Raw genomic sequence first — 433213 nt, forward strand, 5'->3', positions numbered from 1 at the left:
TTGGCACCTCTCCGTTTACCCCAGTTCAAAGTGCGTCACGCGGGATGACCTCAGTAGAATGTCGATTAACGGGAAAAGCAAAGTACTGCAGCGGGGGGAAATCCCGGTCCGCTGTGTGACGTCGCCATCAGCTGGTTCACATGAGTGAATGGAAGCGGAAGTAGGTGTTGTATTGAGTCCAGAGTCCTATTATTGTGGATCGACATACACCTAACGCTGCCTCTGGAGAAGCCCTTCCTACTGAAGTACAGATCTGAAGAGTCCTATAATAACTGACGTGTGGATTAGGAAACCAACTGAGCATTTCTCAAAACAAGTTCATCTACGCCGGAAGATACAAGAAGTGAAACCTTGGTGAGTATTTGCATGTTCTATAATAAATATAGTGAGTCAGTGTGAAGTGTTTGTGATTGTCTTTTAACGTGTTGCTTACTGGAGGGCGCGAGACATTTCTTAAGTCATTTAACGCTTTCGTTTTCTGGTGTTATCACTATTAAAATATGTCTTTGGTGAGAATTTAGCCGTGTGCATTTAGAGAGGTGTCCAGCCCTATGAGAAACGAAAGTAAAACATTGTCTATTTTGACAGTTTAGGATAGGCAATAGTCACTGTAATGTATCGAGTTTAAAACACTTATATTTAATGCAGAGTGTGGAACTATTCTAATGTAGTGTGTAAAGTACTCGTATTGTAAACATGAGCAAAGAGTAGCTACTTCTATAACGTATACGACTATAAAGGGCCCCTATTTCATATTCATTGTAGATTACATACATTGCATGTATGACTAGGGTTGGGGAGTAATGGAATACATGTAATGGGATTATGTATTTAAAATTCAAAATACAAGTAACTGTATTCCACTACAGTTACAATTTAAATAATTGGTCATTAGAATACAGTTACATTAAAAAAGTATTTTGATTACTGAAGAGATTACTTTGCATTTTATTGTCATTTGTTTCATTTAATATTTAGTCCTTTCAGATGGAAAACATTTATACATATAAATGATGTGATCTAAAGTGCATTTGAACAGCGGTGAAGCACTTTCTTATGATGTGTTACATTCATACGAGCAGACAGAGAAGTACGTTTGGAGCAGAAGAAATAGAAATAAACCTTGTGTAAATTGTCAGCTTTATGCTAAGCTAAAATGCTAATTCTAGCCATTTTACATGCAGCGTTACCAGACACGATCAAGAAAATTAACGTTAGATCATCATTTCTTTTTTTCTAGTAAGACCTTTGATATTAGGGCAAAAATCATATTTTTGATAATAATTTTTGTATTGTTTTCCTGTAAAATATCTGAAAATCCTTAAAACAAGATCACTTTGATTTATCTAGTTTTAGAAACAGCACTGCATAAGATATTTGGGTTTTTCAGAGAATGTATTTTTAACATGTGTATTTTGTCTTACTGTACTGGCAGAGATTACGATTGAAAAAAATCTACCAGTGCTGAAGAAGTAATCCAAAGTATTTAGAATACATTACTGATCTTGAGTAATCTAATGGGATACGTTACAAATGACATTTTACAGCATGTATTCTGTAATCTGTAGTGGAATACATTTCAAAAGTAACCCTACCAACCCTGTGATTGAATAATCAAATAGGGAACATGGAAGACTCTTGGAGGATGATTCTATTAGTTCTCAAAAATAGTATAAGGTAATCCTATTGCTACTAAGACTAAGGAAAATACAGTCTTCAGTTGCAAGCATGTGATTGCTGATTATGTTATTTAAGTTAAAGGTCTCTTTGCAACTTTCTTCTCCAGATTAGCTGCATATTGACCTCTGAACATGCCGCTTGTTTGCACTATAGTATGTTTTAGAAATCTTAGACGCAGCCCTAGTACTTAAAACAGTGGCATTTATGTTCTCCAAAGGTACTACCAACAAAATGTATGTCCACTACAGTGAGTAAAAATGAATCTCTGAGGTTATTTTGCTTCTTGAACCTATAGGTTTCACTTTTCATTCTTCAAGTGCAACACTGGAGATGTTTCTGGGCCATGACCATTCTTTGCTTTTGTAAACACGGTTCATGTAAGAGCTATCATATCTTGGTATTTCAGAGCTCCACAGATTTTGGGAATATGACATCAGGTTCATCGATGATGAACGGGGATATCATTCATCCACGTGGAGCCCACGGGTCCAGTGCTGGGAATGTGGGAAATATAGAGGAGATCCTCCAGCAAATGAACACCCTGATCAAGGAGAACAGAGAATTGAAGGGTGAGATTTAATGAGAATGAAAATTCTGCCATCATTTGCTCACCTGCATGTTGTCCCAACACCATTTGACTTTTTATTTCTTCTGTGGAACACAAAACAAGATGTTAGGCAGAGTGACAGCCTCAGTCACCATTCACTTTCATTGTGGGAAAAAAGATGCATTGAAAGTGAATGATGACCAAGACTAACATACTGCCTAACATCTTGTCTTGTGTTCCACAGTAGAAATAAAAAGTCAAATGGGTTCGGAACATTAAGCAAGTGAGTGAATTTTCCTTTATAAGGGAAATATTCAGTAAAAAAAAAAAATACAAAAACAATCTCTCTGAACTCTTTTGCTCTCAACCTTCACATCCTTTTCAAACACTCTTGTATACCTTAAAAGAGGCCCTGAAACAGACTAACTTGTCCATGAGAGAGAGATTTGAAGGCTTGTCTGCATGGAAGGAGAAACAAAAGGAAGAGAGAGGTTTCCTGGAGAAACGACTAGAGGAGGCCAAAGCCAGACTGAACACCGTGGACCTCGAGAATGAGACACTGAAGAAGCGAGTGCAGGAGCTGGAGAAGAGTGGAGCCGAGGTATGACAACCTTGACTCCAATGAGCGTGTTAATGATGACAGAATTACAATTTTGGGGTAAACCATCCATTTATATATCTCCCGTAGTGTTTACACACTGAGCTGGGGGCATTAAGGGGTCAGATTGCCAGACTTCAGGCTGAGAAGAATGATCTGGTAGCTTTGAACTCTGAACTCCATCTGAAAATGGGTCAAGGGTCACTCGAGGACTCCTTTATCGAGATCAGAATAGCTGTAAGCGTGCACACACACGGCTCTTAAAATACATGCTTGGTGTATAAATGTACAGTTTTAATTATTTTGTTGCAAGCAAACTGATGTGTTTATACTTCTCTGTTATCCTCCACAGGACAATGTGTTGAATGTGACCAGAGATTTGCCTGGAACACAAAAGGACCTGTCCATGTCTTGCATGTAAACACTGCATAATGCGTTGAATAGAATAGAATAGTATATAGAATTTTTTTTTTTAGCCACAGCAAATAGGTGCATTTTTTAATTTTTTAATATTGTTGTAAAAACTATAATAGTAATAATTATTATGATTAATGTTTATTATTATAAAATAATAATAACCTTAATATTAGTTAGCTGGTTGAAATGGGTGAAATATTGTTTAAATAAAAGTTAAATAAACTATAATTATAATAAATAATCATAATATTAAATTATAACATTTATTATAGTAAGCCTGTGGAAATTTCTGTAATTAAATTAATAATAATAACATTAATAACATTAATTGTAGTAAGCTGGTGGAAAATGTTCTAACAAATGTTATAGAATTAATAATATTTATTTCTTAATTAAAAAATAAAAATTAAATGAACATTTAAGGCCACACTCAGTAAGTTTTACTTTTTGTGATTTTTCATTAAGAACTAAATGAAAATAGTCGACAACAAAAAGTTATTATCAAAAATTGTGATTGTGGAAAACAACAAAAAACACATTTAAACTGTATTAAATAAAAAAAAGAAAACTTGTTTGAACAATTGCAGAAGCCACAGAGAAAACTCGAATGGAAGAAAGTGATGCAGACATTTCAATTGTGCTAAATTTTGAGTGCATTTTTTCAGAGTTTTGAGGAAAATGAATCCAAATATTTGAGTGTATTCTTGATACGATTGTTGGTTTATGACTGACTGTGTGTGTTTGCATATACAGGCCAAAGGCTGAATCAGAGGAACAGACTGTGAGGCAGCTGCTTCAGTCCCTCAGGAAAGAGACTGATGAGAAGAAGATGCTGCAACTCAAGCTGCAGGAGGCATGGACGAGGTAGGCCACAATTCCACACACCCTCTCACTGATAGACCTCAAGAAGCTTCTTAACTCTTATGTGAATACATGTGGGTGCGTTTACAGGATAGCAGAGTTGGAGCACAAAGTGGATCATGCCGAGAGCAGCGCACAGACATCTCTCCCCTGTACAACTGATAACGTAATCATACTTTTGTAGAATTTTGTAAACCAGTTATTAGATTATTAGTGTTATTAGATCAAAACATCCACATGGCTGTGTTCTTTAAGGCCAATCTTATCTAAAATGAAAACATCATTGTTGGGAGTGTGGCAACAACTTTCAGTTTACATTTTTCTTTGAGGCAGTCACAAATTGCATGCATGTTTGTTTTTGTCAGTCAAGCGCTGAGGTGAAAGCTCTGAAAGAACAATTGAAGAAGCTCTGCAATGAAATGAAACAGGCTCAGATCAAACTGGATGAGGCAGAGAACATGAAGAAAAACCTACAGGACAGGTCAGCAACACGGAACCCCACTGTACATCTTTTGTGATTAAACAAAGTTCAACATGTAAGGTCACCTGAAGTTGAATGCAACAACACAATGACCCAAAGTACAGAAGTACACTGATCAGCCACAACTTTTGGCAGCACGAGGGGGACCTACACAATGTTTGGCAGGAGGTTTTAATGTTGTGGCTAAACCGTGTATAATAGGAGAACAATTTCTCAAGACGATATATTTGGCTATTAAGTCAACATGAAATGACTCTCTGCAGGTGTAAAGAGCTGGAGCAGGATCTGCACACTCTGAAGACTCAGCTGGGAGATAAACAGAAGGTCCAGGCCGAGAATGAGACCCTGAAAACTAAGATGGAGAGTCTACAAGCTGCTATCAAACTGGAACAGAAGAAAACTCAGGATGAGAAGTGAGGGCAACAAGTTACATGCATCTGATGTCTACTAAAATGGACATTGGCTGCATTACTTTGTATTCCCAAAAGATTTAAAGAGATAGTTCACCCAAAAAGGAAAATTCTCTCATCATTTACTCACCCTCATGCAATTTCAGATGTAAATGACTTTTAAAAGAATATCTCAGCTCTGTAGGTTCATACCATGCAAGTCGACGGGGTCCAAAACTTTGAAGCTCAAAAATCACTTAAAGGCACCATAGAAGTAATCCATACCACTACAGTGGTTTAATCCATGTCTTCAGAAGTGATATGATAGGTGTGGGTGAAAAACAAATCAGAATTACAGTATGTCCTTTTTTACTATTAATCTCCACTTTAACTTTCACTTCCACATTCTTCTTCTTTTGTTTTTGGCAATTCTTTGTGCATATTGCCACCTATTGGGCAATGAGGAGAATTTATAGGTAAAAGGACTTACTATTGATCAGTTTTTAACCCACACAAATTGCTTCAGAATACATGGAGTGTTATACTTCTATGCTGCCTTTTTGTGCTTTTTGGAGCTTCAAAATATTGGACCCTGTTGGCTTGCATTGTACTTAAAGAGCTGAAATATTCTCCTAAAAATCTTTGTGTTCTACAGAAGAAAGAAAGTCATTAACATCTGCATGAGGGTGAGTAAATGATGAGAGCATTTTCATTTTTGGCTGAACTATTCCGTTATGTCAGTTTGCAGATGTTATCTATATTAGATAATGTTTTCATAACAATCATTCCTCTTATCTTTTTTTTTTGCCAGGAATGACATGAACCAGCTAAAAGATGCCTACACCAAACTGTTTGAGGACTACAATGAACTCCAAGAGGAAAAGAAGAGAGAGGTGTATATTCCACTAAATATACTTGATTCTAATTGGTGAAATGTGGCATTCTCCAATCAAATATTATAATTTATTTTGTATAATGGTCAATTTTCCCAGGCAAGCAATTTCCTACATAGCATAAGCTAGCATAGCATCTCTATGTGTGTTCTAATCAAACCCATGTAGTTTGATCAAACTTGCACCTTAAGTGGATTAGATGTTGATTTTACCAGTATCCCTCTCTTCCGTACGCGATCAGGGGAGTGTACGAGAAGAGCACAATGACCTCCAAACCAGGTTTGCTGCAGCTGAGAAAGCACTGGCAGTCAAACAGCAGAAGATTGATGAGATGAAGATGGAGATCTTTCAGAAGGAGAAGGAAATGGAGACCATCACTGTTTTCAAAGCTCAGGTACTGTGAGATTGATCATAAACAAATGTACTGTATTATATCATGTCTGTGAATTTTGACTTCTTGATTGTCAAATCAATAAGTAGCCATGTAATAAGCCAAAATAATGTACAATCAGTCGCTATCCACTTCGCAGGGTCCTGATCGAGGTTTATTTAACAAAAGTGACCGTCTGACTGTACATTGCCCTTATTATATTAGATTTGAACAGTTTATTATATATTTAAGTTTTATGTGTTTGTGTGTTTGCATGCAGGCAGAAATATACTCTTCAGATTTCTATGCAGAGCGGGCAGCTCGTGAGAAGATTCATGAGGAGAAAGAGCGTTTGGCCACCCAGCTGGAATATGTGAAGAAACAAAACAGCCAACTGCAGGACGAGATGGAGTCACTCGGCAGGTACTGCGTTCATTTAATCACACATTTTCTCACTTACGTATGACCTACCATGTGTGTCAGTACTGAAAAGGGACCAATGTTTTCCTGTCTCAGGCAGTCCTTGATTGAGGTGCAAAGGAGACATGTGCCCCATGGGGCCAATCCACAAGGGCCCACATCACCCCAGGCCGGCAGAGGTAGAACCTTCTCTTAAAGGAGCCATATTCTAAAATTTTGTAGCATCTTATTTTTACCACGAAGACAACTTATTATATTAGTTAATATTTCTTACACCGAAAACAGTTGTCATTTAATTTTACATGACCATTGTCACCATTACACTTTTTTTTTAAAACCTCAATGTAAATGATCAAATTAAATTGATCTCCATTTTCTCACCCTGTTCGTTTCTCAGGTGATTGGCATCAGCAGAATATTCCCGATCATGCTTGTCCAAAGTGTGGAGAAGTCCTGCCTGACCTAGACAGCCTTCAGATTCACATTATGGATTGCATCATCTGAACCTGTTGCCTAGCAACCACACAGGATTCTACCCATATGTGAATCAGTTGTTTGATAGCTTTATTTTGAAGCACTATGCCTATGGCCCCCCTATAAACATTATGCATACATTTCACTTAATTTAAAAGAGGTTCCTAAGCCCTGCATCCTAACAATATTGTACATTTTATAATAATTATCAGTAACATTCATTATCAGTAATATTCAGAATAATCTTGTTACATGATATTGGTTAAAGAAGAGAATTAGGGTGTAACATGTAGTTTTGTTGCTGGCAGGTTGGACTTTCTCTAAATAGACCCCAAATAACAGCAACATTCTTTTAAGATGCTTTTATGCTGCAGTTTAAAGATTTCTGTTTGTTTGGATAAATTTTCATGTTTCTGATTGAATCATTAATTTGTAACGTTTAGTCTCATTTAAGGTTGGATTATACAGAGAAGTATGTCTTTTGCTCTCTATGCCATACATGAAGGATATATATATATATACATAAACAATTTTTTTAAATTTTGTTTAATCTGTTGAACTTAAAGCACTTTATCATTAGCATTGTTTAAAAGTTAGATATGGGGCAACTTTCAATATCATTGTGTCTAATCATGAACAGCAGTGTATATGGAATATGTTATAACATGCCTAAATGTAATAAATACTTGTCTTATATTCAACTAAAAATGTATTTTCTTTGAAACATGATCTAAAGGACGTTAGTGCCCTCTTGTGGTGAACTGTGAGTAATGTGGGTAAAGTTGAAAGGCTGTGCTTGTAGAGAAATATTCCACCTGCAGAAGATGACTTTAAAACTTTACAGCTACAGCAGAATTTTCTTTAAAGCTGCTTTGAAACAATGTGTGCACAAATAAAAATGACTTGACCTGCAGAAATGCTGTCCCATGACAGGTTGTGAAAACTAGAAATCAAACTCCAGTAATCTCATGGCTTGATCCCCTGAGTTTGTGCTCGATTGAGACAGAACCTATGCATAACATGCAATGCAGCTTTTTATTCTGTATTTTTATAGAACTTGACTCAAACAAACAGATTTAGATAAACTTGTATCTGAAAAACAGAGTTCCTCCTTCACTCACGGCACAACTGAAGTCATAATATCCTCTTTTTACAGCTGTAATACAAGTGCCCAAGTGGTCATCATAAATCAAGTCCTTGTCCCACACCTCCAGCTTTAGGATGTCGTTGATTCTGGCATTTGGAAAGTAGAACTCAGCGCTCCAGGAAGGATTGCCAGTATCCTTGTGGTATTCGGTCATCCCCCCAAAACTGGAGCTGCACCAGACCTTATAATAAAAATTAAATAATAATAATGATTATTTGTTCTATAGTGCCTTTTACAAACACAAGGTCAACAAAGTGGTATTACACCAAAGAGAGGTATAATGGCACCTTGATGTATGGATCTGGTTTATTTCCTGCAGGGTCACCAACGAGGTTATTGGCACGTAAACCCCACAGCCGAAGACCAGCACTGGCAAACTCCAAATGAGCCATCAATAGCATGAGCAGACACACTAGACGAAGATGGTAAAAGACTGCCATGGCTGTCAGAGAGAATATAAAAAGGGGTCTGCACAAGCAAATGTTAAATAGGGGACGATGGGGGAAGATGCCACCCATAAGAACAATGTGCATTTACAGTTTAATTGTAACATACTGAGAGATGAGTTTAGCATGATCATCAAGATCATGATGCATCATCCAACAAATTAAAAATCATGAAAAGGGGCCGTCTTGCCTATATCTGGGGCAAGATGCACGGGCCAAACGTATCCCAACTGTCATCTGAAGTTTGCAGAATATATTAAATATTCTATGTAAATTGTTGCATTTTGATAATTTAGCTGAATAATCGTATACAAATATTTAAACATGGACTCACTTTCAAGTACAAGTAGCATCCATTTAATAACAGTCGCAAGATGATGTCTGTTTTCTTATGATAAATGATGGCTTACCTCAGTTCTACTATGTCCCGGAACAATGATCTCCTTCTGAAGGGTAAATGTTGTCTGATTCTAATTCACAATGTAAAGCCTATTTAATACAAACAAATCTTCTATGTGGTAATCAACAGATGGTTAAACCTCATGCATATCTGTGTTAGAATGAACAGTTCTAACCACATATGAAATGAGAATGCATGAAATTTGAATTTAATTTGCCACGCCCTACAGGTTTCTTGAATTGGAGTTGAAGGTTTGCAGTTGAATTGTGATCTTGTACGAGTGATCTTAATAAATAAATGTATGAGCAGAAAGAATCAAAAAGGCTAATACGACAAACATCTCAGAATGAAAGTCAATATGAATTGAGAATCAGAGACAACCTTGATTTATTTACATGTCTTTTATTAAGTTTACAAATAAGGTAACAAATGCTGTTTTATTGGAGCGCAAAGCGCAGTTTTATATGAAGCTTGAACATCCTATACTTAGTGCAAAACATACAGCTAAACTTTGCCAATGATTCCCTACATGTTTTTGTTTGGTTTTCATTTTACGTAACTTTTTTTAACATTTTTTTTTTTTTAACATTTTGTAAACTGTTAACTATCATACGGAAAAACACTGAATGAAGTAGCAGTACAAAACAAAATAACTTAATGACAGGTCAGTAGCATTAAGTAAACATTGTTCTGTTGCATTTCTTTCCACAGGAGAGCGACTACAAAGTAAAACGAATGAGGGTTTCATTCAGCAAGACACTTTTGAGAGGATTTCAGAGCATTTTCTGTAGCTTGTGGTTGTGTAACATGTAACCAAACTATCATGCAAAGAAAATAAAAGTGTTCAGTTCTATTGTATAATTTAAATCAGAGTTCAGGAACATGTCATATTCATAAACGGGAAACTTGTCACATTAATGAATCTTTATTAACATTGTGCGTCCTGCACTGCAGTTACCTTAGCGCCCCCTACAGTAAAGGAGAGCAAATTTAACACTTGCGTTGTATTTGGAACGGGCCATGGCATTCAGAATGTAGCATTAACCAGATTTCATTGGTAGGTGGGACCTCTTTGTTAAAGGCAATGTTTAAACAAACCCAACAATGCAATGGTGAACTGATTGGGTAAAAAACAGAGCAGTCTACAGGTAAAGCGTTAAAGAAATAATGTTAAAGCAATCGCTACTTAAATACAGAGGTACAACACAGCCACTTGCGGCTGGTGGAAACAGTTGTGAATCTATACTGTACAGCTGACCTAAAGTGAAGTTTTCCGGTACCACACATTTCACTCAGACAGTACACTAAGCATTATGTAACAAGTTGTAATTCAGTTGTTTTCAGTAGTTATGGTGGTGTATCTCCACTACGTTCACTGCATTACGTTTGTGTATACGGCAAATAAAATATCTTAAGGATCTGTACAGTTTTTACTAGTGAATTATAGGACCGTTCTCTATTAATTTGCAAGATTACATCTTCTTATGTTGCAGGTCTGTGCACAGTTACTACTACTCTGATTAAACTATAGCATTTACAAGACTGATCTGAACAGCTCTTGACTAAATGTTGAGAGACTGCTACAATAGAGAATGATTCCCCCATGGGAAGCTACTGATCTGCCATAAAACCAAAAGGCTATTGCCAGCACATTAACATAAGAACTTGTCTGGGCAGTGTGAGTTCAAAGCAAAGGAATGGATGAACGCTGCCAGCATTAGACTTGAGCAACTCTTTAAATGCTGTAGACTTCCTGTTTTGGTGAGGGTTGCTAACTTCCTTTTTTTCACTTTTCTGAATTTATTACTGTGCTTCCTAACTTCCCGTTACAGACTAAATTGAGTTTACTGGTCAAACATGCTTTGATACCAAACGTGCCACTCTAAACACACTAGAGAAGGTTTGACACTGGATGGTGTCAACCACTTTAGCATATAATGCAAAAACATCAAACTATAGAATATTCTGAAATACTTGCAACGTACTGTCTCATGTCAAATTTCCTTGTCCCGCATCCCTATCAAAGCAGGTCCCTCACTATACAAGAACTGGTTGTGGCATTAAAAGGGATAGTTCACCCAACAACGTGAGGGTGAGTAAATTACATAATTGTAATTTTTGGGTGAACTATCCCTTTTAAAATCCACCCAGTCAACAAAGAGTGTTCAAATGATTAATCTTTGCTATGGAAGAGTGTGCTGGCATTAGGCACATTTGTGCTTGCTTGCATACTAAGTTTGTTTGAACAAAGTATCTAAAACCCAAACCTCAAACACTTTCACAGACACCAAGCCTGACGTTCTTGTGATCTCCTGTCTGGATGCGATTTGGTGCACCTAACATAAAACAGCCCAAGCTTCAAAACTATTCACAACTTGTTCTCGCACACTGCACAAAGATTAGGACTGTGTCATCAAACAGTTTCAGTCCTTACGGAGTCAAAATGGCACCCAAAACATTACCTCATTCCCATAAAATACCAAAATTCACCCTCCGTGAAGTACAAAGACGAGCACTGCAACCAAGCGCAACGCTTGACACTCTCTGCTGCCTTATGTATCAAACCCCAAAGCAAAAAACAAAATGAATGCAAGGCACTAGAATCTTCAGAAAGCTCACTGGGTGTGGGGACAGAGGGAAGTTTCTTCAAGTACATTAATTGAAACCATTTTACATTCACATTTATGAATATAATATAAAGTACAAAGGGGGAAATTAAAAGGTTAAAGTGTCTCCAACAAGTTGTTAATAATGAAATAGCTAGCATTACATCTCAAGAACGCTAATATAACCCTCTGATTTTCACGCTTTTATTTCTACATTTCATTTAAACTAATGTTGTCCAACAACATTTATAATAATCACAGTGTTTCAACATCAAAAACTGATGAGTAAATACAGGTCCATACAGAACACAACTTCTCTTATTTGAATGTCTCAATCAAACTATCGTAAGAGGCCCCTAATGCTGCCATGATTTGAAAACGCTGTTACATTAGATTTAAAGCTTCACGGGCCTCCAGGGCGTGAGAGGGGGACCAATCCTATCCAATCCAATATCAAAGAAAGTCAGCCTGAAAGGTGACCACTATGGTGACATCCCCCTCCAACGAAATAGATCTGATTTTTAAAACTATATTACACGTCACCTTGACAGTGTGGCCCAATGTGAGAAGCGAGAGAGGATGGCATGCATGCGAGTTTTCTGCAAAGTCATGCTGGGAGCTCTAGCAGAGCTTTGTAGTACAACCCTTGGGGGCAGCTGAAAGGCCTCTGAACATGAAACACAAAGAAAATCTCCCTAACATTCTGCTACACAAGGCCAGCTTGAAGGGCATAGGGACTAAACGAACCAACAAAACAATCAAACGTATGGAATCAAAACCCTCATAACCCAATTTAAAAACAAAGGACAATCTGTCCACAGATTTTTGTTTTTATCGAATGAAGGCCACTTTTTGGGTTTTAAAATGGGCTTTTTTCTAATGTTGTATTTATTGCATTATTCCATGGCATTGCAGCAGAGGCTTTTGGGGCAAGAGGGAAACAAGAACACTAGGTTGATCTCTCTGCCAGTCACCGACACCTGCCCGGCTCCAAATCGGCCTCTGTTTGCTGATCTGGTCCATTTAGAGGCCAGTCAGTGAGTATACATTTATCAGGAGGATATAAAGGCCGGGGAGTGTGGCGGTGACAAAAATTCCATCTTAGGTCAGCAAACCTCTGTATACTGGTGAACACGAAACCCCTTCAACTTTAATCCAGAGTAACACGTTTGGGGCTAAGTGGTGAAGGATACCTTTTAAACAATACAAATTGTCACAACCTTCTTTGGCCACTTAACATTGCACTCTTGCATGCGTTGTTTTAGATGCGTCTTCTCTATTCCCTTGCGTCGTTGTGCATTCACCCCATGGCATATTCTGCAGGTTTGATGTGCATTCTTGCATCTTCTTCCTTTGTGTATTTGTTCTTGGCTCTATCTTATTCAATCCCTCCATCATCCAAAAGAATACTTTTGACCGAATATCTTGTGCCAACTTCGGAAAAGACTGAAATGCAATCACACTTGCCCAAGCCTACGCCAAAGCCAATTCCTGTTAGTCTAGAGCCCATGCCTCTCTGTGTGACTGTCCCCACCCCCAATCAAGAGTTATTTTGGCCTGGCGTGGCTAGGCCCTGCCCTACGTGGTCTTCAGGTTGGGTCCACCAGGGTGGCTGACTGACTTTTGCAAAGTGCTGATGTGGAAGGTCTGTATGGGGGCGGGCACCTGTGGAAACTGTCCCAGGGTTTGCGAGGTGGCCAGCAGGCCGGCCTGGGTGTGTGCAGCTGAGCCAGTCCACTGGGCACTGTAAGGTGCAGAGGGGTAGCCATACTGTAGCGTGGGGCACAAGGAACCCTTCCGGGCCCCCAAAGAGGTAGAGGGAGTGTTGGGCATAGGCGGATGGCCACTCAGGGTAGAAGCAATGCTCGGGCACAGCTGGCCTGGAGCAGAGTATTTACGACCCATTTTGGCAGGAGGGACCATCTGAAGAGAGAATAGAGCGACAAAATGACACAGGAATCAATTCAGAACACGCTAATTAAGTATAATAGTTTATAGGAAAGTTGAGACTTTAGCATAGTTGTGCAAGTATGGATTCATTCTGGAATTTCCACTATTAAACAAGTTTAAAAATAAATGAGTTGAAATAACATGGACTGATGGCTTCAACAGAAGCATATGCTGGATGTTGACCAATAGTGGATTTTGCTTATTGGATAAGGTGGCGAATAAGTCTGATAAAGTTTTTAAAATCGATTTATAGAATGTTAAAACATTTTCTAAGTATTTCCTTGCTATGACATAGATGCTACAAGAGTTCAAAATTAATAAAATACCAGATGCAGTTTATTGTTCAACCAAAAAAAAATGAAGATTTGGTGCATAACACAGGACTTTAAACTACACACAAGCGATTTTCGCTGAAGGCTGACATTTAAATGGATATAGCTTATAATACTCTCTAAATGCTAAAACTATTTATTTCGTTATTTTGCCTGCAAAAACTCAACTGTTGTGCGCAAATCACGTAAATGACATATTTAGGCTTCAAAGCGGTGATTTTTGTACCTACAACAATTATATTTATTTATTGTGCATAATGGTGCATTCAAAATACACTTGGCTTAAGTGGGAGTCAGTGTTCATCAAATATTTTTATTTTTTCTATTTATTCATTTTCAACGGGCAAAGTTGTGTCGTTTTGTGTATCTATATACAAACAAAATGTTCACAATTGTTTGAATAGAAGCTACAAATACTGAGAAAATAAAAAAGAATAATTGTTGTAACTTAACAACAAAAACAATAAAAACAACAATAGTTTTATTAATAATAATAATAATAATAATAATAATAATAATAATAATAATAGCAGCACACTGTGTCATAAAATCGAGGGCGGTGGCCCTCGGCTTTGTATTGTTGACAGAATTTGGCCCTTGGTGAAAACGAATTGGGGAACCCTGTTCTAGATTTTTTTTTTTTTGCCATATTTGACCTAAAATTGACCTTAAGACTTTCCAATCTATTGCATACTGTGGCAACTCAAAAACAAACACAAAGATGATGTTAAGCTTTATTTAACAAACCAAATAGCTTTCAACTGTGTTTGATATAATGGCAAGTGATGTTCTAGTGCCAAAATATAAACTTAGCATGATTACTCAAGGATAAGGTGTTGGAGTGATGGCTGCTGTCTAGATTCTTTTTTTCAAATAGTGATGGTGCCGTTTTTGACATCAGTAATGTCCCGACTATATTTTGTGATCAGTTGAATGCCACTTTGGTGAATTAAAGTACCAATTTCCTTCTAAAACACCAAAATCTGTACATTATTCCAAACTTTTGGCCACCAGTGTTTATGTATGTATGTATGTATGTATGTATGTATGTATATGTATATATGTATATATATATATATATATATATATATATATATATATATATATATATATATATATATATATATATATATATATATATAAAAGTATAATTCTTATTTTTTCAAAATAAGAGCTGTTTCAGGGTTTTGTATAGTTTAAAGTCCTGCATTATGCACCAAATATATATTTTTTGTATTAGTCAGTAAAATCAATGTATCGGTCTACCTCTAGCATATACCACTGGATTTACAACTTTGGAGCTCATGGTGGGTCTGTCTTTAAATGTTTATCATGTATCGTTAAAAATCAACTTGCCTATGGATAATGGGATTTTTACTTCTGGAACCAGACTTTTGCACTATATTAATCTTGATATGCATTCAGAATGTTTTAGCAACTTCTTTAAGAATTATGTTATATTCTAAAGTTTTCCAGGGGCTAAAATGTAGGGTGTCTCACATCATAGCTGTGGCTCTGAACAGGAACTTGTTGTTGCTGTTTGGAGCCTCTCTTGCCCTGGGACAGGTTCATGGCATCCCTGGCCCAGTTGTCCACCAGCTTGTGCAGTTCGTCTGTGAACATGCCCTTGCAGCTCTGGGACTGAGAGACAGGGGTCTGAATTTGATTCAGACTGCTTCCCGCCACTGTGTTGGTACTGCTCGTCCCTGAGCAGACAGGAAGACAGAATACAGGAAGGATACATGTTTAGAGAAAGTTATTCAAATGAATGTCCCACTAAACCCTGATACAGCTGATACAATCTGAGGGCCACAGACTACATCAATGTGTACATGTATATTTTCATATATATAACATGTATAAGAAACAAAAGTCATGGCAGTGAGGCCCTATCGAGCACCTGGGCGTCCACTCTGAGGCTAAAGTGGCACTATTATCACTCTGACTCCAGCCTGCAAAACATGGTACGATGAAAGCATTAAAACACCATCTCTGTGTGCTGCATCTGAGCACAAACGTGGTGCACAATATCTTTAAACTGCCTGGGTTTCATGATTATGCTGGACATGGTTGTCATTATGACATCAATGCAGCACAAGAGGGAGCAATAGGGTGATGAAATGGAATGGATTCACCAATAAGCTCCAGTATTAGCGTAAAATGAATTGCAATATCTCAAATTCAAGAAGGTGAAACATTCACCAACTATTTACAGATGTAATGTAGATAGTTAATTAGTAAAACTAGCTTAAATTGCACAAAAGCGTGTTTCATCTTGTTATCGTATTAGTACTGGGGTGGGGGGTGGGGGGGTTAAATAAGCCTCTTCCGACAAAGCATTGCAGTGAGGATCATGTCGGTAGGTAAATAAATACATGACAGAAATAGCACTTAGTGTTTACAAAGCCTGAACAAATACCCACAAAATGAGTGGAAATACCTTTGCTTCTTCATAAGACACATCACTGTCATGACTAACAGATGACCATCTTTAAACAGACTTTAAAGGAAACATGCACTGGTTTCATGTTTGTCAAGAAACAAAGAGCTTATGCATTTGAGGAATACAAGGAATACAACAAAACTAATAATAACAATAAAAAAAAAAACATCCTAGAGCATCGTTAGTTAAAAACAGCACAGAAATTATGCCTACTATTGAGGCAGCCATACGGCAACACATTTAAGACCCGTTAGGATAGCAAACAGGACCCTTTCAAAATGCAGCAACAGAAAGACAACACAGTGTGCCAAGACCGAGGCACTGAAAATAATTCTGGGTGATGTAGTCCAGAGCAAGCCATGCTTAGAAAGATAGGTACCCCTTTTCCACCTATATGTTGCTGGTGCCAAAGTTGGTGCCCACTAACGTCAAGCCAGGGGTCTGGATAATGTTTTTCGAAACAATTCAGTCTGGCTAGAATGTAAAGTTATGACATGGCAAATCATGATATGGAACGGCACCATTCCACGACAAGAACAGTTCGGCCTGTTGGTGGAAATTGTTCAGCTATTGTTCTGTTTTCGTACAGCTCTTCAAGTCAGTGATCCCTCAGCAGAGCACCAGCTCTGGTATCAGCACAATTTCAGAGGAATAGGGGTAAGGGAAGGTGGAGGCTGCACATACAGCTTGACTTTAGCATTTACTGGATGACTTCCATTCACTTTTTATTACTAATCTTGGTATTTGTGGATTATAAAAACCTACCTTTCCATGCACAATTGTTTTACATGAAAATATGAGCTGTATTCCCTCAATCTGGAGGTTTATCTGCACTGTACAGTGATAAAGCCTTGTACACATTGATGAGGAAAAATCAGCAATGCCTGATACCTTTTTAATGGGTGAGAAACCTTGTCTCAACAGGATGAGGTGGATGCACAGAGAGGGATGAGTCTTAAGGGGGTCAGGAAGAGTGCAGAGAAGGGAGTCTGGGGTGTCAAAATGGCTTGCGTTTAATGTGATAAGAGCTTAGACGGGTCCATTTAGAGTACATTAGCTAGTCTGCTGCCGAGTGTGGCGTTGTCTCACAGCAACGCGTTAAGAGAGAGTGGCAGTGATTTTCTAAGAGCTATAAAGAGAGCGGAAACATACACATGCATGTTCTGTAAACACTGTCGTATTTTCTTTTGGGGATGATTATCGACTCCCTTGCTGTGTAAAAGCGTAGCTTGTTTTTATAAGGAGATCCTACCAAGGACCTCACAATATAATATACAGTTGAAGTCAGAAGTTTACATAAACCTAAGCCAAACTCAGTTTGTTACATTTAATCTGACATTTAATCGTAGAAATCATTCCCTGTCTTAGATCAGTTAGGATCACTACTTTATTTTAAGAATGTGAAATGTCAGAATAATAGTAGAGAGAATGATTTATTTCAGCTTTTATTTCTTTCATCACATTCCCAGTGGGTCAGAAGTTTACATACACTTGGTTAGTATTTGGTAGCAGTGTTAATAAATTATCTTTAAATTGTTTAACTGGGGTCAAACATTTTGGGTAGCCTTCCAGAAGCTTCTCACAATAAGTTGCTGGAATTTTGGCCCATTCTTCCAGACAGAACTGGTGTAATTGAGCAAGGCTTTTAGGCCTTAATCAGATTGAGGTCAGGGCTTTGTGATGGTCACTCCAATACCTTGACTTTGTTGTCCTTGAGCCATTTTGCCACAACTTTGGAGGTATGACTGGGGTTATTGTCCATTTGATAGACCCATTAAGCTTTCACTTCCTGGCTGATGTCTTCAGATGTTGCTTCAATAATACACATCATTTTCCTTCCTCATGATGCCATCTATTTTGTGAAGTGCACCAGTCTCTCCTGCAGCAAAACACCCCCACAACATGATGCTACCACCCCCATGCTTAACGGTTGGAATGGTGTTCTTTGGCTTGCAAGCCTCACCCTTTTTCCTTCAAACATAACAACGGTCATTAGTTAAATTTTTGTTTCACTAGACCAGAGGACAAAAAAGTAAGATCTTTGTCCCAATGTGCACTTGCAAACTGTACTCTGTCTTTTTTATGGCAGTTTTGAAGCAGCGGTTTCTTCCTTGCTGATCAGCCTTTCAGGTTATGTCGATATAGGACGCGTTTTACTGTGGATATAGATACTTGTCTACCTATTTCTTCCAGCATCTTCAAAAGGTCCATTGCTGTTGTTCTGGGATTGATTTGCACTTTTTGCACCAAACTACTTAATCTCTAGGAGACATCCTGAGCAGTATAATGGCTGCGTGGTCCGTTGGTGTTTATACTTGTGTACTATTGCTTGTACAGATGAACGTGGTACCTTCAGGTGTTTGGAAATCACTCGCAAGGATGACCCAGATTTGTGGAGATCCACAATTTATTTTCTGAGGTCTTGGCTGATTTGTATTAATTTTCCAATGATGTCAAGCAAAGAGGCACTGAGTTTGAAAGTAGGCCTTAAAATACATCAACAGGTACACCTCCAATTGACTCCAATTAGCCTATCAGAAGCTAACTGGCTAAGTGCCAAAAGGCTTGAAATAATTTTCTAGAATTTTCCAAGCTGCTTAAAGGCACAGTTAACAGTCTATGCAAACTTTTGACCCACTGAAATTATGATATATTCAATTAAAAGTGAAACAATCTGTCAAAAAACAATTGTTGGAAAAATTACTTGTGTCATGCAACAAAGAAGATGTCCTAAATGATTTGCTAAAACTATAGTTTTCTAATATGAAATCTATTGCGGTTGGTAAAAAATGAGTTTTAATGACTTCAACCTAAGTGTATGTCAACTTCTGACTTCAACTGTTTATTGCTACATATCTTATGATTCAAAGCATTTTGATGCATAACAATATCAGAATTGGATCGAAATTGAAACCACAACAAATGCATGTCCGAAATAGTAGTTCTGCAGGATCAGTTTTAGAAGAAGCCTTTACTTTGGTCACACAATATACATACATTTTTGCATATATATACAGTGATTTTTTTTTTTTTTCCACATATCCAGCTAAGCTGGGGTCAGAGTGCAGGTCCCTGGAGCAGATAGGGTCAAAGGCCTTCCTTAAGGTCCCAACAGTGGTATATTGGAGGTGCTGGGGCTTGAACCCCCAACCTTCTGGTCAGTAACCCAGAGCCTCAACCGCTGAGCCACCACTGCCCCCCTTTTAATCTCTCTGGCACGGTTTTATTTTTTCCCCCAGTATGGTGGCTCTGAACATTCTTAAAAAAGAGTTTCCGCTTATTTTTACAAACTGCCTATTAATTAATTAAACTATAGGACATTATGTAAATGTACTCACCAAAAAGGAATGATTATGATGATTATGATCATGATATATTGATCTACGATTGTATCAGTATAGCCCTATTGGTTAGAGTTTCAAATTTCAAATTTAGAGAATTCTGTTTGATTCCGTGTTTAGTTTGCCAAGACTCACACGTGAACACACACGTGACATGTCACCTTTAAAACATGAATGGATCATCACAGGAAAGAAATGCTCAAGTCAGCCTTTGAGCTTAGTGGGAAAACTTGGCTTTAAGAGGCCGCAGGACAGAACTAGTCAACAAAGGAGTGTGAGAGTGAATGACAAGAGGAAAGAGAGGGGAGGATGTAAAAAAGAGAGATAATTACTACAGAGTTGGTTGCAGGGGCACACTTTTTTCACCATCTTCCCTGAAGCATGGAGAGAATGGTGGAATTGGGAGAGAATCAGTGTTACAGTAACTTCACATCCAACATAATGCATTATGGGAGTGCATCAGAACATGCTAGTCTAAAATCTGATCAATGTCGTGGCAGCTGCTACAGGGATAATGTATTTCCAAAAGCAGTAGAGGTGGGGCAGGTGGAGGGAGGTACTCGTGGTTGTGATTGCCACTGGACAAAGCCAGTGAGGGGTATATTTACAGTACACTGTGAGAACAAGTTATAAAATAGGCTTTTCTTTCTTTTGACAGCTTCTGAGGGAAGACATGATTGCAGGAAGACTGTGTAGAGGTGAGATGTGTGGAGAGGGTTGTGTTGAGGGATGTGTATTTTTTTTTATTTATCTGGATGTCACAAAAACAGAAACAAATTTTACCTCGTTTTGAAATTTTCAGTGATTTATCATGAACTTTGAGATTTTGTTGCCAAAGTAAAAAAAAAAAAAACATTGTAATTTAAATAAAATACACAATGCTAACTTTCTAAAGCTTGTATAAATAAAATTCCCAAACACAACAAATTTTAGGCAAACTATTTGCTGTTCTCCGAAACCGCTTTGTTTGCATGGTTATAAGGTGCTACTATTTACCAATTATAAAGAAAATATGGAAAATGCATACAGCAATCTCGACGTGAGGTCTTAAAAATGTTGTGCTCATGCACAAGACGCTGAAAAATACATAGTTCAGCAAAGACGTATATAGTTACATAGTAAAACAGCAAAGATAGATACAAAAACATGTTCAGTGTGAACAGCCCATTAGACATAGGCTGAGTTCAGTTTACTCCTTTCGTGAGATTAAGTCAAAGATGAAAGAAACAGTAAATTATGTCAAAAATCAACAGCTTATGAGCAAATGAGAATTTACTGAGTGGTAATACAAGCAAATGCAGTAAAAGACAAGCCGTATTTCAGTGCAGAAATCCAGGTGGGATGCACATATGTTGTGATTATATAATCATATTTTAATCCAATATGGATATTGTTCCTAAGAATTATTGACTTCAGCTAAGAACTAGATTTTCAATCTAGAAAATATGCTTTCTCCAATTTCTGCTGTTAAAATAGTAGCTGTATACTATAGTTATGGCTGCATGTTTAGAAAGTGTATAGGATACTGGGGTTCTGGATTTGAAGAAATACTTTTTAAAGAGGGAATTGAGGGAAATTAAGCAGAATAGGAAAATAGGAATATTTCAAATTCAAATGTTTGAGCTGTTTACTATGCACTATTCAAATACAATCCTATTTTAATACATTAATTAAATAATTAGCAGGCCTAGACAGAAACTGCAGGCCCCCCCACCCCCACCCAATCAAGAACCAATCATATGACAGTGTACTGTAGGAAAGAGACAAAAGAAAAAGCGTTACACACAAAGAGCCAAGCAGGGCGTACTCAGAAAACGCGTCCTTCTGCCACCTGGTTTGAAGGTCACTCTCTCCGACCCACAGCTGAACTTTACACAGCCTGTGGTACAAAAAGAGGGAAAAGAGAAGAGAAAGAGATGGAGAAAAGGAAGAGACAGAGAAAAAGAGAGAGATGGAGCAGAGAGAGGGAGAGAAAGGAAACGTACACATATGCACAGTGAGAATGGTAACAGAGGTCAATAAGCCATGAATACCTGACAGATAGAGAGAGTGGAGGAGGTGAAGGGAGGGAGGAGTGGCTCTGGGTGGGTGAGCGTTGAGCTGACAGAAGAGGAGGGGAGGAAATGTACCCCCTAAAAGAACATGCATCAGCCCTGTAGCTTCATCCAAATCAAAGCATGGGCAAAGCAAAGATTCCTATACTCAAATGCAGAGCATTGAATAGGACTAATATATGAACTGCCACAAAGTTCATAATGGGGAACACTTTAACATTTTTAATGACTGCTTGACCAAAGTTCAAAGATGTAATTTCTCTCAAAATAACAATGTCATAAACTAGAGCATTAAAAATTGACAAAGTTAATTTCACTTAGGGGTGGACAATTGGATTGAGTGAATTACTTCAGAAATTATTAAAATATACTGGGAGTAAACACACATTTTATGTAGTTTTCATTGCTACTATATATCCAAAAAGTGATTCAAAAATTGTGCACAGAAATGCACAATTGGTCCAATACTGCGCTCATGTACTTGTACTCGTAATAAAGCTCTGATACAAAAAAACAATACCATCTGACATAAGAACATCTTTGCAAAAACACACTGTCCTCCAATCTTCAGTCTCACAGTATTGTATTTGAAAACTGTAACATAAAAACAATAAAAAAAAGATTTCGATTTCGAAAAGTACCTTTTTTTATACCAATTTTTTGTACCAATTTTAATACCATAAAAATGGTATCAGGACATCCCTTACCCATCCCTAATATCACTTTGTAAAAAAAGAAAGAAAAAGAAACACACTGTAGATTACTACATTTTATTCAGCAAACATTCAGGGTCAAGCGGAAGTCTGTGGTGTTTTAGGGTTGTTTCCGTTTATTTTTACCTTGCGAGGTGACACACAAACTGGGCGCAGAGAGCGTGGCGTCACTGGTGTAAGCGGAGCAGATGTTCTCATTAGAGGGTTTGAAGGACTGAAGCAGAGGGCTACTCCCTCCATCTATCATCCCCCCAGGGGCCAGGAACCCCTGCTGGGATAGGTACACGGAGGGAGCGCTCTGCGCTGATAAAGTGCTGGCTGCTGTAACACCACCCACAAAAACACACAAACACACACAGAGAAGCGCTTATCAGAGCCAAGACAGTGGATGCACAGACAGATCTAAAGTTTTTTTTCAAAGCACTGTTTACTTTCTATTTCCCATGATGCCAAGCACAAGACAAGGTAGAGCAAGTGAATACCTGGCTGTATGGGACTCTTGCTGCTCTGGGAACTGCCACGGCTGGATTTGCTGCTTTTACTCTTGGTGGGACGTCGTCTGCGACCAGCTGAGTTCACTACAGGCGGGTTGACCATAGCGGGAGGAACTTTGCCTAAGCGGGTGAAAAGGGCATCGATCTCTGCCTTTTGTCGGCTGTACAAGGCCTGACTCTCCATCATGTGCCTGGCAGAGCAATTCCATAATGATTTCATAGTACACAAAAACAACATGAACAAGCTACTAGCAATGTGAATGAGCACAATATTATATGTACCTGTAGATCTATATTCAGGAAAACAACTCATTATAGACTATGAGGTCTATAACGACTGTTGAATTGAATTCCTATATACTGTAACTTAAGGTGTAGTGACAAAAAATATTTTTATATTAAAACGGATAGATGCCTTGTTCCTAAATATACATATTGTATTTTTACTTTAATAAGCAACCACACATCAATACACTAAGAATATCTTAACATTATCTGGGATTATGTAACTACAAGTGTACTAATCTGTCAGTGAAAAGCAGAGGTACAAAGTGAAAGAGAAACATACTTTTCTCTCAGCTTTCCAACTTCTCTTTTGAAGTCTTCGTCTTCAAATTCAGAGTCATTGTCGCTGCTTAAGTAGGAGCTGACAGAGTTCTTGAGGCTAACAGGACTCTGGGCTGGACCATTTCCCATGGCTGGATGGGCCTGAGGTACTGGCTGGGGTTCTGAGGGTTGCTGGCTAGCAGGAGGAGCCTCGTCCTGGGCGCTACTCACTGAGAAACGCCCCACCTTGGTGTCCGTCTTGGTGGTGACCTGGAAACGGCCGATGGTGGTGGGCTGGGGGGAGACGGCCGTCTGTCTGGGGAAAGCGGTAAGGCCGTCAACCACATCTGCTGTTGTGTGTCTGAGTGGAGAGGAGGTTCTGTGCAATGTGTTTTCAGGGCTGGAAAGAGTGGTTGAGGATGATGAGGAGGTGGTGCAGGAAGATGATGTGGAAGATGAGTTGTGGGAGCTGGGGGGATCCTGCTGGGCACACTCATCAGAAGCTACTGACACCTGAAAAGGAGAAAGACCAAAAGTCAGAGCACCACCATACACACCAAATACAATAAAGTTCCAGTCGCAAATGAGTGAGCAATCCTATTTCAAATCAATCAAGGTACCTGGAATCGTCCAAGTTTGTAACCTCCAACTGCAGGTGCAGGCTCTCCATCTAGAGAAAACGGAACTGAAACAGCAAAGAATGAGACTCAATTGAATTCCATAAATGTATGCCCGCTGTTTGTTTTTTTTTGTTTCAGATTTGTAGTTCTGTATTTGGGTAGTCAACTTTTGGTGCTGTAAATGTCACCATTTCTTTTAAAATTACCATAATTTGTAATCCCCATTCTGCAGTTCATTTAAATAGTCCTGCAGTGTGACTGATGAGTCAAAAGTCAAATAATCCATGAAGTCTCTCATATAATGCATCATGCATAATCAGCATAAGCATAACATTTTTTTTTTTAATTAAATACCATGCCACATTGCTGGACACTAAAATCACTGCTTGCAATTTTAAGTCAGCTACATCAAACAATTTACAACAACAATGTGACATTTCTAAGGTTTCATTTTTAAAGCTATAAAGCATTAAAATATTAGTACACACCTGGCTGTCCTCCAGGTGGCATACCGGTGAAAGAGGACTACAGGGGAGAAGACAGGGAGAATTACAAAACAGAAATATGTAGATGCAGCACAAAGCACAGTATAATTACCCTTTATGTCTCTGTATTTCATTTATTGTCAAAAGGCATTATCCTTCTTATGCAATGACATTATCTGATAGTTGAGTATCTGGAATCTTGAATATTAATGTTACGGAGAACAAAGCAAGCCAACATTTTAAACAATACTGGGCTGTTATAGACTTTCTCTGTTTCAACTGGTGGGATTTTAGAAGGTCTATAAGACACCCCATGCAGTGTCATAAATAACTAATCCTCTGGTTCATTTTTGGATGGGATTTGAGAGACAAATTTCTTTCATTTGTCGAGTGTGTATGGAAAATTCCAGTGGCAAAGTTTGCAATTTGTAACTGCACTAAATCAAAGCAGACAGATCCGGCACTTAATCGGCAAGAGCAAGTGTTTCTCAGCCAGTCCTGTTGGTGTGCGTGTACCTGGTGTGTGACACTGTTGATTAGGACGGTCTCTGGACTCAGTGCCCTTCTCAGTTGGGCATCCAAATCTTCCAGTGGCTGCTGAGACTGAATAATCCATTTTTAACCAATTAGTCAAGTACACTTAGGTCCAATAAAACACACACACACACACACACACACACACACACACACACACACACACACACACACACACACACACACACACACACACACACACACACACACACAACAGGGGAACAGTCTATCTAATTAACTTCTGCATGAGATGGTCTCTTACAGGAACTAAAGAGTCAAATGACCACTGCCTGGAAGGACCAAATGCTTTTAATCCAAGCTAAGTCTTTCTTTCTTTTTCCACTCTATATTTGTGAGATGGAGGGTAAATCTTTTAACTGGTCCTTGCTTAAATATTTTGTATGGCTTGGCTCGGGGCTGAGCACTATCACGGTAGTTTTTCTTTTAAAAAGTGTTAGATGAATAATATCACATAAAATCTACAGGATTATGGAAATCTCTTATATTTAGCACAGACAGACCTTAAGCAGATATGAAGGATTTTCTCTGAATGTGATAATATCTGAATGTGATAATATGTGAATGTGCTAATATGTGAAGATAAGACTCAGCTTAGACTAAGGAAAATTATGTAATGTCTAAATAAACTGACTGAGATTAGTATGGAAATGCATCAGCATCCAGAACATACAGAAATATAACAATCATAAATCACTAATGAATAATCTTCCCTTTGAAAAGGTCATAAAAATACTAAGAATGTAAGTGATTTCAGTCATTTTGTTTACTTCTGCTAGTCTAAGCCATTGAATTAAGCCAGATTCATCATTAAGCCATGATTTTACTGCCTGAGCCATTTTTGTTATCCAAGCGCAAAACTGTCAGTCTTTGATCACTTAGTGTGCCGTGTTCACCGACGGTAGAGTTTTATGGCCTTAGGGGTGAATCTTAGCCTACGACAAGATTTGGGAAGTGCCTGAAATTTTGTGTTGCAGTCGTGCAGTGTGCCGTTGGCCAGATGAGATATAACACCCAGTCAATGCTGTCAATCGGGGCGATAGGGACCATTTCTGCTACAATGCTTATCAAATCATCTTTTACGCAAGACATCAATTCGATCACATAGTAACAGTCTGAAAATCTACAACCATAAAGGACCACAAAAAAGTTTTAGACCACCTAATTTCCTTTTAACCACATACCTTCCAAAACCGGATGGCAAACTAGTGAGCATTCTCAATTTGGTTAAAGAGAGACTCTTTTGCAGTGGTATTAAATTTTTTTGAGATTACAGCACCTTTAACAAAGCACTAGTCTGAGGTTTTATTAGAGCCCAAATAAAATGGAAACACAAAACAAAATTTTAAAGGTGCACTCAGCAATTTTTGACACATTAAAAATAGTTTTCTCCTAAAGAAACGAATTGTAATTTTGAAACGTATGAATAAAATCATGACCACTCATGTGAGATGAAGACTTTAGTCATATCTGTTTTATTCTGGGGCAGGGGTGCACTCATGGGAGGTGCCAATTTAGAATCACATGACCAGCTGACTACTACTCGCTTAATCTCAGTAACCGTCTTTTTATTAGACACTTTCACTATTGGATTAAATTAATCATGGCAATTTCTACAATGGCATCTGTAACTGAAAAATACTGATTTGGAATGATGCTGTATCCACACCACTAGGTGTCACTGTAAGTCCAAGATGACACAAGCAAAACGTGACTGATTGAAAATACTTAATGTGTGATCGTTGTTCTATAAAAATATAATTTTCCCTGTCCTCCACTTCTCTATGGCAGAGAAAATAAGAGTGCATAGCAAGTCAGAGTTAATGAGTGTCACAGTTCATGCTCTTAACTGACCTCAAAGGAAAGCAACGCCACGCAGCCATTTGATTCTGATCAGATTAAAAACTGTTACTCATGCTCTGCGTGTTTTACAGGAATGGAACAATATAAAAAAACCAAGCAGAAGAAAAGGGCACCTGAGTTAAACAAGGTCCTGGGAAGGGTGGTAGGTGCTCTGTGGGCGGCGTGCCAGCCTGATCTGGGCCGACAGGCAACACCTAATGAATGAAGACGGAAGAGAAACTAAAGCATTATAAAAAGTGCTGGCAGAGGAGCCACTGAAACACCCCAAGCTACATGCAGCAGTTAAGTTACTTTAAGATATTAGAGTTATTGAACTCAATAGCCATGCATAAAATGTGCTTTAAATAGAACAGACTGTACTATTATGTGGTTTTGTTAGTAGTTTGAGAGAGTGAGGTATTGTGTGAGATTAAAGACAAGAAACATTTTTACCCTGGTAACTCTTGATTTCAAATAAGATTACTACAGCTACATATACCTTTCTGATCAATAGTTGATGTAAGAGCAGGGTCTAAAATGTATTTGTTCACACCCCAGCAAATAGTGGGCGAATTGAGAAAATGCACCAGCCAGGAATATTTATTAGTGGCCATTACTACTATATATAAAATAAATTTGAGAGCTGCATAATGCAAAAAATTTTGGTCTGTTCCTCAAACAATGCTGTCATATGGCTTCAAAAGACTTAGATCTAGTGTATGAGCCATATGGACTACATTAAAGGTGCAATATGTAAAAAAAATGTTTTGCCAATGTGTGAACGGCTTGTAATGCAACTTGTAAAATTAGCCCTTCCCGGACTTCCTATGTTGCCTATTAAAGCCTGTAGACTGATTTTCATGCAAAGGGAACGGGTCGCTTTTGCGGGAAAATCCACAGGATGTGACGTTCATACGTGCTCCCGAGAGCCTTCCCTCAGTGCTTCTCTTCCGCTATTCAACAGAGACAACAGACAGTCTGCAACACTAGGTAACGCCATCTTAGAGATGGAATCCAGCAAACAGCTGGCTCCCAGCACAACACCGACTCCTACACAAACTCCAATAAAGCCAAAAAATCTAAATGTATCTACTGAATCCCGTCTGGCTAAGCGGGAACTTGATCGTGGTCGAGCTAAAACTAGAGTCAATATCGGAAGGGCACTTGATTCCTGGAGGGACCTTCGTTTCGTAATTTAAACAATCTTCTCTTTTTGCTAAAAGTCAGGTTAATGTCAATGTTAATCTGTCATTATTCAGCAAGGTAAACTACAATAACACACGAAATGAATGCTAGACAATGTTTAAGATAATGCAAAAATGTCCATTCGTTAGTGTAACGTAACTCGGTTATACAGAAAATATATACATTCTATTATTATATAACAATAGTGCATCGATATATCAAAATGACAGTTGTGATGGAATCACATCAATACTGAATTTTGTCAACATATTTATAATGTAAAGTCTATTTAATAAACAGCTACTGTCATCATCTACCAAATTTAGCTATCAGCTATTGATAAAGCTGGCTTCCTAGCTAACGCCGACATAGGCTATCATATAAATGGAGTCAATGTATCATGCAAAGAAAAGCGACTACTTCAAACTGCAGTCTCGTATAGTCAGACCTATATCCACACTTTGTTTTGGCCAGTTCCAGCACTGGAGAGTCAAATATAATATACGGTCTCAAAGTTTGTAGTAAAACAATCATAATTGTAATTTTAATTATCCTGCCTCATCTGTCAGCATGATGCCGGTGAATCACGTTCAGTCAGTTTTGGTTGATGCTCGCTCGTGTCTCCATGGAGTGTGTGAGTGCGATCGATAGCAAAAGGCAGTGGGCTGCAGTTCACTTAACGGCCACAGGTGTCATTAATAACATGGGTTTCTGAATCTTACATACTGCACCTTTAATTAATGATTTAATGTTGCCTTGAATGGAAAAATGAAGTGTCCTTTTGTGATCCATGGAGAAAATAACAGCATATAAGTTCAGAAGGACATGAACGTGAGTAAATGATAGAATTTAAATTTTTTGTGAAGTATTCATTTAATGTTGGACCCTGTGTAAGAGTATCAAGTTATCTTGGCTCTTCCGTCACTCACCGGTAATCTTGATAAAGGAGCTTTGGATGGGGTTGTCTGACCGTAGCCCACAGGGGTGGACGGATTACCCATGGTAGTCATCGGGGAGCCTGTGGGCTGGCCAGAGGAGTTCAAGGGTAAACTAGATGGAGGGAGAGGGGTGCCACAAGGGGTGGCACAGTTAGTTGGCGAGGAGGTCCCAGGGACACCTGGGGTAGTCATGGTGTCTGTGGCATCTGTTTGGGAGGAGGGACCAGAGCCTAGGTCCATAAAGAGAGAGCGCAGCTTCTTATCCAGAGCTAGGATGTCATCTACGCATTTTCCCTGCGGGTCGTTTTCGCATTCCACACAATGCGCGTTGCTCTGGTTGGGCACAGTGGCAGTCTGAGGTTGGCTGTGCACGGGCGTGGGCTGCACAACTGGTATGTTGGTGGTGACCGGTTGGAGGGTGGGCACTTGAGGCAGGGCAACTGTCACGGGAATAACCGTAGTGGCCATGGTGGATGGTGCAAGTTGTGGCGTCTGAATTACTGTGGTAGGGATCGCTGCCGCCGTGAGCTGAGCTGTGGTGGAGGAAGCGGGCGGCTGTTCACCACTGCCTCCGGAAACAGAGCCCACAATATTCAAAGGAGCCACAGGGTGGGCAGTGGGTACAGCTGTGCTAATGGGCTCAGGCATAGGGACTGATGTCTGGAGGAATGGTATAGAGGAGGGGATGGTGTTAGAAACAACTGGCACAGGCAGAGAGGAGGGGGAGGAAATAACACTGATGACAGAAGATACAACCTGACTTGGAGGTAAAGGAATCTGAGTGCCTGGCTGTGAATGGGTCGCAGGGGACGCCACAGCAGAGGTAGGCAACTGCTGAAGGGTAAGAGAAGATGACACTTGTGGGTTGACTGAAACGGAAGGTAAAGATGGTGAAGAAATTACTTCAGAAGACACTGATGCTAGTGGGGGTGAGGCCACTGGGGCTGCACTGGTGGGCAAGGGTGTTGCAGCAGGTACTAGTGGAGGCATAGTGTTATGAAGCATTGGTGGCGCAGTGCTGGGACCAGGTTCAAATCGGCCTTGACGCATCTCGGAGAATGCCTGCTGTAGACTGACTGCAGACGCAGACACAGAGAGCCCCAAAGCAGGTGGTGCGACTGAAGCAGCTGAGAAAGAGAAAAGAAATTCAGCCAGACAAAAATGAGTATGATGTTCTTTTGAATGGATATAAAGACTCCTAAAATTACCCTATATGACACCAGAATATAGTGAGCCAGTGTTTTTTTTCCCACTATAAACTTTTAGGTGCTGTAGCAGGTATTTTTTTTTTAAATACCATCCATGACATGTCCCTACTACCTAACAGATAGCACTAAAATAGGTTTCTTCACCTTACCAGCCTCTGTGACCTATCTTTGATCTGTAAATTGCCAAAAAGAGTCAAGGGGCTGTCCTGTTCTTTTTTTAACCCATCAGAAAACTATCCAGTAAGAAATGCTATCTGCAAGGAAATAATTTAGCATGTTTACGAATTATGTTCTTCAAGGGTGGGTTTTTGGAAAGAGGGTGTGTGGTTGAAATTATCAAAATGGCTTATTTTCTCATGATTACTGACAAGATTACTAAACTTTATTTTTTACTCACAGGAAGAAGGCTCTTCTCGAAGGGGAACTGCTGGTTGGGGCGAACTGAAGAACTGATCCTTCAGTCTGGACTCGGGAACTGGACTCACGATAAATCTGCGGCCTGCTGAGTGGACCACCTGGGCAGCTGAACTAGGTGGGATACCTGGGTAAAACAAGTGTAGAAGAGAAGAACTAAGTCCTGCTACATTATTAGCACAGGGTGTTCATTTATTTTTTACAAGCTAAGATCATAACCGCTACCTTGCTCAAGAGGTGCAGATATGGTAGGTATATATTGCTCTTGATTGGTGACCATCTGCAAGTAAGCAATCACTGGTTAGGACACTATTAACAAACTGATGCTAATCTCAAAGGGCTCAGTTACATAAATACAACAATTCTCTGCAATATCAATGTTTAAAGACAAAAACCTTTGGCTAACAAGGTTGCAAAAAACACAAACCTCATAAAGTGAATGTAAAATAGCAAACGCATTACAGCACATTCACTATTAACTTAGTTTTACATATTAAAGCTTTTGAAGGTTAAGCACCCAAATTGGAAAGTGCCATAGTCTACGGTGCAAATATATATTTTTGTGCCATCTACAAATGGCAAATTTGTAACTGCTAGTCATGGAAATGTTTTGAGTAAAACTAGACGTTAAGATGCTGTTGAAAATGGCGTACCTGGCTGCGCTCTCTTTCCACACCTTTCTCATCTGCTGTTTCTATAACCTCTCGGATCTGTTCAATGAAGGACTCGCGCTCACTCTCTAGAATGAATTCACTCTGAACCTAAGACACCAGATAAAGAAAATTATGTCTTGAAATGTATTGTGAAAACAGAAATGCTATTTCATTTAATCTTAGCATTTTTTGTCTTTATGGACAAACAACAGATCAAGATAAAAACAAGTTAATTGAGCATAACAGTATTAAAAACCTGTGGGTTGTGTTTCAAGTTACCATTATCTGTGCAATTTCCTCTGGGTTATCACCATCAAGATCAAATTTGAAAGTCACCATTTTCCTGTTGTGCGTTTCTAACTGACATTCCGCAACTCTATCGCCCATGCTGGAGATCTAAAACAATGAGAGATGACAAACAACACGAGATGGTTTGTTTTGTATTCATTTCCTTATATCATCAAAAATCACAAAGAATAAACAAAAGAAAGTGTGCTGGACATACATTTAGAACGTTGAGCTTGGCTTTAGAGGTCTTTTCATGGCGTGAATGGCTGCGCACTGATCTTCGCTGATGCCGTTTGGCAGAACGGCCCTCATGCCTGCCACCCGTTACGCCCTCATTGCCATCACTGAGCCCAGACGCCACATCAGAGAGACAGCTGAGGAAGAAATACACACACGAAGATCACACAAGTCAAGTCAAGTGCACAAACACTTAAGTGTAAGGGTTCAATACAGCACTTCACCTTTTTGAATCCATTGCACTGTGACTGACAATTTCTATCAGATTTGGTATAATTCTCATTTACTGATAAACTGTAACGTGAATCTGAATGGTGACTCATACCTCTCCAGTGCCGGAGTTTGAAGTTGTGACAGCTCTGTTGTCAAAGTATGAGAGATGGTGTGAGATGTCTGAAACAGCAAGCAATAAAAAGACAGCAATTATAGTAGAAAGGGATAGAAACAATTAAGACAAAACGTAACAGATCAAATCTTTGCATAGAAGTCCAAAGAAGATAGTTCCAAAATACAAAGACTCATCTAAACACTTGACAGGAGGAGAACATAGTGAAACTGCTGCAGGAAAAGACTGCGTGAGTCTGCGTTTTTAATAGAAATAAGTCTTAACATTTCAAAGCAAAGAAAAGAAAGGACTCCATGTAAAGACAGGTAAGCAGCTACGCTTCTCAGACAGATCAACAGACAGGGAATAAAAAGAGCATGAAATTATTACAAGAGAGAACAAAAGCCCAATAAAGCAACAAAAAGTGTCTAGACTAATACGTTTGGGACTGATTCGGCCGTTTTAGGTCCATTACAAGTACCTTGACTGGCACGTCTGCAGGCAAACATGGCTGTTTGGTAGGGGTGGGCATTGTGGCCACAAGGATGGTTGGCACAGGTGTCACTAGAGGCTGAACCAACTGAGGTTGCAGTGACGTGGCAGGTGGCGGCAACGATGGGGACGTGGGTGGCATAGATACACGCGCCGAGCACATCAGCACTTCAGGAGGCTGCACCAGTGTTACCGGGAGTGAAAGCGTCACTGTCACAGGTGGCACACCAGGAGTCGTATTGCAAAGCTAAGGGAGGTAGGAGAGGGGCATTTGGGTCAGATTGATGGTTGGGCAAGATGAAGGACGAGTTGGGAAATATGTTTGTGGGTATGTACAAGCACCAATCGATGGGGGCAATAAAGACTGCAAGGCCTGATTATGTGTGAGCCGAGCAATGTTTCGATAAACTGCATCAAAACAATCACAAGATCAGACCACATGAGCATGCCTCGGGGTAAACTGAGGATCACATCAACCATCAGCAAAACACATAAAAGACCTTTTCAAGAGCCAAACGATTATTAGATTAAGGAGGAGCATTTCTCAAAGTGCCAAGAAATAACTGTCACTTTCAAAAACAAATAAAAACTAAATCCAAATCCAACACCACATCAAACTGAGATAAACTATTCTTTCAAAAATGGGTCTGTGACTGAAGGCCAAGAATCAGCCCATGTGCACAGCTGAAAATCACAAGCAAACATGGACAGAGCATTTTTGTGTGGACAGTCACTTCATTGTAATGCACTACCTGCTATTGGAAAAACAGGTAATCTGCACTAAACATCAGGTACTAAACAAGGGGGACTCATTTCAATACCAGACAACTAATGTCCATGCAACATACATGTAGCATGCCACAAAACAGAGCACACAAGCAGAGGCACGTCAGAGAGAGATGACCATGGAATCTCAGATACAGAGTGTGTGAAAAAGCAAGAAAGAGAAAAAAGCCAAATAAAATATACTTCCACAGAAGTCATATTTCTTAGTCAACATGGAATGGCATTCACAAACCATTTTTGTTCCATGATGAGATGTATTTTTGAAAGAAAATGTCGGGTGGGACTTGATTTTATCCATTGGAAATTGATTTAATATGTAATTAGCAAGGTGTGGTCTTAATATATGGTTGAAAATTAGAAAAAGAGCTTGGTGATGTCAGCCAAATAGTTTAAGATATATTTAAAAATTTTTATATAAAATTTAAACTAATGTTTACCATTTAGATTAAGGTGTACTTGTGAATCGCTCAAAATAAGACCAGGAACATGTATAAAGGAAGTAAATAGGGTCACTTTTGATTCGATGTTGTCTCATCATGACTTTTGCTTACAGCACATTGTAAATATTGTGGAATTCTGTTTATGTATATTTGAGTCGTTGTTACCTGTGTGGGCTGCGGCCCTGGCTGGACATGCATCTGGGAGGTGGTCTGAACGATGGTGCTGGTAGGCTGTTGGGGAGTTTGCTGTTGGGCTATTGAGACACCAGGCTGGAATGTGGGCGCCTGCTGTGGAACAGCAGCCTGAAAGGAGAATAGCAGACCCACATGATCCACAAATATTTCACCTCTTCATATAATTCATGCTTAGGAGGAACTCTAGGAAAACCGTTAAGCCTAAAGCTAAAACTTAACTTGTATTGAACCCAGAACATTCCTTTTAAACACTGTAGACAGTAAATGAATTCAATTTCATTTACAAGCTTCCTTTTTAATGTCATTAAAACCTAATGTTTTATGTCACAAATGTTATATGCAATAATGAATTAAATGACAACGCAAGTGGGCAAGGCAAAGAGTACCAAAAAATAAAAGTGCATGTAAATATGAAGCAGTGAGGGAGAAAGAAGGGAAAGTGGCAGAGCTAGAGTGAGGGGAATGGTTTTTTTCTCTACCTGCGAAGGGAGTGCTTGGACGTAGTAACCTCCATACTATAAGAAACAAATACAACACAGTGTAAGAGAAAGCCATCGCTGCTGTTCACAGCTTTCACACGCAGGAGAGAACCAGAGAGATCCAAACAAAATAAAAAATAACTCAAACAGCCAAGAAGTGTGGTTTAAGGAGAGTGAGTGATGATTGGTTTTGGCCTTCATTGGCACTTCATTTATGCCAATGGAAAAGGGGACTGAGGACTCTGATTGGTCTGAGAGAGAAAGTCTTACCTGCTGAGGAGCAGGGACAGCCGGTGGCGTGCTGCAGGAAACCAGGGACCCAGGGACACTTGTGGACTGGGGAATAGGGACCTGAACCTGCTTCGATGAAGAGAATTGTGGAGGAAATATAGAGAAATGCACAGAGAGAAAGAGAGAGAGAGAGAGAGAGAGAGAGAGAGAGAGAGAGAGAGAGAGAGAGAGATGGCAGTGGTGGAAAGAGAAAAAAAGAAAGTCAAAACATGTTGGAGGCTAAAAAAAAAAAAAAAAAAACATACGACTTTCAAATATAGACCATTCATACACAAAACGTGAACACTGAGTAATAGTTACAAAACTCAGGTCATCATTTACTTTTGTGTATGCCTTGCACAATTAAATAACAAACAAACATCAGCTGTTAGCAGTGGAGTGAGTAGGCTTCATGCATGTGACTCTAGATGATTTTGCAGATTGGGTGAATGTTATAAAAGAGCCCAAGGAAGCAGGTTGTGTGTGGTGTTGTTTGTATATCCAAGTGTCTCCTAAAATAGATCTGAACTCTAACATGGCTTGATTTGACAATTTTTAACCTCACACAGAGGCTGGTCTCAATAGAAGTAACCCTTAGAAAGCAGCAAGTATACTTGTCCTTTAACTTGACAAGTATAATTGCTACACACGTAGATAATCTTACCTTGGCCTTATACTGAAGAATCTATTCATTATAAGCAAGAGGCTTAGAGAGCAGTAGGAAATAAGAGTACTTGGCAGATAAGAGGAATGAAAACAACAATGGTATAAAAGATAAAAAGAGAAAAGGTGTATAAAAGTGGGGTGGAGAATGGGACTGCAGGATGACACTGATAATGTCAGCCTTCTAAGGGTTAAAAGATGACCTCTCAGCCTGGTTATGTAGCTAAACCTTCTAAAAGTTGTCAATCATTTTTTTTAATTACATTTTTTGCTGGTACACTCCTTTTTTGAGGTTGAATAGTGACTGGTGTCCTTCACAGAGACTAAATTTAAGAACAAAAACCACTGAGAACCGTTTTAACCATTTCCAGCCAACTATAAAGTAGCAGCAGAACTAAAAAGGAGATGTTTAGATAAAATACAACAAAAAAAAATATTTGTTTTCTAGGAAACATTAAATGCAAGGTTAGAGGAACCTCAAAGTAACAAGCAAACCTGTCTAAACCCCCTGTTTGTGTTGTATATATATCTGTGTGCTTTGTCATACAAATCATCCATTTAATCTAGACTCTTTTACATATAAAGCTTATCTTCAAATCTATTAAAAATAGATCAGTAATCTTTCTGTAAAAATTTGGTTAATATCAATAAAAGAATACGTATGAGGCAAACAAAGAAAAAAAACCTTCAGATTTGTATGACATGTAGAGATATATAGTTTTACACAATATCTGTGCAAACACACATTTATCATATGCACCATTATATGAACATACACACAAAATAATACTTACAAAGACCATCTGAAATCGAAATCAAAATCAATAGAAATAAAATGGCAGCATACAGAAATGTCTCAATACAAGGGGATTTAAAAAGCAGGTTTATGCATGTTTAGCGCAGTGCACCTCTTGAACGCATACATTTTTCCTAAAGTATGGCTGGAGAGGGTTAAAACCACAAACACTGAACAAAAATCAGGTAACTGAGAGAGAGACAGGGAGTTCTGGGGAAAGGTGGACAAGAACGAATATTTCTAGGTACCAAGGCAGTGCCCTGATGGGACAGGGCAGGCTCGTGGTATGCGAGGTCTGGTTGAAGGGTTGTTTGCCAGGCCCAGTTACTGTGCAGAGCGTTGATGTGAGAGGACGGAACGCAGGTCGTTTCAGAAGGTGGAACAAACATAAACATTGGCTGACTGGGTGGATGTCCGTCACTGACGTTGCTCCCTCCGACTGCTTTGTAATAAGAAGTTTGTGGAATGGACTGAGCAGCTGAACAGTCCAGAGGTTGGTACAACTGATGAGGGGGAGGTGAATGGACCTCGCCAGCCTCAGAGGAGGTCATTGAGTCACTTGAAGGTTCAGGACTGTGGTCTTTATGTCCATGGATAAGCAAACTACCTGGGGGAAGGGGCAGCTCTGGGCTTACGTAGCTGTAGAGTTCTTCTGTGACAGGCTGCAATCGACTGCATATGCCTGGGTTACTGGCTGCTTCCTCCAAGTTAAGGTCCATGGAGCCACGGCGGGTTCTGTAAAGTCTGGACGCCAGCATGGCTGGGTCTGCTTGGAGTGTGTGCATATGGAATTCAAAGGCAGAACAAGGCTCGGCAGTTTGGGCTAAGACAGGTGGTGCAGAATGGGGAAACAAGTGGGACTGGTAGCCCGATTCAGCAGCAGCCACTGTTGGCTGTGCCACAGGGGTGGAACTAGGCACACTCATGGGAGGCAGTTGAGGGATGGGACTATGGGTCAAGTGCATGTGGCTCTGGACATGAGGGTGCAGGTAAGTTGACCCAGGTTGTGGTGGTGCCTCATAAGCCAAGCTGGCAGCAGCGGCAGCCTGCATCTGCTGATGGAAACTGATGTGGCTTAACTGATGTGGTGTCATAGGGTAGCCAGCATAGGCCATCGCTTCAAGATGGTCCATTAATGCAGCCTGGTTCAGGCTCAGCCTGCGGACTGCCTCCTCTTGCTCTGCCCTCATATCTTTGTATCCGTATGGAGAATCCGTCGGAGGCTGCAGATGCAGTGGCTCGGCCAATCTTTGAGTGGCTATTCCTTGCATCATGAACAAGGAGGGGTCAACGCCGGGTCCCATGGCTTCCATGCCGGAGAACGGGTGCAGACTACTGCCGTAGCTGCGGTGGTAGGTGGGCTGAAAGTGATGCGTGTGGGCCTCAAGGATGGAGGTACTCTTGCGCCGCTGCACGTTGAAAACTTTAGGCGGGCAAGACGGAGGGGGTGAGAAAGAGACAGGCCGCTCCAGGTTGGTAGGGAAAAACAGTGGGGGCTCGACCAGACCTGAGCCTCCTCCACTATACGGCTGACTCACTGACTGCGGCTGAAGTGACAACAACATACAGCATCTTTGTGAGGAATCAGAAAAACAGCTTTACAAATTCACAAAGCAAGAGAAAAAACAGAAAGAGAAAAGGTATATAAAAAGATGTCAAGATAGAAAACAGCATATTATATTCACCCATGAGGCAAAGATGGCCCCAGTGACAAAAGAATAAGTCAAGAGCCACAAAAATGCTTAACAAAAAGATTGTATAAACATAGACAGCAACAGATATTCAATTAAATACAGATGCTTCACAGGCTGCAGGGTCAAATAACCATTTCCTTTTGATTGCAGTTTTTTATGTGCTTGCACATAATGAATTTAATGTGAACACAGGGTTCCAGCTGAGTGTGCCAAGGTAAGAGGTACACAGGTCTCCAAAAGAGATTTTAACAAGCATCTACTTGCAACTAAGCTGTGTTGACACTATGATTTTGGACACAATTTTTCTGTCTAAGACAAATTATGGAGTACATAAAATATTTCTAGTAGTGCAAAATCAGTCTTTCATCGCTAAGTGTGACATGTTCACAGATGGCTGATTAATTGCTTTTGTGATTAATTATAGCCTCTAGGGAAGGTCTGGCAGTGTCAGAAATTCTTGCGTCGCAGTCATATGGTGTCTGCACCAACAAAGGCAAGATGAAATACAACACCAAGTTAACTTTGTCAGTTGGGACGACTGGGACCAATGTCTTAGCTACTATGTGCATTGAAATGTCACATAATGTGCCACAGCATACCCAAAATCTCACTGGAATCATTGTCTGACAAGCTAAAAAAACATATTACATAACAGCACATTAATTTTGTTGCACAACAGCAAATTTTTTAAAAATTGCATTACTCCTAACACACTGCCTTTTGCTAGCCTAAATCTAACACTCCTATAGAGCGGAGATCAACTAAACTGGGACGAGGAAGATTGAGAAACAGCTGCAGTGTGGGGGGCAGACAACAAAAATAGCTCTAACGTTAACATAGGGTGATATAATTTGGACCTATGACTACTATGACAGTAGGCCTCAATTCAATGTACTCTGAATTACATATTTTGATTTAAAGGAATGTTCCAGGTTCAATACAAGATAAGCTCGATCGACAGCATTTTTGGCATAATATTAAATACCACAAAAAAATTTTTGACTCGTCCCTCCAATTCTTTAAAAAAAGCTAAGATCTGGGTTACGGTGAGGCACTTACAATAGAGGTGAATGGGGCCAATCTGCAAACGATAAAAAACTCAATGTTTCAAAAGTATAGCTACAAGACAAACAATGTGTGTTAACATGACTTTAGTGTGATAAAATCATTGACTAACCTTTTCTGTGTAAAGATAAATACAATTTTATAACTTCATTGCCATGATGACGTAATGCCATAAACCCTAATACGACTGTAAAAATGACACTTTAAACCATTTTCAGCTCAAATACAACATGAGTTTTGATAGAAGAATTAATGTAGAGTAAGTGCTTTATTGACTTCACATTACTGCTTTTAAACCCTCCAAAAATTGGCCCCCTCCATTGTAAGTGCCTCACTGGAACCTCGATTTTAGCTTTTTTAAAGAAAAGGAGAAACAAGTCTAGATAGATTTTGTGCTAATCAACATTATGCCACAAATGCTGATTGAGCTTAACATGTATTGAACCCGGAAAATTCCTTCAATACAGCTGAACATGGACAATCAAGATGTGAAGATGCAATTTCACCTATTATATTGCAGTTTTTCTTTTGTTATCAAGAGTGTAAATATTCACTCTTACAACAACTTGATTATGATCCTTAACTAAAATCTGAAATTGTCACAATTTGGTTTATTTTCATTCAATTTGATTATTGGTCCAAAACTCTGGAAGATTGCTTGCCCTTTAAAATAATATATTCTTCAAAGATACCCAGCTATACCCAAGCCTAGCTCAACAGGAAGCCCCTGGTTCACTGGGAGACACTAACATACAGGACTGGCAAAGATTGTTGGGAGGCTAGCACAGTGGCGGGGTGGGGAAGAGTGCAGGGGCAGGACACTCTCCAGCACTTTGGACAGACATCTTGCAAACTTCTCCCCATCTGGCCTCCCCAGTCGGGTGAGAGCGGAGCTGATGGGACCGGAAGAGGGGTGAAGGGTGGCTTTGGAGGGCATGACAGAGGAAAGGTGGTAGAAAAGACCACAAATACAGACATGCTACGACTACAACGGCGGTGGAGAGGTGGAGGAGGCTGGAGGCGAAATAGGAACCGACTATTAACCACAATGGAACACAAATACCACAAAAAACAAATAACCAAAAGAAAACTATAATAACAAATATAATGTAAAAGAGCATATGAAAACACGGAAATCTACTATAAGCAATCTACAATGGATGTTGAGTGCAAAAATTTACATAACTCCTGATCTACAAAGATTGTGACTCTGATTATGAGTCTGTTGTCGAGTCATGAGAATATAATGAGCCTGTTTGAATTGATGACTCAACAATGAGATTTCAAAAGTGAAAAATAGTTTACAGTGACTAACAGTTTCTCAGTAACAAAACATTTATGATATAATATAATCACATGTGATAAAAGGCCAAACCCTGATTTATAAATCATGAATTGAGAACAGCTTTTATTTACAGATTGTGAGATTAAAGCACTGCTCATCTAACCTGATTCAAAACCTTTTAATTTCTGGAAAATGTATGTGGGCAAGGATGAATCTGATGCAATGACACTACTGAAGATGAAATCTGTCATTACCCAAACGATGTTCAGAAAGCTACAGCATTAACAGTTTACCCAGTAGATGTAACTGATACAAATCAAGGTTAGCAAAGTTCATGAAAACATTACAGGACATCAGTCCTTTGAAATGTTTTATGATGATGAAGAACAGCATATGTACAAAATATGTCCATAAAGATAAAAAAATAGCATATTAGGTATAAACACAGAACAAAAATAAACATAAAATAACAGTTATCAGTGCTGTGCAGGCTCCAGGTTTGACTTGAGTGTCACCATTTCATACATCAATTCATTTCAAGTCAAACAATTCAAGTGAGACAACGGTATTTGTAAACCTTTTATTTGTTTACTTTGGGAACAAAAAACATAGAAAGAAGTCCCAACAGGATAAAACTTGAAAAATGTATTTATAACCTTTGACACCAAAGTTAGGTGTGTGTGTTTGTAGAAAAACAAGTGTATCTGGCTTTATGGAAAATGGATGCAAACTAATTAAAAAGAAATGAGTGAGAAGAAAAGAAAAACGTATGGTGCTGTAGTGCTCTTTAAAAAAAGATTCACAGCTCTGTGGTTTGAGTGCCCAGGCTGTATGGACAGGACATAACAGCCTTGGCATTAGAGAGAAACAGGAAGTGATGGAGGCCTGCCAGTCTGCACAGCATGATACACTGCTACATGGCACTGCCTTGAAAAACTGAGGAAAATATTTTTGGGAGGAAAAAACAAAACAAAACACAAAACTAACAAAAAGTAGCACAAAATATGTGTAAAAAAATGCATAAAGGATGAAGAGGGAGTGCCAGCTCAAGTGCACATGGGAAGTGAGGATATACTTGGCCATCAAGAAAGAGAAATAGTGAACAAACTGAAGATCGCAGGCTGTTTTATAGGGTAGAGGCTTATGGTTTTGCTTTCCTTTGTCATGCATCATTCATTTAGTGTCATCAAACCGTCATCAAACTTCAGTTCCAAAGATAACACATGCAACCACAAAGATTTACATTTTAAAGTCAAACATCAGTACGTCAACCATTCATGATTCATTTGATTCACAAACAAGGCTACACAGAGTCTTGTGTCTTGTCTGGTGTCTACTTTAAGCAGGTTTGTGATGTGTTCCTACAATATGGAATCCATGAAAGGGGTGAAGGGCTTCTTGTAGTGTGCGCAAGGCTTAAAGGGATATTTTACCCAAAAATGAAAATTCTCTCATCGTTCACCAGACGTGTATAACGTGTTTTGCCTATATCTTCTGCAGAACACAAATTATGATTTTTAGAAGAATATTTCAGCACTGTAGGTCCATACAATGCAAGTGAATGGGTGCCAAAAACTTTTACGCTCCAAAAAGCAAAAAGGCATCATAAATGTAAACCACATGACTTCAGTGTTTTAATCCATATCTTCAGAAGTAATATGATAGGTGTGGGCGAGAAACAGATCAATATTTAAGACTTTATTTTACTTTTTGTGCTAGAAATTATTTTCCCTGCCCAGTAGGGGGCGATATGCATGAAGAATGTGAATCATTAAAAAAACAACAAGAATGTGAAAGTTAAAGTTGAGACTGAATAAGCAGGGAGCAGACATTTGAATAAAAATTACTTAAATATCGACCTGTTTTCCACCCACACCTATAATATCGCTTCTGAAGACGTTGATTTAACCACTGGTCTTATGAATTACTTTTATGCTGCCTTTATGTCCTTTTTCGACCTTCTGAGTTCTGGTTACTATTCACTTGAATTATATGGACCAAAAGAGATGAGAAAATCTTCTGCAGATGAAAGAAAGTCATGCACATCTGGATTGCCATAAGGGTGAGTAAATGATGAGATCATTTTCATTTTTGGGTGAACTATTCCTTTAAGTTATAAGTGCAAGGACCATCTCCATCAGTGGAAATCTACTTAGAGCTGCGTAGGCCTCATTTGCATCTAAAGGGAATATAAATCCCAGCTGCTTTCTGAACTTCAATAGCACTAAGCTTCAATTAATGTTCTTACAACATGTGTGATGCACTGGTCACTGTTTTGGCTGGAAAATTGCTACTGGACAGTTGTAATTTATTCATAGTGAAATTGGTCAGTAGGCGGACAGCTGCAAAACACAGCCTTGCGGGAGCAAACTAAGAATGCAATCACTGCAACCTACTAGATTAAACCTACAGCGATTATCTCAGTGAGGTGGTGAAAGACTCTTGCCATTGCAATGATTTATTATTTTGTGACTTACCATGGGCTGCTGGGGATATGCGGTGTGCTGTTGGGGAGCCTGAGAGGTGGGAGGGTAGGCACCCTGTCCAGGAACCTGCTGCAGTTGTGACGTTGCGGGTGAGCTATAAGACATGTTGAGCTGGCTGAGGTGAGGTTCTGAGAACACAGAAGAACCCTGACCACTGTCAAAAGTCCCATCAGCTGCTGGGGAGAGAAACAACTCTCGAAATTAAGCAGGAAAGGACAAATGAAAAGTTGTTCCAAAAGGCTTTCAAATAAAGCATGTCATTCCACCTTGAGGGTACTGAAGCTGCTGGTCTGCCTCGTGCTCCTCACATTCAGGCTGGACAAGGCCAGGTGTGAGGGGCTGGGATCCGCAATGACTCTGCACAGAACCTTGGGTTCCTGTAGAACTGGACACGTTTTTCAAAGACTCGCTGGACAGCTGCTTCTGTTCTTCCTCTTGTTTACGCTTCTCTTGCTCGGCTCGCACTTGCTGTCGTTGTTCGCGCTTGCGGCAGATCAGGGACACGCGGTCCCTGATGGCCTTGGCCATGGTTTTGTGGTCGCCCTCGCAAACATAGCCTGACTCAACCTGTATTATAACACAACATAGGTTATCATCTCAAAAGACATGTCCAGCATGAACAAACAGTGATTCATAGAAAAAAACCCACCATTTCCTGAGCCACATCTTCTGGAACATCCCTGCTAAGGTCAAAGGAGAACTCAATGGCTTCGTTGTCTTTGTATTTGCCTTTTAGTTTCTTGACGTCTTCAATGCGCAACCACAACTTGATGGCGATCATTTCGCCATCGTCTTCTTCGGCCAACTCCACTCGCACCCCAGTCTCCTCCTGGAAGAATGCATGGTTCAGAAGGTCCTTGATGGCGTATCTGTCAAGGAAAAAAAGCTAAATTTGTATTACAAGCAAACAAGGCTAGATATGTTAAATAAGTTTAATGAACTCATTTAAAGGCACAAGGTTAACAAACATTGGGGTTGGCCAAGATCGAAATAACCAGAGCAATCCAAAAGTCAATGAATGGGGTGTATTCAGCATGGATTAAGAAGCTAAGCAACAATTCAAATTATTGTGACCTGGAGGCCTTTTATTTAATTGTCTCATGATCAATTTGATGGGTTTCTGAGCCCAGATCTCTCCAGTCTGTCCTCATAAGGCGCTGCTGATACAGTTCTACTCAGCAGTCATTGAGTCTGTCCTGTGCACTTCAATAACTGTCTGGTTTGGTTCAGCTATGAAATTGGACATCAAAAGACTACAAAGGACAGTTCGGACTGCTGAGCTGGTTATTGGTTGCCCCCTGCCCTTCCTACAAGAACTGTAAACTTCCAGATTGGGGAAAAGGGCTGGAAAAATCACTCTGGACCCCACTCACCCAGCCCAATACCTTTTAGAACTGTTGCCTTCTGGCCGGCGCTACAGAGCACTGAGCGCCAGTACCATCAGGCACAGGAACAGTTTTTTTCCCTCAGGCTATCCATCTCATGAACAGTTAAAACTGACACATTGAGCAATAATTATGTGCAATACAGAGCTTAATCTATTTATATTTATCCAACATACCCTACCTCTTATGCGATACATTCCCTTGCATCTGTATATAACGGATTTGTATTTGTACAAATTCCTTGTATGTTTAAGCATACTTTGCAATAAAGCGCATTCTGATTCTGATTCGCAGTTGTATGACTATGTTGCGTCAAAGTCATAGAGACAAATTCCACGATTCCACTTCAAGGTTCCAAAGAGTTTTTCCTGGTCACAGTTGCCTTTAGATTGCTCATTGGGGAGATTTGTAATTCACTAATTTCTGTATCGTGAAAAACGATATCCAAATAAAACTGACAATCACTGTACATTTAAAAAGCACTGATGCATGACACCTGCAAGTACAGAAAAATAAATCTTAAGTGAAATCTTGTATGGTTACATCCAGGTCCTGTATTGCAGTATTTAAGCATTGTTAAACAGCTAGATATAGCAGACATCCACTTTTGTAATGTTTTATTAGTGAAACATGAGAGGTTTTCTCATCTTACGCTTACTGCACTTTTGGGATATTCTATTTAATATTTTTCATGTATTCAAGCAAAACTCAGAATTAAAGTAAAACTATTACTTTAATTAAGGACTTTCACAAAGTCTGTCTGTTAAAGCTCATGTTTTAGCTGAGGTGCGAGGACAGAGCAAATGTGAAAGTTCTCTCATTATTTACTCACCCTCATTATATCCCAGGTGTGCATGACTTTCTTTCTTCACCAGAACACATTTAAATAAAAACAAAAAAATATTTTCCTTAAAATGCAAGTGAATGATGATTTCTCTTTTGAAGCTCCAAAAATGACAGACAGTCAGCATAAAAGTCATCGATATAACTCCAGTGGTTAAATTAATGTATTCTAAAGTGATACAAATCACATTTGGTGCGGATGAACTTTTTAACTATAATCCAACACTTCACGAGAGGGTGGAGTCCAAATGGTCTCTTGTGTGACGTATTCGCATTGCCAATATACAGACGTAATTTCACGTTCTCCAATCTGTTGAGACATCCAGGATAAGCACACAAACGCACCACTGTGAATAAAGAAACAGATAAATACAGATCTAAGCCAAAACCGTGCTGCTTTTCTGACTGTGATGCATGTGCCTCAGTTCTCATGTGTTTCAAATGCCAATGCGATTACATCATGTGCATGTACCGCTGCCGACCGGAAGCATGATTTAGAGTTAAAAATAGTACTTAAATGTTTTTCTTTTTTGCACCAAAACCAATCCTGTTGCTTTAGAAGACATTCATTTAACAGCTGGTGTCGTATGGATGACATTTATGCTGACTATTTCAGAGCTTCAAAAGAGAAATCACCATCCACTTGCATTTTAAGGACCTACTGAGCTATTTTTCTATTTTTAGATATTTTTATATTTTTCTCTAAATGTGTTCTGATGAAGGAAAGCCATATGCATCTAGGATATCATGAGGGTGAGTAAATAATAAGAGAAATTTCATTTTTGGGTGAACTATCCCTTTAAGACTGTACTCTTTCTGTTGGTTGAGTGGCATTATAGCTCTGTTTCAGTGAAAGGCTGGTTGCTGGAATTGTTCCAGAACAGCATGTGGGAAAGAGCTTATCGGCAGGTACTGTGCACATTTCACATGGAGGACCATGCACCCAGAGCCTCCAATATACCGTAACATCAGCACAAGTTCCGCATATCTGTCGGCAGGCACATGCCACACACCTCAGAGAACTGAGGTATGACTAGATGAGTTCCATTAATACTATGTGGGTGTGTGGGCAGTGTATGTAATAGGCACATTACCTTTCATCTTTGTATTGACGAATACATCCCTCTATGATCTCTTTCACCTCTGGAAAGGCAACCTTGTCGAAACTGCCAGGTTTAACTCCCTGCAGGTTAAAAACATAAAAGAGCATTAGATCACCAAGTCTATCTTACCTTGAAAAGAAAAAAACTGCTTTGGAGCTCCACTGGGATTCAATAAAACTACATATTTTGCTTGATGTAGTATTTAAGTGGTATATTTGTGTATAGTTATTACTGCATGTCTATGGCAGTAAAAGACATAGACTAGATTTGAAGATTTTCTGAAGAAAACATTCCTATGCGGTTGTTAAGGTGTTTTGAATGGTTGCTAAAAAGGCCTGACATAGAATCTCTTTATAGATCAAGTCAATTCATTGATGTCCACACAGTAACAGCAATCAAGCAGCCAGCCAGCTCTTTGGTATATTACAAAATAAAAGGCTTTTTTCACCCTTAAACATTATTAAAATTCATACTTAATTCAGTTACCACTATAGGTCAAAAGTTAGTCACCTAAGGGTCAACCGATCACTTCAAGTTAGTCACACAAGGGTCACTTCAACAGACTTAATTATATTAACTCTCACCGTTTCAATATAAATTAGCTTTCAGAATGGATTTATAGCAATCTAACACCTAATCTTATAAGTGTCCAACAGATTAATAATTGAAAAACAACACACAAAACAACACAGTGACTTAACACAACTCCACCATGCAACAAAATCAATATTCTACAAATCCAGCTCACTAAACAAATAGATTCAAAATTAGATTCAATAAACTCAAAAAAATTTTTAATGGAAAATTACCTTTTCAAAATCATTCAGCATCAAATAGAGTTACATAGAGTTAGCCTGTCAAAACAACCATCAAAAGAGTGCAAGAAACTTACAAGTCAAGTCCTGGAACACAGTGTTGCCTTATGGAGTGGACTGCTTGAGCCATTTACCAAAATCCCACTGTCTCGACATTGCCTATTTATACAAGTCTGTAACCCCCCCCCCTCAAATTCCAGTGCCAAACAAAGTTAAAGATGATGGAGCATATAATAGAATTAAGTCAGAAAGGCAAAGTATTCCAATAAAAAGGTGATTTAAAAAGCTTGTTACGGATGTTTGGAGTGAATGGGTCCCTTAAAGCCAGATACATGCTGTTCCCTGCTCTCTTACCACTTAACAAAAGGAAGAAAATTAGAAGCAATTATTTAGTATTTTAACAAAGCATAGAAAGGAGGGCTCTTGGAACAGCTGGGGGTGTACATTAAAAAAAGGGAACAAAAACAATCCTGAACTTCATTCTCTGTCCATCTCCATAAGCAACAAAGTGTTACAATACATATGCATACTGAAGAAATGTATTGCGATTACTGCTCATGCTAAGACATTCAGAGTGATTTTTAAACATGTAAAAAGTCAAAAGAGCCATTCTAGATTGCTAGATAAGGCTTGGGTTGTTCAATGGGAAGACTATGCGATTTCACCTGCTTTATCATCCAGCCGGTAAAAATGTTAAGAATTATGGCTTCATGCCATAAAATAGTAATAGCAAAACTTCTCATCAACAGCAGCAGCGCAATCACCGAAAGTACTTGCATAGTGAAATAAATTTGACGTCATAGTTGACGACAAACCAATTATCCAATATATAAATGGGAACACTTTGTCAAACTGCAATGCTTTTCACCTTTGGATTACTGGATTTCTAAAGCCTGTTGGCTTTAATTTAATCACAACAACAAAGAAAGGGAACATCTGCATTGTGGTGAGCTTGCCAAAATACCTGCCCACCAGTGTGGCTTCAATTTCATAGACACTTTGGTAGAACGGTCAAGCCAAAACCACTCCATGCTGCTTTGAGATAAGAGACTGCTATTGCTTCGATAGAGAGAACAAATCTGGACGTTTCATCATATTTAATGCTCTAATTACACAGAGGACTCACAGAGGCTAAAATGGAAAAAGTCACACATCTGTCCGTGTGCGTAACCCTGGTACACTGAGTTTAAAATGTTTTCTGATTGCGTAAAGCTTAAATTGCTTCTCTCTACGAACTGTTGTGCCTGTGCGATTGAATTTCAAGAGATTAAAAAGCCTTCAGGCAGGGTGTGCGGCAGTTTTCCTGACAGGCAGATGGAGCCTGAGAGGCGATACCCAGGACATGGCCTGCACTTTAAGCCAGCAGGTGGAAATGGATAACCAATATGGCCACCACCAATCTCAGGAGTGCTGACAAATAGAAACAAGCACTCTATGCTGTACCACTATTTTGACTTAAATCTATACTCACTATTTTCACTCCAGAATCTCCCAGTCTGACTTTCTTCTTTTCTATGATACATTACACCACAGAGAATATGTTAGTAAAGCAGATTGAGACCACATCCATTTTCACGTGAAAACTCTGTTTACAGTTTCCAAACATCATCATTTTCTAAAGTATGCAGTAAAAGAGAAAGTTTTCGGAAGTCTTCATTTTTGGTAGATCAAAACAACGTTCTATAGTGGATTATAGGTGTAAATGTAGGAAAAACAATATGTTTTCAAATTAAAACGCATTTGTGAGGACATGGCTTGAGAAATGGCTTAGGTTTCTCTTCTTTAAATAGACTTCAGCAGGTAAATATACAGTGCATCCGGAAAGTATTCAAAGCCCTTCACTTTTTCCACATTTTGTTATGTTGCAACCTTATTCCAAAATGGATTCAATTCATTATTTTCCTCAAAATACTACAAACAATACCCCATAATGACAACGTGAAAGAAGTTTGTTTGAAATCTTAGCAAATGTTTAAAAATTTTTTTTTTAAAAATCACGTTACTTTCCGGATGCACTCTGTGTGTGTGTGTGTGTAATTATATACATATATATACACACACACTCACCTAAAGGATTATTAGGAACACCTGTTCAATTTCTCATTAATGCAATTATCTAATCAACCAATCACATGGCAGTTGCTTCAATGCATTTAGGGGTGTGGTCCTGGTCAAGACAATCTCCTGAACTCCAAACTGAATGGCAGAATGGGAAAGAAAGGTGATTTAAGTAATTTTGAGCGTGGCATGGTTGTTGGTGCCAGACGGGCCGGTCTGAGTATTTCACAATCTGCTCAGTTACTGGGATTTTCATGCACAACCATTTCTAGGGTTTACAAAGAATGGTGTGAAAAGGGAAAAACATCCAGTATGCGGCAGTCCTGTGGGCTGAACATGCCTTGTTGATGCTAGAGGTCAGAGGAGAATGGGCCGACTGATTCAAGCTGATAGAAGAGCAACTTTGCCTGAAATAACCACTCGCTACAACCGAGGTATGCAGCAAAGCATTTGTGAAGCCACAACACGCACAACCTTGAGGCGGATGGGCTACAACAGCAGAAGACCCCACCGGGTACCACTCATCTCCACTACAAATAGGAAAAAGAGGCTACAATTTGCAAGAGCTCACCAAAATTGGACAGTTGAAGACTGGAAAAATGTTGCCTGGTCTGATGAGTCTCGATTTCTGTTGAGACATTCAGATGGTAGAGTCAGAATTTGGCGTAAACAGAATGAGAACATGGATCCATCATGCCTTGTTACCACTGTGCAGGCTGGTGGTGGTGGTGGTGTAATGGTGTGGGGGATGTTTTCTTGGCACACTTTAGGCCCCTTAGTGCCAATTGGGCATCGTTTAAATGCCACGGCCTACCTGAGCATTGTTTCTGACCATGTCCATCCCTTTATGGCCACCATGTACCCATCCTCTGATGGCTATTTCCAGCAGGATAACGCACCATGTCACAAAGCTCGAATCATTTCAAATTGGTTTCTTGAACATGACAATGAGTTCACTGTACTAAAATGGCCCCCACAGTCACCAGATCTCAACCCAATAGAGCATCTTTGGGATGTGGTGGAACAGGAGCTTCGTGCCCTGGATGTGCATCCCACAAATCTCCATCAACTGCAAGATGCTATCCTATCAATATGGGCCAACATTTCTAAAGAATGCTTTCAGCACCTTGTTGAATCAATGCCACGTAGAATTAAGGCAGTTCTGAAGGCTAAAGGGGTCAAACACAGTATTAGTATGGTGTTCCTAATAATCCTTAAGGTGAGTGTATATATATATATATATATATATATATATATATATATATATATATATATATATATATATATATATATATATATATATATATATATATATATTCAGCAGTATATTTCATATAAAACAAATGTAAAAAAGGCTGTGAGGAAAAAGTAGGCCATACTGTCTTAAGAAATATTACATTTTCACATCCCATGTTTTTGACATTTCTGTCCACTGAAAATTTGTGGAAAGATGCATTTTCGAATATTCTGTCTGAGGAATGATTTGTGCCATGCACCGCAGTATGACACATATTGGGCTTAATTCATGCAACATGAGTGGGAGAAATATCTGTGTAAACCGTTCGTAAAACTCTTCTTACATAAATTGTCACATTCAATTTTGTGTCAAATTAAACATGGTGTCTACTCTGATTAAAGTCTTTTGACAACTTTTTGTGTGGGAGGATTTTTGGTAAAAGACTGGGTTGGTGAGAGAGACAAAGGTTATACCCTGAGGTAAGGCAGCCGGTAGGAAATATCAAAGATAGTCATCACCACCTTGGAGAAAACAACAATGGAATGTCAAAAGGTATTTAAGTAATCTAAGCAGCTCTAAACTGGTATTACACAGCGAGAATACTTTAATCTTTAAAGATAGAGACCATGAGTCACCATCAGGGATCCATACTGCTCCCTAATGATGAGCCCTTCACTGGCTTCCCAAAATTATTTGCCTAATCATATAGTATTTTCAAACTCCAGCATTATCATATCACCCAATTAACCTGAACGAGAATAAAAACACATGACTCCTTCCCCCCACCTCAACAAATAATGCCAAAGGCCATGAATGAAGGGTAAGATTGATTAAATGTTTAAAGTGGAACAACAGAACTGGCCTTTTCCACACTTCTAAAAATTGTCTCGGACTAATATATACCCTCATGGTCATGCACCACAATTGTTCTTTGACCAAAGAATTGTCCATCTATAAATGACCTTTAATTACGATTACATCACAATGGCTAAAAAAGACATGTAACATTTAAATCCAGGTGAATAGGAAAAAGATTAATTGTGGAATAATTAGAGTTCAAACAAGCTAAAATCTGTCAAATGTGAACTGAAACATCCGCATTAAAGCAGGAGCGAGCAATTGTTTGAGCAAAGAAACTGTCTTGGAACAGCAAACATATGACAAACCACAAGCTGATATCAGTACCAGCATTAAAGCTGATTTAATCAAAACATATTTTTAACATCATTGGATGCATCGGGAATAGGGTTCTAATAAAATATTAATGTACATATACAGTATAAAGTAGGAGGGAGGGAGGGAGAGATGGCTAGATAGATACAGATATATAGTATAGTATATACAGTGAATGTGTTTCGCTACTAACACGTGAAAACAATGAAGAAACATGGAGTGTGGCTCATCAAGTTACAATTTAAAGGCTGTTTTGAGTCTTTTTTTTTTCCTACCCTTTTCGCCCCAATTTGGAATGCCCAATTCTCAATCTCTAAGTCCTCATGGTGGCGTAGTGACTCACCTCAATCCAGGTGGCGGAGGACGAATCTCAGTTGCCTTGTTGAACGCATTACCAAAGAGATCTAGCACGTGTGGAAGCTTTACGCTATTCTCCACGACATTCACACACAACTCACCACGTGCCCCACCAAGAGCGAGAACCACATTATGGTGACCACGAAGAGGTTAACCCAACGTGACTCTACCCACCCTTGCAACCGGGTCAATTAGTTGCTTAGGAAGCCTGACTGGAGTCACTCAGTACGCCATGGATTATAACTTGCGACTCCAGGTGTGGTAGTCAGCTGATCAACCCAGGCCCCCCGAGTCTTTATGTATAAGGAGAAAGCGGTTTCAGGCTAATAAGACTATTAATAATTTGTAATGAATAATCTTATCTTTTGGAATTCCTCCAAGTTCAAAGATAAAAAGAGTAAATAATTAAATGAGGAAAACATACCTTGGTGAAGTATTTAATTCACTGTATTATCCAAAAAGAGGCATTACCACATGGACATTTTTCCATTTAATTTCCAGCAGTTATAACTATATTGCGATGTATTTCCTACACTGCTATAATGTGCATGAAAGCATATGGCCTTGGTCTTAAATCCAACCCTATTCGGGGAGTAATATTTAAAAAATATTGCATATTTGGTTGCCATAGTTGTGTGTTGCTTGCATAATCATATATATAGTAAGACACCTCCAGCCATGCATAGATTTTAGTGTGTGGATTACAGAATGTGCTTCTTATATTGAATAATTTCATGAGTTTGAGGAATATATGGGTGTGACGACAGAAAGGAGAGCTGGTGAAGATGAAAGCAGGAGGAGAGAAAGATACCCAAAATGCTGCTTAGAATGCAGATAAAAAAAGAGGTTTGGAAGGTGTGAAAGAGGGATATAGAGACAGCAGAATTGTGTGTGAAGAGTACCAAGGGTAGTATTGTTAACGAAAATTAGTAATTAATATAAAACTATGAATGTGCACACTAAAACTATAAATGTGCAATAGAACTCAACAAAAACTCAATTACATAGAAAATGACTTCAGCTTTTGTATTTTCAATCAGTGTTCTCCCAAGCCTAAGAGCCATCATATAACTGACATGAAAAGCAACAAACCACAATATGCTTGTCGCATTTTTGTGTCATTATTGGTAGATGGAACAATTGTTGTGTTGTGTAATAAGGATTAAACTGAAAACTAATACTGAAACATGAAAAATATTTAACAAAAAAATAAAACTGTTTGAATTTTTTTTTTCCAAACTGTAATAAATCTGAAGGGTACTCACACTGGTGACTCGACGATAGATTTGAGCGGGGTTCTGACACTCAGAGTACGGGTACTCAGAGGTAGCCATCTCTAGCATGCACATTCCGAAGGCGTACACATCCACGGACTCGTCATACTTTTCCTCGTACATCTCAGGTGCCATGAACTCTGGGGTACCTTAAATCAAAAGAACCATTCAGAACTCTCAGTTCCTGAGATCTCTACTCACCCCAGCAGGGCCGGGGAGAGGAAGGGAGAGAAGATGAGGAGAACTGCTCTGGTGCTCCATAACTGCCCTGAGAGGAGAGAAAGAGGGGGAGCAAAAGATATGGAGAAAAGGAAAAATAAAAAACAAAAATAAAACAAAAAACAGAGGAAGGGGAAAGACTGGTCTCAGTTATTTAGCAGTGAAAGAATCCACAGTTTTTCTCTGCAAGGCCTTTAGATTTTATATTTAAATGGGTCAGACTAGTGCACAAAGCAGCCAGACATGGCTGGAATTTCAATGCAGTGACTGCAAACAGTGGGTTGTTTTAAGGCAGATTCACGTGTATTGGTGCAGTGAAGGTTACTTTAAGAGCTGAATGTGATGGGCTTTTCAAAACCATGTTTAACTTTACAACACGTTAAATGCGATCTGGACAGCGGTGGGCGACTAGCTATGGAACTCGATCTATGTCAACAGCACAGTTATGGAAAACACATAAAGAACTCACCTTTCTACAAGCCTGTTATAAGAGAAGGTTAAGCAGGTTACAGCACAGAGCAAGCCCATAGCTAGTGAGCAATTATTCATGTTGTGCACTAGCTTGTGTAAAAAAGGCCTTGCACAGAAAAACATGCTAAAAAAGATTCATATATGAAATATTTCCTTTTTGGGGTAGGTTGCTTATTGACTTACCACTTATTCGAGAGCCTTTTTTTTTTTTTTAGCATACTTACTGTCTGAACTGCAGGACATTAAATAATCCATACAGTGGAGTGAGACCAGCTGAGATTAAAGCCCTACAGTTTAAGGGAAACAATTCTCAAAAACCGGAAACAATTAAAACAAAAAATGGAAATTATAATTTTGAGGAAACAGAGAAAAGGGATCCAGAAAGAAATGTATCACAATAGCTAAACCATCTGAAAAGAGGGGAAACAAAAAAATCTGATGAGGTGATCAGGAATACCTTAGGGAAAATGTGTTAGACATTATTGACAGCAAGAGAATCTCAAGGCTTTTAATAAAAACAGATCACAGATTCCAAGACAAAGTGTAATTCCATTAATGCCGCATGTGAAAAATCTTCCCGTAGCTGACTCAATGACAAAGTGTTATCCAATGTGGGGCTTCATTGGTATTCTAAAAGCCCTAAAATACACTTAGGTTTATGGAAACTTAAAGTGTTTTCACCTGTTGCATTTATGTGCCAATTAGTTGTTAGCTGCTCTGATTACTGGTTTCAGGTGGGAAACAGCAGGATCTAAAAGGTGTTCCCCAAGTTTACAAGAAGTTCTCTGGTTTTCCCCCGTCTCCACCCTAAATTAAATCGGAGCTCTTGTCTGCCTTGAAATCTGTGGTCTAAGGTGAACTGTGTAGTTTAGACTCACAGCTAAAGCATGCCTTAAATATCTGAGCATAACTGATTTCCCAAGCCCCACCTTCCCAATTTCACCTGAAAAATGCATCATCAAAAAGACAAGCAGTGACAAGAAACATATTTTTGATTGTATACACCATGGTGAATTGATTGGAAGGTGGGGAAATAAAAAAAAGAGTGAGTTGGGTCATACCTATGACACTCTTAGCGAATGAGGAACGCTTGAGGGTGGCCAAGCCGAGATCACCGATCTTAACAGAGCCGGTGGGACCAGTGATAAAGATGTTGTCGCACTTAAGGTCCCGGTGGATGATGGGAGGGCCTCTGGTGTGCAGGAAGTGCAGGCCTTTCAGGATCTGTCGGCACCAACTCCGTAACACCTTTATCTTCATTACCTTGAACCGCTTCAGATACCTGAGCGCAAAGAGATTAGTAAAGATTAGACTGCGCCGTTAAGACAGCAACATTGAGGACTTATCGCCATTTTTCTTTATTAACTGAGCAACTTTGTATTTCAATCAATCAACCTTGATTGTTTGTTCAAGGCCTTGATGGAGTAACAGCAAACTGTTGTAACAATGGGAGAGGAAAGAGGTGTCTATGGTTTGGCTTAGAGGTACAATCCTGGATGGATGATTTCAACCATTTTTGGATATATTGACTGAAACCAGAGCGAATTTACGAGCACAAAAACAACAGAATGAGGTGTCAGTTCTGTCTACATCCGAATCATGGCAAATTACTGTAAATGATTACATGATGATGGGTCTGAGGCAGTAACCAAAAATTTTAATTGCGTAAAGCAATTCTTTGTTACAAAGAATAGTTGCGCTCTCTTCTAACAGATAAAGTATGCACCGGGTAAGTGAGAGTTCAACAGCATGTGATGAGGGTGGTATACCCAGCACTTTCATTAGATTAGCTAGCCCTAATCAAATCTTTTGGAGCAAAGCCACAGCCAGGCTTTAGCCTTGTAATCCTCATTACAACAATCTACTCAGTTGAGGCACCAAGACAGGGGTAGCTGGGTAACCATTATATCATAATGCCCTAAGTGAGATGGAAGATGTACACAAGACCACATGGAAAACAAAAACATGAACTCATACAGTATACAACTCATGGAAAAGAAGCAAAATTGACTCATATGAAATGGGATGTGACTTCTACTTTAGTCTGGTGGACTTTGTCAGCTCCTCTCAGCCACCTAACTTGTTTGTCTTGAGGAGAATCAAATAAGACAGTGCTATCCTGAAGAAACAACGGTTTACAGAGAGGGTCGCCATCTGGATGACCATAGATGTGACTGGCATGCACTTAGAAGTTGAATTCGAGTTTCCTGTATTTCTACCATTTGTGAAAAGAAAGAAAGAAAATTCACCTCTTCTTAACAGATAACAGAATTGGTTGAATAATCTTGGTTCATCAAGAAAAACATCCTTAGGCTTGGGCTGGGTTCTGCAGATTAATGGTATCCCGGCTGTGCAACAGAGATATAGTCTTGTGTATTTTTGTGTAAACAGATTAGCTGTGTAGTTTGCTTAAAAAGAGCTACGAGTCTCACTTCGCCCAACAGGTGGAGATGGGTGGTGGTACAGGGCGGCTTTGATGGAGTGTGGCAGCTGAATGACAGGTGGGAACAAAGCCAAGGGTAAGTCCCAGGGCGATATGCAAGAGTGCAACAAAGCCTGATTCAAAACTTTCTCATCACTCAACACACCTCACAGTTCCAAGAGGGCCCCAACAGCCTGTTCTTTAGCTATACCAACAACACTCTCTACAATTTTCCGAACATAAAACACTCTTAATTTAAAATAGTCAAAAGGAGTCTTTGAATGGAAACAAAATACGCAAACAAATACACAATAAATAACAGCAAAAGCACATTTTTCTGTTGGATAACCATAAGAATAACTGAAAACACCTGCAACACTTTTATATGATATTTATTGTTTATTATTGCATGGTAAAGAAAACAATGATTAGGCATGCCCTGGCTCAGTCTCTGAGATGCTGCATTTCTACTCTTAAACTGTTTATCTTTGTGGTGGAGGACCATTCATGCAAAACACCACACATTGCTTGCATGCCAGTGGCCGACGAACACAAAGCAAATCTGACAAAGCCACCGTTTCTCATTCTTCCTTTTCTTGCTCATCTTCCCATGTTTCCTTCTCTTACTCTCTCTTCTGGCTGTTACGGTGGTGTTACTATTGTTGTGAGCTTTGTGACAGAAGATTATTTATGCGTGACAGAGGCTCTGAGGATGACAAATCTTGGTGAGGGCTCATGCTTTTAGCATGTGTGGCCTGGGCGACTTCAACAAACGCATGACCACAAATGATAATCAAAATTCATAAATGTTCCCATCTTAAATGCCCAACCCAGATTTGTAATAAACAATTTGTCCGTATACTGCCGGTTTACTTATACATTATCTATGTGAGGTCTTATTGTGCACAATTTATCAGTTTTTTGGTCCAATATTTTTTCCCCACAATTATTCATCTAAATGTAATAACTTCAAAAGCCTTCCCTTCTGATGTAATCACAGGCTTGAGGGAGGGTAAAATAATTTTAACCAGTAATATAACTTTGATAATATAACTTGATAAAATCAAGTCCCACCATTATTTTTTGCAGAAACTCCAATTTCACTTGCATAAATGTCACATTGCAAAAACGTTAATGCATTGTGAGAGCAGTGGTTGCCTATACTCTCCATATTGTCAGTATGTTTGTCTATGTGGGTGTGTGTCAGAACCCACACATCCACAGGAGGGGGCAACTGTTCCAGTGAGTGTTCTCACTGCAGTTCCAGCATCTGGTCAGGGGGTAGGACTCATTCTGCTTGTCTCACATGATGGGGACATGCCACTCTTCCCCTGTGATCACTCGAGTAACAGTTCTAAATCAATCATTCTATTGTGATTGTGTGTTTTGTAACAGATAATCACAGCCGCTGTGGATGGTCTGCTGATTGTTAATGGATATTGTGAAAAGCATGTTTGAAAGTGAGTAATTTCAAGCAAGCACCTCAACCAAATTTGTACATATAGAGTGTAAGTACTTAATTTTTATTGCACAATACTTAATTATGTAAAAATAGTGACAAGAACACTAATGTAAAGTGTGACCAAATCTTGCTTTCGATAATATGATACAAGACTGGTGTGAATGCTCTTTACTCACGTTTTTAGGGTACCTGATGTCATGAGTTCCGTCACCAGCACGATGCACTTGCGTCCTTTGGACGGCGACTCCCATGAGTCATAGAAGCGCACAATGTTTGGATGCTGCAGCCCTTTCAACATGCCTGCCTCCTCTTTAAACCGCTGACGCTCTGATTTTGACAACTTTCGGTCCTGTGAGGTCAAGAGAAAAAATACAAAGACTTTTAGTCACTTAAATAATGAATATGAATAGAATTGGATGGAATCCATATTTCATGCAATTTATTGGATTTTAATAGGTTCAGAACTGATTACACTGAACAGTTAGTGTGGCATTAGTATTAAAGATGTGCTTTAAATTTGCTCTAATGACTTCATATAAACCACAGTGGCTCACGGGGCAAGTGGAAGGAGTCCACTCAACTTTAAAAATGTAATGCAATGCCAGATTCCTGCTGGACCTTCCAAAAGATTCCCCATAGACAAAGCTTACATAAAGCAAAGAAGGCAAAGACTTATCAACTTGAAAAGAGAGAGGTCCACTTATCCTACTACTTAATCCCAGTAAAGACCACACACACAAACACACACAATGCACTTACAGTATCTCACAAAAGTGAGTACACCCCTCACATTTTTTTTTATATTTGATTATACCTTTTCATGTGACAACACTGAAGAAATGACACTTTGCTACAATGTAAAGTAGTGAGTGTACAGCTTGTATAACAGTGTAAATTTGCTGTCCCCTCAAAATAGGAAATAGACGTATGAGTGCTGCCAGCATTGCTGCAAAGGTTGAAGGGGTGGGGGGGTCAGCCTGTCAGTGCTCAGACCATACGCCGCACACTGCATCAAATTGGTCTGCATGGCAGTCCAATAGAAGGAACCCTCTTCTAAAGATGATGCACAAGAAAGCCCGCAAACAGTTTGCTGAAGACAAGCAGACTAAGGACATGGATTACTGGAACCATGTCCTGTGATCTGATGAGACCAAGATAAACTTATTTGGTTCAGTTGGTGTCAAGCGTGTGTGGCGGAAACCAGGTGAGGAGTACAAAGACAAGTGTGTCTAGCCTACAGTCAAGCATGGTGGTGGGTGTGTCATGGTCTGGGGCTGCATGAGTGCTGCCGGCACTAGGAAGCTACAGTTCATTGAGGGAACCATAAATGCCAACATGTACTGTGACATACTGAAGCAGAGCATGATCCCCTCCCTTCGGAGGGGACGCAGGGCAGTATTCCAGCATGATAACGACCCCAAACACACCTCCAAGACAACCACTGCCTTGCTAAAGAAGCGGGTGAAGGTGATAGATTGGCCAAGACCAAAACCCTATTGAGCATCTGTGGGGCATCCTCAAATGGAAGGTGGAGGAGCACAAGGTCTCTAACATCCACCAGCTCTGAGATATCGTCATGGAGGAGTGGAAGAGGACTCCAGTGGCAACATGTGAAGCTCTGGTGAACTCCATGCCCAAGAGGGTTAAAGCAGTGCTGGAAAATAATGGTGGCCACACAAAATATTGACACTTTGGGCCCAATTTGGACATTTTCACTTAGGGGTGTACTCACTTTTGTTGCCAGCGGTTTTGACATTAATGGCTGTGTGTTGAGTTATTTTGAGGGGACAGCAAATTTACACTGTTATACAAGCTATACACTCACTACTCACAATGTAGCAAAGTGTCATTTTTTTTTTGCTTGACCTGTCCAATCAAAATGTTTCAAAACAGCAGTAGTTTTTGGGTAGAATGCACCCCCCCGTGCATGACGGTATTCAATGTTATGCGAGTCATGGCGTATACGTTAAGCCAAACTTCTTTATACGTTATGCCATACTTCTTTTCCGGTCAGGCGAGTATTTATCAGCAGTTTAAACAGTATGCACAAGCCTGATCATTAATCACTATTATGACTCCCACAGCAACTGACATTGCAGTTTAAATTCATCTGACACTTTGTGGAAAGATAAAAAAAAGTGGCCTACTTTTATACAGCCCCTGGCCTAAATCATATGCATTTTGTGACTGCTAATTCCATTCTGTGAAATAGTTGCCCTGCATATCTGGTAGCAAAATGCATTGCGCATTATATAAAAACTACATTTCTGTGCATGTGAACATCTATAGATTCACTGACTATCAGCAGCCAGTCTACTAGGTATCAGTTTCACTGTCTGGTCATTGATGTGCTGCTTTTCTAGAATGCTGACGGCAGCATTCTATCGCCACATTAATGCAGACACAGTCATTCATTTCCCAAATGCACTAACAACTGTACTAGCAAAAGGCATCTGCAACCCATTAAGTACCACTAATCCCAAAGGACAGTAGAGAGAGAGAGAGAGAGAGAGAGAGAGAGAGAGAGAGAGAGAGACAAATGGAGATTCAGCCTTAGATTGGGAGAAAAGAGTGTAAACACTATTGACTGGTCTAAGTGCAATGGGAGTAGAAAGGAAGCATGAAAGGGAAGGTAAATCAAATTGTGAAAAACATGGTCGAACTTGGAAGTATAGCTCAGGTTACAGGAGAGAGTAAAAGGCACTCAGAATTTAAGGAATATTCCAGGATCAATACACGATAAGCTCAATCGACCGCATTTGTGGCAAAATGTTGATTACCACAAAAATTTATTTCGACTTGTCGCTACTTTTCTATAAAAAAAGAAAATCTGGGTTAGCAAATCACTTATGATAGAAGTAAATGGGGACAATCTGCAATTGCTCCAAAATTTGCTTTTTCAAAACAATAGCTAAAAGACATAAGCAATATGTATGTTAAAATGATTACACTGAAATGGACTATTAATCAAATTAAAATCGTGACATGTCCTAGTGTGATTTATTAAACCTGCTGAATGCTGCAATCTAGAGTGGATGAGCCGTGTACTGTATAAATCCTACCGCTCATACACTGGAAACTCCACAGACATTGACAATCATTCACGTTGTATCTGATGAGAAAGCAGGGCACCAATCCACTGTAAAGCGTGTATTACAAGTAGACTATATATTTATATAATTAAATCACATCATTTGCGCTTTTATTTCAACTAGGCTAAACTTTATTTATATAGCATTTAAAATGGAGTTGACAAAAGTGCTTCACAGTAATACAATTTTAATCATACCATTTAAAAAAATAACATATACACAAACACCAGTAAACTAAAATACAAACACTACAAAACTATGTCCTATGTTTAATTTGTCAGACTCAAATGCCAGTGTAAAGAGATGAGATTTCATCTCACTGGGCTGTCTCAAACTGTTTATCCGGAAAAGTGAAGCTTCCAGCAATAAAAAACACATCATAATACAAGCACGATTCATAATAAAAGCTAGATGCCTGAAATGGAAGATTATGGTAGTAATAATAATAATAATATTAATAATAATAATAATAAGAAGAAGAAGAAGAAGAAAAATAAGAAGAATTAAGCAATATATCACAAGCAAGACTGCTATTAAATAAAAGTTTGGCCAAAAAAATGCATTGACCTATTGATAAGTAAGAATTAATTAATTAGGCACCATTTTGATGATGAAATTAAATTTAAATTTAAAACATTGAGTTCTGGAATATAAAAATTATTATTAAAAATAACTAAACTGGTGTGTTCAATAGCACATTATCATATTAGCATACTTTTGCTGTGGTACCAAAATTGGTATTGAGAACCGTGAAATTGCACTGGTATGGTACAGGCTACTGAAATTTTGGTACTGTGACAACACTAGCCTATATTAGAAATTTTAAGTTTCAAATTCTTTCAAAAACCTACAAATCTTTCAAACTTTAGAACGGTAGTACGTGGGTGTAAAAAAAAAGTGCAAATATGAACCCCCCCCTTCCCAACCCCCTTATCTACTCGCTAACTCGCAGGCAAACACGTCAGCTTTTATCTCTATCTCTGCTTAGCCAGTCATGTGACCTTGTGCATAGACAGTTCAGTGAACAATCAGCTGTTTACCCTTGCCTGTCGCACACACACAAAAAAAGACTGGGTCTATACTTCTGCCCTGGCATGAGATAAACACGGCTGCATGCCCCCAGTCTGTAAACAACACAGAAAATACTGCAGTAACCAGATTCAGCAGTGAACATTTCTAAAAAACTAGCCCTTGCTTTCTTTTTTCCTGAGAAAATAAACCTCATGCTAATACAATAATAATCAGGAACACTATCCCAACTCTAAATTCCGGTAATCAAATTAACACAGAGCTTCTGTTTTTCTCAAAGGCTGAGCCTTTTTTACAGCAGTGCATTTCCACTGAGGTTTCGTTCTAAAGAGTGCTGGCACAGATAGTGTTTGGACCCCCAAGCAGCATCTAGCAAAGTGAATGGCTTTTGTTTCCAGTGTCAATTCAACCAGAAGTCTATCATCTCATGGCATTTGAAAAGTTGTGTGGGTAGGGTGCACACATAATAACAGACAGCCTCAAATACCTAAGCCCCTAGATGTGGTGGGAATTGCAATAAAGCAGTGGCCACATCACTGACAAAACGAACAATAAAAACAAAACAAAAAATCATTTTGACCACTGGATCAAATCTGCAGAGCAGGTTGAAACAGAGTCAACTGGGAGTCACCTCTGAATAACAGCACATTTGAATAATCCCCGAGATTTGAATTTTTTAAAAAGGCAAATAAAACAGATTGGCATGACTCATGCTAGCGGGGTTGCACAGCATTCTCATAGGCAATGCCAGTGGGGAATGAAGCAAATGGCAGATCAAAGCTCCAAAAGATAAGAGAGCTGGCTTCAGCACAGGTGCACACGCACCTCAACAATTAGGAGATAAAAGGGGCTGCCTGAATTTTGAGACAATTAACACGTGTGCAACAGGTCAGGCAATAGTTTGGTCCACTGTCTGATAGACTTGAAAAGATCAGTAGCCTATGTCTTTACGAGAAAAAATGTCTCTGGTGTATTATATTTTTCAAATATTTTTGATACGGTATGTTTCAGTATTCTGCTTCTGAGGAAGCAATTTAAATCTTACTAAAGGGAATGGTACCTGTCAGGTGTTTGAAGGCAAATTTGCCCTACTTTGCAACTGTGAACATGCTGGTTCACAATTGAGGCAAAGAGTAATATTTGAATTCTTAATTTGGCATAATGATGATCACTGGCCATTATGGGAATATCAGCATTGACCAATAACATGTGAGTTCTCCTTTGTGTCATTTCCCAAATCTACCAGTAGACTTATCAAAAGGTAATAATGGAAGGGTAATGGATAACAATGGATAATACAATGGACAATACTTTTTAAATATATTTTGTAAGCGAATTGTGAGTAAATATTGTGTAAAAGTGCTTTCTATGTGATAATTAGGGTCAGGGCTGGACTGGTAATCTGGCATACCGGGCAATTTCTCGGTGGGCCGACACACTTTGGGGCCGATAAGGGGCAGACTGGCCATTTGGAGATGGAGCGGGCCGGTGGGTTGGCCGCGAAATGTGCCGCGATAAGCTAAAAATGAGCCGCGCCGTTATGCATAACGGACAACAAAACGGCGCCGCTATAAGCAGAAAAGGAATTCCCCCCCTGCCGATTTATCTTCCCAGTTCAGCCCTGATTAGGCTACTCAAATTGAATGTGTTCATATGATTTGCGATAATTGTAATATGTTTACATGAAACTGCCATTTCTGCTTTTGATCTAGCTACAGTGAGCTAGTTAATGAGGATTTTACAGGGACTCTGTAACTCTTTAGATGAGTGCTTCATATCTATGTCGGATAAATTTGCAACTCATGTCTCTGGTGAAACACAGAGCCCCATAAAGCTAATTTTCAATGCCATAGGGTGAAAATGTGTTGGGCCTCTGAGTGCAGACAGCTGCTAAACTCTCAGTCTACAAGGCTACAGATATAATGATTTGCATCAAGCCGTGAATGCATCTTCTAAGACAGCTTCTGATGATCCATACTAAAGTTCACTTTAGCAGGGGAAATTCCCAAACAGTTTACAGAACAACAGCTGCTTCTCATATGCAGCTCATCTATTCGACTATTTTAGCCTATAGAACAGTCGATTCTTGTTCAGAGGACGCTAACACCATAGTGGAGTGAAGACCACATCCTCTGTTATGCCTGCACTGTAATACATCACATCTGTCCAATTCTGTTCCAAAAAAGAATAAAAAAAGAATGAAGGGGGGAAAAAAACTGGCTCCAGGCCCTGGTTTCTAGGAACACAAATCCATATCTGTGACAGTACTTTTCCACAATAATGGAACCCACATGGCAGAACCTTGTTTTGGGCCTCTTGTTTTGCAGCTGAGCCAAATGTACCGCAAAGCAAGCAAGAAGATGGTAATTGTGATCATCAATGGCCTGAAAAATACAAATTTGTAAATGCTTTTAGTTATGCAATTTCAAGACTTTTTGCATTCAAAAAGAACACAATTCTGAATCCAAAGAATGTTACAGTTGCATACTCAGCGTTGCAATATAGTCAATATTAGCATACACTTCTCTCTTTCAGGTCAACTACTGTCATAGCAACAGTTTGAAGAGAATCTTGTTGAGCAAGTTAGTTAATGTTAGCTGAACTGTATTTATAGGTAGCTACTTGAATTTTAAAGTAACTCTTTTCTCCTCCCTGAGCTGAGGTTTTTTCCTGTCACAGTAAAGGTTTGCTCACATAATTTTGCACAGTGAAATTCTGGGGTGAAATAAGGTCATCTTAATCAAAATTTGAGCAATCAATTCTGGCTTTAACGATCATTGAAAAGTCAAGCTTGATTATTCACTGTTGTAGTTGCTGTACTGTACTTCCTGAAGTGATTGTGTAGCTGTTTTTACAGGCATGCAGAGCACTTAGGAGTTAATGGAAAGACAAGATTCTGGCCTCCAGGGGGACCCTCATTCCCTCCAATCTTTAGAGGATTCATATTTCACTATCATGGGCGCCAGTCAAACATTGATCCTAAAAATACCATCCACCACCCCTCCCCTGTTTAACTGTAGTATATGAAATACAAAAAAAAACATTTAACAAATAAAGCAAAAGAATTGGTAGCAAATCAAACTAAGTTCCTCAAAGAGGTTAAAAATCCAGGCTTGTTAATTGTGCTTGGAGGGAGAAAAGGAATAATCAGCTTAACCGCTGCGATGTCCTATTAACCATACGAGTAGCCCATCTGATGGACTGACTCAATCACATGGCTGCCTGAAACCCTGTGTTCCATTTCCCAGCAGCACTTAGTAGTGGGCATGACATAAGTTTAATACATTATAAAAAATATGAACCACATCCTCTAGCCACCCGTATCACCTTTGTTTCCATGTTGCCTGATAAAGTGGAAAGATGGCACTGATTTAACTTTGAGCCTTCTGGGTGTTTTGCAGAGCCAAATGGTCGGCTGCAGGCTGATCATGAGTTTAAAAACCCTGTTATATAGACTTAGCCAGTGACTCATCTCATTACTGCTACACTCTCGTTGTTGCAAATCATTGTAAACATCATAAGACTTTCATTTGACATCTGAATACTCGGAACCTAAATCAGAGCATTCTTATCGGGACTCAGGTTCAAAGACGTATGAAAATCTATTAAGTATAAATTCTTTGTCTGTTTCACCTATTTAAGAAAACAAACCAATAATAGAACAAGGTGTCTGACAGATGATGGCAATAATCAAAAATTGAGAATTGTTTTGTCTTACAAAGTTCTTTCCGCCTCATAACGAATAAAAACAGTGGCTAGCTGATAAGATGTTGACAATGTGTTTATGAGAGGAAATTGTTTACTGGGTCTCTCTCACTCTGGTCACATGAAGTCCAGGTCATCAGTTCAAATTTCCCAACTGACGCAGCTAATGCCTTCTCATTAACCAAATATAACCATTTAGGTCGACCCTTCGCCTACCCAGCCATTCATCTGAAAACCTTCTTTTCCTCAATTTCTCGTCCCTTTAAGCAAAACATCCAGTTGAAAGGGTAGCAGGAGAGCAACATTAAAGCTTTTCGTTAGTTGTGGTTGGAGAAAGAGAGGCTTGTGCTCAGCAGTGATTGCAATGCCCTGCAAGCATTGCTGCTGATAACCTCCTACTGCGAGTTCAGTGCCAATCCGGCGCTTGAGTTGTCACACCGCAAAGGTCTTGAAGGCTTTTTTTAGAGACAAGAAATGACAGAGGAAATTAAAAAAGAAAAGTGCAGCAGTCAGGCATCTGCTTTGAATAAGGGTTCAAAGTTGTTCCTCAAACTTACTTCAAAACCATGACAGCTTATTCTAGATTTAAAGCATGCATTAAATGCTGGACTCCAATCAGTGAGGGCAAAGCAAAACTTGATTGACTTTCCCTCAAACTAAAAGTAGGTTTATCATCAATCAGAACTTAACAGAAGGTTCGTAACGAGGGCCATGTGATAGTGTGACCCAATTTTTGGGAAGTGCAGTTCACCCCCCAGGGGTTGATTTGCGGCCTTGGTGGAGAGAATGATGCATATAATTCCATTATCTTCCAAAGACATTTCAGTTGTCCGAGTAAGAATTATGCTCTCTGGGAGGTAAACGGAGGTCAAGGTGAAGGGCTTGTGGGGAGATACAGCTGCTCTGCCTTGAGTGTCCATGGGTGAAAATGGGGAAGAATTCCCCCCCATACACGGCTCATATTGGGATAAAACTAGTAACACTAAAACATCAAAAATTTTACAACAAACTCACCTAAATCTCACAGTGGACAACTTTTCTCAATTCCTGTATACATCAAATGGAACTAGGGTCAGAAATCAACTTTTTCATAAGGGGCAATATTTGATTTACAAAGGGATTTTTTTTTATTTATTTATTTTTTTTTATCTATTCTAACCTTATAAACTGACCCTGACATCCTTTATGTTAGAATTAATTCAATTTGAAAAATGCCATGTTTCAATAATTACAAAATTGCATGATCTGTACATTGCATATGTTACTGAAAAAAATAATAAAAAAATAAATAAATATCATTCAAATATTTCCAAATATGTTGTCTATTAAATTAGCATAGCCTATAAATGCACTGACAAAGAGGAGATTTCAAATGAGGAGTTTAAAAAATACGTAGCAACTTCATGCTAATTGATAAAAAAAAAAAAAAAATGCAAAAACAACCATTTCACAATGAAAATTAGTCAGAGATATGACTCATACACAATATACAATATACAAAATAATATTCTAACATTAATAATGTTTTAATTAACATCAAGGCTATTTATCCAGCTATTATTTTTGTTAATATTATTATTAACTACACAGAAGCATATGTTACATTATATTTTGTGGTCTCTCAGACCCGATTAATTTAATAAATATATCAAATCCATCCCTCCCGCACTTTTGGCTTCTAGCTGGTGAGGAGGCTTTATAAACAAATTGATCCATAAGTGAAATGAACCGATGGGAAGGGAAGGCTAAAGCACAGTGTTACTCACTAGGACAGTATATTTTCAATAAATATTTATTGTATCACTCCCTTACGGTCATTTGCATGTCGAATTAACAGGTTTAGAAAGGTTTATACATCTGTAACATCTTAAGTGCAGTAACTATGCAAAAAAGCTCTCCCTCACTTCGTGCGCTCACACTAAACCCAACAAGCACTCAACACACTGCTGACATCTGCACGTGAGAGCGGGAGATAGAACGGATTTATTTTCCCATCTTCTGGAAATACAGTTGGATACAAATACAACTTTATTGATTTGATTTCTTCATTTGTATCTAGCTGCACTGTAAAGTGAATAAAAGCGTGAGGGAATTTCCCGCGCTATGAATTTGGAACTTGCAGGTATTATTAAAATTGTGCGCAATACCCGCTACCCCGCGCCGACAATTCAGGCCCTGCAACCTCTAGTGATGTATAAAACTATACATTTCCAAAATGAACAACTAGTCAGTTTTAAGGAGATTGATCAGACAATAAATGGATGCTTGATAAAAAAAAACTGACATGTTCAACAAATAAATAGGCTAAATATCTATAACCTTTTTAAAATTACTATTACATAAAACATCATAGTCCTCAGAAAAAAAACTATTCTGTATTAAAACAAGACCATTTCTCACAGGAGATTTAAAGTCTGACAGTCATTTTCTTGAAATCTATTACTGACGGTAATGAATTTGCTACAAATGTAGGGCTGTAGTGGGTGCGCATTATAGGGGTTGAACTGAGAGGCGTAATTTGTGTAATCCGCAAATGTTCAATTGTCCTTTTCCATTTCTTTGCTGAAATGTGTCTGGGTTGTGACTTTAACGACTCAACAAACTCTTTCATAGATAAAGATTAGATTAAGACATAGATTGTTTTTTTACTAAAATTTAAATAAAGCCAAGGGAGCTATCAAAATTCAGTCTGCTTCAAAGAAAGCATCTTTATGAGCAAAGCGTTAACATTCAGGCTATAAATATGTTCTGACCAGGTGCAACCTGATAAGTTTCTGATTAATTTGTCGGCCCGTACAAAATAAATAATACAGCAAAACACCACACAATCACAGCCAATCAGAACATATATGATTTTTAATATACAGCTATGTGAAGCAGGATTTTGAAAAAATTACATTTCACTATGGGACTATCTAGCAAGAAGCCATAGAAATAGAAACCAATCAATCTTTGGATTGACTGGTTGGACAAACATTTTTAGGCCCAAATTTTTAATTTGCATAAAAAAAATTAAAAAAACGTATTACTGTATGGCGTTGCACCCCTTAAAGACAAGATGTGAAAGCACAACAACTATACCGTAAAAATGCAGAGTGCACTTGCACATGATCGAAAAACTTGTCCTCATACAACAGACAAAAAAGTATAAAAATACCAAACTAGCTCAGTGCATCAACAAAGCTAAAAATAAACAGAGCACAATAAAGGAGCAAAAAGAAATGCAAAAGAGAGCAAAACAGAGACAAATCAAGAAGAGGAGAGAAGCAGTGCAAGCAAAAATAAGGTCCTTTCATGGTCTCGCTTTGAACCAGATTCATGTGTCCCTGAGTACTGTGTGGCCTGCTATGTGGGTCATAGCGACAAGTCACATCTTCAGAGCATCTCGCTGCCTGTCACAGGCTTTCGGCCGTGAGGTCAGAGGATGATGAGCTCACGGTCAGAGCCAAGCACACAGCAGGCTAGTGTCACTCAGAGACAGGGACCGTTGTTCTGCAGGCAGGCAGTAGTCTGCCACAACAACAGTCCTTCTTGATATCTGGATTGACTAACCCTGATTCCCCATGCCACAATCCATCTTCCTTTTAAATTAAACCAGGCATTAGGTAGGGGCGCATGGTGAGAAAGTGAGAGTTTGGAGTGACGGTCTCAATTTCTCTTGGGGTTTGTATGTTGAATGTTTTGCTCCGTTTAAATGTTACTTGTGACACCAATAATAAATCAAAACAGAGAAGATGGGTAATGGGGCGTGTGGGGGAGTATTATGCCAATGCCTCGGCCAAAAGTGATCAGGTGCTTTTATAAAACTGCTTGGACAAATTGCACATGTGTAACATTTAAACTGTTGGGACAGATTGGGGGACAAATGGCCAGATGGAAAGAGCCTACCTTGTATTACAAAAGCTTAGGTCATACCTTGGCATTTCAAGAATAATTAGTAAGATATCACAAATTAGGATTTCTGGAATTTTAGAGTTTTTTTCAAATCCAATAATCCCCATGGGAATGCATTGGCTTATCTGCATATTGAACTCTAGCCTCTCTGCCTGATCCATCATAAATCGGTTTTAATCAATATAATGGTTCATTTTTTATTTCTGGCAAATAGTGGCAAGCAAAAATTTCATTTATGAGACAATGGTCCACTTTCTCTTGCTAATGCAACAAATCACATTAGAAGATGTACTGTAGTAAAGTTTAAGAATTCCATTAACAAGAAAAGAGTGTTCTTGGAATATACTGGTAAATTGAAATGATGACTGTTGTTTAACAGTGAAAATCCCTTTCAGAAAAATGCAATCCAGTGTAATCCAAGGCTAGACAGGATAATATGCAACATCAGCCGGTTCCGGCGACATTGTGAAGTAAACTGTCAATTCACGACTATCAATCAAAGCTCTTTCAATTATGTTTTTGTGTCCCACAAATAAATACTGGATTGAGTCATTCCCTTGATGAGTTAATTTCTATTAGGTCTTCAAACTTTTTTATTATTTGCAGAGTCAGGGGAAGGTCACAAAGAAACTTTTCTACTTCAGGTAGTGATCGACCGATATGAGTTTCTTAACGGCTGAGCCAATATCCAGAGAACAGGCTGGCCGATAGGCTGATACAATGCCAATATATCACAAAATGTAATATTGTAAATACTACAAAATTTATAAACTCATATTTAGCATTATATTTACTAAATTTTCACAATTTAACTTTGTAAAAAAGAACCAAAAATCAATAATCCAAACAAATGCACATACAATGCATAGTGAATAAGACATTTACTCATAGCACTCGTGAAGCACTTTTACTTTGAAGATGCACTCATGCGCTTGTGTGAATTGATGAAATGCTGGACAAAAATATTCCTCATGATTTGAGAATCAGAGGAATATTTTTTCTTCTTCCCTTTTTCTCCCCAATTTGGAATGCCCAATGCGCTCTGAAACAGGCGAACACTTTAACATTATGAGCTCAAACATGACTGTCGCAGCACTGATATGCGGACAGTTTAAATCACACAATGTGACACAATGGCACATAACAACTAAACAAATCATGACAGGTTGTTTACATCTCTCAGTCACTTCACATGCAAGCAGGTGATTCTGAGTGCCTCCAAGAAACTAACTGGACAAAGGGGAAAATTATTCGACTGATGCGATAATTAAATTCAGAATATCGTCCGATTTATCGGCCTCCGCGATATAGGGATGAACCAAAATAAATATTTTAGGCTGACAAAAATTAATAATAATAATAAAATGTTTAACTGATACAAATAACCTTATAATTGTCATCAGATCACAGTGCTTTGGAATTATAGGCTTTTAAGAAATTCCATTAAACATGGATTGGTTGAGCATGGCAGGACAAACTTTTAAGAGACACAAAAAAATATAAATACAAGATAAAAGAGATAAAAATAAATGATAATAATAACCTGACCATGATGATATGGAAAAAGCTTATTTTGTACTAAACAAAAAAAAATTTGCACTTGTGTTTTGCACTTTTCTACTACAAAACTTAATTTTTACATACAATGATTGAACATTACTAATTTATTATTAAATAACTACTTTTGTGTCAAATTATTTGATACATAAATTTGATACGTAAAAAATAGGTTATTTTGCACTTCTAAAACATGTTAAGAACATAGCAAATTCATATTATGCAAATTACGAAATGCTTTACATTTGCCAGTCTTAATTTTTTGGTATACATTTTTTATATTACACATAAATAAATGATTATCATTTTATACACTGCAATACATTTACAAACGAATTCTAATTAAGCGTTGTCATGATTATTACCAATATGCCAATGGTTTTAATTTGGTCAATAACTGGCTGATAAATATTGGTGTCCAATACATCCGTGCATCCCTTCTTTCTATTCATTTTGTTGCTGCATATCACTGTCTGTGTGAATTTCCCTTTACAGCCAATGCATTCCACCTTTTGTCAAAACCCCAAAATAAACCTGGAGCTCACTCACATTTAAAGCTCACAACCTTAAATGTTCATTGAGCCAGTCAAAATCCCTGCCAACCCTGAGGGAGGTATAAAAGGATAACGAAGGTCCTGGCACTGTACTTCCCTCTGTACACCTCCACACTCTTAAAAGCTTTGCTAAAGCACAGCATATGCGCCCCCTCAATTATACAGGGATTAGCTCATTGCAAGAAGAGAAAATGCTTGAGTGCTTAGCATCCTCAGCACTTTATGATGCAACCTCTTCTAGTACACCCATTAAACACAGACCAGGCAAATGAGGTCTTGAATCACAAAGAGAGGGCATAGTAACATCTGGGATGGTGACGTCTGTCTGTCTGTCTGTCTGTCTGTCTCTGTCTGTCTCTCTCTCTCTCTCTCTCTCTCTCTCATGCTTTTTTCATCCTTTGGCCTATATAAGGTTTGCTACATGATAGCCAACAAATTAGGGAGTAAAGTTAATTTGACATTTGATGAAGCAAACCGATACCCATATGTTTGCATTGGTTTGCACTGACTCATAAGACCATTGGTCGAAATCCAATGGGCAACAGCAGGCCCAAATTTTAAGACCTTTCACAAAATATTTGATTTAGAGCTCTGCAATACACTCCTGTTACATTCCAGCTATGGTTAAACTATTCCATATGTGCATTCGTCAATGCCAAGTGGCTGTTCAAGCAGCACACTAACCCAGTTTCCACAGCAGCCCCCGATCCTAGAGTAGAAGGTTATGACCACCACCAACAACAACAACAAAAAAAAAAAGAAAAAGTAACATACATTTAACAGATTGTCTCACGGAAAACAGTAGAGGAGCTGAGCAAAAAACCAGGAATCATAGCACAAGTTGAACATGTTTTCCTCACCTGATGACAGCAAGCAACTGAGCAAGAGATTGTGTACATTGGGGTACATGATGAGTTATTGTAGACAGTAACCTGCAATAACTCATCTCTCAAGCTCATTCTTTCCATTCTATGTCTCTTTGTCAAAGGCAGGTTACTTTGTTAAGGACACATCAAGGTGTTCTTATCTAAATAGCCCTAAAATAAAAGTGCACAAGCTTAGCATGCACCACTTGGTAAAACGTGGATATTCAAAGCATATCCCATATGACAACTGGTGTTAATGACCGATGGTGTGGACCAACTTCAGCTAGAAAGCTTTGGAATGCCATGCCACTTAGCTGGATTAGTATGCTTGTGTATATGTTTATATGGGTGTGTTAGCAAGATCTACCAAGGGCCTATTGCTGTTTCTAAGATACTTACCACAAAACACATGCCATACCTACCACATGCCACATGGTAGGTGAATACATGTATCCACCATGGACAGAACTTGAGTGACCTCAACCCATTGAGAGATATCAAGCCTCACATGGTCAAATCACATGGTAAAATCTTACTATAGACTGAAAAGTTTACATTCGATACTGTTGAAATATGTTGGGTTGGCTATAGGATTATTGTTGGACAAGCTATGGCATGCGTAATAGAACAGTGTCATGTTGAAGAAATCTGAAGACACACCATGAGCTGTGCATGACAGGTTTGTATCCATGGGGTCTAGAGTAATTCATGGGGAATTTGTTTCCTGCCACAAGGTTAGACAGCAGATAAAATCCAGTGTTATACCAAGAGCAGATGTCAAACCATCACCACTGCTGTTGAAAGGTTTCCATTCACATACTGACTCTCTAGTCATATGAAAATGTAGGTCAAAGTGGAATACAGCTTAATCACAGAGTAATATGTTCAGACAGATATTTTTAAAAGATTTGTTATCTGGCTGGCCAGTTAGTAAAATAAGTCCATAATGAAAACGATTCAAAAGGTATTACTAGTTCAAAAACATCTGTCTTACAAATAAAGAAACCATTTAATTACAATGAAAGAAGTATAGGAGGCCATGAGATTGGAAATGAGTCGCCTATTAGAGGCCAACCCAGCCTTTCAGAACAATGACACACTGACAGGTCACCTCAAAGGAAATGGCACGCCAGTCCTAGTCTTACACTGACAAAAGGGAAGGAGGGACAACTGACATTCATTATCTGAATACAAGGAATTTACCAATAATTACTCTGAAACACAAATACTAAAAAGTTTTTGGGCAGCTTTACAACACATAACAGTTAAGGACAAAATGTTTTTTATATTTTAAAAGGACGACCTACTCGGAGAATGACAAATGCATTTGAGTAATCCCTTATGACATCAGAGGGGTAATTTATAATCCTCCAAGAAGGAAAGGCCTGCAATACATACTCATATTATTACAGCAACATTTATGAATAGCACCGCCCCGTCATCAAACTTGGGTGTGAATTCCTAAAGCTAAGGATGTAGGAATGCATATGATCTTGATCTATAGATCATGAAGACACATGTTTGCATATGTCTACATCAGTAACAGATGATACCTTGGTCAACTGCCTCCCAGTCAGCATTGTAGGTTGATTCATGTTAAGACAGAAGGGACAAGAAAGCAGTGCTCTGTAACTGGAAATTCCTGCCATGCCTAGCTTTACAGCCATGTTGGGATGACCCCTTTAGCATAAATAAACCCAAGGTGAACTATTGTGAATTGGTCATCCACAATAGGGCGTGACCAGCAACATCCTGCATATGTATTTGATTTCTTTTTAAATAAGTACCTTTCAATGCCTGGGGCTGGTTGCACATCCACAAAGCCTTATAAATTTAGCAGCTATTGAAGAAGCTTCACCTTTGTGTGAATAATGTTTCAATGCCATCATGATAAAAAGTCCTCTGTTGTCTCCTCCTGAAGTTCTCCACAGACCATGAGCTGATGGACGTGGAAGACATACTATTAAAACTGAGAGATATCCATCTGAATATCCCATTCACAACATCAAAAGCATCCCTACACAAACTTATCTCAATATCACATACCTTCACAGTCTCGTCTGCATAAACTCCAAGAACATTCAGTCTGTTTATAAATCACCCACTTCAGATATAAACGGTTGGGAGGGTTCAAAATTCTCCAGTTTTAACAGTGAGAAGTGGCGGACAAAGTTAATAGGACATGTGGTGAGGAACTTTTATGAAGAGCAGGCTATTTGTAGATGAAAGGGAAAAAGGACGAAAACGGGCACAATTCTCTTGTCTGCCTGTGGCACTGACATTAATATACACCTTGGCTCTCTAAAACGATGCCATTGAACAAGGCTGACTCACCTGCATGCATTTATGAACAGTACAAAGCCTCTAATTGCAATGGAGCATATCACAAGCAATTAGTTTTATGGGGCCTGTGCAATGAGCATCAGCCATTAGAGACAGGTAAAATAAAGATACTCTTTCTAGTTCCTATAGCAACTGTGGCTGATTTTGCAGCTGTGGATTAAACGAATGAAAATACTCATGCTAATCAGGGTTTAAAATGCAATAGGCCGTGTAAAGATACTTTTATTACTTTAAATGCAGTGGGAGGAGCGAGAAGGCATGGTGAGTTGTTAAGTACATAACAATAGAGTCAACTTACTTTGTTACATACAGACATTAACACGACACAATTCAGCTAGTTGTCAAGTGACTCTTTAAGTAAATGAACAGCACATGGTTTGAGCGGTGCTATGATGAAAATTTGCATAACTGAATTCAAAAGGACTATGATGTGTCACCTTTCAGATGCATGAGCAAACATTGTGTATGTAAGAAGAAAAAGTAAAGGAACCATTCAGTGATATTCTGTTGAAGTGTACATTGGATTGCTCTTTGGAATATGTTTACGTAGTGGAATGTTCAACAGAATACAAGAACATATTGGATGGAGGTCTGACTTAAAGGGCAGTCCACTCAAAAATGAAAATTCTGTCAACATTTATTCAATCTCATTGTTCCAAAAGCTCACTAATTACTATAAATTGTGGAGCACAAAGGTAGGCAGAATATAAGCCTCAATCCTATAGCTCAGTCCACTATCCACTTTATTTATATGGAAAAATCATGTGGGTTTGCAGCATAATGAGTGTGTGTAATTGATAACAGAATTTTGGGAGAGCTAACCCTTTATCGAAGCACCTGCTTTAGGAAAGAGGTTTCCAAGTAATCAAACCCCACTCCTCCAGGCTTTCTAACATAATGATTACATCAGTGGCAAGAGTTTACAAGGGGTCACAAAAACATGGGCCCCAAAAAAAACACGAGAAACAAAACTTAAAAAAGTGGAAACAGGAGGTGTGTGCAAACGGTGTCTTATTTCAGTTTAGGCCTCGGAATTATGCAATCACATGCTTATGGTATTCTGAGATGACTAAGTCAGACAAAATAAATCACTTTTATAGCCTCTCATTGAAAGGCAAATAAGCCTGATTTAACACTGTAGACAACATTAAGCTGAATCATGGACAGTTCCTACAAGAGGAAAGATCAATTTATTATCTTATTTCCGGGGGGCCCGTATCAAAACAAAGCTGCCAACAAACATGTAAGCCGAAACAGTACAGAGCCTTGCACGCTGCCTGAACATCCTTGAATGAGGAATGGTATGATGCCGAGATAATTTGGAATGCTATCTGGCCTGATAAGCTTGTAAAAACACTACCATGAAACATGAAATTCATTCAAATGACCTCAGCCTCTGGCTGGCCAATTTTTGCCATATTACATTATTTTGCACATTAAAGGTTGAAACAAATCTGCCTCATGACAATCTGAAAATGATTTAAAAAGTGATAAAGTCATTGTATGCAATGTTGTTTGATTAAAGCTGTGTCGATTTGAATGTAAGATCTGTGTTCAAACAGCCCAAAGCTTGTGTCAACTCTTGATTGAACTGTGCCAATCCTTATTTCATCAGACTTGTTGCCACACGATTGGCGACATGACTTATTGTTTTACGCAATCCTTCCTGACATACAGTAGCTACACAATTATGCACTTCTGATAAAAAATCTGAATTTTGCCATTTGCGTATCATTAGCGTAGAAGGGCTATGTGGTGAGAACATTCACTTCACAGCAAATAACCGCTTGAGAGCCGAAGGTATTTAAAGCTTTCAAAGACAAACTAAATTGTACATGTATCTGGTGTGAACATGGTTACACCTGCTGTGAAAAGTGCTACCTGAACAGGAAGAGAGAGTCTTCTGAAAATGCCTCCTCTGCCATGAAAGCAGAGTCACAAGGTGATTAACAGCAATGATTATCATTCATCAGGACTACTGCACAATTCCCATAGCTCAGGGTTCAGCAACCTATGGCACGCGTGTCAGCACTGGCACGCGGAGTGGTAATCACTGGCATGCCAGCAATGGCGAGAGAGGAGTAGACTATTTTATTTATTTAAATTCCACTCCTGCATTTCAATCTACATCTTGATGTAATCCTTCCTCATGATCTCGCAGCGTGTTTTCACGAGCTGAATGGGAGGCAAAACAAAGTAAAAATTACAGCCTACATTCCATTTCATTTGTTTATTTTTTGTTTCAGGAAAACATGTGATGTAATAAGGAAAACAACACTATGAATACATTGTGTAGATTGGAATACAGGTGTGAAAAACAACATATAAATAAACTAGCCAGTTTCTCTCTAGCTGTTGCTTGCGTGCTAGTGATTACATGATTACAATGACATAATATAATTTCGCAATTCGCAATCAGAAATCGAAGAATTGTCCAGGAAACAAAAAAATGCCACTCCATGTCAAAATGATTGCCAACCTCTGCCAAGGCTCATTAACAGCTGTTAACTCTGCTCTAATGCTCTAAATGATACAGCAGTTATTGATTATTTTTTTTCCGTTCTCAGTGCAGCACTTCAACTCAATAGACATGCATTTTTCATCACTTTCCATTACCCCACTTGACCTCACCAAGAGACAAGACTATGTTCACGTGGTAAAGCTGGTGCATATGTGACTAGGCAAATGTGGCTTACACTTTACCGTCACCGTGCTAGAGTAACGTTCTGACTTTGTACATGGAAGTAGTGCAAGAGGCCATCTGTGGACTGATTCAGTGCTGCTTGTGCTGCCAGTAACAGGGAAGTTTGAGGCTTGTCACGCGGCTAATCTAATAGCAGCAACAACCTTCATTAAGAGCACACTTCCTACAGGATGTGACTGATGATTGTGAGACTGTAAGGTGCAGTTACTGATTCATATCCGGTTGTTTCGAAATGACACTAAACAACACTCTTATACATAAAAAAGGAATAATTGTGCAATAAAAAAACCCCATAAAATCTCTGGCTAATAGATCTCATTTAAGTAGTTGACCATCAAACTCTATTGTCCAATCAATGTATTCAAAGGGAGTCCAAATGTAAATGATCAATTGAATGAGTGTTTCTGAAATAAGAGGCAACAGGATATGCTCATCGTCACTCTTAGGTATGGCCAATCCCCCTTCCCACTGACACCATGAGTAACTCTTTGGCTCTCCAATCACCTTAAAATGAGAGCAGCTGTCTAAGACACAATAGATACTGTAAGCCAATTAATCAGTAAATATTTGGCAATTCTGAGCTATCGATATTGACCATAACAGTGCCCAATTTGCTTATTTGCAAAGGTGTCACTTCCAAATTGTATCAAATTTGAATACATTTTGAGTGAATATTATGTAAAGTTGGTGTTAGTTTAGATCATCCATATTGTGTACATCTTATTTGCCATAATTAAATTGTATTTTAGCACTACATTGGCCAATGGCCACCTTTTTCATCCTTTTGAAAACCCTCTCTGAAGACTACTAGAATTAAAGGTAATCAGCAGCAGAAAATACTGGAATCCTCAAGATAGACTCCCAACATGTGTAAACAAAGTATAATGTTTTACATGTACGTTACTAAAACATAAAAATTATATTTAAGGATTTGTTAATGCTTTTAGACACTACGTATACATCATGACCATATCTAAACATCCTGATATAAGTACAATTATGAAAAACATATGACTAGCAAACATAAGCCTGGGAGAAACAACCATCCCACCAAAAATGCCATTCAAAGAAATAAACATTTGCTATTCCATATGGGCTGAAAAGAGCAAAGGCCATTTGACTAAGGCAGGGGATGAAAGCCCATGGGGCTCCCTGACCTGACCCTTTGTTTTCCTTTGCCTATCCATAGACATTTAGGCTTTAGTCAGGGCTGACGCCATAAGGAACCTGATAGACCCCAAGCCACCTTATTTCTACCCCTCACCCACACATTCATTCGATCAGTCAATGCAATGTGCCATACATATACACATGATGCTGGTTAAGAGTACAACCACCCCAAGAATGGGGGCAACAGAAGTATTGGGCTGCTCGCTGGTCACCCGACTAGTGTGTTGACATACTTAGCTGAAACTTTCAAGCACAAAGAGGAACATTACAAGCAGTAAAATCCTTGATGATCCATCAGAGCAGAAAGTTAAGAGAAAAGAAAACACATGTGGTAAAGTTACTGGTGTGAGATGGATTTTATGAAACACAGAAACCCCTGTATAGGCTTCTCTTACACTGTGAAACTGTGAAAACAAGACACTTTCTAAACGATCTGCATTCCACTAATCGTCTTTGAGAGAATAAGAGATAGAATATGTAACCATTGCTCATGGATATTTATGTGTATGTAGAGTATGCTTTTATTTATCTCTGTTTAAAAGGCAGCGGTGGTGTATAGTCTCACTTTTACTTGAGAAAGAATAATGACTGTAATTACCTGACCAGCTCTCCTACTGTGCCTTTTTTTGGGAGATTCTGTGGTAGGAGCCAATGCATTTGAGACCTCATTCTTCTTCGAGTGATTTTAAGATCACAGCCTTCCCTGTTTAGGTCTGAACTCAAAGAAAAGGGCTTCTGAGATTATGGTCTACATTCATAATTGCATCCTGTGTGGTGTCATAGGCTCCTGTGGCCAGGCTTGAGCTGGCCTATAGTTCAGCTGTCAGAACAGACCCTCAAAGCAGAGCACACATCAACATGCTCCATAAGCAAAAGATCAACATAGGTAAACAAAATCCACAGGTTTCACAAAAAACATTGGTTTGCATTAACTTAAAGGAATAGTTCATCCAAAGATAAAAATTCTGTCATTTACCCTCAAGTCGTTTCAAAACTGTTTTTACTGTCTGGCTTTCATTGACTAGAAAAGGAGATGTTTAGCAGAATGTACTGTGTGCTCTTTTTATACAAACAATTCGTAATTGTGCTACACAGAAGGAAAGTAATGTAAGGTTGAGAAAATTACAGCATTTCTGGATGACCCACAATAATTCTTGTAAAATAAATATGACAAGATAGTAAAGAAATAGAGCGAGGTATGAAATCTTCTAGACAATTGCCCGACTTTGCACACATTTTTTATTTGTATTTTTTGCAAATAGGGTTGTGATGCGTTTATACTAAGCAGGCAGCTGCAGAGAATGCTTACCATGTGTATCAGAACACAATGTTAACAAAAGATTTGAATGTCTTCAAATCATTTGCAGTGGGGCTTTCCCATATTTCCCAGCAGTAAATACATTTTACATGGGGAACACACTGTCGTAGTTTTGCATTGCCCATGCTGCATTTTATCTATGCAGGAGAACTTGTTCCCCACTGTGAACAATGAGACTCTTGAGAGGATTTCAACTCTGACATGCTCACAAGATGGTGAACTTAACCTCTCTGGAACATATCCATTGACAGCAGAGTAATTCACACAGAGAACGACGATGCAACACGTCAAATAATATACACATGCAGATCTTTGGACGTTATATCAAAAAACTTCCTCAATCCAAAAAGGGCAACTGACACATATGAGAAAAGACATTATGGTTGGTGCGGTAACAGCTGTGGTAGAAAAAGAGGTGGAGTGAAATGGACAGGGCTCAAGTTTCTGTCTCTCTGATTAGACGAAAGGCATCCAAATGGGCAAGGGGGGGATGGATCAGGAGGGACACTTCAGCTGGGGTGAGGTGTGTGTTGATGAAAGCAGCAGGTTTTAATGTGACAGCGGAGCATTCCTCAAGGCCACACAGGATAAATGTTGCTCAGCAATGGGCCCAGATGCACAAACTTAAGGCATCTTCCTGGCAGCCATGTTGTGGATATCTTGGGCACTGATTTAAACTGGTGACAAGCTCCTGTCCTGTGAAAATATGCAGTGTCTATTCCTCTAGTTTTATTAATCTCTTTCAGAAACCATAGAACAGAAAAGCAAGTTGGTAATCCATGAATAAATTTTGACAAATTATTTAAGAAGCACAAATACTAATTAAAGATTTCAGTTTTGTAAGGACATTTCTGATTTATCTAAAACAGACCCATTTAAATACAATGGGCAAAAATTATTTCTATGATGAAGAATGAATGTAAATGTCTGTTGCCTCAAAGAAATAGATATAACATAATAGTTCTTTCACAGATACATTATATGCTTGCATCAGACATTGTATGTATATATCAATCATATCAATACTATCCGCGACTACATTTATTTGCTCATACAACATAACATAATATAACATACACCATTACATTAAAACCACCTGCCTAATATTGTGTAGGTCCCCCTCGTGCTGCCAAAACAGCACCAACCCGCATCTCAGAGTAGTATTCTGAGATGATATTCTTCTCACCACAATTGTACAGAGTGGTTATCTGAGTTACAGTAGACTTTGTCAGTTCTAACCAGTCCAGCTATTCTCCATTGACCTCTCTCATCAACAAGGCATTTCCATCCACAGAACTGCTGCTAACTGGATGTTTTTGTTTTTGGCACCATTCTGAGTGAACTCTAGAGACTGTTGTGCGTGAAAATCCCAGCTGTTACAGAAATACTCAAACCAGCCCATCAGACACCAACAATCATGCCACACTCCAATTCACTGAAATACATTTTTTCCCCATTCTGATGGTTGATGTGAACATTAACTGAAGCTCCTGACCCATATCTGCATGATTTATGCACTGCTGCCATACGATTGGCTGATTAGATAATCCCATGGATGATTGTAGGTGCCAGATGGGCTGGTTTGAGAATTTCTGTAACTGCTGATCTCCTGGGATTTTCACACACAACAGTCTCTATAATTTACTCAGAATGGTGCCAAAAAAAAAAAAACATTCAGTGAGGCACAGTTTTGTGGATGAAAATGCATTGTTGATGAGAGAGGTCAACAGAGAATGGCCAGACAGGTTTGAACTGACAAAGTCTATGGTATATAAAATATATTAGGCAGGTGGTTTTAATGTTGTGGCTGATCAGTGTATATCTTAATCCACACTGTAAAACAACAGACATTTTTTGACTGAAATGTGTATATTCATAATCCCTCTGCTCACAAAAAGGAATTGATGAAAATCTGCTGCCCTTTCACAAGCCCCAGTAATCTCCTTACATCCTTTCAAGTAATGACAGCTTTCCAGCCCAGCTGGGACAAGTCAATTGTAAGCCAGAAACCTAACCTACCAACTAAATTTAAACCACTTTTTGCAAAAACATAAGCAGGTCAATTTTATCGAAGGTGTGAAGGCTTCCAAATAATACCTAAAGAAAAGAAGAATTTGCATTCAGTTTTAAATTTCCACAGAGCTGCACTCAGTAAGTATTTGTTTACATTTTGTTGATTTTAATATCAATTAAAAATGACCCAATTTTCCTAATACACAACCCTGGTCTTGTTGTGAAAGATTCTTTGGTGCATGTTATTCCAATGTAACAAATGTCTTCATAATTGTTATAAAAAGTAATGACTTGTACAGTTCTACCGAAATTACTTTTCTTTTCAGATGACATCATAAAATCCTTTTAGGCTGACATAACCAAGTCCTAATTTCGATTCCTAATGGATAAAATCAAGTCAGACCCAACATTTCTTTTTCTTGTTAAATATCCTGTTTTACTCTCACATCACATTATGGAAGTAAAATTGGTTGCAAATGCAAATTTAAGTGGAACACAAAGGTGTTATTTTCCTAATAGATTTAATATTTTAACTCAAATGTGTTAATTTCAAATGTGCACCAAGACTTCAAAACATCGAAAAACATAATATTGCCTGAATTACTCACTTTGGACTGGGTAGAAATGGAGAGGAGAGAGTATTTTGGATTTCTGCCCTGAGCTGGCACCCCGGGGTGTTTATTAGGGTCCCATACAGGGAAAGCACCACTAAGCCCTCAAGCAGAGCATGTTTCAGCAGAGGTAAATAAGCGGCACTCAAAATGTAAATCACGCACTGCTGACACCTTTGTCCCACATGAGAGTAATTTATAGGAACTGAGAGAGAGTGAGTTCAATAGAGATACATTCATGGACAGAGACGCTCCCAATTTCCCAGAGATATCTCAATAAATGCAAAGTAGGAGTTAATGAGAGGTAATGGAATCTTGCATGGAGCCAAATAAAGCTTTGAACAGACATCAATTCCCCTTTGTCCTTGAACAGGAACATTGATAACCAATTGCTGCTTCAAAGAATAGAAGATAAGCAAGCTGTTTGAATGCTTGACTTGGCCTGAACTTGTGACTTGCAAACAGCAAATGCTTAGTCTGGACAGTGTCTTCTTCCTCTGCCTTTCACTCTCTGTAATCAGGGAGGTGCAAGAATGTAGGTGAAGAGCAGGAACTGTGTAAAGGAGAATAGGTGACTAATGTGTCGGAAAATCATACTGATGTGCAAGACCCACTGGCAGACAAGCATACGGCACGTTCCCGTACACTTAAAGATGACAATTTCACCTCTGTCAGAACATGCAAGGTAAGGCACGGCAGATGCAGGTGAGTCACTGCATTAAGCGGTTCTCATGAACACCTGTCTGTCGTCTAGATGAAAGAGGCCTTTTATCAGTGTGGCTTTCTCAAGAGCCTCCAAAGCATGAAGGCCCTTTTATAACAACTCAACCACATCCTTCTCCAAAGCCCTATCAAACGGACTCACTGCTTAGTCTACAGAAACCAGCTGAACCGAGTGCTAATGCTTGCTAGATGTTCCTGGCACCATCCTGCCTTCTGGCATCACCTGAAGCGTTCCCCACGCTCATCAAAGACTTAAAAGTTGGGGCCTGCCTCCTTATCTTTGCCTGCTTGTTCTTCTTGTTTACACAAAGACACCATTTGCTCAACTATGCAGGTAGACCACACAAAGACAAGAAAAGCTCAGTAATTAAGTGGAATTTGTTTTAAACCCTGGTGATAACATGCTAATAGGTCAATGTTTGAATAGGGGGAAGGCCAGTTGTGATAACTAGAATATTTTGCCCCTCAACACCGGGGAGTGAATCTTCTTGGAATCCCACAAACACCTTCTTTGTGCTTTGAGAGAAAACTTGGTGAAACTGTGCTAGTAACAGTTACACAAGAAAGCAGTCTTTACCACCACCATCCTGACCACAGTCAGTCTGCAGTATGTCTGCAATACAGTGGGGAGGAAGTCATGTGGAGACAGGACTGACCAGCTTTCATACCTGGAATACAGTAAGCTGGTTTGAGTAGCTGGTTCATTTTGAACTCAGATAGACCATGGCAAAAGCCATGGTGTTTGTAAGCATTAACATCACAAAGTGAGCTTCCTCATCAGATGTGTTACACAAAGGAAGCTGCATGTTTCCTTTTCCTCTTTGATGACACAAATGCATAGAGAACAGATGGCTACAAAACGAGAGAACATGAGACAAAGCAAGAGAGTTGTGGAAATAAAGCAGCATGTTTTGTTAACCGAGGTGCACTATCCTGGAGGATGTTCAAAAGTAGCCAAAGTAGGGCATATATATGTAATATTACCAATATAATTGAAAAATGTTCTGACTGTAATTTACCAATACCGTGAATATCACAATAATTTTAATGTGCTTTAATTTGGCCATTAAGTTTCATAAGGAGCACATCAGTAGACTAATTTAACAATCCTTCAGGGCCGCACAATTAATCAAAATTATATAAAAATGGCGAGTTGGTCACATGTGATTATTAATCCACAAAAGGCTGTGATATAAAGAGACAAGAACAAACCGGTGATGCGCTGATCTGTGTGCATGCGCATACCAGTGCTCTCAGATCAGTTGAATCAGTAAAGCAGATTCAAGCATACACGCAATTCCAAACAAAATATTATACAAATCTACAAACACGGCACTGTATAATGGAAAAGGAGGAGATTACAGCATTTCAGGAAATGCAGAACATTGTAAACTGTCATTGTTTTGAGCCATTTTAGAGCAAATACATAATTATCGAGATATATATAGAATATGTAAATTTGCTGAAAAATATTGAGATAGAATTTAAGAAATATCACCCAGCCCTAGTTCAAACTAGTACAGTTGGTCTATTAATATGCAGTGCTGATTGACGATGCAGAAATGAGATACAGTCATTATCCATTGCTGTTGAAATCAGTCGGGAATGAACGCTTGGGAACGGGCCTTTCAGACGTTGACGTAACAGGCTTTACAGTGCTCAGGGTGTTTGCTGATCATCTGGCTGTAGCGGGGTCGCCTCAAATCCATTAAGCCTGAAAAGTGCATTGAATAAGTTTCTTGTCGCAATCACAAGTGCCACAACAAAGTGGACCAGATTAGGGCATCAGGCCTGCATTCCTGCGGCTTGGGAAGAATCACATTCTCAGCATCAGAGCACAGCCATTCTCTCTGGAATCTGATGAACACTTAGAGATTAGGGACACAGCAGAGACATGGAAGGGACATGGCAACATGGCCAAGACAGCAGGGATTCCTTTTCATAAAGTCATGTTACGTCTCATGGTGTCTGTTCCAAAGGCATGAGAGCAGAGAGGATGCCACATGGACAAGTACACAAGTAGATTATTTTAGTCGATATCTGTGCAGCCCTATAACAGGCCTTTCTTTGTTTTTCACCAAAACAGAACCACTTCCAGTCCAGGGAGTGTATTTGACTACTATACTCAGAAGCAAGTAGAATGAAAGGGCACAGAATATTTTAGACCATGTGTCCTCTCCTCATTTATACACATTTGAGATCAAGAGATGATTTCACAACTGATATTTTTTTGTTTGTTTGTTTTTAAGCCAATTACCCAACTGAGGTTTGTCATCAAATATAAATTAGTTCAGATGGAGTTTTGTTGGTGTACATTTTCTTTATTACAAGAAACCCAACTCTGCCTTTTAACCCCACCTACCTATGCTGTTGTCTACTAAAGTGGGGTCACAATCAGTTCACCATCACGTGGGAACATCCAGCAAGGCAGGAACTGGCCAACTGACTGCCACATTCCGCACAGGAGAGGCAGAATATTGTTCCAAAACTGCAGCAAGGGATGCAATGTTTAGGGTGGGTGGGAAGTAATGACGAAGTACCTTTATATGGGACTGTTTAAAGGGAAATATTTCACAAGTTCATATGAAATACGTGAGAACAGCATTCAAGGAACAGTACAGAATGTTGTTTCGCAGCAAGAATAAAGAGGTGAGTTTCAGTCAACCTAACTAATTTCCACAGAAACCCTGGTAATACCTGGATTTCCCAATCCTGTAAGGCTAATGTTGATTATACTAAACACACAGGTTGTTAAAAAGGTCAATCAAAAGGTCAGAACTCCCATACTGCTTGTAACTCAGACAATCACATGAGTACTTGCACTCAGTTTAAACTCAGTACAATTACAAGCACAATACAGTGGGCTTTTGCATAGTCAAGTTACAATCTTGATCTGTATACATGACTCGATGCGTAATCAAATATTTAAAGGAAAGCCATCAATTCAGAAAGTGTTAAATGCGTCACTCAACACCTCTATCTTTCGGAGCGAGTTTACTCTACTCAAAACAGATCTATCAGAAACACAAATGCTAAGGTACAAACTTGGAAACTTTAGGAGCAGTGCCCCTGATCTCCACAAACATATGGCGGGTGTACAGTGACATGGCAGGGTCATCATGACCAATATGAGGTGTGTCAGTATGCAGTCAGGTCAAGCAACTGAGCTGGGATTCTACCACAGTGGTGGATTTTCATTCCTGAAGCTCATCTGTGAACTAAAACATTCCCTCGGGCCAACTCCGCCCCACGTCATTCCCTAGAACTGCCTGCCTATGGAGTGGAAGTTCTGACTATGGAGTGGAAAGACAGCGGCAGATGATAAGTTACTATTTATAGCCAGAGGAAAAAAAAGAAACACTGGAATATAAGAAATGTTTTCTGATCCCCACTGGGCTTGCACAGACAAGTATATCTATCTGTGACCGGTGTCATCAGGCAAACTTTAAATGCTCTGGATCTGTCCAAAATTATCTGTGCTTTCCCCAAAGTGAGCTAAGCTTGTTTGAGCACATTCCACCTCCGAAATTCAGCCAAACTTTTGGAGAAGAGGAGAGGTCCAACTTTTTACCAACAGCAGGGGCTTAACACAGACTTCGAATGATGTAACGGACCTTGACAGCGCAGTCAGCCCAATAAACACAAGCTCTCGTCAATAGAGTTCAGGCAATACCTTCAGTGCTGCATTTATATAGGTGTGACAGTGCTAAAATATTCATGACATTTAGAAGAAAACGGAGCCACAGATTAAATTAAACAGGACGTATTACTTTGTATTGAGCGGACACTTTCTATAGTAAGATTGGGAAGAGTGGAAAAAAAACGAATTCAACTAAATTCCAAACTTTCTGAGAAAAATGTGCATGTTTTATTCACTCATATTGCTCTGATCAAAGAATAAGGGGTGAGAGAGAGTGAAAAGTGCAGAATTAAAAGTAAATTAAAATCAGCTTTGGTCTTCTGAAAGTGAATTTAAAGGGAACGTTTGAACTGAAACAAGACTTGTGTCAGCAGTTACACAGCAGAAAATCTTTAAAAGATCTGAGACCCATTTTTCTCTTAACGCTAGACAGAATTGCGCTTTTAAATTTCTCATTTGCTAAGCACTTGTAGTCTCCCAGTACTGAAAAAAAGATGCTACTTTTAAAGAAACTAGAAATCTTGCATCCAGATTGGTGGTTTTGGGTTGGGAGATGGAGACAAAACCAGTTAGAGAGAGCCTGCTTTGAACTGGTTGCCCCCCTCCTTTACTTTTTTGTCCTCTCTGAATGCTGACGTCCTGCCACAAGAATCCAGAGAATGCAAGCGTGAAACAGCTACTGACATATTAGGAGGAGGAGTTGCTGTGGGTCTGAACATCCCACCCTGCAGAAGACCTCCATAAGATGCTGCTCACACTATAAACATGTTTTACACATGTCCAAGTTTAGGATTTGATACGTCACTGGGATGAGTGCTTCATTCAACGAATGAGTGCTTCTGTATGAAATTACAGCAAGAAAAACAAAATCATGTCTGTGGCACAGAAAGGTTGAGAACAGTCAGATCCAATCAAGGAAAGGGACACTGTATGCCGTATAAATCAGCAAGGAGTTCAACTATAGAGGATTTGACTCTTTTTTTTTTTTTATAATTATTATTGATGGTACACGGAAGACACTGGGATTCAAGATCACCATTCATATCAAACCTATTTTAATTAAATGAGGCTATCATATATGCAGGGTTGGGGAGTAACAAAAAACATGTAACAGGATTATGTATTTAAAATACAAAACATAAGTAACTGTGTTCCACTACAGTTACAATTTCACTCATTGGTAATTAGAATACAGTTACATTCAAAAAAGTATTTTAAAAAAGTATTTTGATTACTGAAGAGATTACTTTGCAATTTATTGTAATTTGTTTCATTTAATATTTAGTCCTTTCAGATGGAAAACATTTATACATATAAATGATGTGTTTCTTATGATGTGTTACATTCATACGAGCAGACAGAGAAGTACGTTTGGAGCAGAAGAAATAGGAATAAACCTTGTGTAAATTGTTAGCTTCATGCTAAGCTAAAATGCTATTTCTTGCCATTTTACATGCATGTTACCAGACAAAATCATTTTTTTTTTTATCAAGAAAACTCATGTTAGATCATAATTTCTTTTTTCTAGTAAGACTTTGATATTATGCCAAAATAAAAAAAAAAATATATTCTTGTTTTCCTGTAAAGATATCTAAAATTGATTGATCTTGTTTTAGAAACAACACTGCATAAGATATTTAGGTTTTTCAGAGAATGTATGTTTAACATGTATTTAGTCTTACTGTACTGGCAGATTTTTTTTATAGTAAAACAAAACAATTTAAAAAAAATCTACCAGTGCTAAAGAAGTAATCTAAAGTATTTATAATACATTTCTGACCTTGAGCAATCTAATGGAATATGTTACAAATTACATTTTACAGCATGTATTCAAAAGTAACCCTCCCAACCCTGCATATATGCAGCGTTATCTCATATTATGAAGACCGTTTTATGTTTTTTTTTTGCCAAAATACACTCATTAAACATGAATCAATATTGAAATGAGCCTCCAAGCACAAATAAAATATAGAATTCAGAACATAGCATTAAGGTAATTATTATAAAAATCAATTGATGTGTGGTCTCATCCTATTCAATTTTGAAGCCAAAAGTATATGTTTAATAACCGTTGAAACTATTAGGCTAACCAATGAAGCACCACAAATATAACAACAAATGGGGTCAGTGAGGGCAAGACTAAACAATAAAAGCAGAGAAGTATGTGTGCGTGTGTAAGTGTTTATGTGTAAATAGCATCTTAAAAGTCTTACAGTATAAAATAAGAGGCAGTAAGTGCAAGGTGGCGGGGGTCTGAGGTAAGCAGTTAAATGTGAGGAATTTACTGCCCTCCCATTGTGACCTTTGACATACATATGCTACCTACAAAACCAAAGGGAAGGGGAAATGACAGAGGGAGAAATAGAGAGGTGGCAAGAGATAAAACCAGATTTTCTTCACACGGTAGAGTCTTTACAGTATGGAAACCTGTTGAATTACAGTGCTCTGTGTCACATGTTAGACAGTTTTCCTAACTAATCACTCTTTAAACACTCTCTATAAGAAATTACAACTACAAGCATTCCAGATGGAGAACAACAAAAATTTTACATTTATTTATTTATATAGCAAGTGTTTTAAATGTTAGATGGGGTAAAAATTAGTTCAGGATCAACTTGTAGCCTAGTTAATGATATCAGCATAACTAACCTTGGTTCATAGCTTCACATCATCCACCCACTCCTTAAACTAAAAAATGGTAATTGCAACTGTAAAGTATCAGAATTATGGAGCCACATGCTTTTTGGCCAATTTTTTCCAAATTTGTTACGCTAAACATAACATTATTCACTAAGAACATCCAATGATGTGTGTGAAAACATTGGAGAAAAGAAAAAGAAAACAGGCGACCGTTATGCTTCGTGGAACACTTCCGCATTCAGGAACAAGTTGGATTGATCAGGATCTCAAAGGAGGAGATGAGCACAATGCTACGGAGGAGAGGAGTACAATGCCTTGGGAGGGGGTGGGGGAACAAGCCTTGGCAGGCCAAAAAATCCTTGCATTTCAGAGATAGAAATGAAGCTGTATGAGATTACACATTCTCTTGGAAGTATAACCTGCTTTATATTAGCTGTGAAGTATTTAGAGCGCACCTAAGTTTAACTGCAACCAACACATTAACACAACCTATATTATTAAAGAACTCTACTTTAACAGACTAGCCAGAAGCTTTTAAATAGAGTCAGTCAGGTAGTTTTAATCCTAGATCAATGATAAAGGAAAACATAGGTAAAGGAAACACACACACATCTAGAAAACAACATTTTTTTCCTCTTTTGAAACAGTAGTTAAATGTAAAATGTAGACATACACTCATGTTCACAAAGCGAAGTTTCCTTGTCAACCAACCCAGACCATTTATTAAAATTAAGCTGCAAAATGGGTCTTGAAAGGTGCAGCCTGTTCATTTTTAAGTGTCAGAGAATGAGTGGAAAATGGTTGTGTAAAACAAAACTACAGCTGTTCTTGGTGTAAGAAACCTTGACTAACATTATAAGTAGATTACAGGGTAAAAATGTAATGTTACAAATGTTTATAAAATAGACCCAATGACAAGTTAACACATGGAGGAAGTTAGGGTAACTGCCATATTCTCACTCCTGGGAAACAGATTAATTCTAATTCTGGTGAGAAGTGAAACCGTGACGCAAGTCATCCTTAACACTTTAGCAGAAAGCAAGACAAGCAATTGACTTTAGGTAAAGAGCTGTCAGAGTTTGTGTCAACTGCACACAACTTCTGTTGCTTCACTGCTTCTGATAATCTTTTCTGCCACTGCGGTGTCATGCACAACTGCAGAGATTAAAAATCGAAACTAATAATCTAGGAAGAAAATGTCAGAGTCACACTCCTTAGAGATAAAACACAAAGCACAAGTGAAACCTAAAGCCAATCAGATAGCATCTCACAGCGAAAAGCTCTCAGTATTATTTCCGTTTACGATGATATCTTTTTCCTTACAGCCTGTGTACTGTAAGACACATACAATGGATAAAAACATACACAAAGGCCAGCACTGCAAATGAGGAAGGAGATCAGCGCTTGTAAATGAGGGAAGAGCTACTCCTGTCTTTGTCTTTCTCCCTTCATTGAAAAAAATTGTATTTCAACAATGAAAAGGGAAACGGCCATGGCTGCAATCCATGGGATTGGATTTCTTCCTCAACTGTTCCCTTCACATCCTCTGCATTATTCACAGATGACGACACTCTCTCTGGGGCATGTCTTTTTTATATCATCCAGAGCTTCGGTAACTCCCCCCATGAATTCCTACACTGTGATATCTCACAGCTAGCATATGGCAATAAAGCTGATGGTGCGAAAGCCACCAAGTTTAAATAGTTTGGGTTGAACCCTTAGTCAACAACTTGTGAATTTGAGTATGCCTATGTGAAGTGTGTATGTTTGTGTGAGTATGTATATGTTTAGACAACCAATTACGAGTGGTTTCCATTTCCAATGACTACACTGCTATGCTGGAAAGGCTCATGAAGGAAGTATGATGTTTGTGTAAGTGGAGAAGTTAATCATCTTATATACTATCGGAGCACTTACAGCATGCTAAAACAGCATGCAATGTCAAAATGTAAACCTTCCAGAAACCTTATAAGCCTGGGAAAACAGAATGGGAGGCAGTCCAGTGCAAGAAGATCCATGCACCGACAAACAGTGCCTTTGAACAGGAAGTGGAGTAAAAAAAAAAGAAGAGAATTAAGAGAGCCCTTACTTGCATCCCCTTGAATCCAAGAAGAATGATTTGGGAGGGAGAGTTGGCCTTTGTGTTGCACCAAAACTTTGGCATACTACTCATCTTTGATTCACCACATACCAAAGTTATAAGATCCAGCCAGATACTACATCCCATTTTTAATCTAATATTAAAAATAATCACAGTGAGTAGACTTACTGATGCATACTGGAGATCCAAACACTGATAACACAATAGTGATAGTATAACTCCTTAATTTGGCTAAGCGCATAATCTTAAATAACTACCTCCTATTGTGAAATTTGGAAATATGTGATTCCATCCATGGATTGAAACAAATTCCCTTGTGATCTCAAAGGGAAGTTAATTCGATCTCTGTAAATGAATCAGCATTGAAATAACTAAACAAAAAAAGCAGTTTAGATGTCCCATTAACAAAGCTGATGAAATAATCTTCTTTCCCATCCTGCATCTAACAGATGTCCATTACTGATGTCCAGTAAGACTTCAACTAATTTACAAAAAGCAGCCTGAAAATTAAGGAAAGAGAGGGGGCAGACACAAAGCAGGCCTCCCAGATCTTGAAGCATTATCTCCCTCCCATTTCTATTCTCCGACTCTTCTCCTTGCTTCTTTTTCTGCACCCTCTCTTTGTCAATACAACATACGGTCTGCAGTGGCCAGACCTCTGCTTCTGATTGCCCTATGACCCCTGAATTACTTAGGAGTGCTCTAAAGGCCTTGATCTAAACCATCGCATCCTTTCAGCAAGTATCCACACCTAAAAATACTACTTTGCTTTTACCCCCACACAATGATGCAACCCCCTTTTGCTGACAGTTTCAATATGATGTCACTGGCACAATCCAAACACTCACCCTTACATTCCACAGTCTTCTACAGCATATTTTACGCACTTTCAACTGTATGTGCTTTGAAATGTTTAATTCGCTGAGTGCCTCAGCGAATTACTAATACAATCTCATATGACTCTCACCATTGGGGATAACAGTTCAGTTTGTGATGGAGGATCTTCCCTAGGCAACTAACAACACTTCATCTGTGTGGTCAGTTATACTTGCTTAAAAAAAGGCCTATAGTGTTAAAACCAGATACCAGATATAGAGATTGTATTGTAATATTTAGGAAAAACACTGAAGTAGTGGAGGCACTAGGTAATGGGATCCAAGTGACTTTAATTTGCAGAGACACAATTTGCCAGATTTAATGCATTTATAGAAAAGGTGTTATGAAAAAGACAACTCGGGTCTTGTGATCCAACTTGCGTTTTGAAACTATGATAGCTGAGTCAAGAGAATAAACGGCTTAATTTAATAAATAAGGCAGAATTTTTACAAATTGTTTTCTTGCATGAGCTAGACCTGCAGCTATCAAAATGTAATTCATTTTGCCACAAGACTAAGGCTACATCTACACTAATCTATTTTTATTTGAAAATCTAACATCATTGTATGTGGAAATGGATCGGAATTTCAAAATGCTTCGTTTTCAGTGGAGGAAATTAATACATATCAGCATGGACATGACCTAAAGTCCAAAGTACACGTTGGTTGTTGCTGATCGGAAAACACGGTGTGCATGACGCAAATATTGCAATTAGCAAAGTCTGTGTGGAATGTCCTTGTGTGGCCCAGAATACGAACACTTTCATATTCACTTGCAGTAAAAAAAAAAGTAGACTTTCAAAGGGAACATAATTGACAGAGTGCAATTTGATCCAGAATGAAGAAAAAACAAGTATACCCAGGCCTTAAGACTACATGGTAAAAGCATACTATACTCAAATTTGCTAACCCAAATGCGTCTAGCTATTATGAAATGTAAAATCATGCAATTCGTAACACAACGCATGCATGCATTCTAAGTATTGCCACAAAGGACTCAATAGCGATCAATAGTGTACACAGTCTCCAATAATTTGCATATGCGTACTTGTGTAGCGTACTTTCGGGCCTAACCTGCAACTTCCTCAGTGTTCTTCCTCAGCGACCTACATTCTGTAGGGGCACCATGAGAACCATGACCACAAAACTGCACAAACAAGTTAAACCACAATGTCTTCCTGTTGTAACTGTGGCGTTCACTTTTGAATTGATCTTCCACTGTTGTGTTTCACCAGAGCATTTTAAAGCTTTTGGTAAACCACAAGATAATATTAGTGAAGCTCACTTTCAGTGTATTAAAAAGGGGGTTCCTTACCTGAAGTTCACACCATGCTACTTCCACGGTTGTCTCAGTGTCCAAGCCCTTGTAGACCGTTTTGAACGAGCCACGTCCAATCTCAATGTCAAATTTGAGAAATCGTCCATCAGGTGAGGTGCCCACTGCTTTGGTCTCCACTTCTTCTATGTCATCCTGAACTTTCTTCTCAGCCTCCCTCTGCTCAGCCTCTGCACGGGCCTTTGCCACCTCTTCCTCACGTTTATCAGCTGCACCCCTGTCCTGCTCCTGGTCACCCACATGGCTGGGCTCCGTCTCCACTTTCCCTAGATCATCACTCTGCCTCGCACCCACATCCTGAACAGACGGACTCTGTACTTCCACTATCCCATGAGCTCCAGCCCCTCTTTTACTACTATCAATATCCTCTGCATGTTCTTCCACTACGACACCTGAAACAACCTCAAGAGGGTCAATTGTTATGTCAGGGGCAGAACCCAGCAAAACAGGAACAACAAACTGCTCACAGTCCGGTGGTGAAGTGAGGATGCAGGCTTTACTGGGCAGGTCGAGGGCTGTGGCATTTGAATCACAGATGACACTGCGCCTAAAAAATCTGTGCTCAGCCTTGAGATCTTTATCCATGGTGTGACGCCGCTTTCTAACCTCAGTGTCTAGCTTCTCACCCACCAGTGTGTCAGAACCAGAGCCATTCACATTCTTTGGAGGTGGTGGGGCCAAGAAGGTCACCACCTTGTTGGGATTTTCTGACGACATCTCTCAAAGCAAAAATACAAATAAAAATCTCAAAAGTAGAAATAAATTATAATGAAAAAAACTCAAATGTAAACGTTAACCTTTTGTAGAAAATGTCCTGTTCCAATAAAAAAAAGGCTATGCAAAAAAAAAAAGCTCACGTGAACCACAGAGTTTGCTGGAGGACCCCTCCGCGGGGTATTCCTTATTAACAGTTACTCTTACAGTGTATGGGGCCAGAACCCAAGAGAGGAGGTGTTCTTTTATAAACGTAAAAGAATAAGACACAGTCACTGAGAAGATAGCACTGACGGTGACAGACAAAAACTGTCAAATCCACTTCATCCATCCTGCAGTGACCCAGAGACAGCCGTCATTGAGCATAAGGGACCACAAGAGGAAAAAGGGCAAGAGCCTGGATCTTCTTTAGACCTTCAAAGAGTGCTGGCTCTGAAAGAAAAACCCATGTCCAGATTTACTGCAAGAGATACATGGACAAATAACAGATGGAACGGGGAAGAATTTAAGGCATTTTTAGTAGAAGATTAAAACCCCATCAAGCAGCATTAAACAAAAAACAAAAAGTTTAGATTTTACTCAAATTATTATCTTGTTAGTAGAACTGTGTGTCTAAAACACTTCTACTATCACGATTAAAACATTAGAAAATAATGTAATGACAATGAGGACTTAAAACAAAGAAGAATAGCCCAGGTATGTAATGAACAAATACAAACACTAAACTAGAATTTTAGACTTACTTTAACAGTCCTCTTATCAAGTTTTTAGCTGCTACACAAGCTCACAGGGTTTTCCATCATTCCAACACACACTTATTGCCAAATTAGATGTAAACACATTATCATTGTCATGATTTTTACGTGTATGAACCTCAGAAATCAGTTCCTCGGGAGGTTTTAGTTAACTCGGGTACAGTGTCAGTCAGCTCAGCGTCATATGGAAATAATAATAATAATATAAATATCAAATGTGTCCCTTAAAAATAACGAAATTATTTATTATTGTAAAGGTAGGTTAGCATGTTGGCTGCGCACGCAGCGCTCGCGAGACAGGTCGCCTTGGTAACATGAGGCGGTCAACTGAGATTTTGGGATTTTTTTTTACATTTTCCACGCAAAGAAAAATATCCAAACTTATCACAATCCCGGCGTATCTGACATTTATCATTTAGGGTGCAATGACAAATAATGGGAAACTGGCCAGCGATTACCTTTTGTATCGTGATATCCATTCCCATTTGCTGTGATGTAGACAAAGCGACCGCTGCAGTTGCTTGAGTTGATCGAGCAAATAATTTAAGAGGGTAATAGCCAAATGATAATCATAGGAAAAAGCACAGCACAAGCTGTTGAACCGAATGGTCAAAAAAACATAAATTGAATAGATTTAGCAAAACGCTGGAGAATCGCTACGCTGTTTCCACTACAGGCCAAGTTCAATACAAGGCTGTTGAATCCAACGCGATGCAATTATTCTAATGAAATCGGTATCCAGCGTAACGATATTTCCAGCGATTATACATTTTGACGAATCAACAAAACAGTACTGTTCCGGGAGACTGCACGCGGATATGCTGCAAACCACCGATATTCTTCCTTTCACGCGAACAATGCAACAACATCCACTGCGTTTTGCGTTCGTTTCTGTTCGAGCCGGTTGGCACGAAAGTCTGGATTTAAATCGTTATCCTTATGCAGCAGTCGACGAATGACAACACGTAGTCTCCGTATGCCGTGTATTCTTGAGTCTAGATGAAATTAGGCTCTCTCTGAAACCCCTGTTGGCTCGGGTGGTGTTATTAAAACAGTCTGTCACGTTGGTTTTAGCTCCGAGGCTGCTGCTGTCTATCCAGTACCCTCCCACTGAATGCTGACAGCAGAATCATCAACCAGCCTCTTGTTTGAACGGCCTGTAGAGGTCACTGTTTCGTTCAGATAGATAGATAGATAGATAGATAGATAGATAGATAGATAGTTTTGAGGAATCTATGTATCTATCTAGAGGAATTATGATTATGACAGTATTGCATGGAACTCTGTATTCAATATTATACATTTATAAATTATTTAATACATTTAATAAACTATAATAAATAATGTATTCATACATATTTTTTTATAATTATTTTTAATAAATAAAAAATGTAATAGATACACAATTATAATTACATTATATAATCAATTTATTTGTAAAATTATTAAAGTACTATAATAATTAATATATTATATATAATAAATGAAACAATTACAAATTAATAAAATACTGTCATAATATTTTTCACATCTTTTCATATATTTTTTTGTGTGGAATTAATTATGAAATTAAATGGATAAAAAAGGAATAATTAAATTGTATGACTTAAAATTATTAAATAATATTTTTAATTATACACAATAATATACAATTTACAAAAATATTTTATAAAGCCACTAAAGCAAGACACAATGTCAGAAATATGTATCAAGGAAAGCAAAGACCATATTGAAGTGCTTATCTTTTAAATAACCACTTATTTTTCTTCTAACATGCATTACAATTCAATACATTTTTCTCTTTGACACACACACTCAATGGATTTGCTTATATTTGTTGACTTGCACTTGCGTCTTTCACTGTGAGCAATGACTCAACATTACACATGATCTCTCTTCTTTGTATTCATGTAAGTCTCTCTTTTTCTGTTGTCAGACACTGTTTTCTCAGACTGTTTTTATTTAAAGTTCCTTATACCACTAGATATTTATTTTCCCTTTCAGCAGTTCCTTCCTTCCCCTAAAGCACACATGAGAAAGATCCTTCCTAACATTATATATTCCCCATAAGGGTCTGTTGCGATTAAAATCAGCTAAGGGGGCCAATGCAGGGTCCCAAGAATGTGCATGATGTGCATGATCAAGTAAAACAGTACAGTGTCTTGTTTGCATCTGTTAATATCACAATTTTTTTCATAGATTGACAGGCTGTGTTTGGATGTTTGTTCCAGATGCATTACACTTTGTTCCCCTGCCCAAATGAAGGCGTCGATTGAGTTCTGTTGACATACAGGTCAATTGAGAGCATGTGGAAATTTAACACTGTTAAGAATGTCCAGGAAGATTATATTTAACATGTAATTTAAATTCAAAGTAGCCCTACATTGATTGAGGCTACAACAAAGCCATTTACTCATTACAGTTACTGCAAACACATTATCATTTGCACGTTTAAATGAGTTTGAATTAGTTTACATTTCTATAAATGGATTAAAAGAATAGCAAAGTAAAGGCTGAGAATGCGGGCATATTTTTCTCAGCCTGAAATTTGCTATTCCCTTAATCCATTTATAGAAATATAAAGTAATATATATGTACTGTGTATTTTTTTTCCGCTTTGATTAAAAAGTCCTCTCAACCTGTTAAAGTTCACGTGAAGAATCAGGTAGTGTCAGTACATCATTCTATCCACATGAGGGTGGTAATGAGTGAGTTAAAAAACAGGCATTTTTCTCCCAATTTTCTCCATTAAAAACATAATTATAAATAAATGGTTTTATTCTAGAAACAGCATCACATAGGAGTATTTAATGGTCTCTCACCCCTTAAATTTGTTTAGAATGGTATTTAAAAGTTTACCAGCTGCAATACTTAGTAGGGGGTAACTGTTTACCTTGAGATTGAAACAATGCACAAATGCCAAAGCTGTGGAGAAGGAAACCTAATCTATATCCAGGGATTTAGCAGGGTTATCTTAAAGTCACCATATCAAAACTCCAGCTGGGAAGTTTAACATTCCATTGTAAAGAGCCACTGGATGTTCCCCTAATCTTTTAAGCAGCACTTGCATGCAAAGTGTGGTGGCAATTTTATGTGCCATAATGTACGGCGCATAAATGAGAAAATATGCAGACGCACTTTATTCAAATTCCACTTTATAAACCAGAAAATGTACTTTCAACTCATGCAGTGCTCTGAAGAAAAATGAAGCCAAGATTATTTTGCTATATGTACTGTGCAGAAAAAAGCTGCCTCTTTAGTAGAGCTATATAGAGATATTTATGATTATGACACTCAAATGAACACATGTTTATTTATAGAATAAGATGCAATTTCTCAGATTTGTTCTTTCAGTGCCAGATAAAGAAATAATTCATATAAACATGACACAATAATGCTGTAAGCACGGCAAAACACGCAAACCTTCATGCTAAAGCAACAAATGGCTATGGGAGTACACCACAGCACAGGCAAGCATTGCAATTTTAGTGACATTCCACAGCAAAACACTCTATAGGATTCTAAGTGAGGTGAAGACAGATTTCTGTGTTTTTGTTCCAACTGCTGAAGCATGTCCTTTTTGATGCTATAGAGCAGTGGGTACACAGTGTGCCAGGATTCACGTGTACAGGAGCTGGAAGGAGCTTATTTATAGATTGTTTCAATTAAATCTGTTGATATTAATGGATGACACGCAGTGTTTTTAAATGGTTTGAAAAACATACACACTAAGGAAGGTTAAAAATAACCCTGAAAATCAATTCCAGGGGGCAAACATTGCCCCTTAATAATTATAATAATATTAATTTATGACATGGGTCTTTTTCATATTTATGACATTAATGAGGAAGAACAGCTGTACAATGTGCATTGGCATACATTGTACACAGCACATCTTTAGCGGTAAAAAGTGTGTATTCCAACATGCGGTTGCTATAAAATTAATTTGACCTCAGTCTATTTAAGTCTTCAGTAAAGTCACACTGCTTGTGTTCTGAACACTAGCATAAATCAAATTAACAGCAAATGCCACGTGTCCACCACTATTGCAGCTGGATTGGTACTCAGCCCTTAGACTGTCCCATTGAGTGTATCTGCTGCAGATAATGCCTTATTGTGTATTTTATGAGAGTACGGCGTGAGTGGCACAGGCTGTCACTGTTGGAGCATTATTGCTACTGCTTGGTTGTTAATATGGCGCTCATTGACAGCAACTGGTTAAAAGTCATTGCAGAAATGGCTTAAAAATGTTAAGATAATTATAAATATTGTTTAATATACTGTTATCTAATGCAATGACATTCATTCATAATTATTTAAATGACCAAAGTATCCAAATACATATGCAAGACTTGTTATGTTTGTTTACTTTCTGCCCTTCCTCTGGTTTTTTTTCTTAGTGAGGCCCAGAACCTCAGCAAACACGGCATGTTTAACATACCTGCATTGGGGCACTGCAGTTGAAAGGATCCTCTGTCAACCCACACCCTCTCTCAGCTTCGTAAATCAGGCTATTCTTCAGCTCTAGGCCTTGCACGAATATCTGGACCATTTGATCCTTTCCTTCCGCAGATCCTCTCTGTGTCTGTAATTAAAGCAATTATTATTTTTCCCGGTGACTTTGTGAGTCAAATCACTATTGTGACTACATAATAGGACGTTATGTGCCTCGCTCTGATAATTACTAACAAGAAAACAAGCAGGACTGGTGCCTTGGATGAAAATATCAATTTCGCAGCTTAATACTGCACACACTTTATCCAAATACTGGCTGTTATCTAATTCAAGGGTACATCCCAAGGCCACATTGTTAAAAGACAGTGTCTTATAACACCAAACAGCTGCCACCAAAATTATTAGGAAACCACTGTGTTGTAGTATGCATTTGGTGGCTTGAAACACACTATATACAATGTTATGTTAGCTGTAATTGCACAAAAAGTTATGGTTACACCTACAGTAACAGACAAGTGAGTTACAACATGGGTGATCATAATAGATTTAGAAAAGTCATACTTTGGTCTTTGTAGAGAGCCACTCTCGCCCTCCTACAGTCCTATAAATGTCAAGGTGAAAGAAAAATTGTTCCGACCCTGTTCTGATAGCTAGTAGAGGCTATTCGGGCCTGCATATTTTCTACCTGTTTTATTTATATAAGGTGGAGAATACACAGCAAAATAAATGTGAATACGTGGGAGAATTATTTGATGCTTTGTTTAATAAATTACCTACTTGTGTTATTTTACATTGGGGTAGACAATGAATAAAATAAAGCTACAATTAAGCTCTTCAAAAATAACATGCATTTAATACTGAACTGGGTTATAAGGAGTATGTGCTTTTTTTGCGGCACAAATTTGGGGGGGAGGGGGGGGGTGTTAAGAGTTTTGATTGTCTTCGGTGCAAAAAACGTAATTCTGACAAATTAGAAAAGACACAGCAACCCAAAACAGAACTGTCCGAAGGACTGTGCAGAGTTTGGTGGATATAGCTTGAAAGCTCTAGGAGTTACATTTGGAAACTTTGTTAATGGATTTTGGAAAAGTATGTTGCCTTCTTCAAGCCAATATTAATTCTGTTTTCTAAACTGGTTTCCAAATCAGGTAGTCCCGCCCCAAACTCATGCCATTGGCTGAGCTAGAAGTTGACATGTTGGATTTAAAATATATATATATATAACGTTTTGAAAGCCCCACAGAGCCACAAGGTTTACACTTTGTGGGAAGACAACCACAAATGGCTTATTATAGCAAAGTAAACTGGGATAGAGTGTTACATTGAGCACTGAATAACCAACATACTTTGTCAAAATAAGTTTCCAACTCTATTTTTTTTTGTGTGTACTTTACATTAAAATACCAGCCACATATTAGTCACATATTTTTTAAAATACTATAATGTTGTCATATACGTGTTAGGTGAGCATACGAACACTCAATATAGCCTTTGACTGAATAGGGGTATTTGAGTCTTATTATACCGACTGGGCACTTGCAAATAAAAAAATCTCGTCTTTATTCTCTCTGCAGACTATGAGTAGAGTATACTGCTCTGGTTTACTGTTATTTGACTGGTGTAATGTTTCAAAAGAGTGCTCTGTTTTGTTGCTTTTCTGTGTCGCACACATCAGTGACACTGTCCAGCGGGTTGAAGTAGGCTGGAATCAAAAAATGAATAACACACTTGTTTATCTGGATGGCTATCCTTGCTGTGTGCCATGAATTTCTTCAAAAGCTTTTGCCAACTTTCCAACTCTCAGCAACTCTGACTGGCACTCTACAGGGATTCAACCCTAAAGAAGAGAAAACTGTGCAGGAAGCACCATCAATCACTATCAGCATGCCAGCAACAAGAGGACATGCAGATCTACAGGTACGCTGAGACGTCTAGAAGCCATTGGTATTGCTTTTGGGACTTTGAGATGGCATTTTGTCTTTACTCTCTGTCCCATTCTTGCTGTTTCCTTCTCTGTCTTTGTCCTCACACAATGGTGCAGAATGTTCTGTATATTTAGAAGAAGGTGATCATAAGGTCCCTTGAGGTTCTCCTCATGTTGGTTTTCACTGAAGTTGAAGATCTCTCAAAAAATCCATCAAATATCAATTAGTGATGGACTGCAAAGACAGATCGAACCTTTAACGTACCTGAAGATCAACAAAGCATATACTTACCAAACTATTACTGGAGTCAGGAGGATTGTAGCAAACATCTGATTGCTGTGGTTTCCAAGATAGAGTTACATCACTGGGAAAACTTGAGGATCTAAGAACTAGTCTCATACTGGCTCAGACTAGTCTCATACTGTAATCTCAGATGGCCTGAGAAGGTGACATAGAAAAATCCAACCTTTTGAGGATCTTTTGAGGACGTTTACTTTTAGATAACCACAACTCTAGAAATGTTTCATTATGAAACGGAGAGTTCCAACTCTGATTTCCGATTTGGTGAGCCAAGTTTAAAGCTGTTGTTAAATGCAGATATGTGCACACATCTGTAGTGTCACGTTGCTATGTTGCTTGGCAACCGCAAACAGCCAACAGGTATGTTTCAGCTGCGTTCACGATGAGTCGGAATCACATCAGTTATGAGATTCTGACTTGTAAAAAGCATTCACATCTTCAGCGAATTTGTAATACACATTTACATTTATGCATTTGGCAGCAACCTGGAGTTAAGCGCCTTGCTCAAGGACACAATGGTGGTGGCTGTGGGGATCGAACCAGCGACCTTCTGATTACCAGATTACCAGTTATGCGCTTTAGACCACTACACCACCACCACAACCACTCCACAGTAATACACAGTAATACTTGTAGTCAAAGCTTGTACACAAAGCTTTGCCTTATTTGTATTTAGAGATACAATATAGTTTGAAGTTCAAATTTTAAACCAGCAATATTTTTAATTTCAATTTCAATTTTAATATCAATGTGCAGATACTAATGCTATAATTAGTGCCATATATTAATTTCCGGATTTGTTTGTCATAGGGGTCTCCTTGCTGTTCTTAATTCACATGACTCCCAGTCAGCCAAGCATGTGCCAGTAAAACAATATTATTTCCAAATGTCATATGCCATGTCTGCTGACGTGCAGGCGTGCATGAGATATTATAATTACATATGGCTATTATGTTTTAAAATTCAAGCCAGTGGCCAAGATAAGGCAGAAAATAGTTATGAAATTGTCTCATTTATGAATTATATATTAGATATGAAACAAAGGTCTCCGTCTGGTCACTCACAGAGAAAGGGATGGTTTGTAGACTGTCTCAGAGAATACAGACACACATATGCTTGCACATCATCTTTCCAAGAAGCATGTGTCAGACTGGGTCTTCAAATTAATCCCTGCCCAAACCACAGTACTGACTGTGAGCTCGGGATCCCATTTCCTCTGGATTACACACCCGTGGCAGGAAGGGAAGTTAGAGTACTATACCATTTTACAGAGCATGTTGATCCTTGTTAAAATGATTCAGAGATAATGCTCTGATAAAAACAAGGGCAGAGTGGGTTAAACGGATGTGAAATGGCTCAAGGAGGTCATACGAATTTGGAGATGTGCATAAGCCGTATGTGATAACACATTACTCGATTTTGTCCTGGATGGAAAAAACTCTGAATAGGTTTACCTTAGATCACGGAAACCATTGCAGTGTTTTAGTCCCACGTGAAAATATTCACAGTTTTTATGCTGCTTAGATCAATGTTATGCATCAAGGTTACCACCTCTCCTGGCTTTTGAAGTTGAGGCCAAACCTTCAATTCTTTGTGCATGTCTGGGCTGTTTTTTTCTTCACCAATGCAACAACCTGTTATCACTTACCACCAACTATTTTATAGTAATATATGATTCTTGGATCAAGTAAGTAATGCTTAGAAAACAAACATAATTTACTTGATTGTAGTTAATCTTTGGTGTACTTACTATTCCAAATTTAAAAAAACGTTCAGGAACACAAGTAATGCGTCTTGATGCAGATTTTCTATATCATATACTCATTTTTCACTTATTTTTTAAGTTGAACAAACAAGTATAGCAGATGAGTTGGATTGATGCATATTTTAGTTCAAATTGGCCTGGATTTAAAAACTGTTAACTTTAAAATGTGCTTTTATGTGGTAAAATCTAAATGAATATATTAATAATAATAATAAAATGTTATTGAATCTCATTGTGTATGTTAGGTTACACTGACAAATTTTTTTTTAACGTTTAGATCAGATAGAAATCGCTCCATAAGGTAAGAATTGCTGGTTGCGCTTATAGTGTATGCTGAAAAAAAATACGTTTTTGTGGTTTAGTCCAAAATGCCCACTTCCTAGCATGCCCTGTGGCATGAATAACTGTGGTTGAATTGTCTGGCTGTTTTGCAGTTTTATTGTTGATCTTGTTGTCACATTTAGTAACTTTTTGCATTGTAATGTCAAGATGCGTTTGTTCCTCTACTTAAAATGTTCAGTTGGTTGATTGTTACCCTTGTCATGCTTGATGTACCAAGTCTTTGTGTGGTATTTAAAGATATTTATATATACTGTATATTTATACAAGTCAGTGCAAGTGATTGAAAAATTTAAAGCCATGTAAATAAAGGGAACTATTTGCATAGTATTTTAAGATAATACTTAGAAAAAAACATAGAAATCGTCTTTACTTTAAATAGGTAATTGTTACAATGATGACATATTTTAAGTCATGGTAACTTAACATTTTAAGTTCAGTCAATATACAGTATTTACTCAAAATATTAAAAGTGCATACTGTATTTTTTCTGTTTATATCATCTTGGACACTGACACTTTGTGGCATGGATGCAGCGTCATTCAAACGGAATAGTTTCTACTTACCAATGCCATTGTAGAAATCCACTATTCAAAGTGAGCCATGATTCATTTAAAAGGATAGTTAACCCAAAAATGAAAATTCATTCATATATATATATATATATATATATATATATATATATATATATATGCATGTATATGTGATATTTTGATGAATTAGTTCTCAAGTATTTTATCATATATATTATCATAAAATGTATGTGATATTTTGTATATATCTTTTTTAATCTCTGCATTCCTCTGTATTTTTTTCTTTAGTGAGGCATTTTTTTGGGAAACCAATGTTAAATAAACAGCTTTTATGAAGTCCAATGATTGTCATTAATGATACATTTGTTCTCAACTCATGACTTTTTAAGCAGTACTTTGACTGTATCAGCATTTGTTTTAATAACTCATTAACTAATGGTTTGCAAAATAACATTATGTTATGACCTTACTTGTTGAGACACATGACTATAACTCATCATTAAGTAATTGTTGTAATTAACACATTCATTTGCAGTAATAATGCTGTAATTAAGTATGGATTAATGCATTTTAGTGCACCCATATTGGGTGGAAGTTCAAATACATTGCTTTGGCTCATTGTGGCAATAAACTCATTCCTTAACATTATTAGTTCATATAATAAATTGCTTGGGAATTATTCCACAATGACACATTTAATTAATAGCAATTCATATATGACTTAATATATTAATCAGACAGACTCTTTATTAGTTGCTGATGTGGCAATCATTATTAAATGGCTTAGTTAATCATGAGTCATACATTAACTCAATATTATCTATTCATTAGTTAAGCATGAATTAAAGCTTATTAATGCGCCCGTATTTTAAAGTGCTACCTAAAAAGTTTTATAAGGTTACGGATATGACTGGAGTCTTAACTCGTATGAGTAGTCATGATTAATGGATGGAAATTAATAAAAAAAGCATAGTTATATTTCATTTAAATTTCTTCTATGAACAAGATTATTTTTATATGTGTAATCTTCTCCAAATTCTCTCCAGTCTTTTCTAGTCTTCTCCTAGTCAGCTGTAACATTTGTAGTGTCTTTGTGAAGTTTGTGAAGTTCAGGGTGGATGCCGCCATTCTGGGATTTGGCTGCTGCCCTCTGACCAGATGGCACCCTAGTGCCACTTCAACCAGGCTCTATAGAGGGTAGTAACATCTGGCATCTCTCACATTAGTGTCACATGTGTGAAGGCAACAGTCATGTGTTGAATGTATTTCTTTCACCATCACTTCATCTTTGTCTTTCTTTTGTTGCTGGGAACTGTACAATATTACGGTATCTTCGAAGGTTAGTTTTGTATTCATGTGATATTTCCATGGAAATCCAATCTACACATAAATCTTTTTGCCTGCAGGTCTGGATCATGTCCCGTGATGCAGTGGTGCATTTGCAGTAACAATAACAACCAATGCCATAATGCACAGAGGAATGTTTGGAGATATGAGTGTTTGCAGATGTGAGATGAAAAACAGATTTGCACAATTATGCTGTCATCTTCGAATGGGTTATGCTGTCATCTTCGAATGGGTCTTGTATAAATTTAAAGTGATAACTCACCCAAAAATGCTAATTCGGTCATCGATTTCTCATACTTATTTGACATGGAAAACAAAAGGAGTGGTTAGGCAACATGTTACTCTGCAGTCACCATTCACTTTCTGTCACGAACCCCGCTCCCTCGCTCCGCCCCCTCGAGCTTCCTCGCTCGTTTTGCTCCCTCGGGCTACCACGCCCGTTTTGCTCGCTCGAGCTTGCACGCTCGTTTTTGCTCCTACGAGCTCACATGCTCGTACGCTATCTCCCCCCCCTCGGGCTCTCATGCACGCTCCAATGGCCAGAACATTATGACCACCTGCACTCGTCTCAATCACCCCTTTATTCGTTTCACCTGCACTCGTCTCATCACCTTTCATTGTTTACACCTGCACCTTCCCCTATAAATACCACAGCACATCCGTTTCACGGGTGTTGGTTATTGTATTTAGTTTCCCATGTCTTTGCCCCCCGCTAGTCTCGTCTAGTTTTGATCTCCTCTCGTTTACCCCTTAGCTTGCCAGCTCCCCTTGTTCCCCTGTCTTTTGCTCCCACTAGTTCCGTCTCGCTGATTCTGATTACCCCGGCTTTGACCCTACGCTTTCCACGACCTCTCTCTTTGGATTTGCCCCTTTTATATTCTCCGATTCCCCGGCTTCGACCTCTCGCTCCCCTTGACTACTCTTCACTGGATTTGCCCCTTGATTGCACTTTTGCCTGCCTGCAATAAAACGCAGTTTGACTTACATTGTGACTGTCTCTTCTTGTGCGGGTTACACTTTCATTGCATCTTTTTCTACATTCATTGAAAGTTAATGGTGATGACTGAGGTTAACATTCTGCCTGTAATTTCCTATTGTGTTCCACAAAGAAAAGGATGTAATATGGTTCTTGAACAACATGAAGATGATGATTAAAGAATTTAAATTTTTTGGGTGAACTCTCTGTTTATCACAATCACATGATTAAATGTGCAGTAAGTGTGTAGCTCAGCCATACCCTTTGTTACACTGCATTACAGTGAATTTAGCAGCACAGCTTGATTACTGTTTGATGGTCTTGAAGCTAAAATCTAAGGTAGTTATTAAAAGCTATGCAGTCATGCGGTTGACATGGAAAGCTAAACATGCATTACGTGACAGCATTAAACAGGGTTATTTGTAATTAGGCTTGTTAGCCATAATAATAACGCTCTGTTTAATGTTTAACTCTGGTTCTCTGATTACATATGTCTGGTGCTTGGATGTTTAGTCACCATGGTGACAGTGTGGCACAGATGTCTATAGCTGCTGTTTTATCTGTTGTACATAAGATTTGACTTTTGACATTATGAACATGCATCATCTCTCCTCTCTTGCTGGAAACTCCAGCTTGTGCATTTAAAATTAAATATAAAACTTTCCAAAAAGCTAATCAATATTTTACTTTAGTTTTATTTTACTTTTCTCCTATTTGACACACGTGCTGCACATTGTTTGTTGCATTTCTAGATTTTGTGTTCTGGCAAGTTAGTATGACACTACTTTGGATACCCAAATGTCAAAAGCTCACAATAAACCTAAAATTCTTCTGTTTAGAGTATTTCTATATAAATGACTGAAGAATCATCAGTGTTTACCTGTGAAATACGCAAGAGGATTGAAGCAAAATTCATCTTGGATTAAATGGTTAGTTTACCCCAAAATAAAAATTCTGTCATTGTTTACTCACCCTTATATCATTCCAAATCTGTATGAATTTATTTTTTCCACTGAAAAAAGACATTTGGCAAGTCAACTCTCCATTCCTCTGGAATCCAAACAGACCCTCAATGACTGACATGTTTAACCAAGTCAGACATTTTCTCATTCTTCACAAGTACACACACACAGTTATGGTAATCTGTTGCCCTGTGTCAGTGAGGTGATGTGTATGTAGAATATACATGGGCACAGTGGCCCTAGAGGTCACGGTAGGTCCTATATTCAAGGCTGAGGGGGTCGCATAGGACACGCAATATGTTGAATAAGCTCTTTGATAGAACTGATAAAAAGTAACAGCCGAAAGAAAATTGAGTCCCCTGACATGCACCGTTCCCCTGTTGCCATGTCTATAGAGAATGTTTGTTTAAAGGAATATTCAGAGTTCATTTCAAGTTAAAGCTCATTCGACAGCATTTGTGGCATGATTTTGATTACCACAAAAATACATTTTAACTTTGTACTTCTTCTTCTTCTTCCAAAAAAAGCAAAAATGTGGGTTGCAGTGAGTGGAAGTGGACAGGGCCAGTCTGTAACCATTCAAATGCTGTTTGCAAAAGACATAAACAATATGCTTGTTAACATGATTTTAGTGTGATAAAATCACTTACTTGTCCTGTAAAAGGTTATATCCACTTTCATAACTTCGCTGCCATGACAAAGTAGCACCTTAAAGCCTGTAATTCCAGTTTTAAGCAACTTTACATCTTAATTTATACACAAGATTTAACAGAAGAATTTATGTAAGAACTTTCATAAAATGATTAGCTTCACATTTTTGCCTTAAAACCCTGTAAAACAATTGGCCTCATTCACTTCCACTGTAAGTGCCTCACTGATTTTTGCTTTTTTTAAAGAAAAGGAGGGACAAGCTGAAATACTTTTTGTGGTAACATTATGCCACAAATTCTGTGGATTGAGCCTAACTTGTATTGAAATATAAATATTCCATTAATGTTATCTAAAGACACTACAACCATATTCCGATGAAGAACACCAAACCTGAAGTTTTCATAGTGTCATGATAGTGATGAAAATAAATAAACGCCTTAATCTATTTGATTTAGTGTCTTGGTTCAATAGTCTTGAATATTTGCATTATGTGCACTCATACTGTAAGACATTATTAAACACAACAGGAAATAAAGGAATTTCTTTAGACATATATGTATATATATATATATGCAGGTGCATCTAAAAAAAAATTATATCGTGGAAACGTTTTTTTATGTAATCTTGATGATTATGGTTTACAACTCATGGAAATCAAAAATCCAGTATCTCAAAATATTAGACTATAATCGTGAGACTTCTGAAAAGTTTGTTAATTTATGCACTCAATTCTTGGTCGAGGCTCCTTTTGCATGAATTACTGCAAATAATTATTACTCAGTGGTCCAAAGTCCTCTTTTCAGATGAAAGTAAATTTTGTGTTTAATTTGGAAATCAAGGTCCCAGAGTCTGGAGGAAGAGTGGAGAGGCACAGAATCCAAGTTGCTTGAAGTCCAGTGTGAAGTTTCCACAGTCAGTTTTGATTTCAGGTGCTATGTCATCTGTTGGTGTTGGTCCACTGTGTTTTCTCAAGTCAAGAGTCAATGCAGCCGTCTATCAGGACATTTTAGAGAACTTCATGCTTCCATCTGCTGACAAGCTTTATGGTGATGCTGATTTCCTTTTCCAGCAGGACTTGGCACCTGCCCACAGTGCCAAAACTACTAGTAATTGGTTTGCTGACCATGGTATTACTGTGCTTGATTGGCCAGTCAACTCGCCTGACCTGAACCCCACAGAGAATCAATGGGGTATTGTCAAGAGGAAAATGAGAGACATCAGACCCAACAATACAGACGAGCTGAAGGCCACTATTTCCATAACACCTCAGCAGTGCCACAGGCTGTTAAGAGCTGTAAAAAGTTTTTAAAAAAAAATAAGAAAAAAAAAAGTCTTGAAATACTTCACTTTATGTGTAATTAATCTAGAATATATGAAAGTTGCACTTTTGAAATTAAATTACGGAAAAAAAGAAACTTTTTTTGAAATTGATGACTTGGACAAAATAATAAAGAAAATAAGCCAATAAGTGCCCAATGTAGATGGGAACTCCTTCAAAACTGTTTAAAAGCATCTCAGGATGATCCTCAAGAAGTTGGTTGAGAAAATGTCAAGAGTACATGTCTGCAAATTCTAGGCAAAGGGGGACTAATTTGAAGATGCTAAAATATAACACAGTTTTGATTTATTAACATAATTCCCATATTTCCATTTATGTTATTCCATAGTTTTGATGACTTTACTATTATTCTATAATTCTAAATCGTCATTAATTTTTTACACACAGTATAGCTTGCATGTATAGGTCCCCTTGTCTTTTAGGCTGTTGGACACACACACATGGCACTGCTGGGACATATGTTTGGATCATCACTGACAGCATGATTGATTGTTCGCAGGTCAGCTGTCAGTTTTAGTTTCTTTATCCAGTAACATCTGCCTGTTTTTCATCCTCGACAGCTCTTATCATAAAGAAGAGCGGAAAGGAAATACAGCGTTCTTTAGCTGACGAAACCAGCAGGTGCTTTGCCATGAAAGGCAGGATAGCCCTGGAGAAAAGTCTCATGCTGAGATGTCACATGTGGAAGCAAAACATGGAGGTTATCTTGGGTCATGCCTTCTGCTTCCAAATGGGATGATTTGGCATGGTAACTTTCCTGTTCAGCTTCATTTATTTTGTGAGGGCAGTATACAGTGTATGTATAGCCTGACCTATAGCCTAGGGTTCCACACAATAATGTTGACAAATAATGAGTGTTTAATTGCTTATTAAATTACAGATGACAGAGTTTTCATTTTTGGGTGATCTATCCCTTTGAATACTCTCAGTGTCATAAAAAACACTCCCAGTTTTAAAAGAATGTTAAAAACTAGTTAAGGTCTATCTGTGAATCTGTCTTAGAATCTGTGGCATGCTGTTGATCATCACAGGCAATAAATGCTTATGTGTTACCAAAGTAATTTCGGTATTATTTTGGCAAGCATAATGTTCATCCTGTGGCATCACTTTCGCAGCAATGTGCATTAACAATTATTGTGATGCAATACCTTGCCCCATATCTTCATTTTAGGTACATTGTAAATGCAATTTCAGTTTTTAGTTTGCAAACTAAGGTTCGCTTTTTCAGTAGAGCTTAACTTGTACTGGACCCGGAGTATTCCTATAATATTCATGAGGGAGATTTATAAAAAGTCTATTTGTTAGATTATATAACCAGTCCAAATCTTTTCTGCCCATACCCTCTTCCTCTCTCACACTGTTTAAACAGACTCTCAGCCAATGTGTTTTTGCTTGAGAACATGCTAAACTATGTCAAAAAACAGGGCAGGTCTGCTGTGGTAAGAGAGGCATGTGCATAAAACATGTTGACAAACTGTTCCATAGTAGTATAATATAGGTGTAGATTTAATGCCTCGCCACTATTTAACCCTGAATGCGATCCAAGAGCCTGTTCATCTAAAGAGACCAGCTGGTTTCTTGTGTACTGATTGAAACCAGTTCTGTGTGGCTCGTTTGTGGGTTTTAAAACCAGCAACAAAGGTGTCAAATTTAGTGGACGTGTCATGTTCCAACAGGCTTCAGGACACTACTTGAATAATGTTGTGTTTCTAGACCATAAAGCACTGTTGATGTAACCAAGGAGGTCTAAAGTACCTGGAGAAAGCTATCCGATAGCATTCCCATTTATCTCAAAGGCAGTTGCTTGGCTGGTCTGGTTCCAAATAAAAAATATTGAGCCAATCACTTGAGCGGGAAGTACAATGTAACTAATTACTCTTGAGCTGCAGGAAACTAAAGTAATGACAATGAGAAAGCACACAATCCCAAGCCAATCTCACACTTTTAAGAGCCCTCCAAAAAATTGAGCCCTGGTAAAAAATCTACTATAACATAATGAAATACTTGCATTTTATATGTTGCTTGCAAAGATGTTATTTCGTCAGATTGGATAATGGATGTCAATTGAGAAAGATGCTTTTTGGCTGCATAATGGTGTCATTTCGGTATCTATTAACAGGGGTTTATATACAAAGCTAATCTGCCAAACCCTGACCCCTTCAGTACCCATATTAAGTACTGTATGTTGCTATGTGGAATCAGAACATCTTTCATGTTGCACCACCGTTTTTGCATTGAGGAATGATGCCCAAGGAAAGTGACATAGACATCAACATCTCAGATGTACTTTGATCATGTTATGTATACCCTGTCTTGTTTCACTGTTGCCCTTTTGTTTGCCATTTTTGTCACTTTTGCATTTCTTAGTTTTTCACTTTAGTCCCTTATGTAACTCCATAGTCCCCTTGTTAGCGTTCTTGTTTTCTGTCATTGTTTTCACCTGCCCTCATTAGTTTGCCTTTTGCTTCTGTTAATCACCTTGTTATCTTGTTTGAGTTATGTTCGTTCATTGGCCCCTTTTTCCCATATTTATGTATTTATACCCTGTTTCTTTGTTCAGTCCTTGTCTATCGTTGTTTGATGTCAGCCTGGTGTGTGTTTCCTTCCCGAGTCCTCTCTATGTTTACGTCGTGTTTAGTTAGCAGTTTTTTTATGTTTGATTTCCCCATAGTGGGTTGTTCCTTTGTGTTTACCTGTTTGTTAATTAAATAAAGTTTAAACTGCGTTTGGATCCGCATCTCCTCGTCTGCCTCGTTGCTCAAGCGTTACAGAACGATAGACCACACATGGATCCAGCAGCTATACGGGCCAAATGCCGGCTGCTCAACTTGCGGCAAGAAGACCAGCCTTTGGTAGACCACGCTCTCTACTTTCTCCTCCTGGCGACCTTTACGGACTTCCCGGACTCCGCATTGGTGGTTTTTTTTAAGGACAGCTTAAATCCCTCGCTGAGGGAGCGGGTGCCACAGGCAACGCCCGGCTGCACTCTCCGCAACTACCTGGAGACGACCCTACTAGCGTGCAGCTCACCGCTCCCTGTCACACCAGCCTCACCTGTCAGCGAGCAACCCCCCACGCCAGTGGCTTCTCTTGAACCTGCACAGTCCACTTCGTCCGCCCGGAGGAGGAGGAAAAGACAGGCTTCCGCCTCCCGGCCCACGCCTGCCCCGGTCTGCAAGCCAGCGGCCACGCATGTCACAGTGAGCGAGCCAGCGGCCACGCATGTCACAGTGAGCGAGCCAGCGGCCACGCATGTCACAGTGAGCGAGCCAGCGCCTACGGCCTCTACCGCCAGCGAGCCTGAGCCCTCGTCAACCACGGCCAGCGAGCCTGAAGCCACGCTGACCAGGAACAGCATCCCAGCTTCGCCAGTCGCATCAGCCCGGAGGAAGAGGAGAAAGGGAGTGGTCTCTGCCGTGGTCATGCCCGTCCTAGAGCCAGCGCCTCTCGAGCCTTCCAGGGCTCCGCCTCTCGAGCTTTCCAGAGCTCCGCCTTCCGAGTTTCCCGAGCTTTCCAGGGCTCCGCCTTCCGAGTTTCCCGAGCTTTCCAGAGCCCCGCCTTCTGGGCTTTCCAGAGCCCCGCCTTCTGGGCTTTCCAGAGCCCCGCCTTCTGGGCTTTCCAGAGCCCCGCCTCTCAAGTCTCTCGAGCCTCCCAGGGCTCCGCCTCAAGTCTCTCGAGCCTTCCAGGGCTCCATCTCTCGCCTCTCGAGCCTCCCAGGGCTCCGCCTCTCGAGCCTCCCAGGGCTCCGCCTCTCGAGCCTCCCAGGGCTCCGTCTCTCAAGCCTCCCGAGCTTTCCAGAGCTCCTCCTCCCGAGCCTCCTGGGGCTCCGCCTCTCGAGCCTTCCAGGGCTCCGCCTTCCAGGCCTCTCGAGCCACCCAGGGCTCAGCCTCCCGAGCTTTCCAGAGCTCCTCCTCCCAGGCCTCTCGAGCCTTCCAGGGCTCCGCCTCTCGAGCCTTCCAGGGCTCCGCCCCTGAGCCTCCTACGGCTCCACCTCTCGAGCCTCCTAATGGCTCCGCCTCTCGAGCCACTCAAGCCTTCGACGGCTCCGCCCTCAGAGCCTCCCGAGCCTCCTACGGCTCCGCCTCTCGAGCCACTCAAGCCTTCGACGGCTCCGCCCTCAGAGCCTCCCGAGCCTCCTACGGCTCCGCCTCCCGAGCCTCCTACGTCTCTGCCCCCAGAGACTCCAGAGCCTTCCTGGTCTCCGTTCCTAAAGCCTCCCACGGTGCCGCCTCCCTCGGCTCCGCCTCCTGAGCCTCCTTCAGCTCCACCTCCTGAGCCTCCCTCAGCTCCGCCTTCTGGGCCTTCTGAGCCATCACCTCCCTTGGCTCCGCCTCAGAGGTCCTCCTTGGCTCCGCCTCACACGGCTCCGCCGGCCTCCCCTGTGGCCACTCCATCTCCTAGGCCACCAAAACCGGCCTCTGTCCTGTGGTCACCTCCCAGGTCCCCTGAACCGGCCCTTGGCCCACGACCACCTCCCAGGCCACCAAAGCCGGCCTCTATCCTGTGGCCTCCTCCCAGGCCTCCTCACCCTATTCCCGTCCTGTGGCCTCCTCCCAGGCCTCCTCACCCTGTCCCAGTCCCGTGGCCTCCTCCCAGGCCCCCTGACCCGGTCCCTGTCCTATGGCCTCCTCCCAGGCCTCCTGACCCTGTTCCCGTCCTGTGGCCTCCTCCCATGGCTTCTGACCCTGTTCCCGTCCTGCGGCCTCTTCCCAGGCCCCCTGACCCAGTCCCAGTCCCGTGGCCTCTTCCCAGGCCCCCTGACCCAGTCCCTGTCCTGTGGCCTCCACCCAGGCCTCCTGACCCTGTTCCCGTCCTGAGGCCTCCCCCCCCGGCCTCCTGACCCAGTCCCAGTCCCGTGGCCTCTTCCCAGGTCCCCCAAACCTGTCCTTGCCCTGTGGCCAGCTCCCAGGCCTCCTGCACCTACCCTTGCCCGGTGGCCAGCTCCCAGACCATCGAAACCTGTCCCTGCCCGTTCGATACCACCCCAGCCTCCTAAACCTGTCCCTTTGTGCCCCCATGGACTGCCTAATTGTCCCTTGTGCCCCCGTGGACTGTCTCATCTCCCTTTGTGCCCCCGTGGACTGTCTCATTTCCCCTCGTGGCCCCCCTTGGACTTCCTGCCTGCCCTCTGTGCCCCTTGGACTGCCTCCTTGTTCTTGTGCCCCCCCTGGTCTGCCTGTCTGCCCCCGGTGCCATCATTTTGTTCTCTGTGGGTTTTTTGTCTTTTGTCTTTGTCTTCTAGGATCGTCTGGAAGCCGATCCTTTGGGGGGGGGGGGCTCTGTTATGTATACCCTGTCTTGTTTCACTGTTGCCCTTTTTGTTTGCCATTTGTCACTTTTGCATTTCTTAGTTTTCACTTTAGTCCCTTATGTAACTCCATAGTCCCCTTGTTAGCGTTCGTGTTTTCTGTCATTGTTTTCACCTGCCCTCATTAGTTTGCCTTTTGCTTCTGTTAATCACCTTGTTATCTTGTTTGAGTTCTGTTCGTTCATTGGCCCCTTTTTCCCATGTTTATGTATTTATACCCTGTTTCTTTGTTCAGTCCTTGTCTATCGTTGTTTGATGTCAGCCTGGTGTGTGTTTCCTTCCCGAGTCCTCTGTTTACATCGTGTTTAGTTAGCAGGTTTTTTTTTATGTTTGATTTCCCCATTGTGGGTTGTTCCTTTTGTGTTTACCTGTTTGTTAATTAAATGAAGTTTAAACTGCGTTTGGATCCGCATCTCCTCGTCTGCCTCGTTGCTCAAGCGTTACAGATCATGACCAGTGCCGCCCCTACCTAGCAACATTTGCAGCAACAAATAATTACTTGCAATAATGTAAATAACACTGGGCACACAGCCCAGCAATATGAATGCCAAATAGTCTGATGAAACCTGTCAAAACTATAAAAAAAATACTGTATTTCACTATTCTCCCCTTATCGGTGGTATCCATGTAATCAAGAACAGACAGTACATGCCATCGGAAGGTTATTATTTTAAATGAACATTAACACAAAAGGTTAAAATAAAGTGTCTACTGGGAGTGTGATATCACTAAAAGTAAACGTGGTGTACTTGTTGTGATTGGGGGGGCTCACTATAAGTTGGGCAGTGCATAGATAAGGTAGACGGGCACACTCACGATTTTCCCGATCTGGAACTTTTTTCTAGTGCATATTCTAGGGGCTCAGCATCTCGCGGGCCACAAACCGAGGGCTGCGGTAACCTGTTTCCTGGACCTGAGGAGACCACTCTCTCTAAAGTTGTGCTCAGCAGGTACAATTAATATATGACACATCCGGAGCTTTTCAGTCCGCTGCCAGTGATTTAGTTAAGTTCCATCACAATACTTATTAGATTAAATACAGTGTTATTGTACACCAGGGAGCAAATAGCATATGCCACTATTTATAGTAAGTTTTAATATCATCCACTGCACCATACCTTAATTTGGTAATTTAATTCTTTATTCATTTGGCACAGAATTTCATTATATGTATTAATTTGTGCATGTGATTTGTGTGTTTAAAAAAACCATGTACTTTTTTATGTACTTCTGAGGTAGCTGTGCTAATTTGAAAGATTTGCATTTAAGCTTTATGCGTTTGAAAAAATTGATTTGTTTATTTGCACAATTTAAACTTGCTTAATTATTCATGTTGGGTGTGTTTGGATAAGTGTAATTGTAGGTAGGGGGGCCCCATTTTGAAAATCTGCTTAAGCCCACAAAATGTTGGGGCTGTCCGTGATCATGACCTTGGTTTTCCATGCTCATCACCTTACTAGAATTAATTTCTCAGGCGAAAACACAATCAAATGTCAAACTTGGATGCTTATGTAACAAGTTCAGCATATGTTATGTAAGTTATGTTCAGCATATATAGCCAGAAGACAGCATCGAGTTGTTTGTCCATGTATGGCATTTGTCCATCCAGTTGTCAGTAGAAGAGATGGCTGTGGAGACGAATGATGTAGTCTGAGATTATTTATATAGCCTGTTTGAATTGTACAGAGACCTTCCTGTCTATGGGAACATGCACGTCCTTTTGATTGATATTCACAGGAACATGCACAAAAACACACATTTCCATTCTTTGACATCTCTTTGAACTGTCACCTAGAAATGATTTAATTGTTTCATTTGCACAAACAGAATGTACTTTGTTCTTTGATTTGACTACAATTCACACTTTTAGACACTGTATGCACTGCCAGAAAGAAATTGCAAAAAGTGTATCTTTAGTGGTAAAACAGCTTGCCATTGGGGCAGTACTCTTAAAGGTGCACACACAGTACCTTCTTAATTCTGTAGGGACACATTTAAGGTAATTATATGTGCCCTTTGGGACATATGAGGTACAAATACATTAGAGTAGGTTTAACTTTTATGATACTGCCCCACTGACAAGCTGTTGTACCCATAAAGGTACCATTTTTGCAATTTTTTTCTTGACAGTGTGTTGTATAACACGCATTCTAAAATATGCACCTGTATGTGCAAAAATGCATTCACAAATGCATTCAGAAAGATCTGACATGCCAAAGTTACCACATGCCTATATGAAAGAGAAATTAGATCTCTTTAGTATCTCAGCTGTTCTCAGTTCCAGACAATCTCCTAGAGATTACAGTAAATGGACAGTTAATGGAGCCTTTTTCTTAGATTTGTCTCTGGAAAAAAAGACCCAAGTAATCTCACATTGTCTCTTCTAGAGTTTCAGAAGAGCTTTCAACCTGTCTCAAACTGTGCTAAGATTTGCCAAGACAGCAAAGTCTGCAAGTTGCCAAAGTCAGAGATTTCAATATGAATTAAAAATTGCTCATCAGATTTAACCAAGACCAAATTAGCGGAGCAATGCCATCCATATTCATTGTATAGCTCTTATTACTGTCAACAATTTTCTTATTTTTGTCCATTTGTATTTCTCCTAATTAATTTTAGGAGACACATTTGAGATAAAATACAAACTTTAATGAAACATATTTGAAAACTCCTGAGATGGGTCACTTTCTGGAGTGAGACTGCTGACCCAACTATTTGTTCCCCTGCAGGATAAAAATGGTACAGAATTAAATCATGGCCTACGAACACTCAAGTGGTATTATTTCAGACACTACATGGTTTTCAGAGCTCAATGTGTCATCAGAGCCCCATAAATCTCAAGTTAGAGACCATTTTAAACACACACACACACACACACACACACACACACACACACACACACACACACACACACACACACACACACACACACATTCCATGACTTCTATAGTCTGTGCTAATGCTATTTTCTATCCCTGTCCCTAAATCTAACCCTCACAATAACATTTAGCATTTTTAGATTTTCATAAATACTTTAATATTAAACTATTTTCCTCATGGTGGCCATGGGCTAGCATCTTCAAAGTAGGTTATTTCAGGTTTTACGATACTTGTAGGGACATTTGGGCGCCAAAATGTAGACAAAATCTGACCCCTACACATACACAAAATGTTGCAGAGAGCAGTTGACAAGCTCGGCTCCCTCTAGCTGTTTGTAAACTCATTGACAAGAGAAGCAGGAATTTGCACTCGCATTTCTTGTTGTTTCAACTGTATCCAGTATGACAGGCATTCCAGTGCAAGTGTCTGCAGCAGCCATGACTAAACCAGTCAGCCGTTTCAGTGCTTTCCAAATCCACTGCTGGCAAATCAAGGCTATGCCTGCCCATGCCAACACTGAATCAACCACACCCTATCGTAGTGCCACAGAGTCACACACATATTCACACACACACACTAACTTTAGAGCGTGTTAATCAAACAATACAATTAGAGAGCACTGGTATAATGAGATGGTAGCATGCTGTATAAATCAGAGTCACTATGATGCAGCAAAAATTTATAATTATCTATAATTTTGCAGTAAATGGGCTATAAATTCTCTTAGAATATTTCTGGTGACCTCTCTTTTAATTACAGGCCAGTTTAATGGCAATGAGAAGATGAACATTTTTGAGGGAATATTTCAGGTTCAAGCTGGAAAATTGAACCTTGAAAAAAGAATCCTACTGTAAATGTACAGTGGTATTTTATCACATGACTGTTGTTTGACAGGACTGTGCAAATTTAGGCACTAGTGGAAAATGTTGTATGGCAAGGATGTCTTCAAAAATAATGCCATAACTAGTTTTCATTTATCATTTTACGTCATACAAAGTCAAATAGACTTAAAAAGCTAAATCAATATTTGGTGTGAACAATTTTGCATTTAAAAGAATACAACACTAGGTACCCCTGGACATAGTTTTTCTTAGTTGTTGGCAGATAGGATGTTCCAAGCTTCCTGGAGAATTCGCCACAGTTCTTCTATCTATGTAGGCTGTCTCAATTGCTTCTGTATCTTCATGTAATTCCAGACTGACTCAGTTATGTTCATTGGGGCTCTGTGATGGGTATGCAATCTATTGCAAGGCTCCCTGTTCTTGTATTCTATTCGATTTGCAAAAGGAATGAATAGGAGTCAAAAAATTATATTTCCTATTGACGCACTAAAGCTGAAGATATAAATTACCAATTGTTTTTGTGAAACATCTTATGTGCCTAAGACTTAAATTAAAATGGGCATTCCATACCAGAATGCAACCAGGTGGTTGGAGGGGAGTGGTTAATACTTAAATGCATTAGGTGACATCAGCCAAAAGGTAATATGTTTCAGAGAAGGAGCAAGTTACAACATTTTTAGAAAAGATTATATAAAAACAAACATTTAAAATTTTTGGAATAAAGTGCCCCAATTAATTTTGTGCAATAAGACCAGGAATGTGTGTTTACAGTAGTAATTAAATAGGGTCAAATATGATTGCATGTTGAACATGAAGAAGAATGTTGCCTATTCACTACACAGAAAACAATTACACATCTCTTTCTAGAATCACTCTCACTCTCTACACAACCAACAACACACATCCAACACATTTTAGAGACACTTATGGAATGAAGTACATGAAGCTTGCATTACATCTAAAGACTCGGTCCAGTTCGAATGAGGTCATGTTTTCATAGGAATGAAAAACAGTAGGAGCTCATGGGGAGATAAAATGAGCAAGGGAGGAATGAAGATATAGTGAATAAGGGTGATTAGATAGTGCTGGAAACTGAGCTGACAAACATAAACCTCTGCCATGAGCTCAGGAACCTGCTCCTCCACTGCTCACCCACTCTACATCCTCCTCTCGTCATCCTCTTTATATTTGTATCTCCCCTTCTCTTTCTCTTTATTATTGTTTCCAGTATAGATAGGAGCAGAGAGAGTCTTGCGCCTGGGCACTGGTTAGATAAACTGTTTATCAAAGGACAGAGTATGATGGTGTGTGCATAGCTATTGTTCACTATAGCTATAGAGACTATGAGTGTGTGTGTCCCTGTTGGACTCTTCCCTAGGGTTAATGCCGAACATCATGACCCAATTTAAAGAAGTGACACTTCTGTTGTCCAGTGTGTTCCTGTATTTTAAAGCCAAGTGCACACACACACACACACACACACACAAGCACACTCATTTGCTTGGCTAACTAAATGAAGACATACTATAGAATTCTATTGTTTTTATATAAAGCTGATTATAAATGCAATAGACTAACCCCAATTCTACAATAAAAAAAACTTTTTTATTGAGTGTGTGTAATTTTCTTTATTAATTGAGGACGTCCCACATTTGGAAACAATTTTGTGCCCAACATTTTGAACTAAGAACACACACACACACACACACACACACACACACACACGCACGCACGCACGCACACACACACACACACACACACACACTTTGGTGCGGCAATCCTTATGAGGACACTCCATAGACATAATGATTTTTATATTGTAGGAACTATAGATTCTATCCCCTAACCCTACCCCTAAACCTAACCCTCACAAAAAACTTTCTGCATTTAAAAAAATTATTAAAAAAACCTCTTTTAGTATGTTTTTTAAACAATTTGAATTATGGGGACACTAGAAATAAACCACTCATAAACCACATTTATAGCATAATACCATTGTAATTACCAGTTTGTAACGTAAAAATATGTCCTCGTAAACCACTTAAACCTGCCCACACACATTTAAATGACAAGCAGGCCATGGTCAGTGATTATATAAATTCTTGAAGAGTAACGTAGGGTACACGTCTCCCCTAGACTCAATTATAGCTTTGAACATCATTGATTTCTAGCGGACTGCCATAGTGTGTATGTGTATGGATTTTACTGTAGTGCTACAACAGTAAAATTGTAATGCTATAATTTGTACTTGCTGGCAAAAGAGACAACCCTTACAAAAAGTACTGTGGTGGTAACGGTTCAGTAATTGCATTAAATGGTAATACTATGGTACCTTGATGTATTCCATGATGATGGCACTGAATGATTACCAAATCAACCCTCTTATATGGTTCGGGTCAATTTTGACTCAAATCCATTTTGTTTCTTAAATAAAAATGACATCTTTTATCTGAGTGGCATGAGGCTTGGTGACTTATCCTGAGTTTGGAATCTGAACACCTAAAAAAAGGTTTGGTGTAGATCCGATGACTTTTAGCCGCTTGACAAAAAAAGTCACACTCATAGTGTTTGCAAATCAAATTTTAGGAAATTAAAGGGCGAGGCCAAAAAAGAGCTGTTTTGGGGGGAATTTGTGTCTCAAATCAACAAATCTGACACAACGATGAAAACACGGACAGTAATGAAGGGGTGACACCACAGTACATCCACAATACAGAACACACCACTTGCACACACACACATAACAACACACACAAATGAATGGGTGGGAATAATAGCAAGCACACATACACTCTCTCTCTCTTACATACACACACACACACAGAGATAGAGATCAAAGCTGAGTCTGATACAGTTTACCTTATCCATTGCGGTGAAGTTTACACTTAGGTGTGGCAGGTGAATTGAGGTGAAATAAGGATCCGAACCAACGCTTACACCTTCATCACCGGCTACCAGGGCCTGATGATGGGTCTCTTGAATGTTGGCGTGTGTGTGGATGATTTCGGCCAGAGGTGAGGATTCTATGGCAGCACTTCTTCCTCCAATCCCGGGTTTCGGGACCAGTTCAGTTTGTGCGTAAAGAGGAAGCGGGAGACGGTGAACCCGGAAACACAGGTAAAGTTTTATTAAGCCAAACATAAAAGAAGCACATGCTTTCTAGCGAATCCCATGTCCTTGAGTGTGTATAGGTCTCTCCTCGTCTCACCCTCTGGGATACTCTTAAACCCCTCTCGAGCTCTCACTGCAATGAGAAACAGGTGTTAAAATGAATCACTGCCAGGCAGGGCTGGACTGGTAATCTGGCATTCCGGACATTTTCCACGTGGGCCGTGGCACTTTGGGGCCGATCAGGAGCGGACTGGCCATCGGGAGAATTGAGTGGGCCGGTGGGTGACCACACCTCCACCTCCACAAGTTATTTTCTCAATGGGGAAAAAACAACAGTTTCAAGTTTCATGCATATATTTGCCCCAGTCAGAGTAGCATATGATATCAATGACTTGATAGAAGTGATCACTATAAATATGGCATACTGTACTCCTGCTAAACTATGCTATACTATACTATACTATACTATACTATACTATACTATACTATACTCTCCAACACTACACTATATTACAGTATACCATACCACATTATAGTACACTACACTGTAATATACTATACTTAACATACCACACTACACTATATTATTTTATCCTATCCTATCCTATCCTATCCTATCCTATCCTATCCTATCCTATCCTATCCTATCCTGTACTATACTATACTATACTATACTATACTGCACTACACTTCACAACAATATAAAATACTATAATATACTACACTGCACTAAACTGTAATATACTCTACAATACTATACTATATATGCTTTGCTGTGGTACTGTATGTTATGCTATGGTATACTATTCCATACTATACTATACTTTACAATACTATGCTTTAGCAAAACACAATATTTTATACTATACTATACTATACTATACTATACTATACTATACATTTCACATAAGGTTGACACCTGCCAAGCTTTGTAGCCTCTAATCTCCCAAAAATGGAAATGAATGGTTTCAGGTCAGTAACAATGTGTTGTCTGCCTTTAGTGCATATTTTTCTATGATATCTGGAAAATTAAACAAAACAAGCATTTTAAATCTTCTACATTTTCTGTTGAGACCCTTACATGTAAATGTGAAGCGTTGACCCTCTTGAGCATGTAATCAGACATATACAAATGTCATATTTACAAATTCTTTGAATGATTATGTTGAAATATTGTATGCGTGTTTTGCTCTTTTAATCCCTACAGTTACTAGGGAATTGAGGTTTACTGTATGTTAAATTCACAGAATGCTCTGGGGCCCCTGTCAACCTGTCTGTCAACACATTCATATTCACATATGCATATTCACTCTCTAATTGGCTAAGAAGTTATTGCATCCTGCCCCAGATTGGCTTACCACTGAAGAATCTGAGGTATCATATCACTTAACCAGCTCTGTTTACATGTATCCTCGGTTGCCATGACAACAATGATTTTGAATGTTGCAATGCACTGGGTGTCTTGACAGTTTTTACATATGCCTATGTAACCTGAAGGCATGAATGCAACGAATGCATGATAACCTGAATGCATGTGTTTGATGGTTTTGACATTTGTTACAGAACCTACAGTACATTAATCATTCAGAGGAGGGTCTGTGTCGCTCATAGGTACATGTTTTCATTTCTAAGGTTCAGAGCCCAGAAAGATAGCAGGGGTCATGCCATTATGCCTTGACTTTCAGTACAAATACATGCATGTGAACTCACCTGGAAACTCTATGTTTATAACTCTAAATTCTATGCAGTACAAGGATTGGAAACTAGATCCATTAGGAACATTCTATGTATCAAGGATGCAAGATCAGGGGATATTAATTCATTCATTCATTTATTTATTTATTATCAATATTTTTAGGCATTACCAGTGACAGTTCTGGCTCACTGGATGGCCTTAGTGAGATTAGACATGAATATACATATATCCATAATATTTGCAATTCATTGGGTACAATATATTTCATCGTTCTCCTTGTTTTCGAAAACTTATAAACAGGTTATAAATCTCTTTATCACATTATCTAGGCATGTCAGAGCAAAAATCACAACAAAAAAGGGTGTGTAGTCATAAAATCACAATATGTGCTTTATTTCATCATAACATGTTTGTACAACTATGACAGATAGGGTTTAAGTTCTTCATTCCTTTCATTAAGAAAATCCAGAGAGATAGACAGCCTTTATTTTCTGGCCTTGTCACCCATTTAACACCTGGGAAGAAAGTGAACAGTAGTGTGATAATCTATGATAACTGATAATGCCTTTGGGGCAGATGGCAAAGAAGGGCATGCATATAAACTGTCCATTACATTTTTAAATCACAAACATTACATCTCCTACTGTGTTCTACAAAAGAGAGAAAGTCATACTACTTTGGAAAACATGAGGATGTATAAATGATGACAGAATTTTTATTTTTGGGTGAACTACAGTATCCCTTTAGATGTGAAGTGGCTAATTTATGCAGCATCTGGTTATAGGTGGCTGGCCTGAAACCTGAAAAATAATGAATGAAAGACAAGATGTAGAAAGCTGGATGGATCTGACCCAGGGGCTCAGTGATGTGACCGTTTCCTGACTTCCAAATTATACTTAAATCTACTCCCTCAGGCTAAACTAAGGCAAGCTTTGGTCAGATTCCCACAACATTAATCTACTGGCTCAGTTCTGTGTGTCTTCTCTTTTAAAGGATTTGATGAAAAAAATTAGATGTTTCATTGGTCTAGCTCTATGTAAATTCTCTGTTACGTCTCTGGGATTATATATATATATATTCTTTAGTTTCTGTGACACGTGGTTTCTCAGACCCTTCTTTAAGATCTGTATGTTTTCATGGACCCTCCTCCTAATCCGCACGTGTTGTAAGACGTAGTAGCCATGAAAATAAAAGAGTAAAATGAAAACAGAGCAAAAAAGTTATTTGTTTGAGTAAACCCTCCTTGCCCGTTCCCATTTGCTATTGGATATGAGAGCAGCCAATGAGTGGGTGGGGAGGTGGACTTCCTGTGGGCCAGCTACACGGGCCCCTCATGTACTGTAAATTATCCCTGACCTCTTCTATGGTGTTTATTTTAAAAAGAAAATAAGACAAGCATTCTCAACCATTAAGGAAAACAATGAGCCTGTGCGTGTGGTATTTGGAAGCATGCCTGGTCTTCGCTTTACTGGTCTGTGATTCATTGAGGCATTTCAAACTTCTTTCTTCTTCTTAAAAACAAGCATATATCACATGTATGAAGCATGTGTGTTTTGGAAAGGGGCAGGGCCAGCATGAAAGACAGCATAGCATGTCCAGAGGAGCACTGTTCTGATGTAGATAAGAGAGGTCTGTTGGCGAGTATCTGCACATTCTTCAGCTGCATGGATCACTAGTGCGACAGACCTTCCTTGAGTGGGTGTAATCACTCTCACAATCTATATACATGTCTCTAACCGGTCCTGTAGACAGTGCTAAATCAAGTAAAGTAGACAGTGCTAAAAACAAGTAAAAAATAACTATTGTAAAAAATGTGTGTTTCATGGAGTACATGGAGTGAGGCATACAGTAATGTTGAATCAAGATTGGTAGAAAAGATTGCAAGAACAGATGATAGATAAGAGATATCATTAGTTAGAGAGGATGTGGTTGATTTTACAATAGTTGAGAAGATAAAAAAATCTACATGACTTCAGTCTTTTATTGGCTATTTGGCACTAAAAGACATATTCATCTTATTTCTGTAATGTACAACTTTCAGGAAACATCATTCATGTATATGGTAAATGTACTTAACACCTCTGACTATTCTATGTTATTGCTGCCAAGAAAAGAAGAAGAGAAAAAAACAAGTGAAAGTGAGTGTTTAAGAGTGAGAGAGAGTGTTTAACGCCACCAAGTGGTTTTTTACAAAAGACACACACATGATCGATTTAATAGTGAATTGCTGCCATCTATTGGGGAAATAGATAACTACATATTTGAACTTCGAACCAGTTTCCATGATAGAATTTCTTCACGTGACAGTGAGTGCAATGGTTAATCGTGAACAGTCATGATAATATACATTTGTATTATTATTATATAAATATACAAAAAAATTATTACAAAACATACAAACACCAACCCCAACAGAGATAAATATAGAACATGTAGACATGGTCATGATATATAGTTATATTTTACACATTCACATTATGTGCATAAATAAATTGTCAGAATATAATAACTTATATAGAGGATCACTATGTTATATTTAAATAATAATAATAACAAATATATTTAATTAAATTATTGAAATACATATTGAAATAAAAAATAGAAAATGGTTATTAAATACGTTTGTATATTCTTATATTGTTGTTTGTGTATGACAGTGTAAATACTAATAGTTTTCTCAAATCAAATAAAAAAGTTGTCTCAACGTAAGCTTAATTTTTGACTATTTTTACTAGTTTTAAGTTAATTTTTTCTCTAATCCCTAAAGTTTCATTAATAATACAACAATCAAATTAAACAATAGGTCTGCTTCAAATGTCCAATTTTTTCATTATATCTCAAATATATATGTTCTTTAAGCATCAAATGGCTTCAAATACTGCTAACTCAAAATGATCAAGGTACAAAAGTGTGACTGTTCGGAATAGCCCTTGCACTCAAATAAATTATGTATATTTGTTCAAGACAAGGGAACTTATGTAGAAATAAGAAATGTCAATGAATAGTATGAAAGTGCATGTAAATTATGAATGAAAAAGGATATTTTGAGTGTTTGTGTAGCTAAGGATGAATACAAGGATGTTTTCAGGAATTATTATAGAGGAAAAATGCACATTAATTTAGTCTTTATTGCAATTTTCCATTTTTGCTGGGAATTACTCTTGCTTTGAAGAATATTATCTTGCAGGGTACAAGTGTTGCTGGAGATTTCTAAGCTAAATGGAACAGATGAGAGTGTATATCTTCCACCCCTGAAAATATGATTGCACATTTGCTAACTTAATTAATGCATCTGAATAATATTAACTCTATAGAAATATTAAGATTATGCAGGCACAGCTGAGATTTCAGAATTACCTAAAGGGATAGTTCACCCAAAAATGAAAATTCTCTTATCATTTACTCATCCCTATGCCATCTCAGAAGTGTTTGACTTTCTTTCTTCAGCAGAACACACATTAGGATTTTTAGAAGACTTTCTTAGTGTTGTTGGTCCTCACAATGCAAGTGAATGGTGACCAGAACTTAGAAGGTCTAAGGTGGTTAACTGGCTTTAACTGGCCACCTGCTGGCTTGTCAATGGTGGAAATTGATAGTAAAACTTAAATATTGATCTGTTTCTCTCCCTCACCTATCATATCAGTGGTGGTGGCGTAGTGGCTAAAGCACAGGGCTGTTAATCAGAAGGTTGTTGGTTTGAACCCCATGGCCACCACTATTGTGTCCTTGAGTAAGGCACTTAACTCCAGGTGGCTCTGGGGTGATTGCCCCTGTAATAAGTGCACTGTAAGTCGCTTTGGATAAAAGCGTCTGCCAAATGCATATGTAAAATATTGCTTCTGAAGACATGGATTTGACCACTGGAGTCATATGGATTACTGTTATGATGTGCTTTTTGGATCTTTTTAATTCTGGTCACCATTCACTTGCACTGTGAGGACTAACAGAGCTGATATATTCTTCTAAAAACCATTTCACATCTGGGAATTCATACAAATCTGGAATTCATACACAATTGGGATGGCATGAGGGTGAGTAAATGATGAGAGAATTTTCATTTTGGGTGAGTTATCCCTTTAAATGAGGCTCATTTCATTATCTGTTTCTTGATGTGTGTAGGTGTTACAGCAAGACAGAAAACAGAAGAGTCTCGCAAATTATTCATTTTATACGTTTTTAACCATTTTGAAATTGTGACCAACCTAAATAGATTATTGCTGAAATGACATTACTTTTGCCACTTAATTGCATGATTTAAAGCACTGTTTCAACACAGCAGTGCCACACAAATTAAGTAACATTTCGAATTGCCATTTTGAGTCTGTCCATCACTAGGTTACAGTGGCCTTTATATAGGCAGCTGGAAGTTTGGAACCTAACTGTTTTGCACTGTCGGGATTTGGAAGCACTATAAATAAACCAGCTTTGCACCAAAGTCCTATTGTAGCAGAAACGTTTTTTAAGAAGTGGTCCAGTGTTTCTCAATATATACACACAATCAGATACTCTCCCCCATTTTCTTTTCTTTTGTGCTGGTTCACATTGGTATATCCAGCCAACACTTGTATACACGGTCATTTTGCCTTAGTAACTAATGGTAACAGCAAACACTGGCCAGAAAGGAAAGTTTAAGTGATCAAAATGACTCACTTCAAAACTCTCAGACCATAATGAAAGCTTCAGTAAATATATAGAGATTCTCTCTTGTTCCCTCAGCCTGCAGAACCTCTCAACATGAATCACTATGCCACTAAAAAGAGTGTAGCAGAGAGTATGCTGGATGTGGCACTGTTGATGGCAAATGCCTCCCAGATGAAATCTGTTCTGGAGCAGGGCCCTGAGTTCAGGTACTACCTCACTGTCATCATACTCATCGCTGCCTCACTCTTCTTCCAAGTACTAGCTGGGGCTCTGTTCATCAGCATGGGCGAGTATGAGATCCATTGTGTATTTAACAATTAATCCATCGATATAAGAATTTGAGATCTTTTAGAGGTTTCATTTTTGTTACCACACATGTTCAAAATGGTTTCACATTTAAAGGGATAGCTTACCCATAAATGAAATGACATTTAACTCACCCTCATGTTGTTTTACACCCAGATGACTTTCTTTCTTCCATGGAACACAAAAGGAGATGTTTGGCAACTAGTGGGTAAATTACCCAATGATTCATAATCACATTTCCACTTTTCAGCTCGCAAAACCTCATTGAATTAGCCAATCAGAGGAAGCTGGACATAATGAATCATGTGGCCACTGCACTGGTGGTTCTCACTGTCATCATCAACATTTTCATCACAGCATTTGGTGTGCAGAAGACAGGTCTCTATCCTAAGCAGTAACTGTCTGTTGATCATACAGGTGATACAGGTGACTGTCTTGAAATAGTGTTGTGTCAAATCATGTGAAATGCACAATATGCATGTATATAGTAAACAATTAGATTTGACCTAACCCTTTGCTAGTTCTTTCATGTTGTTTGATTTCAGGGTCTCCAGCAGAGCATTGGTTGCGAAAGTCACAAGCCGTTCCAGTCATAAAACACTACCTGCAGAATTATATTAGATTCTTTTTTATTTATTTATGCACAGGAAATTATATTTATTTATCAAATGTGCTGTGCAGTGATAACCTTGAGCCAAACTATGAATGAAAAATCTTTTTATTTATTAGAGCTTGTTGTACTGTATCTTACTAGTGATCTATATGTCCCCTATATAACTAACAATAAAGGCTTATTCCCAAACTTATTGCGTAATCACAGACTTTTGATTTATACAGTGTACCATAGTCATGTATGTGTAGAATGAAAATCTGTCCTCTACTGATACCTAGTGGGAGATTTATGTATTGAACAAACATGTAAGCAGAAATGTGTAAGTTAGAATAATGAAAAAGGATTTAATGTTAAATTTATTTGACTAGACTGAAAAAAATGCAATAAATGGTCAACATGAGACAGTTCAATTTAAATAATGATGTGATGTAATTGGAATTGGTTTAATTATAAATGTCATTACAGTGTGAAAATGCTTTCAGTAAGAATTATAGTCTAATTTTCTCATATGATAATGCATCACTGAGTTCCTAGTTAAATGAAGGAGACTGGAGCATCTTTTATCAAATATTCTTGCTCGTGGGAGCTGATTATTGGGGTCTGGTTATATCCATATACTGTGCGTGGTCTAGTACCACCTTCCTGCAGTCATGCTTCAGGTACACAAGCAGCAAAACCAATCAAACCCTTTATTACCCCCAAAGGACCAATCCTGGATGAGGTCTTCATATAGTGTGGGTTGAATGCTGTACAATAAGCAATGTCAAAAGCATGCAGCCAGTTCTAGAGCTTTAATGCTGGCATAGTCTGAACATAATGGCTGTTAGGTTAAGTTTAAAGTATCATACTTATTTAAAAGGTAGCCTACACTTGGCACAATTTTCTCATAATTTTTCTCATAAACTAAAATGTATATAAGCTATATATTTACATTGTAGCTGTAGCATATAATTACAATTATGAAAGAGGATATAAAAATAGACCATACAAAATAGAGTAGGCTATAGAAATGTGTTAGTCTGTTAAAAATATGTAGATACAAATATTTTTTAATTACTATAAAAAGCTAAATAATTAAAACACATTGTGTATGGAAACCAAATGTCATTAAACAGATCAAGGCCTACTTCTAAATGGTGTTCTGTCTTAAATATAGCCTGAATTATGGAAAAGATGACAGAAATGGCTATTCGAAAACCTATACTAATGTGTACCAAAGAAACTTATAGGTCTAATATAGTCAAATCTCTACAAAGCGACACATTCTAAGGAATTAAATGAAGAAAAAACATTTAGAATTGGCAATATTTAGGGGAAAAAGTATTTTGATCATATTGTTTTAATAGTATAGTTTATTTAATAATTTCATGAAAAGATTTGTGTAAAAGAATCTGCACACATTTCCACACTTCTCATATACAGTACATACTGTGTAAATACCTATTATAGTACATAACATACTGTATTGTATGTGGTGTCATCTCACATTAAAAATACAGAGACGCTCGTGCACGTCTCGACGGTCATGGAGGCCAGTGTCGGGCGCGCGCATCCCGGTTCGTTACGTCACTTGAAGCGCCCTGGCTCGCGGAGCTACTGGTAGAGCTGGCAACAGAGGAAGACAACGACAGAAGTACTCTAAAAGAGGGCTTTCCCCATAATTAACGTCTCTTAAAGTGATAACGGTCCGTCTACGACAATAAATACAGGCACAGACATCTCACTAAACCGGACAAACCTCTTGAGCGAGAAGGTAAGGAGCTTTTTCAAAGTGATTTTCCCTCAGCTGAGGAGTCTGTTCTGAACTGCGCGGACACAGCCCATTGATAGTGTGGGGGGGTATGTGTACATATTTCTATATATTTCTATATATTGCACAGTAACGGTCTACACGCGTCCATATGGGCCCAAACAAACGAGAAGAAAAGTAAATACATTGGATATTGCTCTATATGTGCACGGAAGGCTCTTGAAATGAAACGCTGTTGCGCCAGAAAGCAATGGAGGAAAGAGGAGGGGGAAAAGAGAGAAAAAATACATGAGAAGTCAACAGAAAAAAAATACAAGAGTCTTTTTCCATTGGCGGGATTCATTGAAATACACTATTATGTGTTAAAAGCCGCTATGAAGCCGTGCTTTATTTGGAGCTCTGTGAATACATGTGCATTAGACACTTTCGTTCGTGATTTATTTGCCTTTTCCACTGTCAACAAGATTTAAATCGCTCGCGAGGTGGTTTCAATATATCGTTCGAGTTGTTACAAAGTATCGCCTCACTCTTTGTGACGTCAGCAAGAAAATATATATCGGTTACGAAGTATCTCAGAGAGTTCCATTTTATTACAAAATATTCAAAGTGCTTCTTCCGCGGGGAATAATTATGTTTGATTTGTTATTAGAGCGCAGTAAACACTCGCGCGCAACTGTTTTATTTTAAAACACATAATATTGTTGTGAAGGTCGTTTAATCGTGTCATTTTCACTTAATTCGCTTTTAGACGAATGTGATTGGCTCTTCTGTGAAGGAGACTAGAGCCCCTACCAAATGTATTTTTTTTAAGCCCAAAAGATGTATGTGCATTGAGCCTACTGCACCACAATTTTTCCTTTGCTATTGATAGGTTAAATAAAACTTCTAATTGATCTTTTAGTTAGCTTGATTGATTGATTGATTGATGACGCTTGAACTGAATAGTGCTGATCATAGATGAGAATAAAATCTAAAATACCCCCTTTGCACATTTTGGAGATTGGGACTTTTAAGATGTCAGCAGCAAATGAATATCTTTTGGTAATGATTCAACAGGTTGGTTTCAAAGCAGCACTTTTTGCTTTCTCATTGTGGTGTGTGTCCATAGTAAGGGCGCACATAGTTGTTTTAATTTCCCCCCATGACTAACCATGTTGTGTTTCAAGTGCAGGAAGTTTAATCAAATCTCATTCTGAAATATCAGAATTTAGTCAAATGTGACTGGCTCTTCAATAAAAGATCCAAGTGCTTCTCCTATTAAATTGTACAGTTTTAAGTCCACTTTTGATACGTTGTATAATGCAATTATATATAAATGTTACTCATTTTTAATCTAGGGCAATAAGACAAATGAATTTAAATAAAACTGTTAATCAATGTAGGGTTTTACTTTAACTTTGGAGGACTCAAGCAAAACGAGAATAAAATCACAAGACCCTCTTATTTTGAAATGTTTTTTTTAAATGTTAGCAGCAATTAAATATCTCATGATTCAACATGATGGTTTCAGACCAGCGCTATGTGTCTTTTTGGGTCCTTTAAAGGGTTAGTTCACCCAAAAATGAAAATTGTCTCATCATTTACTCACCCACCCTCATAATATCCCAGGTGTGTATGACTTTATTTCTTCAGCACAACACATTTGAAGGAAAAATAGAAAAATATCTCCGCTCAGTAGGTCCTTAAAATGCAAGTGGATGGTGATCTGGCATTTGAAGCTCCAGAAAGAACCGATAGTCAGCATAAACGTCATCTATGCAACTCCAGCGGTGAAATTAATGTCTTCATAAGTGACACGATCGCTTTTGGTGTAAAAAAGATAAATATCATAAATTATTTTTAAAAAGTACTTTTTAACTATAAATCATTGCTTCTGGTCAGCAGCTGTATGCACATGTGACATAATCGCAATGGCATTTGAAACATGTGAGAACTGAAGCATGTGCGACACACCTAGAAGAGCAGTGCTGTTTGCAAGTGAGTAGGAGGAATGCTGTACAGTAGTTGTGTTGGTTTTGGTTTAGATCTGTATTTGTACCTGTTTGTTTACTTACAATGGTGCGTTTGTGTGCTTATCATGGATGTCTCAACCGAGAGAAGAATGTGAGATTAAGTCTGTAACTTGGCAAACCGGTGATGAAGGCTATCCCGTCTATTCTGGACCGACAGAAGGTGTACTGTGGCACAAGTCATTACAATTTTTTAAATAAAAGTTACGGGAGGAATGTGTCACAACACACAGTGCATCGCAACATGGGCCCATATTCACAAAGACTTTTATCTTAGTATTAGGAGTTCTTAAAAGCTATTCACAAAACTGCTAAGAGCAAGTTTCACTAAGGAAATCTTAATGTAAGAGAAAGGCAGAGAGCTATTTGTCAGCAAATTCCTCATATAAAGATAGAGGAATATACATAAAAAATATAATATTTATAGTACAGATGCATCGATCCGATACCTGGATCGGTGTTGGTTCCAATACTGAAGCTTTTAGACGGATTGGAATCGGTCCGACGAGCCTGATCCAAATCCGATACTGTGTGTTAGTCATGTTTGTTACTGTCACCATTAAAGCAGTTCATATGACATTTTATTCAAAGCCACTTGAAGACGTCCAATAGCTCTGTGAATCACAAAAGGCTGTGTTTAATACGTTTTTCTCTGCAGCGAGCGTGCATCCATGCAAAACATATATTGTGAATTGGGGCTGCACAATTAATCGAAAAAAAACGAATCGCGATTAAGATTACGGCTATCAAGATAATGTAATCGTGAAAACTGACGATTACAGTGTTCAATTTAAGTCTACTCCTGTTGCATTAATGGTTTCTATTTAGAATGTGTTTTTGCAGAGGTTGAACCAATCAAAGACGTGTGCGTTGAGCAATGAAACGGCAATGGCCAATCAGAGACTTAGTGAGTCTGCTGTACACCTATCAGTAATGACAACCAATTCTTATGTGCAAGTTTTGAATAGTCTAATGTCCAGATACTTGCTTCACAGTATATTTCATCTCGGTTTGCAATGGCACATGAAAATTATTGCTAAAGAAACATCACCTGACACACTCAAAGAAGCTCTAGAACAAAGGTGAGCAATTTAGAATTATTTTCATTTGGTTAAATGTCACGCCGTTTTATTTATCATAAACAACCCACAAATGAGCAACGTGACAGCTAATACGCTCCCTGACCGTTATAATCAAGGTGCAGACAGGCTCTAAATAAGTGATTTATTGTGTTGTTTAAACAGCTGTATTTATTATGAGAGCATTTGTGAGTGCAGAACAGGAGAGTTTGAAAATGCTTGTTTTGAAGTCAGCTTGTTTTTGATGTTTTGGTCATAGAAAAAGTCTTGAACATCAAATTTCACAGACCATCATCATTGTTATCACTTCTGCTCCAATAAATGCCTATTTAATAAATATCCACAACTGCTGTTGGTAGATTTAAATGTTAACAAATCACACAAAATCACAAATAGGCTGATCTTACTTTCCAAAGTGCAAACGCTGTGACAGATTTGAGGCCAAATATGATCTAAGGATTTTAAATGCGTTAAGGAAGTACAATCTAAATCGGCTGTTCAGTTTGACTATTGAATATGTAAAAATATTATTTACTGTATGTGGACCAATAATTTAAGCAGTAAAGACACATATTGCATGTCTGACGGTAGTTTTTTGTTTTCAGGCTTTGGAAATGTGTTAATGTGTGAGGATGTGTATGCATCAACCTGTTAAGTGACACACAGGCATATTGACTGAAGTTAAAACTGGTTTTGTCAATAGTTCATAAAGAACCTACATGCATTTCTTCACTGTAAACCATAGATAAACCTTTATAATAACCTTTAGTAACAGTATTTAATGCTTAAAATAAACTGCATCCCATATCCACCTGATGTTCTGAAGAACCTGCAAGCAAGGTTGCCTAATTAGTGACATCACAGTAATTTCATCTATTAATCATCATTATGAATGGCAAATACAATATCAAGGGCAACTGACTATTATGATTTTTGTCATAATCGTGCAGCTGTACTATGAAGTGTTAGACAATATGCGGTCGGGAGAGGTCATATATAGTTTGATGATTTTGCAAACGGATGATAGAAATGAATCCACGTTACACATGGTTTCACATTGCCTGTGGCTACAGAGCGTGGACGTTGTCAACCTTTATATCCGGTGTAATTGGGTTGGTTCGTGCGAAAGTTAACTGCATTTCTAACTAACTTTGCAATAATGAAAACACCCTCATGATTCAGACGATACATTTCTTAAAGTCAATATTATAATGTTATATTATTAAAATACATTGACTCTATTGTGATTCCAGGCGATACCATTTTAAAAGGGGAATGTCATATTAAAAACAACGTTTTAGAATATTATTGTGGATTGACAACAGCAGGCATCCTTTGGGTTATTTGTGAGTGTCAGGACAACATCTAAGGTGTCGTGGGTTTAGGAGATACTTTTAGCATTAAAATGCTTCATGAATTACTCTTAGACTAAAATTTTAAAGTCCTAAAATAGAGACACGCCCCTAATTTCAAAGAGTTGCTCCTTTATTTCTGCTTTAGGAGCTACTTTTTAGCCGTTCATTTTTGGTGAATATGGGCCCTGGGCTGTATTGCAGAGTTTGTATCTCTGTAGACCTGGAACCCTCCTTGGAGCTCTGATGAACACCTGGTTTGGATCGTACCTTCTGTCTGTTCAGTGATGGGGTGACTGAATTACTACATAGAGGATCAAAGAATTTTTATTGCACTTCACTTGTCAGTATAGAGAAATAGAAAGATTTAATTGAATTGAGACTATATTTTATTTGTATTTTTACATTTATGCATTTTGCAGATGCTTTTATCCAAAGTGACTTACAATGCACTTATTACTGGGACAATCCCCCCAGAGCAACCTGGAGTTAAGTGCCTTCAAGTACACAATTGTATTGGCTGTGGAGATCTGCTTTACCAGTTCTGTGCTTTAGCCCACTACTCCACCACAATCCATCTACCCCTCTCCAAGCAATGGCTTGAACCTCATTTTTTTTTCATCTCTGGAGTGTTTTATACATTAAAAGTACTGGGAGGGCAATGGTTTCTTGGACATTATGACATGCAGGAAAGTTATTAAGCGTGTACCAGCACACAGTCTTATCTGAAGAGAAAGGTGTTTGTTCTACAACTAGTGTTTTAAAACTGATTACATTTTTAAAAAACTTTTGTTATGTAATCTGGTGTGTTAAGAGAAACATGTTTTTAAATAGTGAAGCTGGTTTTGTATTCATCGCCTGATGAGTGACTTTTATTAGACGCAAGTATTTCAGCCATTATCTTGTAAAAGTTAATCTTTTTCTCTTATAATGCTATTATTATTATCTGAGTTTGATTGATGGGTTGATTAATTTCTTTGCTATTCATTCCACAATAGTTGAATTGGCCAAATTTCCTGGGTGATATCACCACATGTGTGACTTCCACTGACCCGTATTTTACACATCTTTTCACAATTTCTCCTATCTAGTGTCGTGTCATATGTGCACTGTGTAGCGACAGTGGCAAACATGCAACATTGCTTGTAAATGCATGCAAGCACTTGAGCACTTTAGATGTATCCCACCTACCATTTGCAATTTCAACTCCGTGACTCTGCTAAACAAGCCAGACTCAAACTGCCTTGCTAGAGAGCCCAGCAGGATTCTGATCCTACTGGGTCCTTTGTGTCATTTAGCATGGTTCATGCAGACAACCCATCTTTGACCTAATTAGCGCATGCAGACAGATAGGAGAGCCTGCCGGGCCAGAAGAAAAGAACATTCAACACTGGCTCTCTCATTTCATGCAGGTCAGGGCTGGAGATGAGAATTGATTAGTTGATCCAGAATTTGGCTGGACATCTAAGATTGTGTCTTACTGTATATACCGTCCACCATGTTTAGAAACCTGAGCTACTGATTTTCATTTGACAACAGTTTAGGAAATTATTGCTACCTGGTGAGATTCAAAGAGAAAGTGTCCCTAACATCGCAATCAAATTTAATGGAAGGCTGATTTACACAAGAGCTTTTGGTGCAAACTCAGCATTTTCATGTTCTGTCTTCCCGTTGCTATCTTTACTTAGTTCTCTGAATACAATTCACTATTTTTCATCAGTGGAGCGTAGTTATACAGTAGACCAAAATATATCAGCTAAGCTGTAAAACAGTAGCCTGTAATTTTGGCTTTTTCTTTTTAGATTATTGGCTTCTGCCAATAATGTGTCTACTTGGCTTATTAAAATAAATGTTTCTCCTTGTATCAGTTCTCTCCACCGACAGCCTTGTCAATGGATACTATAATTTCTTAATGAATTTTCAGGATATTGTGTAAAATAAGTGTTCATTTTATCAGCAATTTTGTGTTTATCTAATTTGATGTCCTTAAATTGCATTATGTAAATATTGGCATTATACTGGCCATTGTTTTTCCTGTTCTCTAGATATTGCTATTGTAATTTATGTATCGGACATGGAAAAACTTATATCGGCCAACCACTAGTCATACACCAGTGTGGAATTTAGAAAGATTCATATATGATGGAAAAGCTGCTATGAAGAGATGTGGCTTATTATTGAGTTATTTGTCATCATCCAGTCTTATTCTTTTTCATTTTGGAAACAACATCCTCTAAATGGCTCACTGACAGCCTGATTTATTGTGATGCAGTTCCCACTGTTATTACCTGGATTTGAAGACAAAAGGCAGAGGAGCATTTTATGTGAGGGGAGAAGGATTGAATTAAATACACTCAGATTCAGAGCTTTTATCTTGCGTGTACAGTAATGTGAGGTGACAGGCTGTCAGGCACGAGGCAGAGCATGTTAAGTGAGCTCAAAGCTGACCTCTGTTCCCTCCATAAATATAGAGACAGAGACAGGCACACACTGTCACATTGATGCTGTAACAGAGCTGGGAGGAGGCAGAACGACTCAGTGGTTTGTGCTAAGAAATGAGACGATAGACAAAATCTAAATCTTTTTTAAACTTTAAATTGATACTAATATTGGTTACTGTAGGCAGTAATGCTATTTGGAAATACAAGTTACTCATTGTAATTTAGGGTGTGGACCTGAAATGCTCAAAAGAGTCATGTACTCTGACTCAGCACTCAAAAACCAAGATCAGGATTTTAATTTGAGTTGAACTTTGATGTTGTGAGTCATCAGTAATTTAAAATGCATTTCTTTTGTGGTATGTTTATCCTCTAAAAAAAATTATTACGATTAAAGAATTTTTGTTATGATTTTGGTTGCTGATATAAAATTTAGCAACGTTGTCGCAAGATTACATGGGAAGTCTGCATGTTGTTTCCGAGAGTTACAGTACACTATGGGATCGGTCACATTATGAAAACTCACTGACAAGCACCATTTCGCATCACACCAATTTGCATCGGCTCAAGTGTGTTTACCTTCCCTTGTGACATGACTGAAAGTTTGATGCATCAGAAGCATAGGAGGCCAGGTTTCAGGTAGGGCTGGCTGATACAGCTAAAAAATCTATCACGGTATAATGTTTCATATTATTCGGTATCTATTCTTATTGATACATTTTAATAACCTTTTTTTAAACCAAGATCAGTAGAAAAAAGGTTTGAATTTAACCACTGTATTTTTAATTTACCCACTCTATTAAGCCAAACAAAAACTACATTTAGTTTTAACAGTCAAAAACAAATGACAATGTAAACAAATATCATCTTTCTTATTTTTTATATTTAGATTAAATAAGTGTTAAAGAAACTCTTCAAACTAATAAATAATAATGTTACAAAAATCGTTTGGAGGATTTCTCATAAGGCCGAGTACCTCTCCATCGTGGACTGCTTGTGGTTTGTTGAGGTGAGGTAGATGTATGTTGTGGCGGACATCATGCTGCATATTCCAAAGGGTGGAAGCAGTTAAGGTGATGAAATAAGTTGCTTGTGTTTCTGTACTTGGCGGGACATTATTTTTGCAAAGCTTACACACAACGGTGTTCCGATGTTGGTCAGATGTAAAGAAACCAAAAAACTGCCACACTGGCGAGCTGATGTGTCCTTTTTTTATTCATAATCTCCTCATCGCTGGCAGGCACGGCACTAATTTTCGCAATTCTCGCGTTCATGTGTTCTAACATGTAACATGGCGATGGCGTATCAGAACCCCACAGCAACGCAACTTGTTATTGGCTGTTTTCTTTTCACTCAGAGCACGCTTTTTTATCAAGCCATATGATAGGCTGTTTATGATCCAGGGGTGGCACACACTTGAGAGTTGTTCATGCAACCAAACTTCATGTCTATTTACATTTTAATGCATTTAAGTGAAACAATCAAGCTTTTAAATAGAAAAAAAAAAATGATATTGTTATTGTTAAAAGTTTACCGTCGATAAATACAGTTTTATCGCCCAGCCCTAGTTTCAGATGGCATTTGCATAATCATTGACATGCACGATTCGGAGGTTGCGCTCTAATTGGCTATACAATGGGTGTTTGGTTGAAATGATTGTTCCTCTGATTGGAAAAAATGACATTTAAGCCATTTAAGAGAGATGGCCCTCATAAATATTGATATATATACTAAATGTCATCAAAAAGCAGAAAAATATCAATATGTGTTTAGCCATTTCTCTCAGCCTGACACGGATATTCAGCATAGAGCTGTTTTTGTGCTATGTGTTGCTGTTGTGAGATCATTTATTACACTAAACTATGAGTAAGTAAAGCTCAGTGGCATTTTGTGTGGAGTTTATTGTCAGTTTTTCTTTCGTTCCACTGTTCTCCATTGTATCCCCTTCTTTGTCATATCCTTCTTTCTCTGAAAACACAGTCTTATGTGCTTTTCCAAAAGCTAAACTTTAAATTTAAAACACCCCTTTTAGAGATATTAAAAATTTAGAAGTTGAAGAGCTTCCATATGTGAGGACAATTACATGGAAAATATTTGTTTTTGGCCTAATGTTGTCTGCAGAGTGAGGATTTAGGCCTGATGAAATGGAAAATTTTCCATAAGGCAGAATTACATTGAAAACGACAAGATCCATTTTGGAGAGGAGAGCAGACTGCTGTAATGGAAGAAGAGATAGCCGAAAGGAAGAATTGAGAGATAAAGAAAAGGAGGGAGGGCACAGTGGCTCTTTCCTTGCTGTGTCCACTAACCAGGTGTAATCCACCTGCCCGAGGCAAGCCAGATGGTAGCTTTTTTAGCAGGGAGCACTGTTGCAGTCCTTAAAGGAATAGTACAGCCAATAATACAAATTCTATCCATTTACTCACCCTGTTTTTGTTCCAAACTCATATTATTTTCATTGATTATACCGGAGATGTCAATCTCACTGTTTGCGTTTCTATGTGCACTTATGTCTAGTGATGCACCGAAATGAAAATTCTTAGGAGAAACAGAAAATTCTGGGCACAGAGCTGCACTAAATCAGTAGTGGTTCTCGGGCCATTCATGTGCATTCTGCTATGAGTGTGTCTCAACAACAGAGCAGTGCTCAGTCACTGAAGCGCACTGTGCATGCAGACATGCATAATACAGACATTTACTTAATAAATGCATCTTTTGCTATTCAGAAAACTATTGTATGCCTTCATGAGACGTTCAATACAATGCACAAGTCATATGGACTAGGGATGTCAATTTTAAAACATTTTCTTAATTGATCATTGTGCTAGTTAATACTTGGGGTGGGAAAAAAATATAGATTTTCCAATGCATCGATTATCGATTAATCTAACGATTCTTTTTCTGATTAGTCGATTAATCTTAACTAACTTGTCTATTTTCTAAAGATTTTTTATTATTACTTGATTAATATAAAAACTAATTAACCAACCAAAAATAAATATAAAAAACTTGTATTAAATTATCTCTTATATACAAACAAATGTACAAGAAACAAAGTGTGCATTGCAGGACATTATTCTGCAACAAAAATAGCCCTGTTTTAACTGATAATCTCCATTTTACATTTTACTTAAATTTTATTTTGGAGTGATTTTAAGTAATGACTTGTGCAATTCCAGTAAAAGGAAAGTGCAATCTACATTTAGCAATCCAACAACAAAATAGATTAAACAAATGTCAAATTCAAGTCACTTTCAGGAGGAATATCAAAACATTGTACAACCTCGAGTTTAACAGTCCAACATAAAATCATTTTACAATAAAATGAGTGGAATTTGAGTAACACATAAATGTTTTTCTAACAGGAGTAACTAAAACTTGTGCATTCTTAATCAACTCTCAGTAATATACACACCCAACTTACCACATACGCACAATCTCTCTCCCACCTCCTCCTTTCCCTCCCCTCCCTCCACAGTCCACCTCTCCTCCTCTATCCCTCCCCCTCATCTTCCAGTAAAATCTTTTCAATTCGAGCAACAGTTAACTTTTTTCTAACATGAATAACAAACTATTGGAATCTGAATTAAATCTCAGTGGGGCAAGGAATATAATTGAAACGATTTGCAGACTGTAACAGTCACACGGTTTACGACATTTTCTCACTCATACATGGCCGTTAACGTAAACAGAAAATATTAAATGGCTAAATAACAAAATTAGATGAGGCATGGTGTAAAGTTACGTTAGCAGCAGTGCAGAAATTACTTTTAACATAGGGGCGATGAGAAAACATTTAGAAAATCTATTTTAAGTGACTCCTACCAACAGAAATGTGTGTTGTAATACTAATATATGTCATGCTTGGGTGGGGACAAAAAGTAAACCGGACTTACGGTGCTGCCGTCTTCACAAGCGATCCGGGGTGCTTTCGCTTCAAGTGTTCGTTCATGCTGGTTGTACTGCTGTGATAAGCCATTTCCAATTTGCATAGCTTACACAGACCACATTTTTAGTTCTCTGGCTAAAATACTCCAATACTCCAATGAGCGTTGGCAAGTTGATTTTTTTTTAATCTGCAGCTTGTTCTTCGGGGAATCCATGATTAAACCGGTAACTGCCAGTTTAATTATTCTATTGCGATGCACCAACGCGTGTTATGCAAATCAACGTATTTATGTAATCGATGAATCATCCCAGCCCTAATACAGTTTTTCTTAATGAGCTATATATTTATATTGAAATAATGTGTAGTTAGAGGTTTGTGTTTCTTTACATATTAAATAGTACTCCCAATTAGTTAAACACAATAATGTAAAGATATTCTAAACTGCCGGGTATGGCACGGGACCCATGATTTTGATGGTAGCTCGTGAAAGGAACAGTGGCTTGCTTCCCTCTGTAGTGCTAGGGTCTTCTCCTTGGACAAGAGAAGAATAACCCTGAAGCCTCCCTTAATAGTTGAACTTTCAGTTATTTTTGCCCAAGTATATCATCTCTGTATCTCTGGTGCATATCTGCAGGAGATCCGCGGCTCTTTGCATCCCCATGTTGGGCTCCGAGGTGGGTGGGGAGCAGAGATGATAAAACAAAATAATACTAACATGGCTAACAAACAAACCCCAAAAAGATGAATGTTGGATCAGAATTCGGATGATGATTCAGAGAAAGGTTGTGTGTTCTCCCAAAAAACTGTAAACTGGCAGTTTTCTACTTGAATCTTTATCACCTGACGTGCCTCTTAACAAGTATCCCCTTTTACAATACAGAAAGGTATCTCAGGTATAGCAGGGACTGTCATAGATGTGAAGAAGTTGAGGTCTGTTCAAATCCTTGTGGAATGTACAAAGAAAGCTCAAGCTGATAATCTAATGCGTGCTAATATATTGGCTGGGGTTCCTATGAAAGTCTCTTATCACCCACATCTAAATAACAGCAGAGGTTTAATCCGTACAAGAGAACTTCAGGATATGGATGAGGTCGAAAAAGCCTAAAAACCAGCACAGCAAGGAGTAACACATGTAAAGAGAGAATCACAACTAAAAAAAGAAGACCACATAATAAAAAGTAACACATGTATCATGACTTTTAACAAACTTCAACCACCAGAAAAAGTTGACTTGGATATTTGAGTGTTCCTGTTGCTATATTCTTTTATAATCCTTTAAGATGTTTTAATTGCCAAAAGTTTGGTCATGGCTCTGCTGGATGTAAGAACAAGCCTATTTGCTGTAATTGTGGAGAAGAAGGACATGCAAATTGTTCAAAGCCATCAAAATGTATTAATTGCAAAGGTGACTATCGAGCCCCATCTAAAGATTGTACTACATGGGTCAAAGAAAAATGCCTTAAAAAGATGAGCTACCTGGAAGACCTCAAAGAGGTTGAGAGGATGACTAACTTCAAATTTGAAAAATCCTTTGCCTCTGTAGCTCAACTGACAAAAGGCTAGCAAACAGATATGACCTTGTTAAATAGTCAAACCACAAGTAATTATCAAAAGTTCAATGTCCTCAAAAAAAGGTGCAAAAAACCCAAACTTGAACAAGTCAGACTCAAACCAGTGAAGAACAAAGCTTGATAATGGAGATCTCTCTCTCTCTTCAAAAGGAAAGAAGTCACAGCATGGCACAAGAGCACATCAATCAAAGGCTAGTCAGGAAAGTATATCTCGGAAGATTGAACACAATGGACATCGATATGGAGCCAAAAATTTGCCCCCTGTTGCCGTAGTGCTTCCCCTAAGGGTAGAAGTAGAGGGCATATTCCCATTCTACCAACCTGATGGGTAGTCACATTATTCAGTGGAACTGTCGTGGAGTTGATGCTGAACTTCAGCATCTAACTGCTTTACTTAATCCTCTTGTGGTTTGTCTCCAAGAGACACACTTCTCACCAAACAGCACTTTTTCTCTAAAACAATTTATAAGTTTTAATGCATTTGCATCTTATTAAGATAGGATATAATTCACAGTCAGATCATAAGACACCCACCTACAAGCAATGGCCTTGCATATAACTCTCCATAAAACTACTACTTTGTGCTCATTTTATATACCCCATGATGTTACCGTGACCTTACAAGACTTGAACAAATTGGCTGATCAGCTGCCACCTCCTTACATAATTATGGGTGACTTTAACAGTCATAGTCTATTATGGGGAGGAAACAACACTAATGTGATGGACAAAAGAGTTGAAGACTTTATTAGTAATAACGCTCTGCGCCTCTTCAGTGATGGTTCAAATACTTACTTACACCTGGGATAGGGAACATATTCTGCCATTGACTATATGCAAACCTTAGTTATTGCTTGACTTGTCATGGAAAACCTAGGATGACCTATGTGGAAGTGACCACTTCCCTTTGATACTCACCTCTACAAGACTAGACATCCAACAAAGAAGATGGTAGATGGTAACAAAAAAACTAATTGGTACATGTTTCAAACCATGTGCTATGAAAAATTTTACATGAGGATTAAAGATAACCAAGACCCAGCAAAAAGCTTTATGGACACTTTAATTGAAATAGCAAATTAATCCATACCCAAGACATCATCAAAGCTACATAGTAAGTCTTAGCCTTTTTACAGTTGAACCATGGGTTATCAAATCCTGGAAAAAAGCAGAGAAACTCTTCAACAAACATCCAACAACAGAGAATCTTGAATCAGGAAGTTTGTATCTAGTTTTACATCAGATACACCATCCAAAAAGATCTGGGATTTTATTAGAATGATGGAAAATAGGGGAGTTGGTCAACAAGTTCAACAGATTAAACATCAAGGCACCCTACAAAACAGGAAATAACAAATAAAGAGTCTTTTGAGAAGAACTCCTCACTAGAAAACTGTCAACATACTTTCAATACAATAAGAATACAACAAGAATAGAAACCTCTTGATTTCTCCTCAAACAATATGGAACCATATAATCAGCCTTTCACAGTGGAGGAGCTTTTGAGAGCTTTAAAGTGTGCTCATAATACAGCAGTTGGTCCAGGCAAAATTCAGTTTTTGAAGCATTTGCCCATACAGTCCTACTGGTCCTTCTGGAAAATGTTAATACCATCTGGAGAACAGGAAATTTTCCTTCATCCTGGAAAGAAACAATAATTATACCAATACCGAAACCAGGCAAGGACCATTCTGATGCTAACCATTATCGCCCAATAGCACTGACCAGCTGGCTCTGTAAAACTATGGAGAGAATGGTCTATGACCGTCTGGTGTGGATACTAGAGTCTGAACACAAAATTAGTAAATTCCAGTGTGGGTTTAGAAAAAGAAAAAGCACATTGGATCACCTTATTAGACTGGAATCATTTGTATGGGACAGCTTTATTAAAAAAGAACATGCTGTAGCTATTTTCTTCGACCTGGATAATAGAGCTGGGAGGATTCATTGACGTAATCGACATCATCGATTACAGAAATACGTAGATTTGCATAACATGCATCGGTGCGTCGCAGTGGAATAATTAAAATGGCATTTAAGCATGGATTCCCCGAAGAACAAACTGTAGCTAAAAAAAACTTGCACATGATGATCTAAAGCGTGGGAGTATTTTAGCCAGAGACCCAACGATGTGGTGCTGTGTAAGATATGCAAATTGGAAATGGCTTATCACAGCCGTACAACCGCCATTAACTTGAAGCGAAAGCACCCCGGATCGCTTGTCAAGACGGCAGCAGCCTAAGCCCTGTTTACTTTTTGTCCCCACCCACCCAAACATGATGTAGCATTACAACACGTGTTTCTGTTAGTAGTAGTCACTTAAAATATATATTCTAAATGTTTCCTCATCGCCCCCATGTTAAAAGTAATTTCTTCACCACTGCTAATGTAACTTCACACCATGCGGCAGTTTTATATTTTCTGTTTACTTTAACGGCCATGCAGCCCTCTACATTGCGAGTAAATCGCTCGCATATGTGAGTAAATTTTGCACTATGCGACCAAAAACGTCTGTTATTTGCCACTGGCATGTAAATTTTTAAATTTCACTCGCCAGTGAGCGCGGAGGAAAAAGCACTTGTGTCTGATTCACTTGAACTCCAGACATCTCAGGGAACTGCACCACGGATGTCACAAGTATCACAAGTAAATCGGACAAATAAGGGAGAAATATTGTAGTTATTTAGACATATTTTGATAATTAAAATATAATAAATTATTTTATAATTTTATTTGACTGTCATTCATATGTTTTTGAAGCCTGAAAAGGAAATCATATACCCTTATTTTATTATATGACCCAAGCTAAATTTGTATAAATGACTTTGTTGCGTGCATGAAGCCCACATAGTGAGTTTGAATGATAAATAATCGTCATATTCGTGAAACACCTAAAACAGACAATTAATCATCATAGTCCTAAAACAGTAATCACAATCACAATTATTTGTTTGACAATAATTGTCAGCCAAATTTCACAATCGTGACGCCTAATTTTCATTATTAGTTTCTTACCTTGTGAATTATTTTGTTACAAATGTTTTACAGAGAGTTGTTTAAGAATGCACAAGTTTTAGTTATTCCTGTTAGAAAAACATTTATGTGTTACTCAAATTGCACTAATTTTACTGTAAAATAATTTTATGTTGGACTGTTAAACTCGAGGTTGCACAATATTTTGATATTCCTCCTGAAAGTGACTTGAATTTGACATTTGTTTAATCTATTTTGTTGTTGGATTGCTAAATGTAGATTGCACTTTCCTTTTACTGGAATTTAACAAGTTATTACTTAAAATCACTCCAAAAGAAAATTTAAGTAAAATGTAAAATGGAGATTATCAGTTAAAACAGGGCTATTTTTGTTGCAGAATAATGTCCTGCAATGCACACTTTGTTTCTTGTACATTTGTTTGTGTTTAAGAGAAGATCATTTATTAAAATATTGAAATATTAATGAGACAAGTTTTTTTTATATTTATTTTTGGGTTAATTCATTGTTATATTAATCAAGAAATAATAATAAAAAATCTTTAGAAAAATCTAGTTGTTAGATTAATCGACTAATCGAAAAAAATAATAATCGTTAGATTAATCGATTAAAAAATCACACATTCAAGGACTAGAGGTCCCTCAAGGAAGCATTCTCTCTGTTACACTTTTACAAATACAAAATCAATAGTATAGCAAATATTATAATGCCCAATATTTTGAGTTTATATGTTGATGATCTGCGTATTTGTTACAGGGGAAAAAATATGAATGTATTCGAATGACGAGTACAATTATGCATCAATAAGATAAATGAATGGTCCATTATAAATGGATTTAAATTTCTAATACAAAGACTTAAAAAATATTTTTAGGACTTGTGTTCGATAACAAACTCACCTTTATTCCATATATGAGAAACCTGATGAAAAAGTGTTTCAAGACATAGAATATTATAAAAGTGCTGTGTAGTACAGTGGTGGAGTATTCAGCAGTGAGATCCTTTCACTACGTGTTGAGAGTAAAATGTGTGTGTCCAAAAATGAAATCGACGCCACCTATTTATTAGTGGATAATCTCTCTTTTAATACCCTCTCTGTTCGTTATAGTCAGTTGTTGATTTAAAAACAACAAAAAAAGACTAATTAAATTCAAATAATTTATAGGAAAGATGAGATAAATCCGGTCAAGGATGTCTTGTTAACATGCACTTATTTACAGACGCAGTTTACAGAAAAGTCGTCTTTCTTAAAGAGACAGTACCGTTTTTAACACGTGTTCAACAAATCAATGTAAATACAATGTTAATACCACAAAACGCACTTGGAGGACTTCAGATAATATGTGCTTGTAGCTTTCGCTTTAACTATACCTTAAATTATTACACTTAAGGATTTTTTGTATTAGCTTTTTCCTCTTAAAATATTCTTTGCTAAGTGTATTTTAATACATTTAGGTTATGCTTAGTACGAATTTGGGAATTATTTAATTACTGTTAACGAAATACTGTTAGTAATAACTTGTATACAAGGTATACTGTATTACTTGTATACATATGAGTTAATTTAAACTTCACATTGTGGATAGTAGGATATCTTGGAATATTGGTCAAATAGTTTTATTTGAAATTAAGTCAAATCACAACATACTGTGTAAGCTCAGTAGCCTACATAACATACCGTTTCTCAGGTGATGATGAGATGTCAGCTGAATGTGCTTTCCTGGATCGCTGATGTAATTGTAGGTTGGGATGAAAGCCTGCGGTCGGCTAAGGAACGTTGCCTTGTTGTACCAACACAAAGAGGCACCAAAACACTTTCTTTGACTTTCAGCTTCATCATACCACGTTGGTGGAATGACCTTCCCAACTCCATCCGTGAAGCAGACTCACTCTGTCTTCAAAAAATGGCTTAAAACGCATCTTTTCCAAGAGCACTTAACCAGTCAGTAACAAAAAATTAAATAAAGTTCAATTGTATATGTTCTGAATACTATTCTGATGCTAGTGAAACTTTGTAATATGGCATTTTTGTACCATTGTCTCCTTAAGATGATTCGCTTATGTTTTCCTCTTTTTTAAGTCGCTTTGGATAAAAGCGTCTGCTAAATGAATAAATGTAATGTTTTCATGTATGCAGAAAACAGTAATGTTAATTTATAGAGAGGTTTTTAAAGCTCTCATACAAATAGATTTCCATGCATCAAAGTTCAAAAAACACTTTCATTTGCTAATCATTTAAATGGCAGCATTACCTTTTTTTCCCCAGTGTCAAAAACAACTCGTTCAATAAATTAATTCTAAATTCCTCCTTTCAGAAAGCCTACTCTGCTTTGATTGTCAGATGTCCCAGTTTGTTGTGATTGGTCTACCGCTTAGTGTAGTGTTTGAGGGTGGGTTTAAGCTGTTCACGAGAAGCCAATGAAGACCAGACGCGGGTTTATTGTTACCAAATTACATAGACCTATTCGGAAACTAAGTCTGGACTTACAACTCGTTTCAGGTGTTCAGAATCAGTTCTTTCTTTTGGGAGTCAATAACTCCATTTGTCATGCACTTTGATTTTTAAAACTTTGCAGACTTTTTTACATTCACAAACAGCTATATAACACACTACATGAAATGTAATATTTGAAAAAACATTAATGGACAATCAAATTCTTAATCGATCAAATTATTAATGAAGATTAGTCAATTTTTATTATTAACATCCCTAATATGGACCACTTTAATGGTGCCTTTATGCTTCTTTAATGTCATACTGGAGATTGACAGTATAATGGCTATGACACACAATAACACAATACCGTAGCACTTGAAAATGCTCTTTATTAATGTGATAATGACTAGTGAACACTTCACTTCTGCAGAAATGGACTTCAATATGCAACATAAATTATGTTTTCTCCATGTGAGTGTTTCTTTTACCAGATTTTAAAATAATGGTTTGTTAAAATGTTTGACTGAAATTTTCTTTCTTTTCTTCTTTTTTGGCTGAAAATAGCTTTTTCTTTTTATTAAAATTGTTGCCATTTTCGACCAGAAATTTACAGCTGCTGAAATTTCTGCGCATCCCTATTTATGTCATTTTGTTTGACTGTTGCTTTAGAAGGGCCATGCAGTTTCTAACAAGTAATTGCAAAAATGGTAAATAAAAGTGAAGTCAGTGCTGAGAAAAATTCTATAATTTCTTTGCAAATGGCATGATTTGGTTTGATATTTTGTTATCCAATGCACTGATATTCTTTTTTTTTTTTTTTTTAAATTTGATCCCCTTTTCTCCCAATTTGTAATGCCCAATTCCCACTACTTAGTAGGTCCTCGTGGTGGTGTGGTTACCTCAATCCGGGTGGCAGAGGACGAGTCTCGGTTGTCTCCGCTTCTGAGACTGTCAATTCCCGCATCTTATCACGTGGCTCGTTGTGCATGACACCACGGAGACTCACAGCACGTGGAGACTCATGCTACTCTTCGCGCCCCACTCACAACTTACCACGAGCCCCATTGAGAGCGAGAACCACTAATCTTGACCACAAGGAGGTTACCCCATGTGACTCTACCCTCCCTAGTAACCGGGCCAATTTGGTTGCTTAGTAGACCTGGCTGGAGTCACTCAGCACAACCTGGATTCAAACTCATGACTCCAAGGGTGGTAGTCAGCGTCAATACTCGCTGAGCTAACCAGGCCCATGCATTGATATCTTAAATGTTTATGTATATTTTATATACAGTATTAGTATGATGTTATATGCATCACTATGGTTAGTGAAACATTAAGCAGTTGCAATGCATAAGTATAGACGTTTGAAACATAGGGAATTATATGGTGTTAGGCAAGCCCACTGCTTATATTATTCTACTTTTGTATGACAGCAGTATAGGAAGGTGATCTGTGGTTTTGCAACCCTCCCTTCATCCTATAAGTGGCCTGTTCTACTATCACAGCTGTTGTACTATCACACTGGTCATTGGACTGGGGTCTTATGATTGTTATTGTTCCTAGACTCTGTATCATGCCCAGTAATGTCAACATGTTTGTGTAAGTGTGTTTGAGAGTAACTGAGGTCCATTTACAACAAAAACCTTCCATCCAAAGAGAGTCTGCAGTCAACGTACATAAACTATTTAATGTAAATGAACATTTACTCCTTTGAAACCTAGTTCAGCACTAATATCAAATGAGAGTGTGCGAGTCTGTTGGCCGATTGCAACCTAATTAAGCATTTTCTTGGCCTTTTGGGATATGCCAAAACAGCTCTGTTTTATGTGTAAGATTATCATGAGAAATAACATTTTCAAAAGTTTATATGGGTGCATAGCACATATTTATAACCTAGCTAGAACTTAAAAAATTAAAAACAAACAAACAACAAAAAAAAAAAACAGATAAAGTGAGGGGGACTTTAGGATGTCCATATGCTTTTATGTGAGTTATAATTGATTTTGTGAATATAATGATACAATTACATCACATGTGTTTTAAAGGTCTACTAATGTGCCATTGGACCTGTCATGCAGCCTAGTCTTTCTGCAAAACAAAGATGCTTTATACAAGAGACAATTACTTTTTTTTTTGTAATGCGGCTGGACTCAAACAAACAGTTCTTTGATCTGAGCATGTACTTGGAGATTTCATTTTTTCATTAGTGTGCTTTCTAACGAAGGCAAGAATCACTAGTATTTTTGTTCATATATAGGGTTAAGACATTGAAGAAAAGCCCTGTCACTGCTTGATGTTTCATGTCAACTACCTCAATGCACATATGCGACATAGCTTAAAGTAACATTTGATTAGCCTCAGAGATGCTGAATGCTTGTAGCTGTGACATTCATTAGCATGAATTGAAGCTCTCCATATCTTACATGACACATAGAAGTAGCTCATCTACTATATATGAAACCTGACAAATGTTCACATGGAACCACTAAAGCAAGTTGTGTCTGACGAATGGGGGGAAAGAGAGAGAGAGCGAGAGAATGAGAGCAAGACAGCTAGACAGACAGGATGGATGGATGGAGGAGAGTGGGGGCTGAGAGTACTGAATATGTATTGGACCGGAGCCACAGAGCTAAAGTAAATACAGTGTGGCATGTTAGTGACCTACATAGAGCTCAGTAAAGGAGGTTAAAAGTCTGATTGTGCCAGGCCTGTTCATTAGCCTATTATTTCCTCTCAGGGAAAAGTGCAAGGCAGGCGAACACCAGGGAATACTCTCCATGAGGCTGTATCAGCGCTGCTTCCACAAGGAAAGCTTGCAAGTCTTTATTAAATGACAATGTTTTGGGCAAAGACCAAAAAAATCCTAAAGAAAGCTTCAACATTCTATAAAATCTTTTTGTGATCTTGTTTATGTATATCAGTAATGTTTTATTTTGTGATTACACTACCTATGCCCATGGTCTAACTCTTCCTCTCTCTCTGTTGCAGGAATATTACATGACCAGATTAAATGGATAAAACCGGCCGCTCATTAACGTCTTCATGTTGTGAAAATGAAACAATTGCTTCTATTCTTCAGTTAAAATAATATAGAAACCAGACACTAGTAGATTTACGGAAATCAGCTTCCGCGATCAGCCTCTTTTTCTATTCACACTAGCCCCTTGTCAGAGCCACTATGTACGGTAGTGCCAGATCCGTGAGCAAAGTGGAGGGCAACCACAGTGGTGGGAGCAATCAAAGTCCTGGCCGCTCACCTCGTCTTCCTCGGTCACCCCGCCTGGGTCACCGCCGTACCAACAGCACAGGAGGCAGTGGGGCGGGCGCAGGGTCTCCGGGGGGTAAAACCCTCTCCATGGAGAATATCCAGTCCCTCAATGCTGCTTACGCTACAGCTGGCCCCATGTACCTGAGCGACAATGAGGTGGTGATATCTGGTCCAGACATGCCAAAGAGCACTATGACACTGGGCCGCTCAGCTGGTCGGGTGCCTTATGGCGTCCGCATGACTGTCACGGGAAGCAGCCCGAACATCTCCACCGGGACACCTGGGTCCGTACCCACGGATGCCATTGCTTTTGGAGACCACCATATGCCTTCCAGCCTGGCTTCCACCGTGCCTCACTCTCTGCGCCAAACGCGGGACAACACCATCATGGACCTGCAGGTCCAGCTCAAGGAGGTGCTCAGGGAGAATGAGGTCCTGCGGAAGGAGGTGGACGTGAAGGAGAGCAAGCTCAGCTCCTCCATGAACTCCATCAAGACCTTCTGGAGCCCAGAGCTGAAAAAGGAGCGCGCTCTACGCAAAGATGAAGCATCGAAGATTGCTGTTTGGAAGGAGCAGTATAGAGTTGTGCAGGACGAGAATCAGGTAAGAGAGACAAGCTTTATACTTTCTCCTGGATGATGGCTTTCCTTAAGCACATTTAAAGAAAACATGAAACAATAATTGCAATACATTTTAAAAGAATGTTCCCGGGTTCAGTACAAGTTTAGCTTTTTTTTTTTTTTAAAGCAAAAAACCTGGTTAGAGTAAGGCACATTATGATAGATGTGAATGGGGCCAATCCATAAACATTACAATAAACAAGGTTTCAAAAGTATAATCAAAAAACGGAAACATTATACATGTTAACATGATTTTAGTGTGATGAAATCGCCAACCAACCTTATCTGTGTAAAGTTATATACAATTTGACATATTCATTGTCATGTTGACCATGTATAATTTTAATTTCTTGTGGCTTACCTTTTGAAAGAGTGGGAATTTTAATGTTTTTCTTTTTTTCCCCTTACTTTTAATCAAAAGCGGGAAGAGTCTATATTATGTTCTGGTACATTTTCTTTGCGTAATTTTAGACAATACGGGCCTGTTTGGTGTGGCAGCCATCTGCTCACACACAGTGACATGAAGCAGTGCACCTGACATAGAGAAAAAAGAAACATTGCAGTACTTGCAGATTGCATCTGATTACTGAAGAATATCGGTACAAAACAGTCTAAGAAATGGCTCTATTTGTCTTTTAGTGTTGTTTTCTGAATTGGTTTGCTGAGAGTTGCTGAACACCACAGATGAAGCTTATAATCAAAATGATGCCACTTTGTTTAGTTCACACAGGCAGGTGTTTGGATGGAAAGATAAGTGGTTATTTTTGTCTCGTGTAAAATGTAAAATTGCTTTATATGTCCATTCTAATTTTCTCTGTTTTGTACTCTTTTGTCCATGCTTCAATTTAGTTCTTGTGCAAGCAGTAATTTAGCTATTTCCCACATATTTTTAGGGCCTGTAGACTGTAGTCATGTAACTTCTTTAAACATTTAACTGTTATCATTAGACCATCACATCCTTTCAAAATCAGCACATTTATATGTATTTTGTCTAGTCTATGATAGCCTCATTGCCAGAGTTGGAACTATGGAATGAAGTCTGGTCCACATTTGTTTCTTAGCAGGTAAAAACCTCCACACCTTGACCCCCTCCAATCCAAAGCCAGCCAATCAGATTGGAACTGGTGATTTCAACCTGCTCTTGCTATTTTTGTGTGCAATATAGATCAGTTTGTGAATTGCCTCTGGGGGTTCTACAAGTTATTTTAAATGGTTAAATTCTGATTTGTATCACTCCTGTTCACTCCTATTGAATGGTGCAATGAGCTAACTTTGAACTCAGCTGGGTGCTGGAGAGATCCCCCACACCAGTGCTCGAATTGAGGGGGATCCGGGACCCCCCATAAGAAGTAAAAAATAGACTTGGAGGGGTACCCAAGTTACTTATATTTTAGTAAAAATAATGACAAATCTGATTAAATTCATGCAGTGTATACGGTACATTTTATGAATTAATTATTTGCAATAATTTATATTAAGTTTGTTTATAGGCTGGTTGTCATGTCTCTTTAAAATGTAAACGCCCCAAACCACATCTAAAAACCGCTAAGTGCATGATATCATTGACATGACTGCTTACTTGGTGCCGCTCCAGTGAATAATTCTATTTACTTATTAAACAGCCTATTGCGATTCACAGAATTATCGCACGTCTTCAAGTGGCTTTGAATTAAATGCACGAGTCATATGAACAACTTTAATATGAGTTTACAGAGTAAGCTGTTGGAGTAACGAACATGAATAATACACTGTATCAGATTTGGAGCGGGCTTGTCAGACTGATACCCTATGCATTTAAAAATATCAGTATCGGAATGGTGCATCCCTAGTAATACTTACACTCTGTGCACTCATGAAAGGACTTTTCGTCTTATGTTTTCCTGGATGTTATTTGTGTCTCTGATTGGACTTCAGATAAGTGTATTCTACGAGTGCTGTTTATATGAAAAATGAGACTTCTCCTGTTTGATTCCTGACTGTTATTTCTCGATTTTCCTAGAATATTCACTACTTCAAAGTTATATTTTGGAACTACTAAATGTATTCCTGCCTGGATTGAGAAACATGTTCTGTTCAGTTGTGGGCAAAGAGACTGAGTTTATACCTAGCCTGTGTATGCATTTCTGTTTCATTCTTCATTTGAGATTTTCGTTATCCCTTCTGAAGAAATGTGATACTTGCCTGTCCTGAGTTCTGTTCTAATCCAAGGAGATGTTGATGATACTAGCCAGTGAATACTTACCTGTCATGAGTTTTGGTTTATGTCTTCACCTACTGGTTCCTGAAATTACCTTGATGGCTGTTATGGATGAATGCTGAGTTGGCTTTTGAGAATCTCCTGTGGACATGCCTATGTTAAACTTATGAACTATTCTAAAAACTGTATCCTGTTTGGCCAGATGTTCTGCACTCTTTGAATAAAGCTCCCGCACCTGGGTTCATACCTAATCTCCTCTCTATAGTATCATTATAGCCCGATTGTATTTTGCCATCCTTTTGCTACTGTTTAAGTAATAAAAAAACAGTCCTTAACCAGGTCCTTTTGAAGTTACTGACTATTCTTTTATCACTGCTTTCTGAGACATCATTAAATATTATTCCGGTGCCACTGCTGAATCTGACAGTGATACCATCAATTCAGTCTAGAAGCCAGCTGATTATTTTTTTACTGTTTTTGAGACATTTCATCAAAATGATTGGTCTTTCTCTGCTTCTGAAAGGATGTAATCATGGCCAGGCGGGCAGAGACCAATCATTTTAGCCAATAGCTTCGGAAAAGAATCACATTTATAACTTGAATGCATTTCAAATGCCATTTTATCTGTAATATTTCCTTGTTGAAATTGCACAGCATTGTGGCTATCACATCAAAAGTGATTTTAATAGCAGTTTAAGGATTAATTTAGTCTCTTGTCTTGTGTTTTCTCTTTAATTTGTCACATACAGTGCAGTCAGCCTGAGCATTTACTAAGTTCTGCATGAAATGCAACAAAAGAAATCAAATTTCCCAATATGGTTTACACACTTATATAAGTGTGTAAAGAACCCTCAAACAATAATTCTTTACTGTTCAACAAAGACTGGTAACATTTTATGTTTGCACCTAGCCCATAATGTATTGTGTGTTTTTGGCACTTGTCTTGGTAAAGTGTCAGGGACATTATATTGGCGCAATCGTTACACAACATATTGGGGCTGTAGAAATTATAGTCCCACCTTACAGTTTAAAGAGACAATCACCTATTTGATAGAGACTAAGGTTGTCAAACAACATTTTTAATATTCGTTGACTTTAAGAAAAAATGTGCATACAAATGATAAAATGAGCATCTTAAAAAACCGCAAGACATGGCACAATGGTCAAAGACATCCGTCTAGCACATACATGGGCAACATACGGCCCCCGGGCTGGATCAGGCCGTCCACATGGTTTAATGTGGCCCTCGGCTCATTTATTGTAAAAGCGTTTTTATTTTTCATTGGATATTTCAGTTAACTTGCATTGGAACCTAACGCGTCTCCACAAGCGTTTAACATGCTCAGGGTTGCCAGATAAGAGATGCAACACCCCCTGTTTGAGATTTATACTTCTGCAAATTGGAAATATTCTGTCTAATGTTATACTTATTTTGTGCAATCTGGCAACCTTGCACGCAAGTGCACTTTTTCTATCTCTCGCTTTCCCCTTTTAAATATTATAGCGATCTGTAGTGCAATATTCTGCTCAAGGAAAAGTGTTATACGGCTACTCTGTGTCCATTCTTGAGGCTGCTTGTGATGTTTGGTGCTACTTTGCAGGTAAACTTCTCAGTGATTAAATATAAAATTAGATTTCGCAAGCCAGAGACGAATATGTATATGTATTTTTTATTTGTGCAATTTAGAAATGTTGAAGTCCCTTCACACCTGTATGTTAATCTAACTCTTGCAGTAATCATTTATCAAAGTCATGCAGCCTGTGTTATTCAGTTGTGTGCTGAAAAGCCATCGAGGAGACCCGCATCATGACCCTTTAAGCGTGTAAATGGGTAATGTTTTAGAAAAAAATAAGTAAACTCGCGTGCTTTGCCCAAACATTAAAAGTTCTATAAATTTAAATTTTTTATTAAAACAGACCTCTGATGTAGAGATTGTTAAATTGAATAATAAATTAACAGGGAAGTAGAGAGTAAAATAAATGTATAAGCTCAGCCTTTATTCAGTTTTTTTTAATGCCTGATAGAAAAGTATCTACCTTTTGTAGAGCAATATAATACTTTAGGCAATTGCAGAATAGTCCCATTAGTCACAGATACCCTTCAGAAAATTGAGTACACAACTATTACTGGGCTTAAAAGTTACAAAAAACAAATCATTGCAGAACATTGTATCTCAAAAGGAATACAATGTGGCCCCTTTACCAAAATAGTTGCCCACCCCTGGTCTAGCACATGCCTATATACAGGTGTATATCTCGAAAAATTAGAATATCGTGCAAAAGTTCATTAATTTCAGTAATTCAACTTAAAAGGTGAAACTAATATATTATATAGACTCATTACAAGCAAAGTAAGATATTTCAAGCCTTTATTTGATATAATTTTGATGATTATGGCTTACAGCTTATGAAAACCCCAAATTCAGAATCTCAGAAAATTAGAATATTACATGAAATCAATAAAAAAAAAAAGGATTTTAAATACAGAAATGTCAGCCCTCTGAAAAGTCTAATCATGCATATGTACTCAGTACTTGGTTTGGGCCCCTTTTGCATTAATTACTGCCTCAATGCGGCGTGGCATGGATGCTATCAGCCTGTGGCACTGCTGAGGTGTTATGGAAGACCAAGATGCTTCAATAGCGGCCTTCAGCTCTTCTGCATTGTTTGGTCTCATGTCTCTCATCTTTCTCTTGGCAATGCCCCATAGATTCTCTATGGGGTTCAGGTCAGGCGAGTTTACTGATCTTGACCAACAGTTTTGGATATTTCGGTCTTTCTGTCTGAAGAGGGCTGTCTGTATAGTATTACTTCTGCATACTGTGAACATCTGCTATGATATTCCAGGCATTAGCTAGCATATTCATGCGAGCACATCCAGACGGAGTCAATTAGGTGCCCATCCATGTGTTTTCTGGAAGCGTGTGTGTAGGCTCTTTAAAGACACCAGAACAGATGGCAAGCACAGCTTCTGATGCGCTTACTGTAGTAGAGCTGTAAAAGGACCAAAGAGTCCCGCCCCAACCCCACAATCCCCTTATCAAACCCCTGTGTCACTTTTTGCAGCAATGTTCCGCCCACTCTGTGTTCACTGTTCCAGTCAGTTGCATTCCTAATCTAAATCCAGGAGACATGCTTTTATATTGGAGTCACATGCTCAGAGGGGAGCTAATTGTTGAGTATAAATAGGAAGGGGTTTGTTTGCTGTGTCAGGTTAGTAAATGTAATATTAGAAAGGTAGCAGATGGCCAAGGGTGGAGTCACAGTCTGGCCGACCCTCAGGTTATCAATGCACACTGCACTCTAAGGAAAAAAACACTCATTGTGTTGGTGAATGGCTAAAACTGGAGACCAAGAGCAATGAAATATCTCTCACATGGGATCCACTTTATTTTCATGCCATTCCTGTTGTCTAGCTTGACGTAATTAAGGTTGAAAGACTGTATTTACACATTACTCAATAGATAATTAGCCTATTAGTCACAGCAGAAATTCATGTAATATGCTTGGTGTTTACACACTATGATTATATCAGAGGAACACAGGTGATGGACATCTATTTGTCAGATATGATGCAGCATACACAGCCTTCAAGAAATGGTTCACCCTTAAATGACAAATTCATCTTTCACTCAAAACTCTAATGGTTTTCTTTATTTAGTGGTCCACAAAGAAATTTCAAAGAAAGTGAATGGGGTCAGACTATATTGAGCTCAATGAAAAAAAGCACAATGAAAGTACCATAAAAGTAGTCCTTGTATAGTAACATTTAAATTTGTATAGTAAAATTATTAATCATTTTAACTTATTTTATTTTAAAGGAATAGTTCACTCAAAAATTATCATTTACTTCCCCTTATAGTCTCTAACTCATCTAACGTTCTATCTTCCACAGAACACAAACAAAGATATTTTAATGGAGATTTGACAAGTGTTTGTTTATTCAATGAAAGTGAATGGTGACCGAATTTTCAAGGTGCAAAAAGGATATTGAGGCAACCCAATCACACACTTATCTGTGTTTCACGTTGTGCTTGCTATCTCTGGACTAGAGCTGAAGTGGTACACAAAATTCATGGTTCAGTGTAGAGCTGTTGGAAAAAATCGTTTCAGCGATGCATCGCGATTCATACTCAAACGATTCTGAATTGATTCTCAAAAGAATCAGAATCGATTCTGAGATCAGTTTAAATCACAGCAGAACAGTGGTGCATGCCAAAGACAGATGTAGAATAAAAAGACGCGAGTTAAGAGCACAAACACGACTGTTTGCCGATCAGCTGTACCAAACACATGACCATTTGTGCCCAAATGAAACCACTATCCCGACATTCTTTCACAAACCCATGCGCATAGAAACGGTAGAGTTTATTCGGGATAATACAACAAACAACATGAAAGATGAGCCAGTGAATATTCACACCTCTAGTTCAGTGCATACCTCAGGACATGGTTCGATACAGCAGGCAAAACATAGAAACTTTCTTTAAATTATTTATTTTGAAAACAGTGGCTGATGGGTAATAATTCTTATTGTGAAGGCTAATTTATACATGACTGCACTATGCATATTTCTTTTATGACTTTTCAATACAAAACATTACAGACTCTTATATGCACATTGTATAAAAACATAATAAAAGTAAAACAAAATAGCGATTTATAATAATATAACATTTAAATCATATGCAGTGCAGATTTCTCTGTCTTTTGCTTTTCAGCTTACCACTTGTATTTTTTTTTTAGGAAAATCTTAATATCCATATTATCAGAGTGAGGACAGTTCGTGGACTATTACAGTGCATGCTTGTTTATATAGAGTGGACACTACAGAATTGCTGAAAAGCGTTTGTGTAGGAATTTTATTACAAGGCTCAAGCATGTTAAGATGCTTAAATCCTGTGTTCATGATGACTGGGTATGGTCGCAAATCAGCAGCAATAAATACTCCTATGGCATTTGTTATCGCTTGAGCTCTGTCTGAGCTTGCAGCGAGAGGCTGCTTGAATGCAGTGGTGAGACTAACTTGCACAGACTATTTATGCTTTGCTCCCATAAGCTCAAGTGACATGGATGATGTCACCACAAATGAGTCATCATGTTAGATGTGCTTCTTGAGACATATTTGACTTCAGTGAAACAGAGCCTACACACAGCCTTCCTATTCACTACTCGTTGCCCAGTATTACTGTAGTTTAATGCAAAACCATAATGCTCCCAAACAACAGATTTTAGAGATGGTGGTGGGTCTTCAATCCCTGGATTATTTCAGTCCGACATATTTATATTTGTTTAGCTCCATCAGAGTTGGGAAAAATTGACAGGTAGCTTGTATAAACTTGACATGCATTTATCTGATCCGCAGTTTCTAGTGTACCGTGTGGCACTCTGTTCTGATAAGTTTTGGTTCCGTGCGGTCGCGTGTTGCTCTGCAATCTTTTTTAATTTTAGTTCCATGCGGTTTGTGTTATTCGTTTTATGTTGTTTTAACATTGGTTTCACGCATGGTAAGATATGTAATCATTTGTGTTACTGTGTGTACTATACTGAAGACCCTGTATCTGTTCAGTTTGGTGTGGATACATGTACCTTTGCAGCCTTACTCTGGACCCATTTGAAGTCTTTGACCTTTTGATTTATTTTTTTTTACTTCAAAGTGCTTAGTGCTATGGAGGAAATCAAACCGCAAGACAGCCCAACAGTCTAACCACCACTGACGAGGAAAACAGCTACAACACTGTTATGTGCCACAATAGTCGAATAGTCCTTTTGATCTCATATATCATAACACGTAGGGCTGTCCCGATCAGATTTTTTGCCCCCGATCCGATATTTAAATATGAAATATCAGCCGATACCGAGTCCCGATCCGATACTTGTATTTGCCTTGATAATAGAGCTGTTGACTCTTGTGTTTGTTTACAAAATAACTAAGTAAACAAAGTAACTAAAAGATGTCTTCAGCTTAATGCATTTAAATTAGTGCAGCTAGCATTTTTATAAATTCATATATAAAATCAACTTCTACTTAGAATGGTGTAATAACTTATTTTAACTTTAATATTCAGGTACAAAAATAAATCACAAATCCACTGAGTTCTGTGTGGATGAAAAGAAATCTTAAATTTCACAATTCCACTTAAAAGTGGAGTAAACAGTTACACTTGAACAGGCCCAAGTTCAACAATAATGAAACAGTTATTAATAGTTCTGTTGTCAATATCAAAATGCCATTGTGACATCCTGACAAACAGTAAAAACCATGAAAGCATCACACACCGCAGAGATACGTATAAAAATTAGAAAAATATATTCATAACAAGCTCTAAAATTGCTCCAGTGAGAAATCATTCATTTCTGTGGTTTGTTTACTGTATTTTGCTGTAACACAAATCACAAATGATTAAGCAAATGCATGAAGACGCGGTGTCATTATTGAAGGTTACTGATGATGAGATATTGAGAGCACCTGAAGAGTGCACGTCTTTATCACAGAGAGCGCTCATGTTAAAGAGAGTAAAGCTAAAAGCGCTCATGATTGCTCAAACAGTCTCTATCACTCAACACAACGTCCTCTTGTCACAACTCGCATCATGTATTTGCATGTTTATTTGTTGTTTAATTTGTTTTTAAACCTGTTAGCAGCCTCTGTATCCTCTTCCTGATCACTGTGCAACAAATCTGAATAACTACTGTAACGACTCTAGAAAATGGGAGAAAATTTAAGAAGAATATCGGCAATTTTGATAGGCGGCAGATCGATCGGTACATCTGTAGTAACATGAGATCACATTAAACTAATGATGATACGCAAGAGCAGCACTGCAGTTCGCACCTGAGTGAGGAGAGGAAGAATTACACAGATCACAGTCCAGATGCACTCTAAACTTTCCAAACAGCTTCAGGTGAAATAGATTGCAAATTATGAGGGAATTATACTGCAAAAATACAAAATAAGTAAATCCAAATTCGTTGTGGAATAAGTGGAGCTTGAGTTGCCGCTCCACTGAAGCAAAACTTGCGTGTCAAGCGCCTTTAAAGGAAACACTCTGGCGTTACATCTTTAATGCAATTATATTTAATGTTCTATAAATGTATTAAATTTCAAATAATACAGAAGCAGATCATGTCAATAACTACAAACTCTGAAACTGGCATTACTCTGTGCAGTCAGAGTCTCTTCTATGAGTTGCGGGAATGTTGCGATCTAAGGGGGAGAGACTGAAACTGCACCCGGCTGATGAGCTGGGACGCTCATCCCTCGAGTGCGCGTGCTTAATGCAGCTAGATTCTAACGTGATGGCTCACGACTTACTGAATCATAATATACTGTACATGTCACTGTGCAGTTCTTATCGTGAAGAAAATTGGCAATACGCAGCTTTATTAAATAAAAGAGAGTTTGTTTTTTGAGAGTTAAAGATGGATTGAAGTGAACAGAAAGGTGAGAGAGGGTAGTCTTCGCCCCATTATACACGGCAACAAAATACGTTTTTGATTTGTTTTTCTTTTGACTTGTTTTCAAACTCCTTCTATAACAATCTACATTTACTTTAGTAGCTATACTGCAGAATAAATTATTTTATCTGAGAATGTTGAATATAATATTAAAAACACAAATATTTAAAAAAATCGAAAAATCCTTTAAAAAGAAATATGCATTCACCTGCTTTTAGAGAATAGATCTTGAATATAAATATATTTTGTCTTTACTGCACTCGCAGAAGTATAACCAAGTGAAAAAATACACTTGTATACAAAATACACTTTTTTTTTTTTTATGGTGAACAAGACAAAAACAGGAGTTTTGCAGTGATTTTCTTAACTGAATTAAACTATTAAACTAAATAAATAAAAAAATTTCCCCTTTAATTTAGTGAATGTCATTTATAGGTATTTTTAAAAGATGATTTTGGTCTCTTTATGTTATTAATCACATTTAATACAACCTTTACAATCGGGACACAAGCAGAATAATCGGTTAAGATCTAATGATTAATCGTTGCACTAATCACTTAATATTCTAATAATTGTTCTAATAATCGTTAGATTAATCGATTATCAAAATAACAGCCCTATTGGTCATCAACATAACAGACAGAGTTGTGGAATAATGTGAAATTTAGTGTTATGATAATGTTGATTTAAGTTGTTATTGTTTTACTTTTGAATTGTTTTTTTTAAGCTCCAAATTAAGAGAAAAATTATAAAAAAGGAAGTAGTTGTCATTTATATATTTAATTCACTGATGGAATTATCCAAAAATAGACATTAAAATATGGTTATTTAATATATAAATAAAAATTATATTTGTTTTTCTGAAGAAAAAAAACTAAAAACAAAACAACACATCTATATCGTGATATAAATCGTTATCGTGATATAAATGTATTCATATTGTGATATAAGATTTTGGTCATATTGCTCACCCCTACTAGGTGCTCCATGTTTGATTTAGAAAAGTTGGATCTTGAAAGTAAATCAAACCACCTCCAAGTTGAGAAAGCCACAACATTTAATTCCCTTCTGTCTGCTTCTCTTTTTAAATTCTCTAACAAGCTGTTCTAATTAAAGAAATACTTTGGATATTTATAATTAGGCCATGTTATAATGAACGACTTATTGAATAAGGAAGAATGCAAGAGTGGCAGGTCATATTTTTATCTGCTGTCACCATGCTGCTGTGAGCTACTGCCCTTTGGTGGAGGCTGCTGCCCTTAAATGGCGTGTGATCATGCAGTATAGGTGTGGAATGAACAGAATCCTTTCGTATGGTTACAAGATTCTCCTCTGACTCCTCTACTCTGCTCACTGTCCTGCGTTCTCTCCTTCGGTCTGATTTACACGTAAAGGAAACTGTGAGTGTTTGCCTACAGTGTGTGAGGCATTGAGAGGAAAAGACTGATAGAGAGGGTATTGAGAGAGGTGCTGTCTCTGACCTATTGCTGTCTCTATTTAAGTGGTTGACCAATATCACAGAGGCCGATGAATCAGCCAATAATCAAAATTTTTAATGATTGCATCGGCTTATATATTTTCCCATTTGGCCACAACGGTGCAGGAAATCACCTGCTTGCATGTAAAGGAGCCAATTGAGACATGTAAATGACCTATCACATTTCGTTTTGTTGTTATGTGCCATTGTGTTACCACAATAATAGACCGGTGTGCAACACTGTCTCATTTAAATGGTCCCACATATCGGTGCCTTGACAGATACGTATGAGCTCATGATGTTTTTAAAGTCCTTGTGTGTTTCATTTTCTCTCTCTCTTCTCAACAGTTGTCTGTAACTGTTAATTGTCTTATCTAAAGATAAAAAGTCAAATATCAATATACTTCCTGCATTATATGTGGATATCTAGCTTAAACAGATTTAATTAACAAACTTCACGAAACTTGTGCAAATGTCTCTGAAGCATGTTTTATTATAGCCTGAATCAAAACTGTCCTTTTGACTCACAATGTTGCATGATGGTCAGTCAGTGAGACTCTGGCAATGATCCGTGCCGAGTAAACTGGAATAGATCTGTTGTTGCACTCGCTGTATCCATTTGAGAGCTATAGAGCTACTTCAAAGTAAAAGGGCTTCATGTACGCTGTATGTACAATTAATTTGATTGTCATTTGGCGGGAAATTCGATTGCTAATGTGCACATACAGTCCGTGGTGGCTGGACTGCTTTTCTCTGTTGTTATTTCCTTCCTCCTGTATTACAATTCCTTTGTGCAAACAATTACTAAAAAGTGAAGAATAATCAAAAACCAGGAAAAACCTTCTACCATTCTAAGGGCGTTTTCACACCAGGATCGTTTAGAGCATTTGTTTTGGAACCTGATGCGTTTTCTCCTTTTAGTTCGGTTTGTTTAGGCATATTTGAACAAAGAAATCGCATTCGGATCCACTCCAAAACAATTGGTCCGAGACTTCCTTAAAGATGAGTGCAAATGAACTCTGGAGCGGTTTGTTTGTGGTGAGAATGCAATCCGAACAAATTAACCAAACAATATATCTATAAAAACCATGAACACACCTGAAGAAATCTGTTGGTCAGCATATCACTATATTTCATCATCAAAAAGTGGATATAGCCTTTTGGGGACTATATATTAGACATCTTTACACGTTTAATATAGAAGCTGTTTTATAATTATCCAGGTAATTTTAGTACAATCTTTTCTCTCATTTTCGTATAGCAACAGAACACCGATAGGATGGCATCAGCAACTTTTTGAAAGATAAAAAACATATTTGCATGACTCCACTCTGCTGTGTGTGTGTGTGTGTGTGTGTGTGTGTGTGTGTGTGTGTGTGTGTGTGTGTGTGTGTGTGTGCGCGCACATGGCAGAGGGAGAGTTCAAGCACTGTGAGAACAGGCACTTGTCAATGCAGAAATAATGCAAAAGCAACTAATGATGGAAAAAATAACCATGATGTAAATTTTACAACTCCTATAATCCGTGTGTCAGATAACGTCTATTTCCAGCCAACCTCTGACTGGAATTCGCATTCTGTACCATGTACTGACATTTTGCATATGCATGGCAACACTCGAAAATGTGTAACAGTTGACACATTTTAACAGGTATATCAATGGATGCACTAAATCTCGGAACAGCGCACAAACATTGTGACCAATAAGGGGACAGTTTGCTCACATGTGACTTTTATTGACACAGTTTTGATTCATTGAAAATGTTACTTTGTGAAAGCCAACCGAACCAAGAAGAAAATGCAATAATGTTACAATTCTTGCCCCTATTTCTGAAAAAATCAAACGAGCTAAAGATCTGAAAATGTTTTAAAACAATCAATCTATTTATTTTCTAATTTATTTATGCCATTAACTATTATATTAAATTGGATATCGGCATCAGCCATTAAAAAAAACTCCATGTCTACCTTGAGTTTATATATCAATCTGGGATAGGAGAAACTATTTTAACTTAAAATAAAAATATAAGCTTCAATTTTAAGATTTTCTCTGCTTCCTTTGCTGCCGTGTAGCTACTAAAAGGTCAAGAGAAAGAGCAGGACAGCTTTGTCCACTACTGCTTCCCAAAACCCCACTGACTGTGCAGATGGCCCCACTGACACATTCTATTAAGATTAAGCCCTTGTGATTGGCTCCATGCTTCCTATGTTTCAGCAGGCGTTCCGCCCACTGCAAAGTGTTTATACCTAAAGGTTTAACTATATGTAGACACAGCAGTTTGGAGAAGCAATTTTGCAATTTTATTTTTTTAATTCACTAAGGTTAGGTCACACTAAATATATAGGCTAAAAGCAAAATGGGATGATTAATGTGTGACCACTTTTTATTAGCTTTGTTAATTGTAAATACATGCTTTTAAATGATTATGGCCATTCGATTAGTCCTGTCCCCATTTCTCCCATCACATCTGATAATTTACATAATCTCGTTCAGTTGTCTGGCTTTCCCCCCCTTTGAAGGCTTCATGACACTGCAAGTCTCGGTTGCCATGGCAGCCTTGCATTATCAATCCCTCTGCAAGCTCCAGTCCAGTTGTAAATGCGCCTTTAATGCTGAGAAGTGAATGTCCATGTGAATTTTCAACAGCGAAAAGCTGGATATTTGTTCTGAAATAGAGGACTGAAGGCAGACCACACAGTTTTTCACTGTTAACTTACAAGGTCATAGTCAACAATTTTGAAGCATTTTGAAAAATTTTGAAAAGACAGAGTGTCCAACATCCTCTCTAAGAAGACTGCTTGAGAGAGCGAGTAAGAGATATGTGAATGAGTAAAAATGTGATTGTCATGCCGTTGAAGTGGGAGTATGGCCAGAATCACATGAATGAACTACTAAACTCTGACATCAGCAAGAATGCGCTAGATCCTCAAGTGATGCATGTGTGAATAATACAGATGTTTTAAAGTCTGTGCATCTATTCTAAGACTCAAGGTGGGAGACAAGCTCTAATTGGTACAGTGGGACTGAATGACAGTCCTGTATTGTGACTGAGTCGATCGCAACAGTGGCCCAGTAGGAGACTGGACACAGTCTGACACTGAAAGAACAGGGCTAATTAGAGAGCTCTAGAATAAAGTGGTCATATCGTAAATATGTTCCTTGCAACTTATTGGGCGTTTTATATTTACATTTTTATATGCAGAGAAGTTTGTTGGGTTAGGTAAAATTTAGACTTTCCAATGCACTATCATCATCATTTGAACTTTACATATTTTGATTCATAAATCCCAAGAGTGATGCAAGTAAATCACATTTTGTGCCATGTTTTTGAAAATGTCTATGATTATCTACTGGCTGGTCATTTTTTGGAGATAAGTGCTGTCTTTATGGTAAGTTGTGAACTAGTTTGTAAAATACATACTAGAAATTTATTAAACAATGACCCCATCATTTCCCCTTTTCAATATAACTAATATAATGTTAACCCTGTCCCTGACAACCAATGTCACTCATGTTTTTCACATTTGTTTGCTGTTATCCAACTATAATTTGTCAGTGCAGTCAGTAATGTTGCAGATTGAAATGTAAACATCAGAGCATGTTTTTGCAGCTCAGCAGACAATGATGCGGTGATGGATTGTGTATGAGTGTTGATTTAACGCTATGTTGTTTCCTAGTTGGTGTAACGCAATGCTGGAAAGTAAATAAAAACCATTTTTTGTTCTCCGTGACAACAAGCTTATAGCTAACTAGCTAACCATGTAGCTATTTTCATTGCTTGTCAGCTGAGTGGAAGCTAACATGTAAACATGCATTCACCATATAGTTTTGTTCAGGATTTGCAGTTTGGTACCCCCTTCAACCGAGCAATTCCAGTATTAGCATTTACAAAATGTAATATTTTAAAGTCTGGTTTTCCACCATTGAAAATTTCCCCTTGAACTTGCATAGCAGAATACGGTGTAACACTGCTGCCGCTGTTTTTCTCTTTACTCCGCCGGTGTAAATGCTTCTTGTTTTACATCCTGCCTCTAATTGTATATAAACACTCGGCATATAATAGTTATGTTTATATTGAATATCATGTCATGGGAAAAACAAGCATATCCACGTGCTCCGTAAACTATACTCATTTATACACACCAGTTTAATTGATGGAATGTCCCTTACCTCAGCTAGCATAGTCTTTCTTGGATGCCATGTTTGTTGTTTACAGAAGAGTCACAGGGATTACGTTGCAACAGGGATGCTGCTTTCTGAGTTGCACATATAAAGAGTTCACCGCTTATCTAGTACATTTAAACAGGAAACCAGCTTTCTCACAGTAAGCCACATTCTCACAATAACCCACTTTTTGGTGTCCATCTGAACGTACTGAGTGACACAACGGTTTACTAATCAAATGTGATCAACTTGTGTCCACTCAACAACGCCACGCAGTGCATTCTGTTGTGTCTTCAGGATTTAACATGCATCACATTGTAAATATGGCCAGCAATATTTTTATTATAGTATTTTTACTTTTTGAATACTTATTGCACAATGAATATTCGAATACTCGTGCACATCCCTAGTTCATTTCTAGAATTTGTTTATGATGTATAATAATAATGTCAAATATTCTTTGATAAAAATATGTTCAAGAAAGAAGCCTTCTGAGTACCTTTGCATAGTCATATTGGTGCACAATCCACATAGAAAAGGTCTCTTTTCATTTCAGCTCAAATATTAGCTATATCGGCCACCATATCAGTAATCTGTGAATTTTCCCAATAAAAAATCTCATATCGGTCCAGCTCTATTCCACACAGTCCATTTGCCATTAAGTAATGTCTGTTTTAATACCCTTTCTGTACTTTACAGTCAAGCTTTTATCAAAAGCAACAAAATAGAAACGCATAGCAAGGAAGCTGTAAAGAAACCTTGTGACTTGTGTCAGTTTTAGGACTTGTTGTACAAGTCAATGTAAATACTTGCAAATAGTAAAAATTATGCATGTAGACAAAAACATGTAACATGCACACGTGGCACCTGGTGGTGGTTGATGAGAGTCCCCTGTTCACTGTGTATAGCGTGTGTCAGAAAAGTGCTATATAAATGTAACATTTATATGCAGTATATAAAGCTACAATGTGACCTCTTTAGTGGAAGACAGGGCAGACTTTTGGAAGCCTGTTTGAAGACAAATAATTTGTGCAATACAACCTAGTGATGCTAATGGCACAGAAATTATACACTTCACCTTTTTGTGTCTTTAAAAAAAAATAAATAAATAGACGTAAACAAACGTTCTTTGCATTAAGCTTTTGTTGGATTTAAAGGACTATCTGACTGTTTCAGGTTCAACTGTGTCACCTGACACTACTGCCTCTGTGTGCTGTTTGTTTGCCATTGGGTTTCCTCGTTAGGCTGGCAGCACACAGGGAACGGAAATCAATTAATTAATGCACTCGCAATGATTTATTCATAATTTCAATCCATCACGAGGTATCACCTCACCAGGCAGGAAAGAGCTCAGCACGATTTGTGGTGAAAGCAGACCAAATACTGTAAGAAGTTGGATAGGGATATACGGTATCAAAAGGGTTGTCCCATTTTTTTTATACCCAATAGCCTTTTAGCTTACTTCACAGCCTTGAACCATGATTTGCTTTTAGGGATGGGCGTCAAGTAATTTTATTGTCGGGTACTATAACCCACAAAAAAACAGGATATCATCTCTCATCCAACACCTCAACGACACACAACCACATCACTCCCCCAGTGGACTCAATTGTAACTGCATGATTTAGTGAGGCATTAGAGTTGTGTTTTTAATACTCTAGTAGCTGATGCAGAACGAGTATTTGTTTACTCATGCACATCCCTATTTGCCACTTGCTATTACTATGAATCAGGTGGTACTAATTGGAGGGACATTCTCATTCTAGCGAGTTACATTTGATTGGACAAACATTTGTACATATTTTTTGTTTGGAAGAGAAACAATATTCTTTTTTAATTGTGTATATATGCTAAAAGTGCTTAAACAGTAGCATATAGAGTACCTCAAAGATAACAGACATGTGGTCCTTAAATACTCATAAAATTATAACTTCTCTTTTTATGGATGTTTCTGCTGGAAGCTGCATACCTCTGAACATCTTTTAGCCACACTGGATACCTCTAGCATGAAATTAGCTATAGGTAAAGTGAGGTGTGGCTCCTGCATTTTTGTGTAGGAATCTTATTCTCTGGGACATGTTACTTGAAGGCAGCACCAAGCGTTTTGACACGCCCGTACTGATTGCCTGAGCTCCTCAACTCATTCTATGTGGTACAACCAGCATGAATGGAATTTTTTAGCACCGTTAAGGGTTAGAGTTTGCACATGTTAGACATTACATCCTCCTCGTTATCTTGTTATTAGAATAAAAGCCCGGAACACAACATAATGCTCTCTACCTTTAGTTTCGGTTCATTTAGAATTCTCTGACTGTGGGCTGCTGTTAAGTATCTCATTGCAGTTGAAATATACGGTGGATTCCTCTGCAAGTCTTTTTTCTCTCTCCACAGCGTTCTGTGGTTTGGCATTCTTCAAGCACATTCCATGTGTGAGGGCTGGCCCGGGAGAGCCTGATCCTTGAGGAAAAAAAACAAACACTTGGAGGAAAGTGGGAGGGTTGTAGGCAGAGAAACATGTGCAAGTACAAGAAAGTGGATGAACATGTAGAAACAGATGTATGCCAAAAAAGAGGTCGGTTAGAGAGAGAGTTTGTTTGATTGATTGAAAGTGAAATATTTAATTATTTTATGTTAAAGTATGTCCTATCCCAGGTTATTTTGCAGAGACAACTACAAGTAAGCCATCCGTAGGTTGATTCCCCCCTCAGAATATTACTCTCTTTCTCTATACAGTAACAGGCCGACACAGTAACCAGTAGTGTGAGTATAGGGCACAGCTACATGTTTGCCTGACCAGAGGCTGATCGGGGTAGTGGTTGGGAAACCTGTTTGAATTCAAAACAGTCATTATTATTTTAATACTGTTTTGTGATGCTTGTGGCACAGAAATTAAACTTTTTCAGCTCTTCAAAGTTTTTGATCAGTTTAAGTGGTTGTACCACACACCTTGGAGAATCAATCCCCACAAACCGTCTTAGCCAACACAGCAAGCTTGTTCCACTATCGTCATATCGTATTTTTCCAAAGTGGTCTGTACTCTACAAAGTAGTTCTGAGTGTTTTGCCTGAGGCCTACACTCCAGCCTTGCTGAGCCTTGCTGAGCCTTGCAGAGCTGTGAGGCTATGAGGCTGAGGCTCCACCCTTGGGTTATGGACCTGTAACATCAGACGTCTGCCTTGCTGTCATGTTTCTGAGTATACCATGTGTCAGTCTTGTGTGAGACCCTCAAGCCTGGAACGGCAAAATGCTTGCATCAGCAGATAAAGTTTATATAGACACAAAGTAAATGGCATACTATGTTGCATTGTACTGTGACATTGTACATACAATTTTTAATGGACTATTAAAGTGAATGTTCACCCAAATAAGAAAATTCTCTCATTTACTCACCCTCAAGCCATCCCAGATGTGTGAATTTCTTTCTTCTGCTCTACACAAATGAAGAAAATATTTAGAAAAATATTTCAGCTCTGTAGGTCCATTCAATGCATGTGAATGGTTGCCAGAACATTGAAACTCCAAAATGCACATAAAGGCAGCATAGAAGTAATCCATACGATCATGTCTTCAGAAGCAGAATCATAGGTGTTGGTGAGAAATAAATCTATAAGCTAGTCCTTTTTTTTTTTTTTTTTTTTAACCATAAATTCTTCTCTCTGCTCAGTAGGTGGTGATATGCACAAAGAATGTCACCAAAAACAAAATAATTACCCTTAGACGAGAAAAGAACTCTTATGAGGGCTGGTGAAAATGGACATTTATTGTGCAAAATGACACTTCTGGCACCAAACACTTTAAAAACAACAATGGTTAAAGAAAAGGAGGTACAAGCCGAATACATTTTTTTTTTTGTGGTAATCAACTTTATGCCTCAAATGCTGTTGATTTGAGCTTTATTTGTATTAAACGTGGAATATTCTTTTAGAAATAAAGTATGGAGTTGATTTTATCTTGAATCTTGATTTGATATTTACATTTCCACCTATAATATTATTGTTTATTCGTTTATACACAGCCTTAGTTACATAAACAAAATTTTTAAGTGGAGAAATGTATTGTATATATAATGAAAGACAAAAAAAGAAAACTTGTGTTCATAAGAATAACAGGAATGGATGAATCATGCACAAAAAGACCAGGGTAATTTTGACAGGAGTTTAAGTAGTCACAGACACACACACACACACACACACACACACGCGTTGGTGCGGCTATCCTTATGAGGACTCTCCATAAACATAATGATTTTTATACTGTACGAACTATAAATTCTATCCCCTACCCCTAAACCTAACCCTCATAGTAAGTTCATATTATGTTTAAGTTATTTGAATAATGGGGACACTAGAAATGTCCTCATAAACCACATTTATAGCATATTACCCTTGTAATTACCAGTTTTGTAACCTATAAAAATGTCCTTGTAAAACACACACACAGCAGTGATAACAGCAGCTGGAAGAGAATAATCTAGAATCCTGTCTCGGTGGTGCCATTAGAAACTGTTGGGAATATAAAGTCAATATTTACAGTGTAAAACAATCATCAGTGTGTTGCTGTATGTGTGTGTAATTCAAAGGTTTTATTGATAACACTGCCTGCCACACTTTTTTTATTGGAGATCATTAGACTATAATTTTATTAATGGAACTAAAGTGGGACCACAGAACAGCAGGATCCAATTGTGTATGTGTGTGTGTTTGTGTAGGAGAGAGTGAGTTTGAGACTAATTTTCCCACTGTACCAACAAGTTTCCTGACATATTTAATCCATTAATGCTTAGATTTTTCAAGACTATAATAGTCTTAGTTAGAATGATTAGCATGTTTTGTATTAACATGCTGTTTTATCTGCAATTTTAAGTGAGTGGTGGGTACATATCTCTATACAGAAACTCCCATAGAAACTTGGGTAACTAGGTTAATTTCTGAGTAAACACCTTGAAATGGCGGTATGAATTAAATGCTACCCAATGACATTATCCAGCAAGTTGTAAAAGCTCTTCCTCAGGTTGTCTATTTGTTTGCTAAATGGAAAAATGGTGTGATGGAGCCTTCTTCAACTTAAGCAATCTTAAATGAAAGGCAAATGTTCTCATACCGTCTGTCACATTTGTCAGTCTGTCTACCATCTAAGTGCATTAATCTCCATGGTTGCTCAATGCCACCTGTTGTACCTGTGGAATTTGACACGACGACTCTAATTTACCTTTTATTTCTCTCTCCCTTTGTCTCCATGATTGAATAGATTCTAGAAGCACATACTTGTTGTAGTGCACACTAGAGGTCTGCACGTCACTGTGTTTTCCATCCCGCACATGCCCGCTCCCGCAATTTCTATCCTATACCAGAGTGCTCCTGCTGAATTTTACTCCATGTTTATCTGCACTCTGCCCGCAGTGATTTTCTTCCTGACTGCTCCTGTTATCGCAACCCGCATTTGTTTTCCACATAGAGCAAAAGCTATACAAATAGACAACAAGTGTACACAAATAATGTTTTATTTTTCTGTTATTGCTATTATCAGATGACATGTAACATGATGCCCATCTGACTTGCCTTGAGGTTTGTTTCTTAACACTTAAACTGACCCTGTCCCAGTTTCACATCCTTTGATGACACAGTGGGTCCACGATATGCTCTGCCATTCTTGTAAAGTGCCACTGACTAGAGTCTGCTCCAAATATTGGATAATTTGATGCATGTGTTGTGTGCACATTTTTACATTGTATTTTCTGTTTATTGTTATCAAAAATAAATGCATTTAAAAAAAAATTGTTTTGAATTTCTCAGCTCTTTTGGTCCATACAATGCAAGTGAAGGAGTGAAAAAGTTTTGAATCTACAAAAAGCACATGAAGTCATTATAAAAGTAATCCATAAGACTCCAGTGGTTTAATCCATGTCTTCAGAAGCAATCAAATTAAATCAGTGTCATATGAAAGGTGTGCGTGAGAAACAGACAACTTTAACATTCTTCTTGTGTTTTTGTTGTCCTCTGCACACCTTGTATGACAAAGTCAGTTCAAATATAATTCTTATAGGAACTTTTTAGTGACATTTCAGTGTAGCTATTCTATGCTGCTTATTTGACTCTCTGTCCTGATAGACAGCATGAATTTCTGTCCTAAGGGACACATGTGGTTGAGGATCATGGCCTGTATTCACCCAAGGCCTCTAGAGAGCAACTCCAGGTGAAAGTAATAGTCATCTGTCTTGAGTGCACTAAACCGTATAGAAACACACCTCAAACCCCCAGAGATTCAGTGTCCTGATCATAAGCTCACAGCTGCTATACTGTTTCTAGAACACTAATGTTTTTAGAAGTCATGGAAGATTTCATGGAAATTTTGCAATTACTAATCAATTTAGATGATTTGAGAGTGTGTTTGTGGCAGTTCACACCAAATGCTCTGAATGAGCTAGATGTAGCACTATGAATAGAGCAGAACGAAAGTGTGTTCTTTATAACTTGATACAGTGATCCTGCGTGAGATGCTAAAAAAACAGCGAGATGCTGCTCAACTGTTAAAGACCTTTTATCTAGTGCATTTTTACATGGAAAAACAATTGAAAACCATCATGGACTGATGTGTTTGCTATGAAAGGCCTCTTAACAAGCACTTTAGTTTGCCTACCAATCAGTAGACTGTTAAATTATGGCATGAGTAGTGCTATCTTTTAAGGATTCAACAATTTTAATTCTCAAATGATCAGAAAAGCCATAATATCCGTTTCTGTGTTGAAAGTTTTTTTTAATTTCATTGAACTGTTTTATTAGGAATGGTTGTCTCACTTTAATTTAACATAAATGTGTTATATAAGTTAAAAGTTGTTGTTTTTTTCTTAGCATTTAACTTTCATATTTAATTGTTCATATTTTAATAGAATATCATTACCACAAACCTTGTGGTCTGCAAACTGTAGAGTCTCCATTTGCTAAACATATCTCCATTTGTTTGTCTGCAGCATCATCAGATGACTATCCAGGCTCTGCAGGATGAGCTTCGTATCCAGCGTGATCTGAACCAGCTGTTTCAGCAGGACTCCAGCATTCGTCCTGGCGAGCCCGTGGGCGCTGAGCTGACCGAGGAGAACTTCCAGAGGCTGCACAGCGAGCATGAGCGGCAAGCTAAGGAGCTCTTCCTCCTGAGGAAGACTCTTGAAGAGATGGAGCTCCGCATTGACACGCAGAAACAGACGCTCAACGCCCGTGACGAATCCATCAAGAAGCTACTGGAGATGTTGCAGAGCAAAGGGTTGTCGGGCAAAGCCAACGAGGAGGACCATGAACGTACAAGAAGGCTGGCGGATGCCGAGATGCACATCCATCATCTGGAAAGCCTTATGGAGCAGAGGGAGAAGGAAATGGCTTTGCTCAGGGAGGTGAGTGCTGTCGCAGAACATTAAAAAAACATCATATAACCGGAGTTGTAATCAGACATATCAGTGCTTGTACAGAAAGGTCTTACATAGTTCTAAGTAAATAGTTTGTCACTTATCCAATCCATTTAAAGTACAATCATTATAGACATCAGTTTTGCTGACATGTCTATGGAGTGGCGATGTCATACAATGTTTAATAATTTAATCATGTCCATAAGATCTTTTTACATGTCAATTAAAGTTTACATATCATTTGAAAAATTATTTGAGCTAAGCTTAATTTTTGAGCTTTGTTTTTTTTTTTTCAGTTATATTCATATTTTTTTTTCTAATCACTTCACACTCTTACAGTATTGTTCTACCTTAAATTTTGATCTATTTGAGTGTGCCACCTATTTTATTAGCGTTTAAACAACTAATGTGGATTGTATGACAGTCAATAAAATATTTATGACTGACATTTAATACATGACACAAACAGCTGCTCAGGGGAAGGTGTCAACAATACTTGGTCATTTATCCAGAGTGGATGTAAGAAAATGATTCACTGTGAAACAATTAGGCTGTTGATGAATCTAGATCTTTGGATTAGTTATTTTAAACTGAGGTAGACAAGCAAGCTGTCAGAGAGAGAAAGAGGGAAACCTGTTAGAAATGGAAGGCATTTAACATTTGTTGCTATAGAAACGGGAAAGACTGAAAAGAACATTGATGAAAGGAGACAGATGTTGCTGAGTGCAAAAACTGTTAATTTGGTAGAAGAAACATTTATCACATTGAGTTCTGTAATATTTCTCGAGGAGGGAAGCTTATTCACAGTACAAATGGAATTCCTCATTCAAGATGTATTACATAATTTCCAGTGATCTGAGTTTTATTTGACAGTACAACAAGGCGCCTGTTCCACCAGTATGTGATGGGGAAAGCCCTTATGGTCCTTAACCTCCTCTCTCCTCCCACTCTCTGTATCTCTTCATCTTTGTCAGAATGAGATGCAATGCTGTCTAGGAGTTACGGTAGTTTTGCAAGGAATTCACCAATATCTCTCACCTCTCTCAGGTGTGTCTCTGGCATTCACTCTGTGTATTTCCATCTGACATTTCTGAGACAGCTGACAACCAATGGATTTCTTTGGTGACAGGGACACCTAGTGGTCAGTTCATGAAACCACACAATCAATGGGTCAATCTTTGGCTGGAAAAATGGGCAGTTAGGCCTTGCTTAAAGATACTGTCTGTAACCACACCATTCTGTGGACAAAATGCATTTTGTTCTGTTGACAGCCTTTCAGATGTATCTTTCAACTGGTAAAGTTCCTGAAGCACTTCTCTGCTTTCCATATGGTCACTGTGACCCACACAAAATCTAAATGTGTGACTGTATACATACAGGAACATATACATATACTTACAGTAACACCAACTCTGTGGTAATAAAAATCAAAATTATTCTGTATAAAAACATGGTTAATTTGACCAGAATAAAACCATGGATAATTTGGGGTACATGTATAATAAAACTGAAATTTAAAACCATGGTTAATTGTTTTTGCTGGTACAAATGGTTTTAAGAACCACAAATTAATCACCACAAAGTTAATCATGCTGTTACTATAGTAAAACTGTAGAAACCATGTATTTATGTTTTGGCAGAATAATGTATTTTTTTATTAACATAGTTTGGTTTTGCCTGTATTATTGCTATGAATTACTACAAATGTCTTTAAAATATGGTTAATGTTCATCATCATGGTTAGTTTTTGTAAGGGATGGATGGTGGTATTGCGAGGGAACCCAAAGTAGTTGCAAAGGAACGCAAAGCATGTAACGAGGGACCTCAAAATGTATTGCGATGGAACTTGAAGCTTATTGTTAGTGAATGAAAACTAATATTCTATGCATTTATTTTATTTTTTTTATGCATTTGGCAGACGCTTTTATCCAAAGGGACTTACAGTGCAATTATTACAGGGAAAATCCCCCTGGAGCAACCTGGAGTTAAGTGCCTTACTCAAGGACACAATGGTGGTGGCTGTGGGGGGATTGTCCCTGTAATAATTACATGATGTCCCTATGCTTAATTGTAAAAACAAAAGGACTATGTCAAAGTAAGGACTGTAAAAGAAACCCATAAAAGAAAAAGAAAAAATAAATAAGAAAAATCAATTTTAAGAATATGAAGACACAGACTCTCTCTCTCTCTCTCTCTCTCTCTATGTCTCTCATTCTTTCTCTGTGCATTTATCTCTGAATATTTTGTCTATTAATTATGATTTTGAGGTCTTTGATTGCCCTGAGGATGCAGACTAGCAGATTTTCCTTGTGTTTGTTGGATGATGCATTAGCTCTCTTTGTTGGCTGCATTATATTTTTCATAAAGGACTCAGCCATGCAAAAACACTCTACACTGAAAGAGCATCAAGCCGGGGGACTAAAAGTGTCTCTCTTGACTCAGTTCAGTCAGAGTGATATCAGTGGGCTGTTTGGAAACAGAATTCATGTTTTAGATCATCAGAGCAGTATAAAAGTAGTTTGATTGTGATCGATAGACGTTTGGCTAGACATAATGTGGGGTGGTATGGATCCACGACAGTATATGGTTGGCAGTAGAGGGGCCAGCTCTATTCCTGTGGTTTCACCTCACGATCCTCATCTCATGTTCTCTTCTCAGGACTTACACAGACGATACGAGGGGGCACCAGAATCTGCCAAAACCAAGGCCTTGCAGACTGTCATTGAGATGAAGGTAAGTGTGTGTGCGCCAAGTGAACCAACAAAGAATATTAATATTATCAATATGTGTGTATGTATATTAGAGGTGTGAATCTTCACTGGCCTCACGGATCTATTCGATTATGATTCAAAGGGTAACAATTCGATTATAAAATGATTCTCGATGCATCACTTCAATATCTTTCTTTTTTCAGAAGATTTTTTTCAAAAATAATAATTAAATTAAAACATCAGCAACATCTGAACATCAGCAACAAATGTTATTAGTTATAAAAAGTGTCTATCCTTTATTATATGCTGAGAAAGCTGTATATGGGCATATATGACGCGCTGATACGGAGGCGTGCAGTCTCACTTTGTTTCTGCCTTCTGATTTTTTTATTTTGAGTGCTGTAAATTACCTCAGACATCTCAGTTCAGGAGGCTTTGAGTTCAGTTCACAGAGTTGCAGCAACTCTGCAGCCTGTAAAATTACACAAACTATATAAAATACAAAATCAATAAAATAATACATAAACACGTTCACCTCGAACCATTATTTATATTTCATTGATTATTATCATCATAATTATTTTTACATTTATAATTTTTTTGTCTTAATTTGTGTAAGTATTTTTATTTTATCACTTTATTATTTATTTATTTGCTCTTTCGTTTAGATTGGAGTACAATTTGAATTTAGAAATGTATTTGATTTAAGTTTTTTGGTTTTTATATAAATTATTTTGTTTTCAATGCAAAATCAATATAGCAAGAATATTCACTAATCCCTCAGCCCTGAGGTTTCCGATGTAATTGGAGGAGGGAACCAAACTAATTTATTCTCACACTTATATATATTTTCCTGGATAACGAGGTTATGGTAGAGACTGGTAGAGAATGCACGGAGGAAGCTTCTTTGCTAGAGAGATATTCACAAATGTTGTAAAGCCATCTTTCAGAAAGTTGAACAACACATTTTAAATGTACTTAATTTTTTCCAGTTTCATTTGAACTTTTATTTAAAATAAATAAAAAATAAAGTTCAAAGTTTGAAATCATGGTGTCTTGCTTTATTGTGTAATCTTAACCCTAACCATTTTTCCCGAAAATTACCCCGGAGTACCACCTAGCGTCCAACCAGCGGTAATACCGGTGTCCGTCGATTTCCTGCAGAGTTTTCTTTTTTCTGATCAAAGTATTGAAAAAAGGTCTTGTTTAGGAACCGGTATCAAAGTCAAGATATCTGCATAGATATCTTTGAACTATACCCAGCCCTAAATATATATATATAATGTTCAATATGCTGTAAAAAAATACGACTATTCATTTTTGGGTAAACTATTTCCTTAACAGCTTAAAAGTGTTTTGCACCTTAAATGGAGGACATCCATTCCTACTTTATCTGTTTTGCTGACCCTCAAACCTCTCTCTGTGATCTCTGCAGGACTCTAAAATCAGCTCTCTAGAGCGTGGTCTGAGAGACCTGGAGGACGAGATTCAGATGCTGAAGTCAAACGGAGCTCTCAGCACAGAGGAGAGAGAGGAGGAGATGAAACAGATGGAGGCCTACCGTAGTCACTCCAAATTCATGAAAAATAAGGTAGAATCTCTGACTTACAGTGACTATAGCTGTTTTGTTATGGTGTTGTTTCTTCAAAACAAATTGCCCATATATATGAGGACACATTTATTTTGTTGTCTGGGTTTGGATAACTAGCAGGTGTTTTACAGTATAATATTTACCCTTCTGGGACGGTTCACCCAAAAATGTCAATTCTGTCATCATTCCCTTACCCTCATATTGTTAAAAAGCTGAATGAATATTTCTGCTCTCTTGCAGAAAACTCAAAAGGGACCGACAGCCTCAGTCACTATTTACTTTAGTTGCATGTTTTTTTCATACAATGAAATTAAATGTTGTCTGAGGTGGTCATTCTGCCTAAAATCCCCTTTTGTGTTCTACAATAGAAAGAAAGTCATACTGGTGGAGAACACATGTAGATTGTGTACTGCATCTTGACTAAGCATGTGTATTGCTTTACTACATCATGACACCAGACTGTTATGTTTTATTACTATCACAATTATTTATTTGCAATTACTACCTTTGTCTTGAATAATGCAATGTTAATTTGATGTATGTTTTGTACTTGTGTGTTTAAATGTTTTTGATCTTAATTCTTTTAACTATTTTTATTTTTTAATCCAATTTACAGTTTTTTTTTTTGTTCTTTTCTTTGTTGCTTTTTAAATTTGATATAATGCACTATTGGTGCTAATTGGCTTAATAATAACTGCCTAGCTTTGAGGTGAACTCTTTGATTTGATGGTGCTTGTCACGTGAACTGCACAGTTACTTTTGATTGGGCGCAGGGTGTGCATGCCAGCTGCGTGGTGGGTGCTGATTGGTGGTTGTTGCAGTAACAGCGGCCTCTCCTGACAGGTAGAGCAACTGAAAGAGGAACTGGCACAGAGTGAAGCACAGGTTGAGGAGCTGAAAAACCGGGCGGCTGAGCAGCAGAAAGAGGTCTCTGCCGTAAGACACTCAGAGAATCGGCTTAGAAACGCGCACAGCTCTGCTTCCCTCACCAGAGAGAGCATCTCGCCCACTCAGATCTCAGATTATTCTTATTCATGTTATTGTCAGAAAAATCTGGGACTTACTGGGACTTTAGCTCAAGGCTTTTTTGGCTACAAGAGAATTCAGTCCCACGCATAAAAATGTAGAGGACAAAATGTCTAATACAATCTTGGTGACCATATCAGTCTCGGCCATAATTAGCATTTTCTGTATATGATTTGGCTGATATTGTAAACCAATAATACTAGGGCTAAAATCATGATGTAGCCCAACCAAATATTCAGTATTTGGGGTGAAACCCAAAGGCAAAAGTTTAAGAATTGGTCATTGACCATAGATTTTCCCCTTAATCATTGAATTTACATGCACTTTAAATGTTTGATTTCAGTCAGACTAAAACAAAAATGTGTCTTTTTAAAATGTCATGTAAATGCTTTGGTCCAGCTGAAATCGTACCAGTCAGACTAAAAGACCTAGATTATGTGAGTGTACAGCGTGTACACGTTTCCCTCATATGTAGTATGTTCTATTCTAATGTTATTTAATATTGAGAAACAAACAGCCCTGGTTTGCCTTCAGATGTTCCTAATTATTACTTGAATCAGCCTGATGAAAGTTATATACTATGTTATATACTAAGCCCTGTAGGAAGGTGTTGACCTTTAAAGGCACAAGAAAAATTTATAATTCCAAATGTTCCAGATGCTTAGATGATCAAAATGAACTCATAAATTCAAAGGATACTAATTATGTTTACTATTAATAAATTGCAATTATATAATAACCCTCTTGGACTTTACTACTAGAGGGGGTGTTCTGTATTTTTTAACTTCGAAGATGACAGCTAGAGATGGGACATTATGATCTCACGATTCAGTTCAATATACAAAAATTAGGTTCACGATTCAAGTAGTACAGTCGCTGTCAAAATTGTCTTGATTCGATAACACTTAAATGACAAAGTATGACAGAAAATATTAAAAAAAATGTTATGCTTGTGGAAAATGCACATTATAATTTCTCATCAAAATAATGTTCCTTAATAGACAATTGAAATGCTCAAAATTATATAGAGTTTCTCATATACCTTTCACTATAAGAAAAGATCACAAACAAATAAGCCTTAAAAAATAGTGGACTACATTTAGGCTGATCAGGTGCAGAACAAGCAATAGTACTGAACAGAACCTGTCCCGAAAAAGTATGCGAAAATGTTAAAAAAAAATTTGTTTGATAATCACATTTAATTTAAGAAGTGTATAAATTCTACATTCTATCAATTAATATAATTCACTGTCCTTTTTTTGCATATCACTGCCCCCTTCTGCATATTGCAGAAGTTCATTTCAGCTTAGTTCCCGATGGCCTGTCCACCCCTGACTGGCCCAAAATGCCTGGAATGCCAGATTACCAATCCAGCCCTGGAGTGAAGTTTCGATTTTTAAGCGCATCTGTGCTGTTTGTTGTTAAAATTGATATTTCTTTTTATTTATCTAACTGTAAAAGATAGGAAAAAAAGAACATAAAGGATATTAAAAGACACATTATTCAATAAAAGTAGTGTGGGATCTCATCTTTGATGGATACATATTACACAGAAAATGTTTCCGTTTGTAGCTCAATCCCTTTTCAACAAAACGAGGCAATTTTCCAGGTATTCCAGTACTTAGATTTCTAATAGCTAAATTCAGACACTTTAAGCACTTCAATGACCTTGATTAAACTCTGTAAACCGTGCGGAAAAAAGTGCTGTAGGGATTAAATCAAGTGATAAAGAGATTATGATATTTGATGGGTCATTTTATTTATGATCACATGGACAGAAAACTATGTTTCAAATGTCAAAATATTTACATCCCTATTGACAACACTTGTATCATTTAGTGCTAGTGTAGTGAGCTTTCTCTGACGGAGACTGTGCAGAACAGAATATCCCATTCGAAATAAGTCATGGGAAATATGCGCTTGGACACATTAAGACAAACAGTTGCAACACTTGACAGCATGATCAATGCGCACTGTGGGTGAAGGGTGGGAATAATGGAAAAAGTCTGGAGCTGTGAAGGCAGCTAATCAAAAATATTAGCTTTAGAGTTTCGTATCCTTATCAGTGGCTGACTCTGGTCACAATAACAGAATCAGTGGGTGGTAGTGAGTGAAGTCATAGGGTTTCTCTGTCTCTACCTCGCCCTCTGATCAGGAAAGCAGAGTCGCCTGGTGCTGTGCCAAAAGATCGGACTCCACTCTACGTAGACTCCCATGGTGCTTTCACCCTTCTCTCTCTCTAACTATCTGTCTGTCTTTCTCTCTCTGTTATTTAGCGCTGGTTGTAGTAGAGCGCCGAGCACTAATGTCCACAAGGCTTGACTCTCTCCCTTTCTCTCTTTGGTTTTCTGTCTTTTTCCTCATCTTCCCTTGTGCCTGTGCACGCCTTTTTTCTCTAGGATGACTGGCAACCAGTAGAGTTACAGCTTTAGGCCATGCTAACCTGCTACAGCTGCCCCAGTGCATGCTGTGAATGTGTGATAGCTGAATGTTTGTCTTTAACGTGTTAATCACCAACATGTACAGTAATGTCATAACTCTGTGTATATGTATTTGTGTATGGAAAATTAATTTTCATTTTTCAGTACTTGATCCAAATGTGGAAAATGTAACTGAGCATTATGGAGTGTTATGTGTAACTCGCTGCTAACATTCTTTGCCAGATCTGCAAGTTTAAGAAAATTTAGATGCACATGACCTTAAAAAAAAAACTCTGGATTCAAGACAAGTTAAGCTCAAGTCAAGCTCATGTACAAGTTATGACATAATGTTGATTACCACAAGAATTATTTCAACTCTTACTCGTGTGTATATATACACAAATATTTTTGCTTTATTTTATATATAAAGCAAAAATCCCGATTACAGTTCGGTTTGAATGAGCCAGTCCATAAACGTCAAAATACGCACTGTTTTAGAGGTGAAGACGCTGGCTACCACCCCTGGAGTTCGCTTGTTCGAATCCAGGGCATGCTGAGTGACTCCAGCCAGGTCTCCTAAGCAACCAAATTGGCCCGGTTGCTAGGGAGGTTAGAGTCACATGGGGTAACCTCCTCGTGGTCACTATAATGTGGTTCATTCTCGGTGGGGCGCATGGTGAGTTGAGCGTGGATGCCGCGGTGGATGAGGTGAAGCCGCCACACTCACTATGTCTCTGTGGCAACGCGCTCAACAAGCCACGTGATAAGATGTGTGGGTTGATGGTCTCAGACGCGGAGGCAGCTGGGATTCGTCCTCCGCCAACCGGATTGAGGTGAGTCACTACGCAACCAAGAGGACTTAAAAAGCGCATTGGGAATTGGGTAATCCCAAGAAAATAAATATAAATACACACGGTGTAGCCACAAGATGTAGACATTAATAAGTGTTAACATGATAAAATCAGGGTTTTATCAGTGTTTACCAGAAAACATGGTTTACTGGTGTTAGTAAAGTCACAAATAAGGTTAGTAGGAGATTTTTTCACACTAAAGTCATGTTTACACAGATAATGTTTACATCTTGCAAGTTACTTTTGAAAGAGTGTGTATTTCAATGTTTATGGACTGGCCCCATTCACGTCCATTGTAAGTGCCTTACTGGTATTAAACATTATTCCACAAATGCTGTTGATTGAGTTAGACTTGTGTTGAATCCGGAACATTCGATTAAGAGTGTGGGACACACATGGTTATGCTGCAGTGTCAGACCTGTGACAGTGGATTTTATGCATGTACATCAAGATGTGTGTGCAGTTGTGTCTGTCAAAGAGATTTTTAAGAAAACCAGAGCTTGGAGGCCTGGTTTTGAGGGACGTAAGTTTCTCTAGAGTTCTCCACATACTCTGAGCTGACAAGCTGCTTGTCTCATTCAGATTGACCAGGTGAAACAGGACCTGTCCAGGAAGGACACAGAAAGGTTGGGCTTGCAGACCAAACTTGAGACACTCACCAATCAGTTTTCAGACAGCAAACAGCACATTGATGTACTCAAAGAGTCTCTCACTGCCAAAGAACAGCGTGCTGCCATCCTGCAGACTGAGGTAACAGTCATGATTTGGTGATGAAATTAGATCTTATATCACTGTTATATAAAGAATACTTCTTTATTTTTTCAGTGGGTATATTGTAAAGTACATTGGATTACATCTCTGAGTAGATGATTTTGTTTTAAACATTGACAGGCATTTAATTCAATCACTGGAGAAAGTTCACTCCTTAAATAATGTCAGGTACCTGGAAAGGTAGTTTGGAATGTCAGTAACATTTAAAAGTCAGTGAAAACAAATTTTGGTGAAAATGCTTTAAATTAAGTAAAGATGTTTTTTTATTACTAGCAAGAGTGCTTTTGAGATTTTATTGAGACTTGAAAAATAAAAGAATTTCTTATAAAAATTTTGTTATTGTTATTATACATGTATAAATAAAAATGAGACAACATTTATATGATATACAGTACATTACAATTAATTTAGATTTGATATATGAAAGTCACATTAATACTGAATTGGATGCGTTTTACCCAGACCTTCATTATTTTCGTTCTACAAAATGCCTTATGTAGCCTACGATTTAGCTGTTTTAGCCTTTCCCAGACCCAGACTTTCAATATTAAACTATAAAAATCCATGATAAAATTACAAATTAATAGATATTTAAAAATATAATAATGTAAAGATTTACATAAACCATTTATTTATTGTGTGAAAATGATTTCTGTATATTTTTTGTTTTAATGTACAAGTTTACAACAGCTGTGACATTATTTCCATCACTGCAAAAATGTTGCCCCTGACAAAGCTTTTTTTAACAGTTAGTGTACCTGTCAGCCAAGTCGACAAAAGTGTCATGCTTGAAATGAAATATTTGTCAAGTGATGGTTGGAGGAAATATCGAGGAAATTATCTCTTGTGGGCAGAGTGTTTTTGTTGGGCGTTTTTCTAATAAAATTACTTTTACTTGTGAAAATATTATTTAATTGTGTGTATTTTGGATTCATAGTTTTAGTTTTAGCAAGAGAAAGTATTACATTTTATTTAAAAAAAAAAAGCTCCAAAAAACTTCCAATATAATTTTTTTCATATATATATATATATATATATATATATATATATATATATATATTAATCACACTGTTGAATAATGGATGAATATATATTTGTTGTTGTTGTTGACTTTTTTTTTTTTTAGAGAGGAACAGCTAGTTTATACTTGTGTATAAAGAATATTAGTTCCATGCAGCTTTCTTGTCTGACCACAAGGGAACACTGTTGTATCAAACAAGTTTTCGATCTGATAAGTGAATGAATTAATGGCCTCTTTGTGTGTGCTTTTTAATTCTGCATTCAGTCTATCATCACACTTTTTTTTAAATAATATTCCTGTGTTATCCTTGCCAGCATTTAATTCATAGAGTTTACCCTACAGTTAATGTGCATTGGCTGGCCAAGTATTTGCGTGATCCTATACTCTGTTGTGAATAATAGTTTTTTTTTATGTACATTTAAGTGTCAATTTATGCATTTGTGTAATATTCCTGGCTGATGAAATGGTCTGTAACATATCTGTGTGTGTTTCAGGTTGATGCTCTTCGTTTACGTCTGGAAGAGAAAGACACCATGCTTAATAAAAAGAGTAAACAGATTCAGGAAATCTCAGAAGAGAAAGGCACGCTTAGTGGAGAGATCCATGATCTCAAAGACATGCTTGACGTCAAGGAACGCAAGGTCAACGTGCTGCAAAAAAAGGTAATGGCTGTGTATGCATTCGTTAACAGAAAACGCGCCCCTTCACGGGAAATTCTACTTCTTAAACATAGATGGCACTGTTAGGCTGTGTTTGACGAGGTCTTACGACTCTGGCGCAATGCTTGAAACCAGCCTCACCAAAAATCCCTATGTGTAAATTTATGATTTCTAAAAGAAGGGAAAAGTTGTGTTTGTGATGGCGACGGAGTCTCCTTTTCTCAGAAATGACACAGGCAGTTAACCTCAGTCTAAAAGCAGGCCCCTTTTTTTAAAATTCTTTCTGTGTCTTTCATAAGCATGCAACAGCTGTTTACTTGTACATTTTATTTCACGTTGGATATACATTAAGCTGTAACTTTTGCCTTTACAACTGGCATCAATTTACATCATAGCCATTGTCGGTAATCATGGCAACAAAAATGTAATATTGGCAATTACTTTATACTGATAAGGTTATTATGTAGTTTTATCACACTAAAATCATGTTAACACGTATCATTTTTTACATCTTGCGACTAGACTTTTGAAACAATGTGTATTTTAATGTTTATAGACTGGTACCCATTCACTTTCAATGTAAATGCCTTAATTACTAACTTTCCATTGGGGGATTGATTTGGATCTTGAAAAGTGAGCATTCAATACCAGAATAGAGCCAGGCCGAATGACAGTTGCTTAAATAATTCCTAAATAGCTATTTGGCTATTGACATTATCAAAAAGCCTGTGTGACACCAGTGGAAAAGGAAAGTTGTTTCAGTTGGAGAGCAAGTTATTATATTTTGATAAAAGAGTACAAAGGCAAACTGTGTTTTTCTTTGGATAAACATTGAGCTGTAAATCATTCAAAAAAGGCTATGAATGCACATTTAAATAGTAAATAAGTTTTTTATGTTGACTTAAAGTCCAAACTATATCTGACATTTCGTGCAGAGCAGAACACACCGACATGTACTGACGTGTACAAACGACTAGATGCCAAGTATGTTTCCATGGTGACCCATCAGGCTCCCAACATCCCTCTGACTGGTCCTCTCATGAGGCAATGCTTCGGCGGTCACATTTGACTATCAGTTTCAGTTTTTCTAGGCTGAGATCACAGGCTATGCAAACAGCCCCCCTCTGCTGTCTCATTAATCTTGACATAGGGGTAGTCTGACTGCAAAACCCCACCACGAGCTCACCTTTATTGGGAAACAGGAAGTTGAGCTTTTCTCTGATGGAAATTCCAGGGATAATGTTGCAAATCGTGGTCCTAAGATCATTATAACTTATGCCATATGCTATTTTATGACCGAGTTACTACAGTTTCTTAAACAACTGTCATCATTTCCTTATCCTCATTTTGTTCCAACCCATATTTCTTCTGTGTGACACAAAAGGAGATCTTAGACAGAATGTTAGCCTCAGTCACCATTCATTCATTCATTCTGCAGAAGAAAGTAAGTTGTGTGGGTTTGGAACAACATGAGGGTGAGTAAATGATGACAGATTTTTAATTGTTGGCTGAACTATTCCTTTAAGTAATCTGCAGTGGATATGTAAAAGCTCTGTTTCCATTGCATGTAAACGGGTCACACTGATGAAACTGCATTTTCCTATTAACGTTCGACTTATTGATTGGGGAAGCCAAACCCAGATTTGATCAGTTTCACAAATATAAAGGTATTCTCTCTCAGTCTCTTATCATTCTCTGATCAAACTTTTTCTCAGATTGATCCCATAGTGAGATTGGAAAGAGTAGGTCATCTTTTCTTTAGCTAAAATCGGTCTATACTTACCGAAATTCATAATGGTATGGGCACATGAGTGCTCCATTTTCTGTGTGTGCTGTCCGCTTAGAGGCAACAAAAGCAAGACATGAAGTGAGTTGTTTTCAGCTGTACAGGCATTAGTACAGTGAAGAGAAATCATTCCCAAACCTATGCCTAACCATTAGTGTAGCAAAAATGTAATGTTAGAGGTGAAAATGCAATGTCCGAATTGCGCTTGTCACTGATTATGTGATCGAGATTACTCTCTGGTCTCAACACTGGATCTGATCCCTGGTCTCCCCCCCCTGCTGACGCGACGTGCTTCTGGATGAGACACGTTCCTAGGTGCACCACAGGGGTAAGCAATCTTAAAGAAAAATTGAGCTGATGCAAACATATCTGATAGGAGATGACGGTGTTCCATGAGTCGGCACAATGTCACCGATCCTAATGTACAGGAACTATCGGAAACAACATGCCGACCTCCCATGTGATCATGGTGCTTTTTCTTTCCCCTTTTATTCCTCTTATGTCATTATAGAGTTTGTTGCTCTTCCTTTACCTTTTTTTATTTCGTTTTTCATTTTTGTCCTTCTGTCTCATCCTCTTTGCTTCAATTCACAGTTAGAGTCTGAAAGCCTCTCAGAGTCATCGGGGGCATGATGAAGTTCTTATTTTTTTTCAACCGAGTGCTCTCCCAAGCCACAGAAAGAGAAACATTTAGTTTCCATTATAGTGCTTGAGCCATGCTGTATTGCCCCAGAGTTGTTCCTAATGGCCATAACACATTGAGACTTCTCAATGGGACTTCTTTCTGAATACACCGTTCATCGCACAGGTCATACATGAGAAAATGAGAGATTGTACAGAGGAAGCAGGATTACATCCAGCAAGGAAAAACAACTGCATAAATATTCTTCTCAAAAAACCTCCTGTCCCTTTAACGGAATAGTTCATCCAAAAATGAAAATTCGGTCATCAGTTACTCACCCTCATGTTGTTCCAAACCCATTTGAGTTTCTTTATTTCTTGGAACACAGAATAAGATGTTAGGCAGAATGTTAGCCTCAGTCACCGTTCACTTTCATTGTATGGAAATAAATTATGCAATGGAAGTGAATGGTGATTGAGATGAACATTCTGCCTTGCATCTTTTGTACTCGACGGAAAACAGTAATACAGGTTTGGAATTCTATGCAAAGCTCCCTTCCTAGTCCACCCAGATTGTTCATAAATATGTTAACGTATGACCTCCAATAGTTACATATTAACATCTATTCAGCATTAAGCAATTGTTTTGGCTAAATGTTCTCATGCATACCCTAAAGAGGGTGCCTACCCATTATGACTGATTATAAATAACTTCAGGTGGGAAAAAAAGGCTACAGAGGTGTACAATATGGCCCCTTTTAAATAAGCTACACTGTTGAATCTAATAGCATTCTTATGTTAACACTTACTAAAATGCACTTTCCTAAACGCTTGTGTGTCTGTGTATATAAAAGTGTGAAAAGAAAAGATACACAATATCCTGTGAAGTACGCAACTCTTCTAAGAGGAGGCCTAGCCTGCGCGTGTTATTTTTTTTTATCACCCATTTCTTCTTTCTCTGGCTCTCCTTTAATGTTTGAACATAATTTTACTCCCTCTCAGAGCCATTTGGCTTAGTGATTGTTTTGCTAGCGGCTCTGGTTTTAGTGCACAGCTCTTTGCTTTCTCAGTGGCACCATTTGCCTCCTCGGATGTGAGTGAGTACATTTTGCACACAGCAAGATGCACCTCTTCCAGTGGCCGTTTAGAGTTCCGTTCTCTCTTATTCCTTTTGTTTATACTCAATGTTTTGTGTTTAACCCAACACTTAGCCTTTAACAGTCTGGGAAATAATGATAATGTAATTTTCGACTGTCAGATAATGTGGCAGACAGATGCGCCGTGTAAAGGACCAAACTAAATATTGAAAACAGTGGTTTGGATGCAAATTCTTTTACAAGTTCATGGCAGGACAAGCTGCAGAAAATAACATTTGTTAATGCAAGGAGGGGGAATACAGGACACAGTACAGCAGGACTTGCTCAAGTATGTAAACTCAAGTCAAACATTTTGACGGAGAGCAGCTCTCTTTGGCACGAGAGTGTCGTCAGAGATGCTTCATCTTACGATTAATGCGATTTGAATGAAGAGCTTCATGGTTGCTACACCTTTTAAAGGGATAGTTCACCCAAAAATGAAACTAATTGGGAAAACATTTTGGACATTTTGAAGGCTCCTTTCAATGCAATTGATGTCAACCGATAGGATTGTGTTACGAACAGACTGAAGTTTATGTCTTCCCCTCCAATGAGCTCTTAACTTCTGAAACTGCATCATTAAGACTGTGAATTGAATTTGTATCACTGTTAATGATACTTTTAAGGTACATTTGTGTCCTTTTTAAAGCTTGAAAGCTTCAGTTTCCACTCTGCATTTGCTTGGAAAAAGAGTGACCAAATCACAAAAAATTTCTCCTTTTTGTGTTTCACAGAAGTGATGACAGAATCTTAATTTTTAGGTGAACTATTCCTTTGATAGCTGGTTCAGAACCCAGGAAGTGTGTGCACCCCCTCCTCTTTTTCACCGTCTATGGGTGAAAGAAGGCTAACAGGCTTAGCACCAGAGGGAAAGCCTCTTAAACAGAGCGTGTCGTGTCTGAGTTGTGATCTTCTTGCTGAGAAAGAGCCTCTTACTTTGTTTGCTACAGTCTTTCAGTAGAGAGAGAGAGAGAGAGAGAGAGAGAGAGAGAGAGAGAGAGAGAGAGAGAGATGGAGAGAGACACAGGCACACAGACAGAGAGATTAAAGTTTTGCAAAGAGGGCACATGCTAATAAGTGCCTTGTGTTAAAATAATGATAAACCCCACATCAAAAGGGCAAGAGTCTTAAGCCCCTAACAGCCTGACGCAGAGAGAGAGAGAGAGAGAGAGATAGAGATAGAAAGAGAGAGAGATAGAAAGAGAGAGAGATAGAAAGAGAGAGAGAGAGAGAGACTTTTGACTTAACTGGGGAAAAGAAGTTACACAGAACTTTGTTTTTAACAGGCACTTCCTTCTTGTTTTTCTCCATTTCTCTCAAATTTCAGCAAGATACACATTATTATTATTATATACACATAATATACACATATATTATATATAAGCATCAATAGAAAAAAACAAAACACAGTAACAGTAAAGGCGCCTGTAATTGTAATCATAACAATAATCGTAACAATTCACAATATACTTTAAAATAGAACATTAATTTTTGTTTAGTAACTTTAAAAACATTATATCGTACAACATTCTATTTTCTGAGGGTTTGCACCTCTAATATAATTTTTTTATTTGAAATATAGAAAATTAAGGAATTATAAAAAACTTTGTGTATGGGGGTTTGCAGAACGCAAAGACTGGCATTGTGCCACGTACCTGTCAGGTTTCACCCACTCAGGTGCCAAGCACATCATACTCATTTGCATTCCTGAGTGGAGTGTGTGTTGAACGCCACCCCTTTGTCTCAACAAATGTCTCATAAATACATTGACTCTCTCATATACACAGACACTCAGTTAGCTAGCTATCTAACTCAGGACATACCATAGACTTCTATGGACCTGTTTCACAGCATGTGAATACGTGTTTCCGCTTTATTTAGTAGTGTAAATCTAGCAAGCTGTATGTTTTCAGTTATTTCTTTTTTATGTAGTGTACATTTTATAATGTAATTTCTTTTTTTATATTACCCTAACATTAATAGTAAAATCTATGCAACACTGCTGCGATAGGTTTTCAAATTCAGCTGCTGAGGGAGAGACCGTAAATTTGGCATATTTCTTACTTGATCCAAACACAAAAATAACATTTGCTGTGGTCTCATTCAACGATATAGATGTTTGCCCAGCTATAGTGTACTTCCACGTTCCAAAGGCGGAAATGTGAAAAATGTATATTGTTTTCATATAAAGATAATTAGTAGTGCTTGTGTAGGACAGCATCACTATAGCTATTGCTTGTAATTGGGTTTAGGTATTAAATTAGAAATGTATTGTATACATTGACACTTTTTCTTATACATAGATGATGCTCTCTCTGTTAATACACTTCTTTCAACATTTTTGCTTAACAATCTGCAGGAAAGATTTCCCCTCCCATTGCACCAGTCTGTGGGTTTGACATGTTGTTTTGTTCGTCTTGCACATTGCTTACAATTCTGATGCAACCCGCTGTAAATGCTAAAATCTTTTCACTGTGTGAGTATTTTGTTTGTGTTGTCTTGTTGTGTGTCGTGTGCCTCTCTATCTGTTTCCAGAGTTCACACCACACTGACAAGCAGCAGATCACTAAGTGAAACAAAACACCTTTTAATAATTCAGACAGCCCCCCTCCCTTTCTCTCTCTCTCTCTTACACATACACACTCAAATCCCTTTAAGTCTCCATGCGTTTGGATCTCTGTGATGGGAGGCTGCTCTTTTTGTCTCTTGTCTTTTATCCACTTGCGCGCACACACACACACGGATCAGTCGATGAAACAGGGCCTTGGCAAACTTGTTTGTGTGCATCTGTCTTTGTATGGAATGTTTTTCCTCCATTAGAAGACTGTTCAATTTTACTTAGTTGGTCATCCAATTCCAGATTAACCCTTCTCCCAAAATTCCAACAAAGACTTTTTCTCTCTCTGATGTAATTCTTAAAGGAATGATTCACCCAAAATGGAAAAGTCTGTCATTGTTGAATCACTCTCATGTTCCAAATCTGTATGCAAACCTCTGTGGAACGAAAGAGACATTTTGAAGTATGTTTACATTGATCTTTTCCATACAATGAAAGTGAATGGGGATAGAGGCTGACGACATTCTGCCTTTCATCTAACAATTTGAATTTATTCGGCAAGTATATATATATATATATATATAATGTATATATATATATATATATATATATATATATATATATATATATATATGTATATATATATATATATATATATATATATATGTGTATGTATGTGTATGTGCATGCACGCACGCACGCACGCACGCACACACTTGATCAGCCACAACATTAAAACTTATCTCCTGGGATTTTCACACACAACAGTCTCTAGAATTTACTCAGAATTGTGCCAAAAACATCTAGTTAGCAGCAGTTTGCGGATGGAAATGCCTTGTTGATGAGAGAGGTCAACAGAGAATGGCCAGACTGGTTCAAACTGACAAAGTCTACAGTAATTGTGGTGAGAAGAATGCTTTTCTGAGATGCGGGTTGGCGCATCTACCCAATATTAGGCAGGTGGTTTTAATGTTGTTGCTGTCTCTCTCTCTCTCTCTCTCTCTCTCTCTGTCTCTCTCTGTGTGTGTAAACTTATATGATCAAGCAAAATTAGACATTTCCTTGACATGTTATGATGATTGTTCTGAAATGTTATGATGATTTTGATTGGTCTAGTGTTTTGCTTTTGCGTTTGCTTGGTATAAACTCCTAGATTATATTTTATAAAATAAATGGTGTAACTTGTTTAGAAATTAATTAGTTTTTAATTATATATTTACAGTATATGTATTTTATTTTGAGTAAATATACACATGTTTATAAGTATTATTAATTCAAATAAAAAATTGAAATATAATATAATTCTCCTAATCTAGATCCATAATGTCCGCTTTCCCTCGGTCAGACAGCATGAGGAAGATGAAGGCATTTTTCCTCCATTACTCCCAATGTGGAATTGCAGTTTTCCCTTCAATGCTCTGATTGTTTTTCAAAATATAATTGCAGTGATCATATGATCCTGCACATGCATAATATGAGCTGTATGAAATATTCAAGAGTGTATAATGTGTGCCTGCCAAAGCTTGTATGGGGTAACCCGAGATGATGGGTAATGGGGCAGAGGAGTGCAATCAGGTTGTGTTACACAACCAGGTTTCATGGGCAACCACAGAAAATATCATAGGAAAGAAGACTTGTCCTGAATGTCAAGTGTGTGATCAGGTTGAAACCTTTAAATGTGTGTGTTGTCTTGAGTGTGTGTGTGCACGTGCGTGTGCGCGTGCGCGTGTGTGTGTTAGAGGAATAGAGACAGCCAAAAGGGAAGTTTACAGACAGGTGGAGCTGTCAGGTGTATGTTTGATTAATGAAAGTCTGGAGATGTTTTAAGCATACATATCAGACACACAGTAATACACATTCGCACACACATACACACCGCTCCTGCTGTGTTTTGGCTTTGCTACATTGTCCAATCAGGATTAAATTGTCTATCAGACAGACAAACGTATAGTAATTACACACGACTTCAGAATTATCACCAATCAGCATGACCCCTTATTAACCACAACACCCCCAACCCAATTTTTCACTTAAAACACTTGCACGACTAGCACCATCTAACCCAGACATCTGTCCAAACATGTCTGAAATTATTTAAAACAACAAATCCTACCATAGTTTTATTATTTGAGAAACAACTGTGGTTTTTAAATCAGGGCAAATTCATTATTGGTTTCTACTCACTTTTCCCTCTGCCTACATTTGTTATTCTTGTAAACGTTTTTGCCAAAACATTCACCCTTTTAATTAAATTCATATGTTGACATGGCCTTATCTCTCTCAGTAGTGTGGTATGGAAACCAGATTACAGTGTGTCAGACAATGCAGACAGTTTTCTCTTGCCCCTTTTCATGGCAGTGAAGAAAAAAAATATATATATATATATATATATATATATATATATATATATATATATATATATATATATATGCAACAGATTGTATGCACAATACAACATGACCTCAAGTGCTTTATTGCTCTTAGATAATGGTTACTTACTACATATTAAAAATATTAAGAGCATACATTTTTATGAAAACATAACTTGAAGTAGCTAGGAGAAAAGGAATAGTGTATTGACCAATCAGCAGCAAAGACTGGAACACTTTATAATGTGCATTCAGAAATGTCATGCCATTTTGTGTCATATATTTCCTTATGCACATTTGAATGTTTATTATTTATGGTATTATTATATGGTATTATGTATGTTGGTGACTTATTATTGTAAACAATTATTATAAAACATTACATTATGGAGCTCACTGACTCTATCATATCTAGTATCACTCTAATAATAATCATAGTTTACGTCTATTGGCATAACTTTACCTTTCATTGACTTGTTGGCTGTGAAGCTGTAGCCATGACAACAAAGCTGATGTTGAATTTCAGAATCTTGATTAATATGTAAAAAATGGGCACATCCCTTAAAAATAATGGTCAAATAAAAAAAATAAAATAACATACATTTCTTAATGTTGTTCAGCCCAAGGAATTTTTTACTCATAACATGGCCTGCGGATGAAATGCATTTGCACCGAGAGCGGTTCTAACAACATTAGGGTGTTTCAAAGCAACTAAGAGTAACAAAAATGGCAGCTATTTATCAAATCCGTCCGTGTTTAATTGAATGTGAAATGGTGGACAGGAACAGTCAGTCTTTTCATTGAGCTGTCGTCAAATGATGAATTGAGTGAAACGTGGAAATGCCCATCTCTCCCGCATTATTCATCAGTGCCAGCATCGCACGCACACAGATAAGGAAAGTTTATGAAGAGAATTAGTTCTGAATATGGGTCTAATGAGGTCATTATTTATTTTCAGCTGAACAGGGAAAACATTTTTTGTTTTTAGCCAATCCACCCCTCCTCCCCCGTTCCAAATGTTGCATATGGAATTTCCTAGAGGTAGTGCTGAAAATACAATGATAAATGGCTTCACTTACTCTAGTTTACTCTGAGCTTAAGTGTGAGTAAATGTTATTTATTGTGTTTTAATAGACACGTCTTCAACTGGATCTGCTCGATGACAAAACTCTCTCTTTCTGATACTCTCTCTCCGAGCAGATTGAGAATCTTCAGGAACAGCTGAAAGATAAGGAGAAGCAGATGACCAATTTGAAGGATCGTGTCAAATCCCTGCAGGCCGACACTTCAAACACGGATACGGCCCTCACCACGCTGGAGGAGGCCCTTGCGGAGAAGGTGGACTCCCACAAACACACACACATGCAGACCATGCAGCCAAAAATGCTCATACTTCATGAATCTGGTACAGTGCACTTTTCATTAAGGGATAGTTCACCCAAAAATGTAAATTCTCTCATCATTTACTCACCCTCATGCCATCCCAGTTGTGTATACATATTTTTCTTCAGCAGAACACAAAGATTTTTAGAGGAATATCTCAGCTCTGTAGGTCCTTACAATGCAAGTGAATGGTGATCAGACCTTTTGTAGCTCCAAAAATCACATATAGAAAACATTGAATCCAAATTTTCACATCTGAAAGTTAAAGTTAAAGTGGAGATTTTGGGTAAAAAAAGGACATAAATATTGTTCTATTTCTCACCCACACCTATTATATTGCTTTTGAAGATATGGATTTAACCACTGGAGTCTTAATGAATACTTTTGTTTGCTTTGTGATTTTTTTTTTTTTTGAGCTACAAATGTCTGATCACCATTCATTTGCATTGTATGTACCTACAGTGCTGAGTTATTCCTCTAAAAATCTTAGTTTGTATTCTGCTGAAGAAAGAAAGTCATACACATCTGAGATGGCATGAAGGGGAGTAAATGATGAGAGAATGTTTATTTTTGGGTGAATTATTTCTTTAAAGGGATAGTTCACCAACAAATAAGAATTTTTTCATTTATTCATTTTCTTGTTGTTCCAAATCCATATGAATTATTTTCTCCATTGATAATATGTCAATCATAAATTGTATTTCTGTCTGTTCCTCGCAAAGCAAGGTACAGGTATGACTTCAGAAGACTTGGAATTTAGTGTACATGTCATATAGAACACTTATGTGTATGATGTGCTGTGTTTTTTGTCATTTTGGAGCTTGACAGCCCCAGTCCCTGTTCACTTACATTATCTGGAAAGTCATTTGGGTTTCAAACAAAATGAGGGTGAGCAAATAATGACAGAATTTTCATTTTTGGGTGAACTATCCCTTTAACTCCATGGTAGGTACTGTGCTTTGTACCTTAGTCTTCAGAGACAAGAGGTCACCGGTGACATGTAAGCTTAAGTAGCAGAACATCAGAAACTTTGAATGTGTGTGTGACAGCAAGATTGCACTGTCACACACCGTTATTTAAGGACTCAGTCATTCTTACACTACGCTTGACCTCACAGCAAGCGTACAGATCCACGGGTCAATTCCTGTCACTTTTCATCAACTCTGCCTTAGCAACATTGCATATAATTGTGTGTGTGTGTGTGTGTGTGTGTGTGTGTGTGTGTGTGTGTGTGTGTGTGTGTGTGTGTGTGTGTTGTTATTCCCAACATCTACACGTTGTACACTGAATGTTTCAGGTTGTGAATATCCAGAACGACTTTTTTTTTCTGAAGCAATATCCCACACCCTGTCTGCCCCTGAACTACATATCATGAATATGAATGAGTTAACTCCGGTGGCTATTAGCGTTGTCTTGTGCATCCGCAGTTTGGCGGTAATCTACTGTTCTGCCTTTCCCCACCTCATCTCTCCCACATACCCTCACGCACCGAGGTTTGGGCCCGTCTTCCTCCCCGCAGGCGGAAATGAACTTTGCCAGCTATCTTCGTATTGAGAAAGAGAACTCCGTCTCGCCAAATCTGTCTTGTACACACACACACACACTTGAACATGCACGTATGTGGGCCTGTTTCACACCGCATGCGTAAATAGCTCATATGCATTGCCCATATTAACAAGTTACAGCATTCACGCTGCCCATGTACACAGTGCAATGCTGTGTAGCAGTGTTTCGGTGGTGAGCCTAATTTTGCCGTTTGTAGAGTGCTGAACTTAGTAGAAAATACATGGAAATTTACTTTAAACCTGTTTATCAGCTCAGTCTTTTGCTATGTAGGCTTTTATGAAGCAGCATACAATAATGGAGTAAACCACTCACCCATTGTTTTAAAAAAGACTTCTGTTGGGCGTGATGCAAGCTCCAAGTGCAGTGACAGGCACACAAAGACACTTTCTATTCAGTAAGTCTGACTGAGTCCAGGCAATTTAGGTACTGTTCACACCAAACACATTTATGTGTCTGTCTACGCTACTGTTAAATGTTTAAATCTGACATTTATTAATCTTGCTTAATTGTTTTCTATGTTAAAATGCCCTTGATGGATGTCTTTGGTCATTGTGCCACATCCCACTGTTATTTCAGTGTGTCGCATAGGAGCATACGTACCAAAGTTATAGGAATGTTCTGAGTTGAATACAAGTTAAGAACAATCTAAACAGTTTGTGGCATAATGTTGACTACCACAAACAATTATTTCAACTCGTCCCTCATTTAAAAAAAAAAAAAAAAAGCTGTTGGAAGTGAATGGAAGTCAGTAAATGACAATAAAGTCATAATATTAGACATAACTTAGCACAGATAAGGTTAGTAAGCAATTTTATTATTCTGGAATAATTTTAACATGTGTATTGTTTACATCTTGTGGCTTTGAGCTTTACTTGTTATGATCCCAGAGGATTCCTTTAAAATAACTTATTTTAAAAAATTATTACATTTTGTTCTATTTGTTTTTTAATGCACAAAGGCTTTTTGCTCCTTAAGCAGTTTATAGCTACACTTTAGGGGTTTGTGTTTCATTCTGTGTAGAGTAATTACCATTTGAATGTAAATGTGGCCGCCTCCTTATGTAAATTAGATTTCATGACAATCACGTTTGTAATAGACCTTATTCACAGCAGCGCCATCTTTGATTTTTTTTGTTGGAATGACAATTAAGCTGTGAGGGATTGATGTACAGTCTCTTCAATGGACTGCACAGCAGTTTAAAATGTTTCTGGATCATTCTGCAGACAAAACTTAAAAAAAAAAAAATGTAAAAAAATTCTAAAAACATTCAGTAGACAAAAAACTCCAGACAATATCAGTTGTGAAAAATCAGATGTGATAACGGAGCTTTTTACAGCTTTATTCCGTGCATGCCATTGATGAGATGGTAAATCTATCCCTCACAGCCTTATTGTCATTCCCATTAAAAATCAAACATGGTGATTCCGTGTATAATGTCTATTCTCAATATCCAGATCCTTACGTCTAAAAAAAAACATGCCATTATTACAAGAAATACTCAATTTAGTAACCTAGAAATTACTTGAGAGCTGCAGTTTGTTTACGCAGCATGCTGTTGCTGTTCCACTGCTTTTACGCATATGTGATGCTTTTGCATATAGTATGAAATATTTCATACTGACATTTGCAAACCGATTCTGCCCTTTGCCACTTAGACACACATTTTTTTTCTATCTCACACATCTGACAGCGTCCAATGCACATTCACTAAACTGAGGCCCTTGCACATACATACACAAACACTCCGAGCTCCGACTGCATCTGTTCCTTGGCCTGATCAAGGAGAGAATTAGTTGGCATGCTGTTGAGCGGTTATGCTTAATGTCATAGCTCAGAGAGGATCGGCCAGGAACGACGACTCGGGAGCAAAATACAGCCTTCGCGGTGAAAAAACACAGAGTGGGCTTGAAAAAGTGCTGTGTATTATGTGCCGTTTAATGTCCGGTTCGGCTGCTCAGTGTGTGACTTTTGGCCAGCACGGGTGTGAATGTGCTGGAGGCTGAGATTCTCTGAATCCAGCCGCCCTCTTTCACAGGCTATCTACTGCAAACATGAGCCTGAGCTAGAACACTCTTTACTCAGAACTCCTTATTGTTTAACTTTATTTCTCTTTTTTTTATTAGTAATATATAATACATTTCTTGTAGTATAGTACTATTAAAGGTGCTTTTTTGAGTTATTAGTTATATTGTTATTTATTGCTTGACTTTAAAAGATTGTTTACCAGGATATTAATGTAATTATTAACTGACACATATTTACTAGCATTAATGTTGTTCCAAACCTGTATGAAGAACACAAAAGGCAAAATGTTTGTCCTTTTGCAACAGTCAGTTTAACTGCATCCATGCAATAAAAGTGAATTGTGACTGATGCTGTCATTCTGCCAAACAACTCTCTTTTTTCATGGAGAAGAAAAAAAATAAAAAAAGTCATAAAGGTAAATCATGAGGGCGAGTAACTAAAATTAACAGCCATTAGCTGGGGAAAATATCCAAACGTGTCTTTGGCCACTTGAACCAAAAAGGGTTATTACAGTATATGTACAGCATAGTTGCCTTTCTCCCTTCAGTTACTCATCATTAGATCTGACTCATTTCTACTAAATTTACTTCCATTTTCTGAAAGATGCTGTGGTGAGGGCAACTCTTGTAACACCTGGCCAATGTTGACCCATATGCGATTAATGAATTGTGTATGCATTCTTTCAAATGTTACACTCACCGTGCCAACGTTTCCTAGACACCTTGTTTAGGGAAAATATTAATACAAATAACAAAAATGTATGTCCTTAGTAGCACTTTATTATCCATTCAATTCTCCATGAAATGGTAATATGCCTTTGACGCTGACGTACAAAATGTTTTTGAAAGCAGAAAAATCACAATTTATTACACTTAAAGTGTTCACACATCAAACGACAGATCTCCAACATGCAAAAGTGAATGCTCAACCAGATACAAAATAAGTCCAGAGCTCTGTTTCCTTCGGAGTCATTTGTTTAACATGGCCGCTCTTGTTTTTAATGTGTGCAGGAGAGCATTATTGAGCGTCTGAAGGAGCAGAGGGATAGAGACGAGAGAGAGAAGAACGAAGAACTGGAGAGTAACAAGAAAGAACTGAAAGAGCTGAAAGAGAAAGTCAGCTTACTGCAGGGAGATCTTTCAGATCGCGAGGTGATTGTTTCTGTATGCATGAATGCACACCAACACACATGCTTATGCTTTATAAATGTCACAGTGTTATATGAAGTCTTGATGAGTTTTCACAATAAATCCATATACTGTAAATCCTCTACATATTGGCTAGTGCACACAGTTAGGGATATGAAAAAAACTTTTATAAACCATTAGAAATCACCCAGAATACCTTAGCAACTACATAGCAACGCCACTGCAACTAAGCCAAATATACACTAGCATTGTGGAAGTGACTTTTTGTGCTGACAACATCATCTACTGTGTTGAATGTCTACAATGTACAATGTCATCTGACTTCTTGCTAATTTGTTTTGAGATCTGTTTAATTTGCCTGCATGTTTGAGAACAGAAGTTTGTGTTTGCCATTCAAATATGGCAGTCTTAAATTTTGGCCTGTACTCTCAAGTCAAGTAATTTTAATTTTGATTGTGCTTTTCACAACACGCATTGTTTAAAAGCAGCTTTAAAAAATTGTGTGTAAAAAGTTAAAATAAAAAAAAAAGTTACGTGTATAAAATGCCAGTAAGGAAGCCGAAGGTGACTGTGGCAAGGAACGCAAAACTCCATAAGATGTTGATTAATGGAGAAAAATAACCTTGGGAGAAACCAAACTCACTGTGGGGGCCAGTTCCCCTCTGACTAACAGCATGAATATAATGCCAATATTACTTATTTATGTATAATGTAAGTCATGGTTTAAAATTAGTAAACTAAGTAAGTGTTAAGGGCCAGTGTTTAAAGAGATTAATGATTAATGTCTTTGAATTTCATCCTGGGTTAACTGCAGAAGTTCACATAGATGCAATTGTCCTTTGTTAGTTGGCTGATGAAAGCTATGCATTCCATTTTAAGAGTGTAGTCCATCATTAGTCCGAGGTGATGCAGGCAGAGATCAGTGAGGTGCATTGCAGTTCAATCGGCCGGCCATTTAGGTGAGGTCTATCCTAAATCCAAGGTTCAGGCAGTGGCATATGAAGAATCCCATGTCTTATAGTTGGAGTTGGCATCAGTTCATCCCCTGAAGTCCATCGTAATAGACTGAAGTGATGTCTGACTGGCACTGGCTGCATTTAGTCATCATCACAAGACAAGTAGCAGTGGAGTCAGACACAAAGCAGGAATGGAGCTGGATCTGGCTGGCTCTGGTAACCTAAAAATATATTATATGAACAAATAGAAAAATATTAGCGCAGATGCCATTTAAATGTTTTTTTTTTGTTGCAGAGATAAAGATCATGATAAATGTTTCTGGTTCCGGTAGACCTAACTATAGCAGCCTAATTGTGAGTTGATAGATAAATTAGGTATATGCCTGGCTAAATAGATGAATCTTTGGTCTAGACTTAAACTGAGTGACTATTCCACAGTTTGGGGGCAAAATATGAAAAGGATCTACCTCATTTTGTGGATTTTGATATTCTAGGAACTATTAACAGGCCAGAATTTTGTGATCTTAATGAACGTGTTGGAATATAGCGTGTCAGAAAGTCACTTAAGTACTGTGGAGCTAGACCATTCAAAGCTTTGTATGTATTTTTAAATTAATACGAAATTGAACAGTTAGCCAATGTAACGATGATAAAATGTGGCTAATATGATCATATTTCTTGGATCTAGTCAGCACTCTGGCTGCTGCATTTTGAACCAATTTAAGTTTATTTATTGAACTTACTGGACAGCCTCCCAGTAATGCATTACAATAATCATTATATCATAATCATCATAAACATAATCATATTGAGGTCATGAACGCATCAATTCATTTTTCAGCATCAGCAACAGAGAGCATGTGTCGTAACTTAGCAATATTTCTGAGGTGGAAGAATGCTGGTGGAAGAAATGCTCTCAACTTGCAAATGCTAAACTAAATCTCTCCTCACAGGACAAATACAATGAACCTCTACCAATCAATTAAATTTGCAGATTGTTTTAACACATTGGCGGCTACACATTTGTTGTGTTAGCAAAGTTTTTTCAAATTTAAGCCTTTTGTAGATTTGTTTATTTATGATTTGCCAACTATGGCTTGTATTTGTAGAACTGCATTAGTGTAGCAGGTTTTTGGCCTGCCAGCAAACGTGCATCTGACCACCATTATGTGTAAGGTTAGAATTATATAATTGGAGATTAATCCAAGGACAGCATTGAAGAGCATCTTCATTTAAGCACAATTTGGTTGTGGTGCTCAGGCAGATAGAGACAGACTGATTCTGCAGCCGTCCATACAGCCCCAGAGGACCTGTAGCGATGAAAACAGACATGCTGGACCCACAGTCCCTGTGTGTGTGTGTGTGTGTGTGTGTGTGTGTGTGTGTGTGTGTGTGTGTGTGTGTGTGTGAGCGTGTATTTATCACTTTGTGGGGACCAAATGTCCCCATAAGGATAGTAAAACCCGAAATTTTTGACCTTGTGGGGACATTTTGTCGGTCCCCATGAGGAAAACAGCTTATAAATCATACTAAATTATGTTTTTGGAAAATGTAAAAATGCAGAATGTTTTCTGTGAGGGTTAGGTTTAGGGGTAGGGTTAGGTTTAGGGGATAGAATATAAAGTTTGTGCAGTATAAAAACCATTATGTCTATGGAAAGTCCCCATAAAACATGGAAACACAACATGTGTGTGTGTGTGTGTGTGTGTAAAAGAGAGAGAGACAGAGAAGAAGATAAATGGTGGATTCTAAATGTGAGGGAATAGCCCCTCCCTGAGAGTGACTGCTTATTCTTTTCTTTCTTCAACTCTGCTGACTTCATTGTCTTTTCCCCTTTTCCCTCATCTCTTTTATATATATATATATATATATATAATATTAGGGCTGTCGATTTAAGGCTTTAATTCAGTGCGAGTAATTTGACTATAAATTAACACAATTAATCGCAATGCCCGCACTGATACGGAAGATTCCTGAGAAATGCAAGCTTGTAGTACCACCTGTTTACTCCAGAGGGCAGTAAATGAAACTTCAGCTGTGTGGCAATGCACAGTTTATACAGTGAAGAAAAACACCCTTGAGCAGCAGAACAACACAAACATGCGTCACGTTCTTGCGTTCAAAACACTTGATGGTGCGCAAATCCGAACTAAGAGATCTCAAGATGTGTTCTAAGTATTAAACTATATTTAACTTGACACAGTGACATAAAGATGACATCTTGTGCATTTACTGAAAGCTAATAATAGAAAATACCAGTGGGCACGTACTGGTAGCAGTACATCTCGATGCAAGATGAAAGTAATGCATTCATGCCATCAGGATGAAGGGAAGACCACTCTAGAGTTGATGTGCGAGTAAGTTTTAATTACCCACAACCACTCATACAAATTCTCTGGTAATGATTGCATTATAATAAAAACTGAATGATTTTCAAAAATCATCAACAACTATTGTCCGATTCCCAAATGCACGGCCTGCTTTTTTTAGTGAAACAAAAAGACTTATGAATGCATTGGAGCTGACTGAATTAATTGACTCACTCCAAGTAAACCAAGAATTGCTATTATGTTGTGTGTACTTTAGGCTCATGAGAGTTACTTACTGGTCATTCATATGACAACATGTACTTAAATGCAAATTTTTTGTAATAAGTGAATAATCTGAAAAATTATTCTATATGAACCATCTGGCAATTAAATATTTCATAATTAATTAAAAAATAACATTCTTCAATAATGCAGTTCACTTTTAAACATGCATGCAATATTGTTTATTTGTCAATATTTTTATTTTATTTGTGTTGTAAAATGGCCTGTAGGAAATCTGACTGGGTAGTAATTTTTTTCATTTAACAGCCACCTTGGCTGGTGCGCTCAAAAGTTAATTTCGGACACTGAGCGCACGGTTATCATATACCAACTGGCTCCTGTTACATATGTATGTAAATGCAGCAATCTCCCATCACTTGCCGTCCTGTTATATCCCTGTTTTTCCGGCATTGTGTTGTTCCTGAGCGATGACCTCTTCACTTCAACCTCTTTTGGCCTCCCCCCCAAGCTCTAATCACAAAGCGTGCAATCCAACAAAGGCCATCATTCCCCTGTTCTGTTTTCTTTACCAACGCGAGAGAACGTGGGACAGCAATATGAACATTAAGTGTGTATTTTGGTCCACAGGCTCCAGTCGAGTGTAAAATTGTGGGGCTCTCCAGCTGAAAGCGGAAACTGTAGAAAAGGCCTCATGGATGGAGTGCTGCAGTTTTAACAGTGTGCCTGAAACTCAGCTTAAAAAAACACAGAGCTGATGTACTGCATATGTGTAGCAGAGAGCCCTCACATAATAGCACATGATAATTGTGATATTACTGTTGCGATGTAATGGGCTCTTGCTCTAGGTCATCTAGTAGGTCTGTCCTGATCGCGGACAGAAGGGATAAACAATGCTAAATGCAAGTACTGAAATGCAGCTAACCATATAATTGTAAATTTGTAATTGTAAAAAGTAAAAGAAAATATTCTGAAGTCAAAACACATGGATTAAAGATCAAAATTTGGTGAATTATTGCCAAAAAATTCTTAATGTAATATTATATTATAAATATTAATGCATTTCAGTATTTCAGTTTTTCGGATGCATGAATTTATATATATATGTGTGTGTGTGTGTGTGTGTGTGTGTGTGTGTGTGTGTGTGTGTCTGTCGTGTCTGTCTGTCTGTCTGTCTGTCATGTTGGGTAGCCACTTAATGTTCAATGTTAAATCTGGGTCCTGAAACAGATGTTTCTCCGGTTTAATGTTTCATCATATTCTTCTCCATAAAAGCCTGTGTTCTCTTACGTTTGTGTTTTATTAAAACAAAACCAATTCCAGTTATCTGGTCATTGAAAAATGTCCTTTCGATTGCGGGTTTGTAAATAAAGATGCATTTTGAAAAGAAAAATTTGTCTCTTAGCAATTACTCTACTTTTTTTTGCTTCCTATTGTTGAAATTGGCTTGAAACTGATGGCTGGGGTTCCGATTCACATATTTACATGTGTTTGCGCTCAGGTTGTTTCAGTGCAATCAAAGACCCTGGCATGAAGCAAGCGAAACATTCTCCTGCTTCTCATTAGCACCTCCCCAACCCGATCATATAAATTATGAGGGGGATTATTCAATAAATGCTCTCTTTCAGTGACCAGTTTAACCTCTCTTTCCCTCTCCCCCAGGGCTCCCTATTGGACCTAAAGGAGCACGCCTCATCGCTGGCCTCCTTTGGACTGAAGAAGGACTCTAAGTTAAAGAGTCTTGAAATCGCTCTTGAGCAGAAGAAAGAGGAGTGCACCAAACATGAGAGTCAACTCAAGAAGGTGAGACAGGCACTTCGAGGGAACTGAAGCATTACAGCTAGCAAATATGCCAGGTCCCGTCAGCTAAACAGCCAAGAGCACGTAACAAGCTATTATATTGACTGGCACACCGTTAGCGGTACTATGACAACACTTAAAACAATGACATTGAACTGAATGTTTACTCAAGTGCACTTCTCCTGTCGAGTTTCTCTATTGAGTGGTAGAGGAAAGATATTAGCCGTATTACAAACACTAGTGAGCTGCCTCACTGTCTGCCTCCAATGGCAGCATCCAAATCGAAAAGGAACCATTAAAATGACTGATGTGAAACACTCTACAGGGACAACATATATTGCGCTTCTAATATGAAGCATAATATACTATAGCTTCCAGTTTATTCTAGTAGTCTTATGTTAGCATGTTGCTAAAATAATCCTAAATCATATCAAGCTCAAAAATACTGTGCAGTCTCCTACGCTCAAGCATGATTTGAAGCTTGATTACACTTTCTTGTGCTTGATGCATGCGCAGAGCACTGTACACACATTCTGCGCATGGGTAAACGTTGTGCGGTTGCAATAATAGAGCCCTAGGTTTCTTATAAGGCAACATAATTTTATTGTTTCCAGTCTTGAAAAGCCTTTGTGTCTAGAGCACATTTAATGTCTAAAAATTTTGCCTTTATTGGCAGCTCCCTTGTTTTTCAAACAGAGCTATTTTACAGAATTTCTTGTCTTACCTTCAGCTTTGCTGACAGAATACAACACATCATGCCTTAAAAATGACCATACATGTTTTCATTCAACATAGATCTAGCATTATCTGTGAAAATCTTTATCTATCCGTTGTACACGTTGCTTCAAACCACCACAAGTCAAATTGACTCTGCAGTCATGTAATGACACCGCATGATTCTCTCTCCATCACCATCTGTTTTCATTGTCTTCACTCAAATAATAACTGTTCATGGAACGTATTTAAATTGAGGAAAACTTTGCCATGCAATTAAATTAAGCTTCATTATATTACTACATTATACCATTCTACATGTAAAACTAGAGTACTAAATTAAACTACATGGACAGATGATGTTAGACTAAAAATAAATCAATTTCCAATGTGTCTGTTTGGGTTTGAATTTCCGTAGATCTGTTCATGGCCAGCTAAAATTATTCCAGCAGTCTCAATGAAAATGAATTAAGTAAACTTCCAATTTACACTTTAAAAAAAGTGCCATAGAGTGAAATAAAGTGGGACTAAATTGAACGGGCAGAAAAAATCTTTTTGAGAGTTTTCTCTCCTCATCGTACCCCTCCACAACTTCATTCTTACTCATTCTTAATTTAGTCTCTATCACTTCTTTGTTTTAAACCTATCAAATATTTCTCACTTTCTGATCAAAGGAAATATTTGCTCATCACTCTGTGTGTATCACACTCATCTTTTCTTCCCCCACCACTCTGTTTTTCTTTCTTTCCAAAAGCACTCTGAGCTCATGTCAGGCCGTCCCTCTTATCTTGTAAGTGCATCTTGCTGTGAAAAGCCTCCCTTAGCATTGCATGTCTCTGTGTGTATGTATGTGTGTGTACATGGCAGTACAAGAATCTAATAAATGTGTGAGTGGAGCTTTGCTTGCATGAGCTCAAGGCTTATCTAAAGTTTAGTTTTGTGTGGATGTGAGATAGAGGGGGAATGTTAGGCAGCTAGCAAAGTCTCTGAGTGTTGTAAGATACGCTTGCATGAGATCTTCCCTTATCTAAAGCATGAGAGTGTTGAACTTGCGTGGGTCGACGTTCTTCCATAGCGTAGCTTGTATTGAGAGCTGTGTTCGTAAGCTGATATCTGTCGCATTGAGTGGCAGTATGTTCAATCTGTTGTGCACGTGCTCTTACAGACTCTCCAGTTTTTGATTAAAATGATTAATGTTATAACAGTTTTATTAATAGTAGTTCACCAAAAGATGTAAATTCTGTCATTTACACCCCATTGTGTTGGTCTAATACATATGACTTTCTATTTTTGCAGTTTTGCAGTGTTCACACAGCTTTTTTTTCATACAAAGTAGACATATAGTGAAAACGGGGTGTCAAGTGCCAAAACGGACCAAAACACATCATAAAAGTATCCATGTGACTTGTGCATGATGTGCTATGTCTTATAAAGCCATATATGATTGACATTTATGTTGTAAATTATTGAAAGTCTATGAAATGCCATTTATATTTCTTCACATTCAAACTTGGTGCATAACTATCTTTACGAGACTTGTAGTAAACAAAGACACTTGGTGTCATTGACGTCAAACCTGCTGCTAAACATATCCATGTGCCAAATGTGAATATGCGGATGCATGAATGATATTTATGGTATATGGCAGCGGGATAGATTATCAATGAAAAATTGCATGTTTCTAATTTTTGGTTGAACTATTCCTTTAAACATATTCATGATGTGATGTTCACAGTCTTTGTGCTTTTATGCATGCATGCGATTGTGTTTGTTATATTCAGACTGAAATGAAAACTGCAAGTACATTTAATTCTGCAGATTTTTAGCTATAATATAGATCATACACACACACACACACACCACACACACACACCTCTTCCCATGCAGAACTGGGTCCCATCGTCTGTTCCAAGAGTAATGAAATCTCTGGCAGTGTTTTTATGTCTGTGTTCGCACAGGTTCTCATTTAAATGCGGGGCAAGTGAAAACCTGCTGACAGCTCTGTGGGAGTCTGCTATGATTGGATGAGACAGAAAGGGGGCGTGGGGACTCATCTGTCCCCGCTTGACCGCCAAGAGCGTACGCCGATAGAGGTGTTGGCTCAGCTTAAGAAATGTGAACAGACATGCCACCAAGACACCCAACAATATACATTACACAAACCAGCCCAGTGCACTTCCACTACTACTTCAAATAGAGACACGTCTACTGTGCACATATGCAGATTCAGATCCATCAACATTGTGATATTTACTCAAAAGAACATTTATTGGTCATGAAAGTTAGCACGTATGCATATAAACACTGCAGCCAGTCATCTAACGTGTGTTCTTTTCATGCAGATGCTCTGTTATTTTGCCCAGCTAATCATTCACAGGCACACACACATTATTAAACAACATTATTAAACCACATTTCCCACAATCCTACATTTAATGGAGGGGCACTGTCTGTTCCTTAGAATTGGTGCTGTGTGGATGAACCGCTCTTGCATTCCAATACCAACATGCTGCACGGAGCTTACGAGCAGACACAGTGGCCCTGACAGCCTGATATTAACTGCACTAATGCACGTTATTTCCTACCCAGTCTGATTGTCTGCTCTCTCTGTCATTTTCTTTTGCTATTGCTGTCAGTTTCGGTGTTTTTCTAAACGCACATCTGTGTCTAGTTTGTTTTGAGTTTGTTAGTGTCCCTGAATGTATCTTTTTCTTATGCGGCTAGGCAAATGGTCTCATACAGACACTTTACATGCAAGAATATTGCATTTAATCAGAATTTGGTCATATTCGGAATTTGGAGCATCTCACTTTGTTACAATATATATATCTGCATTTGTTCAAGCTAAAGTAATTCTTATACAAATAGATGGGTGAAAGCATCGTAGACGTGGCCTATAGTTTTACCATACACCCTACATCATGGTCTACATTTAGCTTTTTATTACACTTTTGTTGTCTATATAAATTAGAATTGATGAGGCAATTCAGTAACTGCGCAGTTACGACTGGCCGATACCACTTTTCTATATGATACCAAGCACTATCAAGGCTCAATTAAATGTATTATTATAGATTTGTTTTTTAATTTCTGAGGGTAAAATGGATAACTCTGGCTATTGTTACAAAGCCATTATTCTTACATTTGTAGTCCTAAACTGCAAATTGTCAGACATCTTTTTTTTTATGTGTATTTTAATATTTTAACATATTTTAATAATAAAAAAATTTAAAAAAAACATAAGACAGCAGCCAAACTAAATGATTTCTCAAAAGTATGCCATAATAAGGACATTTCTTGTTTTACATGAATAGAATGTTTTTTTTTTTTTTTGGCCAGATAGTCTTACACAAAAATTAAAAGCTTGTATTGATAAAAACGATTGCAGTGAGCGCTGCATGCGACTGCTTGTGTCTTTCAGCAGTTCTGCATATTTAGATGAACGGGAGGAGAAATGGATCCAGTCCTACACAACTATTTGCTTATTCGCTCATTACTATTTGCTTATTATGCATACTGTATGTATCATTGTTGCATACTTTATGTATATATGTGTGTGTGTGTGTGTGTGTGTGTGTGTGTGTGTGTGTGTGTGTGTGTGTGTGTGTATATATATATATATACACACACACACACACACACACACGCACACACACTGGTGGCCAAAAGTTATGTGTGTGTTGTGAAAGGCGCTATACAAATAAAAATGACTTGACTATAATTACACTAAAGATGGAGCATTTCACTCAGCATTTGACCACTGGATTAACAGAAATCATTTCACTTTTAAACTTTTTACACTTTTTACTCAGTAGAAAAAACAAACCCATTATTGTGCTATGTAAACTCTGCCGTCCCAAAGTTAATATCCTTTTGACATCATTTCCATCTGATATTAAGATGCACTTTTGGTGATCCGATCACATGTGGTCAGCGCTAAATGCAGGTCTAAAACGTATTGTGATCGGACCACAATAACCACATACAAATGTGGTCAAAAACGCAAATGACAACATCTCATTTGATGTGGAAATGCTAATCTATCTTCTATGCATCCTGGATGCAGCGAAGCGCCACCCCTCACCTGTCATCAACCGCTGTGCTAAAACAAGTGTTTAAACTTAGCTGGTTATGAGTGGCTTTAAAACTAAATAAACATCCAATCGGACAATTTAAAAAAGTGGATATATACGTAAGCATGAGCACTTCACGGATCTTCTTCAGTGTGTCTGATATCAACGTGCAGGGACACTTATGAGAAGCACGAACGTTTGCAGCTCAGGTTAATGCAGGCAATCTACTTAAATAACGAAGAGTTCTGCTTGGATTACATTTCAGATGCATCTGGGAGAAATACCGCACTGTTTTTTTCAGCACTTTCTTTGTCTTTTTTGAGTTTTTTGCAGTTTATTATTATGCAGTAACACACTGACATAGTGATTGATGTATATTATCATCTCCAAATCCAAACACTAGTGGTCACAGGAGACACATTTAAGCTACCTGGTGTAAACAGCGATGGGTGATCCGAGAGACACAATCTTAATACCAGGTGTAAACAGGGTCTTCCACTTCTGTCAGATCTAAAGAAGCATTAAAAGGCTTGCTTGCATGTTTTCTTAACTTTACATTGCATATCTAACTCCTGACAAACACATTTTAATTATATTTGAATTACCCTGTGTGTCATATAACCATGTTCCACTATGTATTTGGAAAGGTTTTGTCCATTAAACTCATCAAAATGCCCAAGTTTATGTCATTTCATATTCACAATCTAATCCACACAAATGTTGAACCAATTGCATTGCCACAGTAAAGTTAGTTTTAGTTTTATAAATTGCTTTTGTACTCTGCGATAACTTTTGAAACCTTTTGCAAGACCACATTTGTTAAACAAACCCCAGATAACCTGTCCATAATTCTAGAAGTTCTCTTGTAAAATGCATGTTAATAGTCTTCTAAATATGTATGTTTATGGTGTGAATTGTTTCTATCAGTCAAAAGGTGTTTTTCTATTTCATTACCCTTTAAGTAACATTTTGTTTCACTTATTAACAGATAAATAGTGAGTAAAGCACACAAAAAATGATTATGCCTTGATTCATTATTTAAGTTTTCTTAATTGCACTTAAGAAACATTATGTGAAAATGGTACAAAATTATCCTACTCAAATGCATCCACAAATAAACAAAAGTTAGGTCAGAGGTAATCAAAAAGGAATCCGATTAGATTACCTAAAATTATAATCTAAGAGATTACATTACAAATTACAATTTAGTAATGTAATTTGTAATCAGTACCAGATTACAAATCCAAAGTAATCTACCCAGCACTTATTATTAATATGTATATATTTTTTGCTTATTATTGTAAAAAATACCAAGAGCAAGCATCTCCAGTATTGAAGAGAATATAAGAAAAACAGTAATTTCTAGTAATTTAAAATAATTTGCCCACATACACACCTTTACACACATACTGGTTTCCAAGTCCTCCTTTGAGGATGACAAGCTCTTGGCCGTCAGTGTGGAAACCTACTCAACATCAGGTCGAGACTTTATAAAAGCTAATTAGAGGGTCATAAACATCACCTTCAAATATTATCTTTAATTAGACACAAAAAACTCTTCACATACTGCCAATATGTGAGACCTGTGCACTTGTGCTCAAATGGCTGTTTAAAAAGAGATTTTTCTGACTTTTAATGTTTGTTTTTGTGTTGCTGTCTTCTGCATTCTAGCATGTTATGCATACGTACAAGCATATAGATATGATGTAAATAGCACAGTGATCTTTTGTTCTCACCTTGTAAAGCCTGCACTGTGTTTGTGTTTTAACAGCAGACATGCTTTTTCATCGTAGGAAGACACCTGTGTCCTTTTAAAGGACTTTTAGTAAAGGGGCATTAACGCAGGATTGACTCCTTTAATTATCTGGGGAAATAAATGTCATTTTCTTTAGAGCAGGTCCTTGACCCGACACTTTAGATGGCCATAATGTCACTAATTAGTTTGATGACTTCAGCTTGATTGTGTTTCCATGTGTCCACGCACACACTGCTTGTAATGAGACAGTATCCTATTGTGATGTCATGGGGGACCTAACACAGAGCCTGCAGGTGTGCCTGTCTGAGACCTCAACACACACACACACACAAACTCATGACACTGCCCAGGCCATATTTGGATGGGACCAACCTGACTCTCTGAAGCGGCTTGTCCTTTAGAAAATTCTGGGGAGTTAGTTTAGGGCAACATGCATACACAATGTCTTCATGTCCATAGAGAACACAACGCCATGCAAAACCCAAAGCTTGCAAAGAGATGCAGTGTAAGACAAAACAAAAGGTTGGCTGTTCAGCGCTTCGAAGCAACAAAGGGTTCTTGTGACCACAAAAAAAAAAAAAGAGAAATATCAGGTCATTTCTAATTAGTAATTTCAGTGACTGGAAAAGTCATGGAAATTAATGACATTTAACAAGACATTGAGAAGTTTTATTTTATTTCTGCTGAAATATATTATATATTTATTTATATATGTTATGTATGTGTGTGTGTGTGTGTGTGTGTGTGTGTGTGTGTGTGTGTGTGTGTGTGTGTGTATATGTGTACACACACACACACACACACACACACACACACACACACACACACATACACATACATACATATATACATTTGTCTTAAGATGGTTATAAATATACAGTTGAAGTGAGAAGTATACATACACCTTAGCCAAATACATTTAAACTCAGCTTTTCACAATTCCTGACATTTAATCATAGAAAACATTCCCTGTCTTAGGTCAGTTAGGATCACAACTTTATTTTAAGAATGTGAAATGTCAGAATAACAGTAGAGAGAATTATTTATTTCAGCTTTTATTTCTTTCATCACATTCCCAGTGGGTCAGAAGTTTACATACACTTTGTTAGTATTTGGCAGCATTGCCTTTAAATTGTTTAACTTGGTTTAAATTTTTTGGGTAGCCTTCCACAAGCTTCTCAAAATAAGTTGCTGGAATTTTGGCCCATTCGTCCAGAGAGAACTGGTGTAATTGGAGTCAGGCTTGTAGGCCTCCTTGCTCGCACAGGCTTTTTTCAATCAGATTGAGGTCAGAGATTTATGATGGCCATTCCAACACCTAGACTTTGTTGTCCTTAAGCCATTTTGCCACAACTTTGCGGGGTATGCTTGGGGTCATTGTCCATTTGGAAGACCCATTTGTGACCGTGCTGATGTCTTGAGATGATGCTTCAATATATTCCACATAATTTTCCTTGTTCATGATGCCATCTATTTTTTGAAGAGCACCAGTCCCTCCTGCAGCAAAGCACCCCACAACATGATGCTGTCACCCCATGCTTCACGGTTGGGGTGGCGTTCTTCGGCTCGAAAGCCTCACCCTTTTTTCCACTCAAAAACAACGATGGCCATTATGGCCAAACAGTTTAATATTTTTGTTTCATCAGCCCAGAGGACATTTCTCCAGAAAGGAAGATCTTTGACCTAGGGCTGGGCAATATGGTGAAAAATATTATCACTATATTCTTTTTCATGTCATTCGATATCGATATTTATCACTATATTCATTCACATTTGCACATTGCAAATTTTTTGGAATTTCCAAAAAAAGAAAAGAAAAGAAAATCCTGAAAAGTCTAAATAGTCTTTATAAATCTGCATTGGGGGCACAGACACAGCCAATGCAGTGGTGTCTGAGTGATCTTCTATGAAAATATTTTATAGAGTTTATCAATTGAGTGCAGTTGGATATGAATGTTGTAAGACGATCTGTTCATTTTGAATCATAATGAAGATATATATATATATATATTACATTTAAAATTATTTTCATATTTCTTTACATACAGATATCAAAGTATGGAGGCATAGAAGCCCTTGTGACTGAGGAATGATGCTCTATGGGGGTTCGGGGGTATCTCCAGAGATAAACTTTTGAAAATGTAAAAGTCTGAATGGACCATTTTTCTACTTTCGTTAAATTGAGAAAGACTAGGATACAAACTAGTAATTGTTTTGTCTTTCATCCTTGTCAGAGATGAGGAAATCTGAATAATTTCACAAAATTAGAACAGAAATCGATGTTTATTATTAAAGGCTTGGAACATGTGTTTTTAGCAACACGCATGTCTAGATGTAGAACACTAAAAATTACTCAAAAGCTTATTGTCGATATCATGGAGTTTTTTTTATCGCGATAAATATTGATATAGTTTTATCCCCGGCCCTAATTTGACCCCATGTGCACTTGCAATAGTAGTCTGGCTTTTTTATGTTGGTTTTGTAGCAGTGGCTTCTTTCTTGCTGAATGGATGAACCAGACTTGTGGAGGTCCATAGTTTTTTTTTGGAGATCTTTGCTGATTTAATTTGATTTCCCTTAATATAAAGCAAAGAGGCACTTAGTTTGACGGTAGGCCTTAAAATACATCCACAGGTACACCTCCAATTCAGTACACTTCCTATCAGAAGCTAATTTTTTAATTGTCTTAAGGCTTGACATAATTTTCTGGAATTTTCCAAGCTGATTAAAGGCACAGTTAACTTGGTGTATGTAAACTTCTGACCCACTGGAATTGTGATGGTCTATTAAAAGTGAAACAATCTGTCTGTAAACAATTGTTGGAAAAATTATGTGTGGCATACACAAAGTATGTATGCCTATTGCAGACTGTCTGAGCAGTGAGGAGGGATTGTTCATTCCTGGTGTAACCCAGGCAGTTGTTGTTGCCATCCTGTACTTGTCTAGCAGGTGTGATATTCGGATGTACTGATCCTTTGCAGGTGTTGTTACATGTTGACTGCCATGGCGAGGACGGTCCGCTGTCCTTATCCTTTGCAGGTGTTGTTACATGTTGACTGCCATGGCGAGGACGGTCAGCTGTCCTTCTTTTCTCTCTGTAGCACTGTTTTAGGCGTCTCACAGTACGGCATTGCAATTTATTGCCCTGGCCACATCTGCCGTCCTCATGCCTCCATGCAGTATGCCTAAGGCACGTTCACACAGATGAGCAGGGACACAGGGCATCTTTCTTTTGGTGTTTTACAGAGTCAGTAGAAAGATCCCTTTAGTGTCCTAAGTTTTTATAACTGTGACCTTAATTACCTGTAAGCTGTTAGTGTCTTATCGTCCGTTCCACAGGTGCATGTTCATTAATTGTTGTGTTGTGTGTTTTTGTGCCCAAAGTTTGGACTTAGTGTGAATAGGCCTTTAATCTGGTGTTCCAGATCAATTCAGACCTTTTGATCTTATCTCACTCTTGTCAACTTAGACTCATAAAAATCCAGACCCCCTTGTTATGGCCACCCTATAAAATCCTACTGTTTTTCTGTTTAGGCTCAGTTGGCTGTGGTCGAGGCCCAGGCAAACACAGGGCTGTCAGAGCGCATTACTACACTTGAGCTGGAGGTAGCGCACTACATGGAGGATTCTGGGAAGGCCCAGGCAGAAGTGGATCGGCTGCTGGAGATCCTCAGAGAGATGGAGAATGAAAAGAACGACAAGGACCGCAAGATCAGCGAGCTAGAGAGGTATACACACACACACACACACACACACACACACACACACACACACACACACACACACTAAAGCATATGTGGGAAAAAAATAAAGCTGCTGTGTAAACTCTGTGCCACTAATGGCATCAAACAGTATTTATTTTTATAAAAAAAAAAAAAAATGATCCCCTTATCTCCCAATGGAATGCCCAATTGCCACAACTTAGTAGGTCCTCGTGGTGGCGCGGTTACTCACCTCAATCCGGGTGGCAGAGGACAAGTCTCAGTTGCCTCTTATCTTATCACATGGTTCGTTGTGCATGACACTGCGTAGACTCCCAGCATGTGGAGGCTCATGCTACACTTACGATCCATGCACGATTTATCACACGCACCACTGAGAGCTAGAACCACTAATCGTGAGCACAAGGAGTTTACCCCATGTAACTCTTCCCTCCCTTGCAACCTGGCCAATTTGGTTGCTTAGGAGACTTGGCTGGAGTCACTCAGCACACTCTGGATTCGAACTTGCGACTCCAGGGTTGGTAGTCAGTGTCAATACACGCTGAGCGACCCAGGCCCGGCACCAAACAGTATTGTAAAAATATTGTTGTCAGACATGTTTCCAAAACACTCCCCCCATCTTCCATTGTCATTGGCTGAGCAAATGGTGAAGCACCACAGTCACAGTGTTTACAGTCATCAGGAGGTCAACCTACAACCACTTCAACTTTAAGTACGAGACAATACATGCAGCCTGATTTTCCACTTTTACTGGTTTCCCTCCTCATTCTTTTATTTCAGTCATACTGCCATTTCAAATACCCACTGCAAAGTCTTGCGACAGAGATAAAGACTTTCAGTTTGGTTGTCTAGAGGGGATTTCAGACCAAATACGTTCTTGCACAAAAAAAAACACTAGATGTAATGAGTAGAGTGAGACACATTTTTTAAAGGTTAAGGTTCTTTTTTATTTAACAAGGCATCTAAAAACACATTGCTCTTGCGCAAGATGCTGGAAACAAAAATGAGATGCAACGGTCAAAGATCTATCTATCTAGCACATTTACATTAAAAAAAATTATTGAAAAAGCTCGGACAGTTGCAAATATACGCTTTATGTAAATGGCTCTAAAAGAGCGTGTGATTGTCAAAAAGTGGAGCAGTCTGTATTCCTCTGCATGTTTGTTGTTACGCATGTTATCCTCAAGGTTTCTGTTTGTCTGTCTGTAATCACTACTGCTTTCACTAATTCTATCCAAGCAATCCATTTATCTCTGTTCATTCTTTCATATCTGTGATTTCAGCAAATTTATTTTCCATTCCCCATCTGCTGTGAAGCCTAATGCTTTGCCTTATTCACATTGCTGGTTTTTTGCATACTGTAAGAGCGTGTGTGTTTACCCCTACTAACAAAAAGCTTATCACCCCAAGCCAACATGGCAATCACAACATTGGTCCTGTCCAAGACTTGTGGTCTTGTGTCCTTGGTTTGCAGTTGTCTGTGAGGTACACAAAACTGTGGGGTGTCCTATTTTTCATTTTATGGTTTAAATGCTAGGGTCATCAACAGAGTCAGGGTGTCCCAGGCCCTGTAATGAGGGGGGCCTGCTTAGGTTCTCTGTGGTGCACCCTAATCATTGGGCCTGGGGAGAGGGTGACCCACCCATAAGTATTTTATCCCAGGAACAAATGCACTCTATGCTCCCTCAATGTACTCTTTTTCTCAGCCCACACTGGTTTGAAATTCATAAATCTTCAGTCTGCTTGGCTTTACTTCTGCAAAGTGCGGGATCAAAGGAGGACCACAAGGTCTTAGAGAACAATTTGGGACAGGCCCATCTTCTCTAAAAAGGGGTGGTTGGGGACCACCACCAGCGAGAGCTGATGCTCCTTGTCTTATGTTACTACTACTATCCCACTGAAGAATTCTGACTCTTTTTCTCCCTCACATTTGTGCTCTCTCTTTCTTGCATTCCTACACTTGCTGTATTTCAGTCATCCTTTATCCTCTGTTTGTTTTGGAATGAGACCAGAGAGTTTTGAAGCTTGTAGGAGATTTAGAGGGCAACTTCATTGTTGATCCCACATCATTATAGGATGTTGGACATTGAGCATGTCAAATAGATGCATTGCTCATGTAGATGGTAGATGTTTTTCTAATCCCCAACACATTGTACTTACCCAAAATTATATTGCCCTTTGTGTACCACAGAGAGCGTAGAATTCACAGGCCTTTTCCTAAGTGCTCACTTTATGTAGACTTATGGTTTCATGGCCTTCATTTCCGCCTGCCCGGGAAGTCCATAAGACCTAAGAGTCTCCCATTTGTAAGGTGTCCCATTTGTACATTTTATGGTTTAAAACTTTGTTCACATGATCCCCCTTTACGCCCTAGATGTACCACCACCCACCAGTTTTGCAACAGTACATCACTAAAGTGTGAACTTGTAGGCCCTCCAAGGGCAAGGGGGTTATGGAACCATTTGGGACAGGACCATGGAGGACCACTTTGGTCCTCCATGTTACCCTCACGCAAAGTAACTAACTGAACTATCAACTTTAATTTTTGCAGGTAACTGATAGCTCCAAAAATGTGTTATCGGTGAAGATTAATCTTCAAGAATGATTAATCTGTCAACCTCTATCTTTGACTTTACGTATGTGTGTGTGTGTGTGTGTGTGTGTGTGTGTGTGTGTGTGTGTGTGTGTGTGTGTGTGTGTGTGTGTGTGTGTGTGTGTGTGTGTGTGAAGACCATGAGTCCGAAGTCAGCATTAAGTAAACCAATTGGGCAAAGGCCAAATAGTGGACGCAGTGATTGTTGAAAGTATACTCATGCCATTAATTCTCTACACATTGCACAATACTGCTCCGTAATGTTCGCAACCTGTTCAGTGGACATAATGTAGAACACACCTTCTCCTACATGTCTGCTCCCCCTCGGCACTTATGTTTCACCTCTGTGTGTATTTGTCTGCGTTTCTGGATTTCTTGAGCTTTCTGTCAATGGGTGTTTGCCCTGGTGTAAACATCTGTGTTTTTGGTCTGTATAATTGGACTAATTAATGGTAGGCAAAATATAGGCCTCCTCTCCTCTTGGCTCAAATAAATAAATAAAGGAGATAAATAATTTAAATAAGGCTTAAGCGTAAACACACAGGAATGTGAGGGAGAGTGAAAAGGAGAATCTGGTCCAGAGATGAAGCGTCTTTGAGGTCATGGCTGTTGATATTTTGAACTGACAGTCATGTATTCCTTTTCACTCTCAATTGGACCTTTAACAGCTGCATTTGGAGATAGTTCCTGAGTGCCAAGCTCCATAGAAGCCAACTAGGGATAGATTGAGTTTGTTGAGATGTTATGCTGATTGCAAAGTCATATCAGTTTGGAATAAAGGTAAGTAAATGACAGATTTTCCATTTTTTAAGAATAAGTTGACTAGTTGTTCAGGCAACCCACAGACTAGTCGATTTAAAAAATGCAGTATGTAGTTTTGAAAATCCCTAGAGCCTGGCAGGCATTTATTTGCTTTGAGGCTCTTGCTGTTAGATACTGGCAGCAATGCAGGCCATGGAAGTGTTTTGAGGTGAATTTGTGATTCGTAAATATTAATCTGACATTCAACATCTCTCATGCTTTTTTAACAGATATGTGTTAGGTGAGGATTAGACTATAACAAACTCCATATGCTTAGCTCGATGCACATTCATGTCTACTGCGAGAAGATTTCAGAAATAAACACCAGCCACAGTGCTAACGTGGTGCTCCGAGCTAATTACCACTCAGTGTCGGGTTATGCTCTTGAAGCACAGTGGGGGAGTTTGGCTCTCAAAAAACTTCCATTGTTCTCCATGTCAGAAACTCCTGGCACTTGACGGAAAGTTATTCAGACAGATCCTTTTCTTTTAGCTCCTGTGTCTTTAATCAAGATGCGAGTGGCAGGTAGAAGCAGTGCGTTTCGTAAACCTCGGTTTTTCAGTCAGGATTACCTTTCTCAGTCAGAAACGTGGTAGCAAGCATCTCTTGTTGCAGATCAATGGTGCAGAGGCAGATCTTGTTCAGTATTGCCTACAAAGACACACAAAAAATGTCAGAGGTTGAATTAGGGCACTGGGGTATTAATTTCGTAAATTTGCCTGTAATTATGTCGGATTGGAAAGCACACAGTTGAGAGAGAGAGAGAGATAAAATTGGAGAGTGTGCTGGGGAAAAGGAACAAAGAAAGCGAGGCAAACCAAAGGAATAAGACAAAACAATAGCACTATTGGTAAGGATAGTGGATTATTGAGTCTCAATAAATAACTTTCCTTTGCAATTATGATAAAAAAAATAAAAAAAAAAAATAAAATAAAAAAAAAAAATATATATATATATATATATATATATATATATATATATATATATATATATATATATATATATATATATATATATATATATATATAGCTTGACTTTATATAGCCGATATGTGTGTTTTCATTGAACATCTGTTGAAATTGCAGTCTTTCAACACTTTTATGACAAGTTAAGTCAGATTTGTTTAGAACATGTCACAATATATGTTGTTACTTTACAGTGAATAGTATCGTAATTTGTGTTGCATGGCATGTGGGTCTTTGTATGTCTTATTATCGACTGCTGCCACCATTTTTTCACTGTGTGTACAAGTCTACACTGCAAAGCTCATGCTCATACCTAGTCGAGCTACAACTTCATCTGTCTGTTAACTCTTTCCCCGCCAAACATGGAATTTTCCGGGTTTTATGAAAAAACGCTTCCCCGCCAAACACGGAATTTTCCGGGTATCCGTGTTTTAGGTGGTATACGGTAAGGAAGACCCGCGCGCATGTTTTGAAAGAGTACGCAACTCTTTGATCAGAGAAACAGACTGCGATCGTCTCAAACGTGAAGTGGAACACCATACTAATACTAAAGCACTTGTTTGATAAAAATGCCTTTTTCTCAGCTTTTATGTCCGAAATGTTGTTTTTGACAAAACCTACCTCTGTTCAAGTGGCAATAAAAAAAGAACAAATGAAGATGAAATAAAATCTTTTTTTTTGCCTAAAAGCAGAGGCTCAGATCTTTATTTTGATATATAGCATATATTCATATATTCATGGAAGAAAATATTCTGCGGGCCATTAATGTTTAGCGAAAATCGTCAAAAACCCTGGCGGTGGCTAGCAACTTTTTTTAAAAACGCTGGCGGGGAAAGAGTTAAGGTATAGATGACAGAATGCGTAATCAAATATTTGAAAGATGTCAGCTGAGGAAATGTTAAATACACATTGCCCATCACCGCTGTCTTTCAAGACCAATTGTGATCAAATTAATGTCTATACATGCTGGACGAAGCTAAGCTACTATTGCATGATCTAGGTCTGTTTGTTTCAGTCAGTCTAAAGCATTTTCATGACAAAAAAAACGACGAAGGTTGAAGCCAGGCTACAATCACATTATCTAGGTCTGTTAGTGCAACTTAGCAAAAATCTAACTGTTAAGTTAGACATTTTAAAAGGACAAAGATTGAAGCTGAGCTACAATCGCATTATCTTGGTGTGTCAGTCTGACTTAGTATAAAACCAAATGGTACGATTTCAGTTGGACTAAATCGTTTACATGACATTTAAAAAAGATGAAGGACTGATCCAAACTGCAATCACATTATCTAGGTTAGTCAATACAATTTAGCAAAAAGTTGACTAATTTCAGTTGGAACAAAGTGTTTACATTTGTATTTATTTTACATTTTATGTTCGACTGAAATCCAACGTGCCTGTAAACTTACTGACTCTTGTCTGTTTTCACCTTTCTTTCTCTCTTACTTTCTCTGCTGTTTATCTTTTCACTGGAACGGTGTGTCTTCCTCCCAGTTTGGCTTCAAGGTTAGTATGCCTACTTTCTTCGTCTGCTTTTTCTTTTCTCTAAACCCCACTGAATGAACCTGAAATAATTTTAAGGATAATTCTAAGGTTCTAAGAATGTGTTTTGGGGGACCGGTGGGGGAAAACCATATCCGCTAGTTGGGAAAATAATTCAGTGGTTGATTGTGGTGTAGTGGAGCCCTTGGGCGATGCACTTAACCCCAATTTGCTCTTGTTGCTTCCATCACTCCCCTTGGACTCCCTTCTAAAGTTTCAGTGGAAAAAAAGAGAAATTGCTCTGACCTGAATTGATTAAAGGTTCAAAAGTAGGAATGAGGAAATCTCAGAAGGTCAAGCAGGCACTACAAACAGAAGAGCTTGTCTTATTAATGCACGCCGGCTTACATGTGAGGTCTGCAGAGACTGAGCTGTTCGACAAGCAGAAGAACAAAAGAACGTCTTTCCAAAGCTTCTATTGCGTGCACATGAAAGATAGGATGACAGAGGAAGAGAGAGTAAGGGGTTGTGGGAAAGGGAGAGAGGGAGAAAGCATCAGTTGCTCCTTACAGAACTTCTAATTGGAGCATAAAGAATCTCCATCACTCATTTCTCCTGAGTTGCGTTTAAAAGCTTGCTTCTTTCTGCCAGTGCATGACGGGGATCCCTTCCCACTCCAGCCACAATCTCAGCACTCAGCTTGTTTATTGTGGTTATTATTTTGCTTCTCCTTCTAGTTTGGTTTGGAACTGAGACTTGTCAACTTTTCATTTTTTCTCCTGTTGTTACTACCCTAGAAAACAAGCATAATGTTACGGGAATGCTTGACAGAACTGTCATTCTTTCCCCCTCTCTTTCACCCTCCCCCTTTTTCTCCTCTTTGTTTTTTTTTTTGCTTTTTTGATTAATTCTCTGGATCTCAGCAACACAACAAACAGGAACGATTTGATATCTCCCACAGATCAAGGGGTGAAGAGTAATGAAAAGGAATCGGTGTCATTCTGAAATGAAATTTCCCCAATGTTACTCATTTGCTTCTGAGCTCCAGGGCCTCTTGATAGAGTCTACAAATGACAACAAATGTGATGTGTGCCAGTCCCTGAAGTATGGATGCCTTCTGCCTTCTCTTTTTCTCTTTCTCTTGTTCTCAGTCTCTGTCATTTTCTTTTTCTTCTGCTTTCTGTCTCGTTCTCCTAACTCCCTCGACCTCTCCTTCTCATTCCCTTTTTCACTACCTTTCTTGTTGTCTCATCCTATGTCTCTTTCTATTTCTTTATGGGGTTTTTTCTGTCGTCTTCTCTGTCTTGCACTCTGTCTCATTCTCTATCTCTCTCATTTTCTGTCTTATTGTCCTTGCCTCATTTTTGTTTCATTCTCTGTCTCTGACTCATTGTCTGTCATGTTCTCTTTCTCTGTCTCATTCCCTTTCTGTCTTATTTTTTTTTGCTCTTTTGTTCTTTGTCTAATTCTGTATGGTCTAATTTTCTTTGTGTTTAGCTCTTATTCTTATTCTCTTTTTCTGTCCCACTCTTTCTCTGTCTCACTTTGTCTCATTCGATTTCTGTCTAACTCAGTCTCGTTCTCCATCTCTTTGTCTCTTTCTCAGTGTAATTTGATTAAATTTTCTTTTCACTGTTAGCTCTTATTCTTATTCTCTTTTTCTGTCCCACTCTTTCTCTGTCTCACTTTGTCTCATTCGATTTCTGTCTAACTCTGTCTCGTTCTCTTTCTGTCTAATTCCGTCTCTTCATTTTCTGTCCCATTCTGTCTCATTCTTTTTCTGTCTCATGATGTCTCGTTCTTTCTGTTTTATTCTGCCTCGTTCGCTTTGTCTCATTCTATCAATTTATTTTTGTCTCGTTTTTCCTCTCTTTCTATCTGGTTTACTATTGTCTCATTCTTTATCTTGTTCTGTCTCTTCCTCTTTCTTTCTAGCTCCGTTTCATCCTCTATTTCTGTTCCACTGTCTTATTCTCTTTCGCCGTCTCATTCTGTCTGCTTTTCTGTCTTGTTCTGTCTCGTTGAATCTCATTCGGTTTTCCACCTCCCCCACCCCATTCTTGTCTCATGTTCTTTTTTTTCTTTTTTTTTTTTACATTTTCTTTCTCTTCTAAGAGATAAACCGTACTGATACTTTTTCCTTCAATATGGAGATGCATAGGATCTGTATTTCTTTAAATGTGTTCATTATGGTGGTAGGCTGTTCTGCTGTGGTCTGCTGTTAGTGTCAGTTCCTCCTAGAGTTGAAGGCCACAGCACCGCACAGACAGGGAGGTCTTTTTCTCTGGGCCTATAAATACCTGTATATGATATGTCCGCCTTCGAGATCACCTCTGACTGACTCTGTGTGCTTTCCAGTTAGCTTTGGCAGGCCTTGCTTGAGGGCCAGCCACATGATTCGATTAGTCATGGGTTGGAGGGAATCGTCCCAAAAGGCCGGACCATGCACCACACATAAGACAGATGTTGGTGTGCAGGATAGCACGAGCAGTGGGGACACCCTAATGTGTACCTGGCCACAGATCCTTCTCTTGGCATCCTTAGAAGCCAAATTCTATTAGCCTTGAAAAGTTAGCACTTACCACAGACAGAACTGTGAAAATGAGCCACGGTATCACGTAGAGACCTGACTGAGAGGCTCTGGCCAGCTCTTCTCCACCTGCTGCTAGAGAAATGGCTTCAAACGGCAAAGAACCCACAGTTCCTGCCTTGTATTAGTCCTGAGCAACAAACGTATACTGAACAACGGGAGGGAGATATCCGGCCAATGTAAAGAGACGGATGACAGTAAAGGATGACTTTGAAAGGGATGGGGGAATGAATTAAATGTGCACATTCAAACATTTTGTGAGCAACTTGTTTTCTCTTGGTAAAAAAAAGGTTGTGATACACAAAGTTTTCTGTCCTAAGTTGACCCCTTGCTATTTATTCAGTTTTTGTACTGTTAGTTTAAGCACACTCATGTGCAATTCTGTCAGCTCACTCGAGAGAAAAATAAAAATGACATCAAAAAGGCTTGGATGAAAATGCTGCCCTGTAACCATCTCCAGTTTTTGGGTCTTGCGCAGGCTGCTCATAAACACGCATTGGCTCAAAGACATAAGAAATCTTTCTGTTTTATACCCAGAACTCCTCGTAATGTCTTGATGGATTTATTCCTGCAACATTGATTTCCGTGAGCATTCATTTCAAAATCACACACAATTTTACCATTTGGTCTTGTTTTATGCTATTAGTGTCAGGTGCGTTTGAACCTTTTAATAACATTTTCTTTAATGCCTGCCGGGCCTCATTTCTCCAGTTATGTGTCCACAGAGCGTAATTGTTTAGAAATGTAGTTTCATATTATTTTGGGAAAGGAAATGTTGAAAGAGCCAATGTTTTATACTATATCATTTTGAGAACTTGCACACAAGAGGTGTTCCATTTGTCTTTGAATTGTTTTCTTTTCTTTTTCTTTTTATATTAATCAGCGAGGATCTTTCAGTGGTGATCATTGAACAAAATGTTTTGCGTTTGCCCTGGACATACGCCACGTGTTTATCATATGTTTGGAATGTCTGCAAGGACATGTCCTTCTCTGAGACATATTTTTTGTGAAGCCGGAAGGACTAATGCCAACTCAATTGTTTTTTTTTGGTTTTGAGAGGTGTTTACGAGATATATACATCATGAAGCCTTTGAAACGTATACGTTTGAAACCTCTTGATAGTAGAAAGTTAACAGACTTTCTGATGTTTGCACCCACGCTTCAGCCAATATCTTGAGAATTTCAAAGTGCTTTCAAGCTTTACCCTGTAAACATTGCCTGAAGCACTCTTGGACATGAATTATTCATTTTGAGATCTGGACCAAAATAATAAATTAATACTTTTGATAACATTACAGAGTTTGAGGACTGTGAAAATAAGATTCATTAAAAAACATTAGGTTAGGCTGCAATGTAGAAGAAATGTCTCCAAAGTAAACACAAAGGTTTAATCAAGTAACCTTTTATGGGAATGCTTCTATTAATCTGTGTGTGTATATATAACACACAATTGGCTTTTTTTTTTCTTCCTTTGTCTCCCTTGGTACACCGCCCCATCACAAAGATGTTTACCTCAAAGTGTCCCAGATATTTGTGTTTACAGTATGTATTGTTTCTTATAAAATCTAGATATCTTTCAGTCTATCTGCTTGCACTTTCTCTCTTCTTTTGAATGTTTTTATTTGATTAAGTTGTCTTATTTTTGGCCTTTTTTTCCCCCACTTTTAAGGATAGGAAAAGTGAGAGAAGGCAGGAAATGGGAACATGATTGGGAAATGTTGCGAGCTAAATACATTTGAAGTCAGAAATTTATATACACTTAAGCCAGATACATTTTCACAATTCCTGACATTTAATTGTAGAAAACATTCCCTGTCTTAGGTCAGTTAGGATCACTACTTTATTTTAAGAATGTGAAATGTCAGAATAATAGTAGAGAGAATTATTTATTTCAGCTTTTATTTCTTTCATCACATTGCCAGTGGGTCAGAAGTTTACATACACTTTGTTAGTATTTGATAGCATTGCCTTTACATTTTGTAACGTTTTGGGTAGCCTTCCAAAAGCTTCTTACAATAAGTAGCTGGAAATTTGGCTCATTCCTCTAGACAGATCTGGTGTAACTTAGTCAGGTTTGTAGGCCTCCTTGCTCGCACATGCTTTTTCACTTCTGCCCACAAATTTTATATCGGATTGAGGTCAGGGCTTTGTAATGGCCACTCCAATACCTTGACTTTGTTGTCCTTAAGCCATTTTGTCACACATTTGGAGGTATGCCTGGGGTCAGAAGACCCATTTGCGTCCGATCTTTAACTTCCTGGCTGATGTCTTGAGATGTTGCTTAAATATATCCACATAATTTTCCTTCCTCATGATTCCATCCATTTTGTGAATTGCACCAGTCCCTCCTGCAGCAAAGCACCCCCACAACATGATGCTGCCACCCCATGCTTTATGGCTGGGATGGTGTTCTTCAGCTTGCAAACCTCAACCTTTTTCCTCCAAACATAACGATTGTCATTATGGCCAAACATATACATTTTTTGTTTCATCAGACTAGAGGACATTTCCCCTAAAAGTAAGATCTTTGTTGCCATGTGCACTTGCAAATTTTTTGGCTTTATTATGGCAGTTTTGGAGCATTGGATTCTTCCTTGCTGAACAACCTTTCAGGTTATGTTGATATACTATTGGACTCGTTTTACTGTGGATATAGATACTTGACTACCTGTTTCCACCAACATTTTCACAAGGCCCTTTGCTGTTGTTCTAGGATTGATTTGCACTTTTCGCACCAAATGACGTTCATCTCTAGGAGACAGAATGTGTCTCCTTACTGAGTGGTATGATGGCTCTGTGGTCCCATGGTGTTTATACTTGCTTACTAAACCAGTTTGAACAGATACCTTCAGGCATTTGTAAATCGCTCCCAAGGTTGAACCAGACTTGTGGAAGTACAAATCTTTTTTTTCTGAGATTTTTGCTAATTTCATTTGATTTCCCCATGATGTCAAGCAAAGAGGCACTGAATTTGAAGGTAGACCTTAAAATACATCCACAGCTACACCTCCAATTGACTCCAATTAGCCTATCAGAAGTTAATTGCCTAAAGGCTTGACACAATTTTCTGGAATATTCCAATCTGTTTAAAGGCACTATTAACTTCTGACGAATTTCTGACCCACCGGAATTGTGATATAGTCAACTAAAAGTGAAACAATCTGTCTGTAAACAATTGTTGGAAAAATTACTTGTGTCATGCACAAAGTAGATGTCCTAAACAACTTGCCAAAACTGTAGTTTGCTAATATGAAATCTGTGGAGTGGTTAAAAAATGTGTTAATCATTTCAACCTAAATGTATATAAACTTCTGACTTCAACTGTACACCATTGTCATGCGCTAACCACTAGGCTTGGCTCCGACACTAATTGTTTCAATATTATAAAGTAATTGGTTCATTGTATACTGAATGTAGGGCTGCATTGTAGGTTAAGTTAAGAAATCTTTCTAACATTTAGTTTCACCAGGTTTAATATTTGGTTAGGAGCTCTATGGAAATCTTTAAGGACAAGAATGAGAGCAGTGATTGGCTGGTATTATTGGTCCAACAAATACTGAAGCGCATCAGGCTTGTCCCTTTCCTCTAACAAGTTTTAAAAATAGTTTAGCCGTTAAATACACATAGAAAATGCTTTTGTGACTGATGAATTAGATCGGAGTTAGTTGTTGCCATTCCTCTATATTGTTATAGAAGTTTTGTCTGTGAACTTTACAGAATGGGGTTACCTATCCCATCACTTCAGGCCTCAAATGGAGACGTATAAACATATAATCAAAACCTTGAATAAAGGCATGGTGCACAAGACATAAAAACAGTCGGCTGCTTATTGGAAATGTAGCAGAGCCAAGCAGATGGCTTGGCCTCTTCTAGAAACAGAAAATAGGAACATTCCAGTATATTTATGACCTGTTACACCATCTCTCTTGTGTGCACACACAAACACAACGTCTTTCTTTTTTCTTTGTTATAAAATATAGGATGAGATGTTTGTCATGTTATCTTCAAGATGGTCTTTTGACAGCATAGCATTTTGCTGATTTTCCCAGAACAAGGTTCACGCAAAATGTATTTGTGGCCCTTTTATTAGGTTCTTTCATAGTTGTCAAATAGGGCTGTAATTAGTACCAATGCAGAGTGCTGAGTCAAGGGCCTAGTGTGTATTTGTTATAGAGATATCAGCCTCAAACTCAAATTTAGAGACCTCAATTCTGTTTACGTTTGCAGAAATCTATGATTCTAACAAATATTGCTTAAAACAGTTGGTGTAATAGTAGTAGGCCTTCCCTCTTCGTCTCCTACAGTCTGTCAACACGCCTTGCAATTCTGCATTGCCACGCGCTATGGTCTAACATCCAAGAGACATGCATTCCATCTGTACGGCCTGGCCTGGTACAGCAAAAAGAAACCTTAGGAACCTTAAATTTAAGATGGAAAGACACGCATCACCCATTCCTGTATAATAGATACATTGAAGTCCACTAGTCAAAATGCTTCTATTTTTTTTTTTTTTTATTAAATTTATTTAATATAAAATTATATTATTAGCATAACAAGTAGAGCCCGACCAATGCTTTCTCTAGTTAAAATTGTATTCCTGATATCAAGAATTGCAATTTTAACTTGTTAAAATTGAATTATCCATTATTCATATTCTGCATGTGATTAAATGTTGAAAGGACCCCAGCTCAATGTTTAGCAGCTGCTAGGTAATTAATGTACAGATAGATTTTGTCCTGGAATATGCAACTAGAGCCAGAAGACTGTGGCTTTACTCTGGTACTTAAAACACAGAGACTCCATAGTGCTCGAACGGCTCATCTAGAAGAATGATCAGGTGAAAACACTGTAGTGGCTTGGCCCGCTTTCTCCTTGCCTTGTTCGCCATCACCTTGCTCTAGCGTAGACCCACTGGAAGTTCCCCCAATATATTTATGCTGCAGAGTTTGGTTTTCAGACTGCTTTATAACCACATCACAATGTACACTTACCAGGGAGTACCTTGGTGCCGCTTTCCTGGCACTCACAGACGTGGCTTGTCATATCCCATAAGCCCCAATAATAATTCTTCCATTACCACCCCGTATTGTGTGTCTTGGGTACTGCTCTGTGGTGTCAAGAGGGGATGGGGGAGGTCATTCCAGAATGTAGTGTTATTACTCATTTAAAGACATTGGTGTTGCCGTATTCAACGATACATCTGTTCTGCAGGGTAGATGATGGGTGAGGCACACTTTTTTTTTGTTGTTGATCAAATCAAGATGGTTACTGGTAGACAATCCTGGCTGCCATGCAGTCCAGTCTTGGTGGATACGTCAACAGTAGAACTAGTGCAGCAGACGTGCATTTTAATGCTTGTTGATGCGAATGACCACGGAATCTGGGCCTGTTTGTTACGACATTGCTCAGAAATGAAATCTGCTATAATTTTCTTTTTATTTATTTATTTCTTTTTGCTATTGCTTTGTGTTCCTGTGGGTTTTCTTACCAAAGCAAATGGAGAAGGGTGTGGGTTGGTGGTGGATAATGAGAAAAATCCCAGAGCTAAGGAACCTACATACTGACTCACATTTGCAACACAGCTTGATCAGTGGAGATCACTGCTGATCCATTTTGTTAACATTTATGATAACCTAGATTGCTTTTGGCCACTCTGATTGTCCTTGCTGTTCATACTTGACTGTGTGTACAGTGTAAGTGTGAAAAGAAAAAACTTTACAATGTATAATGATATTTATCATTATATTTGTGGTCTGTTAGCATTAGTGATTATGTTGAAGTTTTTAGATGGATAACAGTGTCAGGCTATATTTAGAATTAAATACTAATTAACTGCTTACTGCATGCTATGCAGTATGTACTGTGCAGTGTGTAAAACAGCATGCTACGATAGTCATTGCAAAGAATAGTATGCATATTGTGGTAACATCATGATACATTTCATTTTTTATTTAACAATTGATGTCCTCGGAAATATAATTTTTTTTTCTCTCTCACCATATTTCATACTGTATATATAAATACATACAGTATATATTGTCCATTCCCCTCTCTGTCCATCTGTGAATGTCTGACTGAAGTCTGTTGGTGTGTCCCTGTAGGCAGATGAAAGACCAAAGCAAGAAAGTGGCCAACCTGAAGCACAAGGAGCAGGTGGAGAAAAACAAGAATGCTCAGCTTATGGAAGAGGCTCGGAAACGAGAGGACAACATCAGCGAGAGCTCTCAACAGGTCATGGTAAAGTACAAATGACGTTTACTATATGGATAATTTATATGAAATACTTTTGGAAAGTTGACTTGTCCTGTGGTGTGACATGCTGTACTCATTCAAAACTATTTGAAACAGAACTCTTGTATAAATATTATGCAGGCAGCTTTTATGACCTCATTAATTGAGACTACATGGAACATTTGATTTAATTTGTCAATTATTTTGTCACTTCATATGACCATTTTAAACTAGTGAAGGCAAAAAGATGATTACATCTTATGAAAAATTTAAAGAAATTGGTTATCAGTTACAGCACATAAATATACACTTTCCATTATACGTTAATACAAATTTTACTGCAAAACCTCGATGTTGATATAAAAAGTCCAATGACTATGTTACGCATCAACCACCCATGATTGAAACTTTGGATGACTCCTTGTGGTTTCATGTCAAAATCATGTTTACTTTGAATTTTTGTCTTGTTTTCAAGTAAAATCCAGAAAAATAACTTCTATTCCATTTGAATTAATTGTTTTTCTTACCCCTATGACATTTAATTTTCTTGTTTTAAGCACTACATTTTGTTAAATTTGTCTGAAAGCAAGAAAATAGTAAATTTTTCTTGTTTTGAAGATGTTGAGATATTTTTTTACTGGGAAGCAAGACAAAAATCTTAGGAAGAAAGTTGTTATCTGTAGTGATTTTGCACATGTAAAAAATTGTGTACTTGTAATTGGATTACATTACATTTTATAATCCACATTACCAGATTACAGTTATTTTTTATGGATTACACTTTTACAGACTTGATTACTTTTCCTAATGTGTAATGTACTTATGCTCCAAACTTTTTAGAGCCATACAGTATTTGCCTTACAAAAATTATAGTAATTGGAAAAAAACCACATCCACTTGGAGGTTTCGTATATATTATTTATATTTGTGCATCTGAATAAATGTTCACAAAATAAAAACGTATTTTAATAATTACTTCTAATGATCTATCTAGCCATTTGTGCATATAGCTACCAAAAATGATTTTGACTGCATTGAAAGCACTTAACCCAGTTTGGGCATTTGGTCTCTGTTTAAAATTAAGTTTCTAAATGAATGCATAAATAAATGTTGAGCTGTTTATATTTACAACCTGGATCGAAAATAATGTTTCAAGTGTTTCAAAAAAGCCCTTTTCCACCTGACTATAATTCTAGACCAGGGGTACTCAATAGGCGGACTCCGGTCCAGATCCGGACAGAAGGACAGTTCGGTCCGGACCGAGATCTAAATCTTTGTGCTAGTTAATCTGACACTTGGCTAAGTGATTGTGTAAGCATACCTGTATGCACGCTCTAATTCCTTAGCATTAAACCCGTTTTATTCCTGCTCTCCGCATGTTGCCTCTCTCCCTGCTATAGAGGTGCTGCATAAATCCTGATTCACTGTACCTCCACTCCAAATACTGGCATCTTTCGCTTAAACATGCTGCAGATATGAAAAATGAAGCAAAGTTAAACTAAATTAATCTGTCTGATGTGTGATCCAGATGGTTCAGCTAAGCCAGGTTTGTGACAAGACAAGTTAACGTGGCAATTTAGACTATAACGTTTTTGTTTTTTTCAGTTTAAATTTAGCTTCATTAATCAGCATGTCAGGAGCTTTTCATAATAAGCCAACAGATTTTTATTCTAATTTTGTGAAAATTAATCAGATGTCATGTTTGCATGAGTGGCAAGGAAAGCCTATTTATACTGCAACTAAGCAAACAGTATTTTTTTGCTTCACTGTTGTGTAAATTGTTTGTTTGTTAGTAGATTCTCACCATGGAAAATATTAAAATGGTCCATCAAGACCATTACATTTTTATAAATTCTCTGAACCACCATACAGTATTTTTATCCGTCAAAAGGCCTTCTATGTCACACACATGCACACACGTGCACACACACACACACACACACACGCTCATATTTATTTATCTTTTTTATTTATTTATTTTTTTTTATACAAAGGACTAATGCTGCCAATGTGGCCAGTAATAAAAACTATTGAAAAATGTATATTATATAATTCATAGCTATATGACACTGTGTAAACTATGTATCATTATCTGGACCTTTGCTAGGAAGGAAATGTTCAAACCGGAACTCTTGGAACTTTGAGAACCCCTGTTCTAGACATTCTTCTTTATAACCGCATGGTGCAAAAAAAAAAAAAAGTAGTACATTTCAAAAGTAGTCCACCCGTAACCATTTAAATCTCACAAAAGCAGTGTCAATATAGTCCTTAAATTGAAACTTAAGCCATAATGAGGCCTGTCATACTCTTAAGAGGCTCACAATCACACAAAAACCTAGGAATTATTCATAGTAGCTCAAATCTCTGTGCCATACCTAGTTACATCTCTTCAAAGTGCTCTGTCCTCCCTTATTATATATGTTTTGTTGAGAATCGCTGGGATTCTTCTCAGGTAAAGAGCCATCTTGTGTTTCCCTCTTCCAAACCACATTCACGCACATCCTGACCTCGTGCCCTTCTCCCATTGTGATCTTTGGATTTTGGGAAAAGAGAAAAGGAGAGAACGAATGAAAGATGTAATAGGACACATATGAAAATGATTGTTGAGTGCAACCACAGGGGCTATTTTCTGAGCATAAATTATGGCTCCACAGTATTGAAGTAGAAAAGCCAGCATCAGTATCCAGGTATCAGTGAGTTAACCAGCACAAGCCATGTTTATTTTAAACCAAATTGAAAACACAAACTACCTCATCTGGGCTGATGTAACTGTCATCATATTGACTATTTTCCTCTCAATTTGACAGGGGTTGAGACACCGAGAACTGTGGTCTGTTGTGGTCATTTTTGGCTTCCAGTGAGGGTCAGACACGAGAGCCAGAGTCAGCAGTTAATGTGTGTGAGAATCTCTGTATGAAATGCCCCAGGTTTTATGGAGGGACTGTTTTTCCTCTTTGCCTTCGACCTCTGGAAAACAATGCCACAGCGGCCCTCTCTTTGTTGTGGTTTCTGTGTTTTCTCTGGCTGCTGGTTTGTTCTTTCGATCATACTCCGTTTTCAGATTTTTCCCTTTCTGTGTCATGTGTTCGCTGTTATGATTTGAGTTCATACACTTTATTTTTGACAGCGAGATTTATGTGCTTTTGGACTTCAACCCGTGGTACCCGGCGACCTGTTATATCATTGTGTGCGTGCATGTGGATGAATACGTGTTGTGGTCAGCAAGAGCTCATTTATGACTTCAGGGGCCTTAGGTTCCTCCTTGGGGTCACGTTGCCACGAGCCCACATTGCGGCTTTCTCTCCGCTGTTTGAAGCACCCTGATGCGGCTGCAACATTGGCTTTTTCTAGGATAGATTCTGGAAGCGGTGACAGACCAACAACCATCACCTTCCTTGAAGTCGCGTCACGCTCCAGCATTGAGGCCTAACTCTGAACTAATCTCCACACGCTATTGGATACATCAGGGGTGTTTGGAAGGAAAATTGATTGGTATGGTTACTCTGGTTCCTGTCCAATTGGTTGGTGAGAGAGGTTAGCCCAGGACACCATTTAGACGGCCACAGAGCAATCCTCTTTCTCAGCCTTTTACTGACCTAAGTGAAAGTTTCTAAAAGTAGCTGCAATTACTTCTCAATCAATTAAGGATGCTTCCATTGGATCACAGGGGTGGGATATGTGTGGTTTTCGGTTGTCGAGAGCGCCAGAGCATATCCAGAAGTTTTTCAGGACAGGAACTTTTGACTCTGGAAAATGTTAGATAGTCAAATCGAGTCAATGAAGTACCTGGCTTTCTTCTGTTTTGTTTGTTTTCTGCTCGTGCCATGACGCCTTATTCCACATGATCAAACTGTGGTTTGATTGTCAGTCCTCTTATTAGCGGTACTTTCTAAAGCAAGCTTCACTATAACTATTGTTCATTCTGTCTGATTAAAAAAGAGATGCTAGGTTTTTATAGAGTTCCACATTTTCATCCTTGAGAGACATTTTCCACCGGATACTTAGTTAGAGATGTGATGGAACCCCTAACCCTAAGTTTCAAATTTCAATGTGTAACTAACTCGTTTGTGGTATGGATATGAATTATACCTCAAATTATGCTGGTCATTGAGGTGAGCTTGGCTATTACTTTTCTTAACATCTGAATTTACTCCTTTTATTTTTGTCTTACAGATGACAAAATGGGCTAAAAACTTAAATTGGCACTTAGACTTACTTTTTTAAAAAACCCACCCAAAACATGTTATCAACCTCATAGCTAAAGGCTCATAAAACAGCAACCATTCTAGCATTGTGATGGAGACTTTTGTCCGTGCAAGCACCTTTCACATTTTCTTTGGAAAATATAAAATTTGGATGATTGATTGGAATTGTTGCTGTCCTGTAGGTGAGAACGGAGCTACTGTAGCGGTCATATTTTTTACTCCAGTGAATGTTTTTTAGGGTATTCTTATTTTTGATAGTCACTATCTGCATAGCTACATACTGTAGCTTGAAATCTTGGCTAAAAGTTACAAAAAGTTACAGTTTATTGAATACACATGGGCCTTTTGTAACATCATGCCCCAATAGTGGGGCATATAGTCACATTATATGGGGCAAGTTGTCACAACGTAACCCTGCATTTAGGTTTAGTGGCATTGGTTTCATGCAAAGATTATAGTGCAAAAGGGGAACATGTCCTGTCATTCATAAACACCAAAACTAAATGTATGCCTCTCTTTTCATCTGCACCGGCAAAGTTTTATAACGAAAACCATTATTAAACACAAAACGATTCCAGAAACAGCAAATATGAAAAAGGTAACATACAAAAATATCAACAAATTATTTAGGCCAACAAATATTTATGGTATGGAAGACACATGTGACAACCTGCCCTGACCTGACTCTTAAGACCATTTTCAAACCTTTCCTAAAAATCTGCCTTCAAAATATAGTTGACCCTTGCCTTAATGCATCCCCTTGTTTAATTATGTTCACTTTTTTACCCAAGAGCTATAACAAAAATATGATAATTGTCAACATTTACTAACCCACTGTTGAAGAAAACATATTTGCAATGCTCCAAATCTTATCATTATTTAGATAGTTACACTTTGTGTAACTTCCCAGTGTGACCACTAGCCCTGGTCTCCCCTATTTCTTTCTTTCATGAAACACAAAATGAGATGTTAGGCAGTGTTCCATGGAACAAATAAAGTCATATTGGTTTGGAACAACGTGAGGGTGAGTTTACAATGACATATTAATTTTTGGATTAACTTTTTTTTTTAAGAGTAGCTACTAGTTTACATAGGATGAAGACATGGGGCCCAGGCGCTTCAAGTTTGTTGAGAGACTTGTAGTGCTGAATTGCTGTCCCACAATCACGTGATTTTAACCTCTTCTCAATCACCCTTCTCCTTTTTCATTTATCTCTTTAGTCTGATAAAAACGAGATGCTTGGTTTTTATAGGGTTCCACATTTTCATCCTTGAGAGACATTTTCCGCCGGATACAGAGTTCCCAGACGTGTGATACGTACTGAATCATCAAGTCGCACACCACTCTCCCGCTGATGAAATATCATCAGCTTGAAGAAATCAAGACTTTCGCTGGGAAACGGGAAGAAACGAGATGGGGAAAGACAGCGGGAGAGAAGAGATGACATTATAATGAAGCCCAGTAAATACCTGTTTTACAGCGTGGTTGAGTCTGTTCTGTTTTACTACATGGTCTTACTGTGAGTACAGCGGCAAATGCCATGACTCCCAGAATACCCTATGACTAGAACGCCCCACGGCAGCCTGATCTTTACCCTGCCTGGCAATCGTTGGAGGTGGAGACCAAAGGTAGACAAATTGAAAGACAAAGATTGGGGGTTGGAAACAAAGTGTTGGATGTATGAGGTTTGGTACTCAAACAAATTTGGTACCCAAAAGTTTCTGTTGATTTTTAACAGATCACACACATATCTTCCTCTGTCTTTGTCTGATGACACACAATGCTTTGTCTGAGGATGAAACCTAAATACACAGTCATACTTAAACTGAAAATAATTTATCGTCTTTGTAATTTTCTCTCTGTTTTAGTAAAAATCTCTAAACATATTTTAGAAAAATAAAGGGAAAAAAAGGTTTTATTTTCTTACCCATTGGAAAATATGAAAAAATGGTTCTTTTAATTTTACCTCACTAAATCCGGTAAGGTTTCTCTGAAACAAGACATAATATCTTAAATAATTTAGCTTTTCAAGGATTTTTTCTGTCTGATTTAGAATTGTTTTTGCCGTGTACCATTGCAAATAATATTCTGTAAATGTTTTTTTTTTTTTTTAAAGTAGGCTTTGAACACAACTCATGCGACAGTTATTGGTGTATGCTGTATATAGATCATTTCCAAATAGTTACAGAGCTCAACCTAAACACTTAGACCTGCCCTGAACCAAGGCAGCGACCAAACGCTTTTGTCAGAGTTTAGTTACAATATTTTTTATCACATTCAGAATGCAAAGGCAGATCAAATGAACAGGGAATAGATTTGTTCCAGTAAAGGGTCAACATACTTTGCAAAACTCTTTGAATATTCCTCAAAGCAAGGCCAGAGAAAGGTTTTCCCCACAGGTGCAGCGTGTACAACTCCAGAGAAGCCATTAGACCGACAGCAGTGCACTGCACATTACGAATGATGGTTATAAGCCATAGGTCTTTTGTTTATAAGTCTCTCAGCCCCTTTTATGTTTGAAACTGTGCTTTTGTGTGGTTGTAAACATCAGCCCTCAATTGCAGAGAGCTTTAGACTGACACCTTTAGTGTGCAGTTGTGGAACAGCATTTTATAACATTGGCGAGTTCAGCTTCATGCAGCTAAGTACTCTTCGAAGCACTGGTCGTCTTCTGTATTCATTGTGAAGTTATTTTTGCTTGCATGTTTATATAAAAACGAATGTGCCAGATATATATCTGTATTCATGCAGCCTGTCTTTTGGTCAAACAACTACTTGTGTGCACACACTTACAGGCAAATGAAAAGACCTGACAGGTGATGGCGACACACTGGTGTTAATAAAGCCAAAGTGCTGCAGGCGGATTGTAGGTTTATGGTCCTTTTTAAACACGCAGATATAAAAGAGTCAAACAGAATCCTTTTATGTCTCACCAGGCGGCTGCTGATGTTGCTTTTATTGGGGAGAACATATTACTGTGCAAGGGCAAGCCTTTTTTCATCTGAAATGTCATTTTCTCAACCTGCAAAAACAGCATGGTCTCAGTGAAGGATCCTCAAGGAATTAGAAAGCTGTAGTTGGCAAAGAACATTCTCAGAAATATTGGTGGGTCTGGGAAGGTGGATGTGAGAGGTGATTACTGAACTGTTATGTTTCTTAAAGACCCCATGAAATCAATTGACAAGTAAGTTTTTTTTATTTATTTATTTTTTTACATCACAGCAAAAAACATGATTTGCTACTTGCTTGTTAGTTACGGGAGGAGGGACATTGTCATTCTAGAGAGCATTTGATTGAACAAAAAGAGTGCAACATGTTTTGTAATTTTTTTCTTTATTTGTAATTCACTTAATTCTCAATTTTAAATGCAAACATCTGAAAAGTAATCTTTACATACTGTATACTAATAGACATTGACTAAAAGCAACCATAGACCAATTTTGATTAAATTCTCCACTGAGTCCCTGTTTCCAAATATGCATACTTCCCTACTATATAGGGGTTCTACTGCTTTTGACGTGACGTGTCACTTGTGTCCGGTGTAGACTATCCCATTATGCTGTGAAAAAGCAGAGTTCAATTCAAAACACTGAACTGAAAAATAAATCAATATATTATAGGTCTGAAAACTGTGATTCGGGCGGCTCTTTTTAACTGCAACTGAAAGTTTTTCCTTAATATTAAATTTGACTTGTTTAACAAAACCAGAGTAATTGATTTTAATTGTAACTGCGTCACAGGACAATGCCCTCATTTCTGTTTGAAGTACTGTATGTCCTGGAATGTATTCATGCTTCTCACCTGCATACCTACAAATGGTGCACGTCCAGTATGGCCTTTTCCCTCCGCAGATGTCGCAGCAGTTGTGCATTAGCAGCTCTAAACTACAAAGTGGTGCTATAATCGTAAAATTTTAACCAGGCAGGAGCTGAATGCTTCAAAGCTCATTCTCGCTTATGAACATGCTGTATTAAAGGAATACTCTGGGTTAAATACAAGTTAAGCTAAATCAAAAACATTTGTGGCATGATATTGATTACCACAAAAATACATTTCCAATTGTCCCTCTTTTTAAAAAAATACATAAATAAAAATAGCAAAAATCAATGTTAGAGAGGCACAATGGAAGTGAAGGGTGGGCCAATTTTTGGAGGGTTTATCGGTAGAAATATAAAGCTTATAACTTTATAAAAGCTTTTATAATATTTATTCTGTTAAAAATTGTGTATTATTGTAAAGTTGTTTAAATAGTTTTAGCAGTAATTTTAGGGTTTACAGCATTACGTCATCATGGCAACAAAGTTGTAAAATTGGAAAAAACTTTACACAAAAATATTTAGTAAGGGATTTTATCATACTAAAGTCATGTTAACATGCGTTACACGTTTATATCTTGCGATTTATATTTTACTTTTGAGTGGCCACATTCACTTCCATTGTAAGTGCCCCATTGTAACCCAGATTTGTGCTTTTTTTTTTAAGAAAAGGAAGGATGAGTTGAAGTAAATTTTTGTGGTAAACAGCATTATGCCACAAATGCTGTTGATATGAGCTTAACTTCTATTGAACCTGGAATATTCCTTTAACGGCTGTGAAGTGCAGTCTTCGTTAAAAGCAGTACATACTCTTACATTATGTAAATTTGGATGATGCTAATCTGTCTTAACCTAACAACAAGGGTGCATGTAAAGAACCCATTTTGGGATTGGATGTTGCGTTAATGTCTCAGACAAATTAGTGTTTCAGGATTGAGACTTTGAGTCCTTGTGGTCTCTGTGGAATGTTCTGGAATGTTCCAGTCTGTCTTCTAAGCCTCCAAAGACTGACGACAGATCAAGATATAGTGGTAACACAGACCAGAGGTGAAACAAAACTGTGGTAAAAATCAGCCAGACAAGGTCGTCATCACTAATGCGGTGGCGAGAGCCATTCTCAACACTCCAATGGAAACAAAGTGAGAGAGAGGTTAAGCGAGGTGGGGAAAGAGCTGGAAATAGAGAAATGGAAATAGAGCCGGAAGAAATGTGGGCGGTGAGGTGCACTTCACACATAAAAGCCTTGATTATGCCACTCAACACTTTGTGAGCATGAGCAGGTCAGGAGGGAGGTAACAGATGCCAGCCTGTGACAGACACTCCAAAGCGCTGGCAAAGAGGAACTCAGGTAGTCACAGACTCTAGAACAGCATCTTTCTTGAGCCGAGGGCTTCAAGAGGACCCTGATTTTTGTCCTTGGTACTGTTGTCGTCTTCTCAGAAAATCCCAGATGTGCTGGCTTGCACCAGAGACAATATATGATGACACTAATTGAAAAATATTGGGCGAATTCTCAACGCTCAGCATGACGGCTAAAAGAAAGAGCCAGCTTTTTTAAATCTAAAACATGTACAGTACGTGTATTAATTAAACCAACTCAAAACCAAATTTTTTAGACTGATTTGAGCTATAGAAGAAAAACTTATGGTATGATTTCTGTCTTTTCTTTTGGTGTTTTGACATATGCAGACTTTTCCCATTCAAGTAGGTAGAAGCTGTACTTGCATGACTTGAAAGTAGTTGCCTAGTGGGCCATGAAAACCAAGATGGCTGCCAAATGGACTGACTTGTTTCAAAAGGACTTTGCCTGCTCAAAAGAGCTGCTCCATCTGATACCCATCAGCCCCATATGCAGGCCTGCACCACTTCAATCAGAACAGAGCCTCGCTGTTTACACCCTTCTTTGTTCTGCTACATCTCAAGTCTTTCTCCTCCTTATGCTAAAAGTTTAGCCTCGGGCCATGTAGGATGTTCTTGCTCTCATTCTTGTGTTTTTGTTTTTTTTTTAATCTACTGTCATACATATTTACATAAACTAGTGGCTTTTAAACCTACCCCAGTGGCTTCCCTGCTGTGGACAGAATTTCCCTGCAGAGATACTTTGATGATAATGACTTTATGCTTTGGGGAGCCTGTTTTATGACACTCTCTGGCCAATATCATTCCATGCACAGTAGATCAGTGATTGCAGGACAGTGAATTAAATGCCAGCCTCCTGCCACGAAAGGCATTGGAAGGTTTGGAGAATGAAGAAGGTCTTGCATACCTGGTCAATGTTTGTACAGAAATGACAATGATAAATGACAGCCTTTTAAAGGGTTTCTCTGATGCTCATCTTTTTTGCACTCACGCCCTAATGAAAGTACCCTAATGAGAAAATTTACATAATATGTGCATACATGCACATAGCAAAACATTCAAGCCTGCTATCGTCATGATGTAGAAGATGCGCAAAACTTGAATTGAGGATGATGGCAGAGCGAGAGAGGTTGAACCAGAAAGTGAGAAAGACAGACATTGAGGATGCCGGAAAGGGCTCGCTCCAAAGAACCACATCTGAGGAGGTTATAAAAGTGTAGTAACCAGTGTTCATAGCACTCAGATCTGGTGTAAGCACATGGCCCAGTGGCTTGATATTCAGTCTTGGGAGCTTTTCAAAGTCTTGTTTTAATCACAGCATGGAAGCTTAGATTTATTTCTGCTTGTCACTCTCTGTGTTGACTCGTTCCTCTGGCCATCTTGATATTGATTGCTTTTACAACTTAACAAACACTGTAGTTTATTGTGGCCCCTCTATTAGCTACTTCGATAATTTTTAATTTCTCCCCATTTAATATCTGTTCTTTTCTTCATTTAATAAAAAACAATGCACCATGGTGACATGTAGTTAATTTTAAATTAGTGTTTATTTAGTTGATTTTCAATTCATCCTTTATAAATAGTTATTATTCGTTTTCTCTGTCATTTTTGTTTTAGTATAGTTTTCTGTTTGTTTGTTTTTTAATTGAGTTTGTTTTTATTCTATTTTTTGTTTTAGTTGTAATCTTCTTTAAATAATTTTTAAACTATTAAATACATTAATAAATTATCAATTAAATATTTTGTATATTTTTCCAAATTACATTATTAATTCATGCAGGAATATGTGCCAGTCGAGGCCTTCTGTCTGGCCTTGAGTGACGCAATCACGCTTTAAGAGATATACGTAATTCAAGAGCGAAAAGCATAAGATCAAGCTGTCTGACGAGTCGGCTGTCATCACTGCTATTATTGCCATTGAGAAAGAGATCCTTATGAATTTAAAAACACAAGGAGTTTTGCATGACCGTGTGATTGCTTAATTTATTAATCAGGAAAGGAGGACTGCTTTTCACTTCAAGTAAATTGGTAAGTGCTTTTTGCATTGTTATAGCAACATCAGGAGTTTTCTAAGTATATTTGGCTGCTTGAGCATTCAGTGTCGGATTAAGTTTTGAAAAGTAGTGCTGCGTTACATTCAAATCGGAAACTTGGATTTTACAACTTCTTACTAGGAAAAGTGCAATGGAATGCATCTTGAAGTCAGAATTACAATTTGTAGGCTCGTGCAGAAATTCTCATCTCCAATTTTGCCGAGATGTAGGGGCATGATGCCACCACACAAACTTGTTGACACTCAGGGAGTTTATCACTCAGTATGTGATAAACATTCACTTTAAGTAATATCGATAAATGAATTTCTTTCCACATTACTTGATATTAAAGCTTGTTTAACAAAGGCCTGCAGAAACAGGTTAATAATCTTTTTTCAAATAGTGATGGTGTTATTTGTTTTTACATCAGTAATGTTTGACTATACTTTATGATCAGTTGAGTGCCACTTTGGTGAATTAAAGTACCAATTTCCTTCCGAAACTGAAAAATCTGAGGTGCATCCTGTTTCCACTGATCATCCTTGAGATGTTTCTACAACTTGATTGGAGTCCACCTGTGGTAAATTCAGTTGAATGGACATGATTTGGAAAGGCACACCTGTCTATATAAGGTTCCACGGTTAACAGTGCATGTCAGAGCACAAACCAAGCCATGAAGTCCAAGGAATTGTCTGTAGACCTCCGAGACAGGATTGTATCGAGGCACAGATCAGGGGAAGGGTACAGAAAAATTTCTTCAGCATTAAAGGTCCCAATGAGCACAGTGGCCTCCATCATCCGTAAATAGAAGAAGTTTGGAACCACCAGGACATTTATTAGAGCTGGTCGCCCGGCCAAACTGAGCGATCGGGGGAGAAGGCCCTTAGTCAGGGAGGTGACCACGAACCCGATGGTCACTCTGACAGAGCTCCAGCGTTTCTTTGTGGAGAGTGGAGAACCTTCCAGAAGAACAACCATCTCTGCAGCACTCCACCAATCAGGCCTGTATGGTAGAGTGGCCAGACGGAAGCCACTCCTCAGTAAAAGGCACACGACAGCCCGCCTGGATTTTGCCAAAAGACACCTGAATGACTCTCAGACCATGAGAAACAAAATTGTCTGGTCTGATGAAACAAAGATTGAACTCTTTGGCCTGAATGGCAAGCGACATGTCTGGAGGAAACCAGGCACTGCTCATCACCTGTCCAATACCATCACTATAGTGAAGCATGGTGGTGGCAACCTCATGCTGTGGGGATGTTTTTCAGCGGCAGGAACTGGGAGACTTTTCAGGATCGAGGGAAAGCTGAACACAGCAATGTATAGAGACACCCTTGATGAAAACCTGCTCCAGAGCGCTCTGGACCTCAGACTGGGGCAAAGGTTCATCTTCCAACAGGATAATGACCCTAAGCACACAGCCAAGATAACAAAGGAGTGGCTCCGGGACTCCCGTTTCAATGCCGTTCTGTCTTCCAGTTTTACTGCTTCAGCCATTTTACAGTGTCCATCTCAGTTCAAACTGGGGAGAACCTTTCCACTGAAACTTGTTTCAGAAAGCATTGGGATTTGTGGTGGCGGTATCCGCCGTCATTCAATTAGTTCTCTTACACATGAGACCTCTTCAGTGCTGGCTGAAGTGCCATGTGCCGCGACATGACGCATGCACATCACTATATCCAGCTGTTCAGCACCACGGACAGTTCCTCCTGGCTTTTACCAGCGAGCTGTCGCACTGGGGAAAGTGTCACGAAGTGCCTAAAACCATCGGCTGTATTTCTAGCCTTAAAGCCTTTTCAGTCAGAAATATCAAACTGTCGTGTCCTGGTTCGCTCAGACAACATTCAGGAGACTTCACCCTCAAACTTTATTGAGGATTTGGGAAATATCTGGCAAAGCAGAAATCAATCTAATTGCTTCAGTGGAGGATACCCACTGTCCCCTCTGGTACTCGAAGTCCCAAGTTGTCAGGCAGAAAGTGGTGACCATGGATGCTTTCATCACAGGTTGGGGGGTGGTGTGCAATGGACGCCCAACTTTTGGCACCTGGACCGGTGTGAGGAGGGCGTGGCACATCAACTGCTTAGAGCTGTTTGCTGTAATTCTAGCCTTGAAGGCTTTCAGTCAGAAATGGTGAGCTGTCATGTCCTGGTTTGCTCAGTCAACATGAGAGTTGTGGTATATATAAACAGCCTAGGCAGAATTAATTCACCGCCACTGTCAAGAATGACGCGTCACCCCCTCCTATGGAGCGAGCATCATCTCTCATTTAGAGTGACATATGTCCCTAGCTGCCTGAATTACGGTGAGGGTCTACTGTCACGCTAAGTGGTGATACCGGGAAAATGGAGATTTCATTCTCAAACTATACTGAGGATTTGGGAAATATTCGGCAAAGCAGAAATCAATCTATTTGCCTCCGTGGAGAATGTCCACTGTCGTCCCCTCTGTTATTCAAAGTACCAAACCCCATTGGAAAGGGATGCAATGGCACACAAATGGCTGGTGAAAAACAAATATGCGTTTCCTCTGGTATGCCTGATCCACTCTGCCATATGCAAAGTCTGAGAGGGCAAGGAAACTGTTCTATTAGTTGCACCGAAATGGCCAACCAGCCATGGTTTCAGGAAATTATGGAGATGCTGAACCGCTCACCATGGGAAATACCACTGAGGAGGGATCTTCTCTCTCAGGAGCAAGGCACAATCTGGTATCCCCAGCCCCAGCTGTGGAACCTGCATGTGTGGCCCCTGAACGGAGCACACTACATGCACCAGAACTGACGTGTTCAGACACGAACACCATTTTACAAGCCAGAGCACCGTCCACTAGATGCCTCTACGCACTAAAATGGAAGGTGTTCGCTGATTGGTGTCTCTCACACAGCAAGGACCCATTAAACTGCCCCATACATGAAATTGTAATATTTCTTCAGGAGCGATTTCAGATGCAGAACTCACCCCGTAAATGCTCAAAGTATATGTTGCAACTATACCTGCGTATCACGCACATGAAAACGGTGCCTCTATAGGCAAGCATGATTTAATCATAAAGTTCCTTAAAGGAGCAAGACAATTAAACCCACCTTGGCAGGTTACAGTCCCGACTTGGGACTTAACTTTAATCCTAAAAGCCCTCGCAGGGCCCCCCTTCGAGCTTTTGGACTCTGTTGATTTGCGTATACTCTCTATTAAGACCGAACTACGGCTGGCTCTGGCCTCAGAAAAATGGGTCGGTGACCTAAATGCATTATCAGTCGACAATTCATGTCTGGAGTTTGGCCCCGGTCTTTCAAAACCACTGTGAAACCCAGGAAAGGCTATGTACCTGAGGTCCTGACCACACCCTTCAAAGCGCAGGTAGTTCACCTTCAATCCTTCTTCTCTCCTCCATTTAATTCAGATGAGGAACAATCATTGCATTTGTTATGCCCTGTGCGGGCTCTACATACATACGTTGAGTGTACTTGCCAGTTCAGACTGTCTGATCAGCTCTTTATATGCTAGGAGGATGTGCAAAAGGAATGTTCATCAGACTTGCCCAATTGGTGTTAAAGCACACTCAACTAGAGGCATGGCCTCCTCATGGGCATGGACGAATGTGTGTCCTTACAAGACAGCAGCATGGTCCTCGCAAAACACGTTCGCAATGTTTTACAACCTAGATGTAACGGCTCTTTCTTCACAAGTCCTCTCTGTTTAGAGCACTTACTATTCACATATATATATATATATATATATATACACCCCTTTTTAAGTACGGGCTCTGCATCATTTACACAACCGCCTGCATTCAGGCTGTTATAATTCCATAAGTCACAAACACTTCATTATAAATAAATTCCATTTCCGGAGTAATTCATACTATATGTCTATAGCTCTTATATTCATTATGAGTGCTCTCCTCCTGGCCATCATGAGGATCACTCACTGCGGCATTCACATGTCGGTCACCGTCCCATAAGACTGCGCCGCCATGTTTCTTCTCTAGGAAGTTATGTCGTGTAGTGCGTTGTGATGGGATTCTGTTCCCCATATGCGTTAGTAACTGCAATGTCAAGTGGACTGCAGTCGTAAGGGAACTTCTCGGTTGCGTACATAACCTCGGTTCCCTGAGACGAAGTGAACAAGACATTGCAAACGTTAGCCACACCACAAGACTCTGAGTTCTTATGGCACAAGCAATGCGAGGAAATGGTGTCTGTGCATCTGTTTTATAGCGGTCAGTTTGCGCCGAAACAAGCGGTCAGTTTCGCACCAAAACAGGCGGTGCTCAAACTTTTTTTGGCTTTTAGATCAAACAAGATATAACAAAAAACAAATTGAGTAAATGATGCAGGCACCCTGAGTAAACACAAAATACAGTTTTCAAATATATATAAAAAAAATTTCATTGATTTCCAAAAGTTATCCAAACCCTAAATAACTCTGCCCACTTAAACTTAGTATTTGGTTTTCCACCTTTAGTAGCAACAAATGCAACCACATGCTTCCGATAACTGGAGATCAGACATTCGCAATGCTGTGGTGGAATTTTGGCCCACTCCTCTTTGCAGAACTGCTTTAGTTCAGCCACAGGGTTTTTGAGCACGTGGCAGGTTTAAACTGCCCGTTTAAGGTCCTGCCACAGCATCTCAATCGGCTCTAGTCAGGTCTTTGTCTTGGTCACTCCAAAACTATAATTTAGCTTCTTTTGAGCCATTCAGAGGTGGACTTACTCCTATGCTTTGGATCATTGTCTTGCTGCATAATCCTGTTGTGCTTGAGCTGATGTCCGGATATTCTCCTTTAGGATTTTCTTGTAGAGAGCAGAATTCATGTTTCTATCAGTTATTGCAAGTCACCCTGGCCCTGAAGCAGAAAAGCATCCCCACACCATCATACTACAACCACCATGCTTGACCGTAGATATGATGTTCTTTTTGTGGAATTCTGTGTTTGATTTACTCCAGATGTAACAGGACCACTGTCTTCCAAACAGTTCCACTTTCGACTCATCAGTCCACAGAACATTCTCCCTAAAGGTTTGAGGATCATCAAAATGTGTTTTGGTAAGATTCTGATGAGCCTTAATGTTCTTCAGGGTTAGCAGTGGTTTTCACATTGCCAATCTTCCATGATGGCATTTTTGGCCAGTGTCTTTCTGATAGTGGAGTCATGAACGGTGACCTTTATTGACGCAAGAGAGGCCTGCAGTTCCTTGTTGTCCTTGGATTTTTCTTACTTCCTGGATGAGTTGTCACTGTTCTCTTGGAGAAATTTTGGAAGGTCGGCCACTTCTGGGAAGGATCAGTACTGTGCAATATTTTTTCCATGTGGTTCTTTTGGAATCCCATAGCCTTTGAAATAGCTTTGTAACCCTTCCCAGACTGATGTATTTCAATCACATTTTTCCTCATAATTCTTAGAATTTCTTTCGACCTTGTCATATTGTGCTACTGGTTGAGACCTTTTAGCCAACTTCATGTTGCTGAAAAAGTTATATTTAGGTGTTGATTTGATTGATCACGGCTTGCAGTAATCGGGCCTGTTTGCGTTTAGTCCAGCTGAACCCCATTATGAATGCATTTTCATAGATTTTGTAACTAACAGGGCAAATACATTTTCACTCAGGCCCAGTTGGTATTGGATAACTTTTTTGCTTCAAAAAATAACATTATCATTTTAAAACTGTATTTTGTTTGTGTACTTTGTTTTATGTTAGATTTTGTTGGATTTTTTAAAACCATTTAGTATGGTAAAGAAGAAGTCAGGATGGGGCAAATACATTATGAGCTATATATTGAGTATCGTCAAAAGGTTGGAAAATATAGATATTTTTGGGCCAAATCTTCCAGCCCTACCCAATACCCTTCAGTCCATTCAAACAGGGTTGCTTAAACCAGCATCAGATTTAGGTTTTGTCTCTGGGTAGCTTTGCCAGAGATTGTGCGATGACACTGCGAACAGATTTTGTCTGTCCAGTGCTTTCCAAAATGCAGCCACAGTTGGGAACAAAAAGGTCTTGCATTGAATTAGGACACCCTGCGTTACGTATATAAGTGTGAGCATGTTAGACAGCAGCAAATTATTTCTGCCCCAACTGTGTGAGAATAGCTTTTCTTCTAAGGGCTATTCCTGCTCATCTCCTAATTGGTTGTGTGAGCTGTGGAGTGCTGGGCAGATTCCCCGGCGAGCCCCACCCGAGCAAGATCGGTCCCAACAGTACAGCATGTGGCTTTGATTTGTGGCTTCCTTGAGGTGTCTCCTTCTATCATCTGTGTGGTTTTGGCACTGAAAGCATTACCGTAATGAGATATTGACCGAGCAAAAAGGATTACTGTCGCTTTAAATCAAACTAAAGTGATTGTGGTCTGCCTGCAAAGAGGAAAGCTCTAGCTCAATATGGTTAAAATAAGATAGAAGAGTTTTAAAATATCTAAGCCTTTATACCACATGCTGTGATCTCCAGCATCGCCACCCTCCTTGTGACCTGAACTTCCAGTAATTGCTGATCTTGGTTAGAGAAAAATCCTGCAGAGGATTCAACAGATGCATCTTGTTATCTTGGTACCTTGACATTGCCTCTTTCAACAGGAATTTGTGGTGTGGGATTCCAGATGAAAATGATTGCTGTGATCATTGGTGTCTGGGTTTGTAAGCATCAGGCCTCTGCTGCACGTTGATGCCTTTAGGGAAGGCAGTTTCTCGGCATGGAGGCCATTACCACTGTTGAGCTGAATTTGTATGAATGGCAGTTTGTGTGTCTGTATGCTTGGTTGTGTACTTCAGTGTGTATGTTTGTAGAGGTCTGCACTAAGTGCCTTTGGGCTGCCAAACGAGTCAAGACTTTTGTAGCCAATTTTGAAATGTGGAGGAAAAATGAAATGTGAATGTTCCTTGAAATGGAGGAGCGTAATGAACTCAAGACTTTTCCCATATTCAGCACTACTCTGGCCAATCGCCACATATCCACATATCACAATGCCTATTCATTCATTTAAGTCTCTCAACATTGCTTTCTCTCTAACACACTTTTTTTTTCATATGCTGTGTCCCTTTCCATCACTTTTAACAGTAATGTTTTCCCTCTAGTTTTCCATTGCCAATTCCCCTCTTCCGTGCCATAGGTTTCATTTAAACATTGTTTCATAACCCCCATGTCCCCCAAACTCATTTTTAGTTTGTTCTCATGTGGAAGTTGAATGAAACAAACTTTTGTTTAATTAAATTTGTATTTATTAAATTTAATTTAATATGTGATATTTAATTATTTAATTTATTTATTTTTAAATATAGGTTTAGTAAAGGTAGGTAAATATTGCTGTTTATTACTACAACCCCAATTCTGAAAAAGTTGGGACAGTATGTAAAATGCTAATAAAAACAAAAAGGAGTGATTTGTAAATTATTTTCACCCATTGCTATATCGAAAGCACTACAACTACACATTAAATGATGTTTTTTTTCATCTACAGTAATTTCAAATCAGACACACTCCAAAAAAGTTGGGACAGTAAAGTGTTTACCACTGTGAAACATGACAATTTCTTGTAATAACACTTAAGCATTTAGGTGCAGAAGACACAAGTTTAAGTTTAAAAAGTGGAATTTTCCACCATCCATCCATTGCAGGTCTTCAGCTGCACAATTATATGGGGTCTACATTGCCAGATTGTATGCTTCATAATGCACCACACATTCTTATTTGGAGATGGTCAGGACTGCAGGCAGGCCAGTCTAGCACCCACTAGGGTTGCAAAGGTATGAGATTTTCACGGTACGATAACGGCCTCAGAAAATGTCAGGGTTTACAGTATTACGCAATTATTATTACAATGACCCTTAAAGTTTTATCATTTTATTATATTATAATTACACAATGTATTATAATATACAATATTATAATTGTTACAATGACCCTTAAAGTTGTTTTTTTTTTTTACAAATAATTTATAATTTAAACTTGAAAAACATTTTTAATGGAAGTATGTGTAAAACAAAAGTCTCCCTTTTGAAAATAAATAAATAAAATAAAAAGAAAGCTAATAGAATTTTAATATTAAACTGAATTATAACTATAAATAGCATGTAATTATAACATGTTATATAAGTAAATCATGTTAGTTTACATGTTAGCATAGCATATTAAATTAACTACTAAATGAAAAATAGCATCAACTATGTGAGCTTAAAGTAATGTCCTATGATTATTAATAAATTAAAATTATTATAATGAGCATATACTATAGGTGCATGACAGCACAGCCAGACTGCTCCTGTCTGTCCCTTTAACTCACTGCTTCTCAACTGGTTTTACTTCAGGACGCAGATTTTACATTGGAAATCAAGTAAAAATATAACCTGTATTTAATGTATACTGGGTTGCATTTCCTTTTATGTTGCATAGTTTTGTTCGTGTTTTCAAGTACAAGGACATTCATTAAGTGACATTACTTTTGTTGTTGACATCAACAACAAAAGCGACAGGACGTTTTTGCTCCCCCCTTTTAAAAATTGAAGAGCATATTTACTTATATATACTACTGTTTGAAAGGTTTGACTTGACTTCCTCCATAATGCTTTAAACTAGAAAAGTTTCACTGAGAATTTGGTCACATCAGTTATGAGGTTTGCGCGCAACAATATCGAGGGAAGCCCGGTTGTTGCACGCGTGCGCTAGAGAGAAAAGTAGATCATGATCGTGAGCTGGTTCCGTTACACATGTGCAAAAGTGCAGTTGAGAAGCCTTTAGCTGATTGTGAGTTTATCATTAAATTTGCCTCGGCAGTCCTAAATATGCTATCACTTGGACGTCTGCCGAAATATCTTCAATGGGAGAACCGTGGCATTGTTCTTTCCCTGCTGTCCGCGACCCAGTCCGAATAGACCTGCGACCCATTTTTAGGTTGTGACACACCAATTGAGGAACACTGCTTTAACACTGCTTTTAAGGAGATGCGCTCGCGCAGGTGAGATTCTCTGTCCGGTTGCATTTTTTTCTCAATACCGTAGGTAAGCAAATGTACATGGTATGATAACCAACAATTTTCATACCGTGGTATACCATGAAACCGGCTACAACCCTAGCACCCAAACTCTCTGCTTATTTGGCCAGTATATGGTTTGAAGTTTTCCTGCCAAAAATGTTGGTGACATCCCTGGAAAAGACGGTGCTGGATTGCAGTAAATGCTGCTCCAAAATTTGTATATATCTGTCTGCATTAAAGTTGCCCTCACCAATGTGTGAGTTAACCGTGCCATGGGCACTGACACAGCCCTGGCCCATACCAGACACTGGCTTTTGGACCTGACGCTAATAACAGCTTGGATGGTCCTTTTCCTCTTTGGCTCAGAGAGTGTGAACTGTGTTTTTCAAAAACTATTTGAAATTTGACCAAAAAACACGGTTCCACTGTTCTACTTTCCATCTAAGATGAGACAGAGCCCAGAGAAGTTGGCAGCATTTCTGTTGATGTGACAGTGTTGATTTAGGGCTTCTGCTTTGCATAGTAAAATCTAAACTTGCATCTGTGGATGCAGCGACGAATTAGTGTTGACTAACATATGTTTACTAAAGTCATCCCAAGCCAATGTTTATGATATCCATTACAGATTAATGATGTTTTTTAAGACCGTGATGTCTGAGGGAATAGAGATCACGTGCATTCAGAAATGGGTTTCAGCTTGCCCTGTACGCACCGGGATTTGACCATAATTCTTGAAGCTTTTAACTATATTGTGCACTGTAGAGGGTGAAATGGCCAAAAACCTTCCAATTTGTCTTTGGGGAACATTGTTCTTAAAGTGCTGGATTATTTGGTGAAGCATCTGTTGGCAATTTTACAAGTCTCGAACAATCCTTTCTCTTGGCTGATTTTGGAGGCTCCTTATATACTAGACTCACTATTAGCCTCACTTTTTAACATCTCCGGTTTCACATTGCCTTGTTGTTTTAACTTGTCAAATTGTTATTAGTCTTAAATTGCCCCTGTCCCAACTACTTTGAAGTATGTTGCAATCATCTGATTTGAAATTACTGTACATTTAAAAAAAAACATAAATCATATAATGTGTAGTTGTAGTGTTTTCAATTTAGCACTAAATTGTGAAAAATAATTTACAAATCACTACATTTTGTTTTTATTAGCATTTTTCATACTGTCCCAACCTTTTGGAATTGGGGTTATAGGAATTGTTATATTAGTGCATATATATGAAAATAATTAAATATGAATGTTTTACTTTTTAAAAATATATTGTCTATTTTATATAATTTAAATAATGTGTTATCTTTATTTTGTTTATTTAATATTTAATTACTAAATGTTTAATTATTTCATAATTGTATATTATAAATAGTTATCTCTCTCTCTCTCTCTCTCTCTCTCTCTCTCTCTCTCTATATATATATATATATATATATATATATATATATATACAGTGGGAAAATAAGTATTTGAACACCCTGCTATTTTGCAAGTTCTCCCACTTAGAAATCATGGAGGGGTCTGAAATTGTCATCGTAGGTGCATGTCCACTGTGAGAGACATAATCTAAAAAAAAAAAAATCCAGAAATCACAATGTATGATTTTTTTAACTATTTATTTGTATGATACAGCTGCAAATAAGTATTTGAACACCTGAGAAAATCAATGTTAATATTTGGTACAGTAGCCTTTGTTTGCAATTACAGAGGTCAAATGTTTCCTGTAGTTTTTCACCAGATTTGCACACACTGCAGGAGGGATTTTGGCCCACTCCTCCACACAGATCTTCTCTAGATCAGTCAGGTTTCTGGGCTGTCGCTGAGAAACACAGCGTTTGAGCTCCCTCCAAAGATTCTCTATTGGGTTTAGGTCTGGAGACTGGCTAGGAAACGCCAGAACCTTGATATGCTTCATACAGAGCCACTCCTTGGTTATCCTGGCTGTGTGCTTCGGGTCATTGTCATGTTGGAAGACCCAGCCTCGACCCATCTTCAATGCTCTAACTGAGGGAAGGAGGTTGTTCCCCAAAATCTCGCAATACATGGCCCCGGTCATCCTCTCCTTAATACAGTGCAGTCGCCCTGTCCCATGTGCAGAAAAACACCCCCAAAGCATGATGCAACCACCCCCATGCTTCACAGTAGGGATGGTGTTCTTGGGATGGTACTCATCATTCTTCTTCCTCCAAACACGGTTAGTGGAATTATGACCAAAAAGTTCTATTTTGGTCTCATCTGACCACATGACTTTCTCCCATGACTCCTCTGGATCATCCAAATGGTCATTGGCAAACTTAAGACGGGCCTTGACATGTGCTGGTTTAAGCAGGGGAACCTTCCGTGCCATGCATGATTTCAAACCATGACGTCTTAGTGTATTACCAACATTAACCTTGGAAATGGTGGTCCCAGCTCATTTCAGGTCATTGACCAGCTCCTCCCATGTAGTTCTGGGCTGATTTCTCACCTTTCTTAGGATCATTGAGACCCCACGAGGTGAGATCTTGCATGGAGCCCCAGTCCGAGGGAGATTGACAGTCATGTTTAGCTTCTTCCATTTTCTAATGATTGCTCCAACAGTGGACCTTTTTTCACCAAGCTGCTTGGCAATTTCCCCGTAGCCCTTTCCAGCTTTGTGGAGGTGTACAATTTTGTCTCTAGTGTCTTTGGACAGCTCTTTGGTCTTGGCCATGTTAGTAGTTGGATTCTTACTGATTGTATGGGGTGGACAGGTGTCTTTATGCAGCTAACGACCTCAAACAGGTGCATCTAATTTAGGATAATAAATGGAGTGGAGGTGGACATTTTAAAGGCAGACTAACAGGTCTAGCTGATAGACAGGTGTTCAAATACTTATTTGCAGCTGTATCATACAAATAAATAGTTAAAAAAAATCATACATTGTGATTTCTGGATTTTTTTTTTTTAGATTTATGTCTCTCACAGTGGACATGCACCTACGATGACAATTTCAGACCCCTCCATGATTTCCAAGTGGGAGAACTTGCAAAATAGCAGGGTGTTCAAATACTTATTTTCCTCACTGTGTATATATATATATATATATATGAATATAATTACATTTTGTTTACTTTAATTTCATTTAATTCAATTTGTATTAATATTAAATTATTTGATTAATTTTATAACTTAAATTTTATTTAGAATTATTTAACATTTAACTTTATTATTTAAATGTACTCAAATGTGTTGCTTTACTTGAGTTTTACAACATTTAACTGCTCTGGGTGTTGTTGTCATGCTTTGTCTTCCAAATTAATAAAAAAATAAATTTGATTTGACCAATTAGGTTTTATTTTGAAATATTGTCAACCAACAGCTGTTGTTTCTCAGGTCTCTCCTTTGTGTCCCTTTTTATTTATTTTACTTTCTCATTTGTTTCCGTTCTTTCCTGTTGGCATGTCCTCTGTCTTCTCCGGTCATGGGTCTAGCAGGCATTCATGATAATGTGGCCTTGGCCCTGACTCTGCCATATACGGTTGACTGAGCATAGAGCAGATGCTTGAAGTAGTGTGATTTCACTCTTGATGGGCGAGTCATGGATCTGAACTGAGTCATCACGAGGGCAGACTCTAGATGCATGAGTCACATGTCTGAGATGGACAGTTTAGGTTGCCCTTAGCCACCGCAGTCTATAATGCATTTGCCTTACACAGCGTGAACCGACAGCAACCTGCTTTACCAATGCTACCTGCTCTACACTGTATGTTGATTAGTGGTTACTGGTTAATTGTTTTATAGTACCTAATATAGAGAGCAGTGTGAGCGATGGCCAATATAATGCTGTTATGTGATGGATAATACATTTTGATGGGTGTAAATATTACATATGTAAAAATTTCTTAAATGAAATGACATTTTTGTTTCACACAATATTTACTCAAAAACAAGGCTTTTTGTAGATTCTGGAACTGACACTAGGGAAAGCTGACACTTGTTAAGCCAAGTAGGCTAGATATTGACCAATCCCTGAAGTCTCAAAATGACCAAATGTCAGCTGAAAATTTGGCCTGATAAGGTTGGTCTATCACTAATGGTGTTTCTATTAAAGCAAAGTCTTGAGAGGCTGTGGTAAAATCCCTGTATCGCATAGCATCAAGTGACTTTATAAAAAGGTGTTAACAGTCATATTGCTGTTACCACCAATTTATTAAAGCTATAAGACATGAATATGATTTGGATTTAACATTAAAAAAAAAAGGATGTAAATAATAACTTTCTCCGACAAGCAATGTAGTTTATTGGGTTTACTTAAGTCCAATTATGAATGCTTGCGTCATTCCTGAACTTCCTGTTCAATATAAAAGAAAACCCTCATGGACATCTTAGAAAATCTCTTAAAATGTCTTGATTTTTCTTGCAGGATTCTCTGCAGCATAAAGACGAGCGAATTGAGGAGCTGGAGGAGGCCTTGCGTGAGAGTGTGCAGATCACGGCTGAGAGAGAGATGGTGCTCGCACAAGAGGAATCTGTTCGAGCACACACTGAGAAACAGGTGAGAAACACCACACAGGCCAATAGCTGTCAGTGAATGGATGGAAGAAGCTTAATGACTCTTGTTTCACTAGCAGACAATTACATGGGTGTCTTTTTTTTGGGACTTTACACATTGTTCACTTTACAGATTTTTATATTCAGATCAGTTTCTGTTAATAACTTGCACTATTCAAATGAGACCAAAGAGTAGTGTTGCTATCTAAAACAGTTCTCTTTTAGATTTATAGATTTAGATTTAGGTTTTTATTATTATTATTATTATTATTATTTTATTTGAATAAATAAAGAAAAAGAAAAATTAATGGTCCATTATAGCTTTAAAATGGACACGTCCAAAATGTCTTTGGATTTCGTATTTGCAATTTTTTTGCAATATCATCTCATTCACAAGTTATTTTGCAGTCCTCCAGGCAGTTGGTGACAAGATTAGGGATGGTGCAACCACCCTCATGTTGTTCAAGAATTGTATGATTTTCCTTCTACCATGGGGCATAAAGGGAGATGTTTGGCAGAATGTTACCAACTGACAGTCTTATTCACCATTCACTTGCATCTTTTTCCATACAATGAAACGGAATGGTGACAGATGCTTCTACCTAACATCATCTTTTTTGATCCATAGAAGAGAATAAGTCAAATGGGTTTGGAATAATATTACTGTAAGTAAATGATGACAGAAAATGAAAAGTCTCTCATTATTTACTCACTCTAATTATATTCCTGGTGTGTATGACTTTCTTTCTTCACCAGAACATTATTTGAAGTAAAATAAAAAATGTCTTGGCTCAGTAGGTCCTTAAAATACAAAAATCACAGACAGTCAACATAAACATCATCGATACGACTCCAGCTGTTCAATTAATGTCTTCCAAAGCGATACGGTCACTTTTGGTGGTAAATATCAATATTGAAGTACTTTTTAATTATAAACCAATGCTTCAGGAGAGGGTGGAGTCCAATTGGTCTCTTGTGTGACGTATTTGCATTCCATGGATACCGAGGTAATCTCACATTCTCCTCTCGGTTGAGACTTTGAGAAGCACACAAACACACCATTGTGTTAAATGATAACAGATAATAGCAGATCTAAACTGCGATTCCTCCTCAGTTGTAAACAGCGCTGCTTTTCCGTCTGTGGTTGGACGTGTGTCAGTTCTCATGTGTTTGAAATAGCCAAGCGATTACATCCCACGCATTCCGCTGCTGACCCGAAGCATGATTTAGAGTTAAAAAAAAATACTTAAATATGAAGCTTTTTTGCACCAAAAGTGATTGTGTCCCTTTAGAAGAAATTAAATGGACAGCTGGTGTCGTATGGATGAAGTTTATGCTGCCTGGCTGTTATTTTTGAAGCTTCAAAAAAGAAATCTTAATTCACTTGCAATTTAAGGACCTACTGAGAAATGTTGACATTTTTATTTTTTTCTTCAAATGTGTACTGGTGAAAAAAGAAAGTCATACACACCTGGGATATCATGAGGATGAGTAAATTTAATTTTTTTTTAACTATCCCTTTAAATAAGATGCAACAAGGTGCTATCTGAACTCTGCTCTGGAAAGAAGCCATCTTTCCAATGTGGAATTGTTCCACTTACTCAATGTTAAACATGTCCAGTATTTACACAGAACTTTATCCACTGATATGCAAGGCTATCATCTCCCAAACTGGGGGTGTGGATTAATGGCTTTTGCTTGGTGGGATATTCTGCTAACAGCAGTCATAAAAAGCCTCCTTCACAGGACTCAAGCTATCGCAGCCCTTCATTGCACCAACACGCAAGACCATGCCAGCCACCCAGCTCCATGCCAATACTATGTAACTGTGCCAGTTCTGGGCTGGAGGAGAACATTCATGTGGCATGCATGGCTTAGGTGTTTGTGTCTCCAGTCAGTCTTCATTTAGAGAATAAATAAGCTTTGCGTTGCCTTCACAAGGACTGCTAAATTTGGTCCATTTCATTTCAGCCTCAGCCCCCCCCCCCCCACACACACACACGCACGCATGCACACATACACAAGGAATATCTTGTGTATGGACAGCACATGCCAGGGCTTCTTCTCTATGTGTTTGTAAGCCATCAATGGGGATTACACCACAATGCAGCTTTCTGTAAAGTCTGGCCCTTGGCCCTGGAGATAGCATCAAACTCCTATAGCCTCTTGTGAATAAACCGGACAGCACAACCAGCCAGTCAGGCTGCTGCTTTGAAACGGAGCACATAGTGACTGCCAAATTCCGCTGTACCTGAATCCATGCACTTTTCCACTCCTTTTCCCTATTTCTCCATCTTGTGCCAAAACTGGCTCCCTCGACTCTCTGCCTCTTTTTTTTTTTTTTTAAACCCTTAAAGGGATAGTTCACCCAAAAATAAAGGTTCTGTCATCATTTACTCTTGTTCCAAATGACAGACTTTCTTCCAGTGAACACAAAATAATATGTTAAGCAGAATGACCGACTCAGTCACTCTTCTCTTTCATTATATGCAAAACAAATGCAAACATCTCATTTTGTGTTCCATGGAAGAAAGAAGAGTGAGAAAGTAATGAATTAAAAAATAATTTTTGGTGAACATTCCTTTAAGTGTTTGCTTTACCTTGTGTGAAGCCTGGCATCTTGCCTTTTCCTTCCTTTTCTTTCTCCTGCCCTTTTTTTAGAGACTGCGTGGCTGGCTGAGCATCTTCCCTGTGCGCATTGCAGTCTCAGGAACGATTCATGGCCTGTAGTTTCTTCACCGCTGGCTCACGCTGGATGGACCTCCGTTCCTATCCCCTGGAGGTTAATTAGATCTGGGGCTGTGGTGGGAGCCTGTGCTGCTGCTAAACCTGGCTGGCCCTCTCATCTGGGCTCGTAGAGAGAAAATGGGGACAGGATGAGTGCCACCCTCTGGAGAGTCTCCACTCTCATTACTACTGCACCAGCCTTATAAGGTCTCGCTAAGAGTCACAGAGCCCTGGACGCTCTCAGGATATCGAGCATTAAAGCTGGATCTGAGCGGTTCCTCCCCACCCTGGCACTTATTATATAAGAATTAATTCAGAGTCTGGTGTTCCAGGTTACATGTTTTGAGAGTTATGAGCTTTATGATGAAAACAAAATTATGGATGGCAGCCTGCCTCGTTGGCGATTGGCAGACATGTTTTTCAATGAGCAATTTGTGGTCCTGCATTAAACCATGCAAAATTAAACTTGATAGGAAAAGTTAGTTAACAAGCTCTTCAGATTTATGTAAAGATACATGGATCTTCTCTGGATAACTTGTGTTGCTATTACAAATGACCCTACAACAACGTTGTATTTTTTTGAAGAAAAAAATCCCACTTAATAGTACTCAGACATGCATTATTTCTATAGGCTGTCATTGGAAAATAGCAAACGTGTGTCGGAGTAATGGCGGCAGGGCAACCATTGCTAATACAGGATAACTCAGAAGTACTTTCACATCATGTCGTAATTATTAATAAATGTGATTTGTAATAATTACCATAATTATGTGATTTGTAATTAATGATTAAATTGTAAATTCTTGACTGACGTAAAAGAACCAAAATGGCAGAGACCTCAATAATGAAAGATATTTAAACACATTTCTGTTTTACATGAAATATTATTATATGCAGTGTTAACTGGAGCACTTTCTTTATTGTTAAACATTTTGCAAGAAAATATAGAGGTAAATTAATATTTTAATGTTATGATTAAATACTGTATTTTACTGTCATAAACAACAACAGCCAAACAGGGATCCATTCTGTCGTGATGAGCGTTGCCATAGAAACAAATAGTTTCTTTGTCTAAGTAGGTGAACAGCTCCGAGTAGAATCTCAGAACTATCCTCTCGTAATTACATTAATTTCATCAGGACATGAACGCAGCTTAAGTCTATATGATTTTTGATGTCCGATCAGTCTGAAGGTCCAGGCCGAGTTTGGTGGATGTAGCTTGATAGCTCTAGGAGTAGTTACTATCGATCATTATGTTCTTGTTTTGGGGATTTTGGGAAAAGCCCTATTCCAAGTCTGTAGAGTAACAGAATGTCAAGCCAACATGATTAGTTTCACTTACACCTACATGTTTCTTTCTTGCAAAAATATACATATACATATCCCCCCTCTCTCTGCTATTTTAATATATAAAACACCCGTTCTTCTGCCAGTCATATGCAAGTGCTCATCTTGAGTTCTGTGTTCATTTTCTTCCCATCACCATTCACCTCGTTGTTCACATTTTGCAGCACACATGCCAGACTGAACACAGTGCATGTACAAATTGCTGTCAGTGTTTTGGTCTTAAGTGTATGGATACAGGGGCAACTGCTCTTTGTTTTGCTGACATGAAAGAGGGCCTCTGGCTAAAAACAAGCTCTCTCTTGCTCGTAGAGCCTGTGAAAGAGTTATGTAGGACAATGCATTCTGTGTACATCCATTGAGAGTGTGTACTTGTTTAATTAGAGTGCATGGGAGAGCTGCAAGTTGTTTGTTTCCTTCATGCAGCTAAAGAAATTTGGAAATATGAATTCAAACATGTGTTGCTTGGAGTTCTCCCATATACCAGATGAAGGTTAAAGATTCCCGACGATTATGGAGGCCCATGTGAACGTCTTCTGCTAGAATCCTACCACTCTTTCTCTTTTTTTCCTCCATTTCCTCTCTTTTAATCCATTTCTCCAAGTTTATATTTCAGGAGGGAACAATGGTCGTATCCCAATTCCCATAGTATTATATTATATACTGAATTTGATAAAGAAATTAATGCTCGACTGTTGAAGCACAATATGTAGGTATACAGGTGTGTAGTATAAATAAATTCCAGCTTTTGTATACTGTGTAGCAGGGACATACACATTCAGAGGCAGGGAATATTTTCTTAAAATGTTCTATGTTCTTGTTTAGGGGATAAGCCCTCCTAATGTTAGCTGATGCTTTCATGTATGTTAGCATCCTGCCAAACCCCTATTTTAGCAACTGTTAGAGTAATAATTTGAGTGTTACTGAGGGCAAATGTGTTCACCGAGGGAAAAGGGGGGCATTTTCTTCCTACACAGTGAGCTTGCTGTGCAGTGACACCAGTCACTCAGGCCCGGTGCTAGATTTACGGCTGGAACGTACAAATGCGACCAGCCGCTCATGCGGGGCCAGTGAAAATGTTTTCCCAAGACCACATGAAAACATGCATCTAGTCTCCAGACATAATTCAGCCAAGAAATGACATACTTCATAACCTTCCCTGGAGGCAATGGACCAAAGAAAGTCTCAGTTTCTCCGTTCATGTTGACCGGAATGATGGGATGTCTCAAACCACCCTTCCTCTTTCACCACAAACCCCCCCGCTTTCCCATTGCCGTCCGGGACCCAATCCCATATGGATCCCTGTTCCGTCCCAAATCTCTCTATGCTCAAACCCTGTTCTTGCTCCGAGGTTTCAATGCTGTCAAATTGGATCTATGGTAGACATCTTGTATGCTGCCCCAACATAACTTTTTAAAATCAGTATTTTTGTCTTGTTTTCCAGTGAATATCTAAGCATCCTTAAATCAAGATAAGATTTTAGAGAATATATTCAGCCTAAACCTTACTACATTTTTAATAGATTTATGCTGAAAACAAACAAGTGCAAAAAAAACAAAAACAATGAGGCATATTATGTGATTTATCTTCAAAGTAAATGTATCTTGTTTTAAAGGGAAAGTTAATCCAAAAATCATGTTAACATAAGATGGGCACCGACTGCATCATGTAATGTGCACCTGGTTTAAGTCATTTGGGATTGGAACAGTGACTTTATGATGGCATAAGGTAAATTTTTGTGTGAACTATCCCTTTAAGGATGTTTAGCTCTTTTAATTGAAGACAAAAATACTGATTAAGAAAATAATCTTTTGCAGCACTCACGTTCTCTCTTTCTGTTGGCCTCCTCTGCTTCCAAATTTCTGCTTGTGTGGATTGCTTCAAAGTTTTCTGTTTTGCTCTGTACGGTCTCTTCTTTGATTCAGCTCTTTCTATAATTCATCTCTTTCTCTATTTCTTCTCCTTTGCTCACTTGCCGTGTGAAGCACTCTCATGACCTAATGCATGACTCCAGCCACACTGGCTTAAAGTGGCTCAAGGTATGGCACAATTAATATTGTAAAGTTTCTTTTACAACGTATGATTTCAATTTGTACTTTGCCTCAGTTATCTCTGCATTTCATTTTTTCTCATTTGGATTGGGGTGTTCAGCAAATGTGGCTTTTGGTTGTGATCCAAGGCAAACTTTTCCAATAGGAAGCTTAACCACTGACAGAGCAATTTATTGACTGTTCCCTGAAGATGATCGCTATCAGATCATTATTTTATAGAGAAGACCTCTCTTATGCTTTCGATGTTCGTTCTTTCCATTTTATGGGGAAGTCATGCTCATTTGCGTCTGTCCATGAAGATGAATTATATATAAATTTAATAATTTATCCTTTATAAAAAGGTTTCTTTTTACAGTTTATAGACTCCCAGAATTAAGTTTTTGTCCCATTCATACAGCATGAGGTATGTATCAGTCCTATAGATGTGTAAAACCCCCTCTGAAAATAATATGCAGTCACAGACAGTTGTTTAGTAATGGCTTAGAAGAATGCATGACGTTTACTATGTTATGACAATGTTTACCATGCTGCAAAAGGTAAAGTTAATCATTGTTGTCAGGGCAAGGAAGATTTGTTTCTGGAAACTGTTAAATACAACATGAAATCATATTTAACCTGGTCTTAGTGTGCATGATTCAACAGTACACGTTATGCTAAAGAAAAAAAAGTAAATGATTGTTTTCATAATCTTTCATCAAAATGTAAGAACTTTCACAATCTGAAATTACTTCTCTGTTGCTGTAAACAAAGCTGTGAAGTTTAGGAGAAATATTTACCTATAATATCATTATGCTATACCCCATTCAAATCAAAAAGGATAATATCAAGTCCTGTGCTGCGATATTTCCCGTGGAATATTCTGTTTCATCCAAGAATATGTTACATTTCAGAAGTTAAATGCATCATGATGCCATTTCATGTTGTCTTGAATGTGTAAAGTGGATATTGAGAAACAAAGTGGTTTCAAAAAGTGAAAATATGAACTAGCATTTTTGTAATTAAAAAACAATTATGAATTACAGTTCTTTTCTTAGCATTACGATTTGAGTGAAAATTTTTAGAGTTTGTGCAAATCTGATGATCTATGCTATTCCCAGCACAATTTGAGAATGTTCCACAGAGCATCTTATGTGCTTCAATGGAAGAAAGAAAACTGACCTGTTTCCCAAAGGCTTTAACATGGTGAGTGTTACAAAATTGTTTATTTGATTATTGAAGCCCACTCTATCTCAAGCAGTCAGTCAGATTCACCAGGCAGTTCTCACTCCATACTGCAGGGGGCAGTGTGATGGCAGAACCCAGCAGCCCTGAGGTCTCGATGAAGAACGGGCCAAAAACAGACATGGAAATTAGTCAAAGAATAAATAGCTCTTACAGCTCCCGCTGTTCTTTCTCAAGTGAGGTTGTATTTGAACCATCAACAGAAACAGCTTGGATTTTATGATAAAACTTTAGAGGGACATAAAACCTCCCCCTCTAATAATCCTGACCAGCTGAGAGCCAGACACAAAGCTCGGCACCCAAAACACAGCAGGATCCAAAGACCGGCATGTTGAAATTGGCTTTATACTTACCGTTGAGAATGAGGCTGCTCTTTTGGCAGCCGGGGAGGAGAGAGAAAGAAGAGACTGATGAGGAGAAAGGGAGAGAGGGCAGGAGGAAAACAGCACGCTGCTGTATTAAGCACTTTTTATTAGTCTTCCGTTTCTGCTCCGAGCATCTGGGTTAGACTGGATGTCTCTCACAGGAGGTGATTAGAAGCTTCTGAGATCAGCACAGGCTGAGGAGAGAGCCCTGATCTAACGCCTGCCGTGATCTCATCACCTCACAGTGCACTCACACATCAATAACACGCAGCAATATTGGGTCTTCCACACACCAATATTAAATCTTTCTCTTGCAAAATATATGGTGTTAACATGATTTTTTTTGACATGGTATCCTATGTAGTATTGTATTGTTTTGGACTCTACATGATTGTTATACCATGTTATTCTTTAAAGAACAATGCAAATAACATGGTATACTTTAATACTTCACTGCCATATTGCATTGCCATCTATACACAGTACAGTACTTTTTATAAGGGAACTTGAAGAAAAAGGTTTTATACATAGTAAAATAGTAATACCATGTTTTTTAGATTCCACTTCCACAGTGGTTATACCATAATATTGACTGAAACACCTTGGAGTAGCATGTAAATACAAAGGTTCTCAGAATTGTCTTTTTAAACTGATATTTCCTTTCGGTGCATAGTTTTGTATACTACATGTATACTTCTCTGCTTCATTCTTTGCTGTTCTTATTTCCCTCATCTGAAAGGAGCATCTGTTACAGCATTCTCTAACCCATTCCTCAGTCTTTCTTTTCCTGTTCTTTTTATCACTCTTCTTGATCACTGACAGATCCTCTTTCCATCCCTAAGGCCTGTTTCTGACACCCGGTTTGTGCTGTTCAGTTTTAAATTAAACCCCCAAAAAAACAAATCACTGTTATCAATTCCACAGTCAGTACGTCACAACTAATGTGAGCAATTACTTGAGTCATGAAAGCACTTGCAGAGGCTGAAGCTGGACTGTAAAGAGTGTTTGAAGGACGTGCATCTTAAACGCTTTGATCTGTACTCTTTCTCCCTTACCGGTTCACATTTCCAGTGTGAGTCAGGAAGTGCTGCTATCATCACCCAGTGAAGTGCTCAATTTTTCACACCCGAGGTGTCATAATTCACTGCAGCCTTTTTTTTTTTTTTAAACGACTTTACTAACATCTGAAGTTAGTTTGTACTCCCCTGAGAAAACAAGCACTGCATACTACCTTGCTCTTTCTTACACACACACACACACACACACACACACACACACACACACACACACACACACACGCACACACACGCACACACACACAAGATCATTTAAGATAACAATAGGAATTGTAATCATAAAGAAATGTTTTCTTTTTTAATTCCATTTATCGTTTCCGTTTTTTAACGATTCTATTAATAATTTATTTGCTACTTTAGAGAAAGCATCCTTATATAATTGGTCCTAACCATTTGTTAAACAAAAATAATAAACAATAACAAAACTTTATTTTGTAATGTTTACTTTTTACTTTTATGCTTTACTTTTTATTATTATTGTTTAAATGTTTTATTATATATATATAATTTTAAATAAAAAACTGCATTATATACACTCACTGGCCACTTTATTAGGTACACCTGTATATCTACTTATTCATGCGATTATTTGTGTGACAGCAGTGTAATGTATAAAATCATGCAAATATGGGTCAGGAGCTTCAGTTAATGGTCACATCAACCATCAAAATGTGATCTCAGTGATTTGAACTGTGTCATGATTGTTGGTGCCAGAAAGGCTGGTTTGAGTATTTCTGTAACAGCTGTTGTTTCACGCACAACAGTCTCTAGAATTTACTCCGAATGGTGCCAAAAAAAAAAAACATCCAGTGAGCAGCAGTTCTACAGATGGAAATGTCTTGTTGATGAGAGAGGTCAGCAGAGAATGGCCAGACTGGTTCGAACTGATAAAGTCTACGGTAACACCGATAACCACTCTGTACAATTGTGTTTAGAAGAAAAGTATCTCAGAATGCTATTCCAAGATGCGGCTTGGCACTCTTTTGGTGGCATGAGGGGGACCTACACAATATTTGGCAGGTGGTTTTAATTTTTTGTGTGTGTGTGAGAGAAAGAGAGAGAGAGATATGGCTTTATCTCCATCTGCCAGGCCATGAGTCAGACATTTAAAGTCTCTTAATTATGTCTAAATGAATGACTTAACTCTATAGCTTTGCAAAGTTGGCTACAGGCGGTATTTACTAAATACTTTTACAGTAAAACTGATCAAACACATTGTAAATTCATTCAAATCCATTCGTTCCAGATGATGTTTGGTTACCAAGACTAAAGTCAGTTCACATACCAAGCCTCCAGGCATGGTGACACCATATTGGCTCAGACACATCCTGGACTTATTAGTTAACCACTCTGCTGTCATTGTGTGTCTGTGCCTACATGTGGTTGCTCAATAATTTGTTCATTTTTGTGTGCTTTTTGTTAAATAAATATGTGCTTCAGTTTGCATAGTTCAAACTTTGCCCCCTCACCTCTCATTGGCTGCTCAGATTTGATTGAGCCCTGTTGTCCCACCCTTACCAAAGGTTTGCCACAGGCAGTGAAACCAATACTGCCTGCGTTTAATTATTTCCCAATGCTTATACTAGGAGGCCTCAGGCAGGCAGGCGCGAGTCTCTCTTACTTTTCTCCCCCAAGAGTCAAATGTAAGCTGCCTTTCTGATGGCATGCAGCTTTAGCAGTTGTATCTGTGAAAAATATTACCCTATTTTATGTCCACTCAGACTGGGGTCTCTCACCAGTTTTATTTCTCTAAGATGTGACCTGTGCTCTGAACTTGAGTCCAAAGAATTCCCTTGCAAGCAAGTGTCCTGGTCTAGTAAGGTTGCCCAGCCTGTCTCCACATGAAATAAGATTTCCTTTTCCTTGTTTAATAATTTGACGTGCATAAGACATTCTGGTGAGCTCGCACTTACCTGACACTGTCGAATTGAATATGATGGTGGACTTCACATGCTCAAGGGAGGCACCATCGTCATAAGGTTTTTACTGTTGTTGGACTGGTGACCCACTTGATGTTGCTCAATATCAACCTTGTGTTTGTAAGTTAATGGTATGATTTGGAAAACGAGAGTAAGGGAGTACAGGAAAGCAGATGGCAATAAATTTGTTCATGTGGGGAGGGGAAGCTTGTTGCCTGGGCTTGGCTCGGTTGTAGTACATTAGGTTGATGACTTATGATGACAGCTGGTTTGAGTGCTCTTACAGCCACTGCCGTACCTCCGGCCACCAGAGGGAAGCACTTGCGAAGGGATGTGCCCACGTACACTTGGCAGTCTGTCCATTTTTTAAGCCTGCACACTGTTAAGGCAATTGAATGTGAAGCTGGGATTTTTGCCAGTCTTTAGTGAGGAGTTGCATCACTATTGCAGATGTTTGCTAAAGCAGGGATTTGCTCATGCAAAATTAGTGGTTTTTCTCAAATTTTTTGCTATAGACAGTGCACAATTACAACATGATCACAGGTATACAGCATATTCACCATCTGACATGTTTGTATTTAATCCTCTGGGGTTGACGGATGCGCCGGCGCGTCCTGCTGGATATTTTCGTCATTACAGCGGAAACAAATTAAAAGAATCATTAGAGACTATAAAGGGTCTACTTTTATTTGTGTACACTCACAATAACAATAAAACCTTGTGTTTTTGTAAAATAAAGAAAATAAAAAGGGTGAGCTTTCAGCAGTCTCAGTGTTCACGAGCATATTTCTGAAACACGTCACAAAAATGAACTAAAACTCCGCAAAAACGTATCACACAAACATGAAACATATGTCTAAAGCTTAAGATTTCTACTTTTAAATAAAACAATAAAAATGTAAAACAAATATTCTCCTGCAATGTAATCAGTATGAAACAAAGCGATGTAAATTTTTTACCGGTTCATCTAATTATAGATAATGTGATCCCACCCACCAGCAGAGCGCGCCATTCATACGTTAATGTGCTGAGACAATCAAGGGAAATGGTGCACGCCTCCGACAGTGTTCAGAGGTTTGATGTAAACAATTCATTCATTTTACTGCGCGTTTGTAATGATACAGAGGCGGTGAAACTCCTCGATAGGAAGGAAGAGTTAACATTTTCCTCAGAAGAAGAAGAAGAGCAGGACTCCGATGAACGTTTGTATTTTGAAGAGATACTTGATCCAGCCGAGGATATAATTTCGGACGAGTAAGTCATTTAGTTTTCATTAGTTGACATGCTATTTTATATAAACATGTACATATTTTACTAGTGGGACTGTTTCCAGACTTGCCAGACAGGATTCAGAGTATTGAAATTTGAAATATGTCCTAATAAGCAAGTTTAGTTACATGTTAATTTTGTTTTTGCTAAAGCAGGTATTTAAATTGTATGCTGTATGATATAAATATGATATGTAATATGATATAAAAATGATATGAATGTTTAGAATATATTTGATCTAGTGTTTATGCTGCCTCATTATCATCAACAAAGCTTGTGCTTGCAAATATGTGTTCAGGTTAAATGAGTAAAATGCACTTTAAATATAAATTTAAATATTGATTTCTGAAGGATCATGTGACACTGAAGACTGCAGTAATGATGCTGAAAATTCAGCTTTGATCACAAATTGCATTTTACAATATATTCAAATAGAAAACTGTTCTTTTAAACTGTTCTGTAAAATGAGTTCACAATTTTTTTACCGTATTTTGATGAAAAAAAAATGCAGTCTTGAGCAGAAGAGACTTCTTCTAAAACTTTTAAATGGTAGTGTAGGTATAAAATAAAGTCTTTATATAAAGATGTAAGCGATTGGTAGAAATTTCCTGCAAGTAGAGAAATTTCAGAAAGTCCCAGGGTGAACCGCAGCGGTCGAGAAGGCTGTGAGAACCGTTATGAGCCAAGTCACTAAACCTTGCCTTCCATGGAATACATAAACCTGCCACACTGTTTGATTTATCCTCCTCATTCACTCTCTCCTGTTACTCCAAGTTATAAACATTGTGTGTAAATGGAGGGAGAGAAGTAAAGAAAAATCACATTCAGATATGGAGAACATCCACCTTTTTAAACACAAAACAAAGCAAAATAATTTTAGGGATGTGATGTATGACAAACCTCATCATGGAGACTTGCAGTTTTCATGGGGCTGGCAATATACAGGCCTATGGACTACCCAACTGTTGTACATACGCACTCTAACACAACGTCTAGTTTTCTGTCAACATGTATGACTGTAAAACATTTCAGAGACCTTGTTTACCTCTAACTAAAGAAATATTGCATTAAATAAAGCTTAATCTCTATGGACAGCATATGTGGCATGCTGTCGATTACCACAGAAAATATATCTGACTCATCCTTCAGATTGTAAAATAGAACGGAACATTTCCAAAAATGGAAAAGTGGTAACAGTAATGCACATACAATGGAAGCAAATCAGGCAAGTGTTATGAAGGGTTTAAAAGCTGAAATTTTAAGCTCATATTTTATTACTCCAGTCGCATGAAAACAGAATGTTTTTAGAGAAAGTTTTATTATGTTTTTCTTTCGAAACATTACATGAACGTGTATGTTGAAAATGTAAAATGTTTATTTCTGGTGCTGCACATGTGCCTGTTGGGCTTTTATTGTAAGCGCATAACTTTCTATCAATCCACCCCATTGGTCACACAAACAGGCAGTCCTACCCCAAACTCACACCATTGGTTGAGCCTGTTTTGCTATGAACTATGTTAAAAGCACCACATAGGCACAGCTTTTACATTTGTCAGGGGAATCAACCAAAAAAATTGGTTACTTGAAGTGTAAAAGTAAGAAATATTTTTGCATAAAAACAATTTGCTCACCGTACCTTGCATTTTCATATTCCTGTGTGCATTTACATATGTGTTTATTGCCTTTTTAGACATAACTGTCTAATTCCTGTCTGACAATAAATCTCATAGTCTGAAATCAGGGTCTTGTATTCACCATTTCTCTTCCTTCTCACCTGCTACCATTGTACCTCTACTGTCCATCCTCCCTGTGCAGTCTTTTCTCTTTCTCTGTAATATTCAAATTGACACATTTTTTTGTGTGTGTTTCTCTGTGGTTTTCTGGTATTGTGTTTTATATATTTCTTAGGACACTCCATTGTACATTGTACATCCCATTTACTATGCACGCATCCATTTGTTTCCTGTTTGTTTTGCTCTTTGCCTCCTTCGTTTTCACATTAACATATTTGTTTGTGTTCAGCCTAGTAGGTCACGTTTCTCTGGGATTAAGTTTTTGCCCTGTTTTATTTTTGTGTTATTGTTCATCCACACAAACATGTTTATTTGTGTGTTTGCATGGACAGATGGAGGAGCTTCTGGCCGCTATGGAAAAGGTGAAGCAGGAGTTGGAGTCCATGAAGGCCAGGTTGTCATCCACTCAGCAGTCCCTGGCTGAGAAGGAGGCCCACCTGACCACACTGAGGGCGGAGCGCAGGAAGCACCTGGAGGAGGTTCTAGAGATGAAGTAAGAATTTTACGCATGTCCTAATCACTTCTTTAGCCAATACACTCATAATCACTTTGTTACTCAGTGCTTTCTTGAGGAAGAAGGGTTTCTCCCATTCACAGTTGTTTACAGCTGAAGTATCATAGAAAACTCCTTTTGAAATAAAATGTTATGTACTATGTAGACATACTTTTAACATTCACAACACAAAGCTTCCTCCCCAGTCCAGCCAGGTGGTGGCAACTAACCTGCAAAAACTGGACATGCAGAAGTTGGTGAGCTTACTGGCATAGAGTATGGTGGCCCACAATAACGTATCAATGCCTATTCAGTGTTCAACAACTCGTCCCACCTTTTGGTTTTAAATCCGATGAGGTTAGCCGATCATATTTACTTATAGAAGTTTTAAAGAGATAGTTCACCCAAATATGATTTATTCTGTCATCATTTATTTACCATTATGTTGTTCCAAACCCATATGACTTTCTTTCATTGGGCCTAAAGGAAATGTTAGGCCAAATGACAGTCTCAGTCACTATTCACTTAAAAAAAGAACGTTGTGAAAAGTGAACGGTGACTAAAGCCGGTTTATACTTCTGTGTCAAACCTATGTCATAGGCTCTGCGTAGTGGCCAATGTGGTGGTTTGCATTTATTATTCTGCATTGGGAGAAAATGACAGAATTCCTGTAATAGCTGTACATTTCATAAATAAACAAAGGCAAAGTCATTTGATTCAAAGGGTATCAAAAGTATTTTTTTAATTATTGTATTATTCAAAATGTGTAGTATTTAGGTAAATATTTATTATAACTATTGTAATCGCCTTCCATGCATAGAGACAATAAATCAGGCATAGACTAAATGATTGCTTTTGAGTCACTTAAATAAATATGTTTGCTTACTTGGATACTCTGTGCTGAATTATTTTTTATTTTTTTTCAAATTAATGTACTAAATAATCATTATTGTAGCATTAATGTAGTTCTACGTTCGAATGTATTTTTGCTATGAAAGTTTAAAATGTTCTATTTTTAGGATTTGTATTGTCTTGGTCCTTTTTACTTTGTACATCACTTTTAATTTGTAAAAGAATGAATAACCTTTCATATTATTCTGTGCAACTACGAGATGAATCTATTCATATAGGGAGATTTACAGAAGATAGAAGGGTCCATGTGATCTTGGGAGATGGAATGTCTTATTGAGTGATATAATGTCATTATTTTCCTCCACTAGAGAGCACTTCAGCAGAATCCTAGGACCCTGCATCTCCCACAACATTCTCTGTGCTCTTTGTTTTCCTCAGAATGTGTCTTTCACATAAACACTCTCCTCTTGTCTTCCTCACACTCAGCTTCCCTCAAGCTTATCAGTGCTTGAGTTAGACCTTAGTGTTTTGAACACTTACTGTCTCTAGATAGGGATAACAGGATTGCTCAAGCAATATAGGAGGTCGAAGGTCTTCAAGCAATAGCTGAATCAGGATGCATTGATGGTGGCTCCTCCAGGAACACTGCCAGAAGCCTGGACTTTGGAGGCATCACAGAAAGGAGGCCCTCTTACTGGGCCTAACTGATGTGGCTCCACTCGGACACCGGAGATAGGACATTGTCCTCTGCCCTATAGAAATTATTCAAGGTCATGTACATGTTGGAATTCCTCCTCCTCTCTTAAATGCAGTTTTTAAAGAAATATATCATTAAACATGACACTTAGAGTGCATTTAAGAGATATGGATGTGATACAAAGAGGGCTGAGTCATCTTTCTTATCATGAGTTTTTTGTAGTCAACATTTTTCTAAAAATGACTTGAGTCATGTTTCTCCGTCATGGGCTGTCAAATTGTTTTTCACTTGGGAGTCTTTAATATGTTTGTTATAGTGGCTTGACCTCACAGACCTATTGTTTTAGTTAGAATATCAAGCGAGTTCAAAATAATGATTGCAGATGTGGGAAAATGTCAGAATTGGTGTTTTAAGGACTAGTCTACAGATATTGGTCAGATGATTAGATTGTCAGCCACATCTTCAGAGACTCAGGTGTGGGTGCATGCTTGAGAGAGAAAATGAAGAGAAGGCTGTATGGCAACATGATGGCAGTCTTTATATTTGTGTAATGTGTTTGACGTAATCTTTCATACCGTGTCAGATAAAGATCAGTCCACATCCTTGCATTTTGTCCCTTATGTAAAAGACAAAACGTAAACTGGGCCCAATATTTTATTCCAAATGTGGTGGTACAAAATGGACGGTCAGACAGGAAACATTGTGTATCTCCACCGGCCTCTCGCTAACCGCAAACTTCCAAAAAAAACTGTTCTTTGAGTGAAAAATAAGGGCCTGAAAGTTGTTAAAGGCCCTGATAGGGCTTCTGGATGGAGGTTTGAAGGGCACAGAAAAGGGGTGGTCTATTTTGGCAATGAGCATAATGTGGTCGGGCCGGAGAAAGCCACCTGGCAGCAGGCAACCAACTGGACCACTCATTAAAATTTAGCAGGAAAAATACAAAATAGCATACGCAGAAGTCACTTTTATATTTATTTATTTCCTCAGGCTGAACTTCCGACCGCAAAGTTTAAAGTCAGCAGTGTGTAGACGTCGAACCTTTGGGCTGGCTTGCTCCTCAAACTAATGTAAAAGACTAATCTACTGCTGTTCCTAAACTTCTTTTCTCTTCAGTTCACAGAGAGAAACTTTGTACCATGCAGTGATAGACCAAAGAATATTGGTTATTATTACAAAGCTCTCTTGAGTTCTGATTGGTCAATCTTCTGCATCCAGTGGTCTTATATTTCATAATATTTTTAAAAATGTATTGGGGTAAAGTGATATTTCATCAATCATTTAGATATTGTGATTCATAGGTCAACTCAAATCAATATTAATCTCCATTTATTTGGCAAATAATTGTGTAATAAGCGGGACGATGAGCAGTCAGATAGTTATTTTCACCAAATATAAACACCAAAAGATCTTTGATGCAAACCAGAGGTTGTATTCAGCCATTTATACAGATTCTGCATTCTCATACGTCTCACATAGAGTGATGTGAAAAAGTATTTTCCCACCCTTCCTGATTTCTTCTATTTTTGTGTATTTTTCATACTAAGTTGTTTTTGATCTTCAAACTATATATAAGATAAACAAAGGCAACCCGAGTAAACACAAAATACAGTTTTTAAATACTCTATATATTTTTTTTTATTGAAGCAAAAACGTTATTCAACACCTATACCACCCATGTGATATATGAACTGTCCCCTTAAACTTAATAGCTGGTTGTGCCACCTTTAGCAGCAACAACTGCAACAAAACACTTCCGATTACTGGAGATCAGTCTTTCACAACGCTGTGGTTGAATTTTGGCCCACTCTTCTTTGTAGATCTGCTGTAGTTCAGCCACATTGGAGGATTTTTTAGCATGAACTGCCTGTTTAAGGTGCTGCCACAGCATCTTAATCGGGTTCAAGTCAGGACGTTGACTAGGTCGCTCCAAAACTAATTTTGCTTCTTTTGAGCCATTCAGAGGTGGACTTCCTTCTGTGCTTTGCATCATTGTCTTGCTGCATAATCCAGTTGTGCTTGAGCTGATATCCGGATTTTCTTGTAGAGAGCAGAATTCATGTTTCCATCAATTACTGCAAGTTGCCCTGGCCCTGAAGCAGCAAAGCATCCCCACACCATCACACTACCACCACCATGCTTGACCGTATTTATGATTATCTTTTTGTGGAATTCTGTGTTTGATTTACTCCAGATGTAACAGGACCCCTGTCTTCCAAACAGTTCCACTTTCGACTCATCAGTCCACAGAACATTCTCCCTAAAGGTTTGAGGATCATCAAGGTGTGTTTTGGCAAAATTCAGACAAGCCTTAATGTTCTTCTGGGTTAGCAGTGTTTTTCGCCTCGCCACTCTTCCATGAATGGCATTTTTGTCCAGTGTCTTTCTAATAGTGGAGTCATGAACAGTGACCTTTATTGATGCAAGAGAGGCCTGCAGTTCCTTGGATGTTGTCCTTGGCTTTGTACGTAATTGTGACTTCCTGGATGAGTCTTTGCTGAGCCCTTTGAAGAATTTTGGAAGGTCAGCCACTTCTGGGTAGGTTCAGTACTGTGCCAAGTTTTATTCGTTTGGAGATAATGGCTCTCACTGTGGTTCTTTGTAACCCTTCCCAGACTGATGTATTTCAATCACCTTTTCCCTCATAATTTCTTGAATTTCTTTCGAAATTGTCATATTGTGCTACTTAACCTTTTATCCAACTTACTGCTGCTGAAAAAGTTATATTTAGGTGTTGATTTGATTGAACAGGGCTTGCAGTAATCAGGCCTGGGTGTGTCTAGTCCAGCTGAACCCCATTATGAATGCAGTTTAATAGATTTGGGGATTTATTAACTAAGGAGGCAAATACTTTTTCACACAGGCCCTGTTGTTATTGGATAACCTTTTTGCTACAATAAATAACATTATCATTAAAAAAAAAAAATTGTGTTTGCTCAGATTGCCTTTTGTTTTATGTTAGATTTTGTTAGAATTTTTAAACAATTTAGTATGAGATATACTGTACACAATAACAGAAAAATATCAGGATGGGGCTAATACTTTTTCACAGCACTGTAACAATGTAATTTTAACTCTAATCATTATTTCATGTCTATTTAGTAATTTATTTGTTAATTAGTCATGTAACTAGTGTGATAATGAGCAGTCAGATGGTTATTTATAATATAATATAAACAACAAATAACTTGCATGAAAAGAGAGGTTTAATTCAGCCAATGGTGGAGACTCCGAAGTCTTCTAAAAATTTTACGTAATTAAATTTGTCATTATGTCATGTCCATTTAATTATTTATTTAGTAAGTAGCCATCTAATAAGTGGGATAATCTACAGTATGAGTCAAGACCACACTGTCTGGGTTTATTTTGGAGTAATGACCTGCTCACTCTAGATTATTCCTTGCATATTTGGAAGTTTTAAATCGGCCGATAACTGTGCCCAAAATATAAAAGTGTTACATCGCTTGTTGTACTATAAGTGTTTTTTAAGCAGTGTAAAAAATTTTTTTATTTCAGTAGAGATTGACTGAATGTTTCCAACTGCGAGAAAAGACTATTATGAGGTTATCACTGAATTAAAACCAAAATGGACTCAACAACTGTCAATTGAGTTCCTTGATAATAGATGAAGGCTGATTCAAGGTGTGTTGGCGGCAAGGGTTTTGAATGAAAGCAAGCCATATGGCTGCGTCGTACTTGCATTCAGGCTTGTTTTGTGGAATGATTTGAGGATGTAGAGTGAGGCGATAATGAGAACTCCAGCACACCATCTCTTCCTTATGTTTCCTCTTCATTTAGCACAGCTTAAATGTGTTTGTACTGCAGATATCACTGGGATATGAGATGTGGTGATATCCCAGTGTTCTTTCAATTGATGTGGTTCCCTTCTCTCATTTACTGTTACTTCAACAACACCGCGCTCTGTTCACTAAAGTGTGACCACAAGGCAGACATCAGTCGTCTCCCTTTGAGCAAATGTTTAACTTCCTTTCTGCAGTTGTTTGGGAGTCCTGTACATTTTTGAGGGCCAGTTAGAGGTGGATGATGATGGAAGGGTTGATATTGATGAAGAGGCCCCCTTAGATGTTCGTTCAAAGGCGTTTAGCCACTTGTCCATATTTTGGGACTTGAAAAGAGCCATCAACACCTGCACTGCTCTTAGTTTTCTTGGTTTTTCGGAGAGTAAGTAACTAAGACTTGTGAAAGATCAGCCTTGCTAAACCTTGCCGATATCAGTTTTAAGGGATTTTTCACACAAAAATTAAAATTCTGTCATCATGTTGCCCTTATGTCGTTCCAAACTGTCTGATTTTATTCAATGGAACACAAAAATAGAAGTCTCAGTCACCATTCACTTTCATTGCATCTTATTTCGATAATAATATTTTCTTTTGTCTGAATAAAAGTAAGGCTTGAAGTAATGTGAGGTGGAGTAAATGATGACAGAACTTTCATTTTTTCGGTGAACTATCCCTTAAAATTCCCACTCACGTCACGCTGGAGCTTTTTATCTCTGGCAGGAGTCCAATTATAAGGTTTGAGCGTTAGCGTGGGTGCGGTGTATGTGAAGAGTGTGTGTTCGAAGGTGTTTAAATTGACATGGGGTGAATACAAGGCTATCGGCTGCCCACAAAGTCTCTTTCTGATGGGTGGCTGAAGCTGCTAATTGCCCGTGTTAGCACCCTGGTTCTTTGGAGCATAGCAGACAGGCCTGCTCATTACAAGGGCAAATGCTTTAGACAGCAAACCTGAAATGGTCCAGCATGTATAGTATATTTAAATGAACAATGAGTTATTTAGAAAGAAACCCAACCACAATTCAGTCTTTAGAACACATCACCACACTCACAAGGGGTTGGAACCCACGATTATTATATTATATTGCGAAGCGATATTAATGTGATTCGTTATGTTTGGTGTTTTGAGATTCAAAACTTTGATATATTGCAATCTTTTACTGATCTTTTATTTATCTTGATTGGACTTCGGTGTTCGCTGAACGAAGAAGTGCTGAACGTTCTACTTTATCATGGAGCCTTATAAATAGTGTAGAGCATCAGCACATCAGTGTCAGAAAAACGACATGAGGGAATAATGCATAGTTGGTTCTTACATTCTTTGTTCACATTTAGTTTGCATTTTGGTCAAATGATCTTGACTTAATCTTTTCACACACGAGTTTCTCTTGTTCTGACGGGACCCCCAGCATGACTACTTTAATGCGCACTGTAATAACAAAATCGTACCATACACTTTGCAGATACACTGGAGGACAGATTTTATCACTGCAGCTGCATTGAGACAGACAGATTGTATGTTATCAAACATATAATGTGGTTTAGATGTTTCTAATGATTGATTATGATAGATAAGATGCGATCACGAGTGCTATTACTGGCAATGCATGCCGCCATAATGTTTACATACAATGCTGCATGGGATTTTGAGTTTGTCACAGACGTATAGAATGTTCTAAAAATCAAACCAGCCCCGGTGAGTGAGTGACTGAAGGAATGGAAGAAGGATCAAGTGATCTGAATAGTTCAGCTCTGACGGTAATGGCTTTATACTTATATTTGTTGATTACTTGAATGTTTGTAGCATAAAATACAAAGATATTGTGAAGTTGAAAGGACTGTTTGAGCAGCTGGTTCATTATGACAACCGAATCAGTCCCTCTCTGCTGGTAAACAGCAGCATGAATTCAGATCGCACCGGTTTGATCATACGCTTCTGAGCCCAGCCTAGTGTAATCACACCAGTTTGATCGTACGTGCGAATGTGTTCATTCTGCAATACTGCAGAAATTAAAATTTAAACAGCATATAATGGCCTCAGCCCTGTTGCTCATGTAAGAATCATCTTTGTAGTTACATTTTTCACTTTAATATTTTTGGGGGTAAAATGTTACTACAAAGATGATGCTTGGTGTTATAATTGCGATACAGTATTGTGCTGTAAAATAGTGCAATACACTACATTTTCCCCCCCCACCTCTAATACAACTCATTCACAGAATGTCTGTTTGTTGTGTTGCTTAATGAGATTGTTTTTTGGTTCACTAAAAGAGAACAAAGCAAAAAAAAAAAAAAAAAGAAAAAACTTACTGGACTTGAAAGGTATGTCGTATAAATCACAGATTAGCATCATCAAAAGAAAGGATTTCCAAACACATTAGAATGACTAAGTTTTTCCGGTGCTCTGTTTTTATTGTTTTAAGATGTCAATCACTGCATCTAAATGTTCATGCCTTTGTAGATTTGTAATCTCTGAATGCTGCCCTTCTTGTTTTGAACAATGCTTTTGTTAACAAATGCCAAGCTCAGTTCCCTGTGTGGCATGATTTGGCCAACATAATTGGTGTAATAACACAGTGGACTTAACTCTCCCAGGCAAACCGATCTTGGCAGCCTTGATGTAGTGTTCTTAGGGGCGCTGGGCCGGATTTGTCTACGGTATCTGGGTGGCAAGGGAGAGAGAATCTGACATGATCTCTTCTAAGAAGGCTGAAGCAGTCAGGGGCCATGAAGCCCTGGCGCGGAGCCTCTTAGCGAGCATGTGAGCATGGATTATTATAGCATGGAGCCAATGAGGCTGGACGTGTGTGAGAGGCCAAGCAGGCCCTGCAGCGATTAAACTTTAAACAGCATATAATGGCCTCAGCCCTCCCGCCTCAACCCCGTCGCTCATGTACCCAACAGCCACAATCTGGGGAAATGTCGGGGAAGTGCAAAGACTTGCGTAATGTCTCTGTAAATGTCAAGGGTGTTTAAAGATAACAGTGCGCTGACAGTACTGCCGTACAGCGAGCCAGAATACATCAGACGTTGCTCGATGCTCTAGGGTCTTCTGTTGGATCCATAATCATTACATCACATTAAGAGCTGCTTAATCTTACATTGTTAAACCAGCACTGCTCGGACAGCTCTCTTGTCCTACAAGAAGAAAAATTTAAACCTGACACCCATTGCAGACTTTATCTGTGGCTGGTCACGTTTTAGTTGCGACTACAGCGGGTTTACTGCCAAAGGCCAGGAAAATACTCAGTACTTTTGGACAGTTCACATTTCCTGCGGTGTGACATGCTATACTCCATCTTAAACTAATTTTAACTTTATTTTGCTAATTCGTTTTTAATTATTATGCATGCAGATTTTATGACCGCAAATGAATTGAGAGACTACTTATGAATATTTATACTTTTAAAAATGTAATTGTCAAGCTGCAGGGCTGTTTAAAAAGGTGGTTAAAGTGGTGCAAAACTTAAAAGAAATGGTGACATCTCCTTTTGAGTTCCACAAAAGAAAGAAAGTAATATGGGCTCAGAACAGCATGAGGGTGAGTAAATGATGACATAATTTACATTTTATAATGACCCATCACTTTAACATGACTTTTTGCATTACTGTGATTTTTATAAGTCAACTTGATAACAAACCTTAGTACTCAGACGATAGTTACCTTGAAAGTTTATGAACGTAAAACATTAGAATATGTTTCGGGTCTTAAAGTTTCTGAGATGGTATATTCAAGGCAAGATTCAAAGTGAATTAACTGCTGATCCATAGATACAGTGCTGTTGACGGCTGTACAGGAGGCCCTTGTGCCTAAAGTCAGTGCCTGTTTTAGCAGGGATAAATCAAGCTGTTGTCTAAAGGGAACTCCTGCTGTCTGTCTGAGAACCAAGGCTGCACTTAAATCACCAGCATCCTTGCGCTAACAGCCATCGTTGATTCTCAAGCTCCATGGGGCTGCTCGCGAGGATCTCAGCAACATGCCAAAGCTGAGGATAGCTCTGGAGGTGTGAATTTACACCTCTGTCTCTCCAGCTGTGTTGTTTATATATTCTTGGTTTTTAGAGAAACATTCCAACTGATTTTATTTATTCAAATTCTTAGAGTATAATCTGTAATGGATTAGCTTGGTTTATGTGAACTCCTTCGAAGACTTTAACTCATCTAAGTGTTTGGTTTTTCCATTCTAACCCTGTCCAGATCCAAGCGCTGCCCCCATAAATCATGCTTCTAAATTGAAAGGGTAAACTGGAAAACTCACAACAAAGACTTGGAGGAAAAATCTGGTTAAATGGAGAAAGTGATGTTACAACAAAGTCTTTGGTATCTCCATAAAGAAAGGTTGGGTGTAATATATAATATAAGTGAAAAACGTATTTCTCAAATGCAAAATTTTGAATGCTCCCTTTTCCTGCAATATAGCAAGATGCATATTCTTCCTTGGTAACGAAGAACTCAGTCAGTGGAATTTTGAATTTATAACACATTTCTACACACAAAAGTATATGAAAAAATATTTGTTTGCAAGCAGTAAGGGTAAATTAATGAACAGTTAAGAAATTTGACTATTTAAAAATAATGAGGTGTATTGATATAGATGTTGTATTTGCTGTTATAATCAAAAACATGAAAAAAAATAATACCAATCTCTATGTAACAACAGCACAGCTCAGAAACAGCGGAAAATAATTTGGAATAGTTTATTCTAGTTCGGACTAGTTTCCCTGAGGAGGTCAGGGAAATTTGTGTTTCACAGACGTACTTGGTGATTTTAATCTCATTCGAATCTGACAAGTCTGTGTTTTTCTCACACAACCTCTGTAAAAATTCCTGAGCAAATTATCGACTGTTTTTAGGCTGACTCAAGGTCCTCTGAGAAATCTAATCCTGTACAAATGCAAATGTTTGTGATTACTGATAATAGAATTTCACAACACTTCTCCTCATGTATTTTAAACTACTTGAACTACCATTAAGATGGTACTTTTTTCTGCCATCCAAAGTAGACATAAGAGAGATTTTTTTTTTTTTTTTTAGCCAAATCGTGGAAACTGCTTTAACTAGCCACTGTAATATCAGCATCATGTAAGATACTCAGCTCAATTAAGGAATCGAATAATTATTTAATTCACAGATAAGTCTTGTTTATTTCAGTGGGTTTATTATAAGTAGCCACTTCTCATTTGAAGTTTATTTTAATAGGCTTTTTAAAATAAGTAATATATATTGTATAATAAATAAACATTTATAAAAAAAAATATATGAATGATTTAAACTTTATTTTTTAATTGAGAAGTCATTTTATATTTAAACAAATGAAGTTTAAAAGATATGTTAATTTAATCACCTAAATTAATTTAATGTGTTCAACCCTCTGTAACACCCACATCTAGAAAAAAGACACTCCCACCTCTGTAATAAATACGGAGACCTTAGTCCCGTCCGAATCAGTACATGAAATCACAAAAATCAGGTGATGATAATTGTATATTTATTTTTTATTCCTGTGGCAGGATGCAACCCATTAGTCTGAATTGAAGAGTCAAATCTATTTTTCATCTGGAGCATGTTCTGTTATAATTTGGATAGTACTGAGCTTCCCCTGCTGTTTGTTTGAAAAGCGACCACATAGCCACATGCTTAACAGCCTCGCCACCTGACATGGTTTTGTGTGGGTTTTTTTATACACTAGTCAGCCACAACATTAAAACCACCTGCCTAGCACCAACCCACATCTCGGAATAGCATATACTTCTCACCACAATTGTACAGAGCGTTTATCTTACCATTGATTTTATCAGTTTGAACCAGTCTGGCCATTCTCTGTTGACATCTCTCATCAACAAGGCGTTTCCATCCGCAGAACTGCCACTTACTAGATGTTTTTTGTTTTTGGCACCATTCGGGGTAAATTCTAGAGACTGTTGTGTGTGAAAATCCCAGGAGATCAGAAGTCTGGCACCAACAATCATCCATGCGATTATCTAATCAGCCAATCATGTGGTAGCAGTACAGTGCATAAAATCATGCAGAATTGGTCAGGAGCTTCAGTTAATGTTCACATCAACCATCAGAATGGGGACAAATGTGATCTCAGTGATTTGGACTGTAGCATGGTTGTTGGTGCCAGATGGGCTGGTTTGAGTATTTCTGTAACTGTATCTGTATCTCGTGGGATTTTCACACACAATATCCTCCAGAATTTACCCCAAATAGTGCCAAAAACATTCAGTTTGTGGCAGTTCTATGGACTGAAATGCCTTGTTGGCAGATAATGGCTGTACGGTTTCGATCTGACAAAGTTTACAGTAACTCAGATAACCGCTCTGTACAATTGTGGTGATGGGAATATCAACTCCGAATACTATTCTGAGATGTGGGGTTGTTGCTGTTTTGGCTGCACGTGGGGGACCTACACAATATTAGTCAGGTGGTTTTAAATTGTGGTTGATCAGTGAATGTTGTTAGTGGAAAGTCATCCCTTTTACTTGTGACATGTTATCTAGGCAAGCTATGTCGGTGTCCAAGAACTAATTTCAGTTCTTTATTTATAGATGACAAACACACGACCGCTGATACACACATACACATAGTACGTACTGTGAGCTCTGCTTATCTGGCTTGCATCTCCTGTCCGCACACACCTGCTCCTTAAACAGTTTGCTTTGGCACGGTGGTCTGCAGACTGCTGCCCAGGGGAGGGATGTTACTCAAGGTGACAGTCGGAAATGCGAGCAAGGGGAGGCTAGGAGGAGCAAGCAAATTAGAGAGAGAGGCAGGTGGTTGATAAGATGAAAGAGGAATGGAAAGGAAGAGAGCAGCTAAGTCTCTGGGCAGAGAGATGGAGATGGAGCGAGCGCTGCCACCTCGGGCCAAAGACAACATGTTGTAGTGGAGAGCGGCCAATAGACCTCCATGCACACCCTGTGAATTTATGTCTAAGCCACACATTGGAGCTCTCACATGTATGCTATTGGCTGTGTCCGATTTCCTGTGCTTTCATAGGATGTACTGAATGAGATAAAGATATTTTCCTTTGACTCATATGTTCTTTGATCTATGGCATACTAGTGGTTTTCTGCAGTGTATGGATTGCGCATTGATTCAGTTAATTTTATAAGTTTTATAAGTGTGCAAGTTTTAATTTAAATTTTTATTCTAAAATATTTGTATTTTTCTAAATATAAATGTCTGGCCAGTAGGAAAAAAAAATGAGGGAATAATTCCATATACCTCCACTGAAAAGGTCCACATGTAGTATCAGCTCCACTTTCAGTGACCAAGATGCAGTATCAAGGATTATGATGTCGTAGAGATTTGAGGATGGTCTGTTTTGACTGTTTTGCCAGTAAGCAACCATATAGCAACCATTTAATAGTGCCCTAGCGGTAGAGGGCCACGTAACGCCATGCGAGGAGCACTTTGCTAGTTTCTTTATTATTTTCATGTTATAATCAGTGAGATTCGATACACCCAGTTACATACGTGCTCAAGGTGAAAACACCGACGGGCCTGTTGACCGGGGACTCCATTTGGATGGCGCGGCAGGAGAAGAAATCCAGCGTCAACTGTCCAACATGTCTGTGATGCTGACGAAGTTTGTTGCTGACTTGGAGGATCTCGCTGTTATACGTCGTTCTATTAAGGCAAAAAAACAAAAAAAAGTTGGTTGAAAGCATGGCGCTAATCCACTCGTGCCAAAATAGATGTGGAAAATATTTTGGAAAAACTGGAAGATCTTGAAACTAGGAGCTGAAGAAATAACATATGTTTTTTTTTGGAATTCCTGAGCATGAAGAAGGCAGATATAAATTCCTAGATGAACTCTTCCCGGGTCTGACTCCCGGCTCGCAGATTGGGTGTGGGGAAACAGGCCCTGATCAATTCTGGCCAAATTTTTTAGATCATCCGATAAGGATCTCGTGTTGCGTGAGGTGAGGAGCAAAGGAAAGCTTTCTTGGAAGAATCGCAATATTTTCTTGTTCCCGGATTTTGCGAATTCGACAAGAGTGAAATGTGATTGATTCAAGGAGTGTAAGAAACTCTTGCATCAACGGAAGATCACTTTTGCACTGATGATTCCGGACAAACTGAGAATAGATATGAAGGATGGCTGCAAATTATTTATGTGTCCTAAACAAGCACTGTCCTTCATAAATGCATTCGAGTGAGTAAGCATTTGGTGTTTCTCAAGTGAGTGGATTGACTCGCTGAACATACACTTGATTGTTTGAGGAAGCTGGGCACCATTTTTGTTTCTGTTTGTGTTGGTTCTGCCTAGTAGCTGGAGTTTGTTTTATGGAAAACACTTCTCCTTCAAGAAACTTTTGCATTGACGGAGGATCACTTTTGCACTGGGCCAGATTGAAAGTGGATGCTGGGGATGGCCTCAACATATCTACATGCCCACACAAAGGATGTCTTTTATAAAGTTGATGGACTGAGTAAGTCATAGTGTATTTTTTCATGCGGCCTCTGAGCGAATTTGACTCTTGCCCATCCGAGGAACCAGGACGCCGGTTTTGTTTCTTTTTGTGCTGGTTCCGCCTAGCGGCTGGAGTTTGTTTTGTGGAGTAACACTGCTTCGAAACTGTTATGGATGAATCTGTTCGTTCCTTGTGCAAATGCCTCCTGTTGGCTGGATTTAGTTTTGTGAAGTATTTTTTCGGGACATTGGAATGATTATGTCATCTGCTGCACTCATAAACAGCCAACTCACTGAACAGTTTTTTGTCTGTCCAAGAAAACTGAACGGCTTTATATTGTTTGGAATTTGTTTTGTGGAGGAACACACTTTCGAGACAGTTCTGTGAATAGTAATTTTACCTTTCAAAATTTTTGCAGAAGCACTTGAGCAATCTGATGGCATAGTTGTCACGGGGACTCTCATAGTTGTACGTGGACCTTTTGAGTTAAGAGGGATTGACGCCAGTTTGGGGGTGTTGGGGGGTTCAGGGTTGCACTAATGTTGGAATGTGGTTTGTATAATCTTGTTTTTGAGACACAATTTAGTTTGTCTATTATATCAAAATATCAATTGTTAATATGAGTGGGTTATCTTTCACCACATGGAATGTGAATGGTTTGGGGCACCCCATAAATAGAAGGAAGATTATCAAATTTTTTACACTTAAGAAAATAAATATTGTGTTTCTTCAAGAAATGCATCTACCCACAGGAAGCTGAAAAATTTGGGAAGATATGGGGTGGGCATTTTTTCTTTAGTGCTGGCTCAAGTAAGAATAGGGGAGTCATTACATTGATAAGTAAACATCTACAATTCAAATCTTTCAAAAATATTAAAGATTAATTAGGGAGAATCATTATTGTTTAAACAGAAATTCATGGGCAAAGGTTGGTTTTGGCTAATATGTACACACCTAATGTTGATGGGATGTTGCAAGCTGTTTGCACCCCTCATGATATAATATTGGGAGGAGGCTTTAATCTTTTTATGGACTCAGTCTTTTATCATAGTGAAGCAAATGTGTAAAAAAAAAAAAAAAAGCCCCTAGAGCAACATTGATGCTTCACAGGATGTGTAAAAATCATGGTCTTGCAGATATTTGGCAACTTGTGAACCCATCTGGTAGGGACTATAAATTTATTTTCAACAGTCCATAAGATTTATTCTAGAATATATATATATTTTTTATATCTGAGTCCCTCATTTCATCTGTTCTTGATTGCTCAATTGGAAACATCTTAGTCTCAGATCACACCCTAGTGAATTTAGAGATGTTGCCAAATATGGAGAAAAAGAAATCATATAGTTGGTGCTTTAATGTATCCCTGTTGCAAAATTCTGATTTCCACCAAATGTTAAAGCAATCAATGTTTATAAAGGAGACCAACTGGTCCTCAGTATCTTCTGTGGGCGTGGCTTGGGAGGCTTTTAAGGCAGTTCTTAGGGGTTGGATCATACAGTATGCCTCATGTACCAAAAAATCCAAAGCACGAGAACTTGTGTAGATGGAAGGGAATATTAAAAGTACCAGAGGCAGAGCTGAAATGCCGAATGTCGTCTGATGGCCTCAGAGAATTGACCCGATTGAATTACAGATATAATACTATTTTGTTGCGGAAAGTGGAGTTTTGGTTCAGGGGACAAAGCAGTGAAGCTTTTGGCTTTTTTTGGTGTCTTTTTCTACCATTCCCTCAGTGAAATCTGCTGGTGGTGAAATCTTTACCTTGTCCATTGATATTAATAATACCTTTAAAGAGTTCTATCTTGATCTTTTATAGTTCCACGTGTTCGTCTACTGATGAAGATATTAGAACATTTGTGGAACCATTAGAACTCCCTAAATTGACAACTGAGTAAAACAAATCTCTTGATTCTGAGATAACCTCGAAGGAGCTTGACAAGATAATTCAGGCCTTACCTACAGGCAAGATAGTTTTGCATCTGAATTTTTTAGATCTTCTGCTACAGAATTGACTCAACATTTGTTAGAAGTTTATACGAAATCCTTAAAGAATGTAAAGCTTCCCCCAACCATGACACAAGCCTGGATCAATCTGATTCTTAAAAAGGACATAGATCCAAGCAAGTGTAAAAGTTACTGTTGAGTTTCCCTGATCCAGCTAGATGTCAAAATGTTGTCAAAACTTTTGGCTAACTAGTTAAGTAAAGTTATGACCTCTCTTATACAGTACATATAGATCAGGTGGGGTTTATTGTAGGTCGTAGCTCCTCTATTAAGTCGTTGCTCTTCTAATAACGTTAGGTGTTTCATCAATATCATGTGGTCGGTACCGAATAATCAGTCTCCAGTTGTTGTCATCTCACTTGACGCCGAAAAGGCGTTTGATATGGTAGAATGGGATCATTTAAAATTTTGGCAATTTATAGGTTCGGGAGTACATTTATTGTTTGGATTAAGTTACTTAATAGACACCCTGTAGCAGCGGTACAAACAAATAGATTCATTTCAGATTATTTTACTCTGAAAAGGGGCACTCGGCTGGGTTGCCCTCTTTCCCCATTATTTTTCTGTCTTGCCCTGGAACCATTAGCAGCCACAATAAGAAAGGAGGATGGTTTACCAGGGGTGATGGCGGGAGGTGTGGTGCATAAACTTCTGATTTACGCAGATTATATTTTATTATTTATCTCTGACCTTACTAGATTTATGCCTTGCCTCCACAGAATTATTAATTCCTTTTCCAAGTTCTCAGGGTACAAAGTCAATTGGTCTAAATCCAAAGCTTTGTCTCTGATAGTGTCCTGCCCAGTAAAGGCCTTGCAGTGGCCCAAACAAGGTATTAAGTATTTGGGTATTTTATTCCCAGTAAATTTGCTGATTTAGTTAGTTAATTTTGACCCTTTAATTAAAAGGTTTTCGAGTGATGTGGACAGCTGGGCTTCATTACATTTATTGATGATTGGGATGGTTAATGTTATTAAAATTAACTGTATTCCAAAATTCAACTACCTGCTACACAGTCACTCCATATAGATGTCCCCCTCTCTTATTTCAAGCAATTTGATTGCATAGCGAAGTCCTTCATTGTAATGGACATCCCAGACTGCATTTCAACAAATTACATTGGCTGATTGGCAAAGGTAGGCTAGGCCTACCCAAGTTTTAGTTTTATTATTATGCATTCGGTCTCAGGCATTTGGCTTTCTATTGAACAGGAAGTCTTTGCCTCTATTTCGCCATTGCAAAGCCTTTCTATCAAACTACTCGGAGAAGTTAAGTCACAACCCGTTATTTCACATTTGCACGTGATTTGGACAATAGTGGACAGAGTATTTAATTCAGACATTTATTTATATGTTACCTCAAGCATATGGCTGAACCCCAAATTATGTATCAACAAGTCCCCTTTCTGTGTGTCAGAGTGGATTGTGAGGGGGTTATTTTATGAGAAAAGTAATCCCCTCTGTGACCTTTATGAGAACATTTTGAGATCTTTTGAGAATTTGGGTCATCATTTTGGGATTTCCAGATCTCAGTTTTATATGTATTTACAGCTGTACCACATGCTCTGTGCTGTTTTTGGGAGTAGCATTTGAGGAAGTGATATGGGGTGGTTTAAAATGGGGTGATTATTTAGTTTTTTGGGGGGGACTCTCAGGGAGGAGATGTGGAGAGTGTAGTTTAGTTTAATTATGTATGTTTTTTATTATTATTATTTATTTATTTATATTTTTTGGGTTGTGTGTGTGTGTGTGTGGGACCACAGGGGTGTTCATGGGAAGTTAGGGTGTATTAGTGGGATTTGAATGTAAAATGTTGATTCCTTGTATATGTGTTTGGTTTTTCTTTGTCATGTACATATGAATCAATAATAAAAAAAAATATTACAAAAACAATAAAATAATAATTCCCTAGCAACACCCAAGTAATTTACTAGTAACCACCCAGAACATTGTTGCATAAATATAAACATATAACATGTACTTTATATAAATATAAAGTAGAATAAAAGGTTATATGTATTTATGTGTGTGTATATATATTCAACATATAATGTTCCTATCCATTTAATAATTGTTGTGGAGAATCCAGAGGCATTTGACCAAATTCATATTTTTTATTTTTTTTTAACTAATAAATGGATAAAGAATGACCTGAACATAACAGGAGGGTTGAACACGTACAGTTTAACCATGAGGAACAACACAGTCTCTCTTTTTCTCTTTGCTTTTCATTTAGGTCTGTGGTTAGAGCAAGATCTTTGCATTAATGTATTAGCTGCTGAGGCAATGGCTTTAGCTGCCATTTTTATACACATTCTGTCATTCCGCTGTACAGTAGATAAATTAACTGTGGAGTGAGTGCTTGTTTGGCACTGGAGCTCAGACATTATAGGTTCTCTGTGTCTTTCTTTTGCTGTATACATTGGATAAGAATTCATAGATGGAACAACAGTGGACATTCAGCTTTCCAAGTCAACCTGTTTCTTTTTCTCCCATGAACCCTTTTGAGTTCAAATCACCATATAACTGCTTTAACAGATACAAAACTCATTATAATTTAAAAAATATATGTATATATTTATGTCTGAATTCATATATAGATATTTGACTGACAAATTGTGTCAAACAGCATCATAGTTACAAGTATACTCCAAACTGAAGCTCTCTGTACTGGATTATCAATCTGCAAAGAACTTCAGAAACTAGATTTAATTTAATTTTTTTTAAGCAAGTGCAAATGTTTAAAAGTCACGTCCACGTTGCTTAGGGAGTTCGAGGTGATTTTAATTTGTTTTGGCCTGTAGATATGTCTCAGGACCCTCCTGCAATGCAAGGCTCATGTGATTTAATTATTAATTTTTGCTTATTTGATCATTGCCCTCCCTTTAAGTCAGATCACGAAGTAATTAGATGCTGATAACGATTTTAGCGGGGGGTTAACAGATTACTGATATGGTGGCCGATATAGTTAATTTTTGAGCTGGAATGAAAACTGACCTTTTCTATGTGGATTGAAGGTACTCCGAAAGCTGAACAAATGTTTTTAGCAAAGAATGTTTGACATTATTATTATTATTATTATTATTATTATTATATATTTTCAACCAATTCTAGAAATGAACACTAAGAAGATAAAGAATAAATAAAAATACAATAAATAGTTAAATAAACATCAGTACTGTATGTTCAGTATCAGTCAGTTGCTGACCATTTAAATAATGAATAAATAAAAAGAAAATAAACATCAATACTGTATGTTTAGTATCAGTCAGTAGCTGACCATCAAAATAAAGAATAAATTAAATAAATAGCTAAATAAACATCAGTACTGTATGTTTAGTTTCAGTCAATTGCTGACTATTTTAATACTCCCAGTCAGTTATTGGCAGGATGTAAAACAAGAAGCATTTACAGCTGCTGAGTCAAGAGATAAAAGCGGCAGCAGTGTTGCACCGTATTGTGCTGTACAAGTTCAGGGGAAACTTTCAACAGTGGAAAACCAGACTAATATTACATTTTGTAAATGCAACGACTGGAATTGTTCGGTTGAAGGGGGTCTATCTAAAATATTGCGTGAAATCTCAACAGACACAACCCATCACCGCACCATTGTCTGCTGAGCTGCAAAAAGATGCTCTGATGTTTACCTTTCAATCTGCTACATTACTGACTGCACTGACAAATTATTGCTGGCTAACAGCAAACAGATGTGATAAACATGAGTGTCATGGTTGTCAGGGACAGGGTTAATGTTATATTAGTTGTAATGAAAAGGGGAAAGGATGGGGGTCATTGTTCAATAACTTTCCAGTATGTATTTTACAAACTACTTATCGTGAAGGTGATATATTATCGGTCAACCGATAAATCGGTTGGGCACTAAAAGCAAGCACACCTCTCCTCAAAAAGACACAATTTAAGGTGTCATTCATGTTAATAGCACAAATGGTGTGGAGTGCTGAAGTTTAAAGTAATATTCCAGGTTCAATTCAATTAAGATCAATCGACAGCATTTGTGGCATAATATTGATTACCACAAAAATGTATTAATACTTGCCCCTCCTTTTCTTAAAAAAAAGCAATGGAAGTAAATGGGGGCCAATTTTTGAAAGTTAAAATACTGTTTTAAATGTATAGCTACAAGACAAAGGATATGCAAGTAAACTTAATTTTAGTGTGAGAAAATCACTTACTTTCGTTGCCATGACCATTTAATGTCAACAAACCCTAAAATAACTGTAAAATGACTATTTCGTTCAAATAAAACACAAGTTTTAACTGTAGAATTAATTTAAGTGCTTTTGTAAACATATAAGCTTAAAGTTTTTGCCTTTTAAACCCTAAAAAAATTGGCCACATTCACTTCCATTCTAACTGCTTCACTGTAACTATTTTTGCTTTGTTGAAAGATGAGGTATAGGTCAAAATGTATTTTTGTGGTAATCAACATTATGCCACAAATGCTGTCGACTGAGCTTAACTTGTATTGAACCCGGAATATTCCTTCAATACTTAGGGTAAGAGTTTTATTCAAATCCCTGACATACAGTAACAATGAGCTACACTACAATTAATTCTGGCCTTCGCAAACACCACTAATTACAAAGCAATTCAGGATTATTCCCACTAACAGTTCAGGTTTCCTGTTTAAAGGTCTCTAGGTCTTGGTTGCCACGCAGACAGTTGAGAAACAACATGTGAATGGGCCCAGGGCTCCAAGCTGGCTGTTCATGAGCTGAGCTGTCACTGCCTGATACCTCTTTAATGCGCTCTTACAGATCGACAGGCCCGTGCATTAAGACCTGCCTTGACTCAAAGAGAATCACAGCGGTATTATGAACAGAGCTGAATATGCAGCATAACTCAGTCCCTTGTGCTCACCTTGAACTATTTGCAGGAAAGAGAATGGAATAGATACCAGACGTTTTATCATGTGAAGCAATAGAGGAGCCCACTGGATTTGTCAGAAATATCTGATTTACGAAAGGGAAATGGATTTTACAAATGAGCGAGTGGTTTTTCTTTCTCCCTCTCTTTTTCCATCTCGCTAGGTTAGAAATGGTTTCAGTATCCATGGCACGACTGATTTTGTATGATATTTTGTCCCACATTTATGATTATTGTTCTTGATTTGAATACAACTAAATAAATCTCTCAGCAAATGCACGGTGGTGGCTTTTATAGGTTTCCTCCAATTTGTAACTGAAGAATCATTGTCCCTTTGCGGCAGTGTGAGTGTGCAGTGTGTTCGATGGAAAACCATGAGCCTCCTCTGACCTCACTTTAATCGAAATGCAACTGTGAACAGATCTCCAGCAATCTCAATGCGAGACTCGTAGTGCTAGTCAAGAGGGAAATGTATCAAAATGGAAAATGAATTAATCCTCTCTCGTGTTTTGTGTCCTGCAGGGCCCCTCAGGTTTTCTTACAGTGGAAGACAGAGACAGATGTTGCACAGCTGAAAGACGGTCGTTGTATCCGTGTAAAAGGATAGTCGCCTAGCGAATCTCCCACCGTTTCATGGTGGGCTGTTGACATTAATACTGTTGTTATTTTGGAAGTAATTCCCTGAGAGTCACGAAAGCGTACTGATACCAAGATGAGGAATTCACTGTGGGGACGTTGAACAGTAGCAATATTACGTAATATTCCCTGCTAGTGCTTCTTAAACTGTGGTACACATTCCTCCAGTGGTACATATAGAGCTCCCTGGTGGAACTGCACACAAGTAATTAATAAAAAACTTTAACAAAGATTACAAGCTTTGATTTGAAGCAAAAAAATTTTTTGAATTGGACAAAAATCGGTATTTTGTGGATCTGTAATTAACGTCTATAATGAGGGAATTAACTACAATCCCATGAAGCATTGTGAATTATGTAATTGAATTAAAAATAATGGAAAAACAACTGTTTTTATTTAAATATGTGTATTATAAGTATTGAAACGTTATAAGCGTAGTTTAGGGAGACTGACTCAATAGTCACTGCATTGCTCTTTTGGCATGGTTTGTTTGGCACGATTCTCTGATTGGTGGATCTTTCTCCTCAGGGTACATAGGTATTGTTGTTGTTCATCAGAAATTTAGCTATTTAGCGTATTTGGCCATAGCAGAAGCATATAGGGTTTCTCCGATACCGAAATTTTGGCTTCGGTACGATACCCGCCCTGGTACCTCGGCATCGATACTTGGGTAACAAATAAAAAGCCTCGGTTTTTTGATACAATTGCACAGAAAATGACTTAATTAAAAAAAAATCTTCTACCCTTTTCTCCCCAATTTGGAATACCTAATTCCCAATGTGCTCTTAGTCCTCGTGGTGGCGTAGTGATGCCTCAATCTGGGTGGCAGAGGACGAATCTCAGTTTTTCTGCGTCTGATATGGTCAGTCCACGCATCTTATCACGTGGCTTGTTGTGCGCATTACTGCAGAGACCTAGCGTGTGTGGAGGCTTCACACTATTCTCCGCTGCATCCACGCACAACTCCCCAATCGCCCCACCGAGAGCGAGAACCACATTATGACGACCACAAGGAGGTTAACCCAACGTGTCTCTACCCACCCTAGCAACCGGGCCAATTGGTTGCTTAGGAAGCCTGACTGGAATCACTCAGCATGCCCTGGATTCGAACTTGTGAATCCAGGTGTGGTAGTCAGCATCTTTACTTGCTGAGCTTTACCCTGAAAATGACTTGATTGAATAAACAACATAAAGTCTTTTTCTGGATTTCATGTTAAATGTTTTAATTAAATGTTATGATCAAATGGTCTTTAATCAAATTAATATATTCAGCTTTAATCAAATTAAATGTATAATAATTCTAAAAAAATTATAATTGTATTTTTGGCTAAATAAAATGCTGCACAACAGAGCTTGACTGTATTAATGAAAACAGTAATGGAAAAAAAAAATCTGATTACTTTAGGCACAAGGCTGCTATGGCTGAATCACAACATGCTGATATTCAGTACACTTGCTTTTGTGATATTGCTTACGGATAATAATAATAGCATAACTATTGCACATTTTTATATTATATTATTGCTATTATTATGAGTGTTATTGCAACTTTTTGAATATTTTTTAAAAGTATTTTTATGTCTTCAATTTCACACATCCTGTTGAATAAAGCTTTCATTGTAGCTGGATTTTTATTTTTGACAGACCTTTTTTTGACAAGTTAGTTATATCAAGCTTCCCATTAATGCTGGAATAGTCCTTTTGCAACTAGCAAACTGAACTGCACTGGAGAATGAGATTGCCACAGCCGTTTAAGCACTAAACACTCTGCATGAAAATTAAATGTGTGTGTGTGTGTGTGTGTGTGTGTGTGTGTGTGTGTGTGTGTGTGTGTGTGTGTGTGTGTGTGTGTGTGTGTTAAGTTGATCACAGAGCAGAGCATCACCTCTCTTTCATTCTCTAGCATGCAGTGAATGTGACATTGTCATCTGTTCCTGGCACTGTCCATATCTCACCTGAACTCTGACCTTTTTTTTGCCTGGCATAGGTGACTGTAGTACAATGATATACATGTATGAGTGTAGAACAGTGATATACAGTATCTCACAAAAGTGAGTACACCACTCACTTTTTTGTAAATATTTGATTATATTTTATCATGTGACAACACTGAAGAAATTACACTTTGCAACAATGTAAAGTAGTGAGTGTACAGCTTGTATAACATATAACAAAGTGTAAATTTGCTGTCCCCTCAAAATAACTCGACACACAGCCATTAATGTCTAAACTGCTGGCAACAAAAGTGAGTACACCCCTAAGTGAAAATGTCCAAATTGGGCCCAATTAGCCATTTTCCCTCCCCGGAGTCATGTGACTCGTTAGTGTTACAAGGTCTCAGGTGTGAATGGGGAGCAGGTGTGTTAAATGTGGTGTCATCGCTCTCACACTCCCGCATACTGGTCACTGGAAGTTCAACATGGCACCTCATGGCAAAGAACTCTCTGAGGATCTGAAAAAAACAATTGTTGCTCTACATAAAGATGGCCTAGACTATAAGAAGATTGCCAAGACACTGACACTGAGCTGCAGCGTGGTGGCCAAGACCATACAGCGGTTTAACAGGACAGGTTCCACTCAGAACAGGCCTCGCCATGGTCGACCAAAGAAGTTGAGTGCACGTGCTCAGCGTCAAATCCAAAGGTTGTCTTTGTGAAATAGACATATGAGTGCTGCCAGCATTGCTGCAGAGGTTGAAGGGGTGGGGGGTCAGCCTGTCAGTGCTCAGACCATACGCCGCACACTGCATGAAATTGGTCTGCATGGCTGTTGTCCCAGAAGGAAGCCTTTTTTAAAGATGATGCACAAGAAAGCCTGCAAACAGTTTGCTGAAGACAAGCAGACTAAGGACATGGATTACTGGAACCATGTCCTGTGGTCTGATGAGACCAAGATAAACTTATTTGGTTCAGATGGTGTCAAACGTGTGTGGCAGCAACCAGGTGAGGAGTACAAAGACAAGTGTGTCTAGCCTACAGTCAAGTGGTGGTGGTAGTGTCATGGTCTGGGGCTTCATGAGTGCTGCTGGCACTGGGGAGCTACAGTTCATTGAGGGAACCATAAATGCCAACATGTACTGTGACATACTGAAGCAGAGCATGTTCCCCTCCCTTCGTAGACTGGGCCGCAGGGCAGTATTCCAGCATGATAACGACCCCAAACACACCTCCAAGATAACAACTGCCTTGCTAAAGAAGTTGAGGGTGAAGGTGATGGACTGGCCAAGCGGCCAAGCATGTCTCCAGACCTAAACCCTATTGAGCATCCATGGGGCATCCTCAAATGGAAGGTGGAGGAGCACAAGGTCTCTAACATCCACCAGCTCTGTGATGTCATCATGGAGGAGTGGAAGAGGCCTCCAGTGGCAACCTGTGAAGCTCTGGTGTACTCCATGCCCAAGAGGGTTAAAGCAGTGCTGGAAAATAATAGTGGCCACACAAAATATTGACACTTTGGGCCCAATTTGGACATTTTCACTTAAGGGTGTACTCACTTTTGTTGTCAGCGGTTTAGACATTAATGGCTGTGTGTTTTTGTTTTTTTTGAGGGGACAGCAAATTTACACTGTTATACAAGCTTTACACTCACTACTTGACATTATAGCAAAGTGTAATTTCTTCAGTGTTGTCACATAAAAAGATATAATCAAATATTTACAAAAACGTGAGTGGTGTACTCACTTTTGTGAGATACTGTATATGTGCAACATGAGAGATTTACACTTATGCATTCCAAACAGGGAACGCGAGGGCTTTTTGAGCCATCTCAGACAGCCCTGCACTCTGCTGTTGCTTATTTATTTATTCCCTGATGTCATATCCTCATCCCACTGCACCAAACGCCGCATGTGGTCCTAAATCTGCTGCCTGCCTTCTCAAGGTGAAAGGGATAAATTCACCTCCCCTGCTTTCATACACATCTCCCCAAAGAATCTTCTCTTTGCTTTACAGCTCAGTGACTCAAACTATCTGCGTTTGTCCCGAATGCCGATGAGCGGCAGCTAAGAGTGGGCCATGTCAGTAGGGATTGTCTTCTCTTGTTGAGATCTGGCTTGTTGAATAATGTCTTGTGTTTTAGTGGGTACACATGGACAGACTTGGCACAACTTTCAAGGGAAGAAATCTTTTGATACATCACAGGCTTTTTCCCGTCGTTCCAGGCTTTAATAACTTTTTAATAATTTTTGTATATTTTCTTTTTAATGCCATTTTAGTCTTTTGTAAGGCTAGAAAGAATATTGGAGGGAAGCAACTTCTTGCATACTTGCAAAAGTTTCCTCTTGTGTTTTTTGTGTTATATTCTTTTTTGCTTTTCAATCAGCATTTGATGCCGTGTGCATCTTTTACTAAGGAGACATCTTTGTGCTGATTTGAGGGAAAACAGATGCATAAGATCACTCAATACACTGCTTACAACCCTACAGACACCAGAGAAAGACAAGACAACTCCTTTCATGTGGATCTTCAGCAATTCCGATGCAGTTAAATAATTACTAATGTCATTGTCAAATGATCTGTCTATGCCAGATGTCTTGGGAGGAAAGTGTGGACTGTAGAATTGTTTAGTACTCTGCAGACTTCTGCAACATAGATTTGTTTTGTTTTTTTAAATAACAATCAATTATTTCCATGTAAGTAGGCCCACATGGAATCTAAATGCTTTTTTTTCACAATGGTTGACCTGATTGTGGGAAAAATCAGCAGAATGGATTTTAGTTTTCCCAAAAATATGCATATTCAAACTCGTCACGTCGTGATTGGTCAGGAAAGGTTACTTAAGTCTCAAGTCTTTAAATTCTTTTTCACCATTGAGTAACAGTTCCAATAGCATTTCCATTTGAGCCTGGTTCATTGTGTTACAAACCGTTCCGAGCCCAGATTTCTCAGCACGATAGCTAACCATACTCCGAACAGAGAACCAGGCTGATGGAACGGCTTTAGTGACGTGTCGACTCAAGATTTGTCACTTGCATCGTCACTCCATTCTTATCTTTATTTTGCAGCACCACAGCAGAAAATAAATTGTAACTGTGACAAAGAGCCCAGATTGGTATGGAATGGCACGGATCCACAAAGACAACTCTTAGACCCGAAGGGGGAAAACCAGCTTTTGACATCAAACCTTTTGAGATGGGCTAAATTTTAAAACTTGAAAGCACGTATGAGATTTGAGATCTGCATTTAGAACAACGTGAGAGTAATTGATTACAGAATTACATTATTTAATTTATTTATTTTATATAATTGTTTTGTGTAAACTATTTCTTTAAAATTGCAAAATCTGTTAAACACTCTAATTGGTAGCTGAAATCATCATCAAGCCACAAATATATAAAATAAACACTGAAGGAGAAGTGTTAATTATTTTTGAATGAAATTGAGTTTGAATACTGTAGAAATTCATGCATTTCATGCTCAGTTTACAATAATCCAGTTTCCTTGAAGTATTTTCCAAAGTACTGTTTGTGGAAATAGTGTTTTTGAAAGTCTCGGTTCACAGATAAGGAAAACTGTATTCTAGTGTGGATTACAGGCATAAACATTGCAAAAAAATCATCATTTTAAATCAATGTGTTCAAAAACATTCTGTCACGTGCCCTTAGATGGAATCCGTTCTCAATCCAATTAGTAACATCTAGTGTTCAATATACTGTAAATTAAGCTCAGTCAACATAATTTGTGTCGTAATATTGATTACTACAAAATAAATATAATATATATGAATCATCTGTCATTAACAGTAAGGCGCTTAGAATGGAAATAAACCAGGCCAGTCCATAAATCCTAAAATACACACAGTTTCAAAATTATATCCAAAAAATGTAAACATAGGTTAACTAGATTTTAGTGTGACAAAATCACTCACTAACCTTATTACTTTGAATATTACAGCTTCATTGCCATATCGACAAAACACTTGTATCAGGTAAATGCAGTAACGCTGGTAAATCCCTAATTTCATCACACTAAATTCATGTTAACATGTATAATGTTTATGGCTTGTGGCTATAATTTTGAAACACATTGTCTATTTTAATGTTATTGGACTGACCCCGTTCACTTCAATTGTAAGTGATCAACATTATGCCACAAATTCTGATGATTGAGCTTAACTTGCATTGAGCCTGGAGCATGCCTTTTAACTCTGTACTTTCAGACATTCACGACAAGTTGGCATTAGTGAGCTAAGTAAATGAGGAGCAGTTTCAGCTGCTCATTTCTCTACATATTCAAATTCAAACCCAGCACAGATGCCCAGCCTGGGCCAGAGCAGAAGGCAAGCAAACAGATCTGAAGCTAATTGGGCTAACAGTGCTGGCTCAGTGTCAGCCCCTTCTGCCCTGCTGGCTAACAGGCCTCCTGATAGCTGCCCTCCAGGGAGCTCTTCACAGCTGCACTTCTTAAGAGCTAATTTCCCTAATAGCACATAGGGCTAAGCAGCCCTATTTTCCTCTCTTCTCTTATCTCTTTATCGTTCCGTTTCATCTTCTTTTCATCTCTTTGTTTTATTCTTGTGCCTTTTTTTGGTGCTGTGCGATTGGCTGCTTTTTGCTGGCCCTTTCGTCAGGTATCAGAGTGTCTTTAGATCCCTAAAAAATATTAAAATGTCACAATTTAAGGTTATAAAATTAAGTGATTGATCACCCAAAAGTCCTAAAAGGTTTGAAAAGGTATTCCCCTTGACATAAATATTATGTCCTGAGTATTTACTGTGGACTAGACCTCATACATATGGCAGATTTCATGGAAATTACTGCGTGTTTAAAAAGCGCAAGCTTTATTAATGTATGTTTACGGAGTGCTTCAAATCCTAACTGTTATATCTCCCTCTTATTCCAGCATGTTTGTATTTGTATAATGAGGGGGATGTCTAAGCCCACTTCAAACCTCTCTTGAGTAATTACCATCATATCGGCTTTGTTTGTGGAGAGAGTGTGGCATCTGTGCAGGATATGTTTGTTTTGGCTGGAGGCCATTTTGAAGCGGCACGTTAGTGTATGAGTCAACAAATATCTGTTTGTGCCTGTGTGTGTTTGTGTTAGCCTGAGCTACAGTAAATATACGTCTGGCTCGCTAATAGGAAAGCCAACTCATCCTCTGGCTGTGATCTCATGAAGGGCAGTAGAGTTTACTTCCACAGGGGGGCATTCTCCGGCCCCTCCATGCCACATCAAAGCATAGCTGTCTGGGATTCAGGGCCAGCAAGCCCCCTCCACTTTTTCCAACCTTGCATCTATGTACAGTACCACTGGGCTGAGAAGAGCAATTGACTTGTGAAGGACTTCATAAAGCCTGGGGAGACATTCTGAGTGTTCCATCCATCTGTTTTGCTCCCTCGTTCCCTCCCTCCATTTGTCTCCCTGTATTCCAGATCCTCCCAGCCCTTTGGCTCCTTCCTCTCCAGCTTAGAGATCACGTTTATGGTAAGAACACACATTGACAACACCAGTCAGATGTGGGTGTTCTTGATATCCATATGGTTCAGTAATCTAAATGTGTACAGTAGTTTATGGTTTTGGAGTTGCTTGGTTTTGTGATGGTTGATTGTTTGTAGATTATAATTAGAGATGTGCAGAATGGTAATTTTGACTTTTTGAATATTTAACAGATACTTTTTTTTTTTTTTTACCAGAGATGGAATGCATCTCTTGCCATAACTACCATTTTAAGATTGCGTTGACTTAAAAATAGTTCTACTTTAAAAACCTGTCTCAAGATGTCTTTTTATTAGTTGACTAACTGGCCAGAAAATTAGCCGATTAGTCAGTTACTCGGCGGGGCAATGTTTTCTTTATAATGAATATTATTCCTAAAGAAAACCACTTAAACCATAGCACAGCAATTTATTTAGTTCAAGCTTCTTTCCTCGACATGATATATGAAACCTGGACAAAAAATGGTGTTATCCACGAGTAGTTGAAACCATCAACACACTGTCTAGTGGCCAAACTAACAGAATTGTCAACTAGTCAGTGCAACCCCTACCATAAGTGGCAGGTTTATAAGACTTAAAAATGACTTTAAAAACACGTTTCAAGACATCCATTTGTTTTTTCAATGCAATGAAACATGTCCTGTGTGTATTCCCCCTAAATCCTCTTCAGATCAACGATTCTGATTTACAAGCTCTCAATTTGATTCCAATTTTGATTCATAGGAGTATATTTCAGTTATAATGTCCATTTTGAATACATATGAAAGATATTCTCTCCCTGGTAATGCTGTTAACCATACAAGGGACCTTCTAACTAGTTCTATCTATTAAGTCTTTGAGTGATCATTGTGTAGCTTAATTAAATATCATTGTAAATTGTGTATATAAATTCAATAATTCAATAAAAATTGTATTTAGAACCCTTGCGAGCAAGCTGACGGTGACTGGCAAGGAACACAAAACTCCATAAGATTTTGGATAATGGAGAAAAATAACCTTGGGAGAATGTGGTTCTCGCTCTCGGTGAGGCGCGTGGTGAGTTGTGCATGGTTGCCACGGAGAATAGCGTGAAGCCTCCACACGCACTAGGTCTCAGCGGTAACACGCTCATCAAGCCACGTGATAAGATGTGTGGACAGACGGTCTCGGATGCGGAGGCAACTGTATCAACACTATAGCAATACTATTGTATCAACATCAACTCCATATGACAGAATCAAATCTAGCATATGATTATGGCGATGAGTTGGTCCTGTCAGATTTTGTCTGACTCCAGACAGAGTTGATAATATCGAGAAATGCTAATCCCAATGTGTCATTTTCATTATCTGATTCTATGCCTTCAATAGAATCACCAATTATTAAGGCTCTTTCAACATGATTCTCAGTGGGTGCATCATAATGGGGAGAATCGACTGGAAACCCTAACAGGAATGATGGAGTGGTGTCGCTTTGCTGAGCGAGTATGCTGCTGAGACGTGACCCAGATACCCTGCTGCAGGGGCTCTAGAGCCAGAACCAAAGTGCTGCTCGCTGTACTACCTGTACATATATATTTATGTTTTGTTGTTTTGAAAAACATTTGACTGTAAAGAACAGAAAGGCTATTAAAAGTGACATTATTGTTCTCATCTATGATCTTGTCTTTAGACACACATTACACAAAAGGTGTCAAAACAAATTTTAACTCTCATCACGCAATGAAAGGATGCTAAACTTCGTAGCCACTACACTATTCAATCACTGATGAGTAAAATCTGAACATTTACCAGCCAGTAACTAATCAGACATTTTTAGTTGCATAGCATGACATTGAATACATATGCAAGTGATTTACTCACATTGTTGAGAGTTGCGTATATATTTAAAAGATCTTTTGGATTTAAGAATCGATATTGGGATCATTCAAAATATCGCAATTAATCAAAAAAATTTTTTATTGAAAGTCACCATGTATGGTATCTGTATTTACTCACTGTCCTTCTCTAAACAATCCAATCAAAAGGTACACCCAAAATGCCACAGTAACCAATTTATTAAATACAAAAATAGTGTTGTGATTTAAAAAAAAAAAAATAGTTTTTCAATTATCGATTTGCCGTCATTGATTTGCTTGTCACTTCTGAATGCCCATTGCTACTTTTTACATTTTCTTTACTGGAGCTCAACAAGGAGATTGATTGAGACAGCAGGACTCTCTCCTTCTTTTTTCGCCAGCTTTGATTGTAAGCTCTCTCCACCATTACTGTATCACTCTCGAGCTCCGGCGGGTCTTCTTTGAGGTTTTGCTCCTGCCCCACCATCCCTGTCTGGCTCACAGTTCCATCCCTGTGAATACCTGTGAAGATTAGTGTCTGGCCTGGAAAAGCCCTCCGTCTATTTCAGTCTGGAGGGTAATGCATGTGGGTGGTCGACTGTGAAAACCTCACATTATGTGATAACACTAGTACCACCCTCCTCCTGCTTCTTTATACTTGATTATTTCATCCCAGTTCATAGTATTCCTTAAAAATCTTTTATGCACACCTTTGATCACTCTGTGACCCTTTCCCATTGTATTCTTTTCTCTTTTTTGTGTCTACCAACTCAGTCCCTCCTTTGTCTAAGTCCTCCATCCGTGATTTTCTTTTGTCTCTCCAAACCTTTGTTCTTTCCATAGTCAGCAGCCAGCGTATTCCTTTCAATTGCGCCCCGTTCCATGACTCCCCCCTCCGTGTGGGCCAAAGTCTGAGCACTGTGTGAATCTGAGCACATGAATACTTATAGATCCTATTTTCCGCTGCTTTTCTCTGAGGTATGATCGACATGTACGCGGTCCAGCTTGCTGATCCTCAACAATGTTAACACGTGTCTCCAACATAGAAACACATACCTTCTCTGCCTTGCCAGGCCTTTCATCTCCACACCATGCTATCTGATGAACTGGCAGCCAGAACCCCCATTGTTTCGCCGTAGTGCTAAGGGCCTGTTTGTAAATATGTGCAGTGAGCATCTAAAACTGTTGGCTGTTGTTTGAAACAATGGTTCCTCAGATCTGTGACTCTTCCATCAGATCACCTATATCACTCTCTTCTTTCCCTTTATCTCTAACTCCCCCCAACACATATTCAGCCTGTACTCTGGCTCAGTGGCAATGAGCTGAAAAGAGAATGTCAACCTGTATCAGGGTCAGCATAGCTTACACCTATTTTTGCAAGAACATTTAACTACTTTACTCCAGAGGTTAAACTGCTCTGCCCATGTTGGTTAAATCGATAAACAGCTGAGTATAGAATGGTTTAGTTTGCAAATACCTCTAGAAATGGTGACATAGTTGTTGTTTGGTGTATAGATGGAATGGTGTATTCATCTGGAATAATTCAAATGTAGATGGCTTCATGCTTGAAGCAATTCTCATTTCTCTTTAGAGTGCTTAATTCAGTTCTGTAAACACAGTTTTGTTGTATACACGATTGACAACTGTATTTTACAGCCACATCAACACTAAACTGTTGAAGTTGTATATCTTCATTTTCAGTGTCCTAGCATTATTGTTTTTGAATGCATGCAGTTATGGAGAAAGCATTTTCACTGGAGGAAAATGTGAATGAGAAGTGTAAATACAGCAAAATCAATGTGTTTTTGAATTAAAACAGATTTGTTAAGACTTGAGCAACTATGTGTTAATGTGTTGAGTCATTGGCACATTTTTATAAAAGTCTTTCTCCTCCATATTTGCTTCTCCTAGTGGTCGTAGGGCAACCCATATATTACAGTCTAGAGAGAGCATTTTGCAATGGTTTACTAACATTTGCTGGACAGCCAGATGGTATTCTGTATACTAGCATTAGTGTGGTCAAAAATAGCAAAAACACTTTCTATACGAATACGTGTCTGCAAAGAATAGCCAAAGGACTGTAATTGTTCTGTGAGCTTACTTGACTATGTTGGACAAGCTAAGATCTCAGGGCTTGGCAGAATGTGGCCCAAAACTGCTCTTGACTGAAATCAAGTGCTGCCGTCAACATGTGCCCTAACGCTATAGGTAATCAAGTGCCTGACAAATAAGGCATCCTCAAAATAACTGCTTAACTCTGTCTGGGCTTAACGTCACTCTGCACATGCAGTTTTTTGTAGATGTGCCTTTTTCTGCAGTATTACTGTAAAACTCCAGTTATCATGTCTTCAGAGATACTGTTGTGTGATTACTGACATTTTGGTAATTATTAGTGGTGCTTGCAAAGCATCACTATTGTAATCTCACATACTTATTAGTGGTGCTTGCAAAGCATCACTATTGTAATCTCACATACTTATTAGTGGTGCTTGCAAAGCATCACTATTGTAATCTCACATACTTATTATTTTTATTTTTATTATTAGTGGTGCTTGCAAAGCATCACTATTGTAATCTCACATACTTATTATTAGTGGTGCTTGCAAAGCATCACTATTGTAATCTCACATACTTATTATTTTTATTTTTATTAGTGGTGCTTGCAAAGCATCACTATTGTAATCTCACATACTTATTATTTTTATTTTTATTAGTGGTGCTTGCAAAGCATCACTATTGTAATCTCACATACTTATTATTTTTATTTTTATTATTAGTGGTGCTTGCAAAGCATCACTATTGTAATCTCACATACTTATTATTAGTGGTGCTTGCAAAGCATCACTATTGTAATCTCACATACTTATTATTTTTATTTTTATTAGTGGTGCTTGCAAAGCATCACTATTGTAATCTCACATACTTATTATTTTTATTTTTATTAGTGGTGCTTGCAAAGCATCACTATTGTAATCTCACATACTTATTATTATACTTTTTATTAGTGGTGCTTGCAAAGCATCACTATTGTAATCTCACATACTTATTATTATACTTTTTATTAGTGGTGCTTGCAAAGCATCACTATTGTAATCTCACATACTTATTATTTTTATTTTTATTAGTGGTGCTTGCAAAGCATCACTATTGTAATCTCACATACTTATTATTATACTTTTTATTTTTATTTTTATTTTTATTTTTATATCTCTTAACAAAACTTCGGCACCTAACTCGTCCCGCACCGTTTGGCGTAGACCCACGAATGAGGTGTCAAATCGAGCGACCTATTGAGGACACATGTGCTATGACTTTTATAAGCGATCGGAGTGCGGTATTTGCCCCAGGGGCAAAAAGCGGCCGAAAAATCCCATAGACTTAACATTGAGACAAACTTTGACGCGTCACAGCTCCAAGCGAGGATTTCAGTAGAAGCGTGTGATTTGCCACATTTGAAGAGGCTGGCAGGCTCTGTAAGAGCATACCTCAATATGGGGTAAAAGTTGCACCCCTGGGGGCAGGAGCTGCCCAAAAATGCCCCAATTGACTTATAATGGTGTAGGGCGGCCCATGAAATGAAAAGGCATAGGGATTTGTATTGAACATAGCTCTGGATCACAGTGTCATAGAGACGAGGGGGTGGGCTCATTTTACTCAGACAACCAATCAGTCTCTCTGGATCATTGTGAAGCTATCAAGCCACGCCCTAGCAACCATTAAGAGCACCTTAGCAACAAGTCCCATAGACTTCTATTGAAAAAGATCAAAGGGATATCTCCGGATAGAAGTGTCATAGAAACACAAGGGTGGTCTCGTTTGACTCGGGACAGCAAACAGCCAATCATGCATCACTTCAACACTTCCTTGCCCCTCCCTAGCAACCATTGTCGAGCACCTTAACAACCAAAATCCATAGAGGGATATCTTCCATTCTGAATGTCACAGAGGCATGGGAGTTGGTTTATATCATTCATACTGACAAGCAGCCTTTGGAGATTCATGATTGGCAGCTGCCAAGCCACTCCTAGCAACTACACAGAGTACCCTAGCAACCGTTTAGCAGTAACTATATCTCTGCACCAGAAAATCAGAGAGACTTCTGGGTTGATTTATTTCAATCAGGATGGCAAGGAGACTTGATAAGTATCACTATGTTAACTGCCTAGCAACCAGATGGGGTTACCCTAGCAACCGAGTAACAAATCACATATCTCTGCATCAGAAAAGCGTAGAGACTTCCGGGTTCACTTATTTCAATCAGGATGGCAAGGACACTTCATTAGTATCACTATGGTAACTGCCTAGCAACCAGATGGGCTTACCCTAGCAACCGAGTAACAAATCACATATCTCTGCATCACAAAAACATAGAGACTTCGGGTTGACTTATTTCAATCAGGATGGCAAGGACACTTGATAAGTATCACTATGTTAACTTCCTAGCAACCAGATGGGGTTACCCTAGCAACCGAGTAACAAATCACATATCTCTGCATCAGAAAAGCGTAGAGACTTCGGGTTGACTTATTTCAATCAGGATGGCAAGGACACTTCATTAGTATCACTATGGTAACTGCCTAGCAACCACATGAGCTTACCCTAGCAACCGAGTAACAAATCACATATCTCTGCATCAGAAAAGCGTACAGACTTCGGGTTGACTTATTTCAATCAGGATGGCAAGGACACTTGATTAGTATCACTATGATTACTGCCTAGCAACCAGATGGGGTTACCCTAGCAACCGAGTAACAAATCACATATCTCTGCACCAGAACATAGTACTGACTTCGGGTTGATTTATTTCACTCAGGATGGCAAGGACACTTCATTACTATCACTATGGTAACTGCCTAGCAACCAGATGGGGTTACCCTAGCAACCGAGAAACAAATCACATATCTCGGCACCAGAAAAGAGTACAGACTTCCAGGTTGATTTATTTCAACCAGGATGGCAAGGACACTTCATTAGTATCAATATGGTAACTGCCTAGCAACCACATGGGGTTACCCTAGCAACCGAGTAACAAATCACATATCTCTGCATCAGAAAAGCGTAGATACTTCTGGGTTGACTTATTTCAATCAGGATGGCAAGGACACTTGATTACTATCACTATGGTAACTGCCTAGCAACCAGATGGGGTTACCCTAGCAACCGAGTAACAAATCACATATCTCTGCACCACAAAATAGTACTGACTTCGGGTTGATTTATTTCACTCAGGATCGCAAGGACACTTGATTACTATCACTATGGTAACTGCCTAGCAACCAGATGGGGTTACCCTAGCAACCGAGAAACAAATCACATATCTCGGCACCAGAAAAGAGTACAGACTTCGGGTTGATTTATTTCACTCAGGATCGCAAGGACACTTGATTACTATCACTATGGTAACTGCCTAGCAACCAGATGGGGTTACCCTAGCAACCGAGAAACAAATCACATATCTCGGCACCAGAAAAGAGTACAGACTTCGGGTTGATTTATTTCAACCAGGATGGCAAGAACACTTCATTAGTATCAATATGGTAACTGCCTAGCAACCAGATGGGGTTACCCTAGCAACCGAGTAACAAATCACATATCTCTGCACCAGAAAACACTACAGACTTCGGGTTGACTTATTTCACTCAGGATGGAAAGGACCCATGTATTGTATTACCTTGGTAACTGCATAGCAACCACATGGGCTTACCCTAGCAACCGAGTAACAAATCACATATTTCTGCACCAGAAAATCGTACAGACTTCTGGGCTGATTTATTTATGACCGTAATTTTTTTCTTTTCAAGTTACAACATGCTGTTTGGCGAGTTTTGCCACGGCAAGCACCACTCACATTTTCTTCAGGAAATGTACCTATCTAGTTTTTATTTTTATTTTTATTTTTATATCTCTTAACAAAACTTGACACCTAACTCGTCCCGCACCGTTTGGCGTAGACCCACGAATGAGGTGTCAAATCGAGCGACCTATTGAGGACACGTGTGCTATGACTTTTATAAGCGATCGAGTGCGGTATTTGCCCCAGGGGCAAAAAAGCGGCCGAAAAATCACATAGACTTAACATTGAGACAAACTTTGGCGTCCACAGCTCCAAGCGAGGATTTCGTAGAAGCGTGTGATTTGCCACATTTGAAGAGGCTGGCAGGCTCTGTAAGAGCATACCTCAATATGGGGTAAAAGTTGCACCCCTGGGGGCAGGAGCTGCCCAAAAATGCCCCAATTGACTTATAATGGTGTAGGACGGCCCATGAAATGAAAAGGCATAGGGATTTGTATTGAACATAGCTCTGGATCACAGTGTCATAGAGACGAGGGGTGGGCTCATTTTACTCAGACGACCAATCAGTCTCTCAGGATCATTGTGAAGCTATCAAGCCACGCCCTAGCAACCATTAAGAGCACCTTAGCAACAAGTCCCATAGACTTCTATTGAAACATATCAAAGGGATATCTCCGGATAGAAGTGTCATAGAAACACAAGGGTGGTCTCGTTTGACTCGGGACAGCAAACAGCCAATCATGCATCAAATCAACACTTCCTAGCCCCTCCCTAGCAACCATTGTCGAGCACCTTAACAACCAAAATCCATAGAGGGATATCTTCCATTCTGAATGTCACAGAGGCATGGGAGTTGGTTTATATCATTCATACTGACAAGCAGCCTTTGGAGATTCATGATTGGCAGCTGCCAAGCCACTCCTAGCAACTAAACAGAGTACCCTAGCAACCGTTTAGCAGTAACTATATCTCTGCACCAGAAAATCAGAGAGACTTCTGGGTTGATTTATTTCAATCAGGATGGCAAGGACACTTGATTAGTATCACTATGGTAACTGCCTAGCAACCAGATGGGGTTACCCTAGCAACCGAGTAACAAATCACATATCTCTGCATCAGAAAAGCGTAGAGACTTCGGGTTGACTTATTTCAATCAGGATGGAAAGGAGACTTCATTAGTATCACTATGGTAACTGCCTAGCAACCAGATGGGCTTACCCTAGCAACCGAGTAACAAATCACATATCTCTGCATCACAAAAACATACAGACTTCGGTTTGACTTATTTCAATCAGGATGGCAAGGACACTTGATTAGTATCACTATGGTAACTGCCTAGCAACCACATGGGGTTACCCTAGCAACCTACTAACAAATCACATATTTCTGCACCAGAACATTATACAGACTTCTGGGTTGATTTATTTATGACCACAATTTCTGTTCTTTTCAAGCAGGCTATTTGGTCGAGTTTTGCCACGGCAAGCACCACTCACATTTTCTTCAGGAAATGTACACTATCTAGTTTTTATTTTTATTTTTTATTTTTATATCTCTTAACAAAACTTGGCACCTAACTTGCGTCCGCTACCGTTTGGCGTAGACCCACCAATGAGGTGTCAAATCGAGCGGCCTATTGAGGACACATGTGCTATGACTTTTATAAGCGATCGAGTGCGGTATTTGCCCCAGGGGCAAAAAAGCGGCGAAAAATCCCATAGACTTAACATTGAGACAAACTTTGGCGCGTCACAGCTCCAAGCGAGGATTTCAGTAGAAGCGTGTGATTTGCCACATTTGAAGAGGCTGGCAGGCTCTGTAAGAGCATACCTCAATATGGGGTAAAAGTTGCACCCCTGGGGGCAGGAGCTGCCCAAAAATGCCCCAATTGACTTATAATGGTGTAGGACGGCCCATGAAATGAAAAGGCATAGGGATTTGTATTGAACATAGCTCTGGATCACAGTGTCATAGAGACGAGGGGTGGGCTCATTTTACTCAGACAACCAATCAGTCTCTCTGGATCATTGTGAAGCTATCAAGCCACGCCCTAGCAACCATTAAGAGCACCTTAGCAACAAGTCCCATAGACTTCTATTGAAAAAGATCAAAGGGATATCTCCGGATAGAAGTGTCATAGAAACACAAGGGTGGTCTCGTTTGACTCGGGACAGCAAACAGCCAATCATGCATCACTTCAACACTTCCTAGCCCCTCCCTAGCAACCATTGTCGAGCACCTTAACAACCAAAATCCATAGAGGGATATCTTCCATTCTGAATGTCACAGAGGCATGGGAGTTGGTTTATATCATTCATACTGACAAGCAGCCTTTGGAGATTCATGATTGGCAGCTGCCAAGCCACTCCTAGCAACTACACAGAGTACCCTAGCAACCGTTTAGCAGTAACTATATCTCTGCACCAGAAAATCAGAGAGACTTCTGGGTTGATTTATTTCAATCAGGATGGCAAGGAGACTTGATAAGTATCACTATGTTAACTGCCTAGCAACCAGATGGGGTTACCCTAGCAACCGAGTAACAAATCACATATCTCTGCATCAGAAAAGCGTAGAGACTTCGGGTTGACTTATTTCAATCAGGATGGCAAGGACACTTCATTAGTATCACTATGGTAACTGCCTAGCAACCAGATGGGCTTACCCTAGCAACCGAGTAACAAATCACATATCTCTGCATCACAAAAACATAGAGACTTCGGGTTGACTTATTTCAATCAGGATGGCAAGGACACTTGATAAGTATCACTATGTTAACTTCCTAGCAACCAGATGGGGTTACCCTAGCAACCGAGTAACAAATCACATATCTCTGCATCAGAAAAGCGTAGAGACTTCGGGTTGACTTATTTCAATCAGGATGGCAAGGACACTTCATTAGTATCACTATGGTAACTGCCTAGCAACCACATGAGCTTACCCTAGCAACCGAGTAACAAATCACATATCTCTGCATCAGAAAAGCGTAGAGACTTCGGGTTGACTTATTTCAATCAGGATGGCAAGGACACTTGATTAGTATCACTATGATTACTGCCTAGCAACCAGATGGGGTTACCCTAGCAACCGAGTAACAAATCACATATCTCTGCACCAGAACATAGTACTGACTTCGGGTTGATTTATTTCACTCAGGATGGCAAGGACACTTCATTACTATCACTATGGTAACTGCCTAGCAACCAGATGGGGTTACCCTAGCAACCGAGAAACAAATCACATATCTCGGCACCAGAAAAGAGTACAGACTTCCAGGTTGATTTATTTCAACCAGGATGGCAAGGACACTTCATTAGTATCAATATGGTAACTGCCTAGCAACCACATGGGGTTACCCTAGCAACCGAGTAACAAATCACATATCTCTGCATCAGAAAAGCGTAGATACTTCTGGGTTGACTTATTTCAATCAGGATGGCAAGGACACTTGATTACTATCACTATGGTAACTGCCTAGCAACCAGATGGGGTTACCCTAGCAACCGAGTAACAAATCACATATCTCTGCACCACAAAATAGTACTGACTTCGGGTTGATTTATTTCACTCAGGATCGCAAGGACACTTGATTACTATCACTATGGTAACTGCCTAGCAACCAGATGGGGTTACCCTAGCAACCGAGAAACAAATCACATATCTCGGCACCAGAAAAGAGTACAGACTTCGGGTTGATTTATTTCACTCAGGATCGCAAGGACACTTGATTACTATCACTATGGTAACTGCCTAGCAACCAGATGGGGTTACCCTAGCAACCGAGAAACAAATCACATATCTCGGCACCAGAAAAGAGTACAGACTTCGGGTTGATTTATTTCAACCAGGATGGCAAGGACACTTCATTAGTATCAATATGGTAACTGCCTAGCAACCAGATGGGGTTACCCTAGCAACCGAGTAACAAATCACATATCTCTGCACCAGAAAACACTACAGACTTCGGGTTGACTTATTTCACTCAGGATGGAAAGGACCCATGTATTGTATTACCTTGGTAACTGCATAGCAACCACATGGGCTTACCCTAGCAACCGAGTAAAAAATCACATATTTCTGCACCAGAAAATCGTACAGACTTCTGGGCTGATTTATTTATGACCGTAATTTTTTTCTTTTCAAGTTACAACATGCTGTTTGACCGAGTTTTGCCACGGCAAGCACCACTCACATTTTCTTCAGGAAATGTACCTATCTAGTTATACTTTTTATTTTTATTTTTATTATATCTCTTAACAAAACTCGGCACCTAACTCGTCCCGCACCGTTTGGCGTAGACCCACGAATGAGGTATCAAATCGAGCGACCTATTGAGGACACGTGTGCTATGACTTTTATAAGCGATCGGAGTGCGGTATTTGCCCCAGGGGCAAAAAAGCGGCGAAAAATCCCATAGACTTAACATTGAGACAAACTTTGACGCGTCACAGCTCCAAGCGAGGATTTCAGTAGAAGCGTGTGATTTGCCACATTTGAAGAGGCTGGCAGGCTCTGTAAGAGCATACCTCAATATGGGGTAAAAGTTGCACCCCTGGGGGCAGGAGCTGCCCAAAAATGCCCCAATTGACTTATAATGGTGTAGGGCGGCCCATGAAATGAAAAGGCATAGGGATTTGTATTGAACATAGCTCTGGATCACAGTGTCATAGAGACGAGGGGTGGGCTCATTTTACTCAGACAACCAATCAGTCTCTCTGGATCATTGTGAAGCTATCAAGCCACGCCCTAGCAACCATTAAGAGCACCTTAGCAACAAGTCCCATAGACTTCTATTGAAAAAGATCAAAGGGATATCTCCGGATAGAAGTGTCATAGAAACACAAGGGTGGTCTCGTTTGACTCGGGACAGCAAACAGCCAATCATGCATCACTTCAACACTTCCTAGCCCCTCCCTAGCAACCATTGTCGAGCACCTTAACAACCAAAATCCATAGAGGGATATCTTCCATTCTGAATGTCACAGAGGCATGGGAGTTGGTTTATATCATTCATACTGACAAGCAGCCTTTGGAGATTCATGATTGGCAGCTGCCAAGCCACTCCCTAGCAACTACACAGAGTACCCTAGCAACCGTTTAGCAGTAACTATATCTCTGCACCAGAAAATCAGAGAGACTTCTGGGTTGATTTATTTCAATCAGGATGGCAAGGAGACTTGATAAGTATCACTATGTTAACTGCCTAGCAACCAGATGGGGTTACCCTAGCAACCGAGTAACAAATCACATATCTCTGCATCAGAAAAGCGTAGAGACTTCGGGTTGACTTATTTCAATCAGGATGGCAAGGACACTTCATTAGTATCACTATGGTAACTGCCTAGCAACCAGATGGGCTTACCCTAGCAACCGAGTAACAAATCACATATCTCTGCATCACAAAAACATAGAGACTTCCGGGTTGACTTATTTCAATCAGGATGGCAAGGACACTTGATTAGTATCACTATGGTATCTGCCTAGCAACCAGATGGGGTTACCCTAGCAACCGAGTAACAAATCACATATCTCTGCATCACAAAACATAGAGACTTCGGGTTGACTTATTTCAATCAGGATGGCAAGGAGACTTCATTAGTATCACTATGGTAACTGCCTAGCAACCAGATGGGCTTACCCTAGCAACCGAGTAACAAATCACATATCTCTGCATCAGAAAAACGTAGAGACTTCGGGTTGACTTATTTCAATAAGGATGGCAAGGACACTTGATTAGTATCACTATGGTATCTGCCTAGCAACCAGATGGGGTTACCCTAGCAACCGAGTAAAAAATCACATATCTCTGCATCACAAAAACATAGAGACTTCGGGTTGACTTATTTCAATCAGGATGGCAAGGAGACTTCATTAGTATCACTATGGTAACTGCCTAGCAACCAGATGGGCTTACCCTAGCAACCGAGTAACAAATCACATATCTCTGCATCAGAAAAGCGTAGAGACTTCGGGTTGACTTATTTCAATAAGGATGGCAAGGACACTTGATTAGTATCACTATGGTATCTGCCTAGCAACCAGATGGGGTTACCCTAGCAACCGAGTAACAAATCACATATCTCTGCATCACAAAAACATAGAGACTTCCGGGTTGATTTATTTTAATCAGGATGGCCAGGAGACTTGATTAGTATCACTATGGTAACTGCCTAGCAACCAGATGGAGTTACCCTAGCAACCGAGCAACAAATCACATATCTCTGCACCAGAACACACTACAGACTTCGGGTTGACTTATTTCACTCAGGATGGAAAGGAGCCATGTATTGTATTACCTTGGTAACTGCATAGCAACCACATGGGCTTACCCTAGCAACCGAGTAACAAATCACATATTTCTGCACCAGAACATCGTACAGACTTCTGGGTTGATTTATTTATGACCATAATTTTTGTCCTTTTCAAGTTACAACATGCTGTTTGGCGAGTTTTGCCACGGCAAGCACCACTCACATTTTCTTCAGGAAATGTACCTATCTAGTTATACTTTTTATTTTTATTTTATTATATCTCTTAACAAAACTTGGCACCTAACTCGTCCCGCACCGTTTGGCGTAGACCCACGAATGAGGTGTCAAATCGAGCGACCTATTGAGGACACGTGTGCTATGACTTTTATAAGCGATCGGAGTACGGTATTTGCCCCAGGGGCAAAAAAGCGGCGAAAAATCCCATAGACTTAACATTGCGACAAACTTTGGCGCATCACAGCTCCGAGCGAGGATTTAGCAGAAGCGTGTGATTTGCCACATTTGAAGAGGCTGGCAGGCTCTGTAAGAGCATACCTCAATATGGGGTAAAAGTTGCACCCCTGGGGGCAGGAGCTGCCAAAAATGCCCCAATTGACTTACAATGGTGTAGGACTGGCCCATGAAATGAAATGGCATAGGGATTTGTATTGAACATAGCTCTGGATCACAGTGTCATAGAGACAAGGGGTGGGCTCATTTTACTCAGACGACCAATCAGTCTCTCAGGATCATTGTGAAGCTATCAAGCCACGCCCTAGCAACCATTTAGAGCACCTTAGCAACAAGTCCCATAGACTTCTAATGAAAGAGATCAAAGGGATATCTCCGGATAGAAGTGTCATAGAAACACAAGGGTGGTCTCGTTTCACTCGGGACAGCAAACAGCCAATCATGAATCACCTCAACACTTCCTAGCCCCTCCCGAGCAACCATTGTCGAGCACCTTAGCAACCAAAATCCATAGAGGATATCTTCCATTCTGATTGTCACAGAGGCATGGGAGTTGGTTTATATCACTCATACTGACAAGCAGCCTTTTGAGTTTCATGATTGGCCGCTGCCAAGCCACTCCCTAGCAACTAAACAGAGTACCCTAGCAACCATTTAGCAATAACTATATCTCTGCACCACAAAATCAGAGAGACTTCTGGGTTGATTTATTTCAATCAGGATGGCAAGGAAACTTGATTAGTATCACTATGGTAACTGCCTAGCAACCAGATGGGGTTACCCTAGCAACCGAGTAACAAATCACATATTTCTGCACCAGAAAATCGTACAGACTTCTGGTTTGATTTATTTCAACCAGGATGGCAAGGACACTTCATTAGTATCACTATGGAAACTTCCTAGCAACCAGATGGGGTTACCCTAGCAACCCAGTAACAAATCACATATCTCTGCACCAGAAAACACTACAGACTTCCGGGTTGACTTATTTCACTCAGGATGGAAAGGAGCCATGTATTGTATTACCTTGGTAACTGCATAGCAACCACATGGGCTTACCCTAGCAACCGAGTAACAAATCACATATTTCTGCACCAGAAAATCGTACAGACTTCTGGGTTGATTTATTCATGACCATAATTTTTGTTCTTTTCAAGTTATAGCATGCTGTTTGACGAGTTTTGCCACGGCAAGCACCACTCACATTTTCTTCAGGAAATGTACCTATCTAGTTTTTATTTTTATTAGTGGTGCTTGCAAAGCATCACTATTGTAATCTCACATACTTATTTTTATTTTTATACTTTTTATTATTCTATCTCCGTACAAAACTTCGACACCTAACTTCGTCCGCACCGTTTGGCGTAGACCCACGAATGAGGTGTCAAATCGAGCGACCTATTGAGGACACGTGTGCTATGACTTTTATAAGCGATCGGAGTACGGTAATTGCCCCAGGGGCAAAAAAGCGGCCGAAAAATCCCATAGACTTAACATTGCGACAAACTTTGACGCGTCACAGCTCCGGCGAGGATTTAGCAGAAGCGTGTGATTTGCCACATTTGAAGAGGCTGGCAGGCTCTGTAAGAGCATACCTCAAAATGGGGTAAAAGTTGCACCCTGGGGGCAGGAGCTGCCCAAAAATGCCCCAATTGACTTACAATGGTGTAGGACGGCCCATGAAATGAAATGGCATTGGGATTTGTATTCAACATAGCTCTGGATCACAGTGTCATAGAGACAATGGGGCGGGCTCATTTTACTCAGACGACCAATCAGTATCTCAGGATCATTTTGAATCTATCAAGCCACGCCCTAGCAACAATTTAGAGCACCTTAGCAACAAGTCCCATACACTTCTAATGAAAGACATCAAAGGGATATCTCGGATAGAAGTTTCATAGAAACACAAGGGTGGTCTCGTTTCACTCGGGGCAGCAAACAGCCAATCATGAATCACCTCAACACTTCCTAGCCCCTCCCTAGCAACCATTGTCGAGCACCTTAGCAACCAAAATCCATAGAGGATATCTTCCATTCTGAATGTCACAGAGGCATGGGAGTTGGTTTATATCATTCATACTGACAAGCAGCCGTTGGAGATTAATGATTGGCAGCTGCCAAGCCACTCCCTAGCAACTAAACAGAGTACCCTAGCAACCCTTTAGCAGTAACTATATCTCTGCACCAGAAAATCAGAGAAACTTCTGGGTTGATTTATTTCAATCAGGATGGCAAGGACACTTCATTAGTATCACTAAGGTAACTGCCTAGCAACCAGATGGGGTTACCCTAGCAACCGAGTAACAAATCACATATCTCTGCATCAGAAAAGCGTAGAGACTTCGGGTTGACTTATTTCAATCAGGATGGCAAGGACACTTGATTACTATCACTATGATTACTGCCTAGCAACCAGATGGGGTTACCCTAGCAACCGAGTAACAAATCACATATCTCTGCACCAGAAAATAGTACTGACTTCGGGTTGATTTATTTCACTCAGGATGGCAAGGACACTTCATTACTATCACTATGGTAACTGCCTAGCAACCAGATGGGGTTACCCTAGCAACCGAGTAACAAATCACATATCTCTGCATCAGAAAAGCGTAGAGACTTCGGGTTGACTTATTTCAATCAGGATGGCAAGGACACTTGATTACTATCACTATGATTACTGCCTAGCAACCACATGGGGTTACCCTAGCAACCGAGTAACAAATCACATATCTCTGCACCAGAAAATAGTACTGACTTCGGGTTGATTTATTTCACTCAGGATGGCAAGGACACTTGATTACTATCACTATGGTAACTGCCTAGCAACCAGATGGGGTTACCCTAGCAACCGAGAAACACATCACATATCTCGGCACCAGAAAAGAGTACAGACTTCCAGGTTGATTTATTTCAACCAGGATGGCAAGGACACTTCATTAGTATCAATATGGTAACTGCCTAGCAACCACATGGGGTTACCCTAGCAACCGAGTAACAAATCACATATCTCTGCATCAGAAAAGCGTAGATACTTCTGGGTTGACTTATTTCAATCAGGATGGCAAGGACACTTGATTACTATCACTATGGTAACTGCCTAGCAACCAGATGGGGTTACCCTAGCAACCAAATAACAAATCACATATCTCTGCATCAGAAAAGCGTAGAGACTTCGGGTTGACTTATTTCAATCAGGATGGCAAGGACACTTGATTACTATCACTATGATTACTGCCTAGCAACCAGATGGGGTTACCCTAGCAACCGAGTAACAAATCACATATCTCTGCACCACAAAATAGTACTGACTTCGGGTTGATTTATTTCACTCAGGATGGCAAGGACACTTGATTACTATCACTATGGTAACTGCCTAGCAACCAGATGGGGTTACCCTAGCAACCGAGAAACACATCACATATCTCGGCACCAGAAAAGAGTACAGACTTCCAGGTTGATTTATTTCAACCAGGATGGCAAGGACACTTCATTAGTATCAATATGGTAACTGCCTAGCAACCACATGGGGTTACCCTAGCAACCGAGTAACAAATCACATATCTCTGCATCAGAAAAGCGTACATACTTCTGGGTTGACTTATTTCAATCAGGATGGCAAGGACACTTGATTACTATCACTATGGTAACTGCCTAGCAACCAGATGGGGTTACCCTAGCAACCGAGTAACAAATCACATATCTCTGCACCAGAAAATAGTACTGACTTCGGGTTGATTTATTTCACTCAGGATCGCAAGGACACTTGATTACTATCACTATGGTAACTGCCTAGCAACCAGATGGGGTTACCCTAGCAACCGAGAAACAAATCACAGATCTCGGCACCAGAAAAGAGTACAGACTTCGGGTTGATTTATTTCAACCAGGATGGCAAGGACACTTCATTAGTATCAATATGGTAACTGCCTAGCAACCAGATGGGGTTACCCTAGCAACCAATTAACAAATCACATATCTCTGCATCAGAAAAGCGTAGAGACTTCTGGGTTGGTTTATTTCACTCAGGATGGCAAGGACACTTCATAAGTATCACTATGGTAACTTCCTAGCAACAAGGAGGGGTTACCCTAGCAACCAAATAACAAATCACATATCTCTGGATCAGAACATCGTAGAGACTTCCTGGTTGACTGATTTTACTCTGGATAGCAAGGAGACTTGATAAGTATCACTATGGTAACTGCCTAGCAACCACATGGGGTTACCCTAGCAACCGAGTAACAAATCACATATCTCTGCACCAGAAAATAGTACAGACTTCGGGTTGACTTATTTCAATAAGGATGGCAAGGAGACTTCATTACTATCACTATGGTAACTGCCTAGCAACCAGATGGGTTTACCCTAGCAACCGAGTAACAAATCACATATCTCTGCATCAGAAAAGCGTAGAGACTTCTGGGTTGATTTATTTATGACCATAATTTTTGTTCTTTTCAAGCATGCTATTTCACGAGTTTTGCCACGGCAAGCACCACTCACATTTTCTTCAGGAAATGTACCTATCTAGTTATTTATTTATTATATCTCTTAACAAAACTTCGGCACCTAACTCGTCCCGCACCGTTTGGCGTAGACCCACGAATGAGGTGTCAAATCGAACGGCCTATTGAGGACACGTGTGCTATGACTTTTATAAGCGTATCGAGTGCGGTATTTGCCCCAGGGGCAAAAAAGCAGCCGAAAAATCCCATAGACTTAACATTGAGACAAACTTTGACGCGTCACAGCTCCAAGCGAGGATTTCAGTAGAAAGCGTGTGATTTGCCACATTTGAAGAGGCTGGCAGGCTCTGTAAGAGCATACCTCAATATGGGGTAAAAGTTGCACCCCTGGGGGCAGGAGCTGCCCAAAAATGCCCCAATTGACTTATAATGGTGTAGGACGGCCCATGAAATGAAAAGGCATAGGGATTTGTATTGAACATAGCTCTGGATCACAGTGTCATAGAGACGAGGGGGTGGGCTCATTTTACTCAGACGACCAATCAGTCTCTCAGGATCATTGTGAAGCTATCAAGCCACGCCCTAGCAACCATTAAGAGCACCTTAGCAACAAGTCCCATAGACTTCTATTGAAACAGATCAAAGGGATATCTCCGGATAGAAGTGTCATAGAAACACAAGGGTGGTCTCGTTTGACTCGGGACAGCAAACAGCCAATCATGCATCACATCAACACTTCCTAGCCCCTCCCTAGCAACCATTGTCGAGCACCTTAACAACCAAAATCCATAGAGGGATATCTTCCATTCTGAATGTCACAGAGGCATGGGAGTTGGTTTATATCATTCATACTGACAAGCAGCCTTTGGAGATTCATGATTGGCAGCTGCCAAGCCACTCCCTAGCAACTAAACAGAGTACCCTAGCAACCGTTTAGCAGTAACTATATCTCTGCACCAGAAAATCAGAGAGACTTCTGGGTTGATTTATTTCAATCAGGATGGCAAGGACACTTGATTAGTATCACTATGGTAACTGCCTAGCAACCAGATGGGGTTACCCTAGCAACCGAGTAACAAATCACATATCTCTGCATCAGAAAAGCGTAGAGACTTCGGGTTGACTTATTTCAATCAGGATGGAAAGGACACTTCATTAGTATCACTATGGTAACTGCCTAGCAACCAGATGGGCTTACCCTAGCAACCGAGTAACAAATCACATATCTCTGCATCACAAAAACATACAGACTTCGGTTTGACTTATTTCAATCAGGATGGCAAGGACACTTGATTAGTATCACTATGGTAACTGCCTAGCAACCACATGGGGTTACCCTAGCAACCGAGTAACAAATCACATATCTCTGCACCAGAAAACAGTACAGATTTCTGGGTTGACTTATTTCACTCAGGATGGAAAGGAGCCATGTATTGTATTACCTTGGTAACTGCATAGCAACCACATGGGCTTACCCTAGCAACCTAGTAACAAATCACATATTTCTGCACCAGAAAATTATACAGACTTCTGGGTTGATTTATTTATGACCACAATTTCTGTTCTTTTCAAGTTACAGCATGCTGTTTGATCGAGTTTTGCCACGACAAGCACCACTCACATTTTCTTCAGGAAATGTACCCATCTAGTTATTTTTATTTTTATTTTTATATCTCCGTAACAAAACTTCGGCACCTAACTCGTCCCACGACCGTTTGGCGTAGACCCACGAATGAGGTGTCAAATCGAACGGCCTATTGATGACACATGTGCTATGACTTTTATAAGCTGATCGAGGTATGGTATTTGCCCCAGGGGCAAAAAAGCGGCGAAAAATCCCATAGACTTAACATTGAGACAAACTTTGACGCGTCACAGCTCCGATCGAGGATTTCACAGAAAGCGTGTGATTTGCCACATTTGAAGAGGCTGGCAGGCTCTGTAAGAGCATACCTCAATATGGGGTAAAATTTGCACCCCTGGGGGCAGGAGCTGCCCAAAAATGCCCCAATTGACTTATAATGGTGTAGGACGGCCCATGAAATGAAATGGCATAGGGATTTTGTATTAAACATAGCTCTGGATCACAGTGTCATAGAGACGAAGGGGTGGGCTCATTTTACTCAGACGACCAATCAGTCTCTCAGGATCATTTGTGAAGCTATCAAGCCACGCCCTAGCAACCATTTAGAGCACCTTAGCAACAAGTCCCATAGACTTCTATTGAAACAGATCAAAGGGATATCTCCGGATAGAAGTGTCATAGAAACACAAGGGTGGTCTCGTTTGACTCGGGACAGCAAACAGCCAATCATGAATCACCTCAACACTTCCTAGCCCCTCCCTAGCAACCATTGTCGAGCACCTTAGCAACCAAAATCCATAGAGGGATATCTTCCATTCTGAATGTCACAGAGGCATGGGAGTTGGTTTATATCATTCATACTGACAAGCAGCCTTTGGAGATTCATGATTGGCAGCTGCCAAGCCACTCCCTAGCAACTAAACAGAGTACCCTAGCAACAGAGTAACAAATCACATATCTCTGCATCAGAAAAACGTAGAGACTTCCGGGTTGACTTATTTCAATCAGGATGGCAAGGACACTTGATTAGTATCACTATGGTAACTGCCTAGCAACCAGATGGGGTTACCCTAGCAACCGAGTAACAAATCACATATCTCTGCATCACAAAAACGTAGAGACTTCCGGGTTGACTTATTTCAGTCAGGATGGCAAGGAGACTTCATTAGTATCACTATGGTAACTGCCTAGCAACCAGATGGGGTTACCCTAGCAACCGAGTAACAAATCACATATCTCTGCATCAGAAAAACGTAGAGACTTCCGGGTTGACTTATTTCAATCATGATGGCAAGGACACTTGACTAGTATCACTACGGTAACTGCCTAGCAACCAGATGGGGTTACCCTAGCAACCGAGTAACAAATCACATATCTCTGCATCACAAAAAGTTCAGACTTCGGGTTGACTTATTTCAATCAGGATGGCATGGAGACTTCATTAGTATCACTATGGTAACTGCCTAGCAACCAGATGGGGTTACCCTAGCAACCGAGTAACAAATCACATATCTCTGCATCACAAAAACGTAGAGACTTCCGGGTTGACTTATTTCAATCAGCATGGCAAGGAGACTTCATTAGTATCACTATGGTAACTGCCTAGCAACCAGATGGGGTTACCCTAGCAACCGACTAGCAAACCACATATCTCTGCATCACAAAAACGTAGAGACTTCCGGGTTGACTTATTTCAATCAGGATGGCAAGGAGACTTCATTAGTATCACTATGGCAACTGCCTAGCAACCAGATGGGGTTACCCTAGCAACCGACTAGCAAACCACATATCTCTGCATCACAAAAACATAGAGACTTCCGGGTTGACTTATTTCAATCAGGATGGCAAGGAGACTTCATTAGTATCACTATGGTAACTGCCTAGCAACCAGATGGGGTTACCCTAGCAACCGACTAACAAATCACATATCTCTGCATCAGAAAAACGTAGAGACTTCCGGGTTGACTTTTTTCAATCAGGATGGCAAAGACACTTCATTAGTATCACTATGGTAACTGCCTAGCAACCAGATGGGGTTACCCTAGCAACCGAGTAACAAAACACATATCTCTGCATCAGAAAAACGTAGAGACTTCCGGGTTGACTTATTTCAATCAGGATGGCAAGGAGACTTGATTAGTATCACTATGGTAACTGCCTAGCAACCAGATGGGGTTACCCTAGCAACCGAGTAACAAATCACATATCTCTGCATCACAAAAACGTAGAGACTTCCGGGTTGACTTATTTCAATCAGGATGGCAAGGACACTTCATTAGTATCACTATGGTAACTGCCTAGCAACCAGATGGGGTTACCCTAGCAACCGAGTAACAAATCACATATCTCTGCACCAGAAAACATTACAGACTTCCGGGTTGACTTATTTCACTCAGGATGGAAAGGAGCCATGTATTGTATTACCTTGGTAACTGCATAGCAACCACATGGGCTTACCCTAGCAACCGAGTAACAAATCACATATTTCTGCACCAGAAAATCATACAGACTTCTGGGTTGATTTATTTATGACCATAATTTTTGTTCTTTTCAAGTTATAACATGCTGTTTGACGAGTTTTGCCACGGCAAGCACCACTCACATTTTCTTCAGGAAATGTACCTATCTAGTTTTATAAATATTCTTCATGCAGCTCCTGTGACATCATATTAATTGAGAGTTGACTTCTTAAAATATTTTTACTTACAAAAATGTATTTGTCACTGCCTGACCGTTAAATATTATCATTAGCAAAAAGATGGAAAGGGATATCCTTAAATTGTTGGACATTTTACCTTATACATTTAGAAATATTTTTAAACTAAAATCTTTCATTTAACATGTTTTATTTTTTAACTTTATTGAGTGAATGGGGAGCAATCAAATCTCTAAAATTCTCACTCTCTCTCTTTCTTGCTTAGCCCTCCCTCTCACTCAGATTATGTAGATGTTGCAGCTCTAGGTTCCCTAAAATTACAATACTCTGTGATTTTTCAGTGAAATTGTGCATATAATATCGGAAATTTCAGAGCTCAGCATGCGCTCCATTCCAAGACACGGTAAAACGCTCACTGGCTTCGTTTCTCCCTGATTTGACTCTTCCTGCTCCTTTAAAATCTCAAGTACAGAGGACGGAGATCGAAATCATGAAATTGGAGCCGTATAAAAACAAGTCTCACAGGACTGCTCTGTCAACCCTTCATTTAAATACCATTCTATGTTTTTTAACTTTAATTGCTCTTGTATTGCCAATTTTTTTCAGCTATAATCTCTGCTTAACAAAACGTTTTTCACAAAAAAGGCATAGGAGGAAAAAAACACAGCCTTTTCTCTTGATTATATGTTCCCCGTGCCAAGCAATTATCGTCCTTAAATATCTATTCTTTAAAAGGGAAGAAAAAGAGAAAGATTAACTTCAAGAGAGCGAGTAAAAAAAAGGAAAAAGAAAGAAAAGCAAGCTTGACAGGCAATTATTTAGCAAAGAAACAATCCCTTTTTTCTTAGAGATATTTAATTATCAGACATTCATAGGACGAGGGTGGCTATGCAAAAGTCTCCGTCTTATCACGCCCCCTTCCTTTCGCACAAAGCCACCCGGCTTGACTCCCTCCAAAATGTGCTGGAAATGGGCTGACTGAATGGAGGGCGCCCTCGGACAAGAGCCAGGTGTTTTGCTTTGCATTACAGATACACATGAAAGCGTTGCGCGAAGTGTCGGAAGCACATGCCTCTTTGATAACATACAAGACATTGTTCATATGTGTGAATTCTGCTTCTCATGTTGGACATCTCGCTGTACCTGCATCATGTTAGATGAGGAAGCAATATGAGACATGCATCACTCTGGTCCAGGCTTGGTCTCATTGGATTACAATTTCTTGATTCTGTGTGGGGAAAGAAGGCCACCTTGTAGTGTTTTCATTTTAACGTCTTTTGTCATCATATACACACATTTACTTGGCTATCCAAATGGGGTCATTCTATAGAATTCTGTAGATTTTTTTGTAAAAAAAAAACTTTAATGGCTTGACAGACAGACAAATTTGCTCTCCTCTCAGCACTCTAAATCATTTATAGAGTGCCCTTGGATGTCTGAGCATTTCCTGACTCAGCTCTGCCACCTCAGATTTTCAATCCCAGTGCCTTGATCTCTCTGGAACCAAATTGTCCCCAAAAGGCTAAATCTGGTGTAACTTAACATCAGGGATATTTGGGAACATCCTCATTTGGATACAATTATGCATATGTAAAATAATTAATTTTAAATAAATATAAAAAAGCAAAATGTTTTCTTTTAGGGGTTAGTCTATGGGTGATTCTCACAAAACCTATAAGGAAAATCTCCTGTTCCTATACTACAAAATTAAAAACAAACAATTATGTATTTTGCATATAAAAAATGAAGGCTATTTTTGGGGCCAGTTTTACATTGGGAAATTATTTTCATGATAGTTACGCACATTTTACTCCCCAATTGTAATTTCCTCACAGAAAATATATTTACATTTTAAATATATACTAGGGCTGTGAATCGACTTTTTTATATCCAATTAATCACACAGTTTTCTGCAATTAATTGTCATTAAATGATGGTGCATGATACATTACAACAAACGTTAAAAAAAAAATCATCATAAATATATTTACTTTGGACTTTGTCTCAAAGAACGTGCAAGAAATTGGGTTAGTCATCATTTCTTTTAATTATTTAGAAATGTACATGTTAAAAAGTTTAGTTTTTTTGCTGATTGAGTTTGAAGTCTCCATTCTCCATACAGTAAATCACTCCGTCTTTATTATGCCCAGGACACGCGTTGCATGTAATGAGTAACACTGCTTCACACAATCAGTTTCTCTGTGAGGATGTGCACATCGAGCTTGCACCTCCGGAAAATGTATTGATGCCAATTTTAGCCACAGTATGTGGAGAGAAACGTTAGCGAAGTTTCGCCCAATTTACTAAGGTTTTTCCCTGCAAGCAGCAGATGCCCTAACCCACCCAAACCCTAATCGGAGCCTGTAAGGCTGAGTAGCCTGCTAGGAACAACTCGGGACATCTTATGATATCGCGTGATGTAAAAAAAAGTAAAAAAAAAAAAAATAAGGATACTGCATTTGCATTGCTTTTGTAATTGCGTAATGCTTAAATGTTTTTTTATGCGTTAAACAAAAAATATTAATTGCAGAAAAGAAAGTTTATACATTATTATAAATAATATCGTGCTCTTGAAAATAACTTTAATTGCCACTGATTTTCATTTTAAAAATGATTGTAAAATGGCATCTTTTTATAAATAAAAAAGACGTTCTGTTACGGTAACAGAATTAGCATTGAAAGCAATGAGAATAGTAAAAGTGAAACTTCTGGATGCATTATGGTAATGAGTACTGGAGGTATATGTTTCTTAAAAATTAAGTTACAATCCAAATAATCTTGGTTCTTAATGACTTAATCTTAATGCAAAATATAATTGAACCTTTTTTTTTATATTGATTTGGGGTTGGAAATGTCCCTAGATCGTATTCCATAATAGGATATTTTTTGACAAGTTCCATGAGAATCACCCCTGTAGATATTATAATTAGCTTTATATAAAAAAAGTAGGAGTATGTCCTAATTTATTTTAGGGTTAAGGATATACAGTAGTGTGGCAGATCTAAAGTTAGTATTTAGTATGGATAGACAGATTTATATCAAAACAATAGTAGTCTATGGTGTGTCCACATTTAGATGGCTAAGTAAGCTCGTGCGCGCGCACGCGTGTGTGTTTGCGCGTGCGTGTGTGTGTGTTCATTATCAAATAATCTAAGTGCTCTCCATAATTAGACCTTTTTATTTTTACAGGTTAAAAAGTGTGTGTAGGTGTGTCTGCGGGAGAGAAAATGAATGACAGGTCAACCATGGCAGTATGCTGGCTCAGCCCAGGGTTGTCCATATTTAGACAGGAAATGGCTCTCACGGTATCAGACACTTGAATCTTGCTCGTTAACCCTACCTCCTATTACTGAGAAGAATGTTTCTCTCTCTCTCTCTCTTTCTCTCTTTGTCTCTTTCGTCTTCTCTGCTTTTCGCTGCAGAACTTTTGCCTGTTAGATTGACAGGTGAGCCATGGTTACAGTCACTCTTTGGCTGTCACCATGCCGACATCTGTCAGAGGCTCTCTACTTGCTGACACAGAGAGAGAGGGATGGGGGGGTTGACCGAAGTAAAAAGAGAGTAAGGAAATGTGGAAAAGATTAGCTGGGATGGCTGGAGGGGAGAAAGGCTGATGTGCTCTCTGTCTTGTCATCTGTTTTAGCTGAAGTGGAGTGAGGGAGTCTTAACTGAGTTTTGTCTTTTCTCTCAATCCCTCTCTTTCTCTCTTTTAGCTTGTGTGGTCCACAGCCAAAAGTATTTTCCTCTCCGGCAGCCGCTCACCCTCTTAAAATTCTTCTGAGTGCCTCAAAGATGAGGCTTGTGATACCGAACATCAAGAAGAGAGCAGAGAGACGTACCTTTGTTCTGATTTTGTTCTGCCTCAAAAAGAATAAAGAACATCTTTAAAGGGATATTTCACCCCAAAATGAAAATTCTGTCAATATTTGCTCAACCTTATGTCCTTCCAAACAAAATGACTCACTTTCCAACATGGAATACAAAAGGTTAATTAAAAATACTACTAATAATATAATAAATAAATAAAAATAAAGAACAATTTCTATAAATATATTTATGCTAGTGTACTCCTAAATGTGGACAAAATTAACTTTCGTTTACAGGAAATCTGAACAAAAATATTGAGATCTCATGATGTACTACACAGATTTTTACCGAATGCTCTCTAGAAAAAGAATATCTCTCCACCAACAAGCAAGTAGAAAATCAAGTAGAGGTTTACATTTTGCAGATACAAATAACTAAGGTGGTGGAAAAAGCAGATAATATCTTAACGGCCAATAGTATTTATTGAATATGGTGTCTTTCTAAGACTAAAAAAAAATCGTATTAATAACCAGACAAAATACATTTTATGTGCATAACACAGGACTCTTATTTTGAAAAGGCTGTACTCTTAGCTGCTCACACAAACAGATAAGAGAAACTAAAATGCACTCTTACAATCATCTACAACATTTTGCAGTATAAACACTATAAAGTAAATGTTATAAAAAGAGTAGCAATTCATCAACAGTAAATGGGAATTTTTTAACAGTAGATCATCAGCAGATCACTTGTCATAAATGACTTGTTATCCAGTATTAATTAGGGATGTGCAAAATGACATAATTTCAAAATCATCTAGTCGTGGATTATGTCGACGTTTAGTCGACTAGTCTGTCAATGAAGTCCTGTATAATTAGGCTGGAGTAGCTTTGTTTGCTGTGGTGTTTTCATCCTTAAATGCATGTTTTACCAACACCTTTTGTTGTTAGTGTCTTCATTACATAACTAATAATAACACACATAATGCCCAAAACCGAGTGTGGGTAACATTAAGAATCACTACTCATAAAATCAACATGATAGCGTTCATAGATATACATGAATATCTGTGATAGTGTTCAGGTGTATAAATTCAGCACAAAACAAGAAAAGAAATAATATAGCCCTAACAACAGAAATGGTATATAATTTAATGAGCTGCAAATTTAGCCTACCTCGATTTCATAAATGAAATCCAACTGCTAAACTCTTTTGTGTTTGACCTTCAAATATCAACTACAGAGTATTTCAGCTACACTTTTACACAAAAAAATCTAAATATAGACATAAAAATGACACATCAAACATGTCAAATATCAGCTTTATTAAAACAATCAAAAATGAAATTTAAAAAGTTGTCCTACCTTAATCTTGGACGAGGATGAACGTCAGTGTTTCAAAATACCACTTTAATAAATTAATAAACTTAATAGACTAGACCAAAACAACCAAACAACCACTTTGGACCAAGACCAAAGTTTTTAAAATAAATACAGAACTGAACAGGGCATATCATTTTAAACATAGGCCTCACTATGTTTAAATGAAATGTGTTTGAAATGCCAACTTGTAATCTGCTGAGAGACAATATTTTTTTATTCATGAGAGAAAAATACGGCTACCTGCCCAAAAAATACAAAAATGCAAACAGTAAATAATAAAAAATAGTCTAGATATTTCACAGACAAAAGCGGCTTAATTAATGCATCAACATATTTTTATTCAGAAACAAAAGCTACATGTTCTGGAAGGAGACGTGAGCGAAGACTTTTGACACTTGCCGCTGAAAACATACTTTCGGCTTGGACAGACGTGGAAGGGACAGTGTGATAGACTCATTAATACACCATTGGAGAGGGTTCTGGTTCGGGTCCATGCAGTGATCTTTGTCATATATTTCCAGCTCTGTGGGTCGGCTAAGCATGGTTGAGTTGTATTCCTCTCCAAAAAAAATAAATGCAATTGATGGCCATTATTGCTTTTCCGTTTTCGCTTCTTCAACATCAGATGCAGATTCTCCCCCTTACTCGGAGCTCACATCCTTGACATTCTGAGCATTATTGATATTATCTTACAAATATTGCAATGTTTTCTCACTTTTCTGAAACTTGACTAGGCAGTGCTTTTTTTTCATGACGTGACTCGCGCTAACCTGTGCCTGCAGCAAATATGAGGTAAACTGTCAGATTTATTAATATTATGTTTATACTATACTTTTTTTTATGCTAATTGTAAAAGTATTTGTGATTTAGAAAAAATATTGACACTACAATAATTCCAATATTAACATGCTGTCTTAAAATTTTTAAAGTAAAAGCCTTTTCATTATCTTTTATTGTTTAATCGACTAGTCAGTTGTTGCACATCCCTAATAAACACTATAAAGTAAATGTTATGCAACAAAGCAGTAATTCATCAACAGTAGATCTTCAACAGATCATCATCATCAATTGCTTGTCTTAAATGCCTGATTATCCAGTTTTAATAAATATATAATAATTTATTAATAATAAAACAAACATTTAGCATTCATTAATGTCCTTGCTTCATATGGACATTATTCATATGAATATTATCGTCAAACTCTCAGCTTTAATTTCTGGTACCAAAACTAGCTATCGGCTCTGATTAGTCGGCGAAACTGACATACTGGACTTTTAAAATCATGGTTTATGGCTGTGACTTATCTAAAGCCTGTAGGCTATTTTATCAAATTGGAACAAAACTTTCGATAAGTCTTGTTCAAACTTCCTGTTTCTATAGAAAATACAGGACAGACAGCTGCGCTTATCAGGCTATTTCATGTGGTCTGTAATAAACAAGCTCTGAAAGTTCACGGAGGTTCTTATGCGACTTTTGACTTTTAACAGAACATCTTGAACGCTTCAGAGGAACTGAGAATAAAAATCCTGACTTTGAAACCTCCCACACCCAGGTGTGTCAAAGGCTTACTTTGAAAGCCGAATCTATCGATTTACCTTTGTCTCACCGACTTGCACCCAAGATATTTTTTTCTGTTATTATTCTTTAACTTCAAAGCAGGACCCAACTTTACCATCTCCCTCCCTCTTTGCCTCCTCCCCTGGCGCTGCCCTGCTCTTTCCCCCAGTGCTGTTTGGCTCTAGGAGGCCCAGGAAGGTGTCAGAGCACTTGGTAGTGCTGGTTCAAGATGAGATCCAGACCCTCACTCCCCACTGTAAATCGCTCCATGGCTGGTGCACTATAGCCCTCAGAGGCCCTACTTAAGCACCAGGTCCCTGAAACCTGCAATATCTGAGCCAAAAATAGAGCTAACGTCTGTATGTGAGGGTTGAGGTGTAAGGTTGTGTCTGCCTATGTTTGCATAAACTACTCAATGCATATAGCTTCTCTGAGCAAACATTCCCTGGAAGTGATAATTAGATAATTACAATTTTTTTAACGGCACAGCTGATAACCAATATATGATGGCTGATTTTATTTAGTTATTCAGTTTTTCATTTGTAGTGTTTTAATTCTGTATTTCACTTAAAGCGTGGAAATTCTGTGTTTGTTAGTTTTTTTATATTCAATAAACAAGTCAGACAGACATTATCATAAAATTAAACACGATGATGACTCCGACTTGATGTAGATGGTTCTTGTGTCACTAGTAAGGGGTTTCATTTGTAATAATGACTGTCTGTCTGTACATTTTCATGCTTATTATGTCTACACACCAAATAAATAAATAAATGGACATAATATATTGATGTGAGGAATTTTGTAAGTGATTCGAGAGACTTTAAACTAGCACAGCTATGTAGGAAATCGGGTGTATGTGACCAGTAGTCAATTATACAGTTTAGCGGTCACTATAAAGAGCAGAACAATGTGATTGACCAATCAGAATGAACTTTTCCATAGAGCTGTGTAAATAGCCCTGATTTGGTCAAATATATTGTGCATTCTTAGTGGCAATAAGAATGGTCTCGGAGTCTTTCCCACCTTTTTTTACTATGTGTTTTTAATGTCTTTAATCGTTACCTTTAAAAATAACAAAAATGGCAGTTCTGCATACAGCTTTTCGTTGATACTTCAGCAACAAAACTAATTTCAGCACTTAAGTCAAGCGACTGCATATTATTGACCTCTGAATGACAGTGTCATGACGGCTGTCCCAGGTGGGCGTCTGGTGACAGGAATGTGCTTAAGACTGTCTGAGCACGTCTTCTGCATGTCATTAATTGACAAGTAACTGTTCCGCTTCATTCTGTTTCAGTGTGACGACAATTCATCAGCACCTCTGATTTCTGTCTGTCTTTGTATCTGTCCTTTTATCTCTCGCTCTTTTCCTTTCTCTCATACAGTCAAAACTTCGTTAGCACCCAAATGCAAAACAATAAGACCATAAGACAGTCATAAGACGCATTCTCGCATATAAAAACATCTAGACGAGGCAGAAGAGAATGCACGGGGTCTCTAGACAGGTCTCTTTTTAAAAGTTTCACTTTTTATTGTACAATGTTCATTCTGGGGACACTTAAACTGTACAAGACAATGCAATGGCCAAATATGTTATATGGGGCTAACCAGAAAATAAGTTATATAGATTGTGAATACATTTTATAAATTGTGAATATATAGTTGTTTATCTGAATAGATCAATGTAATATATATGAAAACTGAAATTTATTCAGATTTATTGCTATATAATCAGGATTTGTAACTATATATTCAGAGTTATGACTATATTCAGATTAACAGTTATATGTTCAAATTTATAACTAAATATTCCAGATTTGTAGCTATATATTCAGAATTTCTAACAATAAATTTGGAATGAAAACTTGTACTTATAACTGTATATTCTAGATTTATTAGTAATTTCAGGATTTATAACTATATATTTGGATTTAAAATGATAATTTAAAATAGTATAATTATATATTCATATTACAACTACATAACATATCATCCATATAAAGAGGAAAAGGTTTTATGCAAACAAATATCTAACATACTGTATATATTCTTCAGTGTATATATATATATATATATATAAACACACACCATCGTGGCCCTGCCCTACATCAGAGAGAGAAATACAATCTTGGAATCAATAGAATAGATGGTATGCAAAGAGCAAAAGAAGCGAGAGTGGGAAAAGTCAGGTTTTAAAAGCCAGGCGGATTATGCAGTGACATGAGCACCAAACTCAATCAGGCAGATGTGGTGTGAGACCTGTGTGCGTATGTGTGTGTGTATAAGCACCACTCCAGTCATCGCAACAATAGGAACTGACATCCAGGTGATTAGCAGGCATTATGGTTTGCTGGAGGGGTTGAGGTGGGAGATTTGGGGGGGGGAGGCTCATTAATCTCTGTCTGTCACGAGTGAACCCACCTCCCACCCTCACGCCAACAACCCTCCATACCCAACCTGTCCATCACAATTCGTCTCGGCCTTTTTCTGTATTTTTCTTAGGATAGTCAAAGAATTACATGCGCGCACACTCAAAGTGTGTCTGTGGTTATCGCTCGCTCTCTAAGGGAATATGAGTTATCATTGTACATTTTCTGTCTGCGTTTCCTCTGTTGTCTTATCTGTATTGAGCACGGCATGCTTCTGATGTGTAATTTTCCATCTCTTAAAGAGCAGCTTAGAACAAATTGCAAGGCGAGCATCACTATTTGATCAAAAACACTAAGCATTAAACTTTGGCCTGTAACTTGTCCAATATTGTTTGTGCTATGGACATGAATGATACCTTATGTCTTGTTGTCAGCGTTGGTGAGGGAAAAAGGTGCAGGCAGCCGGAGATGGATGCAGGGAAGAGTTAGCCTTTTTGTCTTTTTTGCACAGTGGCTTTTGCATCTACTAAGTGTGTGTGCATGCCTGTGTGTACATTTGAGAGAGTGTGTTTTGTCAGCTCTTAGAGGCACAGCTGGGACTTGTTAGGGGCCCAGGAAACTGAGGTTTGTGCAGCAGAAGAGCTGGGAGGGGGGGCAATGATTGTGACAGGCCCCTCTAAACCTCTAGCTCCCTCATACTATGCTCTATTCTACAACCCATTCTTAATGGATACATACATGAGACCTCCACAGTCAAAGTCACAACCTATTATCTTCTTTTTAAGTGAAGCCTTGTGATGTCTCCAGTGCCACTTATTTATCCATTTGTAGTTGAGGTCAAGTATCTCTTTGCCTTTTTGGCCACCAGCGTCTTGCACCAAGCTTGCAGAGATGCCGCTCTCTACCCCGGCTGTCATGTGCTGTCAGGTTGTATGTAAGCATATATTTATGTAGTTGAAACTATGGCTGGGTATTGATACTGATTTCCTGATTTGTTTGTTTTCAGATTCACAAGCTTGCGATTCTGAATTCGATTCGATATCAGTTCATATGGGTATATTTTTTATGTTATGTCCCTTTTGCTTACATATGAAAGAAATGATATACCGGCTAATGCTGTTGATTATACATTTACATTTACATTTATTCATTTGGCAGACGCTTTTATCCAAAGCAACTTACAAAAGAGGAAAAAACATCAGCGAATCATCTTAGGGAGACAGTGGTACAAAAAGTGCCATATTACAAAGTTTCACTATCATCAGAATAGTATACAAAACAGATTTAAGTGCAACAAGAAATGTAAATATTTTATTTTTTTTAGTTTTTATTTTTTTGTGACCGGTTAAGTGCTTTTGGAAAATATGTGTTTTTAGCCGTTTTTTTGAAGATAGAGAGTGAGTTAGCTTCCCGGATTGAAATTGAATACGTGCATGAACCGGCAGCCAGTGGAGAGAGACATGTGCTCGCTTAGGCTCATTAAAGACCTGCTGCATTCTGGATCATTTACAGAGGTCTAATAGCACATGCAGGAAAGCCTGCAATGAGAGCGTTACAGTAGTCCAGTCTAGTTATGACAAGGGACTGAACGAGCAGTTGTGTGGCATGTACAGAGAGGAAGGGTCTTATCTTCCTGATATTGTAGAGTGTAAATCTACATGATCTTGCAGTTTCTGAAATGTGGTCTGTGAAATTTAGCTCATCATCAATGGTTACCCCTAGATTTCTGACCGTTTTGGAAGGGTCAGAAATTATACAGATGCCCTAAGGGGTTAAATTGGGATTTCAGAGGTGGAGGAACTCTAAAATCAGGTTATAAAAAATAAAAAAAAGTAATAATGAAGTTTTAATAAAATACATGGTTTTTTATTTACAAGTTGTAGGCCTATGATATTTTGATCTCATGTCGCTTTGGATGTAATTGTTTCCTGATTCAAACCCCTTTTAGGTATCCCGAATTTGTGCATGCCCAATTCCCACTACTTACTAGGTCCTTGTGGTGGCGCAGTTACTTAACTCAATCTGGGTGGCGAAGGACAAGTCTCAGTTGCCTCCGCTTCTGAGATTGTCAATCCGCACATCTTATCACGTGGCTCGCTGTGCATGACACCTTGGAGACTCACAGAATGTGGAGGCTCATGCTATTCTCCGCGATCCATGCACGACTTACCACGCACCCCGTTTAGAGCGAGAACCACAAATTGTAACCACGAGGAGGTTACCCTGGCTAGAGTCATTCAGCACTCCCTGGATTCGAACTCGCAACTCTAGGGGTGGTAGTCAGCGTCAATACTCGCTGAGCTACCCAGGCCCCCGTGGTAGAGTCTCTTGAAGAAAACCGGCATGTAAAAAGTGTCTGCAAATGAGCGCATACAAATGAGAGAGGACTCTAATGGCTTTACCTCATCTGTGCTATGCGTGATTGGAATTTAATTTTTTGTTTTTTTTGTATTTCATCAACAACTGAGTGTAAAGAACACAAAGGGTATTAAAAGAGACAGTATTCAATGATAAGTAGGTCACATAGATATCGTCTTTAGACAAAATTTGGTTGCAAAACGATTTATTTCCTCTCATTGTAGAAGAGAGTCTAGCACCCCTGGTTTTCATTTGTTTTTATTCAGTGATTTTAGTTTTTATTTTAGGTTTAGTATTTTATGGCTATCAAAGCTAATCTATTTTGGAGTGAAAAGTTATTTTAGGATAGTTTTTCCAACTATGTTTTTATTTCTTTTTTATTACAGTTAACAAATTTGTTTTTTATTTAGTTTTCATTTTAGATCATGTGAACGATCATAAAACTTGGTGTTAGAATAGACAGAGAAGTAGGACGTAGGGCAGATACAAATATTTCTTAACACTAACCATTCAGACACTACGGCCTGCCTGACCTAACCCTGCCCTCTTTGCTCCTTGGAAAGTAATGGATTGATGTCTTAGTTTGAATTGTCCATGAATTGTAATCATAATACATTTTGAATCGGATCACGTAGTCTTGCATAAACTTGAATCGCATGCACAACAGTCTAAGAGATGATCGGGACTCAGAGGGGATATCATATGCTAAAAGTGCTGCTCGAGGTCTCTGCAAAGTGCAAACGTACGCAATAGTGTAATCAGACAAATTGTGGCATAACAAGCCAAGTTTTAATGCAATTCATTTAGAATACACCCAACCAGCTTTCACATTTCAAGTCTAATTTTTTTAATCAGTGTGTTTATAATATTGAATAATTTAAGCCTTTTTGTGTGCACGTCTGCGTGTGTGTGTATGCATGCATCAGCTTAAACATGCATTAAATCGTTCTCTCAGAGTGGGTGAGAAATACTCACTACTTGATTGTTTAACTCCAACATGAGTATAGTGGGACACATTAAAACCTCAGCTTTACAGAGTTAAGCCTTTAGGCTGAAACGCTGCCCTAATTAAATGTATAAAATAAACAGCAGAAAGGCAAATACTAACATCGTAAAGTGGTGTTACAAGAGCTGGCGTGGTCCGAACTGGCGTTGTCAAGGTCCAACCTGTTAAAAATGGGGCAGGAGCTGCATCGGGTGTTTATTGCCATCTGTAATGTGGTCGTCCAGTCTGGTGCCAAGTACTGTGTCTCCATCATGTACCACTCGAGTCGGCCATGGCAGCTTGTTTGCTGCTAAGATGGCATGGTAGCACAACTAACGGTGTATATCTGCCTCCCAGAATGCTCCTGGAAGAGGATAGACCTAAATTCTCTTGTCAAGTGAGGAAAAAAGTCCTCCGCCCTCTCCATTGAACTGCTAATAGTGAGTTTTTGGTGCCATTTATTCCCAAAAGTTCAGAAATACAAAGTAGATAGGGAAAATTTCAGAAAGCCTCATTGTAGCTATAATTATTAGTATATTATTAGTAATGACATATTATTTAGATTTTAGATCTTAGGCTTTTTATTACTTTTGTTTTGATTTACGTAGCTGAATGAGTGTGTGAGGGCAGGTTTGCAATAATATTAAATGTTGCATATATCAAGGGAACATTTTCAGACACTTCAAAGCTTAAGGAGTGGCGTCAGTGTACCTCCAGACACAGTAGGCTACTGTACCTTGAAAATTGGACGACATCAAACATTTTGATAAACAATGATCCATACAGTGATGATTTATGGTGCAGATATAGAAACTATTTGGAATCCTGACGCAGATGTCTTAAAAGTCCTTTACTATCCAATTTGTTTCACAGAGAAAACACACTCCAGTGTTTGCCTTTGTCTAAGAGCCATTAGAAGTATCAGAGTACCCATCATAAGGTTAGTTAAAGGAACAGCCTGCAATGTGGGTTAAATAGAAAACAGTGTCGTGCACTGTTATGAATTAGAGGGTGAGTTTTCGCTCATTGCAAAGGTGAATGCAATTAGTAGGGGTTTGCTTATACGTGCATGAGATTCTGAATTTGGGGTTTTCATAAGCTGTAAGCCATAATCATCAAAATTATATCAAATAAAGGCTTGAAATATCTTACTTTGCTTGTAATGTGTCTATATAATATATTAGTTTCGCCTTTTAAGTTGAATTACTGAAATTAATGAACTTTTGCCCAATATTCTAATTTTTCGAGTTTCACCTGTACTAATAATTATTATTATTATCATTATATTTTTATTATTTAATTATATTACTGATATATTCTTTATTTTTTCTCATCAGATGAAGCTGAATATGTTGTTAACTGTGGTTTCTTCAGTTATTTCAGACATTAATATATGCTAATATATACAACGTTTATGTCTGTGCAGTGTGCAAGTAACAATGTTATTCTGGAGGCACGAGGTGTCAAGCAATTGTAAAATGTCAAGCACACATTTTGCAGCGAATATTAAATACAAATTAGAAAATTAAAGAAATGAGAATAAATTAATATAGCCTACAAACTGAAAACACCATAAATCTCTATCAGAAAGTTTTATGATACACTCTAGGCTTATTTTGTGTTCACATATTTTTGTGGAGGACATCATTAATTAGTTAAATTACACTTGCCGAATTAGTGAAATGCAGTGGAATAAATGGCAAAATCAAGCCTCTATGTATGAAAGTATGTAATGAAAAGCAATTTTTTTTTACATTTATTTATATATACTCCATGTGCAGGAATATTCTGAATAGATTTACACTCTATGAAGTATTTAATCCTCTAAGGAATATTGAAACATTTTTGGAATAAAGAATTATCCAGATAATTACCTTAATGTGGTCAGGAATTAAACATCATGCTCAGGTTGGTTTATAAATCTTTAGGTGTGAATTTTGTGAAACATTTGTTGTTAATGTGATCAGACATTTAAAACAGACATTTCAAGTAGTGGAAAATGTGTATGATATAGTTCATACTCTATACAAGCTTAGATTTCTAAAATGCTCACAATTAACAGAAATTGCAACATGAGTCGAGAATGCGGCCATATGATCTGAACTTTCATTCATAAGGTTTACACTGTAATAATATTGGCTTGAGAGACTCATCGTTGCTTTGTAATTTATATCATCAATCTATATTGTCACCTTCCTAAAATAATGTTCCAAGTAATTTTTGGACAAAAATGATTTTTATTTTGCCTAAATCATCTCCTCGTGATATTTGGTTCAGTTTTTTGTGTTTTCTGAAAAAATGACTTAGGACATTATTTTAGGAAGGTGACGATATGTTTATTTAAAATATCACTTAATGCATGTGCTTGTTGTATGATCAGTCTTCAGAATATATTTTCTATTATTCGGATGAATTAGTTTTGAAGTCATTATTCATGCTTTTCTGAATAAGGTATTCAGCTTCGGTCACATCCCTAGCAATTAGCAACAGGTCGTGTTTTAAGGGATCAAGGGGATGCAATTGCTAGGGTGATAAGGGGCTTTTAAGTATTTTTTTTAAGCTGTTTGGCTCAGAAGTGGCTTGGGCCCGTTTATCAGGACTGCAGAGCTGTGCTGCCATGGATCTCTTGGTCTGAGCATTATCAGAACCATCTGTTCAGCCTCATTCTCTGTCACCGCATGGGTGTCATCATGACGTGAGGTCTGAAGAGTGGAAAAATTCCTTGTGTCCACCGTCGGAGTGGAGACCGGACAGCTGTAGCCCCCTCAAAGAAGAAAGTGGGGAAAAATCAGGGTGGGGAAAGAAAACAAGTGAAAGAGGGAGAGAAAAGAAGCCATCAGCGAGGGTCTGGCAGGTGTGGTGGTTTTGCTCTGTCATCACGGCCCTGACTGTTTGAACCTTCAGCGCTGGATCTGGAGGGGGATAAGGACTGTGGCTCAGGGGTTAAGCTCTCTAGACATTTCTCACCAATGCCCAGGCCCACACGGAATAAGAGAGTGCAGAGTTCTGCAGATTTAAAACACCCTTCATTCACAAATTTCTGCACATCCCCTGCATACTTTTGTGTTTGTTACCTAAATATTTTATCTAATTTGAATTATGATTTTGGCTATAAGAGTGTTTAGTTCTCTTAGATCTATTTAACACATTTTTCAATGTTTAAAACCATTCCACAGAATTCTATAAATTATCCCCAAAAATCAGCACAGAAAATGTGAAAAAAGTGTGCATAATCCATCTGGGCATGCCAGGGCCTGATTACCTTGAAATTGTTCTTTGTCCTTTTCTACAATAAACAACTCTTTCACTCCATCATCCCTCTGTTATTGATTGATAGTCTTGTTGGTTATGCTAGTTAAAAAGCCTGGAGATATCAGCACACCAGCTTCCAAAGGGCAACTTATGCTGGTGCTTTTCAATGAGTTTATGATGGGAAAGAAGATTTGATGAAAGTGCCGGTTCATCTAGCAACAAGACCCTCCTGCATTTCTAGATATTGGAAAGTGCTTTTAAATCAAACAGTTTCCATTATTTCCCATAGCAACCGGATGGATATAGAATATTGCATATGAAGTGGGTGGTTTTAGAGATGAGCAGTAATCGCTTTATCTCTACATGCAGAGGCTAAAAATGCCACTCGCGACTGGTTTGATGCACAGTGCAGCATGCATAAAATATGTAATGGAATTGATGTGCCCGTTTATGGCAGGCAGGTTAACGAGGGTGTGGGGAGGATTGGAGCAGGGGTGGGCCTGAAGCGAGAGAGACGAATTACACCAACAGATGCATTACACTCTTCAGGGGCTCATTGAATGTGAACACTGAAAAACTGCCATCTCTGGTGAATAACCAATGTGATGAACAGACAGGACATGTTTCTCACAAGCATAAATATTAGTCTCTAAGGAGACACTTTGTCCATTCTGTATTCGGACAACCATGAAGTTTATCAGAGTAGTGTGTTTTATGGAATTTGATTGAGTCTGAGCTTTAAAGGAGTAAAATTCTGTCATCATTTACATTTGAAGTCAGAAGTTTACATACTTCAGTTGAAGTAATTAAAATTAATTGTTTTAACCACTCCACAGATTTCATATTAGCAAGTCAATTTGGACATCTACATTACTTTGTGCGTAACATGAGTAATTTTTCCAACAATTGTTTACAGACAGATTGTTCAACTCTTAATTGACCATATCACAATTCCAATGGGTCAGAAGTTTACATAAACTAAGTTAATTGTGCCTTTTAAGCAGCTTGGAAAATTCCGGACAATTATGTAAAGCCTAATTTAGCTTCTGATAGGCTAATTGGAGTCAATTGGAGGTGTAGCTGTGGATATATTTTAAGGCCTACCTTCAAATTCAGTGGGTCTTTGCTTGACGTCATGGGAAAATCAAAAGAAATCAGCCAAGACATAATAAAAAAAAAATTGTGGACCTCCACAAGTCTGGTTCATCCTTGGGAGTAATTCCCAAATGCCTGAAGATACCACTTTCATCTGTACAAACAATAATACACAAGTAGAAACACCAACACAGCCATCATACCGACCAGGAAGGAGATGCATTCTCCAAATGATGAACTTAGTTTGGTGTGAAAAGTGTAAATAAATCCCAGAACAACAGCATAGGACCTTGTGAAGATGTCAAGGAAACAGGAAGACAAGTATCTATATATACATTAAAATTATTCCTATATCGACATAACCTGAAAGGCTGCTCAGCAAGGATGAAGCCACTTCTCCAAAACTGTCGTAAAAAAGACAGACTACAGTTTGCAATTCCACATGGGGACAAAGATCTTACTTTTTGAAGAAATGTCCTCTGGTCTGATGAAACAAATATTGAACTGTTTGACCATAATGACCATTGTTATGTTTGGAGGAAAAACTTTGAGGCTTGCGAGGTGAAGAACACCATCCCAACCGTGATGCAGGGGTGGCAGCATCATGTTGTGGGGGTGCTTTGCTGCAGAAGGGACTGGTGCACATCACAAAATAGATGAAATCATGAGGAAGGAAAATGATATATATATATTGAAGCAACATTTCAAGACATCAGCTAGGAAGTTAAAGCTTGGTCACAAATGGGTCTTCCAAATGGACAATGCCCCTAAACATACTTCCAAAGTTGTGGCAAACGGACGACAAAGTCAAGGTATTGGAGTGGCCATACCAAAGCCCTGACCTTATTTCACATTCTTAAAATAAAGTAATGATCCTAACTGACCTAAGACAGGGAATGTTTTCTATGATTACATGTCAGGAATTGTGAAAAGCTGAGTTTAAATGGTTTTGGCTAAGGTGTATGTAAACTTCTGAATTCAACTGTACTCACCCTCGTCATTCCAAACACATATGGCTTGCTTACTTCTGTGAACTAAAGGAGGCATTTTAAAAATGTTGCGATCACTAATTTTTGTAAAATGGCAGTTGATAGTGACTCCACTTTAAGCTTAAAAAAGCATGCTGAAAATACATAAAATGAGTCCATGTTATATGTAATTTCAAGTCTTCAATGAACTCTGTAAACCAAATATGGTGAGTACGTTAATAACATCAAATCTGATTGGTTCTTGTGTCATGATCCCATGACATTTGATCACGAAATGCACAAGGACCAATGAGGTATGTAAAGCATTTTTATTTGGGTGCATTTTCTTTTAAGTATTCCTTTAAGTTAAGAATAGCTGTGCAACTTACCCTGGCTACCACCCCTGAAGTTCGCTAGTTGGAATCCCAGAGCATGCTGAGTGACTCCAGCAGGATATCCTAAGCAACCAAATTGGCTAGGTTGCTAGGGAGGTTAGAGTCACACAATGTAACATCCTCGTGATCGCAATAATGTGGTTTGTGAGTTGTGCGTGGATGCCGCGGTGGATGGCGTGGAGCACGGTAATGCGCTCAACAAGCCACGTGATAATATGCGCGAGTTGACGGTCTCAGAAGAAGAGGCAGCTAAGATTCGTCCTCTGCCACCCAGATTGAGGTGAATCACTATAACACCACGAGCACATTGGGAATTCGGCGTTCCAAATAGGGAGAAAAAAAAAAAACATTATAAATAGCTGGTAGCTGTGATCCTGTGAATCGCCTGTCTTTGGCGATCCAATAAATGGCCCTGTTTATGAAACCTTCTTCTCATCCATCTACCAGATGACGTAACTAGACCCTTAAACTAGATTCCCGCCAAACGGTGTTGGTCTGATCAGTTTTTATTTTTTTTTTATTGCTTGGAGAAGCGTTGACGAGAATGGAAAAAGTGTGCTCTGTCTGTGCTCTAGTACGGCCAAGTAAAATGTGTTTGTGTTAGAAAAATGACCACACAGGACTCCATGGTTCCTGGGTTCCCCACAGACAGAGTTGTCCTGCCAGGCCTGTTTGTGGAGAAACTTCTGGAACATTCTTTAGGCCTTGATTCTGTTATAGACTGACTTCTTCCCAGATTTAGACCTGAAAAACAGACAGTGCTGTTTGTCTGCACCAAGCAATGTTTGAAGTTGGTGAGATTTATAGTGACTGACCTTGGGATGAGCACTTCCTGCCTCCTTAAACACAGACACAGACATTCAAGCATGGAAACACGGATTCATGGAACACCTGATCATTGAGTGGTGAAGGCCTTCTGTCCATATGTTGATAGTAAAGATAGTGTTAGCCATAGAGATGAACATTACTCCTACACTGTCAGTAGCCATTGTATAAGCTCTGTTCATAAGTTCACATATGCAAGATATTGGGGGAGAAATATTTTTTTATTTTAATTAGCATTGCCTTAATTAAGCTATTTGACATAACATATATTCACACGTTATCCTGTTTAAAAGTGTATGTATAGTCAGTTCTTAATATAATTTGTTGCCTTCTCAGATAGATATATTGATTGATTGATTGATTGATTGATTGATTGATTGATTGATTTAGATTTATGAGTACAGGTGTCTGCATACTGTATATGTTCATGTAGGTTCTCAATAGTACATAATCAGTAGTAAATAAGCAGACGCTTTGACTCAAAGCAACTTACAGTACACGTATTAGAGGAACATCTCCCTGGAACAACCAGAGGCACAATGGTGGTGACTCATGGATTGTCGCATGTGGGACTCGAACCAACAACATTTCGGTTACCAATCCACATCTTTAATGCCACACCACTGCTCTATCAAGAGATCGATATGTTGCTGGGGTAAAATCAGCCACCTGGCCTTTGTCTTTTGGTTCTATGCTTGATTTCATCTCATCTAGTGGAGGAAAAGCTAGCAAGGTTCCCCATGCCATCCTCATCATATGTCAGTTGCTCCGCTACAAATTTCTCACTGAACACATAACGAAACAGCAGAGAAGCTTTGCTGCACCAATTACTCATAACCACTGTCATGGATATATTAGTCACAATGAAAAACCATGAACTGTCAAGAAGTTGCAGGCATCTACGTTGTAGGCATATCACAGAGGGGAAAGGGAGAGGGGTGTTTGCTTTGGAATATGTCTTAAAGCTGCAACGCCTTGTCTACTGCAGCTGAAGCTTGGCTTTAGGGCTGTTTGTCACATTGACAGGCGTAATCCCCTGTTTGGTGTCCAGTGGTAAGACTCCATGTTCTTCCATGTGTCTTTGTGTCTGTGTCTTCTGCATAGACTGAATGCATCTTTCTCCCCCAGTTCCATCTGTTTCAATAATGGTTTCCACAGGTGCCACTCCTTGACGAGCTTAATTTCCCAGAAAGCGAGTTCTGCCCTACTCCCTCGTCTTCCTCTCTCCCTCCTGCATTTGGTTTTGTTTAGAGGCCCCAGCTGTGTTGCTCGACACAACTTTGTCAGTGTTTCCCAGGTAACTGGTTTCGAGTGGACTCCGGTGAGATGGAGTGGTCTGGAGAGAGAAATGTGTGTTCCTGGTCATGCCCTGCCTAGCGTATCTGAAGTGGTCACGGCTTTACCGGCTTTCCCCATCTTCCAGCACCTGCTCCGGCTGTTTTGTTGAATCCACTGCTGCATCACTTTCTATCTCTGTCTATCTGTTTGTCTGTCTAACCACGGTCTGGTTTTGTTTGTTAGTTTCTTCTTGGCAAAATACTTTTTGTATTATGTTTATGCATGTAAATACAGAATGATATGAAGTATGTTTGCATCTTTTTCTTTCACTACACACTGCTGTGGTTCTCTGGTGTACAGGTCTCTGGAGAATGTCCTACCACAATGGTTTCAATCAACTGATTGGCGAACACATTGCAAAATATTGATGAAAAATTTAACTTATTTTGTATTTTTTTAGTTTACTTTAGAAAATGTTTTATAAAATCTAAATGTATGGACTATGATGGTAAATTCCATAAACTCAACATCAATCCTCTGCAAGTTCCAGCAAGAGTTTATGTATGCTATCCTCTTGAGGTTCTCTCTCTCTCTCTCTCTCTCTCTCGCTCTCTCTCTCTCTCTCTCTCTCTCTCTCTCTCTCTCTCTCTCTCTCTCACTCTCTCTGCTTCTATCTCTCTCTGCTTCTATATCTCTCTGTAGCTGATGTGATCCAGATGGCTTGGTGCTGTCAATCCAGGCGTGTGTATGTTCCCAGTGGAGACTAGGCCAGAGGAGAGCAGTGTGTTTGTGTTTGGCACAGAGATGTGCTGGCCACCCTTTTGCTCTGCTGCTATCAGCACTAATTAAGGTCGGCCTGTCAGCCTTAAGAATAGATGATAAGAGCCAAGGTGTTATGGGAGAGAAGGGGTCAACACATTGCAAAGCGTTATGCAGTCATTTCTACACTTGCATGTGAAATTTTACTTTTCTCTATCTGATTACATCTTTACATTTTGTGTGGTTAAGAGATGGTGATAGATCAATTGTCCTGTATTTTGCCATTTATGATTACAGATATCAGCTGATAGACTAATAAATATTGGCCAAGCCAATTCGGATGATGATAGACCAATATTTGGATATTTTGGGAATTTCATATTGGCCGAAAGACCGATTATATTAGACAGGCCAACTAATTATCTGATATTTGGCCATTTTGACATTGCCAGTATTGGCCGATAAAACAGTATATTGACAAGGCCTACTAATCAGCTAATGTTTGGCCATTTAGAGATGATCATATCTAAAGACCAAAATATTTGCCACGGTGAATAATCATCCAAAATCTGGCCATTTATAATATTGTCATATCAGCCAAACAACCCATATTTGCCATAATCCATGAATCAGTCCATATTTGGCAATTTTAAGAATATCATATCAGTCCATAGACCAATATATTGTCCAGGCCAACTAATTAACCAATATTTGGTCATTTTGAGGTTATCCTATTGGCAAAAAGACCAATATATTGTCCAGGCTGACTAATCGGCCATTATTTTGCCATTTTCAGTTTATCATATCCATCGAAAGACCAATATATATACCACGCTGACTAATCAGTTGATATTTGGCCACTTTGAGATCATATCGACTGTAAAACCAATATATTGTCTATTTCAACAAATCAGTCCATATTTGGCAATTTTCAGAATATCCTGTCATCCGAAAGACCTATATATGGGCCAGGACAACTAATCAGCAAATATTTGGCCATTTTGAGATTATTATATCGGTTAAAAGAAAAAATATATTGGCCAGTCCGACTCATCGGTTCATATTTGGCCATTTTAAGATGATCATATTATCTGATAGGCCAATTTATTAGACAGGCCGACTAATTAAATTATTTTTGACCATTTTGAGATTGGCAGTATTGGCTGACAGACCGATATAGCAATAAAGCATGTGCTGCTCTCCTCTTGTGTGAAACCCTCACGCCAGTGTGAATTGGAGAATTTCATACTAAATGTTTTGGCAAAATTTAATATCTGTTATTAAGAGATTCATTTAAAATAGCTCATTATTGCACCCCCTCATTACACACACACACACACACACACACACACACACACACACACTACCTCTTTCCTAGATACTCTTCACTCTTGGTTTCGCCGAAGGTCTTGCTTTAGCTGCAGGCTTTTAAATTCAAATTTGGTATCGAGGAAAGCTCTTGTGCCAAATATGATTCAACGTGTGTTTCCAGGTGTCTCTCTTGTTCCAGTTCTATGTCTCTCAGGGATCTGCTCACAGTCACTCATGCGCTCATATTCTGTATAATACAAGATTAATACAGCTATTACTGTGTTCAGGAAGTACAAAACCTGTACTTTCAAATTGCTTACACACCAGAATTTATAGCTTTTGGTGAGTAAATATTAGCTTTAAAGGCGCAAGACTGTACATTTTTCTTTAATGCTTCATTGTGCCCATTCAAAGAGGATGTTCAGTGTGAGTGTCCTCTATAACTCTCCATTTAACCCAGCACTCTGGTACCAACTCAAAAGCATCGGATGTGTATCTCTTTTTTTTTTAGGCCAGTAAAAGCAACCGTTGAAAGTCCTCCGTGTCCCTGGGCAGCAATGAACGGTGAACGGACACCATATTTCTTAGTATGTCTCCCACATGAGAAACACACATGCACCAAATGGAGAGTTAACACCATATTTCTCTCTCTTCCTCGTAACACACACACATTTGCCTGGAAAAAAGGCCCTAGAAAGCCTGTTTCTGGCTCCAGGCCAGGGAATGATGGAGAGTTAGGATTATTTTTATTTTTTTAATATGATGGGGCTCCTCCAACACTTAGTTTGTTTAATGTGGCTGGCCTGTATTTTATTTTTATGTGCTAGATCAGGCAGTATCAGGTAGGACTTAGTACAGATGGATTTCGCTGATACTTTTCTGTGAACTCTTCCCTCCAAATTCCTTTCCTTCAAATTAGTACTCTGCAAATATTGATGTGTTAAAGGAATGACCAATAGCTATATTATTGCATAGATATCTTAGATATATAAGTGTGTGCAGAATGGGAAAATGTGTTTTTGTCAAGTATGGATATCCCTCTGCTCTTGATGTAGCCCTGGAGTCAAAGTAATATTTAATGAAACAAAAAGACACTAAACGTAAACACGCACACGGCAGCTGCGTGTGGCTCTCTCTCTCTTGCTCGAACTGCCGCATCCCTCTCCTTGGGCAGTGGCGAGGACTCCACGACAGCATATCCCTTCTCCTTCCCGGGTTTCAGCACCAATGTAACATGGTTCAATTGGGCAAGGAGGTGGCGGGAAATGGCTGAAAAGTGTAAGTAATATTTAATGAAACGCACACACGGCAGCTGCGTGTGGTTCTCTCTCTCGAACTGCCGCATCCTGCTCGGTCTTATCCTTCTCCTTGGCTGAATAACCCGATTGGGGGCCCACCGTGTGGACTCACGGCCCAGCCCCGCCCTCCTTCTCGTCACATAGTCCAAGCCATATCTAGCGATCAGAATAATAAAGACTCTGGGTCCTAAAGATAGTTATTTTTAAGGTATGATTTTCAATCACGTTATTCATTTAAACTGCCCAATGAGGTTCTGTTACTGCGTAATTTTCTGTAAAGCTGGTTTAAAACTTTGTGAAAAGCGCTATACAAATAACATTTTGTTGACTTGACTTAGGGGTGGGCTCTTTTGACTTAGACACCCACATCACCCTAGCAACCCCATAACAACCACCCAGAACACCCTAGCCAATGCATAGCAGTGTGCTAAAAAGCTCTCAGAACCACAGGTGGTTGCTAACATCCAGTAATCCATCACCGCTTTTTTTCGGAATTTCTGTGTTTTCCTGAAAATTGTCGAAGCTCATCTCTCTTCCTGAATAGTCATGGTTGAGGAAAACATTTAAGATTAAATATTCCAAGTGGTGAATATAGCCAACCTCAGATCTGCATCGTTTGAAATTCCTTTCTCATTTTGCCATAATTTGCGTCGAGCTGTCGTCATACAGAAGGAATTAGTGATAAGTCTCATTTAAGATTCGCCACTTGGGCCATTCTTGGAATTCTGTGCGTTGTCCTCAACTCAGGTGGCATAACCGACACCATGTGTCCCCTTCACAGACCTGCCATAAATCTGTCGCTCTCTTCCCACACCCTTGGCTATTCATTATCTCTGTACTGCCGTACACACCCTTTGAGAGAAAGAACCCAGGGACAGAGGGTTGTGTTGTATTTTTAGGCCCGATGGAAGTGTCCTAAGAAGAAGAGAAAGCAAGATGCTTAAAGGGTTGACGAGTACAGAGAATGACTGTTGAGTGAAGTGATGAGACGAGATGAGTTTATTAATTGGCCATTTCCTCTCTCTCTGATTGGCACTATCATGGGAGGAGGTGACTGGCCACTTGACCTCTTAGTGATCAATATGAACTCCTCCTTATCTCCCTTAGAACAAAGATGTCCAAAGGCCTCTGATAAGAACCTTTTTGTGCCTTATTGTTTGTCTTCTTGTAGTGCAGGAACACATAAACTCTGTTTCAAAACCTAGTGAGCTAACTTGTCTGTTGCCTACATAGGCAGCTGCTTTTTAAAGCAACAATGGAACCTCATTAATAACTGATTTGGAATACTCTACAGTACATAGGCTCTATTGATTAACTCAATTGATTCCACTAGTCTTTAATGTTAACATGTTGCTAAGCTAACAATGTGATACTTTAGTGGGAAAAAAGCAATGCAAAATACAAATATCGGGTAAAATAGTTCATTTGTAATTGTTTAATAATATGTTTTAAGTAATACGTTTTTATCAGCACTTTTTGGCAAGTCGGTCTCTCTTGTAGCCACCTGTTCTATCAACATGCCCAGTGTCTAGGAAAGATTGAATCATGGGGGAAAAAACTGTCATTGTTAAAAGGTTAATCTAAGGGGAGGCATACATCGTGAAAATTAAAGGGAAAATTTGAGATATGGAATGAGTCTGATTTGTTCTTCTCTTCTTTGGAACTGTACATATCTTTCCCTCATTTCCTGGGATTCATATGTAAGAGAGAGAGAGTGCATGTTATCATGACCTGAATAAGTGAGCGTCTGTTTACATTGAAATGTGAGCATTCTCATACACCACTCCAGTCTTCTTATCATCTGTATACCAGTGAACAACCTTTCACTTCCTGTTATTTTGACTTTCCAACATGTCTCTTCATTCCACCATCTCTAGGGATGTCAAAAGTATTGGTGCTTCGGTACCAAGTCGATACTGAAATAAAATAAATGTAACAAACTATATTGAGGAGAAAAAGAGAGAAATTCTCACTCATCATAAGTTATTTCTTTTAAGCAATTAATTCCTTGTTTAATTCCAATATTCATTAGTTTTTGCTGTAATATTGAAAAAAAAAATCACTTTTGAGAAGGTGCTACCGCCCTCCCTGGATTTCTCTTTTCACCTCATCGTTCCCTTTGATTTTGATTTTTACCATGTTTAGTCCTCTTGCATTTTGGCAGAATATATGCAATGGGGCTCATCGGGACTAAGCAGAGAGGTAATGCTGAAGCTGAAGGGGAAGTTCCTTTTTGCCCAAAGTAAACTGACTCACCCCTGGGGCAGCTACTGCCTGTGGTCTGAACATGACCATAATGAGCACAGCTAGTCAGGAGGTCAGAATTAAAAGGCCTCTCTGACAGAACATGTTAGTGCTTCGAAGCATCCTGGAACATCACCAGCCTTTATTTTATTAGTTTGTGCCAGGGCACAGTGGTTTTTACCGAGCTGGGTGGCCTGTGTGTTTGTGGGATACATCACATCTTCAGTGCCTTTGATGGTCAAAATGACAGAATTAACGAGTTGTATGGTAGCCCACGGGCATCGCATATGAACTGTGTGTGTGTGTGTGTGTGTGTGTGTGTGTGTGTGTGTGTGTGTGTGTGTGTGTGTGTGTAAGAGCGTGAAGTGTCAGGTACATTATCAAGAGCTTTGATGTCACTTTGGATAAATTCAGGTCATCCATTTCCTTTAAAGAATCGAAGAGAAGAAACAGAAAAAGAGGAGTTGAGTTTGCCAGCGATTGGAAAATTGATGAGAAAAGAGCAAATTTGCTGAAATGCTCTGTTCCAAAACCTAGTATTCTACCTATGTATGCAGCATTTTAAGGGGCCGATCACACAAATAATTTAGTATCCATCTTTGCTGGGTTTTGTGTAAACATGCCCTACAAATGTCTCTCTGTGTTTCTCTGCATCTTGCAGTGGAGCTCAGCTTTATTATTAGGCAGAATTGCTATGTAGAGTCTGGATATAAAGATTAATAAAGACAGAGAAAGTAAATGAGATAGCAGAAAAGAAAAAAAGGCAGAGGGAGGTTGTATTTTGACACACACTGACCTGTACGCTGTGTCTCACCTTTATCACTGACACACTTGAACATGTGGCTTACCTGTTTCACACATTTTCAAGTGTGTTGCCTTTCTCCATCAACACACAGGCTGCAGACCTCTTGACCATCTCATCTGCCAGTATGGGGGTGAAATGTGTTACCCTTCTTTTCATTTTGATGCAAAATTTTGGTTTTGAGCCCACTCCTAGATCTAACGGAGTACAATAATATTCTTTAACTAATGAATCTCTTCCTCACTAAAATGGCTTGTTACCATAGTGACTATCTATTGATTTACCAGGACATAATGTGCACATCCTCTATTATAAGGCTTGTCTGTAGTCATCAGAATACGAATTGTTTTTTTGGTCCCCCAAACAGGCAGGAGGCGTTGTTGGCAGCCATCAGTGAGAAAGACGCCAACATTGCACTTCTGGAGTTGTCAGCATCAAAGAAAAAGAAGACACAAGACGAGGTGGCTCTTTTGAAGAGAGAGAAAGATCGACTGGTACAACAGCTCAAACAGCAGGTAAGAATGACCATTGTATTTATGTCACGAAACTTTGGACTAAAATTTTTCCTAGTTTCGTATTGGATTTCTTCAAACAGGTGAAGATGTGTAATTTTTGTACCACTAACATAAACAGATTTTTTTAGTCCGAAATGTCCAATATGGGACACCTATTGTCCTATATTTTAGTGCCCCTCTTCCAGACGGCCAGTGAAACTTCACTTATTGAACACATTGTGTCCTGTCCATATTAAGGCAGAAAAATGCTCAAAACCCCCAGCCATCAGATCAGCGAAGTGAACAAGTATTCATGTAGCAAAAAGTTACGGACCCTGCTTCCATTGGTCAAACAAATAGATAGTCCCGCCCCAAAGACACTTCAGTAGTTGAGCCAGTGTTGCTCCTTCAAGTTGGTTGGGATGCCAACAAACAAACAGGGCAATGTTTTGATAGCGGCACAGAGCCAAAGTATTACACTTTTCTGAGAAATCAACCAACAAATGGCTAACTTGTAGTTCAATCTGTGTATCAAGCTGCGACAGTAGAAAGACTTTTCTTTACAAAATGTTCTTTATAAGTGTATATCCTAAAATATGAGCTTCACATTTTTGCTTTTAACCCCCCCCCCCGCCAGCTTGCCTTCCAAGTCTTCATTGTAATTGTATTGCTGTAAACCCATTTCACATTTGTTTGTATAAACTTAAGGGACAAGTCAAATTATCATGTGTCATAATCGAAAGCATGCCACAGATGCTGTCCCTAGACATTAAGTTGACACTAACCCGGAATACTCTGTTAAAAGGGGAGTGATTACCCAGAAATATAAGATCATATAGGGATATCCTCATGCTGTGTTCATAGAATCAGTAACCAGCTGACCTTCTGGCTTTCTAGCATAGTTTAAGGCCTGTTCTGTGATGCTGTGTAGCAGTTCAAGGAGAGGGTAAAGAATACGTTTTGAAAGAATTAAACCGATATTTTGGGAGCGAGTTTGGAGATGCAAACAGGTTACAGATGTCCAGCCACAGACCCGTCATGGAGGGCAATTTTAGGATTGTTGGACTCCTCCATGTTCCCACAAACCACCTGTGAATACATGCACACAAACTAAAACACTCACAGACTTGTGCCCCTACATGCTGATGAGTCTCTTACAACCCTGAACAAGGGATAGTTCACCCACAAATGAAAATTCTGGAATTCATTTACTAACGCATATGTCGTTTCATATCACTTTGGTAATTCTATGGAACACAAAAAGAGACATTTTGAGAACTGTTTTCCATGCAAGAATAATGGAGCATCAAGCTTAAAAAAGGACTCAAAAGCACCAGAAAAGTAAAATAATAGTAGTGAATTGTGCACTTCAAGTCTTCTAAGACCAAATGTAGCTTTGTTTGAGGAATAGACTGACATTGTTATTCACTGAAAATCTTGACACCTGCCCTATTGTAGCTCTCCTTGCAGCTTTCATGAATTTATTAAAGAAGGAGCAATGTTTGATTTGTGAACAAATCGTTCTTTTAAGTCATTTATTTTCAATGAATTGGTTGATCCAGTACACAAAACACGTGAAAGATTTGTTCATAAATCGGACTGATCGGGTTCTCAAATTCAACTTCGGTCAGTTCAGTCTGTACAAAGCTATCATATGACTTGAAATATAGTGCACAAGTCTAGTTTGTCTCACTAGTTTCACAGTCACTATTTACTTTGATTTAATGGAAAGAAGTACTCAGGATGTTCTTCAAAACACTTCCTATTGTGTACTACAAAAGAAAGTAAGTCATATGGGTTTGGAATTACATGAGAGTGAGTAAATTAATACAGAATTAAACATTTTGGGTGAACTATTTCTTTAAGAGACACACACATTGTTTACAAACATATACTGAAAAAAATAAAAGCCGAAATTAATATACAAACTGGCCACACACATGTAAACAAAAGCCAGTGCCCACAGAAAAACAAAAAGAGCAGGGGGACCAACAAGCACATGCACAATTTAGCTCCATTCATGCTCACGGGCACATGCTTACACACACACACACACACACACACACACACACATACTCCTCTCTCTATCTCTCTCTGAATGACAGGCTATCAGCGCTTTGCATAGCTGCAGCATTCCACAGGAAATGGGTGTCAGTAGTGCAGATAGCTGTGGGGCTCAGCTCTCACCCACAGCCCTGAGATCAGGAGGGCAGCCCTCGCCCCCCTCCCTAGCACTGTCAATCACAGCAAGGGAATTTGGTTAAGAGCTGGTCAGAGTCCGGTTGCTCTCTTGATATACTAATGGTTCAGGTCAGTTTTAGGCGTTAAACACGGTGGTCCTAAATCAGTTATTTTGGGCAGTGTTACTTCAGGGTCAAAGTTAGGAGATGGTACAGAAAAGTTTAAGCACCCTTGGTTTCTTCCGACGGTGAAGTTGGAGCAAAAGGTCTGAGCTGCTCTCTTTAATGCATTTGAGACCAGGGGTTGTCAAGCTCTAAAAAGGACAATAAAACACCATCACAGAAGTAGTCAATGCACTATATTCCATGTCTTCTGAAAACATTCAATGGATTTTTGTATACTCAATGGATTTTAATATTTAGGTAGTTATTAACTGAAAATCTTGCTTGAAAGCAGTGCCACCATTTCCTTTCACTGTATGGAGAAGAGGAGCTAGGAGATTCTGCTATAAGTAACATTAGTGTTTCATGGAAGAAGGAAAGTCATATGGCTTTTTCATTTTTGGGCAAACTATTCTTTTAAGATCGTGACTTCTGCTCTGTATAAACTGTGTTTGGCCACATGAGATGATAAGCTTGGAGCTTTTTGACATGGCCCAGGGGATAGGCGAATGCTGTCTACTGATGCAGCCTCTGGATTCAGGGGATCAGGGTCATGCGACGTGATTGACAGGAGATGAGTGTGACATAGTGGTACATTAAAGGAGTATTTTTCTTTCACTTTTTGAAGAGACAGATGTGTGTAAAGATGCACGATAATGGCTGATAATGGCTTGGGGGAGGGAAAATTCCTTGTTCATACTTGTCAAATCTTGTCAAAAAATTTAATTTAAAATTGTGTTAAGTGTGGCCTTACACAAGTGTCAAACAATAAATCACGTTTCGTCTATGTCATTATGTCATAGAAACCAGACATGACTTTCAACTGCGTTGTTAACTGACTTCTATTTTCATTGAACTGGGTAACTCTGCCCATAGGGAAATCTCTTTGGTCCATTGTCTCACTCAACATAGCTGTAAAGTAAGCACCAAATATGTTCTTTTATTGAAGGTGAATTTGTCCCATCACATAGAATTGTCCATTAAGTGCAGACAGAATATTTATTTAACACATAAAACTTACTAAAATTTGCTTGAAATACATGTTAGGCAGTATGTAAGTCTCAGTCACAATGAAAGTGAGTGACTGAGGCTGTCATTCTGCCTAATATATTTTTTTGTGATCCATGGAAGAAAGGAAGTCATATGGGTTTGCAGTGGAAGATCATTAGAGTAAGTTAATGGTTCATTGCTACAGTTTGGTAATATTTATGTCCCCAGTACAAGTTTTGGTATACAACTCGCTCTACCACCTGAGCCACAGCCGCCCCAAAGTTGAATGTTACCTGATTACAATTTTAATATGCTTTGTAAGAAAATAAAGGCTATTTTTAATGTTACACATTGCTGTGGGACTAAAAGTCAAATTTTTAAGAATTTTCCACTATTACACTATTTTTCCACATACAATTAAGTGTTTAGTATAACAATATCTCACTAACATGTATTCATTTGTGGTAAATGTGTCATTTTAACACTGATAGTGGATGTTTTTTTTTGTGTGTCCCTTGATTTATTCTCTACTCTGTTATTTCATGATACTCTGACCTTTATTTCAAGATGTATGTCATGAAATGACATCACACACGCTGGAGGTGCCATCAGCTATTCATCATAATTATTTTGAGTTATTTGAAACTCTTATGTTTTATTTATGTTTTCCTTTAGTTTAATGACCCAAAAGATTACAAAATCTTTTTTTTACATTTTTGGGTGAATTATCCCATTAACCAAATTAGTGTGCATCCTATTCTATCAGAAAAGTTTCGACCAGTCACGTGGCCTCTCACTTGTTTTCTTTCTCTAGAGTAGCAGGTTTGGATATAGTAAGTGTGCGATAAATGAAGCCCTTCATCATGTTTAAATTATAAAGTCTTGATGACTAGCAGATGGACCCATTTGATGTCAGACAAAATGCTGCATAATCAACAACCAGTTCTGTGATCCAGAGATTTGAAGTGAAAGAAATGAACTAGTGTGAAACCCCAAAAAAGATGAGATGAGAGAAAATGAGCATGAAAGTTTTCAATAACAAAGTTAGAGGCGAGAGAAGACATCCTGTCTCTGTTTTTGTTTTGGGATACATCACTCCTCAACAATGATATGATGTATTTCAGGAAGAAAATGAACTCACTTTGTTCTTTCCCTCTCCGTTTCTGGTCTCCGTCTGTGTGTCTTTCTGTCTCGGTGATGATGACAGTGTAAAAATAGGACTGATGCCCTGGTGAGCGTCTTTTGAAGCGGCACTGTAGTGAAGTGCTCTCTCCGTCATGCTCAATCTTTGCTCTCTCCATAAATCTCCACACTGTGCCATGACATCGCGCCCAGCTCTGATGTGCTGCCCAAGTTTTATTAGCAGACTTGAGAAAGTGGAAAAGAGTGTGAATACGATGTGCAGGAGTCAGTTTTTAAAAGTTGTACTGTGCAAATCTACAGCCCGCAGATTAAACGTCAAAGTGTGAACTGGTCGCCGCTGCCATCACATGGTTCATTGTTGTCACAATTAGCTGTGCAGGGTGGTTTCTACTGCTTCTTGCTCCAGAGTGATTTGAGAGATAAACTTGAACACTTTAAGAAACTACAGAAATATGTCTCTACACTACTAGTCAAAAGTTTGGACACATCTACTCATTTTACTACTTCTTTTTGTTATAACTGTCTTATGAGTTATTAGCATGTTGTTACCACAAGAACAGCAACCGGAGTAGGAGACAGACACCCAAACCTCCCCGCAGACCATCTGAGCTCCCCACACCCAGCATCCCTTTTCTAAAAGCAGACCTGGCTTCAAACCCGCAAAACACACTCCCACCTGCATGACGTGTCCAGAAAATATTTGGTATGTCATAAGATGTATAATCCTTGCCCCTGCATGGACTGAAGAGGCTGCATTAATCAGCTCCATTATCGTGTAGCATGATTCAGACCATTAATCATCTCTGTGTTCATATTTGAAATGTTTATGACACTTCAGTGGCCAAGAGAGTTTCTCCAGCTGCACAGTGTGCTCTCTGTCTGCTGCGTATAAAGGTGTAGAGTGGTTAGTGTGGTTGCCGCCTACCCAACCCATCTTCCCCCCCATACTGCATCATAATTCTCAACCTCCTGATGGTTCACAGCAGAGACTTCCTGGCTTTTCCCATGTTAACTGTATGTCAGCATACATGCATGTGTGTGAGCTGGTATTTGGTGTTGCAGGTTTCTTATGTCAGCGTGAGAGTTTCAGAGTGAATGGACTATGTTAGCTGAGCTTGTAATCAAATATGGATACATGGATAGTGCATTGATACTTAAAATTATTTTATTAATAAAATTGTTTTATATGTGCATTCATGTTTCCAACCGTTTGTTTAATGAAGAAGCAGGTCATCTATGTAAGCGCAACTACTAGAGTTAAAAAGGTCATTAAAAAATTACAAGTTTCATCTTTTACTCACCCTCATGTTGTTCCAAACTTTTTTCCCCAGTGGAACACAAAAGGAGATGTAAGGCAAAACGTTAGCCTCAGTCTCCATTCGCTTTCAGTATATGGAAAAAACGATACAATGAAAGTGAATGGTGACTGAGGCTAACTGACATCTACATTTAAACTAGGGCTGTCAATCGATTACAATTTTTAATCAAATTAATTACATGATGTCCCGATTAATTAACCACGATTAATCGCAAATACAAATATTTGCTGAAAAAGCCCCTCATATAACAATAATTAAATATATAATGATGAAATAATTATACATAGTTATCTTTAAATATTTTAAAATTATATATATATATATATATATATATATATATATATATATATATATATATATAAAATAAAATAAAAAGAATTCTGAATATAAAATGCATTACATTCTTGTGGCAGAAGAGTTAATCATTGATAAGATGATACAAAAAACTTCTTTAGAACACAATGTATTGTTTACTACCATATTACTGAACTTAAGTCAATCATTGGCATACAGTTCACAGCAATCCTTGAAAAAGTTCGAGATTTATTATGAGGGCTTGTTTAAGGACACCTGCATCAGACATGCTTGTGTATTGTCACAGGTAAGTTGCTTCATAAACATAAAATGTTTTAGGTCACTGTGTCAAGTTAAATATATTTTAATACTTAGAACACATCTTGAGATCTCTTAGTTCAAATTTCCGCTCCAAGTGTTTTGAACGCAAAAACGTAACGAATGTCTGTTTTGTGCTGGATGGTTGTTTTCTTCACTGTATAAACTGTGTTGCCACACAGCTTAAATTTCAATTACTGCCCTCTGGAGTAAACAGGTGATACTACAATCTTGCATTTCTCAGGAATCTTCCTTATTACAGATTATTTGCGTACATTTTTTTAACGTGATATTTTTTATAAAATTAATCGCACTGAATTAACATGTTAAATCGACAGCCCTAATTTCAACATAACATTAACATAACATCTTGTGTTCTGTATGTGTTCACTATAAAAAATATTTTCTTACTAAATATTTTCAATACTAAATAGTCTTATTTTCTAGTAAAAATATCTAAACATCCTTAAAGGAGTATTCCAGGTTCAGTACAAGTTAAGCTCATTCGACAGCATATATTGGAATAAATATTAAATAAAGGTGAACGTGAGGCACTTACAATAGAATTGAATGGAGGCCTACTTTTGAACATTTAAATACTCACTGTTGCAAAAGTGTAGCCACCAGACAATAATATTGCATTATGTGTGTGTTAACATGATTTTAGTGTGAGAAAATCACTTACTAACCTTTTCTAACCTTTTTTTTTTCCCCTAACCTTTTAAGTTATCCACTTTTTTCCTAGTATTAAATTTGTAAAAATGGTCAAAAGACATGTCGATACTTCACAGAGTACAGATGACCATTTTTTTTTTATAGACAGTGCCTCACCTGAGTGTGTAGATGACATGAAGAGATGGTCCGAGGTTAGTTACATTGATATCATTAATTATTCTTAGTTATGACAGCCTACAACTGCTCAAGTTAAGCCTGAAATAAATTTTTACACTAAGCAACACTTAAATGGTTGTTGTTCTCCTCTGGATCACTCGTTTTGGCAGTTTTAACTTGGCGTCTTTTGACCAGAAATACAAAACAGGCAATTAGAATCATCATTGCACTGTTCATAGCCAATTTGCCATGACGATGTAATGTCAACAAAGCCTAAAACTTTAAAATGACAGTAAATATAGGTGTTTCTCAATGCAAAGAACGCATTCTCGTTCTTGTGGAAATCAGTTTTACCTAACTACCTTGAAAGAGCGTACTCTGTAGACATAAGGATGTAAAATGCCTGTATGCAAGTTTTGAGTGTGATAATGTCAAACAAGTCCACAGAAACTTAAGAATGCAAAAAGAACAGACATTGAGAAACATAAATGACAATTTAAACAAATTTACAGCTCAAATAATACACGATTTTAACAGAAGAATTAATATAAGTGCTTTTTATAAAATTGCAATCTTCACGTCTGCCTTTTAAAGCCTCCAAAAATTGGCCCATTCACTTCCATTGTAAGTGTACACTGGGCCCTTGATTTTGCTTTTTAAAAGAAAAAAGTTGAGTCTAAATAAATGTAGGTGGTAATCAACATTATGCCACAAATGCTGTCGACTGAACTGAACTTTTGAAAAACTTAAAATTCAATTTTTTTGGTTTTTGTTACAAAATTAATACATTTATGTTTAAAGTTATGATAATAACAAGAAATAACTTTTTATTTATTTTTTTCTCGGAAAACAAGACAAAATATCTTGTCAATTTGTTTCTAAGAATGTTTTGGTATTTTTACTGGAAAGTAGGTAAAAAATACTCTGTAAGAAAATGCTTTTTGCAATGTATGTGTTTGGAACAACATATGGGTAAGTAAATGATGACAAAATTGCCATTTTTAGGTGAAATATCCCTTTAAATAAAGGAACATTTGAAAACCTTCATTTCACAGTTTGATAAGAGATGCTTCAATTTGACAAAAGTGATTCTGATACAGTCCATTCAATCTTTATCTCTGGCACAATGGGTCTCTTTTCACATTGGTATACTGTCAGTTTCAATCAAGTTATGATATCATGATGCATCAAATTCGGACATACATGGGCACATTTTATGCCATATTTAGCCCTAATTAAGAGCATGGGTCAAGACATTAGGGTTTGAGTCACCAGTTGATTTCCATTGTATTTGCCCGTCCTTGTGTGTGTTTGTGGCCACCCTGCTCTCCCCCTCTCTGGAGATGAGGATATCAAGTGTGTGGCTGCATGTGTGGATAATTGAGAGTGGTTGAACTGACATGTTGCAAGAGAGAGAGATGACATTGATCAAGTGAATGTGTATTTTAGTCCCCACTTGGAGATGAAAGACATACCAAAGTGTCCGATTCACCCGTTCCCTCTCTAGTCCTCTGGAGTCCAATCTGTCCAGACGTCTGTGCACGTCTATGTTAGAAAACCAAGCTGTACGGAGGGAACGATATTTATACTGACAATTTCGCTAAGCTTCATTACTCTTTTGTGCTTTCCGAAGACTAGAGTTGCAGTTTTGGTTTCTTGTTCTTATAAACCAATGTATCTGATGACTAACCCCATCCGCTGCTTAAGGAGATGACCCAGAGTGATTCAGACCAATTACTGTTTGTTGGTCCTCTGGGACAGTGTTAAAAAGTCTGCTTGCAGTTCTCTAACCTCAGATTGAGTGTTAGTGTTAGTTCCCACAATCTTGGAATGGCGTTGGTTATTCCATCCCTGAAGAAACTGCAGATTTGTGTCGATTCATCTTTCTCTCATTACCTGCTACAGTGCCTCTGCTGTCCTTGCATGGCTTCGGGCATGGCGGGCATCAGGATTGGTGGAGATGCCAATGTGGGAAACGGCTTGGGGCCTGCTGTTCTTAGCAGAGCCGTAGTTTAGGCACCCCTCAGAGGAAGAAAATGGCTTTGTCCCAGAGCAACCCACAAGCTAACTTAAAATCTGAATGCACAAAAGTTTTGCCAAGGCCATCACATTGGACATTACAATATAATGTGTATGCATGCTAGGGCTTGAACATCTACTTACAGTTGGAGTCTGAAGATTACATACACTTAGGTTGAAGACATTAAAACTCATTTTTTAACCACTCCACTTATTTAATATTAGTAAACTATAATTTTGGCAAGTCGTTTAGGACATCTACTTTGTGTATGACACAAGTAATTTTTCCAACAATTGTTTACAGTCAGATTGTTTCACTTGTAATTGACTATTTCACAATTCCAGTAGGTCAGAAGTTTCCATACACTAAGTTAACTGTACCTTTAAGCTTGGAAAATTCCAGAAAATATGTCAAGCCTTTAGACAGTTAGACTGTTAGCTTCTGATAGGTGGTGTACCTGTGGATGTATTCTAAGGCCTACCTTCAAACTCAGTGCCTCTTTGCTTGACATCGTGGGAAAATAAAAAGAAATCAGCCAAGACTTCTGAAAGAATATTGTGGACCTCCACAAGTCTGGTTCATCCTTGGGAGCAACTTCCAAATGCTTGAAGGTACTACGATCATCTTTACAAACAATAGTATTCAAGTATAAACATAATGGGACCACGCAGTCATCATACAGCTCAGGAAGGAGACGCATTCTGTCTCCTAGAGATGAATATAGTTTGGTTCAAAAATTGCATCTCAATCCCCTTGTGAAGATGCTAAAGGAAACAGGTAGAAAAGTATCTATATCCACAGTGAATCACATTGAATCCTATATCGACATAACCTGAAAGGCTGCTCAGCAAGGAAGAAACCGCTGCACAAACTGCCATAAAAAGCCAGACTACAGTTTGCAAGTGCAAATGGGGACAAAGATCTTACTTTTTGGAGAAATGACCTTTGGTCTGATAAAACAAAAATTGTTTGGCCACAATTACCATTATGTTTGTAGGATAAAGGGTGAGACTTTCAAGCAGAAAAACGCCATAACAACCATGAAGCCTGGGGGTGGCAGCATCATGTTGTGGGGTGCTTTGCTGCAGGAGGGACTGGTGCACTTCACAAAATAGATTGTATCATGAGGAAGGAAAATGATGTGGATATATTGAAGCATCATCTCAAGACATCAGCCAGGAATTTAAAGCTCGGTCGCAAGTGGGTCTTCCAAATGTACAGTGACCACAAGCATACCTTCAAAATTGTGGCAAAATGGCTTAAGGACAAAAAAGTTACGGTATTGGAGTGGCCACAATAAAGCCTTGACCTTTTCAAAGCAGAACTGAAAAAGCGTGTGTGAGCAAGGAGGCCTACAAACCTGATTCAGTTACACCAGTTCTGTCTGGAGGAATGGGCCAAAATTCCAGCAACTTATTGTAAGGAGCCTGTGGAAGGCTACCCAAAATGTTTGACCCAAGTTAAACAATATAAAGGCAATCCTTCCAAATACTAACAAAGTGTATGTTAACTTCTGACCCACTGGGAATGTGATGAAAGAAATAAAAGCTGAAATAAATAATTCTCTGTACTATTATTCTGACATTTTACATTCTTAAAATAAAGTAGTGTTCCTAACTGCCCTAAGACAGGCAATGTTTTCTACAATTAAATGTCAGGAATTGTGAATCTGAGTTTGAATGTATTTGGCTATGGTGTATATCAACTTCTGACTTCAACTGTGAGCCTGATCTAATAAAAATTACTTGACTGTGGCCATATTTTTGCAAAAATTATTGTACATAGCTCCTTACACGCGTCGCAACAGTTCCAAGGTGAAATGTCTGCTGAGTGGTGCTAAAAGTAAGTAAAGGTTTTTTTCCCAAACAGATTAGGTTTATTGAGTTCAAATCACCTAAACCCTTCTCTCTACCCTAAACCTTAAATGTAAACCTAACCGATTGTTCCAAATTGTGAGATGAAAAATGCAATTGCTGAAGTAACCACATAATTTTGGCTCATGTCTTAACTTGTGCCCAAGACTCATACCTAGGTCCTTTGCATCGCAAGTGCAACACTCGGTCAGTTGAGCTACTCCACGACTTGATCACAGTAGATCAACCTTGTAAACGTAGTTGGTAATGTAATGCAAACATTAAAATGTATAGCCTTACAAATCATGCACTATTATAAAAGTGTTTTTAATGTCATAAGATAGCACTGGGTAATATGTGATATATGTGAAAAGGAAAAAATGTTGGTGTTGTAGTGTCTTTAGTGTTTATTTCACCAAGAGACAACTGTGATTCATACAGCAAACCACATAAAAATAATTTTGCAATAATGTAGATTGAGTAATACTATTCTGTGTGACCAGGTTGTATTTAGTCGACTAGTCATCCATAAAATCTTTTGCACATAGAACATGTGCAACTGAAGTTACATGATCCTAACAAATTGAAACAGACCCAATGTGTTTTCTAGTTGAGGAATAAATTGACTTGTCATTGTAATCTCAAGAGAGTGCGTGTATTTATGCACCCAGCCATCCATATTTGAAAGTGTACCTTTATTGGTTCAAAATGCTGATGTTTTGTTGCAAAGGCAGAGCTGTAGGCGCCTTGCATCCCTGCTGCGGCGAAACTGATCACAGAGCCTAAATTAGAGCTCAGTGCCCTGCAGCCTATGACACACAGGAAAAGGGGAATGAAATCCAGAGAAACGAGGGGAAAAAAACGCATAAACATAAATGTCAACAAGCGTTCGATTCATTACGGGATCTGTTTGGCTGAAGGTCCTGCGGCGGGTACAGTCATTGAGCCGTAGCAGTGGTGAGCTTGAATCGAGGGGGCCCAGCAAATGGAGGGTCGTGGTTCACAGACCCATCCGCAACTGGATTTGTCTTGGATCTGATGCAACTCTCACTGCTCGTTTAGGAAAAAGAGTTTCAGTGTTTTCGGAACATGAGACCTCAAAACACAAGCCGCTAAATGGCTGTTTGAATAAGGCCTGTGGGTGTCCAGCTCGTCCAATATGTGACGATGTAGAGGAGAGGAAATGGAGATTTTTCCACTGCATCTCTGATTGTGGAGAGTGTTTTACGATGTTGTTATTATTTGGTTAAACAAATTATATGTATATATATATTATTTAATTTTTTTTTATCGTTCTGTGCCTCTCTGCCAAGCTGTGAAGAGTCTGTTTGGCAGATCTATTTTTACAGAGTTTGCTGTGATGTTGCTTATGTTGGTTGTTGGTTATGCATTTCTTTTCTACAGCACTCTATCTGTTTTGTTCCTCTGATCAGGGTGGGAGAAATTTCTGTGTCTGCTTTTTGTTTCACCCATTCTGACTTTCAGTGGAAATTATGAAGTTGAAATCGACAGAATGTGGACCAGGAATTATTTTCCTCCTACCATAAATTCTGGTCAATACTGGTAAAAACTTTGACCATTTCAGTAGCTTTGCTTTAGAATGAAATAAAATATTTAACATGGGGGGTGTAAAGGATATAAAAAAATACAATGATTGACACTATTCTGAATATTGTGAGACACATCTCTCCTATGTCTATGGTGGTTATGGAACTGGCTTTGTTCTTATTGTTTTTCTAGTGCAATTAGTAGTCCAAGTATCTGTATTACTATTGCGAACCAAGCCATATATAGGAACCAAAATATGACTTGGTGGAACCAAGCAACCACACAGAAAACCTTAGCAACCCCATAGCAATGCCCTGATATCCACCGACAACACACTGGCATTGTGACGCCGAGTTTTGCAAGGGCAAGTACCAAACTTATGTTTATTTATATGTACATTCTCCATACTAGCACCTTGTTTTCCTGGTCATATACAGCATAAAAGAGAGTGAGAGCTTTTCTGGCCATAGCTACCACCAGACTTCTAATTCTAACTGAGCGAAGCAGTCTGTTTGCTTCCCCCAGGCTCCCAGAACAGAGAGACCATTCTGTTTCCACCCATTTCCCAGTTATCTGCACTGTTCAATTTAAATCCTGGGCCTCTAAAACTGGAAGCACTACAGCTCCCAATCATGGGAGCACTGTAGAATCCTTTCTGTCATGCTTGTCCAAGGAGCTTATCTCACTGACTGTTATTCATGCAGGGATCTGGGACTGTATTTTTGTGATATCTTTGCTTTTGATGTCTTGGCCTCTTTAGCAACTTCTGAGACTTAGTAATTACTTTTAATGGTCTCGAAAAAAGATCATGACAGAGCCCTAAACTTACTTTTTTCCCAACTATTTCTAACATTCTTTTTGTCCTCAAAGACCACATGGTTCAGAGTGTTAAATGGTGGAAAAATCAAACTCAAAGTGCACAAGAGTACAATTACTGTAGACATATCCACCTTATTTCTGGATTCATATAGCCACAATGTTGTTTTTACATTCATAGTGCTTTTTAAAGTGTGTTGTTATTTATAGAAATTTGCATATACATCTTAATTAATTGCACAAAAAGTGCTTGCCTGTATTCAAACACTGATAGAAAAACAATAAGTCTGTATACTAAACCATATCTTGCTTCCATATTAGTCTACCTAAAACATTTGAATATGTCCAGGTTAAAGTGTTCATGTGTGCTTTTTCTGAATGATTTCTTTGGACATCAAAATTGAAAAACAAACCGAAAATAGAAAGTTAACATAAAAACTCATAATAGTGTATAAGCATTACTGAAATGCAGTATACTTGACTTAGGTTTTGTTCAAATCATTTTCATCAAAACATGTCCTCATGGTTAATGCGGGTGTTCCAGTAGATTGTGTCTTGGTGCTTGTGTGGGAAATGTTAGTTTGAGTCTGACTTTTGTCATTCCTTGATTCCGTTCACCCCTGTTCCATTATTTTTTGTTATTCCTGTATTGTTCAAGCAATAAATGTGGCACAAAATCATGCCCACTGTGCACTTTAACTGTTCTGAGCCGGTGGAGTGGAAAGCAGCTTTCAGGTACAGGTAATGGCATACCTGTGACCATCATGTATTTTACATTAAAAGGAATTGTTACAACAGGGGAATGTGTGTGAGACTGTAAACTTGTGTTTGTGTGTGTACTTTCTTACACACCTGAGTTAAACCCATTTAGAGGTGACCTGGAGAACACTAGGGAGCAAACACTCCTACTGTTAACAGAGGGCCATTAATAAAACATTACTTTTCCAGACATGTTGAGCTCACACACACACACACACACTGGTTTACTAATAAAAGAAAAGACCACCAGATGTGCTGTGCTCCACAAATGCATATTTAGCTTATCCGAATATGAACTGTAGAGAGCATCACGCACCTGTCCACCATCATGAGTCTCACAAGTTCTGCGTAATCCTGTCAGCAATAGACAGCCCTTACATAAACTCAGTGGCAAACAAGTAATGTTACAAAGTAGAAACCTAATTTGAAACACTCTCTCAATTATCGTGCCATCTTTTAAATATAGTTATTATGTAATTATTGTGATTGCACAATATGGTGCACATTAAATATCTGCAGTGCCAGCCAAAAGTTTGGACACACCTACTCATTCTTCATTATTACTTTTTTCCACATTTTAGAATAGTAGTGAAGTCATCAAAACTATGAAGTAATACTTTTTGTAATTAAATAGCTATTAATTAACACAGAATTATGCAGTGACCAAAAATGTTAAATCAAAAAATGTAATTATCTTATATTGGCTGCTCTCACTCTTCAGCTTTAACTTAACTTAAAATATACATGTATAAATTAAATATTTATATTTGTCTACAAATCTAATTTCAAACTTTTAAACATAAGCCTTTAGAGCAGGGTCAGCAACCTTTTTGACATGGAGTGCCATTTTTTTATTTTCCTGGTCAAGTGCCAACCTGCACAATCTTAAAACTTTATTTCCTTTTATTTCAAATCACAATGCGTGAATTGCTTGTATGCGCTGCACTAGTCTGTTGGCTATACTGCAGTCCTGTAACTTTGTTTAACCTACCATTCAGATTGGAATACAGGTGCAGAATTTCATATAAATAAAAGTCTTCTACTCTCTAGCCATTGCTGGTGTGCCAGAGATGTCCCCTCCGTTTGCTAATGCTGACACACTTGCCATAGGTTGCTGACCCCTGCTTTAGATCGAAAATACGATCGAAACATACATACAACATACTTTGTCAAATGTATCTTAACTTTTGATTTTGAAGTGAAATAATGAAATAAAATGCAACACAAACATTTATTATATTATATATGGATATTCTCCGCTGCATCCACACACAACTCAACACACGCCCCACCGAGAGCAAGAACCACAAAATGTTGTAACCACGAGGAGGTTACCCCATGTGTCTCTACCCTCCCTAGCAACTGGGCCAATTTGGCTGCTTAGGAGATCTGACTGGAGTCACTCAGCACACCCTGGATTCGAACTCACAACTCCAAGGGTGGTAGTCAGCATCAATACTCACTGAGCAACCCGGGCCCCTATTTCACAGACATTTCCTGTAAAAAATGTTTTTTAATAAATTTGCTGCAGTTTTTCTCGTGGTCAGTTCAACAAGGCTCAGAATGCGCCCACAAGCAATGCAGTATGGCCTATGCAATGCAATGTAAAATGATATCATTAGGTAGGGCTGGGCAATTTGGCCAATGTTTGATTATGTTTGACTCCACTGAAAGACTTTCTTGAGACATTTCACTCTCCAGCTCATGGTGGTAATGCACCATAAACTGGATTGCCAACTGGCAATAAACATCACCAGAAGAAAACGTTCTTGCCTGTGACAGCACTATGGATCATGAAAAAACATTTAACTAATAGTACATAAATTAACCGCAATGGTGATGTCGTAGTTGTTGTTGTTGTTGTTGTGTTCAGTCGACAGCTGTTGTATTGCATTGTCAGTGCTGTCTTGTTCGCTACACAACTATATTAAATTACCGAGCCTGATTGGTTTCCATGACAGCAGGGCTGCCTGCTAGTACTTCCTAACAGGCTGATTTCATGTCTGTGATTCAGTTAGTTAGTTATGTGTATTAATTTGCCAAACTGCTTGCTTTTTTAGCAACACGTTCCTGTTTCGATCGGCTACTCTAGATGTAGAACGTATGCTAAATATTGAAAAGTACTCAAAAGTTTATCATCGATATCAAAACTTTTTTTCTGATAAATATCATTTATCGGCCAGCCATATCATTAGGTATTATTTTGACAAATAGTTGCCAGCTGCATACGTGCTGATTGCAAGATGCTAAAATACGGGTCTAATCTCACTCTCTCTCTCTCTCTCTCACACACACACAGACAGAGAGAGAGAAATAGAGGGGGCAGTGGTGGTATATATACTAAATAAATGGCTAAGTTTAAATTAACGCAAACTCTGGTCAGCATCGGCGATCCTAATGAGCACAAATGACACAGTGAGTGCCATTAAGTTGAATGGGATTCTTGTCACATTTCGAGGTTTACACGGAAATACATAATCAAATTCTAAGATAAGAGTCCTTATATCATAACATACATGGAAATGTGAAGCAGGTGTAATAAAACCATACAAAAAAATTACTAATTCTTCCTTTAAGATATTAAAAGTTAAGTTTAAAAGACTTGAGTCATTTTTGAAACATTCACGAGTCCGTGAGTCCGAGTCTCTAACTCAAGTCCCCATCTCTGTTATATCCATTTAATTTCACATAAAGCACAGAAAACGCTGCAAAGCATTAAAAAGGAGGTATGGAGAGAGAGGAAGTAGAGTGAGGTCATGAACTCTCCAGAGGTCATGGGGGTCCACAGGTCACCTCACTCTGAAGGTACTGGAAAGACTCCCCATTATGATGATTTACTTCCTTGACCCCAATTTTGAGCTTCACAAAAAGACTTGATATTGCATTGAATTCAGAGTGATGACAGATAATCATGAGTCAGTGCGTTTTCGATTGTCTTTTTTTTTCTTTTTTTGGCAGCTCATCAGCAATTTTTATCCATATTAGACAGAGTAGGGGGCGAGAGAAATTATAATGGCGCAGAAGTAGAATAATTGTGAAAATGATTAGATTAAGTGAGCAAATTAGCTCTCCAGTTGGGACGGAAACCAAAGAATTGAGGTCAACATTCCTGACAATTATTATAAGAGCTCACTAAGAGAGAGAGAGAGAGAAGGAGAGGAAAAATACAAACAAGGAATCAAGGTATGCAAAGAAAAAGAGGGAAACTAAGAAAATGCACACATTTACATTTAAAGGGATTGTTCACCCAAAAATGAAAATTCTGTCATCATTTTTGGTTTAAGATTTTTATCCAAAGTTACCTACAGTGCATTTAAGTTGTAAATGTTTTACCAGTCCTTGTGAACCCAGGGAATCAAACCCTTAGCCTTGCCATTTCTAGCACCATCCTCTACCAGTTGATCTACAAGAACACTAACAAGAGAAGCAGAAAGAACAGAAATGTATGGCACTTAGAAGCATTCCAGCTTCATGTATTTTCTGCTAGCGGCAGTAACATGAGCAGTTGTGTTGTGTTTTTTGTAGACGATGCAGTGTTCTCGAGCAACATGCCTAAGTGTGTGTTCCCCATCCGCTCTGCTTTATCAAGTCCATATCACTGCCTGTAGCCGAAGGAATTCAACAAAAGTGGGGTCTGGAACAAGGGGGGAAACGAGAAATAGAGAGCCCCATGTTCTGGATTTCTGAACCCCCTGACACAGGCACACACACCCTCCCTCACCATAAGCCACTCAGACTGGGATCTGGTTTCATGGCAAATTTTATTACACTTGGATGTAAGGGGCTCCTACAATTAGGGAGGGCTTCTTAACAGGCTCTTGCTTATCCATATGCTTGTTAGCCTGCTAGCTCTTGAACATTTTGTTTCTTGTTTTAACATTCCAACCTCCCTTTCTCTGTGTCCATTCCATAACAACAAAGCTTTTTTAATTTTTCTGTCCTTTGCGATTGTTGCATGTCAGATTGAGCGATACGACCTCAGTGAGATCTTATGTAAAAGCCTATATGGGTAAAAATATTGATTTTCTGATTAATCACAAGCTTCATTAGAAAAATCCCCAAATCTATCCTTTAATCCCAAGATTGTTTTTTACTTTTACTTTAACGTTTACTATAGTTTTAGTTGTGTTGATTATTATATCTGTTAAATAAATAGCAAGAATCGAGTGCTTTAGAATTGGAATCAAATCGAATCAGGAAATCTGCATTGATAGCTAGTCCTAAAAGCCTGCATGGCATAATAATTTTTTTTAAATCAAACCGTACAATAATGATGACAGAATTTGTGTTATGTGGTGTTAATCGGAGCTAATCTCGATACCTTGTCCCCTTATATCCTCTTCACAGTCTCTTCTTCCTTCCATCTTTTCACCTTCTTCTGTGCTTTATGGCTCACATATGAGCTGTTTAGTTTGGAGTGTGCCTCCCTGTTCCTCAGAATGCAAGCTGGGTCCAGAGAACCCCTCCGGCCGTTCGAGGAGATCCGGTTTCCACAAACACTCACCCACACCTCCCTCTCCTTACATATATACACAAACATCTCCCTCTGGACCCCTTTCCTCCTTTTCAACATCAAAATCATCAAAAGATTCCTCCCTCCTTTCTCTTCCATTGTCCATACTCTGTCTTTGAAGGCCATCTTGGGCTTGTCTGCACATTGTGTGACATTTGGATGCTCTGCCAAAGTAAATCCAGGCGGTTTAGTGGCTCCTTGTAATATAGGATGCATGATGTCACTGGCTAGATCATCCACAAGGGTCAAAGGGCACACATGGACATTTGTAGCAATTTGTCTCCTCCGCGTTGCCTCTCTTTCTCTCATTCTTCCTCTCAGAGCGAATTTATCTCATGCTTGAGGGCCTCTTCCGCTCAGAGAGTGGCAACTGTATAACACCCTTCGCCTGTTTTCAAAACAAAGACATGAGCTTGACACTTTGCAGAAAGCAGTTACAGCCCCTTTGAAAATCATTTACATTTACATTTATGCATTTGGCAGACGCTTTTATCCAAAGTGACTTACAGTGCAATTATTACAGGGACAATCCCCCCAGAGCAACCTGGAGTTAAGTGCCTTGCTCAAGGACACAATGGTGGTGGCCATGGGTTTAGAACCTGTGACCTTCTGATTAACAGCCCTGTGCTTTAGCCACTACACCACCACCACTCCATACACCACCACCACTTCATCTCCGTTTTCATTTTCAGTTAGTTCCCGCTCAGGGAACTCTGGGTACAAGGAATTCTTTCGAGTTATGTTTAATTAACACTGGCATCTTTAAGGAAAATTATGGCAGATTTGAAGTATTTCCTCATAAATCATGTTATTAACCCTGAGAAGGCTCCTGAAAATTGACTGAATGAAAAGCATACAGTGACCAGAGGTTTTCAAGCTTAAAAAAGAAAAGAAAAATGACATAAAGCACCATCAAAGTAGTCCATATGACTCTATAAATGGCAATATATTCCAAATCTTCATACGATAGCTTTGTGTGAAGAAAAGGCCAAAATTTAAGTTGTTGTATAATGATTATCTTGCCATCCACCCCAGCTCTGATAACGTAATTTGCGCATGCACATATTCAAACTTAATGCATCGTATTGATGATTTTTGTGGTGCTATATATTCTTTGAGCCTGACAGCTGTAGTTACAGTGTGAACCACATTTTCCATTTTGTGTTCCATGGACAAAAGAAAATCACAAGTTTAATCAGTCAGTTTGATACAACATGATGGTGAGTAAATTATGACAGAATATTCATTTTTGGCTGAATTACCCTTTTAAACTCGTACCTTTTAGCGTCTTTACCTTCAGAATTAGTTGAGTCAATCACAATGGCAGAAATAAGATTGCTTTTTTGTTTTGTACACACCTACACACAAAGATATTCCCAGTGCAGTTCAATAAACATTTAATAAGTCCCAGTGCCCCACTAAACCCAGTCGGTATCAAAAACCACTTCACATGTGAGCATGCAAATAAGCAAATACCTCTCTCTTTCTTTCTCTCTCTTGCTCTCTCTTTTGCATTGCAAATGAGTTTCTCTACCAGTGAGCGTCTGAACGAGCCAAGTCCCCTGTAGGTGCTCTGTGGTGCCCAGACCCTAAAATACTACAGCTTTAAGGCAAACTGTTTGTTTTTACTGTTTATTTTCAGTGTGCATGTTTCCAATTTCTTTTTTTTTTTTTTTAGAGAGGAAATGAATAATTTGTGCACATGCTGGGAAAAACATGTATGCCTGTTGTTAAAGGGATAGTGTACGTAAAAATGAAAATTCTGTCATTTACTTAACTTCATTTTGTTTCCAAACAAACAAGAGATGTGTTTGAACAATAAAGTTGAGCCTCAAGATTCCATTTACTTTCATTGTGTCTTTTTCCATACAATGAAAGTGAATGGGGATTGAGGCTAACATTTTGCCTTACATCTCCTTTTGTGTTCAACTGAAAAAAGAGAGTCATGCAGGTTTGGAACACATGAGGGTAAGTAAATGATGACAGAATTTTCATTTCTGGTGAACTAGTCCTTTAAAAGTGTTGACCACTTGCTCGCTTTCGTCTCTATCTCTGTACCAATTCAAAGATTTACATGCTACAAGCCTGAGAGCTTAAGCCTGACTTTCCGAACCCTCACCCTGAATCCTTCACACTAACCCACTGAGCATGTGGAACAAATTGACTTGAATGGGGTATTTTTTCCTCGTGAGGTAGTGACAGTTGATCTAAAATGTTGCTTTTTTTTCCAGGGGCTATAATGGCTTCCCCTTGTTGCGTCTCCGCCTCCGCCTCCGGCCTTCTTTTCCCCCCATATTTACTGCCGCTTTCTGTGGGGCAAATTGAGAAACTGAGAGGCTGTTGAGTACAGGGTGACTGAGAGCTGCTCAGGGCTTGTTTGTTCAGTGTTTTTATTTAACCTCTGACTAAGTGGCTTGTTAAAAGGTAGAGAACAAGTCCAGCCTACACCAGATTTCGATGTGACCGGTAGCGTCGTGACCAGTGAGTGTTGATGTTGTGGATGTTTTCTTATGTATGTACTGTAGACATGTTAGCATAAACATGTCTTTAGCACATGTAACATACACAAACATAAAACACATTCCAACCCCAATTCTATCCCTTAAAGGACAAGTTCAGCCAAAAAGGCATTGCTGTCATCACTTACTCACTGAAGACACAAAAATGTTTTTCCAAACCCATATGATTTTCTTTATTCCATGGAATGCAAAAGGAGAATTTTGAAAATCTTCCCCTCTGCCGCAGCTCTCAAATTGTGCATGTGCATATTCAAGCTGGCTGCTTCCTTATTGAAGGTTATTGCTTGTATTTCTTAAATATATCCTTTTAAGGTGCTTTTGTCCTTTAATGGTAACAGCAATATGACATTTTTTAGAATTAACTCCTTTTGAGATCCTTGAAAGAACAAAAGTCATATGGGTGTTTGGAACAACTTGAGGGTGAGTAAAATTCCTTTAAAACACCCACTGAACCTGTACATTTGCTTGTGCATATTATAGAGCTGAACCAGAGAAAAGGCCCTGTGTTTGGGGCACAAAGCACAGGTGGCAGCAATCCAAATTTGTATTTCCTTAAACTGGCTCATTGAGGATGAAACCCCTCCCTGACTTAGGCCCTCCTCTCCACCTCCGAGCTCCCCATCGGCCCATTCGAGCCATTAAGACACTTTCACCCAGTCCACTTTCGTTGACAGAATTCTGACCCAGACGAGTGCTGTGACTGGGGCACATCCGGCCCATTTAAACACACAGCTGCCTGCTGGTCGATTAACGGCATGTTTATTACCATAACGGAGGGGGAGGAAAGGAGAGAAAGGTGGAGGGGGAGGTAGATGGAGGGAAGCGGGTGAGAAAACCAAACAGAAGGAGCCCAACCATCACATTCTGGTCAGGGAGCTCCCGGGGAACAAGCCGAAGAATCCGGAAAGGCAGGGTGTGGGCTCGGGTTCATTCGAACTTAATGTCTTATTGATTCATTTCATTTCTGATTCTTGTTGCTATGTGGTGGAGAGGGAGTCAAGAGTGATGGTCAGCTAGCCAGGATAAATCATGCATGCTTCCTCTCATTCCTGTCATAAATGTCACTTCAGATGAGCTTTATCTTAAGAAAAAGTGTGGATGATACCTCATAACCTGAAACCTTGATTTTTGCTTTTTTTTTTTTTAAGAAAAAAAGGGACGAGTCGAAATAATGTTGTGTGGTTATCATTATGCAACAAATGCTGTCGATATGAGCTTAACTTGTATTGAAACCGAATAATTCTTTAAGAACTATATCAGATGTTACAAATAAAAACAGAGGAATTCATTGCAGGGAATTTTGGAGGCATCTTTGTTAGTTTTGGTGGCATTTCATTTCAGTGACCCTTAATTTCTGTGTGACTTCTCAGGAACACAAAACAGGACGTTTTGGAGAATGTTCACAATACACTTTTCCATACAATGAAAAAGAAAATACAGTGGCCAAATGCTGTCAAGTAGAGGTGGACTTATATATCGGGTTTACCGATTAATCTGTGCCGATAGTTGCTTTTTGGAACTATCGTTTATCTACAAAAATCTATGCTGATAGTTGCCAGTAGTTTTAATCTAGTGAATGCAAGCTATAAAAAGCTTAATTGGATAAATACTTAAATATAGAGGATTGTAACGGAGCCATATCTCCATTTAAAAATAAGTCGGTGTGTTCCGGGCTTGTTTATAGTTACAAATCTTGCGTTATGCACCAAATCTTCCTTTTGTTTTCTGGTTATTATTGGGATTTTGGTTGCACTATATACTGCTAGGATTTTATTCATTTTGCACTCTTGTAGCCTCAATGTCTGTGCCCATCATATTAATAAAATACTTTTTTTTTTAAACATTCTATAATTTCTATAAATCTATTTTAAAAACTATTTGCTGATTAATCGACTATTGGCATTTTCCACCTTCTAGTTATCGGTATTGGCAAAATCCACTATCGATCGACATCTACTGTCAAGTGCCCAATAGGTCAAAACAGCACTATTAAACTACCATAAACTAGTCCATGTACTTTACATCCATGTACTTTATTCCAAGTCTTCTGAAGCCATCCATAGCTTTGCGTGATGAACAGACTAAAATTTAAGTTGCTATTCACTGAAAATCGCGCCCTCCACCACAGCTCTCATATCTCTTTTGCGGCACAATTTCACCACAGCTCAATGTGTCTGAGCATGTGCGCTAACCACTAGGCCACAACTGTCTCCAAAACAGGCATTTCAAATCTACTAGGTGGTCAGACACAGAAACCTTGGGGCGCTTGTTAAAAATGCATGTTAGTTTAAGTGCATGCAGGCTTGAACGTCTCTTGTATCGAGCCGAGAGGTGAGTGCATGTGTGTTTATATTCTACAGAACCTTGTGTTTTGTTCTATTCTTTGCATCTCGTCTTTCTCTCTCTCTCTCTCTCTCTCTCTCTCTCTCTCTCTCTCTCTCTCTCTCTCTCTCTCGCATTGCTTTTTCACACCCTTCTCCTCTGAGTTTATAATATCTCCATTGCTCCCTTTTCCCTCCTCTCTCAAATCCATTCCAGCTGAAACTTGCGTGAATGCAGTGTGATCCCTCTCTCGCTGTAGGGCTTGAAGTAATACTCTGTCTATCAAAAAGAATATCAGAATCACTTCTTATAATGCTTGTAATTGAATTCATACAGATACAATTTCCACTGCTAACAGCATGGGCTGAGATGGAGATTTGATAACTCAAGCCCCAAGACTACCAGCTTTAGAGTCAGACCAGGCTTATTTCACAATAAGGGAATAAAAGTGTGTGTGTGTGTGTGTGTGTGGACAGTCATTGACAATGAGCTGTATCTTTTATAGACGCAGAACCGCATGAAGTTAATGGCTGATAACTACGAGGATGACCACCTCAAGGCCTCCGATTCTGACCAGGCCAATCACAAAGCTTCTCCAGATCAGGTGAGCCAATCACAGAGGGTTTTGTTTATATTTATTTTGTTAATAAATTCTGTCTGTCTGTCTGTCTGTCTGTCTGTCTGTCTGTCTGTCTGTCTCACTCTTTCACTTTGTCACTAATATGTGATTTACCCCTAAAAGCCCTAATCCTAGGTCCTGGTATATAAAGAATCCATTACAACCAAACATAAACAACAGGAAATTACATATTTCATATTCAATAAAGCACAGCAACCTCAAGCCCAATTTGTGTATTATTTCATATTGGGTCACCAAAAAAAGTTCACATGTATTTTCATTCATGAACACACACAGGCGCACATCCCTGACTGTTATTCTTGGAATAGTTTGGCCTCACTGGATGATTTTAGAAGATTTAACCAGCTTTGTTCTTTGTTGGTTTTAAAAATTGAATTCCTTCATCTTAAGCCACTCTCTTCTGGATGGCTGTCCAACAGGCATTAGTTCATATGGAGAGAAAGAGGAAAGAATTGACATGATAAAGGATGAATAGAGAGTCAAATTCAAAGGGAAAAGACTGCCTGTTGCATTCTTGAATCCCAGCTCTCCCAGGAAGCACAAATCCTACTGGTTGTTATGACATGACTTAATGCACTAAACGCAGTGTGTCATACCTGTTCATGGATTCCTGCAGTAATCCAGTTCATGCACTCCATCCTGATACACATAGTGAAAGAGACCCATCCATCAACAACACTCTTCCCAAGGCCTCAGTACAGAACCACACAACACAGTCATTGAAAAGGAATATTGGAACTCTACACTGCCTTACAATAGCAAAATGCTATTGTACTACACCAACACTGAAAAAGAGAGTAGTGGCTTTTAATATTTTTATTTTAGTATTTGTTTTAATTATTCAGTCAGATGTGTAGTTCATACAAACATGCAGTTTTCATGCACGTATTTTCTCTGAATCTGAACATGGTGTAGCCAGTCCTGACAGATTGTCAACTTTTTCAATAACGTTGACTAATCGTTTCAGCCCTACCAGTGACTGAAGAGAGCAGCGCCACCCCTTCAGTCAGAAGCATGCAGCTCATGCAGACTATATATTTATTTAATTATATTATATCCTTTTGCAGTTTAATAATCACACTTGGCCATATCGCAATTTATTTTTGATTCATTGTCATTGATCTGATAAATGTCAGTGATAAAATTGTCATTGATTTCATCCTAAATTTGTAAAGTTGAAATCCAACGTTTTACTCTTAATTACATTTTTGTGACTCAATTCCATGATTCCCTCTACCGTTTCCACATCGCCCCTAAGTTTATGCACAAAAAAGGCTTTTGTATTGTTACTATATTTATTTTAGTATTAACTTGGTATCGAAGGACGGATACTTTTGACATGTCTAATACACACTCATATGCACTCCCCACACACACACACACACTAGCTTCTTTGAGACAGGGTCTCCGTCACAACCCCTTTTCACTGTCTCTTCCGCGATTGCCAAGAAAACACTTAGCTCACATTTTCCTGTGATCGTCATCTCTCACTTACATATTTCCAACTCAAATATGAACACCCTCACACATCAACAGCTGAGCCCACTCCAAACCTCCCCGATCGCACCTTATTATCACCTGTTATCACCTTAAACATGCCGACTTCAGAGCTGGGACCATCAGGGACCATGCACTATCCATTGCAGGTATTTTCCAAAGCCATCCAGGCTTGATGGGATATAGGCCACGTGTGTTACTCATTTTGAGCTCATACTGCTATGCTTTCAATGCATGTTTCAGCATTGCCACCCAGTTTTGGGGGTGAAACCAGTTGCATTTAATGCATTTATTGACTCCGGTTTAATGGCTAACTAATCACCCTTAACCCTCTGTTGAGAGACAAAAAAATATATATATGGGAAAGTGGTGTCTTACTCTGTAATGTGACATTCAGCATTGTCTTGATGCATTCCACAGATTCACTTCTCTACTGTTGTTTTACCGTATGTTATAGCATTATCTGTATTTGTGTGTTTGTTGAAGGGAATATGTCACTAATCTTTGATTCATAATAATGAACCTTATTTTCCCTACTAATAACTTCTTTCTTTAATCCCATGCTGCCTTGGATTAAACCTGCACTCATTTTCAATCAATAGGACGATGAGGAGGGCATTTGGGCATAGCCAACCACATGCCCTCTCCCAGCCATTTTGTTCAGAAGGGTGAGAAATGTCTAAATGGGGCATAATGCTTAACTATTATCTTAACTCTTTTTTTTATTTCGTCATGTTTTGTCTATCTTTGACTGTGCCTTTTTCTTTTCCAACACTTTTCCAGTTCGTCCTTTTGTTTTATTACCCCCCCCTCGTTGTTCATTGTGATTTTCTATAACATTTTCTTTCAACCTGTTTGGTTCCTTGTCTGGCTCATGATATTGCTATAAATATTGGTGCTGATGGTTTATTTTTTACTTCAAAAAGTGTAATTTTCTTCGGCCTCAAAGCAGAGTTTGTAAATACACTGAAATGTTGGTATCGCACAAAAAAGAACAGACTGTTTAATCTTTAAATAATGTAATTTTAGACACGTTTCCTGTTCTTTTTCTCTTCCCCTTTCCATGTAGTTGTTTTATGCATTCTGTGTCATGCTTTTCACTAATAAATGCAAAAAATCTGGGTTACAATGAGGCACTTACAATGGAAGTAAATGGGGCCAATCCGTAAACGTTAAAATACTCCGTTTCAAACATTTAGCCACAAGACATTAACAATATATGCATGTGGTACCATGATTGTGTAATTAAATCACTTACTAACCTTATCTGTGTTACGTTTATTCAATTTTACAACTTCATTGCCATGAGGAGGTAATGCCATAAACCCTTAAATCCTGAAACCCAATTATAAATTAGTATAAATTAGTCCACCAGAAATTGAAATGGCATGTCCTGTCTCGTACCTCACAGAACTCCTTTTTAGGATTTCTGTCACGCAGACAGCCGAATTCCTCAGGCCTTCTTTGTTATTTTACACGGACAGCTAAGGAACAAATCGACCCATCTGCCTTTTGACTGCTCAGGCTTTTCTCTGCCTTTTCCCGCAGAAAAACAACAACATTCTCATATTTGCCTCAACACGTGACAATTTTAATGGATGGTTTTGAGGAAACAGATAGATTGTAGAATACATGTTCAAACTATAGAACGCACACAAAAATACAATTGCTCCCATCAGAGCTGTTGCCCCATGCCTACGTTGATGCTAAATATAAGGTGGCGTTTTGACTGTAATGAATTAAAAGGTTGCTCCTTGTCCATGTAGCCTGCAGATAACAAGCGCATGTAGCACATGTCTGTTGCATGCAGTAAAGTGCATATACTGTGAGTACAATTAGCCATAGTGGAGCGCTGGAGAACAGAGTTGTATTGTGAGAGAGAAGGGTCTCAGCAGTGTGAAAGGAGGGTTTTAATCTGAACCTCTTCCCCGATACACTGTGTCCTATTTCAGGCAACTAATGGGCCTCTTTTCGCTAATGGATTTGCTTCATTCGCAGTTCTTAATGTTTAAAACCACTAAGCTGTCCACTGCGATACGTTTCGAGGAGGAATTTCTATCGTCCCCTTCACCCAAGGTGCCAAACTGTACATGTAACAGTAACATAAAAGTCATTCTTTGCAGATCATATGACCATGTCAAATTTGTAATGGCATTTAGCTGGCAAGATCAAGACTGCCAAGGTATTTGAATGTATTAGAGCTCACATAAAGGGCAGCCATGTTCTTCAAACTGTGTTTGCAGGGCAAGATTTGGGGGGTCGTACGTACAAGTGCATGATTAGAGAGGGTAATAATCGCAACATGACTGATCTGCTTCATGTTGGATTGTGGGTGGTCGAGGCCTATTTAATTGCTCCCCCTTTGGCACGATAACCCACATAGACTCACCGCAACCCTGGGATCAGTTTGGCGATGATGAATTGCAGTCCGTTCTAATCTGACTGTGCGGTGTATCACTGGGAGTGTATTTACAGAGCATGCTCTTTGGCCCTTGACTCTGTTATGTGTGGCTGATTTTGTTTTTGTTCTTTAGGGGTTGCATTTTCTCATTTCATTTGCTCTACGGCTGACTGCTGTTCGTGCCTTTTTTATACCTTATTGTAGATAATTGATGCATGTGCTGTTAATGCTTTAGTCAGATTTTGTGAAGTCGGACTAATAGACCTGGATAATGTGATTTTAGCTTGGCCTCAGAAACATGAAAACTGCAGCTCTACTATGCAAAAACTCGCTTTAGCTTGATTATATGTGCATGTCAACGTACTTCTTGAAACGTCCACCCCAGTATTCAGATTACTGGTTAATCTGTATGGGTTTTTAACATTAGATTTTTACATTTCTCTTCTGAATATTTGATGTCATCTTTGCAATGATGTTGCAAAATTCATATTTTAAAAGGTTGATATTACCTTACATATCAGATAAAATATCAGGTACTTAATAATTGAGGTAATAGAGGTTCAAAAGTTTGACTTCGAGGAATATTCTTGTTACGGTTACAGAATAGAGAACAGAACAGAGTTTTGTTTCAGGTGAATGTCAGGACTGACTAAGCTACAGATGTCAAATGGACTGACAGGTCATCAAACCTTTTGGAGTAACTTGTCTTTTATCTGTTTTAATTGGATGTGGAGATGCTATTCCCCTTCCTTTTCTCATTTTCGGAAGCTAAATTCTGTTTGAACCTCTCTTAGACCTATTTCACACTGTACACAAACCCATATTAACAGGTTACTGTATTCACACTGCCAATCTAGAGTGCACCACAAGAGAATATGCTAATAGAGTTTGGGTGCTCAAAATATTTTTGCTGCAAATAGTATGTTAAGTTCAGCAGAAAAACAGTGAAAATGCTCAATAAACCTATTTATCAACAACCTTTTGCAATATAGGCATTAATGAGGCAACTTAAATTACTGGAGCGAACTACTCACCCATTGTTTGAAACAAGACAAATGGGTTGAGGCATGTTACCAGTAATTAGATTTCACGAAAATCATATTTGTAATGTATTTTAATCTCCAACACCCAATAACCATTTTATAGGTCATGGTCATTATTAAAATAAATATTCAATATACACTCACCTAAAGGATTATTAGGAACACCTGTTCAATTTCTCATTAATGCAATTATCTAATCAACCAATCACATGGCAGTTGCTTCAATGCATTTAGGGGTGTGGTCCTGGTCAAGACAATCTCCTGAACTCCAAACTGAATGTCAGAATGGGAAAGAAAGGTGATTTAAGCAATTTTGAGCGTGGCATGGTTGTTGGTGCCAGACGGGCCGGTCTGAGTATTTCACAATCTGCTCAGTTACTGGGATTTTCACGCACAACCATTTCTAGGGTTTACAAAGAATGGTGTGAAAAGGAAAAACATCCAGTATGCGGCAGTCCTGTGGGCTGAAAATGCCTTGTTGATGCTAGAGGTCAGAGGAGAATGGGCCGACTGATTCAAGCTGATAGAAGAGCAACTTTGCCTGAAATAACCACTGCGTTACAACCGAGGTATGCAGCAAAGCATTTGTGAAGCCACAACACGCACAACCTTGAGGCGGATGGGCTACAACAGCAGAAGACCCCACCGGGTACCACTCATCTCCACTACAAATAGGAAAAAGAGGCTACAATTTGCAAGAGCTCACTAAATTGGACAGTTGAAGACTGGAAAAATGTTGCCTGGTCTGTTGAGTCTCGATTTCTGTTGAGACATTCAGATGGTAGAGTCAGAATTTGGCGTAAACAGAATGAGAACATGGATCCATCATGCCTTGTTACCACTGTGCAGGCTGGTGGTGGTGGTGTAATGGTGTGGGGGATGTTTTCTTGGCACACTTTAGGCCCCTTAGTGCCAATTGGGCATTGTTTAAATGCCACGGCCTACCTGAGCATTGTTTCTGACCATATCCATCCCTTTATGGCCACCATGTACCCATCCTCTGATGGCTACTTCCAGCAGGATAATGCACCATGTCACAAAGCTCGAATCATTTCAAATTGGTTTCTTGAACATGACAATGAGTTCACTGTACTAAAATGGCCTCCCACAGTCACCAGATCTCAACCCAATAGAGCATCTTTGGGATGTGGTGGAACGGGAGCTTCGTGCCCTGGATGTGCATCCCACAAATCTCCATCAACTGCAAGATGCTATCCTATCAATATGGGCCAACATTTCTAAAGAATGCTTTCAGCACCTTGTTGAATCAATGCCACATAGAATTAAGGCAGTTCTGAAGGCGAAAGGGGGTCAAACACAATATTAGTATGGTGTTCCTAATAATCCTTTAGGTGAGTGTATGTTGTAACCTGGAAATCACTTTGCTTTCTGTAGAAGCAGTTCGGTAATGAAGCAAAAACTACTAACGAATTACAAATACTCACGTTACTGTAATTAACTACTTTTTCCCAAGAATTCTACTTTAAGTAGTTTAAAAATTGTATACTTTTGCTTGAGTATATTTTAATTGCTGTAACTGTACATTTAATGCGCTATTTTTCCACCGTCTGTGTTCGCTACTTCACTGTCCTGATTTTATTTTTATCCGTCAACATGATTGGCTAGAGATAGTCTCAACAACAGCTGCAGATTTGGCGCCAACTGTTCAAGCACAGTTCACCTGAACATCACGGCTGAACCTAAAAGGGCTTTTTGCAGTGAAAAAGGCCAATTGCTTGATTGTGTCATGCATACCAATGCAGATATCAGCATTAATCCTGCCTTTAAGAAACATATCGAGGTAAATTTAATTTTTTTTCTTACTAGATTCTGTGTATCTATAATGTAGCCTGTAAATTATCTATCTATCACTGAGATTATTGGGTCGATGTGAGAGATTAAGGCAATGTTATCAATAGTGCTGGGCAATAAAACAATCTTGATGTTTATCTGAAAAAAGAGAGATGTCCTATGTTCAACATCTAGAATGGGTGTTTATTACATCAATCACGATAGCAAGACAACCACTGGTTGGTTGATCTAGATAAAATATAAACGATTGACTGTTTAATTTCCTGACATGTGTCGCTGCATGCTGTTTGATTGACAGGCGCTAATGTTTGAGCGCTATTGCGCGCCTAAACAATCAAATACACTCCATAATTCCGCCAATGCCCGTCTTGATGAGGCATTAATGTAAACGCAGTCGGTTTGATCTGATAAAAATCAGATTTGCATCAAAATGTTGGACTTGTCAGATGTCTATGATGTACAATACAAGTGAATGGATGTCAACATTTTGACACTCCACAAAGTAATTAAAAGCAGCATAAAAGTAATCCATATGACTGCAGTGTTTAAATCCATGACTTCAGAATTGATATGACAGGTATGGATGAGACATTGATCAAAATTTAAGAAGAAATTCTTCACCCTGCCCATTAAATGGCGATATGCATGATTTGAATTACCAAAAACAAAAGAAGAATGTTAAAGTGGAGATTGACTGAGCAGGGAGGAGAATTTACAGGAAAAACATACTTAAATATTGATCTGTTTCTCACCCAACCTATCATATGTATTTAACCACTGGAGTCACAGGAATTAGGCTACTTTTATGCTGACTAGTGATTTTTGGAGCTTCACTAGCATTGTATGGACCAAAAGAGCTGAGATATTCTTCTAAAAATCTTAATTTGTGTTCTGCTGAGGAGAAAGTCATACACATCCGAGATGGCATGAGGGTGAATAAATGATTAGACAATTTTCATTTTTGTGTGAATTATTCCTTTGAAGCCTGATGTGGCCCCTGTACCAAACAACTGTTCTACCCTCTCTATTGTGCGGGACATAATGCACCAAGTGTCCCTGCTTTTTAGTGGGTTTTCATAAAAATGTTTTGCATTCCTTATATTGTTTGACCATGTTTTATGCACAACAGTAATGCTCTTTTGGCATTAAGGGAAATGTAGACCCTACACATTAACTGATTTTAATGTAATTGTTTCAGACATTATGATATTGAAAATAACTTTTTCATCTTCATTTCTGTAATCATGTCGCCCTTTTAGTAATTTTTTCCATCAGATTAATGTAGTGTTTACAGTATCATAGATAAGTGATGTATTTTCAAAACTTTCAATCACAAACACCAATAAAATACCTATAATTTTTTATTATTTCTGGCAAACAGCCATAAAAGGGAATGTAAATTACACTATGTGTGCAACATTTTTAAATTGCAGCATAGAGTTTTATTATAAAGGGGCATAACTTTTAAATGAGCTACACTTTTACTCTTACTTGAAAAGTTTTTAGGACAGGTACTTTTACGCTACTCATAAATTTTTTTTTTAAACGTAACAGTACTTTTACTTGAGTATTATTTTTCAGTACTCTTTCCACCCCTGTTCTTAATAAGCAGAAAACGTATAAGGTCATGTAAATGCAAAGTCAAACAGGCCTCACACCTGAATAATCGGAGGAAGCAAGAAAAACAGGTGGTGATCACCACAAACATGACTGATGTGTCGCTTCATTTTCTGGGGAAATATTATGAATTTTGCATTGGAAGACCCACAACCTGATTAGAGACATCTTAACAAGTGTGCTTTCCATCTCTCCCACCTAAAATCTTTCTCGCTAACAGGTCAATCCACCATTTTCTTCCTGTACTGCCTATGCCTCCCTTATTTTCACATCCCTCCCTCTTTCTTTAGTCACAAAGGTTATTTTCAAAGTGACTCACGTACAACACAATGCCAAATCGGGTGTTAGCGAGCAGAACAGAAAAGTAATGAAGACTCAATTGTCGTGTCACCTCTTTTTGGCGTCCTTAGACATTACTAACAGCTTGGACGGTGCAGGTCCATGGAAAACTGTGAAACAGAGTTTGGCAATCGCTAGCATATTCCAGGGGTCAGTGGGTATTCCCGTCCCACTGGAGCAACTAAGGTGTAACCTCTGCTGAACTCGTACCATAAGCGCAACCACCCAGCAGTTGCCCACATTATTAAAATGATCCCCACCCTTGTGTGAAAGGACAGAGGCTCCGTTGCTGACTTGGAATTTTTTTTTTACCAAGAAAATGGTTCAGTGGTCAGAGGAGGAACATTTCAACAGCTCTGTTTTAGTCATTAATACGAACCCGAAAATGCATGTTTGCCTTCTTATTTGCCTTTTGTACTTGCCTTGTTTATTCCAGCATGACTTTTTTCTTTCTGTCAGTTCCAAGTAATTCCAGTCCAAATATTTATAATTAGATTAAAATGGGAAACATGTGGTCGAGAGTGAAGTTGCAGGGGGTCATTGTTGAAGCCTTCCCACCTCCATATGATTTCAATATAAAACTGGCCTCTGGCTCCATTCGCCTGGTGCAGACAGGAGGGTAGACAGTGAAGGGGCCCTCACTCAGTCTCAGTTGTGAGGGGGACTTAGTTTGGCAGAGCACAGACTTGGGGTTTCTGTGGAGCCCCTGAACCATGCAGCCCCACTTCCTGTACCATGAAACTGAGATCTACATCCCCTGGAACAGAAGAGAGAGGCTGTACCCCAAATGGCTCAATCAGTCATTCCTCCATTCTCCACGAAGACATAGCTTCTCCATTTGTTGATGTCTGCATAAGAGTATGCCATAGGAAATGAGGAAATAGGGTGTCATTGGAAACATACCCCAGCTCCTTACTAAGGGTCAGGGGTCACCTGACGGATGGTCATTGCTTGCAGAAGTGCAGAATCTTAGAAGAGGCAAAAGAGGCCATTAGAGCAAAATTACTCTGACCCAATCAGGCATCTTACAGATATCAATTGGTCGTTCCCAGCAGCATGCATGTGCCCGGTTTTATCTGACCCCGTAATCTGAGCCTCTCACTCTCCTTGATGAGAGACTGATGACTGCCCTTGGAGAGTCTACGGGTTGTAATCTGCTGAGATGAATAGAGGCAAGTCTTCTGTGGCCACATTTGAATTGGCCAATTGGAAGAGAGTTTAGACTGCAGCGTCTAAATGTTTAAATTATGTCATAAAGGATGAGCTCACATAAAAGGGCTCATATAGAAGTGTGTTGAATCTTAACTCTGTCAAGTCTTTGGCTCAAAGCTCTCCTCTGGATCCTGAAAGAGCTTAGAATCAGCCAGATAGACAATGACTTGCCGCGCCACCTCTGTTTTATAGAGGATACAGAGAGTTCTGAGTTGGCTTGGTTAGAAATTTTACATGTTTTGAAGGGTTGTTCACCCAAAAATTAAAAATACAACTGAGGTCACGCTGAACTCTGCAGACAACATTTTGAAAATACACTATAAGCCTATTAATCAACAGATAATTAACAATAAATTATTTTATGACTAAACATAAATTACTGTACTGAAATACTCATTGACTTAAGGACATCTTGATGCAAGTTAACCATTTGGTAACAGGTGCACAATGCTTCTAGATTTAACGACGGACCAGTGGATAATAAAGTTCAATTACCCACTCTTGATAAACATCTGAATGTTTATATATGTAATCCCAGGAAAATCAATGTAGTAATCCAGAAATCATTAAATTTTTTGTATATTCACACAGTACAGATGTGATAAACTCAGATAGTGTTTCCCAATGAAGTCACATACACATACATGATACTGTTGATTCTCTTTGGATACTTTGTTTGTTATATGTTATTTCTGTTAAGGGAATTGTAAAATTAGCACAATCTCTGGAGATCCTCTCATTTCTCAATGCAGGTTTTTGACCAATCACAGGCTGCAGCTCCTCCTACAGTTCCTAAACGCCCCAAAAGTATCTTCCCCGTAGTAGGAGGTAAAAATGTCCCCTAAAACGGCTTCGAGGAACTATAGTTCTTTGGATGCAAAAGAGACGAAAAGCACTAGACCCCAGGGAAATGTACCTAAAACGGGCTTTAGTACTGCCAGTGGGAAAGGCCAAATGATGACAATTGTTTTAAGTTCATTAAACTCCTTTTGTTTTTTACTATACATATTAAAGAAATACACTCAAAACTCCAATTTGAATTTTATCTACCTTATCACTTGGTAAAATGAAGCAACATTTGATTTGCTCACTTCTGAGAATGCTCAGCATTGAAGATGTGTGAAGGTGCAACACTTTCTCATCCTCTCTCCCCCTTTTTTATTTTTGGTCTCTCTGTCTCTCTCTGTTGTTGCTTTTTTGGGCAGATTTGTTGGCCCAGTCATGCTTCACTGCTTGACTGTCCTGCTTTTTAAGGCCTCAGCAAACCACACATTTTGGCCTGCTCTCCCAGGATGCATCACTCAAGAAAAATACATTTTAATGGCGCATCCATGTTTCTGGTTTCCCTCTTGGAACTAGGCAATCCAAGGACGTGCTGGCCAGCTGGGTTCTGCTCGCCTTGTCTATGTCAGAGGGTAAACTAGGAAAATAGACTAAAGATGTCAATTGAACCACACAGCATTTATGGTGAAAACTGTAGAGAGAAAATAAATCCCTCTTTTCTTTCCTTTTTTGTTTTTGCTCCATCATTGCAACTGTTCCTCTTTCAAAGTCTTGAAATTAAATTGATGGCTTTCTTTCATTTGTGGGTGATGGAAAAAGAATACAAAAGTATTGATTTCTTTTGTTAATATCTGAATTACAGGAAAGCTGTGAACAGTCCTATCAAAACAAATAATTGCATGATTCCTTCCTCCTCAAACCCAGTGAACCCAGCGTGGCCATGATTTCTGTGCGAGCTGCTCAAACTGTAAAGTTCGAGGCTCATTGTGGCAGGGATTATGCGGTTGGAACGCTTTGGCCACCTGGTCCAGGGCGCCATTTCTAGATGTGTTAATGGGCAGACGTGGAAGCCTTACCCTGGGCGCTGTGCCCGTTGCCCTCCCTATGCAGGTTAGGAAGGGAGAGCGCTTGTAATATGACTTAGTAATAGACCATGACCGTGAGCTGTGGAAAATCCTCACTACTTCAGCTCATTTTAGAGTGTCGGCTCACTGATAACGCAATTGTCTGAGCGTTTCCAATTCCAGTGAAAGATGGAAAGGAATGGTTATTCCAAAGTGGTTAAAGGGATAGTTCACCCCAAAATTTTAATTATGTCATTAATTACTCACCCTTATTTAATTTCAAACCCATACAGCTTTCTTTGTTTGCAGAACACAAAAGGGGTTATTTTAAAGAATATTGCAGTTGCTAATTTCGATACAATAGCAGTTGATAGTGATTTATTTACAAAAAAACTAAGCAAAAACAAAGCACCCACAATGCCATAAAAGAAGCCCATGCGACTTGTCAGACATATTCATATAAGCCTTTTGAAGGCGTACAATCACTTTGCATGATGAACAGATTGAAATTTAAGTCGTTAATCACTCTCAAATGAAATCAAATATAATTTGATAAATCAAATATGGCAACATGTCAGTAACATCGAACCTTATTGGTTCGTCATGATGTTTGGTCACGAGACGTCCAAGAACCAGTGAGGTTTGATGTTAGTCACAATATTTGATTTGTACTCTGTTCATAGAAGATGACTAATGATATGATTTCATCTGAGACTGAATAACGAATAAAATTTTGGTCTGTCATATAAAATGATCATAGCCCTTCTGAAGACAATATGACGAACGAGTGACATGGACTACTTTTTGGACTTTTAGATGTTTTTTATTTCTAAAGAAATTCACTATCAACTGCTTTTGTAAAGAAATTAAAGATATTAAAATATCTATTGTATTCCACAGAAGAAAGTCAATGGGTTTTAATGGCATTAGGGTAAGTAAACAATATTAATAATAAATTACCATATTTGAGTAGCATGCATTCTTACCAAGCTCATCTGGAAAAATATAAAATTTGTACTGATGCTAAATGGTTATACGATATCTCCCTGGGTTTAATCCCAGACAAATGTGTTGATGTGTGTCTTGTCTCACACTCGTGCACTGATGTTTTAATTTATCAAATTTGTGTATACCTCAGCATTAAAAAATCTCGTCCGATTAAATTGCAGATTATTTTATTTGTAGGAGGAATGCTTAGACTTGATGCTTCTTAATATCTACCTGTTGAATAAATTTGCTTCATACAGCTAATGAACTCCCTGCAGCATGTCAGTAGGCCCTAATGCTTTCCAGAGCTGTGGATGGGGGGCCTGGGGCAAGTTGAGCCCTCTGGCCCCCTGCCGATGTCGCTGGTCTGATTTAAGGCTGATAGGAAAGAGCTGGCTCAGATTCTGCACCATGCCTAAGCTGTCCAACAACCACCTTAAATCTCCCAGTTCATTTAGCACTTAACCAGCCGTGGACGGAATGAGCGCTGGAGACCGGACGGGTGGAAACTGCTGTGTTGCTCCCTCTCTTTTTTTTCTTTCTTCTTTGCTGCTTCTTCCTAAGTCTCTTCCCCCACCCAACCCTCAGTTAAGTCTGTTTTCGTTTACCCAGCTCTCCAATTAAGCCTAAAACTGAGGACCTAGAACTACCGCTATTATCAGTCAATTAAAAGGAAACCTGCCAGATGTTGTTCACACCTTATAGAGGTGTTAGTCTTGTAGGGAGATGCATGCACTGCCAGTCAAAAGTTTGGACACACTTGGCTGAATTATATGATCTTAAAAACCTTTTGATCAAAAGGCTCATGCTTGAACTTGAAAACTGCAAACTATTAAAACCAAATAGTGAAAGAAAAGAAGCCAAGTGTCCAGAATACATAGCAAGGGAATTCCTTCAATACGGTTAATAAAGCATCTCAGGTGCCACCTTATGAAGTTGGTTGGGAAAATACCCAGACTTAGCTGTTTTCTATGCAAAGCTATGTACTGTGAGGAAGCTGCAATATAATACTCAATACATTTTTTGCCACTACATAATAACCATATTTTCATTTGTGTTATTTCATAGTTTTGATGACTTTACTATTATTCTAAAATGTGGAAAATAGTAATGACCAGATATGTAAAGTTTGTCAAGACAACCTTTGAGATTGGCTTGACAACGCCTTGCTTGAAGATGGATGGGTGGGTGGATGGATGGATGGATGGATGGATGGATGGATGGATGGATGTGTTTACATGTGAATTTTTGACAGATGGAGTTTGAAGAGTCTTGGCCTGTTTAAACATTCCATCAATGTAAATTGATGGGATTTTTGGGATTTGGATAATCCACTACAGGAAAACCATTAGTATGATCAGTTATAAAAGACATAGCAACACAAGTCAGAACAGTCTGAAGTTCTCTGGCAGTTTTGCCAAATGTATCTTGAAAACTTGACGAGTCAGAAATGTTGGTATTTTGGTCCTGGTGTAGAATAACACTATGTTGGCCTTGTCAAATTGTGTCATTGCTCTTTGTATCTAAGAATGAACCACTGAGCTGTTGACACACTTCCTTCAGCCCACACTTCCTGTCTCTGAGGACCAAGTATTATAGCTGAAGATTTCATATGTTATACCTTCTAAGCCAGAGGGAGTCTGTTAGAACCATCTCTACCAACTCTGCACCCTTGAACTTACTGGAGCCCCATTTTCATTCTCTCTGTTTCCTCTGTCCTCTGTCTGTAAATGCACAGAGGCATAAGTCTTTTGGTGTTGAGTACTACACAGGAGAAGCCCTTTGACCTCAGGATGTGGGCCTTCTTAGATCTCTCCATCCACAGTTGTTCTTAAAACCCCTTGTTTTTCCTCTCTTGCAGAGCAGGTTTTGAGTACTGCACTGAGTAAGACAAAAGAGCTCTCTCAAAATTGTCATGGGGTTGTTGGTGAACATGAGACATGACACTGCCATTCGGTCAGCAATAAGACTGCTCAGTGGCGTAAAACACTAGAAAGGCAGAAAGAGGATACAAACAAGGAGTTACAATTCGATAAAAAACATTATACAAATGAGATTTGTACACACATCATTTTGTAATTTACATACCACATTTTGTTTAATGTTTATGTATGCCCTAAAGTCAGAACGACTGTGAATAAAACATCAGAAAGAGAAAAAAAATAGGTAAATAGATTTATGTAGTTTATGCCTTTTTCTTCACTAAAATGGAGCATTTTGAAAATGTTCTCCGTTTCCGCATTCGTTGGAAAACGATGACTTTAAGAAATTGAAAACCGAGTTTTCAGAACAAAATGGATTACTGTGGATGTGGCAGTCTGAATGTCTCTGCCGAGTTTGGTGAATTCAACTTGAAATCTAGAGGAGGACTTACATTTAACCATTTTGATCTTTGTTTAGGGATTTTGGAAATTTCCTAATTAAGTATGTTGGATTTTCCAAGACAACATAAAAAAAGAAGATTTTAACCCTGCAATGCAAAGAAGAGCTATGACTCTTGGATGCAACTTCCTTAGTTGCATCCAAATGAAGGTTGCAATCAAGGAAGTTGTACTTACTTGAGTAATAGCTCTTCTTTGCATTGTAGGGTTAAATTTGAATGTCACACTTTTATAGTGTTGATTTAAATCAGTTGTTCGTGGTTTTTTGAGTTGGTCCCCGAAAGCTTGTAGTCTCCTGGTTTGCCCTCACAGTGGGGTAGATGTTCTGGAGCTTTGCTACATGTTCTCCCCTTCCTCTGCTGCTTTTCCTACAGCACGTTTGAGGAGATCAGGTCAAACTTTCAACCCAACAACCCTCACCTTCAGGGTCGTGACCCCCCCATTGCCTCACGCCCACAGGAGTGGCTTTCAACCCACACAACAGCTTTACTTCCATTTTCTAGAGGCAAATTTGTTCTTGGAAACGGCTTTTGCTCATTACAGACGTGGATAAACACCCATGCACACACACACTCAATGAAAGGAATGTCGTACTTAGACTGCTGCCTTCATGGTCTGTTTAAATGGCGCTATGATGGTGACACCGGGAGGTACTTGGTATATAAATTCCCTTCTCCATTCCTTCCTCCAGAGTCAACAGTAACCTGCCCTGGCTTTGTGTCCTCCTCCTCCCCACCGAGTGCTATTAAAGACCTGCTTATTCTAATAGCCGTTGACTGACTGAGAGCTTTGGCATGTAAGTCAACAGTCATAAAGCCCCCCACCTGTATAAATCTAATGGCATTTATATAAAAACCTGCGTAAATAGGTGACGAGGCTCTGTTCATAAAACGCTACAGCAGTGGAGCCCTGACATGCATAAATCTTGCATCTCTTAAAACACAAGTGCCGTTGTCATTTTGAAGCATTAAAGGGATCATTCACCCAAAAATTAAACTTATGTCATCATTATATAAGTTTCTTGACTTACATAAGAATCTTTTCTACATATAATAAAAGTGATTATATTTTGAACACCGAACACCACAAAACCATTGTTTTCTATGAATGTACGCACACCGCCGCCACCAAGTCTGTCAGTTATAGAATTAAAATTTTTAGGTGAACTATCCCATCAAAGCTAGCAAGACAGTCATTGGAAGACTATAATGTCCAAGCAAATAAGCATATATATATTTATACATATATATATATATATATATATATATATATATATATATACAGTGAGGAAAATAAGTATTTGAACACCCTGCTCTTTTGCAAGTTCTCCCACTTGGAAAACATGGAGGGGTCTGAAATTGTCATTGTAGGTGCATGTCCACTGTGAGAGACATAATCTAAAAAAAAAATCCAGAAATCACAACGTATGATTTTTTAACTATTTATTTGTATGATACAGCTGCAAATAAGTATTTGAACACCTGAGAAAATCAATGTTAATATTTGGTACAGTAGCCTTTGTTTGCAATTACAGAGGTCAAACGTTTCCTGTAGTTTTTCACCAGGTTTGCACACACTGCAGGAGGGATTTTGGCCCACTCCTCCACACAGATCTTCTCTAGATCAGTCAGGTTTCTGGGCTGTTGCTGAGAAACACTGAGTTTGAGCTCCCTCCAAAGATTCTCTATTGGTTTAGGTCTGGAGACTGGCTAGGCCATGCCAGAACCTTGATATGCTTCTTACAGAGCCACTCCTTGGTTATCCTGGCTGTGTGCTTCGGGTCATTGTCATGTTGGAAGACCCAGCCTCGACCCATCTTCAATGCTCTAACTGAGGGAAGGAGGTTGTTCCCCAAAATCTCGCAATACATGGCCCCGGTCATCCTCTCCTTAATACAGTGCAGTCAGCCCTGTCCCATGTGCAGAAAAACACCCCCAAAGCATGATGCTACCACCCCCATGCTTCACAGTAGGGATGGTGTTCTTGGGATGGTACTCATCATTCTTCTTCCTTCAAACATGTTTAGTGGAATTATGACCAAAAAGTTCTATTTTGGTCTCATCTGACCACATGACTTTCTCCCATGACTCCTCTGGATCATCCAAATGGTCATTGGCAAACTTAAGACGGGCCTTGACATGTGCTGGTTTAAGCAGGGGAACCTTCCGTGCCATGCATGATTTCAAACCATGACGTCTTAGTGTATTACCAACAGTAACCTTGGAAACGGTGGTCCCAGCTCTTTTCAGGTCATTGACCAGCTCCTCCCGTGTAGTTCTGGGCTGATTTCTCACCTTTCTTAGGATCATTGAGACCCCACGAGGTGAGATCTTGCATGGAGCCCCAGTCCGAGGGAGATTGACAGTCATGTTTAGCTTCTTCCATTTTCTAATGATTGCTCCAACAGTGGACCTTTTTTCACCAAGCTGCTTGGCAATTTCTCCGTGAGCCCTTTCCAGCCTTGTGGAGGTGTACAATTTTGTCTCTAGTGTCTTTGGACAGCTCTTTGGTCTTGGCCATGTTAGTAGTTGGATTCTTACTGATTGTATGGGGTGGACAGGTGTCTTTATGCAGCTAACGACCTCAAACAGGTGCATCTAATTTAGGATAATAAATGGAGTGGAGGTGGACATTTTAAAGGCAGACTAACAGGTCTTTGAGGGTCAGAATTCTAGCTGATAGACAGGTGTTCAAATACTTATTTGCAGCTGTATCATACAAATAAATAGTTAAAAAATCATACATTGTGATTTCTGGATTTTTTTTTAGATTATGTCTCTCACAGTGGACATGCACCTACGATGACAATTTCAGACCCCTCCATGATTTCCAAGTGGGAGAACTTGCAAAATAGCAGGGTGTTCAAATACTTATTTTCCTCACTGTATATATACACACACACACACACACACACACACACACACACACACACACTTACATTATACACACACGTGTGTGTGTGTGTGTGTGTGTGTGTGTGTGTGTGTGTGTGTGTGTGTGTGTGCGCCGGGGCTTACCAAGAGATATTGAGAGTTGTGGAGAGAGATAGTGCAGACAGTCACTTACCTGCTCTTAATCTGCCCCACAAATCTGCTCTCTGCACTCGGATTACATATGTTTCTGTAAGCGCGTGTTATGGGGGGGGTGTGTGTGCGTGTCTTCACCCCCTTACCCTTTATTTGACAGTCATTATTTTCTCCTGTCAGTATTTTTTTCATGCCGTGGAGGTGATTTGTCTCTTTCTTGAAAAGCACTTTATGATGGCAGGCCCACCAGCCTTGTCAGTGTCTTGAAGTTTTGAGGCTTTCCAGTCCTTCCTTATCTTTATCCCCTTAACACTAACGGACACATAGCACGGCTAGGCTGAAAAAGGATAGGCCAATAAAACTCTTAGCCACAGGAAAGGATGTACACCAGGGCCCGGCTACTGTTTGAGAGGCCCACGATCCACAGGAGCAAGCTGAGCCAGGCTGGGCTTCATGGCTGCACTTGGGGGCTTCCTGTACTGCCTGGCCTCTGGAGTCTTTGAGGAAAGAGCCAGTGGCTTGTCTCTGATGGACCGCCTGACTGACAGCATTGATCCAAACTCCTGCCTCTCAGTGTGGGTATCGAATGGCACCCGATGAGCTGATAGGTGATAAATGAGAGAGGGAGAATGGGAAGGAGGCCGGTCATTGCTGAAGGGTCTGACTTTCTTTCCCCTCTGGTGTTTGAGGAGGAGGGGATATGACAGTACCAGGTTGGTATAGGTATGTAACACACTCAGCATCTGGTGAAGACAGCTTGTTTTAGAGGGGACGTAATGAAAGAGAGCATATGGACAGATTTCTCAATGAACTTTCTGAATTGAATACTTTCAATGGGAATATCAGTGTGAAGGTTTGAGAAGGTGTTGTTTGCAGCTTGTAATTTTTTAACATTGCAAATTGGGCAAGAAAATCATCAAATATTCAAGATTAGAGAGGACCAAATGTTCAGTTTTAAGAATCGGTCATTGAAAACCATATTTTGATTACTCATTACATATCTCCCCATAAAGCGATGTTGTTTGAAATGTGTATGACTTTTTGCCTTCCTTGAAATTAACACTTGTTTGGTAGAACATTAGCCTTAGTCACCATTCACTGTTATTTAATCTTTTTTCCATACAGGTAAACTGATTGGTCACTGCCTAACATCAACTTTTATGTCCCACAAAAGAAAGAAAGCCATATGGGTTGTTATAAGACCATTAGTCCAAGACATCACACAGGGACACAGTCGTACACTCATAATAGTGTTTTACCAACTCCCATCCATCGTGTGTGTCTAAAGCAACACAAACCAAGTAGAGACAAATGGGTCTTTTGGGGGGGCGGGGTTCTACCCAAATATGGCATGCCCAATGCACTCTAGGTCCTCATGGTGGCGTAGTGACTCGCCTCAATCCTGGTGGTGGAGGACGAATCTCATTTGACAATCAATCCACGCATGTTATCATGTGGCTTGTTAAGCACGTTACCGCGGAGACTTGGCGCATGTGTAGGCTCACGCTATTCTCGGCAGCATCAATGCGCAACTCACCGAGAGCGAGAATCACATTATAGCGACCACTAGGAGGTTAACCAAAAGTGACCCTAGCAATCGGGCCAACTGGTTGCTTAGGAAGCCTGACTGGAGTCACTCAGCACACGCTGGATTCGAACTTGCGACTCCAGGTGTGGTAGTCAGCGTCTTTGCTTGCTGAGCTACCCAGGCCCTCCCGACAAATGGGTCTTTGAAAATTTCCCTGCTGTAAATCTGTCACCTAGGCATGATATTGTTTTTGTTATTGTTGCATTATTTATGATCTCAGTCTACTACAGGACGCGAAACAAAGCCGCAACTCAGTGCAAGCAAAACAGTTATGACAGCACCCAGTTGACAGAAAACATCAGCAGCAATGGCACGACTGTTGTTAGTAGATCTGGGCTAATGGTGACCATTTTATAGTACTAACCTGCATACAGGTAATGAAGCTGGATTCAGCAGCTTAGTATTTGTGAATTGAGGTTGATTATCAATGATCAGAGGCAGAATGTCACCAGAGAGGTGTTGACTGCACAGTTAAAACCAGAGGGTAATGGATAGTGCTGTTTTGTGTTGGACATTTGTCTGAACTTGAGTCCATTAATTCTTTCTGAGAGCAGACAGGAAGGAAGAGAAAGAGAAAAGATGAATATATGTAAAATTCCATTCACTTATTGGCCTTTTTACAGCTTATTAGCGCACAGCAATACTTTCAGTCAACAATGTACTGTACTGTATGCAGCAAGTCTCTGTTTAATGGTGTGTGTTTGTTTATGTGGCACCATAGCTATGGCTCAGTTGCTTTTCCGAGTAAATCCACCGCCCTGTGCGAAAAGGCCATTCTGTCATAGTGGTTTGGAGGGCTTCGATCAGACCTCCTTTTTAAGGCCTCGTTCCTCTTTCTGTGGCTACCAGTCAAAATGGAGGTCCAAAATATCCTTCAGCAGCACAGCTTGGCTGAGATACAAGACTTGACAGAGATGCCAAAGGAGTAGGGTTTGGAATTGTGTGGAATTTAACAACCAGTTCTGGCTCATAAAGAGTAATTTGTTTGGAAATCGGACTAAACTGTTAGCGTTTTATGTTGTGCGCTGTAGATTCAAAAGAATCAGCTCATAAGAGTCATTAATTTACATTTACATTTATGCATTTGGCAGATTCTTTTATACAAAGCGACTTACAGAGCACTTATTACAGGGACAATTCCCCGGGAGCAACCTGGAGTTAAGTGCCTTGCTCAAGGACACAATGGTAGTGGCCATGGGGATCAAACCAGCGACCTTCTGTTTAACAGTTATGTGCTTTAGCCCACTACACCACCACCACTCCACTGCACTCCATTCATTTGGGTTTCGGACTACACTGAAATTGCGGTATGTTGCATGCAGTACATTCAAAACTACCGTCTCAAAAGAGCCATTCTTAACTAAATCAGACTATAGCTGTCATGATTTGTGCTGTAAATTCAGTAGACGGGTATGGCTAACCTGAATTGCGCTGCAGGAAACACTTGAGTATTTTAGTACAGAGTTCTGTCCACATTAGAGGAAAACGGAAATGACAGTCATGAAAATCAAAGGTTCTGATATTTATTTTATTTTTTAAATGGACCAGTTTTCAGTTCCCAACTCTATGAAGAAGGTATCACCCTTACAGCCATTTCAGGTCTGTCTAAGATAAGAAAGACGTGTTAATTGTCTGTCGTATGTCACAGATAAATGTAGACCTTTTTATCACAGCTGATTCAACAGATGAATTGTTGCATCATAATTTTTTCGCCCTGAGGCAAGTTCCTGGTGTGTCAGGGTTTGCGTTTTGGCACCTTATCCAACTATTTTTTTAGGATTTGGTATTCTCAAACACGTACTAGGCTTTGCTAGACCGTAGACTAACGAGAGCATGATGTAGGTCTCTGTGCGTTCTATGCAAAGATCCAGTTTACGCCATCTAATTGGTTCCAGAACTGGGGGGAACTGTCGACCCACTTTAGACATTTCCTTGACTATCTTTCTCTTTCTCTCTCTCTCTCTCTCTCATGAGGTCTTCTCTTCTTGGTTTCATTCTGTCCCTCACCGTAACCTTCCTCTGTCACGTTTTTTCACAGTTTTGTTTGATCGCACTCCGCAGCCAGGGTCCACCCAAGAGAGCCTTCATGGCCCCCGGCAAGCCAACAAAAACAAAATAACATTCTGTGCTGGAAAAGAGACAGATGGGGTTAATAAGAATTAATAAAGTGTGGGGACACAAATGTTCCTGCTCATGTTTTGTGAGCTCTGGTGCTTCAGACGATAGCAGTCTCTGCATTTCTCTTTCCTTGTCTTGTCTTACATCTTTCTCATCACTCACTCTTTCTTTTTAGCCTCTGTTTCCCATCTATGTTTTTCGGCAATCAGGCAACTGTATTTGCTTTGTGTTATTGAGCGATGAGGAGCATTTGCAGAACTCCCCAAGCCCTACTCTGTTCTCGGCACTCTTTGAGAAAGTATTTATAGGGGAAAATTTCAATCTATCTTCTGTGGTCTCGTGTTGGACTGTAGTACTTCAAAAACTTGGCCCACCTCTTCTGCTCCAAGAATTCATGGGTCAGTCATTGCAGCCCAAAATCTGTGTATGCAACACCCCAATCGATTAAGAGTGGTTCTCAAATTGGGGCGGCATGCAGAGAGGTTGTAATGGGGGCATGAACATCTTGAAGTGATGTGAAATCAAATGCATTTGAAATCAGTAATCTAAAAGTCTTCAGATGTGCATTAGGAAGAACAGAGAGGACATTTGCTTTCTGGGTTTGCTCACTCTCAAGTGTATGTTGTGTTTAGATTTATATGTTTTGGATGTGTTTGCATTTGCTGTGTGTATAAAGATGTTTTGGGCATCTGTCGGCAGCAGTCCAGGTAACTGAGATTGTGTTTCTGTTGTTGGAAGGGGAATGTTTTCACAATATTTTCACACATGATGTGATTTATGTGTTTCAACTGTGTTCTGTCATCCGTAATCATTCAAAATCTTTCACAGAGTATGTTTTATTCCCTCTGCAAATCAGATGTGACTACACACATTTTTAACTGTGTTTTGGCTTGCTATACGTGTTATTTTTGTCATTTCAGCAGAGGTGGGTTGAAACGTGCTACATTTACTCCATTACATTTACTTGAGTAACTTTTTGGGGAAAAAAAACTTTTTGAGTAGGTTTAAATGTGGGTACTTTTTACTCAAACTCAAGTAAATTTAGAATGAATACATTTTACTTCTATACAATGGGAGGCATTCCTGATGTTACATTACAGGGTTTAATTTTAGTTAATGTGTAATGTATTGAAAGATTATTGAATGGGACTTTTACGACAGCGGAAGTTCACACAGCTGCGCGCGCTGTCACAGACTGTTATATATACTCAAGCCAATTCCATCACTGCTGCAGCATTAAGCGCTTCAAACTAAGTGAAATACTTTCTTCACTCCACACAGTGAACAAAGAATTGTTTTATCATGCAATGCCTTAATTTAACACCAAGACAAGCATATATTTCATGATTAATATCTCAGCTTCAATTTAAAACCGCACGTCGAGGTAAGTTGTGGCCCTGCAGGTTTTTCTTTGTACTGTCATGGTCATTTTCAGGGTGATTCTGTAACTGGGGTCTTATGAAATCAGTTTTTAAGTGTACATTTTTAAATCAGTGAAGCAATACATCAGTGCACAGTATTTGAGCAGTATTTACCCATTTACCCCATACCCTTGCAGGGATACTGGAAACTATTGCAGGTTCTTTGGGCTGATTAACTGTATAAATCCATGTAAACATCCAAGTTAAGGTTAAATGCCTTTTGTTCTGCCGCTCTCGTGATTGACAACTGGAGCGCGAACAGACAGCATTTCTGCGCATGCACAGGGAGGTGTGTGAATCGCTTGTTAGAGATGCGTGGGCGCCAAGAGAGGCCAAGAGAGTGGCTGTGTCCAAAATCATTCACTCATTCACTATTTCTTATATAGTGAATAGCAGTGAGTGCACTATATCTTAGCAGTGAGTGAACAAAATGAGTGCGTGAATTCGGATGCTGTTGTATACAGTGAGCGTCGGAGCTCTGGGGCTGTTGCAGAAACAGCGTCACATATGAACTTTTGCAATACTTGGGCCTTGTTATTCTTATTAAATAATATATTAATACAATAAATCTTCATTCTAATTTGTCATTTTTAATATATATATATATAGATATATACACACACACACACACACACACACACACACACACACAGTGCCTCCGGAAAGTATTCACAGCACTTCACTTTTTCCACATTTTGTTATGTTACAGCCTTATTTTAAAATGTATTAAATTAATTATTTTCCTCAAAATTCTACAAAAATACCTCATAATGACAATGTGAAAGAAGTTTTTTTGAAATCTTTGCAAATTTATTACAAATAAAAAAGCAAAAATTCACATGTACATAAGTATTCACAGCCTTTGCCATAACACTCAAAATTGAGCTCAGGTACATCCTGTTTCCATTGATCATCCTTGAGATGTTTCTACAACTCGATTGGAGTCCACCTGTGGTAAATTCAGTTGATTGGACATGATTTGGAAAGTCACACACCTGTCTATATAAGGTCCCACAGATGTCAGAGCACAAACCAAGCCATGAAATCAAAGGAATTGTCTGTAGACCTCCGAGACAGGGTGTATCGATGCACAGATCTGGGAAAGGTTACAGAAAAATGTCTGCAGCATTGAAGGTCCCAATGAGCACAGTGGCCTCCATCATCCATAAATGGAAGAAGTTTGGAACCACCAGGACTCTTCCTAGAGCTGGGTGCCCGGCCAAACTGAGCAATCAGGGGAGAAGGGCCTTAGTCAGGGAGGTGACCAAGAACATGATGGTCACTCTGACAGAGCTCCAGCATTTCTCTGTGGAGAAAAGGAGAACCTTCCAGAAGAACAACCATCTCTGTAGCACCTCACCAATCAGGCCTGTATGGTAGAGTGGCCAGACGGAAGCCACTCCTCAGTAAAAGGCACATGACAGCCCGTCTGGAGTTTGCCAAAAGGCACCTGAAGGACTCTGACCATGAGAAACAAAATGCTCTGGTCTGATGAAACAAAGATTGAACATTTTGGCCTGAATGGCAAGCGTCAGCTCATCACCTGGCCAATACCATCCCTACAGTGAAGTATGGTGGTGGCAGCATCATTGATTTTTTTCAGCGGCAGGAACTGGGAGACTAGTCAGGATCGAGGGAAAGATGAGTGCAGCAATGTACAGAGACATCCTTGATGAAAACCTGCTCCAGAGCGCTCTGGACCTCAGACTGGGGTGAAGGTTCATCTTCCAACAGGACAACGACCCTAAGCACATAGCCAAGATAACAAAGGATTGGCTATGAGACAATTCTGTGAATGTTCTTGAGTGGACCAGCCAGAACCCGATTGAACATCTCTGGAGAGATCTGAAAATATCTGTGCACCGATGCTCCCCATCAAACCTGATGGAGCTTGAGAGGTCCTGCAAAGAAGAATGGGAGAAACTGCCCAAAAATAGGTGTGCCAAGCTTGTAGCATCATACACAAAAAGATTTGAGGCTGTAATTGGTGCCAAAGGTACTTCAACAAAGTATTGAGCAAAGGCTGTGAATACTTATGTTCATGTGATTTGTTTCATTTTTTTATTTGTAATAAATTTGCAAAGATTTCAAACAAACTTCTTTCATGTTGTCATAATGGGGTATTGTTTGTAGAATTGAATACATTTTGGCTGTAACATAACAAAATGTGGAAAAAGTGAAGTGCTGTGAATACTTTCCGGAAGCACTGTGTGTGTGTGTATATATATATATAAATTAGGGCTGACAATCGATTAACATTTTTAATCAAATTAATTACATGGTGTCCCGATTAATTAATCGCATTTAATTGTATATACAAATATTTGCTGAGAATGCCACTCATATAACAATAATTCAATATATAATGATGAAATAATTATACATTGTTATCTTTAAATATTAAAAAATGATCTATATGAGTCACTATTTACTTTCAGTGAATGTGTTTTTTATCCCTCCATATTTTGAAAGTGAATGGTGACTGAAACTTTCAAAACTCATTCTGTCAAATATCTCATTATTGTGCTGCATGCAAGAAAGAAAGTCATACGGTTTGGAACAACATGATGGTGAATGATGACAGAAGTTCCATTAATTATAATAATAATAATAATAATGATAATTCTGTAATACATGCTAAATACATATTATGTAATGGAATATAGTGGAGTTAACGTCTATTATATCATTTGTGAAAGTAACGAGTTACTACTTGAGTACTCTTTTAATTGGATACGTTCTTACTCTTACTCAAGTAATTATTTAAGTTAGTACTTCTACTTGAGTAATTTTGTTTTTAAGTAATTGTACTTTTTCTTGAGTACAGTTTTTGGCTGTTCTACCCACCTCTGCATTTCAGCATGTGTCTGCATACCAACTTTGCTATTGTTCTAACTAGCTCATGTCCAAATGTCTAATTCTTGAACGTTTAGGAAACTGAGATTAAAATTGCTCTTTATCTCTAACCCATTTCCTCATTCCTCTGTTTTGCACAGATTATACCCCCACTAATAGACCTCAATCAGAACCGCAGTAAACTGAAACTGTACATCGGCCACCTCACGGCCCTCTGCCATGAGAGAGACCCCCACATCCTGCAGGACCTGGCCCCACCCTCCGCATACCACCGCAGCCAACAGGATGCCTGGGAGGAGGAGCTTCAGAAGATGAGTCCTGATCAGGTTAGAGCGTGTGATATCAATATGGGCATTCATTTGTTTTTTTTTATATCTGTCATAGATGTTCTCTTTTACTCAGTTCTTTTAAAATGTATAATTTATTAAATGTTTAATAATGTACAGTAGTTGTAATTCATAATTTACAAGAGACAAATAACAGTAATTTTATTCAACACAAGTTAAAATATGTATGAGGGAAACTGTGTATTTTAGGTGCTGTATTTTTGAATGTTAGGAGGTGTATGTAATTTTTATGCTTTTTATAGAATTAGAAATAATGCAAGCAATATTCCACAAAAAGTGTGGGTCGCTACATAAATCTCTGACAGATAAACTGTTGGACACCTTAGATATAATTCTGATGATCAATTTCCACTAAGGTAAAAGTCATTGAATCACAACAGGTCTTTTCTTTTGTGGATAGTATGTCTGATTTGAATGTCGTTCTAGCAATTTGCAGTTACTAATAAAGTTACTGGCCAGCTGGCGAGTAACACTGTTTTATTTTCATGGCAAAGACTATTTTCTCTCTCAAATGTTAATTTTGGACCCCTGTGTACCCATTAGGGTCCAGTGTCATTTGCCCACTGTCTCTCCATTGGCAGGAGTGTTTCTCAATGGATTGCCATTCCCATTGTTAATTTGCAAAATAGCATCATGGCACCACTATGACAAGACTTTCATTTTTAAAGACTTTATATACACAGCTCCACTTTGTACATACTGTAAAGTGTATAGGGAGGTTTGACTATGTATTACAGTGTGTGTGCGAAGTACTGTAAGATTTCTAGGATACTTGGATTTGTCACCCATTGATTATTGGAGCCATCTGGCCTTTGCCCACAAGGACCCGCACTGACACGATTGCTCACTGTCTATAAATCTATTGGCTTTGAGAATCACTCTAACTCTGTGAAAATGCCATTAGTCCTCTTTATTGAGTGGAATGTGTTTCTATAGAAAATAAATAGTCCAATATATTGCGTTTTATTAGTGTCATTTACTATTACTTTAACAAAAGAAAACGAAAAACTACCCAGGGCTCACTTAAAAGACGGGGGAGAGCCAAAAGCAGAGAAAGGGGGGTGAGAATGATGTAGAAAAGGCGAAACTGGAATGGCGCGATAAAGAAAAGGAGTGTCAGCATTTGGATGCCAAAAGAGAGAAGCGTTTGAGGAGGTAGTGGCTGGATATATATAGACTCACCAGGATGGATGATTCTCTCTCTGTAATAAATGTATACATGGATCCATTTTCTCCATTTCGCTTTAAACCCATTGCCGTACCTAACGTAACAGTAAATTGTCTGCAAACGGACACTGGGTTTAGTCCCTGTGTCTCAGCGTCCCAGTTCAGCATCCATTCCCGATTCTTTTCGTAACATCAGAAAAATAAATTGTCTGGCAGTCTGCAAATACATTATACTCACTTTAAATCTGCCTCATTCCTCAAGAGGAGAGGAGAGTGATCTGCTGTGGTTGTGCCAAGGCCCATACAATGCTCATGTGTTTTGCTGCACAGGGAACTGTCTGCTTGGCAGGTTTTTGGCTCGTTCTTACATTATTGAAATGTATTTTTTATGTGGGCTGCCCGATGACAAGCCGTTGGCCAGCGAACAAATAATGTTTAAGATTTTTAGTTTGCTGCAAGTCAATTTTATTCCAAAATGTTGCACTTTCCGAGGGGCTTTTTCTCCCTGTACTTGTTTAAAATGAAGTAGGGAGATGTCTATACATTTTCCTTTGAGAGACGTAGCTTTCAGCAGTAAGTTTGCGAATGGACTGAGAGGTTTCACAGCCTTTTCAGTCCGAGTGTTGCTACTGGACAATTGAGGCTTCTTCGTTAAATAAACATTGTCAACCTCCAGTCTTGTTTTGTGGATCTCAAAATAAAATTCCTGCAGCTGTCTTCTAGATGGGCATTGCTTTGCTGGGATAGAGATCTTATTGATGGAGAAAGTGTTCAGAATAATGGTAGGACATAGTAGATCCTGATTGAGTAAGCAGGTTGTTATTCCTCCAGGACCTTCTCTAAGATCGATCCTTAGCTCTCAATGACGGTGTTTAGAAAGTTTTGCTTAAAATTCTGTGATTAACTCTAATGTTTCTCCAATAAAAACATCACACAAAAGTATTCACATGGTTTATTTGCCATATAATGCAAGTTTATAGAAGCCTAGTTTATTTCCACTTTTCGCGCTATTTTGTTATCGACAAAGTAAAAATGCGTAAAAATGTTTTCCGTGAAATCTGACATCTTCTGCCTGTTTCCATTCAAATTACCTTTAATTGATAAAAAGGGTGTGTGTGAAGACTCCATGCCTAAATAAACACTTTGTCGCATAAGTTTTGGTTTATCTCAAAAGAAATCTGCCCTTAAGCCGTTTCCATACAGAAATGTGTTTATCGCTAATTCGCCTCCCAGATATCCTTAATTATTTTTCCTTCAAAGTTTTTGAGACAATTCATTGAAATTAGGCCAGCTTACAGTCATTTTAACTTCACAAATAAATGAAATCAGAAGAGGACGAATTGCAATCAAAAGGGAGCTGTTGCCCTTCTGATAAAAAAAAATGGTGAACGGGCCTCAGCATCCTGATTCTCTGCAGCGTGTCAGGCCATTCTACAGCATCTGTCTCAGTTCAAACTGGGGAGAACACTTCCTCTGAAGCTGTTTCAGAAAGTATTGGGATTTATGGTGGTGGCATCCGCCATCATTCCATTAAGTCTCTTACACGTGAGATCTCTTTAGTGCTGGCTGAAGCGACGCATGCCACAACATGCTTGGCTCATGTTCAAGAGCTCATGCACATCAATATATCCCGCCGCTGTATAGCTTTAGCACCATGAACAGCTCCTGCATTTTACCAGTGAAGTGTCATGATGGGGCAAGTTGTTAGGCAGAAATTGGTGACTACGGATGCTTCCAACACAGTTTGGGGGGCGGTGTACGATGGCGCCTGACTTTCGGCACCTGGACAGGTGCAAGGAGGACGTGGCACATCAACCTCCTCTCGGTTACGTACATAACCCTGAGACGAAGGGAACGAGACATTGCAAACACAAGCCGCACTACAAGACTCTGAGCTCTTGAGGCACGAGCGATGCACTCCTTGTTCTCAGTCAGACATTCTGAGGAAATGGTGACTGTGCATCTGTTTTTATGGCATTGTCATTATTGTAGAAAGGTTTCAACTAGGTTGTGTAAGAAGCCACTCCCATATGCGTTGCTACGCAATGTCTCGTTACCTTAGTCTCAGGAAACCGAGGTTACATACGTAACCGAGACGCTTTTTTTTTTTATTATGGGCTAATTCCATGACTGCCATCTATTATTTTGAATGGTGTGGAAAAGGAACTTATATAAATAAATGGTTGGATTAAATTAATCGCAAACAGTGGCCATTAATTTGTTCTCCATGCACTTGTCGATGTGCATGATACGAGATATTTGTGTTGGCACTCCTGGAAGTGTCATGTTTGCAGCATCGGATCTATATGCCATTAAGGTCAATCCATGATCACGTACAATAAGTTGCCTTTCAAGGATGTATACCATGTCGTTATGATTAACACAGGTCAACGATTGGGGTAACTTCTGTCATGTGACATTATATTTTTGCGTTAATGCCAATTTTCTTGATAAAAAGTGTTTCCAAACCTTTTTTTTCGTAGCATTTGAAGTATCAACATAGAGTTTAAGTGCTAGATTTAAACGGAAAAATATTATGTCAACACTTGTGAAATTGTAGCGTTAATCAGATTTATTTTGATGCTCTTGGATGGAAATGTAGATTGTGACTGTGTCATTTTTCATTCTCAAAGCAAAGTATCCATCTTATGATGTTATATAGAAATAAACTTTGATCAATAAATTATGAACATCAAATATGGTGACTAAATCAATAATATCAAACGTCATGTCGTAAGAACCAATGAGGTTTGTGTAATCCATGTAGCCATTGCCAAATTAGTTTTTCTTTTAGCATTTTAATAATGATTTAAATTGTTTTGGATTTGAGACTGAATATCAACTTTCATTATGTACAGTACATCACACAAAGTGACTGTTATTCATATTTTTGGGTGAGCCTATTCCCTTTAGATTTATGTGGCGAATACTGTTGGAAGAGGGATTAGTTACAGTTGTGTTTTGTTTTGTTTTTTGTGAGGCTACTTAATCCCTATAGTTGTCATTAAGGGCATCACTTTTGTCCCTCACAGTATTCCTAAAATGAGAAGCAAAGGAATTTGTAAGAGTGCTTCTACTTCACTCTATAGACAACCTTGGCAGCTTTGTTTCGACCTGGCCAACACAGTGATTTCAAGTTGGATGCATTAAGGGAGAGATAATGAGTATTTCAGGTTTCACTGGTTATGCTTTACCACTCAACGTTTACACACATATCAGAATTTTCCCTCTCCAAATCCAATAGCTCAGAGATATTTAGCATTTCAGATACATATGGTATCCACATGTGCTGAATACTGCTCATTCTTCAGTTACATGTCGTACATGTAGGACACAGTCCGCTTGAAGACACTTTTGGTCTTCCTCTGATGGTGGAATCACTTGCAGATGACGGATTGGAAGAGTTGCCAGTGTGCACAAGCCTGTTTGATTGATGACTTCTTTGACCTCTCTTCTTTTCTTTGTGTTGAGAGTGTAGCACATTACATTAGCATTCTCTCTGCACTGAATTCTGCCCATTTAGATCCCTTCAGCTCTGAAGATGCCAGAACGGGCCTGTTTGGCCATGACAGGCTCAAATTGATGAGAAAAGTCTGGGCTCATTATTGGCCTATTTAGTGTGTTCTGTTCAATCCATTATTGTTTGGAACGTCCACATGAATTTACTTGTGGTGTCTTTTGATGGCACATATGCGCCTCCATAGACCCTTAAGTGGCTTGATTCGGGAGGAGGCTTTTTGCTAATCATCATTCTTGTAAACCAAGTTATTAGTGACTAATTGAATGGCCTTTTGTGTCCATTTGTGCTTTGGGTGCAGTCACCAACAAGCGCCATAGAGAATTGAGGTTGATATCCGCTTTGCCCATTCCCTTAATGACAAGCCTCTTGCATTCACAATGTGCTTTAGTATTTACAAGGGTCCGCACACTGTTTGAGCCCATGCCCTTTCTTTGATGCTAAACATTGATCTTCTAATTAACAGTTTTTATGGGTTTCTGTTTTACTGGCCTGGCACTCCAAGTTGGCATAGAGTTGGGTAATGCAGGGCTTTGGGTTTTTACCCTGATTTTCCTGTGTCTCATGTGGTTTGTACAACATAAAGACATAGTGTTTCCTCTTTGTCTCTTTTCTCTTAATCACTCACTCTCTTTTTTTTCTCTTAATTGCTCCCAATATATGTTTCTCTTCCCTTTTTTCCATTTTGTGGCTGTTTCTCAACACTTTTCAGGCTCTAGTGCAGTTTCTGTTTTAATTTAAATGTAGAAAATGACATTGTTTCATCGTTTCAAACCCATATGATGTACTTTGGAGCAAAAATTTGATATTTTGAAGAATTTTTATGCAGGTTTTTTCCCCCCATACAATGACAGTTCACCATATGACTATGGCTGTCAAGCTCCAAAAATTACAAATCAGCATTAAAGTAGTCCAGAAGACTCCCAATATTCCAAGTCTTTGATGCCACATGATAGATTTGTGTTTGGAACAGAGTGAAATTTTAATTATTTTTCACTGATTACCTTCCCATCGATTGAGCTGTTGACTCAAGAACTGCTGCAACCAGAGAATAGAGTCAGTTAATTAATCTCTGATTTGTGAACAAATTAGTCTTATTTATTAATGAATCGTTCTCTCCAATTTGTGAGCCAGTTCAACTGGTTCATTGAAAATAACCAACTCAACATAAAAAAAGGTTCTGTGTCGGTTCTAGGGATTAAATTCAGAGCAGACCTCGAGTCATATGGGTCGAAATGAGTAAATAATGACTTTTTGGGGTGACCTATTTCTTTTATTGTTACTGTAGTTCAAGGCAAACTTGCTTACAAACACAGATGAGAAAATCAAAGTTTGCACAACAAAGTTTTACACAACTCACAAAACATTACCAGTATATAGACTCATTAGGACACAGACAATGCAAATATACAAGTGAACTATCATAAACCCAAACACACACACTTGTGAACTCACTCATATATTATTTACACTTTGCCAGACCACCCCATTAGGTCTTACTGCCAGCTTGTACTCTGTTGTGGTCAATGCTTCTTTTATTACTCATCGTCTTTGCCTGTTTTTTTTTTTTCTCTGTTTATGGCGTAATGTTGTTTTATTTGGTTTGAGCTGTTCACAGGATGTTACTGCATCTCTGTTTAAACGACTGGAATGCAGGAAGGTGATTAAACTGCAGCTGAAAGAGCCACTCAGTCATACAGCTCACAGAGCCAACAAAGACAATAGACTCACCAAAAACGCAGCCCATTTAAAAGACGAATTGGTGTTTTCAGCAACAAAAAAAAAATTATTGCATGTACTACATCTAATAGGGCCTTTATAGTTTAGTTTAAGTGATATTAAGTCATAACTAGGCCCACACAAAATATGCGGCCACAGAATTTAAACTCTAGTTGGTTACAAATGTGTATGCATCCCCTGCCCTTTGCATGTTCAGTAATTAAATATATTTCTACTAATAAGATTTGTAAGTCTTATCATATACATATAGCATGGTATTTGCTTGGTACTCATAGGTACTTTGAAGAATACCATGGTATTACCATCGTACAATGTCCAAAAAGATGTGGTAACCATGGTACTTTTATGTTAGTGTAAATAGCTAATTATGAATTCATCCTTGTTAGGTGGCAATCATCCGTGACACACTCCACAGCTGCGGGACGTCCCACTCCTGCATTGCAGCTGTTAATGATGAGCAGTCAAAGTTTGATGAAATTTGCTGTCAGTTATGTTATGTGGCCAGTTGCACCTCCTCTCTCAAAACATTTGAATCTGCTGTTTACATTAGAGAGTGCTGATCTTAGATCAGTATGTAAAGTTTACAGTCTTGGAGGAGAAAAGTACGGTGCTCAACTGCCCTTGGCCAAAGTCATCTGGCTGTGATCTGGCAGCACAAAGCCAGCTGTATAAATAGGGGAGAGTCTTGCATTTTACGGGTCACTCTGAATAAAACATGAACTAGAGAAGATTGATTATTAATGACCTTAGGGCTGGAACAGAAATAATCTGTTAGGCCTTGAGTCCTCTGTTCTTTTTTCTCCACTTTCCCTCCCACATTCTCAACGCACCCTCAACTGTTGTTCATGCACTTTACCTTTCTGCTTCCTATCCGTTACTTGTTTATTTTAGGCTTCTGTTTCCCTTTAAACTATAGTGGTGTGAATCAGCAAGGACCTGGCAATATGATATTATAACAATATCTGGCTCCTGGTACAATAATATTGTGATTCTTCATGTTTAGTTTATTGCAATTCAAAACTGTGATATTGCAATGTTAAACAGTACATTTAGTTTTTCCCTTTTTCCCCTCCCTCTTTCTCAGTGCACTTTCATTCATTGTCCAATCAGCTTTCCTTTCTTTTTCCTGTCTAATCGGCACTCTGTTAAGGTGTTTTTACACAACCGAGTTAAAGGAATGTTCCGGGTTCAAATGTTCATGTGTAGAATATTCAACAATAAGGAAGCGGGAAGTGGGGTGGCAGTCCAGTTAAATCAAGCTTTAATGTTTTTTTCCCAGTCTAACAAACAGTCTTTGGCTTTCAGCTTCACAGCAGGGTATTTATTCTTCAGCTTCACAACAAGGTATCTACTTTAACTTTAGTCATAAGGGATGACATAAACTCCTAAATATCTATGTTTAGCAGCTTTGCAAAATGTATCTTTACATAATTAGTTTTTAGTTTAGCTTTTCAAGACCATCTCCATTGTCACTATAATGAGAAACAGGTGTAACGCATCATTAATTACCAGATGATGGCCCTTACTGCTTCCTCTCTCCCCAGTGACAGACTCATAACCAAGTCCCACTCCACATAGATAGATAGATAGATAGATGGATAGATAGATAGGTAGATAGAACATTTTATTGTCATTGTCACCAGTACAATGAAATTTAAAGTGCTCACCAGGCAGTACATCATTCATAAATTCATAAAATAAAAAATAAATACAAATATTGTATATAAAAACTGCCCAAGTATGCCCACATACCCACATTAAATTACATTTTATCATTGCACATCCCTTTTTTACAGTCAATTGTAAACAGTATTACTTCATAATTAATTAGCAGTATTTTATTGAGTATGGTAATTGATGTTGGATAAAAGCTGTGTTTGAATCTGTTTGTCCTTGTTTTGAATGGATAACCTCACGACCCGACTCAGGCCCAGGCAATGTCCGGTCTACCAACTTTTTGGGATAATGGAGTTAAGGGGATCTGCCAATATCCCTGTTAAATCCAGTGTCAAATAAAATTGAGCCGCACACAACCGATCGAGCAGTTCGTCAATTCGGGGCATTGGGTACATGTCAAATTTAGACACCACGTTGACTTTCTGGTAATCAACACAGAACCGGACTGACCCATCACTCTTAGGTACAAGAACAACCAGTGCGATTTTTCTATTACCCCCATCTCGAGCATTGCCTCTAATTCGTCCGAATCACCTTTTTCTTGTTTTCGGGTATGTGGTATTGCAGACTATAAACTACCACTCATGGTGGGGTCTCGATATGGTGCTGTATGAGGTTAGTCTGACCAGGAAGAGGAGAGAACACCTCTGCAAACTCTTTTTGCAACCTAGCCACCTCCGTGAGCTGGGACGGCGAGAGGTGGTCTCCACAACGGACCGGGGTGAATGGATGGGCTTTGAACTTCACCTCTGGCTAGAGCTCCACTGTCTCCAGAACTACCGTCCCCATGGACACAGGGACCGCCTCTCTATCCATTCGTTTAACTTCATAATCAAGGTCCTCGACTCGTCGTGTAACCTCAAAGGTTCCTTGCCACTTGGCGAGTAATTTTCACCAGCTACATTCACACCATCTGCGTGCATCCCTGTGAATGTCCGGCCAATAAAAGTGGGCCATTAAACAGTGTGGTGTTCTTTCTTGCCCTAAGTGACCTGCCATAGGATTGTGGTGAGTCACCTGGAAAAGTGTTTCCCGACGGCTAACGCTTATTCATGGATTTAAGTGTCCTGCGTCACTCGATACAACCGGTCCCTAATAATTGAAAAATACGGATATGTGAGGGCGACGTCAGTCTGGAGCTGCTGGCCATCAATTACTCTCACTTGGTCAAAGGTGTGCCTAAGGGTTTCATCACACGACTTCTCTAGAGGGAAGTCCCCCTCCGGGAATTCCCTAAGGGTGGGAATGCCGGAGGATTCGCAATTGGACGGGCAGCCAGCGTCACTCTAGGTGAGGGTGCGGAATCGCTGATGGTGTTGTCCGGGGCTATGGCCAACCCTTTGCAGGACAGCGGTCTTTATCTTGATCTAGTCCAGATGGTCCTTAGCTGGAAGTTGCTGCATGCATGTAGAGGGCCTATTGGGATTGCGGCCAGCCGAAGGCGGTGGCTGACTGCTCAAAGAAACTCGGGTATGCCTCTGGCTCGTCCTGGGGGCCCATGTTTTGCAGCAGCAGCTGTAACTCCGTCACTGCTTCCGGGGCCATGGTGGAGGAACCGCATGAAGCTAACCTGCTCCGCAAGGCCTGCCGATACTTCGCTTGGGCTCGGAGGAGCTCCTTGAGGTGCCGTTCTTGCACGAGGAGGGCTTAGTGGTGGGTCTCCTGGATGCTGGCTGGGGCACAGATTAATTCGTCCAGCGGTGAGGTGTCCATGGCGACCAGTCTTCTTCCTTACTCCCAGGTTTCAGCACCAGTGTAGAAGATTCAACAATAGGGAAGCAGTCCCAGTCTAACAAACAGCCTTTGGCTTTCAGCATCACAGCAGGGCATTTACTCTTCAGCTTCACAACAAGGTTTATCTTTAGTCATAAGGGACAACATAAACTCCTAAATATTAAGCAGCTTTGCTGTGTTTAGCTTCACGGAATGTCAGGGGTGTGTGACTGGGACTCTCTCTCTCCCTCACTGGCATTCTCGGAGGGCCTTTTCAAGCCCATCTTCGTTGTCACTGTAACGAGACACAGGTGTTACACATCATTAATCACCAGGTGATGGCCCTTACCGCTTCCTCTCTCCCCAGTGACAGACACATGACCACATCCTGCTCCACAACAAGTTAAGTTCAATCAACAGCATTTGTGGCATAATGTTGATTAGCACAAAAAAAATTCCACTTGTTTCACCTTTTCTTTAAAAAAAGCAAAAATCTGTTACAGTGAGGCACTTACAATGGAAGTGAATGGGGCCAATTTTTTAACATTAAAATACTCACTCTGTCAAACGTATAGCCACAAAACATAAAGGATATGTGGGTAAAAATGATTTTAGCGTGATACAATCACTTACAAACCTTTTCTGTGTAAAGTTATAGCTAATTTTATAATTTCGTTCCATGACGATGTAATGTCAACAAACTCTAAAACGACTGAAAATTACTATTTAAACAACTTTACAGCTCAAATGATACTCAATTTTTAACAAAAGAATGAATGCTTGTTTTTATAAAATTATAAGCTTTACATTTAAACCCTCCAAAATTTGGACTCTATTCACTTCCATTGCAAGTGCCTCATTGTTGCTTCGAATGTTGCTTATTTTTTTAAAAAGAAAGAATTAATTTAAATACATTTTTGTGGTAATCAACATAATGCCACAAATGCTGTCAGTTGAACTTAACTTGTAATTCCTTGAAAAGCTGCACTGTGCCTGCTCAAAATTTTGTGTAACGACGCAATCAATCCCACATAAAAGTCAGACAAGAGTTTGCCTGCTCTGACCCACCTCAGTCCCTAATATGAAAGATGATTCTGCTTGGGTTCTGTGTAGAGCAGCCTTAACCCTCATATTGTCTTAAAAATAAATGTGCCCATCATTTTCCTTGAAGTCATTTTAGGCTACATTGAAACCATTCAAACAGCTTGAACACTTTATTATCCCCCATTGTTGAAAATCTAATAATGATTGTCATTATTAATATAATTAATTTACATAAATTAAATTATTAACATCATTTTTAAATATTAAAAAATAAAACTTTGCACATATTGGCAAAGGATGTATTGGTTTAAATTTATGTCAATGCATGTTGAAAATGAACTGATTACATTTTCAAATTAAAAATAATTTAGTACATACCTTTTTCACAAATTAATCTTTGCCTTTTCCAGCAGTCAAAATTATGTTGGTAAACATATTAACTAACATATTATTGTACCTGTTCTAAAATGTAATAAGTACTCTCTTGTGTGTGTTTGTATGGACATGTGCCTGTGTGCACAAACCCCATTTGAGAGGAAACTCTACAATTTGTGGGAAAGATGCAGTACCCAGTGGGCAAGGGGCTAAAATGTGAGAGAATTTTCATTTTTAAAATAATTTAAATTAGCTGCATACTCTAACATCCAAAAAGTCTGAAAGTGAAAGGTTACAACTGGTTCTTCCTATATGGGTCAACATTGACCCTAAAACAATAAAAGAGTTAAACTTTGCTGTTGATTGAGCATGTCATTCATAATTTATAGTTTCATATTTAAAACTATAATGTCATGTTTTTATTAATTTAATATTTCTATATTCATCATTTTGTGTTTAAAACAGTAGTAACACAACATTATTTATGCCATTGTAATTGAATTGTGAATGCATTCGTGCCACCTCTGGTCATACACCTCTGGCAGCATTGAACAGCCTGTGTAAATGCACCTTTTCTTGGTATATATGCCAGTTCAGATGCAGCCTCCTGATGTGTCTTTGCAGATTTAAGATGGCTTTGTTTTCGTTTGTTTTTTAGACGAACTGTTCCTCTTTAAACTAGGGGTGGGCATCAGCAGGGGCAGAGTGATACGATACAATATGTGCATCACAATATATAATACTTTTTTTTTGTTTAGTGTTTTGCCGTCCGAAATTGTGAAATATTATGATCTGTTTCTCATTTTTATTCTGTGGACTTTGGTGCTTTGCGCAACAAGTGCTGAACTTCCAGCTGTACTTTGTTGTAGAGCCACAAAAGTCACTTAGTTCATCAAAAGGCTGGTTTCATTAAAAAAAGAAAATCTTAGTTTATCATTACACAAAAGCCATTGCTGTCTAGTTGTACAGAGGATCTGTATGGCCCTCTTTACAAATTAAAAAACAAAATGAATATTCTTTGATTGTTGGGAGTTTATATTTTGATAGAATAAATAAAAAGTGTTTGTTGGCCTATTGCTGCAGTTTTGTATTGTTACAGTGCCAAAAATATGAATGTTAAAATTGTAACAAAAATATTATTGTCGTTAGAATACGATACATTATCATGAGGTAAAACATTGCGTTACTTTGATATAACAATCTTTTTCCTCCACCTACTTTATTAGATAGAGTTCAATCGTGATTCACGTAGACCTTTGTGATGAATCACAGACTCACACCTGGCATCAGTTTCCCCTGTGTGCTCTTTATGAAAGAACATTGGTTTAGATCAACAGGAGCTGGTTCTGGATGAGCCCCCTGATGTGCTGTGCTGGCAACTGCAGTGTGCCTGTGCCCAATGGGGTAGGCTGCAGGCTGACAGGGCCATGAATCCAGGGCTGCATAAGTGCAGTGTAATTTAAACAGGCAGGAAATGGGGGTAAACATGGTGGAACAAACCCACAACCCGTACGATTAATGAAAGAACATGAAGTTGCCCCATATGTCTGTTGTAAGTAGGCCTTTACATTACGAGCTTCTCTCTCTCCCCCCCTCTCTGTCTCTCTCTCTCTCTTTAGTTACTCACTCGCATCGTTGATCTTGTAATGTTTATCAGCAATAGCAGTAGTCTTCTAAGAGTCACAAAGGTTTGTGTGGGTGCTTTCAGACAGTTTAATGTAGATGTCGGGATTGGTCTGTGAACAAACACTCTCTTAAACAAACACATTGCGGAAACTGAAGATGAGACACCAAGATGTCATAGGCTGGCCACGTATTGGTTTTTGAAGGATAGATTATAATTAGTCATGCTTACTGAAGCTCGTACTTTAGGGATAGGAATCTGAGACAAACCCCTAAATAATCCCCTTTTTTGTTCCACTGAAGAAAGTAAATCATAAAGGATTTGTAATAACATGAGGGTGAGTAAATGATGTCCGAATTAAACATTTTGGGTGATCTATCCCTCTAAACTCATCCTACTACATTGTGGTACCGACATGAATTATACCTGTCCTATACTGCCCATCAGACATTATAACAGATGAAAAATTAACAGCCTTACATTGAAGGAGGGACACAAACATATCTAAGGACCAGAATTTCTTAGAGACCTGGAGGGCTCTTTTAAAGCTAAAAAAAACACTCTGAATACTTTAGCAAATGCATAGCAATGCCCTTGCTGCCACCCGCAACATCGTAGCATCATGGCAGCGAGTTTTGAATTGGTAAATTTGTCTGAAAATGTAAAAATCTAGTTTTCATGATGATGATGATGATGATGATGCTTTGGGTCCATTTGCATTCAGTTTTCTCAGCCCCACTCTTGAAACATTGTTTTTGTAATACCTTGTTTCAATAAGTGCTAATCCTGAGGGAGTGCTGAAAACCTGGCTAAACCAACAAAACTTCTCATCCAACCCCTAAACATTCAGAACGAGGCAAAGCACAGCCCCGTTTTCAAAGCATTGAGAGATGAGCCCTTGGTGCCCCACGCTTGTCTGTTCCAGGGCTCGCTCCTCCTTTTATTTTCCCAACCATTGCAAATATGTGTAAAAGCACCTCAGCCTCCAGACCTGGAACATGGGCTTGTGTCAATGCACATTTGACTCCTAAAGCACTTAAGAACGAGGAAGAATAATATATGAAATAAAAAAAAACAAATGATGAAACCAAAACCTGGATTGAGCCGTCACAGCTGGAGGCCACCAAAGCAAACAACAAAATATTTCAGCAGATTTATTATGATTTTCGCGCTCTGACGAATCAGAGCTTTAGATTGTTGTGTTCCGACTTCGTTGCAGGCTTGTGTTACATCAACGGAGCCACAACAGCATTAACTGCGCCAGCTGATCTGACATACCATAACACCAAATCTTTTAATCATAGCTCTCCAAATTCGCCCCCTCTATCTATTATTTTTTGTATATTAAAGGGATAGTTCAGCCAAAAATTTGAAAGAAATTAAGGCTTCAGTCTAAATTCAGCTAAATGTTTCTGAGGTTTGTCAGTGTATCGGCAAGCTGATGAGTTATCCCGCCAAGAGGGGAGCTGTCAATCTGTGGCACTGCTTTTCTGATGGCTTTATTTGCGTGTTCACTTGCGTCAAAACCCATACCGTTTGCAGCCATGGCATCTGTTTTAAATTGAACTTTGGCTTGGAAAAAGATACTCGGAAGGATCAGACTCTTTCACTTGCAGTCTATGCCAATCGGCAGCCATATTATGAGTCTAACAGCTCATTCAGGGCCTATTAGATTAATAACGACCATTAAGAATTGTGAAGGGTTTTATGAAACTCCATGTTTAAAAGAAGACTATTTTCCACAAATATTTAATAGCCTGATGGGCTCTTTTAAAAGTCAAGTGCTTCCATCCTAACAGTCGGGAAAGTTTTTTAGGGTGGGGCCTGTTCTGTTAAGATCTATTGCCATAGAAACCCTACCAATTGACATGTTGACGGTGCGGTTTATCTTCTCATACAATAGTTAAAATTCACATTGCTTGGTGTCCTGAGTTTTTGCAAATAAGGATCTGCAACAGTCTAGCCATGATTGTTAGGAGCGACTAGGAGAGTTTGTGCTGCTCTGAGCCTGTTGAGGAATGTGGTTGTAATTTATCCGCATGCATCCTAAAAGCTCTGCAGCAATTTGGGCTGAGTCATTAAAAGGGGAAAAAAAACAACAACGAAAAATATCTAAGTAGCGCAAAATCAAAACTGGGCATTCATCATTTTGTGGTGGGTGTTAACACTGAAGTTATTTTGATCTAGGTTTTTGATCATGATTGAATCCTTAACTTCACCAGCTTGACCACATATGTCGTAATAGTGCCCCTGCTGATCAACATCCCCCCCTGAATTTAACCTCATTCAAAGTTGCGGGTAGGGGTGCGACTCGTGTGTCCGCATTCCCCCCAGAAACTCAATTAGACTTGACTGATGGGGTGCACATATCCTGCCGCAGCTGAGGTTGGTGGGCGGTTCTAATTCGATGAGGTCTATAGAGTTGCTTTTTATAAATGGCCACGCCTCCTCCCCCACTAAGGACTCTGATAGGCTAAGAAAAAGCTGTATGGATAACACTACGTAGCATAGCTGCGTTTGGGTGCTTGGCTCTGAAACTAGGGCCAAAACAGGGAGATAGATGGAAGAAAAAGTGGTGTATTAAACTGCTAGGATTGTTTTTGGTGCTTTAAGGAGAGGATAAGAGAGAAAGACAAACAGAGAGAGATCCCAGTTTAAGTGGCTCTTAGCAAAGCCGCAGAGGCTTCCTGTTCTAACGAGGAGGAAGTGGGGGAAAGATCTCGTCATGAGCTGAACGCAATCCAAAGAGACCATTTTTGGAGATATCTGCGGGTCTCCTAAAGAAAGAGGGGAACCAAGGGAAGGATAAGACAAGAGTCAACAGTTAATAGAACAAAGGGAATAGTGAAGGGTTTAGTCTTGAAGATGAACCAGATTTCAGGGATATGAGCTTGTAGTATAGGCACCCAACCATGACAGTCAAGTGGGAGCAAACATCCTCTTAAAACTCTCCATTAAGAGTTCTCATTCTGAGACCAGTGTCTGCAAAGAGGGAAGATGCAAGCCTCTGAGCATTTTGCCCTGCTTGGCTGCAGAATAGTATCCTGTCTGGTCTCAGTCTGGTCCACTTTACATTTAACACTTATAACAGTTTATACTTGCCAAGAACTGCCCACTTAGAGAGGGAAGAGATTGTTTGATTGGCATGTAAAGCAACCAAACACAGGTTGCTTTGTTTTTATGTGTTATTTCAGCCTAGTGTCATGAAATTTATGTGAACATGACAAATTTTTGCAATTCAAAATTTACTCTATGTATATCATGTTTGGCTGGTTTCCAGTGAAATGTCCAGCTGGGGGCACCAAAAGCAAGTAAAATGGTGTCGTATTCAGATACGATTTTAAGGTGAATTTGAGATATATATAAAAATTAAAAAAACACCTCACAAACCTAAGACATCCTTACCTTATTAATGCCTAAATCTAATCATTAGTATTTTAAAATGCAGAAGCAAAATGAAAAAGCACATTTTCTGAAGCAAGAACCACATTTCGTGCCATTTCTATGACTCTGTAATGTCACGTGCCAGCTTGATTTCATGGCTGGACTTGAACCATGGTCCTCCATCTCAGAGTCCAATGCCTTATCAGGTGAGCACAAGCTATTCCTTATGGAATAAGTGTATAGGTGAGTCTGTAATACAAGCATTAAAAATTTATTGTTTTTCAAAAGATGTGTTTGAGTAAAATTGTGTGGATATCATAAAATAGCAGGATCTCAGTAATAGAGAGAAAAATAAGTATTTATAAAGTCATAATCAGCCATTAAAGTCATGACTTGAGTGAATGTGCATAAAACACACAGTTGTTGTAGTGCCTCTAGTGTACATTTCACCTGGAAAGTGCAGGGAATTTTACTTGGAGACACGTATAACAAGTTTAGCAAAAATGTATATAGTGTCACATTTCAATATGAGACTAGGTTGGCCATTTGAGACTAGGTTGGCCATCTGAAATGGCTGATGCCACAATAATAGAACAGCTTGGGGAAAAGGTATTCATATAATTGCACTGCGATGACGATCTACAAACGGTTTTACCAAAGGTGGCCCAAAAGTGTTTTGGGAAGTTTTCTTTAAGTAATGTTTCAGTTTCAATTCAAGTTCAATCGACAGCATTTGTTGCATAACATTGATTATAACAAAACAATTTAATAAAATGATGACTCGTCCTTTGTTTGTTTATTTAAAATAATAATAAATACATTATAATAAAAAATCGTTGTTACATTTAGGCACTTACAATGGTAGTGAATAGGGCAATTGTTAAAATTATGTTCAAATTAAAGTTGACATACTCACTGTTTCAGACGTATAGCCACAAGATTTAGACATTATACATGTTAATATGATTTTAGTGTGATAAAATGAGGAATTTACCAGATTACACGGTTTACCAGCTATACGTCATCATGATAACTAAGTTATAATATTGAATGCAACTTTACACTGCTAACATTAGTAAGAAATTGTATCACACTAAAATGAAGTTAACACATGTACTATAAAATTTATATTGTTTATTTATACAATACGTAATGGTTATGGACTAGCCCATTCACTTCCCTAGTAAGTGCCTTACACTTGATTTTGGCATCTTCTTTTTTTTTTTTTATAATCGAGGTTCAAGTCAGTTCTTTTTTCAAGTAATGAACATTAAGCCACAAATGCTGTCAATTGAGCTCAACTTGTATTGAACTGGGAACATTATTTTTAATATGAGCTGAAGTGTTTTGGTGTTGCCATCCCCCAAAAATGATGAGGAACTTTTAATATGGTCCATTTATACAAAGAACACGGTTTCCTTCTTAAAGAATTATTGTTTTCTTTCAAAATACTGAAGCAGCCAGTGTCACATTTAGGAAAAATGCTGGTGTCTTTTTTCTTTATGCAGATTTATTGAGCATGGTCTTGATTGCTTTAGCAGAGACGGTCAATTCTCCACACCACAGATCTGGCTTTACTTAACGCTCTCTCTTTCTCTTTGATGGGAACTCTTTCTCTTTGATGCAAAACAACAAAAATCTTAATTAGTATTTTTGTCTTGCTTTTTAGTAAAAACATCTACACATCCTTAAAATAAGACACACACTTAAGACGCAAAATGGCAAATGTCTTGTTTTCAGAGAAATGTAACCAAACTTTGTGAGGTAATGAAAAAGAATGTTTTATTTAGTTTTTATCCCACTGGCAAATCGTTTTGTCTGGTTTTAAATAAACAATCTCACTAAAATTTGGTAGACTGTCTCTCAAATTGTCCACAGGATCTGGAGGAAGAAATGTTGTGGAGGTAAGAGTGTCATCCAGGGTGATGAACGGAGAGCGGATTTGCTTGAAGGGTTTGTTAGAAGGTTTGACTTTTGCCGTTTGATCTCCATGTGCCACTCCAGGCGTAAATGTGCGACGCAGGAGTCGTTGATGAAACACATCCTCTATGAGTCAATGGAAGAGCATGATCAAAACTGTCAACACAGTCCAGATTTTGCCGAAACTTATATGTGTGATGATTATTGTCTTACGGGAATGACCCGTTGCTGCCCACGTTAATGTGTCTGCTGTTTATGAAGACAGATAGATGAGATTTACCATAAACATGTGATCACACGTGATGGCAATCAATGCAATGAAAACAAACGTTAATGCACTCCTCTCTCTCATCATCTTCTCTTTCCTTCTGTTTTTGGGTCAAGGCTGTGGAAATGAACTGGCATGGAAAACGATAATGAGACAGATACTTCCCTTGTATGGAGGGCTTTAAATGTTATCTTTACAGCTCTGTTTTTTCCAAGGAATTCTGTTAAACACACGGTCATAAAATAGTCCCATCAATAGATATATTATACTTTTGTCACACAGGGGAGATTTTTTTTTGTGTGCACCTGCCGAAGTTTGTTCTGGAGTTAGTTGGAGTAACAGTTTAAATGGGGTTTTTATTTTCTGCTTGTATGGTTTATTTAACATACACAAAAGTATTTGACATACATAAATGGGCAGAACCATTTTAAATTCACTCATAAAGGGTAAAATAATTGACCCTAAATAAATAAGTTATTCTCTATCCATGGCGTATACAAATTGATGACATAAAAATCTTTTAGAACATAATAATGTTACGGAATTAGTCACTTTTTTTAAAAGTAGCATTACCCAACACTGATTTACCGTGCCCTAAAAGCAGCATTGTCTTCACAGCAGTGTAACAGCCTTTAAACTGTCTTCCAAACACTCACACCTGCATTCCTGCTCATACCTCCTAGCCCTGTTCTGAGCAGGCCATATATGCTTATATATGCCCCCTGCTTAGTCCTTCCCTCTGCTCCAGATCTCCACTGTCTGTTTCTAATGGGGCTTACAGCGGCAGCGGTCTGCCAAGCTGCACCCTCACGCAACTCCATATATCAGCCCCTGACAAGCCTCATTAACCCTCCTCTCAAGACTCAAGACTCTCCTTCACTCGTTCATCTCCGTCATGTCTTTGCTTTTCTCTTGGCTGACTTGTCAGGCTCCAGTCTCCCAGGAGTGTCATCAGATGACGAGGTTACAATGAGAATTTGAATCAGGGATGGTGATTTCCAGTGCTCTTATTATATATATTTACATTTACATTTATGCATTTAGCAGACGCTTTTATCCAAAGCGACTTACAGTGAACTTATTACAGGGACAATCCCCCCGGAGCAACCTGGAGTTAAGTGCCTTCTCAAGGACACAATGGTGGGGGCTGTGGGGATCGAACCAGTGACCTTCTGATTAACAGTTATGTGGTTTGAAATAATTAGTGTGTTCAGTCTCCCGTACAGGCAAAGTTGGTGCCTATTTAGACCACTCCATATTAGTCATGAGGTCTCAGGATGGTTAGGTTGCTGCCTTCTAAGGTTAAAGGCAGTGAGGCCACTTGTTTTGGGGGAAAAAAAAGCTTATCATTGTTTCTTGAGTAATGAATTAGCTCAATTTCTAAAAATCACAAGTCGTGATCAGACTGATCTCACAGTGAAATTGAAAAAAGTAGGTTGAATTTTCTTTAGCTAAAATCGGTCTGTGCTTCCCGAAATTCAAAACACTGCCCCCAGTGGTCAATGCGGTAATTGTGGGTTTTCTGGGTGTAATCTCTGTGGAGGGGCACCAAAAGCAAGGTTTGAAGCAAGTTGTTTTCATCCTTACAGGCTGTAAAACAGTGAGGATGAATGCATGTATAATAAACTATATCCCCATCCCAAACCTAAACCATCAGTTAAGTAAAAATATAATCTTAGAGGGAAAAAGGAAACCTCAGAATCACGCTAGTCTCTGATTATGCAATTATGCGATTACTTCCTGGTTTTGACGCAGTATCAGAACCCAGGTCTCCCAAGCTGCTGACTTGATGCACATCTGGTCTCTCCACAGGGGGAAGTAAACATGCTGAAGCCGATGCAAACATGTCTGATAGGAGATTGCGTCAGCAAAATGTGGCCGATAACAGAAATGTCAATAGAAGTGATAGCCTTGTCAATAGATAATAAACAAATTGATGTTTTTGTTAATTTTTTGTTAATATTGTATAAAATAAATGTTCATTTCTTTTCAGCAAGTTTAAAGTATTCATTTCAAACCACCTTTCTCTAGATATGGACTATTGAGAATAGTGCCATATTTATTTTTTGACAGGAAAGTGCGTGAGGCATTGTTCTTTTTAAATTGTTGAGCTGATGAAAAAAAAAAAAAAAACTTACCCTCCAAAAAGAAAATCAGTAGACAAAAATCTCCAAAAGTTGTGAAAATTTGATGTGAGCTAAGACATTTTAAACAGCTCTATACAGTGCATGCCATTGAAGAGACTATCGGTCTATCACTAACAGCCACATTTTCATTCCCGTCAAAATAAATATGGCACTACTCTGAATAAGGTCTATTGGTACCAGTATTTATAACTGAAAAAGCCATATCTGTCAACTTCTAATCATTGTCTACTTTGGTCATAAATATTGATTTCATGTGTATGCTTTTTCAAAAATTAGACCAGTCATGGACCATTTTTTTTCTCCTTCTTACGTAACATTCTGCGTGTCATAAATGTCAGTGCTTTGCGTTATGCCTGTTATGCCCGCTTAAATCCTGGCAAGCTCCTAAATCCAAGATCTGACCAGCTACCACCTCTCTCAGTCCTGGCTCAGAGGCTTTGTGATGGAAAGATTTTCCTTGGCATATCCGTCACCTCCCCTTTCAAACCCCCTTCAGAGCCTGAGAGAGCCCAGCATAGCTTTAGCACTAGCAGTGTGGCTTCTTTCCCCAGCCCCTGTTTGGCTTTGTTTTCCCCACAGTTGTGAAAACACCCATCTGACAGATCACTCTGCCTGCCCCCGGTGACCCACCGTGGCATGTTTTGTTTAATTAATTATGAAATAGTTGCACGGGCCAGGCTTACACAAAAACACACATGAAAGGGAAACACATTTTATGATGTATGAATATTACTTCCAGTTATTGTTACAGATGTCTTCTTCATTAACCTTGTTAAAGTTGCCATTCATATGTCAGGAGGGCCAAATAAAATACTTTTGTGGGTTTTTGTGAAATATTCCACTTTCTATGGGCTTTGGATCACTGGCTTTTGTTCAGAGCTGAAAAGCAATTTAAAAAACGGTGCAGTGCCACGAAATGGATTGTCTGCAAAGGGCCAGACTGGGGACCATATTCTTGTCTGTGTGTGTGTGTGTGTGTGTGTGTGTGTGTGTGTGTGTGTGTGTGTGTGTGTGTCTCACTACAGTACCTTATAATGTTTTGCAGTTTTGATTTCCACGGTTTATCTCGTTTAAGGATGATTTTCACAAATGTGTCTAGAACATGCACTGGTCATATTTAACCCCAAATGTATACAAAAAATACATAAATAATGCAATTATATTTAGCATATAAAGACAATGAAACATGCATTTAGAACCATACATTTTTTGCATTGTGACATTTAATCACTTAAGCACATTTTACCCCCTCTATTCTCATTACTGTTACACCTCAAGACATTTTCCTTTTCCCATTGTTTAAATTATGATTCTTAACAGTCATTTTTACTGTAGTACAGTAACAAAACAGCCTCTTTTTATATATTATATTTTTATTTTTATTTTTTTAGTTAAAATCATCAAAAAATAAATGCAGTGCCAAGTGAGTGCTATTTTCATTCATTTATGTATTATTATTATTATTTTGTATTGTTTTGGGGTTATATACAAGGACGTTTGGTTTCATAAGAATCACCCTAAGATATATTAAAAATCAAGATACAAAAACTGATTAAGAAATGAATTTAGCTGTTTAAAAGTGAATTCATATTCTATTCACAATCAACTCCTATGATTTAGTTCACTTTATCAATATTTACACACAAAAATGTGTGAATGATTAGCCCTCTTGATGAGAGTATATTTATATATTTTTACAGCGTTTGAAGGTAAATAAACAAAGCCTAAATGATGCCTACATTTACATCTGTTTTGTTTGTGTGCGCATGTGCGTGCGTGTGTTTTCTCGTTTGTTAAGAGGCACCTGCTCCTGCCATGGCAGATTTCCTGGCGTACTTGGCACTGCCAGCGTCCAGGAATCCCCCTTTCCTCCTCTTATTTTTCCACATCCCATTGCCAAACCTCTACGGAAATCATTTGGAAAAAGGATTTGAGCATTAAAGATAACCACACCTGTGATTATCGTTAGACAGAGGTGCCGTAAAATGTTAAATCCCCTCTTTAGTTTAAGTTTCTTTTAATGAGCGGAACATTAAACCTTTCGGACAAATTCCAAGGTTTGAATTTTATGTAATGATTTAAAAAGAAGTGCTTGGAGGAGGCAATTTGTTTTCAGCAGCTGTGTGCTAATGGGATTTGAGAGCGAGACAGAGACCCTCTTATTGAGGGCAAGTGGGGAAGAGGTGAGGGGTTGGCATTTTTAAAGAGATCCGCATAAGCTCACATGTCCAGTGTCTGCGTCATCACCCTGACAGTTTTCTCATCTCTCATTCTTTGTTAGTCAGTAAGACTTCCTCATCTATGTGGCACTCTCATATTCTCTGGACTCTCGCTTCCTGTCAGTTTTTGATACCTGACCTCAGAGTGGAACTAACACCTCTCAACTATGGTAAAGCAACAGCTTTCAGTGGCTTTTGGCTTTCATAAAATAGCAGCAACAGCAGTATGATAAAATAAACCAATGTTCAATAAATAAATGTGTAATAAACAATTCTTCCACACCAAGTAATGCACCTCGTTAGCCTAACAGCAGGCTGTTCACGGTTGGCAAGCAACGTAACAAGCTATTTTAGTATGGCTTGAAACATGGCTCATCCAATCAGATTTTAAATGTAATATAAAACAACAAATTTTCTCTCTCTCATTTTGCAGCTAGAGTCAGAGCTGGAGCAGTGTGAGAGGGAGAGTGCAGAACTGCAGGAATATGCGAACTCCGTCCTGCAGCAGATCGCCGACCACTGCCCCGACATCCTGGAACAGGTCGTGAACGCACTAGAAGAGTCATGCTGACCAGACCTCACCACGTAGAGCCAAGCCCTGCCTCCTCTCTTCCTCTGTCTCTCCCTTTCTTCTACCTGTTTCTCACTTTATTTTTCAGCCTACGGATGCCAGCACAAAAACACAAACTCTCTAACTCAAATGCACCATCACAGTTCAAAGAACATAACGAGCGAGAAAAGACACATTTACTGGACAGACTGAAGTGAAGTGCACGCTTGAATTGCTATGCCGCTTTTCAAGTCCCTTCCCCTTTGCACCTTTATGATCCTGTTTACACATTGTTAACACAATGGGAAGAAGAAACCGAAGACAGCGGGGATGCAAGAGGCAGTAAAGCTCAGTATTACAAGACGTCCACCTATTTGCGTTCTTTTTGACATCTGTCTTCTGTCTCACAATAGCGTCTGGCAGAAGCTGGAGTTCTCTCTGTGAGGGATGGGAAATAGGCTCCTTATCTTGATATACACAATTGCCACAGAGTTTAAAAGCTGCAGATGCAGGATTTTGAAACCGTTTTAAGCAATTTCGATATTTTTTCTCACTGGCATTTTTTGTAGCTGAAGTTAAATTATGGGTCATTCGAGCAAGGCAAAACTCCTGCACTCTCGAAACCCATCTGGTTTCACTCAAAAGCTTGGTTAATGCTCCAGTTGTGCCAGCAAATGGTCCTCCCGGACTGAAACATACTTTTACTATCATAGTCAGTAGCGGGTTAAAATTACTGCAACCCCCCCTCACCATCTGGGAATTTACTATTGACTTGGTTATTGCCCAATTTGCTCCAAAGTCAATTCGTAAACTTATGAAAAGGACAATATGGGTAATGTTATCCTATATGCACCTGTCACCAGGTCATAGTATTTCTTTTGCAAAAACCACAGCCTGGTTTGTGTCTTTTAAAGATGAGAGGAAGAAAATTATTTGCCTTGGAAGTTGTTGGTTTATTGCTGCTAACAGTTGTCTTTGCTTGTGGCTGGTTTTGGTTTGCCCTTTTTTTCTCCTTTTTTTTTTTTTTTTATATAATGTAGGCGGCTCTGCACAGGGTGTTATTATGAGCACAGATGTTGTGAAGGCAAAATCACTGGAAAACGTCACTGGAAAATAGGAAAACAATCACCTATCATTCATTCTACACTTCAAAAAGTATGAGGTCCCACACTGGGATGAAAACTGGCAGTAGTTTCTCAGTTTGCTCGCTTTTCCAAAGCAAAGAGTTTGAGAATGCAGTTTTTTAATGGATAAGGTAAAATAGGACTAGTGATTTAGATGCCCGCCTCTTGTAAACATCTCTCTTTAAAGGGACAGTTCAGCCAGAAATGAAAATTGTGTCATCATTTAGTTGCCGTCATGTTATTCCATACCCATATGACTTTCTTGCATCTCTTTTCCAAACAATAAAATTGAATGGCGACTGAGACTGTCATTCTGCCTGACTTCTCCACGAAAGACAGAAAGTCACACGGTTTGGAACAACATCGAGGTGAGCTGCAAAAAAAATTGTATAATATATATATATGTTGATTAAAGTATATATATATATATTATACTGTGTATATTTATATTACAACATTTTCAGTTTGGGTTGAACTATTGCTTTAACTCTATCTTTGAGATTAGAATGTAGCTGATAAAGCTTGTGAGGATGATCCGTGCACCATCGGACCATCAGAGGTACAATCATTGATCCAATGCATCTTGAATATACCATCATTTTCCTTTTTCTTTTTTCTTCAACTGGCTTCATATCATCATCTTCTAACACATATGCCAGTTAGTGCAGTTTAGAGGTGTATCCCCATTCACTTTATGGTTATATGGGTCTATATCTGCAGGGCCTGAAGTGTCCATCTCTGGACCAGCAACAGAAGCGATAAGACGCAACCTCGTTCAACTCCTGATGAATGTTGTTGCTTCATCTCTCAGGTTAGCTGTTGCTTTAAAGTCCATAGTCGACTTCCCTTGCCCTTGTGGATGACACTGGGCGTAAAGTGCCCTCTGCTCCTCTCTCTGTTCCCTCACTCCTCAAGCCATAGTTTATGGTTCTGACCTGCTGGGCCATGTTAATCAGACTCCTTTCTGCATGATAAGCCAGGCAGACAAGACAAACAGCCTTTGAAATCAGTAAGAGATTGCAGTGAATAAAATCATCTCACACTCTTTCTCACACAGTCCCATATTTTCACACCAGCAATCCTGATGCCCATACACGCTTCGTTATGAGGGAAAACAGCATTAAGATACTGGGCCAGATTTAACTGGCTACACAGACTCTTGAAGAGACATGAAGAGTTTTTGAGAATGGGTTTTTTGAGACTGGCTCTGAGTGTGAATCATTTAGACACTTCTTAAGGAAGGGTTGAAGTAGTATGGTGAATCTCATAAAAACATGTTTAGGTCATATTTTATCCCAAAAATATAAAAAAAATTTTATTTTTTTTTTTTGCATAAACAAAGCATGTTTAGGACCTATAAGATTTTTTTTGTAGTGCAGCAATATTTTCATGACAAAATAATTTGCATTACAGTAATTAGAATTATATTTTTGTAGTGTAGTAATGAGTTGATGTAAATGTGTTTTATTGTCATGAAAATAATGTTACAATGCAGACAATTTTTTTTAGTCAATATCCTCTATGTTGATTTTCTTATTACTGTATTACTGTCATTTTTACTGTATTATAGTAAAGAAACAAACTTTTTTCCATTTAAATCAATGTAAATTAAAGGCAATGCAACAAATATTTACATAGTGTATCAATTCTTTACAATTTAAATAATAAATTATTTTCTTTGCATAACAGTAATGAGAAAGAGATTTTGTTTTGTTTTTAAATATATTTAGGTGAATCCGGGAGAAATGTGCTCAATAACAAGGAAAACTGTCACATTCTTTTTTCTTTTTTTTATTATTTAAGCAAAAGAATATTTCTTATTTTTTTCTTATTATTTATTTAGCTTGATTTTGGGGTTGAATATGACCCAGACATGTCTTCTACGGCTTTCGTGAGCATGAGTTTCTTCCAAATTAATCAAAATGTATTATAAAGCAGAACACAATTTAAAGCTAAATTTGCCCTATCACAATGTGTAGCCACTCCCTTCTAGACCATATTTGCGCACTTGCATCGCTAACAAAACACCTTTTCGCGTGCCATTCTCACCCCTGGCATCGTTGATCTTAACGCATTCATATCTGCTTCATCTCTATAAAGGATTTTATGGTTTAATACTCCTAAATGCTACTAATGAACTTTCTTATGAGGTCATAAATGTGACGAGCAGCCCAGTTTGGCTCTAAAAATCAAATCTGAATTGATTGATGACACCCATCCTGTTTCTCATCTCTCTCACTCTCTTTCTGTTCGCTATCTCATGTGCACACAAACACAATTTAGCCCATCACCCTTGTATCTTTGAAATATGGAGCTCGGTTATCTATACTGTGGCTGAATCCCTCAGCTTAGACTAAACACAGACCCCTCGCACACACACACACACACACACACACACACACACTCGTTATCACAGACCCTCTTGCGATTTATGTTCTTCGGTACAGGAGCTGGGCTTTTAAAGCAGCTCTCTGTGCCTCTGTTCAGCTTAGGGCACTCTGGAGAATTCACAAAGAAAACAAAAAGCAAGAGCACTGTGATAACCGTGAGCGGATCAGAGAGAGAATGGCCCAGCACTTTGGAGAGGCTGTTTTTGTGTGTTGAGTGACTCTCTGGTATTTGTGTGATTGCTGGTTATAGACAGACCTAGTCACTCAGAGGAGTATGGAAATTCCCTGCAGGCTTTGGATCGCTCTGTATGTTTGGAGGCACCCCAGTATGGATGATTCCACTGTTTGTTTTTGAAGAACTAAAAGATCTACACCGGTGCAATTACGAAAGCCAAAAGAGTATTTGGTAACACTTTCTATAGAGGCTGTGTATATATAAAGCATTAAAATGGTATTCTAAATATATTCATAATGCCGTATAACACGTAAACAGTGTAAACTGTTATATCTTTTCAAAAATATTTTAACCATAGTTTCAATACATCACACTTGCCTATTCATGGTTACCCCTAAAGACTACAGTATAATGCATTATAACAGATGGCATTTGGAATTTTAAAGACACATTATAATGCATAAGAACTGGAAAATATTTGTTCATAAGAGCCTAAAACAGATAAGGTGTATTATAAGGCATTATGAATAATACATTTATATAGCACATTACATAGGCTGAATTGTGCCACATTTTGTCCTTGAGATAACGGTCCAATTGACCTATACTGTAATCGCTATATTATCACAATCACCCTATATAATTCGCTCCTTATTATAATATAGAAAGTGTTACTGAATATTCTCTTGTTTAGCGTAGAATTATTATTATTCTTTGCATACCATTTTCCTGTTCATTTATAGCAGAGCAGCTCATAGGATGTGCTCAGTTAACTTTCTGCATTGTTTCAGGCATTCTACATCTACCTGGCTTAGACATGTGTTCTGCATAAGTGTGAATGAGCATGAGGTGTTGCTTCATGTCCTAGTATGAACATTTATCATCCTCATTAAATTCACAGAGGCATGTCTGGAAGGAAGAGAGAGAGAGTGAGAGAGAGAGGGAGAGTATAGCACAGACTGTAAGAGCCAAACTTCTGATGCTTTTTATTTTTTCTACTTTCTTTTTTTTTTGGCCCAGAATTTAAAATGTTCCTAATTTTGGCCTATTACAGGAGACCTTTATCTCAGTGACCACCTAAAGACACAAGTAAATTATGTTGTGATGTATTGTACATCCCATAATTTATAACGTTAATCAGCAATGCCTGCTATTTGGTTTCTGTAGATTTGTTGTATGATTTATCCGGATGCTCTATTAGTGTGTCCGCCATTTACATTTGATCCTCTTACTTTTACAAAACTGTTACAACACTGCCAGAGATCTGCCCCTTTTTCATGTGTGTGCATTTACAGAAATATATATTTATATACGTTGATGCTTGGACCTATACATAGTTGAACATTTTGCACAGTGTCTGGGGGAGAGAACATATCCGTCTGAACAAAATGGCTGTCTGCCTTTAAAAATAAAATGGAATGAACTAATAAAATGTTAACATTTTGTAGGAAGAAACCTTTCTAAGTGTCAAATCAAAGCTGTTAATGAAGGTTCTCAAAATTGTTACCATTTGGTTGAAAATGTACTGTTGCTATCTGCATCTATTTCCATTTTGATTCCAACACATCTTACCACTATCATTTTCATTGTGTTTCATTTTCAAAGAGTTTTTGTTTTGCAGTCCTTGATAGTGTGTGTGATTCCAATGCAATGTTGAAAACAGCATGTTTTATATCACAAAAACATGAATGTCCAGTTATGGGGTTGGAGAAACTTCTTTGACTGTGCTTCAAATGAACTGAAAGATGCCAAGACCTTAACTAGTCACTTGGTGTTATTTTTGGTAAGAATCTTTCATTCGTTTATGGGAGATAACCATGTTGTGTTGACCATTTCGGTCAGAAGAACAGTATCACTGAACACGAACAGTCGTTTGTATTCCTTGGTAATTTATCACGCAGTTTAAACACACATTTTATATGGCGTCTTAAGTATATCGGATATTAAATAGTTTACTTATTAACTCATCTTGCATTGTCATTACACAAACAGTGTGTCAACGCGTCCAAATTGTTCATGTATTACTTCCCTCAACTTAGTTTGATGGACTGAGACTGTTTAAAGTATGAAACCACATAAAACATCCACCGAAGGATTTGGCAAGTCCACGTCGGACTTTCCGTGCCAAACGAAGCTAGTCTGCTCTCGAAAGTGCCACAAATAATAACTTGCCTGTCGTTCATCAGCAACCAAAGCCAGGTCATGTGACCTAATACTGTTTATATCGTGTTTGCTTTATATTTAAACTTTTAAAACCTTAACTGACACAATAAGAGGTCAAACTGTAAGCAGGCCTGTCATGCTAGATGGAACATTTTGAATCAGGCGCCATTAAGGATCTGATTTGAATGAAGCAGCATTATTTACATGGACCTAATCTTCATTTTAACTCAGATCTTAGTATGTTGTAACATAGTCGTATTCGAGACTGTTACAGAAGTTCTGATTGCCTATTTTTCTTGGTCAGCCATAACAATAACAGAGTGTCAGACCTCAGTATCAACCCATCCACAGCTTTGTCTTTTGGCTCCAGCAACCCTGCCTTCTGTCACAGTAAAGGTCTTTATATTTTCTAATTATTCATGTTTTATTTTTAGTAGTACATAGAAACACTGTCAGAGAGGATTCTCTCCATTTCCCCTTTTATTTAATGAAGAAAAATAAATGGAAACATGTCAACTTTAACCCAAAGCTGGTCATCTTTTTTGTTGATATTTTAAAGCTCACAAAAACACTGCCTTATGTCATCTGTGTGCAAAAGATAAATAAAATGATTGCTGTAAAAGGAAAATGAAAAACCGTTTTAAGGCATATTGTATTCTGCTTTTGCCTTTGTATGTATATAAACCCTATGTTATCAGCTTTTTATTCTTGGTGTCATTTCTTGGGTTTGGTTGTTTTCCTACTGTCTGGTGCACTATTTTGACTTGTCGTTGTTCTACTCCACAGTTCTGTTCCAAAACCTAGTGAGGTGCCTACCTAAACAGCAGTTTAAGGCATCATAGGCACACATTCCTGGTGTGCTAAAAGGTAAGCACCAAAATGATGCTGCCTTCTAAGATCTCTAGTTTTGGCCAAATTCTAAGGCAGCACCACATATGCACTTTTAAGGTAAAACAATCCCAGAATATTTTGGGATGAGTAAAAAAATGATCCAGTATTGCAGAGGAGATTAAACTATTTCAAAATAACATATATTAATGTGTATTTTTATGCTTATTAGACTATTGCATCATTAGCTTAGCGACATGCTAAAGTCGAACTCTATTGGGATTGAATTTTCTGTGTGCTTCACATTAGGGGTGCTATTAGTGTGGCACACAGAGTTCCAAATCACTTCAGAATATTCTATATTGGTTGGGATGCCCATTGGAAGGCAGCTTCCTGAGTAGAGAGCAGGGCAGCTCACTGGGGTTTCAAACTGAGTTTATGTGTTAGATGATTACTCTAGAGTTCATTCTACCATTCATAGGACTTAAATTTGTGTAGCCTGCATTGTTCCAGGGGTATCTCCAGTGTTAAGCATGGGACTCCAGTCCTCTTCTGTATGTCTCTCCTCACCTCTTTCATATTCAGTTCTGTTGAGACAAAAAGAAGCCTGTCTGAAATGATTCCTCAACCCACAAAAAAGGATACAGATGGCCCGTTGAGAAGTTCTGGTTTCCTCCTCCATCCAGCCTCTTTGAACAGACCCCTCCCAGGACCAGATTTATTGCCGATTACACATCACCATTTAGGCCACCCAGCAGAGTTCCTGTTCAAGTTTACACTCCTCACTTTACGATATACAACTTGCATGCAGTATATATCAAGTGGTGACTTGGTTAAGAACTACAGCATGCCACGTGGGAAAGAGCCCATTGCAGACTCGCTTTAGGGAAAATCACCGGAGAGACCTGTCATGCCAAGCCTGTGTTTGCTAAACACAGGCAATGAGAAGAATATTACCAGCATTTAATCCACCATCTAAATGTGCAAAGTTAAGAACTTACCATGCATGTGCTGAGGCTGGTCCAGCAAAGAAATAGCTATCAAGAGTTGGTCATTGAGAATTATTACAAACTTGTCATGAAATCAAATTACATCCAAATGGTTATTAATCTACACCCAACAGAATCCAATCCCCAAAGTCTAGCTATAAACTGACTAAATCATCTGTATTTAGTCTTAGGGAATTCTATATTGAAAAACATTTTATTGATAAACACTGACTAGGCAAAATGCAGTAACTACTTATCTTGTCAAAATTTAGTATTGACTGAAATTGGGTTTCTTTGGCCAGTGGTTCACAAACGTTTTGTCTCCAAGGCCCCTGGTTGTCCAAGACAAAATTCACACTAAATTCAAGCAACTCTGAAGCCATTTTCATGTTTCAGTATTGCAGTTATTGCATTTGTTGTGCAAAACAGATATATTGATATATATTTTCAATACTTTTTGCATAGTTCAGCATCCTTTGAGCAACAAAAATGCTCTTGATGCCAAAACAACTTGCAGCTACACTTCTGCAATGCAATGCTGCACTGCTCTGGTTACATGGCCAGTGCGAAAACTGTAACCACTTAACATTGAGGCCGAAATAAATACACGCACCTTATGGTTGTGGTGGGTAACAGGTCTTAGGAAAAGTGAGAAATCCGTTCTGCTACGTAACTCCTAAAGCAGATAGTCCTGGATAAGCAGGCCCACCACTGATTGGCAACCACCTCCATCCCATAATGCTCTATATCCAAACAGGAGTGGCCTGAAGAGGTCTTTCTCTGTTTAAGCATGTGTATATATAGAAATACTTCTTCATATGTTTTTTCAGAGGCACAGAGGATAAGAGGTCCATGTGTGGGTGTGGAAATGATGTGGTTTCAGCCGTAGCGGCCAAAAGCACACTGATTGCAAAAAGTAAGAGTAGAGAGTGAAAAAAGAACAGCAAGCGCCTAAAATAAACTGCATGTCCATAGGATGGAGAGGTATGGAAAACATCTTTTTCACATCACTGATTTCTCAAACGTCATAGAGGAAAACAAGCCTCAGTCACTTACCTGAATGCTGTGCATTGTCTGGCTTTCGTGGTCAGTTGCTCTCAACAATTTGTCCGTATAACTTGGAAATGGCATTATCATAAGCAAACTTCACTTTAATGTATAGAGCTACACTTACTACGTGACTGCACATAGGGGAAGGCTGTAAGAATATGCAAAATGGAGAGAGAAAATGTTTTTGTTGTTTTTATTAGTGAGTGGTGCATAGAAACTCACCGCCACAATGCAAGAATGTCCTGAATGGATGCCAGGGCTTTGCTAGGGGGTTGCTGGGGTAGGCTGGGTGGTTTCTTACTGGCCCAAGTCAAAAGATCCCACCCCCGGTCCCTAGAATACTGTATGAAACTGGTCCCTCCAATTTAAGTCAAGTCATTTTTTTTTTTGGTGTTTTATGCTCTGCCAGGCAAAAATCATAAGACTGCTTAGAAAAGCAATAGCACACCATTCCTCAACAGCCGGCACAATTTGAGGCATCATTCATGACCATAGCACAAACAGTGTGGTTACACATTAAAATTTCTAACTTAAAGTCAGGGCTTTGTTGAAATCCCTAACTCTTAGTTTGAGCAATAGCAATAATGATGCTAGCCTTAGCAAGCACCTCTAATGATAGATTGAATGCAACAGGAGAGTGTCTGTTCTTTTCTGCTGACACTAATCTTTCTTAGAGAACATATCAACAAATTACAGACAGACATCCATTGGGATTTTACCTACTGTTAATCACTATGTCTAGGGCTGATCTTGCTGAAATTAACAGGCTTGAGGAGAGTTAAACAACTAATTACAAGGCCATTATGAAGCACACACGCAAGTTCAGCGCAAAAGAAGGAACCAGGCATGTAACAGTCATTACAAGCTCTGACGGGTTCCTGGAGGATGATCTTACCTGGAGCTTCAAACAG

General features: G+C 38.6%; 4 protein-coding genes across 4 annotated transcripts; 3 read left to right on the top strand and 1 right to left on the bottom strand.

Annotated features, from left to right (window-relative positions):
* Positions 1-216: 216 nt before the first annotated feature.
* LOC127639061 (optineurin-like) lies at positions 217-7980 on the top strand. The gene is made up of 14 exons (XM_052120896.1): positions 217-354; positions 2087-2249; positions 2635-2828; positions 2916-3062; positions 3178-3242; positions 3996-4106; positions 4194-4269; positions 4469-4584; positions 4848-4997; positions 5785-5866; positions 6108-6260; positions 6517-6659; positions 6753-6835; positions 7054-7980. The coding sequence occupies exons 2-14, from the start codon at positions 2108-2110 to the stop codon at positions 7158-7160; spliced, it is 1569 nt and encodes a 522-aa protein (XP_051976856.1). The 5' UTR covers positions 217-354; positions 2087-2107; the 3' UTR covers positions 7161-7980.
* A 1529-nt stretch (positions 7981-9509) lies between these two features.
* LOC127638897 (serine/threonine-protein kinase WNK1-like) lies at positions 9510-96519 on the bottom strand. Its single transcript, XM_052120630.1, has 33 exons — positions 95918-96519; positions 93970-95136; positions 57996-58168; positions 54997-55217; positions 53237-53394; positions 46323-46411; positions 43650-43869; positions 43267-43567; positions 42992-43176; positions 36719-38017; positions 35012-35101; positions 34742-34777; positions 34233-34370; positions 32831-33088; positions 32350-32417; positions 32005-32161; positions 31779-31895; positions 31500-31607; positions 31072-31126; positions 30830-30973; positions 29981-30351; positions 29216-29884; positions 27236-27316; positions 25224-25310; positions 24711-24747; positions 24223-24287; positions 23625-24115; positions 23045-23247; positions 22689-22883; positions 21582-21674; positions 20128-20169; positions 15512-15717; positions 9510-13652 (listed from the first exon to the last, which is right to left on the bottom strand). Exons 2-33 carry the CDS (start codon positions 94705-94707, stop codon positions 13308-13310), a joined length of 7440 nt encoding a protein of 2479 aa, XP_051976590.1. The 5' UTR covers positions 94708-95136; positions 95918-96519; the 3' UTR covers positions 9510-13307.
* Positions 96520-128601: 32082 nt separating this feature from the next.
* On the top strand, positions 128602-129230 carry LOC127639276 (ninjurin-2-like). Its single transcript, XM_052121200.1, has 2 exons — positions 128602-128816; positions 129083-129230. Exons 1-2 carry the CDS (start codon positions 128620-128622, stop codon positions 129228-129230), a joined length of 345 nt encoding a protein of 114 aa, XP_051977160.1. The 5' UTR covers positions 128602-128619.
* A 1821-nt stretch (positions 129231-131051) lies between these two features.
* LOC127639023 (ELKS/Rab6-interacting/CAST family member 1-like) lies at positions 131052-424431 on the top strand. Its single transcript, XM_052120833.1, has 20 exons — positions 131052-131198; positions 151950-152832; positions 175113-175529; positions 178200-178274; positions 179688-179843; positions 180687-180770; positions 184723-184890; positions 186427-186594; positions 196261-196398; positions 201045-201185; positions 206350-206490; positions 216565-216758; positions 222606-222617; positions 231285-231420; positions 256180-256311; positions 270405-270565; positions 349393-349540; positions 373612-373710; positions 400032-400217; positions 423467-424431. The coding sequence occupies exons 2-20, from the start codon at positions 152140-152142 to the stop codon at positions 423602-423604; spliced, it is 3387 nt and encodes a 1128-aa protein (XP_051976793.1). The 5' UTR covers positions 131052-131198; positions 151950-152139; the 3' UTR covers positions 423605-424431.
* The last annotated feature ends 8782 nt before the right edge of the window (positions 424432-433213 follow it).

This window comes from Xyrauchen texanus, chromosome 47, assembly GCF_025860055.1.
Source record: "Xyrauchen texanus isolate HMW12.3.18 chromosome 47, RBS_HiC_50CHRs, whole genome shotgun sequence".
Classification (NCBI taxonomy): Eukaryota; Metazoa; Chordata; class Actinopteri; order Cypriniformes; family Catostomidae; genus Xyrauchen; species Xyrauchen texanus.

Bases quoted from the DNA above. Each gene is read 5' to 3' on its own strand.
- LOC127639061 (XM_052120896.1), top strand. From the start codon at position 2,108: ATGACATCAGGTTCATCGATGATGAACGGGGATATCATTCATCCACGT. The intron at 4,585-4,847 runs GTCAGCAACACG...GACTCTCTGCAG, and splicing joins AAGAAAAACCTACAGGACAG to GTGTAAAGAGCTGGAGCAGG. The intron at 6,660-6,752 runs GTACTGCGTTCA...TTCCTGTCTCAG, and splicing joins GAGATGGAGTCACTCGGCAG to GCAGTCCTTGATTGAGGTGC.
- LOC127638897 (XM_052120630.1), bottom strand. From the start codon at position 94,707: ATGTCGTCAGAAAATCCCAACAAGGTGGTGACCTTCTTGGCCCCACCA. The intron at 55,218-57,995 runs GTGAGTAAAGAG...CTTTGCGCTCAG, and splicing joins ACATCAGGTACCCTAAAAAC to GTATCTGAAGCGGTTCAAGG. The intron at 53,395-54,996 runs GTATGACCCAAC...TTTTGATTTAAG, and splicing joins ATTCGCTAAGAGTGTCATAG to GTACCCCAGAGTTCATGGCA.
- LOC127639276 (XM_052121200.1), top strand. From the start codon at position 128,620: ATGAATCACTATGCCACTAAAAAGAGTGTAGCAGAGAGTATGCTGGAT. The intron at 128,817-129,082 runs GTATGAGATCCA...TCCACTTTTCAG, and splicing joins CTGTTCATCAGCATGGGCGA to CTCGCAAAACCTCATTGAAT.
- LOC127639023 (XM_052120833.1), top strand. From the start codon at position 152,140: ATGTACGGTAGTGCCAGATCCGTGAGCAAAGTGGAGGGCAACCACAGT. The intron at 186,595-196,260 runs GTAATGGCTGTG...CTCTCCGAGCAG, and splicing joins TCAACGTGCTGCAAAAAAAG to ATTGAGAATCTTCAGGAACA. The intron at 373,711-400,031 runs GTGAGCCAATCA...TGTTTTGCACAG, and splicing joins ACAAAGCTTCTCCAGATCAG to ATTATACCCCCACTAATAGA.